The sequence below is a fragment of the Vicugna pacos genome, chromosome 5, assembly GCF_048564905.1.
Source record: "Vicugna pacos chromosome 5, VicPac4, whole genome shotgun sequence".
NCBI classification, from domain to species: Eukaryota; Metazoa; Chordata; class Mammalia; order Artiodactyla; family Camelidae; genus Vicugna; species Vicugna pacos.
The window spans coordinates 28,855,074-29,342,660 of NC_132991.1; the positions used below are offsets into that span (position 1 = coordinate 28,855,074).

At 37.7% G+C, this 487,587-nt stretch overlaps 5 protein-coding genes, 1 long non-coding RNA gene, 1 other non-coding gene and 1 pseudogene across 17 annotated transcripts; 5 read left to right on the forward strand and 3 right to left on the reverse strand.

Annotated features, from left to right (window-relative positions):
• Nucleotides 1-66,311: 66,311 nt before the first annotated feature.
• Nucleotides 66,312-67,906, forward strand: LOC140696363 (uncharacterized). Its single transcript, XR_012072579.1, has 3 exons — nucleotides 66,312-66,620; nucleotides 67,440-67,574; nucleotides 67,696-67,906. It is a non-coding gene; the product is annotated as an uncharacterized lncRNA (long non-coding RNA).
• A 50,738-nt stretch (nucleotides 67,907-118,644) lies between these two features.
• On the reverse strand, nucleotides 118,645-129,720 carry RBM43 (RNA binding motif protein 43). The gene is made up of 4 exons (XM_072960952.1): nucleotides 129,313-129,720; nucleotides 124,915-125,125; nucleotides 122,450-122,535; nucleotides 118,645-121,649 (listed from the first exon to the last, which is right to left on the reverse strand). Exons 1-4 carry the CDS (start codon nucleotides 129,313-129,315, stop codon nucleotides 120,918-120,920), a joined length of 1,032 nt encoding a protein of 343 aa, XP_072817053.1. The 5' UTR covers nucleotides 129,316-129,720; the 3' UTR covers nucleotides 118,645-120,917.
• Nucleotides 129,721-133,335: 3,615 nt separating this feature from the next.
• Nucleotides 133,336-227,619, reverse strand: NMI (N-myc and STAT interactor). Of its 8 annotated transcripts, XM_072960962.1 has the most exons (12): nucleotides 227,543-227,619; nucleotides 220,071-220,153; nucleotides 149,616-149,756; nucleotides 149,188-149,243; nucleotides 148,458-148,676; nucleotides 142,893-142,982; nucleotides 141,993-142,088; nucleotides 139,793-139,955; nucleotides 136,925-137,031; nucleotides 136,651-136,837; nucleotides 134,424-134,530; nucleotides 133,336-133,670 (listed from the first exon to the last, which is right to left on the reverse strand). In XM_072960962.1, exons 6-12 carry the CDS (start codon nucleotides 142,974-142,976, stop codon nucleotides 133,485-133,487), a joined length of 930 nt encoding a protein of 309 aa, XP_072817063.1. In that variant the 5' UTR covers nucleotides 142,977-142,982; nucleotides 148,458-148,676; nucleotides 149,188-149,243; nucleotides 149,616-149,756; nucleotides 220,071-220,153; nucleotides 227,543-227,619; the 3' UTR covers nucleotides 133,336-133,484. The 8 variants fall into 8 exon arrangements, with proteins under 8 accessions (XP_072817063.1, XP_072817065.1, XP_072817060.1 ...); XM_072960964.1 differs by lacking the exon at nucleotides 149,188-149,243 and having other exon boundaries at nucleotides 148,458-148,535; XM_072960959.1 differs by lacking the exon at nucleotides 149,188-149,243.
• Nucleotides 188,509-188,981, forward strand: LOC102533942 (large ribosomal subunit protein eL29-like; annotated as a pseudogene).
• On the forward strand, nucleotides 191,705-207,161 carry TNFAIP6 (TNF alpha induced protein 6). The gene is made up of 6 exons (XM_006196154.4): nucleotides 191,705-191,875; nucleotides 196,252-196,389; nucleotides 197,791-197,952; nucleotides 201,309-201,537; nucleotides 203,344-203,384; nucleotides 206,476-207,161. The coding sequence occupies exons 1-6, from the start codon at nucleotides 191,782-191,784 to the stop codon at nucleotides 206,643-206,645; spliced, it is 834 nt and encodes a 277-aa protein (XP_006196216.1). The 5' UTR covers nucleotides 191,705-191,781; the 3' UTR covers nucleotides 206,646-207,161.
• Nucleotides 226,930-273,915, forward strand: RIF1 (replication timing regulatory factor 1). 4 transcript variants are annotated; one of them, XM_072960955.1, is made up of 36 exons: nucleotides 226,930-227,066; nucleotides 227,443-227,556; nucleotides 228,327-228,405; nucleotides 230,751-230,847; nucleotides 231,883-232,010; nucleotides 232,104-232,198; nucleotides 233,000-233,189; nucleotides 235,199-235,291; nucleotides 237,538-237,676; nucleotides 239,881-240,032; nucleotides 241,386-241,503; nucleotides 242,182-242,355; nucleotides 242,773-242,883; nucleotides 243,551-243,613; nucleotides 243,847-243,947; nucleotides 245,478-245,564; nucleotides 246,928-247,001; nucleotides 247,205-247,385; nucleotides 248,743-248,850; nucleotides 249,196-249,345; nucleotides 252,648-252,747; nucleotides 256,509-256,773; nucleotides 257,927-257,969; nucleotides 258,523-258,725; nucleotides 259,299-259,398; nucleotides 260,558-260,677; nucleotides 261,672-261,823; nucleotides 262,088-262,168; nucleotides 262,251-262,305; nucleotides 262,659-265,883; nucleotides 267,628-267,774; nucleotides 268,067-268,144; nucleotides 268,234-268,349; nucleotides 268,939-269,092; nucleotides 270,918-271,026; nucleotides 271,486-273,915. In XM_072960955.1, exons 2-36 carry the CDS (start codon nucleotides 227,453-227,455, stop codon nucleotides 271,698-271,700), a joined length of 7,407 nt encoding a protein of 2,468 aa, XP_072817056.1. In that variant the 5' UTR covers nucleotides 226,930-227,066; nucleotides 227,443-227,452; the 3' UTR covers nucleotides 271,701-273,915. The 4 variants fall into 4 exon arrangements, with proteins under 4 accessions (XP_072817056.1, XP_072817055.1, XP_072817059.1 ...); XM_072960954.1 differs by having other exon boundaries at nucleotides 226,938-227,056; XM_072960957.1 differs by lacking the exon at nucleotides 226,930-227,066 and adding an exon at nucleotides 227,203-227,296.
• Nucleotides 273,916-279,995: 6,080 nt separating this feature from the next.
• NEB (nebulin) lies at nucleotides 279,996-484,034 on the reverse strand. Its single transcript, XM_072960953.1, has 149 exons — nucleotides 483,957-484,034; nucleotides 483,261-483,344; nucleotides 482,653-482,717; nucleotides 479,115-479,156; nucleotides 477,125-477,325; nucleotides 475,219-475,326; nucleotides 474,665-474,769; nucleotides 473,861-473,965; nucleotides 473,112-473,216; nucleotides 468,089-468,193; nucleotides 461,762-461,866; nucleotides 461,038-461,145; nucleotides 458,420-458,536; nucleotides 456,663-456,767; nucleotides 456,469-456,576; nucleotides 456,267-456,371; nucleotides 455,746-455,844; nucleotides 454,585-454,689; nucleotides 453,503-453,610; nucleotides 453,304-453,417; nucleotides 452,143-452,244; nucleotides 451,941-452,048; nucleotides 451,746-451,850; nucleotides 450,653-450,751; nucleotides 449,016-449,120; nucleotides 448,318-448,425; nucleotides 448,119-448,232; nucleotides 446,281-446,478; nucleotides 444,086-444,193; nucleotides 442,357-442,455; nucleotides 441,464-441,568; nucleotides 441,269-441,376; nucleotides 439,377-439,688; nucleotides 439,059-439,265; nucleotides 436,819-436,923; nucleotides 435,961-436,068; nucleotides 433,854-434,165; nucleotides 432,679-432,885; nucleotides 430,802-430,906; nucleotides 429,130-429,237; nucleotides 427,750-428,061; nucleotides 426,969-427,175; nucleotides 426,400-426,504; nucleotides 426,133-426,240; nucleotides 425,190-425,501; nucleotides 423,820-424,026; nucleotides 421,862-421,966; nucleotides 420,749-420,856; nucleotides 418,949-419,260; nucleotides 418,640-418,846; nucleotides 418,139-418,243; nucleotides 417,038-417,145; nucleotides 414,047-414,358; nucleotides 413,643-413,846; nucleotides 410,398-410,502; nucleotides 409,064-409,171; nucleotides 408,410-408,721; nucleotides 407,769-407,972; nucleotides 407,396-407,500; nucleotides 407,202-407,309; nucleotides 405,867-406,178; nucleotides 405,369-405,572; nucleotides 396,964-397,068; nucleotides 395,382-395,489; nucleotides 393,841-394,152; nucleotides 393,315-393,518; nucleotides 392,485-392,589; nucleotides 389,710-389,817; nucleotides 388,242-388,553; nucleotides 387,198-387,401; nucleotides 386,609-386,713; nucleotides 385,563-385,670; nucleotides 383,924-384,235; nucleotides 382,132-382,335; nucleotides 380,247-380,351; nucleotides 379,997-380,104; nucleotides 379,290-379,601; nucleotides 368,736-368,939; nucleotides 368,293-368,397; nucleotides 365,018-365,122; nucleotides 364,605-364,916; nucleotides 353,218-353,322; nucleotides 352,558-352,656; nucleotides 352,256-352,357; nucleotides 352,020-352,127; nucleotides 351,229-351,540; nucleotides 349,774-349,878; nucleotides 349,572-349,676; nucleotides 349,096-349,203; nucleotides 348,211-348,318; nucleotides 347,993-348,106; nucleotides 347,366-347,563; nucleotides 346,875-346,979; nucleotides 346,142-346,246; nucleotides 345,943-346,047; nucleotides 342,959-343,066; nucleotides 340,546-340,659; nucleotides 340,033-340,230; nucleotides 339,601-339,705; nucleotides 338,869-338,973; nucleotides 337,914-338,021; nucleotides 336,727-336,834; nucleotides 335,412-335,519; nucleotides 334,614-334,718; nucleotides 334,408-334,512; nucleotides 333,672-333,770; nucleotides 333,226-333,336; nucleotides 329,186-329,290; nucleotides 328,424-328,528; nucleotides 328,063-328,167; nucleotides 325,886-325,990; nucleotides 325,629-325,733; nucleotides 324,879-324,983; nucleotides 323,775-323,879; nucleotides 322,382-322,486; nucleotides 319,833-319,937; nucleotides 319,353-319,460; nucleotides 317,010-317,114; nucleotides 315,617-315,721; nucleotides 315,079-315,183; nucleotides 314,350-314,454; nucleotides 314,145-314,255; nucleotides 313,206-313,316; nucleotides 312,873-312,974; nucleotides 312,659-312,763; nucleotides 308,164-308,274; nucleotides 307,470-307,574; nucleotides 306,810-306,914; nucleotides 305,433-305,537; nucleotides 303,918-304,028; nucleotides 303,387-303,497; nucleotides 302,726-302,839; nucleotides 302,088-302,192; nucleotides 299,935-300,039; nucleotides 299,316-299,420; nucleotides 298,578-298,670; nucleotides 297,443-297,535; nucleotides 295,372-295,464; nucleotides 294,781-294,873; nucleotides 290,208-290,300; nucleotides 288,555-288,647; nucleotides 288,176-288,268; nucleotides 287,478-287,570; nucleotides 286,493-286,600; nucleotides 286,203-286,386; nucleotides 285,797-285,889; nucleotides 284,764-284,910; nucleotides 284,373-284,479; nucleotides 279,996-280,781 (listed from the first exon to the last, which is right to left on the reverse strand). Exons 3-149 carry the CDS (start codon nucleotides 482,686-482,688, stop codon nucleotides 280,608-280,610), a joined length of 20,001 nt encoding a protein of 6,666 aa, XP_072817054.1. The 5' UTR covers nucleotides 482,689-482,717; nucleotides 483,261-483,344; nucleotides 483,957-484,034; the 3' UTR covers nucleotides 279,996-280,607.
• Nucleotides 446,138-446,209, forward strand: TRNAS-AGA (transfer RNA serine (anticodon AGA)). The gene has a single exon. It is a non-coding gene; the product is annotated as a tRNA-Ser (tRNA).
• Nucleotides 484,035-487,587: the final 3,553 nt, after the last annotated feature.

Genomic DNA, 487,587 nt, shown 5'->3' on the forward strand with positions numbered 1-487,587 from the left:
CCTTGAGAAACAACTCTGAAGAAAGTAAGATTAAGGCCTGTTCATCTAATACTGGCTTAGTCCCAACAAGGAAAACATAATGCCCGAGTGCACTAGAGACTCCTCTCCCCCTTGATGAGGCTGGACAGGCCCTGCTCTCACTGCCCCAAGTTCTCCTTCTGTAACTCCATGTCTAGCCAGACCCATTCTGATACACTCAGTCTTTTTCCCCATCAGATCATAGCTGTCTCACCAGCCTGGAGATGGTTCTAACTCTTTCCTCACATTACCAAAGTCTGCTCGGATCCCTCATGTATTAATCTTAAATGTCAAGCTTTCAAGAGCAGTCTAATTACCCTCATTTTTTAGTTATTTTTGATAAGAAAAGGAAAGAGGGGGAGATAAAACATATTGCAGCCTCTGGGTAGCCACAATCCAGATTATATAAAATGAATTCTATAAATTTAGAATTATATATAGAGAAAATTTTTATGCCTGTCAAAGTAAGGTGAAGCACCTTTTATGAGACAATCATTAATATCTGTCACATGTAGACTACTACTGCTTAATTATAAATCAATTCCATATTTGAGCTCTTTGCACTAATTTGAAAGTATGTTTTTAGATCCTTATCAAGCTACTGAGATTTAAAGTATTTATTCTAAGAGTATACTAACCATATAATAAATGTTGTAACAACAAATGTAAGGACAGACTCATCAATATTCTATGCATTAGAAAACAAAATAGATCACTTTTTAATAATTTCATGTTGCATGCTCCTTCTGCTGAAACTCAATCATCCATCCTTGTGTCTCAAACCTACTGCTCCATCCTAAGTACAGCATGTATCCAAAGAGATGTACCTCACATCACATTTTCTATTTTAACAAACTCCTACTAGCAAATGTGAGTTGTACCTATTCTAAGTCTAAAAAGACTTTCCACTAAGAATATGTACCTTTCTCTTGTTCTATAACAGGCAGAAATATAACCAAAATGTCACAAAGGCACTAGAGAGTCCAGCAGATGGACAAAGAAACAAAAATTCCCTCCTGGATACATCAAGGTCGAGGCCAGTGAAATTCTATCTGAAATTGCCAGCTCTGGGATTTCTCCAAAAACAAATGAAAAGCCTACATAGAGCATGCATTCCAGGGATTATGAAGTCATTTTGGCTTATGCTCTTTAAAAAGGTCTACAGCTGCATTCAAAATACATCCAGCTCATCTCTAGGCCTGGGGACTGACACGAAGCCAGGAGCCCCAGCTGGGACATACAGGCAGGAATCAATTTAAGCCCTTCTGGCAGGACGTGGGGTGGTTTGCTATAATGAATGTTAAGGAGGGATACCAGACCATGGAGAATTGGGTGTTTATCTTTCCTGAGTATTAAAGAGATGATAAATCGATGGATAAAAGTATATAGGAGACTCTCAGAAAAGCTATTGTTCATGCAGGGTAGATGCTATGTCAGTTTGACAATGAAGACTTAATAAAAATAAATCGGGGTTTGAGGGCTGGAGAAGTCCTGACTGTGCTATTGAGAGGAGAAAGATCACCTAGGGCTTCAAGCTGGGACTTAACAACAGAAGAGAGGGGGCATTCATTTGTAGACACTTCAACATTGCGAAGCAACAAAGCTCCCCAAGTTCTTAGAATTCTATGGGTTTCTTAGTAACTACTGCCAAGGGAGATAATAATTGTATTGGAGAACCGTAATTCAAAAGTAAAAATGATAGAGGAGGGGATATTTAAAGCCTGAAATTGGTTTTATAAGCACCAAGTGAAGTGATCTATAAATACAGTTATAATCCAAGATGTGCCTGTTCAGGTTATGAGAATTCACATTTATGAGGCATTTCATGTAATATTCCTTCCTTTGGCTTCTGAGGCATTTCTTCCCATTAACAGGGACCAATATGGATTTCCTTCACCTCCTCAGCCACACACGGTCATCTTTGCTCACGTAGTTAGCTCATATTGCATTAAATTTTCCTCTCAGGAAACTTTGGTTTTGCTAATTTAAGCAACAGAAATAATCTCAGGCCATTTATGATGTCAACTTGTTTAATGAATGTAACATCATATGCATTATTTTCATTGCTTTCCTTTGTCTTTGAATTGTGTTTATTATTGTTATATGTTTGCTTGTTTTGCTTGTTTGAGCTATATTGTTATCTTGTAAGAGTAATACTAATATATAACTTTTTCAGCATTGACAATGTGTAAACCACTATGCCAAGCACTTAGCACATACTGTTAATCCTCACGCATCCTATGAGGTAGGAATTGTCATTATTCCCATTTATCAAATGAGCAATCTGGAGCACAGATTAAGTAATTTATTCAAGATTACAGAGTTAGTAAGTGGCAGAACTGGCATGTTTGGTTTTTCACTGTAGTCTTAAGTATACTACAATAAGGGATAAAAATTGCTTAACAACAGCAAGTAAACAGCAATTGTCCAATTAATGAATGGAAAACACCCTGTAAGGGTCCATTGTGACAATTTACTCTAAAAACTATTAAAATAATTGTGCCCAGTTTAATGGAATACTGTGTTATTTTAATCTAAGTAAATGTTACTTTGAGGGCTCAAAAACATATCACCTAATAAAACATGTACAAGGATCTGAATGGTGAAAATTATGAAATGCTGATTTTAAAAAATCAAAGAACATCTAAATAGAGAAATGTACCATATTCACACATAGGAAAACTCAGCAGAGTAAAGGTAGCAGTTCTCCCCAAATTGATCTATAGATTTAGGAGAATTTGTATCAAAATCCCAGCAAGGTTTCTTATAAACATAAACAGCTTATTCTAAAATGTATATGGAAAGACCAAAAAATTAAAATAACTGAAACAATTTTGAAAAAAGTACATAAAAAGCCTTGGTCGATACCAAGGCTTACTATTAGCTGCAGTAATCCAAACAGTTGGAAAGAAAGACACATAATCAATCCCAGAACAGCAAACCAGAATGGCCCATATCAATATGCCCAATTGATTTTTGACAAAGGTGCAAAAGCAACTCAATGAAGAAAGCATAGCCTTTTCAACAAATAGTCCTGGAGCAATTAAGAGATCACGGACCAAAAAAAAAGAAGAAGAAGAAACCACACACAAACTTCATACCTTCTGCAAAAATTAACACAAAATGGATCATGGAATTAAATGTAAAATGTAAAACTATAAAACTTAGAGGGGAAAAAAAGGAGAAAATCTTCAGGACCTAAAGCAAGACAAAGAGTTCTCAGACTTGACATCAAAAATGCAGTCCATAAAAGGAAAAGTTGATAAAGTGGACTTCATCAAAATTTAAAATGCTTCCTCTGCAGAAGACCCTGTTAAGAGGATAAGAATACAAGCTATAGACCAAGAGAAAATATCTGCAAACTACAAATACCTATCAGACAAAAGACTAGTATTTAAATTACAGAAAGAACTCTCAAAATTCAATTAAAAAAAAAGATCCAATTAGCAAATGAGCAAAAGATATTTCAAATGGTAAATATGTTAACATCATTAGCAACTACGAAAATTAAAATTAAAACCAAAATGAGATATCAGTACACACCTATGAGAATCATTAAAATAAAAAATAGCGACAACATTAAATGTTAGCAAGGGTGTACAGAAACTCGATCACTCTTGTATTGCTGGGGGGAATGTAAAATGTCAAAGCTCCTCTGGAAAAAATGTTTGGCAATTTCCTACAAAATTAGAAACTGCGCGTGCACTTGTCACATGACCCAACAACTGCACTCTTGGGCACTTATCCCATAGAAATGAAAACCTATGTTCACACAACAATCTATACATGAATGTTCACAGCAGCTTTTCCACAACAGACAAAAACGGGAAATAATCCAAATGTCCTTCAGTGAGTGACTGGTTAAACCAACTGTGACACATCCTATCATGGAACAGTACCTAGCAATAAAAAGGGATAAACAATTGATACAGGGAACAATTTAGACTGGATCTCAGGGGAATTAGGCTGAGTGAGGGAGGGGGAGCCAATTCCTAAATTTTACACGCTGCGTTATTCCATTTATACAACATTTTTGAAGTAACAAAATTATAGAAATGGAAAACAGATTCATGGTTGCCAGGGGTTAGGGATGGTGGAGATAGAGATATGTCACAACAAGGGGATAATAAAAGGGAGCCTCATGGTGATAGGACAGTCTTGCATATGAATTGTGGTGACTGTTACACAAATACCCACATGATAAAACTGAATACAACCATACACACACACACACACACACACACACACACACACACGAGTGCACATGTCTGGATTGTACCAATGTCAAGTTCCTGGTTTTAGTGCTGTATTTTAGCTGTGGAAAAGGTTACCATCAGGGAAAACTGGGTGAAAGGTATACAGGACCTCACTGTACATTTTGGGGCAACTTCTTGTCAATCTATAATTACTTCAAAACAAAAATTTAAAACAAAACATGAAAATTTTCCCCATTTAAACTACTGGTCATTACATTTTTGAATTACAACGATTTATCCCTTTAAGGATTTTGTTCAGGAATAAATTACGCTTGCAAAACAGAGGAAGACAGTTCAGATAAAAAGCTATCCTTTTCCTTTGAGCAGAATGTTCCCTAGAGGGATTTGGGATACGATGCAAAATACATTATATGCTGGGTTGCACTCCCTGAAGCACCCATGCCAACTCCCAACATTTTAATACCAGGGAAACCAAACTCCATTAACACTAAGGACAACCTTGAGAAGAAAATATGTCACTGAAAAACAACACTCAGACTGAGAAATTTAAATATGCATTACGGTTTTCATTAAGAATCAAACACAAATCTTAAAAACTTTAAAGCAAATTCAAAAATCACTGTGTAACAAATTAAAAATTCATCATCAGCAAAACTTCCCCTATAAGCCATATGGCACTGTATTGCTGTATCTGTAGAGACAGATAGGGAGAGACATACAGAGCATATAGATAGACCTGGATCTAGATCTGGGTATGTTCTCATTTGTCATAAACAACATCGTTTTTAAGAAAGATTATCTGGCTCCCACCATCAGGAGGTGGTTGAGTCCTGAGATGGGAGGACTCCTCAAGAGCTTATGGGAAAAGGGTTAAAAACAACTCCTACATGGATCCTACTGTGCTTTTAACAAACATCACTTGAAAGATTTGATAGTAAGTTAAGTTCAGAACATACAGATCACACTTATCTTTCACGTTTGTGTGACTATAAAAATTAAGAGAAATTTGGCAAAACTCAGAGGACACGTTCTCAACCGTTTGGTGTCACATATAAACATCAACATGTGTCTGGATTTTTTAACTAAACCATTCTATGGTAGTTGACTATAGCCTCCTGAAAGATGGTCTCAATCATCTAATAATAAAAATAATCATTATTTGAAAATAATACATTGAAATCAGAGGCTATCTAGCTCTCTGTAAATGACAAAGATGTCTGCTTAAATACTGTGTGAAAACAGCTTGTGCCTGGAGCTTGCTAAGGAAGCGGGTGGCCATTGTATCATTCCTGCTCATGCACCTTTCACTCCAGTGAGCAACTCAGTGCAGCCTACACTGGTTTGTCATGTCCAGCATTCACTGTGCTTCTTTGTCATAAAATCCAAAGCTCTCCACCATATGGTGTCATTTTTGAAATGTTAATCTGAGCGGAGCCTGTGATGCCAGTTAGGTTCCCAGCTGGTCTCTGTATCGGCTATTTCACACACATTAGCCCTATTTTGAATTAAACTAAATTAGAGAATAAAATGAGATATTGTCATGCAAAGTCAGGCAATATTATTTGACATCTGCACCATCTCTGAAAGCTGTACTGATGGTTACTTTAAAATTTAAGCTAAAGAGGAAAGAACATACAAACAATAAATTAGGGCCAGATAACATACTGGTGTAGCTTAAGATAATTAATAGTAATAATAATAAATCATGATGATATTACATGAAGAAAAGCCTCTATCCACAGTCCACCTCCATTTAAGGCCAGAGACTAGAAGGACAACTGCTTTGTCTAAAACATATACACACCCAAATCTTGTGTCTGCCTGGCTAAGGAAACAGCCATTTAGATGGATATGGGTCAGAAATGCACCTTTTTTTTTCCTCCCTGTCATTTCAAAGGGCATTATTTGAAAGCAAAGAGATGAATAAAAGGAATTAACCCTGCTTTGCATAATAATTTAACATACAAGTCTATTGCAAGAGAGAAAACTTGCTAATAACTACATGGGGTTGGGAGTGACTAAATTTCCTCATTCTCCTTTGCCTTTAGACTGTCCTTTCCTTGAGAATCAGTATTTGTCCCTGGCAAGTGTGCGCGCGCGCGCGCGTGTGTGTGTGTGTGTGTGTGTGTGTGAGAGAGTATGCATTCAGGTGCACCAGGATGTGTTCACGTGCACCAACGTATAAACAGGTACTTTCTGGAAAATCAGAAACAAAAATTTATCTCCATAACTTACCCTGGGAAAGACCTTGAAAAGGGCAGACTTGGAACACCAAAACTCCCCACCATCCCTCACTTGCATATTTTCCACAGGACTTGGGAAATCAAAGGTCATTAGAAACTGCTGCTGTAGTGGCAGAGCCTAATTTCATCCCAAATCCCCAGACATAGGGAAAGGCTTTGCCGTGAAGAGAGAAATGGGTCCATCCTGCACAGAGCCTCGGTGAGTTAGGAAGGTTTCCTGCAGGGTGAGGGGAGATTTGCTCAAGGCGGTTTGAAGAGCAGATCTCACAGAGTAGGGTAGACCCGAGGTCAGAGGGACAAGGGCAGGAATTTGGGGGTGCCTCTGCGAGGACCACCTGTGAAATCTGTTTGGAGGCTTTCCTTTTGAATGCTTTCTTTGTACAGTATTAAATGCCTTTCTGAGTAAATTCCCTTTAATGAGGCCCCAACTCTTAGTGACATCTAGTTCACCCATTCAACTGGGTGTCCTGGTGGTACAATGGGAAATAACAGCAGGAGATGAGATGAGTCACATATATTCCCCTCCTTCCTCCCACCCTCCTACCCAAACCCTTGCCTCATCAAGGAGGTCTGCTGTCCCAAGTTCCAGGGCCCAAACTGAAGAGAAGTGATTAGAGGTTGTGTTACAGACTGAATGTTTATGTTCCCCTCAAAATTCACATGTTGAAACCCTAAACCCCAGTTTGATGGTATAGGAGGTGGGAGGTGATTAGGGGTTATATTAGGTCATGAGACTAGGGCCTTCATAATGGGATTAGCACCCGCATAAGAAGAAGTTTTTCTCTCTTTTTCTGTCTACACACACACACACACACACACACACACACACACCCCTCTGGGAAAGTCTGGGTGAGCACAGTGAAAAGGGAGCCATAAAAGCCAGAAAGAAGGCTCTCACCAAGAACTGTATCTGCCAGCAGGCTGATCTTGGACTTCCCAGCCTCCAGAATGGTGAGAAATACATGTCTGTTGTTTAAGCCACCCAGTCTATAGTGTTTTGTTTTAGCAGCCCCAGCTAACTAAGACAGATTGTAACTCAGAAAAGAAGCAGTGGTGAAACAGAGTACTGAGATCAGATTTGATGTAATTTCCTTCACTTCCAAGCACACTATATGGATGGTATAGTGGCCAGTTGCCAATTGTCTTAATCAGTTCAGCTGCATTATATTTGAACAACAATACTAAGAGGTAGATATAATCATTTACCTCATTTTATAGATGAATGAAGAGGCTTGGTTAATTCACTTGTCCATGATCAAAGAGATGGAAAGTAGTAAATTCTAGATTTGAAAACAGGTTTGACTCCAGTCTTAGAAACAATGAACAGTACATATATGTAAATTAAAAAATATATGTGCAGTAAAAAAAATGATCTATCAAGCCATGAAAAACATAGAAGAAACTTAAAAAACATATTACTAAATCAAAGAAGCCAGCATGAAAAGGCTACAAACTGTACAATTTCAACCAAATGATATTCTGGAAAAGGCACAGCTACAGAAACAATAAAAAGATCGTGCTTTCCAGGGGCTTGGGGAGAGGGAGGGGGGGAATGAATAGACAGAGCACAAAGCACTTTTAGGGCAATGAAATTATTCTGTATGATACTATAGTGGTGGCTACATGTCATTATGCAGTTGTCAAAAACCCACAGAATGTACAACATCAAGAGTGAACCCTAGTGTAAACTATGGACTTTGGCTGATAACAACGTGCTCATGTTGATTCATCTATTGTACCAAATATGTCAAACTGATGAGGGATGTTGAGGGTAGGGAAGTATATATGCATGGATGAGGACGGCAATGTGTGAATTCTGTATTTGCTGCTCAATTCTATTGTGAACCTGAAACTGCTCTAAAAAAATAAAGTCTATTTTTTAAAAAAGGCTGTATCTAAGAGACAAGGCACTATTAGGAATTTTAGACTGTATTTTAGCTCTCTGAAAATAGAACCCTCTCCTTAAAAAACACAGATCTGTTTTTTTAAACATTTTTTATTGATTTATAATCATTTTACAATGTTGTGTCAAATTTCAGTGTAGAGCACAATTTTTCAGTTATACATGAACATATATATAATTCATTGTCACAATTTTTTCTCTGTGAGTTACCTTAAGATCTTGGATATATTTCCCTGTGCTACACAGTACAATCATGTTTACTTATTCCACATTTTGAAATCCCAGTCCCTTCCCACCCCCCACCCCCCTGGCAACCACAAGTTTGTATTCTATGTCTATGAGTCTGTTTCTGTTTTGTATTTTCTTTTTTTTTAGATTTCGCATATGAGCGATCTCATATGGTATTTTTCTTTCTCTTTCTGGCCTACTTCACTTAGAATGACATTCTTCAGGAACATCCATGTTGCTGCAAATGGCGTTATGTTATCAGTTTTTATGGCTGAATAGTATTCCATTGTATAAATATACCACTTCTTCTTTATCCAGTCATCCGTTGATGGACATTTAGGCTGTATCCATGTCTTGGATATTGTAAATAATGCTACTATGAACATTGGAGTGCAGGTATCATCCTGAAGTAGGGTCCCTTCTGGATATATGCCCAGGAGCAGGATTCCTGGGTCATACGGTAAGTCTATTCCTAGTCTCTTGAGGAATCTCCACTCTATTTTCCACAGTGGCTGCACCAAACTGCATTCCCACCAGCAGTGTAGGAGGGTTCCCTTTTCTCCACAGCCTCTCCAGCATTTGTCATTTGTGGACTTTTGAATGATGGCCATTCTGACTGGTATGAGGTGATACCTCATCATAGTTTTGATTTGGATTTCTCTGATAATTAGTGATATTGAGCATTTTTTCATGTGCCTATTGATCATTTGTATGTCTTCCTTGGAGAATTGCTTGTTTAGGTCCTCTGCCCATTTTTGGATTGGGTTGTTTATTTTTTTCTTATTAAGTCGTATGAGCTGCTTATATATTCTGGAGATCAAGCCTTTATTGGTTTCATTTGCAAAAATTTTCTCCCATTCCGTAGGTCGTCTTTTTGTTTTACTTATTATTTCCTTTGCTGTGCAGAAGTTTGTAAGTTTAATTAGGTCCCATTTATTTATTCTTGCTTTTATTTCTATTTCTTGGGTAGACTGCCCTAGAAGAGCATTTTTGAGATATATGTCAGATAATGTGTTGCCTATATTTTCTTCTAGGAGGTTTATTGTATCTTGTCTTATGTTTAAGTCTTTGATCCATTTTGAGTTGATTTTTGTGTATGGTGTAAGGGAGTGTTCTAGCTTCACTGCTTTACATGCTGCTGTACAGTTTTCCCAACACCATTTGCTGAAGAGACTGTCTTTATTCCATTGTATATTCCTGCCTCCTTTGTCGAAGATGAGTTGACCAAAAGTTTGTGGGTTCATTTCTGGCTCTCTATTCTGTTCCATTGGTCCATATGTCTGTTTTTGTACCAATACCATGCTGTCTTGATTACTGTAGCTCTGTAGTATTGTCTGAAGTCTAGGAGAGTTATTCCTCTAGCCTCTTTCTTTTTCTTCAGTAATGCTTTGGGAATTCTAGGTTTTTTGTGCTTCCATATAAATTTTATTATGATTTGTTCTAGTTCTGTGAAATATGTCCTGGGTAATTTGATAGGGATTGCATTAAGTTTGTAGATTGCCTTGGGCAGTGTGACCATTTTAACAATATTGATTCCTCCAATCCAAGAGCATGGGATATCTTCCCATTTTTTAAAGTCTTCTTTAATTTCCTTCATCAATAGTTTATAGTTTTCTGTGTATAATTCTTTCACCTCCTTGGTTAGATTTATTCCTAGGTATTTTATTACTTTGGGTGCTATTTTAAAGGGGATTGTTTCTTTACTTTCTTTTTCTGTTGATTAATCATTAGTGTAAAGAAATGCAACTGATTTTTGAACGTTAATCTTGTAACCTGCCACCTTGCTGAATTCTTCGATCAGTTCTAGTAGTTTTTGTGTGGACCTTTTAGGGTTTTCTATATATAGTAACATGTCGTCGGCATATAGTGACACTTTACCTCTTCTTTTCCAATTTGGATCCCTTTTATTTGTCCCTCTTGCCTGATTGCTGTGGCTAGGACTTCCAAGACTATGCTGAATAGGAGTGGTGATAGTGGGCAGCTTTCTCTTGTCCCAGACTTGAGTGGGAAGCTTTTGAGTTTTTCATCACTGAGTACTATGCTGGCTGTAGGTTTGTACACAAACCTGTTTTTGAACTTGATACATCTAACATGGGTGTGTATTGAAGAAGCATGTTGTGTATTGAAGAAGGAAGCCACTGTGTTGTGTATGTTTTTGATGTATGGGGAAATATGTGAATCCTATGGGAACAGGGCACTTTTGTTACAGTTCTCCAGAGCCTACAACAATGTGAAGCAAATGTTTGTTGTGGTGGTGAGTGAAAATAGTAGTGGTTTGGAAACCAGGTTACCAACATGCAAAACACCAACACCAAGAAACACTCTATTCATAGTAAATCCCCCTGGGGAGGGGCAATATTAGAGGCAGGGGGTTAAGGGGTAAAACTATTACATGTAACATAAGCTACAAGGATATACTGTAAAACATGGGGAATATAACCAGTATTTTATAATAACTATAAATGGAGTATAACCTTTTAAATTGTGAATCACTGTATTATACACATATAACATATAATATTGTACATCAAATATACTTCAATAAAAAATAAATTCAAAAAAACAAAGCAAATTAACAACAACAAAGAGAAAACAGGTTTACTTCAAAGTCTGTGCACTCAGTACCCTACTCGTCCAGCCTCTTCCTGACTAGTTAATAACCACTAAATACTTCTGAACTTTAATCCTCTACATTTTTCCCCAGAGGTTAGGGCTTTCCAAAACTCTATGCCTTGCTCTGACTCTGTCCTTTTCTGCTCAGGACATATCCTGGCCCCTTCCTTAGTGAAGACTTAACATCCCAGCAAACAGACCTAAAGCTGGTCTGGGCAGAGTAACTGTCATTTATTAGTATCATCCTTTCAAGGGTCTATTTTTCTCAGGTGGTATGATAGACTGTATTATCTTTAAAAATCCATATGTGATGCCTCTCTCTATCAAAAGATGATATTCCTCCACTGTATTGCAATCAGGCAGGGCCCTTGAATTTGCTTTGGTCAGTGAAATGTGAATAGAGGTGGCCATGCATCTCTTCCAGGTGGATGCTTTAAGAGACAGCACCTGCTTTGCCATGGACTCTTTTTTTCTTTTATCTGAGCAACTGGAAATATTCAGACAGAAGTTACTCCACTGCCATAGGTTACAGACTGCAAATGACCTAGAATAGAATCTCAGCCGAGCCACTATGGATATAGAGCATGTTGAGTAAGAAAAGAACTTGGTTGCTGTAGGTCACTGACACTTTCAAGTCCTTTGTCACTGCAGTGTAACTAACCCATCCTAGCTGATTCAAGTGGATATCTGCATTTCTTAAGACTGCCGCCTGCCTCTGCGTAAGCCCATTTCACTGTGCTTCTGCTTGTACAGCAGGGATTGACTTGTCCCCCAGAGGACATCTGTCAATGTCTGGAGACATTTTTGGTTGTCACATCTTGGGGGTCCTACAGACACCAGGCAGGTAGAGGTCAAGGATGCTGCTAAACATCCTACAATGGACAGAGTCCTCCACAACAAAGAATTATCCAACCTAAAATGTCAACAGTGCCAAGACAGAAACCCTGTTTTGCACAGACCACCAAAATAATTCAGTTCATTGGTGTTGTCATTTTGGAGTGATTTATTTGCAAGGAACAGAATGCCCAAGCAACATACCTTGAACATAATAGTCCATTTTGTTTTATTGTGTTTTTCCCTCACCTAACAAAAAAAAATTCCAAGAGTAGAAGTCCAAGAATGGTGTAGAATCCCAAAGATACAATCAGAATTTAGGCTCTTCCTACTACCTGTACTGCCATACTTGGTATTGTTAGCTCATAAATTCATGACACAAGAAAACTGCTGCTCTGCCAGCCACACACACACAGCCATACCACACACAGTCACACATACAGCCACACACACACACAACCACACACACAAGCAAGACAAATCAGAGGGACAAAGGCCTGACTAAGCCAACTACCTTTAATCCATTTTATCAGGAAAGCAAAGTTTGGCTAAAACTTCTCCATTTAGTACCCTGTCAAAGAAGTTAGGAATACGTATACTTAGCTTTCCCAGTCTCCATGGTAGAAAAAGTAAGAGGAAAGGGTTGGGAGTTGGTGCTTAGAGAGCAGTCCTGTGGTGTCTGCTTCTCCCTGGGTCTAGACTGTAAACCAGTCTTCACTAACTTGTGCGTGAGTGAGCGAGGGGAAGATGACATGCAGGATATTTTGCAGACCCATGGCCCAGGTTTCATAAACAGATTTGTGACGTAAGATGAAAAGAACCTCCTCCCTCTCCTTTCAGTGTCAGGCATCCGAGTGGTTCACTCCCCTGTTTCAAGCCCATACCCAACCTCAATCACCCTTCTTGTGGGCTTCACAGTTCCCCAGGATATACCTATAGAACTACATGAATACATGTTTCCTAACATGACCTGCTGTGGACTCTAGGATGCTGAGGAAACTGACTAACCAGGAGCTAGGCTTCTGGGGTGGTAGTCTGGAAGACTGGCAGTGAGACAGGAACTGTGATTTTCTCCCCTGGGAAGTCCTAAATTATCGTCATTGGCTTGGTCTTTCATCCTAACTCTCACTGCACTTCCACATCCGGCTAGTAAGTTCTCCTGAGGGTTACACAATCTATGACTCAGCTAATAGGGGCACTATGTGCCCGGGAGGACTTCTAATGGAAAATGCATCCATACGGAAATGCAATCCAAAAGCATCAAGGAGCATGGCCCATGCATTATGATAACCTTAGTTCATTCAGTAAATCAGCAAAAGTGTGTGTCACAGTAAATTAAAAATGACTAAACACTAGCCTTTTTTGCTCATTTTAAGTAATATTCCTTAATGACCTTAAATGAAACAGAAAATTAAAAATCTGTGAGATGAAGAGAAGGGCAAATTGAAATACTTACTCAGAGATTATATGAAGGCAGCAAGAAGTTAACAGTCATTTCTATGTTTAGCGCACTGATGGAAAAAAATGAGTTTCTAAGTTCCTTACAATGTTACAATGTGAATGCTATTTTTAAGGTTACTTTTCATTCAAAGGCAGAACCTAAGAGGTAAAGAAGAATGGTAATATATAGAAAAGAAATGACTCAGTGTGTGGGCCAGGTGAAAATTTTGTACACATGTAAGATACTTAAATCCTTTACAATGATGCCTTAGTCAGGGTAGTAGTCCTAGATACCAGCCCATAAATAAATGGAGAGCTTTATGCTGCACACAGTTTGACCAAAAAAAAAATTTATTTGGATATCATAATTTCCAAGAAGTCCATGGGTTTGCACTTAAAACCTATCAGAATGAACTTATCTGTATCAAAACTGACCCACTGAAACGAAAACACTAAGAGATCATTCATACTGTTCTTTTGGCTACAAGGCCACTTTGGCATTGTAGATGTCTTCATATATTTGTGCAGTCCTGTTAACAGTAGCATTGGTCACAATAGCCAAAAGGTAGAAGCAGCCAAGTGTCTATGAATGGATAAATGAAATGTGTACAAATATCTCTTTGAGTCTCTGCTTTCAGTTCTTTTGGGTATACACGCAGAAGTGGAATTGATGGATTCAATGTTTAATTTTTTGAGGAACTACCAGACTGTTTCCCACAGTGACTGCACCATTCTACATTCCCAACAACAAAACACAATGGTTCCAATTTTTCCACATTGTCACCAACACTTATTTTTTTCATAATGTGTGTGAAGTGGTATCTCATTGTGGTTTTAATTTGCATTTCCCTAATGATTTGTGATGCTAAGCATATTTTCATGGGCTTATTGGCCATTTGTATATCTTCTTTTGGAGAATGTCTATTCAAGTCTTTGCTTATTTTTCAATCAGATTCATCTTTTTTTTCATGTTGAGTTGTAGGAGTTCTCTGTATATTCTGAATATTAATCCCCTTTCAGGTCTATGATTTTCAGATATTTTCTGCCATTCCCTAGGCTGCCTTCTCACTCTCTTGGTAGTGTCTTCTAATGCAAAAAAGTTTTTCATTTTGATGTACTCCCATTGATCTATTTCTGCCTGTGCTTTTGGTGTTACATCCAGAAAGTCACTGCCAAATCCAATGTCATGAAGATCTTTCTCTATGTTTTCATCTAAGAGTTTCATAGTTTTATCTCTTCATTTTGATCATTGATCCATTCTGTTAATATTTTATATGGCTTAAGATAAGGATCCAATTTCATTCTTCTGCATGTGAATATCCAGTTTTCACAACACCAATTGTTGCAAAGTCTATCTTCTCCCCATTGAATGATCTTAACACTCATGCCAAAAATAATTTGACTGTACATGTGAAGTTTATTTCTTGGCTTGCATTATGTAATTTCTTGTACAATATTTTGGGTTTTTTTTTTGAGTTAATAATGGCCTCACTCTTTCATTTGTTTCCATATCTATGTACTTATCACTAATTCACACCCAACTGTCCCCAAGATATACAAAATCTCTCTCATTATAGTTTTTAAAAGCTGTCAACAGATAGGTGTGATACATTTTCTGGACTGCTCTTTGGGAGACATCGCTCTTAGCACCCACTGACTCCCTTCTCCTTTTTACTGGCACAGCTGTTATCTGGAAGTTTCCCTTCACTATCATCCTGGAAATCACAGTGCTCCTTCTTGTGGTAGATCCCTGATCCCAGGAGTCCATACATTTCCCTTTCAATTAGGTGCTTGTAAGTGTGAAGCACATAATTCAGTAGCTTCCCAGAAATATTTACTTTGCCTTCACACTTTAGTTTTAACATGACTAAATACAGAATTCTAGGTTTGAAACATATTATCTCAGAATTTTGAATGCTTATTAGCTCCACTGTCTTCTAGCCTCCAGTGTAGCTGTTATAATAAAGTCTCATCTTAGACAACAAGACATCACTAAAGGATTTCAGATGGGAAATTTCAGGGTCATACCTTTTTTAAATAGATCTCATTGACTGCCATGCAAAGGATGAAACTAAGAGGTACATATATTTTTAACTTTAAGTCAATTAGGTTAAGAGAAAATGGACTAATTGATTTGTGCAAGGTATAATGTAAAAAGGATTCCTGCATTGACTAGAGGTGAAATCAATGACCTCTAATTAGCTTCCAACTCTTCTTCCGTTATTCTAATTCTATAAATAATAAAGTACTGTCTATTAGCTGTGTCCCAGCACCAAAAATGCATTGCCAAACTCATCTCACCACGGTGCCATTAATTATTTACATTGTGACCTCCTTGAGGTTAAGGTCTTTCTTTTACTCATCTTGATATCCCTGTCATGGAGCACAAGGTTTACTTAATAAATGTTGTGAAATAGTGGCCTAGGGAAACCAAAGTAGTATAGTCTGGCCCCTCCAGCAACAAAGTTTGTCTTTTTTCTTTCCTTCACTGACCACCACCACATTTGTTACTCACTAAAATCATACACATGCTCTCACACTGAATTTTCTGTCTTAAAGAATTTAATATGCCTTTGGGACCCCTAGATAGACTATTAAGGAGTCATGTGTTTTAGATTTTGAAAGAACTTTGGATGTCCCCAGGATATTTTTCCCAAAAATGAAAACCAAATAAACAAACAAAAATTGCATCTTTTGCTTGCTTCTGAGGAGGAGACACTGTGATGAAACAGAAAGGCATTAGACTGGATTTTGGATATTAATATCCAGTCTTTAACTTACTCTGAGCCCACTGATTAACTCCCTTTTTCTGTATGGGCTTCAGCTTTTTTCATCTGTAAATTGAAATTTTTGATTTGGCCCCTAGTAGTGGATAAGCTTTATTCTGGGACCAGCTTTGACTGGTTGGCTATAGCTGTGTGAGGAGATTGTGTACCCAGGTCTGAGCAACATCCTGTTTGAATAGCAATGTCTGCCATGGAAGGAGCAGCACGGTGCTGTTAAGATGCCAGCCTTGGAACAGACGATCACTTAGCCCCTTTCAGCTTTCAGGTACTGTGACTAACCTACCTTATTTTTCAGACCATTTACCTTTTTCGTTACCCTGAAGTGTCCCTGAATTTTCCAAGTCTCCTTTTAATGGAAGAGATCAAAATTGCGTAAAAGTCTACTGAAAAACTTATCATATCTAATATGTCATAATCCCTAAATTCTACATTCGTTCTTACACACCATAATACTTCCTTCTTTAATTACAGAGTTGAAGTGCCAATCCATGAAATGTGGGACAGATGATACTAATAATAACAAATTTCCAGCTACAGGGAAATAAGCAAAATAAAATTCCTCGGCATATTGCATTAGTATTCTAGGTTATGGTAACAAATGACCACAAACTGGCGAAAACAACAGAAATGTATTCTCCTACAGTCCTGGAGACTAGAAATCCGAAATCGAGGGGTTTTCGGCAGGGTCATGTTCTTCCTAAGGGCTCTGGGAAGAATCCTTCCTTGCCTCTTCCTTGCTTCTGGTAGTTGTTGGCACCCTTGACATTCACTGGCTTGTAGATGCATCGCTCCAGTCTCTGCCTCCACAGTCACACTGCCTTCTTCCCTGGGTGACTGTGTCTCCAAATCTCTCTCCTTATAAGAAAACTGGTCATTGGCTTTAGGGCTCATCCTAACCCAGGAGGACTTCATCTTAAACTGACTACTTCTTCAAAGGCCCTATTTACAAACAAGGAACATTCATATATTCCAGGGGTCAGGACTTCCACATGTGTTTTTGAAGGACACAATTCAACTCACAACTTACATCACAACAATTTCTATGATAGCAACTTCATTTGTCAAAAATAATAAAACTATTAAATATTGACATTCACCTTCTAGTTTGCATATCTTGATAACAAATAACTAAAATCATTTACCTGGAATAGTATCCATAACTTATTTTAGAATAAAAAATACCAGCCTATTGTATAGTAGGATCTTAAGTACAGGATGTTATAGAAAATGTCTATACGTATATACATGCACCAAGAGACATTTGGATATAACAAGTATCATTTTTATAAGGAAAATAGAGCTTTAAGTTTATATATATGCTGGCCATAACTAATAATAATAATAATAACACCAATGATAAAATTTTTACATTGTTTATAATGCTTTATACTTTTTAAAATAATAAAAGCAAAAGTAAGAATATGAACACTATTTTAAAAGACTTTTTTTTTAATGGAGGTACTGGGGATTGAACCCAGGACCTCATGCATGCTAAGCACATGCTCTACCACTGAGCTATATACCCACCCCCTGACATGTTTTTTAATATTTATAACAAATAAAGATTCTCTTGTTTTTGTGTTTAGTCCTTATCCTTCTAAAATTTGTGGCTAATCAGTGAACAAAGATGAAGAATCTTACCTTCTTCCTCATCAAGGAAGAAATTCCTTCAAGGAAGCCCAAAGTAACTTTATTCAAATAGGTCACTTTGTATCTCTTAATATTATTTAAAACACTGTCCCTATTATGTTATCCCTAACTAGGTAGTGGTAAAAACAAACATGACATCAGGAATGCAACCTTAAATGAATCTGCAATGGTGAAATCAGAAAAACAGTGTAAAGAAAGAAACAGTGCAAGTCAAGCATGAGCCTGGGGGTTGAACGGAGACCCAAGTATACATAGTTCAGCAAATCCGCAGGGACATCCTTGGCTGAGAACTAAAATCTGTGGTCGGCAGGGCATGCAGCTTCACTACTTACATCTGTCTTTTAGTGTGTCATTACTGCAAATTAAATAATTCAGCTGAAAGCTAAAACATTTGCTGCACTGGCTGCAGAACCTCTTGACTCCAACATGTGACATACTTAATTGAGTCCTCTTCCACTAAAAGTCAGAACATCACGGGGTTCAAATCTAAGTCTCTCAGACCTTCTCTACCCCATTTAAGAAGGATGAGTGTATGGAATCTGACATAGATGACTTTTTAACTGCTAAGGAAGGAAGTTCCTTTAAGCCTAAGAAAGCAAAACCATCTGGTATTGCACAGCTGTGGAAATATTGTGTATCTAATTATTTATGGAGGTACCTAAGATTTGGTCTTGGTATATCCCAAAAGACTCTGAAAAAGCAGTTTCATTGTGATTCCAGATCCATAGCTTCTAAATTATTATTCTGGTTCAAGATTTTTCTTATCAGAATGAAAAATGGGAAAATCCAGTTTTCATGAAAGAAACACAGAATGTCATCCTGGTTTATGCAGAAACACGAGAGAGAGCAAGCCCATGCAGTGCTGCAGGAAAAATAATTCTGTAAGTTGTTCCATAATTTTGGCCTTTCAGTTCCATCAATCAGAACAAATAAAAGTAATACATTTAACAACAAATGGGGCATCTAAACACCCAGCTATTTATTGTCTTATACCCTCTACAGATTGATTACCAAGAAAGAACCATTCACCCTTTTGAAATAAAGTTATACAGTCATAAAAATATAGAATGTTAGAGTTTAACACCTAAGTTTCTGCTTCTTGTAAAGGCAGATTAGAGTCTTGTTTTTCCCTTTGTTTGTTTTTTGCCAGACAAATCTTCCTTCTGAGAACAAATGGAAAACTTAAAAAAAAAAACTTAAAAAATGTAAATGTTTGAAGCATCAGAGAGTTTCAAATACAGTGAGAATTTGAAAAAGGTTTCCTTTTCCAAAGAGGAAAGGAACATAGAGAAAATGAGCTCAACAGTCAGTGTATTGCTTTTACCTTGTAGGCTTTTGCCAATTTACTAGTGGTGGTTTAAAGGCTGAAAAGCCAAGCAGAATCCTGTGTCTGAGAGGATGAGAAGCTAAACAGAACTTCCAAACATCTTAAGAGGCCAAGGAAGACACAGACAGGAGTTAGAACACACTAAGGAAAAAGAATCTTGATAAATCACCAAGGCTTTCAGTCAGGACCCCTGAGAGGCTGTTGTAAATCCCTGCAAACAGGGGTAAACCAGAGAGACAGTGTTGAATCAGCCCCACAAGTACTGAAACCCAGCTTTGAATCAGATCAATTCCTGGCAAGACTGAGGTGGCACCCCCCCTACCTTAACTGCCTGTCTTAAACACAAGCAACTACTCTCTGGAAAAAAAAAATTAACAATCATTCAGAACCAAATTTTTCATGTATGATATATGGCACTGAATCCAAAATTACCAGGAAATCAAGAGTACTTGATCAAAATCAAGAGAATAACGAACAGTATAAACAGATCCACAGAGAGTTTACTGGCATTAGTAGACATGACTTTTTAAAACCAAGAGTAATACCTTCAAGACATTAGATGGCAAACTGGAGAATTTCAGCAGAGAAATGGAAATTATAGAAGAATCAAATGAAAATTTTAGAACTAAAAATATAGTAAGTAAAATTAAGAGGACAACTGGTGAAGTCTAACAGCAGATTAAATAAAGCTGATGAGAAGCTTCATGAACTGTAAGGTATATCAGGAAAAGCATACAGACTGATACATAGAGAAACAAACAGAAAATACAGAAATGAATGTAAGAGGCATGTGGTACACACACATGTGTAAGGTGGCCCAGGAAGCAAAAGGAGGGAAAAAAGGGAGAAGTAACATTTAATGAGATAATTTTCCAAAACTGAGGCCAAGAAGCCAAGCCACAGATTTGAGATGTGCTACAAACCCCAACAGGATAAATGTGGAATAAAAGAACACCTAGGCACATCATTGTACAACTGCTGAGAATCAAAGACAAAAAATATATACACATACACATCCAAGGAAAAAAGATGGTGCTTCTTTCAAAGAAACAAACAGACTGACAGATGATGCCACAAAAGAAACAATGAAATCCAAAGAAGTTGGAGTGACAATTTCAATGTGTAGAAATAACCCTCCTACTTATTTAGCCCCACTCTGCGTCACTCACACCTAGTGGGAAAATCATATCCAGAGGGGCTAATTATCTAGCCCAAGCTCAGCCAGACTAGAATTTCAGGTTGCCCACCACTCTCCTAGTTCACACGCATTAATCCCCATCGTCTTATTCATACAACTACTAAAATAAAATAAAAAGTATTCTACTCCAATAAAGAAACCACTGTTTTCTGTACATACTCCTTTCCAAATATGTATTTCGGGATCCCTCTGAAGAAAATGCCCTTTACATAACCCAACTGCTAAATTTCAACCAAGCATATTAACTCCTCTGAAAAAATACAGATTCCATCCTCACTCTTTTGCAAAGAATTCTTGCTGCAAAAGTGCCCACTAAAAAATACCCTGGAGAATAAGCTTTATTGATTTATTTTAATTGCTACATTCCCAACTTATCTGGAAATTGGGTGGGGGAAGCATCATTATTCCGCGTGTGTGACCCTTTATTCATATGAATACCTTTCATTCCAATAACTCAAACAGGACACACCTGCATTTTCAGACAGCCTCAATAAGCCCATTTTAGTAAGAAAAAGTTTTGAATGTACAACAAAGATCTTTTGGTGCATAGGAGCCTCCATTTTCCTAAATCATCTATTCCACAGCTCAAACAGGAGAGATTTATAAATGTCATTCTCCTTAATGCCACATCAGAAAATGTGGCCTTTCAACATGCACATTTGTGCAATTCAGAACAGTGGGGGGGTCTCCTTAAATGACTTTCCCTGAATACATTCAGGGATACAAATTGCTCTGCATGATGACAGAGATTGGTAATATTTCTCATTTTTCTCAAACATTATTTTCCTTTTTTTTTTTACATAATTGAAATAGTTAAGGAGCCTTTAGCAAATAAAAGAGAGGCTGCTCACATTTAGAAATGTAAAGAAATTCCTACTACAGGAATTTTCTGTCAGGTTTACAGGAAAGAATCAAAAACTGTAAAGCCTAAGGATTTAATTCGGGGAATGTGAGAGCATTTTCTGTGTCACTGACTTAGCAGCCCTCTGATTTCTCTCACAAAATGCTGCCTAGCACTCAAGGAACCAAATGAATAGGAAATAGCATATTCATTGTGCTGCTACTAAATACAGAATTTCATATCTCTGACTAATGTTTTAAAACTGGTCATTACCTAAAAATAGTCTCATTATTTTTATTAATTGTAGCTCAAAGTTTGCCCTTTAAGTAAGGTCCATGAGTCGGCAAAGTCTATTTTTGCCTTTGTAATCCTGAACCTTTGCAGTAGCATCTCTTTTAGTATTACCTTGCTGTGCTAAATACCTCAGTAACCACCTGTGTGTGTGCCAGATGGAGGTGACTGCTCTAACTCTACGTGGTACCTGTCAGCAATCCAACAAACTAAAGGAGTTAAATTACTCCATCTGCTCTTCCTAATTGCCCGGAGACTGCCCCTCAAATGTTAATGTTTTTGTTTGTTAATAAATAATAAAAGGACACTTTGTCAATTATGTGCCTTGACTGATTCATAATCTGTGCTAACAAATTTCTGTCAACAATGAGTGAACCAGCCAAGAAGCATTTATTAAATACCCACTATATATATATTTTTTCTACTGGTTACTATAACATATTGGAGAAAATAACTATACCATTTAGGAGGAGAACATACCCAGAAAATAATTTATACTTCAAACAGCATTATGCATCATAGCTAAAGTAACAACGTAAGTTAGATGAGACAGACAATTAAAGAAGAACATACAAAGAAAATGAAAACAAATTTTAAACAGAAAAAGTAAGACATCAAAATAAGAAATGAACATATTGTGTGTTTGGGAGTGCAAGTGGGGGGATTCACATTTATTTAATCAACAAATATTTATTGAATGTGGACTACACATTTCAAGCTATGCTAAAGGTGATAGTGGAAAAAGAAGACGAATATAGATCTCACCTTCCAGGAGTTTCCATGCTATCAGATATAATAAGAAACAATCATGAGGTGGATAAGGAAGTCCCTGAGCTCACTGCCTCTCACAGACACACTGAATCTACACCAACATATAGAGCAATTCCTCCCTACGAGGAACTGAAGGCCGACTGAACAGCTGCTGCACACAGAAGGAGCACACAGTAACAGGCAGGAATGACAGACATGGTATCCATGGGAACGCCATCCTCAACACAGTGACCTGCAGTAGGGAGGATTGCTGCTGAGGGGCCCCAGTACAGACTTTCCTGCCCTGGGACATAGAAAACAAAAATAAAAACAAAAACAAAAACAAAACAAACAAAACCCCCCAGCAGTTTAAATGCTATATAGACAGGAAATTCATTTACTAACCTTAGAGTTTCTGTAAAACAGGCAGGGAACTACTGGAGACTTCTCTGAGGCCAAAGGCACTGTTGAGCATCACTGTTTGACTTCCTCGAGGACTTCTCCCTAGCCTGTGTCCAGCTCTAGCCATACCACCAATGCAGCCTTGGGCACAGTGCTCCCCAAGGACTGCCCCCAACCCAACCACTCCCGCCAGTCAGCCTGCCAAAGCTTCCAGGAACAAGCAGCCTACACAGGGGATGCTCCCACACAAGGCTACACCCTCAAGACCAGGAGAGGTAGCTGTTTCACCCAATTTCTCTAGAAACAAAAAAACCAAAAATCAAACAAAATGAGGAGACAGAGGAATATGTTCCAAATTAAAGAACAAAATAAAACTCAAGAAAAACATCCTAATGAAATGGAGACAAGTAGTTTACATGGAAAAGAGTTCAAAGAAGCAGTCACAAGGATGCTCATCAAACTCAGGAGAAGAATGGAGGAACTCAGAGAGAACTTGAACAATGAAAATATAAGAATCGATCAGAATTGACGAATACAATAACTGAAATTAAAATTCACTAGAGGGAATCAACAGCAGATTAGATGATACAGAAGAATAGGTAAGTGATCTGGAAGATAGATTAGTGGAAATTATCCAATTGGAACAGCAAAACCAGATATCAAAACCAGACAAAGACTCCACAAAAAAAGACAATTACAGACCAAAATCCCTGATAAATACAGATGCAAAAAGAACCTCAACAAAGTATTAGCAAACCAAATTCAACAATATATTAAAAGGATCATGCAACATGATCAAGTGGGATTCATTCCAGAGATGCGAGAATGGTTTAAGAGTCATAAATTAACCAATATGATACATCATGTTAACAAAAGATAAAACTCTTATGATCATCTCAATAGATGCAGAAAAGTATTTGACAAAATTCAATATCCATCTATAATTAAAAACTCTTAACAAAAAGAAACTTCTTTCCTCTGAAAGTAGGTACAGAGGAAACATGCTTCAACATATTAAAAACCACATCTGACAAATCCACAGCTAACATCATACTCAATAATAAAAAGTTGATCAAGATCACAAGGATACCCACTCTGGCCATTTTTATTCAACAGAGTATTGGAAGTTCTAACCACATCAATTAGACAAGAAAAAGAAATAAAAGGCATCCAAATTGGAAAAGAAGAAGTAAAACTGTCACTATTTGCAGATGACATGATTTTATATATAGAAAAACTCAAAAGAGTCCACTGAAAAAAAAAACTATCAGAGCTTATAAGTGAATTCAGTTAAGTTTAAGGATACAAAATCAATATACAGAAATCTGTTTCATTTCTATACAATAATAAGAAACTATCAGAAGGAGAAATGAAGAAAACAATCCCATTTACAATTGCATCAAAAAGAATAAAATACCTAGCAATAAGTCTAACCAAGGAGGTAAAAGATCTATACTCTGGAAACTATATGACATTAAAGAAAGAAATTGAAAAGACACAAATAAATGAAAGATATATTGTGCTCATGAATTGAAAGACTCAGTATTGTTATAATGCCCATGCTACCCAAAGCAATCTGCAGATTCAATGCAATCCCTATCAAAATACCAGTGGCATTTTTCACAGAACTAGAACAAGTAATTGTAAAATTATTATTTTTAAAAAAAAGACCCTAAACAGCCAAAGCAGTCTTGAAAAAGCAGAACAAAGCTGAAGGTATCATGCCCCTTTATGTCAAACTATATTACATAGCTATAGTAATCAAAACAGTATGATACTGGCACAAAAATAGACACATAGATCAATGCAACAGAAGACAGAGTTCAGAAATAAATCTATGCTCATATTAATCTATAACAAAGGAGACAAAAATATACAATGGGGGAAAGACAGTCTGTTCAGTAAGTTGTGTTGGGAAAACAGGACAGCTATATGCAAAAAAATGACACTGGACCATTTTCTTACATCATAAACAAAAATAAACTTAAAATGGATTAAAGACTTAAATGTAAGACCTGAAACCATAAAATGTCTGAAAGAAAACATAGGCATATGCTCTTTGACATCAGTCTTAGCAATATATGATATCCAAACTATATAAAGAGCTCATACAACTCAATATCAAAGAAACAACCTGTTTTAAAAAATGGGCAAAAGATGTGAATAGATTTTTCCAAAGAAGACATATAGATGGCCAACAGCACATGAAAAGATGTTCAGCATCACTAATCATCAGGAAAATGCAAATCAAAACCACAATGAGATACCACCTCACAACTGTTGGAATGGCTACTGTCCAAAAGTCTATCATAACAAATATTGGCAAGGATGTGAAGAAAAAGGGACTCTAGTACACTGTTGGTGAAGATCTAAATTGGTATAGCCACTATGGAAAACTGCATGGAGTTTCCTCAAAAAACTAAAACTAGAACTACCATTCAATCCAGTAATTCTGCTTCTGGGTATTTATCTGGAGAAAACAAAAATATTTATTCAAAAAGATATATGTACCCCTATGTTGTCTGCAACATATTAGCAATAGGCAAGATATGGAAGCAACCTAAGTGTCTATCAAGGGAAAAATGGATAAAGAAGATGTGGTATATATATATACAATGGAATATTACTCAACCTTTAAAAATAATGAAATCTTGCCATTTGTGCAATATAGCTGGACCTGGGGGGTATTATGCTAAGTGAAATAAGTTAGATAAAGAAATCAAATACCATATGATTTTCATTTATATGTGGGATATAAAACAAACAAGCAAACAAAACAAAACAGAAACAGAGTCACAGATACACAGAATAGACTGGTAGTTGCCAAAAGAAAGAGTAGAGTAGGGGGACAGATGAAATAGATGAAGGGGATTAAGAGGGTACTAACTTCCAACTATAAAATAAATAAGTCCCAGGGATGTAATCTACACAGAAGGAATATAGTCAATAAAACTGTAACAACTCTGTATGGTGATGGGTGTAACTGGTCTTATCTTACTGCAGTATTCACTTCATAATGTATAAAAATATTGAATCACTATGTTGCACACCTGAAACTAATATAATATCATATATTAGTTATAACTCAATAAAAAGATGCAATTACAAATATCTCTAATAAAACAGGGGGTAAAAATTCCCTACTTAAAGCTGATGTCAAATGTTACCTTAAAACTTTTAAGGTAAGCTTGAAACAATGTTACAATAGCAAGACTGGTTCCTTTTGCTAAATGTGACATGTTTCCAGTAAAAATAATCTACTAGTCTTGCTAACCATCTTCTCCAGCATTTGACCAAGACCCTAGTATCCTCTACATTGTGCTAGTCTGATGATTTGTCAATGATGAGTAAATGAAGTGATGACAGCTCAGAAATGGTTCTGGTGAAGGTTCATTTAATAGGGTAGAAATGAACAAAAGCCTTTTTTAGGACATTATATCTGACAATCTACTGATGGCCTTTAACCAGTATAAGATGAACTACTGCAGAACAAGTCTGAGATGGAAGAAGGACCACTCGAAGCCACTGTAAGAAAAGTGAACACAAACCAGATGTCTACTAAAGTCTAGATGCCTTTTGAGATTTAAACATGAGCATTCAAACCCTTATTTTATGCCCTATGGAGATACAAAACCCTCTCAAAATCTTCAGAGAATTTCTTAGGAATTTTACATTCTCTTGGTTGTCACCTCTAGTTTAAGCTCCTAAAATTTTTGCATTAGTTCTAGTAGAGAACACCTCACCATCCTGTTCATGCATCCTGTTTAATTTCACACTACATTGATCTAAATGTGGAACTGTTTTTCTTAATTTCCCACAAACCAACCATTACCATGGATATCTATATATGGAAAAGACTTGACTGCAAATGTTTGATGTCAGGGAATTTGTTAAGACAAACAAACCAAAATGCAAATTTAGATACTTCTGCAGCAATAGTCACTCAGCCATTTGTCCAGCTAGGATTTCAATCTCCTGCTACATTACATTCAATTCTCTTCTTATTGTCTCTTTTTTTCTTTCCTGTTTCTTAACCTCCATTTATCGTTTATTTCAAATACAAGGTAGTTTGTCATCTTGGCTTCTGCTAATCATGAATTCAGAATTTCTTTCTTCACCCCCAAAGTGGCTTATCAAGTTATTTTCTTAAAGTCTATTCCTTTCTCTTTTTTTAACATTTTTTATTGATTTATAATCATTTTACAATGTTGTATCAAATTCTAGTGTACAGCACAATTTTTCAGTTATACATGAACATATATATATTCATTGTCACATTTTTTTCTCCGTGAGCTACCATAAGATCTTGTATATATTTCCCTGTGCTGTACAGTATAATCTTGTTTATCTATTCTACAATTTTGAAATCCCAGTCTATCCCTTCCTACCCTCCGCCCCCTTGGCAATCACAAGTTTGTATTCTATGTCTATGAGTCTATTTCTGTTTTGTATTTATGCTTTGTTCGTGTGTGTGTGTGTGTGTGTGTGTGTGTGTTTTTAGATTCCACATATGAGTGATCTCATATGGTATTTTTCTTTCTCTTTCTGGCTTACTTCACTTAGAATGACATTCTCCAGGAGCATCCATGTTGTTGCAAATGGTGTTATGTTGTCGGTTTTTATGGCTGAGTAGTATTCCCAAACAACCCAATCCAAAAATGGGCAAAAGACATAAACAAGCAATTCTCCAAGGAAGACATACAAATGATCAGTAGGCACATGAAAAAATGCTCAATATCACTAATTATCAGAGAAATGCAAATCAAAACTACCATGAGGTATCATCTCACACCAGTCAGAATGGCCATCATTCAAAAGTTCACAAATGACAAATGCTGGAGGGGCTGTGGAGAAAGGGGAACCCTCCTACACTGCTGGTGGGAATGCAGTTTGGTACAGCCACTATGGAAAACAGTATGGAGATTCCTCAAAAGACTAGGAACAGACTTACCGTATGACCCAGGAATCCCGCTCCTGGGCATATATCCAGAAGGAACCCTACTTCAGGATGACACCTGCACTCCAATGTTCATAGCAGCACTATTTACAATAGCCAAGACATGGATACAGCCTAAATGTCCATCAACGGATGACTGGATAAAGAAGATGTGGTATATTATACAATGAAGTCTATTCCTTTCTTTAAAGAAATTCTAGCATTACCCATTAAAGTTATAAAATGTTTTACCTTGATACAATAATAATCCCTAAAGCTGGAAGAGTAGTGGAGAAAATGGTAAATTCAAGCATTTTTCCAAGTTTTATTATCAATTTACCCTGCCTCCAAAAATTTACTAACACATATTAAGAAAAATAATAATGTTCACACCTTTTGCTCTGAAATCCCACTCCATAGAAATGTGACTACTTCATAGTAAATACTCAATACACAATAGCTTTTATCATTAGCTATTATTCTAATGAAATTAAATTTATATTATTTGAATGTACAAAATGCTCTTTATAGCATCATATATTATAAAACCATTTGGAAACAGTGTGCCTAAAAATTGGTGAAAAGTTAAATAAACTACTAATATTTGATAGGATATAATGTAGCCATTAAACATTCCCGTTATGCTACCGAACAATGCATCTATCATCTCAGAAATTTTTTTGTGAAAAAATTATCAGAAAACAATGTTATATTTAAAATTGTATTTAAACGTATGTACATGGACAAAAATTGGAAGAAAATATGGACAAAATAAAAAGAGACTATATTCTAGTAGTGTCTATGGGTGTTTTCAAATTCCTTTTTACCATTTCCCTTATAATGCCTTTTGTACAATAAATAAAAATCAAAATAGTTTACTATAACTCAATAAGTTCTTTTTCCAAATTGTTCCTGCAAGTTGATGTAAAATTTTAATGAAGATTTTGGTTAACTTTCCATGAACAGAGTCCTTCCTTGAAAGGTAGTGGAGAAGTCTGGTCCATCTGCCATCTCTGTGGCAGAGATGGACATGCCACAGTCCTTAAGCAGCTCAGCAAAACAGAAAGGCAGGCTTCAGAAGCAGACAGATCAGAATGAGAATCTCTGGGCACCTGCTTTTTTATTTATAAAATAATACCTACTCCACAGTGTTGGGTTGGATTGAATAGGCATTGTCTCATAGAATGGGCAATGTCAGGCACATAGTAAGCAAACTAATACAATTTGCTTCATAATTTAGAGCATCCTAGAAATGCTCTCTAATTGTTTGCTTGCATTTAGATGATACTGTAATCTTTATCCTACACATAGTAAGTGAAGACCTCAGCTAAAAGGCCTGGTGGAGGGTTTGAAAAGCTCCTTTCCAGATTACTGGTGAAATGGAAGATTTGCCTCTCTCGAGCCCTTATTCCAGGGCTGCTGTCTCCAAAACAGGTTGTGCCTGCCTACCCAACGTTGTACACAAATATTAGGGTTTCTACTTCCAATTATGTATATCTTCATCTTATAAAATTTATTTTGAGTGTTTTATAATTGACATTAATAATTAGTTCCTCAAAATAACATATAAGGTAATAAATATGTATACTGAAGACACCTGTTAAATTTTTATAGTCAGGTGTTTAAACAAAAAAGTTTAGAGAATGCTACTCTGGAAGTAAATTAGAAGAGTCATCACTAAATATAATTTCAACAAAAGAAGATGCATGTAGTAATATATGATAGGGTATCCTAACCATCATCTCAGCTCAAGCAACTTGCTCTTGTTCAGTGCTGCTGTCTCATGCCCTCTCAATACGTACTCAGTGACTTCCCTACTATTACCCTGGCAAGTATCCAGGCCCTCTCCCTTTATCCCTAGATTTGGGCTTATGCACATCCTGGAGCCTTCTGAGATGCAGGCACAGATGATAACTGGAGGGAGGTGGGGAGTTCACCCAAAGTTTTGTGGTATGGATGGGTGTCATTTCCATAAAATAAATACCAGGAAGAAATGAAACTAAATGCTCTTCGATTTGTTGGTAGAATCTACTGGCAGAAGCTCAAGTCAATGGGAAAGTCCTATTTCAATGAAGGCTGAGTGACAGACCAGTGAGAACACAATGCGCATGAATACCTGGTCTTCCAGGTTCACTCACCCAGCAATTCCAGGATCTCCTTTCTCTCCAGGATCAGCTCACAGACTTCTTTTAAAGAAGGGCTTCTCCCTTCTCCCTTCTTCCTCCCCTGCCCATTTTGAAACTTGTAGTTTCCAACTGCTATGAATTCTTCATACATCACTACTAAATCTGCAATAAGCAAGAACAATAACAACAATAATAAATACACCACCAATTAAGCACCTGCCATATGCAAGACATTAAGCTAGCCATTTATTGAATGATAGATGCTCTCAGATTCATAGATATTCTTATGAAAATGATAGTTTGTGGAATCAATCCAGGGGCAATTTTGTATCTTTCTCTACCTGAGAGTCAGCTCTGTACTGTTAGCTCTTCACAGGAGCTGCGGCTGGCAGTAAGCAGGCCAAGCAGAGCTTGCAGGTTTTTATTTGGCCTGGTTTTGCTCTGTTGTGTTTTAGGTATAAATGCCTTTGGTCAAAACAAGCTTTTCTTGGTTTCCAAAGTTCTTACCTCTTCATATTGTCTCGTACTCAGCAGCATATGGTATGTTACCTTTTCAGCTCTTTAAGGCATTTGTATTTTCCTACCATTTTGCTCTAGAGTGAGAAGTATCTTTACAATGGATATTTGACACCTCTGGTTCAGCAGACCACTGAACAGTTGTAACCATGATTAGACTGATGCACCCAAGGGATTGAGACAAACAAATGGTACAAGAATCTTTTGTGATTTAATTGTGATCTCTTACTATTGGAGAATCTTTGAAACTCAGCCTGAGTATTTTTAGAGACAAATTTCCTTCTTGGCAGGGCCATGTCCGTAATTTGTAGATCCCAACACAAAATGACTATATGGTTTCACATTTCAGAAGAATGGAAAGAGGAGGAAGATAGAAAAAAATCTTTTGAAAAAACGGTAATTTTTTTTTAATTTGAGAAGACTATTAGACTATTAAGATGCAATAAGATCAATGAAGTATGAAAAAAATGAAAAGTTTAGCATGGTACGTTATAATGAAATTGCTTAAAACTGATGATAAAGACAAAAATCTTAAAATCAGCTGGAGGAAAAAAGACACATTGCCTAGAACAACAAATATAAGAATGATAAATACAAGAATGACATCAGATTTCTCATCCAAAATAGTGCAAGACTGAAGACAGTGAAGAAATATCTTCAAAATAATGAAAGAAATTAACTGTCAACCTAGAATTCTAGGCTGTAGACCTAGAGTCTTTGTTAACTTCTCCCTCAAGATTGGCCTCATACACATTTTTCTCTAATGTAGCTTCATCAGCTGCATTCACTTTTACAGACATAAAGAGGTAAAATACTTTAAAAAACATTTCAAATGCATTATTAATAAGTAATGACCAGTGGTTTTTCTCTTAATAAATTATCATAAAGCTTTCTGAGGCAGATTGAAAAGCCACATATGAATGGCCTTACATATTCCTACCTATGGATATTTTGTAATCAATTATAATAGCATTATATACCTCATTTCTTCCATAATACATTCAATTACATATTTAACATTTCCTGCTAACCTTTTCAAATACAGGAAAGCGAATCCTATCCACCTGATTGGTATGTTTGTCTAATGCATATGTTATTCTCATTATCTTTAATTCAAGCAGACATTTGCTTTCTTTGGTTACATTGCTGGATAACCAGTTATACATCTGATTTGTAGATGCATTTAAATTCCTATGCGTCAGGGGACTGATTCATACATATTGTTGTCATTATACTTTTCTTAACAATTTATCTTTCCCAACAGTCTCATAAAGTGGGTTGGTATAACTACCCCCTTTTATAGGAACCCAGCGATATTACCTCTACATTCTGGGTAACTTTGTGCCAGTCAGTTAGAAGGGTATTAGCCCATGAGGTTCCAATCTATTGCATATCCCAGACTTACCCCACCTCCCAGGAGAGCCACAATTTTGTAGACTGTTATAACAAAGAGTTAAAAAGGTAGACAGCATTTTGAAAGTACATTTATAATACAGGTCATTAATAATTAGCAATTCTAAGTAATTATAATACTACTGAGCATAAGAGACCTTCTCCAAATACAGTGTTCTTCTATAATTAACTTATGGGATCACAGAGTAGGAGAAATTTCAAGAACATAAACTACTTAGTATAAGGTTTGGATTTTTAGGGTGTTTTGTTTTGCTTGGCATAAGCAATGAACTTGGTCAAGCATAACCTGAAGTGCAAAATGTGCATCTGTGTTCAATTAAGAGGATTTGAAGAGTGTGTATTAAGCAACATGATTTTAAGGCTCAATCATTGTAATATGATCAAAAGCTGAGTGAAGAGTGCATTGCTCAGCTTGTTGTTTTGTCTATAGACTGTAATTTTTGTTCTCACTAAATTGATTGTTTTTATCTGAAGAGGCTGGTGGTATCAATTTTATTTAATAGATACTTTTCCTAAGAAACAAAATTTTCTAAAGCTACATGTGCTGTGAAATCCAGCTCAGTTTCATTTACTAAAATTAGAAAAGTTGACTAACTCCACGTAAAAAGTATCTTAAATGATCTCAGGGGGAGGTTATAGCTCAGTCGTAGAATGCCTGCTTAGCATGCACAAGGTTCTGGGTTCAATCCCCAGTACCTCCATTAAATAAATAAACAAACCAACACATCTAATTACCAAAAAATAACAAACAAATAAATAAATAAACTTTAAAAAAGTATCTTAAATGCTTTCAATCCTAGAAGATTCTCTCTGTCCTATGAATTCTCCCTCCATTTTTACCCGAGAAAAACAAAACCTTTGACTGCCTTTTTGTAAATCCAATCCACCTTAAATCAGGTTCTAAAGATATTACAAGGAGAGCAAAGATGCCCAGAGGCCTTTACCTGGCCCCAGAGCAAGTGTATGAATGCAATCACCCCAGGAGCCTAAGCCAAATTCTCCACTGCCCAACAGTGAAAATTTTGGTTCAAACCATTGGAGCAAAATATTCTTTCACAAAGTACCTCAAGATCTTTAATGTTCATGCACAACAGGCATAGCTGCATTCAAGCCTAATGTTTAAATTTCAGTCTAGAACCTGCCTATATATATATGTGTATATATATATATATATAACTTACTAAATAAAATAACTTGAGGTTTGCCATTTGTTTACCTGCCAAAGAGCAAGAAATTCTACTGAGAGACAAAGAAAGGGACCTATGGCAGAATTTCCTGGCCCGCAGGGTAAGTTTTTTTTTTAATTTTTGTTGAAATATGTATAGTGAGGAAAGTACACATAGGACACATTTTGATAAATTTTCACAAGCTGAATATGTCTGTTTAACTAGCTCACAGACTTGGATCAAGAAAGAGAAAATGTTTCATACCCCCAAAATCCCTCTCATGCTTACTGCCATCATGTCTATTAATTTATATTGTTAAAGACCCTGTGAGGTTGATACTATCACCATTCCCATTTACAGATAAGGAAATTGAGACAGAGAAAATGTTACTTGCTCAAGGCTACCTTACCAGCAAATTGGGATTTGAATCCAGGTAGTCTGAACCCAGAATCCGTGCTTTTTACCTGTACACCATGATTTTCTAACTCGTGTATCCATTGAAAGCTGACACAAAATCTTGATCTTAAAAAAACAAACAGGAAAAAAAAAAAAGCACAGAAGTTTCTGTTAAAATGAACCAATTTCTCCCTGGTGTTCAAGCTGCTTCCCTAGTGCCTATACTATCCCAACACAGAAAAAAAAAGTCACTTCTTAGAGAAAGTTGGTAACTGTGGAACTTGAGAAACTCAGCACATTTGTTTGCATATTTTACCACTAGATAATCAACTAGACACTGGGAGAAATCAGACTCATCAACAATTATTGTGTCTACCAATTATCCTTGCCTTAGGGTAGGAGTCAGATGAACAGAAGGGGCACTGCAGGTTCCAGACTCCATATCATCCAGGCACAGCGGCCAGTACCTGGTAACACTTGTAATATAACACACCAGCCCTACAGAGGGAATACCTGCTGTGGGAGAAGTGGGGTTCATAAAGTGCTTTGAGCAATGGCAATGTCATTGAAATTCCCAGGGTAAGGAATCTGAAGGTCAAAACTGTTTGGGATGTACTGATGTCATTGTTTTAAAAGTACATCTCATTATCTCCAATTTATACCTTGTAATGTTAGAAGAGTCTATATTGATGGAAATATAAATGAGAAAATACATCTATCTCTTTACTAAGAAGAGTATCAAAAGACAAAATGTCATTTGAAAGTCTTGGTTCTGAGCTCCAAAAGGTCTACCATTCTTCCCCTCAACAAATACTCATTGAGTACCTACTATGTGCCAAGTTCTTGATGTTAGAGATGGAGTGTTAAATAAGCAGACAAGGTATATTCCATCAAACTATTACCCAGCTAGTTCCGTGGCAAACTATCAGCACATCTACTCTCAGCACTAATTATCGGCTTCTTTATATGAGGTTTCTAAATCTTCTTTGGTGAAAAATTATTCTGTGCCTCCCCTAAAATTTTTTTGTTGACCCTAGGCAGAAATGAGGGTTGACGGAAAGAGGCTGACAACTTGTAAGTGGTGTGGATGTGAGAAATATTTGTATGGTAATTTTTGAAGAGGGCTAAATAACGAGAAGCCCCATCAAAATTCCATGCACAGAGCTCATTGCTTAAGTGCTAACAAACCTTTAGGAAGGGACAGAGTAGTGGCAGTGATGGCCAAGATCCAAGCAGCCAGAACCCTGAAGCTGGATACACAAGTTCTGGTAAACTCAGCTTCCTGATACAAAATGTACAACTTGGAAAGTTCTCATCCATTTCTCTCAGTGAAAGAAAACAACAATTTTACTAACTGATGACCACATAGCCTTATATACTCATGGCTGTAATAAAGACAAAGTCTCTAAATCAAATAAATCATTAGCTGGAGAGTTAAATACATAAATAAAAACACAATTAAGAAATGTGCTACTTTTTTTTCTTACTAAAGACATTATTCTGTCATTGTGCCTAGACAGATAGGTAGTTTCAATAGTAAATTAGATATAAATAGATTCATTTAGGGGACATTTTTTTTCCTGCCATAATCACCTCACTTAACATTTTGCTTATGTATGATTGGAAATGCTAAAATGAAATGTCAAGTATATTTTGGAAATTAGAATGTAATACAGGCAGCTGGTGACATTACAGCCTTAGTGTGGCAGAATGGGCTTTTCTTTTCCTTTCATTCCCTTCTTGTCTTACCTCCTGACTCCCTCCTAGGTGGGAGTGGAGATGACTTAAGTAAAAAGAAAACTAGATACAAATGTTTTAGCATAGTAATTGTATCTGTTGGGATAAACAAGATCATGCTGTGGTGATAAATATACCCAAGATTTGAGTCTCAGAGCTACAAAGGTTTACTCCCTGATCAGTGTTATGTGTCCAGGGACATCTGGAGGCGGCTCTGCTCCATGTCATCTCCTGGCACACAGGCTGAAAAAAGCAGTCTTCTGGAATGATGTAGCAAAGGAAAAAAAGAAAGAGAGACAGAGAGTGGCTGAAGCTCTTAAACTTCTGCTAAAGTGAAATGCCTTAATTTCAAATTTTATTGGATGAAGTAAGTCACATGGGCAATCAATAGGGACAGAGGAGTATAAGTCTTTCTTTGGGAGGAGGAAAGCAGATATTGGTTTAGAAAAAAGAAATCCTGCACAATAATGCACCAAAACTTTATATGAAAGGTAGCTCACTTAAGCAAAATTAGAGGGTTCATTCTGATGAACATAAAGGACCTATGGCAATGAACAATACAGAAGGATTTGGAAATCTCCTCATGCAACTGACCTGAAAGAGAGCAAGCTACTTGAAAAAGTATCAAAGGGCATTGGGGAGGGAAAAGAGATAGATACCTGGGGAAAAAAAGATTCCAAGATGCCCAACTCTTTCAAAGATTGCCAATTTTGGATCTAATATACAGGCTTCCTTCTTCCCTCATAATTGAGTTTTTAGCTGGGCATATGATCTCCCACAATAAAAATAATTCTCAGCCTCCTTGCAGCTGGTGTGGCCATGTGACTAAATTCTGGCAAAGGGGTTGTAAATAGAGGTAAAATATGGCAGCTACCAGAATACTCCTTTAAGAGAAAGTAGACGGTGTTCTTTGCCCTGTTCTCTACCCTACCCTTTGTCCTGCTGCTTTCAGCAACCTTGTCACTTGGATTTTGAGCATGAGTTCCCACCCTCGAGTGGCAAGACTGAGAATCAGAAGAAGCCTGGGGAGGCAGAAGACTTGGTATTTGTTATGAACCTTCTGTACTGTTGGTTACTGTACATTTCAATTTATTTTTAAATATTTAAATCGAGAAAAAAAGACTTTAAAAATTGGCCAAGGAAGCTTCCTTAGAGAAGGCTGGATTTAGAGTGGTCTTAAAGAATCCAGAGAATTCAGATAAACAGGGTTAAAGAGAGGAAAGCAGGGAAGGAAAGGAAACTGACATTTGTCACTTGCAAATCACTTGCAATTTCTAAGCAATTTCTCTATACCAGGACATGTGCTAAACACGTAATTTTATTCATTTCTTGCAACAATGCCAGCATTATTATTGCCATTTTTAGATAAACTGGTATTTTTTTAAGTGTCTAAAAATTTGCTCAGAGTTATACACCTAGTAACTGATGAACCCAGGCTTGCTATAGAAGCTCTTCTCTTTACATAAGGTAAAAAATAAACACAGGCACTCTGGAAGAAATATGCCTGGTTTTCGAAAAAGTGATTTGCTGGAACCAAATTCATTTTAGGGAAACACTAAAATCATCTCTCATCAATTAATGAATGCTCTCTGAATCAAATCTAAATTTAATATTGACTTTAAAAGAACACAATTATGAGGATATATTTGCAACCAAAATAAAAATCACATAATACTTTCCAACAAGTAAAAATATTTTTAGATTATGTGCATTTAAAAATTATTTACGCTACTATTCCTACTATTCCTCTCTATCTGTGTAGACAGTTAAGTGCACTGTATCCTAAATGAAGCATGCCTTTAGATTTAGGAGGATTATAATATGCTTACATTTCAAATACATATTTTATGTCATTTAACCATTTCAATTGTCTTATTTAACTTTGAATTACTATGCTTTGCAAACAACCTGTTACTTCAATGTACGTTCATTTAACAACACAACATAAATATTAAAACATTTGAGAAAACAATCTAGGTCTATCTAACAGAATGCTTTGCTCTGGTTCCTAACTTTCATTTTCAATACTGTCGTCAGTGGTAGAAATGACTGCTGAATTTGTAGTGTTCAAATTTTCATTTGAATGAGCAAATGTAATTCTGTGTAATATTCCAAATACAATACATTATATGCTTCTTTAGAGAACCATAAGTATAGAATCTCTCCCTGTAATAAGTAAACCTGCAATTGTCCGGCACTGAGATGCTTCAGTGAACCAGCTGACTGAAATTAGAAAATTTCCTCATTTTCCACTTTAAAGTTATGCATTTTCAATGACAGTACCTCTCTAGATACACCAGACTGCAAAGAACATCTGTATTTCATCTGAATATGAACTTAGAATCTACAACAACTAGAAGAAATTTCTGGAAATGGCCCACAGTTAATAAGGTTACAACACAAAACTATCTAATGCCAAGTTCTATGGTGGGGGAAATGGTATAGTGGGGGTAAACACACCCCTATGTTCACGGCAGCATTATTTACAATAGCCAAGATAGAGAAGCAACCTAAGTGCCCATCAACTACTACTCAGCCATAAAAACCGACAACATAACGCCACTTGCAGCAACATGGATGCTCCTGGAGAATGTCATTCTAAGTGAAGTAAGCCAGAAAGAGAAAGAAAAATACTATATAAGATCGCTCATATGTGGAATCTAAAAAAAAAAAAAAGCATAAATACAAAACAGAAACAGACTCACAGACATAGAATATAAACTTGTGGTTGCCAAGGGGGCGGGGGGTGGGAAGAGATAGACTGGGATTTCAAAATTGTAGAATAGATAAACAAGATTATACTGTACAGCACAGGGAAATATATACAAGATCTTATGGTAGCTCAGAGAGAAAACAATGTGACAATGAATATATACATGTTCATGTATAACTGAAAAATTGTGCTCTACACTGGAGTTTGACACAACATTGTAAAATGATTATAAATCAATAAAAAATGTTAAAAAAAAATAAATGGATAAAGATGATGTGGGGTGTGTGTGTGTATTTTATGGCAGAATATTACTCTGCCGTAAAAAGAATGGGTGGACTTTGAGGGTATTATGCCAAGTGAAATAAATCAGACAGAGAAAGACAAATACTGTATGATTTCACTTATACTGGAATCTAAAAAACAAAACAAATGAACAAACGTAACCAAACTGAAACAGAGTTAAAGATACCAAGAACAAATAGGTAGCTGCCAGAAGGGAGGGGGCTAGATGAGGGAAATTAAGAGGTACAAACTTCCAGTTACAAAATAAATGAGTCATAGGTATGAAATATGCAGTGTGGGGAAGATAGTCAATAGTTACATAATATCTCTGTATGGTGACAGCTGGTAACTAGACTTACTATGGTGATCATTTTGAAAAATTTAGAAAATATCCAATCACTATGTTATGTACCAGGAACTAAGTGTTATAGGTCAATTACACTTCAAAAGCAAACAAGCAAACTCCTAGAAAAAGAGATCAGAATTGTGGTTACCAGTGACAGAGGGTGGTGGAAGGGGGAATTGGATGAAGGTAGTCAAAATGTATGAACTTCCAGTTATAAGATAAATAAATACCAGGTGTAATGTACAACATGATAAATATAACACTACTATATGTTCTATGTGAAAGTTAAGAGAGTGAATCCTGAGTTCTCATCACAAGGGAAAAATTGTTTTTCTATTTCTCTAATTTTGTATCTATATAAGATGATGGATGTTCACTAAACTTACTATGGTAATCATTTCATGACTTAAATCAAATAATTATGCTGTACACTTTAAATTTACACAGTGCTGTATGTCGATTATATCTCAATCAAACTGAAGGGGAAAAAAACTTACTCTTTTTGCTAACGCTTTTGAACTCCTGCTGATGTAAAAACAATGGCAGATGGGTTCCCTTGCCAAAAGTCTACAAACAAACAATCATTTAAATTTGAAGGGAAAAAAAGTCTGCGTGATATGGGGGAACTGCAGCACAGCCAAACAGGTCTGCCATGGAGAAACAAGTCCAAAGACATTAAGTATAAAATGCAAAACAGATAAAGACAGGGATGAGAGTCAGGAAGCAAAATTAAAAACACGGCAAGCAGATATAGAGCCATTCTTCCACCTTCTCCTCTGAGGACTTTTTGGTTCAAAATCACAGATTGAAGCCTACTTTCCTGTGAAGCTTCTGAAGAACTGTCATCCAGAACCTTAGAAATGTTTTTAAAAAAAAGGGGGGGTGGTTTAATCTGCACTGGATCAATTCTATAAAATCTATCTAAAGGAAATACTTCTGAATAAGGGAAACAACAACACGTACAAAGACCTTGTTCAGGGATTGATTGTTAACAATAAACCAAAGGAAAGAATGACACACTATCAGCAGAACTATTAAATAAATTACTCCTCCCAAAGGAATATAGCCATTTAAAGTGAAATGCTCACGCCAAAAAAAAAAAAAAAAGGAAAAAATGTTTACGTTGAGTAAAAATGCAGTATGATTAAACTATGTCAAACAAGCTAAAACTTTGCCTAGGCGAAAAGTATAATGTGTTCACATTGGTTTTACTTTCAGTGATGGACAAACACCTTCTACTTTCCTGTGTTTGTTTAATTATCTATGAAGAAGATATACTATTTTCAGCAATGAAAAAAGAATCTGATACATTTTATTTTCATATATAAGTAAACCAGAATATCCTCTACAAAAAGTTAAGTGAGGATAAAGCCCAAGAAGGCAGTCAAGAGAGAAAGTGATTATTTTCTCTCTCCCAATAGCTAAATATAGTACTGCGGTGTTGATCCAGCCATTGGGTTTTCCTGCTTCTAATCAGGGGCCAGCCACAGCTCTCTGCTCAAGGCTCGTCGTCATTCAGGGAAGCTAGCATTCAAAGCTCAGTTGGCAGAGTGGATTAAACAAGGAGGTTGTGCATGGTCCTCAGTTTATCAGCAAATCCACAGTGACATGTACTTTCTTCCCCCTCCCCCATGAATACTAAAGTGTCAGCTGTGCAAGTATCTATTACATCCATGCCACGGGCTAAGAGGCCATCCTCAGAATCCTCGACTAGGGGTGGGCGGGCTGCTCAGCTTCACGGTACTTGACCAGCACTGGAAGGCCAGTGGATTAGCCAAGAGCCAAGAGTGACGTGAGCAGTTTCTTTGAATAATAATTAAGAAAGGGTGTGTGGATGAATAGATGAAAGAAAAACTCAATTTTATCTTTTTGTAGTGAAAGAAGGTCAGTTTAGCCACAATCTGAACATCAAAGTCAGTGACTATTTTTCAAGGCTGAAAATACTAAGTGGTGGGAGATTAGTTTGGTTAAAAAAACTTTTTTACGAAGAAGCTTAACTGTGGCAAATGGAAGTCATAGCCCTCTATTTATTCTACTCATCCTCCTTTCCTCATACCTTTTGAAAAGTCCAAGTTATGCTGTCAAAATATGCTCAGCCCGTTAGGCTGCGCCTCTCGCAGACCAAATCAGCCTATAATCATCTTCCTTTGGTTTAGGGTCATTTCTTCTGCTCAAAATGCTCATTGTTAAACCAGGGTATAGATATCAGGTTGACTCTTTGTTTTTTGTTTGCTTTTGTGCTGCTGACTCAGAAAGCCCTTATCTATGTCATTAAAAAGCATTATTCTGTAATTCAGTCACTAGAAGGTCAGAGTTATAGTGCTTGTCATTTGGTTAGGATCTCTCTGAGCATGGAGACAATTTATACAAAGAAAGAACTAATAGATATTCCCTATAAAGGAATGTTTTATTACCTCTTCATACAGTGCCCAAAAACACGAGTGCTCAAAAATATTTGGTGCGTCGATGAAAGCTGTCTTCTATTGTTCTAAAGTCATTTCAAAGGCAAGAACCACAACTTACAAGTCTTTGTCTCTTCCAGTACACACTATAGTCATGGATTCATAATAGATAGTCAATCAAAATTTTAGGTAAATAAAACCCCCAAAATTGATATTATGAGCAAATACATAAAATCTGCTAAGCAAGTTTTATGCAAGCTACCTAAGAATAAATTTGTCTTTTTGCCTTCACATTCCTCTGATGTTCAATTGCCTTTCATAGACGGATATCAAATCTTTCTCCTTCTTTTAAATTTAATCACATACTATGACTTCTGACTTACATCAGCTTGCATCAGATTTGAACGTGAATGTGAATGACTGAAAATCATGACTTGTAATGAGTCCCTCCTGCACCCCTCTTTGTGCAACCTCACTGAGTGTAATAAACGCACCCTACCACCCCTGAAAGGAAATGCATTAGCCCCAAGACAATATTGAACCACCACGGACACAGCTGAAGAAATCAATAATCACTTTACACTGGTATTTGACTAGAAGCAAGGCAACTGCTTTTCAAATCTGATTTTTTAAAAAACATAGCGATAAAACAAAGCAGATTATACAGCCATTTAACATATATCTGAAACCTCTCAGAGCAATTTTTCCTGTAAGAGAGCAGTGATGCAATAAATATGGCCCCATATAAATATAGTATAACATAATGCATTCAAATAACTTACATAGTAATTCAGAGCAGCATAGTTTCTCAGGGCCCTGTGAGAACACTGACAAGCTAAAAAACTCAGTCATCAAAGCTGTACTGAAGATCCTGAGCAAATATTACCAATTAATATAAGCAGCAGAGTTGGGAATCAGGTTTGTCTAAGGAAACCTGGTTCTTTGCGACTTCTATTAGGCTGACCTTACAAAGAAAGGAGGATATTTAAAACAATCCAATTGGACAAGAAGACTTGAATAAAACAACTTGGTAGAAAAATAAACGTGCCCACGATATCAGCATTCCTTTTAGATTTGGGAAATAAAATTTTGGTACTGTCCAAATCACTGCAGAAATTCAACTTACGTGAAAACCATAAACTGTGTTTGGTCTCGTTTGTTTTGATCAAACCAGTGCTTTGCACCTCAGTCTGATTCTGTTGGCCAACTATACCTCCTGTTCAGGCTCAGCCTCTCCTAAACCATTTGCCAGCCCTCCTCTTACCCCTTAGACCCCATCTCCAAGTTTCCCCTCTCGTTTTCACCCCCACATTAACCGTTCTCTGACATCCTGGCCTCCTCACTGTTCTTAGAACAAATTAGGCCCCCACCCACCTATGGGCCTCTGTGCTTGCTATTCCCTCTGATGAGAACAGTCTTCTTATTTCCACACGGCTTGCTCCTCACCTCCTGCTCAGATAGCATCTTCCCTGTAAGACCCTCTCTGATACCTGTATTTAATATTGCAGCTTCAAACACACACACACAAACTCATGTGGATATAAGCCTCATCAAGACAAGAGTTTCTGGTGCTTTTGTTCACTAATTTCTTGCCAGTGCCTAGAAAACTACTTGGAACATGTAGGCTCTCACTAAATGTTTATTGAGCAAATGAATGGAGGACTGGATGCTACTGTGAGGTTAACTGATTTACTGGTAACATATGAAACAGTTTGCTTTCCCATGGTTTTAGATAACAGTGCCAAGATAAAATGTAGGCCAAACCATAATGGCAATTGTCAGTGTTTAATCGATCAAAGGTCTTTTAAAAACTGGTGACCACTTTATCCATTTGTCAAAATTACTGAGTTGTGGGGGCAGGAAGTGGGAGGAAGTATAGATGAAATAAGAGTGGCAGATGGTGACAGTTGTTGAAGCTGGTGGTTGGTGCATAGAAACCAATTACACTATTTCTGTTGTATAGGTTTGAAATGTTCCACATACAAAGACCTTATAAAAACCTATACTGAAGAATTAGAGGTACAAACTACTACGTGTGTAAAATAAGTAAGCTACAAGGATATGCTGCACAGCACAGGAAATATACCCAATATTTTATAATAACTATAAATGGAATATAGCCTTTAAAATTTGTGAATCACTATGTTGTACACCTGAAACATATAATGTTGTGAATCAGCTATACCCCAATTAAAAAAACCTTATATTAAGGTTTCTTTCCAAATTGAACTGAGAAATGAGGAAAAAGAAGCTTATCAGTTTTCATGGTAGCTTACAGAGGCTATTTGATGTTTGATGTTTTTATCTATGTTCACAATTTTAAAACTCTGAGCTTTCCTCAGAAAGTTTGCTCAGAAACACAGCCATTAGAAGCCAGAGTTCCCCCAGGTAAACTTTAATGGCCTTCCTATCTTGATCAAGGTCATGAAGCTATCGAGGTATGAAGGCATACTGTGAAGAACACGACTTTTGGAAAGGAGGGTGCAGATCACAGCCTTTGGAGGCCCCTCCCAACAGGGGTGAAAGCAGGTAAAGGCACATTGCACACACCTGCACCAACCTCCCCTGCTGCCTGGAAGGGGACAATAGGGCTGATTACAGACTCAGCTGTGGCAAGCCAGTCCTCTCTCCTCCTGACTCATCTCTAAAATACAGCCAATCTACGACTCCAGGAATAGCTAAAATCCTTTACAAATAATGATGGATTTTGGATTAAAAAAACTTTTTTTGAATGCCAAAATAGTCCTGAAACAAATAAAAGTCAGTTCTGCATTTTTATATCCCTTTTTAGATGTCTACAATCCTCAAAATTCAAAAGACACATAATTCTATACAAGAAATTATGTCTGTTTTATAGCACAGAGATCATTCAACCTTGTTGATGTAGTTTTTAAGTTTATTCAGCATATGGAGTGTTTTTCAGGGGCTGGGGCAAATTCTAGCCTCATAGAGAAAGATTTGTATCTTCTAAAACAGCCGGGTAGAATATACTACAGCTCTCACCTCCCTGAATATGACCAATTGAATTTGGAAGAGATATTAGAGTTTAATGAATCTACTCTGACCTCTAATCCATTTGCCTGCCACCGTTCACCAGTTCACTGAAGCCCTGACTTGAGTGAAAACAGAACACCATCCTTAGGTTCATTTAAGGCCCTGATTGCTTGGCCAATTATTAACTAGCAGATAACTGACATGAAATGTTCAAAAAGAAACTACCTAAAGTAGAGGTTTTAAAGACTGATGACTAACAAAATGTAATGAGTTTGGCTGTCTATTGTCCATCTTACAGATTTGTTATAAACAATTGCAGAAACATAATTTTTAAATGCAAGAAGACATTATTTTAATAAGAAGGTTTTCACCACCTACCACCAATTAGGATGACAACTATCCAAAAAAAACAGTAAATAACAAATGTCAGTGACAATGTAGAAAAATTGGAACACTTCTGCACTGCTGGTGAGACTGCAAAGTGATACAGTCACTATGGAAAATGGTATGGTGGTTCTTCAAAAAATTAAAAACAGAATTACCACACAATTGTTAGATCATGTGGTATATGCCCCCAAAGAATTGGAAGCACAGTCTTGAAGAGAGATTTATACACCCATGTTCACAGCAGCATTATTCACAACAGCCAAAAGGTGTAAGCAACCTAAGTGTTCACCAACAAATGAATGGATAAACAAAAAGTGGTATATACGTGCAATGGAATATTATTCATCCTTAAAAGAAAGGAAATTCCAACACATGCTACAACATGGATGAATCTTGAGGATAGTATGCTGAGTGAATTAAGCCAGTCACAATAATAACAATGATAATAATAATAATAATAAAAAATAATAATAATACTGTATGATTCCACTCATATGAGGTCCACTGAGTAGTTAAATTTATAGAGACAGAAAGTATAATGTGGTTGCCAGAGGCTGGGGGAGTAGGGAATTGTTGTTTAATGGGTATAGAGTTTCAGTTTTAAAAGATGAGAAGAGTTCTGGAGACTGGTTGCATAATAACGTGAATATACTTAACTACTGACTGTACACTTTAAAATCGCTGGTAAACTTTATGTTTTATGTATTTTATCACATTTTTTAAAAGTCAAGAAAAAAAAGGCTTTTGTCTATCTGGTCTTTCGTCTTTCTCTTCCTAAACTCTGGATTCTTGAAAGCATTACAGACACTGGATGTGCAGGTAGCCATGCTCTGACACTTACAGCATTCAGATGAATTGTCCAAGGATCCAGTGTAAATCAACTGGAAGCACCAGAGCATGGCTGCAGATGGCAGAGAAGAAATTGTAGCTGGTAGAGCTTGATGAGGTGTGACTTTGAGGGATAAGGAGGTTGAGTTTGGCTGTGTCCAATACCACAAAAGGGACTAGATTTAATAACTCCAAATCAGAGCTTTCAATTATGTTGGCAACTGATGCACACTGTAGCAAGGTTCATCTAATCAAATGTACTACTCAGGGCAGGGAAATATGAATTAATGGATATAATTCTAGGTTAAACAAATGCATCACTAACTGTAATTGGATCACCCCTCCCTGCCACTCACCCATCTCATGCTCCTTACTCATAAATGCACTGAAGAGCAACTGAAAACCAACTACTGGTTATAACTGTGGAATTCTAGAGCCAGAAAAGCTTCTAGAGATAATCTGTCTCAAAGGCAACCACAATTATTTCGTAGTAGGCTGCCCTGAATGTGATACTAAGATTCTAAACCTACACCTGGGCTCAGTGGGAAACTGTGACTCAATGGCTTGCTTATGTCTGGCCCAGATCATTCAAAGAGACCGAAACACAGTTGGGAATAAAACTACCAGTCCAGAGTCTGTTCTGTTGAAGAAGCAAGTTGGTAAGCCATAAAATGGACTTTGCTTTACATATCCCTTCCAACTCCCAACCCACAGAATAGGAAATGACTTAGGGATAGAAGGAGCGAAGGGAGGAGTTTGCAAATATCTTCTTCAATATAGCTAGAATTTTCATAAGTGAGGAAGCCTCTGGATACGGATGACTCACCAGAAAGGCAACAGTGGAGAATTACAGAAGCATGAGGCCATGACCAGGAAAATAAAAAAGAAGGCAAGTAAGAGAAAAAAAGTCCGTAAGATACACTTTCTAAGAAGCCAAAGAGACCTTAGAACTTCGAGTCCAACACATTTGTTCTGTTTCCTCATACGATTCTTTTTTACAGAAACTGTCTATCTTGTCATCTGTGTTCTTGAGCACATTAATCATGCCATTTTAGAGTCTGTGTCTAATAGCGCTAATATCAGGATCATCCATGGATTTATCAGGTTTTCCTTTGGTTTTTAGTCATGTGGCCCTGTCTCCTGGCATCTCAGTTAACTCTTAATTGCCATGTATTGTATATGAAAAATTTAAAAGGATATGCTGGCTTCCTCCAGAGAGCATTTAATTTTCTTCCCAAAAGCTATTAGACCAAAGGCAGATCCAATTAGGAGCTGAGATGCTTTGAGACTAATTTTTAGCCTTTGAAAGGGCTGGTCTACTTCTGGTTTATCCTGGAGTCTAGTCTTTCAACAGTCTCAGTCCAGGCATTTACCACAGCTACTCCTCCTTGGTGGGTTCTGAACGCCAGGGGTTTTATTGTTTGGTTGGTTAGTTGGGGTTTTTCTTGGGGGTGGTGTTTTGGTGAGGGCTTGGGGATTTTTTAGTCTCCCTAGCTCCAACAGAAAGCCATACTCCCTGGGCCTCCACTTTTAACCCAGCCCCTCATTCCTGCTTACAAATCAGCAAAAACCTACAGTGGGGAAGTAAGCAGAGAATTTCAGGGTTACCTCAATGTGTTTCCCTTTTCTCTGTCTTGGCCCTTTAAGTCCTGGCTGCCTTGGTTGTTTTCTGATGATGTCAACAGCTGTGTGTGTGTGTGTGTGTGTGTCTGTGTGTGTGTGTGTGTCTGTGTGTGTGTGTGTGTGTGTCTGTGTGTGTGTCTGTGTCTGTGTCTGTGTACATATATATATGTATATGTTCTTGGTGAAAGGATTGATCTGATACAAGTTTTCCATTATACCCAGAAGCAGAAGTATATTTTATTTCCAATAGATTAATTTTTCCACTAGTGGATGGTAAAAAAAAATTATAATAAATTGAAAAAGACAAAAGAAAAAGGCTACCATCCTAATGTATTCCATTTAGTATTCTGGTATTTTCTTAAGTTATTTTCTCGTATGCTTTTGTACATCATAAAATAATAGTAAATACAACTATATATCCCAGCAAGAACTCTAAGGCAAAGTATACAAAATTTTAAAGTATAAATCTCTTTAGAACTCTTTTAGTAGGTGACGTGCGGGTTCAAGTAGTCAGATGTAATCTGTGGCACCAAAGAGCTTGTGATCTGGTTAAGGAGACCAAAATGCATAACACCTAAAGGCTTTTCAACTCAGTGATGAGACCTATTCTGTAACTGCTTGACTTAGCAACAAATAATGAAATTATTTTCATTTTTTCATAAACAAATGGCCCAAGGGAACTTGAAACCTAAAAACTGAGTAACTGGATAAAATTAACATAGCAAGACAAGAAAGGAAGAAAGAAAGAAAGAAAGAAAGAAAGAAAGAAAGAAAGAAAGAAAGAAAGAAAGAAAGAAGGAAAGAAAAGTGAATCTTTCTAGATTTTGCCTAAGCTTCCTTTCTTTAAAAAAAAAATCTATAAAAATTGCTTTCCTCCATCTTTCATTTATTATATCCTCCCAGTAGTAAATACTCTACACGTGCTTGTGAGCTAGCCAGCCAACTTCTGGCTGACCTATACATCTAGTTAATTTAAGATCAAGCCACCAAGGTACTAAGCTGACCACAACCCCTACTTCTGGTGAGCTGTTATCCTGTGAAGCCAATGTGCTAAGGATAGAATTTCACAGTAGGGATTTTCTACATCTATGTTATAGTAGAAATTATCTGTGGGGTAATAGATTTTTTGCCAGACCAACTGAGTCAGCATTTTGTAGTGTCAATCCCTCTTCTCTCTTAAATGTTAGATTCACACTTGTGCTGGAATTGGGGCACGCCAACATGATGCCTTAGAAATCATTCTTCAGACCAGAGAGGGCCCATGACATTTCTCATTCTTTTGCAGCCGAACCTGATAGGCATCTGTCTTTAGAGGGGTCTCCTCTTTCTGGGTAGCCAACAAATCTGTGAAGCACATCATGTGTATTATAACCTGACTAGTATATATGAATCTAAGGATTTCTCAAGAGTAAAGTGTAAAATTATGGAAAAAATATATTATTCATCCTTCTGAATAAAGTGACTTGGCTATTTCTACCTGCACACCCAAACTGAAATTTCTTTATAAATAAAGCATGGTGTGATACGAAGTTTATGTTTCAAAGAAAATACTATTAACAATGTTTTGAGTTTTATAACATCAATTATATCCAACATAAACAGATGAACAAGCCCATGAAGACAAATAATTTAACATGAAGCTAGATGTTTCAGGTAAGTCACAAAGGATTATGTTGGCAGGAAAGTAACACATTTTTTTTCTCTTTTTTGGTACAATTCCTAGATTTATTTAAAACGCATGTAAAGTAGCCCTTTGACACTCACAAGTAGATGCTCCCAGATATTCATAAATTCCCAAATTTTTAATCCGAATTGTTTTTGATGTTTTCTAATTCTCTTCCAAATCGTGTTTCATCGAGTCACACATTTCTTAGGCAGATCTTCACATCACTCAAGTTTTACCCTCTCACTCAAAGACCATATTCACACATACACACACACACACACACACACAGCTATTGTGTAAGAAAATCAGCAGACTACAACAAAGCTTTAAAACTATATTAAAATTCAGGAGCTTGTCAGCTGTCTAGCCTCACTGGAAAGCAAATGTTGGGCTGTCACCTCCTAAGCCTTATCCAACCTCAATTCACACCTTTTCAAAATTACAATAAAGTACATATTTTAAATCTTGAGATCCAAGAGAAAATCACTTCAAACTGCAAATGTCAAATCCTTAAAGGACAAAGATCAATTGCTATTGGCTATCTGATAAAATGATGCAAAACTCACAATGTGTTACATAAATATTCTTCAGAGAGTTTAAGAAGTCAGCAAAGGACTCTGATGGCTTAAAATGGAGAAAATTTAATGTTCAGAAAACAACATCATGGAATGACCAAAAGGTTCACTTTTAAAAATGGCTGGTAGAAATATAGAGGATGAATTAAACAAGCCTTAGAGAGTCTAAATCAAACTGACTCTGTACAGACTGTATCTTTGAGGGATCACTGGAAGTAGACAGTTGATTTTATATTAGTATACTTCTAACACATAAGAGCTGTGTCCCTTTTATTCTACCCACATTTATAGCAAACTTGTTTCCTTAAATATTGTTCTAAATAATGACATCTTAAGTGTTTTTAAGATTATTCTATTGCTACAGCACCCAAGAAAACATTTTCCAGTTTTTTTAAGGTCATAAAAGAAACCCAAATAAAAAAGTACAGGAATGTGACAACAGTTATCATTTATTACACCAATAAATAAGCTTTGGTTTCCATAGACAAAATCAGAGTCTAAGCCAGGAAAAAGCTTGAGCAATGACCAAGGAAAATGCTTTTCTTTTTAAAAATAATTCTTCATATTCCTTTAAGATTTGCAAAGAATCACTAGCATAATCCAAGTAAACCACAGAAGGAAATGAGTGGCAAATGACAGTAACAGGATTATAGCACAGTAATGCTAGCACCAAGAATACAATGAAATGAAATTCTAGCCCTATAGATTGCAGCAATACAGGAACTGCTAACACGAGGTATTAGACAGGCTTTCCTCACTGGCTCAAAGTCTCAGCCGAATGCCTGAATCTGACAAACCTGTTTTCCCCCTAGAATGTGTCAAATCCTTAAAAATCCAAAGACATAGGGGAAAAAAAGTCCTCTAGTGTACACTGAAAAAAAAAATCTGCATGTTTGAAATGCAAGGGAAAGGAAGCTTTCCTTTGCTAGTGTTTGCAGACTAGAATATTTTGAAGAAATATTTGAGTGCACAAGCTTTAAAAGAGTGAAAAAGCCTTTTGCAATCACCCTGCCATTCTTTGCATTTGACATCTGTCAAGTAACAAGGAATGAAGGACAAAAGCAAAAGAGGGAGATAAAGAATACATACCAGCAATTTGTTTAGGCTTTGCCTCTGTTTCTCATGGATCAGAATATGCGTGGAGATCACTGCCATATTCCAAGTCGTCAAGAATTGAGTAAATAAAAGGGGATTTGAACATGCACTTAAGGAGGAGAATATTTTAGACCTGGGGACTTTTATGTGATGGTTGTTTAGCTGTTATAAAGCAAGGAGTCTAATATTACATTTCCTAATGTTTATGTCACAACACATACCATTTAAGGAAGCCTGTCTCAGGGCCAATCAGTTCAGCTGCCTGGGCCTTAGCTTTGCATCTATGTAATGAAGAGAAAGAGGAGACCACCTCTGTCTTCAATGCCAGCTCAAAAAGCCTTCAACCTATAAACAGGAAAGACCCTTTCTTACATACACAAAGTCTAGTTTTCACCATGTTGTTCCTTCTAAGTCAAAACCATTGTTTGTATTCACGTCCTCAGCAGTTTAACAAAAGTAACATGTGCAATTCATTTATGATTCTCAGGAGTGAAGTATATACTAGGTGGGAAATTATATACTAGGATTACACAGGCAATTAACCAGCTTTATCAGTTGAAGTAGTGACAGCTGTTAATCGTATCTTTTAATTCTTCCCTACTTTTTAATCTGTTATTATTACTCTTCCAAAAATTTTCTGATGTCTTTACTTTCTCCCAATCTTTTTCTTCTTCAGAAAATCCTAAGTGAACTCTTCCTGACCTTCTTTTTATGTTGGGTAATTTTCCCCCTGGAAACTCTCGCTTCATTTCATTTCAGCCTTCCAGTCTCCTGATTCTAGCTCCCTCTGCTGATTGTAACCTATTTGTTTTCAAAGGTCTAGGCAGCCATCACAGGAAAGCACTAACTCACATGCCTGCTCTGTAACCTCCAATGACGGCTGGAAAAAAGAAAAAAAGAGTATGTTAATTGGTCAAACATGGAGGCATTTTTCAGGCTATATGGTCCAGCCCTTTATAAATAACAAAACTGATTTTTTCAAAGACTCCACTGAAAATAACTGTACTATATGATTTTCACATTCCTTCCATAACAAATCATTGTCACATGACATCTGGAGGGACCTACTGACTTTCTCGCTCTGGTTTTAAATCCATGGCTCCAAACAAACCACATTATTATTATCATCACCACCCTGCGAAAATGCTGGACAAGAGGAGTTAGTTTCATAACAGCTCTATTAATCAGGGTTTCTAGTGGAAAACAACAGAATCTCCTCTGGCTAATTTAAAGAGAAAGGAGATTTATTAAAGGATATTACATAACTTACAAAATCATAGAGAGACAGACTAGAGGCTTGGATTCCAGGAAAATGCCCCAAATGATGCCACAGAACTAGCCTAAGGAGGACATGCCTTTACTGTCCCTGCCACCACCTCCAGTACAAACACTACTTCTTACCACCTATGCCACACTTGAAACCCATCCACCTCCACAGCCCTGCACACCAGAGAAGGGTAGTTAGCATAGCCCCGCTTCCTCTTGCTCTTTCAGACCAAAGCCTACATAGGCTTGTCTCACTGGAAGCCCAGCATCCCACACTTATTCTAAGAGCAAAGGATACTAAGATTAAAAATGTGGAAATTTCCCCAAATACACAAAGGCTATTCAAATACAAATGAGCAGCCAGAGACTTCACAAATGTGGACTTCAGTAATAAAAAGCAGAATTCCAGGCCCCTCCGGCTCCATCCCCCTGGTCTTGCTCATTTTATTAAAGCACAATTACATTCACAAATGACTCATACTTGCAGTGAACAGAGAGAAATAAACACTCTCTTATCCACACATGCATCCAGAGCAATACTGGGGTAGAGTAAGTGCTCAGTCAGACTCATTCCCAAAAAAGTGAATGCTTATACATTGTTCATGTTCAATCCGATAAATAAATATCAAGCACCTCCTATATCCAGGGCTTGTTCTGGATACTGAGGGATGATAAACAGATGAGTAAAATACAGTCCAGCCCTCAAGGAATTTACAGTTTGGGAACAGAAGAAATATTGGGGGACTAAATTTAATACACCTTGACAAATACTATGCAATAAAAAAAATGTGAAATGTTTAAAGGAAACAAGAGGAACAAACAACTAACTCTAACTTGAACTAGAAAGCTGGAACTGGAATTGGGCTAGCAACGTTTGACCCCAAGTCTATAAACCCAAAAGAGGTTTATAGACGAGGAGAAAGGCATTTTAAGCACAGAAACTGAGAGCTAATGCTTCTAAGCACTTAGCAATGCCAGGCAGGCTTCCAAGCACTTTACATGTAGTAACTCACTTAACCTACTCAACAAACCTGTGATATAGCTACTATTAATATTCCTGGTTCACACAGGAGTTGAATGTGGGTGTCCTGATTCCAGCATCTGGGCTGTCACCATGATCCCAGCATCCACAGTGCTTTCCTGCAGTAGTGTAGGTACAGATATTGAGGCAAGAAAGAATACAGTGCATTCAGCATAGAGCTGAAATTTTAAGTATTGTCACTGTATATAATGGCTTGGGGTTAAAGAAAAGGCTGAAAGATAAAATTATCATTAGCCGCCTTAAACTTAAATAGCATTCTTAATCACCAAGAGTTAAGATCAATGCGGCTTATCTTTGCCAAGACAACAGTGGTGACGGGGAAGGGTAACCTTTTTTAAAAATTATTTCTCAAAATTGGTAATAGAAAAAGTGAAAGCTGTGCTAAGGAAAGTGAGTCTTATAGAAAACAAACATGGTTACCAGAGGGAAAGCGGGGGGCGGTGGAGGGATAAAGTGAGAGTTCTGGATTTGCAGATACTAACTACTATATATAAAATAGATAAACAACAAGGTCCTGCTGTATAGCACAGGGAACTATATTCAATACTTTGTCAATAGCCTATTCTGAAAAAGAACCTGAAAAGGAATATATATGTATAACTGAACCACTATGCTGTACACCAGAAACTAACACAACATTGTAAACCGACAATCCTTCAATTAAAAAAAAAAAAAATAGAAGAAGAAGAAAGAAAGGAGTGAGGCTTGCTCCGTGCTGCAATGCTTCCCAGATTAACTTTGGGGCCCAAGTGCGCCCAGGGACAAGAGGCTGCCCTCCCCCTCTGACAGTGTTTATGCCCAGGGTGGCTTGGGCAGGCATCTCTGTTCTTCTTCATCCCTCACACCACATCCCTGGGACCACAATCACTTCAGAGGGAAGCACAGTAAATATCCCATTGAAGCCAAGTTCAGAAACCTTGTCACTTGAGGCATAGAAAGTTAAACCAAGCTACTTTTTTGAAAAATTCCCGAACAGAATAATTCCCCACTAGAAAAGAAGGATCATCTGGTTTACTTATGCGACGTGTCCATTCCTGATGTCTGCGATCCTGTGATATGATTCCAATTTGCTTTGGTGGAGGACTGTGTGCTGAGCTAATTGTATGCACCCCTTTGTGCTCGGCTCTTATGTTTATTTCATTACAATATTTACAAAAGGATTTGAGAAATAAGTCACTATGCAAATGGAAGTATGAATACACGATTCAGAGGAATATTAAAATTCATTAACCTTATTTACATTTAAACTATTATCATGTATATTTGAGCACAGTGCACCTGCCAGAATGGATGTGAAGCCACATCAGCAGTCCACTGAATAATCTATTCACTGTCTTTATTTCCCCATCAAGTAAAGTAAAAACTTCCTCATCTTGGACACATTCAAAATCACTACCATGCTGATTTATTCATTAGCAGTTCTTATTTCTAGAGAAGTCTAATACAAATTTCAAGTTGTCCTTTGGCATTTGGAGGATCTATTTCCTTAAAGAATTTTTCACATCTTTGCTAATTTTGAAGTACCATGTTTCTCTTATCACTACCTGGAAATGAAGCAGATCCAGCTCATCATTCTGAAGGTTGACAATGGCTATATCTGCATGACACCATCCCTTAACCCCAAAACTCAGTTCTATAAGAAAAAGAAAAACAAAAGAAAAAGCCAAATTGGTGGCTTGGTATTAAGCAAAGCAATACCAAGCACAGCTGATTGATATTTTCATTTTTTCAGTCATTTATTTGGCATTATCTTGATCCAGTTAGTATATGGGATCAAGTGACAAGTCAAAACAGTGAGCAGAGCCACCCTGATGACGTTTCACACTCCCTCTGACAGTGAGAACTGAATCCGCCTCAGTCCACTTGGCTTCAGGTTATGTAGCAGAAAAAAACAACAGGAAAAAATAAAATGTGTGATTTATAACTGCTGTCTGACAGGGAAAATCCAATTAAAGGGCAGCTTTTCTGTTCTACCAATGCCTTCATGGGTTTGTGAATGCAAGTTGGCAAGTGGGAGCTGATGAGAGATCAACACAAAAGAAAGACGATATTCTGAAGATCCAAAGGAGCTAACAAGAGGGGAAGAAGCTGAGTGCTGTAGGGTGCAAGGGTCAGAAGAACAACCCCAAGGACTGCACAGCTGAAAAGAGAGACCAGGAATTTCTAACAGGCCATTGTTAGCTTGCTTCTTGTGGGGTATATAATATAAATACCTCCTCGCCACTCTTCTACTTCTCTTCAGGCAAGTCTGCATGGTCATAAGAGCTTTTTGTGTGAGTGGATTCTTAGAAGGAGTGTTTAGATTTCCATCTAAGTCAATGTGGTGCAGCAAAGAATCACCATGAGAACCTGCAGCCTGGAGGAAGAAGGCTCAGTGAGAATAAGTGGCCCAAAGAACATGTGGCATCTAAGAGATTCAATCATAATCACATAATCAAGGCACGGAAAAGGGGGGTTTGAGCAGTGGCTCGCAAACTTTAACTTGCATCAGAATCACCTGGAGGACTTCAAAAGGAAAAGTGGCAAACCCTCTCTCCAAATTGGGGCTCCCCTAACTCCCTACTGTGGTCTCTGAGAAGCCTTGCACACTATAGTTTGAAAACCAAGGGATTACAAATTTGGTATTGTGAATCTAAATTTTTCACTCAGAAAACTGATCTTTATATAAGATAAAAAGGGCATTGTGGTATTTTCACTGAACACTGGCAAGTTAAGAGGTTAGACATTTTATGTTTCTAAGCCATGAGAGGTGGCAGAGGAAGAATGACCAGCAGAGGTCAGCCCAGCTCAGAGAGCAGTTGCGGGGCTGATCTCTTAAGTAGAGCTGCCTTGGTCAGCAAGCCAATTAATGTGTCTGTTCTGTCCACAAGTCTACAGAGGTCAAGTAAATCACTGCCCCAGGCAGTGTATTTGTTTTCTTAAGGTCAAAAGAAGGTAAATTCAGAAGTACCTTTACGCCTGAACATCAGTCAGCCTAGTTGGAACCAGGTCCTGTGGCATACACTCTTTGATAGCTGGGTAGTTTGATTATTAGATTTAAAACCTTAGATTGCCAACAAAGAGAAGGTCTCTACAGAATAGGAGGCACAGCAATGAAGGAAGACACCTGGGAATAGGCATATATGCGGGTGGTACATCTGGCCCAGGAGAGGGGTAAAATCTGAACTGGAGATGCCCGTCAGGGATTATTTTGATACCCCGAATATCCCTGCTTCCTTTCACTCCTCTCCAGTATTTTTCAAATTAAATCTTTAGTCTACCTCTACCCATTTTCCCCACTTAATGTTTTCCTCTTCTCTCTACTCCAAACACCATTTTCCATTACCTGGACTTTCAAAATGTTGTGCCCTACCTGGGCGTGTCCAATAGTGAAAATATTTCCAGATTCCAGGCAAGCTGGAGCAATCACCCTCACTCACTGTTCTAGCCATGCTTTCCCTGCTACACACTGTTCAGGGTTGTGCTTCCTTAGAAGTGATCGTTGAAATATTTAATGATGAGAACAGTACGGGTACCCATGGCCCTACTGAATGTCAGTCTCTCATTTATGACATACACTAATGCAGTCTTTGACGTACACACTTTGAATCTTCAATAAAATAACAGTATTCCAGAATCCAGGAAATAGAGTAAAATCAAAGTTTACTAATATATTTGTAGCTATGCCACAGTTAAAGAGTCCGAGTGGACTTGTGCTCTTTTAAATACATTGTTATAAAAGATTGTTATAATAAAGACTCAATATATATTTCATTAGTACTCACTACTCTGTATTTTCAGCTGGGTCATATTATTTTCACACACATCACAACACCCACAAATCCTCACAAACATAACCGGAAAAAAAATCCCTATGGTAAGATCAAAAATTAATTTTATTCCTAAAAGCCAAATATCTTTAGTCAAAAGGCTGACAAATTCCTACTAACCATCTGCCTCACTCAGACACTTACTCTTTCCTAACAGAAGCTGTACTAGCATCAAATTCCTCTCTTGCATGTACCTGCTTTCATCTTCTGGGACAAAGAATTATACTATTGTCATAGGAAGGGAAGATTTAAGACATTCGTGTCCAGAAGAAATCAAATCAAACTTAGTTTAAAGGACATTTCATTTTAAGGACTTTTTATGAAGGAAGAAATAGGTCATTAATTTTGATAGTTTCAAGTATAAGTAAATATATAAACAAAGCTCCCCATATATTATTTACCTTTTGAGTGTGTGTTGAATTTAATTGTAGAGCTAACCTTTCGTAAAGTGTTTAAACAAGAAAATCATCTTAGCTAGCCAGAAAGACCTATTTGCTATGCTTTCCCTCTCATTTACTTAGAGCCAATAGTCAATTAGCTACTTGTTCACATTCCATATTAACAGTGGCAAATCCCTTTTTTCAGCTTCAAGAAGTCATTTTAGATTAAAAAAATAAAGTGTAGTATAACTTGGAATGCTCTTGTCATGGTAAAGATGAATAAAAAGAGGTCAGTTGCTTCAGACTGAGTCTCCTCTCAGTAAGACAGATTAAGTCAGATTTAGAAACATGATATTAGAGGTTTGCTTAGGGCTCCTAGGAGAGAGGAACTACATCTTACATGACATTGATTTAGAAAGCAGAATGCCAAGTTCTTAATTTACCATCACAGGATAGTCCCTCTGGAGATGGTCACCAGGAGACCAAGTCACAAATCAGAAAGATGTTAATGACTCTAGAATGGGGTGGAGAGCAGGGGCGGGGGGCGGGGGGGCAGCCCTAGTTAGCCTAATGTATGGAAATTAATCTAAAGTATGAAAATTAATCTAAGGCAGTGATTCTCAATCTTTAGCTTACATCAGAATCACCTAGAGGGCTTATTAAAACACAGATTGCTGGACACCTTCCCATCTCCCCAGCATTTCCAAACCAGTAGGTCTATAATAGGACCCAGGAATTTGAGTTTTTACAATTTCCCAGGTGATGCTGACCCTAGTTCCAGGCCCACAGTCAAGGGAACTGGATGAATCACCCCTGTCCACTGATGGATATATTTGTCTGTATAACCAGTATTTAGAACAAAAGTCCACTCTCTCCTTAACAATGGTGAATTCACAAATTTTTTACTCTCTAGATTAAGAATCCTTTATCAGTCAACTATGGGACAGCTATATCCCATGTTACAATTCTCAAAAAGTTAATGTATGCTACTTGAACTTTACATTAAAGCCTTCCTGATGAAATCATTTGGAAACATGCTATTCTCTCATTTTAAAAGCATGTTTACAACAGACCTCTTAGACCTGCTTGGGCTGGTTAATTCCATGCATTGAGCAATGATTATTGTTAGCTGCTACTTCAATCTTCAACACTTTGCTAATTTCAAGGTCTGAAGATGCCACCTCGATCAATAAGGATTACATTCATCTAAAAGTAACAAAAAACTTGATTTATAGAAGCCTTGACCATGAGGTTTATTTTTTCACATAATAAGAAATTTAAATTGAAGCAGTCCAGGGCTGCTGCAGCTTTTCAAGTATGCTGTCAATGACCCAGACGTTTGCTTCCTGCTCTGCCATCCCTTGTATGTTGGATTCAGTCTGCCTGCTTATTGCTTCATTGTAAAAAGATGGATGCTGCATCCTCAGCCTCATGTCATTATTCCAGGCAGAAAGAATAACAAAGTAAGGAAGAAGAGAGAGTACTTATATCAGAAACTGAAAAGCTTGCCATGAAACCTAATTTAAATTTCATTGGCTGGTACTATGAAAAATGACCAGCTCTAGTTGTTCAGAAAGGTGATAATTTTAGCTGGATACATAACTGTCCCTTTCCCCATAAAACTGGCATCCCATTAGGAAAGATGAAGGGAAGAGCTCATTTACCAACGTGTGCTCTGCTGCTATATTTGAATACAGCATCCCCATCACAGATCTCAGCTCTCACTACAATACAGGATGTTCAGGACAGTTCTGGGAATCTTCAGCCTAAGCACAGAATCACCAGACCAGGGACATAAAGAAAGTAAGCAAACATCCTTTTCTTCTTTGCAAGAACTACAATTTCTACCAAATCATTAGCATGAAATATCAATGTCATCAATGATGCTCAAAGTGCTAGAGATTTGTGAACACATCTATGAATAAAGGTATTTCCATCAAATACTCCTATAGCAGCTCAGGGGCTCACTGTCCACAATAAGCAGAACTAGGGAGTTTCAGTCATTCCCATGACACACTGTGTGCCAAGGCATTGCACTGGCTAATAAAGGGTTGCAATACTGAATAAGACATCATCCCTGACCTCAAGGATCTTAGAGACTAATTTGAGAAAGACCAGAATAGGAAGGAAGAGGAGGACATACTGGATCTTGTTCCTTTTACATCCATTTCTTCTCTCACTACATAGGGCAGCTGATCTCTGTACAAAGGAGCCAAAAGGTGAGACTCCTGAGTCATGACAGAACTGAACTCCTGGCCCATAGCAACAGAGATTCACTGTCTAATCATGTCTCCTTTATTCCTAAGAAAAACTATCCTCCAGACCCAGTCTGGCACAATGGGTAAAGGCACACGCCCTGGGCTAAATGCCCAGTTGATATACTTACCGGCATGAACCTTGAGCAAATAAGCGCTTACCTCTGAAACTCAGTCTCTTCATCTGACTATGAGAGGGATGATAACAGAATTGATCTCATAGAATCTATCATAGGTTTCAAACATATGGACACACTTAGAACTGGGCTCGATAGAGAAGCACTAGAGTAGCATTAACTGGTAGTTGTAAACATCATCATGTGGGAGAAGCTAGGACTTTCATCACACACAGCACTCCATCCTCATACTCTGCCTCATGAAGTACCTGGACCTTGTTCATAAAAGCCCCCCACATTTTTGCTCAAGAATTTTCCCTCTTGAGGGATCTATTCCCCATCCTAAGGCCTGTGCCTACAATCAGTCTTGATGGCATCAAAGCTTTTGTTTTCCAAAGTTGAAAGCCAGGGAATGAGCTTTCTTGTTTTTACAGTAAAAGAGTTGGCAGGACCCAGGGAAAACAGTTCCTCTCTTCAGGGGAGAATCTCGGATCCAAAGCAATTGAAGTAGAAACTTGACTTCATTAAAATTCTTTTGACCACCTGAGCTCATTTCTCTACGTGCTCAAACAAGGCAAAATAAGCCACAAAGTAGTCAAGCTGGCATAAGTTGAAACATAAAGAGTATTATTTTAACCTTAAACAGGCAACCAAAAGACCCTTCCCACCCTCCAACCAGGCTGTCCTAAGTGGATCTGGCATTCACACCCAGAGATTTGGGATTTGGCTGCAGCTAATTCCAGAAGGCTGAGCTGAGGTTTGGGAGCCTTAAGTATCCTCGAAAGCCAATGCCAAGCAGGTCCAGTGCTCGTCAGCTCACTCAGACATCACCAGCTCCCCATAAAGGAAACAATTTTCACAGTCCATGGCAGCCCAAGACGCAAACAGAAATGATTTTCTGTTACACTAGTATATAAAAGAGTTCCTTCCCATCAGGGTTCCACACAATGTGTTAGTCCTTTCCTTTCACCTTCCTTAGGCCAGAGCAGTGCGTTCCTCTTCTCTCTCTAATGGCCACAGGACTAACCCTGCATTTTGAACACTGTGGGTGTTCAACAAATATTTGCTATGTATATAAATGGCTGACAATCCAAAGGCCACTTCGGGTGGCATAACTGCTGGCTGGTTATCTCTGTATGAGATCTTCTCCACTGCAATCTGTTCCAAAACAGGATTAGAAACAGCCTCCATGGGCACATATAGGACCACAGCCAGGAGAATCTTGGCCCTGACTTCAGCATCAAGCATCACTGGGACCTCGCCTTGGAAGCCCGACAGAGAATCCCCACCAAGAGTAGAGCCAAGTCATTGTCGGATGAGGCCCTCAAGGATGCAGGATGGAGGAGTGCCAGGTTGGCTCAGCTGTTTGGATCCAGTCAAACCATCCACTCCTTGATTTGTCAGGTTAATCACAGCTGCCTAAATCCTACCAAAATTGGGAAACTAAAGCACTGTAGCACTGCCCCATTATCCCATTAGGGATACATCCTATTCCTATTTCCTTTCCAGCAGGCAGAGAGAAATGCTCATTCATCACCCTTAAAAAGTGCTAATTAAAGCCTGGACACTAATCTCAACTCAAATCTTTACCTTGAGAACAACTGTAAAACTACAATTCCCAGCTATCATCTTGATAGAATTCCCTCAAGCTTTGGAGGGTTCAGTGGCTTGTGTCCTTCCAAAATGAGGACAGCGGCTCCAGTCAAGATGGTGGAGTAGTAGAACCACAAGCTCGCCTCTCCTCGCAACTATAACAAAACCACAATTGACTGCTAAACAGCCACTGAAAAAAAAAAAAAAAAAAGACTGGAGCCAAGCAAAAAAGATCTTCTTCAACTGGAAACATAAAGAGGGAACCACAGTGGGATGGTAGGAGGGGCATGCTCTCAATATAATCGGGCCCCATTACCCCCGGGGTGGGCGACCCACAAGCTGAATAATTAAGTTACAAAGGCCCTCCCACAGGGGTGAGAGTTCTGAGCCCTACATCAGGCTCCCCAGCCTGGGGTTCTGGCATTGGGAGGAGGAGACCTCAGGACATCTGGTTTTAAAGGCCAGTAGGACTTAACTCCAGGAGCCCCCACAGGACTGGGAGGACTGGGGAAAACAGAAACTTCATTCTTGTGGGAAACATACATAGAATCCTGCATGTGCCAGGTCCAAGGGCAGAGGTAGTGATTTCATGGGAACCTGGGCCAGATCTACCTGCTGGTTTTGGAAGGTCTCCAAAGGTAGGGGACAGCTGTGGCTCACCTAGAGGACATAAAAGATGGTGGCAAACATTCCGGTAGTGTTCATCTACAATGAGCTTTTCTGGAGACTGACATCTTGATTGGATCATTAGCACCAAGACCTAGCCCCACCCAATAGCCTGTAGGCTTAAGGGATGAGAAGCCTCAGGCCAAACAACATACTAGGTGGGAACACAGCCCCACCCATCAGCAGATGTCCTGAACCATAAAGCCTCTAGGCACAGTTAGACCCACCACAGGTCCAGGATCAGGCTTCACCCAGCAGTAGGCAGGCACCAACTCCTCCTGCTAGGAATCCTACATAAGCCTCTAGTCCAGCCTCATCCACCACAGGGCAGATACCAGAAATAAGAAAACAACAATCCCAAAGCCTGTAGAAGGAATCCACAAACACAGACCAGACTCTACACTGGGACTGGCTGGTCCCTGGTCCTTGGGTGACAAGAAAGGAGTATACTGCTGGGACACATAGGACATCTCCCACAGAGGGCCACCTCACCAAGGTTGAGAAAGTAACTAACCTACCTAAAAATACAAATAGAAAGATAGACAATATGAGGTGGCAGAGGAATATCTTCCAGGCCAAGGCACACGTTAAAATCCCAGAAGAAGAAATAAGTGATGAGGAGATAGGCAATTTATCTGAGAAAGAGTTTAGAGTACTGATAGTGAAGATGTTCAGAGAACTCAAGAGGAGTGTAGATGCACAAAGTGAAGTTTTTAGCAAAGGACTGGAAAATATAAAGAATATGCAGAGTTGAAGAATAAAATTACTGAAATGAATAACACACTAGAAGGAACCAAGAATAGACTAAATGAGGCAGAAGAATCAAGTAATCAATAGATTACTGGAAATCACTACTGCAGAACAGAAAAAAAGAAAAAAGAATGAAAAGGAATGAGAATAGTTTAAAAGAACTCTGGGACAACATGAAGTGCACTAATATTTGCATTATAGGCATCCCAGAAAGAGAAGAGAGAGAGAAATGACATGAGAAAATTTTTGGAAAGATAATAATCAAAAACTTCCCTAACTTGGGAAAGGAAACAGTCACCTAAGTCCAGGAAGAGCAAAAATTTCCACACAGGATTAACCCAAAGAGGCATATAGTAATCAAATTAACAAAAATTAAAGATAAGGAGAAAATATTAAAATCAGCAAGAGAAAAGCAGCAAATAAAATACAAGGGAACTCCCATAAGGTTATCAGTTGATTTTTCAGCAGAGACTCTACAGGCCAGAAGGGAGTGGCAAGATATATTTAAAGTGATGAAAGGGAAAAATTTACAACCAAGAATATTCTATCCAGCAAGGCTCTCATTCAGATTTGATGGCAAAGCCAAAAGCTTCACAGATAAACAAAAGCTAAAAGAATTCAGCACCACCAAACCAGCTTTACAACAAATGTTAAAGGAACTTCTCTAGTCACCAAACCACGAGAAAAGAGAAGAAAAGAAGAAGGGGGGGGGGGACCTACAAAAGATCGCTTTGGCAATTCAGGGTCTTTTATGGTTCCATATAAATTTTGGAATTGTTTGTTCTAGTTCTGTGAAAAATGTCGTGAGTATTTTGACAGGGGTTGCACTGGATCTGTAGATCGCTTTGTGTAGTATGGCCATTTTGATAATGTTGAATCTTCCAATCCAAGAGCACAGGGTATCTTTCCATTTCTTTGGATCATCTTCAATGTCCTTCATCAATGTTTTACAGTTTTCAGAGTATAGGTAATCTCCTTGGTTAAGTTTATTTCTAGGTACTTTGTTGTTTTTGATGCAATAGAAATATTTATGCCAGTTATAAAATTTTTGTGTTTGAGGTGCAAAAAAAAAAAAGTGAACGAAGGGCCACAAATGACAAAATATCCTTCTTTTTTATGGGTGAGTTGTATTCCGTTGCATATATATATATACTACATCTTCTTTATCCATTCATCTATTGATGTGCACTTAGGATGCTTCCATATCTTGGCAATTATAAATAATGCTGCTGTTAATAGCAGGGTGTATGCATATCTTTGAATTAATGTTTTTGTTTTTCTTGTATATATGCCCAGGAGTGGAACTGCTAGGCCATATTTGTTCTATTTTTAGGTTTTTGAGAAACCTCCATATTGTTTTACATAGTGGCTGCTTCAGTTTACATTCCCACCAACAGGGCACAAGGGTTCCCTTTTCTCCACAACCTTGCCAACATTTGTTTATTGTTATATTATTTAATTATTTTTTTATTTTGGTGGAAGGGTAATCAAGTTTACTTATTTTTACAGGTGATACTGGGGACTGAACCCATGACTTCATGCATGCAAAGCATGCACTCTGCCATTTGAGCTATACACTCACCCCTCAACATTTGTTATTTGTGTTCTTTTTGATGATGGCCATTCTGGCAGGTGTGAGATGGTGTCTCATTGTGATTTTGATTCAGCATTCCCCGATACTGGTGATACTAAGCAGCTTTTCATGTTCCTGTTGGCCATCTGCATTTCCTCTTTTGGAGAAATGTCTGTTCAGTCCTTCCGCCCATATTTTCAATGGGTTGCTTGTTTATTTGTTTGCTTTTTAACTGAAGTACAGTTGATTTAAAATGCTGTATCAGTTTCTGGTGTACAGCATAGATGGACTTGGAGGGAATTATACCAAGTGAAGTAAGTCAGACAGAGAAAGACAAATGCTGTAAGGTATCACTTACATGTGGAATCTAAAAAAATACAACAAAATAGTGAATATAACAGAAAAGAAACAGACTCAAGATGTAGAGAAAGAAATAGTGGTTACCAATGGGGAGACAGAAGGCGAGGGGCAAGATGGAGATGGAGGATTAAAAGGTACAAACTACTAGGTATAAAATAAGCTATAAGGATGTACTGTACAATATGAGGAGTAGAGTCAATATTTTATAATAACTATAAATGGAGTATAACCTTCAAAAATTGTGAATCACTATATTGTATACCTGTAACATATAATATTGTACATCAACTATACTTCAATTTTAAAAATATGATATTGTAAAATAAATACATAAATAAATAAAGTTTTTAAAATATATAAAAAACGAGGACAGCAATCTTCTTGATGCTCCTTTTTGGACACTTTATATTCACTTGGGCCCATATCTTTTCAGCATTCCTGCATTTCACCGTGGCCTTCATATGGCTCTTTGGTACTGAGGCAGATATTTGACATTCATTTCAGCAGCTCAGAATCTAAACTCTTTCTGTGTTTGGTGCATTCCTATCTGAAGAGCTTGCTACCAAAGCTAAAAATGCTAAGCAGTTGTCTTCCTAGCATTATCTATAACTAGGCTCAAGCTTGTAATCAATGAAAAAGAGACTCATTCACACTGGACTGGACTCAGAATCTAGGGACTCAAGCAGGAAAGGATAGAAGGTTCATGTTCTCTCTCTCTCTTTCACTTTTTCTCCCTCTCATTCCCTCCCAGACACACACACACACACACACACACACACACACACATACACACACAAATACGTGCAGTGGCATCTGGACAGTGGACCCCTATGGGCTGAGTTTTGATTCTGGGTACAACTTTCAGACATTCAGGTGGATATAGTGAGATGGTTCAGGTGAAGTCCAAGCTCACCCAGCTAGTGAGTAGATGAGCTGGAGCTGAGGCTTGGATCTGGGTTTTCTGACTCCAGATCAAGTACTTTTTATACAATTCTATATCTCCCAGCACAAATAAACTAACCCCTCTTGAGTCAACAAGCCAGCTTAAGTAAAAGCTGTATTTTACATTTTCTCAAAACAACTTTAACATTACATTAAAAGTATGAGCTGAGCTACTCATCTTTGCCCAGTGAAAGCTGTATTGCTGTTTCTCATTGTCACAGTGTAGGTCACCACTAATAACACAGTTTTACAGGTCACTCAAGGCAAAGCTTGTGCTAAATCTCCAAAATCTTTTTCCACTCACAGCTAACTGGCTACTCAGCAGTGTGCATTTCTGCTCCCAACCATGGAGCTGTGTTCTTATCAAGAATCAGTTGTGTTTGTTCTGAATCCTATTTGTGAAAATTGTACTTGTCATTGCAATTTCATAAATAATAAATACTGGGAAAAATCACTGCAATACTAATCTCAAAAGAATTTATTGTTCTGAAAGGATTCAATAGAGGCAAATTAGTGAGGAATTAGGAAGTTTATAACTGCATAAAATCATAGAAGCATAGAAATATTTTGTTCTCCAAATGCTTTCCATCCATATTGAGGTTCCTGATCTAATTTAAAGACACTGACACCAGGAATCATGGAAGATGCATTATGGACACGATTTATGTAAGAAAGAAAAACAGGTATTCCAGTCAGCAGAATAGTACTTAAAGAATAACATGACCCATATCAAAACTCAGAATAATGAATATACATATGGCATGTTTTAAAGTATCTTTAAATATTGTGTAAGTTATCATATACTCTTTTTTAGGATTTTTCACTTTTAGCTGACTTTGTTGATTAACTGACCACTTTCTGGGTCCAGGCACATCAGATAGGAGACCAGATATTATAATTCTATTTCTGGTCCCTCTCCTGACAGAGAAACCCAGCTGTTTTGGATGACGCAGTTATGGGACAGGTTTGATTCTCTGTGGCCTGTGCCAGAATGCTGCTGATCTAGAGTTTTCAAACCATTTTTGCTGTGTAAGCCAGCTTCCAAGAGGCACACTCTTCCTATTGTTTGTGAGACAGAGAACTGGGAATTCAATGCTTTCTAAGATGCTTTCCAGAGACTTAGCTCTCTTAAAGAAATCATTAAGCTATGTTTTGTCCTACACAGGAAGATAGCTCTGAGACAACGGTGGATGATACAAAGTTCACATCCAAACATACCAGGTTATAATCTAGAATTTGAAAAGGGTGGCAATTGTTATGATCTTCTATAGATGGTAAAAGGGTTTGCTCAATTTTCCTCCTAGTTACCATTTTTCATACAAGTACATGATAATCAGAATCCTCCTCCAGCATAATAATCCATCCATTCTTTCCTATTCGAGTTATTAACTGAGCACCTACCATTATGGATTGAATGTTTGTATCCCCTGTGAAGATTTGTATGTTGAAATCCTAGTTCCCTGTGTGATGGTATTTGGATGTGGGGGCCTTTGAGAGGTAATTAGGTTTAAATGATGTCATAAGGGTAGAGCCCCTATGATGACATTAGTGCTTTGTAAGAAGAAGAAGAAACCTAAGAGCCCCCTCTTTCTGTCCATGAGCATACATCAAGGAAAAGCCATGTGAGCACACAGTGAGAAGGCAGCTGTCTGCAAACCAGTGTGTGACCCTGCACCAGACACTGAACCTGCAGGGGCCTTGATTTTGGACTTCCCAGCCTCCAGAACTATGAGAAATCAATTTGTTGTTTAAGCCACCTAGTCTATGGTATTTTGTTACAGCACCCTGAGCAAACTACGATTATGTGCCAATAACTATTCTAGACACTGAAAATGCAAGAGTGAACAAAACAAAGTTCTGTTCTCATGGAGGTTGGATTCTGAAGGAATCATTTACCCTCCCCACCAGTTTGTGAGCTCCTGGAAGGTATAAATTATATCTAAATCATCTCTGTATTTCTATTTTTTCTTTGTTTTTTTTTTTGTGGGGGAGGTAATTAGGTTTATTTATTTCTAGGGGAGGTCCTGGGGATTGAACCCAGGTCCTTGTGCATGCCAAGCATGCACTCTACCACTGAGTTATACCCTCCCCCATCTCTGTATTTCTAGCATTTAGCACAATGTTTGGCACAAAGTAAATGTTTAGTGAGTTGAATTAAATCAAATCGAATCGAATTTTCTGAGAACAAGATCTCACCAAACTCGGTGGTTATTTTTCTATCACATTAGAGGTTCAGACTGTTCTCTTAACTTTCCAAATTTAATTTGAATGCTATAACAACCTTGTTTAAATTATGCCTCAACTGCACAAAGACAATCCTATTTCCCAAGGAGAATTTTTTGCCAAAAGCAGACTTTACTTCAGCAAATTGAATTTTAAAAGATTACATCAGGGCTTCCAAAACAATTTTTAAATATGGCATGTTTACATACGTTAAACTTAGACCCTGAGAGCCAGTTCCAAAGTAAGCAATGGAAACAGTCAAAGATCAAGATATATAATAAGGGAATTTCATCTAATCATGGCATAAAAGGAATAAATATTAAATCTCCACAAACTGTATATAAACATTCTGAATGTATGAGCCTGCATCCACATTAATCATTTTGTCTTCTTCCCACAACAACCACTATCAAAACTTAATATTTAAAATATTGTTTTTGTTTTTCCAGTTCATAGATATTTTTAATACAGAAACTTTGATTCAGCAAATATTTGAATGGCTATTTTTTTTTTTTTTGCCAGGCATTGTGCTAGGCACTCAAAATAACTTTAGGACCATCCAGGTTTCTCCCCTGAAGAAATGGAAACAGATAGATTATTCTCTTTTAAATGTTTCCACAGACTAGACTTTTCAGTTTGTGAGAAGAAAGTTACCAGGTAATTCCGGGTACTCGTTTTACTATCACTCCTAAAAGGAAATTATTTTCTTGAAACAGTAGAAGAAAAGTACCTTGCCTCCATGAATCTGATAGTCTGTTCTGGGAATGTTGTTTTTTAGACCTGGCAACTGTGTGATTTGCTTGTGAAACTGAAGAAACAGTATATGGCAAGGCCAAAGAGAAGAAGGTTCTGGTCTACCACAGCCTTCCTGCCATTTCTGGGCTCCCAGGCAACTCATCTGGAGGAATAAAGACAACTTTTTGACATTCCTGGGAGCTTACAGAGAAGCACTCATCTATGCTTTAATAAGTAACGCCATTTTAACAATATTATTAGTGTTATTATTCTTTTTAAAAAGGGGGGGAGCTTATTTTAATACTTTATTTAACCTGGAATCAATATCTTGCACTCAGCAGACATTCCTTAAATGTTTGTTTAACTGAATGTCATTTTAGTGAGGGATTCCTTCTTGAGGAAGGAAGAAACTAGGAATATGACAGCACTCAGCACCTTCACCAAGTGTTCATCTGAAAAGCAGCAATAGCCAGAGCAAGAAAGAGTTCAGGAGAGTATTACTTTGCAACTTCCCTGCTCCTAGAGAGACTTTCTTTTTTAAATGTAATTTTTTAGTGCTACTATTCTTAATGGTGGTCTCAAAAAAAAAGGCCTTGGAGAATGGTGCTGAAACCTACTGAAGGTGACAAAACACCAAATATCCAACTGACAAACTGTAATTAGAGTAGATCATCTGGATCTTCCAAAAATGTAAATAAAATACATGGATCTTCAGGGATGTCTTCTTCAAACAGATATATACGCAGTCCTAGCAACACTAGGGCCTAATGCTCATGGAGAAGCCTGGGGTGCTGTGGGGAGCTGATTTTAGGTTTCTTTAATTGATGTAATAATTATCAAGAAGATTAGTGGAGAAAAGTGCAACATTAGAAAAGACTAAGAATACTAGGTCTCACAGTAAACTGTAAGGAATGCATGTCTGTTTACCTGAGCCTTTAAATGGCTAGTCCAGTCTACATCCTTCCAGAAACAAAACAGCCAAGGATGAAGATCATTCATGCCCTCCAGACAACCGCCAGCCCACCTCCAATGTCCCTCACTATAGGGAGCTAAGCATATGAACAAAGAGAAAGCAAATGACATTTGGTTGAATGCATTTTTGAAAAAATTAAAGGTGGCTTTCCTATTGTGCCCTTTTTTCCCCCTATATGCACAGCTTCTCTGGATGGAGCTACATTATGTAACTGCATTTGCAGAGAGAGAATAATTTGCTGGACCCAAAGGAGTTCTTGGAATACTGAGAGAATATGTTACGAGATGGACCCCAAAAGAGGAGCATCTGGTTGCCCTAAGTATAATGCTTGTGGCAGAGAAATCACCATAAATAGCTTTAACAGAGACCAAATGTGTCCGCTTCAATCCAGTATTTTATCACCCACCAAGGGAATTTATCCGGGTGAAGGGAGGGAGGGGGAGTTGAGTCATTTTAGCAGGGCATGGTTCATAACTCTTTTATTAGGAACAACAGGTCAGAGTCTTTATTAGCTATAAGATGGAAAGTTAAAGTCATTGTTATCCAGCCACATTTAAAGAATGAAAACAAAGAAAATTGAGAAAGAAGAAAATTAGTCTCTCCAAAGGCTGGGGGAAGAGGAGGAATTATATTTAAAAGGTGATTTGGAGAATTAGAGAGGAAGGTTGCATGTGCTTTTTTGCTTAATCAAAATATTCTTTGGTGGGGGAAACAAATTGTAACTAAAACTTCCCAAGCTGTACAATACTGTGATCCTGATAAATCTGGGGTTTTCTTACCCTATCTCCAATGAAATGAATTAGACTCTAGTCTTAGGAGAATTAGCATGTACTAAAAGTGAAAAAAAGGCTTGTTCATAGGAGGAATATAACCATCAAACACACTGGTTTGCTGCAAATTAACAAAAACACAACAAAGAGTTGGTAATTCAAGTACGTGTCTATACAAAAAGGGCAGGTATATTTAAGAATTATTTATATTTAAATAGTAATAAGCAGCCACCTGGCATGGATAAAGGCTATTTTAGTACACTGTAAAGTACACCTCACTCTTTCTGGGGCGGTTGGAGGAACACTATACATAAAAACCAACTGATTGAACTCTGGTGAAATACAGAGTCAAAGGGAAATTCAGGCATTCCATGTAGAGCCCATGGGATCAGCTAAATCTCAGACATTTATCCTTGTCAGGGTGACAGAAAACACCATGTGCCACTACTGTTGGAGATCCTGCCCAATGTCCTAGCATCACCCGAATCCTCTTGCTTTGGAAAATTACTCTGACCTTGAACGTGAAATTTGACCACAGTAACCACTGCACCTCCTCCCTACTTCCTTATGTGATTCTGTTTGAACTGCTCTGAATCCAGAGAAGTCCTTACTTGTTTGATGTCTTTTGGACCAAGTTGCATGCACTTCAATTTAAATGCTGCATAAATACAATAAAAAGAAATAAATAAGGCCTGGAGTATGGGCAAAACTGAGGCTTCTATCCTATTCCATCTTCCAAACTATTCTTTTCAGATCTAACTGTGCGCAGGCAATTTAAATTAGAAATAGCTTTACTGTCTCCCATGCTACAGTCCCACCATTCTTATAATGAAAGTGCTAACTGCGATCTTCATCAGCACATTACAACACGACAACCCGAACTTCACTGCAGATGATTGATTGAGCCACTGAAGGCATCAAAATCCTATAATAGAGCTGTCTGAACGATATCAAACGCCCACAGAGATGTGGTGAGGAAAGAATTCAGACCTATTTCATCAAAAATAAACCCTGTTTAATTGGAATCACCAGCCTCTTCACCATTGTCTCACCCTCTCACCCACTACGTCAACCACTGTAAAATCCCACCCCTGTCTTGTCCAGGCATAATTGTTTGATCTAATAAAGGATTACTACACCTTGACCAGAATACTCTGTACACACTCTGTATACTCTCTATTCTTGAACACGTAGCTCTGACATCTTCTTACTCTCTGGCAGCTGCCTTTGGCCTCTGCATCAAACCTACATTTGTTGAATGACAATTACCACACCTGCATTTGTTGAATAACAATTCAGCAAGGCTCTCTGACCTCTACCACGTCTGACATTTTTTCCTCTGGGTCATCTCGCTGCCTCCATTGCAGATGTCGACTATCATTCATCCCTTTTACTAAAGCCACAGAAAGCCAGATCCTTGGAAAGCCAATGCCAGCATCTTGAGCTGATTGCAATTGTATAAACTGCTGCCCAGCAAACATTCATTTTCACCCATTCCTCCCCTCCTCCTTTCTCAGCTGTCAGTCAAGGGTGGGAACTCTTTTAGTGCCTGCATGTTTCTACTTATAATAAAGTAATTATAGTGAATGTTGCCTTTGTTAAAGCGAAGCCAGCCTTAGCCACACAGTTACAACCAGGTTTTGATGATGTGTCTTCATCTAAGAATGATAGTTTCTGAAGGGTGTTCTTGGAAGGGGCATAAGGAAAGACTGGGGGAGACAGAAATGTTCTTTAACTCAGGGTAGTGGTTACCTGAATATACACATTTGTCAACAAATTCTATTTAAAATTGCCACATTTTGTTGTATAAAAAGTATACTTCAAAAAGATGATTATAAAAAATACCTATAAACAGTAGGTAGATGGATGATAGACAGACAGACAGACAGACAGACAGATAAAATGAAGCAAAAGCAAACTCATCCAAGTGACAAACCATTTCCAATTTTCTGATTGTATACCCAGCATTGAATTCCCTGAACTAAAAAGAAAAATAGAATTTGGAGTTTTTATTTCATTCAGAAATTGTTAATGCAAAATTCTAACAGGCTAGCATGTCATCTAAGTCCTGCCAAGTATTTGATCAGACACCATGAGTTATTACTTTGACATAACTATAGGAAAAGCAAGCAAGCTAATTTCCCCTATATAGACACTGCTGGAGGCAAGAACCTTGGTTTCACATGAGCATTTACAAGAATCAGCATGCTCAACAATTTTCACTTTCCATGGGTAGGGAGGAATTCCAAACCAAGGGGCAGGAAGTTAAAAGGCATGTGAAGAAAATTCTCAAATATAACATTTAGAGAGGAAAATAGCATTTGTTTTCTTCATTGTGCAAGATAGCTTGAAGGTGACTGCCAAGCTCAGCTGCTCCTTGTAAATCAAAATAACCTTTTCATTTTTACCTAACAAAGCAGAGAAAGGAGAGAGAGCAAGGTAATGTTCTTACCTAGTGGGAATACTAAAAGGAATGGCATTGTTGACAAAATGTGCAAGGTACATAAATCACATGGGTTAGAAGTAATAGGGCACACAATTAAGTGTAATATTGGGAGAGCATGATTCTTCTTTGACTAGGTAAAATTGTTCAATATAAATCCTGGGAAGAACCAATATGAATGAGGAAAAAATAAAGAAGATCTGAAATGGGGTACAGTTTCTGAATATCAGATGTTACAGAGCAAAGGAAAAATACCATAAAATATTTTGTGTGATCAACCCTTGATTATTTAAATCAATGGTATATAGGAATGCACATAAATTCCAGAAGAGTAAGTGTTTAAGAAATACTTTATATTTAATTTAAGAGGGTGCACACAAACACACATACACACACACACTCTTACATTCCCCAGGTCTTAACATTCTTCACACTCCATCCTATTGTTCACAGTGTGCCTTCCAGCTGAAGTGGAAGAAGCCAGGCAACAAAAGATACACATACGTGTTTTGTGAGAATTTCACCATATTCTTAGGATGGATGTTGACAAATGACTTTGAAGCAGCTCAAAGAGAGAGACATCATTCCTTGAAAATGCTGCTCCTTTGCTCTTAAGAGCTAATATATTATAACGTTTATTTCTATTTAGCAAGCTGGCAGCTTCCCAGTTGTAAATTAGAAGGCATTTCTAAATCAGTTGCACTAAGTCTTCATCAAAGCATTTCCTGACCATTCAAAGGGCCTGCCACCTAACCAGTCAAGTCGGGAGAATCAATCTAATCAAGTACCCTGTGTCCTTTCAGCAGCCAAAAAATAAAAAAACTATACTTCTGAATGTTGGCACTTAAATACTACTCAAATACCCCCAAACATTTGGAAATAAACACCTGTCTTCCTAAAAACACTTAGCTGCCTAATTTATGTACCCATATTACAGTGCATAAGTACCCATATGTGTGAGGCATGGTACAAAGCATTCTGTATACATTGATTCACAACTACTCCATGAGGCAGGTATTGTGATGACATCGAATAACAAATGAAGGAACTGTGCTTTACAGAGAAGCAACAGGTACAAAGTCACGTGGCTAATAAGTGATGGAGCCAGGATGCAAACTCAGGTCTGTCTGAAACCTAAGTCCATGCAACTGCAGAGAGTAACATCGGCTCTCAGTACCCAACAGGACACCCATCTAATCAGGATACTAAGAGTACCAAAAGCTGGAACTTCACGTGCATTGAGAAGAAATTATTGTTTAAGTGTGAAATACAATTCACATTTTATGGCAAGACAAGAAAAATTTTAACAGAAAAAAATTTTCTCTGCCCTCTGACCTCTCTCCGCACACTGCGCATTGTGTATCTGCATTATGCATCAACCAGCCTCCCCTATCCACAGAAATACCTGCTCAACCACAAAAGCAATGTTCTCCAAGCATCAACAAAACAACTCCTTAAAGATAATTCCTTCTTGATCTTGAAAGGGGGCCACAGTGATGCTTAGATCTGGATTGTGTAAACTGTCAGTAATATGACATTTATGTTCAGCCTTCTGTCTCAAAAAAAAAAAAACTTAGATAACTGTGCCTTGACTTCTAACGGATGGAACAGTTCTCAGAGCTTTCTGAGATACTGCTCCCAGGTAAAATCCTCAAATGGGCTTGAATAAAATTTTCCATTTCTTTCTTAGATCGACTGACTAATTTTTGTTGACAATAGCATTTTTTCATTAGAGTAGTTGGTATGTCAAAGTGGTTAAGAACATAGACGTAGCCAGCCCACATGGTTTCAGATTCCATCTCTGTCACTTACTAGTTGTGTGGCCTTGGGCAAGTTACTTAACTTGTCTGTGCCTCGGTTTCTTCTGTAAAATGGGGATAACACTACTTAACATATAAGATTTTTTTATAACAGTTACATTTATGTGTGATACTGGTATTGTGAGAATCTTTTTAAAAAGGTCTTTGTCTTTTCGAGTTGCATACTGAACTAGTTAGAGAAAACTGTTTATGAGATTAAGATAGTTGGGATTGGAGGGGGTCTCTGAACAAAACAAAACTGACCACGAGGGAATAATACTTAAAAATGAAATATGAGTATGTGGAGGTTCACATACTTTACATACACAGGTACTACTCTTTGTGTTTGGAATTTTCCACAATAAAAAGAGTTTCTAAATATTTTATGTAAAACATTTAAAATTATACCTGGCACATAGTAAGCACCATATAATATTGATATTATTACAGAGAGAACTGCATTTTCAAAACATTTACATACATTTATTTTAATTCTACTTACAGTTAGCCTGTTTTTTATTTCTAGTACATAAGGAAAAGTAAGCAGTAAGAAATGTTCTTCTACATCTCTAGTTGGCTTAGAAGAAAAGGCAGCTGAAGCAATCCAAAGAACTGTTATCAAAGAAAATGGAAGAATAATCTATGAGTCAGGTAAGTGCTGAGGTGAAGAATCCGATTCACTCCTAGGAGTGAAAAGATTCCAAATCATGAGAAAAAATTTAAAATTGAAGTTTATAAACACAATCTGAGTAAGGTACTGTACTCATTCTATGTGTAAGGTACTGTCACAAGTGGTTTTACATTTATTACATCATTTAATTCTCTCAACCTTTCAACCTATAAAGTAGGCATAATAGTAATAATCTCCATTTTGTAGGTATGAAAACTTCGGTCAAAAGAGGATAAGAACTGTCACATGAGACTGTGACTGATGCTACATTTTTCTTCCCCAAATATAACTGGCTCAGCAACTGAGGAGTTCCAAAGTACCTATGAGGCTGACAAATAAATGGCATGCCCATCATCACTCAGCCAGTAAGTTAATGCAGGAGCAACACACCTAGCCAGCAGCTAGCTAACTCCAGAGCCTCCACTCACAACCACATCACTCTGGAAGGCCTTGGTTCAAGTCCTGACTCCCCCTCAGCTTGCACTCTTGGGTAAGTCACCTCACTTTTAACCTGTCCTGAGTCATTTACATTACTTCACCTTCCCTGGTTCTTTTTATCTGAAGCTATAAATGGCGCCCTTATGCAGACCCCATCCACCTGAGTTTCAGCAATAGATAGTCACGAGGAAGCAGGAAAGATCCCAGCAAAGCCTTGATCACCATGTGCTTGTTGTTAGATATTGCCAGCGATTGCTCATCCACACATAGCTAACACAGCAGCTGTCAACCCTAACTGGACCTTAGATTTCTGAAGGGAGCTTTTAAAAATTACCAATGCCCAGGCCCATTCCCAGACCAGTGAAATCAGAACCTCCAGAGATGAAGTCTGGGCAGTGGAATTTTTTTTATAAGTTCCTTAGATGATCCTATTGAATCCAGTGTTAGATCTGTTGAGCTAAAAGGTGAGAGACATTCACAGCCAAGCATGGAGATTTAATAGAAGCCAAATAACCTAAATATTGAAATAAACACTTCAAAACAATGTTTCCCCATATACTGTACCCTACTTCTGCTTATTTTGAAAATCCTAATGCCAAGATTAAATATGTTGGTGTAGTATTCATACATTTATAAGGTAGGCATACATATATATGTATACATATACACAAACATATGTGATGAGTATGACAGTGTGAGTACATTATTTTTATACTACTACAGTCTTACAGTCTATGCATCTGGTTTTCAGGGAGAATTAACATTAAAATGTCAGTAGTACTTCCATTCTACCACTATACACATGCACGTACACACACACACACTTCACACTAGTGCTCTATAAGGCTGGAATCTCACCTTTGCACCTTTCTAAGATTGAAGAACATTAAGTTATTTGAGCTGCTGACACATGAAAAGGTCTTGACTCTAGTTACAGTCACATCTGAACCAAGGAAATAAGCCTCAAACTCTGCTGGTTTTCTACTGTCATTTAAATCAGAATATTTTAATTTTTACAGCAACTTTTGCTAGATTTTTATATGGGCATATGTTTAATAATTTTTCATGTGTCACACAAAGAATTTAATGTGCACAACTGAAAGGGAAAAAAAGGCCATGTATTAAGTTATTTAAAATAAACTGAACATTCTTTCCATGTTTTTCTGGATGACTTACCTCCACAAATTACACCTTTTGCACTATGCCATTTGTTTCCCCCAACTGTTTCTATATGGTGCAATAATTACATGCTCTGTTGAATTCAAAAGGGTTATTGAAAGAGCGAATATAAGGAAATGTAAAGGAAAAGCTGCGGTGTGGTCTCTGTTGATACATAAATAAAAATAAGTGAAAAGGAATTTCATGGAAAGAAAGGAAATTATCAATATTCTGTTCAGGTTACATTATACACAAAGCTCTATGTTAGAAAACATGCACCTAGGCCACCTTAAAAAAAGTGCAATTTTCTCATGTCAGTTTTTCCTTACATAAGAAATTGAGAATCACAAAAAATGAGAATCACAAGGAAAATCTGCTTGAATACCATTCTGATAATATATAGAACAAATGGACAATTAATGGACAATTACAAAAATTAACGATAAACAGGAATTGGATGGTCTGACCTCATAGACCTGTGAGCAACTTGAATCTGAGCACACCCTTAAGCATACTTCCAGTTTTATCTTAGTATCATAGATGTTTAAACCTGAGAAAGCTGATAAAGCTTATCAAGTGCAAATGCCAGTGGGTGCCAACAAAACCCCAGCAATGCATACACACAGCTTCCACTTCTAAGTTGCTCTCTGACCTCCATTGTTGAGGCGAGGAGTGGATGCTGCTGTGTATGTACTTCCGTCCACTCCACACATACGGTGCTTTGGGAACCACCTCTCAAGGTTGCTTCTGTATCCTGTAGCAAAACATGGCACGCAGAAGGAGAGGAAAATGAGAAAATAAGAAAAATGTACGCTATGATTTTCCCCGGACCTTAGCTCCCCTGTGAAGAGCCCAGTGTACTCCAAATGCATTGATGCTGAATTTCCAAATAGACTCCTGATAGAATAAGAACTAAAATTATCTCATCGCGAAACAAAGGCTTCTGCATTGAAATGTGACAGCTCGTTGCTCAAGCAGCTTGTTGCCAGAAGGATACACACCGTTTCCAGCAGAAAATTGGTTTCGGGAACTCATCCAACAGCCCAGACACAAAATAAACTTCCCTGGCTCTTTGCAACAGGCCAAGGCCACTGGGATTCACTCCTAGTCCATCCGACAGAGCTTTGACTCTCCTTCAAGCTTAAAAACCCAAACTAACTAAACCTGATTATGCCTCAAATGCCAAAGACCAGCATTGCTTTCTGGGGCATTTCTATATTTTCAGTGATTTTATTCCACAGAATTGCTCATGACGACAGACAGCATTCCTTAATTAAGCCTCAGTAGAACTGAATTTAAGCTCTCACCTGAGAAAATATATTCCACCATTACTCAAGAATGCAGTTTGCCACTACATGAATCGTTTAGCTCTATTAAATATGTAAGGTTCCCAAAAGTTCTGTGTTGTTTTGCCTTCAGAAAAGCGTAACACACATGTCCTCGGTGATCAGAATTTGAATGTGAACAGAGAAATTCATGCTTTGGTATTGTTTTCAAAGACAGACTCTAACATTTATTTTTGTTTTTTAAAATTGCACAGCCAGATGAGAATTTAGCAATCATGAAGCCTACTCTTCTCATTTTACTGATTAGAAAAAAGGAGATCCAGAGAAGCCAACTGATTTGTTCAAATCATGCAGCCATCTAAGGAAGAACCAGCACCAAAATCCAGCTTTCCTGCTTTCTCATGCCTCTGTTCAAAGGAACAGAGAAAGTATGCGGAAAAATAGGAAGTCTAAAATATGCAGATTCGCCCTCAGATGATTCGTCCTTGCAGGTGACTCCTAGGAGCCTGCCAAAACCTGCCAAAGAGACCAGTCACTTCTTCAACTGAAGGTAAAGAGGAAACCTAAATACAGAAAATCATGACAGATTCCCGCTCAAGCCCCAGCCCTTTGCAGAACTGTTAAGGTTTTTTTTTTTTGTTTTATAGGCATATATTACTTTATAGAAAATCTGAAACATTAAATCCAAACATATAAATCAGATAAATCAGGAGGCATGGTTTATTTTGCAAAAGTGGAATCTTTGCTTTACTAAGCTCTTTTCTGTCTTCTCTGAAATAATGACCTCCCTTATGATTAATAAAAATTCTACTCAGGTGCAACCTTCAGGGCCATTTCTATTGCACTAAGCAAGGTACACCTCTGTACTGTTTACTCCACTGAATTTTAACTTTCCTTCTGATTATAATTAAGAACAAAGCACAAAGTGAGAGATATCCATAGACTATAGTGAGCTGGGGCCAGCTCAGAGCAGCTCACAAGAAGCTGTTGTGGGCATCTCTTTCCAACTCTGGGTTCAGTGGTTAAGAAATCTGATTGCTGATTCTGAGTGGACCATTGCAGGGGCCACAGAAAAGGCATGAAGACAAGCTTGTTTAGGTTCCACCAGTTGCTTAGAACATAAAATTTTAAATCACACAGAAAAGTCCCAGGGCCCTGGTGGGATTTCATGTAACCTGGAACCTAAGGCCTGAGAAGCTTAACTCCCTGCAAAGAAAGAGAAAAGGAAAGGGCACCTCACTTTGGAATGGAAGTTTAGGTAAGCCATCCCAATGCCACAAGTTCTGTGCCAGGCACAGACACCACAGCCCAGACAGTGTGCCAGTACCAATAGTGCAGTGATAGTGAAACAGCGCAGCCAAGACTGCATTGGACAGGGGATAGCTGGGCTCAGTGACCCCAAGGACATCCATAAAAGAGGGGTGACTAAGGCAGTCTCACTGCTATCATCTGAAAGCAAGAAAGCCTGGGGGAATATGTGGGACAACCAGTAGGATCTAGAAACTAAGACAAGATGACACATCTGTACCCCTTGGCTGGTGTCATCAGAGATATGTCTGTTAAGCGGAGCATAAAGGATGGGAAAACACTAAACGAAAGCTGCTGCTTTGGCCTAATTATCCCAGACCTGTCCTCCAATAACCAAATTCCCTTCAGCTTGAATGATTTCATCCAAAACCTTAATGACAGAGCAAATAGTCAAATCAAAAAACAGGCACATCCATTGCCCACCTAGGGGTCACTACTCACTTGAGACCATTTGTGCATGGGAGTAATCATGGGACTCACAGTATGTTAATGGCAATATTAAACAAGGTCCATTATGTCATTCTAGCAAAGAGTAGAAAGGATTTGCAATTAGCAGAGGCCTGATAAATTCCATATTACAACCTCAATTGGTGCTTATGTGAGGAATAGCACATTTAGGGTCCATTTAGCATCATTATATTCCCTACTGGCTCCTTTGTGATCTTTATCCACCCAAGCCATGGGTAAGGGTGATACGAACCTACTGAACCTGACAACGACCCATTTGTTATCCTTTGCTAAACATTTCTGGTCTTGCATTAATTAAAGACACAGCATGTAAGTTATCTAACATCCAGTCTATAGCCAAACCATCCTATTTTTGTCCTAAAGCCACTGTGGCTTTCCAAAATTCAGGGATGCACACAAACTATAGGTTAAAAATCATGACTGCTATTTAAACTTTGCCACGGAACCAGAAAATTACAATAGATATGTATATGTGTGTAATAAATTTGAATATTCAATTTCATTCATGTAACCAAATATTTATTTTCTCAAAACCCAATTCCTGAAGCATAAATAAAAGCTTTAACTAGAATAGAACTTGTTTATCTTTTCATTATTGATATCTTTGGCTCCAATTACATCATTGGGGTTAATGAAAATACTTAGGACAGGAAACATTTTTAAATTTTATGAGGTTTATTGGTCCAGTGTTTTTAAAAAATTATTATCTAATACATCTTATGCTGGGTTAATGGTGAAATATTTTGGCATTAAGAACAAAAGAAATTTTGCCTAAGGCTTTTCTCATTTGCAAAATGTACTAAAAAATAAAGCCCAACATTCTTTTTATTCCATTATCCCACTATAAGCTCAATCGGCCAATAAAAAGTATCCAGCTGGGTACATGGACTGGGGTCCAATAGTAATTTACTCAGTTCGAGTTTTTCCAATTAATCATCTCAGCTCAACAATTTCCAACTCTTATTTCATTTGGTCCCACACAGATCCAGCCTAAATGGCTGTTACCGAAGAGAGTAACTGTTCTATCAGTTGATCAAGAGGTTTCCACCAGAAGATAAAAGGCAAATGATAAAATATGGAAATAAAGTCAATTTCAACAGAATTTGTTGTGTCCTGTGATAATTTGGTCCCCTCTAGGCAGGCTCAGCCACCCGGTTCCCATGCAAAATACCAAATTCTCCAACTATCTGCAAATACAATAGAGTTTATTTGGGTAGATTTTTTTACAGACCATTTTTATATTTTTTTTATAATACATGTTCATTGTAGACAATTCAGAAAGCATACACAAGCAAAAAGAAAAAGAAAATGAAATCACCTATATTTTCCTTCTCCTTCTAAGAGAGATTTTGTGAACATTTTGCTCTGTAATTTTTCAGTCGTGTGTGTGTGTAATATTCTAAAGATCTGAGTCTTGGAATACCTTGCCCACATTACTTGCTTTAGCCACATGAACCAATTTATCTCCATCACACTAGAACCATATCTGGTCTCTGTCCCAGAAAGTTTTGAGTTAGAATCCTAAGTTTTGACCTCATGATCTTCATTGCTTCTCATGGCCATCACTGTTACTGAATTTCACGTTTGGATTCTGTCCCCTTTACTTCTCACTTTCTTCATGCTTCTAACAAACATTTTGTTTCTACCTGTGAGTCCTGCTGGGCTTGCCTCTCCCACTGGCCCTGGCATGCCAGGCAGGCCCTTTTGACAGTAGACTCTACCTCTGTTCCACCATCTCTGGTTTCCAAGATCCAAGCGCCACCAGGGCTTCATGCTTTCATCCTCTTTCATTCCACCTGCACATCTGTCTCTTGTTAGATCTCCTAATATTGCAATCATCTTTGTTGGATCTTCCTAGAAGGTCTACCTAATCTACTGATGTCGGCCCTGTTGGTCTGACACATCCTTTCACTAAAAGAAACCCACTTCTGACTCTTGATATGTGTAGACAGTCCATTAAGAACTCTGTTTAGTGGGGGAGGGTATAGCTCAGTGGCAGAATGCATGCAGGATTCAATCCCTAGTACCTCCATATAAAATAAATAAATAAATAAACCTAAGTACCCTCCTCAAAAAAAGAACTCTGTTTATTCAATACTTTGAAGCCTGAGGAAATTTTTTGCTCATTTTTTTCTGAGATAGAATGAAATCATTTTTGCAGAGCAAAATTTTAAAGCAGTTTAGCATTATCAATTACGCTAAATTCTATGCAGTTGTAAAATAAGTATAATTTCCATTCTTGGAAAGAAAAGCACAGATGCACATAGCTTACCAAGTTCATCCCAGGTAGGAAAGACTATTGCGTGATATTCAAGTTCAGAGAGGGAGTTGTGATAATCTTCTTCAATGTCAATGATGTTATAGGAACTCACTGGACTTAGAAATAACATAATTTTCAATAAGACATTCTCAATCTTGTTCTGACTTTGACCTGTCTAATGCTTATCCTGAGTCCACACCCCATTTGCTTTCCCAACTTTAATACCAACAATTGCCACTAGTGGAGATGTTTGCATTTTTATTTAGGAAAACAAATCAAAACATAAACCTAACCATGACTACCTGAAAGCTTTTACTTTTATCTTGGTTCAATATTGCTACTTTAAGCTCACAATATAATGTTGTAAAAAATCTAGGAAGACCAAATTTTGGACCTCTAGAGTTCTGATTTCTTCTCTGATACTTAACACATCCACTCTACTGCATTATTCAGAAAGCCAAAGCAGTAATTAGGCAAGAAAAAACAAGTCAGGTTTTCCCTTCTGCCTGCAAAAACTCTGCACTTTCAAACAAACACCCCCCCACACACACACACACACAAAGACTTAAATTACAAACGATTTGATGCACACCTAGTTAGCAAAAAGATAAAAACAGTTGGGGAGTGGACATGAAAATTTGTTCTTTCAGAAGACATAACATAAAACAAGCTGGGAAACAACACTGAAGAAAAAGAGTGAAAACCATGTTGGGGAAGGGTACAGCTCAGTGGTAGAGTACATGCTTAGTATGCACACGGTCCTGGGTTCAAGACCCAGAACCATCATTTAAAAATAAAAGACCAAAAACCCCATGTTTGGGATAACCCCTCCCCACTTTTTACTGTAATCCCAAGAGAAGAGTAGGTGCCAGAGAGAATCTTCCCAGAGCATGAGGGTGATTTGGGATAGAAAGAATTGCTAACCACATCTTTGGTGAGCAACAGACCCAGTACTATGCCTGACAGGGCATGGGAAAAGGATCAGCAGAGAGAAATCAGAGGGAAAGTTAGGTAGGGTTAGGTCATCATCACCTCTGGTTTCCTAGGCAGCAAGTATGGCAGAGTGGAGATTTCTAGGCTTCTTGTGAACTTAGAGTAGGTACTTGAAAGTATCCGGTGAGATGATCTAGCCTGCCAGCCCCAGATGAGGTCCACTAAAAGAAAGAATAAAATGTAACAGGAGAGGAGGGGAAGCAATGTTGCCTCAATAGGATCCCTTACAATATGCTGTAAAGGGCATCAGTTGAACACTGAAGATCATCTAATATAACACACAAATGAGTCAATGTTGGATGTCATTCATGTCTCCAGAGTCAACCATGGACATCAACAGCATTAGCATCTAGGTAAGAAATGAGATCAAGGGAATGGACAGCCTAATATGTCTCACCGTACACCATCTCCATAAATTCCCTCTCTTCCTTCCACTGTCAGGTGATGGAATCTTGAGCCCAGTGAAATAGAAGCAGGACTGTGAGTTGGGAAAAGAGAAGATGGGGAGAGAGAGCTGTGAACAGCTACATGAAGGGACAGTAACATGTATATTTGACTGAATATACAAAAAAAAGATTTAAAATCTAGTTGAAAAGAATAAATGAATGTGACAAGATTGTTTTCCACTGCCAAGTGAGAATGGTGGCTCAAGGAATTTAATCTAATTTAAGGAATTAAATTCTATTAAAGATATAGAGCTTTGATATTTCCCATCTAATTTGTAATCATTTACATAACTTCTGATGTCATTTATACATAGAAATCAGAAGGAAGAGAGCTGACCCATTGAGAAGACTGAGAAATTAGATCATGAATAGGATGAGATCACAATGACTATATCCGGCAGAGAGCATTAACCTGATTTAGGACTGATTTTCCAGGTCCAAGGTGAGGCTGAGAGCAGGCAGGCTCTCTTCTACCTAGGAAAGTATACCTTTACACAGCAACACAGACTTACAGAACATGGTAAAAGGACAAGCAGGGTTTAATGTCTCCTCCCAACTTCTCAAATCCAGTGGGAAGGCAAGGGAGTACCTCTAGCTGAGAAAGGAGGATAAATCTTTCTCAGCACTCCAAACAGGACATCACAACGGTTGAGAAGTCAAGTTGGAGAAGGAGGTGCAGCTTGGTGGCCACAAGTCCTAGGAAACTGGATTCTTTATCATCAGTCCAGGCAAAAGAAATATTTCCATCAGCAGGAGCCAGCAGATGCAAGGCATCTGGTCAGTTATGCGTTGTACTTTCTAACGCAGCTCAGAGAGAAAACTTCAGGCCCTCTTGCAATAAGGCAGCTGAGTTTAGTCTGACTTATCGGGAGTATCCAGGCAACATTTTTAAATGCACAGTTAAAAGCCCCATAATACAGTCTTGCTTCAAAAATCAAAGTGAATTTTTTTAAGCAGTTTGTACCAGCCAACTTCATATTTAAGGTCTATGGGCTTCTATTACAATGTAGGGGATGACCTGGAAACCAAAGAAAGCAAACCTTGATTCTTAGTAGAATTTGCTTGGAAGGGCCTCAATCCCATTGAGGATTGTCTAAGAGATCCCAAAACTCCTTGAACTGTCTACCTAATTTCTTAATATCACAGTACCAAAGCACTGTTGAGGAGTGCTTTGCCAACAGATCTTTACATATAGAAATTAAACATTTTTAAACTTCTTTTAATTTATTTATAAAAATATTCCTGCCACTAACAAACCCCAGTTTACATATTAAAGTGCAAATGGTAACATTTAGTCAAGCATGTGGTCTGAACAAAGAAAAAGAAGATGTATAGATAATGGCAAGCCAAGCAAATACCTGCACAAATAATCTTAATATTTGTATTACATGTATGGTACCCTAATTACAATTACAAAAGGGCTGAAAGACAATAAATTACTGAATTCTATTTTTAAATGACTCGGAACCTTAATCTCCATTGTAACTTGCCGAAATTTCTAAGATATTTAACTACACTCCCACTTGGCCTCATTTAATTTTGCATAAATGTATTTACCATCACAATTATAACTTTGAAAATACTGCCTCATAAATATTTTATCAACAAGACGTTTTAGCACTCCCTCACCCACTGACTACGAGAGAAAACAAAACTAAAACTGTCTTCCTCCAGTTGGATAGAAGAAAAATTTCCATATATATCCACCAATTTTGACAAATGTGGAGAATTTATCTTGAGTCATTCTGAATGGAAGCTTCTAAATTCCAATTGTGAAAAACATTAGTTACTGAGCTTTTAGGCTTAAAACTCAGCCTGTTATTTTGCGGTAACAATCTTCATAATCTATAGAGGATTCAGCTAATGTACAAGGCAAAGCTACCGTGAGATTGGATAAAAAGAATGTTTGTTAGAAATTAGATGCATTTTCCTTTTATAATTAATAGCTTTAAAAACAATCATACCATTCTACTCCCTGACACACACATAAAACACCAGTAATTGTCTTTCTTTACCTCAGTTTGCATTTTAGGATTTAAAATTACTTGAACACCCTCATGGTGTTAACTTAGAGAAAAATGAGAAAGGGGCTTTATGACTTTCTTTAAAGGATAATACCTTCTCTGTCCTGCACTGAATTCTTTGAGCCCAATTTCAAAAACTAAGTAAATGGTACATGAGCATACTGATAGCCTTATAGATATAAATCACTTTCTACCCCTGGAACCTGAAAAAAAAAGGAAGACAATGGTTCAGAGGAAAAGCACTAAAATAAAATTAAAATTTATGCCTGTTGAAAAGGGGGTTTTTTTCTTATTTCCAGAAATAACCGGCAAAATAATGCCTCTAAATGTTTAACCCAAATTAAATTGCTTACAAATGATCAGAAATCATGGTTGCCATGGTTTCAGATGCCCAGAATGTGGTATATGAACTAAATACTTCCTTGCAGCAAAAATGCCTGTGTATTAAGTGCAAGCCACACACACAGACATACACATAAACCTAATTATAGTGTTCTTAGGCATTTGAAATCTTTCAAAAATAACAATAACAATGATTAATAACAATTCTTTTGAAGTGTCAGCTGATTTTACCTGTTAGTGTGACAGCAATCACTTATCCCTGTCCTGGGTTCTCAGACTTATCCTTGCACTAAAACTCAAACCCACAGATGTCTAGCAGAGAACTAAACGGCCTTATGTTAATGATGAAGAAAGTCACAGCCAGCCTCTGACCCTCAGGTAATCAACGCTGAGTAAGAAGCCCCAGATTTGCTCAGAAGTTGTTTTAAGTTTCTCCTGGATCAGAGATAAAGGACTTCATTACTGACAACAATAGCTGTAGCCAGAATATCAGCATTTTCTTTCATTGGTCCCCCAAGTATCAGTTTCTACATCTCTTCCTTCTCCACTAAGTAGAGGGAGTAAAAGGTTAAAGAAAGGAAAGGGCCTGGTAGATTTGTGAAGAAAAGTTATAGACAATGAAGCTAGAAAACTAACTGAAGGGAATAAGTCCTTCATGCATGGGCTGGCCCAAGGACCAGAGTCACTTCCTGCCATGGACCAGAACCATGACATCTGCCAAGTAAAATAAGTTTGCTATACCTATCAATCATCTATACAGACCACTACTGGGCCTAGATCATTGAGAACAAACCAAAATCAAACCCCTACAGGAAAACACCCTAAATCTAGTAACAGCTACGTCAAGCAATGGTGAGAAATCCTAACCAGGGAAATTAAAACTCTTATTTCCATCATTTATTAAATCACCACATCTCCAAGCCACAAGTTTAACAACATATTTTCAGCATAAAGAAACAAAACCAAAGAAACAAAGAATCAAATCTATGTGCTAAGGAAAGGTAGTCATCAAGTATTCTGAATTCAGTGGTGCAAGTCACTGCTGTGTTGAGAACTGGCATAACCTTTCTTAGGCACTTGCCTAAGAAAGTTTTCTGGAAAAGTACTTACAAATTTGTTTGGGAACTTCAGGCACGTTTTAACCCCATAAGTATCCTTAATTACTTGAGCATATATGTTTTACGTTCACTGAGGAAGTTATAATCTCTAGACACAGGTTTAAGGAATCTAGGGCAACTCAAAGACCTTTCTTTGCTGCAAACTACGGTGCTTCAATGGAGATTTAAGTATACAAGATATTGCACTTTTATGAAGATCTAAACAGCAGTCTGAAAAAAAAATGACTAGGAGAAAAAGAATCTAATTATGGTCGTGAAAATGTACATTTTGTATAATTATATGTATGTATTTTTAATTATATATACATGTCTTACTAAATTATATTATAATTATCAAGACAATAAAATCATTCAAGTACCATTTGGATCAGTTTTTATACAAACATGTGGCATATAAAGATCACCAATAGTTCCATATCTCCTGTGAAAGAACTTAACCAGCCACACAAATCCATTTTAACAGTACTTTCTATCACCCAACACTTCAATTATGGGACTTTTTAGCTCATACAAGTCTTTCATGATCCTTTTATGCCCACGCTTCATAATGGATTTATTAGGCTCTCAAAACCCAGATCAAGAGCCACCCTGACATCACACCCCATTCACCACTCCCACCCTAACAGAGCTTGTCACACTCTCCAGGTATGATCATAAGTCTGTCTATTGTTGTTTATACAATACTGTATGGTAATTTATTTGCTCAAGCATTTGTCTTCCCAGTAGTCTTCCTAGCAGTCTGGGACTCTGTCTCATACATCTTTGAAGGGGATGGGAAAATGAGTGCAAAATCATTTCCAAACGTAATAAGGAAATAAAGAAATTCCAGTAAAAAAAAGATCACTGACATCAGAAAGGAAGCTTTTAATGAAGTTTTTTCTCCAGCAGTCATCATTGCTCCCTCTTGTCCTGCCTCCCTCTAAATCTGATTTTTTGTTAATTTGTTTGGGATTGACTGACTATCTTCTCAATGCCAAGCAAACAACATTAAATACTATAATTACATTCCAAGAGAAACAGATTTGAAGCTTAGGAATAGAACTCACCACTATGAAAATACAGTGAGACCATCCATTAACTCAGTGGTACAGGCTGCTGGGCATTCTGGGCCACAGAATTAGTAGCCAGTCCAGATCTCCCAGAATCAAGTAGGAAGGACTCCTGTGTGTGTCTCAATACAATTTCAGAGACTTTGAGAAAAGACTGCAAAGCCCAGCAATCCACAGAATCACAGATAGGAGGCTTCTAACAATCCAGAGGCAGGGGTGGAAAAAATCTTAGAAATCATTAAGGTCTTTGTTAGTCTATCAAGAAAGAAAAATATTTATTAAATTCTTACCAGCATTTCTTACTAATCATTCAATTCTTATTAATACATAGTATTTACTAATCATTCTATTATATGCTCCTGGGAATCTAAAAAATAAATAAATAAAGTAAAAGTCAAAGGGCTTGCTAATAAGTAACTGAGAGTTAAAATGTGGAATAAGACTTCATCTAAGAAACAAAATAACAGTACCAGGCAGCACATAACCAATGTTAACACTGAACAGAGTGAAGTACTGTACAGGAGGGCCACATGTCCCAGTTGAATCCAGGACTGTTCTGGTTTATGTTTTATTTCCTATTTATATGATTATGTGGTCCAGTGTCATTCGAGAACAAGGATTTTCCCTTTTTGGAGTAATGACATACACTGTTAATTCTTCACTGAGACAAAAGGAGAAGTAACCCATCATTTCTTGCCTTTGAAATGACAGCTAGTAATCAGACATTATAGGGATTTTCCTGGGTTTGATGCTTTTTTGTTTTGTTTTTAGGCTATTGTTCTGCTGTTAGAATCTGGTTACTTATAACTAGTTACTTTGGTCTTGTAAATACAGGTCAATAGTCGAAGTAATTGGTGGTGCTCTTAGTCAATATTTGCATTTATCACACTAAAAAAAGACCAAAAAGTACCTGGAGCAAAAATAGAGATGAAAAACAGAAGAATTTTACCTTTTACTTTACTCTCTTTTATAATGTTTTAATTTTTTTCCATGTGAATGTACTATGTTTATGGTAAAAGTAATAATGTTTGATTTTTTAGTGTGTGACTGTATTATCTTTATAATAAAAAATATTTAAAAAGCAAAGAGAGAATGAAGAGTATAATCCATACAAATGTTGACTTACTGTTCACATCTCTTTCACATAAGAGAGACAAAGTCTGTGTAAGAATGTCTGAAAAGCCTAACACATTTGGAACAGATTCCTAAAGCTGTAGTCATAGCATGTGCAAGGCCACATGTGCTGCTGCCGTAGAAATGTTTTTATAGACTCTATTTGTTGTTGTTTTACATCCACTTTAAAACTCTACGGAAAGCAGGGGGAAGGATTAATGGTTCATAATAAATTTTACAAACCTGGGCAGTGAAGAAAACTCCAGAGTGTTATGAGGTGTTAAATAAACTGAATTGGCTAAACTTTCTGCCCCATTGTCATGATGGCCTTTACACCTCTCACAATGTGGAGACAATTAGGTGTTAGCCTGGCTTGCAAGGATAAATGTCCAACTTCCAGACAAGAGTGGTGATTTAGCATGTGTTGTGTGGGCCACAGAATTCTTGTTCTAATCAATTCTGGCTTTAATGTTTACCAAAAAAATGCATATAAGTAAGAATAAAGAAGCAGGACAGACAGAAAACGATGGCAAAACTTAATTCAAAATGCAAATATTTTCATCTTCCCCTTCATTATTGAAGTTTTCCTGCAGGGTAGTCATAAAAGGACCCCAGAGGCAGAATAGAACTGGTACAGCTGTTTCCAAACATAACTAAAAAGCCAGTCTTCTATGTATTTTAGATGCAAGCTTAAAATAGATGCATAATTTTAGTGCAAAACTATTTGCCCATTTTGCTCTATAAATTGGTTTACACAGGCCTCTCCCCTTTTCATTATACAGTCTCCTTATGAACTTATAACTATATGCATTATGGAGAGGTACAGCAACAACTAAAACAGCAAGCGTCCTTCCTGCATTGGGCCATTCCAGCTCCACCTAAGTCAATTTGTTAAGACAAACACCATTGACATTCTCATGGGATGAACCCTAAGACCTCCGAGAATCTTCAAATCTGTGAGTTCCACTATAGAATAAAGTTTCTCCCCTACTGAAAAAAAGAGAATAGAAAAATGTAAGGAACCCAAAACTTCTATTTCTGTGAGGATGAGGGGTAGCAGGACTTGTTTGGACTTCTTTTCCCATCAGGATACATTTCTAGTCAAATTTTTTTCCACAAAAGATTTCACTTTTTAAACAAATATTCAGTGTTACCCTGTTTACTAAAAAAATAACAGAAATTAATAATCAATCAAGTAAATACAAAACTGATTATTGGTAGACCAAAAACATGGTAAGTTTAAAGAAAAAGAAAATACAAATAACAGCATTAATATAGTGTCAAGAAAGAATATAAAATGTATATAAAGAATATATTTAATTTTAAGATAATATGGTATAACTTCATATCAGATAAGTTGAAAATCCAAATAAAATGGGTAATTACCTAGGAAAATATATATTAACAAAATTGGCTCAAGAAGACTTTTTAAATTTAGATAAATCCATAAACATAGAAGAAAAAAATTGTAAGTAAAAACTCTGCCCCACAGTAAAAGTACCAAGATGGTTTCATAAGAAAACATTACCAAACCCTCAAAGAACAAAGAATTTCTATGCCAAATGTACCAAGTAGCATTCTTCCTAGGAATACAAGAATCATCAACATTAGAAAAACCTACTGATACAAATTACTACATTAAGGGATTAAAGGAGGGGGAAAAACGGAGTTTCTTTAAAAGTATTTGATAAATTTACCATTAATTCTCAATTTTAAACAAATCTTATTAAGCAAGGAATAGAAGGAAATGGCATTTAAATTTGATAAAGGACTTGTACCAGCCACCTATAGAAAACCTCATACTTAATTATGAAACTTAGCAGCTAAGAATAAGACAAGTATTTCCATCATCGATATTCTTCCGTACTGTTTCTGTTTAACCTAAGGTTAATGACTTACCATGAGTCTTTGTTTTGAGCACATAGTAATTCATACAACTGAAGGCGTATAGTCTAAGTCATGAGGACCACATTTGGAGAAATTAGCTAGAAAATTCAAACATATTTCTTATTATTCAAATTTTAGTATCTAAACCTCTTGAGGAATGTTATGTCTTTATAAGCCTGCTGAAGAAGCTCTACTGTCTCTAAATATAATTCTCTGCTCTAAGGTTAAAATTTTTAAGTTAAAATTTTTCTCTGCTCTGAAGTTAAAAAATTAAAGTTAACTTTTCTTTAAAAAATAAATACATTTTTCTTACATACATAGCTTGACAGGAATATGAGCCAAATGACAATCAGTACAGTTAGAAGCATTTTAATGCCTTAAGTTCCACAGCAGCTCAGGCTAACTACAACATAAATTCATCTCAACAGACCTAATTCAGGGAAATAACATCACAGTAAGTGAACGGATCATAAGCTCCACAAGCACCGTGCCTTCCATGGAGCGGTTTTCAGTGCTAACAGAGAATGCTGACTGCATTTATTTTAATTAAAGCCTGTGACTTGTGTATAAGTAGAAGATCATTTTTTCAGTACATCAATTTTATCTGCTTGGGACCTAAACTAAAGGCTATAGGTTAGAAGAGAGACAACTAGACTATTCTGGGTCTCTGTGACACAGCACCAGTGAAATACGTATTACAAAAAGAAATACACAACAAGATAAACATTAGTAATATGGGATTATAATCCAAAGTATAAAATTGATATCCATCAGTCAATATTGATACAAATAAGTCATCAAATAAATGAGGTAAGAAAAGACAAATCTTCCATACAGAAGAGTTCCAAATAATTTATGTAGATATACCACCCTTAGGGAGGTGGAGCATAACTCCCACCCCATAAGTGTGGGCTGCACAGAGTGACTTCTTTGCAATGAGTACAGTTAAGAAAAGGTGGGTAAGAGTAACTTTACAGTGGAGAAACCTAATAAACACTACTTCAGCCAGGTGATCAAGGTCAACATTAACAGTGATGTTATATGGATAGAACGTACCCTTGATATGATGTGATGAGAAACACTTTATCCCTGTGGTCTTCCTCCCAAAAATCTGTAACCCCAGTCTAACTATAATAACAACATTAGACAAATTACAATTAAGGAACAGTCTCCAAAACACCTGACTAGTACTCTTCAAAACTGCCAAGGTCATAAAAAATAAGAAAGTTTGTAAAACTATCATAGCTAAGAGGAGTCTAAGGGGATGTGATGTCTGAAGTAATGTGGTGTCCGGGATGCGATCCTAAAACACAAAAAGGACATTAGATAAAAACCAAGGGTATGTGAATAAGTACAGACTTTGGATAATAATAATGTACCAATATTAGTTCATAAATTGTGACAAATGTATGAGACTGATGTAGAGTATTAATAAGAGGGCAAACTGGGTGTGGTGAAATGAGTACTCTACTCTCTTCACAGTTTTCTGTAAATCTGAAACCATTCTAAAATTAAATGCTTATTTAAAAAACAACAACGAAATATAGAAAAGTGACCAGTACTTTTTATTTATTTCCCCAACAGCACCCAGCAAGTGAAATGATAAAGTAGAGCCCTGGCACTCACAAAATTAATAATCATTAGATGCCTTGATAAATAAATTAGCTGGGTAGCAAACTTTACTTTGGAGATGATTTTCCATCATAGTTTTGAAGTTCTGTCTCCATTATCATCTAACTTCCAGCATTGCTACTGCAATACTGATGTCATTTCAATTTCTAAGTCTTTTCTTTATCTCTCTCTAACATTTATAGAGTGCCCTTATTGTCCTGATATCCTGAGATTTCATGATGTTGTGCCATTTTCTTGGGAACTTTCATGAGTTCTTCAAGTGAAAAACTCATTCCTTTCCATTCTAAGTAATTTCTGCATATTATTCCATTATTCCATTGACTTCCTCCCCTGTTTTCTCTGTTCTATCTAAAACATCTGTATTTTGAATTTTTGGATTTTCTGATCTGTTGCCCTAATTTTATCTTATTTCTCTCATTTTCCATCTGTTTTTTTTTTCTCCACTTTCTGAGAAATTTCCCCAACTTGATAGTCCCACTATTTTTTGTTTTTCCAAGAACTCTTCTGTTTTGTCTCTTTTTTACTATTCCTTTTTAAAAACAATTATCGTATTCTTACTTCCAGTAATATATTCTATTCTCTAACAGCTTAATTGATACTCTTGAAAAGTTATCTTATCCCTGAATAGTCTAGTGTCTTATGTTGTTTGTGTCTCTGTCTTTCATGGAAAAAGCCTTCCTCTGATGCCTGGCAACTGTAAGGTCAGCACATATTTAAGACTGCAGTGTTAGAAGTTGATCAGAAACTGGAATATTATTAAGACTTAAGAAAGAAGGAAATCCTGTCACATGCTATAACATGAACAAACCTTGTGGACATTATGATAAGTGAAATTAGCCAGTTACAAAAAGACAAACACTGTATGATTCCACTGATGTGAGGTATCTCAAGTGGTCAAACTCATAGAAACAGAAGAATGATGGCTGCCAGGGGCTGGGAGGAGGGAGAAGTGGGGAGTTGTTGTTCAGTGGGTAGAGTTTCAGTTTTGCAAGTTGAAAAATTCTGAAGATCTGTTGTACACCACCATGAAGGTACTTAATGCTACTGAACTCCACAGTTAAAAATGATGAAGATGGTCAATTTTATGTTATGTGTTTTTTACCACAATTTAAAATAACTCTTTTTTTAAATGTTGGTGTTGAGCACAAAGGTGGGACTGGTTAGCCATAGGTTTAGTTCCAAGTGATAAGATGAGCTATTTCAGTAAAGAATCCCTGGTGTTCATGTCATAAGAGCTTTCCTCTTGGAGATTGGTGGGCTACTTAGATCCCCAGAGAATGACTGCCCAAATTCCTCTTCTACAAGGTATAGGCTTGACTGCCAGCTTTATGTGAGGTACGTAGGGAAAGATAGTCATGATTTCAGCATCGATTGCGCAAACGTTCACTCTTTCCTCCTGCTTTCAGTATGGTCAGTCCCCTGTCCTCAGTTGTGTCTGGGATCCTCCAGTGGCTTTCTGCATCATCCTCTCCAGAGAATATATCTTTAATCTCCCAGGATGTGAGAGGAACAAGCCATCATACAAGTCTACGGAGTTGGGACATGGATCTGGGGAACCTAAGTGCTTCAAAATCAGACTACTTTCCTTGCCCTAATTCTTGAGCCTTGCGGATTCAATGGTGCAAATAAATTTGTTACTCAACTTTCTCTATTTCCAGCTTGAGATTCCCACTTTTTCTTCTACTAATCCATTCCTCAAATTTTGTTGTTTATGTCCTCTCCTGTTCTCTTGTCCTTGTATGTTTATGCCTTTAAAAAACAGTTACTGTTGTTTTAAACAGGTTTGGTGTTTGACAAGCAAGTGGTAGCTACTGTATATACTCAATCCACCATCTTTTCCTAGAAAAAGTAGCTTGTTTTCTATAGTTTCAGATTCAATTCCTATGTTATGGGTGATGTAGTGGAAAGAGCAAAAGATTTAGATTAACCTTAGCCAGATTTTGAGTCTGACACTTTCTTGTTTGTGTGAGTATAAGTTAACTAACTTTTTTAAATCTCAGTTTCTCTGGTTATAAAATGAAGGTGCTAAGATATGGGCTTATCTTGAGGATAATGTGAAAAAACATATGAAAAGCATATGTAGAATAATATATGTAATGTTTGTGTGAAACATTAGACTTGCTTATAAATATTAATTCCCCTTCCTTGTCCACGATTAGTTCTTCAATTGACCTTCCACTAGCAATTATAACATTGTTACAGTTGTAACATTCTGAGCTTGGTTTCTATGAGGACTCCAATCACTTACTAGTCATCTTCTCCAATCTGAGGTCCTTTCACTGATTTAGTCTCAGTTTGGTGTTAGGTCATTTAGTTGGAATAGTGCACATTTTAAACTTTTATATCTTTGATAAAAATAAATGCATTATTTTTGAGTCCTTTAATCAAATCTGCTTTTACCTTACTATGACATAGATATTTTCAAAACTTCCCTTAAAAAATAAAATGAGCTTAGGTTAGATATCAAGATCTGGAAGACCATGTACAACTATAACCATTTGAAGAGCCCATAGGATCGTTCATTTCCTTGGGGGTGGAGAGCAGCTGGTTACTGTCCTCCATGTAATTACATTTTCTCCCAACCCACACAGTGATAACAAAACCATCTGCAGCAAAAGCATGCCAACATTTTACAATGAACTGGGACTAAGCACTGCTCCATATAATCAAGAAATTCAAAAAACAATGGCTTAGCTTTAATTATTAATTAAATTTACAAATACTTCTTAGCACCTATTATGATCCAGGAATTGTCCTAGGTACTTGGGATATAGGAGTCATAGAAACAGATTTAAATAAAGAATTCTTGCCCTCATAGAACTTATATTCTAATGGGGTAGATAGACAAACATAATTAATACGTAAATTATAAAGTGTATTTCTTTAACAGAATGAGGACTGAAGGATCAAGAGAACTGCTGGAAGAGAGGCTGCAAATTAAAAACAGGCATACCTCATTTTATTGCACTTTGCTTTATTGCATTTCTCAGATATTGCATTTTTTCACTGAAATTGAGTTTTAAATTTACGTTGAAGGTTTGTGGCAACCCTGCATCAAGCAAGTCCATTGGCATCATTTTGCAAGCATTTGCTCACTTCATGTCTGTGTGTCACATTTTGGCAATTCTTGCAATATTTCAAACGCTTTCATTATTATTATATTTGTTATGGTGACCTGTGATCAGTGATCTTTAATGTTTCTATTGTAGAAACATTACAACTCACTGAAGGCTCAGATGATGGTTAGCATTTTTTAGCAATAAAGTATTTTTTAATTAAAGTATGAACATTGTTTTTTAGACATGCTATTGCACAGTTACTAGAGTATAGCATCAACATAACTGCTGTATCCACTGGGAAACCAAAAAATTCATGTGACTCACTTTATTGCAATATTTGCTTCATACAGTGGTCTGGAACTGAACCCACAATATCTCCAAGGTAGGGCTATAAATTGAACATTTCCAGTGTATTCAAGGGATCAGCACTGAATCAATTACAGTTGTTTGGCTGTAAGTAACAGAAATCAACTCTAAACAGAAAATGAATGTATTAAGTGTATATCAGAGAAAACACAAAATTGACAGTAAGACTGGAGAAATAAGCCGTAAAAAGTCAAGAATCCGGCAGCTCTAAAGCAAGTGGATTTAATCAACATTCTTACCACAATGCCATCACTAGAATGAATGATCTACCATCTTGTAACCTTTCCACATTAGTCCAATCAATACTAGAAGCTCCACAAGAATCTGATTAATCTAGCTAGTGCTGTGTGCCTACTCCTAGAGGGTAGATAATTTCCCAAAGGTAAAAAATTTCTAGAAGGAGAGATAGTTCTTCAAAAGGAAATTAGCTATATACTCTAAGATTCCAACCGTATGACATTCCAGGAAAAGGCAAAACTATTGAAACAGTAAAAAGATCAGTGGTTGCCAAAGCTCAGTGGGAGGGAGAGAGGAAGGGGTAAAGAGGAGCCCAGAAAATGTTTAGGGCAGTGGAAATACCCTGTATGATACCATAATGATGTATACATGTCATTATACATTCATCTAAACCCACTGAATATACACCACTAAGAGTGAAGTGTAACATGTAATGTAACCTATGGACTTCGGGTGATTACAATGAGTCAATGTAGGTTCATCAACTGTAATAAAAGTACCACTCTGATAGAGGATGTTGGTAATGAGGGAGGCTATGCATGTGTGAGGGCAAAGAGTATGTAGAGAATCTCTATACCTTCCCCTCAATTCTGCTATGAACCTTAAAACTGCTTTAAGAAATAAAGTATTAATTTAAAAAAGGAAATTAGTGTGCTTATGCTAAAGTGGGGGCAAGGGGGTGAAGTGGAACCCAAACACAATACATGTCTACTACCAGTAATGCCAGCTCCAGAATTTCTACATAGAAGCAGCAATCTGGTTGAAAGGAGACAATAGGGTATTTTTTTTTAATGCTGCATTTCAATAGCCATCACACAGCTTTGACTTAGATTGTACCTTCATTGGGGTAGTTTTGAAGGGTTGCTGAAAATTATTGGCTAAATTAAACTTCTCTAAGCCATACCTTGGCCCTTCTACTGACTACAACCCCAAAGACATCCCCTGATTGTTGTTACAGTTTGCTTGGCCTTATTCTGGGAGTAACCAGGGAGGCCACCATATAGAATCACGGCACAACAATGGCCTTTAGAAATAAACCACAAAGTACATCCTGGACTGAACTAAACAATGATTAACCAGTTGGATTACTCTTTAAATATGTTGAATTATCCATGGAAAATTTCAAAACTTTTCAAAAGAAGATTCTGAGCTAGTATATGCTGCTATGGAAGCAGCAGCATAGATTTTAACCCCCCCAAACCCCCACATGAAAATAGACAAAACAACTAGCCACATATCAAAAAAAAAAAAAAGCCAGAGACAATAGTAACAAAATAAGTGTTTTCAGTGATCATACTCGCAGTGTTTGTACCAGTATTATTACTTTCAGGTGATTCTGGTATAATAAGGTATAAAGCAAACTTGTAAGGAACGTATGCTGTTCTTTTCCCATCCTTCACATCCTTCACAATTGTGATTCCCAATATCAAAGGACATAAAGATTTAATATATGAGAATATAAATAAAAGTCTTGTATTTCTGAATTTGAATTGGAAGTACTAGTATGAACTCATGAGGGTTTTATCTTTATTTATTTTTTTGGCATTTCATTTCACATTAATTTTTTTTAACATTTTTTATTGATTTATAATCATTTTACAATGTTGTATATCTTTAAATATATATATTTAGCTATATATTAACATATAATATATACAATATATTAATATGTAGATAATATATATTAAATATATATTTATGTATGTATTGCATGTATGTGTATATATACACATAATGTATATATTTTTAATTTTTTTGACATATAGTTGATTTATGTTTTGTTAGTTTCAGGTATACAGAAAAATGATGCAATTATACATATACATTAATTTTCAGATTCTTTTCTATTATAGATTATTACAAAATATTGACTGTGAAACAGTACCCTGTGCTATACAGTAGGCCCTTGTTGTTTACCTATTTTACTTATAGTAGTGTGTATATGTTAATCCCAAACTCCTAATTTATCCCTCCTTCTGCCCTGCTTCTCCCTTTGGTAACCATAGTTTATTTTCTATGCCTGTGAGTCTATTTCTGGCTTTTAAATAAGTTCATTTGTAATATATATTTAATTTTTTAGCTCTGTTAACTGAAAAGACCTAAAAACACTGACCAACCCAGTAGCAATTAGCATCCCTAATACATAGATGTGGTCTTGAAATTCTACTTCCCTTAAGAGAATTCAAAGCTTCTTGAAGAAATGGCTGATTCCAGGTTAGGAGCAGGAAATGCACCAGGTGAGGCTGGAAAATTTTGTCACACCAATAGTAAAGAAGCTATCAATGACTCCTAGGATCATGTCAAAAGAACCTGGAAGAAAATCTGAAGAAGCTCCCACTAGCAAAAAGGAGAGTGCTTAATAATTATTGAATGAATAAATGTACCAGGTTTTCATGTTTGTATGGATATATTTCTAGGCTTTTAATTTTGTTCCAAAAGTCTAACTATCCTTGCACCAATAGTTTATTTTAATTACTATATTAATAAAATATTTAAGGTAACTAAGTCTTGATAACTAGCAACAGGACTGGCATTCTTATTCTTCCTCAAAATTTTCTTGACTCAGGACCACAAGTTTCATGAAAAAAACCACTATTGATATTTTCATTTGAATTTCATTGTTTATAAATTAATTCAGGGACAGTTGCCACATGGTATTGCGTAACATCATCCATAAACAGAGAATGCTTCTCATTTATTAAGATCTTCTTTCATATTTTTCAATAAAAGGGTCTCATCTATTTTTTATTAAAGTTATTCCTGGACTCCTTATCATTGTTGTTGCCCTTGTGTATGAAATCTCTATTCTAAATACATTTTCTAATTGTCTTTTGTCTCTGCATAAAATGCCATTAGCTGTTCTATAGTTTTATTTTACCTAATAACTTAATGAACTTTCTTATTGGTTCTAATTTTCTTGGATTATTTCCATAGACAACCATATAACCTATGAATGCCAACCATTTGTTTCTTGCCTTCCAGTCCTTTACACTTGGTACATTTCTTTCTTATGGCATGCCTTAGCAGGAGTCCCAGTATAGTATTTATACAGCAGTCTTTGTTACTACGTACATTAATAGCACTACCTCTGTTACGGGTTTTTTCAATGCATTTGTATTTTATTTACATATGGTTAAGATCTTATATGAAAAGTATACAAAATCAGATTTAAAGATGAGTTTAAGTTGGAATGCTCTAATATATAAGCAGCCTGTCTTGGTCTAAATGTCAAAACCAAACATCTAGCACTGATATCCGGAAGTGCTTGAATGAACTGTTTGACATCTAAGAATAAACTATTTGTAGATCACAGCTCTTCTGACGTGAACTGCAGTTTATCACTTAGTACAGAAGTTTTCAAACATGAAGTTCTTTGAGATACAAAAGAGAACATTCCTCAATCATCCTAAATAAACCCCACATAAACAACATGTCTGCTGAGCAGAGTGCAGTCTGCTTTCTTTTCAAATGTATCACCACTAAGCATGATACTTGCTGTGCATTGACAGATACCCTTTTTCAGCTTAGGAAGAGCCCCTGGTTTGCAACTGTATTTTTCCTGATGTTAATGTCTTTTATTCTTGGAGTAAAATCAACCTAGACATGATGCATTTGATCATGATAAGCTTTTGCAAATTTTGCTTGCTGATATTTTATTCTGTATTTTAATATCTATGTTCATGATTTCCTTGTATTGTCCTTGTACATTTTATTTTATAATCAAAGTTACACAAGTATCATAAAATGAGTTTGAGAGTAGAAAATTCCTCTTTATTCATTGCAATAATTTGTATACAGGTAATCTGTTTCTTAAGAGTTGTTAGAATTTACCCTCAAGCCACTTGTGTCTATACTTTGTACTTTTTTATATGAAGTGATTTTATTTTACTCAATCTTGTTAATGAATCTTGGCCTGTTCCAGTATTCTATTTCTTCTTTAATCCAATTTTAAAACATTCATTTTTTTTAAGAAAATTGTTCCTTTAATATAAGGCTTCAAATGCATTGGTAGAAAATGGTTCGTGGTAATTTCTTAACACTTGTTTAAATCTTTTCAGCATCCGTCCCCCTATGTCTCTAATATTGTTTTATTCTGCATTCTCTCTTCAATGACACATATCATTTAGTAATTCTCATCAATGCTATAGGAGAATTAAATTATCTCAGTCTTTCTCTGAGAAGGTCTTTATTTCACCCTCTCTTGAATGAAAACTTAGCTTGATACAGAGTTCTACACTGATAGTTCCTCTCAGTGCTTTCAATGTATTGTTCACCATCTTTGGCTTCTATTTCTGGTATTGTGGAAATCTATTGCAAGCCTATCTATTGTTCTTTTGTAAGAAATCATTTTCTTTTAGGTTGCTTTGCAGGTTTTAGTCTCTGGCAATGTGCAAATTTATAATAATATCTCTAGATAACACAGAGAAATTTAAAAATTAGGAAAATGGAGGAGCTACATTCAACTAAAACAAAAGTAGAAAATTTTCCAGAACTGATGAAAGGCATGTTTCCTTAGATTGGAGAAATGTAACAACATCACAAACAGATAATTGAAAATAAACCTACTATGTAGAATATCCAAAAATACATATCTAAAAATGAACAGAAATAACAAAAGAATTTATCAAGGGCACAAGATACAAGGTCAATATTTTAAAATCAATTATATTTTTACATAAGCGATAAACAATTAGAATAAACTTTTTAAAAAAATGTGGTTTACACTAACATCAAAAAACATCAAATGTCTAAAAATAAATCTAACAATAGATAGGCAAAATCTCCATGCAAAAAGTACCATGTGCATGGATTAGAAGATTTGGTGTTATAAAGATGCCAATTCTCTCCAAATTGATCTATAAATTCAATATAACCCCAATCAAAAGGATACCAATTAGGGGTAGCGTAGGGGGGTAATTAACAACTTGATCATAAAATAGCCAAGACCATCTTCAAGAAAAGAAACAAAATTGAAGGACTTCAATAGCAGGTATCAAGACACATAACCAAATTAGAGAAAATAAAACTTGTCATTGGTACAAGAATAAATAAACAGACCAATGGAAAAAAAATGAATCCAGAAATAGACCTAGACACTTATAATACTGTGGAGAAAGCGTTATCTTATCAGTAAATGGTTCTAGATCAATTGGTGAGGGGGAGGAGGAAATGTTGATGTCTACCTCATACCATACATATAAATACCAATTCCAAATGAACCACAGACTTAAATACGAAAGGTCAAGCACTTAACTCCCCAGAAGATTACATAGGAAAATGTGTTCCTAATCTTAGGTCAGGCAAAGATATTTCTCAAATGAATACAAAAAGCACCTAGTATAAAGGAAAAGATCAATGAACTAGTCTTCATTTTATTTTATAATTTCTCTTCATTAAAGGGCACTATTAAGAAAGTGAAAAGACAAGCAAACTTGGGAATTAATTATTAGTAGTATTTTAACTATTGCTTTGTTTTTGTATGTCAGTCCCTATTTCTCATTTTATACTTTACATAGTTAAATTTTTATCTGTTTTTTTTTATTACTCTGTCAAGCAAAAAAAGACCTGATCAGACTCTTACCAAATTTACAGTTATGTTTGGAATCTCCTGGACATTTAAAAATAAGCTATATAATATTGTTTATTAAATGTGTTCGGGAAGAATCCAGAGAACACAGCAAAAATATAGACTACAATGCTTAAAAACAGCTAAAACTAAAGATACTAAGTTGAGTAATGGTTTGAAAAAACATCATATACATATTAGAATTCTTTGAACAGAGAAAATAAACTATAGTTTCAAACATGAACCATAAATTAAAAATTATAAAGGCAAACACGATATATAATATAGGCACTGGTTTGTGATAGGGCTGCTTCTCACGTGGGCAAGCCCTATGAATTGTTCTCCAAGATGAGTAACAGTAGGAATTTACTTATTTGATGATGATTAAAGATGTTCCCTAGCTAAGGGAAGTTTACAACTAGTAAAAAAAAATTTTTAAGACAGACACTTTGCATTGTTGCATCTTTTCTAAAAAGCAGGTTTTTAAAATTATTATTCTAATCTTTCACAAGCTATAGTGATGCAGTTAGCTGTATCATATTTTGTTCACAGAGCATAAATCAGGCATCAGTAGTTATTGCTAAGAGGCAAATTCTTTCTTTTGCTATCTCAAGTGTTTCTTAAATTTTACTGAAAATGATACCCCAACGCAAATGGCTTTGTTTAAAATTAATTATTATTATTTAATATCCATCCTAATTAGTATAAATGAAGAAGCAACATGCTGGTATTTCATTATAGTCAATATTTATATTCCTCAAAGGCTTAGGTATTTCTGGCTAAAAAATTATATGAAAGTTCTGTAATTTGAGATTTCCAGATAAAGAAAAATGAATTGACTGAAATGAGTCAAATCAGCTTTATAAAATATATGTATTCTATAAACACATATATCCCACCTATATATATTCCACATACATACACTCTCTATATATGGTTTATATATCCAGGAATTAATTACAATGTAAACAACTACACTATCTAAACAGGCCAACAGTCCTTTACATCACCTTGGGAGATCTGGGCATAAATTCCTTCCAGGTAAGTTACAACTAGTAAGTTCGCATTGAAGGGAATCAATAAGTTCCTTTCTACTTAACCTCTCTTCCATAGCAACAGGAGCAAGAAACAAAATAGGCCTACTTAATGTGCAAAAGATGTACCCTGCTTTTAAATGTTTCTAGTCTAGAAGAGAAGCCATTTTTATTTCAGCACTTTCGAGTCTTTAAACATTTTCTTGCCCTATTCTATATGGCAGTTTATATTCTTAATTCTTCGATTGGTTTACCAAATACCCTGAGTGAATATAAAGATACTGCAGTTGCTTACCCTAGCGATAAAAGCCAATATCTTCAGGTCAGACTGCCTAGATTCAAATCCTAGCTCCACCACTGTCCAGGCACTTAATTTCATATGCTTTAGTATACTCATCGATCAAATGGAGCCAATAATAATAGTTAATAACAATACCTTTCTCCTAGGTTTGTTATTGCAAACTGACCCAAGCCAAATTGGCCATTCAGCAATCATCAGGTTCTTTTGGTAAATAATGAAAGCCTCCTTGATAGACTCCACAATAGGAAGTAAAGGGGAACATCTTCCCCGTCTCCACAACTTCCTAGATGGTGGAGTATTACAATGAAAACAAGTCTTAGGAAAAATTCTACCAATGCACCAGCAACTACTAGCAAGCAAACACAAGGAAAGTCACATGATACTGTTGTAAGAAAGGCTTACTCTCTGTGTTCAAGCCTTCCAAAATCCCCCCTTGCATGAAAGGCTCACTCTGAGGCGAACGCAACAATTTCTGACAGCAGGACACTATCTGCTCAGGAAAGACATTGTGTTCTTTCGTAATTCAAAGAGTTCTCCGTAAATCAAAGGGATATCACAATAATATACAAAGCTAAGTCACTTTGGAACAGATTATGCACTATACACTGTATGCCAGTTAGCTTATTACAATGTGGAGAAAGTTTGGCCATAAAGAGTATCAATCACAGATCTTAAAACGCAAATGAAGAAAAATAGTTTAACAGTGGATTATGGAATGGATCCAATCAGAATCCTCTATTGTTTATTCAGTAGACATTAAGTTGAGGTCTATTTTGCTATATTCTAAGTGGAAGTTTCTAAAAGTCATGCACCTACCAAAAGAGAACTCCAAATGAGGCAGTGAGTAAATATCTATTTGACATTACCAAGTGCTTAGTCTTAGTGACATTACCAAGCTAAAAGTGATTCAATATACAAAAAGAAATACAGTATTTTTCCTAATTTCAAAAAGTTTGTAATCAAAATGAGGCAAGGAAAACACAAAAGAAGTCATAGCAAAAGATTAATATTATATATATAAACATATATACAAAAGTTGTGTGCAAAATCCACAAGTGCTTTAGAAAACTAGGAAGACAGAAATCGAACAAGGTGGAGTCATCAGGAGAAGTCTCAGATAAGAGACAAAATTTGAGTATGAACTTTAAATAATGAGTAGGATTCAGAGCCGGCATTCCCAAATATGGATTTGGTGTGGGAAGAAGCAGGAAGCCACTGAAGATGTCTAGCTGGAGCCATTTTAGTTGCGAGGCTCAACATGAATGCGTATGTGGTAAACTGAATTATGGCCCACCAAAGAAGACCACGTCCTAATCCCTGGAACCTGGAGCATGTCACCATATACCACAAAAGGGACTTTGCATATGTGATATTGTTAAGGAACCTGAGGTAGGGAAAGTATCCTGAAATATCCAGCTGGGCCCAATGTAATCACAGGGTCCTTTTAAGAGGGAAGCAAGAGGATCAGAGACAGAGAAAGGCAAACAACAGAGGTATGACAAAGACAAGAGTGGTTGGAGTGATATGGCACCATGGGATAAGAAATGCAGGCAGTCTCTAGAAATGCAAGGAATGGATTCTCCCCAAGATTCTCTAGAAGGAACCAGCCCTGCTAGTGCCTTGATTTTAGTCTCATAAGACACATTTTAGACTTCTGACCTCCAGAATTGTAATACATCTCTGTTGTGGTAAGCCACTAAATTGGTGGTAATTTGCTACAGCAGCAATAGGAAACTAACACAGGGTAGATACGGTGAACGCCGAAGCTCAAGAAGGCCAATTACAAATGTTTTCCTATGTAACGCAGAGGAGACCCACTACCTGAGAATTAAGATCTTGTCCCATTGAGCATAATTGTAGCTTTTTGTACTTACCTTCTCTCTCAAGGACTACATTAATGGTTTATCCAGAGAATTCTATTTCTATAAGAAAGCTGTTATCTCAAGTATTCTTGTTGCCAGAAAACTCAAAATTCTGGTAAGAACCAGCAAAATGCTCATGTACCTTTAGAACTTGAAGTTTTGTTTACATGAAGATGCTTTGGGAAGTTATCAATTATTTTAGAGAATTCAGAAAAATCTAGCACTCAGGAGAAATTATGCATGAAGTCTATAACCATGCAAGAGACTTCGAACATCTGACCTAAAAATTTAAGTCCAAAATTACAAAATGAGAGGATTTAATTTGTCTTTCACTTATACTCTGCAACAGTCCAAAAAGCGTCAAAATTTTAGTTACACAAAAATAGAAAAATGAGACAGATTTTCATAGATGAGCCCAGAACTTTAAAAAGACATCATATCAGACATAAAATGTGGACATGTTTGCAAATATCTTTATACAAGATGTGTCACATAATACATGACTTGTTTTTCTGATCATCATAAATACTGAGCATAGGGAAAAACACACAAAAAAATTTTACAGCACCAGAGAAAACTGGGAGGGTTGCTTTTGGCTATAGATGCTAGACTGGTAGTCTCATCTATGATTTTTCACTGTGCAATCAAACGTTAGCGGTACAAATAGCATGACAAATCTTTCTTCCCATTTGGCCTCAACCCCACCAAGAAAAGGGCCAAATCTAAACTTAGACAAAAGAGACAATTCAGCACCTTCTAGAGAACACTGAAACCAACCAGGATGAAGTCAGCTGTTTGAATGGCAAGGTATCCAAGTGTTCTAGAACTCAAGCAACTTATCCCACTGACTCCAATGCCGTGATGTAACATGCTGCAGTTAAACGTTAGGACTTGCGCAAAAGGAAATGCTGACCAGAAGGAGGTGACTGTTGCTGAGCTGTGATGTGACATCTCAGGAAGCATCACTGAGCATAGAATTGAACAATTGTGTGTTCCTTTACTTAACCCACAACTACTCCTTGAACTGTTCCTTGACATATTGAAATGATTAAATGACATTACATGTAAAATACATAGCACAGTACTTGATACAGAGTTAAGTGTTCAATAAATAATAGCAATGAGGAATTTGTGATGACTATAATGACTACTGGCTTCTGATAGAGGCTGTGTCTGAGCCTGAACAAATTAGACTTCCTCAACAACCTACCTCCAGGAGGAAGGGCCTGAACCTAGAGGGAAAACTTCCATAATGAGCTTTGGTCCCTAGAACCCAACTGAGCTCGCTCTTCAGCTAACTGGCTGCCCTAAATACCATGACAGTTCCACCACTACTGTTTCAAGACTTGAGAGTTGGTCTAGGAGAAGCTTCCAACTCAACATTCAAAGATTGCAAGAACTATAGGCCTAACTTCATATCTCTTTCATATTCACCATGACCCAATACATGCAATAAATACAAAGATGCACAATCAAAATCATCCTTCAAGGAAGAACTTCTCCTTGACTTGTGATCAGCAGACAGCCTCCAACTGTTGGCTCCTTCACAGTCTGCCTCAGCTGCAAAAAGCTGCCTTACCGTAGGTAATGTCTATTCTGTGGCTGAGCAAGGTGGGGGTATAAAAGCTTGACCATTTTGGCTCAACACAGGACAATTCTGACAGTCACTAACCTTGAGTTGGTCAAGGTTTTATTAGGCCTGCATCAAAGTCCAAATATTTTCTCTACCCATGCTTACTTCTTTCCTTGGGTGTTAATCCTAATATATTTTTGCAGCCCAAACTGACTTTCAGTGTCTAATTCCAGAGAACCCAACCTGAGACAGTCAAGCTGCTGAGACAGGCAAAATAACAGCCCCCCACAGGTATCTATGCTCTAGTCCTCAGAACCTGTGAATATGTTACTTACAAAGTAAAAGACTTTGCAGATGTGATTAAGTCAAGGGTTTTGAAATGGAGAAATTATCCTGGGTAATAAGGTGGGACCAATACCATCATAAGGATCCTTACAAGAGAAAGAGGGAGACAGGAGAGTCAAAGAAGGAAAAGTGACAATGGAAGCAGAAGTTAGAGTGATGTTGGAAGGGAGGCAAAAACCAAAGACTGTTGGAAGCCTTTAAAAGCTGGACAAATGAAGGAATAAACTCTCCCGTAGAGCCCAAAAGAAATTCAGCCCTGCTGATACCTTAATTTTAGCCCCATAAGATATATTGCATACTCACCTCCAGAAATACAATAAATTCGTGTTGTTTTAAGTCACTAGGTTTTTGGCCATTTGTCATAGTAGTAATGAACAGATTTGGGTTCCTGAAAGTGTGGTGCTGCTGAAAAAAGAGTATCTAAAAATATGGAAGTGACTTTGGAATTGTGCAATGGACAGAGGCTGGAAGAATTCTAAGGAGCATAAAAGAAAAAGCTTAGCTTGCCTACAGGCTGTTAATAGAAATAGGGATGTTAATGATTCTGCTAGTGAGGAAGTGAAGACCACAGCAGAAAAAAACATATGTAGTCTCTGAGAATATCTAAATTGTCATTAAGAGACTTTTGGTAGAAATATGTACGTTAAACATGTTGCTGGTGAGAGCTCAGATGGAAATTAAGAACATGTTATTGAAGACTAGAAGAAAAAGGATCTTTGTTATTTAGCATTCAAAAGTTTAGGTTAATTGTATGCAGTTGTGTAGAAAACAAACTTGTAAATTATTAACTTGGATATGAAGCTGAGATTTCCAGGCAAAGTGTTGAAGGTATAGCCTGGTTTCTTCTTGCTGTTTACAGTAAAATACTAGAGGAAAATACAGATTCAAGGAAGAACTGTCACTCCAAAGGGGAACTAGGACTCGATGATTTGGGAAACTCTTAACCTATTCAGATTTCAAGTGGCACTAAAATTAGGAGATTCACTGTCAGGAAATTACATTCTAGAGAGAAAGCTGAGGGCATGCTGTATAACCTTTTGCTAGGATTTCAGAAGAAACAGAAGATCAAAGCATTGTCACACAGAGGGTTCTCTAAAAGATTAAGCATGTAACTCACAGATCTTCTCAACTGTCTCAGCAGAACAGTTGTCTCAGTTGGACTACTAGAGATTGGACTATCTAGGCAATAGCTGCAGAGGAGCTTCCTGTCTAATACAGTAAATCCCCATGACACAGAGGAGATCCACTAGGTTCCTAAGAATAGCAAAAGCAACAGAAGCATTGCCCTCTTGGACTAAAGAGGGAAAATGAAATCAGACTGTCAGGTATCCAAAACTGTGTAAGCAAGAAACAATCAGATAAACCATTCATCTGCAAATACATACTATCCTTCATGAAGAAGCCAGGATGACTCTCAGGGGAGAGCCTCAAGCCCTGAGGGTGGAGCTGTGAACCACAGAGAATTATTCCCAGGCCTTGAAACCGAATTTCATGTATGGATGAGTTTGCATGGATATATTCTGAAGTTGCCTAGGACTGGTGACTCCTCTATTTCTTCCATTTTCTCTCCTTTTGAACCAGAATGCTTGTAACTGTCCTATGCCTATCTTACCATTGTGTTTAGGGAACAGATAATTTGTTTTTGTTGTTTTTTTTCAGTTTCACAGGTTCAGAAATGGAGATGAATTGTGCCTTATGATTACCCAGAACCTCTACCATACCTGACGAGATGTGGGACTTTTGAGCTGATGAGATTTAGACGAGATTTGGGGGCTTTGAGCTGATGCTGTAATAGACTGACACTTCTGGAGATGTTGAGACGGAGGTGAATGTATTTTACATGTGCAACAGAAGTAAATTTGGGGGGATAGAAAGTGGACTATGATAAATAGAATAATGGTCCCCAAAGATATCCCTCTTAATCCCCAAAACCTGTGAATATGTTATAAGAAAAAAAGCAACTTTGTAGATATGATTATGTTAAGGATCTTAAAATGGAGGAACTATCTGAATGGACCCATTATAGGGGTTACAGCAGCAACAGAAGCTAATGTAACTGTCTACCAAAGACACTTGTTAAAAATACGCTGAATCTAAGAGCTTTGTGTTAAACATCAGTGTAAGAACAATTGATTTCTGAGTCACATTTTTTGACAGAACTGACTTTAAACAGTAAAGCATTAAAATTTAATGTAACACTCTGGGTGCATAATATTAATTAATAGAATGTATCTGAATAAAGAGCCTGTATATATCTGAGGCTGTAGTTTCTTACTCCAAGCCAATTCTTGGCATCTTACCAACACCATGCTCCCTCTAGAAGGAAGCGAATTACAAAGCTGGATATCTCTACCAAGGGGGTTGGAATCCAATATCCAAGAGCAAAGAGGAATCAGAAATCTGTTCAACACAAGATCACTGTCAAGTCCTCCCAGGAAAACAGAGGAGCAATTTACCTTCCTCTCCTATCCAGAATAACAAAGCTGTCAAACGGGGGGATAAAGAAAGTTTAAAAAAAAAAAGTGTGAGTAAAGTAACTTTGCTTTTGCTTAAAGTGCAGGAGAAGGACATGGCATTTGTTTAGATTTTCTTTTCACTCTGAGCAGAAGGTCCTGGCAATAAACATCTGGAAGCTGTTTGGTTTCTTTCCCCCAGTTTCATGAGGCCATGGTGATACTATACTCTTGGAATTCCTCCTTTCATCTGCTTCCTTTCCTCTGACAGTTCATAAAGGATGGGCCACACTGGGAATGAAAGCTAAGCAGTTACTCTTAAAATACCAAGAGAATTTAGGCTCTGTATACCAGAAAGATCATTTTTTTTCTAAGTTATAGTAGTTTCAGGTGGCACCCAAAATCCCATGTGGTCCTCTAAGACTTGATCTAGTAAGTTGGGAACTCCTAGGAAAAAGGTCCACTAACCAAATACAAAAATTACATATGGGGCTTTTATGCTTACGTTATTCTTAATAAAAGTGGTTGCCATTTACTGGCTTCATACAAAGGGCCAAATTCTCTTTGTGCACTCTCTCTAGTTATTCTTGTTTAACTCTCCCCAAAACATTTTAGATATTACTGCCTCTGCTTTATACATAAGAAAATTGAAGTTTAAAAACCTTAACAAATCTGTACTGATCTCTCCTAAAAAGACACAGAGGCAGGATTAGAACACTTGTCTAGAGAGGAGAGTATAGCTCAGTGGTAGTCTGTATTTAGCATGCACAAGGTCCTGGGTTCAATCCTCAGTACCTCCATCAAAAAAAAAAAAACTAATAATAAATACATAAACCTAATTACCTACCCCACCCACAAAAAAAAAAAAAAAAGAAAAAGACACTGGTCTATCTAAGTCCAGGACCCACATTCTTAACCCCTACTTAACTAGCTCATTTCTGTATGAGAAGCAAGCAGTTAGTTTAGAATTAAAATTATTGAATAGGATAACATTTTATTATATTAATTTGATGAAAATGGTTCTTCATAATTCCTGTTAACCCCTGGCCCTTCTCAGCATCCAGAGCTCTGAAGAACTTGGACATGTTTACGCCACACACAACTGTTACAGAAGATTATGTGCTGACCTTCCCATCAGACCAGACAAACACCACAGGCTTCAGAGAGAGATATTAGATATTGTGATATTTCCTTAAGAAGGTGGCCTGTGTGTGTCCCTCTCTTCTAAGTATGCCTCGAAGCCCCCAGATTTGTAAACAGTTTTGAAAGCAGAAAGCACCTGTGCCTTTGTCCCCAAATAGAACCTCTGGAAGTGGCAAGTATCCTAGAGAAGTCTTCCAGAATCTTCCATGACAAACATGGTATAGGAGAAGTACAGTTGAAATGGCTAAGCAGGCTGGGCTGAGAAAGCCAGAGTGGGTTGAGAAAACCTCTAGGTATTTCCCCAATTCCAAAAGAGGTTTGGCCATACTGTGGAGAGGCAGATCTGGAGAGGCCTTGCAGAAGTTTGTCTGACAACATGGCTGTCGTCTGCAGGACAAATTGACAGGAGAGAAAATGAAAGTTGTGTTTCTGGGTGTCTGATTACAATGGTGACAGCCAAGGACCAGCCCCCATCTCACTATCAACATCTCCCACTCACTGGCTTTCACTCAGCAATTCTACTGAATTTAGATTCTGCTATGCAAATGTAGGTGGGAAAATTCAAAATTGACTAAGATTATCCTGAATTAAGTTTTTGACTCAGTGAAATGGGAAATTACGCTGAGTTAAATGATATTTACTTTCTGATATCTAGTCGAATAGAAACTGAAAATATAAATTAAATTATGGGGGTACAGAGAAGGAAAAATCGTTTTCCTCCACTCTTCTGAGTTCTTAGCTGAGACCCCTATAATAAAAGACAGATTAACAAGAGAAAAACAAATGACATTTATTAACATGTATACTCATACCTGGGAGATACCAGGGAAAAATGAGTAACTCCCCAAGATGGCTTAGAATTCAAGATTAAAGTCTGTCTTAATAGGGAAAGAGGAGAGGGAGGGGACATAGGCTCCTTGGGGGAGAGTGAATGATTTTTTGGAAAGATGAATTGGTCCTTGAAGAATGGATGGGAGGTATAACAGTTTGTGACAAAGTTTATCTAGGTGTGGTACTGACTTTGTGTCTTCTCCTGTGGTAAGAGTCAGTCTTCCCCACTTGAAACTCCAAGAGAAGGGATTTATGACAATTGAGTTCCTTAGGGAAGATCTATATTTAGGCAGAAAAGGGGAGTTAGGAGAAAGCCTCTCCCTGCATTTCCAATTTTTCAAGTGCCTACAGCTCAAAATAATCAATATATCAAAGCAGTATATTCTGGGGTGGAATGTCCTAAACTCATACAGTCAGTTTGGAGTGGCACATTCCTTCAGGGGAAAAGATAACACTTTCTTGTATTCCTGAGCTGTAACCTAAGAAAGATGCATTAGCCATAAATGATCATAAACTAGATCATAAATATAAATTATGAGAAAATAATGTCTGTGCTTTTCTATTTTTACTTTTAATGAAAATTTTTAAATATTCACAAAAGCAGAACAAATAGTAAAACAAACCCAAACTCCAGCCATTATCAAGATGTTCCCAATCTTGTTTCATCTGTTATCTCACACACACACACAGCCACATACACACACTTTCTTTATTGTGGAATATTTTATAATGAATCATAGGCATCATATACTTTTGAGCAAAAACTCTTCTGCATGTATCTTTAATAGCATTCAAAAGGAATTTCCTTGCATTACCTAGATACCATTATCACACCTAATAAAATTAACAATAGTTCCCTAATGTAATATTTATGCCTGTTCAAATTTCCCTAGTTGTCCCACAAACATCTTTTTTAGGTTAGTTTGTTTGAATCAGGACCCAAACAAGGTCCACAGATTGTATTTAGATAATAGGTCTCTTTAGTCCTTTTTAATGTATAAAAGTTTACTCTCTAAAAGCTGTGATTTTTAAATTTCAAATACACATGTAATCGCATCTTGGGACTGAGATGAGCACTAAATTCATAAGTTTACAAGCTGATCTCAATGTGGAGTAGAATCATGCTTCAGCTCTAGGACAAAGAAGAATTCATCAGAAAAGGGTCTGGCTCCCTCTAGTGCTTTTTTCAAACTGTGTAACTGTCTCTGATTCTCAAACTAATTAAGAAACAGAAAATAATCTTTCTGTAAATAGTTCCATGCTGTACTACCTTGTAGCTGCATATTTCATACTTCAGACTATTCAACAATAAGTAAGGGATTATTTCCTCTTTTTAATAATGAAAGATAACAGTCATCTCCTCATGATATTTTCTATCACGGAAGATGTCATAGTTTATCATTCAAAGTAGCAACCATCTTTTACACCAGAATGTCTTAATCCTGTTTCCAGGATACCTCTATTGTCCTAATAGCACCTTTATTTCAGACTGCTACTGTTTCATTCTGTTTATTACTGTTTGGGGAGGGCGGGTACACAGGGCTTTCTCTAAAAGCAATCTGATGTCTTATAGTTGTTTTTGTCATTGCATAGGAAGATGAAAGACAGAACAGGAGAGATACAATGAAAGAAAAACAGACTATAACAACCCTTAAAACTGGGAGACAGCACCAGGCAGTGAGAAGAGAGAGGCACAGACACTATTATATAGAATCAAAACATGCTAAATTAATATATCTGAAATAATAATTGATTATACAAAGTGGTATAATTGATATAAAAAACAAACCAAGGACAAGCACCTAATCAAGCAAGCCTTGTCTGCTTTGAATAATTTTCACATCTATGAGTAAGTGTATGGATAGGCACGCTTTTTCTGCCAAAATGACAAGCTTTAAAGATTTTTTTGTTTATTTTATTTTGTTTATTTATGTTTAAAAATTGTCACTGTTCTGCCACAAGCCATTTTAAAAAATGCATTCCTAAAAGAAGTAAAGCTGAATTAAAGTGAAAAAGAGGCAGGGTATAAATTACACTCCATCTCTTGAATACCAGGTGGAATACCCCCTAAGTCCCTCATATAGAAATTCTAAGGGTAGCAATAACTTAGCTATTCGAGACCGGTCTCTTACACTTGTGAGAAATCTTTTCAACTGTGTCCAGAGAATGCCAAAGTTAGGAAAACATTGCCACCTTCAAATTCTTCACAGAAAAGCTAAGGTTCAACAACAAAACCCAAAATAATTTGATTAAACATGAATTCAATCTCCAGCCCAGCTCATACCTGACCTGACTGCAGGCAGTGTTGATTTACTCCTCACTCTCCAACGGAGCCTCAGGTTTTATTCTAGTAATGACAGAAACAGGACCCATGGATAACTGTTTTTAGTGTTTACATCACTCTCTGTCGGGGTGACCTTGGCTAAAGCTGGACAGCTCAGATCTTGGGAAATGGACCAGTGTCAGATTGTTTTATTTTTGCAATTACATGTTAGAGGAATGAGAGCAAGACAGTAGATATTTCCACTACAACTCACTCTGAGGCCGGAATGAGGGATTTTCTCCTTATCTGGGTTCAAGGGAGAGATCACAGGAATGGGGTTGGTAGAAGGCTGCTCGAGAGAGGTGAGGGTGGGTTGCACTGTCACACCGCTGGGTTACCCTCCCGCCCTATGCCACACCCCCAGCAGCCGACCCCAGCCAGTGGCAGCGACAAGGAAGACACAGCACACCATCTTCCCCAGCCTATGTCGGTTCCAGCCCAAAAGAGAACAGCAAGAAGGCCAGGGCTGACCCCTTGGAAACTAGGAGAGTCTGGTCCTTCCACAAGGTCTTACAGAAGGACAACTTCTGACTCACCCTCGGGAAATGGCTGTATAGACAGTCGATTCTCATTATTCAGGGTAGCTTTTCCTGTAAAGTTGCCATGAACAATGAAAAGGCTTCTTCTCGAACTTACCGGCACTAGACAGCCCTGCGCGCTACGCCTGGGGGCCACTTTAAAAGGCAAAAGCACCCCCCAAAAGCACAGATATGTGAGAAACATGGCACTAAACACCGCGAAAAGGACACCTGCCGACAGCGGGAGCGCTGACGGAAGCAGCTAAGGCCTCTCCCTGCGCCCCCGTAGCTGGGCACAGGCCTGTCAGGCGACTCAAATGTGGGAGCTTCCGCGCCTGCCCGGGAATGGCGGTTATAGATAAATTTTACTGAGTACAGATATTTTTAATACGGAATCCACGAATAATGACAACCGAGGAAATGTGAGAGCAGAGAGCTCCGACCCTAAAGAGGCAGCTCCCTGGGGGCCAGCCTACCTTGGCGCGGTGAGGACGGCCGAGTACCACACCCGCGGGGGCGACCTTCTTCACCCACGGGAACTACTGCGGTTCAGTGATGCGCACAGGTCCTCGCCACCTTGTTGGCACGACCCGCACTGGTGTCGTGGATGTGCATCAAACACGGACCCGAAGACGACATGGCGGCTCTCACGCATGCGCCCTCGGAAGAGCGGCACCTACGGCCTGAGACCAATTTCCGCCGACGCCTCAAAGACCTAGACTGATCCGCTGACAGGATGAACGTCCACCAAGAATCTCTCCCCATCCTCAAGACAACGAACGTACTACTTGGACTCTGGTTCCTTGTCCATAAATAACAGCCAGCCCCAAACCCTTAACGGACTCTCTATCACTTGCTGCAGCGTGCGCTTCACAAATTGCAATTCCTTGGCTATTACTGAATAAATTCAATTTCTGGTAATGTGAGCTTGCCTCAGTTTACCTCTTTATTTAGGCTGACACACTGAAATGGCAGACCACTTAAGACAACATGTTAACCAGGTTGGGTTCCCCTAGCAAACTGGGCAGGCTTACCAGATGTCTTTACTTCGGGAGTGACCCTTTCAGTGAGCAAATGTCCCCGAGATTTTAGAATTAGAGACAGAGGGGATCCCAGAAAAAGAAGAAAGGGCTTCTCCCAATGGAAAAAAAAAGAGGATTGAAATTATTCATTTAAATATTTAAAAAGAATCTAATCGTATACCCCAATGTGATGAAACAGAATAGATCGCTTAGAAGGGTTTAAAGCATTTTCCTGACAATGTATAATGGTTTACGACCGACAGCTAACTGCAGAAGAACAGTATCCCTTGCTCCCCTGCCCCTACAGGAAAAAAAAAAAATCAATTGGGAAATTTGAAAACTACAAGAATCTGGTCCAAGGCTCCTGGAGGCTGAAAGCTACACAAAGTCAAGTGTCTTTTAACATAATAAAGCCGGATCTCAGCCTTCAGGGAACCAAGGGGTGGAGTCACCTACTGTCATCAGCCTGGATGGAAACCACTTCCTCTTCCCCCAGGGCATGAAAAATATCAAGACATAATTCTTCATATTCCCTCCCAAAATTATGCTGGGTAGCAATGAAGCCTGCTTCAGTTACACCTCTGTACGTATGGGGAGACCACTTTGGAGGGCATTCTCTTTTATAGGAGATGTTTCACAATATCAAGCAGTATCTTCCTTCCTGTGTTCCTCCTATTACAGATAAAGGCCTGAAGTAAAAGCAAATATAAGAAATACTTATCATCTGGCTATATTTACTCTGAACCGTGGCACATCCTCTCCTCCAACTCACAGGAGTGATAAAAGTGACTCCCATTTGCTACAGGGAGCCAAGCCCCAGATGAGGACTTTATCATATTATCACAAAACCTTATGAGATCAGAGTTATTATTCCCATTTTATAAATGTGGAAACTGAAGGCCCAAAGTCACAAGTCAGTAAGTAATGTTGCTAAAATTCAATCTTAGATCTATCAAGCTACAAAAGCCATGCTCTCAGTCTCTATGCTGTTTGGCTACCACATAGGCAGTGTTCTTCTGATACAGTGCTACCTGTAAGTAAGTGATGCTTACTAGCTCTAGGTTAGAAAAGAAGAAAAACATTCATTTCTGAATATTAGACATTTAAAAAACAGAGAATATTAGTTAACATATGACAAAACACTAATCTCTTATGAGCATGAGTAGGCTGTACCTATCAGAAAACACATGCTGTAAATGGATAAGAAAGAGAACATAAGATTAAATGTTGCAATGAAATTTCAGGGTAGGACAATTAACAAATACAAAGGGGGAAATGGAAATAGAACCCAAAATGCTTGGTGAGGGAAGGAAATTGTGAGGTTTCAGTCTAAGAAGCACCTTGCCAGGGAGAAAGAAAGGAAGTAAGCTGTCTGTTGACATTTTTGATAAACTTTAGACAGTTAGCTCATAAACATCTATTTTCACCAGGAGTGAGTTGTTCCTCCCAACTTTCATACACATCCCTCAAAAAACACTACCATTTTTACATTATATCTTTTTACTCCTCTCATGAAATCACTTGTTTATTTTAAACAAATTTCCCCAACAGCAGCAAAAAGAACCTCTTATATTCTATTTACCTCTTCCCATTCAATCCCTAAAAGTCCCCATCCTTTAAGGTAATCCTTTTACAGTATCTAAATCAGTAAAATATTTATTAGACTAATTTCCTCCAATACTGAATTTCTTGGAAAATCAAAAGGAGGCATATTCTAATCCTATGGCTTTTCTCAGCATTGCCAGAAATACAGTGAACTGCAGGCTAGTCTTAACAGACTTACACATGCTATGTAGTACTTTCTACAGATTAAATGTTTAAATATCTCAGGCATTAATGTCCATAATGGACTATGGACAGAGATTTCCCCAGTGGCCTCCTATAGCTGACAGTAACCAAGCATCAGCATACAGACCCAGTGAATCTTCGTAACTATCTAATTAAATCACAAGGGACTTTTGTCTCACTGTTGAAACCTAGTCAGGAACTAGGCAAACGGAGGGAGTTCAGGGAACACGCCCAGTGCCCTCCTGCCAGGGTGATAACTGGCCAACCTGCTTGAGTTTGTCTTGCCAGAATTTCCTACTTCGGAGGAAATGACTCAAGTGCCAAGTGAGGACACATTCTAAAGAGAAGGTACGAGATTAATATTAGTTTTATGATGTTGGCAAGTGGGAGAACTATATAAAAAGACAGAAAATTCCTGGACCAATGAACACACATTTATAAGATGCTTATTTCAGCACAAAATCCTGTACTAAATTCTGTGGGGAGCACAAAAAGTGTTCCTATGTTTCATAATACTTGTGGAATGCCTACTATGTGCCAGGCAGTTATAAACAGGGGATAAATAGAGTAGAAAAAAGACAAAATTCCTGCTCTCAAGGAGACCACCATGCAGTGAGAAAGGAAGACGAGACACCAACAAAAGAAACGTACTGGGAAATGCTGTCAAGGAGAGGGGCATATCGAGCATACAACGGGGTCCCACACACAGAACCAGATGCAAGAATCAGAGGGTCCCAGGAATTTGTTGAAAGAAAGCTGTGTGTATTAGTTTCCTAGGGCTGCCAGAACAAATTACCACAAGGCTGGTGGCTTAATAGAGGGGCAAGGAACTTTCTCAGAATCACTCCATTTGGAAGAGGCGAAAGATGAGAGAGAAGGGGTAAGTGGAGAATATGGAAGAAAGCCCACTTAAGTTGAAAAGGTTTTTATTTTCCTAAGCCGGTATTTATACCAGGAAATTGTCCTAGAGTAACAAAATCTTGGCAAGATAGTTAGATTCCTTAAATTGCTGTCTTTTGGAAACTGCATACATTGTCACTAACGTGGTCTATATGGAGAAACTCATAAAACAAATTTGACTTTTCCTTCCCTCTACACCATTGTATGAGTTTCCTCTATCGAGAAATCAAGGAGTCTTGTCCACCAAAGTCGTAAAAACTAAGCTGTCGAAATTCAGCCATCCCTAAACTTGGCATCCATCTACCAAACCAGATGCCGGCCTGCCCTCCCTCCTCGTCCTCTCATTGGGCTCACACCCATCCACCTGCTCTCAGCCTCTGAGAGCTGCTACTGACACTTGTTAAAGAAAATCACTCAAAACACAGAAATAAGGCAAAAAATAACTTTATGACTTTTAATGTCAAGCTCTAATAAGCCCACTTGTGGATCATCTCTTTTGAGGAATATAAGTTCATTTCACTTAATATCACAATTGATTAGAGCAATGACATTTTATAGCTCTGTAAAATTAGAAGTTTAACTTCTTAAAAAACAGATAAAGTGTGATCATTTTCTTTTCTGTCTTAGCAGAGAAAATAACCATCCAAAGCAGCTTTATAGCACCTAGGACACTAACAAGTTGTTTCTAATTTAGCAGTTTTTACTAACATGCTTTTTCCTACTGACTTTTTAATTCCATTTCTTATGTTCTCGAGGGGGGAGGGTATAACTCAATGGTAGTGTTTGCCTAGTATGCGCAAAGTCCTGGGTTCAATCCCTGGTACTTCCACCAAAAATAAATAAAAACCTAATTACCTCCCTACCTCCCTAAAAAAAAAAAACCAAAAATAGATTTCTTATGTTCTCTTTGAAACATTTTGTCATTCTGCTAGTTTACACCTCAATAAACAGGTAAGTAAAACTTTAAAGCATGCTTATTATTTTTTCCTATGAGAACTATGCTAATGATTTGGAAATGACTAACGTATCCTGGGTAAGAATTGACCCTCAACTCTACCCCCAAGTACTTTTATGGCAAGCGCTATTGTAATGGCTGGTTTGCCTGCCTCCTCTGCCAGACTAGACATTGACTTCTAAGGAGTCAGTGAACACCTGTCTTCCATCCACTGCAGTCTCTGAAATCCAGATGAGCTCAACAAAAATCCCTGAATGAGTGCCTTACCCAAATGCTGCAGAGCCTTTTCTCCCAACCTTTTCCTTTGTTCATCATGAGGTGAAACTCCTACTACATATTCTTTTTTAACTTTATAATGGCTCTCTTCACCACCTGCAGTCTCTTTGAAAAGTATCAACTGACTAATTAAATGATAGGTTTTTCTCCTAGTGGCAGACATACCACAGGGCTTAGGCTTGGCAACAGGACAGAATTCACATCACCTTCCTGGGCATCAGTAACCTTCAAAAATAAATTTTAATAAAAATCACTACTCCCACTTTGAAAATTTTAAAATGTCAGTTTTTATTAAGGATAGAAACTGGCTACACAACTTGCATATTATAAAGAGAGACAGCAGTGTGTAAAACACCTGAAATACACAGTCTTCTCGAGCAGAAGATGTTATATTCATACCTGTAAATCAATTAGCATTTAGTGTCTATCCAGTCAAGGAATGAGCCCCACTATTCGGATCCAGCTCTTTGTTGAAAGATTATTTTATTGGTATTAAATTTGTGGTAATAATGAAAAGCCTCGGCAGGTATCAAATAGAACTCCGCCAGTTGCCATTTTATTGACTCAGCTTTAAATTCATCCTATTTGCCTACTCATTAAAAACAAATCTGGGTCCTTTTAACACATTTTTCCTTTGTAGCTGACAGGAATGTTAAGCTTTCCCAGTAGAGGGCGCTGGAGAGGCATTGCTGGAGGAAAGAGCCTTGTTCCTGCTTCCGTGTGTTCAGCCGGGAGGCTCCTTGGAATCCAGCTCCGAGGCGGAATACCCACTTCCTCAGCGCGTCAGGCTGGTGCAGCGTGGTCAGCTGCTCCAGTGTCCAGCCCCCACACACGAGACGCCCCCAGCACTCAGTGCCTGTGGTACACACTGGCCAGCAGCTCCCAGCCACCAGCAGTTCCCCGCAGCAACCCCCCTGGGCAGGTTGTAATGGAGGCCCCTGGTGAGACACCCGTGAACGGACTCCTCCGGCACCCTAGAGGATGGACTTCCGGCAGGCTCCCCTGGCACAACTCTTCCAGCAAAGTCTGGATTTCAGTCCTGGGGTGCAGGGTGCTCTATCTAACTACTCCTTATATCTGTTATTCCTGTATGTGGCAGAGTTCTTTCTATGTCTTACTAGCCAATCCCTCACTATTCCAATCTCCTGTCATGGTTAACAATTCTTTATATTAAACTTTCCCTGTTCAAATGACTGTGTGCCTTCTCTCTCCTGATTGGACACAGACTGAGACAAACCACTAGAAGCAAATGAAAATCAAAGATTTTAAAGATACGTTATTGGGCACTTGATATAAACAGAAGTTTCGCATGACAGAATGTTTACTCATACAGAAATGAAATAACATATTTAAAGAAATGGAAATCATTTACATATCTGGGATTTAGATGCCTAAGAAAGATGAACACAGAGAGAGACTTTTCTTATCCTTTTCTACTGATAAAAATAGTTCAAATCATCATAACCATGTTTGCTTACTCAGATAAGAGCAAGAGATACACATTTTATTATCCTAGGAGGTTCTCTGCAATGCCCTGGTTACTTAACACTGGCTTAATCCAGAGTCAAATGCAGGGCTGTCAGAGATCATCAAATGACAAGATCTGGCTCCCCTTCTTCAGGAAGGCATTTTCAAATCCTTCTGTCATCTTTAAGCAAACACTTCTGAAGTGTTTAAGTAGAACCATGGGAGACTATGAATGGGAGAAGCACAGTTCAGTAACCAAGAGCACAGGCAAGGTACACTACATCACTAGGCTTCAGTTTCCTCACCTGTGGAAGGGGACAAAGACAGCACCGACCTCACAGGGCTGCTGTCAGGACTGAGTAAAGACATGCAACGCACTTAAAATTATGCCTGGCAACTAAGTGTTTGCTGTTATTCTTATGGTCTGTGATCTTATTCTTGAAATGATATTACTTTAACAATACAATTATAAAGACACTATACTTCCTTCATAACTCTAACAGAAGAACCAACATTTTATGTAAGCACTTAGGCTAAGTAAGCAGCAGTAAAAATGTCCCAAACGCCCAGTATAATGAGATTTAGTCAAGTAAGGACTACCTGCATCAGAAACATTTACCATCCAAGTAGCTTCTCAAGTGAGTTTTGCCAGCATTCTAATTATTTGGAGTGAACGCACTTTGTAAATGTTAAGAAATTGGAAATGACATTATAATAATCATCTGCCTTCTCACATGTTGGAATTAAAGCTACCCCTTTTTCTAAGACTTTTGGGGTTGCAGAAAAAGTGAGGTTTCCCCAAAATTTAGTGAGTTTCTTTTTTTCGAAGTTTTATGCCTTAGATATTATCTTTGTAGTCAGATAGAATGGGTTTTTCTCTAGCCCCACTTTTTGCCAGCTGAGTAACTTCAAACAAGTGTTTTAACCTCCTTAAATCCTTTAACATGAGGATAGCAATGCCTACAATGAAAGAATTAAATAAGAAAATGTAGGTAAAGCCAGCATCACACATGGCATCACCATGTGAGGGAAAGCAGTAGCCATTATTGTTACCATTGTTGACATTTTATTACCTAACTTTTTGCCTTGTTAACTTCATGACCTCTTTTTTAAACAAGTATATGTCAGAAGAAGATCCTATAACATCAATGTGTGTCTCATAAAAATTAACCAGAACCTGAAGGCACCTCGAACTTACTTGTTCACATGCCAGCTTAATATTTCTTTTCTCTCTATGTTCCTTTCCTTCCAAAATAAATGTCTCCTTTCTAAGCTCAAAGGAAAGAGCATGTGAATACTTCTCAATGAGTTCTTTTACCTGTTTTGCCTTGTTTGGCTGAGACCTATCTTGAACATTCTTTATACAAACTGTGGTAATGTCACCATCCACTCTCTCTTGACATTGAACATGAAATTTTTTCAATGTGCTTTCATAAAATCCACTCTTGTTTTTCAGGTAAAGGAAAACATCTGTGTCGAGAACAAGACTTTCTCCACTCCTCAGAGTCTCAGGTATTGATGACCCGAGTGACTTTAAAGAGTGACTGCTTCTCTGCATACTCCCTCTTGGGCTCTGTGCACTCCTGTTTTTTTCTAAAAGAGAACTTACTTTTAATAGCAAAAGTTCTTTGAGCTTCTTGATAGCCAGAAATGATCCTTGAACAGAGATTCTTCCATTGGGTCCCAAAGGACTGAAGCCTAAGGTTGAGATTTCCCTTTTAAGGTCCATTACCAGGTTTTCTAGACGGACTTGACTCCGAAAAACAGAAAGATCAAGGACAGCATGTACAGAGCTGAAGACCTAAAATTAAATAGAGAAATTAAAACAGCACCACCTAGTGGAGCAGACTTTATAAACACATTCTTTTCCCACCATTTTCTGTCTCCTCAGCAGCCACCCTAAACCAGGCCCCAACTGCCTAGCACAGACTGGCTTCTTGCGCCATGGCCGCCTGTCAAAGGGACCCCACAACCCCATCAAGACCACAATGTTCAGCTTGGGAGTCACAGTCCCTCTCTGTATTCCCTAAAACAGAAGTGATCACATATTTTTTAGAAGCAGAATGCTTTACTGAAGCAAATTCTTAGGCAGAACCGATAAATACACACTGTTCTGGTTCTGCTCTGGGGATAGGGGTCTCCGCAGAGAGCCCTCCAAGTCTGAAGTTCATCAGATGGCTGCACAGAACCCTAGCTTTCTTACAGAATAAAGGTTTAAACCAATGCTTTGGATTTTACTTTTTGCTCTCATTTCCACCTTTCCTGTTTCTTCAAAGCTCCTTTTAAATGTTCATCCTAATCGGGTTGTTTCCCCTACAGAGTATGTCTTTAGGTAGACACCTGACATCATCCATGATAACATAAAAGCTCACTGTCACCTTAAAAGCATCAAGAGGCTCATATAGAAACAGAAACTGACTAGGCAATAACTAAAACATTTCAAGACACAGGTTCAGCCTTTAACACTGACTCAGGTTAAGGAGTTTGCATTTTCTTTCCTAGAAGTCTTGGGGTGAGTGCTTTGTGTCTCCTAGGTACAGGGGACACTTTGCAGAAGAAACAAGATCTAGATGATCAGCATGCCTTCAGCATCACACCTACCTTTTCACCAAAATGAGAGACTGTGAGTTGAGCAGGTCCAACCTTCTCTGCTAGACAGTGTTTTTTTCTGACCACGTTCTCTGCAACTAATTTGAAACAGGGGCATCAGAAATCTCTGTGGCATAATACTCTAATATTTATTTTCATTAATAATAATAATAGGGATGATCAAGTCTTTTAGAATACCTAAGATTTTTTTCTGTTTTTCCTCTAAATTCAACATTTAAATAGTTTTTCCTTCTACTTTAACACATTAAATTTTATATATATATATATATATATATATACACACACACACATATATACATATATACATAAAGAACACCTAAAAGTAAATCTCCCACTCTGTTCATTATGGTCATGAGGATACTTCACCTTCCAGAACCCAGGATACCACACTGTCCTGGTTTTCCTCTAGTTCACTGGCTGACGTGCTCAGACTCCTTTGCTAATCTCCTTCTCTTCTCATTCTCTAAATGTTGGCAGGCCCCCTGCTTCAGGCTTCATACCTCTTTGCTAAACTTTGCAAAACTTTGCAAAACCCACCCGCTGGGTGTTCTCAACAATTTCCACAGCTTTATATACCATTTCTCTATGTGTCTCCTCCAAAGTTTTATCTTATCTTCAGCCTCAACCTTTCTCCCTTCTGTCCATGGAAATCTCTACTGTATTGTCCAAATAGACATCTCAATGACCAGAATTCAACTCCTGATAACTAGTTCCTTCCAAAAGTACTCTTCCTCCAGTGTTCTGCATCTCGGAAAATAACACCTATTCCATCAATAAATTCGGGACATCCATCAGTTTTCAATCACCTGCCCTGCTACCACTCTAGTCAAAACCAGCAATGACTAGTAGCTCTTATTCTCCACCCGGCTGCCAGATGGATCATCTAAGAAAAGCAGTCACATTTGGTCAGCCCTCTGCCCAAAACCCCCTAATGGCTTCCCATCTCACTCAGAGTAAAATCCAGACACCTAGTCTTGACCTATACACCACTTAACATAAACTGGTCCCAGCTACCCGACTAACCACATCTCCCAGTCTCTCCCCCTTGCTCTTTCCACTCCAGTCACATCCGCCTCCTTGCTGTTCTTCAAAACACTCAGCATGCTACCTCAGGGAACTTTTCCCAGTCCTTCCCTTGGCCTAGAGTTTTCTTCCCCCTTCTCTGCATGAGTCATTCCTTACCTCATTCAAGTCTCTGTTCAGATGTCTCCTAAACAGAGTACTTCCCTGCCCAGTCCATCTAAAGGAGCACTGTCCACCACATTCCATCTTCCTATTCTACTTTATATTTTTTCACAGCACTATATTATGTATTAATATATATATAAATATAAAAGCAATATATAAACGTACAAATAAATAAAGCCCCCAACATAATTATGTATTCGTTTATTATCTTGTTTATTTGTCCACCCCTACAAAATGCTTCATGAAAGAAAATACTTCGCCTACTTCATTCATTGCTGTATCCTCGAGGACTACAATGGTACCGGACAAATAGTACGCCCTCGATAAAAATTTGTGAATAAATGAAAAAATCAGCCCTCTCTTTCTCTCTCTGAGCTATCAATTCAACTTATAAAATTATTAACTTCCAACAACACTATGTTCCTCCTTAGAGAAATAATAAGGGGCCCTTCCCACCATCCCTTACCTGAACATCACTACTGAGAAGGAATGAAGTAACTAATGGTGAGAGAGAAAGGGACTGACAATCCACAGTCTCTTGGTCTCTCTGGACTCTGTCTGCCCTCACTCAGAGTGAGGTCTCTGCTGCTCCTACTCATATGTGGTACTTTGACCCCCAAGAGGCTGGCATGGAGGCTCGTCTTTCTCTGGCAACGTATCCTACCAGCCACTGAGCTGTAAAGAAGGCTGCCCACTCCATGAGGCTGGAGGGGTGAATAAACTCTGCAGACCTTCCTCACCTGTGTCAGTGGGGTGGGGAACAGAACGGCTCAATGTGATCTCAGATCCAAGCCATATTTCTCCAGTCCATCTTTCCCAGTAATAAAGCAGACACTATGTGAGAATACCCATTGGTTGGTTTGAACAAAAAGAAGCAAATTGCACAATACTGCTGAAGCCACCTCAAAATTCCCAGAGTATTTATCCTGTGAGACTATAGATAACTTTTATAGGGAGTTTTCCTATATTTTACAAGTTTTCTAGAATAAAATTTATTACTTTTATCCCCAGATATAGATGCATTTAAAAATAGAAAGAAAAAAAGTCTTTAAGAATTTGCCAGTTACTGACAACTCTATCATAAGCCATTTTCACATATATTCTTGCTAATGCAATACTGTGCCACTTTTATATTCAACAATAGGATAATTATTCTTTAATAAATCTACTTTAAATCTACCAATCCCACGAATTATCTTAATGAAATTCAATTTTCAATTTAACTACAAAAGTATTTCTAAGATTAGAAAAATTTGACTTGGAAATACCTGCTTTTTCTTTGAATGTTACATATGCAACACCCTTGGTTCTTGTTGGATACATCACATCTTCAACAACTCCACCCTTATTCTCAATATCTTGGAAGTGAATCTTCAGTAATGTGGTCAGTAACTGATCATTAACAAAACCAACTGGAAGACCAGTAACTACAATTGTTCTTTCAGAAGCTTTGGATTCCCTAACCTTCAAAACTGATGCCTGCAAAAGAAATAGAAGGATTCTCTTTAAATATATAAGATTCTACTTAACACAAACATCACACACCAGTGGGAAAGGCTGTATTATTCAGTAAAGGTGCTCTTGCAACTGATTAGATACTTGAAAAAAATATTAAGGATAGATCCTTGCCTCACTCCATATACCAATATAAACTCTCTATATGAATTTGAGAGTTAAAATGTAAAAAGTGAACCTTTTTTTAATAAGTGGAAAACGTTGATTAATATTTGTCTGATTTTAGAAAATCTAAAAATAGTTATAATCACAAGGAAAAGATTAAGAGATATAAATTTAAAAAATTGAAATTTAAAGAAGTCAAGCTAACCATCAAACTTGGTATTTTGGAGTTGGCTGTGTATTTCCTTAATTATAGAGTCAAAAGTATGTAAGCCAATAAGAAACACATTCTGGTTTTGTTATTGTTTGTTGTTGTTGTTGTTGTTTTTCCAAAATTAGGAAAAAGTCACCATAAAAAAATAAAACCCTGGCAAGAATATTTGGGCCGCAGTGAAGTAAATCCTGCCCTTCAGCACATTTCTGAGACAGAACTCAACCTCTGGGAGCACATGCTATTGCAGACCCTGGGCACAGAGTACCAACTGCAAGTAGATCCTCCCCTGGGCTCACTCTCTGCGAACTTTTTGTATTACCGTTTAATTTGTTCCCAGGCCACTTAGGGAAGTGGACCTGCCAACTTCTCCCAATGCTTATATGAGGAGTCCATCCAGACCACACCAGAGCTCAGACATAATCTATCCTAAATTATCCCCAGGAGGACAGGATGTCTCATGGGCCCAAGTCATGGTTAACAGATCACGAAGATGTTTCGGGTTTTCAGTTCAGAGGACTCTGTACACATACTCAGAGTAGGACCTCACTGGGGATAGGCAAACTACTTACTCTCAGGTCAAGAAGACAGTCTAAGCACACACACAATGTCCCATCCATCCCAAGAGCACCTTAAAATGCAAGTAAAAGGATAAAAAGAGAATAAACCCAGTTAAAGGGAGCCATTGGCATAGGAGAAATTTTAACAAGTTTCTTGAAGACTGAAAATACATAGTAGTACGTGGACGGATAAGATGGGGAATGAAGAATAATGAAAAGAGGGCTACAGTGGAAAGGTGACCACCTTCGTGCAGAACCTCAGAAATGAAAAAAAGGACCACAAACAGAAAGATCAGTTGAGAGGCTAGTGGCAAAACAAAACTGAATGAGCTCTCGGGAGAAGGTGACCTGCTAGTATGGATGCTGGCACCCCAGAGCACATTCCCCCACATTCTAGCCTTTGAAGGGGCCCCAGCCTAAAGATCTCAAGCAAATTAAAGTGTGGCATGTTTGGAGTAAATCATGGAGCACCAAAGAAGAAGAAAATCTATTTGACACAGCTGTGAGGAACATTTTTCTGTAAGTGGAAAATGGAAAAATACACACAACACTGGGCCAAAAGAAGAACAAGTAATCGCAGCACACCATTAGTCCCCGCTGTAAACACTATGTACTGTTTGCATAATAATGTAAATGCTCTCATTGGTTTTTAACTTTTAGACTAATTCTGTTAAATCTTTAAACTATCAAAGACTTAAATATGATTACAGAATAAAATGGAAACATTCAACCCCGTCAGTGTAAGAATAAAGGCAAACTTAACAAGAAGCTGAGAAAAAAGATGGAAAGAAAAACCTACACTTAAATTACAGAAATCATGTAATCCTATCAAATTTTAAGTATATTAGGAAAGTTACAAAAATAGTCCCTCGGAGAATTTATTTACTTACTTTTTTAGGTTTGTTTATTTGTTTGTTTTGATAGGGGGACTGGGGATTGAACCCAGGACCTCATGCATGCTAAGCGCACACTCTACCACTGAGCTATCCCCATCTCCCACCTCAGAGAATTTAAAATACTATTAAAACTTTCAAACTTGAAAGGTGGGAGAAGGCAGAGGTTACCTGATTGACATTTTCATTTATCACAGCAAGAATTCAATAGAAAATGACCAAAGTCAATGATCACCACCCCCAGGATATGCACTCTCTTAACATCTCCTTGATATTTCAGCTGGTAATTATTAAAGTGGCAAAAATGTACCTGTATTTCTTAGATTAAACAGTATCTTGTCAATTAGTCGATCAATTAACACAGTATTAATTAAGCATGTGTTCTATACCTGGCAATATGCTGGGTACCCAAGATGACACATACAAAGATATAAAACACATCCTTTGCCCTGAAATTCAGTTCCACCATAAAGATTTACTGAGCATTTATTATCTGTCGGGAACCTGGATGGGCCTAAGGACACAAAAAAGGGATCTTTACCTTATGGGTGAGAGAGAGGCAGATACATACAAAAATTGCAACACAGCTAGGTAGGAACAAAAAGAGGGAGGGTCTATTTCTCTACGAGAGAAAACAGACCAACACCTAACAATCTTAGAAGGATACAAGACCACTCACAATAAAATGCTAAAATACATAATAAAAGCCATTCAGGATTAGGAAGCAAGATTAATTCTGGCAAAAGCAGTCAAAAAAGGCTTTATGAGAGACCTTGAAGGCTGAAGGTTCAATTTTAATTTTAATTAATGGTCAAACTGAATTAAAAATGCAAAAAAGGGTTCACAGCAAAAGCAAAGGGACAGAGGTGTGGAGGATGAAAACGGCTCATGGTGAGACATATAAAGCAAAGGTAATGTCTCCTGAAAAAGAAACTCAGAATAATTCTTGACTATTTGTTACGGGAGGTAGTTTTAATGGAAGAAAACAGAGGTTCTTAAAATATTCAGGGACAACCAGATTGCAGAGGAAATAGTAAAAATATATAAACGCATTCCTCTATCCTAGCGCCAAGTGGTAAGATGTAATTATCCCAAAATAGTTCCTTCTAGAAGAGGAAAAAGTGACCAATTTCTCAAACTTTCAGGGAATTTTATTTCACAGGAGATTTCTCTTGATTTTACTATAAAACAGTCCACATCAGCCTCAATGGGTAAGTGGCTAGTAAATTAGCTTCCTTTTTGTTCTTCACCAATGTCAAACAAAAACTTTCAATCAATTTAAACTCAGAAAATCTTACTCCACCTCTGCTCTCATCAATTCTAATGCCGTATTTCTTTATTCAAGTGTCTACATTTACCTTTGACATTAAAGAAAATTTGTCTTGACGGCTATTAATCTCTTTATGATTAAGAAGAAAAGGGATATCTTGGAGATCGCCTTTTCAAGAGCTACCACGTGGAGATACATGATTTGGGAACAAGAGCAGCATTTTGGCCAGAAGTATTAAGGTGATGGCATTTTCCCCGTATCAGTGATAACATTTTAAGAAACTTTTAACCATCGTATCAGAAAGCAAAAAGATTTAAAACTGTGAGTTTATTTTTGTAAATAAAGCACTTGGGAGGCAATAATTAAATTCACTGCGTTCGCTTACATTTCTTTTCTCCAAATCAGTTGTTGATTTTCATTCAAGTTGCCTTTACTGCCACCGGTAAACAAAATCGCACTTGAATCTCACCACTGCTTTGGCATTTCCGGAACCCTAGTATTTCTTACCAGGAATTGAAGGCTAGGCCACTGCTTTCAGGCGTCTGATGGAAAAAACCTGGCAGGCTAAACCTTAAGTTTGCTAACTGTTCTTGCTAGGCAGCACAGATGGTGACAACACAGAGCCCTTTGTGTCTAGAGAAAGAACTAAGGCCACAAGAGAGAAGAATTCCCGCTAATGTAGACATCAGGTTGCTTTCCTAACTTGTGTCCTTGGCTCGACTCCTTCCTGCTGGCCCTTTTCAAAAGGAAACTGGCCTTCATTTCTGGGCAATTCCGCTCCAGTCCCCCACAGCATGGGAGGACAACAATTAAGCTGTAACACTGGCGGCGAGGCCACTCCTGGATGAAACAGCTATGTCCCTGGATGCGGGAGGTGGCCGCGGTGACGCATGCCTTGGGCAGTTCTCTCGCAGAGGGCATGTCGGGAGCGCGAAACTGCCACCCGGGCAGGTGCAGGAAGACAGGGCGGGGTTTGCCTCCGGGATCCCTCCCGCGCAGCCCGGGGTCACCCCGCACTCTAGCCCGCCCCGCCTGGTTCACTGGCCTTCTGGGGGACCGTGGCGACGGGGTGGGGACCACTCCGCCCCGCAAAACCCAAAGCAGAATCAACTTGCCATGGCGGAGGAGAGACGCGCCTTCGGCGGCCGGCGGGGCCCTGAGCTAGCGGAGCGCGGGCGGCGGGGCGGTGACCGGCGGGCAGGTTTTGGTTTCGATTTTCCGTTCCCGCTCGTTCGAAAACGACGCGAGAAGAGGGCGGCCCCCAAATCCGACCTCGCAGTTCTGAGGCCTCGGGGCCTCGGGGTGGGAACGCGGCCACAGGACGGCTGCTGCCAGAACGCCCTCGGTAGTTTCGCAACTTTGGAAACCTCCCTGGAGAGAGGCCGGCGGGGCTGCCCGGCGGGACTGTGGGGATTCTCCCGGGGCTGCGTGGGTCCTGTGCGCAGTGGACTCTGGGCCCGTCTTCCTGCGCCCTCGTAATCGCCCCGCTGGTCGTCTCACCACACCACACTTGCTTCTTCTCTTGCCACCTGCCCAGCCCAGCCCAGCCCAATGGCCCGGTGCGCAGGGCACAGGATGAAAGGCGCACGTCCCGTACCAAAAGAGCCCGCACACCGTGGGCGACTCCTAAGCTTAGCGTCTACGGGGACACAGGGAATCTACATACATAGCGCCAGTCAAAAAGTGACTGAGTAAGAAAGCCAAATGGCTGGCTAATACGCAGAAGTTTAATTCCACTCCTAAGAAATACAAATTGAAATCATAACAGGATCTCTTTCTTCCACAATTAGATTGGAGAAAAATTTTAAGTGTGATAACACCCAGTGTTAGCCAGAGTGTAAGGAAGCGTCAATGTTGCTGCAAGCGTAGATAGGTGCAAACATTTCTAAGGATTTGGGCCCCTCTCAATAATGTAAAGTACAAAAAGAGGTAAAAATACATGTATCCTTAGACTTAGTAACGCCACTTTCAGAACTGAACTTAAGTGCCCAAGTAGAATTAAGATACCGTAAGTAAGTTTTAATTGTGTGTTGCATGTAATACAGTACATTTTTTAAAAAACTAGTATCCACCCAGTTAAACTATGAATAGAACTATTTATTATATGGCCGATGCACGTCTATAAGGCCCAAGGCTATGAAGATTTTAAAACAGAATGAGGTGAATCTGTATGTAATTCCCAGACTTATATTTGATTTTCAGGTTCCTACACTTAAATGTCCACTTGAATGTCTGATAAGCCTGTAAAGCTTAACAGGACTATCCTCTCTTTCTTCCCCCTCAAGTTAATAGTAGCACTACCACCCACCCAGACGCTTAAACTCAAGACTCATCTTCCTTTATTCCTCTTTCCCTTTGCTCTGTTAGTACAGCCTATAAACCGTACACTCTCTCCACTTTATCTCCACCATCCAGATCAAGTCCGCATCCTGCCTTGTTCCCCTTCAATTCATTCTGGATACCACACCCAAGATGTTTCTTTCATGCAAATCAGGTTTGATCCCTGTTTGAACACTTCATTGTTTCCCCATTACACTTTGAATAAAATTTACATCCTCACTAAGGGGGCTTTTCATGGACTGGCTTCTAGGCCTGGATGATTCCTCCTTGATAGTTCACTTAACCTTGGAGCCTTGAGCCCTCTTCCAAGACACTGTTTCTGATCACCCAGTCTAAATTTGTCCCCCCCAAGCTGTTATTCTGTCACCCTATTATTGCATCTGAATAGCATTCACCCCTTTCTCAGACATTAGTACTGCCCTCCAACAGTCTTTGTTCTCATTCAGGCACATGGCGGGCTTGCCCTTCTCTCTTTGATGTTAGGCATAGTCATAGGATTCATTCAGCCAACGAAATGTGAGAACTGACATGTCTCATATGTGGATGGAAGCATTTCCTTGCCAGCACAAGTGTCTCCAACGTACTCTCTGCCTTAGTGCTCATAAAAGCATGTATTGAAGGGAACATGCGACACTGAGCCAGCACACAGAACACAGCTGTACGAGGGAGTTGCCTGGACCCACAACAGAATTTACATGAATGAGAAATAAAACTTTGAAGCTCCTGAATGTTTTTCAGCAATATCACCTAGCAGACCCTGACTAATATATCCAAACCACTAGATTAAAAGAACACCATGGAAATATTTGCAAATCACACATCTGATAGGGATTTGTATTCAGAGTACACAAAGAACTCTTACAACTCAAAAATAAGAAGATAACCCAATTTAAAAATGGACAAAAATTGCATAGACATTTTATCAAAGCAGATTCTTGAATGGATAATATGCACATGAAAATATGCTCAACATCATTAGTTGTTAAAGAAATGCAAATTGGGGATAAGGGAGTTCAAGATTTGCAGATATTAACTACTACACATAAAATAGAGAAACAAGTTTATACTGTATAGCACAGGGAATTCAGTATCTTGTAGTAACTTATGGTGAAAAAGAATATGAAAACAAATATATGTATATTCCTATATGACTGAAGTATTGTGCTGTACACCAGAAATTGATACATCATTGTAAACAACAGCGTAAACACATTAATAATTGGAGCTATTTCATGCTGGACACACAACTGAAGGCTTCCTAATGTAATATGCAAGATGTTAAATAGTCAATACAGTATCTTCTGGTAAATTTTCAAAGACACATTTCCTCCCGTGAAATCTCTAAAACTGGAAATAAGCAGGAGAGCCAATGCTTGATTTCTGAGTTTTAGTCAGATCACATAGGTGGAATGGTGAAAGGAAACCAAGGGAAAAGTATAATTTTCTAGGATAAGTAACATTCATCAAAACCATCATGAAAATTTAAAATCGAATGAAATTATCTATTTTACTGCCCAAAACAAGTGACTGTTTCCAACCTTGTCCTAAATATCAGGAAAGAGTTATTTCTGATTGGCAGTCAGCCACGGACTAAATATGACACCCTCTGTGCTAGTGAGACTGTACCAATTGAAATTAAATAAGGTCTTTAAATTGTTCTTCTTAATATATTGGGGAACTTGAAATAATTTTATTATTTCCAAAGAACAACTGACACAATGAGAGTTTTTTTTTCCTTAAATGGTGAATATGAAGATTTATTATAAATTGCCCAGTTTTTAGGCACCATTTCTTATTCCAAAGAGAAATGTGAGAGTAATAAGTACTTTTGATATTAACATAACAACTTGAATACCTAAAAATAAAATTTCAAAAGCAAAACCAAGCCTTTTTTTTTTTCAGCTTTTCTCTTTGTTTATTTTAGATGGCAGGCAGCACTGGATAGGTTTAGGTTTAGACTTTTTTCTAAAAGCACTTCATTTCTGCCAGCATTTTAATATGAATTTAATTTTGCTGTTGGCTCTTATGAAACAGACCATATTAGGATAAAAGCGGTCCAAACATTCTTTACCAAAGAGAATTTTACCTTCTCTGATAGGAATCTTGAATTCTACCGTTACAGTTTCTGCAATTTAAAAACAGTGGGATGCTAATAAACTCCATTTCTCTCTGACTAAATTTTAAGGCCCTGAGGGGCAGGCACAGTGTTTTGATCTTCAGGTATTCATTCTCCAGCATCTGGCACAACGTGCGGTCAGCCCCTAGCTTTGCATTTCTCTCTCTTAATTCCAAGGTTTTCAGTCCCTTAAATTGATTCTTTCCATTATAAGTGTGAAAGAAAATTCTGGTCTTTACAAATTCAGGTCGGAGAGGAGATGTCTTGAAAGTAATAAGGGGACACTTGGCATTCTCAGTGAAAGAAAGTTCAAGAAAAAGATCACAGTTGGCTCTGAGAAATAGCTTTGGAGCTGTGGAACGAAATGCTGGGTAAAGTGGAAGAGTTTTGCTCTTCAAGTCTTTTAAAAAGTAAGGAAGGTCTATGTAAATCACAAACTGCTAAACATAACATTACTCTTGGGAACTGTTTAAGAGTCAAGTCTGCTTATTGATGAATCTGGGTGTGAAACAGAATTGGCCCACAAGACCACAATAGGCTGAGCCAACATGGCAGGCGGACAACTGGATAACTTACGGTTGATTTCAGCGGACGTGGAACCAACCCACATAATTTAAGAACAAAAATTTTTTAATAACAGTGCACTTATGTTTGCAGATATGCAGCACAGCTGGAAACAAGGAAGAATTCAAAAACAGAAATATATTTTGTATCTAAATATAATTGAACACCAAAGAATTAATTTTTTTTACGGAAAAGGATATTCATTTTTGTCAAGCACTGACAGTGATTTGGGTGCAGAAGCTCTAATTTTCATATGATTCCATGAGTCTATTCTTCAAAGTATGCTATGTGAGATTGCCCCAGAGAACATGTGACCACCTCTACTTCTCCACCTCCATTCTTCTCCCGCTGAAAGTGAATGTTAATGAAATCCCCTACAGTTTCTTCATCTGTCTTCTGAAGGTCTTCCATTCCTGTCAGCAGCACCGTCCTCTTAGCTACTCCTGAAAATACCTAAGAAGGAAAATAAAAAAGACAAATAGAAAATTTTCTAAGAGCTTAAATGGCAAAACTTTACATTTATAAGCTCTGCTTAATATTTTGGACATTATCTTAAGAGAGACAAGAGGCCTTGGGAAGATTTTTCAAGCAAGAGAATTATCAGAGTTGAATGTGAGTTTCAGAAAGATGACTCTGGTGGCACTGTGACAAATAGAGGAAAGGAGGGCAATTCTACTGCCAGAGAGACCAATTAGAGAGGGACTCAGGGTGGAAGTGACAAGGTCAAGTGACTGAATGCTGGAGGTGAAGCAAACCAAGAGCTGGCATGAGTTGTAGCTTTCAGGACCATGGACTAGGTAGATAGTGATGCCGTTTAATACCTGAGTAGGAACAGGAAAAAAAGGAGCAGATTTGGAGTAAAGATAACGATCTCAGAGATAATGAGCAGGAAGAATTGCTTTTAATGCCCAATAATAGTAGACATATGAGAAAAATGTAGCTATGTCTCCACATATAAAAATATTGTGCGTTAATCTGAGTAATTTCAGGTTTTTCAAAAATTGTGTTATAAATAATAAGGTACAGTTTGACATTAAAATAGTCTTTAAAAAGACAAATTCATTCTGCATCAAGCAGATATGAAGACACTATTTTGATATCCCTCACAAAGAAGATTGAAACAGTAACAGACTCACAACTTTTTATTATTTGTTGGGTAAGGTCGGAGAGTAAGTTCCCAAAATGAAAGAAAAGAGATGACATTACCTGAAACTTTTTCAAGTGTGTTTCTGTGTATGGAGAAACAATAACTCTATGGCAGTTTTGATTTATATAAAGAGGATAGTCTTTCATTTTCAAAATCTTGTCAGCAACTAGAAGTAAATTATAAAAAAAATTCTTTTTTATATCATAAACATTTTTAACCAAAATTAAAACTTCCTTCGGACACAACACTATTACAGTAAAAAGTGACTTGAGTGATTGATTTCTAAGAAACTCTATGGTCCACTTTAAAGACTTCATAGTACATAATTTTGAAAAATATAAGACCAAACAAAAATGAGATTAAAATAGCTCCATCTGTCTTGAACTTTCAGTCAATTAATGCACAGCTGGCTGCAGTGTCCTCAGATAGACCTACCTTGAACTACATAAAATGCAACAACCATCTGCAAAAAGTAGCCCAGCCATCCTAACAAAACTGAGTGTGTCCCAATCTCTCAAGAAATATACATAAAACTACAAGAGAGAGGATATACTCTTTCCCTGTGTATGTGTGTGTGTATATATATATACACACACACACTATGTATATGATATACATAACAATATACATGTACACACACATTCTACATATACTATATACTACATATGTAACATATATTACAATATATGTATACACATATATAGAGCAAATTACTATATTACTATTTTATATATATATACACACACACACACATATATATATATAATTACTTGATTGTCCTAAAACTAATATATGATATTCTGTAAACCAATATAATGATGTTAATCAAAGGTGGGGGGCTGTTGAATGTCATCTAGAAAACATGAAGGCAAATAATAAAACTTTATCAGTTTCCTCCAACACAAAAAATAATCAGATTTATTTTTAAAAGCATTTTTCTCCTAGAGGAGAAAAAGGCAATGTGTCAAGATTGCATAAAGTTTAACAGAAACAGCTCTTAAGAATGTCCAATCACTTTGTTGTTTTTTTCCTCTCACCAGTCCACCTTGAATTGATAATATGGTACAGTGGTTAAGAGTACAGACCCTTGCTGGTGAGGATGTGGAGAAATTGGAACCCTGGTACATTGCTGGGAGGAACATAATGGGGTAGTCAATGTGGGAAACAGTATGGCAGTTCCTCAAAACATTAAACATAGAATTACCATACTATACAGAAATTCCAGAAAGATCTGGAAAGACATTTAACTAACCACAACTAACCACATAGTATAAGAAAGGGAAGTTTGGAAATTTAAGGAAATGTCTTAATTTTTATTACATTAATGTTGTTCTCTATTATTTCAATTTTCTTTAAAAGCATGTATTACTTCATTATGAAAAAACCTAATCAATGTTTTTTTGTTGCTGGGTTTTTTGTGGGAGGGAGGTGGTGGGAGGATTCAGTTTATTTATTTATTTATTATTTATTTTTTAACAGAGGTACTGGGGATTGAACCCAGGACCTCGCGCATGCTAAGCACACACTCTACCACTAACTTATACTATCCTCCCACAGTCGATGTTTTTTAATTATATAGTTGGATTTCTATCACATGTGCAAACCCAGGAGAAGCCCTAAGACTAGAATAACTAGAGCAAGGGATTTTTACATCGAAAATCCGTTGAACATAGTAACAAAAGCAGCTGAAGAGTCTTCCATTTTAATCCTAAGAATGCAAACCTCCCTAGGATGATTTGGTGAAAGTCCATTTCTACCTAAAAAGGGAACAGCTGTTCCTTCTACTTACCCCCTTGTCTTCCTGGAATCGTTTCCTTCCACCTAAGAGACCCTTGTTAGTCATAACAAATGAGACGGAAGACAGTTTTCTAAATATTTTTAAATTTCTGCACCACACCCTCACTGTGTGATCTTGGGTAAGTTACATGCCTTGCCTACACCTTAGGCTCCTCATCAATAAAATGAGTATAACACCTACATCCACAGCTGTGCTAGGATCAGAGAAGATACATGTATCAAATATCCGGCTCCATGCCTGGCATGTAATAAGAATGCACTAAGATGCAGATACTTTTTATTTGTAGTATCATACTTGGCAGCATTCTGGAAAATCATTTTCAGGACTCTTATTTTATTTTACTACATTTTATGAGGTTAAAGAAAATCTCCTGTTACTATGTTGTCTAATAAATTCCAAATAAAAGAAGTAGAAAAGGATACTTTCAGACGTGGCAGGACATAACTGAAATGGCAGAGCACCGTTTAACTTTCTCAGCGCGTGTGTACCTCCACTCTCCACAAATGTGATGACGGCACTCCCGGACTGCTTATCGTACTCCACGCTCTCCACTTCGCCGCCTCCGTTGCGGGACTTACAAAAACTCAGTTCTAGCTTGTCTCTCATCTGACTTTCAGGCAATATATCAGGAATTTCAGTAACGTTGACCTTCATTTTAGACACTTCTACATGAACCTGGGAAATCGTTTCATGTTCAGAAATATGGATGAGAAAATTGTCCATGTTCAACAGAATTCTAAAATGCTTTAACCACCATGTTACCTGGAATCTGACTCCTGAGTTTAATGTGACCGGTTTGGCCATCATCTTCACGTTTACATCCTGTAGCTGCACATAATGTCCCCCCCTTCTGATCACATTTTGGGCAACTGAAAAATAATTTGGGAAGTATGAATTTCCAATACTTCAATACATTTTCACACGTTAGGTTTAATGACAAATTATCCTGAATATTTTCAATTTTCTTTAATTTTAAAGGATCTAACTTTAAATTTTTCTAAGGATTTCTAAGTGATAACAGTCTTGGCACCACAGTAGGATAATATTAATGTCGAAATACATCAGCAAAAATTACAGTGTAGAAATTCTTATCAAGTTCTAGATTCATCTCTTAGGAGATAAGCTTGATAATTCTTCAGAAATTCATATGTTACTTCAGTACAGCCACATACCCTTCCTTTCCACTGCTGACAGAATTAGCAGAGAATTCTCTTAGTACATTCAAACACAGCCAGAAATTTCTTCCATGTTGAGTAAGCTGGGAAAACTTTTGTAAGTCAGTATCATTCTGACAATTAATCTTATTTATCATTTGTCACCCCTCCTTAATATGTTATAAGCACCACAGAAATAAACATTTGTTCTTGTCTCAGTCTTTCCCAAGGATTACATTTTAAACACTACATAGGCTTGAAAAATCAGAGTGAGTCTTCTTTTTTGGTGATATTTAATGAAGAATTCTACTTTCACTAAAATGCTCTTGAGATCGTTCATTAAAAAGCCGATAGCCTTGATACACTGATCATAAAACTATCAAACCTAATTTAACCATGCAAATAGAGAGGCTAAGTAATATAATTATGCCAAAAACCATTAGAAATCCAACAGCAACTCTGTGTCAGATTAAAACGCGTGTGGATATGTGTTTATTTTTAATTGCATGACATGAGAGTTTATAACACTGATACTTGGAGCTGCTTACTCTAATTTGTCATGAAGACAAGAGATGCCCACTCCTGGTCTTATAAACCTTACATGTGCTTCTGATAACCAGATAGCACAGCTAGAGGAAGCAAGAAACAGGGCTATAAAACAGGGCGTTGTCGTGTGGAAATTCAGACTCACTGCACCACGATATGATTCTACAATTTGAATTATAGGTTTTTTTTTTTTCGTTAATGACAACAAGCAACAATAATAGAGAATATCAACTAAGTAATACTTAGATGATGATCATTTCCTCCCAATCTCCTCCACCCCTCAAACCTCAACATCTGGTGATCTGACGCAGCTGAGAGGAACCACCTATGTTTCAACTTTTGTGACTCAGACGATCAAAAGCCAACACTTTTAATTGTGTAAAAGTTGTCCCAGGAGAGCAGAACCTTAGAGCCATATCAAGGGTGGAAGCAGTGATGTGGCTGTTTCTGAAGAAAATCCTATTCCCAGCATCCTCAGGTAATTCCTGTACAGAATCCCCTGCTTCCCAAATCCTCATTTCTTTCAGTTATATCTCAGTTACCACTACCAACTGCCACCATGTCTTGGTCTCCCCCTCCACCCTCAGCTGCAGGGGTGGACCCAGGGAGAGCAAACAGTATATGCATATACTGACCTGCCAGAATGCCTTTCTCTTTAACACTTATTTTCAGGCTATAGTAACAAACCAGGTTACAAACCAGCATCCGAGCACTGAAAGGGCTTGTGAAGACCTTGTGAAGATCTGATCCTACCTATAACTTTGCAAGTATGAAAACAAAGACCCAGATGGTGGACTGCTCAAGGAATGTTGGTCCAGTAGAAAGTACAAGGGTCCTTGGGGATTGGCTCTCAGCTCTGCAATTTATTACCTGTATGATTAGATTCTGTTTTTAACGCATTCTGAAGGCTTCTGTTTCTTTTTGTTGGGGGGAGGTAATTAGAGTCATTTATTTTTATTTATTTTTTAACAGAGGTACTGGGGATTGAACCCAGGACCTTGTGCATGCTAAGCATGTGCTCTACCACTGAGTTATACTCTCCCCTATTACCTGTATGGACCTTGAGCAATTTCCTTATCTTAGCTGCTGTTTCCTTATCTGAGAAATTCCTAACATGTAGCAATAACGACAGCTAACACTTATTAAATGTTTATTATGTATCAGACACTGTGCTAAGTATTTCATCAGTATTTCTCATTTAATACTCAAAGCAACCCCCTGAGGTAGGTATTGTCACAAAGCCGATCATAAAAATCTGAGATTTATAAAGAACCCAACCCAAATCACACTTCTAGATACGGGCAAAGCTGGCACTCAAAGCCAGATTCTCCTCATTAAGGTGCCCCCAGCTCTCAAAAGGGTCCCATACCATGGCGGACTTAGCAAACATCAGGTCCCACCTCAAATCTCTGCCTTTGTGGCTCTTCCCATTCACAGGTCCTGTGCCTTTAAGTAAATCACTTAACCACCTGAGAATCTGTTTTCTCAGCTGTAAAGTGAAAACAGTATTTCCCCTCTCCTATTATTTTCATGGAGTCATGTGAGTATAAAATGAGATAACGTTTGTGAGAACTCTCTCAGAACTGTGTAGAGTTCTGCTTCATTGAAACATTATCACTAGTATTATCATTCGCAGCTAACAGGTGCAGTAGAAGGATGCTGGTATTGGATATCACAACACCTGGGCTTAAGTCCCAGAGGTGTCATGTTCTGAACGAGTGATCATATTCAAGTCACCTAATGTCTCAGAGTCAGTTTTCTCATCTGTAAAACGGGGATAATCATACCTACCTCCAGATGTCACTATGAGGATGAGATGAAATGGTTTATGTAAAAATTGTAAAGCAATGGCCGAACACCCATGAAAACTCTTTGAAAGTCCCATTGCTTTCCAAAGGTAACCGGTCAAATTTTTGAATATTAGCCTTACCTTCTTCTTTTTCAAAGGTGATAAGGGCTTGCCCTTTTTGTAGCTCATAAGGGACTTTTGAGCTCACTTGACATGAATAGGAGATATTTGAAAACTGGCTGTCACTCTCAGGATTCTCTACAGACGTGAACTTTATCTTTGTTTCAGGAATATCCTCGTTAATCTAATTCAAACAGAAATGTTTGATTAAAATCAAGACAAGAAATAACAAGTCTTTCCAATGATAATATGATTCGATCATCCAATAACTCACTCTTCACTGACTTCAGAATTCCACGGAATACTGAATGTGGGATTATTAATCTTTAATTTCTTTAATATCTTTAGTAATTGTTTCTTCCCACGTAAGCACTCAGTCAGGTAATCAGATGCTGATCCTTTAATACTATTTCACAGATGACATTCTAAGTATATAATCTCTCACTTTTTCTAATCAATGTTTTAACTGGTTAGTATTGTGTGGTGTTTAATCCTAAAGCCTACAAGTACCTTTCAAACAACTGTGCCAATAATAGGCTATCTCACAAGGGAGTCACTACACAGCATGTCTACCCTCACTGCAAAGAGTTGGGCATATGCCATGGTTATTCTGACAGCAAACCCAGATAGTTTCATCCAAAAAGAAGACTTCTGAATTTAATGACTTAAAATTTATCAAATTTAAATTCCTGCTTTCCCAACACCTGCTCATCAATTTTTTAACGATTACCAAAATTTAGGTTTATAAAAATGTGAAGGGACACTACAAATAAGATTTGCAATCTGGAGGATAAAGTTAAGTGGTTATACTTAGCTGCTGAAAATAACTGGGGTTAGTAGACACATACAACCTCACATAAATGCACAAATGAGTTGGGTGTTTGCATTTCTATTTCCCATGGTTATTTTACATGCTGAAGGAAAAAGTGTTATCGAAGAGACTCACAAAAAGATTAGAAATATCCAATGAGTCATTTGATCTAACCTGGCACTTAATCTATGTCTTCACATGTAAATTCAGTAGAACTTCTGATTTAGCATATGTCCAATTTCAAAACAATCTGCAATGTCTTGAGAAAAAGCAGGGAGTTTCCTAATAATGTAGAAATACCCAGTATACCCTGAGAAGTTGAGAGCTTTCTGGAGACTGAGAGTGCCTGCTTCTCGTCCTGGGCACACGGGTGGCAGGAAGCAATTCACTCATGCTTTCTGGACCCCAGTTTCAATCCTCTGTGAAGTGGACCAGCAGAGTGCACTGGGTTGCCAAGGCCCTTTGCATTGTAGCACTGAAAGGATTCTGACTGAATTCAGTCTGAAAAACAACCAGAATCTCAGCAGAGCTTCTCTAAGTCTCACAAACACAGGAAACCACGCTTCCTGATAGTCAATGTCTTACCCTTCATTTCAGAAACAAAAAGTGATAATGTTTTAAGCATTCAAATTGTTTGAAGTAAGTATTTTTCTTAACAATCTGGATTGTTATGAAGAAAAAAGGAGTGAAAGTTATGTCTAATTCAAATACAGGAAAATTTAGGAGAGAATTTAAATGGTGAAGATATAGGTCCAATTTTTTTAAACAGTGAAACTTACTTAAATAACTAGGATGAGGAGAACAACGAAGGAACTTGGTGAGAAGACCAAGAATTTAATCCAAAAGTGATTGATAATGACCACTTTTTTTTTGCTTTTGTATTAACATATACATAAATATTATAAAGTGTATTAGCATAAACATACAGCAAGATGAAATTTCACAAGGTGATCACACATCTATGACCACCACCCAGATCAATAATCAGAACAAGACCAACACCCCAGAAGCCCTCTTGTGGTCCCTTCCAGATCCTAACTGCCTCTAAGAGTAACCACCATACCAATTTATAATATTCTGCTTTTGTACTATATTTAAACGAAAGCATACGGCAGGCCCTCTGTTATCTTTTCAAATTCACCGCTGTTTTTATTCACAGTGTTGAGGAAAGTCATCCTGTTACTGCATGTAGTTGCAAGCTGTTCATTCTCATTGTGTGAATACACCCAAATTTATTAATTTATTCTACTATGGAGCGATAGTTGGGCTGTTTTCAGTTTGGGGCTATTGCAAACCATGGTGTCATGGATGATCATAATATTTTAGAAATGAATTCTGTATAATTAAATTGCTTTTTCTGAAAAATAGGGTCTGTTAAAAATGCAATACATAAAATAATTAAAGGGGTACCTGGGAATTTCTGGTGGCCTCTTGTAATTCAGCTTCAAGTTTTTGGATCTCCTTCGTTAATAGAATATTTTCCTTGGCAATTTCATCAATTAATTTCTAAAAAAAAAAAAAAAAGAAAAAGAAAAAGCACCTAAAATTTAAACAGCCCCGACCTCATTTTTCTAAATGAATTAAAGAAGCAAAATTTCTCTCACTCTGAAGAAGGCAAAATAAGACATTAGACAGTCTCAGAATAAATATGATTATGTGAATACTACATTTGTTGAATGTTTTACGTCATCACCTGTCAAGATCCCTACCACTGCCAAGGATTATTATCTCCATTATGCAAACAGGGAAACCCCCTTTCACACTAGACCAAAGTCACAGAAATATCTGTAGTAGAGCCAGGATTAAGACCCAGATCTTCTGATAGTTCAACACTCTATCAACTCTCTTCCTAGCTATTTGTGACTCCAATATGACTTTTAAATTGCACTGTAATTGTGGACATATGTTACTCTGGGGCAATTAAATTTTTTTTTGCTGTGATTCCCACAGTACGGCTGCCTTAACATGCCAGACATGGCCTTGGGTAAGTGGTTTAAGCTACCTGAGCCACCATTCCCTCTTGGGTCTGATCAGATAATTGCTAACTAAGATCTTAACTTCTAGGGGCAAATCAGAGAAATGAGAGAGGAAGTGAAAAAGCAGGTAATGTTGTAAGCCATGTAAGAGAAGGAATAGAAATACTATTCTTCTTGTAAGTCTTGAATGATGGAAGTAAAAAAAAACTTGAAAACCCCACTACTCTCCCAAATTCAAGTTAATGTTGGACAAAGACATATAAAACATGCCTCACTGCAAAACTAATAGATATAAGTTAATTCTTAATAGTACTCAGTAATTGTTCCTTTTTACCTGGTTTTGTTCATCTTGCATAAATTCTTCATCTAGACAACACTCCTTAAGAGTTTGTTTTTTGTTATCTTCATTGGCTGCCATGATTTCCTAATTATTGTAAAAAAATAAATACTTTAGAATAGTATATACACATAAGCTCAAGAAAAAATAACTTTTATCCTTTTACAGATGAAACATCTCTTCTTTGCTGTATCTTTTTTTCGTATCAACAAGTCTTTATTATCATGTTACTTATATACAAAGTCTATATATTTCAAATAACTTTCACATCTATAAATATATTAAGGAGTTCTAAAAATCCTTTGCTTTTCAACACCATAGTAGAAAATATGAGTATTGACATTCCTTTGTAATATGAAAACGAATATATGTATGTATATGCAAGACTGGGACACTGTGCTGTATATCAGAAATTGACACATTGTAATTGACTATACTTCAATAATCAATTAGTTAATTAATTTAAAAAACATTCCTTCGTAGTTCACATAATGCTCCATTTTAAAAGACTATTATTTTGATCTTCCAGACTTCTTCAAAGGTTTTTATTTAAATATTTAATTCTCCCTATTATACCCCTCAAATATAAATGGGGTAAAAAGACCTCCCAACACCCTTCCTCTATACATACAGGGGTTCTTACCTGGAGTTTTCACAAATCCTTCCCCTGAGTCCATACACTTGGACAGGAAAAAAATTACATCTTTATTTCTAATAACCTCTGACTGAAGCTTAGCATTCCCTTCAAATATGAATATAGGTGACAAGCCACATAGTACTTGCTGTATGTGTGACAAAAGTCACTGAGATGGCACAGTTATTTTCATAAAATATTTTAACTGTTCCAGATATCCTGAATCATTGTTTGTGTTTAATCTTGCTTCAAAATTATGACAGTCATTAAACACAGGTCTTGTAATAAACTGTAGTATATTAATATATATTACTATATTAAAATTGGCTTTTAAAAAATCTGATAATCATATTTCAGTATAATTGGTTTCCCTTATTGTTCTATGTATTTTGTTTTATACAATTTAAGAACTTCTTTCTTTGAGAAAGGTCCGCAGGCTTTATCAGACTGGGACCAAAAAAGTTAAGAACCCTTGCCTGCATATGAATTTGCTGAAATGAAGAGGACCGAGATCAAATATGAGACAAGGAATATCACACCGGTTTTTATTGTTTTAAAAGCTCATTAAAAATGTATCTATTAACACAATCTTCCAAGATTTCAAGTGACTAAATTCTCACTATTCCTACAAAAGAAACAGGAAAGACACATATTCCTCTTTAAAAATAAAATAGTAGACTAGCAAAAAATTAGTCATGTCTTAGTTTACTCCGTGTGAACACAAGCAGTGTCAAAAAAAAAGGGGTCTTATGGTAGTTCTACTTTTTATTTTTCGAAAACCCTCCATACTGTTTTCCATAGTGGCTGCACTAATTTACATTCCCACCAACAGTGTACAAGGATTCCCTTTTCTCCACATCCATGCCAGCCAGGATTTGTTATCCACTTGTCTTTTTGATGATGGGTATTCTAACAGATGTGAGGTGGTAGCTCATGGGGTTTTAATTTGCATTTCACTAATGACTAGTGATGTTGAGCATCTTTTCATATGCCTGTTGGCCTTTCATGTATCTTTTTTGGAGAAATGTCTATTCAGGTCCTTTGCCCATTTTTCAATTGAGTTATTTCATTTTTTGGTTATTGAGTTGTCTGAGTTCTTTATATATTTTGGATATTAACCCCTTATCAGATATATGGTTTCAAAATATTTTTTGCCATTCCATAGGTTGTCTTTTCACAAAAGTTTATGGTGTCTTTTGCTACACAGAAGCTCTTTAGTTTGGTATGATCCAGCAATTTCACCTCTAGGAATACATTCAAAGGGAAAAAAAAACTAACTTGAAAAGACATCTGTACCTCCTGTTCACTGCAGCATTATTTACAATAGCCAACGCATGGAAATAACCTAAATGTCCAACAATGGATGAATGAATAGATAGAGAAGTTGTGGCATATATATATATATGTGTGTGTGTGTGTGTGTGTGTGTATGTGTGTGTGTATACACACACATATACACACACACAGTGATATTATTCAGCCATAAAAAACAAGGAGATTCTACCATTTGCAGCAACATGAATGGACCTTGAAGGAATTACACTAAGTAAAATAAGTCAGACAGAAAAAGACAAATATTGTATGATCTCACTTATATGGAGAATCAAAAAAACAAAACAACAAAACTCATAGGAAAAAAGCTCAGATTTGTAGTTATTGGAGGCAGAGGGTCAGGGGGAATGCGAATAGGAGGAAGGTGGTCAAAAGGTACAAACTTCCAATTATAAGATAAAGAAGTAGCAGGGATGTAATGTACAACATGATGACTATAGCTAAAGCTGCCACATGATACACAGGAAAGTTAAGAGAGTAAATCCTAAGAGTTCTAATCATAAAGAGAAATTTTCCCCCTTTTTTCTTTCATTTCCTTTTATTGTGTCTATATGACAAGATAGATGTTAGCTGAACTTATTCTGGTAATCATTTTGTAATATACATGAGTCAAACCATTGTGCTATAAACTTATACAGTGATATATGTCAATCATTTCTCAATAAAACTGGAGAAAAGAGGGGGTGATGTAGAACACACATCTTAGTTTCTGATCTATTCTCCAATAAAAGGAACCAGGGCTCCTTTGAGCAATGGCTGCTTCTACCTTTGGGGCAGGAAATACATAAGATGAGACTGAAGCTCCCAGGGGCCAAAGGCACATAAGGGGGATTGATTTATCAAGTAAGTAAATATAGGGAGACAATAGGAATCTGGTTTTCACTGTCAGAGAAGGTGACTGTAAATATGGAAAGGGAGAAAAACAGAATGAATGCTATGAATTGGAACTGGAGATATCTGTATAATCTCATGATTTCTGATAGATTGATAAAAAGATTCAGAAATCTAAATATAGATTTAAGTGTGTGTGTATGTGTGCGAGATATATTCCCCAGCTCTGTCTGCTGAAAGGGCCTGGAAGCAAAGACAATAGCAATGAGCACATCTAGCACCCAGAATTTGGTTTCTCAGCTACCAGGAACCAAGGCTATTCAGAGAAATGGCTGATCCTAAGACTGGGACAGGACAAATGCGACATAAGCATCTTATGGCACCAGAAAGCAAGAAGTGCTAAAAAAAAAAATGATGAGGATATGTCAGAAGACCACAGAGTCCAACCTGAGCTGCTTCTTGCTGGACAAACCTGGGAATAAATTAATCATCAAAATAAATAATGACAGCAATAATTAAATCCACTGAGTAAAACAGAGAACTATTGAGTCCATACTAGATTACTATGTAGTAAGATGAGATAGACAGATAGATAGATAGATAGACAGACAGACAGATAGACAGAGAGAGAGATAGAGAGATTGACTGATTGAAATTTTGGTGAGGAAAGGACTATTTAGGTGTTTCAAAATAATTACCCACAAGTACTGCTAACCAAATTCCAATGCAACCCCAATCACTTGGTTACATGTTTTATGGACTCACCAGTCCATAAAATCCTTGAAGGAGATCAACAACTTTAATGGGGATAAATATCAGCTTGCCCTTTTGCACTAAACACATCAAGCTGACCTACAAGAATATAAGCACCACAAGGGCTGTGGTTTTTGTTTTGTTGTCTAGAGTATGCCCTAGTTCCCCTGGAATGCTACCAGAACAGTATCCAAAAGGGTACCAGGAGCATAGTTTGTCCTCAAGAAATGATTTTTTTTTAATTGAGGTAAAGTTTCCTTACACTGAACAACCTGTTCTTGAACTTCATATAAGTAGAATGATTTAGTATGTATCCTTTTGTATGTGCTAGAGTTTTAAACTCAACATGTTTTGGAGATTTGTCCATGTTATTGCATATATGAGTAGTTTGTTCCTTTTTTTGCTGTGTAGTATTCCACACATACGTAGTCCACAATTTGCTTTTCCATTCTCTTGTTCATGGATATTTGGTTGTTTACAATTTGGAGCTACTATGAATAAAGCTTTCCAAAACAAAACATAAACAGACAGAAGAAATACTTCCCTACAAAACACTTGTTAATTTCAAAGGGGAAAACAGTAACTTTACGGTGAAGAAACCCGGCAGACACCACCATAATGAAGTAATCAGGGTAAATAATGGGATACATCAAAATCATCTGATGTATGATAAGTACACTGAGAACACAGCATGACTTCTATGATATTCCTGCCAAAGATGCATAAGCTAAATCTAAACATGAGGAAATAGGAGACAACTGGTCTGTTCTCTTCAAAAGTGCCAAGTTCATGAAAGCCAAGCAAAGACTGAGAAACTGTTCCAGACAGGATACTAAGACATTACAACTAAATGCAATGCATGATTCTGAACTGGGTCCTTTTGTTATACAGGATATTATTGGGACAACTGGCAAAATCTGAATTGGATCTAAGGATTAGATGGCAGTAATGTATCAGTATTAACGTCCTGATTTGGTCACTGTATTGTAGTTATGTAGAGGATACCTTTTTTGTAGGAAATATACACTCAAGAATTCCAGAGTAATGGGTCACAAAGTTGGAGACCTACTCTCAAATAACTCAAGAAACAGAAAAGTTGTTACTTGCAAATTTTCTATAAGTTTGAGAGGGTTTAAAAATAAAAAAACATATATAGTAGTAGCTCTCCACTGCATCAACAATTGCAGAATCATTATAACGACATTCACCCAAGGTCTTACACAATCTAACCCCAACTTACTTTCTAGTCTTATTTAGACAACTTCTGAACTAAGTCCCTTGACCACATCGAACACTCTAAGGGTTTCTCTTCTCCCTCCTGTCCCTCAGTGTCACATCCTTGTTCCCCTCCCAACCTTAATTTCCACCTAAAGAAGTCCTACTGTTCAGCATCCATTCCAAAATCTGTCCCCCAGATTCTTGAAGCCTTTTCTGATTTCCCCAAATGATGCTACTTCTCCTCTTATCATCTCTTCTGGGGAGATTTAATTATTTGTGTAGCTGTATCATTTTCTGTTACTAGATGGTCATGATCTTGAGGCCAGGGACCATGTCCACTCCTCTTTGTATTCATTCAGAGCACAAGTTCGCATACTGAAAACACTCAATATTTATAGAATCGTGTGGTATCTTGACTCAGGTATTTGTTCTGCTCAGGACATCCCAGGCATATGAAGTTCTCTTATTACATTTCCAGAAAGCAGAAACTGCTACATTATTTAACTGTTTTTTTTAAGTCTATATTCTTAAGAGCTTATAATAAAGGCTGTCAGTAGTATATTTAACTCATATAAATGGTCTACTAAGTAATATCCCCAGAACTTCTTACAGAATATCTAGTATCTGAATACTTTCCCTCTTTGCATGAATGAGATGTACAATAATGGCTTTTCTTTCATGCAATCATCTGCAGACAGAATGGCCTCCTTAAAGATGTCCACTTTCTAACCTCCAGAATCTGCAAATATGTTAGCTACATTGCAAAGCAGATATAACGCTGTAGACTGACTTACGCTTGCTGTTCAGCTGACTTTAAAATATGAAGCTCTTCCTGGATTATTGGTGGGGACCAGTGTAATCACCAGGGTCCTCTTCAAAGTCAAAAAGTAAGGCAGAAGAGCAGAATCAGAGTGAGATGTAACAACGGAAGAATAGTCAGATGCAACCCACGCCGGCGTTGAAGATGGAGAAAGGGCACCACTGAGCCGAAGGAGTTGAGCAGCCTAGAGAAGCTGGAAAAGACAAGGAAACAGACTCACCCACCCCATTAGCCTCCAGAAAGGAAGGCAGCCCTGCAGACACCATGATTTTAGCCCAGTGACTCCCCCCCCCAATTTGGCCTTCTAACCCACAGAATTTTAAGATAATAAACGCGGTTTTTAAGCCACTAAATCCGAGGTGATTTGTTATAGCAGCGAATGAAAAAAACAATACAAATCACCTCCACTCATTTACCACCTATTTCCCTAACATATTCGTATCACTGTGGTGGTGCCTGGCCTGACAGAAGCGAATCTTCCCATATGCATGCCTGGCAGCAAACAGAAATGAAATTAGGCGAAGGAAGGGGAAAAGGAGATGATGATTAATAAAATGGTGATTTGCAGATATAGTGTTTGTTTGTTTTGATTCATGCATGTTTTACGGACAGGAAAACATCACATTTTCTTTTGGATGTCTCTTTCAAGAAAATCTCTGCATATTCCAAAAATTGAGGCACGGAGGGCCACACCCTGCGCCTACCAAGAAAGTAAATCTCCTTAAGGAATCTGTTTTCCTCAGAACGATCTCCAGAAACACTATATGAACAGTGAGGAAACAAAGCATTTTAAGTTTCAATTTCTGAAGCGAAGCGAAGCGAAGCAAAGCAAAGGAGACGGGGTCAGAGGCCAGGACTGCATGGAGAAGGCCCCGTGAGCCCGGGGACGGGCGCTCCCCCTCAGTGGCTGTGCGGTCCCCGTGACCCCCGCAGCGGGCAGCGCAGGGGCGCGGCTGTGGACCTTGGGGTTGCGGGGCGCAGAGCCGCCGCCCCCACGCTCTCGGCCGGCGGGGCGTTTCCCCCCAACGCGGTCCCCGACCCCGCGGAACCCGCCTCGCCGCCACCCACGGCCTCTCCAGCCCAGGACTATTAGGAGCAGGGATGACAGCAGGGGAGCAGGGCGCCCACTCACCCGCCTCCGCCGGCCGAGCGCCGCGCCCGGATGGAGCGCCCGCGGGAGTCGCTGGAACCCCGCGGCCGGCCCGGCGCTGCTTAGTCCAGAAGCGTCTTGTGCCTTTTTCAAGTGGGTGTCCCCCGATCAACAGTTTGGTTCCTTTGGGAAAAAGAAAGAAAGACAGAAAGGAAAAGTGAAAAGAAAAGTAATCAAATGATGACTTTCTTTAAATCTAGCCACTGCTCGAACACCAAACCTGTTGTCCCCAATGATTAGTCACGAACAAGTTATACCTAGTTTCACTTTCAATTCTTTAAAACGTAGTAGTTTTGTTTTTGTTTTGAGGAAGTCTATCCCCAAAGTATTCCTGAAGCTTCAATAGACACTAATTTTAGGACATGTTTTAAAAATTACTCCTTTGTGTGTGTATTGCAGGGAGTACTGGAAAAGGGGATAGAAACCAAATAAATTCAAAATGTAATTCTCACTGTAATTTATTGCTCATTATAACCTTAATCTACAATTTTTTGAAGCCAGCCCAAAGTCAACTTTTGTGTTTGTCCTTTGTAACTTCCCGGGTAGTCGGGAAAGCTGTGGTGTTCAGTTGGTTCCTGTGACCCCATGTCCCTTGAAAGTTTCCTTATAATCTTTTGTTTTGTTGTGACGCTTATAAATAAAAACTTCACTAGGTGTGATCTTTTCCTGTGAAATGGAAAACATCTGGTTTATTTGAAGAACTTCAGTGTTTCTTAATCCTACACAAAGAACCACCCCACAGCTGTACTTGATGGTAAATAGAGGTCAGGGAAGAGATGTATCAAAATGACTTCCAGACATAAATTCTAGTTTTATAGTGCTATATAGTCATTTATAATAACCAATATAGTGGTCTAAAATAAGAGATTAACCAAAGTCAAATTCCTTTATGTAAAGAATATTGATGGCAATCAATTTAAAGTGGCCTTTCGTGAAAAAAATAAAGTGGTGTGTGATAAGGACTTTTGCGTTCATCAGCCCAGTCAAAAAAAAGTACAAAAATGGCACCTGTTACAGTTTGAGAATGACTTGCGTTTCCCCTTAGAATTTTAGAGAAGATGAACTCTAGAGGTTATTTAGTTCAAACCTTATTTCTTCTTTTATCTTAATTTTGTTTTTTTATAAGGCAACACTAAGCAATAGGACCATGACCAAAACAGGACTCATCTAATATTGACTCCCATCCTGTTAGAGGGCAAAGGATAGAGGTAGTAAGGAAAACTTGATGGCCACCCACCTGCTAAAGCTGAGCCATGTATAACAGTCTGAACTCAACTCAGCGTCAAAAACAGTACTCTGCAAAGCTCTGGGGTTCTGAAGATGCATAGTCAGCTCCCGAACATATAATGCTAACAATTATAATTGCTAACATCTACTGAGAACACCTAGGCATTTTATACACCTTTTTATTTTGCCAACAACAACATGAGGTATAGGTATTATCCCCATTTTGCAAATGAGGAACCTAAGGCTTAAAGTGGTAACCCAAAACCAAGCAGTTAATATGTGAAGACACTGATATCATACTCTACTCTCAACAGGGAAATCGGTGTCTCCACACTGTTCTATGGTGCATGAAAAAGAAGGAACTCTATGGTCAAGTACAATTAGGCAATGCAGCCCGCTGGATTCACATTTGGGAGATTCATAATGCATCTCAGCACATTAAGAGTTTTGAGAAGTGTTGCAGGGAAAAATTAAAGCATGCATTTAAAAGTTTAACTTTATTTTACCTTTAATTTATCAAACTAATTTGACCACTAAATCCTCTTTTTCAAGGAGCAGCTATTAAAATCTTGAAAAGTTTCTAATGGGGCAATTTGAGTAATGCTTTACTAATGATGGGGTTCAGGACATGCTACCTCAAAACATGGCACCTGGACGTATTGAATATTTTAAGCTGAAGGAGTTTGAGAAAATAGTAGAGGCAAGAAAGTCACTCTGACCTTTCCCCTCACTCCGCCACCCTTCTCCTCTGATATAATTCATAAAAGCCTTCTGTGGGAGGCTCTCTCCCTATACCTCCAGGAAACGAGCATTCTTTTTTTTTTTTAAATGCTTATTTTTAACTTATTTTTTTAACATTTTATTTTTTATATTTTATTTATTTATTATTGTATTATTTAATTATTTTGTTTTGGCAGTGGCGAGGGGTGAGGTAATTAGGTTTATTTATTTTTAGAGGAGGTACTGGGGATAGAAGCCAGGACGTCATGCATGCAAAGCATACATTCTACTACTTGAGCTATACCCTCCCCCTGGAAACGAGCATTCTTAACTCCAAAGACAAAGGGATATGGAGAAGAATCCCAACAAACCGGCCTTGCTAAGTTTTCCCCAGTGTACTACAATTGCCTCATCCTCTCTGACCCTATCATATTCCTCCGTGACTGTCCACTCTTCATCAAATCCAGCATAAAAATACTCAGGCCTGACTGTTGCTGTGGGTCTTCATTTCCTTACGAAGAATTTCATGTCTTGTTAAAAACCTATGTTAAATATATTTGTCTGCTTTACTGCTGTTCATCTGCCTTTGGCAGTTTAATTTTCAGACCCAGCCAGGAACCCTAAGAGGGTCAAGTAAAACTTTTTCCTTCTCCACATTAAATTATATCGTCTCCAAATATAAAAGTTATTATTTATTGAGTGTCTATCACACACTTAATAAATATGAAGTGGTACATGAGATGCCTTGGACATGTCATGTAAATCTACACTGCCATGATATGAGATGTATATTATGTTACAAATTTATCTCCCCACCAGATGGCAATGAATTCATCTCAGACTTCCCTATAAATTCACCCCGCAACACACACACACCAGTGTTACATACTGTACAGTGTGTTCTATGAAGAAGTGTGATCCTGGGAGTAGCAGAACACAAAGGAGAAAGCAGTCTCCTCTATCTTAGGAAGTCATTTCCTCCTTGGAAGAGGTGAGGATTGAGTTGACTTTTAAAGGTAGAGGAGGTGAACTGAGACCATAGATCAGGTCAAAAAATCCCAGAGGAATAAAACAACTTGGGAGGCACCAAGAGTTTAGTGAATATGTAGACCATGAGCAGACTACCTGATACCTATTATGTTACGCTCTTTCTTTTAGAAAAGGTCTAGCGCACAAAGTTTATGCTGCGGTTGCTGAGATTTTAGTGATCCTGCTTGCAGTTCATCCTTGGGGAAGTTGAAACATTTATAATGTGCCCAGCATTGTGCAGGGTACTGGGGGATACAAAGGAATTATTCTTGTTTTCAAGAGGTTTGAAACTGAAATATCTGGAGTAAAGGAATGTTGCTAAGAGAGTAAATCTTAAGTATTCTCACCACAAAAAAAGAAATGATAATTATGTAAGACGATGGAAGTTGTAACTGTGGTAATCATCTGGCAGTATATAAGTGTATCAAATCCGCATGTTTTGGCCTTAAACTTACACAATGTTATATGTCAATTATTATCTCAACATGGATGGAAAAAATAAATACAATTGTAGACAACAGATTTTTTAAAAATAAAGGAAAATAAGTACCCAACCCCTTACTCTTTATTGGGCAGGTTGCACTATATAGTAAAGAGTGCAGTTTTGATATCAGATGTTGGTTTGAACCAATTTCAAGTTACTGAGGTTTCCCTAGCCTCGGTTTTCTCCCTTGTGAAATGGGGCTGTTGTGAATGAGTTACTGCTACATCTCAAGGGCTAAGCCCAGTGCCTTATCCAGGATAAGAGCTCAGTAAATGGTAGCTGATAGCTAGTAATATACTGGTGGGAATTTTTTCCCCCATGTTCTTCTTGCACATTTCTTCTGCTTTATCTTCCTACCTAAAAGAAGAGTACTTTTAAGACAAAGACCAGTTTTTATTTCTTTTGTTAGCTACACTTACTAGTACAGTGACTAGATCTAGTACATGCTATATATATACTTATTTCTAGCTAGCAGTTAGATATAATAAGAGTAGGAGTCAAATACTCTGGGCCCAATGTTATAACCCCTTTGTACAGGTTTTCATATTAGGGTGTACGTATGAATAAAGTTTGCATAAGTGAATGAAATATTGTGAAATAGATCCAATATTTATAAATAGAAGTTCATCCAAGTAAAATGACAATAATAAAATTAAGGAATAAAGGATGTCATCTTCTTGAATCATGCCTGGGCCACTGATTTATCATATAAACATAATTGATCAGTCAGAAAATTCTGTTTTGTTAAAGTAGTTAGACAATGAAGCTGGTATCTTTGGACAATGCTGGAAAGAACAAGTAAGCATTTTGCTCATGAACTAGAGGTTCAAAAATAAACACTGACCCTTAATATCCCAAGCCTTTAAGATATCAAGCAGTAAACCTCAATAATATGGTAAAGAAATTATTTTAAGTAGATCTGAGGATACTGCTGATGTTTTTCTGCTTTGCTTACAAACTGAATACTGCTTCTGATAGAATTCTCAGTGTGAACTGATGGTCAGATAAATCCAACTGTTTGGCTTGAACTTAAAATCACAGGGGAGAAAAAGCTTAAAGAATCTTGGGATTCTCAGAGCACTTAAAGAGAACATAGCCTTGGAATGTGGGAAAAATCAAAATATTAAATTCTGATTATCACCAAAAAAAAAAAAATCCCAGAATCTGGATTTTGTTTTTAGAAAGAATCGGGCAAAGCACCCAAATAAATCAACGTAGCTTCTCAGGGAGCTCAGCTGTTAAGGGACCGTGCATAAACGTAGTGAAAAACAGCTAAAAAATATTAGAAGAAATTTATTTTATTTGACTCTCTGTGTGTTTTGATTTGGGAATTTGTAGTTTGTTTTTGCCTGAGGGACTGTATGAGGAGTTCTAGAAATTGCCAAGTGGAAAGATTTGGATTGGTGTCTGAATAAATTGTTTCTGATTACTTCCCCGGTTTGACTAGTTCTCTATCAGAGGTGTCAAGTCTCTGCTACAAGGGAGTTCACTGATCTATTCAGGGTATTAAAAAATATCAGGCAAAAGAGCTCAACTTCTTGTTCTAAGTTAAATTCATTTTCTATTTGGTCTTGGTGTACCTAGTTATATGTAGGGACAATTTCCACTAAAATATATCTCAGTATAATCTATGATTTCTATTGATTTCCCTTGAATTGTGTGCCAGTCACAAGAAAGGGGAACTGTGTGTGAGAAAGATGATGTCTTGGAGACCAGAGCTGCTCAAACAAATCAGCTGGGGACCTTGTCAACATGTAGATCCTGATTCCGCAGGTTCAGTGTGCAGGTTCTGCATTTTGAATGTTGCTTGGTGATGCTGATGGTGCCAGTCCTTGCACCATACTTTGAGTAGCCAGGCTGTAGACTAACTAGTTCACTAAATAACAAAGAGTCAGCAGAAATGGTCATTCCAGTGGAAGGGTACTGTGCACTGTGTGGTTCTCCCTGTCCTCACTCAGTCAGGGAGCACAGGACCTCTTCCTGTTTGCCAGCCTGGTGGCTTAGGTTCATGGATGGAAGGCAAGGCATTTCTTGGTAGGAAGGACAACAGTGGCTCCTGTCTTTCATGCCATCTCCTTCGGAGAACAAAGGCTCCTTGTCTGCAGTTAGGCTGCCATTATAGCTGCTCTGAAATGGAAAGGAGGGAATAAACCATAATAGTGAACGGGTCAAAATGATGCAAAAGTAGAAAGAGGAAGTAAGGAGAAGCCAGGAAAAAAAAAAAAATAGGACTAATGTATCCGGGAATCTTGAAAGGAATATTCTTTTCACTTTCATTAATTATTCATTTCAATTTATTCTAACTAGTTTGCCCTGGTATACAATGTAACAAGATAGAATGACCTCACACACAGGGCTCATTTTAATAACAAAATATCTGCATGGGGCAGTTTGATGATGTTGGATACACAAAGCCAGAGGTAATTCATCCCTCTAAGTGTTTAAATTCCTCCATAGAAATTATTTAAAAAACCAATCTTCATCCCCAATAAAAATAAAACAAAAAAGTGTCCTTCAGATCTTATTGCTTGGTGACTTTATGATTTGGAACAGAAACAGGATTGCCTTTTGGGAGGTTGACCTTAGCTGTTTTTCAACCTTTTGAAGAATAAAAACTCTAGTTTTGGTGCCAATACTCAAAGTTTTCTCAGGTGGGTGAACAACAGCTGGTAGGTTGGCTTGTCCTGGAAATTACACTCCCTTAAAATCACCAGGAGAACAGGCTGAGTCTCTACTCTGATCCTTACTAGCTCTGTGAATTTGGGCATGTGTGAAGTGCCTGACACATAACAGGTACTCAAAAAAAAAAAAAAAAAAAGTGAGTTCTGATAGTATTTCTCTTGAACTTTCTAAGTCTGTATTTCTCAGTTTCCTCAAATGTAAAATGAAAATATGTCTGCCTAACAATTATAGAGTGTTTTGTGAGCTAATGTACATAAAAATGCTTTTTGAACAGTAAACATAAAGTAAAAGAGTATTATTAATACTGTCTTCAGAGTTGATCTGAAGAGGTAATTGTTGGATAGGAGAAATAACTAGATAATTTAAATAAAATGTAGGATCTCATGGGGTCACCAAGGTAATTACATTTAAACACATTGAGTGTGCACTGCACAGCGTCTCTTGGTGTTCCCTGGAAATGAGTAATACATGCGAGGCAGAGATTCTGGGCTGCCAAGACCTGCTGGGCTGCTGGTCTAGAGTTAGAACAAGTAAGAACACATTAGTCAATAATAAGTCCAAGATTCATTCTTCCTCTCTACTCCTCCTAACCCTCACTGCACCTTGACTCTCTGTTCCAACTATTTTTTCACATTATTTTATGAAATTTACATATGATGGACAGGTAATTCTTGAGTGACTTTTTTGTGATCTAGTCTCTACCCTGAAGTTACTCCAAGCAGCAATGTAATTGTCCCTTCTTTTTTTCATAGGTTCCTTTCTGTGGCCACTTACCTGATCTGCCCTCTCCTAGAGACAATGTGACCCAATGGCCCAGGTTGCTTAAGACTCCATTTCAAATATTCTACCCAGTTTTATTACATGCCACAGCCAGTATCTCTTTTTCTCCACACCCCCTTGCATTAAAATTCATAGTAAATTGTCTTATTTCCACAGAAAACTTTTCTTGATGCCTAATTTACATCTAGAATTCACCCTGCTAATGATTCCCTTTGTCCTTTCACCCTGCACACCCCTCCCAGATTATTCTTCTGTGCTGCCTTCATCATGCCATTCCAGACCTTAAGCACTTGCAGGTCATAGCTAATATATACAGCCCAGACTCCAAAGGGCAAGATCTTCCCTCCTCCCCATGCTCTCAATCCCAAAATCTTTCTACAACAAGCTGATTACAGCTTGTCTTTTTAACTTTATCATCCATTACTCCTCTTCTCTGTATCCAACTAAAGCACTCAGCCATCCAACTCCAGAATAGTCTTATCAACAAACTGGTCTTCCTTATCTCACCATTTCCCTTTCCTGAGATGTTTTCCCTCTCTTTTCTATTATTTTAGTCATACGGTTAGATAAGTGAACTTCTAACAAACACATGTCATAGCTTAAATGTAGGGCTGATACTCAAAATATTAACAGCTAACCAGTATGGACACTGAATCATCAGAAAGGCTCTAGCCAGAGTGCTGGGGTGGTGCCCTAGAGAATTCTTCTGACTCGGGCACTAATCCTACAGTTATTGGATCCTAGTAGGTGGGTGGGGAAAGTGTTGGGAATTCCTGGTGGCGGGACAGGTATGGCCAGGGCAGTGGAGTCTTTGTGGTGGGCTTGGGGGAAGAGTGCAACCAACTGATACAAAAATATTTCATTATTTAACATCTGACAAGAGCACCCATGGCATACTGGCTGAACACCAGTTCAGGCTTTGCTGATGCATCTCTAGGCTCAGCTTAAGTTCCTGTCCAACAACCCCAGGGGCAGTGATCCCTCCCCCTCTAAATTATTTTTAGCATGTTTTGCCCACACCACTTATTAGGTACATTTACAGCCTTGCATTGTTAATTGTCTTTTGGGAGACTATTGTGCAATTATCCCCAAATGATGGTCATTTTTTCCAAAACAAGAGTTGTACTATATCTTTGTCTCTCCCTAAATGTCAAATATAGTGCCTTTCTTAGGCAATCACTTATCCTGTATTAATGAAAATGGATTGATTGAATAATTGGGAACCCTATACATCATAATGTGAGCATTTCAAATGACCTCACTTAGAGAGTGAGGGAGTGACAGACATCTTTCAGATTCTGACATGCGCTAGAGACTTCTTCTCAGAAACATCCATAGCTACAAAATTGTGTATCAATTTCAGGTGTCTCATCTCCTAAAGCCATTCATATATTCCTGAGAGTCCATGGAATCTAGGTTAAGGACCATGGTTTAAATGGAATGTAATAGAACCAGAACACTAGCCTAAAGAATTAACTGGTGTTTTGTGTGTGTGTCTTATAAATACATATTTTCATGCACTTACACAAGTGTACAATGATGTTCCATGTTCCCATCTGACAGAACTTGTTTAAATTTACAGCTGGACTGACGTTTCATGTGATGTGCAGTCCAAGTAAAGCTGGTTAATGATGACTGTGAGCAGGCCCAGGACTTGAGATTTCAAAATTTTACTTCTTTTATTAGTACTCTGATACAATGAAGCCTATCAACCCCATTCTTACCCAAATCTCCTGGTAAACTTGAGCAAAGCAGGGTTTCACGAGGGATCCAAAGATTTTTAATAAGCCTTTGAAGCATCTTGGAGCAGGATAAATGAATGGCTTAGGCCACACCAAAGCCCCTGAGTCAGCTATCAAAGACTTAACTTGGATGTTCCCTTGGTAGTCCAATGAGGGGACACTTTTAAGAGAGCTCACCCTTTTCAACCTTTGGATCATAGTATCTCAGTGCCTATCTCCTTCCCTCTACCTGAAAGCAGAAGAGCAGCAGGACTCACACAGGTCATCACCTCTGGAAATGTTGTACTGCTGACTAAGGGTTTCAGCTAAAGTGCACTCATTACCCGTTATACCACAGACGTCAAATAACAAGTGCCAGTGACAATCTGGAGTGGGGCTGTCTTTGACTAGTCAGATTCATTAACAAGCGCCACATGCCAAAGTATGTCCAACTGGAAAGGGAAAGGGATGATGAAAAGGCAAGATCGATTTTGTCTTAGACAGAACTTTGTCCTTCAGGGAAAGCAACCTTGGCATGTAAACTAAAGCGTAGACATGAGGTATAAAATAGTGAGATCATCGTCACTGAAACTCTGTGGAATTGATTCCCACTGAGTTACGCGCCATGACTCAGAGATGGGACATTCACCATCTCCCCAAGGTAGTTAACTAGCCTCTTGTAATAAACTTCTTTCTGGAAGAAATGAGAGCACTTATTTACAAGGGAAGCTCCCTGCTATGGTGGAGACGTGAAAGTCTAGAAAAATTACACTTTCTCATATTTCATACTGATTTGTTTCACTTCCTGGGAAAAAGTAGAAAATCTTTTATATATTATTAATCTTTGGGTTGGTTTCTATTGTGAGAAACTTCTCGGAGCCCACTACCACTGCAAAGACATTAGATGTGGATAGTGAAGAGAACCCCAGAAGATAATAATAATGAGAAAATAGGTCAATAAACGCTTATTAAAATAAGAGCCAACCGATGCTTTTCTGGGTATAGACCAAAGTAATATTACTGGGAAACACAAAAAAGTAGATAATTTCCAAGAAATCCTTGGAGAAATGACATCAGTTCTCTGGACACATGCAGAAGAGACCATGTGCACTAGAGGAGGCTGTGACTCAGCAGGCCCTATTTTTCATTTGCTTTGACAACTGTGACAACATATGGAAGTGTCTGAAAGGAGAAAATGAATTCTCTCTATGTCATTCTGTGTAGTGCAGTACCCTGCACCATATGTGGATAGATCCTTACCGAAAATACTATGATGGTGATGCAAGATGCAGGGGAGCTCATGTAGTGCCAGGAAAGAGAGTCGGGAGAAGCCATTTCTCTGCTCTTGTGCAGCTAATTTACGACACGCTCTCAAAACCAAGCTACCGGAAGCAAGGAGTTGGGGTGAGGAGGGTGGGTTGGTGGGGAGATAGAGCGAGAAAAGAATTACTTGATTATCTTCTGGGGTTTTTTGATACGTGGCAATGCCTGTGTGTGAGTGAAACACACAACTTCTCTCCAACAGCCTGTCTTAGTTATTAGGCATGGAGCTAAAGTAGTATTAAGCCTACTGTTTTAGCACTTTTGTCCACTCTCTTCACCATACGGACATCTGGCCATTGTGGGAAGAGTAACTCCCCTGAATGACTAAGGTGAGGCACTGTACACAGGAGTGTCTGGTGAATATTTGTGGAATAAGGTAACATGAGCCAACTTATGCCCTTGACCTCACTCTTTTCCTATTTACACCACAGCCCTGGCTCTAAGATGCCCTGCCCCCTGGGAGAACTGCAGCTATGTCTGAGAATGAAAAACAACTCAAAGTAATTCTAGGCTGTCAAAATGTGGAAATGTTCAGAAACTTTCAAATGAAATTGCAGTAACTTTTCCAGGCCCAAATGGCAGGATAAGGCCCTAACAGAACTATGGCTTACAGGATTATCATTAGAAAATGTTTAGAAAGATGAATAGATAAACAAAATGCAGTATTTACATACAACAGAATGTTATTTAATCTTAAAAAGGAAGTAAACTCTGACATAAGCTGTAACATGGATGAACCTTGAAGACATTATGCTAGGTGAAATAAGCCAGTCAGAAATGGACAAATATTGTATGATTCCATTTACATGGGGGTACCTAGAGTAGTCAAATCCATAGAGACAGAAAGCAGAATCATGGTTGCCGGGGGGATGGGAGAAATGGAAAGTTGTTATTTAATGGGTACAGAATTTGAATCTGGGAAGATGAGAAGAGTTCTGGAGATAGATGGCGGTGATGGCTGCACAACTATGTGAGTGTACTGAAAACCACTGAAATGTATGCTTTAAAGTGGTTAATGGTAAATTCCACTTATGTGTATTTTACTACAATTAAAAATAAACATAAAATTTTTAGTTCCATTTGCATGTGATTTTTTTTTTTGTATGTGGGTAAATCAGTCACTGTTTTACAAAGATCTACTGTTTTCAGATTGATGGGAAAAAAGAAGACTGATTTGAGTATCTGGCATTCATTTTCTTATTATCTGACAAATGAGCTTAAGTTATTTCATACAGAAATTCAAGAAAAAGGAGGCTCAGTATGTTAAGAGAACTTGCTCATGCCATGTAAAAGTAAGTAATACAGAAGGAAAGAGGAGAGGAAAAAGGAAGAAGAGCAAGAAAATGATTCCTGAACTTGTCACTCTTCTTTTGTGCAAATCCACTTACCCAAGTCTTCCCCCAACACACACTTACATCCAAAATATCAATGCAACCAGGCTGAAATCTGACACTCCAATCTAATATCCCAGAACTCCCTTACACAGGTTACTTCAGCCATTTCAGTCTGGTTAGCTTTAGAAATTCCTGTCTCCTGTCTTCATTCACAGAATCTCAGAGCTGGAGAATTCAGAGGTCATCTAGCCTGTCAGCCAGATGCCTGAATCCTCTCTATGCAGTTGTGCCTTCAGTAGGGGTGGCGTCTTTCTTAGTTGATCTCTCACTCATTTTTTTTTTTCAGGTGGGCTCAGAGAATAATTTTATTAAAAAAAAAAAACTACTTTTGGGGAAAAGAGGGGAAAAGGGAAATAAGCATATTCTAATTTAAAATAAATTCATTATTTATTGTATGCCAAGCATGGTGCTAAGCCTTGAGTAGGAATTCAGAGATGACTAAGATATGATTCTTGCCCTCAAGGCACTTACACTTTTCCTATTCGGCTAGAAAGTGTTCCAGTAGGCAACCTGATGTTTCTCTTGGAAGGTGTTTTCAAAAATACTTTAGTTAGCCATTTTCTCTCCATACCTCACAGTCACTGATGCCCAGGAGGTCTTTTTGTGTTGGCATCTTCAATTTCTGATATTGCTGGCATGGGTAGATCCCATGCACCTCCTGCTGATCTGTTTTGGTGTCTTTCCCCTGGGACGTATTAAATATTGGTAGCCAGGGCACACCCTTTCTCAAGGAGATAGTCAGTATTTCTATGGACAGTCTCCATCCAGGGACACATTATTCTCCACCTTTACATTCTGTTCAATAGCTATAAGCAAGATCTTTGAGCCCCCTTCTACACCCTTTTCTCTCTTGATGAATAAAAGACCGGTAACAAAAGTGAATAAAGGACTTGGACTCTTCAAAGGATTCTTGAAAGCTCTGATCCCCTCATTCTGCTCATCAAATTTAAGCACAAACCTCCAAACAACTCATCAAATTTAAGCACAAACCTCCAAACAAAAAAATTCCACAATCAGCACACTTCTTCCCCTTTTGCATTGCTACCACCACTGTCCCTGCCACCATCCCATTTCTCTCCCTGGACAACTGCAGAGACTTCCTTACACGGCTCCCTGTTTTACCCCTCAACTCACCATGAGTTATTCTCTAAATAGGATAGTTTATCCAAAGAGATAATTTTAAAACATAGATTAATCATGGCATCTCCTACTTAAAAAAAAAAAGCTTCCCACTGCACATAGACTAAACTCCACACTCCTGAAGCAGCTTCCATAACCACATACTACTGGCCATTGCCTGCTTTTCCTCTCACTTAGCTCCATCACCTTGGTCTCCTTTCTATTCCTGGAGATGAGGCCAAGTTCACTCTTGCAGAGCTTTTTCTCCAGCCTTTCGATCTATCTGGCACACTTGGGCACTGATATTTGCATGGTTGGCTTCTTCAAGTCATTTGGATCTAAGCTTTAATTTCACCTCCTCAGAGAGGCCTTTCCTGATCTTCTTTTCTAGAAGCTGCCTAGTCTTTCTGTATCATATCATCCTGCCTCGAGTCTCTGCAAAGCATTTATTATTATCTGATAATTTCCCTGTTTCTTTATTGCTTTATTAATCCATCACTATCACTAGAATGTAAGTTCCACAAAAGCAGAGACTTTTTATCTTATTCATTACAATGTTGGGATTGATGCCTGGCACAAAGTAGACATGAAACAAGTAAATGCTGAAGAAATCTGCTAAATGTGTAAAAGGAGATGATTGTCACTCCAGAGTTGACGTGTTTAATCTTGTATCCATTACACAGGCTCATTCACTTATTCACTTTTTTTTAAAGTTATTGAATTAATTATATACCAGGTACTATTTCAGAAAACTATTTCAGACAAATATAACTAAATTCTTACGCTCCTGAGACTTAGATTTCCTCTACTCAAGAGTGGGGAATATAGCCAAAAAAAGATTTATAGTATGATGCCCTAAGTGTTATATTTAAAATGTGCCTAGAATGGTTGGGTATGGTTCCACAGGGAAGGCAGGGTTTCACCTGTTATCTTGAGAAATGTATTCATCAAATGTGTTTTGGAGAGAAGAGATAAAAGACACAGAGAGCTGAGGAAAAGGATGGCACCTTCAGGCAGGGTGAAAAATATAGGCTACCATCAAATCATGGAGTTTAAACTTTATCCTGGAGGATTTTAAGAAAGAGAGGAAACTTTCTGGCTTGCATGTAAAAAGACTATTCTTGTAGCTAAGTAGCAAACGAATGAAAGGAGGAAGTGAATGCCGAATAAAGAAGAATCAGATGATGAGAACTGGACTAAAGTAAGGGCTGAGAGAACAGAGGGGAAAAGATAGAATCCAGGAATATTTAGGGAGTAGAATTAGTAGGGCTTGGTGACCAGTTAGAGCTTCTCAGGCTATGAGTTCTGTGAGGCTACAGGATTGTTACACAAAGTTGTATCCCCTGGTACTAAGCACCTGAATTCAGAATAAATGAATGGAAGAATGCATGAAAAAGGAAACATTTGAAGTTAGTCCCAATTTCCAGTGTAGACAGTGATGTTACTGATACCATTATCAATACATGGGCAGACTCAGAAAAAGGAAGATAAATTCATTTAGGAAATAGCACCTGCTAACAAGTTTTGGGCTGTCCATATTTCTCTGCATTCTGCTTGCAAATAAAATGGTTCCTTTTTTCAGTCTCTCTCTATTTTATGACACCTTTTTATCTGAAGCTAAAAGAAACCAGTTGGCACTTTCAATGTTCTCATTAGCCAGCTCCAGTTTACTAGGAACATTTTCTAATTTACATGTTAGAGGAGGTGCCAGTGCAACTAATTTTTCCACTATTATATTATACCAGTTGCCCTTTTTGCAGTCTTAATAATAATTACCCTCACTTGTCTTCCAGCCTCCACTAACAGTTTCCTTGCTACCTTTTTAGCCTCTGCTTACTACCTGACCCCTCAACCAGTGTTTTAGGTTTTTGTTGCAGCAACAGCCCAATTCCTGTTTCAGTTATTTATCGCTGCATAACAATAATTTATTATTTCTTCCAATCTGCTATCTGGCATTCTGGATGGTTTTGCAGGTCTCACCTGGACTCTGGGCTGCTGGTCATGTGACTCTGCCCAGGTGGAAGCCAGGTTGGCCTGGAACGTCCAAGATGGCCTCACTACATTTCTAAGAACACAGTCCTGTCTCTTGGCTGGGGAGCTTTATTTTTTCTCCACGAGGTCCCACATTCTCCATTAGGCTAAACTCGGTGTCTTCACAGTATGATGATCAAGGCCAACCCAAGTCCCTGATGGTGGGGATTGAGACTCATTTCCTGATGAAGTGAGTGCAAGGTCACATTACATAGGGACATAGACACAGAGAGGCATGATTCATTGAAGGTCATTATTATGATAAACTATTCCACTCCTTCAGCCCTATGTTAAATAGGCCAGTGCTGCATCTGTCATGATGGAGAAATTGGTCACAGCAGCCAGCCCCTACACAACACTGTTTCTGCTTAGCTGTATGCCAGTAAAATGGATGATATGCATCCCGCCTCTTTTACCAAGTAACTCATTTCTGTGCCAGTCTCACATGATGCATCTGATTGGCATAATTTACACCTTCACTCAGCAGCAAGGAAGATGGTAATCATGCTTTTGGAAGGGGCAACACTGTTTCTGCTTAGCTGTATACCAGTAAAATGGATGATATGCATCCCGCCTCTTTTACCAAGTAACTCATTTCTGTGCCAGTCTCACATGATGCATCTGATTGGCATAATTTACACCTTCACTCAGCAGCAAGGAAGATGGTAATCATGCTTTTGGATTCTTCATTTAGATGGAAAGATTTCTAGTGTAGGTAACTATCAAAATATAAAGAAAGTATTCAAAAGATTCCAATTAGTCACAAATGATAGATATCTGCTACCTACCAAATCCTTCAGTAAAGTATAAAAAACCTTTTGTAACCTTGAGTGGGGGTGGTATAGAAAGTAAAGGAAAAGAGCAGTAGTAGAAATGAGGCTTATCACACATTTACTTGATGTTCAATCAGAGGGAATAATATACTATTGAAAGTCTATATCCAAGAAGCCCAGAAAATGACAGCAAAGTGAGTCGTGGTCCATGTACAACTTGGAGCAGCAGACAGAGTACAAGATTCTAGACTAACAACCTACTAGAGAAAGGTGACACGTGTTAAAACATAATTCTTAAAAGGGATTCAGTCATAACTCTCAAATAAATATAAAAGTGAATCCAAGAGTTGTTTGACAGCAACAATGGCCTAGTATATATGTAATTGTTTCCCCATAAGGAAGAGAGAAAGAATGGGGAAAAAGAAGTATGTAAGGAGATAGTGGTCAAGAATTTTTAAGGAGCTTCTGGGCTGGTAAACATGTGAAGGTTCAAGAAGAGCGGATCCCTGGAGAGGACTTGGAAGTTCCTCATATTCTCCCACATACTTTGTCCTATGTGTCTCTACTATCTGGCTGTTCCTGAGTTATATCCTTTTCTACTAAGCTGGTAATCTAATTACATTGACAATTATTGTCTACGGAGACAAAAATCCCCTAACCTGGCTAGAAAGATTGTTTTCTAGAGGTGTTGCACTCCTTGGCATTTCTTTCTTTGCACTTCCTGCCAGCATTCTTGGCTCAGGTTTTGCACTGAAGTACAAGAACAGCATGACCAGAAACACTTTGAGAAAAGAAGGAATCTAGTTGCCAACCTCATTCAGAGCTATGTTTTCCAACCTGTGAAAGCAGAAGTTACTTATTTCATGGGTTCCTTGTATCCATTCAGGCACCAAGCCCTGTCTACATATAGAAACAACAATACATCTAACGTGTATCTAGACTATTTGCTCTCGGGGAATGGAGATACCACTGTCATAAATAAAGTTCAAATTTATTTAAAATCCTTTAAAAATGTATTTTGTAAAATTAATTTTTAAAAAGACCCCACAGATCCAAAAAGCTCAATAAAACTTAGCAGGATAAACACAAAGAAAACACACCAAAGAACATTATTGTCCAAATGCTGAAAACAACAACAAAAAAACAAACAGGAAAAAAAAAATCTTAAAAACAAACTAGAATAAAGACATTATATACAAGGGGATAAAAATATAAATTTATGACTGATTTCTTATCTAAAACAATGAAGGCCAGAAGACAAAGGAATAGCATCTTCAAAATGCTGAGGTAAGGGAGACTCTCAATCCAGAATTCAAAACATACAAAAAACATACTTTAAAAATGAAGTCAGAATAAAACAAAAGTTGATAGAATTTGTCTCCAATAGATCTGCACCTTAAGAAATGCTAAGAGAAATTACTCAAGCTAAAAGTTGAGGAAAATGTTATCAGATGGAACTCTGGATCTCCAAGATAGAATGTAGAGCACAGAAACAATAAATATCTAGGTAAATATAAAATGTCATTTTAAATTAAAGATATTGCTGCTATACTTGCTATAAATCTATATCCCATGATACACCGCTATACTTTTTGCTTTAAATATACTTTACATATGTATATTTAAAGCAAAAACTACAGCAATATATTGAAGAAGTAACACATATGACAATAAGAGCACAAAAGACAGGGATAGTAATAGAATTACACAGTTGTAAGATATTTCCATTGTTGGTTAAATAGTATTATTTGAAGTTAGAGATAAATTAAAAATGGACACTGTAGTCAGGGAGAGTATAGTTCAAGTGGTAGAGTGCATGCTTATAATGCAAAAGGTCCTGGGGTCAATTCCCAGTACCTCCTCCAAAAATAAATAAATAAATAAACCTAATCCCCCACCCCAACAAAAAAGTAAAAAAAGAAAAAGTTTTAAAAAGTGGACATTGTAATCTCTAGAGCAACCACTAAGAAATATCACTAAAGAAGTATAGCTAAAAATGTTAACAGATTAGAAAGAATGAAATATTAAATACTAATTGATATGACCCAAATGAAGGCAAGAAAAAAGAAATAGAGAAATATAAAACAAATGGAAAAAACAGAAAATATATGATGAAATGGTAGACTTAAACGCAACCATATCAATAATTACATTAAGTTCAAATGGACTAAACACACCAATTAAAAAATAGAGATTGTCAGATGAGGGTTGGGAGGGACAAGGAGTGGGGTGAGAAGAGACCCAACTATATGCTATTTATCATAAACACATTTTAAATAAAACGTATTTAGCAAAGTCTACAAAATATTCATACCAGTCTTATTCATAATAGCTCCCAAATTGGAAACAACCCAAATGCCTATTGTAATAGTTATCCACTGCTGCATAACAAATTATCTGAAAATTTAATGGTTAAAACAACATTTAACATCTCAGTTTCTGAAGGTAAAGAATCTCAGCAAAAGAAGCAGTCTCTCCACTCACAAGGCTTCACTGAAGTAATTGACTGGGGCTACAGTCACCTGAAGGACCCATTTCTAAGCTTGTTCTCACGGTTGTTGTCAAGATTCAGTTCCTCACAGTGTATCAGAATAACAGCCAGAGTTCCTTACTGGCTACTGACTGGAGGTCTCCCTCAGTTCCTTGCCATGTGGACTTCTCCATAGGGTAGGGTCACAACATGGTAGCTTGCTTCATTGGAGCAAGCAAGCAAGAAGAACCAGAGAGAAAGATGAAAGTCAAGTCTTTTTTATCCAAATCTTGGAAGCAACATTCCATCACTTTGCTATATTCTATTCATTAGAAGAAAACTGTGGGGTCCAACCTATGCTTGAAAGGAGGGGTTTCCATAAGGGAAGGAATATCAAGAGGTGAGGATCACCATACCAGAAACTGCCTACCACATCTATCCATAGAAAATAAATGCTTAAATTGTAATACTTTCATACAATGGAATATTACTCAGTGATTTAAAAAAAAGAACAAACCACTGATACTTACAGAAACATAGACAAATCTCAAAAAAATTTTACTCAATTATGTTGCACGAAAGAAAGTAGCTGCAAAACAATACACACTGTAAGATTCCATTTATATGAAGTCCAAAACAGACAAAACTGTAATGGTAAAAATTAGAACAATGCTTAACTCTGGATGTTTGAAGGGTATTCTCTGGAAAGGAGCATCAGGAAAAGTTCTCAGGTGCTGGAAGTGTTCTAGGTCTTGTTCTGTCAAAATTCATTGAACAAAAAACATCTAAGGTCTGTGCATTTCATGTAAATTATATCTTCATTAAAAGAATAATAAATAAATAAAAATAAGTCTTTAAAAAATAAGCTAGGCTTATTTCTTAAAAACAAAAGTTGTAATGTCAACATTCTGAACTCCTTTAATCAACGTTACATAAAATATATCAGTCTAACGTCATCTTCTTCCAACCCAAGAACCTAGACATGGTGGTGCAAGAAATGAGAAAGATGCTGAATCACCAGAGAAAAGCTACTTTAATGTAATCAGTTTGCATGATATCATGTCTGACTAAAATATAGAAATGGAGGAGTTTCATATTTCACTAATAATAAAAATAAACCTAAGATTAATCAACTATCAAGTGGAACATAATGTTATTTTTTCTCCAACATTTTTATAGTAAAGAAAAAATAATCAAAGTTACCTTGTACAGAAGATCTTTTAAAAAAGATTTCTAAAAGCAGAATAAGAATTTTTCACACTCTAAATCTTAAAGGAGTGATGTTTTATTTTAATGAAACATAAAATCACTTATAGGAAAAACTTATTCTTAATAATTTCTCTTTCCTTTCTTCCTTTTTTCTTCACCTTTCGTCTTAAGACTGTTCTCATATCCTTGACCTCCTTAACAAAAAATATCACTGTTCATTATGTGAGATACTGGTTTGGTGGCAGTAAATCAACCAAACAAATAAATAAAAAGCAATGAGAAGTTTGTAGAGAATAGAAGTTAAAGTTAATTTCTCTCCCATATAACTTTCCAAGCATAAGGATATGACAGCACCACAGTGTCTAGAGTCCAGATTTTCTATCTTGTTGCTCTGCCATCTCTAGGCTGCCTTCTTCATTCATATTGTACGTGTCTATGTTCCAGCTAGCAGAATTAGTATTCATCAGTTCTTTATATTCCATTGGCCAGAAATCAGTGGAGAATAATTAGTAGACAGTGCCACATTTGTCTTCTGATGCCCTAACAATATAGGTGCTCCGTAAACTTGATCACTGGGAAGTGATCACCATTTATATTTATATTAGAATACAACAAATTTGGACTGCCATTCAAATATGGCAAAGCAAAGCACCTATTTACCCTCGTTATCATTACACCAAATCTCACTGAAATCATGGTAAAAATTTTTTTAAAGAAAATGTCAAAAATTTACAAGCACAGAAAGGATGGGAGAGGAGATAATAGCAGCTAAGAGATGTTGAGAAAACAGACTTATGATAACTGACTTAGCAGACTAGAGGAAGTAAGAAATGAAATGTACAGTAAGGTTGAAGGTGGAGGATGCCTAGAAGCATGCTGATTAGGCTGCCAAATCCATCAAAGTCCGAAATTAGAGCCACAAGCTGTCTCCAAATGTGGGAAGCAGATGAGTCTGAAAACAGCAGGACTGGCTTGCATAAAGCAAGTTCAACCACTAGATCTCACCACCTCTGCACAGTCAGGTAACAAGCCTTCCCTCCTCTGCAGAAGGCTTTAGGAGAGATGTCTCCAAGCAAATCTGAACAGACAGTTTAGTTAATATGTTTGCCCATATGGAAAGTAGTTTTATAATCCTGTGGGAAGTTTAGAGCTGAAAGAGCAATACATACAGAGAAAACTAAGCAAATGAAAAAAAAGGCAAGTATTATCTTTAGAGATAATATCTTCAGAGAAAACATCCATCTTGTACAAGAATAGATATTTAATCATAGTATGCTACTTGGCTTAGCTAAATAGAGTGATCACATAGTCATAATAATGTAAGCACTTAAATATTCGTTTATATTTCTGGTATAATTATATTGGGAGGATGGGGGTAGGATAGTGTGGAGATGGTAGGAAGAAAATAAGAGCTAAATCCTTATTTTTCATTGTATAAAATCAATGGATAATAATTAAAAATGAAAATTAAGAAACATTAGTATAAATATAACAGAAATACAGAGGTAAATACCTGAAGAAACTATTGAAAGAATCTAAAATGATTGATTCTGGAAGTAGGAACTGAAGATTTGGGACATACTAGATTAAAGAGAGGTCAGGCAACAAGTTCCAAATTTTGTCTTATAGAACTGTTTGACTTTTAAAACTCAGATAAAAATTTAAAATTAAATTTTAAGAATTAAGGTATTAAATGTTTCCTTTCCAAGAAGGAACTTTTCTGACTATAAAGCTGACTTGAAGATATCTATCATATTTTTTTTTTACTAATTGATGTTTCTGTTAAATATTAAACAAAACCTCTGCCCTCATTGTGCCTAGTTTTTTTTTCTTTAATTAAACTTTCAATTTTGAGAAAATTATAGATTCACATGCAGTTGTAAGAAATAACACAGAGAGATTCCCTTTGCCCTTTATGCAGTTTCCCTCAATGGTAACATCTTGCAAAACTACGGCACAACATCACAACCAGAATATTGGCATTGATACAGCCAGGAAACAGTTCTTTCATCACGGAGATTCCTCATGTTGCCCTTTTGTAGTCATACCCACCCTCCCTCTGCCTCCTCCCACTGCATCCCTGAACCCTGGCAACCACTAATTAGTTCTCTATTTCTATAATTTTGGCAATATAGAATTTTTCATAAATGAAATCATACAGTATGTGAATTTTGGAGATTAGATTTATTAACTCAGCATAATTCCCTGGAGATTTGTCCAAGTTGTGGTTCTCACTAATTCATTCTTTTTCATTCCTGAGTAGTACTCTTAAGAAATAGATGTGTCACAGTTTGTTTGACCATTCATACTTTGAAGGACATCAGGGTTCTTTCTGGGTTTTGACTATTACAAATAAAGCTGCTATGAACATTTGGGTACAGATTTTTAAGGGATGTTATGCTTTCCATTTCTCTAAGATAAATGCCCAATGATATAACTTTGGGGTCATAGAGTAGTTGCATGTTCTGGTATTTTTTTTGTGACAGTTTTATTGAAATATAATTCACCCATTTAAAGCATACAGTTCAATGATTTTTAATATATTCACTGAGTTGTGCAACCATCACTACAATTAATTTTATGGTATGTCATTGTGGTTTTGGTTTGCATTTCTCTAATGACTAATGATATGGAGCATCTTTTCATGTGCTTATTGGTCATTTGTATATCTCCTTTTGAGAAATGTCTGTTCAGATCCTCTTGTCATTTTTTAAGTTGGATTGTCTTTTTATTGATGAATTGTAAGAGTTATTTATATATATTGGATACTAAATTCTAATCAGATTTTGTAAATATATTCTCCCATTATAAGGGTTGTCTTTCCATGTTTAGTTTTATAAAATACTACCAATCTGCTCTTCAGAAGAGCTTACCATTCTATATTCCTCCAGCAATGACTGCTCCAGTTTCTCTGCATTCTCATTAGCATTTGGTATTATTATTTTTAATTTTAGCCATTTTGATAGTTGTATAGTGATATTTCGTTACATTTTTAATTTTGTATTTTCTAATGGCTAATGATGTTGAACACCTTTCATGTGGTTATTTGCCAACTATCTACTTTCTTCAGGGAGTTATACATTTTGTTTATATGTTTGCCCACTTTGCTAATTGGATTATTTGGTTTTTTAATACTGAGTTTTGACAGTTCTTTATATATTCTTTGTCAGTTATATGAATTTCAAAATTTTCTCCCAGTTTGTAGCTTGTCTTTTCATCCTGTTGACAGAATTTTTCCCAAGGCAAAAGTTTTTTGTTTTTTTCATTTGGTGAAGTCTAATTTAATAACTTTTCCTTTTATAGATGGTGTTTTGGGGTCCAGTCTAAGACCTAGTCCTTTGGTCCTGAAGTCTCTACCTAGTCTTAGAGTCTGAAGATTATCCTGTTTTTTTTTTTTTAAGTTTTGGTTTTACATTTTACCTTTGAGTACAGAATTCATTTGAGTAACTTTTAATGTGAGGTTTAAATCTTGGCTCATTTTTTGACCTATGGATGTCACGTTGTTCTAGCACCATTTGTTGAAAGTGAAATCATCGGTAATCGTCAGTTAAATGCATTTCACCTGTAATCTGCCTTCACTAATCAACATGGTTTTAATTTTTGCTACAAAAGACTTGCATATCCTCCAAGCTGCATGTTGCTTAAACAGTAAGATGTTTGCCTGAGTTGTTTTTCCACAAACTTGGAGTCAGCTGTATCTAGTTTGACCTGAGCCAAGAGTCAGATATGTCTAGTTCCAGCTGAGCCAATTAAGACTGGATGGGGCCACCAACCCTTCAGCTGGGCATGCAGGTGTCCACTCGGTGACCTCTGGAACATGCAGAGGCCTATAGCTTAGTTATGCCTGTGCAGAACCATGAGTATCGCACCTTTTTTCCTCACCTTTCCCCCTGCTCCCCATGCTCCCCACACCTCAGACCACCCTGTTTCTTTATACTTTACCCCATAAATATCCCAAGCCCCATGGCTTCAGGGAGGCAGGTTTGAGATTTGTTTTCCTGTCTCCTCCCTTGATGTACCTTGACAATCAACCCTCTCTTCATTGCAAATCTTGTTGTGCATCAGGCAAAACAAACCTGGTTCAGTCACAAAAGTCTATTCTTAGTTTTCCTCAATTGAATACTGTTTCATGTTTGTCGAAATGAGTTGGACAAACTTGTGTGAGTCTATTTCTGGCTTCTTTATCTGTTCTATTGGTCTCTGCGTCTATCGCTCAGTCAGTACCACTTTGTCTTAGTCACTACAGTCGTTCGGTAGGCCATCATATCAGGCAGAGCGATTCCACCCACTTTATTCATCTCCTCCAAGATTGTTTTAGTTGTTCTAGGGCTTGTGTCTTTCCTTTTAAATTTTAGAATAAACTTATCTAGGTCATCAAATACTCTAATTTTTAAATTAATTAAATGTGTATAATTTAAAAGAGCCATCTAGGGAATAATATCTCAGTAATTTATTTGTCTCTTTATTTTAAGACATATAGTCCAAGTTAGATTAATGTCTATGGCTGGCACTAATTGACTCCTTGGCATTGTAGTTTAAAAAGTTGAGTAAGCCTTTAGGTTTTTATATTGCCTCAATTAAGGCAAATGGGAGTAAGGATAAGAAATTGCCATTTGTAGACCTCTAGCGCATAGCATGAATGTGGTTTACTATAAATATGTTATTCAATCAAATCAACAAGAAAGAGATAGCCAACCCAACAGGAAAGTAGACAAATAGTATAAACAGTTTTATACAAATAGTATAAATAATATAAATAATTTTACAACAAAGACATGAAGAAAGATGTTCAAACCCCCTAGTGAGCATAGAAATGCAAAAGATTAAAGTCATAGGAGATCTTTTGGGGGGCAGGATCTCTCCAAATGTTAAACATGCACAGCCTTTAACCAAAAATTCTACTTTTGAGAATAATTTATCATACAGAATACTTAAATGCATATAGAAATATAAGACACAGGATATCCATGTTAGTGAGGCTTGAAAGAGAAAAATCAAAACAACCTAACCTAAGTTCATAAATATGGGGCTCATCAAGTTAATTGTGTTTAGCCATATTATTTAATATTCTGTAGTAATAAAAAACAATGAAGGAGATCTATATATATTTACATGAAAAGATCTCTAAGGTATATTGGATAAATGAAAACATGTCAAAGAGTAACGTGTCTAATAAGCTTATGAATACATAAAAATGTAAACCTACAAATACTACAAATATGCGTAGAGATACGTAGGAATAGTCACTTCCAGGTCTGGAAGAACACATACGTCCAAATGTTCACAGCGGTTATATATGAGGAGAGAAGAGGATTGGAAGTAGATTGGGGAGGATGAGAATTAGAAAAGAGGACTTTCTGGCTTCATTTTATACATTTGTGTATTATTTTTACATTAAGCTTGTTTCATGCATTTCTTTAGTACTTACAATATTTTAAGATGTTGTGTGTGTGTATGTTTTAGATTAAATTGCTACCAACCTCAAGTAACTTTTACCATAAGTCAAATTAAATCTATTTGACTTAATGGAGTGTATAAGACTGATAAAGTATTTGCAGACGAAAATGAATTTATCTCCCACATAATTTATTAGACTCTTAGATTTATGCTGTTTTTTAGGGATTGCTCCCAAATATTACTAAACAATTCCCTTGGCATTATAGACAAAGGCAAATCTGGTGCTCATTAGTGAGTCATTTTCTTTGGCTCTAATAAGACAAACACAGGATTTCAGAGGCACAGAAGTGAGCATTGACCCACTCAGACTGTAAGTGGCAGAGATTGTAAAAAGCCGACCATTGTTTTCATAGGCAAGGGATACTGGCTATCCATTCCTAATGGGGCAAGAATTTTCGATTTATTTTCTGAAGACTTGTTGAATTTGTGTCTACCCACCCCAGCCTCCAGCCTCCTTGTAAATGAATAGTTTCCCTGTGGTTGCCATGTTTATCTGTCAGGGCTTTTGTTTGTAAGCAACTGAAACATGGCTATCTATCTTAAGCAAAAAAGAAATTTATTAGAAGGTCATCAGGGCTGACCAAATTGATGAGAGTCCAGATGTCCCCACTTGAGAAATAGGAATAATCTCAGGGTGGACTGTATGACCAGGTTGAACAACAGAAACCTTAGCAACAGTCACCCAAGAGGATAACAAGGCCTCTGCCTCTGTGATAAATCTGACCTCACAACCTCGCATGACGAAGTGCGGGACAGCATCCAACAGGAAGATCCAAAGCCATATATCTCCTGAATCTGACAAGGCCAAGCTGGCTACTAACTCCCACTGAAAATATATGTATTGGGAGGTCTCTCAAAAAGTAGATGAGAGTGCTAAAACAAAATGCCACAGTTTGCATGGTGGCCATGGCCAAGCGCAAAATTATGGACAACTTATTAACTTGTTAATATGGTGTTCACACAGTGAGATCAGAGCACAGTTCTTAAGATACCTGGCTTTTTCTTAAGATCACTCATTCTCATATAGGAATAATTTATCTTACCAATATCAACAATTATAAAGTGGTCTTATTTCATTAACAATCAAGAACAACCACGTATTGGGGAAGAAAGTACTTCAAAGTATATAGGAGGCCAAAAACAGTGTATCATACTTTTTTTTTCAGCCATAAGAAGTTATAATCAGCTTTAAACAGGTAAAAATGGTACATTTAATAAATGCATTAATATGCTCTTTCTCCTGAAATCCCACTGAAATAACACTAAATGGTTATATTTTTAAAGATCTTTATCTAATATGAAAATTTTGGAAGCTAGAAAGCAGATGTGAGAGTGGCAACTACTTTAGCAGAGCAAGAAAGCTAAATCCTATCTTAGTGGTGAAGGAAACTGAGAAGCAAACATTACACTGCAGAGAGAAAGGGAAAAAGCCTTTTTTTAAAAAAAAAATTTAAACAAATACCAAAAGTTTCATCTAAGTAAAAAAAAAAAAAGAAAGAAAGAAAGAAAGAAAGAAAGAAAATTAACCACAGAACAATTTTTAAAAGCTAACAGGATCATTTGTATATTTATTCTGAAAGCTAGTATACAAGAAAGGTAATTTGAAAATTTCTTTAAAAGTTCCTATTAACTATTATTGATGGTATATTCCATAACACTGATATCAAGCTATTACAGATGTACAAGTTAATATGGTATAACTTTACAGTTTTGCTAGTTGACTGATTTTTATTTTAACCTTGGATACTAATGGTTCAAAGTTAATATTATCAGTCCTATTGGTTATTATGTCACAGATCTGAAGATATGGTTAAATTCATCAAGCTAGGGGGAAACACTGATTTTGAAGAAGTGGTAAAAAAATGTAAGGATTAATTAAAGATGTGTTAAGGAACCAACATAACTCCCAGATCCATGCAACTCTGATCAGCTTCACCACTGCTCTTCTCCTTTATAGAAGACTAGAGGTTTTTTGTTTTTGTTTTTTTTCCCACCAACTTCGAAGAGGGCAAAATAGAGGATCTCTGGACAGGAAAATATTAGTCACAATAGAGAGCAGAAGTGATGGACTTAAAACAGAAGGATTAAGTGGATATTTTCATAGTGAATGCTGAGCCCCTGGCTCTTTCCCTACTCAGCTTCCAGGTACCTCAGCCAGACTAACCTTTCCAAGAAAGTCGTTGGAAGATTCTGATCTGGGGAGGAGGACCAATCTAAGAGCTCAGACCTAAGCTATATTTCTCAAAGACACAGCCCAGCCAGATCACCTTAGAGTAAAGTACATGACCAAAATAGAACTTACCTGTGTACCCTGGGTCTCCGTTTCTTTTTTTACTTCCAATTCTTAATTATAAGCAAACAAGGGTTACCAGAAATTGAGAAAGTATCTAATACAAAACAAAAACAGTGATGAAAATGAAAGAATGAAAGGAACCTGGAGGAAACAGATACTAAGCAGGAAGAGGAAAACTTCAAAACCCAACAAACCAATATCCTCATACAGTCAAAAGGACTGTACATCCATGAAATATAAATATCTACCTTTAGAATGGCTCATTCCAGGAGAAGAAAAGCGATTTCGGGGCAGGGATCGGGGAGAGGGGAGGGAGGCAGGCAGAGGGTGGGGGGATGATGGCAGAAATGAAAAGCTCAATAGAAGTGTTGTAAGATAATTAGGTAAATCTTTCAAAAAGTAAACAAAAAGACAAGTGTGAAAGTCAGAAGGAAAGATTAGGAAAACGATAGGATAAGACAAGTTCCAACATCTAATATACAGTAATATGAATGCTAGAAAGAGACAACTTGAGAAACAGAGAGGAGGAAGCAGCAAAATAATCAAGAAAAATTCCCAATATACAAGGGCATAAACTTCCAGATTCTAAGAGCCCACCGTCCAAGACGATGGTGGGAGAAGTCTCTCAAAAAAGACACAACTTCAGCACCCAAGAGGTCAGGGGTTCAATCCCCAGTACCTCCTCCAAGTGGAAATCAGTGAAGAAAACTAATTACCTCCCCCTCATAAAATACAAATAATACAAGCCAAGAAAGACACAACTTTGTGAACTTTCACAGCACCAGGGACAAAGAGAAGATTTAACAAGATTCTGGGGTTGGGGAGACAGAAATTCGGGAATCAAAATAGCATCGGACTTCTCAACAGCAACACTGAAAGCTTGACGCAATGAAGCCACGTCATTAAAATTCTGAGAAGGATTATTTCTAACTGAGAATTCTGTAAATCATCAGTCAAGCATATTGGCCAGGATCCTGGCAGGAAAGAGATGGGGCACTCCAGGACGATAATGGAAATGGCTTAATAAAGGAACTGGCTGTAAAGGTTTGAGCCGAGCCCATTACCACCAGGGCACAAAGGGAAGACCGAATTACCAACATGCAGAGGGTAGCGGCATCCTTTAGTAGAGGCGGCAGACAACTGCCTCAAGCTGACAGGAAGGAGGCCCCAGCCTCCCTCCTTCTATCTCCTGCCTGTTTCCCACCTGCCAGGCACCCTGAAGGCCAGGTGGGAAGTGACTCCAACAATGCTGTCTGTAAACCTCAGCCCCCAGAAACTGAGTAGGGTGGAAAAGGATTGAGTATGCTATGAAAACTAGACTTGTTAAAATATACAAAGCCTTTAGAATAATGCCCATCACTTTTTAAACACAATGTATCTTAGCTATTGATGTTAGTTTCACTATTATTATTGTCATTAACAGGGAACTATTAAAATTCACGTAAAATCAAATACTGACAAACTTTCCAACCGTTTTCTAAATCCCTTTCATCTTCCACTGATAAGATTTTTCAATACAAAAACATAAAATATATTATGAAATTTTATTAGCATAAAAATATTTCCCCTGACTCCCAGAGACTTTGCAAATCTTCCCCAGATTTACTAATGAGACATCATTTGGAATATATTTTTGTTGGACTTACTGGTAGTGATGTGTAATTCAGAAGTAGTGTGACTGGGCAGAGATAACCAAGAAGAATTAAGTCAGCATAACTATTTTCCAGGAAAATATTATGGCCTCAATAGTATCTTCCCAGGAAGTAACTTAATCAGATCACCATAGCGCAATGTTCCGCAAAACAAGTACTACATTCCCCAGAAGTGCTAAATAGAATGGGCATGAGACTGGGGTGGGTGGAGCACATCATAATAAAATAATAGAACTGGATGAACCTCAAAATACGATTAGTTCAAAACACAAATAGTCATTATTACACAAAACATATTGTTCCATGTTTCACCTCCAAAATAATCAATGTGGTGTACACAAATAATAATGAGGTATCAGTTTTAGTCTACCAAATTAGCAAAGATTTTAAAAATTATGTTATCTAGTATTTGTCAGAGTAGAGGAAAAATGGCACTCATTCTGAAGGTGGTGTGTGTCTTAGTGCAAACCTTTCTAAAGAGTAAGCTGGTGTTATATATTAAAAGTTCTTCAAACATTCATATCCATCCCTGCCGACATGGAGGAGACAGGTATGCAAAAACATATCGTACTATGCATAATAGAGATGTGTTCTGTGCGTTATGGGAACAAAGAGGCAGAACTGACTCAAGAGGTTAACTGCTTGAGAAAAGTAAAGGTCATGTCTCAAAGAGATGGCAATTGGATAGAATTTTGAAGAAGTGAGAGTTCATCTGGCAGAGAGAAAAATTTGAGAAGTTAGTCATACTTCACCATAATCACACATCACTATGGAAAAAGAGACACACAGAAAGGCAAGGCATTCTCATCAATAGTGAGAATTTTGATGTATCTGAAGAGGTGGGAGGTAGCTCCTGACACTGTTTTCAAAATCGTAATGTGGAGACAAGTGAAGCAATTGCCCGTCTGCAACACTTCCTCCCTACAACCACCAAAACACCCCACTCTGGTGATAAAGAAGATGAAACTACAAGGCTGACATAGAGACAAATATTTAGGAAGCTAAAGTGGAATTTGTCCCAAGCAAAAGTGCAGCCAGGTTAGCAAGGAGAGGAAAGGGAATGGTCATGAGCTGGTCAGGGGCAAGTAGCCTGAGATGCCACACCACTACTTATAATTATATTACATTTTTAAGAATAAAATAATTATATTTTAAAGTAATGATACTATTTTGAGAAAAATTCTATTTTAATAAAAAAGCAATGTTTGCCACTTTTACACATGAGCTTCTATAACCATTCATCCACAAGCATGCTAGGAAGAGTGATAGAGATGAGGAAAATTTGGGATAGATTTTTTTAAAACCGCAGCAAGATCTGAATGTAGCAGGTAACAGCTGGCAATGACTGGTGTTAACTAAAAGAGGAGAGAGCAGCAGATGTCTGCCTGCATTCTGAGTCTCTGAGTCTCTTCCACTTCCCTGGTTTAGAGTGATTTTCTCTCTCCTCCCTCATAAATTTCTTTTTCCATCTCCTCATCTCTTCTTAATTGGGAAACCCCTGGCAGAGAAGGGGGTGGGCCAGCGGTCATGGTACACAGTGCCCCTCACATCCTGGCATGCACATTTTCTCTGACTAACTGGGAGGGACAAAAGCCAAGAAGGGAAAGAGAGGAAATTCCACTTGGAGAATCCTAAATGCATACTATTTCTTGGAATATCTTTCTTCTTTTTATGTCCTCAAGCAACCTGTGTGTGTGTGTGTGTGTGAGAGAGAGAGAGAGACAGAGACAGACAGATAGACAGACAGAGACAGTGAGAAGGAGGAGGAGGAAGAGGACAGGAAGGAGGAGAAGAGGAAGAGGAAGAAGAAGAAAAGGAGAAAGGGGAGAGGGAGGAAGGAGGTAAAGAGAATTGGAAGTTATTCAGCTGTCAGTTGGTTTGCAATTCTGTTGCCATCTCTACACCACTCTAACTAGTGAGGAAAAGAGATATAAGGACAATGACAATTTACATTTTAAAATATGAATTTATGCTTTATTCTGATTTGTGACTGATGTATCCAGGGACTAGTAGTCATGTACTATAAATAATTTTCCAAAATTAAGAATGTTATCGAGTATAGCATAGGGAATACAGTCTATAATATTGTAATAACTTTGTGTGGTGACAGATGGCAATTAGACTTACCCTGATGATCATGTTGTAATGTATAAAAGTATCAAACCACTATGTTGTACACCTGAAACTAATATAACTCAATTATACTTCAATTTAAAAAAGGAAGAGAGAAAAAAAATGTTACCTGAATTGCCCTACTCCAGTGGAACACTTGATGTGGACTTCTTTGAAAAATGTGCTATAAAGCACCAAAGGAGCTAGCATTTATTGAGTGCCTGTTGTGTACCTGGTACTGCTCATCTGTTAGCTCACTTAAATCTCACAGGAACCCTGCAATTTATTTACCCACACATTACAGACAAGTAAATGGAAGTTCAGTGAGATAAAATGATATGCTTAGGGTCACAGAGCTAATTTGTCTGACTTCAAATCTGTTCTCTTCTCAGTACCATACTGTCTCTCTTACAGATTATCATTATTCTTATGATGGGTATGCTTCTCGGGTTGAAGGTGCTATTTTTCAAGCCACACCTATGAATTCAGTAACTGCTATATTTGTGCCAGGGTTTTTCCAGAACAGGGTTATTTTCAAAAAGTATGTTCATTTGCTCAACAAACCTCACAAATGTGACAGTGGTGTCCTGAATTCACGTTTGTTTCAGAAAATGTTATAAGAATGAACTCTTCTTAAGATTGCCTGAGAGAAATTCATTCTACCTGGGGAGGATAAGGGAAGTTTTCATGTGGTGTAAGGGAGCAAAATTTTGAATTACAAGTAGATTTTTTTCTGGTGGAGGAAGGGAGAACATAGATGCATGTGGTACGTTTAGAAATGGCAAATATCAACACCCAACAAAAAAATGGGCAAAGGTTGTGTGAAAAGCAATGTGCAGACCTCTAGCACTAAAACTCTGAGTGGATCCAATGGAACTGCAAAAATGAAATATGGAGATATGTCCTCGTCATACTTGAAATGATCATAAAGTAGACTCATGAGTGCTGACATTCTTGACTCTCATTTCTTCCTCCCCAAACCAAAAAGGGATAAAAGGCCCACAGTTCTGGGATCTCCTAATTTGGAGAACTCCACATTATCATAGGTAGCAGGGATTACCAAACTTCAGACATGCTTCATGATAACTATAAGGTGCATTAGAAACTATAAGGTGCACGTTTGCCTGTCTGAGAATTCTGCTTCTGTTCAACAGAGTCTGCACCAATTATTGTTGGGAAAGGATTGAATCTGATGCCTACTGGGATGTTACAGTAGCTTATATTGTGGAAATACCAGTTCCCCTTCCCTTCTGAGGGTGAAAAGTCACTGAGGGTACTGCTCTGTCTCTGGCCCAAGTGCCCACACTCTTTGCTCCAGTTAGGAGGGAACAGTTCTGCTATCTTCCTCTTACTGGACCAGAGCTCCTGGTTGACCATTCTGGATGCTTCTCCAATCACACAAGTGTTTGCTGAAGGGATCCTTTCTATTCCTTACAGCCGTTGCTATGTGTTCAGAGCAATCCTGGAGCCAATCCCACTTTTAGTAGCAGTACTTTCCTGCCTATGTATTTTCCTCTACGAATGTATTTTTTAAAAAATTTTATTTGGTGGCAGCGGTGGAATTTCTATATAGGAGAGATTTAAGGGCTATAATTTGTTTTTTTAAGGAGGAGACTTTTAAATCTGATAGTATGCATTGAGTGCTATTGAAACATGGGTAAATAAATAATGATTTCAAAAATTTGTTGTGAGCTGGCCTTGAGATGAGTTAAGGCCGTGGGACCCAAGGCCACGATCAGAGCATGTTTATAGTATGCAGTAAATAATTGCTACACGCATGTGTCAATTATACAAGATTTAGAACAAAGAAAATAGAAGCACGCATGTGCTAGAGATATTCTGTAAGCCTAATGAACAAAGAAACTCAGATTACGCACGTGCTGGCAGAAAACAGATAAAAGCAGGACAGGTGCATCATAGGCACGCACCTCCCTGTGGCAATGAAGTGTTGTTAACCCCATGGTGTCTCTGGCTGGTCTGTCCGGCGGTACGGCAACTCCTTGTGTATTTTTTCGTTTGGGCCACTCACCTCCTAGAACCCCACGTCAGCCTCCCTCGGCTGACATTTGTCTATGTGTATGTGTTGTTGTATATGTTTATTTTTATTTATTTATTCTTCTAATAGCACCTGATGTCAAGATATACTAAATATGTGGTAATACACACACACACACACACACACACACACACACACACACTTTGGCATTCAATTAAAAAGTCTCTCCCTTTAAAACAGATTACGGTCCTTAATTCTCCCAAATAAACACATCTAACTGGACCAAGGAGTCACAGAAGTTCATGAATGAGAGAACTCCTGAAAAGAGTCTTGAAGGTTAAAGGAATTAGGGAAAGAAACATGTTGTAGACAGTTTCTTGGCCTTTCAGAGGTACTTTCTGGCTTCAAGATAAAATTCAAACTCCTTAGGTTTACAAAGAAGACTTGGCTTGTGCTTCCCCCTGGCCTCATCTCAGATCACTTCCCCATCTCCTACTGTGACCCTTTCCCCAGCTATACTGAAAAACTTGCTGCTCTCCAAAGGAGTCAGCTGCTTCAGTTTCTGAACCTCCGCATGTGTATTTTCCTTTGCTTGGAACATTTCGGCCCTGGCAAGATTAGTGCATCCAAATACTAAAGACTGTTTAAAGATAATTCTTTGTTTAAAGAATCCAACTGATAATGTGTCTAATGCAATTAGCCACCATGCTTCATCACATTATATGTAATCCTATCTTCCATTTCAAGGATACCACAGCATGATTTATGTGCCAGTCTCCCCTTTATCCTTAGGCCATCAATATCTCAGAGTGTTGGCTGCAATGATGGGGTATTAGATAGGTATAAAGGCTTCAGAAAACATCTCATTTCCCTTCTCTGGGAGATAATATGTTGACTTTATTAATGATATGCGAACAGCAATCAACAGACTGGGGTCTTGGTCCAGATTCTGATAAATATGACCTTGACAAGCCAAGACAGCTTAATTTCTCTGGGTTTCTGTTTCTACATTGAGGATGTACCCACTAAATGAGGGTATTAGAAGGAGCTCTCTCTCAGGCTTCAAATTAGGTAGCAGATCAAATAAATTTTTTCTTTTAAAATTTTTCTAAATTAATTTAACTTTAATTACTCAGTAACCAACATTGTTATTTAAATAACTCGAATAAGACTAATTTAAAAACCTTTCCCATCAATCTTGGAATTCTTTCTTCTCATTCTTGACACTGCTGTGCAATATTACAAAATATGGCCAAACCATTACTTACATCACAGCTGCTTCTAATTTGTCTGATTAGACACAATGTTAGAGGGAACATCCTACTAAGAAGTTGTATATTTTCTAATGTATCTGCTTTACTTACAACAATAAGTCTGTGCTCCAAACTTTGTCCCCACCATGTTGGCTGAGAAGAATTAAAACAAGGGTCTCCAGTGTATGCAGGTTAAAGCCTCCTTAAGTTGGGAGCTAGAGAATAGCGACAACAAAACATTTTCACGTGAAATCAGACAACTGTAATATGGAGCCAATGAACATCAGCCATGGGCAATGGTCCCTTGGAAAAGGACGAGAGAGCTGATACGCAGGTTGTTGATTCTTTTGAAGTTTGGGCCAAGGTTGAACACTAAAAGGGGCTTAGAGATGGGAGTAAATCCTTGAGAGAACCCCAGAACCTCACAACAAGAAAAGCCACTAGATTTGCTGAGTCACTGGAGCCATAAAGACAGGAGACAGCAGAGAATCCCTTATCTTGCTCCTCACTGTGGGTCTTGTGAAAGGAACACATGGAATTACTAGCCAGAGTAGGAGGAACCAGAAGGAGCCTGCTAAGGGAGGTCAGTGACCACCTGACCTGGAGAATTCACACCAGTGAAAGAAAAGCCCTGGGCCAGTGGTGGGTGGGCCACCACAAAAGGAAAAAGTAAAAGTAAAAGAAGACTAGTCCTATTGAAAGTGCCAAACAGGCCAAGGAAGATTGGTGAGCTGACTTCAGATGCAACAGGAATTCTATGTACTGAACATGACTAAATGCCAGCATGATGCTAAGGGCTTTCATAGTCAACATCTCCTGGGGTCCTCACGGGTACTCTAAAAGGGATGTTATTACACATTCCCGTTGGACACATTGTAAAGTGACACTCAGAGGACCCACCCTTCCTTTCTTCTTTTCTTCCTTCCATCCTTCCTTCTAAAATTATTTTTTCAGAATCTGTGGTGTACTAGGTACTATTCTTGGCACTGTGCTTAGAGAAGCAAACCAGGAGACAAGGTCCCTGCTTTCCTGGATGTGGATTCTAGCAGAAGATGAAAAATAATAAAACAAACAAATGAGCTAAAATATAAACAAATACATAAACAAGAAAGAATATTAGACTGCAATAAATTTATTTAAGAATATGAGGTTGTGATGAATTAGAGTAGGGTAATATCAAGGAACTTCTGAGGATGATGGAATTGCTCTCCATCTTGACTGTGGTGGCTACACAACTGTATACATTTGAATGGTACACCTCACAAAGGGTGACACCACATATAAATTAAATCTCAAAAAACTTGACCTTTACAAAATAGGATCCTACAACAAAAAGTCACAAGAGACTGCTTAAGATTGGGCAACAAAGGCCTCACTGAGAAGGTAGTAATGAAGTTGAAATTTGAATATAAAGAAGATGAATGGAAACCAGGCCTTTTTGCAAAATCACTATGGTGGGAATAAGCCTGGCATGTTCAAGTGGAAGCAGGGTGGGTGAGGTTGGAGATGTTAACAAGAACCAGGGGATGGGGGAGGTTAGAAACCAAGATCAGGAGACTGATGTTATTTTCATGCCACAGGAGAACTTAGGTTTATAAGCAGAAGAATAAGTTTTGATTCACACTTTTAAAAGATTATTCAGGCTGCTTTGCAAAGAATGACTTGTAGAAAGCAAGAGTGGAAGGAAACAGGAGGCTACTGTAATAGTCCAAGCAGGAGATTAGGTGTCACAGACTAGGGTGGAAGCACAGAGATAGAAAGCAGCAGATTTGATACAATATAATGTATTATATTAGTTAGAGTCACAAGTAAACCCCAGTCTCAGTGGCTTAACACAGTAGAATTGTGTTTGGTTTTCCCGCCTGGTGTGCTTCTATCTGGTTACGTAGAGAATGAGGCTCCTTCTACCTTTTGACTGCACGCTCCTCTAGGGCCAAGGATGTTCTCCTCATTCAGTCATCAGATGGCAAATTCTTGACCACTTGTGGGAGATTTCTATGGGCCAGGTCTGAAACTGCTATACATCAAGTAAACCCCCACTGTATTAACTAGAATCGAGCCACATACTCCATCCACCTAACTTCAGAGGAGGTAGAGAAATGTAGTTGATGACTGTGCCCAGGCAGAAAGGGAACCTGGTTTGGTAATCATCTAATGATCACTGCCACCATTTTGTTTTGGAGGAAGAGATCCAGGACATGGGAATGGACTGGATGAAATTGGTAAGAGGAAGAGAGGAGTCAAGAAGGAAGCCTCAGAATTCTCTCACTAGTGATGCTTGGTAACAGAGGTGAAAGAAGATCTAGGAGATGTGCTTGGTTCCTCACCTTTCTCTAGCCTCACCTGTTGTACTAAAACAAGGGATGATGAGTGGAAGGAGACAAAAAGATCTTGCCCATAGCAATTGAGCAGAACATAAAGGCAGAAAAGGAAGAAGTCATTTCTAAAGCAAAGCTGTCCCTGATGATATAAAGTTATTTCCTTGAAGAAGGATGTACTAATCTGGCTGATTACACCCAATACTTAGTAAGTAGAGCCGCCAGTCTCAGGGGTGGCAACCAGCAGCTAGTGTTGCCAGGATTATCAGTAGTGAAGATGCTGAGACCAAAAATCTTCCTGGTAGATCCTCCCTTCCCTGGGTCAGAGGATGTGGAAAAACAGTGAGCATAGTATTACCTTTACCTAAAACCCTTTCAAAAACTCCCAGGTGAAGAATCAAACCAACTTGTTAACTTTCTAAATGGGAAATGGTGAGCTCCCTGAGATTCTGTTTTATTACTCTTTATATCCCCACCTAATATACAGCACAATGTTTAACACAACTAAGCCCTCTGTAAACATTTGTAAAAAATTAAATATTTATGTGTAGGCTAAGGTCAAGATTGATTATATACATGGCAACTGCCCTGAAGAGTTATCTGAAAGCAACAATATATGCCTTGTGACCTCAGCACAAATCTATGAAGTATGGTTTGGCTTCAATTGTGATCCCATTATGACTAATCTCATTCTCTCAGGAAAGACTGTTAATCCTATCACTCATTCACCTGGTTAGATACACAATACTCAGTTTTTTATGTGCCTGTAAAAATTTAATACTCTGTTCTAGTCATGATTTTAGGGTATTCTTTATCAGTTTCATTGCCATATCAACTAAGGTAATGTCTTTAAATATGTGTACATGAATCATAACTTTTTTCATTCATTTTTGATACATATTTATTGAAAAAAATTTATAAAATAGAAAACAAAAAACAAAAAGAAGAAATTAGAAAACCCTCGTAACTCAACCATACGGAGATATTTAGTATTTATATGTATATTCTTTCATATATATTTACACATATCCCTCTCTTATCAAGACAAGATCACTCTGAGCTTAATATTTCTGGACCTATTTTAAAAAATATTTTAAAAGTAAATTTTAAATGAGCATATTTTACATTTGTTTTCAAATGTATGTTCTTTGTTCCAGCTTCATAGATCATTGTAATTTTTCCTGAAAACAGATACAGGTAAGACTTATTCTGTGGACTTCAATAACAGAAATGAGTGAGAGTTTAATTAAAAGGACTTCAGGTCAACGTAAGTAAGGGCAGCAGAGCAGGGATTCACGGCATGGGTAGAATGCGAACCAGTTAATCCCTAAGTTCCCAACACTGACTTCTGTGATTCTCCAATGAGAGTAAGATAAGAGGTAGGAGAAGGAGGCAAGAGAACAGTTTGATTGGAATGAATGTGTATGGGGGAGTACTCATAAATATATTTGGAAGGCACATCATAGGTAAATTGGGGACATATGAGTTATAAGCAGGTGGGGTGGGAGAGAGGGAGGATATTAAGCACATTAATTATTATCTCCTTGTTCTTTCCTCCTCTTCCTCCTCTTTGCTTTAACTTTTGCATCTGAATGTCCCTAGGCCCTCAAACTTCTGAAGCCATCCTTTGCTTTAAATACCCATAGACACTCATTTCTTCTTATAAATCAAGGCAGATTAAGTTATGCTAACAGCAATGGATAACCCCCAAATCTCAGTGACTTAAAACAATAAAGACTTGTATTTTGTTCATGCTACATAACATCAGGCTCAATCAGGGATCCAATGATGGAGCAGGTACCATCTGAAACATTTCCTTCCATGCATTTTCTACATTTCTTTCCACAAGGGAACGAGAGCTCTGGGGCATCAGCAATCAAATGCCTATCTCTGAGATAACATACCTAATTTCTGCTCACATCTCATTGGCTAGAAATAATCACATGATCCCACCAAACCACAGAGGGCTACAGGGAACAACATTATCAGGCTGCTGGAAGGTGGAGAACCAGAAATCCTTGCTGGCCATTAGGGAAGTCCAATGTCAGTTTCAGGCCTCTTTCTGACATCTGTTTTCCCACAAACTAGCAAGCACACTGTTCTGTTCAGTGTCATATTCATTTTCTAAAAGCTTTTTCATATAAAATAATTAAATGTTTCACTTTTCCATATATTCCCATTGTTCTATATAGGATCCATCTGGCTTACTGGCCCTGTAAGAGTCTGCAGCTTTCCACGTGAAAATTCTTAAGTATTTATTGAGTGAATGAGTGGAATGCCCCATTTTATTTCTTTTACCTTGTTCTATGCCATGTGTTAGAATTTCTCTCCAATTGTTTTAAACTGTGCACTAAAAGAATGAGCTTTATTTCTTTTGTTGCCTTTTTTCACACCCTAGTCCATACGGGAATTCTTAGGGTGGGTGGGGCATTCCTGTATTGTAATATCATGGCCTTACTGGCAGTGTTCTTAGAGATGTCCTCTACTGACATATTTTGTAATTCACTGAGCTCCACTCTTTTCTTATATTCTTCTCTTGCTTTTTCCTTTATTTTCCAAGATTACAAAATATGATATGATCAATAAACGATAATAATTTGTTTCAGTTTTCATACTATGTGCCAAAGAATTGCATTTTCCCACAGTGTCTTGCTATTCAAATTCAATCTTTTTAAAGTATACTCAGACATGTGAACTTGTTTCTCTTCCCTCTCTTCTTTCTCCCCTCCCCCCACATCCACCTGACACTTCTCCATACCTTTTCCCTGTCGGCTGAGACCGAGCATGTCGAAAGGATTTAAAAATGCCTCCTCAGCCGGCTCCGGGGCACACATGGCCAAGTCAAAGAACCACACCACACACAACCACTCCCGAAAACGGCACAGAAACGGCATCAAAAAACCCCGATCGCAACGATACAAATCTCTTAAGGGGGTGGACCCCAAGTTCCTGAGGAACACATGCTTTGCCAAGAAGCACAACAAGAAGGGCCTGAAGAAGACGCAGGCCAACAGCGCTAAGGCCACGAGCGCACGTGCCGAGGCTGCCAAGGCTCTCGGAAAGCCCAAGGAGGTCCAGTCCAAGATCCCAGAGGGTAGCAGCCGCAAACTCAGTCGACTTGCCTACATCGCTTGTCCCAAGCTCTGGAAACATGCTTGTGTCCGCGTCACCAAGGGTCTCAGGCTCTGCCGGCCAAAGGACAATGACAAGGCTCAACCAAGGCCGCAGCTGCAGCTGCAGCTCCGGCTCCAGCTCTGGCTCAGGCTCCGAAAGGCACCCAGGCCCCGACAAAGGCTCCAGAGTAGAGGCCTTCATCTATTGATGTGAGGATAGAGGACTGGTGTGACCCCTGGGCTGCTGTCTGCATGGGGCTCATGTCATCCTGTGCTGTTTGTACAAATAAACCTAAGGCAGGATCTGTCAGTCAAAAAATAAAAATAAAATTAAAATGCTTCCTGTCATCCTCTGGCAGATGTTTGAAATTCTACCCTAGAGTCTCATTTTTCTGTGGAATAGTGACATCACTAAGCCACAAGGTAGGGAGCTCCACACTGGATTTGGGCCAAGACTGCACTGGACAAACTTGTCTTAAGGTGTGTCTAGTAACTACTTAGGCTGATGAGCACTGGAACATTGTGGGAAAGAAGCCGAGATGGGAAGTGCATCTGCAAAACAACAGTCCGGCTGGCTTTTCAGCCAGTGACGGGTGGGTGCGAAAAGAGCCACTGCACACCTTGACCGACAGATCAAGAGATGGGGGTGGAGGTGGGGTGACATTCATCCCTGAAGGCAGAGCATTGGACTGGTAAAGTCTTCTGAATCCCTGAAAGGAACTTTCATCAGTGCATCTTCTCTTGGCTCATAAGATACATCCTGAGCAGTGTGTACTGGGGGGTGGGCAGGGGGTGCCTGTTATCTTAGGCAACTTCCAAGGTAAGTTCACAGGCAACACTCCCTCTGCTCTCCACTCTTCTTCCCCCTGTGGTTCTCCACTGAATGCCCACCCACACCCTCTGTATCTTTTCCTTACAAAAACCTCATTCTCCTCTTTTCTTCCACAATAGAACTGAACACCTCCTCAAAACCAGAGCCCACACAATTAGGCACTGTTTTCTCTTTGCTTGATGACAGGGAGGACAGGGTTTCCAAACACCATACAGTGGTGGTGGGAGTTGCATGAGGAAATGGGAGGGGGAGAAAGAAATCTTCTACCTGAGATTGGGTTAATCCATCAGTATAATCACTAACTGTTCATGTTAAAGCAAGTTGAACATTTACACCCTGTTATACTTGGAGCTTTGTTAAAATGTAGATGAACAAAGAAGGGTATCTCTTGTATGTTATTTGACCTAAGTAAAGATTAATTTCTAACCCTTCCTGAGAGTAATTTTTGATAAATGAAAACTAGGGGGAATTGAGTACTTTAGAGAGATACAGAAAGGACATGGCCAGAGAATGTGAGAGGCAAAGAATGGAGAAGGCTGTGATGGTTTTGCTACAGCCTTGAATAAGTAAAATTATATTTACTTCCTAAACCACAAAGTTAAAATACTCATATAATTCTACTTTCCAGAGAAATACCATGGTTTGTTCCTTCCAACTATCTATTCATCCTGTTCTTGCTGACCATGCCTGCCTTCTCCACAGTCACACCCACCTGGTCTAGACAATATCCTCTCTTGCACCAAATTTAAACCCTCTAACTCTAACAGAGAACTGGCATATAATCCCCTCGCCTCTTATTTGCTGTGGACCCAAAATAGATATTTTTGAACCCTAAAAGCTTTATGCCTACCTCGTGAGTGTCCAGTAAATTCTGTACCCTCAGCCTACCTGCCACAACTGCTCTTCCTAGAAGAGATGAGATCAGGGCAAGTCTTTGATGTGCAATGCAAAGATGCCTAAGGGATTCAAGCTAACTTCAGATGAAAGCAAGTCCAGAAAGTTGACTTTTTCAAAGGATTCCAACATCAGTGGAGGAACTAAGGAAGTATGAGAGAAATGAATATAATGAGAGCAAACGGGAAGCAGCTTGGCAGCAAGAGTAGACATGCTAAGCAGCAAAGAATAACCAATGAGAAAGAGAAGTCAAAGCTGCCCCCCAAAATGGCTGTCAGTCAACAGGAAATGCCACTAGCATCAGAGCATTGGGGTATTACCAGACATGTTACCCAAGAACCTTACACAAAAGGAAAGTTTGGGATATTTTAAGGCATAGTGACTTTACTATGATAATTGTTACCTATTATTTTGATCATCTTCAAAGTTAGAGTGACTTGGGGAAGCTAGGGCCATAATTTTATTAACTTCCTGACTATCTACCCACCTACCTTTCTCCCAAAAACTTCAAGGATTTATGGCCTGGAAATATTTGTATAAGATACCCAAAGCTGCTGGAATGTCCTAAGGCTCTGAAACTTAGCTGCTTTTCTGGAAGCTATGTATTTACCTGCTGACCACAATAAACCAAGGGCTGCCACAGACCCCACCCCAGGACAAAAGCAGACGGAGGGTAAAGAAATTCTGCATCACTGGAGATGGTTTAGGATTTGTCAGACTGTGCACATTTTTTGTTTTAAATTTTCTATGCAAGTTTGGCATGCTAAGGGAAAACTAAAGTAACATTACCAGGGTCAAGTTCAAGATCAGTGTTTAACCCCAAACCTCATAATGCAAGTAAGACATTCAGGGTTTCTCTTAAGATTCCTACCGAAGTGTCTTTCTTTATTCCTTTCTTTTTTTTTTTTTGGAAACCACTGCTGAATCTGCACCAAGTTAAAAAAACTTCCTAATAGAAAAGTATCCGTGACAATCAAAATAAATGAACCCCTTTCCAAGTAAGTGAATTTTAAAATGTAGATGATCGTTCTATATCCTTAGTTTTGGTTGCCAATGCAAATGAGTCAGAGGATTTGCCTCAGACAGTGAGTTAATTGTGTAACTCTACAGCGGAAAATGCCATTGGAGAGTACTTGCTGACCTCACAGCTGAAAAAAACCATTTAAAAGATGTGGAAACCAGATGTTTCAGACACATTTCAGCCTCTGCTCTGAGAATTTATCCTGAGCAGCCCCTAACAGGCTATTCCTCCTCTACAACTGAGATATGATCATCTTAATTTACTTATTTGTCTTGCTATGGGAAGAGGCTCACGGATGGGGATTCAAGAACGGAATTTTTCATAACTCCATATGGCTTGGTAAGAAACTTGACTCTTGAGCTTCTTGTTGAGAAAGTTGCTTCCTTGAATTCACGGAGAAGTGAATCAAAGCAGTAGATTTTTCTCTCCTGTTCAAGGCTGATGTTTTCAAAGAAAATGCTTAGGAAAGATAGCTATGGAATGCATATATTATTTTTTTAAAATGTTCTTGCCTTCTAAAATGTTAAAATAGCTTTTTATAAAGTAAATTGTTTAGTAGAGGATACAGGTTAATATTTATATTCCATATGAAAAAATATTTTAAAATTTTCAAAGCAGGTGTGATGGTAGAGTGGGGAATGTTTCTTTAACAAAATTAAAACACTGAAAAAAAATCTCTGATATATTATTTTGTTTTAATTTCAATGCATTTGCAGTCAGACTTCATAACAGGTAACCACAGAGAATCATAACAGGTAAATTGGAATATATAATAATTTTATAATCATTCCTCCAGGTACTCTGACCTGTAGTATATATCTTGCTTTTTCCAAACATCTTTTGACTCGTCTGACAAAGCCAGTTGTAATATAGGAAAAAATGAAAAAGGCTTGTAATTTCTGGATGCATTCTTACCACTTGATTTGTTTGAGCTATCCATTTGAGTACTTTTCTACCTCTTTTGTTAGACAAGGAAAGTTTCTTTAGTTGTTTTGTTTTGTTAAATGTAAGGAATGACACACGTCTAACACAATAGAAGGCTAAAAAAAAGCCACAAAAAGGCTAAATATAGAAAACCCTAAATATCCCATATAGTACTCTAAACAATGCTTTAAAGTCTCATGATACAAATTAATATTTCTTTATGTTCACCGTCATGTTTGATAGTAAAGAAAACTGACAGATCCTTGTATAAAATAGAGAAATAAGAGAAAGCAAAATCAACCTAGATCTTGATTTTATGCTTGCTAAGCAGCACATAGTTGTAGAATATGTTCCCCTTCAGCATGTTTCTCTCTGGTAATAACTGCAGCCATGCGGATTTCATTAAAAAGCTCGATTTGCAATGCACAGCCTTGCTGCCTCTTTTTTTCAGCTTGAGCCAGTGAACTACTTTCACGCTGAACAGTGAGATCCATTTGGCTAAGATGGGGTCTGGAATTTACTAGAGGAATGAGCAAGTCTCTGTTTATTTTCATTGCACACTGTCAAACTTGGGAAATATACACCTATATGTCAGAAATGGAAAAAAAAAAAGGTCACGAAGCTAATAAGAATTCAACTCACATGGATAAACTTTGAAATACTGTCAAATTCTCTAACGATCAAGTAATTTGGAGCTGCTGTCTTTTTAAGTGATGTTGTATATTACCAAAATACAAACCAACATAAACCTGCACAATAGAAGTTCTGTCCTAGACGTAGAGAGGAACAAACCCAAACGTTTGTTAATAGTATGCTGCACATTTGAGGCCCGGGGTGATTGCATGTTGCTTCAATTTGGGACAAATTATTGACCAGCCAGCCTAGCATAAATTGTTTACAGTTGGTAGGTCAATGTAGTGCTAGAAAACTAGGGAGGGAAGAGAGTTGAATTAGAAGTCAGGAATCTGCTAGCAACTATCAAGAAAAAGGCACTTTAAGCACTTGGTCCCAGTTCCTTACTGGTAAAATGAGAAGGCTGAAGTAGAGAACCCCCAAGGTTTATTTTTAACTCTGGTATCCTCTAATTCCTTAAACAGTAATTTTTTAGAAAAGACACTTTAGGACACAAGGGACTTCAACTATCTTACATGGATTATGCATATACAAAATGCACAAATGAGAAATTCTTTTTAGTCATTGTATTGAATCTGAAAAAGAAGGGAAAAGTAACATTCTCCTGAGTGCCTACTAGGATCCCCAAGCTATATACATGAGTTTTATGGTTTATTTATTCCCCAAAAATAGCTATGGTTATTCCCATTTGGTAGGTGAGGAAACTGAGGCTCAGGAAGTAAACTATGCAATGTCCATTGTAGAACCAGAGGTAGAAATCAGAGTCAACATGCTACTGTCTCTACTTACTAAAAGGAAAAGGAAATTATGGGTTAAATAGACTTCCAACTTCAATGAATGACTATTGACTAGAAAAATTAATAAATTATTACTTCTTCCACAAGGTGAAATGCATTGTACAAAGGACCATCTTAGTAGTTTAAAATTCTGGACTTAGAAATACGTTAAAATAAATGTGTGCTTAAAATTGTCAAGTATATTCGCCAAGAGTTCTCAAATTGTTCACGAGGCAAGATAATGGGAGGCTTGGTTCTCTTTCAGGAACTATGTGGAATATTAATATCATTTAATAAGTAAAAATATAGTGTAGACATTTCTGCTATTTAAGTTACCATCTTCTTACTAGACAAGTTTCAGCAGGTACCAAAAGTTTAAGAAAAATTACCAAGAAGAAAACTTAAAATTATTTTTAAAAATCTTATTGTTAATTTATTTTTCCTGCAAACACCTGTTAAAAACTGAGGCATATTAAAATCTTTAGTTTATTTGAGCAAAGATCCATTCGAATGGGGGCAGCATCCATTCTAGCAGATAGAAACGAACTCTAAGGGGCTGCACAAAATGCAAGACTTTTATAGGCAGGAGGGAGCAGGAATATGGAAGTTTTACTGGGCAAAAAAGAGGGTTGGTTATTGCAAGGTTACCTTCCTTTAGGGGATGGCAAGGGTCTACCAGGCAAATTACCCAACTAATGTTGACCAGATGATTCCTGATGGACTGGTTTAAGATTCCATTTCTGGGTGAGGAAAAACTGTAATTAAGTTAAGTCTCGGTTTGGGTGATGCGGAGCTTAGAATAAAGGACTCCATTTGGAGACTGTTGTCTTATTTTTAATACATATTTTGATTTTTGGAGTAAAAACCCAAGGAAATCTTAGTTTGAGAAAACTTTGGCAGACACTAAAAATAATTCCTACAAAATTTTTTTCAAAGAAAGATCTTTTAGTCAGGAAACAGATATAGTTTTAACATTTTTAATAATTAACAATAATCTCTGTCACATACATTAGAGTAAATTCTATGTTTCCCTTCTCTACTAAAAGCCTTAGTACCCCTGTACTTCAAATATAGGTGTACTTGCATTGTCCACTAGGGCCCAGGTTGTTTAAGAACAGAACTTGATCCACAGCACCTAGCAAAGTACCTCATGGTATATTCTTAAAACAACCAAATTATAAACTAGTGCAAGTTCAGTTAATGAGGCTTTCATAACAAGGACACTTGGGGTGTTGGTGACTCTTAAAGGGGAAAATGACTTTGATGTTCCCTGTATTCTCTGACCTATAAGTATCAGATTGACTAATGTACTGTGTATAATTGATAGGTTTTTATCATATAATGTGTAAGAGCAGAATCTCTTGGAGTCCAGAAAAATAGGGAAAATGCCAAGCAGCATCTCCTACTGAACTGTAGCATTGTCAACTTCAGCTTGGGGAGGAGAGCAAAGAACAATATTTCTAATACCACTGGATTCATGTCTTGCTGCATGCCAAGGAATACATATTCTCATCAGAAATGGTCTTGATGGTCTATTGCACAGGTCAGGGTACAAAGGCTTAATAATCTGACAGCCTGCATAGAACTATTAGAGATATGTTATGATCATCGTCCTGGGAAACTTTCCACATTGTTTCTATGGCAAGATGCACTCCAAACTCAAAACAATCAGCTTAAACAGTGGTCTACTAGAGACAGCTCATGTCTGACTGACACTATCTAAAATACGTTGGGAACAAACGTGAAGTAAAAAAGACAAACCAGATAAAAAATTTAGGAACTGGTACTTAGGTGTGTCCCGTTTTTTTCTCTGCTATATTTAAACCTATTTTTCTTTTCTTTAATGCGATATTTGCTTGTTTTGGATTCCTTCAAATTCCTTCTCAGTTTTTGGTTTGTTTACTAAATTCTAAATTATATTGCATTAGTCATTTCCCTCAAATGAATATTTTGGCTTATTTTTTCCTTCATTGTGAGCCAATTTTTGTTGGTTTCTTTTGCCTTCATCTCCATTTCTTTTCCTATTGCTTACCTTTCCAAGTTTTTATATGACTTAAAGCCAAAGAAAGTCAAAACTTTATCACCTTTAGATAGTGTAGAAACACAACGTTGTATTAAAACTTTCTTTCAGGCTATCAGTTCAAAAACATAATTATGCCTCAAATTTCTATCTACATCCCCAAATTCCCCTAAAATTTCCCTCATTCATATTTTTTTCCCAAAGCTTTCTAACAATGAAAATTTAGCCATTCGAGGCAGCTAAGCCAGGGAACCCTTTGGCAGGAACAATAGCTGATGTAATCTTCCAGCTGAGACCACAAAATTTCCCTTGTTCCACAAGAACGGACAACAGTGCATTTACGACATTTTGTGAATTCACAGAACAAGCAGCAGGCGTGTACCACAGAGAAGCGCGCTCCGGCAAGTACAAGCTCACCTACGCAGAAGCCAAGGCGGTGTGTGAATACGAAGGTGGCCATCTCGCTACCTACAAGCAGTTAGAAGCAGCCAGAAAAATTGGTAACTGTTTTTTTGACAATAATTTTCCTTCTTTTTCACCCTTGGGGAAAAAAAATTCCACCCCTCTGGCAACTGCTTTTTAAGACCCATCTCTCCACCCCTGCTAAGAGTTCCTTGGGCTTCTTCCATCTTCTTTGTCTAGGGCTAGTCCTAGCAATTTATTTCCAGTCACACCCCAACTGGGGGCTAATAAATAAAAGTCAAAAGAAAATGAAGATATCATTATCTCGTTGTCACTTAAATTTCTCATTAATTTTAATGTCATTGCTATTCATTTTTAATACTGTTCTGCCTCTTCTTGACTTCTGAGTATGGATTTCCTCAGCTGTTAAATGATGCTACTATGCTGAGTCTTACAAGGAAATCCACTAAATTCAGTAGATGTTTTTTCAAGTCTTTTCAATTTTTTTTCATTTTTCTTTTTTTTTAATATTAAGTGGGAGAATGCATTTGTACTTTAGGATCAAAAACTATGAGGAAAAGGAGGGTAAGTAAGTTGTAAGATGGCAGGAGAAAGAAAGTGGGAAGATGATGTCAGGAGACCTGCTGAAAAACTCAGTAATTAACTAGTGCCATTTGCTTCTTTATTTAAAAAAGGGCTGCCATTGTCTCTCCTGGACTTTCAGGAGAATCCAAAAGGCCACCATCAATCAGAACTCTCCTCCCTTGCTCATAGGAAAATACCTGACAAAGCTCATGCTATTGTTATATACTACCCAAGACAAAAACATCAAGGTGTTTGCAAAAATGCCCCAAAGCCTCCCCAGATGAGACGGCTCAGTCTTTAGCCACAGGGCTGTGTGTGACGCGGTAACTGGAATGATGCCTACTAAGGCCAGAACCATTACCAGCTACCAGGGATTTGTCCTCAAATCCTTCTTGGATGGCATTGGCAAATATTAAAATAGCCTCCAAGATTGAGCAAGGAAAGTAGGACTGAGGCTCTGTTTGAAATTTATGAGTGCTTTTATCCCCATTCAAATCTTTTTAAAATATTGGCAATATCTTAATTGATCCTTAAGAAGAAATCAAATTATCATGTGAAAAAATTTTTCAGATTTGATGTTAATTTTAGAAATTACCTCTCGGCACTAGCTGGGTCATTTTTGAAAAGAATACCAGCTCTGAAATTGGATTGTGTTCATATACATGGTATTAGGATTTCCTAGTCCAGCTGCTTCTTTTGTTGTTGTTGTTCAAGTAAGATGTCATCTTTCACTAGAAAGTCAGATGTTATAAGAACTTTATATATGTTCAAACTTTATTTTATTTTTTAAGAAAATAGTTTTTCCCCTTTTTGGGCAGTTTAGACACTGTCCCTGTTGGAGGCGGGTATTTTGGTTAAGATGACCTTTGCTCAGCTGAGGGAATATACCAGTTAAGCCTTTCATTATCTTGCAGGATTTCATGTCTGTGCTGCTGGGTGGATGGCCAAGGGCAGAGTGGGATACCCCATTGTGAAGCCAGGGCCCAACTGTGGATTTGGAAAAACTGGTATTATTGATTATGGAGTCCGTCTCAACAGAAGCGAAAGATGGGATGCCTATTGCTACAACCCACATGGTTTGTTAAAATCAATAATTTCATACTTTATAAAAACAGTTACATGTTACTGAGAGGTCATTAAAAAGAAGTGGCTTCTTCTTCCAGAGATAAATCAACTTAGTGATGATAATTATTAATAATAATTACCATTCATAGAATGATTATGCTATACCAGACACTGACTTACGTTCCTCCATCCACACTGTCACTTCATATTCACAACAGCTCTGCAAGGAGCTATTGTTACACCCATTTTAGAAATCAGGAAACTGAAAGTTTAAGAGCTTAAGTAACTTTCCCAAAATCAGACAGTCAATAATTAGTAGGCAGGTGGGATCATGAATTTAGTTCTTTTCTGTGTCAGGGAACTTCCTGACCACAAAGGGGGAAAAAAAAAAGCAGGTTATAAACTTGTCACAGTTAATTAGCTAAAACTATGCAGTGGTACTACTAAATGTTAACTATCTTTTTGATAGAATGGGGAAAAGGAGACAGAATGAACACATTTTTTCCCTAATTTCTTTTTATGCATAAATTCTTAAACTTCCAAACTAAGCAACTCTCACTCTGGTTTAACAAATATACACTGGATATCCTAGTTATTATTCTATTGTATATTTTTATTCATATTCTTTTTCCATGATTGTAGCTAGGAAAACTTTAAAGACAAAATTAACTTATAATTACTATGCTCATGTCTTAGAGAGAAAAGTAGACTGTTCTTTTTGGATGTACTTCCCCCAGGATAATATCACAAAGTCTTAAGATGTGTTACAAAGTATTTCCCACATTTATAATCATAAACATCTTCAGGTCGTGTTCCATTTGGATCTTCTTTATGAACAAGTCCACAACACAGTAGGAGAGTTACTTACAATGAAGTTCTAGCATATTATTATAGAATTTATTATTTAATGATATTAACCATTCTTGGAGAACAGTTTCTCATGTCTGTAACTAACTGTATCTCAAAATAATGTGTATTTCAAGTAGAAAAGAATTTTGCCTAAAGCTATCACCTATTCCCATTTGAGACAAAATATGAATACCTACAGTGCATTCATATAGGACTGTAACTTTCAAATCACTTTGACATAGTTTAGGCCTACATTATACTATATTTTGTCCTATTTTAGTCATTGTTAATAATTCATGTATCTTCTTTTCATCTCTCTTCCTTCCTTTTTCTTAAATATATTTATACAAGTAACTCTCTTTTTACTCTCAAGAGTAACTTCTACTTCTAACTATATTCTGATTCCTTTGCTTGATAAACTTTAGGATCTCTGAGCATCCATAGCCAAAAGTTTAGGGAAGATGAAGAGCTAATGCAAAGATTCTTACAGTACTTCATTGCCCTTTTATAAGAATGCCACCTTAACTTACAAATTTATATAAGCTGCTTTTGTTTCTCATAGAGGCTGAATACTTTTTACTGTGGAAACATGTGTACAGAATCCTGGGAGACTTGTTCTTACTCAGTTCTCAGCTTACTTTTGGATTCAGTGATATGCTGATTATTTAGCATGTGGTTAACCTGAAGGGGACTGGGGACCACCTGAAACAGCAACGGAAGGAGAACAGTTCACTGGAAAATAACTAGAATGAAACAGTCATAACAGTATCAGAAAAATAAAGCAGGGGGTTGGGGGTATAGCTCAATGGTAAAGCGCATACTTAGCATTCACGAGGTCCTGGCTTCAATCCCCAGTATCTCCATTAACAACAGAAACAAACAAACAAAAGCAATCATTATTAATTAATCAATATCATCAAGTTAGAGTTGATTGAAGTAAGGAAGAATAGGGTCACTCAAATGTGTTAGAAGTATGCTTGCTCATTCAAGTTCTGAATGAGTGACATGATGCCAACTGCCTTTTGTGTGAATACTTCTTGATCAACTAGCAGTTGGTCCTCAGGGACCCAGTCTGCTTTATAAACATGTCATTTTTTAAATAAGCAAGAGATGAGGCAATTACATGTAACATGAAATATAGAACTAAATAGATATAGCTAAATATACAAGCAAATTAGTTCAATATTTGAATTTTTTCCCTAATCTAATGATACATACAACCAAGATAGGATGCTACGGAGCAGAGAAAATACCTCCAAAAGTCGGCTCTATGCACACTTATGTGCACATACAAACTGTGTATTATGTATTATTTAATAATGCAATAATGGGTTACATTTTCGGTAACACCCTTCAGTTACTCTGTGTATTTTATCCTCAGAATAGTCCTGTGAGGGGGGTAATAGGGGAAGCAAGACTATATTTATTTTAACAATGAAGAAACTGAAGTATAGAGTGGTCACAGAGCTCGGACTGGATCCCTGACCTTCTCTGACCAATCCCCAGTCTTTCTAAGATCCTATTCTGCCTTGGGGAGATAAGGATTCTAACATAATTTTTAAAAATAGTTATTTTAAAGGAGGATATTCTTGTAAAAAGCCTCTAATTCATGTAATAAAAAAAAACCTTTGCACGCTACCCAGGGTTACCACCACCACTACCACCTCCACTCAGATTATTTTTGAGTTCCCTAGGTTGTACCTTTTTTCCAAGATACTAGACATTCAGTTGCTATGGAATTAAAATTAACTGGGGCCCTTCCACAGCTTTCCTTCTAGGTCATACTCAAAATCACTGGTTCTGGTAGAGATTGTCTGTTCTTATAACAGGCTATGGGACATGGCAGAAATCTATGAAATGGTAAATGACTTGAAAAAACCAACATGGATCTCTCCACCAAATCCTCAAATAGTATTAGAATTAAGGTGCTAATTTAAACCAAAGGAGTACAGAATGATTATAGATTTTTCCTTTTAACTGGATTAGCACATCTTTCAAGTTTCCTAGTGATCTTCATATTCTATAATGACTTTCCAAACAGAATTTATTGGACTCATTATTCTAAGTGTTCAAGTCCCTGATGACACTGTATTGACACCAGAGGGCAAAATCCATGCCATCTTGATTGGGCTGTTGATAATATGGGTGTATGTATTTGTCAAAACACATTTAAGCGTACACCTAAGACATACGTTCAATGCTTAAAAAAATAAAAAGATGCAAAAAATGTAAACAGGAGCACAATTAAATTATTATTTCTTCTTGCTCCTTCTCTTTTTAAAAAATTCATGGGTAGTCTATGTTCATTTTAGAGAATTTAGCGACTGCTAATGAAAAAATACATTTATTTTTTAGCTATAACTGTATATAATATACTATAGATGCTATATATTAAGCCATTTCTTTACTTCTGTTTCATAAAAAGTACTAAATAGATGAACATTAAGGAGTGAATATCCTTTTAAAGTAGGAATAATTTTTCTTAATGCTGTCTTATCTTTCACCCTCCCCATTTCAGCAAAAGAGTGTGGTGGTGTCTTCACAGATCCAAAGCGAATTTTTAAATCTCCAGGCTTCCCAAATGAGTATGGTGATAACCAGATCTGCTACTGGCACATTAGACTCAAGTATGGTCAGCGTATTCACTTGAGTTTTTTGGATTTTGACCTGGAAGATGACCCAGCTTGCTTCGCTGACTATGTTGAAATATATGACAGTTACGATGACGTTCATGGCTTTGTGGGAAGGTACTTCTTGTTTCCTCACTCAGGAAGTTAAAGAGCATCTGATATTTTGCATGATGTTTGTTTAATTCCCCTCCAACTGTCCCTAAAATATTGATTTTCCAGTATGTCTACTATCTTGCAACACCAAGTCCTTCTTTAACTGGGTTTTTCTTTGCACTTCACGCATAACAAGCCATAGTCGACTAGCTGCTACATCTACTTACTATTAAAATAGTGATAGCTGTTTTTTGATTATTGTTAAGTTGTAACAGTTAGCTCAACATTCCATTTATAAATAAGACCTCAAGATTTGACTAACAGGAAAAAGAAGATCTATGAGTTGAGAAATTTGTTGGAGTTTTTAAGTGTTCTGATATCTCTGTCAACCTCCTAAAAATAATTACAAATTCAGTAATTGTTGCCTGTCTTCTGTAAAGCACTGTACTAAGCATTATGGATATAAGGTAAATAAGTAAAGTGTAGCCCCTTCTCTCATAAAATTTGACTAAATATACAATGGATGTCTTCTTAAAAATAGCTTTCTTTGCCATAAGAAACAAATACTCCTTTCCTCAGTATTTCTCCCTTGGTTTTTTGACATTCTGGGACACAATGTTTTTGTGTTCCCACCCTAAATCTTTAACATAATTTAAATTTTACATACAAATTTTGTGATATTTTACAAAATATTGCAAATTAAAGAGTATACAGTTAGGTGTTTTGTGTATTCAGGTCCCCACTTATTAATTTGTATTTTAGACTATCCATTATCAATTGACATTCAGTTATCAATTCTTTACTATCCATGATAGTAACTAAGTGAAACAAAATAGTAGCGGGGACAATTTAAAATGACAGACTTAATAGCTTATTATTGAGTCTTGTTTTTGGCTTTGAACTGTATAACTTAAATACCAAGGGAGACAAAGGCATTTCTTGCATAAATGAACAACAGTTTTTGGAGGGAAAGTGGTTTTTGTTTTGTTTTCTTCTTTAGGTGAGACTACTGATATATAAAAAACACAAAGTTTTTCAAAATAGTTTGAAAAAGACATGAAGTAGAGATGGAGGAATTAAGAACAAAGTCTTTTTTGAAAGAATGGACCTCCTGTCTTGGGAATTAAGATAACATTTTTATTCTAAACCTAATCTCAGAAATCAATTATAGCCCTGGATAAAATCATAAGTGGCTTTTTAATCTACAGGCTAATTTGTTATTTATTGGATTATATTGTGTGATTTACCTTTATAATAGACTTCCTCCCCCTCTGGAATAAATTACATTTTTAGAAACTGACAAAAAACCTTTACTTTTTATATCATGTGCAAGGAAATTCCTTTGAAGTCATGATTCAGATAAAAATCAAACCCTCTTATGTCTATAAGGTACAACATAATTATTTCACTTTTATATCAGTCTACTCCAGAAATCAAAATATTAATACCATCAGCCATAGACCCATTCTTCTTTAACTGGGAAGAAAGCTTTATGAGATTAATCAAGAACAAATTAAAAAAATTTTCCAAATAGATACACATTGTCTACTACACAAAAAGCTTTGAAGACATACAGAGTAGAATTGCTATATATCCTTTTTTAAGAATCTCATTAATACTGTGAGGATATTTCAAACAATGTTTTAACCCCTCTTCTCTCTTACAAATTCAAGTAAAAAAATAAAATAAAATAATAAACTTTGTAAAACAATAGAAAAATGAGCCATTATTTAGGGGGAATAAAGCAAGTTTATTATCAGTAAGAGTCACTTGCAATAACTGTGTAACATTCATTCATGTGACCTCTCTTTTTAAAAAATTTTCTTTCAGATACTGTGGAGATGAGCTTCCAGAAGACATCATTAGTACAGGTAATGGCTCTAAATTGAGGAACAAAACTACGATTTCTCAGTGTCACTGAAAGTGAAGGATCCAGTAGTTATTACAATATACTTTTTAAAGATGAGAGAACTGAAGACAGATATAGCTTGCTAGCTTGCAAAAGGCAAAGAAGTGCTTATTTATACTGAAAGACTTTGCACTAAAACGTATAGGCTGTTGTTACTTGCAGGAAATGCAGTCTGATATAGTCTTGAATTTGGAAATCCATGAATACTGCCATAGCTCTTATAATTCCCATAAAATGTGGTAATAAAAGGCCCACATTTTTCATTGATAAAGAATTGAAGTAATTCATAAAGCTGTTGAAAAAAAACCTATCACTGAAAAACTTTTTCCATTGAATGCATTGCATTTTCACATTTGTTCAGCATTCCCTAGACAGTCTTCTGTGAGATGTTTTTAATAGATATTACACGATAAAAGGGTTCTAAGGTCAAGTAAATTTGGGAAACATTGGGTTAAACAATGTTAAACAGGTTTCTTTATTGGAAGATGTCAGAGAACTTTTAATATGCTAATTACACATAGTAAATCTAAAAAGGCAAGCTACAGTGGGGAATGTTTTCCAGATCTTTTTCCACTTGCTAATTATTTCGTGTGACTTTGTTCCTTGAAATATACTTCAAGAAATATTCTAGTAGCAGCATAAATTTATCTCAATAAGCAATACCACTGCTGTTGCCTCAAACTGCTACTTTCTGGCTAAGAACTTTCTTAGATGTCTTCATTATTCTTTTTCATTTCCATCACCAGGACTAGTAATTGGCATTCGGACTTCCTCTATTTTTCCCCCAAGTCATAAAAATATTATCACAAGACTTTTGCAACTAAAAACAGAAAAGCTATACTGAGTTGCATGTCTAAGCTGTCCTTAACTGAGATACTACAAGCTATATTACTCCCACACCTTAACCTTGCAGGACATGCAATTCTCATTTATGAATCATTACGAGAGATGGAATATCTTGTTCAATCCCGGGAATGATTAATGCTTAAAACTTATGAATTCATTACTCTGTTACAATCTCCCTAGGAAGAGTAATCTGTTCAACTTTTTATGTCTTATTCTTTTCTTGAGAACATATTTTATATTAACAGAAAGTTAAAAGAAGACATGAGGTGTGGGAGATAGCTGGGGGATGAGACTCCAATTAAAAAAAAAAAAGGAGAAGAAGGAGAGTCAAAAGGAAGCCTAAAACTTGACATTTTTCTTGTTTTGTCTAGAACAGACAAAACTTACTCCAAATGTAACACCAAATCAGTTTTTCTTGCACAACTGCAAGAAACTGAAGAGGAAAAACTCACACAATTTATTACTCAAAGAGAAACAAATCAACAGAAAAGAACATACTTAAACAAAAAGCCAAAGATTTAGCAAAACAGCAGGAAGAGGACATTGATACAAAGTAATAGAAAAAAAAGGTATACAAAATACATTTAAAGCACTATCCTGTCAAGCATAATCCTGTTAACATCTTGATCTAGTTTTCTTCTTAACTATATGCTTAGTCACCCCAGGATATTTATATTAAAAAACAAAACAAGAAAATAAATAAACCAGAAACTGCCATAATGTCACCACTTTAATAAAAGGTATATAAAGTAAGAACGTGCCCATTCTCATCTCTCCCCACCCAAAAAAGTCATTCGATTAAGGGTGTGACTGTCCTTCCAGATGTTTTCCTGTATCACACAAGCATTATACACATGGATACCATAGACCTATTTCCAAGTCAGAGGACAATATTTAGCTCATTCTAATTCTCTTAAATTTATTCTTTTTTTGGGGGGGGGCAATGATTAGGTTTATTTAATTTTGGGGGAGGTACTGGATATTGAACCCCGGGGCTCCTGTGTGCTAAGCATGCACTCTACTTGAGCTATACCCTCCCCCCCATTCTGATTCTTTTTAATGACCATCTAATAGGTCATCAAATGAATGTGCCAAAATTTGTCTCGTACAAGTACTGAACACTATAAAGGTGATTGTTTCTGATTTTTTTTCTTTTGGTATTCAACATTTCACTGGACATCTTTAGACCTCTGCTTCGCAGTGTTATATATTTTTAAGAGTAAATTCCTAAAAGTGAAATTTTAGGATCACGGGTGATGTGCATTTTAGATGTGTATAGAAGTTGCCAAATTAGCACTCATCCTACGGTGCCAATTAGTATTTTGACCAGTTAAGTAATTTGCAAAAAAAAAAATTTGTTTTGTTTTGTTTTTTTCATTTAAGCAACTCTTCCAAGTTTGAGAAAAGTACAGTGGTTCAGAGCCTAAACTCTGGAGCCAGACTTCCTGGACTCAAACCTAGTTTGGCCACTTAGGAGCTCTGTGGCCTTGGGCAAGATATTCTGGCTCTTTGTGCCTCAATTTCATCTATGAAATGACTCTGTTAACAGTATCCACCTCACAGTGTTGCTCTGTAAAATAAGTGAGTTCATAGATGAAATGCACTAAAAGCTGTGCTTGGCAAACATTAGTATTCAGTATATATGGGGTTTCTGTAATGAATTCTGGATTTCTGATCTAGATTAAGAAGACTTTTCCCTCCTGAAAATGAAAAATATTCCTGTATTTGTTTTATATAATAAAGTTTTTACTTTTTATTTTTGGCACATTTTGGGTTTTAATGCAGGTAAAATATACCAGGTGCTTCATGTAAAGGAGGGATCTAGTTTTGTGGGGGTTTTTTCTTTTTTACAAATGCAAGGCTTGTTGCCATCATTTCATAAAGAATCCATCCGTACCTCACTGGTTTGACCTGCTTGCCATTCTCCTGTAGCTCTATAGATGTTCCTTCCACAAAGAAATACCTTTTAAAATAGAATAGACAAAATTTCCTATAGGACAGGCTGGAGAGCCAGGGGAAAAAATATGAAAGTGCTTTCTCCACTTGGCAGTAAAGCCACAGACTCTACATCTTGAGAATCCAGCTCTGAATCCTGGGAATGTTGTTCCTGAATTTAGATTCTCCTGTGAGGATGATGAGTCTTTGAATTGCCAACCAAATCGAAGGAGAGTAATATCTTGGTTCTTCTGCATCCTCCCCTTCCACAGGGAATGTCATGACCTTGAAGTTTCTAAGTGATGCTTCAGTGACAGCAGGAGGGTTCCAAATCAAATATGTTGCAGTGGATCCTCTACCCAAATCCAGTCAAGGAAAGAATACAAGTACTACTTCTACCGGAAATAAAAACTTTTTAGCTGGAAGATTTAGCCATTTATAAAACAAACAAAAATGTATTTATGTTTGTATCTTTTGGAATCCCTTTGATCTCACTTTTATGTTATTATTATTATTAACATTTATTTATTATTTTTCTAAATGTGAAAGCTACACCTGATAATTTGGGGAAAATTGGAAAATACGGAAAACTTTAAGCGAGAAAATAAAATCTCTTATTATCTCACCGCATAAAAATAACAAGCATCAACATTTATAGATTTTTCTTAGTCATTTTTCAATTTTGTAACATATGTATATATGTATCTATTTCATTCTGTATTTCAGATTTTGAAATCTTGCTCTACGTACAGTTTTACAACTTGTTTTTTTTAATCTTGAACTTTATGATGTAATAAGCACTTCCCCCTATCACTGAGTATTCTGCAAAAACATGATTTTGAACAGCTGTAAAATATTCCATAGTACAATTGTTTTTCATACTTTATTTAATTCTGTCTCTTTGTGGGAATTACAGGTTGTTTTCAAAAATATTATTTCAATAAACATCCTTGAACATATATGTATTTGTACAGTTCTCTAATTACTTGGGATAGGGTCCTAGGAGTGGAATTACTGAGTCAGAGGTTAATGAAAATTGAACAAAGTTATTTGAGGGAAACAAGCTGGACTCTATAACACTAATGGGGTCGGTGGCAGGCTGGACGACAGATGGGCTGCCCTACTCACTCAGCAGGCTTATTCTAGGAAAGTGAGAAAGTGAGTGGACTAGGAAAACAGCATGTCATTACCAAGCAGCATTAAGGGCCCATTTGAAGTTTCTGATGTTAAAATAGGAGCCTCGTCAGCAAGGCTGTGTTTTCTTCTGGCCATGTTCAGCTACTCAAGGACAAAGACAGATTAGCGAGAAGGTTGGAGTCACCAGAGCTGGGCTTTGTGAGCCAAGTGAGTACAAGGCAAGGGCAAGGGAAGGGAAGATGTGCATAAGGAGGGATTGTGATGATAATCCACTGAATTTAGTTTGAGAAGGAGTGATGAGAGGACAGTGAGAAATGATGGACAGTGAAAAAGTGATCAAGTGAAGGTCCCATAGGGGCTCAAAGGATTGTCAAATCAAGGTATGAAAGGGGATGCATTGGAGAGATAGTAGGTAGAGGTCAGAGAATGGGATTTTAAATATAACCTTTTGTGCTAGGAAGAGCAGTGCCCCCTCCCAAGAAGTCTGCATCCTAATTACCAAACCCTATGAATATGTTACCTTAAATGGCAAAAGGGACTTTGCAGAAGTGATCAAGTTAAGGACCTTAAAATAGGATATTATCCTGGATTATCCAGGTAGGGCCAATGTAATCACAAGGGTCTTTAAAAGTAGATGAGGGAGGCATAAGAAAAAGAGAGTCAGAGAAAGGATGTGACAAGAAAAGCAAGGTCAGAGAGATGCAACGTTGACAGCTTTGGAGATGGAGGAAAGGGCCCATGAGCCAAGGAATGAGGGTGACTTCTGGAAGCTGGAAAAGGCGAGGAAGAAGATGCTCCTCTAGAGCTTCCTGAAGGAATGCATCCCTGCTGACTCATTGATTTTAGGCCGATGAGTCCCATTGCACTTTGAACTACAGAACTGTAAGATAATAAATTCATGCTGTTTTAAGCCATTATGTAAGTTATAATTTGGGGAGGGCAGAGATGGAAAGCCAGTATACCTCTTAATCAGTTTTCATGCAGTCTTAGACTTAGGAATAAAAATCTAATTCTAGATGACAAAGCATAAAAAAGAAACTGTAAACAGAAGATAGCCATTTTCTAAACTAAGAGAAATTAACTTAGGTGAATATAATTTAAGGCCAGTATAACATCTTTCTGTTCATATGTTTTCCTGCACATCTAATACTTTTTTACTTCCTTGCTCATGAATTTTTTTTCACCTTTTTTTTTTGTTTTGACTTTTCCCTTCACATTCATAAGCTTTTTTGGTCTTCCTTTTTTCCCCCCTTTAAAAAAAAAAGGAGTATAATTGGCTCACAATATTATAGTAGTTTCAGGTGTACAACATAGTGATTCAACATTTTTATATATTACAAAATTATCACCATTATAAGTCAAGTTACCATCTGTCACCATATAACATTATTACAATATTATTGACTACATTTCCTCTACAAGTGTTTTGGTCTTCATCAGAATTTTTCTCCTTTGGACATTTTGATGAATGGAATTTAAATAGTAAATCGAAGAATGTGTGTAACTTTGAAAATTATAATGCACTCTAGGATACAAGGCATTATTACTGATGATGATGATGATGATAATGATGAAGATGAATATAAATCCTCTAAGGCTTTCCTGAAAACAATATTCAGATGTGTAAAGTAGTTAGAATGATATTAAATGCCATCTACTACCACTGACCTAGATCCCCCTATGTCTTAATAGTATAGGGAGAGTATTATTCACAGGGTCAGAGATAGGTTATAGTGACTTCTAGAGAGTCGACTGAATCATTTACAAGCCTTCCTACTGAGATTTAGGATACATTATGATCACATTCTAAGATCTACAGAAATACCTGGAAATGAAGAGTTATAATACAGAAAGATAAAGTTTTAATAAAATTTTATTTAAAAAGTTGTAGTTAAAAAAAAGAGTGACCTGTGGAACATTTTTTAAAGCTTGATTTTCTTTATTCAATTTAGCATCTTTTGCTAAATTGTACTCTTTATGTTCTAGCAATTCCACGTTACTTGAATGTTTTCAATTTAATACCTGCTCAGGAGTATCTGTAGATTGTTTTCTCTATGTTTTTTTCTTTATCATGTCTATGTGTGGGTTTGAGAGGTTCTTTTTAAAATTTTACTTACTTTCAATTGAATGTGATCTTAATATTCTGTGAAAAAAATACTGATGACTATAATATGCACGTATTCAGTATTTTATTTAATATAACATTCAAGTTCAGATCTTTCTGAAGAAAAGTTTTTGAAAAGGAAGTTTTTTGAGAACGTGTTTTGCAACTCATCCCCCTGAAAAAAATTTTTTCCAGGCTCTGTTATTGTGAAGGCCAGTTGTTTTCATGTCTTGTGTTGTTTCAAAAATTTCTAAAATTTATATCCACAGATGTTTAATTTCCTTCTGAACAAATGCCCAGCAAAGAAAATCACAAGAAGAAATCATATCCCACAAAAACCTCAATGTATAAAAGGAAGCTCCCTAAAAACACAGGCTCTTGGGCCTCCAGTGGGAAACCCACATCCTTAACAGTATTTATGAAATACAAAACAGTTTTTGAGCATTTATTTGACTGTCAAACAATTATAAATAGAACTATTACTTGCCTAAGTATTAATAAGCTCACATTGGTTCTCATGATGTCAAGGGAAAAATTACACAGTATTAGATTTAACTGAATCAAGATGTTCATTTGAAAAAAATTATATGTACAATACAGTACAAAAACTAATTTTCACATTGCTTTCTGAAATTCTATCCCTGCTACAGTGAATGGGGATCACTTACAAAATAATCTTAAATGTGTTCTTTTTGTTTTTCTACTCTAAAATACCAAGTATTTGAGTAATCAATATCTTTCAAACACAAACAAGAACACTTGAAATAATAGTGTATTGATAATGATGATGGTGATGGTCTCCCATCTCACTTAAGAAAAGCCAGTGATCCCATGACCCTAGAAGACCCACCACGGTCTGGCCCCCTTCCTCTAACCTCTCCCATTTCATTTCCTATTTCTCCCCTCACCTCCTCCTCCACCATTATTCCACCCCAGCCACTCTAGCATCCTTACCAGGCCATTCCAACCACCTTCTCCCTAAAATATCATATCCCCTTCCCTACTTTATTCTTACCCTCAGAACTTCTCCCTATTTAGCATACTGTATATTTTAATTATTTACCTTGGTTTGATCTCTCACTAGAATGTAAACTCCATGAGAACAGTATATTTTGTTGCGTTTTTGTTTGTTTGTTTCATTGTTGTATCTACAGGCCCTGTAATAAGAGCTGGCACATAGAAGATCCTTAATCAAATTAAAGAACGAATATTAGCCTTTTATTTAGAATGAAAATGGCATATTAAATATAACTGCATAAAATCATAAAGCCAAGTGGAAAAAATATTAAGGTGTGGACTATCATGAATATTCTTACTATCTGCCAAGAGTTAAGTAATAGAAAACATGTTTTACACTTGCATCAGTTAGAGCCCAGTCAGGAGACTTGAAACCACACAGTAATTTAAACAGTGAAAGTTTATATAAAGTATTATTTATACAAGAGAATGGAGCAACTGTGGACTGGCTAGTAAAAAGTAAAAATATAAAGAGGTATAAGCAGATGTAAGGAGAGCCACGACCCATAGGGCTGAGATAGAGCAACTCCGGAAGAGTCCTTCTAGGACTGAGATTCAGACCTTCTTGGAAAGTCTCCTGAATGGCAGAGAAGTCACTGTGGTATTGAAATGGAGCAGAACCCTGCTGAGTACAAGCCCCTCTATGTCCCCCCTTCTTATTTGTAGGACAAAGCTTTAGTCTCCTAGGTCTTCCCTGAGTTCCAAACAGCAGACTCCAACAATTAGTGATTAGAGAAGTGAGAAAATGCAGAAACAAGGAAAAGCAATCAAGCAAGGAATGTAATAACAGCCTGAACAATAGTTCAGTGATAGAACAGAGTCACAGAACTGACTCCTAGTTTCTCCTGAAGGGATATAGATAACAATCTGATGCAGTTTTGAGTCATTTTGCAGAAACTAAGACCCTCACCCCATGGAGGATGTTGACTATGTGATGATCACAAGCACATAGACCTCAGACTGAAACCAGAAGATTGATGATTAAGATTCCCAAAACATCACCTTGTTACCTCACCATCAACCAATCAGAAGAATATCTATAAGCTGATCATGTATCCTATGACCCTGACCCCCAATGTTGCCTTTAAACACCCTTGCCTGAAAGCCACTGGGGAGTTCAAGCCTTTTGAGCCTTACCTGCACATTCTCCTTGCGTGGCACTCTGCAAATAAACACTGTACATTACTTCATCACAACTTGATGTGAGTAGATTGGCTTTGTTATGCGTTGGGCAAGCAAACCCAAGTTTGGTTTGGTAACAGTACAGCACTAGTGGAACTTTCTGGAAGGCACCCTAGTGGGGAAAGCTATTCATAGAGGTGTCTCATGGAAGACTCTGCATTATCCAAATTATCTGAGGTGAGTGCTAGGGGGAGCTGGGCGCTGCTGACCCTGTGGCACTGCAGGAGCTGGGTGCTGAAGAAGCCATGTGTACTGCAGGAATTTGCTGAGCAAGCATACTGAAACTAGGAAGGGAAACCCCTCCCCCATCTCTCCAGTCCTCTCTACTGACAAAGCTTAACATTATGAAAAGATGCATAAAGGATAAATTTTAAGGGGCCCATCTCCATTTTCACAGGGTAGACAATAAAGTATTTAGAGTTGAGAAGCAATAAACTGAATACTGGCACAATATATATGTTCAAAAATCATAATAAATACTGTACTATTTTACATACCCTTGAATACTTTTCAGAAATGTGTATTTCCTCCCCTAAACCTGTATTCTTAGAAGATTATATGGCATAGGCCAAGACTTTATTCCACAGAAGTACCATCTGAAGTATGTACATATGTACATATTCAGAAAATGTCATCTGTTCTCAAATTCTACTGGGCACACTCATTCAAAGGTTATAAGTGGTAGCTATATTAATAAATTAGTGAGATTACTTCATATTGTTTGTATCATTCTTTTTTATTGCTGAGTAGTGTTCCACTGCATACCACAATTTGTTGGTATTCACCAGTTGATGGACATGTGCTTTCTTCAGTTTTTGGATACTATGAATGATGCTGTTATGAACATCCTGTACAAGTTTTTGTGTTGACAGATATTTTCATTTCTCTTAGGTAAATTCTTAGGACTGAAATTACAGGGTTGTATGATAAATTTACATTTAACATTTTTAAGAATCTGCCTACTATTTCTAAAATGTCTACCATTTTGCATGCCCACCAGCAATGAAAAAAAATTCTAATTGGTTATATCCTCATCAAACTTGATGTGGTAAGTTTTTTTTTTTAATTTTAGCCATTCTAGCAAATACCTAGTGGTATTAATTTTCATTTACCAAATGGCTAACAATGTTGAACATCTTTTCATGCATTTATTTGCTATCCCTATACCTTCTTTAGTGAAGTATCTTTTCAAATCTTTTGCCCATTTAAAAATTTTACTGTTTGTCTTTTTATTATTGAGTTGTAAAAGTTCTTTGTTCTCGATACAAGTCCTTTGGTGCATGTTTTGCAAATATTTCTATTAGTCCATTCTTTCATTTTCTTAACAGTAATTTTTTGAAGACTAAAGTTTTAAATTTTAATGCAGTCTAATTTATTTTTCTTTTATAGTTTGTTTTTAAAGTTTTATTTAAGAAATATTTGCCTACTCCAAAGTTACTAAGATTTTCTCCTGTATTTATTTCCAGAAATTCCATAGGTTTTATTTTGACATTTAGGTCAGATAATGAGTTAATTTTCTACATGGTATAAGACAATAATCTTTCTTTCTTTCTTTCTCTTTCTTTCTTTCTTTCTTTCTTTCTTTCTTTCTTTCTTTCTTTCTTTCTTTCTTCCTTCCTTCCTTCCTTCCTTCCTTCCTTCCTTTCTTTCTCTTTCTTTCTTCCTTTCTTTTTTATTTTCCATATAGATATTCAATTATTCTAGCATCACTCTTTAAAAAAGTATCCTTTCTCCCACTGAACTGCATAGGCATCTTTGTGGAAATTCAGTTGACTATACGTGTGTAGGTCTATCTCTGGACTGTATTCTGTTCCATTGATCTGTAGGTTTATCTTTATACCAATACCACGTTCACTTGATTACTGTAGCTTTATAATATTGAACTTAGAAAGTTTTGCAAATTTCTGCTTATTTTTCAAAAAATTTTCTGGCAATTACCTCATTTTTATTGTTGTTGTTTTCCCTTTGATTTGGCCATGTTTCCCTGTTTCTTTGTATGACTTGTGCTCATTTGCTGAGATTTGGGCATCTGAAAAACCAATTAGTTAGCTAGAGAGTCTGGGGACCTCTCAAACCTTTTCTGAGTATGCATATTCTCTGGGCTTGCTCATGTCATTTCCGGAAGAGGTTTGCCCAGGCTTCTTCTCAGGAGCCCATAATCTCCTTCTCCCCCTAGTGTCTGTCTGCAGTACTGCAGTCTCTCTGGTATAACAAGTTATGCTGGCCATTATTCTCAGATGCCCCAACCTGGCATCCAAAGTACACCTACATTCTTTTCCCATCAGTACACTGAGTCAGTGAAGACAGAAACCAACCCCATGGGCAGCCCTCTGAAAAGTCAGAACATTAGATGCACACTCCACTCTTCTCTTTCCCTCCAAATAGAGAACCTGGGAGTGTGTGGTGCTATACTGGGGAGGGGGAGGGGCCAGGACAGGCAAATAGGAAAAACTTCCCTACCTGTTTCCCATGTCTCTTCCTGGCTTTGCACTCACCTGGGGTTCTACAACCTCTTAACTCTTTTCTGGAGTTCTCAGAGGACAATTTGGCACCTATACTTGTTAAGTCAGTGTCTCCATGGGGAACGAGGGTCTGGAATTTCCTATTCTACCATCTTGCTGATGTCACTGCTCTTGTTTACATTTTTTAATTTTGAAAAATTAAACTTACAAAGAAGTTAGACTACTATAATGAATTTTCACCTAGATTTACCAACAAAATATTGTTAATATTTTCACCATATTTGTTTTATTGCTCTCATATAAACAAACATACTGAACCATCTGAAGTTAAGTTGCAGACATCCCATGTTTTACTCTAAATATTTCATGTGTATCCTTTAAGAACAGGGTGATATTTGTCAAATGATGATACTAACACTAGATATAATAATGTTGAATTTATTATTTACTATAAAACGAGATTTGTAGGACTTTTGGGACTGGCAGACTTTCAGAGGCATATGTGAATTAATGTCATCATTTGAAGCATAGCTAAATTAGGTGAGATTGTGTTGACTGTTTGGCACTTCAAGTAATGTTTACCGGACTGAGTACATAACTGATTGGCTGATTTTCAGAAGTGAGGAGCTGAAACTGATTAGTTTGCTTTTAAAATCGTGTTCACTGAGGTAAATTGTTGATCAATTAAACAGATTTAAATTAAGACCAGTTCTGATGGTTACTTGTTATTATGGTTCTGAACAAGCGGTGTTTTCCTACATTTTCTACTTGAGAAGACTTTTATTCTCAGTCCTCTTTTTTGGTACTCATTCAGCCAAAGCTGAAAGAGAGATTGCAAGTCCAGATTTTCACAACTATTGTTGATTATTCTTGAATATTGAGGTTTCCTTTCTGGAGATACGATTTTCAATTTGCACACTGATCATTGTGATTTTTATCTTGTTCTTGTCTTTGAATCATTTGTTGAATCATTGTTAGCCCAGTGGAAACATTTAAAAGTCTGGACAACAGCCACTGAACAGCAGTGAGACAAACAAGTAAAACTGGAAGTACTTGTAATATTAAAAGGGAACGGAAGATACTCCACAACCATGAACCAAATTTTACAAGCCTGAGGAACAGAACAAGGCCTAATGGCTCCTTGAGTCTACCTTAGTCAGTTTGTCTTTTCTTTTAGCTTAGATATGTCAGGTAGTTTAGATAGAAATGAGCACGGGCAGGAGGAGAGGAACAACCCAGAAAATGGCAGTGTGTCTGCATTCAGGAAAAGGGTCTCCAGAAATTTTTTCTTTCTCTAAATGAGGGCCAGTAAAAGAAGCCAGTTAAAATTAAAACGCTGCAGCTGCACAAGAGAAGGACCTGGTATAACCTCACCTAACGAACCTGCCCAAAATGGGATGGGCATGCCAGAACACAGAGAACCTGAGTTGTCAATCAATCAATCAATCAATCAATCACAAAAACGCCCCTTTGCCAGGATATAAGATGGAAAAACAAAGGAACTGCGCCATTTTTCCTCTCTTGAATTGGCCCACTCCCAATTCTCCCGAGTGTACTATCTTTTACTGTTTTTTTACTTCACTAATAAAAATCTTGTTTATATCACACTTTTGGTCTCTTGTCAAAAATTCTTCTTTTTCAGGTGACTAAGAACCAAGGTAATTCTGATTTCCCTTTTCCCTGTAACAGATACAGATTGTTTTATCTCACCTAAAGTCTTGTTCCCTGTATGAGGAGAAGTCCTAGTAATGGCACAGACTCCCTCTTGGCTGGCCAAAAAATTTTAGGCTATTCTATTCTACTGCCTGTCAGGCTCAGCTAATGTGAAGGGACAGATTTTCAATTACCATCTCAGGTTGTGGGTGGGGAGAAGTATTTGAAGGAAGGGTTTTATCTTTCAGAATCTTTTTTAAGAAATGTAGTTCACTGACAGTGTTGAGGAGTTACACTCATGGAATGATCTCACAAATAGCCCTTACAGATCGTTAATCTGGGTTCTGGGTTGGCACGGAAGAGACTGATTTTCACATAGGGAAAAGAATCCAGGAGGTGCCCAAGAGGGATGATCAATCTTGGAGTTGTAGATATGTTGTCTCTGGATGTGGTTATGAGAAACAGTTACTGCCACTGCCCAAGAATAGTTATATCCCCCTCTTGCAGCAAAAGAACATTTTTCTTGATTTGTATATTGTAAACAATATAGTTAATATAATTTTATATAATACATTGTCTTACATATTGTTAACTAATACATAGTACATTACATTGATATGATTATTAATATATAAAATATAAATTATATTTTATTATGTAACATACTTTCAATTATTTTTCTTTTTTAAAAATTTTTTTAGGGGAGAGGTAATTAGGTTTATTTATTTAATAGAGGTACACAGGATTGAATCCAGGACCTTGCGCATGCTAGGCATGCACTCTACCCCTGAGCTATACCTTCCTCAATTATTTTTCAAGTTGGCTATGCTAGCGAAGCTTAGGAGAGCTAAATGACAGAATTAGAAAAGTGGTTGTTTTTATTTTTAATTTTTTTCTTTTCCAGCATTAAAAGAAATATATTTATTTAATTTTATTCTTTTCCAGCTTTATTGAGGAGAGGTTGTGATTGTTTTTAATAAAGTTTACATCTAAGTACATCATTATTATTGGTTAGAGGAACATGACAGAGTCAAAAGTACACAACTTCAAATCAAGAAAGATTAAAAAACATGAATATATAAAAGGTTAAGAGAGTGTGTGATATATAGAAGAATATTGTTTCAATCATCTTGGGAAAACACATTCCATAATGTTCAGTTATCAGCTTATTTCTAAGATCTTAACTCAGCACTCCACTTTAAAGAACCATCAACTTCTGGAGGGTCTCTGGAAAATCTCAGTTTAGAATCTCCTTTAGATGTAAATTTTCAGTTATGTTAAGGGCTCTAATATTTTTCTAGAGGATCGTCAGTGATACAGACAAGGTTTTGGAGTAAAGAGCAAAACCCTTTCTATAATTCATGAATAACTTCTAGTTAAATGTATCCCCATATTACTGAATGAAACAGATGAAATGTCCTAATATGGAAATACAAGCTCTAATAGTATTTTAACCATTGTGAATGTTGTGGCTTTTCAACAGGCAAATGTTTTAACCTATCTAGAAAATAAATGTACCATTAACAGTGTTTCTTCATAAATGAGAGAGGGAAGAAATTGCTACAATTCATTCAGTGTTCTCAAGGGATCTTTTAGGACACAATCTTAGTCTATGCCCTACTTTTACTATTTTTCCAGGTTAATTTGTTTCCAGATAGGGCATGAACTAGTTAAATCCTCTGTTCCTAGAAGTTTCCCCATAATGATCTGATTCTGTGGCCAATTTATCCTTACTTTGGATGAGTTGTTTCACTGAAGATTTTCATAAGCGTTCATTTGGAGATTATTGGGTGCTATCAGGGGGCCATTCTGGATTTTCCAGATTTTATTCCCATAGACTTTAAACTTGATCATTCCCAGTGCTTATTTTCAGAATTTGGGTATCATATTTTGTCCATTTATGATGAAATCCTTGAACTTCTACATGATTTTATGTTATTTTTGTTTTTGATGTTTTAATGATGTCCTTGTATAACAGCTTTAATCAGAGAAATCAGTTTAGCATGACAATCTGTTAATGTATTTCTATAGTACATATAAAGTATTTCTGTAGTGATTATAGTATATATAGTACACCATTGTCTATAATATCCCTTCTACTATGAGTGTCCAGCTTTATGACAGCAACTATTTTAGTATGGAGACATCAGGTAAGTGATGTGTTTGTTATTCTATTTTAAAGGATATCTTAGAAATTTCTGCATTTGTACATACTTTTAAAGAAGTGAGTGAGTTATTCTAAAGAAGTGACTTATTCTAAAAGCTACCCATCTTAGTTTATATATGCACTTTTTTAATACTAAAATTTAATATACCCTAGAAAGAATCATGGTTCAGTTATTTGAACACTTTGACTTTTGGTAAGAAATTGGATTTTATAAAAGAGACAGGACTGTTTTTCATATATAAGTCTTATGCTTTTTCATGTTTTTAACATAAAACCCATCAACAAACTATTGAATAAGGACTTGGTACTATAGAATCAAAGTTCTGTTCTGATCACGAATATCTTCTTAAACTACAGGAGCATGAGTATGGGATTCTCCTACACAGGGTTACAGAGTTGCTAGATCAAGAGCCCTACAACAGTATTTGGTTACATAAGGAGAACGTGATGATAACTCATAATTAGTTAATCAATCAGTAAAATACATTGAGTGGTTTCTGCTAGGAGTGGTGATTGAGTATGTGTGCCAACATTAGACTGAAAGGCCTAGAGAAGATCTGAGGCTATTCTGACTCATTAGTTGAGGCCTGTACTTATTCTGAGGCAAGGAGGCTTATTTATTTTGCTTCTTATTTAAGGGATAGGTTTTATAGGCAATGGTTTTTTAATGAGTTAAAAATTCCCAGAGCATGGCCTAAAATTATCATGTTTGTACAAAAAGAAAAATTTTTGTAATTAGGCAAAAAAAATCTGTAATCTTATGGGCTCTGCTCCAGGTTAATCTGCCTGTATCTGTAGTATTCTATCCGTAGGAATTCTGGAACCATAGCTATGTTTTTGGCAGTTTCTTGAATCATACATAATATGCATCCCCATATCTAGAGGAACTATAATATGATCAACTATAATTGTCTAACGGTAGATTTACTGTTAGAGAAAAAGGGAGAAGTGAAAGGCATGGCATCTGTGTCACATAATAGAACAAATAGGAAGAGTTTCTCAAATTCATTGTCAGAAAAATGCAGATCAAGACCACAGCAAGATAACCAGTGTTCAAAATGAAACTATCAAGTTCTGGAAAAAATGTTGCACTCCCCTGTAAGATTGCTTGTAGGATTGTAAATTAGAAACAGTACTTTGGAAAACAAGTTGTCATAACCTTATAAAGTTAAATGTTATAATTTCCTGTCACCCAGAAATTCCACTGCTAGGTATATACCAATAGAAAGAACTTTCTGATGAGATTGGTAGTGATATTAACACAGGTGATTTTGGTAATGTATAATGAAATACATCAACATTTGGAAGACCTACATCACTCAATGGCAATATTTTTAAAGTGACCAATGCTTACTGATACAAAATCACACATGGGTAAAAGATCCATTCAAACTTCAAGATAAACCAATGTATTTTAATGTAGCAGAGTATGAAAATTTCATTGATAAAATTTCAGATTTCACATTGCAATTAATCTTTAAGAAACCACTGCTTGCCAAGTTCTGGTATTATATCAAAGAATAATATCCACAGTTATCTAAAAAAAATCAATTAAAATACTGCTTTCTTCCAATTTATATACCTATGCCAGGCTGAATTTTCTTCCCACTCTTCAACAAAACAACATAGCACAGTAAATTAAAGGCAGCAGCCTTTATGAGAACTCAGCTGTCTTCTGTTGAACCAGACAAAAAAGTAAAACATAATGCCAGCCTTCTAATTTTTTTCGTAAAATCTTGTTGTCATTAAAATACAATATTTATGTTAACATCTAATGGGCTCATTAAAAATTTCTTAAAATGCAAAACAAAAAAAGCAGCAGAATACATAGTTAAATGGCAAACATTTTCAAATAGTAGACCTCCAAAGCAAAAGCCCTAGTAACCTTATTAAATACCTCAGTGTAACTTCCAAAGGGTGCTATTCCAAACCAAAAGGGTCTAATTACTAACAAAGACCTAAGTGTAATGATCTTATGCAAAGAACTACCTGGTTACACACCCCAGGCTGAACAAATAAATACAGTAATGAGAATTCAGTGAATGGAGAGCTCAGGTGGTTCTGAGACTGACTCGCCTGGCAGCTGACCTGACAAAACATGGACACAAGTGGCCCAGTAAGCGCACCTGTTGGCCCAAAGCTTACCTGGAATACTGCCAAGTAGAGTTTTTAAAAACTCTTGGTGGAAATTCCAGAATCACCAAAGGAAATGAGACTGCCACTTGCATCTGAAATAAAAAGACAAGGCTGGATTTACTGCTTACTATAGTGATGGAGAGCTGTGCTGGTCAGGCAGAGTCTGAGCAAAGCCAATTGCTGGACTCACAGCTTCTTTGGGAAGCGTGGAGTTCAATATAGGTGGGCTTTGAGAGGCATAAAAGGGTTGGGATGATCCTTAAAACCTTAGCTACTTGAGTAACTATTGTTGATTGGTTGGTACTCTAAGGCATCTTTTCTGGAGTCAGTTCATCCCTGATCAGCTGATTTTCATAAGCAAGAGGCTGATGGTGATTAGTTGGCTTACAAAAGCAGGTCCACTGAAGTGAGTTGTGCTTATCAACAGACTGTGTCCTGGTTGCCACTTGGCTCTATGGCTACAGAACAATAAATCTTTTCCTAAATTTATAAGAATTTCTCATTCTGATTTTCTTAGATAACCATAGTACAGTTACCAAACGTATTTGTTGTAACATTTATATTTGTTCAAATTTCACTACTCCTTTAAGGCAAACAAAATTTTAATTGAAGTATGCTGACTTACAATATTATTAGTTTCAGGTGTATAGCATAGTGATTAAATATTTTTATAGATTATACTGCATTTAAAGTTATTACAAAATAATGGCTAGATTTCCCTGAGTTGCACAATATGTCCTTGTTGCTTACTTATTTTTACATAGCAGTTTGTATCTCTTAATCCCATATACCTTCTTGCCCCTCCCCTTTTCTCTCCCCACTGGTAACCACTAGTTTGTTCTCTTTATCTGTGGGTCTATTTCTGTTTTGTTACATACATTCATTTGTGTTATTTTTTAGATGCCACACGTAAGTGGTAACATAAAGTATTTGTCTTTCTGTCTGACTTATTCCACCAAGCAAAATATCCACTAGGTCCATCCATGTTATTATAAATGGCAGAATTTCATTCTTTTTGATGGCTGAGTTTTTCGCTTGATTTTTGTTTTTATCGAACATCCTTCAATATGAATTTTTCGGATTTTCTTCTCATGGATAGATTCAGGTTGCAAATTTTTGATTGGCACATCATAGAAATGATGTTATTTCTCTAATAAATTACATCAGAGAATCAGTGATATTGGTTTGTGTGAGTTTTGGTGGTTTTCATAGGTGTCTCCATCATAAAGTTACTATTTATCTCTTCTTATTTGCTGAATATCTCTGAGGACATACTTTGAGACTGTACTCCCCATCAAGCATTTGTTCAATGGCTTTTTAATACCTACTGATGATTACTGCCTGAATCAATTATTACTATCATGGTTCCAAAATGGCAAATTCCTATCTGTCATTCCTTTTTCTCCCTTTATTTACTTGCATTATTTGTATTTTTCATACCAGTATGGGCTCATGGATTCTTTTTTTATTCAATGGTTTTTAATCCACTGTTCCAAATTCACCAGTGGGAGGCCTTCAAGCTAGCTCCTGAGTCCTTTCAACATGTCCCCGATGTTTTTTAAGCACTTGTTTATTTTCTGGTACAAAAAAGATATTCCAGACTCTTCTTATACTTTATCAACCCAGCCCTGGTATTAGTTATTTCTCTAAGGATGCCTGGTTCCTTTTAGTGAAACTTTTTTTTTCCATTAACATATTTTGGCTATCAAGATATATTGGTACTTAGATAGTTGCATAGGATTATACAATATAGATGTACCATAATCTTTTTAACATGCCCTCATTGGTCATGTCTAATCTTTTTTTAATCAAACAATTCTGCAATAAACAAAAGTCTCCAAACTTTATTTTGTACATGAATGAGAATATTTGCAGGATAATTGTTTAGACGTGGAATTCTTGCATCAAAGACTTTGGGAATTTGTGATTTTGATAAATACTGCAAATTGTCCTTCCCAGAGGTTGTACCAATATACATACATTTCTACAAGTATCATATGAGAACCAACAATGAAGCTTACAAATTTGGGTCAAAATTCTGTTTTATCCATAGTACACTTAGAGGATTTAAGTCTTTCAGTTATATTAGTTTACTAAAATAGGTAGTTTAAAAAAAACTTCCTTAACCCAGTGATCAAGAAAAGTAGAGCACTGAATCCTGCCCACGAGTATCCCTGGTGATAAATTCAGACCGGATTAGTTTCTTAAATTTGTGATTACGTTCTTTCTTCACCAAGGCCTGAAACATAACAATGAATCACTACCCCTTTTGGCTTCTCAAGGCTGTCAGTTTCAATCATCTTTGTAGCTCCTGAGCTTCTAAGAGAATTTTGTTTTCTCTCCATGAATTATGTTTTGAGATGTAGGCAAAGGATTTCTGCCATACATAGGTAGGTTCTTTCAAAAGCAGATATTTGTATTCTAATTACAAATAATATGAATAGTTAAGAGCTGTTCTATAAAAGTTAAAGAAAATTTGTGCCTTGAACACAGTAGGAATTTCAGATTTTGGTACTGAAAAGAATCATTTGGGGTGCATATTAAAAATGCATATTACTGGGCTTCTCCTGGAACTTCTGATTCAGTAGGTTTGAGAGGTACAGATCAGATATTTGCATATATAGAAGCTTTCCAGTGTTTCTGGCAACCAGTGATACTTGCAATGATACTGGAACTACACTTTGAGCAATATAACATTAAATTATTGCTAATGGGCTGCAGTCTCATACTTTTAATGTAGGTTAAGGAAACATATTTCAACGAAAAATTGGGTTTTTGTTGGCGGGGGAGCATTCATGGTTTTATAACATGTTGTTTTTCTTAAACCTTAGAAACCAATGTTTCTATGGCTAACATTTTCTGAATATTTATAACATGTACCCACTCATTGTTTAAGCAACTTCCATGTATTAACTTATACATAACTCACAAGCCTATGAGGTAAGTGCAATTACTCCCATTTTAGAGAAAAGGTAACTGAGGCACAAGAGGCTGAGTAACTTGCCAGAGTCAGACAGCTAAGAGGTTGTAGGGTCAGGATTCAAACCTCAGCAATCAAGCTCCTTCATACTATGTTGCCTCTCTCTTTCGATTTGAACCTGAAGGGGCTCAAATTTCTCATCTGAATAGGAGTTGGCTTGGTCCTAAATGGTAGGAACTCTGCACAGTTCAGTGGAAAGTGTATAACTATCTGTCCAGATAAGGCCTTTGGTCTATTAAAAGATTAAAGCATCTCTTAGTTAATACAATTGGATATCATTGTGGACTAGGTCTGAACGCAAGCAAGGGTAGTAGACTTCATGATAGTGATGGGCTATGTTATTAGCTGTGTATTTTTATTGTATATGAACTAATGATGGATGAAATAATTTTACAAATTTTTCCCCCATCTATCAGCTGCTTAAAAGTCCATCATGGGATCTTTCAGTACCACCGAATTAAAAAGCTAAAAAGATCTCAAAGCCTGGCTTTCTTTAAATGAATCCAATAAAATAGTTATCATGTTGGGTAGTGTTTCAAATGTCTCCCAAAACCCTTATACTCCACAATTTTTATGTGACAAATATTAAAGTAACTCACATATTTCAGGGGAAAAAACCTGACATTTTCAATTAATGTAATTTATTCAAGTATTCATGTAATAAACACCTATTACATACCTACTATGTGCCAGGACTTGTGCTAGGCATTGGGTAATAATTTAACCCTGATGTTAGTGTCTTTCTTCTCATTTTAGTGATGAAGACATGGTGACGTTAAGAATTTAAGGGGGAGAGCTCAAGTTGCACAGTGGCATAGTCAGGATTTCCATTCTCACCTACTTGACTCCAAAGCTGGACACATTGCGTTAACTGCAATAATTTGGATTACAGATGGATACTTCATTTCACTAAATGAATTACTATAGGAAACCTTTAAACAGTGAGCTTTCATTGGACTCTTTATATTGAATTTTTCTTACAATGTTAAAGAGTAAATCTGCCATGAAAACCACACCCCGCAGTGCTTATGCAGGGTAGAGCTCATTAAATGTTGATGAATGAATGTAACTTAAATAGATTAGCTTTGGAGTTAGACATGACTACATTAAAGTTCTCTAGGTTACTCTTTAAGCTTCACATTGCTTATCTGTAAATCCAAGAAGAGTACTTCACCTTAAAACCACGTGAGAAATAAATGAGATCATGAATGTAAAACACCTAGCACTCAGTAAAAAAGTTTTAAAAAAAAAACAATATTATAATCCTGAAGTAATATGTCTAGGCCATAAACTGGGATCCAAGGTAGATTTAGGTGGACAGAGCTAAGAATTATTAGGTAGGAAGAACCATTAGGACCACTGGGACAAGGTGGAGAAGGGAGTCATTGACAGACATACGATGATAGGCTTAATATGATCAAAGACAAGAATGGGGAAGTTAGGCAGGAATACTGGACTGAGGGTACAAGGCTTTTTATCTTGAAGGAGACGTTCTGAGAAGAAACAGAGATACGGAATTTGGAAAGGCAAAGAAGATAGAAATTGTGTTATTAGTTGAATGAATAAAATAAGGGATGGATGAATTAATACATGGATAAATTAATTCAAAATATCTATTGAGTGCCAGGTACTATAAATTTATTGTTTAATGGGAGCAGGTCCGTGGTGGTGGTTTCAAAATTTTTGTCAAAGAGAAACTTGGGAGTAGCAATCTGGTTGGAAGGGTGGCTACGTGGGGAAGGGGATTTGTCTTGACTCTGTCATCTCTTAGTACTTTAGATCAGACTGAAAAAATAAGAACAGGGAAGGGGCACTAATTGAGATAATGGCTGGACCTAATTTCCCGCAGACTAACCATCAGTTCTCCCACTGCAGACACACATAATCAAATCAATGAGATACTCATTTTAATAGGTTTATGTACAAAAAGCTTTGTCAGCATGGAGGCAGAAACATTTAATTCTCCTTTGGGGTGGGGAAGATGAGGGAGAGAGTTCATAAAAAGGTACGATTTTAGTGGACTCTTATTTATCACACTTGAAAAAGTGACTAAACCTTCTAAACACAAGGAACAACAGAGACCTTCAAAGACACTGAAAAGTTAGAGTTCCTGGCAGACTATTCTGAACCTGGCTAAGGCTGAAGGTGAAGCAGTGGCCCAGTAATAATAATAGGCTTGCGTGTTATGCCAAGAGTTTTGAAATTCATCCTGTGATCAATGGGACCCACTAATGGATTTCAGGCATGGGAGTGACAATGATAAAATATTACATAACATTTTAGTAAGATCATAGTCTTATACATTTGAAAGAGGAGCAAGATGGCCACCCCAACCTCTTCTCTATAAATGAGAAATTAGAAAAAAATGAATAGAACAAAGGCCCTATATGGGAGGAATTTACAACCTAGTGGGGAGCAGCAGCAATAAAAAAAAAAAGATATATAATGTAATATCAGATAGTGATAAGTACCAGAAAGAAGAGTAAAGCCAAGTAAGGCACACGAGGATTGGGTGGAGGTACTTAAGGCAAACTCAATGTTCTTTCCACTAATCTCATAGCCACCATAAAAAATAATAGGGTTTGAAGATTCTCTCTCACTTTTCAACACAATAGCTCCATTATATTGAAATCTCAATGTTGCAAACCCGTCCATATATTTCATTCATTGTCTAATAACTTCTTTACCTTCATAAATGTGTTCTCTTGCCAAAGCCCAAGAAATGAGGAGCGAATTCCCTTCTGAAGGTTAAAGACTTGTTACCAGGCTGCACTGAAAACCTTTCCCTGACATTACTTTCCAAATGTCTCTACACTTCATCCAGACACAGCTCTTCACCATTTCTTAAGTCTTTAAAATTTCCATAGCTTGGCTCACAAGAACTTATATGTCTCCTTCCCTTTCTTGCTTCATCATTTTGTTTAAGAAACACGTTCTGTGTTGTGCTTGGTTTGGCAGACACTTTGCTAGGTGCAGTAACACAAAGAAGAGCAAACTACAGACCCAAACTCTGGAGCTGACAGTAGTACTGCGTGTGGGTAAACAGAGGCTCAAGCCAGGTGTGGGAACCCGTGAGGCCAGAGAGGAAGGACCAGTTGCTGTTTGGTCTTAGATGCCTGGTTTTAAATTGATACACTTCTGTGTCCTGTGGAAAGTGCTCACAGGCCTATGAACAGGGGAGCAATGTTCTAATAGTAAGAAATGACTTTCAGTAAGGGTTTACTGTAGTTTCTCCAAGTGTGAACTCTTGACCAAGCCCCGCCCTTCAACACCGGAGGCCTAATAGAGGACAGCAGATCCTGCTTAAATCTACCGAATCTCAAAGTCTAAGGGCGGGGCCCATAAGCCTGCAGTTTAATCATGAATATCCGCAGGCCATTGTTATGTACACTTAAAGTGTGAGAGCCGCCTGTCTCTCCCATATTTTCTCATTAAGCTTTCACCTTAAGTTTGTACTATTACCATTTCTATTTTACATAGAAGTAAGTGGAGGCATAAAAAAGGGTGATTAACTTGCTAAGGTCACAGGGGACTAGGAATGCAGACCAAACTAGACAGTCTTAAACATCACAGTACGGTTATCCCTTTGCTAATTGATTTGTTGCTAAAACTTCATTAACTACTGGACTTCGAGTTTGAAGACAGTCTGGAGGCCCACTAAATTTAGCCTGGGGAACTTGGGCTATTCACTCACATTTTGAATTTTAAGTCCCTCGCCGGTTAATTTTAGGCCAAAACACCTCCACCTGCAAGGTGACCTGAGGGGCAAGGCGGGACATCAGGCGGGGGAGGGATCGATGACTTCGGCGCGCCCCACTGCCTGTTGGATTGGCTCGAGCCTCTCCCGCCAGGCCTGCCTTACTCCCGCGCGCTCCAGAGCCCGCCCCCGCCGCCATCTTGGCCTGGGAGGGAGCGGGCCGCACGCGTGAGTAAACAGACTGAGCCGGGAAAGCCGAGCTCTTGCAGCGTCCGGTTGCTGCGGGGCAGCGGTGGAGAGGACGCAGGCCTGGTCTTCGTACGTAGGGGTGAATATCGGGGTCGCAGTGCTGGGCGGCGGGGATCCCTCAGCCGGGAGCAACCTCCGCCCCCTCGCGGCCAGATGGCTCGCTCCCCGGGCTTCTCCCGCCCCCGCCGGTCTCCTCCCCCTGTTGAAAGCTGCCCGGGAAAGTGGTGGCGGGAGTGGGCCTGCGCCGGAGCGCGGCGTGGGCCTGGGTGCGTGTGGGGGGGCGCAGGAGGAGATTAGCGTTACGGGTTTGTACGTCGCGGGCCCGGGTTGTGGACGCGGTGGGGTTGTGAGGCCGGGTGCGGGCGCGCGGGTCTGGGGCTCGGACTCATGCCGGGCCTCCGCGGGGCTGTTTCTGTCGGTCATTGGATTTTCTATTCTTCCGGTCCGGGCCTCAGGGTGGCCGACATGACGGCCCCGGGTCCAAACCCCCTCGCCCCGCTGTTAGAGACTTTGGAAGACCCTTCCGCCTCTCAGGGAGAGCAGACCGACGCTTACCTGACTCTGACCAGGTGAGGCCTGCTGGGAGTGGGGGTGGGGCGCCCTGGTGAGTCTGGGGGAGAAGATAAGCCCGGGTGGGGCACGGAGAGTGAGTTTGTGTATTCTAGAAGCCTAGCAGCTGTGGGGACGCCGGCGTCGCGGGCGAGGTCGGGGGTAGGGGGAATGCGTGCTAGGTGACGTTCTGGCGTGCGGGCTCTGCTGCCTTAGGTGCATGTTTGGAATGAGGAAGCCCGCACGTGTGTCTTTAAGCGAAGGATTAAGAAAAGTTTGGTTGGAAGTGAGCATGCTGGATTAGTGGTTTTTCAGTGCACGCCACCTGTGTATTGAGACAGTGGGGCTACCCAGAATTGGTTTTTCAATAGAGAGCAAATAACCTGAGTTTTATTTTAATCGCAAATGCTTCGTCCTATTTTCCCCCCTTGCAAACCATGTTTTTCTGAGTTATCTGCAGTTAATTGGAAATGGCTAGGAAAGGATAACAACTGGTACAAAACGATATATTTAATAAGTTTGGAACTAGGAATAGACTTCCCTGTTCCCTTTCCACGTAGTGAAGCTGTCAAAACGTGTGTACGCTGTGGAGGCACAAGTTATTCTGACGGTTTCTTTGTTTATTTCAGATATGTGTTACACTATGTTTAAAGTATCTTAAGCACTGGGTCAATTAATTTGTCAGAGTTCTAACATAACCTTTAAAAAGATGATACAGGGATTTCTTTTGTGGTAGTTCTTTTGTGTGTGTGTGTCATTTGCATAAACCTGCGTTCTCTCTGCTTTTAAGTCGTATGACTGGAGAAGATGGAAAAGAAATCATTGCAGAAATTGAGAAAAAACTTTCTCGGCTATTCAAAGCTTTAAAGGTATGTATCTCTGTTGCTTATTAAATAGGTTCTTATTTTATGAGGTGAGAAAAGTTTTGCCAGCTAACTCAAAAAACTGAATCTAAACTAGCAGTAGGATTATTATACTACTATTTGAGGATTTACAACGTATTAGGGTTATTTAATTATTTTACATGTTTTCTCTCACTTAATCCTCTGGTGTCCTAATGAGGTTACTCTTTAATACCACTTTGCAGAAGAAATTGGTTAAACTTGCCTAAAGGTGCCATGGACTTTTGAATACCAAAACTTGCACTCTTAATATAAAAGCAGTGATCACAGATTATTTAATCTATTTTTTCTCCTTTTGTAAGAATTTTTTTTAAAGATTCTTTAATTATGTCATTGGTCTACTGTGTGTGTAACATTCATTTTTTTATCTTCACTCACCCTCAGTTTTTACCACTGTTGCTTTGTTAAAAAACCATTATAATGGTTAACTTTTTTGCTTTGTTTATAGGGAAGTTGTGGGACCAATATTCTTGTCCTTGTTTGAGAACTCTGACTTTGTGACTTGACTTAATACCTAACTTTTAATTTCCTTGTTTTTAGAATGAAGAAGTTGAACTAAATCTCCAAAGTCCCTTTGAGTTCTTATTTTAATGACCTTTTTGTGCTTTTAAATGGAAGTATTCTATCAGGATGTTTATTGTACAATTTAGCATGATTTCTGGCTAAATGTTGAGGCATTAGGGGTACTGACTACCCTTAAATATTCCTGTTATAGTCATCAATGCTTTTGTTCATGTAAGCAAGAACTTTATTGTGTAGTAGTTCGACTTATTAATAGTATAAACACAATTAATGATATTATTTATTATCCCATTTTATTTATTTTTTTTTTTTGCAGGCGGAGGTAATTAGGTTTATTTATTTATTTTGATGGAGGTCCTGGGGATTGAACCCAGGACCTTGTGCGTGCCGAGCATGCACTCTACCACTTGAGCTATACCCTCCTCCCTCTTATCCCATTTTCTTCATTGTTATGTTCCACATTCCAGCAGTATAGTTGATATGATGAAGACATGCATTATATATTTGGTATTTGAGAACATGTAGGATCAGGAACTCAACTGCATGGATTTTGATGTGGTTTGTTACTAAATCCCTGATAAATAATTATTTAGAAGCAAATGGGTGGTAAATGATTTCTATCAACAGTAATTTTCTATGTAAATTATTGAGTACTGAAAGGATAATTGTTTCAGAATAGGAACCATACTAGATGAAATCTAACATGTTTCTGTGTTACTGTTTAGAATTCAGTATTGTGTCTAATAACTTGAAACATTCTCAAGCATAAGACACTTCGCTGTTGTGGAACATTTTCAAGCAGTATATATTTAATAAAAGTTGATTGCACGCATGCTAACTACTATCTAGGAGATATAATAATAGCTCTCACAGTCTTAAGTGTTTAAGACTATTTGTGGTTGTTTGAAATGATTGCTTTAATACCACTTATAACCCAGGGTTTGGTATTATGGATGTTTGGTTCGATTAATTATAAGAGATGTTCTAGGAAAGTGTCTTCTTATATTTGATTACTAACATTTACCATTCTTCCTGCTCAAGAGTAACATAGTTGAGGATTCCTTGGATATCTGATTCAGAGAAGTGGGGAGATTTGCAGATAAATCACTTTGGAATAGGAAATGGTACCAAGAAAGGCACAGGGTTACAAGTAAATGTAGGATTGGGAATATGGCAAGATTCCCTCTGACCGGTTTGGAATTTTATAGCTTTTACATACATAACATGGAATAGGGTTTGAATTCCAAATGGTCATGGATTCAGTTCTCCTGCTGTGAAGTAGGGTTTTTATGTTGTTTGTTTTTTTTCAAAGATTGAGATGTTTAAAGCTCCTAATACTTTAGCTATTCAGTAAATGTATTCTAATCCCTTCCCTCTTGTCTTTGAGGTGTCACTCCACTCTAAAGCTAAGATGTCAGCTTTTGCCTTTGAGTATTTTATTTACTTTTTGTGGAAGGACTTTGCTCCTACTCTTCATTTCCTGTCTAGTATTTTCAGCATCTTCCATTTGTTAGCTGCTGCTGCTTTTTAATTTTTTTGCTTTCAGACGTGTGCATGTGTTGTTGTTCTTCTAAGAAAAATATTCTTTATTTAGCTGATTTCTGTCTAGTTTCTCTCTTTTCTTTGTCAAGCTATGTACATGACCTGCTCTTACTCCTTTTTTATCTGCTCTCAAAGATTTGTTGATTGTTGAGATTAAAATGTAATTTTGTTTCTTGGTCACCTTTTGCTTGCCAAAAATTGATTTACAACTGTACTTGTTTGTAACACGTGTGATTTTGTTTTCATAGGCTCACATTGTCAGTCAAAACTCAGAGCTTAGCAGTGCTGCTCTACAGGCTTTGGGGTTTTGCTTATATCATCCCAAAATTTCCTCAGGATTATCAGGTAGTTAAATTTATTATGACTTACTATTTGTAGAGTTTATGATTTAATACTGTTGAAAGTACTGTTAACCTCTCTTTAGTTTCATAACTTATATAGGATTTGCTTTTGAGGTGTTTGATATTAAACTTTGATACCATAAAGATAGCTCTAAAAGGAAATGAGCCTATTTAAAAATAATTGCTACGACAGTCTTCTCCTTTATAAAAACACATCTGCTTTGGAAGTTAATAATTGAATGAAATTAATTTTAGAAGTTAGATGGTTATTTATTTTACACAAGCATGCAGTAGAGAATATGGTAATTTGAAAAGTTGTTCTACACAGTGGTAAATGAAATAATTTGGAGCTAAAAGTGGTAATGAAAGCACAGGATCTGATGCTTTGAGTTTTTAAGCATCCTTAGCACTCTGTATCCTTGGATGCAGAACCTGAAGATATTGAGGGCTGACTGTACTTCACACTCGGATTTTGATATCCCTGGGGGAATCCTGGAACCAGTCCCCCATGGGTATTGGGGGAGGACTATAATCTTAATTGTTGTTCTGTAAGAAGCTTGCCATGGTAAAGGAAACCTGGGAGGCAATCTTTAGAGAAGAGCAATCAGGACTAGGGAATAACTATATCAGAAAGTTGTTACCATCTTTTTTTCTGAGGGAAAAGTATATACTTTTTATATGTAGAGATGTTAACAGTCTAAAGTAGTTGTTCATTTTGGCACAGAGATACAGGCTTTATAACGTTTTGCCAAAAATTCACTTGTATGTTCAAACCTAATGATGAGACCGTGTAGAATTATTTTAGTTGCAAAAAATATCTAATCTTGAGTCTACTATGTTTTCTTTGAGTATTGTTTTCCTCTGACCTTAATTTTGTGTTTTGGGAATTAGTTTGATATCAACATTAGCTCTCTGGTCCTTTCTGGTTATGCATTTAATTTTTTGACAATGAAGAGAATAGGATTTTTCTCTGCTGCTTTTAACAGAGCTTTTAAAGGATGTAAATGATTCCACGTAATTAAAACTGCTTATTTTTCAGAGACAGATATTCAAGAACTGCTTTCAATACTGAATGATACTGTTAAGAGTTCAGATAAAAATGTACGTACTAGGGCACTTTGGGTGATATCCAAGCAGACGTTTCCTGCAGAAGTTGTTGGCAGAGTAGTGAGTATAGTTTTTGCATATGTCTTCTCAACCATATGCTAGTTAAAAAAAACTCAGGCATATTTGATTTGTTTTTATTTGGTTCTCTTTCAGGTATCCAATATAATTGATTCATTAGAAATAGTATTTAATAGAGGAGAGATGCATTCTGCTGTTGTTGATTATGAAGCATTAAATGTCATCATAAGGTATGAGTTTGGATGCTATGCATATTGGAAGAATATTTTCAGTAAATTTAGAATTTAAGGAATAGACTTTTGGGACTTAAATTTGAGTTGGACGTAATAAAAGAAGGAAATGTCTTCCAGACTAAAATTCTCAAAAAGTAACAGGAAGTAGTAAGTAGACGTGTCTAAGTTGCTAGGTTTCTTTGTTATGCTGCTGCTGCTAACACAGTTCTGGTTTTAAAAATTATCTCTGTTAAAGCTTTTGCAAGAATTCAAAAAATAGTAGACTCCTAAGTGGGCTGCAGGGTGTATTTATGAAAGCATTAACAATGACTAACAGCAAATTGGGAGAATAGGAAAATCCCTTACCTTCTTCCTACCCATCCCTGCTTTATTCATAATGAATATGCTCACAGCACAAATGCTGTTGATAGGCTTTGTCTTACCTTGTTTTTCATTCTTTAAAAGTTTTCAATAGTTGTTGAGTTATATGCTGTAACTATTTAGTGTTCTGATGTTCACATTGTATCATGGTTCTCCAGCTATCTTCTGTAAGAATATCGAATTCAATTGTGTGAAAATAATTAGTATTTAAAAATTTTTAATTTGAAGGCAAGAAGATGTGTTCTCCTTATTTGAAAAATTTATAAAAATAATACAGAAATCTGTAAATTAGCAATTAAAGTTTGTTCTATTTTTGTGTGTCTGTTCTGAAACAAATGGACCATACTACACATATTTCCGTGTGCTGTTTATTTTCCTGGTAGTTTAAACGTAAAAGTTGAGGTCAAACTAGTTTAGTCAATGATTTCTCTTTCATAGGCTAATTGAACAAGCCCCAGTTCAAATGGGAGAAGAGTCAATTAGGTGGGCAAAACTGGTTATACCTTTGGTGGTTCATTCGGCCCAAAAGGTACATTTGCGAGGAGCGACTGCTCTAGAGATGGGGATGCCATTGTTGCTTCAGAAACAACAAGAAATAGCATCTATCACAGAGCAGCTTATGACTACTGTAAGTAATATTTTAAGGATTTTTTTGGCGGTGCTGCATTGTAAGGTTTTGCGCCAAGTTTAGGGCACATATCGGTGTAATTGCACTATAATCTAGGAGATTCCTCTTTGAATTAAAACAAAGAATTGCTTAAGTTAATGTAGTCACACTCCCCCTGCATTGCAGTAAGGAAGGGACCTGTCTATTCAGTGTTGTTAGAATCCAGGCATTTTACCCCATTGTCCAAGAATGATAATTGAAAGAAATTGCATTTTTGGAAAAGGGAGATCATTAACTGCTTCAGTGCTATCTAGGTATACCCAATAGATACAAATTTAATGCATGTAAGTGCACCTAGTGTGTGCAGTTTCCTAAAGTTACTACTTGCCCTAGGTTTCAAGTTTTTCAGCCTTTATAGCATTTATTGATCACCTAATTGCTCAGCATTGTTTTAGGCACTGTGTATATAGCAGTGAAAAAAAAGCAACTTCTTGTGGAGCTTACTTTCTAGTGGGAGAGGTAATAAAGAATATAGTATATTTGATGAAGAGCATTATGGAAAAATAGCAGAGACTGGATGGAGAGTGCCATTGGACAGGATTGGTGAGGTGGTCAGGGAAGAAAAAAAGAACAGGTTATTTGAACAGTGATTTGATGGTGATACAGGAGTTAGCTGTTTGGATAATATGGAGTAAACTCATTCTGGGCAGTAGGAAACATGAGGGCAAAAGGCCTTGCTCTGATGGATGTGTACTTGGTTGTATTCAGCGAACACTAGGCAGAATAATAGAACGAATGAGGGTGAGAGGAGTAGGAGATGATGTCACAGAATCAGAGGGCCAAATCACATAGGAACTTGGGGACCATTGTAAGGCATTTAGTTTACATTCTGGATTATATTGAAAACTGTATTTGAAGGTTTTGAGTCTACCAGTGATACACGTACTGACTTGGGTTTTAAAGGGTTCACCCTGCCTGTACTTGAGAATAGACTCTAGGAAGGGTTGCATAGGAGCAGGGAAACTAGTTAGAGGAGATACTATAATCCAGGCCGTAGGGAGCCTTCCAGATTCTCTAAAACTTGGGTTTTTTTTTTTTTTTTTTTTTCAAGATGCCTCATGGTAATGCTTGGAGTCTAATAAAGTAAATCCAATCAATGTCTTTGCAGGTTTTCTTTATTCTGATGAGTTTATTTTTTAAGAGTATATACAGTCAGCCCTTGAGCAACTCGAGTATAATCCACATATAATTTATAGTCAGTCCTATGAATTCATAGTTCCTCTGCATCCTTGGATTCAACCAACCATGAACCACATAGTATTGTATTTACCTGAAAAAATATCATGTGTAAGTGGACCACACAGTTAAAACCCATATCTTTCAAGGGTCCGCTGTATAAAATTCTTTTTCTTTTTTTTAAACATTTTTTATTGATTTATTATCATTTTACAATGTGTCAAATTCCAGTGTTCAGCACAATTTTTCAGTCATTCATTTACACACTCATTGTCACATTTTTTTCTCTGAGTTATCATAACATTTTGTGTATATTTCCCTGTGCTATACAGTGTAATATTGTTTATCTATTCTACAATTTTGAAATCCCAGTCTATCCCTTCCCACCCCTCCACCCCCCTAAAATTCTTAGTAAGTTTGAACTAAAGTTTTCTCTAATATGTTACCCATGAAACTATTAATGTATTTTTAAAGGCAGTAGAGTGAGAAATTAAAACATTATCATTTGAACTCTAATAATATGGATACTGAAGTTTTTAGGGGAAAGTGTATTAGTAGGAAAAAAGAAAACTGTGTTGATGGATGAAAGAATGGCCAGGTATATGATAAGCATAGTAGAATAGTGGTATTTGGATTTTTATTTACTGTGAAACTTACTAGCTTTGCTATATGCGTGACAATTTTCCTAATAAAATACTGAGAAAAGTTACTTAGCTGAGACAGTCAATTTAATACTGCATTTTTTTCTCCTTTCCAAGAGTCTTTTTGGTAAATATTTTTGCTTTTGTTTTCAGAAATTACTTTCGGAACTCCAAAAGCTATTTATGAGTAAAAATGAGACTTACGTGTTGAAATTATGGCCTTTGTTTGTCAAACTTCTTGGGAAGGTAAGTCCACAGTTAACAAATACGTTTTACATGCCAGACCCTTCCATCTCTTTAACTTTCCATAGTACAGTCGATTCTCATTATTCATACACAGCGTGCATGAATTGAGTTGCTCATTAAAATTTATTTATAAACCCAGCACCAGTACTTGTGCTGCATTCAGTTGCAGTCAGTCACACATGTAGAGTGGCAAAAAGTTCGAGTCCTCCAGCACACGTGTTCTTGGCTGAGGTTGAGCAGAGTTTTGCTCTGCCTTTTTGCTTTAACTCTTAATATCCTTTAAACGAATGTCTGTTTCATGATGCATTTAGTGCTACATTTTTCATGTTTTGTGCTTTTCCTTGGTGATTTCAGCGTTAAATGGCCCCAAGTGTAGTGCTGAAGTGCTGTCTGTGCACTGTTTCCCTTAGGGGGAAAATACATGTGTTAGGTAAACTTGGTTTAGGCATGAGTTAAAGTGCTATCTGCTGTGGGTGCAGTGTTAGTGAATCAACAATATATATTACATAAGGTCTTTAAACAGGAAAACATAAAAACATGGTTATGTGTCAATTGGTTGATGACAGTGTGATCAGAGGCTTGCAAGAACCTAACCCTGCATTTTCCCTAGTAGCTGTTGCTCAGTATTCACTAATACATTGTTGAGGCACTTTATAGAATGTAACTGTGGAGAATAATGAGAATCAACTGTATGTTTTCTTTAAGCCAGGTTTTTTTTTGGGTGGGGGAGTGGGTTCTTTATTGTGGTAAATAAACATAATATTTGTCAAAACCATCCTAAGTATACAATTGAGTGGCGTTAAAAATATTTACAAGTTGTGTAAAACATCACCACTTGTCTATACTCAGAACTTTTTCTTATCACCCCCAACAAAAACTATACATGTTAAATAAACAGTGACTCCCTTTGACCCTTTCCCTTCAGCCCCTGATAACCTCTGTTTTACTTTCTGTATCTCTGGATTTGCTAATTCATAAGTTTTGACCTTTGATCCATTTTGAGTTTTTGTATATGGCATATAATAAGGGTAAAGCTTCATTCTTCTGCATTTGGATACTCAATTTTCTAAGCACTGTTTTGTTAAAAAGACTGACTTGAATGGTCTTGTCACTCTTGATGAAAATCAGTTGACAGTATATGTGAGAGTTTTATTTTGGGATCCCTGTTCTTCTGGTGTATGTTTGCCCTTTTACCATTACCATAAGCTATAATTATGGTAGTTTTGTAGTAAGTTTGGAAGTCAACGAAGTGAGTCTTCCAACTTTTTTTTTTTTCCAAAACTGTTTTGGCTATCTGGGGCCCTTTGCAATTCCATAATGAATTTGAGGAACAACTTTTATTTTTCAGTGAAAAAGGCCATTGGAATTTTGATAGAGATTGTGTTCAGTCTGTAGATTGCTTTGGGTAGTATAGACATTTTAATGACATTCAGTCTCCCTCTTCATGAACACGAGATGATTTTCCATTTATTTAGATCTTTGCAAATTTTTTTCAACAGTGCTTTGTAGCTTTTAGTTTAAAAGTCTCACTGCTGGATTAGATTTATTTCTAAGTGTTTAATTCTTTTAGATGCCATCTTTTAGATGCTATTGAAAGTGGAATTGCTCTTCTGATTTCCTTGTTAGATTGTTCACTGCTGTTGTAGGTTGGTCTTGTATTTTGCAACACTGCAAATTTATTTTATTAGCTCTATTAGCTTTCTTGTGGATTCTTTTTGAATTTTTAAACCATTTTTTGTTTGTTTTTTAATTTTTGTATTTTGTTCAGATTATGTGTGGACTGTAGCCACTTAGGACTGTTAATGTGCTATCTTTTTGTGTATTTTTTTCCTTGGTGTGCATTCTTTGATGTCATTTGTCCATTTTTCACTTAACTGGTTTTCCTGACTATTTCCATGTATTTGGAAAGATTATTAGTCTCAGGTTTTGTTTCTTATTTTTTCTTTTATATTTAAATTTTTTCATATGGATTTTTTTTAATATGTTGGTAAAATTTAGGATTGTATCTAACATTTCTAATGTTCTCTAGTGCTTCAGAAATGTGTATTATGCACTGTTTTGTATACTTCAGAACTTTATATTTTGTGATCTTGAATTTTGAATATGCATACAGAATTCATTAGTTTTAAAAATTTAAACTCCTTAAATTTTACACAGCTAACACAGAATGAATTAGATAAATGAATAATAATAGTGCCTATATATTGTTTCAGGTAAATAACTTCTTAATGATTTTCCCTTTTTAGACCTTGCATCGAAGTGGGAGTTTCATCAATTCTCTATTACAGTTGGAAGAACTGGGATTTCGTAGTGGCACACCCATGATTAAAAAAATAGCTTTTATTGCTTGGAAGAGTTTAATAGATAATTTTGCTTTAAATCCAGGTAAGTAAGTAATTTTATAATTTTGATTTTTTATGACTTTTACTTATGATTAAAAACACAGCTTTTCTGATTTTTTTGGACTCTATTGAAATTAACCTATCATGGACTATTTTAGGGGACTAAATTTGTAGCTAAAAATAAAGGTTAAGCCTTACTGAAAAAACAGATACAAAATTTATTTTATGCTATTTCAAAAACTGAACAAAATGACAAATACCACTTGTGGCTTTCTTAGTGCACTCCAGCACTTAGTTGAGCACTTTATCAAAGGTCACAGAGCCAATAGATGATAGCAAACAATTGTGATTGCTGTGAAGTAAAAGTATCAGTGGTTGATGAACTTCTTTATTTCAGGACCTTTAGAACAGTACTTAATAGGGAGTTAGCATTAACATTTAGAAGTGATTCCTCTTGATTTACTGTACCCTTATCTTGTTATTATCTGTTGCAGGTGTTTGATATATATATATATATATAAAAATATAAAACAGAGTATTTCGCCCAAAAGTAGGTCAGTATGAGTACCTGCTTAACTGGGTTGTTAATCTTAGGTATGATGATACTGTTTAACAAGATCTGGTAAATAATGTTGATCTCATACTCTGCTAAAAGATCCTTGCTAAAGACCATTAATAATTCTTTTTCTTCCCTTTTAAAATATGTTTTATAAGGTAATTATTTTCATTAAGTAGAATTACTGTTATTGAAAGTATTAATACAAGAGCATTGCCAGGTCCAAATTTTAATTGGAAATGTCACCTTTTTTTGGTTATTGCTTATGAAATGGCAGTGTTAGATATTGTTTAGTATTAAATTTTGTTGGATTATGTGTAGTTGAGTGTTACAGCATAAAATAGGAATGACTTAAGATAAATAAAATGCTATCATTTGAAGTAACTTCAGAGCTAGAGAGTCTATGACTGAGATTATGGATCCTGGAAGTCATTAAGGAATTAGATGCCTATTTTCTGTTATCACCTTCAGTATGCTTTAATTGCAGACTTCAGGAAGGAGAGAAGGCAAATGGAGCAAAAATGAACTTCTTCCCAGCTGACTAAGCTATCTATAAAGAATGTTTCAGAACTTCCATGTACAGTTCCAGTTATATCTCACTGGATAGAATGGCTAAATGGGAGACTAGATAAAGCAGTCAAAAATTGGACACCCGTCATGGTTCTGAGTGAAAGCAGGTCTTGTAACTAGAAGAGAATGGATTATTGCGCAGCAGTTTTTGGTATTCTCATCCTCTTGTGCAGAATAGGAGTTCAAAAAGTATTAGAGGATTTGTTTCCACAGTGATCTGACTTTATTTTCTTTTTATAGGACTGTTAATTGAAAGGTGAGTGGCAGAATAGTTGTAAGAAACATTGATGAATGTTATTCCATCAAATACATGGCTTGACAGATGTTTCATAATCCTTTAAAAGTCTTTGATAAGTTGTTTGAGCAGACTGTCTTATTTTATATATCTTCAGTCACAGTCACATAGTAAACACTTCTGGTATAAATATTTGGCTTAAAGAAGTGTATTTAATGTTTTTAGTATTTATGCAGAATTTTAGCAGTCTGAATATTATTAATGTAGAGTATACCTAAATCTAAATGAATCTATTTACATTTCCAAAATCTAATTAATGGTACTAACAGTTAAAATGGTTGATGAAAGGAATTAGTAGTAAATTTTTTAAATGACAGCCTTTTTTGAGGTAAAAATATGCCTCTTTTTTAATCTGTAAGGTGCAGATAATGAGAATACAAAGCAGCATGGAAAGAGTTTCTCAACATTTTGGCATATTTGGCTTGACAGTTTGTTTCCGAGAACTGCCCTGTGTGTTAGAGGAAGTTTAGCAGCATACTTGGATGCAGCCCACTAGATACCAGTAGCAGTCTTCATACCACTGTCAGTTATAACAACCAAAAAGATTGTAGATGTTGCTGAATGCTGGGAAAATCTCCCCTGTCACATGGTATCTAATAAATACTAATTATTTTTCAAAGTCAGCCTTATTAAGTATTGTGGCCTAGCTGTACTAGAGTTTATCAAGGTGGAAATTTGGGATGGAACAGGAACAGCTGGTGATTAAAATAATTTTTTTTAAACATCTTTTCTCTTACTATGGTAAAAGACTATTGCATACTCATTCTTGAAAGACTTGATCTTTAGTTCTTAAATGTTTTTACCTGGGTACTTCTTTTCTTTTAAGAAATACTATGTAGTGCAAAGAGACTGAAGTTATTAATGCAGCCTTTGAGTTCCATCCATGTGAGAACAGAAACTCTAGCACTGACAAAACTAGAAGTCTGGTGGTATTTATTGATGAGACTAGGACCTCATCTTCCTGCTAATTTTGAACAGGTAACATTACAGTTGTTGACTATAATACTTGATGTGTTTCTTAAACTAGTATGTTCTTAAGTTCTTACCAATCTAATCTTTCAGTGCTGTTTTTGCTATGTCTTAGCAGACCGCATTACATAAAAGATCTTTTTCCTGCTGACACTGAATTTGAGTTCATTTCCTCCAAAGGATATTCTTCAGTTGTCTGAAATTGAGCCTCTGAAAGCTTTTTGATAACAAACACTCAAATGTCTATTCTTACTCTGGAGTCATGAAAGATTTTTAAAAAGGAATTTCATAGGACTTAGAATATAATTGAGAGTAGAGTAAATATTACTGAAATAGAAAGTAGATGCAAAGTTGGATTAGTTCTAATTCTTTGTATCTCTTTGGCTTGTATGTATGACTACATAATGATAACCGATCATTTAATTCAATTGTAGCTTTTCATTATTGTTACAAATGAGTTTACAGTTTCCTTTAGATTTTGATACCCTTGCTGGCATTTAGACATAAAGCTTAATCTTATTTTCATTTTTGCAGTTAATCCCATCCTTGATTTCCGAATTATTTTACAGTTAAGTAAAAAAAAAGTTAGCTCTGATAACTCCTTTTGTCTTTTTCATTCTTTTATTGCTTATCTTGGGTCTTGGAGTACATTTTACTTTTGCATATGTAGTCCTTGTCTTCTAGTCCATATAAATAACTGCATAACAGTGAATGTATTCTTGCAAAAGGGGAATTTATAATAAATATACTTGAAATTTTTTTAGCAAGTTCTTTTTAAATTTTTAACTGTTTAATGTATTAAGGCTTTTAAACTTAAATAGAGCATGAACTAATTAAAGTTTGACTTTGATAGTAATACGTAATTGGGGTCATAATTTTTCCAGATTTTACCATTATAAGGTCCTTAATCTTATCCAGTTGTCCCATACATTCCTTAGTATAATCTACTCATAGGCTAGATTCGACAGATACTGGAATGATCTTAGAAATGAACTTGAAGGTGTCTTAGTTCATATTTTCTTAGGATGTATTTTAAAAAGCTTAAAATGGTTTGTCTACCAATAGCATTAAAACTCACATAGATGTTATTTGCAAAAGCTGTTAGTGTCTATAGTTTTCCATCTGGAATTTAGAATTGAAATTTATAGATAGTAAATATTTAGGGCAAATATAGTTATAATAAAAATTTTCACTTTTCCAAATTTCAGTTTTTAGCTTGTGCGTTGAAAAAGCCAATAAAATTCAGCATATCAAGAGTTCAGACTACTTCTTAAGCTCTATTATGCAGTACTTAAAAAAAATAGAGTTAAAAGAGAATTATGCAGTTTACAGATATAACTGCCCCTTTTTTAACCCCAATAGGTTTGTGTACCTCTGATTCAAAGCACCATAAGCATCGATTCCAGTCCTTTGCCTCAAGGCAATTCATCTCGTGTAGCTACTTCTCCAGGTTTAAATCCTATGAGTCCTATACACAAAGGTAAGAGGTAGACCAACTTCAGTTTTTTTTTTTTCCTTTTCTTTTTTAAAAATAGACACTCTGAATGAAGTCTTTGCTCTGTGCCATTCACATAAATGAAGCACTTCATAATTTTGGCTCCCTTATCACAAAATTCATTATATATTCTTGATTGTTTTCTGTATGTGTTACTGCTTACTGCTGTAGTTTCATTATTATAGTTGGAAAAGATCAGTTTTTTTCCCCTACGTTGTGTGAAGCGTGGATTACAGACGTTTATGTTTGTTTCAGCATTAGATTCTAAGTTTGAGGAATGCATGCATGTTAATATTTTAAGGTATGGGTTTTTTGTGTTTGTGTGTGTGTGTGTATGTGTGTGTGTGTGTGTGAATTTAGGGTCTGCTCCAAGATTTTTTTCTTTTTTTTATAGACTGTATTCTTTTAGAGCCGTTTCAGGTTGGTTAATCCCCAATAATTACCTTCATTTAAATGGTGTGTGACACTAATCTTGTTCTTAACCTAGTAAGATTAGTATTTAATTAGGCACTCTGCTGTGGCTTTAAACAAAAACTCTTCAACTTTCATTTGAAAAACAAATTACTTACTCTTAAAGGTACATTTCATTGAAATGAAGTGAAATATATTCATTTGGGTAACTGATTTAAGCTTATGTAACTTACCTGTTATGTTTTTTTAAAGGTGCTTCTCCATATGGAGGTCCTGTAACTCCCCGGATGAACTTGAGTTCAAATTTTGGTGGAATGGCCACAATCCCCTCTATTCAACTTTTGGGGCTTGAAATGTTGCTTCATTTTTTATTGGGTCCGGAAGTCTTGAGTTTTGCCAAGCAAAACAAACTAATACTGAGCTTAGGTATTTAATTGTTTCAAAAATAATTTTAATTATTAAAACTAGTGGTTACCAGTGGAGAGAGGAGGGCAGTATAGGAGTGAGGGATTGGGAGGTACAGACTATTGGATGTAGTAAGATAGGCTCAAGGATGTAGGATGTACTGTACAACTCGGAGTATAGCCAATATTTTGTAATAACTAAATGGAAAGTAACCATTAAAAATTGTATAAAAATAAAAATTGAAAATATTTAAAAAAATAGTTCACAACACTGTACATTGGGATGAGGAGAAATACTTTCTCCACAGCCAAAATATTTTATAGCTATGTATAAAATAAGTGTCTTTTTAGTAGAAAGCGTATCAGGCCACCTAAAATGTTAGAAATTTATTTCATAAAGCTTTCATTTTGCATAATTGTCTCTTGCTCTCTCTTTTAGAGCCACTTGAACATCCGTTAATCAGCAGCTCTTCTTTTTTTTTCAAACATGCAAATACGCTTATCACTGCTGTTCACGATAGTTTTGTTGCAGTTGGAAAAGATGCCTCTGGTAAATATTTAGGAGAAGATTTTTTTATCGTTTAAACCTGTGTTTAAAAAGAAAACAAAACAGTAAATATGTAATGCCACGTGTTGTCCAGATTGTACGCAAGAGCTTTACATATAATCCGTTTAATCTTCATAGCAACCTTCTGTGTTAGCCCATTTTGCAGGTGAGGAATTGTACAGAGAAGTAAATAACTTGTGCAGACTTACACAGTAAGTGATGGAGATATGATTCAGACCTGGCTTCTCTGGCTCCAGCATCTACACCTAAACTCCTGTCTTCTGGAGCTTATTAAGTAATGAGGACAGATACCAAAAATTAATAGGTTGCTGTTTAACTGGCTGGGAAATTTTTTTCTAGTGGTTTTCAGGTATCCTTCTGAATTTTTAATTGTTTTTCTTTGTCTCAAAAGAGAAAGATGTTCATTATAGAAAATACAGAAGATGGAAAAAAAAAGAATTGCCCTTAGTATATTGCATTCTTTTTGGAAAAAACATTTCTTTAAACAAAATGAGGTGATACTGTATTAAATTGATTACAAGGTTGACTATAACGAAGAGAATTATATTTTAAATTATTAAGTATTGTTCAGTTTATAGTATAAGGATGAAAGAGGGGCATTTTTAGCCATATCTACTTTATTCTAAAGTACTTAAGTTTTGCTTGACAGATGCAGTTATCAATGCTATTTGGAAGGAGCTAATTAGCTTGGTGAAGTCAGTTATTGAATCAGGTAAGCACTATAATGATCAAAGGAGTTTTTTATAGCACTTGATGAATTGTTTGGCTTTCATATATAAAGTGTATTTTAAAATCACTTTTTGAAATGTCGTATCTTCCAGTCTTTTAAACAAAACACTTTGATGATTTAGTAAAAAACTACTTTTTAATAGCTCTCTGTTAATTTTTACACCTAAAAATACCTAACATGTTTAGAACTATACCCCTCCTTTCTCTTTTTGATAGGTAACAAAAAAGAGAGGCCAGGTTCTGAAGTTTTGACCCTCTTACTGAAATCTTTGGAAAGCGTGGTGAAATCAGAAGTATTTCCTGTGTCAAAAACACTGGTAAGTGTAATACGTATATGCTGGAATTTTAAAACCGTATTCTAAAATTGAATTTTATGTTGAAACTACTTGTACAGATTGGGATTTGGAAAGATATTTTATATCAAGTATTTATCATCAGTTTAGCCTTTGTAATAAGTTATATTCAAATGACGCTAGAGTCATTTGACACTTCTTAGCAGATGAATATAATGGCAACTACAATAATCTTCCAGTGTGATAAGAAAAAGAATAAGCCATACAGAGAAAATGTGATAAAGGGCATGAAAACTTAAATCGAAGAAACTCAGATGAGCACTAATTTTATGTCAGAATTGCTGAGCTCCACCAATTGTTAGTTTGTACATTTTAAAAAATATCTAGTGATAATCTTACAGAGCTTTTTTAAAATCTGCTCTCTTTAACCAATATAATAACTTTGGTATTAAGCACCTGTTCTATCCTATATGGTAGAGAAGGAAAAACCAAATTGTATATACTTCTTGTAATAGTGAGTCTCTCCAAATAAGCTACAGATGGAAAATAATATACCCTGACATAAATTGAGTCTGTTTCCTTTATATACAGTGACAAGGATGTCTACTTTGGCAGTAGAACATAGTGGTTAATAGCAGGGGCTGTGGTACAGACTGAGTCCCAGCTATTAACTGAGTTAACTTGAGCACTTCATCTACTCTCTTGCCTCTCTGGAAGGAGGAGATATAGTAGTTAGTTCATAATTAAATGAGTTGATAAATGCAGAGCAGTGTGGGGCTGGAACAAAATAAATGAGTCAACAAATGCTAATTATTGTTATTAGAGTCTGCTTCAAATGAGAATATGTGAAAGCATATTTTCACTAAACATAATTATTTTTGTCACATAGTTATGTCACTTAAGTTACATAGCTCAGGTTAATACTAGTATGGGTAATATTTGATGACAGTTTAGTAGGCTCCATCATGTTTGAGAGGTGTATCTTAGACTCAGCTTCTAGTTAGCAATCCTTTGAAATATTTGCTTCTGCTACTAGTGAGTACATAATTCATTGCAAATTTTTTTTGGTAGTATAAAAAGTAGAAATAGCCTCAAGGCCCATTAATTTTAAACATATTTGAATAAACTGTGCATGTCTGTGTATCAAATAAGAATGTGTCTACATAGACTGATGTGAAAACTCCTTTACACAAATGAAGGAGGTCAGTTCTAGAGTATCTCACAGTATATCATTAATGATATAAAAATATATATATGATGGCCAGACTAGGAAGGTATGTTTCTCTGTGTACTTACGTATATGGAAATTTAGGTCTAAAAAAATTAACTCCAAACTGATAGCATTGATTATCCCTGGAGATAAGAAAGGACTTTGTCATTTCATTTCTTGTATTTCTGTGTTTGAACTTTTAAAATTAATGAGAATGTATGTATATTAATGAGTGAATGTTTCTTACAATAAAATTTCCAAATATAGTTAATACTATTAGATTTTTACTAAATAAGGTATAACTTCTATGGCTGATGTACAGTAAAACTTTCTATCTTTCTTAGGTCCTCATGGAAATTACAATTAAAGGACTTCCTCAGAAAGTATTAGGTTCTCCAGCATATCAGGTTGCTAATATGGATATTCTTAATGCAAGTATCTTAAATGTAATGGTATGATTAACATTCGCTAACATAAAGTTCCATGATTTTTTTTTTCTTAAGACAGTGAAACTTAGATTGCAGAATTCCAAGAATGAAATTTGAATATGCTGATTAAAGAAAAAAAATGATAGACAAGGTGCACCCTTACCATAGAGATAATTGCAGCTTTGGTTACAGACCACCACAAGAAAACGAATATCACAAGAAAGCAAGTCGTGTGAAATTTTTGGTTTCCCAGTGCATATAAAAGTTAATGTTTACACAGTACTTTAGTCTATTAAAGTGTGCAATAAATAACATTATGTCTAAAAAAGAACTATTTACATACCTTAATTAAAAATTACTTTGCAAAGTGGTTCCAGAGGCCTAGCTTTTGACCTTTCTTGACTTTTGACATGCTTTCAAAGCTTAATCATTTCTAGCTTTAACTGAAAGTGAGAGATGTGTAACTCTTCCTTTCACTTGAACACTCAGAGGTCATTGTAGGGTTATTAACTACTCTAATTTCAATATTGTTGTGTCTCAGGGAATGGGGAGGCCAGAGAAGGAGAGAGACGGGGGGAATGGCTGGTTGGTGGAGCAGTCCAGACACAATATTTATTAAGTTTGCCACCTTATATGAGTATGTTTCAAAACAATTATAATAGTAACATAAGAGATCACTGATCATAGATCACTATAACAAATATAATAATAATGAAAAAGTTTGAAATATTTCAAGAATTACCAAAATATGTCAGAGACATGAAGTGAACAAATGCTGTTGGAAGAATGGTGCTGAAAGACTGGGTCAACTCAGGGTTGCCACAAACCTTTAGTATGTAAAAAATGCAGTATTGCGAAGCACAGTAAAACAAGGTACGCTTGTGATAGATTAGTGTGAAAAATTAAATATGGCGCAATTATTTGAACAATTTTCTTGAATTAAATGAAGGATTCTAGAAGGAAAGTTTTCTATTTGCCTTTATATAATAGTGCTGGTTACTGTTAGAAATTTTGGAAGCTTAGTAACATTGGTTTAATTACGGTGAAATATATTTAACATCTGCAGAATGTAGGTATTGTTGATCCAGCAAGTTTAAGTCCATGTTCTTTTTTAATCTGGAATCCCTCACTATTCAGTTGCTCATGCAGATGTGTTAGCTATTATTAAAATATAAAGGACTTGATTTTTGTGTGCAGTTTGTAGAAATTTATTGCTCATTTTTGTCATATCCCAAGTAATTTCCAAAGTTAAATTTCTCAAACTTAAAAGGGTTGTGTTTCATATAATCAATTATAGAAAGTAAGTGTAATAAGAAGATTGTACTCTTTGTAACAAGATTGATTTTAATCTCCCATCTTTCTTCAGGGAACTCCTGCTTTGTTCTTAATTCAGTTAATTTTCAATAATAAACTCTTGGAAAATGGTGTAGAAGATGAAAGGTAATTTTAAATAAAATATGTTTATCTTAGAAGGTTACTTATGTGATGATATATTTGAGTTACATGCTCTATTATAAATTTTCTAAAAATTAAAATAAGAGGATTCATTTGTTTTTTTGTAAGTTATTTTTATAATTTTGCTATAGTATAATGTATTTCGGTAGGAAATACAGTTAATGCATAGTTCATATTTTTTCCCTTAGGTTTTTTCTCAACCTGGAAACACTTGTACGCTGTGTTCTTTCTGGTCCAACTTCACCACTAGCTTTCAGTGATTCTGTCTTAAATGTTATTAATCAAAATGCAAAACAGTTGGAAAACAAGGAGTATCTTTGGAGAATGTGGAATATTATAGTCACTCCATTAACTGAACTGATTAATCAGGTATGATGTAAGTCAACTGCATGTGTCCCCCCAAATTTAAATATCTTCCTTTTTTTCCTTGTTAGAGCAGCAGGGGTATTTGAATAGAAGTTTGCATTTAAATGGAAGGTATTAGGTTTTTTTTTCTGTGGGATTGGTTAATTTTCTACTCTTTAGATGAGTTGATTTCTCTTCACTGTATTTCTGCCTTGTTGTTTAAGAAAGTGTAACTTAGTGGGGGCTAAACAATCCATATTCTCCAATAGTGATTAGAATGACAGAAGGCTCACATATGATATATACAGATTCCCGTTTATATCCTATATTCTTTCAGTATTTGTATTGTGGGGAGTAACATGGGCATCTTGACTAGACTGTATATTCTTAGGATTCCATGGTTGAGTCACATTGGTGATTACTTCAAAGCCATATAGTAGTTCCTAAATCATTAATTGTTCAGAGTTGACTAATCCTTACATTTAAATACTTATAAAAGTGGCAGTATTGTTAGTGTGTGGGGCTCAAGTTTTGTCACTATTTATAGTTCATCAGCTGCTTTATTAATCTTTAAATGGAATTATTCTTTATGAAATATTCTGCTGTAACTCTCGACTGGAGTGAAGGCTCCAAGGAATTTATTACATGATTGTGCAATATAGCCTGTATTTTGGCTAGTCAAGCCAACACCACATTAAACATATTCTTATGGAAGAAAAAAATTGACGTTCCTAGATAGTTTCTCCCTGTTTGAAGGATGGTAGAGTCCCTTTTTATCAGCCCTTGCTTGAATGCTGCCTTTTATGTATACTAAAAGATTTTGGGGTCATCCCTGGGATTCTTAATTTTAGGACTTAAAACACAGTTCGTTGTTTCCCAGGGTTCCTGTAAAAAATTACCACAAACTGGTGGCTGAAAACAGGAATTTATTCTTTAGTAGCTCTTGAGGCCAGAAATTCAAAATCTAGGTGTTGACAGGGTTGGTTTCTTCTGGAATCCTGAAGGAGAATGTGTTCTCTGCCTCTCTTAGCTTCTAAAAATTCTTGATGTTCCTTACCTTGTGGATGCATCACTCCAGTCTCAGCTCCGTCTTCACATGGCATTATTCCCCATATCTTCCCTGTCTATCCAACTTCCCCTTTTCTTACAAGGACACCAGTTATTGGATTAGGGCTCACTCTAAACCAGCATGACACCATTTTTACTTGATTATATCTACAAAGACCCTATTTCCAAAGGTTACAGAGGTTAGGAGTTCACTATCTGTTGAACATGTCAGCACTGGGGACACAATTCTACTCAGTATGCATAGTAAGATGTTCCTGTTTTGGCCCAGAATTAAATGGTAATTTGTCTGACTTCATTATTTTTCTTGTTTCAGACCAATGAGGTGAATCAAGGTGATGCCTTAGAGCATAATTTTAGTGCTATCTATGGTGCATTGACTTTACCAGTAAACCATATTTTTTCATCACAAAAATTTCCAGCGGTAAGGCAAATTTTTACTTGAGGAACTTGTATTTTTCTTAAAATATTATGTCACCCTTTATAATGAACTCCTATGGTAATTTTTCCTAAAACAAAACTTCCTATGACTTTTAATCAGTTTAGGGGAAAGGAAACTGTTGAGGAAGAAAGAAGTTCCTCTTGACCTTTGATAATTACTGGTATTGTGGCAATACTAAGATTCTTCAGTGGGATGGGCAAACTCATTACTCTGTGCTTGTCTCTTTGACACCTTAAATGTTACTATGTTTCTAAAACGTTAAGGATGTATTCTGTTAGGTGTTTGATATGTAGATATACATTTTCTAAATTTCTTTTTTATTATTAGGCCACCATGAAGACCTTACTTAAAACTTGGTCAGAATTATATAGAACATTTGCCCGCTGTGCAGCTTTGGTGGCAACAGCAGAAGAGAATTTATGTTGTGAGGAACTTTCTTCCAAGATAATGTCCAGTTTGGAAGAGGAAGGCTTTTCAGTGAGTTTATCCTGATACCTTTTTCGCATTTAAAGGATTCTTTTCAAGTAAATAGAGATAACATTTGTGAACAATCATTTACTAATACTTTCAGTTTATAAGTAATGAAGTTAACATATAAAACAAGTAGCAGCTTTGTGAAACAGTTTTGTGTCTTTGGACTCTAAGGTCCATATGTCAGGACCATTTAACAGTGATGTGCTTTGACTGCACTGCTGTGTATCTGCTTGTGCCTGTGCTCTTCTAGGTTAACGATATAAGGACCTTGCTGTCCTGGACCTTACTTTGTCATATCTATTAGATCTTTACAGACTTCCAAAGAACTGGCTTTAGACTTCAAAATGTAGGTCCCTTTATACATCTTTAGTCTATAAAGAACAACTGCTGTTAACAGTTTGGTGGATAGAATAGACCTCTTTCTTTGCATTTAACCTTAAGTTACATATTGATGTTTACATATGTACTTGAATACAGCTTCTTGCCAATTGAAATTTATTGTAATTTATTACTCTGAAGCAGTCTTTTTTTCATCTGAAAAGAGAAATTTCTAGCTTTTGATAATAGTTACCCCTGTCGAGAAGAGTAGAGGTGTCTTTCAGGAGTTAGAAATCCATCTTTTCAGATTTTTTTAATTCACTTATAATATTCTCTTTTTAAAAACATTGGTATAATTCTGATTATAGCCTTTTTATACTATAGTATTTGTCAGAGTGACTTTAAAAATGCAAATCAGATCTTGTCACTCTTCTTAAAATACTGCTTAGCTTTCTTTTGCATTTGGAATAAAAATCTGAACTGCTTACAGCTGCTAATGAGGCTTGTGCTTCCTTCTTCAAAAAATGTTATTTACTTAGTTTAGTTAATCTTATCCTAGCACTTTGTTACTTCCTTTTTGGCACTTACCTTAAAATCTTTTGTGTACTTCATTATGGTACTTTACCCACAGTCCATGAGGTTAGAGACCTGTCTTGTTGATGTATAACCCTAGCTTTTATCTGGCACAAAGACAATGAATTTTTTGAATGTTTTTGTAATTGCTAGGGAGAAGCTTGACGCTCGGTTTTCACCTTCAAAATATTGTCTTGGGTAGGCTTACATATTTGCTCTCTTCTGGAAGAAATTTAGAATCTCTCAAGTTTTCTTAAATACCCTGTTAAGATTTTGGCATTGGTTGGTTATATTGAACTCATAGATTGATTCGGAAAAAAAATATACATCTTTATAACATTGAGTTTTCCATTCAGGAATTTTTATTTTTAGTTTTTCTAAACTTAATGTAGCTTGCTTGATTCTAAGAATTTTAGAGCTGTTTTCAGGTTTTATAAATGGTCTCCTCCCTGTCCATTCTTGGTTGCTGTTGAAGTATATAAAAGCTGTTGTTAATGTACATTTCCATATATTGAACCAATCCTGTATCTTTGGGATACCCTTCTTGGTCACAGTGAAATTCTTTTGAAAAAATTGCAGATAAGTGTTTTAAGGTTTTTTGCATATATATTCATGAGTGAGATTGGAGTTCCTCATTGTCCACTTTTTGTGTTGTGGCAATAGTAAATTTACATGTATATGACTGATAGCTCCTTGTCCAATATGTAATAAATTAGTTACAATTTGTAGGTTCCAGAAAATTTGTATCACAGAGTTTTGAAAAGTTATTGTTCATTTGTTCTAGTTTCTATAGTACATTTTTCATTTTCTACAAAACATGCATCTAAGATTATTCTTTTATTATTGCTACTGTTGCAAATGCATCATTTGATACTAATCTTTTTTTATTTTTTTCCCTTACTAATCTCTTTTTTGGTTTGTAAAGTTTTAGAGTTTTTGTCTTGTCTTTGGAATTTAGACTTCACCAGCTTGTGTCTTGGGGCGTCCTTTTAAATTATTCTAAGTACTTGATGGGCTCTTTCAATCTGAAGAGCTGTGCCTTCATCTCAGGAAAAGTGCCTTGCTTTGGTGGTCCTCCTTGGTCTGTCTTTGAATACTGTTTTTAGGTAGTTTCTAGATCTTCGGGTGCCATCTTTTGTATCTCTTACTTTCTCTGTATCTTTCTGTTTTGTTTTATTTTCAGTACTGCTTTCTGGAAGCTTAATATTTCTGTTTCCATTCCTTCCTGTTTAAGTGCTGAGGTATCTTACGATAGTTTTATTTTTACGTTTAATGTTTTTAAGTGGATATAATTATTTCCTCTTACTTTTGAGGATATTAGTTTCTTCTGTTTCTGTTACTGCCCATTTCCTCATGTATTAATTCTGTTGGTATTTAGCACAGCCTTTTCATATTTGTCAATAAACGTTAATACTGAACAGTATTGATAGCTGGAATGTGTTTCCTAACCCAGGAGAGAACCTCTGGTTTTCTGGCTTTGATAGCAAATTGTAGTTACAGGCAAGCTTTGCCTTAAAATTGTGAACAAGAAGGAAGTACCTGGAACTTTAACATCTCTGTGTGAATGTTGTGGTTATTATCTGATAACCTTCCCTGGGGTTTTTGTAGGTTAACTAGGGGCACCCCCTTCCTCCTTTTGGCTTTTAGCACCCACTGGGAGTGGTCTTCTTTGGTAGATGTGAATTAGTCCAGTGAGTTGGACAAATGGAAAGGTAATGGAGAATGAAGGAAGAGCAACTCTTCTTTAATTTCAGTATTTTAATTACCCATTTAATTTTTTAAATAATCATCAGATCTTTTTCTCAGAGCTCTCACTGTGTCTTTTGTTACTCAGTTTCTTCTAGGAAAGCTCATTGTTTTTGAGGTGTTCTTTGGCTCATGGTGCTGGAATTTCCTTTGTTCTGTTTTTAGTCTCTCCTGCCCTGCCTTTAAAAAAAATTTTCCAGAAAAATCTCAGGTGCTTCTATGGGTTTAGTTTTATTTCAGTTAGATTTGAGGAGGGAAGAGGAAGGACGAAAGAATATAAGGGAGCTTAGCAACTTTTTCATTTTTTTTGTTTTGTTTTTGCTGGATTTAGTGAACACTTAAGTAATTTTGAAGAGGAATTTGATAAAGAATCTAATTATGCACCTAACTCTTCTATTCTCAGTGTATTAGTTTTATAGCTCTTAAAGCTGAATTATTTTCCCTGTGTTTACTATACCACAAAAGGTATAGTAATTGTCACATGGCAGTTAACTGGGAAATATTCATAATCTTATACTTAATGTAACTTAAATGGCATAAGCTGTGACATGTGTATTGTATGTTATATGTTGGGAGTTAAAGTCAGATTTTTGTTCATGCTTGCAATTTTTATAAACTCTCTTAGTAGTTAATAGGTTCTAACATAATATGTAACTATTCTTTCCTAGAATTTGTTGTTCTTGGATAGGATCACTCATATTATTACTGTAATGGTTGATTGCGTTGACTTTTCACCATATAATGTTAAATATCAGCCCAAAATTAAATGTAAGTATTTTCTTTAATTTTTCACCGAGTGTTTCACAATTAAGTATGGCTGTCTGAACTGTTGTCAAGGCAAATCCTAATAGCTTTTCCCACCTAACTTTACCTACTTTTGATGTTGTATAACCACGTCAGTTATGCTAGGAGCTCACATGCTTGCTCTCTTTCCCTCTCTGTCTCTCACACAGTGTCATACACACACACACATACACACACACACACACACGAAGTGTTTTAACTCCTATTTATAATGCGGAGACAAATATTATCCTGTATAGAGCTTGCCTAATAATAGAAGTAATTTTACCTAATCCATCTGGTACAAGGGATTATCTGGACAAAAAACTTTGACATTTGTTAAAATATTCTTATTTGGTAGCCTAATTTGAAGTAATCACTGGGTTGACATTCAGTTGAATAGAAAATCTTGACAGCAGTTAATTGGTTATGGTTTTATAGGAAATTTAAAATGATTCTGAAAATTTAACCCAGTTTTTACCATTTTAGTTAAAATTAGTTGAAATTGTAACAAGTCTTATTTTAAAACTATATGCCTTGATTAATTCTAAATCATATTGTAATAAATACTGAGCTATTTTAATCTACTATTTGATGCTTTGAAGTTATATATTTCTACCAGTGATTATATATGTTCATACTATATAGGAAATAACTTTCCAATAATGAAAAGTGTTGATGTTTAAAGATACTACTTTTCTTATTTAAAAATTAGGAACATACTCAGTTTTCTTTAGTAAGATCTATCTTTGGTGAATTAATGTAAAGATTTCTAGAAAATATTTTTAGTTTTTTTGTTTTGTTTTTGTTTTGGTGAGGGGGTGGTGTTTCAGGTTTTGCTAAACAGTAATACAGAGAAATATGTTAGGTGCCTAAACTGTATTACAGGTCAGAGCATCTCAGCCTCAGTGCCACAGAAACAGATTGTAGATGTGCTTGAATTTTTTAATCTTAACCCCTTCTCAGGCTGAGCAGGACTTAATCTGATTACCTCAGTGTGTTAGAAAAATTATCTCTAAATATCTTAACTATAAAAAGGTTATATGACAAATGGTAAAAGGAATTATTTTTTAAGCTACTGAAGTTTGATTAGGCCAAGATGTTGAGCCCCATGTTGACATAATTTTACCTATTTTGTTACTTCTGTAAAATATAATAAACTGAATATCCAGTCTGTCCATGATCCTTAAAACCATAATTAGAGGTATCTTTTGTCTTCACTCCTTGTCTTGCGAGAGGTATTCTTGCTGTTTAATTTATGGAAACTAGCCTAGGGGAGAGTTCTAAAATCTGCCAGCAGAAGTTGAAAAGGAGAGGAAATAAAAATTAAACAGTTGAAAGAAAATTGTTATTAATGAATACGCATCAGGATCATTTTGGGAGTTTTTTGATAACTTTTATTTTGTGATAATTTGTTTTAGAGAAACATTGCAAAAATTATATGCGGATACCAAGCAACATCATGCTTTACTCAGATTCCTGTTTATCAGTTGATTGCACTTGTCTTATTTTCATCTTGCACTCCCATTTATTCTTCCCCCATCCTTCTAAACAGTTTCAAAGTGTATTGTAGGCAAGTCTTTGACCTGGACCATTTCCCAAGTCTTGTCTTTCATGACCTAAAGGTGAAGAGTAAAGGCAAAGTTACTTTTTGAGAGTCTCTCAATTGGGGTTTGTCAGTATTTTGTCTAGATTGGGTTGAGATTTCCTTTCTTCATGGGGATACTACAGAAATAATGCTTTATTTTTTAGTGTATTATGTCAATAGGCATACAACTCATTTTGTCCCATTACTGGTGTTAACATTTATTATTTGGTTAAGATGATATCTGCCAGGTTTTCCACTTTAACGTAAATTACTAAATATTTATAATTAATAAATTAATGTTTTGTGACAGATAATTTGAGGCTATATAACTGTCCTGTTCCCCAACATATTTTCACCGACGTTCTTCATCCATTGATACTTTATGCTTGAAACAGTATGTTTCCCAGAGTGATAGTTTATAGTTTATTTAATTACATTAGTTTGTATCAGGGAGTTTATCTCCTGTGTCTTTAATTATATTAATTATAAAACTCATCTTGTTTTAATTACTTACTCATTGTATTCCCATAATCATTCTACAATTATTTATCGAGCCACTACTAAAGCACCAGTCTCTTCCAGGTGCAGGTGATGTCCTAATGCAAGGTATGGCTTCCTCTGTCCCCTACCTGTTTTGTTTTTATCAACATGGATTTCTATTATTCAATAGAATAATAGAAATTATTTATTACTATTATTTAATGTTTATGTTGACTTCTGTGACCTTCTCATATGTTTCCATTATTCTTTGAGAACTTTGACTTAAGATGTTTAGGCTCATAACTATACTTTCCCTGCCTCAGCCTGGAACCAACCGTATCTCCACAGAATGTGGTTCCTTCTAGCTCAGAATGGCATTTAGAAACTAAGATCTGTTCATTGCTACTAAGGTGTCACTGCTTCTGGATCCTCTGAGCAGACAGGAGTGGGAGATATATAGGTGTGCTTGTGAACTACACGGTTATCTGTTTCTCTAGATTTACTTTCAGTTATCTTCTAGTATCACAAAGTTTATTCTGGGGTGAAGATACAGCTCAAGCACTAGAGCACAAGCTTAGTATGCACAAGGTCCTGGGTTTAATCCCCAGTACCTCCTCTAAAACTAAATAAACAAACAAACCTAATTACCTCCACCCTCAAAAAAAAACCAAAATAAATAAAAATTTTTTAAAAAGAAAAAAAATTTATTCTAGTCTTACCTTTTTTTGTATATACCTATCTTTAATAGTGAGAAACCTGATCCCCATTACCCTCAATATATTTACCGTTTGATCAGTCTCTTGTATGCAGCCAACTCACCTGACTCATGGACTGTCTTCTCAGCCTCAGTGTCCTGGCCAAGAATTTCTGGGTAGTCTTTCCAACTTACATTATTCATGTCTGGGAAACTGATTCTAGGGAAGATTTTGACTTCCTTTTAGTAACAACACTCATTTTTCATTCACCACGTGATACTTTTAATTAAGAAGCACTGAATTACCATTTTCTCTTGAATTTGAGGTATCTTAAAAGAATGGCTTATTTGAGGGAAACAGATGATTTTGGGAAATGTACGATTTTCTCGACCAGACATAATGGGATTATTGCTGGAGAGATGGAGTCTAAGACGAGTGCAAAGGAAAGTTGGAGAGATACACCTTTTTCTTTAAATTAGGCCTTTTTTGTCCTGTGTTCTTACTGAGGATTTGGATCTCTGACTTGTTCAATGTTAATTTGTAGGGTTCAGTGTAGTCTGTGAGCTAGGAAGCCATAATTTCTAAGGGAATTTTGCCTCTTACTTTTAAAATGGACTTTAGTTAAATTTTAATTTTGGAGCATATCTTATATAATTTAGTACTTTCTTACAAATTAGTTGTTGAAATTCCAAGACTAAGATAAAAATTTTAATACATTTAAAAATTCCTTAGAGAAAATAGACTTATTTTTCTGGAATTCTTGTTGTAGATCTGCCAAACAGTTTTCCTTTATCTCTGATTCTGTTTTACAGGTAAGGCTGTAGTGACGTTTATCCATTGATTTTAAGATTTATAGGTATCTCTCTACAGAAACAACATGTATTACATGTATCTGTCATGTAAATGTGAGGTATAAATTGTAAAGATGAACAGTGACACTTTTCAAAGCACTTGAATTTTTAAAAAATTCAATTTTATCTTAGCACCGCAGAGACCTTCAGATTGGTCCAAAAAGAAGAAGGAGCCCCTAGGGAAATTGGCTTCTTTATTTAAACTTATTGTGAGAGTGATCGATTCTTTCCATACTCTGAGCCTCAAGGAAGTACATTCTGATACTCTCCTCGCTATCGGCAACTCCATCATCAGCATTCTTTCCAATGTACTTGGACATGTTTCTTTACCTTCTGTGATCCGAAAAATATTTGCAACTTTAACAAGACCTCTGGCGTTACTGTATAAAAACTCAAAGTAAGTATTTTGAGCTTAATAGCTTTGAATTAAACCTATATGCCTAGATTTAGGCAGGCAACTCTTGTTGTTTTCCTATTGGCTTTGTTGTTACAGATTAATCTTTACAATTTAGTGGAGAGGGTGGTAGTATATGAAGTCATGCTTTTGTTAAAAAGATAGTTCAAATAATACGTAGATGTGATGTAGAAATTGAAAGTCCCTTTTTTTTGCATGCTTATTTCAACCCTCTTTTCAATTTAGTGCATGTCTTTTCAGAATTGTTAATAGAAAATGAGTATCTATTAAATGTATGATGTTTATGACTTGACACACTACTTTGCAGTTAAATGTATGATGTGCACTGAATATATTATATGCGTCTTTCGTCATACATCTAAGAAATCTCATTGTTTTTAATGTCTGCATAGGATTCCATGAAACTTTTACCTGATTTTCTGTTGGTGGACATGTATGTTTTCCAGTCTTTCCCCTCATAATTAACAATATCACAGTTGAACGTATTTGTACATTAATCATTGTCCACATTTGCCACTATGTCTGCAGAACAAGGCCCTAAAATTGAAATTGTTCAAAGGGTATGCACATTTAAATTTCTAAATTACCCTCCAAAAGTTTGTATTAATTTGCATTACTTTTTATATTTGAATCGAAGCAAGCTGTGCCTTAAAAAACCTGAAAAAAATCCCAAATAGCATACTTTTTTTAAAAAAAAAAAGCTTTTTTAGGATTCATCAGTGTTCTTTATAGCTAAGCTTGTTTGGTTCAGTCATAATAGAGTATCTTTTCTAAATTCACAGAGAAAGTTTTAGGACCAGATTTTGTAAAGTACAAATTAGAACCCCAGATTAATTAAGATTTTGCAAGTCTATTTTAGTCCTTAAGCATCATCAAAAATAATAGGTGCTTTTTTAAAAAGAAGGTAAAAACAAATGACTAGTATTAGTACTTTTAGGTCTATTCCAGGTGTTTTTATTTAACTCCTATTTTAAAGACAGGTTTGTTTCATGCTTAATGTTTGCAGTTTGACATTTTTTGTTAAATCTTGGGATACCTGTTTATATCACTATACATCTCATTTTTTTTTGGTTGCGTTACAATGTCTTAAGTTTAATGTTCTAAAATATGAATGGTACTCTGTTTTTCTTCCCAGGCTCGATGAAGTTCCTAAAGTGTATAGTTGTATGAACAACAAGGTAAAAATAGACATTGTCCATAAAACATACTTTCATGATGAAAAATATTAGGACTTAAATAATTGTCTTCCTTAAATGTAATTTTGATTTTTTAAAGGGTTATTTTAATACTTTAGTTTTATGGACTTTTAATAACAAGACATGGATATAATCAAAGGATTATTTTTTAAAGACAGATTTAATAATATTGCTTTTAAACTCATATAACTCACTTCCTCCTGTCTTATCCCTTTATATGTGAGTGAGTGGTTACAAAGCTTTGAAGGTAAAATTTCTCTAGGCAGTTATTAATTTTGTATAATTTACGTGAAAACAATTTTTTCCATTAATGGAACATAAACTTGAATTTAGGCTTAATAATCAAAGTCCATTCTTGCCATCTTATAAAGATGGATACGTACTGAAGGTGATGGGAGCTTTTAAAAAACCATTTGAATTTTTAAAATTCAAATAACATGTTCTGTGAGTTAATTTAGTATGCTTTGTGCTTTTATTTTTTTCTGTTTGAGAAGTAAGATTTCCAGACTTCCAATAAACTTTTCCTTTTTCTTAGTTAGAAAAGCTACTGGGAGAAATTATTTCTTGTCTACACTTCAGCTGCACTGGAGCTTATGACAGTGAACTTCTTGAACAGATCTCGCCATTATTATGCGTAATATTTTCACACAAGAATAAACAGATTCGAAAACAAAGTGCTCAGTTCTGGAATGCCACATTTGCTAAAGTGACAATGTTGAACTACCCTGAGGAGTTAAAGTATGTTAATAATAAAACTTTATATAGTTATTTTGTTCTGATTATATAAATTGGCATTTTTGGTATTAACATAAATTTTCCTTATGAGGAATCATAGCAGAGGATTTCTTAGTTGAAGTATTTGGATTATGTGGTAATTAATACAAATTATTTGACCCTTTGCTCCTTAGAATAACCTTAGTGTCAGGAACATAAAAAGCAATTTCAAATTATCCTTAACAGAGACAATGCAAAGGGCAGGAAATTGATGGCTAGTAAATCTAGGCCAACAATCAAGTATGCGTGGTTACTTAATGTAACAGTCTACTTTTGCTTGAATTTTTCTATGATTAAAATTTGGAAAATTTGAAAAGTTTACAGATTAAAATTTGGAGACCAGAGAGTTCAGTGAAAAATCCAAATATTGTCTGTAATTTCTACCAGTTTGATGTATGTAGAGTAAGAAACAGTCTTTAAGCTGGGATGTGTTTTAACACTTTAAAGTTATAATTAAAGTGTTCTCTTAACGTGTGTTAACATGTTACCAGTACTTACCAGTACTCAAGGTGTATGTATTTGTGTACTCTTTTGAAGACCAATACTAATACAAGCCAAACAAAAATTTCTGCTTCTGTTGCCTGGTTTGGAAAATGTTGAGATTATGGAGGAATCCAGTGGACCATATTCAGATGCAGTAAGTTTTTGTTTGTTTGGTTTTGGTTGGTTGGTTGGTTGCTCATTCTTTTGAATGATGTTTGAGTAGTTTATTGGATTTCAGTGTAAATTTAAAAAGGACAGAAACCTAGAATGTTTCATTGAAGTGATAAACAAGTAAAACCTGAACAAAAGAGCTCTATAACATAGGAGTTGCCCATATAGTTAGTTGTCTAGTCTAGAAAACTTATGAATTAAGGACAGTAAATTTCACCATAGAGTCCTATGTATGTAATGTTTCTTATACATTTATGGTCTTTTTTTTTTTTTAACTGGCACCTTGTATGTATTTTTTTTGCAAAGGTTGGAATTATTTAAGTTTATGGTTAAATGTTGCTTTAGGTAAACTAGGAATATTAGGAAATTGATGGCTGGTAAATCTAGGTCATCAATCAAGTATACATGGTTACTTAATGTAACAATCTCTAAGCAAGAGCTACCCTTCATTTTCTCATTTCTTTCCATTGAATCTCATTCCTTCTGTCAGAAAAACGCATCCTTGTAATACTTGATTACTATCTGAAGAGTAAGGAGTAAAGATAAGAGTACATCCTTAGGCAACTTTTCCCTATTTAACAACAAATGGAATCCTAGCTGTTTTTTTGTTTTTTGTTTTTAATAAGAACCCATGTAAGGCAAAAAGCGTTACAGCTGGCTAAGTACTCTAGTTTAGTTTTTGGATAAAATAAAAATTTCATCAATTATGTAGACTTGTTGAGACTCGTTCAGTGTAATTTGGCCTGAAAAAGCCATATTGGGACCTGATAGTTAATATTTTCTGTCAAGCATGTTTTACTGTTTAAAGTTTTATGGCTTTGATATTCTTTTAGAAAAATTTCCAGTAATAAGAGGGGTATTTGAGCCCAGTAATTTGATTCATTTTAGTATTTATTTAGTATATCTTATTTTTTCAGATTTTGTAAAAGTAAATGATGCAAAAGAACTACTGCTGTTTAATTTGGAAATCTGTTTGCTGTTATTACATTAGACAGTGGCTTTCTTTTTTTGATGTGATCTTAGTAGATTTGAATAATTAAAAAATTTTGAAATGAGTGTTCATTACACTGGAATCAAAATGTGAAAAGGAAATAAAATGAGCATTTGCCCTTAATGAAATTGCTTTATTTTTACAAAAACAGACAGAAAATTCACAGTTAAATATGACAATAAGTGGCATGGAAAGAAAACCAAGTGGAAAAAGAGATTCCTTTTTGGCACAAACAAAGAGTACAAAAGAAAGTGTGAAACTACCTGCCAAAGTATGTTTTTCTAAAGTGTATTTAGTAGAACTTTTTAAGTTAAAATGTATGGAAGCTTGGGAACATAAAACTTTTAATTGGAAGAAAAAACTGAAAGACTAAATAAAAGATGGGATTGTAGGGAAGTAATAGAGTTTGGCCTAGAAAAACTGGATGGCGTGGAAATACAGAATCTTTGGGAGATGATTACTTAGTAAGGTTAAGTCTGTATAATACTTAGCATTCATTAAGTATAGTTAGTCCAGGCAGATGGAATGAAACTAGATATGAATAACTATAACATAGGTAGCATGAAAGAATATTTTATAACTTGTTCTTGAATAGAAAGAGAATGCCTAGGTGAGACATGCATTTTAACCTCAAATCTGAAACTAAATATCTAGTAGCTAATAGCCAGTTAACTGATTTTCAGACAATAATTTTTTCAGGATCTCCAATAAAGGAGTATTCTAGAATCTTGAGACCATGGCCCTGGCAAAAGGAAAGAAAAATGTTATTTTTAAAGAATAACTTTGACACCGTCTTGTAGCAATTGTAAATTAGAATGAAAAAACAGCTGCTAAAAATGTATAAAAATAACATAGTACCAATATTACTGGTATGGAGGGCATATTATTTTGGCAGTTTTTAACTTAATTTGACTAGTTTGTGCTTCAGCTTCAGAGCTGCAGAGTATCACTCTCCTACTAAACCATTTGTGTGTTGGCCTGAAAAACATTTGCCCGTGTTTTTTCGTAAGCACACATTTGCCTGCTTTTTAAAGAGCTATAATTTTTATTTTCTGAGTTTTTCATAATTTTTATTTTCTGAGTTTTTAATAGAGGCGGAATGAAAGTGAGGGACATTGTATTAGTTGTTATTAAGTAGAAATATTTTATGGATATGAACTTTACATTCCTAGTTATTATTAAACACTATCAGTGTGAGAAGAGAGATTGACATATTGAAAAATAATTTGGGAATTTAAATACACATTTATTTTTTAAATTTGCAGTTGCCACTAGACTCTTCAACTCCAAAACCAAAGAGTGAAATGCCTTTGGAAGAAGAAAAGTCTACTGACTTTGTGTTTATACCTCCAGAAGGAAAAGAAGCAAAAGAAAGAATACTAACTGAACATCAGAAAGAAGTATTCAAAGCAAAGAGGTTTGTACTCCTTTGTACTCTTGACTTGAGTATTCTGTATTTACATTTTTTTTTATTGAGTTATAGTTTACAATGTTGTGTCAGTTTCTGGTGTACAGCACACTTTCAGTCATGTATTTACATTTAGATCTTATGCAATGAACTATAATTTTGTGTTCAGAACTAAGATGCTGTGTATACTGTACTGTATTTTAAGTGCTAAGGTTAATTTCTAATTGTAGAAATATCAGATTTTTGAAGTTTAATATAAAAAATCTTTTTCAGGTGTGATATTCCTGCCATGTATAATAATTTGGATGTTTCACAAGATACTTTATTTTCTCAGTATAGTCAGGAAGAATCTATGTGAGTATGGAAGTTGTTGAAGTAACTAGTTTTCTAATTTTTAAATTAACAATACTCTAATTTATGCACTTATTTATTTCAGGGAAATTCCTACTTTAACTGAAAAATCAAAGGAACATTCCAAGATGGTACTTAAGGTATACTTGGTATTTTGTATTTCAGGGTATTTAGACTCACCCTTCCATTATGGCGTCACTTATATTAATACTAAGATTTTTGTATAATCTCTTAACTCTCCTTAGCAAACTTTAACAAAATTGTAGTCAGTGTATGTGGGTATGAGTGCAGTGTGTTTAAGTATATTTAGCTTTATTGAATACTTATAATTGGAAACACAAATTAATGGATATCTCCTACCACCTTTGGGATATTTGCAAAATACTGAAAGTTACATTACCTTTTGAATTACTGAAGTTTTATACAGAAATTTCCCCAGAATGTCAGACTTGTTTGCTGGTTAATCTGTATGTATATGTACATTTCTGTGCAGGAAGAACAAAAGGAGAGTGACAGTGTCATGCCTCAGCTTGTCATGGAAAACTGTGGTATGGATGAACATCTTGAAAAGGCTTCCTTTTCGAGTAATGAGTGTGGTTCTATTGAGAAAACCAGTCCAGAAATACTGAGCAGTAATAATGATGCCAGAAAAAAAGCTTTAATTGCATCAAAGAAAACGCCGACCGAATGTGCACCTAGTACAGAAAATACTTATGGTGTCAGCAGTAGCTCTAATGCCACTATTCCTGGAGCTCCCCCACAGCCTACAAGTCGAAGGCAGTCCTTTATTACTTTGGAGAAGTTTGATGGTTCAGAAAATAGACCTTTTAGTCCATCCCCCTTGAATAACATGGCATCAACTGGTACAGTGAAAAATAACCAGGAAGGCACGACTAAAACAGATAATCCACCAAAAGCAAAGAAAAGAGAAACGGCTCTTTCAAAATCTGACTCTGAAAAAATAGTGCATGGGAGTAAGAGATCAGGCCGAAGGTCAAGTAAATCTGAACAAACAGGGAATAAGAAGTCTAAGCCCTTAATGAAGTCTGATCAGGCAAAAAGTACTCAGGAATCTGCTGATGGCATGGTAGCCTTAGAAAATAACCCACCTGATTTGCTTAATCAAACAGAATGTGTGTTAGATAATCAGGTTCATCTCTCTGAATCTACAGTGGAGTGTGAGGATATAATGCTTAAACCGACAGTAGAAAATGCTGTGTTATTAGAAAACAATACTGTAGAAGAGAAAGCCTTAGAAATAAATTTGGAGTCCAAAGAAAATACACCCCCAGCCATAATAACAGCAGATCAAACAGTAAATGAGGATAGTCACGTTCAGATAACTTCAAATCAAAAAACCCTTAGACGATCTTTAAGACGACGTTCAGAAACAACAGAGTCAACCACTGATAGCCAAGATAAAGAAAATAATCATCAGAAAAGGGAAAGACGTAAGGAAGAAGAAAAGACTCTTCAGAAAAGTCCACTGCAGGTAAAAGATGATTTGTTACCTAAACAAAAACTGATTTCTGAACAAACTGTACAGGAAAATTTAATTGAGAAAGGAAATAATTTACATGAGAAGACTTTTGGGGAAACCAGCACTAACTCTGAAACTGATGAAAATAGAAGAAAGCCAGATCTTGAGAATACTATATCTGAGGGAGATGGTGCCCAGGACATTGCAGATAAATCCTCTGAGAAATCAGTAAGGGGACGAACACGATACCAAACAAGAAGAGCATCCCAGGGTTTACTTTCCAGCATTGAAAACTCAGAATCTGATAGTTCTGAGGCAAAAGAAGAGAGTTCTAAAAAGAAGAGATCTGGAAAATGGAAAAACAGAAGCAATGACAGTGTTGACATTGAAGATCCAGAAGAGAAAATGGTAAAACAGGAATGTATAAAAGTTGAACATGAAACACATGATTATAAAGTGAATTTTGAAGTAGACACAGACATAAAATCTCAGATCTGTGAAAAAGATGAAAATAATACTGTAATTCTTCAAGATTCTACAGCATCTTCAGACTTACTACAAGTTTCTGATGATGTAGCAGCTACTTATGAGGGAAAAAGTAGAACTAGCAGATATTCAGAACATCCCTTTTTAAATCTTCCTGTACCAGAATCAAATCTAAGGACTAGAAATGCCAATAAGAGATTGCATAAGCGCGATTCTGTAGAAAATAGTGTGGGGGAATCTTCAAAAATAGGGACAGCAGATATTTCTTTGCTTTCTGAAAAAACTCTCCAGACACTTGAATGCCAACACAAGAGAAGTAGGAGGGTGAGGAGATCTAAGGGTTGTGATTGCTGTGGAGAAAAGTCACAGCCTCAGGAAAAGTTAGTTGGGTTAAAGGACACAGAAAATTATGATGTAAAGGTCAGTGAAACAAAAAAGACAGATGTGCAAACACCTGTAACTATCTCAGAAACTTCTAAAGCTGATCTGCACTCTGAAGTAAAACTTTTAGATGAGCATCATACTGTGAATTTTCATTTAGATCTCAAGGAGGAGAATGATACTACTAATGATTCACCAATTGTGTCTGAAACTGAGCTGAAAGAAAATACTATTCAAGACTCTCTTCCTTCTGGAATGGTAAATTTTAAAGAAACTTGTGATAGGAATTCTAAGGAACCAATATCTCTTGAAAGTCAGGAGCCATCCAGTAAAAAATGTAAAACTAGTGGCCTATGTTTAGATGATACCAAAGATACTTCACTGGAATGCTTTACTTTGGAGACCAAAGAAAAGCCAGAGGCTATCTCAAAAAAGGAATTGAGTATAGAGAATATTGTTAATGTTGAAGCAGATGCATGTGAAGTAAAAGCAGAAATGAATCCAGAAGAAGTAGATGCTATGGAATTGGATGTTGAAAGTGGTAAATCTGAAGTTAGCGTCTCTGAACAAAAGAGTGTCAAAACTGGTATTTCGGAGGAAGAGTTAACTGAAGAAAACAGTGAAAGAAGGGATGAATTTGAAGCAGATGCAGCTGAAGAAGCAGTAACTGAGGATTCAGGTATTGGTCATTCTGATAATAGCACACCTGTAAAACTGAGTGCTCAGATAGAGGTTTCTGAACAGACAGCAGTTGGGGAACTAGACAGAGGAGGTAATGAATCTAATCCAGACTCATCCGAAGAAATGAATGCTGAAATGGGAAGTTGTGCAGAAACAGTGATTGGTGAGGTGACTGCTGAAACTGACCATGTCAGTGAAGCACAGGATGAGGACTTGACTATCAAAGCCTCTGAGCCTGTAGAAGCTGAGATGAAGAGGTTAAATGTAGAAATCAACAACTTTGTTCCTGACACACTTGAGACGAGCACTAAAGAAGGAAACGTTAACTCTAATAAAACTGAAACAAATACTGAATGTAATGAATTTGAGGAAACAAAATTAGATGACAATCAAATGGTAGCGGGAAATGATGGAGTTTTACAAGAAGATCATCATACTTCAGAGAAAGTGGAGGAAACAGCACAATCTCTGACTTCTGGAACAGCTGTCTCTGAACTTATATCAGAAGACAATAATACATCTCCTCAAAAATTAGGGGATCTTGATCCTTTACTCGCATCAGCAAATGACAGTCCTAGTGGCGTGCAAGCACGCTGTGTCTGGTCTCCTTTGGCTTCTCCATCCACCAGCATTTTAAAGAGAGGACTAAAAAGATCCCAAGAAGATGAGATCTCATCACCTGTTCACAAGGTAGGGATTGAGGCTCAATATTAATGAGTCCATATTTAATTGGAATATTTTGGCCATACAGTGACACCTGCTGATTGACAGAATATTAGTCTTACATGACCAGTCCTTTTGAATATTTACCATGGTGGCTAGGGGAAAGTACACGTAGAAGGAAAGGTATTGAGAAAGGAAACTGAAGCCCTTGAGATTCCCTTATTTCAGGGCACTAAGCTAAAGTTCTCTATACAACCATCACCATTGTTCACCTTTTGCAGAATTGATAATCTCTAATGGTGATTTCTTTCTGCTCTTCATGCCATAATATATGAGGAAGCAGATTTAGAGACTGATAAAATTTAGCACTTACTTTGTACTAGGACATTATATTGTTTCACATTTAAGTAGTTATTTAAACTCTTATTTTGAGACCTCATCTAATTAAAAAGAGAACAAAATCTCTTTAAGTTGTGTCTTTATCAGTTTCTGGATATGATTTCATTTCTAATTATTTATGTCCCCATCTTCACTAAAATAGAACTCCTTTAGTTTGTAAACATATGGATTATATATGTATCTACTTTAGCTCTTGGCCCTGTGACTTGCACATATTTTGTTGAATAAATAAAATTTAAAAAGGAAAAGTTGCATGTGCTTACATAGCTCAATTTGTCCTTTGCTTAGTAAAGTAAATGTTTTGAAAGGTATGATGCAGGCATTCCTTAATTTTGAAATTGAACCTTCCATCTACTGTAGAATGTATGTGTTTATGTGTATAAACTTGTTTATATAAATATAATTACACTGCCCCTTAATTTTGCCCTTAGCCAGCACATTGTGAAGACTTCCCCAAAATATACTGAAAATTCTTATACTGAGAATTCAGAGATTAGTCCTTAGGAAGACTTAACACCTTTTGAGGTTTTTTTGGTTTGGTTTTGCTTTGCTTTTGTTTTGAGGCTCTTACTTTTTTTTTTTAAACTTTAAGTTTAAATAGACCATAGAAGTTCTTGAAAAGTTTATGAAGATAGAATGCATTTGATGTCTTCAGTATTCTTTAGATTGTTAATACAAGTTAACTAGTCATGTTTTGTTTGATAGTAGCTCATATTTGATTTTTAATTTAGGCAATAGTACAATGTTAGTTTTCTATAGCAGATATGTACAGAATCTGCCCACTCTGGGGAATCGAGATCAGGAGTCATTTGTATGTAGTGGTTTAAAGGCTTTGTCATGTACTTAAATGGCTGAATGAGTGAACAGAGAGTTTAGAAGTGGCCAGAATGACTTCAAGCTGGGCTAAGAAAGATAAAAATTGCCACTCAACTGCTGTGACTCTGGTACCCTCAAAGAATTAAGAACAGAGATTAGTAAGATTTACCAGAGGCCAGTTGGTACTGTTTCTCTGTGCTTACCTTGTTGTTTACAGTTCATGGTGAGCCTGTAAGGTTAGTAGAATTTGATTATAGAATTTTAACTGTCATATGCAATTTTAAGTTTCTCCTACTGTACTTGTTTCACAGGCTCCTTGTTGCTGTATTATGTGGAGCAGTTTAGGACATAGATAATTGGAATGATCCTTGGTCTTGAGTAATATCTGTGAAAGCAGTCACTAGGAAAAGCTGCAGCTATGTGCAGTTGGCCTGTAATGAAATAAATTTAGCTTCTAAACCCATGTTCTGTTTTTGGCTAACCTTATAATGAGAATTTACAGTGTTATTATTAAAAACTTAATTTTGTTAAGTAAAAACATGACGTATGTTTTCAGGTTCGCCGTGTCTCCTTTGCAGATCCAATATACCAAGCAGGGTTGGCAGATGACATTGATAGACGATGCTCTACTGTTAGGTGCCATTCTTCAAATAGTTCTCCCATGGTAAAAAGTGTTAAAACTTCACCTACTGCACAGTATAAGGTGAGCTGTAGGCTTTAAAATAATACACGTACAGACACAGAATTGGGTTGGGTAATTTGTCTTAAAAAAATTCATTTGGTTATATTGTTCTTTTGTCTGCTTACATGGTAAGCAGACATGAATTGAAAAGGTGTTAAGAGGCAATAGTGATGCAGCAAGTAATTGATTCAGTAGTACTATTACATTCTGAAAATTTTAAGAAATTGCTGTGGTCTTAAGTTGTGAAAATAAAATTGTAAAATTATAGTTATCTAGGGTTCTGAGTTTTTTTTTTCTCCTTTCTTCTGTCTAGCATAATACCACTTCAGCCAAAGGATTTCTGTCCCCAGGATCACGTAGCCCTAAATTTAAGAGCTCAAAGAAGTGTTTAGTAAGAAATGCTTTAGTTTTCATGCAACTTTATATTTTCACATTTAGTCAGGTGACCTCTGTTTAACAGCTTTTGAAATTTATTTTAAGATTGTAGAGATGGCTAAGGAATATATGCCATGCCCAACAGAAAGCATTTACCCTGCCTTGATGAACTGTGTGGCACCAGTTGACATCATTTTACCTCAGATTACGTCCAACATGTGGTAAGTGGTTAGGATCCTGGCTTATACTTAAAGATGCCATTTATTTAAGAGGAATATTTAAGTGATCAAGGTTCTCATGTTTAGAATTGATTTTACATATATTCACACACTTCAGAGTAGAAATAAATGAAAATTTAGCTGGGGAAGATGGCTGAGATAGGGCCGTAATAGAAGCCTTTATCATAATATAGTAATGGCTAAGATAATTGTATGCTTAATATTTGCCAAGTTTTGCATACATTATCTTTTTTAATGCTAATATAAATACAATAAGGAGTATAGTTATTTTCACTTTATAAAGTGTTTATAATAAAGGCTAATCCACCAAAGTCAGACGGCTAGTATGTCATAATGTAAGTGAAGTAAGTTAGGCTCAGTCTATTTCCAGTGCGATCACTTAAACCAGGCATACACATCAGATTCAAATTCTGTCTTAAATGTACATACGCCTCTCCCCAGAGTGGGCTGGGTGGGCCTATATAAATTCAGTTATGATTGAGCTTAAATCAGGAAATTCAGCTGGATAGGCCCTCACAAATAAATGTGAAACTATGTAATGACATTTCTCCTGTTTCTTTCATCTCTTTAGGGCAAGAGGACTGGGACAACTCATCAGAGCCAAGAATATAAAAACAATTGGTGATTTGAGTACTCTTACAGCATCTGAAATAAAAACTCTTCCTATACGTTCTCCAAAAGTGTCTAATGTAAAAAAGGCTCTCAGAATATATCATGAGCAGCAGGTAAAAACTGAGATGTTAGTTACAAATCATGTACAAATAAATGATCAAGCAGTACAATTACAGAAATTTGCATTTAAACTATTCTTGCTTAAAAACTTCCCTTCCCCTGCAGTCAGGAGTAACTTAAAAGGTTTATAACTCCATAGAGAAGTTTCCTCATTTATTTTATACTGTTCTTCTACTTTTTATTCTTTGCATTCTGTTCTCCTTTCCCCTTATCTCTTTTATTTCTACTGAATTGATGATTGGTTTCATGGCTGCTATTCCTAAACATTTACAGAAATCTTGCAGACTTGTAGTTAACAGTAGTTTGACTTTGATATCCAACACAATCATGACCATTAGTTTTTACTTATTCTTTCTATCAACTTTTAAGACATAAACATTATGGGTCATGGATTTTTTTCAAGATTTTTATGAAAGCAAATATTCTTTTTTCCTATAAAAATATAGAAAATTTTGTATATAATTTCAGAAGGATTTATAGACTCTCTTGAAATCCACTTAGATACACATTTTGTGTTCATTGATAGTATGCAGAATTGTGAATAAATGAAAAGTAGGATGCTGTAAGGGTAAAAACCAACATTCTATTAGAATTTATGAGACTAGAGTTTGCTAACTCAATATTGAAGACTTCTGCTGTATTCTTGAAAGTTTTTGCTTTAGTATTAATGTATTTGTGATATGTAAAAAGATTTGTTAACCAATTCTTTAAAAAAAAACTATTAGTAATTTACAGTCTTAGAGATGAAGTATTTAAACTGCTTTATACAGCCACATACCATAAAATTCATCCACCCAAAGCATTCAGTTAAGTGGTGTTCTTTGTATGTTTTGGGGGGTTTTTTTGTTGTTTACTATTTTTATTTTTTTAAGTTACTGGGGGAGGATTAGATTAATTTATTTATTTAAAAAAATTTTATATGTTCTTTGTTTATTCACAAAGTTACATAATCCTCACCAAGACCTAATTTTATAACTTTTTTTTTTTTTATTACCTGGGAAAAAGTCCTGTACTCATTAACAGTTGGTTTGCATCTCTACACCTGAGACAATCCACTAATCTTTGTGTTTGGCTTTGTCTATTGCAGACATTTCATTAAAAGAAGGTTATGTAGTCTTATGTGACTGGCTTCTTTGCACATATTCAAGGTTCACATGTATTAGTACCTTGTTCATTTTTATGGTTAAATAATAACCCCTGGTATGGTATGGCTGTACAGCATTTTGGTTATCTACCGGTTGAGGAACATTAGGGTTGTTTACACCCTTTTCTGTTATGAATATGCTTTTAGGTACATTCATATACAAGTTTTTGTGTGGACATATATTTTTATTTCTCTTGGGTGTATATGTAGGAGTTGAATTGCTAGGTCATATGGTAACTCTAACATTCTGAAATTAGTATTGTCTCAATCCAGTAATAATAAGTCCTGGAAATACCTTTGAAAATTACATTCTTTTTTAAAAAGAATTCTGTATGTTAACCTTGGAAAGCTTTGCCTTAGATTTGCTTTTCCCATATTCTGAACCTGGGGAATGAATTTTTCTTGCCTACCACGGTTATATTTCTTGATGAGTCCAGTAGGAAAAATTATAAATTCCTTAATCACCTCTTTGAAAAAACGCTGTGTAAAGCTATTTTTTGAGTTGTTAGTAGAACATGATTTCTTAGCAATATTACCTAAGCTAATCTTGTGATTGACTGTGGAACATATTATGTCAGATTCTTTTCCTGTATTAATACTGTTAGTCGTATTGAAAATAACGTTCAGTCTGTTGCTATTGTTCTTATTTTTACTGGCTTGAATGTATAATCAAGGTGAAGTCTCGTGGACTAGAAGAGATTCCAGTTTTTGATATTTCCGAAAAAACAATGAATGGAATGGAAAATAAATCTCTCTCTCTTGATGAAGAAAGACTTGCCTCAGGTATATTTTAGCAGAGTAGGATAATTTATAAGATCAGATGACTTTCTTGAAGAGATGTTTTGTTATTATGCTTTTAGTTTTAATTTGACCATGCCCTATGAATTCAACAAGTATTTTTTGTGTGATAGTTGCCAAGTGTATGAAAAAGTAACTGATTTGTCTTCAAGTATATTTAGTTGCTTTTTCTCTAATTGTCACCTTTTACTCTTTCAAGGTCTCAAATGAGGATATAAAAACATTGTTTTCTAGTTACATTGTTCATAAAAATGAAATGATTTAGTGATTTCTTTAATGGCACAGAATAAGTTACGGAAGTTTTCCTGTTGCCTTGTTTTCTTGAGCAACCTGCACTCAACGTGAAACCTAAGCACTTAAACTTTTTATTAACTTAAAAGGAGATGGATACAATTTAAGGTTTATTTGGAAAGATTTAATTATCCTTTTCTCTCTTTCTTTTAGATTTAATTGATCCTGTTGCTTTAGAGAGTCCACTGTCAAAAAATCTTCTGGCACAGATTAGTGCACTAGCTCTTCAAATGGACTCAGAAGATCTCCATAATTACTCAGGAAGCCAATTATTTGAAATGCATGAGAAACTTGGTAGCATGGCAAACTCTATAATCAAAAATTTGCAGTCACGTTGGAGGTCACCAGCCCACGAAAATTCTATTTAGTATTTTAAGAGAAAATTTAAGTTTAAAAAAAAAATCACTGATTTACTGATTTCATAAAATAAGTTCTGGTAATATAGCACAATTTCAGACTGAATGATTGTGAAGTTGGTAACATTTCAAACTCTGAAAGTCAAATGATTTATTCAGTAAGTTCACTTTGGTGAGAGCATTTTTTTCCTGTATAATGTGTTTTCTTGGTTGCTATGTGTAATTTTTCCAAAAATTTAAATTATCTTACTGAAATGTGAAAGCAAAAACTAGGAACAAAAGCATACATTTTATTTCACTTATGTATATTCTAATGAAGCATTTTATGTAAGTGCTTGTTCTCAGTAAAATTGAAAATTTTTATTTGAACTTTTTGCTGAACTGATAGGTGTTTATACTTGATTTCTTTTTCTAAATTTATATTTGCTATGCCTGAGGTTTAAGAAATTTGCTCTTGGTAAAACACCCTAAATGAGATGCAAAAGAATTGGAACTTTTTTTGTAGATGTCAACTTCATTTGGACAACCTTCAAAAACAGCAAAAGTTTCAATTTGGGGGTTAAATATAATAGCAGAATTTACTAAGATTCATTCATTTGCATTAGCAAATATTTATGCAGCAACATTTGCCTGTGAAAACACTCCTATGAGACATAACATTCATCTAAAATGCACGATTATTTGTACATTATGTATAGATTAAGTTTTTAATTTATAAATTTCAGTCTTCGTTAATTGCATGAGTTTTTCTGCAGCCTCTTGTGAATACCTTTGTTTTGTTTAATAGAAATATTTTGTATATATTGAATACTGGAGCTATCAGTATGGACAATAGAAGTGCTTTGTGGGCTTGCTGCAGATGTTTGTAGGATTCTGTATCTACAAATAAAACAACAAATAGTTTTGTACTTAGTTAATATTCTTAGTTGAAACATGATTTTCTAAAGTAAGCAGAACAAGTAAAGTTATAGTTGAGAAAGTGTTACATGACAACTTTGCTGTTCATGCCCATAACCTTTTTTTTTTTTTTTGGTTTGGAAGAGGGTAACAGCCACTAGAAAGCGTGCCACATTACATTTCTTTTTAATGAGGATTTAGCTTGAATATTTTAAATATAACTTGGATTATAAGAAGTCTAGAGTTTATCTGCTCTTTTCAACTATACCTAAAGCATACTTGGAAGAAATTTGAAATTGTTCTTTCAAAATAATGTGTATTTTAACCTAGTTTAAAATAATAGGGTGTATATAATTAAAACATTTGTAAATTTTACCAACTAGTATTAGTGCCTAACTTTCCCATATTTGTTTCCTCTTTTTAACGGTGAGAATGTCTCATTTGTTCTCTGAATAGAATGAGTGAGCCTTAGTTTCAGACTTACTCGGAACTAACCTTTACTTGAAAAGGCACACATTCTTCATCAACTTATGGAAAGTTTAATCCTTGTGTCTGGTTAGCTCTATATGCAGAAGGGGACTGCCAAATAGTCACAATAAAAGTTAGTGTTTTTTATAATAAATCCATTATCATTGTATTATAGATATTTTGAGATTTAAGCTTGATATTTATAATACTGAGGATGGTTTTAAAAGAAATTCTGGGACCATTGAACTGAGGATTGCAGCTTGGAGAAATAATAACGAACAAATAGGAATTTTAAAAACAGTTATAATTATGGTTTAAGTATGTCTATCATTTACTTCCCAACTTACACGTAACAGTAAAAGGGCATATACATTTTTAGTGAACAGGTATGAGTAAGAGGAGGGATGTGTAAATACGTGTTTATAGGAGGCAGAATTAGCTCATTTCTTGACTATATATTTTTATGTTTGTGTGAACTAACTTCCTGGTGGGATGAAGTTCTTGGGAGGGTGAACAGTATAGCAGAAAATGTGACCAAAATGATTACCATTTACTTAAATGGCTTGATGCAAGCACAAATTTTAATTTAAAAACATTGTGGTTCAATAGATAGATATTTAAAAATATTTGAGGGCAAAAACCGGTTTGCTAATCTTTGTTTATGTAATAATGAGTATATATTTAAGGCATTTTATTTTCAGTATTCTTAAAATTTACTACAAATTTTTCTTTGAATGATTCCTAAATACCAAAAAGCATTAATATTCCTTGATCAGCTCCAGTGTGTGCTGTTTCACTGCTAAAGTGAAATCAGTTTTTTCCCAAATATTTTCTAATGGTTAATAAAACATAGCAAATATTAGTAAGATTCCTCAAATGTGATTTCTTATTTTATGCATTTATAAGAATCTAGTTAGTTACATGCAGAACCATACTATAATTTTTCATGTTCCAAAATGGATAGTGGATTTTAAGTTTTTAGTATTTCAGTGAGTCTATTATTAAAAGATACTCTGCTGTTTCAACAAGTTTGAAAGCCACTGTTGAACAGTATGGAACCTTAGTTCTAGACTCCTTGTAGAGTATAGGATGTGTCAGGTTAAGGAATAATGTAATATGTTAATACAGTCAAAAATAAGGTTTAAATGTGAACTTCAAAAGCATGGTAGATCGTGACATTGCCCATGTTTGTTTTTTCTTTGCAGCTTGAAAATAGTCAAGTATTCTATTATATATTTAAAAATCATTAAAATGTTAAAGTTGGATTATATATCTTGCCTAAAATAAAGGTGGCAGGGCAAAAAGCAAAAGTATGGAAAAATGGGAGAAGTATATGAAAAATAAGTAAGTTTTGAGTTTTTTTGCTTTTTAAAGGAATGAGAATAGTTAAAAGTGCTGTTTAAAAGGGAGGCATAGGTGAAATTTAACAAAAATGTGACTGAAAGGGGGCACATTTTCCCTCCATGCCATTCCTTCCAACTTTGATTTTATAGTCTAGTAAGAAGGGCCTAGATTCCATCTCATATTGTTGATAATTTTCAGGGAGATAATTTGTCAGTTAGTGATTGTTGATATTATTAGGCTAAAACTCCAGTCAAGGGAGGGAGCTGCTTACTCACTAGTACAACTCACGTCTACTTTATCCCTAAGCCATTAAGAAGGTCTTGCACTTTGTATACAACATTAGAGTGAAGTTCTGACTTTTAACTCGGTGCTTCTCAAACTTGCTTGTATATGTAACAATGCAAATTCTGATTCAGTAAGTCTGTGATGGGCACCTAATAGTTCATTTCTAAAAATTCCCATGTGATCTATACAAACGCTAATGTCTGAACTGCATTTGTAGTAGGGAAGCGTAAGAGACTTCAAACTAACAATTAGGTTTTGTTAACCCAAGCAGATTTAAGTCCTTAGAATTATTGCCACAAATGATAAAAGCTAGTCTTTTTAAAAGTAACTTTTCAAATTTATAATTGAGGATGCAGACTTGTCTTCAAGCTTTCAAATTAAAGTTCAGAAATTTAAATTGTTAAAGGTAGAATTTTGCCTCATTTGGAGCCTTTTAAATATGGAAGACAAGTATTTTATGTTATAAAGAACTTTATTAAGCAATTTAGACAACGTGGAGTCTTAGGAGTATTTGTGGATTATGTTCTGATTTTTTGTTGATATAAAGGTAAATTTTCACAATATTAGGCATTTAGTCTCTTGCATGAATCTTGCCTTCTAACTTACAAGACTTCATTACTTTATTAATGAACATATAAAACAGACTACCCCTAACTAAGATTAATTTGGCAGTAAAATTAGTAGTGCCATAAGTCAGTTCTGACAAATGTGCCTTGTCATTTTACTGAAGGTCTCTGGTGACTGCTGTTCTGTTACATAGTTGAAAGTTAGTATTTCATTGTAAAATGGGGTTGAGGGAGTTGAATAACCTGATTCTCTAAAATGAGTTAATTTCTTGGTGTTCTGTTAAGATGGTATATTCCCTTATCCAAAGCACTTAAGGAAATGTCACCAGAAGTGAAGTAATGGGTTTTAAAAATTGATTTATGAGAATTTATTGATTGCTTGAGTTGTAAAACACATCTGGGTTTTGTGGTTTCTGATGGCTCCATTAATGATATCTTTTATCTGCCAGGCCTTGTATATTGCTTTTTGAAAGTACCCATCAAAATCTGAGTCATTTGTGTTTGAAGATCTACAGATACTTAATAGATGAGTAGTCTAACATCATTTTGAGTGTTTACTCAGTTCTTGGAATAGAATCTTAAATTTTACAATGTGGTCTTAACCATTTTTTTCTTTATATGCCAAGCCTTTCACCAAAGAAGAATTAAAACCAAACATGAAGTGCCAAGCTGTAAATGCTTACTCCCCTGAAATATGCCATTAGAATACAAGGTAATCTCTCCCCTTAACTGTGAGTATAAAATTGAAGGCAGTATTTAAATTGATGTCACATGGAAGAAAAAACCTATGTAACTTTTGGTCCTCTACCTGTAGTAGAGGAGACAATAGCATTAGGCCAGTGTGCCATTTTATAATTGTGGTTGAAATTAAGCTTATTAGACAACAAGCTTATATGCTAATAGAAATTGATGCACTGATAAATGATTAAGTGAAGTGAAAGGGAAAGACAGACTGAGCTGAAATATTGATAAAGCAATTAGGCCGTTAAGTATAGGGACAAAGAGTTCTATGTATTTTGCAAGTAACTTAAATAATTTTGTAGTCAGTAGTCTGAGAGTTACTGTATACATAACACTGTACCATAATCAATGTTTATAAGTACCTTGAGTAAGTATTTCAAATACATTATTATTTAATATTCTGCCTCCTCCCCCAATTAGTAAATATTTCCAACAAAAGGCATTCCTTAAATGGATAAACTGCATATAACTAGAAAGTGCACCTTCAAAATAAAGTGAGGTGGAACTGAAAATGGAATATAGTATAGTGGCTATTTTGATACTTAACCAAATAATTAACAAGTGTCTAAAAAGTTCTTTATTTTTATGGGTGGAAATTTTCTTATAGAAAAAATGGAATTGAGAACAATCAATTTTGAGTATAGAAAATGAAAGATGACATTCTTACCTAGTAGGTTTTTAAAGAGCAGGGCCTGCCACCTATTTTCACATCTAATGAGCTAAGAATGGTTTTTTACATTTTCTAAATGGGTGGAAAAAAATCAAAAGACATGAAATGTATACAGTTTAAATTTTATTGCTGGCAAATAAGGTTTCACTGGGACACAGCCATGCTCATTTACTTATTTGGCTGTTTTCCTGTGTCAGTGGCAGAACTGAGTAGACTGACAGACTGTGTGGCCTGTAGTACTGAACGTATTGACTATTATCAGGCCCTTTACATAAATTGTGCCAGTCCTTGTCATAAGAGATAGTTTTGTTCATATATGAAATATAGTCAATTTGGTTACTTCTAGCTGGCAGAAAAGGGATTTTGTTTCCTTAGTTTCTTAATTTCTATTGCTGTTTAGTTTACTGTATATAATGGGTTCCCCGATTCCATTTATATCTTACTGTTGCTCAAATACTCATATACTAGGAGATACTAGTACTTTTTAGGTACACATTTTCCTCCTAAAACTCTTAAATTATTGTTATATGTTTGCCATGGGTTATTGGACGTGTTATGTGAAGGAAGGCAACTGGCACTAATTGGTTAAATTACATCTGTGAAACAAATTGGGGGGTTTGGGAAGTTTGCCTTCTGTGTTGATGAGTAATCGATTGCTTGCAGTGTAAACACTACCTCCTGTGGATAGACTTGACTAATACGCACTTAGAAAAGGACTGAGAAGTCAAATCAGTCATTTATTAGCCCTACAATATTTTTGTTTTCATCATTTGAAAAACTAAAGAGCTTAGTTTTACATTCAGAAAGTATTTATATTTGATAAGTCAAATAATTTAAGTTGAAACTTCATAGAATTTCTGTTCATTCCTCAGTTGACTGCATTAGTAAATGGAAAATAAGGGTGCAGTCGGTTTTGTTTGTGTAATGCTTTATACAGTGTTTGAAGCAGGTAGACCTATACTAAAACTGTATTTTCAGGCTCATTATGACTGGGTTGAGGGAGAGAGAACCTGTGTCTGATCCACAGTAAAACTTTCATGGTATATTGAGATTTGACTGTTAACAATTGCCAGTTGAAACATGATACTGAAAAATTTTTGAAGAAATGCACTTTAATCTAAAATAAAAAAAAAACTAAAGAATTCTAGTACTTGGCTTTTCTTTGGATTTTGGGTTTTAAATGTTTTTTGCTCTAGTGATGCCTCCTGAAATGAATGGAAATAGCATAATCCAAATACCAACCTAAAGTGAACCTTGTATTCCTCTACAGTCACATGAATATTCATATTCTTGCCACCTTTTATGACCTTTTTTTTTTAACCATAGAGGTTTTTGGTTTTATTCATAGTTTTGTGGGTTCCATGTACTTCTAAGTCCATACTTTTTTTTAAAGTATAGTTGATATGCAGTATTTTGTTAGTTTCAGATGTGCAGCAAAGTGATTTGGTTATATATTTTTTTCATATTTTCCACTATAGGTTATTACAGGATATTGAGTTTTGTTCCCTATGTTAAACAGTAAGTTCTTGTTACTTATTATTTTATGTATAGTAGTGTGAATCTTAATCCTATACTCCTAATTTATCCCTCCCCCTCCTTGCCTTTCTCCTTTGGCAACTGCAAGTTTGTTTTCTATGTCTCTGAGTCTGTTCATTTGTATTTTTTAGATTCCACATAGAAGTGATATTTGTCTTTGATTTCACTTAGTATGATATTATCTAGGTCCATCCATGTTGCTGCAAATGGCAATTTCATTCTTTTTTATGGCTGAGGAATAAAAAAATATACACGCACACATACACATCTTGAACTCATCATCTGTTCATGGGCATTTGGGTTGTTTTCATGTCTTGGCTATTGTAACTAGTGTTGCTTTGAACATTGAGGTGTATGTATCCTTTCCAATTAGAGTTTTGTTTTTTTCCAGATGTATGCCCAGGAGTTGGCTTGCTGGATTATAAGGTAACTCTATTATTAGTTTTTTAAGGAACCTTCATACTGTTTTCCATAGTAGATGTAGCAGTTTACATTCCCCCTACAACAGTGTACAAGGGTTCCCTTTTCTCCACACCCTCTCCAGCATTTATTAGTTGTAGACTTTTTTTATGAAGGCCATTCTGATGGTGTAAGGTGATACTTCATTGTGGTTTTGATTTGCATTCCTCTAATAATTAGCAGTGTTAAGCATCTTTTCATGTACCTGTTGGTCATCTCTGTCTTCTATCGGAGAAATGTCTTATTTAAGTCTTAAGCCATTTTTTGATTGGGTTGTTTGGGGCTTTTTTGATACTGAGCAGTATGAGCTGTTTGTATATTTTGGAAATTAACCCCTTGTAGGTCACATCATTTGCAGATTATTTTCTCCCAATCTGTAGGTTGTCTTTATTTTGATGGTTTCCTTTCCTATGCAAAAACTTTTAAGTTTGATAGATCCCCATTTGTTCATTTCTGCTTTTATTTCTTTTTGTCTTGGGAGATTGTAAATCCATACTTTAAGAGAAAAAAATGTAAAATAGACCTAGTAATGTTGAAACATACTGTATTAGTTTACTGTGGCTGCTGTAACAGCCAGAGAGTGCCTTAAATAACAAATGTATTGTCTTGTTCTGGAAGCTAGAAGTTTAAGATAAGGTATCCACAAGGGTTTGTTCTGAGGACTGTGAAAAAGGCTGTTACATGCCTCTCGCCTAGCTTCTGGTGGTTTGCTGTCAGTTTTTGGCTTTCCTGGCATGTAAAAGCATCACCCCAATCTCTGCCTTCATTTCCACATGCATTCTCAGCTAGTGTACTAGCTGTGAGTCTCAGAGAGACACACGTTAAGAAGTTTGAGGATAGCAGTATTACTACAGCGCTAAAGTAACATGGACAGAACTTCTGCTTTTTAGAAAGGATACCCTATAAACTTGAGCATTAAGCCGTTATTGGTTGGCACTCCGCCCTTTGTCCATTTAATGCCTTTGCCACAAACTGCTAGCCCACTGGTAAGACATGGAAGATCCCTTGAGGTTAGCATTGGTTTCTAAAACTTTCTTTTGCAGGAACTTAACGTTAATTTTATTGTATTGTATTTTTCATTTTATTGTGTAATGTTGCTAAATGTGTTTAGTATCCCTTAATTTTACTTAAAACTAAAACTTTACGAGCCAAGCTATACAGGAAGCTTGCTGAACACAAATATGGATAGTTTTGAGAACAGCTACACTTGTGCATTTTTAACAGTGCATTTTTTAAGTTTAATTTTTTTTAGTGAAGTCTAGTGTAAGGGATTTGCTTTGTTGAAGTTTTTGTCTGTAGATCTTAAAATTATTAAAAATAAGGCTCATTCCATCAGTGGTATTTGTTGCAGAATTACAGATTTTATTAGTTACTAGCTTATCACCAGTTTACATTGACTCAGCTTTAGAACGTCAGAACTGGCTTAGAAATAAAAGCATCAGCAGTCGGTAAGCAGGGAAACAGTGACTATTTGTTTTTTTTTTTTTAATGTGTTTAACATGATCAGAACCCTTGTTTTAGAGAAGAAATAATGTTAAACAACATTTTTTATAATGTAGAAACACTCTGGGTTGATACAGCAATATTTAACAGTGCAGAAACTTTTAAAATGTCTGTTTGGAAATTAAACTTTAAAACCCAAAGGAAAATTTGATGGTAATTTAAAAAATAATGAAGATTGGGTTTAATGTCTCAAGTTTTATGTGCAAATTCAGAAGATAATGAAGAAGGTCTAGTTTAATAATTGGACAGACTAGTGATACTAACTTTTGTTTTACTGGAGAATTATTGGGGTACATATAGAAACAAATTAAGGGATAGTACAACCCTAAATCATACTGATACAGAAACCATTAGGCAGCTTGAGAACTTGGGCAATAGTGGAGAGTCTAAAGTGAACTTCTGATGGCAGGACTTTTAGGTCCTGAAGACAGGAGTGATGCTTTGAAGTGCCTAAATAGCTTCAACATAGTTGGCTGGGAGCATGCCGGTCCTGCCAGTCCTCTGCACAGTGCCGTACATCCAACCTTCATCAATAGCTTGAACATTTACGATAGCATCTCCATCTTTGAAGGACACCTCGTCTGCATCAGCAGCCATATAGTCGTACATGGCACGGAAGATTTTCTATTGGTTAGGACAGGAAAAAAAGGAAATTAGATTTACAACAGTTAACTCAAACACCTAATTGTAATGTCTCTTGTGACTTACTCCACGAATTTTAAGCTGCACAAAACAGAATGTGGAGCCACCACCAAAAGAGTAAAAAGACAACTCCCAAGCTAGGGGAAAATATTTGCCAATCAATCATATATCTAATAAGGAATCGCTACCCAGAATATATTTTTTAAAAAAAACTGCAATACTGGATAGGGGGAGGGGGCAAAGGATCTGAAATTGTCAAAGGAGATACACAAAGAGCCAATAAGCACAGGAAAAGATGCTTGACATCCTTAGTCATCAGGAAAATGCAAATCAAAACTGCAATGAAATACTACTTCACACACATTGAAATGGTGATAATCAAAAAGACAGTAGCAGGTATTGGGGAGGGTGTGGAAAAACTGGAATCTTCATAAGCTGCTGGTGGGAATGTAAAATGGTGCAGACAGTCTAGAAAACAGTTTTGCAAGTTTCTCCCATTTTAAATAGTAGAGTTACCATGTGACCCAGCAATTCTACTCCTAGGTATATACCCAAGAAGAATGAACATGTCCACACAATTAACTTGTATACCCATATTCATAACAGCGTTATTTGTAACAGCCAAAAAGTGGAAACAACCTAGATGTCTCTCAGCTAATGAATGAAGAAAAGGTAGTATTTCCATACAGTGGAATATTACTTTCTAATAAAAAGGAATGAAGTACTGATATGATACAACATGGATGAACCTCAAAACATTAAAAGAAGCCAGTCACAAAAGACCAGATATTAATGTGATTTCATTTATATGAAGTCTCCCAAATAGAAAAGGATATAGAGATAGAAAATACATTAGGGTTGGATGGAGGAGGAATGGGGAGTGACTGCTGATGAGTATAAAGGGTTTTTTTTTTAGGGTGATGCAAATGTTCTAATATGTTGGTTGAACAACTCTAAATGAACTAAAAAATCATTGGACTTGTATACTTCAAATGATGAACTTAATAGTATGTCAATACAGTAGTCCCCCTTTATCCAGAGTGGATATGTTCCAAGACCCCTAGTATTTCGTGAAACCACAGATAGTGCTGAACCCTACATATACTCTTTTTTCCTAAACATAACTATGATAAAGTTGCATTTATAAATTAGGCACAGTAAGAAAATATCCACATTGCTAGCATCACTATTCTTGTGCTTTGGGGCCATTATTAAGTAGAATAAGGGTTAGTTGAACACAAGCACTGTGATACGTTGACAGTTCATCTGGTAGCGGGGCTACGAAGTGGCTGATGAGTGGGTAGTGTGTGCAGCATGGACATGTTAGACAAAGGGATGGTTCATTCATGTCCTGGTGGGTAGAGCGAGAGAGCTTGCTATTTCATTGTGGTATCAGAATGGTGCATAATTTAAAATATGAATTGTTCACTTTTGGAATTTTCTGTTTAATATATTTATAAAACCATGTATCTGTGAAAAAAGAACGTACTTATATATATCCCTTCCCCTCAGCACCCCCTTTTGTTTGAAGAGATTAATCTAGTGTTTTAGACAAGAATAATTTGAAAAATCATAGCAGTATTGCATGTATCTCTCACTTTGGGAATTTGGGAACTTATCAATAGTAAAAGTTTCTGGAAGCTATTCTCCACAATGTTTAAAAAAAGAAATGTAGCATGGTGGGAAAGGAAAATGGGGTCTTACTGATCAACAGGCACAATGTTTCAGTTAAGCAAGATGAATAAACTGTAGAGACCTGTTGTTCTAGAACTCTCTAGGGATCTGTACACAACCTTGAATCTATAGTAAACAATAATGTATTGTACACTTAACACAAGACCTACTACCCTCTTGCCATATTTTTAAGTGTTCTCACAAGACTGAAGTAATTTTTTAATTGTAACAAGAGAGATAAATAACAAAATTTGGAAGTACACTAATTTTCTTCATAGGCACAGCCACTGGTTAGTAATTTGGTACGTGACCTACATATTTTTTCCTAGTATTCTGAAATACACACATATTGACATTCAAGGATAGGTCCCCTCCCCCATGTAAGTGGAATAATACTATAAATACTACTGTGACATGTTCCTTCTATTTAATATAGCTTGGAGGTCTTTCCATATAAATATAAATTGATCTCATTCTTTTTACTGCTGCAAAGAATTCCATATTTTAGTAATATTACAGGTTATTTAGCCATTTCTATTATTTCTGGACATCTGTTACCATGTTTTCTTCCATAAACTCTGTAGTGTTTGTCTTTAGGCAAATACATCAAAAGAAAGAGCTCTTAAAAGTTAAAGTATTAGGTCAAATTATGTGCATTTTAGGTTTTTCAAAAAGCTCGGTACTGTGATGTTCTAATAGGATACTTTATTTAATTTGCATATTTCTGGTTAGTAGTCATGGTGAACATCTTTTTTTGTTGGCCATTTATTTCTTTTGCTATAAATTGACTATTCACATGCTTCCAGGTCTTAATTTGTCAGTGGATTTTGAATGCTTTATGCCTTTTTAGATATTAATCTTTTGTTATGTATGATGCAATATTTTCTCCCAGTTTGATGTTTCTTTATGTTATAAAAACATTTAATAATATTAATTATTATAAAAACATTTTACGGTCAAAGCTGTCAGTCTTCATTTCTAGATTTTGAAATTTGCTGATGACGACTTTCCCCATCCCTGATACTGTAAAAAGAGACTCTCTTTTTCTGTAGTAGTTTACAATTCTGCCTTTTTTTTCTCCTGTGCTGATTTCATAATGTTTTTAGGGGCCAGTCCATTTTTGAACTTCATCTATTTTTAGATCTATTCTCATGCTAAATTCATATTTAATGATGCTTTATATATAGCATATCTTGCTCTTATGGTTAAGTCTTTTCCTATTGTCATTTTCAAAATTTGCTTGATTCTTTTCATCTTTAATCTTTCAAATTTAGGATTAAATGTATAAAAATTTCTTAAATGTTACTAGGATTTGATTGGAATTGCCTTAAATTTATGGATTTATTTCTGGAGAAATGACTAGACGGTTCCCTTCCTGAAATATAATGGGTTTCAGTATTTAAATCTTTACATCCTTTAGTAAAGATAGTTTTCTTCATACAGATATTGTTAATTTAAATCCTAAAGAACTATGCTTTTGTAATATTATAAATGAGACCCAGGGTTTTAAACTTAAGTCAAATCATGTTCACGATTTGCCAGACTACATTAAAACTCTTAACTCTTCAATATATATTAATAGGGGAGAGCTAACATATGACGAGTTTACGTGTGTGACATGTGCATACATATGTATATTCTGGAAGGATTCCAAGCAACATATTTTGCTCTAGTTTTTTGTGTGTTTGTTTTAAATCATTGAATAATGCTTTTTAATTCATTTGGGTTGGTAATGAGGGTTTTCTGATACTTATCACTGTTAACGTGAGATGTAGTGTAAAAGCATTATATAAAATAGAAGGTTTGCTTAAAAAAAAAAAAAGACCAGAATACCTATAATCATTACTGCCCATATCAAAAAATGAGAATGACTTGAGTAAGTTCCTTATTGTTACTTACTCCGGCCGTGGATGGATGAGATGGGATGGAGGACACTGTTGTCTGCTGGGTGGCAACTGAAGATGATCGTTGCTGTGGGAGCTCTGTAGTTTTTGCATGTTTGTAAGCTGAAAGGAAGGGGGAAATAGTTTATTTGGAGAAAATTATTTAACCTGTGTTTAGTAGCTGAGCAGTGCTGCCTTCTCCCCTAGTTTAAAAAGAATATAATTTCCAAGAAAGGAGGAATTAAAAAATAGCTAACTGCATGTACCTCTCCACAATTCTCGTCCTCTCAGAAGAAAGGATCCAGATGTTTTTTGCTTTGTTTTGTTTTTACTCAAAGCATCTCTTACTGTAACCGCCAGTGAGCTGGCTGGGCACTGCTATCAAGGTCAGGGCCATCAGCCTGTACCTGCTGAGGTTGTAGAGAAGAAGACACCCCCATCGCTGTAGGTGGAGAGGCGGGCAGTTTCTGAATGCTCGGACTTCTCCTCGCCTCCGCTGATGCTCAGCGCGCTGGCAGATCGAGACTGCTCCCGGCTCCGGCGCTGGGCTTGCGCTGGGGGAGGTGAGATTGGGAAGGGGGCAGAAATGAAACTTCTACAGCAGTAACGCCTAGTGGTAACTGTATCTCAGTTGGTTTTTGGTTGTTATCAAGCACTGTCTTAAGAAGATCTCCACGGATTAAACCCTCAAACTCTTACAAGGTGTCATTTTCATTTTCCAGTTGAGAGTTTAATTACCCCAGGTCCCCTAATGGTCTAGGTGGTACAGCCAGGCTTCCAATCTGAGTCTGCCCTTGACTGTCCCTTCTTGCCACCTTGCCCATTTTCCTGGCTCATCAAAATGAACAGATTAGTAATGTGCACAAACTCCACCTTTCAACTTCTCCAGAAAGTCCTCCCTAACTTCTAAATGAATTTAGAACTTTTAAAACTGCTCATGTCAGGGTGTGACCACTGATTTACTGGTCTGTCTTGGTTAGTAGACTAGGGTATAAATACTTTGAGGGCAGGCGCTACATCTTATTTTACTTTTAACACAAATAGAAAGCGTAAAGTCATGTGGCCTGTCTTGCTGAATGGCTCATCTTCCTTGATGTAACAGTTTAGAAAGTTGCTAAAGGTGGAAGCCATTCTCTTGCCTTTGCGTATTTTTTTTTCCTTACTATTTCTCCAACAGAAAGATGTACTACCTTTTTTTCTTTAGGAGAAAAAATGTTAAAAATGGGGACTGAAAGGGACTTACCCTGAGGCATTGGAAGTCTTTCCCTAACTTGTTTAGAAAATGAGCTGCTCCCCCTAGTCAGGGAAGTGTTTTTTATGCCGAGTGGACAACTCAGGAAGTTGAAAACCCTGGAGGAGAAGCTGCTGAGCCTAAAAGCCATTGACGTTAGCCTGCTATATGGCAACATTTATGTCTGAGCCTTTTGTGACATCACATACCATTAATCATGTGTAAGCTTCGGGATTGAATGTTGTCTTCTGCTGGATCGTAGTCAAAAACTGAGCCAGGATTTGTACGCCAGACACGTAAACCTGAAAGCGAGACTAAGGATCAGCACGGTTGTTCTTGGAAGCTTCCAGTAATTAGGAGACCAAGGCATGAACCTGAACAACCACAGGGGGATTGAGTCACACTCGTTTAGCTTAGTTGTGGTCGTGTCTCCTCAGAGGGGAACGAAGCATAAAGTAGATGTCAGCTTTGCAAGTGCTGAAATGATAGGGTTTTTCTTTCGCACCGAATGAAAATACAGATTGAAGTGTTTTGTCCTTTGCCTTGCTCTGGATCATGTCACTCATTCCATTCCCTTAACATAAAGTTGACACCCCCCTTCCCAACCCCAATTACCTGTAATAGTTTCCTGATCTTGGTCATTCCGTTTTTGTTCCATTTCCACCACTTTTCTCTGAATACCCCGGTAGCTAATGTCACTGAAGTCCTGTGTGTTCTTCTTCACTCGTTCAGTGATCGGGTCCGTCACCACTGGTGTGAAGCAACCCTTGTGTTTCTCAAAGTCCTCATGATATTTCACCTGAAATTTCATGAATTCACTTGGTGAAAATACGATGGTGTGATCATTTCTTTTTTCACATGTTCCAATAAGCTATCCCACCCATCAACTTGAATTCGTGACTTACCGTTGAGATGTGGCGTTGGGTCTCCCTTACCCGTCTCATCTCTGGTGTGTCCAAGACATAGGCAGCTTTGCCTTGTATTTGTTTCCGGAAACTATCAGAATAAAGCACCTGATGGAGAGACCATGAATGAGTACACGTCATGGTACCATCCTAATTCTGAAGTCTCAAAACCTTTCCAATAGATGGAGATGAAAGTTGCTGGGGAGGGAAGCTTAAGTCACCTGAAAAGCCCCAGCGAGACCATGACTGAGCAGAACAGTTAGCATGAGGGTGGACGGGCAGGGCTCACATCAGACAAAGGATTTGTTTTGACTTTGAAAATGTTAACTTCCATTTTCAAAGGAGAAGGGGCAAAGTATAATTTTGAAAGAAAGAGGAAAAAGTGGTCTCTTGAATTTGCTGGGAATTGTAGCACCAGCACATTGGATGGTGTTTGGCACTAAGTGTGATACTGACATTTGAAAGAACTATCTTTTAGAACAAGTGATCGTTTTTTGAAGGTTTATGTCCAGATTTCATAAACCAATATGCTAATACAAAAATCAAAGTGTCAGACATGAAAAACCCAAAGTATCAAAAGTAAGAGAAGGCATCCATTTCAGAGAATTACCTGTTTCATAAAGTACCTTAAAAACAGAGAGATGAGGATTAAGGATGTTAGGAAGTCAATTTGTTACAGTTGGTTACATAAGATTACCTCAGAGTAAAGTAAAAGGGAAGAGAAGACATTGGCAATTAACTTGTTATGTCTTAGTATGATCATTTGGAATTTAAAAGCACAGTTGTGTTAATTTTAGTGTGAATTTTCAGTTCAGTTTTTTAAATGCACACTTTTATAGTGTTAAAGTGTTATTTTCCAAGATGTTGCATTTCTCTCTTCATTATAGTGTGTTTTTCAGTTTAATGAGAAAGACACTTTTTTTATGATGTTAAAATGTTATTTTCTAAGTTGTTGCACTACGCCTTTTTTAGTCCTAGAAAATACCGAGCTAATGTTTTCTTGGTTGCGCTTAGCTCTCTCCATCTCGGGAGTGACAGGTGTCGGAGTTGCTTTTCTCATATTCTCTTTGTACAATACCTAGAGGAGCCAAGAGAGCATCCAGACATCAGAGAGCAGAAAATCCCGTTCTGAAAACCATCATCTAGCTGGTGTTACGGCTCAATTATGTTACACTCTATAAGAAACACCTCACGAAGAGAAAGCCATTAAAATGTTATTGTATAAAAGCAAAAGGTGAAGAAAGAATTAAATCAGGTTGAACTGGTGGGGTTGGTATGTCATTTTTAAGTGGGTAAATAAGGATTTTAAAAGATAAACAAAAGTTTTGGGGAAACAGATAAATTAGTGGTATAACCATGTTTGCCAGGCTTGTTAAAAGAGTCACCATCTCTTTTTCCCTCTCTGAAATACCGAGCTAAAGTTTTCTTGATTGCGTTTGACTCTTTCCATCTCAGGAGTAAAGGGTGTGGGGGTAGCTTTCCCCAGGTTCTCTTTGTATAATACCTGTGAGATACAAAGTTGGACCCGAAAGTCACTAGGAGGCAATATTCAGGCTGTTCAATATAATACAATTTGGGGGAGAAAACTCCAGGTTTAATCTACTGTTAGATAAATTAGTGGTATAACCATGTTTGCCAGGCTTGTTAAGAGAGTCACCATCTCTTTTTCCCTTTCTTAAATACCGAGCTAAAGTTTTCTTGATTGCGTTTGACTCTTTCCATCTCAGGAGTAAAGGGTGTGGGGGTGGCTTTCCCCAGGTTCTCTTTGTATAGTACCTGTGAGATACAAAGTTGGACCCGAAAGTCACTAGGAGGCAATATTCAGGCTGTTCAATATAATACAATTTGGGGGAGAAAACACCAGGTTTAATCTACTATTAGTGAGACCAGCTATCGAGAAGAAAGCTTAAAAAACAAGTTAATGGCAAGTTGTAGTATGTCATTTAGGGGCGATTCTTAAAAAAGGCATTTTGTTTTGAACCTGGTATGCAGTTAGGAGCAGGTCAAAAGGCAGGGGTTACTTTGCAAAACTAAAAGCACTTTCATTTCTCAAAGACAATACCGAGCTAATGTTCTCTTGATTGCGTTTGACTCTCTGCATCTCTGGAGTGACAGGGGTTGGGGTGGCTTTCCCCACACTTTCTTTGTACAAAACCTACGGAGTCCAACGGATCCAAAAAGCCAAAAAGAAAAACAGAATTACAGTTACCAAAGGGTTAAATAAAACAGATCATTTGTTAGGAGGCTCAGGGTGTCAAACCATTTGGGCAATAAGGTTAGATGGAAAGAAATGTTTCCAAAGCAAGTTGACTGTAGTTACAGCAAGATAGACAGTTCCTGCCCTTGAAATCCTTGCAGTCTGCAAGACGGAACTGCAGTTTTGTGCCTAGTTCCGAGGGGTGGGGTGCAGGGCGTGGGGCAAGGATGGGAGACGACCTTCACTCTACTGCTAATTTACGCATGTCAAGCACCTGACAGATCATCTAACAGGATGTAGGGGCACTCACTTCACTAACACTGAGAAGGTGGAGGCTGCTCCTTAAGAAGCAGGGGGAGGAGACTAGACCCCTTTGCAGCACTTAAGTTTACACAGACATCAGTAAAATGTATCCTTGCTATCATCTGTGCTCTGCTTTAGTTCAGATCATCATCGTACTTATCACTTAGGAAAAAATGTTTTTGGCAATTATATCACTATCATGGTAAATCAGTAAGAAACATAGTAACACATCATGATAAATTCTCAACCTCATTGTCATTCTTGGGGTCACAGGAGGTTTGGGATATGGCATTCAAGAGGAAGAATTCTGTCAAAGAAATGGTTCTCAAAGTGAGGTCCCTGGACAGCAAGGTCAGTATCACCTGAGAACTTGCTAGAAATGCAGATTTTCTGGCCCCATACCAGATCTACAGAATGAGAAACTGGGGGTCTGGGCGATTCTTAGGCACACTAGGGTTCAGAAGCACTTCATTCCAGTATCGGAAGAACCTGCAGACAGCGGCAATGCGGAGGGCCACAAGGTTCTTCACTGTGGAAGCTAATATCCCCACACAAACCCCATTCCACTGGCAATCTATTAACATACGTAATATCACAGAGCATCGGCTAACAGAAAATGGTTACTAAAACTAGCAGTTGAAGACCATGATAAAGACAGAAGAACAAAAGGAACTAAAATTGGTAAAACAAAAATCGGTTTCAGTGACATTTTTAAGTAAATTGACATTCACTTGCTAAACCCACTAGTGGATCTTAATTTATGTCATTATTCCTAAGGGAGAGGATCAGGGGTTATTTTTTCCAAGGTCTCTTTGTCCGATTCTGACAGGGTAAATTAGAACCTAAAGTCATAAGTGCAAAAACACAACAAAACTACAACTCCAGTGTTCCAGAAAGAGCCCTGTCACGCCTGCTACACCACTCCCCAAATTTCACGAATGTGTAAAACAAAGAGACCTTGGGGGTAATGAATAGAGAGTAAGTGGGGGGAGATGAGCAAGAGGATGTTTTAATTGGAAAATCTGTTACTTCTTGATATTAGAACTTTAAAGTATGGATTAAAGCAACCTTGTTATGGGGTTAAGGCTAGGAGTAGCCCTAAAGGGGAGGATAAATGTGATTAAGAAATTCACAAAATTTCAGTTGTGTTTAAAAGTAGGATTAATATGTATTATAAATCACTTAAAAAGTAGGTTTCTTTTCTTGCCAAAGTACCGAGCTAATATTTTCTTGATTGTGTTTGACTCTCTCCATCTCTGGAGTGACAGGTAAAGGGGTTCCCTTGCCCATGTTTTCTTTGTATAACACCTGTGTGATGAGAAAGCATTCAGAAAAACAACCATAAGTAACATTTCATTTGTTGTGAGATTTTTAAGAGCTTGAGTTCAACTTCCTTGTTATCAAACAGCACAGTAGTCCAAGAAGTCAGGAGTTATATGCTATAAGTTATATGCGGTAAGATGCCACAAAAACTTGAATGGCAGTCACTCAGGATGGGGAAATTGGCTCCTAGGGCAGTAGGGCCCTTAGCTGCCACGGAAAGGCTGAGGAGTTACCCGTGTTATTTTTTCACTTCTATGAGCATGGCACCTTCCAAACAGTCACATGGGGATTTGAGATTGTTAGAACTGTTCTGTTGTTATCCAAGCAAACTAAAAGAGAAGTGGTTTTTTAAAAAAAAATATTTTAAAATGCCAGATGGAATAGAAATCAGAATTAACTGGAAAAAAAAAAAGAATCCACAGTAGTCCCACAGAAATGTGAAAGTGTGTCCTTTTGCTAAGGGAGGCATATTAGAAGCAAAGGAAGGGAAGTGGATTTTAAAAAGGAATAAATAAATGTTAATGATCAATTTAATTATGAGATTAAATGGCATCTAGTTTTCCCTTTCCAAAATACCGAGCTAAAATTTTCTTGATTGAGTTTGACTCTCTGCATCTCTGGAGTGATGGAGACTGGAATTCCTGTACCCAGGTTTTCTTTGTATAGCACCTGTGTGATAAGAAAGCATCCAGAACAAAAAGAGCAATCAACCACTCTGCCCTTCTTGCAGAGCAAGTGGGAGCAGAAGGGCAGAGGAAGAGAATGATTTAGATGAAGGGAAATACCAGAAGCTTCTAGATCTGACCTGTAGGAGCCTAAAGACACCCTTAAAAGCAAGGGAATGCAGGAAGGAGCAGCGGAAACTAAGAAAATTGAAAGGAAAGTTGTGTTATTGTTGTTGAACTAATCTCTGCAGCACTGAACACAGGAGAGCAGCACGGGAGAGTGTGATGAGCCGCGCCCCCAGCTGGTTACGAGGATGGGAGAAAACAGAAAGGGTGGGGACAGACAAAGAGCCAAGGACGTTATTTTGATTTGGAAATGTTATTAATAAACCACATACGGATATTTAGGTTTAATAAACATTGCTTATGTGAAGGTGCATACACACAAATCTGTTGACTTTCAAAAGAAGTCAAGGTATTTAATTTTTAGTTTAGGTGAACATTATTGGGAAGAATTAATTATATTTAAGGCAATTGGAATGCAGTGACAAAATGCTAAAAAAGGACTTGAAAATACCTATACAAATACCAGTAGGGACTGAGAAGGTTAGAACAGGAAATGAGGCCAATAGTTTGATTTTGCAAAATTTTTGTAAGTTTTACGTTCAGATCACATTTGCCAAAGCAGGATAAATATGGATGCTTAGAGACTGGGAATGTTATGTTTTTTTAAAGGCTGAAATACAATATTAATATCACTTTTTAAGGTGATATTAATGTTCAACCGAAACGAGGAAACTGATTCATGGGGAATGGCAGCATTAAGTTGTAAACAAGACATGTCAAAGTATTTATTGGGATAGGCTGATTAGATTTTAAAATATAGTCATTAATCTTTTTTTTTTAATGGTTTAAAATCAGTTAGAGGGGTTTTGGGGAGGTTTTTTGTTTTTGTTGTTGTTTTTAAATACCGAACTAAGGTTTTCTTGATTGTGTTTGACTCTCTCCATCTCTGGAGTGATGGAAATTGGAATCCCTTTCCCGAGGTTTTCTTTATACAACACCTGTACGATACAAGAAGGCATCCAGAAAAAACAAGAGCAGTCAAAACAGCCCTTTCATCTAACGTGTAAGGCACCTACTATGAGACACAGATATCAAACAGGAAGGACAAATTCACCAAGTCAACCTGTCTTTTCAGGTACAAATTTGGATGAGACCATGCTCCGTAAAGTGCCAGTGTATCTGATACTCAACTTAACTCATATATAAAATGTTTACTTTATGTGTTACGAATTAAGAAAAAAATTATTTTATAAAAGCACTAAAATGCTTAGTGTACTACAGAAAGCTTATTTTTAAAATTAGACTGGCAAGTATTTTTCCCTACACAGAACATCTACTGTACAGAATAACAGATATTTTAAACCCCATAGATCAAATCTATGTAATATGGGAAATCGGTCTTTTTTGAGTAAATTCAAGTGGTAGAGGTGGTCAAGTCTAAATTCATAGTACTGTTTATTTCCCATAGTATCTTAAAGGCTCTATGCACCACTGGACAATTTTGTCCAAATGCAATCTCTGAAAATGAGCACAAATGGTTACTTAAATTGTCCAGGATCATCAAGATCTCAAGTAGATACAAACAATTACATACTTATTCTAATGTAGAATAAAATGATTCAAAAATAATTTTGAAAATTAATGCAAACCTTTCCAAAAGAAGGAAAAATAGTAATAAAAAATAACATCAACTTCTACCGAAAATTTAATAAAATCAAAAGATTGTTAGTGAATAGTGGTTAAAAACAGAGGAAAACAAAACAAAAACACAGTGGGACCAAAGAAAGTTGCTAATCTAATTATGTGGAAGAATCAAATTTTCAGAAAATATTTAAACTAACAATTAAAAATATTTTGGATTAAACCACTCCCTAACCCCCCGCCAAAAAAAAAAAATTCAGCTAAACTTTCCTAATGACATTTGATTCTCCATCTCAGGATAAGTGAAGCTAAGATCCTTCCATGGAAGTTTCACAGACTGAGTATTATAAAGGTTTTTCAGCAACAAAAACATTAATAAAAGATAAAATAACATTAAATATAAAGTTACGGTCTTTTTTTTTTTTTTAAATCAGAAGGTCTGGATTTCTGTTCATGGAATGTCTTGTCTAGAACAGTCATCCAGATAAGGTTGCTTTGGGTACCGACACTGAATGATTTGCTTTATTGGTACTGCTGTTCACTAGGTAGGATTTGTGTTAAGGTAACCCCCGTCCCCAGCAAGAGCCACTATTTCTACATGTGGCCTCAAGTCCTGTGTCTTTTCTTGCAATGCCAACTCAGAAATACCAAATAAAAAGAGTTCCAAGTAAATAAGAGCTATAATGTTTGGGGGTTTTGGACATGAATTAACTTCAGAAGTCCCAGGAGTAACATAAAAGATAAAAAGAGAAGGAAGGGAACCAATTAAAAGTTTTAAGGGACTATTATAGGAAGTCCAAAACGTTAGAACCAAATGGTGAGTACAAGATCTGGAAGACAGAAGAATTCAGTTGATGAGATTCTTTTAAAAGGGATTTGTTAAATTGATTATTTTAAAGGAACTAATAGAAGTTTTGTTTTATAGGAAGATATTATTATTTTTAATATGGAGTTAAGGGAGCTTTGTCCCAAGTACCGAGCTAAAGTTCTCCTGGTTGCGCTTGACTCGCTCCATCTCAGGAGTGACAGGGAGGGGAGTCCCCTTGCTCAAGTTCTCTTTGTACAAAATCTGTGTGCACAAAACCAACAATCAAATCAGCCTGGGCCCATCTTTTAGGTAGAATAACTTTTAAAATAGGCTCTAAAAGGATTTTTGCTTGTTTTCATAATGACACAGAATAGGCCTAAATAACTTTAAGAACTAGAACAATAAAGGTCCACCTTTGGATATTCCATCACACGCAGTGTGATGTCTGCCTCTAGGTGGCATCAATACCGACACAGCTGCCAGACTGCAGGCAGGCGTCACTGACATAGGTCTTCTCTCAAAGACAGAACGATAGGGCTTATCAAACAGTGTTCAAGTTGAGTGAAACTTACATCCATAAGGAATTGCTGGTAATTCTCAATCAGGGACCCAAAAATAAGAAAGAGAGGGAGGTTTGGGGGAGTAAAATAAATATAAATAAGTACTGAAAGCTAAATAAATATTAGCCTTCAGTGATTCTGAAACTATCCCAAAGGGAAGGAAGCTCATCTATATCTTGTGTGATTTTTTTTTTAATACCAAAAAAATAGCTGAGCCAAGTAAATCTGTATTTCTGAGTTACTGTGAATTCCTATGTTGTCCCTGGAATGAAAATGTTCAAGAATCACATTCTTTTAAGAAAAGCTGCAAACATAAAATATGCATCAAACAGTACCACATATGCCACAATAAATACAAGTAAAATTCTAGTTAACTTTGTCCTTTTGAAGGTGTGTTAGATTTTACGTTTAACTCGTGTCACACCAGTTAGAAACGTCTACTGTTATCCAGGGTGGATTTGGGGAAGGAAACACTAAGTATTACCGGTTTTTAAGGGAAGTGATCAATAGCTGTGTTTTAGGAAAAACGCAGTTAAAATTTCACACCAGAACTAAAATAAATACTAAATTAGATTTGGGTTGAAAACAGGTAATATTTGGTATCATTATTTTCATTATTTGAATTTAGTATTTTTATAGGAAGAAAATTATATATTTGCAATGTGTTAAAAATATTATTTTAAATAAAACTTAAGGAATTTTATTTTTTGCCCCCTAAGAAATACCGAGCTAAAGTTCTCTTGATTGCGTTTGACTCTCTCCATCTCTGGAGTGATAGCTGTTGGGGTTCCTTTCCCCAAATTTTCTTTGTACAAAACCTGTGAGATACAAGAAAGTACCCAAAAGACATTCAAAACAAGAACAAAGATTTAGGAAGGGAGAACACAGGGGGCAGGGAGTGTGTGTGAGGAGGGAGTTTTTTAGTGAGAAAGATTTAGTAAGGATAATGCTCTTGCTTTTTACTTCATATTTAAATGATAAGTTCTACGATGCTAATCCTGTAAATGAAAAAGTACGACAGAAAGCACTGCAGCATAGGATATGAGCATAAAAATGAGGCTCTTGTGTTAATTCTGCTTACATTATTTTAGATCTGAGTGCTCACACTTGTCCGTCACCGAAAGTGTTAAAATACCATCAGAAAAGTGAATCATTTTGTGTAAGTACAGATAGTCTTGGTCAGGTCATAACACACACACACACACACATACACACAAAACTTGTTAAGATGTTACTTTTTAGAAAAGGATGATGGGTTATTCTGGTAATTTTTTAAATGGGAAATCAAGGTTCTTATTTGATATATTTGTAAATACCGAGCTAAAGTTCTCTTGATTGCGTTTGACTCTCTCAATCTCTGGAGTGACAGTGGTTGGAATGCCTGTTCCCAAGTTTTCTTTGTACATAACCTGTAGAAGATAATTAGAGTGTCTAAAACAGTAAAATGACCAAAAATCCTTTGGATTACAGCTACATGTGGGCTATTTGGTGGAAACTCATAAAAACAATCTGGCTTTCAAACACAACACTCAAGGAATAAGGAAGGAAATGCCACAAATATTTATGTTCTCTCTTCAAAAGTAGTGATTTTACTACCTTGAAGACTGTACTAAATTGTGCATCTTCTTTAGTCAACACTTAGCACTCGTCTAAAATTCACCAAATAGTGGTAATAAATTCAGCAGTGAAAAAAACTAACCGTTTCATAACACCTAGTGTTAGTCTCTTGAATGCAGCAGGTTTGTGTTTAATAAATAGCTGTCTGGGCTTAAATATTTCTAATCGTGTGATCCTCTGTTCCTTCAGCGTTGAGAGTTTTCTGTTTGTTTTATATTTTCCTCTGAAAATTCCTAGTTGGCTTTTAGACTTAGGTACCCTTGATGTAAGGAGAATTAAACAGTTTATTTTTCCAGGAAGAGCATCTTTCCCTGAAATATTTCCTGATGATTGCTGGATCTTGTAAATTAGTGTTCTTGAACTGGGGGGAGCCCCAATTTGTTCTGGGAGGTACCAAAGGACTGTAAATATTAATGAAACAAATAAGAAACTTCCAGAGCCTCTTGGCTTCTTCCATTCCTTCCTTCCCCTCCAAAGTGAAGAATTTACAGCCTAAAGGAATGAGTGAATTCTTTTTAAATGGATGGATTCTGTGTTGTACTAGAGCATGGGTGGGGGAGCAACATGAAAAACCTAGGGGTTTGTGTCAACAGATTAATTCCTAAAATCACCGACAAACCAGTGCTGAGGTACACATATTTGTTGTTGTTGTTGTTGTTGTTTTGTGGGGGGGCTAGGAAACTCTTCAGGGTCTCTAAAAGTCTACCATCTTGGTACAAAGTTGTCTTTCTTTACTGGGCAAGGCAACAGAACTGATCGTGGACCACAGAACAAAACAAAATCAGAGAAAGGCAAAGAGTTGCAATCAGAAGCAGCAAAGGAGATGCAGGCTAGTTTTCCTAGATTAGTGCACATGCAATTCTGACTGCAGTTTGTACCACAGGAAGCCAGAGTATAAGCAGGGAGTGAAAAGGGAATGAGGTCTAAATAATATGAACGATTTGAAGAGAAGTATCAAACGTCTTCCCATGGAAATGAGAGGAGAGTTCAGGCCTCCAGAGGCCAGGAGAATCTCTGAAACCAAGACCCTCACCTTTTGTTGGCTGTAAACTATTTCCCAGACTTCACACAATCTTGCTAGTAGCCAGCAGTTGCTTAGACCCTGCTTATGGGTAGGAAAGGGGTGTGTGCGCGCGTGCTGGGAGGATAAGGGGAGGGAGGAGGCAGGGCTAGCTGGACAGAGAGAGAAATGTGGGCTAAACCTGATAATTCAGGTGTGGGAGGGGGGCCCAACACACACAAAGACATTGTGCATAGGTGCCTGCAATTCCTTAGAGGACAGGCTGAAGATATAATATACCCTTGTGGGTAGATGACAGCCAGTGCCTTCAACGTGCGCCGTATTTACAAGCAGAGAGCAGAGGATACAGGGTGAGGGAGGGGAGAAGGCAGCGTAGATTTCACAAGTCTACCTGGGGTCTTCTGGACAGTGGATAATGTCCCATGGCATGTATGTATGTTTGCTTTGTATTTTAGGTTTATATGGCCATGCTTTTGGTTAACTTGAGATCATCCCAATAACCTTATTACTACTGTCAGCACATTTTACTTTAGAAACTGTTGGTTCAATGATTAATCCAGAAGCCAAGACCCTTGATTATGTACAGACAGAGGTTTCTTATCTGCTTTTGCAAACTGCGCTGTCCCTCTCAGGACAGGGAGGGTTCACACCATCCTTGGGCAGGGGAAGCCTGGTAGAAGGAAGAAGCGGCAGGTGGGGGGCTGGCTGCACAGGCGTGGGCTGAGCGCGGGGACCGGGGAGCGCCCTACCGAGCTGATGTGTTTCTGTGTCTGCTTGACACGCTTCACTTCAGGCAGGTCTGGGATGGGGGTTCCTTGTCCAATCACCTCCTTATACTTCACCTGCAGATATAAAGATGGGAACATGTGTGCGTGTTTGATTAGCAGCCCCACAATTTGCAGTCACAATTTAAATGGCACAAGCTCTATGCTTAGTGGGCAGGAGGCCACATTCCAACACTGGGTCAGCAGACTACACTGCCGAGGACAAGGACTCTTGGGCTCTCTCTGGTCTCTTTGGGGGTGGGGTCCACCCTTAGACTGAAGCCCCTTCTCTTCCCTGGGGTCTCCCATGTTTTATACCCACAGTTCATTTGCCCAGAGCAGACACACTCACATACACACACCCAGGAAGGGCCATCCTCTGCCTCTCAAGTCTGCTACTTTCTTACAAGTGATGACGAGTCTCTTCTTGACCAACCTGTAATCAGGCTCTTCTGAATCTTCTACTCAACTAGGCCTCAACTTTTGGACTTCTGAGGCCATCTTTGCATCACCCAATTTCAGCAAGAATCCTGCTAAATCAGTTTGGCCAAAATTCTCCCCCTTGGTATCTCATCACCCTTAATATCTGATCAAATTCCTTACCCAACCCCTACCGTCCCCCAGGTGACATCTGATCAGCCTGATCTGCCTCCAGCAAGAAGCCTATTAAGCTGGTTTAGCCAGAATCCCTCCTCACCCCTGATGTTTGCTGAGTAATTTTCTACCCACGGATCCTCTCCCCACAACCCCCACCTCCCCATTCCCTGCCCCCATCCTGTCCCCTCACCTCTCTTAAATCCCTGCTTTCCCCAGGTGTATTCAGAATTGAGTTCGGATGTGTACTGAGATCTCTTTTCCTCTGTATTATGATAGTTCTGAATAAAATCTGTTTTACTAGTTAAACTACTGTCTAGCTCTGGTTTGCTGTGACACAGGCCTCTCTGTTGTCCATGTCAAACCAGCCCTCGTGAGAACTGCGTCAGCGCTGAGTTATGAAATGACCCTTTAGCAACTTAAGCTGCTTCTGGTGACAAAGGTTTTGAGTGCAGCTGAGACATCAGTGTAAATCATCAGAGGGAGACAGAAAACACTGAAAGTGAGTCCCCAGGGGTGTCCTTACCGAGCTAATGTGGTCCTGGGTTTGCTTCACTCTCATCATCTCAGGTGTCTTTCCAATCGCCGTTCCTGGTGAGACATCCTCTTTGTACAAAACCTGAGCATTCAGAATTAGGAAGTGTTACACAGAAGAAAGGAAAACCCAGCAATTCCTGGAGAAAGACTAGGAAATATGGAGTCTGTGAAAACAAAAGACACTAGAGAACGTTCTTAGACAAGTGCCGGAGCATCGGAAGTGTCTCCTGCGTCAGCATCAGTAACTCAAACCACAGACACAACACACATCACTTTCCAGATCTCAAGAGTTCTGTTAAAATTATTGTACTGTATTAATACATGATGAGCAAAACCAGAAACTGTTGATTAAAAAACCCTCCCATGTGAAACACAAAATCCATTAAGAAATACAGTCAGTCAGTCAGTTATTTTGGGAAGGGATAGTAAATCACAGTGTCAAAAAGAAATCCATCTTCCTGGAGCAAGACAACACATGTTACTGCTCAGGGATTTAAAAAGTTAGAAAGAAAGGCTCCTTTGTTAGCAGATTTAAGTTGTTATTTCAAATGGTCTCTGGAATGATGATTTTAGAGCAAAGTATGGGGAATTTTGACAAATAACCGCTAGCATTAAACTGGGGAGGTTAGATGTTAATTGTCTGAATCAACGTGAGGCTAGTATATTTTTAAAGAGGAGACTGAAATTATTAGGTTAGCATTAAATGGAAAATAAATAGTACATATACCGAGCTGAAATTCTTTTGATTTTCTTTAACACGCAGTATTTCTGGCGTGTCTTGAACAACTGTAATTTTTCCTTTACTGTTTTTAAGGTCACACTGGTATTGGAGCTATGAAGAAAGAGTAAACATCTTAAGATTTCAGCATTGTTTTATATATTTTTTAATTGTCCTATATTGTATAAAGGAAGTTAAAATCTTATATTTAAAAAAAAAAGTCTAAACCACAATAATCAGAGTCAGGTAGCCAATGGGAAATTCTTTAATAAGAATTTTGTAGAGAAACGAAAATTTTAAAACCTTAAAATTAGTTGTTTTTCTTTTTAATTATATCTCGCCTAGAATTAACTTTGAAAAAGATAACACCACCAGTGGAAGATGGTGATAGTTCATATTCAGCAACAGGAAGCCACCAACAAAGCGAGAGATGGGTCTTTCACGCTACATTAGGGATTGAGATATGAGCCCCAAGGAGAATGGAGCCCACGTTTCCCGGGCGGGGAGTGGGCGTTGCTGAGGGCTGACGCGGGTGGGATACCAGAGCGTGTGTGCCCAGAGGCATCCTTCTTGCCCTGTCTCATCCCAGGTAGCTGTGAGCTGTGTCTTAGATTCAAAGGAAACTCACAAGGCTGAAGTTCTTTTGGTTCTCCCGGACCCTCTGCATCTCTGGGGTGTCCAAAACAGTCTCATAATATGACATGCACTTCTCTGCATCTTCTTTGTACTTTTTCTGGGAATAGAGTCCAAGAAATAAGGATAGTGAATAACACAAGGATGTGGGCCAGTGGAACCTAAAATTGTGCTTCCTGCTCAGCAGAGAGAAAGTCCTTTGTCTTGATGGCCCCAGGATGTTAGGGAGTTATAAAGCAGAGCCCTCTCGGTCAGAGTGTCATGTCTTTTCTCTCCAGGAGAGCTGAGCGCAGGTATTTCATAGCACCCACTTCGCTTCATAGCGAAGCTGGCCGAGGGAGGCCCTTGTGGACTGGTCCACATGAGGGAGGGTGATGGCCCCTGAGGTTCCTGGCAGGGAGACAGGGATGCCTACAGTGAGCTGGATGGGGCCAGACTATTCAGCAGGGAGGTGGAGAAAAACAGGAGGGTTAAGAGCCATCAGTAAGGCCTCCTGAAAGCTGGCCTTAGTCAGTGACAAGGATAATTTCACTGAGCCGGAGCAGGTGTGGTCCAGGATCCAGGCTAAAGGACTGAGCTGGCAGGCAGGCCCAGCAGGAGCTTCCAGGGTGGGGCCAGGAAATCTACATTCTCAGGTGTTTATAAAGTATAGCCAGGTCAGGTAACGACTGCTTCGGAATTCACTGATCAGAAGACAAGCAAAAATTCTAATTTGGGGCTGTTTAAATAAACTGCAGACTCCTGATCATCAGTGAAGATTAAAACAAATGAGGGTCTATCCTGGTGTATGAAGGACAAGTCACTTTTCTTTCTCTCTCCATCTGTAGGAAGATGGAGAGTTATCCACGATAGGAGGAACCAGGGTTAGATTGTGTGGTTGGTGTTGATGGCAAAGTCTCAATCTTGCTACAGAAATTGATAATCCAAATGTGGGGTGTCTACTTTGCATCTTCCAGATTTGCATACAAATTTTACATCCACATTATAAGAGGCTTTGCATGTTTTAAAATACTGATGCTTTAATTATGGGTGGTAACTCACACCAATTAGAATGGCCATCATCAGAAAGACAAGAGATAACAAATGCTGGTGAGAATGTGGAAAACAGTGCACTGTTGGTGGGACAGTAAACTGGTTTTGCCACTATGGAAAACAGTATAGAGGATCCACAAAAAAACTGAAAATAGAGCTACCCTGTGATCCAGCAATTCTGCTTCTGGGACCATATCCAAAGGACAGAAAACACTAACTTGAATAGATACCCTCACTTCTATGCTCATAGCAGCATTGTTTACAATAGCCAAGACATGGGAACAACCTAGTGTCCATCAACAGATGATGGATAAAGAAGTTGTGGTATATTTACACAGTGGAATAATACTCAGGCATAAAAAAGGAGAAATCCTGCCATTTGCCACAACGTGGATGGACCCTGAGGGCATTATGCTAAGTGAAATAAGTCAGACAGAGGAAGACAAATACTGTATGATCTCACATAATTGTGGACTCTAAAAACAAAACAAACTCATAGAAAAAGTGATCAGATTTATGGTTTCCAGAGGCAGGAGGTGGAGGTGAGGGGGAACTGCAGAAAGGTGGTCAAAAGTGACAAACCGCCAGTTCTAAAATGAGTAAGTACCAGGGATGCGATGTGCAACATGACGACTGTAGCTAACACTGCTGTATGACATGTGAAAGTTCTTAAGGTTAAATTCAAGAGTTCTCATCACAAGGAAACATTTTTTTTCTCTTTTTTTGCTTTCTCTTTTTACTGTATCTATACGAGGTGAGGAATGCTAACTAAAACTTACTGAGGTAATCATTTCACAAGAAATATAAGCTAAACCGTTGTGCTGTACACCTTAAAATTATACAGTGGTATAAGTCAATTATATCTCACTAAAACTGGAAAAAATAAATTTAAAAAAGTATGGGTAGTACCACGAAAGAGTTCTTCAGTACCTTAAAATTCCCTCCTGCAGTTTATGATCCAGAAATCTCAACTCTAACTCCAGCTTGCATCATGGATGTATCCCTTCTCTTTCACTGGGAAAACTATGGTTTTAAAGAACCTCCTTCAGTAATAGTGGGAAGACTTTGTTCTTCATGACTGGGGTCAATGAGTGGTATTCTGATGAATGTCCTTACCTTGCTTGAAAGGTTCTTGACTTGTTGGGCATGAATGATCTCCGGAGTATCAACCACAGAAGTGAAATTGGCTTTTTCCATTTCTGCTAATTGCTTATACTTAATCTGCAAGAGGACAGCCAATACTTGGGTAAATGTTTACCACGTGCACAACGTTTTGTAGCTTAGTTTGATTAACAGGTGATTAGTATTTCTTTTCCAAAAGGATTCGTTCATTTGATAGTCAACATTTTTTTTCCCTCTTGTGTTTACAGTTTTATACTAAAGAGTAAGATTCAGAAAGAAAGGTTGAGTTGGAGCTGTTGAAAGACTTACTGTCTAGTTGGACAGGGGCAGGGCAGGGCGGGGAGGGGGGCGGGAAGCTAGGGTGTGGGAAAGGAGGAGGGAGACCATCAACAGATAGTAAAGCGTCAACTGGTTCCAGAAGGGCTGGGAGAAGGACAGATACAAGCGGCCCTGGCAGAGGGTCCCTGATCCTTTCCTCGGAATGGATTCCACCAGGCGGATATTTAAAGATGCCACGATAATATGCATGTGACTGCAACTGACCAATAAGTAAGACAACAGAAGGACAACACTGTGTTCTTGCAGTCGCAGCTATGTTTTCTGAAAGACCGACATGGAACAGTAACACTGACCTGACTGGCAATATCTGTGGCATTCTTGGCTCTCATGAAGTCAGGAGTTTCATTGGCCATGGCATTCAGGCCTCTTCCTTTGACTTCCAGCTCCAGGTCTCTCTTATATTCTTTCTACAGTAGCATTTGAAAAAAAGTTACTTAACTTCCATGACTAGGTAATAAATGTGCAGAGTGAGAACAGATCCACATAACATGTCACCTCAGTTGCTAGTGGGCACCTTCACCGTTCCCCGTGCCAGGATGGTGTGGTGACAACAGAACCACTTTAGGAAACTCTTCTACTCATGCCAGGCCTCCTTTTGAACACTTTTCAGCATTCTCTACTTAGAAAATTGAAGTAGAGAGCACATTTTAAATCTGGTTTGGAATGTAACAAGGATTACACTTAGGTGCACACCTCTCCTGTGTGGTGCTTTAATTTAAGTGGGCACAACACATGTATCAAGGCTAGAACAAATAATACCCGATAAAGAACAGGTTACAATAGCTGCTACAGAAACAGACTGTTATTATCAACTCATCAGAAATTAAGACATTTTATTTAATGGTTAATAATCATGACTATGGAGTCTGAAATTTAATAACTCTCTTTTTATCACTTTTTTTTTTGTATGCAACTTGGCTGGGAAGCTGTGCATGCAGTTGGCTGTGCACCCACCTCGTTGAGGATCTGAGTGGCGTTCTTTGCTCTTAGCATGTCGGGGGTGTCTTCCATTTCACTGAGCCCCTTCCCACGGATGCTTTCTTCTAGGTCCTTCCTGTACTCTTTCTATGGCACAAAATACGAGCAACAGTGCTGAGAAGAAAGCCTGGATTGTTCCTCTTCGGTAAAGCACCCCCGCCCCCCCACAAAAATAAAAAAACAACTCTTCCGATTTTAAACAGTTACAGTTTAGTAAATGAAGATACGAATAAAGGCAGGGATAAGCTTCATCAGTTAATATCAATATCAAATAGGAAACTAGAAACTAATAGAATGCTGAAGGAAGCACATTTTATTAGGGATTCAATTAAAAAATTAGAAGAGTTAACATGAGTAATAGATTAGGTGGTAGTACCAAACACATGTCAACCCAATTCGAAACCGGAAGTTAGGTGGTGGTGAAAACGGTAGAAGGAACACGCCGATGAGCGTCATTAGTGCAATTATTTGGATCAAGAGGGAAACAAAAGACCAAGTGGGCACTACCTCGCTGGCTATTTTGGTTGCATATTTGACATGTAATAAAGCTGGCGTGACCTCCAGGCCAGTCAGGTTTCTGCCTTTAATGGACTCTTCATAATCTTTCCTATATTCTTTCTAATGTGAGTAGGAAGGAAAGACAAGTTAAGAAAGAACCTTTACTACAATTTACTTTTCAATCCTACTGGGGAGAATTGTATTTCCTAAGTATGGCCTCTTAACCTGATCATAGTTCTGCTAACGGTCACACATTTGAAGCATGTCTGATTGTTCTGGAAATACTTTATTTAGAGCAAGTAGCCCTAGAAACCCAGAGGCTGAGAAATGTTGGTGGGCTCCTCATTCGTCCGTCCGACGCTGTGACTGGGGCTGGCCCTCGAGAGAGTGGATGGCTGGGATGCCACCAAGACTCTGAATCCATTGTCATCTCTCCTGATGACATTCCTCTGGAGGCAACAAAACACTGTACTTCTGAATTAGAAGAGACTCAAGGGGGGGGAACCACCCCCCGAGGAAGGGAACCTGAGTGCACTAAACGCAAATTTGGCCTTTTTCATAATCCTGACTTATTTTTCATCACTGAATAGAGAAGGTGGACAATGAAGCCCTGAGAAGTTCTCAGGCCTGTTTACTGTTGAGAGAAAGGGCTGTGACCTCCCCCATCTCCTCTCCAATCCCAGGATGAGGCTGTTCCTCTGGGAGGCTTGGAATAGATATTGGAACTTGATTTTGTAATTTTTAATTTAGATAGAATTTTACATTTACAGAAAAGTTGCAAGAATAGTACAAGGAACTCCAATAGAGCTTTTACGCAGATTCACCAATTATTTAAAACTATTTAAAATTTTTCATTATCTGGCATTCTATACACCAGACACCTCCCCAAACTGCCACTTTTAAAAACTATTTATCTTTATGGTTGGAGATGTGCTTATGGAGGACACAAAGAAATCCAAAAAAAAGCCCTGTTTCCCAATGAAAACAGACTTTCTACAATTCAAAGTAAGATTTCATTCTTCTCCACTATTGATTAAAAATGAAAAAAAATTTAAATGCCTCTGCATAAAACTTCTAAAATAGAAAACATGGCACATTGACTTTTGGTGTTTTGATAAACATCTTGATCAAAAGAAAAAAATTCTTTTTTTTTTTTTTTGGCTTGGGGCTTCCTATTAAGAGCAATCCAAAGACAGTGGAGGGTCTGTGCAGAGGGAACTTTTCATTCATTAAAGAAAAACTGACATTATATTCAATATAATTTGTTTCATTGTTGGGAATAGTTTGCTATGTTCTAATTCTATGAAAATGATAGTTGAAATAAAAGATACATGGTAAATATTTACTATTGAGAACGTCTATTATAACGAAACCACAGATGACTGAGAAAGATTTTCGCGATCACTTGTTAAAGAGTCCGTCACCTGCAGCTGGGGTAACAGCAGGCTGGATACTTCTGAGTGGAGCTTGTTTTCATCAGCTTGTTGGTGTGTTTGCTGTGTGGCGGGTTTGTGCAGGACTTACCCCGCTTTGCATCTGCTGAGACTCTTTGGCGGTGATGTATGTTGGTGTTTCAAAGTCCAACATGGGCTTTCCTCGCTCCTTTTCATACTTCTCTTTGTATTTCACCTGTGATGAAAAGCCTTATTAGATATCTCCTCTCTGGTCAACTCGTGGACAGAGACCAGTTTAGCAATAGTATTTTTTTAATTGATACATTATGTCCAATTGGGTGGCATCTCATTGCCATTCAAATCAGATCCAGTAGTTTTGTTTTTTTTTTTTTTTTGCCTAAGGGGAAATCACCATTACTGTCTGCAAGGCATGGCCAGGATTTATGTTCAATTCAAGGAGACAAGGGAATCACTGCAGAAAAATCAGCTGAGAAGCACTGAAACAAGGAAATACATGGGGAAATCGCCCATGGATAACATTGGCCGCGACTGGATGTGTGTAGATGTGCACATTTTAGCCAAAGCATCAGTCAACATTTCTGATAAAAATCTCCCATTTTCTTTCATAAGAATTTTTACGAGAGACCTGGAGGCTTGACTTAATAGATACCACACATGACTTTAATTATATGTCAGTAACACAATCTAGGTCCTAACTGGTCACATATTTAATGCAGCCAGTATAGACTGGTATAAAATGAAATCCAGTTGACTAGTTGCTGACTGACTTACTAACAACCTGACATTCTCCCTAAGACTCTCCCAAAGCTATTTTGCAAATACCATCTCCTCATTCTCACCTTACGTGAGGAATGGGGGGAGCCTACAGGTATTCCTAACACAGGCTGCTTTACAGATGACATGAGGGCACTTCCAGTAATTTAGCTCTTGGCTAATGCCCAACAGGGGAGCTAATAGTGCTGAATTTGTGACATAGAAGGTCACGTGACAGCAGGCTCCTTCTCTGAGTTCTTTCCTCTGAGAATCTTAATGATTTTACAAATTTTGCCATTTCTTAAACACCCAGAGACTGCTTCAGTGGTCGACCTGGTCCCAACACTTCTCTGCTCAGAACCCTCCAGAGCTTCCCTGTCGTCCTTAGGAATGTCCTGTCAGCTGGGGGCAGACTCCTGGGAGCACAGCGGGGCTACCGTGAGGGGTTTGTCTCCCTTGTGACGTCGTCTTTGCGCTTCCAGTCCCTGTCAGCAACTGCCCACCACATGCTGCATGTCTACGTGCTGTTCCTCCAATGTATGTTGACGCCGTTACCATTCACGACATAAATATCTGTTTCAATGTGTTGTTAAATTCAAAACCCCTAATATCTTCGGGTATTTTCTCAAGCAACGGTTACTACAACTATAACTACTGTCCTGAGGGGATTCCGTGAAAGGTTTTGACATCGTAGATGAAGGTGCAGGAAAGAAGTCCATCTTTGTTGACTTACTATGCTCTGTAACTCTGTGGCCTCTTTTAGATGAAGCTGCTCCAGGTCATCAGGTATCGTGTGGTAGTGGCCTTTGCTCTTCTCGTAGTCCTTCTTGTACTGGTACTGCGGGGAGGGCGGCAAGAAAGGCACGCTGATGGGAAAGCTGCTCGGCATTCCTGTGTTTTGTCTTGAGATTAGACATTTAACAGCAGCAGCATCGAGACCGAATCAAAATTAGCAAACACTATGGAGGGGGTTAATAAAATGTTTTAAAGGATAAAGATCCATGTTCACTATTATTGGTTAATACAAGGACGTAAGCATGTAGGTTACACGGCTTATTCAGAGTTGGTTTTAGGAGTGAAAAGATAAAAGTGAAAGAAACTATTCCAAGTGATAATTCTATGTTTTTAGAAGGAGGGAAAGGAGTAGTTAATTGAACAAAAAAGTTTAAATACTCCGAAAATAGAAGCATTTTTATACCCCAAGAGGTGTTATAGTCAGTGGAGAATTGGTAGATTAATGTTGTAACTGGAAGAATGCACTCAGGCAACAGAAGAGCTTTCTAACAAATCGAGTGTCTCAGTAGCAGAGAAGGAGATGCACGTGAGCTCAGAGAAGGAAGTTAGTTGCGAACATGGGTGAAACAAGCTGTTTCTGGAGCAACGTTGAGCTTACAGAACTGGCGAGTTGGCTGGTATTCAAGACATGATGCATTATCAGAGATTCCTTCATGTCAGTCACAGGTTTGTGAAGTTTCTTCAAGTCAGCTTTATATTTTACCTGTACATTGAGGGGGAAAAAAGGGAAATCACATAAATAGGAAATGGAAAATGGTACTAATGGAAACCAGAATAAGATATCCCATCTTGGAACAAATGCTGGAGATAGTGATGAAAAACCATGCCTCAGTCACAATAGCCAAAAAGCAGAAACAATTCAAGTGTCCATCGACAGAACACAATGTGGTGTATACACATGATGGGCTATTTATTATTCAGCCACAAGGAGGAATGAAGTTCAGACACATGCTACATGGGTGAACCTTGAAAATACTATACTGAATGAAATAAGCCAGACCAAAAAAAGGACAAATATTATATGATTCCACTTAAATGGAATCTCTAATAGGCAAACTCATAGGGACAGAAAGTAGACTAGAGGTTACCAGGGACTGGTGGGAGGGGGAGACGGAGAGTTATTGCTTAATAGTTAGAGTTTGTGTTCGGGGTGATGATACAGTTTTGAAAATAATACTGGTAGCTGGACAAAATTGTGAATGTAATTAATGCCATCGAATTATATACTTAAAAATAGTTAAACTGGCAAATTTCACATTATAATATTTAACCACAATTAAACAAACACATACCTCACTTGCGAGATTATTAGCATCTTTCATGGTTTTGTAAAGCTGGCTGTCTTTTGGATTGTACTTTGGTGTCTTGCCCTTCTCTTTGTTGAAATTTTCTCGGTATGTAATCTAACAGCAAATGGAAAAATCCAAATTATTCCTGAATGTCAATTAATTTGATGACTGAGGAATGGAGAAAATGTAAATGCAAAAGAGTACGTGTTATACAGAAAGTGATCATACAATTTATCATCCAAACCAGGACACTTCTAGGAGTAAAAGGAGCACTATTAATAATTGTGTTGGGGTAACAGGCAGTCGAGAATAAGATCAAGTGATGTAGCATTTATTTTGTTCATTTGTATATTATCCAGAGGTATGAAAGATAATCACCTCTTTTTGATGCAGAATGAAAATGAGTGGGAAAAGGCTTCAGGCTAAATTCAGAGAAATGATCTAATGGATTTGTTTCAGAGCAGTTTGGCCCTCGTAACTAGCAAAACCAAAAGCATTTTAGGTCTACTGCCAAGAGTTCAAAGAGGCTTTATAAATGATCAGGAAGAGAAGAAGTCAGGAATCTGTTAAATTAGGAGCATTTATTGTTATTTTAAAATAGCACTTAGGCTACACCATTTTAATTTTTTTAAACCTGGCAAAAAAAATTGACATAATTTCTGAGTAAAAGAAGGACAGAATTTGGGGATTAGTGGCTTCAGTAGCATTTCAGGCTAGAAGAAAGAAAGAAGTGAGATACTTCAGCATAATGAGAAAAATAAGATTAAATAGTCTTGCAGGATACACAGAAGTAAGACTATGCCAAGGACTAAATTACTTCAATTTAAAAAGTAAGCACAGTGCCTGGCACTAGTAGTTGCTCAATAAATGCGATTTGATTGGCTGAAAGGAGGAGCCAGTCATTATGTTTGGGTAAAATGGCTAAAGAAGATGATTTATTTTAGGAAAATTCAACAAAATAAACTGAAGGTAAGAGAAATATTCCTTATTGAAAGATACACCGATGCCTTTGTCAATAGTATTCTAGGACCAGGTCCAGAAGTAGAGCCCTCCACTAGTTATCACTCTAGGAAGAATGAAAAATGAGCTATTTCTAGATGTTAACCAGCTGAAAGGGCCATATTTGACACTCCAGGAAACCTAGAATTTCTGTTACTGTAAGATGAAAGACTCACTCATTCCAAGTTATCACACCAGGATCTGGTCACTCAGATGTTTCACTCTGTGGACATTTAAAATCAATATCCCTCATGCTTCATCACTTAACTTCTCCACAACTTTACCCGTCCAGCAGAATGGACACAAAATGAGACCACTCAGATGCTAAGAACAATGAAATCTGCCACATCAGAGAAAATGCATTCACAGGGCTGAGGCTCATTTATTTGGAACACATCTACTATGGAAATGCAGACACAAAATAAGCATGCAGCAGGCACACAGAGCCAGACACCGGAGGAGCAGAAACAACGTAACAGGAAAACAAAATGTAAATGAATACTACCATGGCTCTTTGAAAGGAAATTCACTCCCAAAATAAAGAAATGAAAAGCCTGCTGAGGAAAGTTAGAGGAAGTGAGCTGGTATCTGGACCAAGAGAACACTCCTTCTAAGGGTATAGAACCCCTAAGACTAGGGCGGATCCCAGGAGCTGTGAAACACAGAAAAGCAGAGAAAACTAGATGCGCAGAGTCCGCCTGGGCAAGAAGAAATGCGACGGCCCACCTCTGATGAGAATAAAATCTGCTTCTGTTAGAAGTATGCTCTAAGTCCTCTTTTTTTTAGAAAATGGCTTGTTTCTGAAAAAATATTTATTTGAAGAGCAGCACTTCCCCTGGTCTCACTTCAGTTCCTTTTTCTTCCATTAATTTTCAGTAAATTTAAATTTCTAACTTTTTAACTCAGAAAAAAGAAAAGGTATGCCTCCGCTCTCCATAAGGAGGCCCCCAAGCAAATGCAGCTGAGCACGACCGCTGCTGGGAACCCGAACCAGCACATGTGACCCTCCTTTCTGACCGCATCTTCTGAAGAACTGCTGTACTTTGCACAATAAGGACACACATCTGATTCAGGACTGCAGGGATTCTCAGCAAGCTGTTGGCTTAGGCAGGAAGCACAGTAAAGCCACAAACACGTGGCATTATGGAATGCAAAAGCCTTCTTTCCCTCGTTCACCAGGGAAGCCTGAGCAGGACCCACGTGATGCCGTCTGCCAGCAAGTGCCGCACCGGTGCCTCTCATCCCACCAGCTCCGACGCTGACGGCTGGAGACAGACCATGGGAAAGTGGTTTCGAATCCATTATTCTTTCAAAGTTTAATTGAATTTAAAGATCTAACATCCAGTTGTTCCGCTCCTTTTCAGGGCCTTGAACTGTATAGCGGTGCTTCTAAAGACTGAAGAACAGGTCCAAGAATTAGAAAATGTCCTGCTGCTGAGGCTGTAAAACAGAGTGAAAGCTGCGGCTGAGAACGTTTTGAGTTTATTCTGTTGCTTCAGAGACTGTCTGGACTGAGAGACTGTATTAAATACCAGTCTTAAATGTATCAAACACCAGCAATGGTGATAAGCAGAGGCCTTCTTCACGTTTTTGGAGATGAGAGTCTCAGTTTGTTTTCATTTCACAGATTTGATTGGGGTCAGCAACCTCAGGACACTGGGAGGCCATCTCCAAGTCTGCCCCACCTTCCTATTCCAAGGGCACGTTCCAGAGGGGAAGTTTCATGCAGGAAGAGACAAGAGTGTGCAAAAGTATACCCTCTGACAAATGCCCACAGCATTCTACACATTCCAACACAAAACCAACAAAAAAGAATGCAACTTGGTCAGTCCCTGGACCAAGGCTAAGGAAGTAGAGGAGAGAAAGAGAAAGACAGAGATACTGGCTTGCTGGGGTCAGTCTTACATCACTGACGAGCGCATTAGTTTTCTTAAGCTGCCTCATCATAGGGGTGTCATAAGACGCGGTGCCGTGCCCGTGCCCTCGCCTTTGGCCTTGGAGGTATTCCGCCTAGAGCACCAGCAAGACAGCAGAGTCAGAACAGGGTTGGGTGGGGAGCCCATGCGGAGGGGAGCCTCCAGGGGCCAGAGGCCACTGCAGGAAGCTGTAACTCCTGAGGCAAGTAACCCAGGAAGGGGAGCTCCTAAAAGGAGCTGGTTGGGTCTCATTCTCCACATTATAGACTCCACCTGGGATTAGAAATACAAGCCTATTTTCAAAAACAGCAAAGTCTTCAAAATCTCAGCTTGTTTTTGACTTGATAAGGGTATAACCTTGGAAATTTTAAAACCTATTAAAAGTTTTTACATTGAAAAGTTCTTGTTACATTTCATTACAAGAAGATTCCACTGTTTTTTGTTGGTGATTTCAAATCTTGGTTTTGAGAACTTACGCAGTTCCCTCAATTTATAATAAAAGTACTGCATAGGAATTTTAAATTCAAAAACTTTTTAAAAATCATATTTGTTTGTCATCAGTCATCTGAGCTTTGTGTTCCTCTTCATAATTCCCACTTGTTTTATCACTTGATATCACTACTTTATAGCTTCCAAAGGATTGGGATCCCATGTTTCATGTTGTTGAAAGTCACAGATGTAACAACCAAATGTATCCTAAACCTATTTCCTCAAACAGATACGTTAGAGAACAGACAATAAGGAAGAAGAAGGTAGGATCTCTGAATTGGAAAAGAAATAAGATATTCTTGAGTTCAAGTCTTTCAGGACAAAAACTTGCTCTCTGAAAGATGTGGTGGTTGGTCACGGGGGTCTCTCAGCTAAAGTTGGAAAACTTGTTATAACTCGGCAGTAGCTACATAATTGGTCTAGCAGAGGAAATTAGGAAACGTGGCAGTTAGGTTTGGACAAAGTTCTGAGTCCACCTTCTCAATAACATGAAATCTGCTAGAATTAGTCATTCCCCACCCCCAGCACCCTGCACATACTTTGATTAAACACTTATCTCCCCACATGGTAATTATTTATCCACGGACATACAGTCCGAGGACATCTATTCCCCACTAGTTCCTCTCCCAGGCATTCAATATACGTATGTTGAATGCAAAACTAAAAGTGACTGCTGCTGGTTGGGCTCTAGAAGTTAGAATTTCGTGACTCTCGCACATTAACAAGATCCCACTGGTGACTCATGTGCGAACCAGGCCCTTGGGATGCAGCTCCCCTGACCTGGAGAGAGGATTCAACAGGACCTCATGAGCTGCTGCCTTGTCGCCTGAAAATAGTGAGGCACACAAACAGCTAAACACAAGCCCATGAATGGAAAAGTGGAGAACAAGAAAGGCCTAGAGATACTAGAGGAAAATGAGAGTGAGTCCTCGGCACCCTTTTCGTGATGTAACTTTTCAAAGCTCTGCAGTGTGATCAAAGACCCAGTATCTCTTTGGTTGCTAATGTTATACTTTCATTCTGGGAGTCACTTCTTCTGGCAAGGTTTTTAAAGTCTCCTCACATCAGAGCCACTGTCTGCCCATCTGTGTTACCTGGCTGCTCAGCCTGGCTGCCTTCTTGGCCATTTCAATGTCTGGGCGACCGAGCATGCTCAGCCCATGGCTGCCTTCCTTGCGGTGCTTGGCTCTATACTCCACCTGAATCAAAGAAAACCAAAATGGGCATCACACTCTAGATGGCCGGTGCTTTATGCTACCTGTTGGCAGTGACCACTGGGGACTGGCCACACTTCAGCCACATCCTTACCTCGCTGGCCTGTTTGGCTGCCTGCGTGGCCTTCCTGATGTCTGGCCGATCGGCCACTGTGGTGTAATGCAGGTTTTCTTTGGCATCTTTTTTGTAAGCGACCTTTATTTGGAGAAAAAAAATGTTTACTCACTTGAGAAATACTCTATATTTCTGAAAGTCCTCATTAAGTACAAGGAACATTTTATTAAAACAAAATCAATCCCACTACTGTATTTTTTAAACCACCAGATAGAGAAATCCTGGTGAGCACTCACTGGAACTAGCCCAGCATCCACCAAGTTGGGATCCACCGGCCCAAGTGGGCCCCTGAGAGTGAGAGGGGAAACTTACATTACTCTGCTTCTTGGCCACCTCCATGGCGTGTTTCACCTCTGGGGGCTCCAGCATGATGGAGTAGTTGGATTTCCCTCTCTCCTTGACAAACTTCTTCTTGTAATTTGTCTAAAAAGAGCCAGAACTCCTTGTGTGAACAGAGGAAAGCTGGGAGCAGAATTGTTTTACTTGAAGAACTGTGAGACGATCTTGAGGGAAACCTGTGGTTTCCCATTTTGGTGTCATGTTGGAACTGGGGTCTCTGATCCATAATCTAGCTCTTCCCTGCCATTTCTGCCTGGAACCTAACAGCTGAACCACGCCCCAATCTTTGGAGAACTGACTATAGGCAAATTAAACTCTTTCACTCACCATTTCTACTTTTTAAAAACATAAATGGATAGGGAGGGTATAGCTCAGTGGTAAAGTGCATGCTTAGCATGCATGAGGTCCTGGGTTCTGTCCCTAGTACGTCCATAAAATAGAATAGAACAGAATAAAAAAATTAATAAATAAAATAAAATAAATAAAATAAAAAATAAAATAAAATAAAATAAAATATAAAAGGAACCATACAGGGCTCATAAAATATAACACCATGATTATTAAAGCATTACCAATAGGGATATAGTGGGCAGAAATTACTGAGGCGTGGACAGTTGAATGAGAGGAGAGATGCTTCCTGCCCCTATCAGCACTTGCTTAGTGACATCTTCTGTGGCTAAATACTATGTCCTGTGGCCTAACCCCCATCTGCTGCAGTTGCCACAACTGGAAAGCCAATAAATTTTGAGTCGTCTTTTAAACCAGAATTCAAAGTTCACATATAATCACTGATAGTAGGAGTGAAGTGACATAAAGGAAAGGGTCTGTAAGCAAAAAGGCAGCTTACAGTCCACTGCTGGATTCTAAGGTGCGGTGGGGTTGCCGCTGCCACTGAGAGTCCTGGTCACTTACGTCACTGACGTCCTTGGTCACTTTCTTGACATGAATGGTGTCCCGGGTCTCGGGCAGGGTTGTGTATGAGCCCTGGGCCAAGTGCTTCTTCACGTGGCGCTTGTACTTGTTCTGGGGGAATGAATGCGCGGAGAGCTTGCTGAAACGTCTGCCTGGGGCGTGAGCCCGAGACGGAAGGCGAGCGCGTGGGCTGCGGGAGGGTTACCTCGGACACCAGATTGCTGACAGTCTTTGCCAGGAGGATCTGAGGAGTATCGGGCACAGCGTAGCAAGTTCCTCTTTCCTTGACATGTTTCTCTTTGTATTTCAGCTGCAGGGGTGAAAAGAAGCATTTCTTCAGCTCCTCGGAGCTTCCTGCCTATTTTATTAAGCTCCTGTGTTACTAGAAGGAGCTCGGTGGACAGCATCTTTGACACAGCAGAAACATTAAACTCAGGAAAAGATGTGATGTTTGGGAAATATACAAAAAGGATTTGCTTTCTCTCTTGCTAGTTGAGGCCTCAGTAACAATCAGAATGGGTTTTACGACATAGCTCTATACCTACAGCCTTAGTTCAGAGCACTGTCAAATATGTCATTGGACTCTCCCCCGAACCCTGGGAGGCACTGTTATTCCTCCTCTCCAGATGAGGAAACGTAGGAAGCACAGAAAGAGTATAACCCCACAGAAATGAACACATTTCCTTCTAGAATCCAGCCAGGCCTCCAGATTCCCAGTGCTGACTGTGTGGGTTCTGGGGTGGTGCAGGATTAATCACGAATGGCCCCCTGGCTTTAACAGCTTCCCACTGCCACCGCCCTGCTCTGCTAAATCACTGGGGTTCACAGGGGACAGCAGCCCCCCTCCCACCGTCCTCTCCTGGGTGTCCCTGGGGACTGGGCTGCAGAGGACACGCAAGTGAGGGGGGCCTCCTGGGAGGGGCTGGATGCTTACGTCACTTTCTATTATGGAATTCCTCAGGGCCAGCACCATGTCTTTATCATCAGTGACAGAGAGCTTGCAACCCCTGAGGTACTCTCGGTCCAGCTTGTATTCAAACTGTAAGGGAAGAAAGCAGAGGGAGATGGAAAAGGGGGGCTGGTACAGGAGGAAGCCAGTATTCGGTTAAATTGGTAGGAAGAGGGAGTCTATGAGGATTTGCTGCCAGAATTGGGGGCGGGGGTGCTTCCCAGCCCCTCACTGCTTGCTGGGCTCCTCCCTTCCAGCCCGGAGGCCAGGACAAAGCCCTCCTGCCCGTTTGCCCACAGCTTCATGAGTCTCCCTCGGGACTCTGAGCCATTTGTGTTTGGGCCCAGCCCTGAGAGACCAGGCTCGATGGCCAGGCCCTCTTCCTGAGCTTGCCCTCCACACCTCACAACCCTCCTGTCCTTCTTGGTTCTCAGATAAGGTAGGCTTAACTCCAGCTTATTATGAATAATTATTAATTTTTCTGTCTCAGGCATGTCACGCAGTTCTGTCTCTCTTATCTCACATCGCTTTGCTGCAGGGATGACTTGGCGGCCTGGATGAAGTCTGGACGGTCGGGGATCCACCTCCAGTGGGCTTTGTTGGCTTCATACTGCTTCTTGTAGTCCAGCTGTTTTTAACAAGACAAAAAGAAGTCACTTCATTCAATGGCCTGAATTCATAACCACACATGTGACACAGAGGGACTCCTCTTGCATTTTAACATAGAACAAATTATGGTGCTTTATGCAAGAGAGAACCCCAGTTAAAATTTCTGTATAATTTATGCAGCTAGCTGGTCACTCAAGATGTCATCTTGTGGGACCCTTTGGTCTCAAAATAGGGGCTAACATTTTTAAAGGCTTCCAGTAGAATGATTCATCAAACTCTAACTCTCCCAGTGCAGTCTGATCATTTTCAGAGTCAAGTACTTTTAATTTCTAACTAAATTCAGATAACTTTTTAAAAAAATTATTAAACACTTGCAGCATTTCTTTCACGCTAGGGATTTTTCAAATACCTTATAAATATTAACTCATTTAATCTTCATAACAGCTGCAAAAAATTCAACAGCTAAGGAGGAACAGCCTAGAAGGGAAGGGCTAAATACCCTGCCCACGTGAGACAGCTGGTGAACAGTGGAGCTGGGATTCAAACCCGGGCAGCCTGGCTTCAGAGGTGCTTGTATATCTGCTAGACTTGCATTGTGGCTGGAGAACTGGCTGCCTTGGGCCAAATCTAAGGCACAGAAGTATGTGTGACTTAACTTGAGTGTCCCTGGGAAGAACCCTCACTGACAGCCTCATTTCTTTCCTCACTCTTTTTCTCTCTACTTTTTTGGTCAAGGTATCATTTGTATACCATAAGACACACATGCTTCTACTTATAAAATTTCATTGTGGAAAATTTCAAACATATAAAGAGTTGCATGAGTCTTACTGAGAATACCCATACACCCACCACCCACACCCTACCGTGTACATTTAACTGCATTTGCTCTGTCCCACTTCATTCCTGGTACTCATCCCTCAATCCATCCTCAGGACACCTGTAAGCTACCTGCCAGCCCCTAAAGGCATTTTAGTTTGCTGGCCCTAATAAATATAAGTTCTCCCTGGCACTAGTGGGCACCAGTTGGGTTTTATATTCTTTTATCATATAACCATTTATACATTTTTAAGAAGTCAATACTCATCTAAATGCACAAGTGTTTCTGTGGTTGAGGCTTTAAGATGCCCCATCATATGGAAATGAGTCAGCACAGGGAGATGTGAGCAGGAGGAAGGTCTAGACCAAATCCTCACAGCACCAACTGGCTCAAATGTTCTCTTTGTTTCAGAAGAAGCAGGTGCAGAGGCAATGTGTCCTGCAGGAGCTGATCAACCCCTATTAGGCTTGGGGACACTTGTGGAACTCACATTGGTGTTGACTTTGTAGGCATCCTTGGCTGCTTTGATATGAACAGCATCTGGCTTAATGGTGCAGTTGGACTTAGTTCTTTGGTAATCTTCTTTGTATTTCAGCTAGGGGAGGAAACACAGGTTAATTTTTTATAGCAGCCCACGAGTATCTTAAAAAACAAGAAATTAAAAGCATAACTATCATATGTGACACTCCTTGAGACTGAATAAATCTGTTGTGAAGAAAGGATGCAGCCACGCAGTTGTGCAGACATGCACGATCCTGTCTCAGATCTTAAAACCAGCTCCCAGGACACACTGAGTATGTTCACCAGTGTCACCATAGGATTTAGGTCCTCGGAGCTTGTGCTGAAAGGGACAGCTAGACAGCTATCCCTGTATGTTTTCCCTTCCCCAAATCAGAAAATCCTGAGTTCAGAACGTCTTGAAAACTGTTGACGGATGAGAAGCCTTCCCCCACTGGCTCAGCCGGATGGAATCAGTCCTGCCCTCCTTCTGCGCCCCCACGGCTGTAGCTGTTACCACGTCCCACTATAATTATTTGTCTGTTGGTCTATTCTTTCCCGTGTGGGTAAAAGTTGTGTATCATTCATCGTCTCATTCCTAGCATCAGGCACACAGAAACCCAATAAATATTTAATGAATGAATGAACTGATGGATGAATGCAGTCATCACTTTCACTGCTGGAGCCACATCTCGCAAGTCTGGGCAGGCATGGGTTTGGATGGGAGGGAGAGAAATGGGGAAGGCTTAGCTCCTGTTAGCCCAACTGGCAGTTTCTTCGTCCTGAGCCTGGAATTTCTAGCTTCACCCATTTTTGCTCCTTTTAGATTTCAGGGCCCTGCGGCCCCATCTGGACCTTCTCATTTATTATTGCGGAAGGATCTTAGGTCTTAACATGGTGAAGCCTGAAGTAAAACTGTTTCAAAGGAGCCATAGAAGTACTAACTAAACTTGCCTGATCATACAAATCACAACTTCCTGTGCTTCACCATAGATATAGTAAATCACTATCTTTAGGCAACAGGGCTGGAAATCTATATTTTTCACCAACATCTCAGGTTATTGTTATGATCAGAAAGCTTAAGGGAAAAGATGCAGAATTGCTTCATCTTTCTACAGTGAGAGTGAATGGTCTGCTCCATGTAAGGGGTCTACCTTATAGATGTCTATGAATAATTGATGTTCATGTTGAAAGTGCCCAAACTTATTTTAATGTGAAAAATTTGAAAAAATATTTTTAAATGATTTATACATTTCTGCCTTCATAAACAGTGCACTGAATGTATTCAGCATTTTTTCTTGGCAACTGAGAGTCAACAGTGTGAACTCACTTATTTATCTACCAAAGAATTCCCAAGTCCCAGCCACAGTCAAGGTGTTGGGGTGGGGGTGAGCTATTCCACACTTGCCTTGACTATTCCTCTGGTGCCCAGATGGCCATAGAGTTCTTTAAAATATTTAATCTATTCTTTAACCAAAATAATGAGAGTCTTCCAACATAAAATATAGCTATATATATATGAAAATTTATGAATATACTTTCTCATCAGAGTATTAGAATTTAATGGCTACCTTCCTCCTCTTAGTCAAAATGAAGCTTATAGAGTATTTTTTAAAAATACTTTATTTGTTTATCTATTATTATAGTATTTAATTATTTTATTTTGGCAGTGGGGGGAGGTAATTAGGATTGAACCCAGGACGTCATGCATGCTAAGCATGTACTCTACCACTTAAGCTGCACCCTCCCCCCCATAGAGTATTAATAGAGTTTATAGCACACTGCATTTTTCAAAATGGCCTCAGTAATATCCACCCCCTGCCATGCTTTTCTGCAGTGTGGCCTTGCCATTTGTTCATTCAGAGGGGCATTTTCCTCTTCACCCCTTGAATATGGATGTGCACTGTGTCCAGTAAAATGATGCAAAAGTGACTCTGTCAATTCTAGGAATAGCCCTCAACTGGTCTGGAAGCTTCTACTGTAGCCTCTTGGAACCCATTCACTCTGCTGTGAGACGTCCAAACCACACGGAAAGGCCACGTACAGGGGTTCCTGTCTATACAATAGCTGAGCTCCCAGCCCAGCCGTCAGCACTGCCGGCTCTGTGAGCGAGCCACCTTCCACGTCCTGGCCCCCGGCCCCGCGCTTCAGCTGTCTGCCCACAGCTGTGCCCAGCCAGCTCACAGGATGGTGAGCAAATGAGGATGACTGTCCTCCAAAACTACTACGTTTTAGCTAGGTTGATACACAGGAATAGATGAATGGACCTGGGTGTGTTATAGCACATTAGAAAGATACACGGTGAGAGGTGCTGCAAAGCCATTCTGGTACTTACATCACTGACTTCATCCTTGACCTTTCGGACATGCAGCAACATGGGCGTGTCGTGGATTGTGGTGTAGCCCCTGGGTCTGGCCTTGTTGTATTCCAACTTGTACAGTATCTGCAGGAGAAGAAAAGGCAGAAAGAGACAACGTGATGCATCTCAATTGACATTGTAATGTAACGTAAAGCTATAAATGCAACGTTGTTGTTGAGTGTATATAAAGGAAAGAGAATTCTATAAACTCAACAGGTGCTTTCATGCTTTCTGCTAAGGTTCTTATGCCTCTAAAATGAGGTGTCTGCCAATTTGGTTGGAGCAATTCTTTATTGTAAAAGAAAAGTCTCGACATTAGTAGGCCATTTAGCATCCCTGCCTCCCTCCCACCAAATGCAGTAGAGCCTTCCAAATGTTGTGACTGTCTAACGTGCCCCTCCACACTTGCAAATGCCCTCCAAGTTCAAGAATCCATTCAGGGTTTCTGGTACTCACATCACTGATTTGCTTGTTGACTTTTGTAGTACGCAGGTGTTCTGGAGTGTCCACAACCGAGGTAAACTTGTCCTTTGTTTTTTCATAGTTTTTCCTGTACTTGATCTAAATTATAGAGGAGAAGAACAAGTTAGGTTGAAGTAGGAGAGCGAGTTTTCAGGGAATCTAGCTTTCTTCTTGAGAAAGTCTCACAGCAGCAGTAGGAATGTTATATAAGCTAGAGACGTGGGGCATGATGCCCTGCTTTCTTAACTGGAAGTGTTTCATATGAATCTTTACTTCATCGCAATAGTGGAATGGAGTGAACAAATAACAATAATTTAAAATAATGATAATTAATGATATTTTCCATATACTTTATCCATGTGGAAACTGAGGCCCAGAGAGGTTAAGAGACTGAGCTAAGGGCACACAGAGAGTGAATTTCAAAGCCAGGACTAGACCCACGTTCTCTGGACTCTGACAAGTAAAGATTCACTCAGAAAATGCTGCATCGAATATGTATGACCTCTTAAGGAGTGTTTCCACATCAAAGAGGAAACAAATGTAAAATAAAAAAATGAATACCCACAGTTTAAAGTGGTTGTTTTAAAGACATTCATTTTTGAAATTTTCAAGTCATGGTTTTTTTCATGCACATAAGCTGTTTCAAGCAGTACAGACACAGATCGCAGCAAAATTTCATGCACAACTACTTGATGATCCTGTCGGGACAAAGGAAAAAGTTCAGGCCAAAAGAACGTTCACAGGGAGACCTGGTCCTCCTTATCTCACCTGTTGATCTGCCATCAAGCTAAAGTGACAAAACAAGTTGCTAACACAAAAGACTGATTAAAACCTCTTGTGTGTGGGAACAATGGCATTTTATTAACACTGTATCTGGTGTTTAAGCAATTATCACCACTTTTTTTGTTTGTTTGTTTTTTGCTGCTTCAAGTTTACCTTTTGACATATGATGGAAAGGAGCTGGTGTTGCTTCAGTGGACCTTGTAGGAAGGCAAGGTGATCAGCAGTGTTGTTAACAAGTGTGTGTGAGGACAGATGTGCTGGAAATAACCCAGCAAATTCAGCATCAAACTCAAGAGGGATAAATTGGGAGTTTGAGATTTGCAGATACTAACTACTATGTATAAAATAGATAAACAACAAGTTCATACTGTATAGCACAGGGAACTATATTCAATATCTAGTAGTAACATATGGTGAAAAAGAATATGAAGATGAATGTATGTTCATGTATGACTGAAGAATTATGCTGTACACCAGAAATTGACACAACACTGTAAACTGACTATACTTCAGTGAATATATATATACACACACAAACTCAAGAGGGACCATGACTGTTCACGATATTCAAGGGGCTGCCCTGCTGTCCTCATTTTGCCGAAATGGTACAGTGTAGTCATTTTTGAGCAGTGGATAAATTAGATGAAAACATTAAATATTCAGATCTCTTAAGTAACTACTGACTTTACGTAATATCCCCAATCTCTACAAAATCTATTTCTTTGGGGCAAATATTAGGAAGTATACATTAATGTTACACCAACTTGGAGAAGTTTAAAAAAAGTTTGAAAAAGTCTCAGTTAACCTTACTAGGAGTTCCAAAGGTGTCAGTGACAGCTGCCGCGTCACTGCACTCGGCCACATCCAGAGCTCATTTACAGAGAATGAACATTGATGCAGCTTTACCACATGAAACCAGCGTGGGGCAGGGGGCAGGCCAAGGAACTCAGGGAAAGCATAAAGGTGAACGCCTCCGAGGCTTCTACACCTCTTCTTCACATCACAGCAGACATTACCTGGCTCCACATGTGTGTGTTGTAGAGGGCAGTCAACATATCTGGACGCAGAATTTCATTACATCCTTGTTTCAGAAGCATCTTGGCACTAGACTTATATTTTCTCTGTTCATGCAAAGAGCAGTGAAGCACAAAAGAGACTTATGAAGACAGAAGAGAACATGGCACTATATCCCGATCACCTCTGAGTGAAGAGATGTAGGCGCACACAATGTGTGCTCACATGTGCATGTGGGTGAAGACACCAGATGCATCACTGTGTCAAGCAGGGTGACTGCAGTACTCACAGTCGACCATCCACAGCCTTTGTGAATGGGGATTAACAGAGCCAGTCCCACCAAAACTGCCTTATAGAAAAGGTGACATTATTGGAGTAGAAAAATACAGTAAGGAGGTCTCGCTTCTTTCCTTCCATTAATTTGGTTCTTTGTTTTTGCTTTTGCACCTTAATACAGTTTACAATTACAGCTAACACATATACCCTCCTGGCAAATGAAGGGTGGGAGGATCCAGCTTTTAGGACCCAGTCTTGTCTTCACCACAGCACACGTGAGGGCACAGAGCATGGACTGGCACACTCAAATAGCTCGTGGGCTCTTTGGGTGGCTAGACAGATACTTTGGAACAGAACATCCCAATATCATAGGCAGAACCTATGACATCCTTGCAGCAGACGGGACGACATCTCATCAGAAACCCGGAGCACAGTCCTGCCTGGCTGTCCAGCCAGCCCCGCCACAGTACCTGACTGATCTGGTCGCCTGCGATCTTAGCCAGCAGGTGTCTAGGCTCATCCACTACCAGGTGGTATTTATCTTTCCGCTGCTCATAATCAGCTCTGTATTTTTTCTGCTCAAACATCATATCAAATTATAGCAAGAGTACAACATTAAGGCTAGACAGAAATGTCCCAAGATAAACACTTCAGAGAGCCAGAAATATGTCCTTTCTAGAGGTGGGCTCCCACAGCACCCAGGGTAATGAAAACAGGGAGGCAAAGAGTTAGGCAAAGGAAGATCTCCTGGAGAAAGCTGGGGCTTCAGATGGATCTGATTATGACACTAAAATGGAAGCAACTTGTCCTAAACATGTTCCATCTTTACATATGATGCTATTAGCAATGTTTGGTCTTATGATATATTACATTGTATTTAAAATATGGCACTGATAAGTTGCAGGTTTACTACTTTAGGCTGTGAGAATCGAAAAGCATATTCATGGACAAATTCTAATGGTCTCCAAATGCTAAATAATTTGATCATAAAAGAGACCTGGAAATCTTTTGTGAATTAAAAAAAATAGAAAAAAAAATATTAAGACTGTCTTCCTAGGAAGCTACTGAAAATAATTCTTGAGTTGTCCCACCTGAAGATCTACTGAGAATAAACTAAATCAAATTTTAAAACAAAAACAAGAGTCATCTATTGAAATAAATATACCGTTGGCTACATTTTCATTTTTAGATACATTCTACTAATTTTCTAACATTGTTTTTGAATTCTTATAAATCTGTGGAAAATACAAAGATAGAAAATTAAATGTAAACCATTCAAACATACCTTAATTCATAGCTTGCTTATTTCATCATTTTAAGCTAAATTTAACTTAAACTATTGCCCCCAGTTCCAGGAAAGACTGGGTAGAAATATAGACAAATATTTTGAGTGCAAATGGACACTTCTCTGCCCCAGTGGATGGGTAACAATGGCAACACTTTGCGTGAATCACAACTACGCCCGAGGGCTGCCATTTCGGTGCCTTGGTAAGGGTACTAAATGAACTTGGAACTTCTGGGTCTCCCAGCTCTACACAGAATCCTGTTGAAGAGAGCTTCAGCTGACAGTCAACACAATCCTTTACTTCCTGTCTCTCATCACCCAAAGGCCTGTGCTGCCCTGTGCTGGTGCAAACACAGGCGATGCTGGCTCCAGCCTGGACAGTCCCTTCACTTGCTCTTATTCATGCTTTTGGCAGAGCCCATCAGAGAGTGACATCATAAGAGTCTTCCCAAATCTTTATCTTGAATCAACACTTAGAATGGCTTTCCTGTCATTTTATGTATGGGGTTTTAATCAAATGCCATTGGTAAATTTCTCAGGGGAACTGACTGGGCTTAACTGGATCAGGTCATACATACCTCATTCATCAACTGAGTTGCAAACTTGAAATGCCTATTGATTGGACAATCAGCTTCATACTTGAAATCTGACTTCGTCCTTTCAAATATCTCTTTATACTTATACTAGAGAAAAGAGAGTGTGGTTACTTGATAACAGGCTGTGATTATCTTAATGAGATATGCCATTTATCTCATCACACAATTGTGATTAATTCATTCATAGAGATAACAAGTAACTACTGAATGCTTAGTCTCTCAAGGCAATGAAGGGTATATACATACCATGATATCTTAAAAACTAGCTCCCAAGTACACACTTTGAATGGATGTCAAATAGATCTATTCTCCATATTAGACAAAAATCCAAATCAGTTTCTTTGTTTCAATATTTATGAGATAACTATTTTACTTTGAAGCTATTTCCATGTGCACTTGAAGGCAGTTTTTAGTCCATTAATTTGAAATAGTTTTCCAGTAATTATGCAGATAATCATAATATTTTAGAGCAGGAATATGCCAACATCTAGATCACTACCTGTTTTTAAACAGCCCCATGAACTAAGAATTTTTAAAAACAATTTAAAGGGATTTTTTTACAAAGAATATATGACAGATTGAATGTGGTCCACTTAGTCTAAAATACTTACCCTCTGGTACCTTTCAGAAAAGTTTGCTGACTCTTATTTTAGAACTCAAAGGAAGCTAATCCAACTGCTTTATTTTTAAGTAGGAAAATGAGGCCATAAAACCAAGGTTATTTGCTTCAAGTCACACATCAAGTTTGTGGATTAAAATAACCTCACTTTATATTTGCTACCCTATCAAATCACCAAGAGACATATTTATAGGGAGGAAATTCTGAAAGAGCTAGGAAGAGTTGTACTGAGATGGCCTTTTATCAAATTCAAATGAATAATATAAACAAATGATTACTACTGTCAGTGAGGTCAGTACTAAAATAATTCGTAAGTAAAGTGAATAATGCAATATGTACTCCAACTTTAGGGTCTGGAAGTAAGGGTAGGGATGAAAATATGAAAAGCCATTGCCTCAGTACTGATTCTCTCCGTGGGCCCCAGAGTATGTTGCGTGGATGTAGCCATTGTCCTTGAGAAGGTGTACCTTGCTGTAGAGAGTCTTGTTCTTTTCAGCCAAAGTGAAGTCTGGGGTATCAAAGGCGTAGCAACCAATGCCTTTAAGCCAGGTCAGATCTTCTTTGTATTTTATCTAGGAGACAAACATCATCAAAAAATTGTAAGAACCTATCTCCAAAAAAATAGCAAGTTAGGATCAATACCGGGGAACAGACAGAAACTCTGACTGCTGAGGTACATGGAGAAATAAAGTATTGAGACAATTATTTAAGAGAGGTTTCCAGTAAGGCTGATTTCTGCTCACTTTATGGTGTACTGTATTGCATATGGAAATTTTCATTATAATACCAATTAAAGCAATTCAGATTTAACTGGCATACTTTCCTTGAGAGTGTATCATTAGCCTGGCAGCTGTTGTTTTCTTACAGAGAGTTGAAATTTCTCTCTAAATGAGCATTGTTATGTGTCTTAACTGCTTCATGAAGTTGTCTCTTCAACTGATCAAAAATAGGATGTTGCTTAGATGAAGTATATCACTTCCAGTCATGTAATGTGATGTAACTCACTTAGAAGAAAAACTAGGGTTATAAGTTTAAATACATTTTTCTCTCTCCCAAGTTGATGCTCACTTATTTAGCAATGAGTTTTATGATTGAAACATCCTGACACTACAGCTAAAATTTAGTCAAGTGTTCAATCAGTTTTATGCAGTGTTTAATTTCACAAGTTGTGTGGGCATATGGATTTATATGTAAAAATAGAAGATTTCAAGACTCACATCACTGACTGCATCAGTGACTGCCCGATGGTGGAAATGCTCTGGGCGATCAGGAATGGACCTCCAGATTCCCAGCTGGCTCATGTAGTTCTCCTTGTATTTTATCTGTGGTAAAAGCACAAAGACAGCTATAAAGTCTTACTTAGAGTTAATGTAAAAAAGTCCACTTTTCTCCAGAGAGTTTTAGGAAAGGAATGATACTTTTAAAAAATGGGTTATTTTGAGCCCAGCACAGGTAGAATCATGTAGGGACATACTTTACTGATGTGGTCGGTGACTATGCGATGATACACAATATCTAGAGCATCCTTCACAGTGTGATATTTCCCTTTGGTCTTTTGAAATGTTTCTTTGTAGCGTAGCTGGAAAGATAGAAAGCACATGATGGATTATGAAAAGCTACCAAGTTAACTTCTTGAGCTCTTTTAACCTTGAAGTCTCTTGAGTATTATCGCTTATGTTTTCTCTTGAGTAAATTTAGGAGATTAAAAAGTTCTTTGACATCCTGGAAGAGAAAAAGGACATTAGGACAAAACTAATGAAATCTGCATAGAGTATGGAGTTTAGTTAATAATGGTGTATCAATATTGATTTGTGACAAAAGTCCCATGGTGATGTAGGGTGCTAGCAATAGGGGAAACTGGGTCTAGGCTAGAATGGAAACTCTGTCCAATCACTGCAAATTTTCTGTGAATCTAAAACTACTTAGAATGAAAAAGTTCACTTAAACATAAAATAAGCAAACAAAAAGCTCATTTGGGAAGGAGGGGGAAAAAACCCCATAACTTTGTTGAGCCCAAGACCTACTAACATACTTGGAAAAAGGAGATAGATTTCGTTTCTAACTCCTGGTATTATAATGCCTTCTGCATGAAACCGTCCTGAAATTTTATTTCATTAAAACCTTTAACTTTCTGGTATCTCAAAAGACAACTTTAACCTAAGACTATTATAGAAAATTCATCTCATCTGCACAAGATGAGAGTACTTCTCTGAGCAGTCTGTTTTCAACTTCAAACAAATCTTTCCTTTTTGAGTAGCTGAGCAAACACATGATGAAGGATACCTTTAACTTTAATTTTGTTTTTCAGATAGGTAATCTCCTAAGATCACTTGGCTCTACTTGTGGAGCTAGCCACAGTGGATAAAGCTGAACTTAATGCCAGATCTACCCCTGTTACACTGGACAATTTCAAAGATTAGAGTTACCAGCATAGGGACTGACAAAGCCCTGGGATGGGGCTGTCCAATGGGGCAAAATGAGCCCCAGGGGCCAATTTCAGTGTGTGGACATTCCTGAAAAATGGTGATGTAGAGTAAGCTTGGTTCAAATTAATATCCAACAGTAACATTGAAGTGATAAAGATAGGCCTGTCTCAAGAATATAAAAAAGATCCTAGCGAATAGATTTTGACGGTAGTATATACTTTCCTCAGTTTATATGGCCTCTTTCCAACTGGCAGACCCCTTGCAGCTCCAAATGAAAGTTTCTGACAAAATTACAGAATTGAGATATTGTTCCAATCTGCTGTACCCTTTCACATTTCTGTTTAGGGATCACTGTAATTACTTAAGATGCCTTGAAATCCTAGAGCTATGCTGCTAAGTTGAGGGGTTCTTCGGTTGCTTGTGCTTTTGTCTGGGTTTAAGTCCCAACATGTCCAGTTCTCCAGGGATTCTGGCTCCGATAAAGGGTGCAACGCATTCACAGTTGGGCTTTGGGACCCAAAATTGATAAGGACTGGCCATCTACTGGCGTTGATTAATTTTATATCTTCATTAACAGGTAATCTCATTACCATTGAAAGGCAGTCTTGTCCTTGATCACATGGGATGGGAAACAGAAGTCTGTCCCTCATAATTCTAACAAACCTGTCATTCGCATGATTTAGGCAATCAAGAGAGGAGAGGAACAGACATTTTCTGAGTGTCAACTAAGAGCCCAGCACTGTGCTAGACATGTATATCCATTATCTTGTTTAGCCTAATTATCACAATTACCATCATTCCATATATCAGAAAACAGAGTCTCAGAAAAATTATGTCGATTATATAGAGTCATACAGCAGGCAAGGGACAGCATCAAGATTTGAAACCATGTTTGACCTGCTCCAGGAACATGATTTTATGAATAACAATAATTAATTGTCAAGTATTCCTAGGAACTGCTACCGAAGAATTACAAGAAAGGGTCATGTTTTTGCTCAGAAGATCAATGAGAAAACTAATAGGCTTTTAGCATCTCCCTGGATTACTCTTAGGGATTTTGCCAAATGGTCTTGTTTGTGCCTGAGGTTTTTTGTGCTTTTGTCTTTTTCCTAATCCTTGTGGGCCAGGACTTAGAACTATGGAAATGAATCAAGTATCTTATGCTTCTCAGGTACTTCCAACTTCACTGTCCCTCCCACGGAAGAAGGAAGGAAGGGCTGCATACATCACTGGCATTCCAGTAAGCCTTCTTGGCTCTGATGAGGATTGGTGTATCTGGAACCGGAGTGTACTTGTCCTTCATTTTTTCATATTGAATCTTGTACTTTTTCTAAGAAATAAAGATAGGAGAGAGAGAAATTTAAGTTCAAGTGTTTTCATCCCTCCCAATTTACAACCATGTCACAGACCCAGCCTAGGGACACAATGTCTCATGCTTGTTAAGACAACAGCTCTGCTTTCTGTGTCTTGATGCTGCTGAGCACAACTTATAGAAATGAGCTCTTCGATCAGAGGCAGCAGGTGATGGTTTTAACAAAGGATTTGTTTCTTTAACCCAGTGCCTTGGTGCTGAATCCCCGGCTTACCTCGCTGACCATGTCCTTCACGTCTCTGGCGTGCTTCAGGGCCGTGGTCTGGTTTCCAGCGTGGTGATGAGGCCTCTCTTTGGTGGCAAGTTCAACATACAGATACTAAGTAATAATAGAGATCAGATGTCATAGCGATAAATCACCTCTTATTTTGTATTTTGTCCTCTTTATTCATTTCTAACCCTAAAATAGGAAGGTGGTATCTACTTGTTATTGCCCTATTTTGTTTGTTTGTTATGTGTGTTCCTGTGTATTCGTTTCTGTGTCTCACACTAGGGAACACACATACGCAGTTATTTAGCACTCTTACTGCTGAGTATGGCCCAGTCTAATCTTTACCACGTGATAAAGAATGCTGATAGAAAAGGATCCTGATAGAGTCATCAACAAATTTTTTTTCCATTTTTGCCTGAATGCATGAAATGTGGCTTCATTTGTCTGTGGACAATAGGTAGGTCCTATGGAATGAATTTTTAAAATTATTTTTAATACCTGGAGGCCACAGACCACTCATCCAATGATGAAAGATGCGTAGAACTTAGAAAAGAAGGCATAGCATTGCCTGCTTATGTAAAACGTAACTGTAGTTACGATGGCCTAAAAGGAAACAGCTTCCTGAAGTTAACAGGCATGAGACTACATCAAGGACAACCAAGTGTGGGGGTCTGCCTGCTACTGACCAGGAGTGGCCAGGCACACAGAACCATCCCCTGTGATGCCGATGTGGCAGGTTTACGAACCTTTATTTATGAACGTTACCTGACTCTGAAGCTTCTGCCCTCGCTTGGCTCTTAAAAGATCAGGAGTATCAGGAACGGAAGTGAAGATTGACTTCTGCTTCTTGCCTGAAGCTCTGTACACCAGCTGGAAATAAAATAGTCACGACATCATTTCTGCTTCATCAAAATGTTCTGTGCTCTGTAGACACCTTTATTGCTGACTTCATAGAAAAAGCAGGCAGGGGCCCTCCTGCTGTAACAATCTCAGTCCAATTAATTCTGTCCAATAAACCAATAATTACTTACCTCTCCAGTCCAGTCCTCCTTTTCTTTTTCCCCTCGTATCAAAAATAAGAGACATTCTGCAGCCTGTCCAAGATTCCAGCCTCCTGCTGTGTTCTTGGTCCCTTTTCACCTGTCTCTTCTAGGATCCTGTTCCAGCACTTACCCACTTCCCTTCTATATCTCCCACCCTCTTGGATTTTCCACCCCTCTCCCTTCTGCAATCAGACCCAAATCCCTGCCTTCATTAAGCCTTTTCCAGTTTCTGCCAATGGCCTTGTTCCTTTCTTTCACAACCAAGCAGACTATGTGTTTTTGCTTTTTCTCTTTTGATTAATTTCTCAAGGCAATAGTGTGGCTTCCACCCAGCCACTCCAGTGAAGAACCCTCATTAAAATGTTACAATTGCCAAGTCCTAGAATGCTTCTCTGTGGCAACTGTAACTGCTCAGCAGTCTCATTCCTAGATACCCTCTTCTCTGCCTTCTATTCCACCGTTCTCCCCTGGTGGCCTCCCATCTTTCTGGGTGCTCCTCAGCTTCCTTCTCTGGTTCTGCCCTCCCCTAAAGAGTGCTATCAGCTGAAGTTAAAAGTTGGCCCATTTCACCCTATACCTTCTCCTTGGGTGATCTCATCCTTTGAGTACCCTGAGCCTCAACAGTCAATTTGAGATTGATGACTTCCACATTTATAAATTTGGAATTTATAATTTTAAATTTACACTTATAATTTACAAATTTATTAATAGCCAGTGTCTCTCCTGAGCTCCAATTTATCAACAACGTTCTGAACTTGGGGGACATACCATGTTCAATGTAGAATTCTTTATATTACCCCATCTCCAGCCTAAATATGCTTCTTCTATTTTCTCTTTTTGCTAAATGGCTCCTTGGTCTCCCAGTCATGCAGGCCAGACACCTGGGGCGTCATCCTAGACTTCTTCTCCCTCATTCCCGCATCAGAGTGGTCATGAATCCTGGGCTCCCAACTTTGTGGTAGTCCTTAAGTCTGACCTTTTGTCCTTCCCCACTGCCACTGCCCTAGTTCGGAATTCTATATTATTTCTTTCGACACATCCTTAAGAGCCTCTAAACCACCTTCCCAAATCCTCTATTGGACCACTTCACGTATCTTATCCATCTTTCACAAATCTGAGAGAAAGATTTTCTTAAAGCTCAGATCTAATTAGGTCCTAATGCTCAGATCCATCCTGTGCAGAAATAATTCAGTAATTTTTCATCAAGCCCAGGATTATTAACATAGCAGCCACAAGTTTTCACCACCTGGCTTCTGTCCTATGTCTCTGGTCTCACTTCCCAACAGTGTTCCACATTCCCCAGGTGCTGTTTGAAACTACTCTCAATTTCTAGAGCTCGTTACAGCCACTCACCCATACAGTCCTGTCTACCTGGAGTTCTCTTCCCCTCTTATCTGCCTGGAGAGCTCCTGGAGCCCATACTGTCCTGATTATTCCCACAGGACACATTCATCATACTGATGTCTGTTTCTTCTCAGAGATCGTGAGCCCATGGAACGCAGGAGCTCAGCTCTATCATTCTCTTATCACCTTGTGATAAAAGATCTGAAAAACAGTAGTCCTCTAATATATTTTGAGTATATTTAACATAATGAGGCAAATCATAAAGTGCTAGTGGCTAACAAATTCTATCATGGATACAAATGCCGGTTGAACACATGAAACATAGGAAATAAATAATATGTATATACATGTGTATGTACATGTCCATTTCTTTACATCTAAATTATATACAAGTGCAAGCTGAAACAAAACGTAGCTCATCTACTTGTGGCTGTCTGTGGTGTTATTACTGAAAGAGAGGAGATAAACAAAATAGAAATTTACTGTTTCTCCCAGGCTGAATTTTGAATAAATCAAATGGACAAACTCATAGAATTTCATGGTTAAAAGGAGCCCAAATCGTTATCTAGTCCAATTCTTTGGCTCAGGAAACTGAGGTGCTGAAGTTCTGAATTAGAAAAGGTCACGCCGCAAATTGGAAGTAAATCTGAAACTCAGACCCTACTCTCTCAGGCCATTTCTAGAATTCTCTTTGAAGTGTACTTCCCCTATACTTAGGTATATGTTGTTTATACTCCTTGGGATAACATCTCTGCTTCCTGATACTACAAATATATATGTCAAAAATCCACACAATTTAAAAATGATTCAAAAGTCAACAACCTGAACTTTTGGCCATCACACTTTTTACTGGGCCAATGTTTCCCAAACTTTCCTAATCCTGAAAAACCCTAAAGTCCTTATTAAAAACAGATTTGCAGGCTCTACCCAAGACCTGCTGAATCCAAGGTAGTAGCTTGGATTGGTATTTTATCAAGCCCAGGTCATTCTACAGTGAGGCAAGTAAAAGAGGAATTGCACTGCTAAAAAAATATCCATTCTTCTTCCTCAGTGTTGATGCATAATATGCACAAAATCCCAATAGGAATTGGGAAGAAGAGAAATTAAAGTTTTAGATAGTTCTGAACCCAGATAGCTAAGAGAAGTAAAGGTATTTCAAAGATACAAGTAGGCACTTTAAGTTATCAAACAACTTTTAATTATTGGGTGGCTGGAGGGAATATATAATACTTTATAAAGAAGTGGTTTCCAATGCTGGCTGAATATTAGAATTATCCACGAAGCAGCTAAAAGCCTAAAGATGTCCAGACATAGAGAATCAGTCTAGTGTGGGGCTTGAGGTTGGAGCCCACTCAAGGGTAGTTTTAGAATATTTCATAGATTATTCTGATACTTAGCCAGAATGGAGAGACATCTTTACTGAGAAAAATAATAACATAAGCTTTCCTATCCGAGTGCTAGCACTGGTTGAAATAATGGAGGGAAACTCTCAGGAAAGCAAATGGATTCAATGTAGCATTTGTAAAAGCTGAAGACTGAATCATCCTCTGCCTCTGGCCCACTAAGAGTGCAGGAAGCTGCACATTCTCTCCACTGAGGGCAACACTCAGTTTGCAAAGGCACCTCTAAGTCTAAGAACAAAAGTATAACTAAGCAGCAGCCAGAGCTACTGAGGATGGGGAGTCAGTGATGAAGTGACCTGACAGCCTGGTGGGGTCTGATGGATGAGGCCACAAGACAAACTGAGAGTTGAATGAGAATGGCCCACTAACCATTCAGAGCAACCGTTTACATCTGTGGGATGCCCTTATCTTCACGAAGCACATTTAGTAATTTGGAAAACATGGGCATCTGTTATGGCCCTGGGACTATGGGATGCACATCTAAGTGAGCTGGAGGCAACCCTCAAGGACCCAACAGTCTACAAGAGAGCATTAGATCTATGCCCAACTAACTGTAATAAATCAGGAGCCTCAGTGCCAGTTGGGGCAGATGAAAATGAAACTACGTCGACTGGAATTTACTGAGTGGGCTGCAGAGCAGTGAGCCTTTGAAGACTTTTCAAATAGCACTGCCACGATTAGGGTCCCTGACAGTAGGAATTAATGAGAGAGAAAGTTTTGAAATAAGTTCAGTTTGGAGACTACAACAATAGTGTAAGACAGAAGGACTTGCTAACCTATAATAAAATAATGTAAGCTCTCAGCTGTCCAAGTCATAGGTAGGGCAAGTATCAATATCCTCAACTTACTTAAAAAGGAGAAAATAAGAAAATAGAGGCAAAGTGAGGTCAACTGACTTGCTTAGATACAGTGGCCACTCTGTAATTAAAAGCAGATGGGAGATTTTTGCCTAATATCGTTGCCTGAAAAAAGATCACTGGAGGAATGAGTCCCTTGTAGTGACAGGTTTACTTACCTCACTCAGATGTGTCTTCAGTTCCTGCACTTTTCTGTATTCTGGGGTGTCAAGCACCACTTTGTACTTGTCTCGCATCTTCCTTGCTTTGTCAGTGTATAGGTAGTTAGACTTCAAAAAACAACAATGGAAATACAAGTTGATTAATCATTTAAGGAACTGCAGGTCATGGTCGCATATTGTCTTTCAAATGGCTGGCACGTGCGACCCATGCTGACCCTCTCAGTATCCTGGCTGTCTTCCCCAGCAGGAACAAAAACAATTGTCATTTAACTAAGCGCATTACGTTTTATAGGAGGCACAGATCATCTTAAGTGGGTCATGACTTGCTCAAGTGGGTTAACGGCAAATTTCCCCTGAAAAGAAGCTGTAGGCAAAGATTCTTCCGGCCCAGCAGCTTGAAGCTGACGTGGGGGTAGCTTCGTGCTGTGAAGTTGTGCACTCACCCAGAGCTTCCGCAGGTGCCGGGAGCGGACCATGTCAGGAGTATCGTACAGGAAGCAGCCCAGGCCCCTCAGGATCTGCAAGTCCTCTTTGTATTTAATCTGTGTCACAAAAACAGAGATACAGCTCGTCATGAGCAAATACAAATCAAGAACAAACAAGACAGAGTACTGACACTATTTTATTGATGTATCTTTCATTTTGGTTCAACACAGCCACCCTGTACTCTTAGTTTGCTTGCACTCAAATAGATCATAGGTTTTAAAAATTAAAATTGCTAACCTTGAGCTGACACAGCTATTATTTTATTATTATATTGATGGGAAAAAAAGCATAGATTAAATGGAGTTGTCTTTTAGGAGAGGGAAACACTTAGGGAGGGAAAGAAAAAGGGCAACAAGAAGTTGCTAGAGGGGTGGGAGTAGGGCTGAGCAGGAGAAAGACACTAAACATGACCTGGGACAGAGGCCACCTGGAGTGAGAAGTTGCTAATGATTCAGTGTTGAATGTAGAATAGTGGTCAGCAATTCTTTTATTTCCCAAGTGATCCTCTTACTACTGCTTCCATAGCTAGAGAAACATGGGGTCCTGCTTCCACACTATTTTGTTTCCATGTTGTACACTCAGTTTAGAAGCACTCAGTGCAAAAGATTATTCAAAGACTGGTTGGTTTACATGCAGAAAGCAAGCCTGCCTTTTGGTAAGAGTCTTCCAGACAGACCCCTATGAGATGCTTACATCACTGGTGATGTCTCCCACGTAGCGGCAATGGAGCACTTGGGGTGTGTATGGCATCGAGATCATGTGGCCTTGCATTCTGAAGAAGTCTGACTTGTAAATCAACTAAAGAAAAAAAAATCCATAAACACATAAATTAGAGACCAAATAAGTGGTTGACATTTATCCCTGGGTTCCATGGCCTCCTCTCCTAAAAAAATACCCACCTCGCTGACAGCCTTTTGTGTCTTCTTGACCTGGCGGATCTCAGGCGTGTCGGGGGTTGTGTGGATCTTGTCTTTCAGTTTGTGGTACAACTGTCGGTACAGTCTCTGCATTGGGGGAAGAACCATTCCTGGTGTTTAGTGCAGAATGATGAGGGCATCTATACACTAATCAACAATCAAATATTTTACATATTTAAAGAGTCATGAGAGACGAGATTAAGGATAGAAAAATGAGTGAAATTAGGAAAAAGGAGAAAATGATATTTATTTTATTTAGGCGAAGAAGTCTGAGCACAAATTCTTCTACTTTCTATCAGATGGCTGGATAGTAGAATTAGATATTCAAATCAATAGTTTATGTAGAAAACCAAGTTCATGAGTCAGACCAATATGCAATCTTATTAAAGATTTTTGAATACATATGTCAAAAGAAGGAATTAATTTGCGTTATAATCTATAGAACAGGGTCTCTACAATGGCATTACCAAGTATATTAAAAACAAAAACAAAAACAAAAACAAAAAACCACTGCCAAGGGATACCAGTATCAAAATGGTGACAAAAAAGGATCCCCTTACTCCTTGCTGATGTGTAGGTTTATAGCTGAAATAAAATTCTTTTTTTTTTAAACGGAGGTACTGGGGATTGACCCCAGGATCTTACGCATGCTAAGCATGTGCTCTACCATTGAGCTATTTCCCTTCCCCCACAATTAATTCTTAATGTATTTCAAATAAAGCCACAGTCTTTGAAATTTGAAACTCAGTATTTCCCCCACAGAATTGACATTCACAGTACCTCACTGGTAACATTGTTGACCCTCCGAACATTGACAAATGGGACATCATTGGGTCCAAGTGTATACCCATATGCCTTGAGGTGTTCATAAACTTCTTTGTACTTGAACTGCAAAAGCAAAGTGAGAATGAGATCACTGATGGCTGAACAAAGAGTCATGTTACATTTCTCAAGTGGAAAAGAGCTGTCACTTCATTTGAAAATTACTCTCTAAGCATTAAGTATTTCAGAAAAGCCATCGACAAAATTTCAATAATAATTTGAGTCTTGAAAATTATTTTGTTGGCTAATAAAGCCAGGACCAGGAAGGAATAAAATTCATGCTTGCCTAGATTTAAATCTGTTTGCATGTAGGTATGCAAAATGCAAAATAAAAAAAAGAAAGAATAAAAAAGCCCACCCTATATTTTTAGCCCCAGTAAGGCTAGAAAATTAATAAATGCAAAGCAGAAATGAGATTATTTTTAAGGTTGATGACTGGCTTTATAGACTGATTAAAAATGTTAAATCTGTGACTCTGCTTTGGAAATCATATTATTGGGCCACTGGCTTTGAGACTTTGCAGGACAGCAGGCTTGACCCCCAGGACTCTGGAGGGCAAAAGGGAAAGAAGAGCTTATTCTTCAGCTGATGGCTGCTTTGTGGGCAGGGCCTGAAGGCCAGAGTCACTGGTATAGCAATCATTGCTCTAGGCCTTGTTCATCAGGTCCCAGTCAGCACATGTGGGGAAGGCTGATGTCAGAACTAATGCCTGGTCAAGCCACAGGTAGTGAGAGCCTACCTACTCCTCTGAGTTTCCTGTGAAATGGGCACAGAGGGTAAGTAGTGAGGTAAGAATCAGAGCCAGTAGCCAGGCAACAAGTCCTTTCTTTTCAAAGGAACACACAGAAATGTGCCTTCTGCAATGAAATATTGCAGAAGGAAGACAATTCTATTGCCACACAGCAGTAGAGCTTATATGAAGTTGCATTTCCAGTATATGACTTGGGATAGTTCAGGGTGCTTCTGTGATAAGGTCAACAAAAGTAGTGGCATCATGGCGGCTGCGAGCCCTGAGCAAGGTAACTGACTCATGCAGATGCAAACCCATGAAAGTCCTATGCTAACTCACCCGGACACCCAGGCACCACGGAACTGAAGGAGCAAGCCATTTTCATAGCACCCCTAGAAGATGCACCACCTCCCCTCCCCTGCTCCATCACTGTATAATGCTGAACCTTCAGGAGGTCACTAGGGGGATGAGGATCAGCTATAAATTAATATGCATCCCCCTCCCACTTCAAAGAGCCATCTTAACGAGGAGGGAACCACTTACATAGCTGCTCATGTATCGGATGTCCTTGGTGTGCTTGAAGTGAGGGGTGTCGACTGGAAGCCTATACCCAGTGGGCAGGGACTGCAGGCCAACTTTCCGGTACAGATTCTGCCGGGACGAGGAAGAGCAGGTTAAGTGACACCTACATCAGACAACTGATCCATGTTAAACAAGTCAGAGCCAGCTCCTGTTAGGTTTTCAATTTGATACTTAATGTACTTATGCTTACTGAATTGATTTCAAGAAGAAACAAAGTAAATTCTAAATTCTAAGAGCCAAGCAATGAATCAGATTCCTCTTAACAAATTGTTTTCCAAAAAAAAAAAAAAAGCAGCAAATAAAGGGGCTTATAGAAAATAATTCTTCTATAATTTTTCTAAACAAATCCCTGGTTGACTGCATGGCATCTAGCAAGAATCTGGGAAAAGTAAAGAAAACAGGCAGCTGGTGCCACCTCTGTCGTTAACCCTACCCTTAGGTGATGTTCAAGCCATCACCAGTTCCCAAGCTAGCTGTAATTTTCAGACACATCTCTGGAACCCCTCAGGGCCCCATAAACATAGTGTCTTGATGTCAAGCTGTGAAGAGGTCAGAATGCGCATATTCCTAGCAGAAGGAGGAAAGGAGTTTCTATCTGTGACTGTAAAGGGGGAGCTAAAAGAGGAAAAATAGTGTTTAAAATATTAAAAACCAAATTACTTTTAACATTCAGTATAGGAGAGTAGCATTAAAGGTGAGACCCAAGTAGCACCACCAGATAACCCAGAACAGGGATATTAAATATGTGAGTGGAATCTAGTTTCTTTCTCTTCTGAATTCCAACAGCAATTTCTAGGTGTATTTCTTATTGTAAATAGTCTTCTGTGATTATATGTCTTGCCTTTGCCATCTTGTCTTGGATTTTAAGCTCTTTGAGAGCAGAGGTAGTAGACTGGCCTTCTTCTTTGTAACTTGTAAGCTTTGCTCCAAAGATGCTCATTGCTTGCTCTCAGCCAAGAAGGAAGACAGGCGAGGCATTGTTTTTTGTTTTGTTTTGTTTTGTTTAGCTCATGTGAATAAACAGCCTTTACAATTAATTACAAGGTCAGGCTGAAGATGCCCAAGGTCAGGCCACTTCTACAGAAGCCTGACCCGTAGGCGGCATCCTGGATTTCTGCCGGGTACTCTGTCCAGCTCTCACCACTCACCTCACTCTGGAGCTTGTACGCATGAAGAGCTCGGTCCAAATCCACGGTTTTTGTGGTTGGAGCCACTTTGCCTCTGACGCTGTGTATGTAGTCATGGTGGTAGACGGCCTGGGTACAGAGAGGAGCAGAGTGACTGATCCCGACTGCGGCAGCACGGTTAGAAAGAAGCAAAGTAAATGGAAACCCAAGTCTTTTATTTTAAAATAAGGTAGCCTGCTTCCCTTTGCCTGGAGAACTCTCTCCTACATTGCACCTTGTCCAACAGGACCAGAGCCAGGGTGCAGACCCCACACTGAGAAGTAAGTGGAAGAGTCAGCTCAGGCATAAGAAGAGGAAGAGTGGACACTTTATCACTATGAGATCCTCAATGATAGGTTTTCACATTCTAACTCACTGGTGGGATTTAATATTTGACCTGTGGGGTTAATAGAAAAGGCAGCTTTGTGCCTGTTCTGCCTGCCTGCACTGTCACCATGCCACTACAGGGGGCGCTTTCCATCCATGTTCCTCTGGTCCACATAAGGGTGCTGAGGCTCAGGGGATGAAGTGCTCTTCTCAAGCCTCACGGATGGTGTGTGGTCGAGGTCACATCTGTAACTGCAGGGCCTTTTCCCTCTGCACTCTACCAGGGGGAGCTCTCACGTACCAGGAGGCCAAGACTACAAGGCATAAACTGTTGCTCATGACACAAGGATACAAAAAGCAACTTGGGATGCTCTAAAGCACCAAGGATTTCACAGACTTGAGTCACTTACAACTCTATCCCAGGAAACTGGTGGAATACATCAGGTTCTGGGAAATAAGAGCAGAATCTTAAGGGCTTTCTAAGGCATCAGCTCTGGTCTCCCACTGAGAGAAGGCCTGGCCCTGCCCTGTCTTTAGTTTCTTCCACTTCTGCTCCAGTGGTGGCCCGGTCTTTGTTCTGTATGAAGTAACTGTTCCATTGGGTGCTTACATCACTTAGTTGTTTCCCACTTTTGACAGCCTGAACGTAGACGGGAGTGTCAGTAACCAACTTGTAGTCATTCCTTGTTTTCTTCACATGAGCTTTGTACTTGATCTGCCAAGATGAAGGAAAGGAACCTGTGTTTGACCACTCGTTATATTAGAAATTACTGGTTTTCACAGAGGGTTTGGTTGCTTTTAACTCAGGGCATTTACATACATTAGCACTTATTCAACAGACCAGAAATGCATTTGAATTTTATAACAATCAGCATAATCAATACTTATAGTCACATGGCTCTTCTAGAGTCTTCTAGGAGGCTTGACAACGGCTTTCCTAGGAATATTTGCTTTCTTACTAAAATCTTGATTACAATATTGTTTTGCCTAGTAAATCCTCTCTTTATAAATATATCCTGTCTATAGTACCACAAACTCCTGACAAATGAGATTTTTCTAATAATGAGAATTATATACTCATTAATATACCCAAAATAGTGCAAAGGGGAGAAAAGAGCCGGGTCCCTTCTCCACCAGAGGACAATGCACAGCTCATCTGCATCGTCTGCATTCCTGAGAAGAGACTGCTCTCCTCCTCAGCATCTTCGTCCAGCTCAGCCATCCTCAACCCACTTAAGACACAGCTGGGTGTGACAATGTCTGTATTTTACATACTCTCCCCTTGACTCTAGACTACGTAGAGAAGGAAACACGCTTAACCGAAAAAACAAGGCAAACTCACATCGTTGCGTAGATCATAAGCATGCTTGGCATGGAGAATCTCAGGAGTGTCCCAAACATAGCAACCAATGCCTTTCAGCCAGTTGAGGTCATCCTTGTACACAATCTAGAAGATTGCAACAGATAGAGGGGATCAGGAAGCTAAAATTTGACTGCAACTTTAACACCAAAGATGTGGATGCCCTCTAGACCCGGGATGACTTTGTGGAATGAAAAGTAAAAGACGTTATGCAATGAGGCCAAGGGTATCCTGGAGACATTGGCACGCAGAGCCCTGCTTCCAGGGACAGCTCTGAATTCCAGGCAGACCCACGGGTTTATAGGAAAGAGATGCTGGGAGAGGGCTGAGGTGAGAGAAACAGGTGAGTCTGTCTCTCTTCAGGGTGGGTGCGTGGGGCTGGGTAAAGGGGAACCTTCATAAGAATGGGCTTACGTCACTGATCTGGTCTGTGACCTTCCTGACGTGGCTGTTGACTTGCAAGTCAGGGTGGCAGATCCACTCGTGGAGGTGTAGGCGGTAGTCGATCTCGCTGACTTTCTTCTGAGTATCCTTAGCGGTAACCATCTCTACCATGTCAGGCACTATGTGGACTTTCATCTTGTTCTTCTCATAAACGGACCTGTACAGGCGCTGTGAAGACCATAACATGCCAGTTACACGGGGAATTACGCAAGGAATCATGGCGATACATGCCTTTCGTAGATGCCAGAGCAGTCAGGGCAGCCAACTTGCAGCAACCAGTTGGGGGAAGGATGGGGACTGGAAGTTTCTACACTTTCTAGAGATTCATGGGGTGGGGAGAAGCAGCACGGGCTGAAATAACGCTTCGCGTCTTCACAGTGCACAATCAGTGCCATATGTGTTGCTGAATAGAACACACTCTGATTTATAGGACGTGGCTGTATCCCTTGGCTTCAATTTGAAGTCAGCCTTTGGATCACTTACATCAATGTTAAACTTGCCAACTCGGAGGCACCGAGCTGTGTTCGGATCATCCTCAACACTTTTGGGTAAAGTATAAAGAGCTTTGAATTTTTCATACTCTTCCCGATATTTGATCTAAAGAGAGAAAAGACAAAGAGAGAAACATAGTTTTGGTGAGCAATTGATCCATTTTGTTAAAGGAGCATGAGACTTCATAACAGGACCCGACTCTGAGATTGGCCACCTCGGGGCCACCACTTCCCAAGCTCATTTCCTTGTCTGTGCAGAGGCAGAGGTGGCACTGGAACCTGCCACAGGATTGCCCTGGGGATTAGATCAGACTACACATAAAAGTCCTTTAGGGACCATTTTTAAAACTCCCGTAGTAATACTAGTACTTCAACTGTAACTACAACCAATTCTAAAGATCATATAATTTTAAAATAATCTCTTTTGTGATACTGGCTTTGTTTTTCTTAACCATAAATGAAAGATGAAAAATGTGCTCAGGAATTTCTTTGTTTTTAATAACTGACAAGCCTGATGCTTAAGAGACTCAATACTTGAATTTCAGTTTCTACAAGGTTTTCCAAAAACATAGTGCAACTAACTTCTGTGGGAAAACCAATGTCTAGTTCTTAAGCCATACTGCCTATTAATTAATGCTCCATGATTTCATGAATTAGGACGTAAGAGATCCAGTCTCTTAGCACATGAGGAAATAATAATTCTCTCACAAATCAGAGGACCACATCTCAGTAACAAAAAAGAAAAAAAAAAGAAAAAAGACAGAGACAGACAGACAGACAGACGGGAGTTTTCATGTCAGAATTCCAATTAAGCCAAGCCCTTCACTGACTGGAAACCAAACAAAATTCCCATCAGAATTTTCCAGAACATTAGTTCACATGGTCCTTATGTTTAAGCCATTCCTCAGTTATAAAGAAGACAGCAAAGACATCTTTTTAAACTAAAATTGGAATCCTTCTTTAAAAAAAAATTAATTTCTCTGATACAGACTTGTGGTTGCCAGGGGGGTGGAGGGTGGGAAGGGATAGACTGGGATTTCTAAATTGTAGAATAGATAAACAAGATTATACTGTATAGCACAGGGAAATATACACAAAATGTTATGGTAGCTCACAGAGAAAAAAATGTGACAATGAGTGTGTATATGTCCATGTATGACTGAAAAATTGTGCTGAACACTGAATTTGACACATTGTAAAATGATTATAAATCAATACAAATGTTAAAAAAATTAATGATTTGCTGAGAGAATCCTGCCTCTGTAACTTTTTTCACAACTAAAAGAAAACCCTTTGTTGAGCTTTCTGAATTCTATCTACAAAAATTCTCTTCCCAAATGAAAAGTTTACTCCTTTGGGCTAGTCTGTTTGCAATCTTCTAAACAGAGTTGGGTCTGGGAAGAATTATACATATTTAGTTTTCCCCCTGGGTAAAAAAAATTCAACTAATTCCTTATCTTGTCTAACAAAGTCTTTTTCAAAACTATGACTCTCTAGGCCCACCAGAGGGTAGTGAAATCAATTTCCTGGGTCACTAGCACTTAAGTGAAGGAAATTGAAAAATCAGGAGTGCATTGTCTTCAATGTAGCAGTAAGTTCTCTTCTGTAAAATAGTGATGTCCGAAGGAACTCACAAAACTTCAGTTGTCTCTGTGTGTGTGTGTGTGTGTGTGTGTGTGTATGTGTGTGGATTTGCAATACAAAATAAATTTCTAATAGAGGTCAAGTTTCTGAAAGAGAACTAGGCTTATCAGAACTGCTATGAAGGTTATTGGTAATTTTATAATTAAAGATTTTTACATAAGAATCTTTTAGGCATAAAGGGTTAGAAGTGATAAGACTATCTGAACAGCTCGTGTGATTTAGCATTCTTTTAAAAACAATTATGTCTATGCCTAAGAAACGTTCTGCTTTAAAAGATAAAATTTCAAAAGATTTCTAAATTTTCGTATTTCATAAAGATGACTATTTACTTTTCAATCATGTATTTGGGGCTGAGTGTAACAGTTATTACATTCACTGGTTTATTTTTGTACCAAAGCCCAAACCATTCTATTGAAAAAGAGTCTACTTTCAATGGTATATTATGTCCTCCTTCTATTCCTGCTTTTGGCTAAAACAGAGTATCCATCCATGTCATTCACAGGCAGGCAGCCTAAAAGTTCACACCTGTGTCTTTCATGGAAGTGCCTGTGACTCTTTCTGGACCTCAGGGCCCTGGAGAGGGAGGGAAAGCGCACAGCCCTTGTGGGGAGTAAGCACCTGGAATTAGTTGCTGGTGTGCCCCTTTGGGAGTGCTAGGGGATACTTCTGGCAACATAGGGATCAGCCAGAAAAATTCTGGGTGTGGAGAGCAGGGAAGGCAAAAGGTGGCGGGAAGACTACCACACTGGTACTCAACTTACGTGGCTGGCCAGATGCTTCTGGTTCTTGGCGTGTGTCAGGGACATGGTGTCGGAAGGCAGGATGTAGCTGGTGGCTTTCACTTTATCCCAGGCCTCCTTGTACAGGTTCTGTAGGGGTTAGAAATCTTATTGTGAATATAGAAACAACCTGGCCAGCTTCTGAGCAGCAGAGTTTTCCTGTTTCTGTCCTTCTCAGATACTCCCTAACAACCCCCGGATCTTCTCACTCTGCAGGGTCAAAGAACTCCTAAGGGAAGAACTGGCTTAAGGCCATGACCATAATTTCAGAGTCCATTATTTTGTTCTCCACCATAGCGCTTATCACAGTTTGACAGTATCGGAGGTTTCGATGCCATATTCATTCCTCCATAGGTCTAGAGGATGAAAACCACTAACACTAAAAATGTATATATTTACATTTTCCTACTTTTATGTGGCAAGTGAGAGCTCAAAAAATGTTTCCACTTCTAGGTATTTATTTATCCAGGAGAAATAAAAAGTAATGCACACACAAAAACCCATATGCAAATGTGCTTGGCAGCTTTATTCGTAATTGTTGAAAACTAGAAGCTCAGATGTCCTTCAGCTGTGAATGGAAAAACAAACTGTGGTTTGGAATACCATTTTTCTATAGAAAGAATAAACTACTGATTTAGGCACAAATGTGCATAATACATAAATGCATTTTGCTAAGAGAAAGAAGCCAGGCCTAATGGCACATACTATATAATTCCATTTTCATGCCATTCTGGAAAAGGTAAAACTATAGAAACAGAAAACAGCTCTGTGGATGCCAGAAGAGAGGAGAAGGGCAGCGAGGGGGAAATTTGGTGGTGATACAGAATTCTTCTGTATCTTGACTGTCATGGTGAATACGTGACTCTATACATTTGTTAAAAGCCATAGTATTACATACCATGAAGAGTGAAATTTACTGTATGCAAATTAAAACAAACAACCAGGGGATCAACCAGAATGGGGAGCGGATTAAAATGGAATGCACAATGTAACAAATAAATCTAAATATTTTACAAATGCATGAAAAGACTACAATAAAGGAAGCAGCGAAGAAAACAACTGTTTTAAGTTATTTTGGAAGATGGTATTTTGCCTGGACACTCTAAGGCTATGGACAAAAATAACTGTTTATAATATACTGCACTCTAGTCAGTAAATTTTTTCTCACAGGAGTGTGTGTTAGAAATTCTGAAAATACTTTATGTGCATACAAGTGTTGCACAAATAAGTAAATATATAATAGAAAATGAGACCAAGCTTTTTACTGGAAAGGAAATAGAAAGTTACAAGTTGGAAAAATAGATTACCAATAAGGAAAGGGTGAAGGCCAGAATGAATCCTGTGGTGCTAAATTGCATTGGCGGTATCAATATGAACTTTTGGTTTTAAAATATAGATACGGTTAGACAAGTAATAGGAACAAAAACAGATATGGATGCATACAGTGAATACATGGGTTAGTACACACAGACATATTTCTAAGCTCTGTCCACTTAAAGGGCCTAGTAGCAATGACATCCCAAGAGCAAGGAGCACACCTAGCACTTAGCTCTTGGTCTGAAATGCCATTCTCCCATAAAATAAACCAGGACTCCTTGGGGAGGTGGCTGATTCTAGGTCTGGAATAGGGGAAATACAAGATGAGCCTGGGGCATCTTGTGGTGCCAAGAAGTGAGGAAGTGCTCAAACCCCACAATATGAGGGCATACCAAAGGGACACAGGAGCCACCCTGAAAGAGCTCCCAATAGCCAAAGCTGAAACAATCTGAGCAACAGAGTAAATAGCAATAGCATTAGACTCCCTCTCATAGAATAAATACCCATGAACCTATGCTTTTATAAATAAATAATAGGCAAACCAACAATGGAGGAGGAACAGCTACTCCTTATGGAAGAATTTCAATTAATAAATGTGGAAGGATTGAGGGAAACAAAATCACTAGTAGGCATATCCCACAGCAATAATTATTGCAGGTAAGATCTATCACTGGAGGCTAAAACATATGAAAGAAAGATGGAGGAGAAACAGGATATTTGCATAATCCCAAAGGATCTTCTCCAAGATATTTATTAATAAGAAAGGTAAAATAGTAACTTTACAGTGGAGAATCTCAGCAGACAGCAACTGCACCAAATGATGAAGGTCAACCTCACCAGTTACTGACATCATGTACCACCTGCTGTGATGTGCTGAGACGGGCACATCACTTCTGAGTTATTCTTGCCAGAGGCATACCTTTAATTTAATCACGAGAGACCATCAGATAAACCCAAACTGGGAAACATGCTACACAGTAACTGGCCAGTATTCTTCAAGTGTCAAGATCAGGAAAAGACAAGGAAAAACTGAGAAATTACCAGATTGGAAGAGACGAAAGATTATGCCAACCAGATGCAATGTGGGATCCTGGACTGGCATCTGGCACAGAAACGCACATTAGTGGAAAAACTGCTGAAATCTAGACAAAGTCTATAATTAACACTGTAACAGTGTTTAATGTAATTTCTTAGTTTTGATAGTTGTACTACTGAGAAAAGTATGCAGGAATTCTTTGTACCATTTTTGCAATTTTTCTGCAAATCTAAAATTATTTCAAAATAAAGTTTTAAGATGTTTGTTGAATTAACCAGTGTAGAGGAGAACAAAAGAGTACCTTTGTTGCTCTGGCCACAGGAGAAGCCAGGAAAAACAAGTTCAGGGTCAATAAAGAATAGCTTCAACAGTACCTGTCTGCAACAAAGGAGTTGATGAATTTGCCTCAACTGCATGAAATAGTGCACTACTCAAACTGGGGCTTATTCAATTGTAACTAAGAGGACTTAGGAGAGAAAGTAGAAGGTTAGCAGTCTAGGAAAAGGATTGGAAAAACCTTCGAGGTAAGGATGCCTGTGCCTTTTATTCTCTTATAATCTCTTAAAAGGTTGAAGAACTCAAATACAGAGAAAAGAATAAGAAGTCAACTCACACTGCTATAAATGTCCTTCAGATTCTTGATTCTGTCATAATCCACTGTTTCTAGAACTGTCGTATATTTGTCTTTTATCTCATGATAATTTTCTTTATATTTCACCTACAGACAAAAGGGATGGGTTACTCTTTTTTGTTTGAAAATATGTAAAGACAGTAACGGCTCGTCTGGGAAGAGAAGTACGAGGAAGACGCACCTCGCTGGCATTAATGCCGCTTTGAAGAGCAGTCACGTAAAGTGGTGTATCTGTGACCAGGTTATAATTTTGTAGATTTTCTTTCCCTGCTGCCGTGTATTGTATCTGTGAAGAAAAAGAAAAGCCACTGAAAATGGTAAGACACAGGTCTGCCATCAGCTTTAGCCGTTTGTGCCAACTTAGCAGTGCTTTCATTTCTGGGTTTCTGCTCTCATCCTAAAAAAGAGGCTACGGTTGTACAGTCCCGCAGACTGTGAATGGCTGTAAACTAACAGTTTCTCTTGACCCACAGTGGGATCTGGGTCTTTGCCAGGTCCCTTCTTCATTCTGTCTTTTCCATGCCTGTAGTCCATCTCTGACAGCAGCCCCTCAGTGTCAACATTCCATTTGTCTGCCCTTTCAGAGCTGAATTTCTGCTGGGGAATTTTCCAAATATCTATGCTTTACTTCAAAACCTAACTACTTCTGGTCAAAGTATGCCTTTACATATAACTTGCTGTTATAAACGTCTATGCCTTAAACCACAGCAGAGACTCTAACTAAGGAAGGCTGGCACCAGAGCAGGCCACCAGGCAAGGTTTTATTGGGCAGGAGCCTTTGGTTCCCTTGGATCATTCACTGTCAACGCCGCTCTCTCCGCCTGGGCACGGGGCAGCCCTGCTATCCCCCCACTGAGAGCACCATGGAATCCATCAATCCACAGAGAGCCAGTCCTTCTAGGAAGACGGCTCACCTGGCTCTGGAGGTCATATGATTTCTTGGCGTGGAGGATCTGGGGTGTATCCCAAACGTAGCATCCAATGCCTTTCAGCCAATTCAGGTCATTTTTATACACATTCTGCAGGAAAGAAGGAACAGTGAAAGGTGACAGGTACTAACTGAATATACAACTGAGCATTTGATAATTTCCTATCAGCCTGTGGCTGTGCTTAGTACTTAGTGGTCATAGGGTGGGTTTCTCAGCAGTTGGAGGTTCTTTAATGCCACGCCTGAAGAAGTTTAGGAGGAGAGCAATAGCTCCGTTTAGTCTAGTGTTAAAGAGATTAAATATTTAAATAGGTATCATTGCTCCGAGAGGATGCTTACACCAAAAATGGTTACTTGCGCCACTTTGTACTGAAAAGCAGCAGGGTTTAGGAATACAGGGACAACTGGAGCATGGGAGCTCCAGGCAGGGCTGGGTGAAGCCTGCCATTTGGTCAAACTGCAGAAAGGACATCATACATCACTCAAGATCTCCTGGGCATTTCGGGCCCGAATGACATTGGGTTCTTCTGGAAGGGACGTCCACTGGTGGAAGTAGTGTCGGTACTCCAGGTCGCTGAGGATGTACTGGCACCTTTTAGCCAGCACGTGATTCATCATATCAATGGGGATGTGAACATTTGCTTTGGTGTCCTCATACTGTCTTCTGTAGTTCAACTAAAGAATAATGTATTTTAAAAACAAAAATAAGAAAGGAATTAAATGTAAATTATTCTGATCAAATCTCTTTTAGAGTCTTGTTTTCAATATAGATCAATACCTTTAGAAAATACTAAGTTTAAAAAAAATGACACTTTAACATAGTCTTCCTTCTTTAAAAAGTTCCCATCCTTATATAACAAAGAGCAAAGAAAACAAAGGTTTTCTCTTTTTTGCAAATACAGAGCCCTCACTGAGTTTGATAGTAGGGAAGGGAGGCAAAGGGTGAAGACTCATAGACGTTAAAGGTGCACGAGGCTAACTGGCAGGGGTGGGGGAAAGTCTCAAGACTGGTTCATTCCTCACCCTCCCATCCCCCAGCAAATCTTGAACCATAAATAGGCAGACTGATATTGCAAATCCTTTGTTAAAGTGAACTTTGCTTACCACACTCCTCATCTTTTGGAAATCCAGACAGTGAACCACGCTGGGGAACTCACTGATTTCTTTTCCAGCCAGGTAGTGACCCTTCAGCTTCTCATATGTCTCTTTGTATTTAAGCTGTGAAGTAGGTACAACATTGAGAATCAGCAGGATATTCTATCCAGCCCCCTTGGTCCCCCTTAAAGAGTCTCAAACCCCTGAAAGGAAAAAGGCCTACTGACCTCACTGTTCACAAAGTCGGCATGCTTGGCTCCGACAATGGGAATGTAGCGTTCGTCCAAGGTATAGCCGTAGGCCTTGGTTCCCTCCCACGCCCCTTTATACAGTATCTAGGGCAAAGAAATAAGTATCAACAAAAGTTTGCTTTCAACTTCCTTCAGATGCCACTCAAAAGAAAGTGGCAAACTCAAGGTAAAATATTTATGTTTAAAGGCAAAGCTTATATCTTCATTTATAGCCATTACTGTGCCTACCTAAGAATAGAGCAGTCTTTTGGCTTGTGGCAGATTAAATCTACAGGCTCTGAGGAACTTTCTAACAGAGTTTAACTATGTTTAAAGTTCTAATAAAAGTGAAAACAAATTTGCACGCAGGGAGAGAATCATCAAAGATTGTTTCCCATTGGGCATACACACATATTCACCCTTTAGATTAGCTGAATTAAAATCTGGAGGGCGAGTCCTCCAGTTGTTGGCTGGAGATATTTGTGCATGATTGCTAACAAGGGACCAGCCTTTCCCCTTTTCTCTGTGTTGGGAGTTGGCTCAGTCCAACGTGCACTCAGAGCTGGTATAGCGCTTGCTATGTTATTGTCTGTTTCTGTGAAATGTCCCTCTCGCTTGCAGGGGCTCCTGAAGGACTTGTCTCATTGATCATTAGCTCCTCAGTGCCTCCCACAGTGCCTGGAATATCACAGGGGCTCAAAAAATGCCAGTTGGGTAAACACGAGTCCCGAATAACATGATACTTCCAATAAACAAGACTAAATACAACAAAGATAATAGCTCTCCTTATAAGTTCAGTTCACAAAATCAGCTAAGAGCATGAATACTGACAAGTGCTTAAAATTAGGAACACTGCTGTACATCACATAAAGTGGAACTTACGGTGCTGTAGAGTTTTCCCATGTCTTTGGAGTGGGTGATATATGGTGTATCTGGAGAAAATATATACTTGCCCTTTATTAATTTATTAAATGTTTCTTTATATTTTACCTAAGGAGAGAGAACAAAATAAAGCCTTTGATTACTCTAAATGTATATTTAAAGTTTCATAAGACTTTACCTAGGAATATAATAATCGGTCTACATTTAGAGATTAACCAACTGCTTAAATTTCATTATATGATATATCATTTATATTACAACTAATATAATGGAAAATTTTGAACAATAATATATTTTTGAAAAGTGGGTACAGGATGTCACTTACTAGTGACTTCTAAAATATCCTCCCCCAGAGGTTATCTTATAATTTGTTTCCATTTTCTGACAAGCAATTATCTGGAGTTAAGCAAGTTTGTTCAACAACAGACAACTAAATCCCTAGTCTCTGTACCTCATCATACACAAAGCAAACTTACATCACTTTGGTTGACTGCATTAATCTTGGCCAAAACAATTTCTGGAGGGTCTACCACACTTGTAAAGTTAGGATAGTTGGCAAGAGCATCTTTCTTATATTTTATCTGCAAAGAAATGGAGACGATTGAGGCAGGTGTTCCCCTTCCCATCCCCGCACAGCAGGTGAGGAGCCAGGCTTTATGTAAGAAAGGCTTTGGGTACCTGATTCACCATTTCCTGGTTCTTGGTAACCCTCACATGGTCCACAGAATCCAGAGGGATCCAGCCAATGCCTCGGAGCCACTCTAGGTCTGATTTGTAGATATTCTGAGAGCAAGGGAACAAGAAGTATAAATGACTCAGACACAGGATGACAGGCAGGTTAGAAATAATTTTTTTCAGAAGCTTTTTAAGGCTTTCTCTCTACTGGCTGTCATCTTAGTGATTCAGTCATGATGAAATCTATACACCCGAGAAGTACTGCTTGAGCCTGTTACTATGAGTGAAGAACTATGCAAGGTGACTTGAGGGATAAGTATAAAGAAGGTATCTAAGTGTAGAGAGAAGTTATTTACAAAGTGGAAAGTGTAAGTGCTGTGAGAGCAAGACCATTCAAATGCTGTCAGAGTTAAGGGTAGCAAACAGTTATTTTCAGCTCTGAGCATAAGAAAAGGTTTTACCAAGGAAGTTATAGTTTTATATGGACTTGGTATATATAGTTATGTAGAAGTATGTGGGGCATTTAGACTAAATAAAGGAAATTACACAAGTAAATGCTCATGTATTGTAGGGCAGAGGGAGACATCCCTCCAACAAAGCCTGTCTCTACCCTTCCCCATCCTCAATTCCTGGCTTTTCTCAGGCCACCCCACACCAAATGAAGAGGAGTTGCTAATCTGATTAAAGTTCCACAGTGGTCATCCTGCTGCAACGACCAGTGAGGTGGAATGTTCAAGTTCAGCCCCTGTGCTGTAGGCAGTCCATGATTTCCCGTTTCTGTTTCAGTAATGATGAGATGACCCCGGCAGGGTTAGTTCCTTGGTGCACTGGAGCATCACATCGATGCACTGTGCTTCTGCTCCCTACAGACTGCTGGTGGCAGGCTGAGATCCTGCTCCAGGCTTCAGTGGGAGGTGGCCTGAGATATATTTTCTATCTCAGGTTTACCAAACCTCTGCATAAGGGATTCTGGACCCTCATGTAGCTCATCAGTCCTTTGTGTCCACTTTGATTCATTGCAAGCAACTCCTTCACAAATGTTTTGAGGAATGAGATGCTTGGCAAAGCAAGAATGGGGCATTCCCAGGTCCTTGACTATACTATCATCTAACATTGTCAAAATTCCAAATCAATCTCAGTTCCCACCCAAGCCAATTAGTATTTTAAATCAGTTAATTTTCCATGTAAATGTGAGGAGTTGTTGATGGCAGAGATGGTACAAAAGCAGATTTTTAAAAAATAGACTGAAAGTTATTCAGAAATGCACACTCAGTAGGCAAAGCTGTCCATCACTGCTCCCAGCCTTTCTCTACTTCATATCCAGCCTCAATTCCCTTCTGGGAATAAACTAAATATTTGTGGTTCCAAATTCCAAAGACTGGTGGCTCCAGGATGCTGCTTATAATTCTCAGAGAATATCATGCATTTCTACATAATTAAGAAACAAAAATCACTTACATCACTCTGTAGGTCATAGGCCTTCCTTGCCTGAATAACATCATTCTGGTCAGGGTGACATATCCATTCGTGCAGGTAATGGCGGTAATCAATATCACTGGCCAGGCTCTGCCCCTCCTTGGCTGCCACCACTGACACTATATCAGGAGGTATATTGACTTTGGCCTTTGTTTTATGATAGCTCTCTTTGTATAGTCTGTCATTCTGAATCTGGCCAGCATGCTCAAACCAAACCAGTTTAGGATCATCTCTCATCGTCGGAACACCAACATAATGACCTCTCTGCTTTACGTGGTCAGCTTTGTATTTCAGCTGGTGGGAGGAAGAACAGAGGTTCCATCAGCTTTGACAAGCACAGAAGGCAAGGGGGCTTGAAACATCAGCAAATTCAGTCTCCTAACTTTCTGTGTTACTCCCTCAAGAAAAAATGTCAAAAGACATTGAAACAAATAGGTATGAAGAAATAATCAATTTAAAAGTAGAAAAATATACACTTATTTTCTAATTCTAGCAGTATTTTATTCGAAGGCCTAGAGATTTTAGGGAAGCAGAGAATAGAAGAAAAAAATAAAGAACTCAAACAATAGTTTCTAAAGAAGCGAAGGGGAAAAAAAAAAAAAAAGCCAAAAGCCCATGGGAAAAGGCCCAGAAGGGACCAGATACTCCAACCATCCCCAAGCCCAGCCCGGCTTCCAGCCAAGTCCATGGTGCTATGCCTTAACAGCATAACTGGGTTCCTGCACGGGCCAGGTCCAGCCTTTGTGAAGAGCAGTTATATCAGAATAAATTACCTCGCTCTGAACATCACTAGAGTGATGGGCATGAACAAACGGCACAGCATCTGGAGGCAAAATGTAACCTGTGGCTTTTTGTTTCTCCCAGCTTTCCTTGTAGAGATACTAAAAGACAGAAAAAGCCACAACAAAGGGTTAAATTGAGGAGTCAGCATGGAGGGTAGGTCTCTTACAGTTACATTATGGTCTTCCATCCCCATACAAAGTGCCAGGCACTCAGATAAAAGCCATACCTGGTCCAGTATCCGAGCTGCCTCCTGGGCAGCGTGCAACTGCGGGGTTTCTGTGAGGGTGTATTTTGACTTGGTGTCATGCCAGTCTTTTCGATATTTAATCTAGAAATGAGAGGCAAGCGGGTAAATTACTTGATGTTAAGAAAACCCTATGTTGTCCAAGCAAATGTCAGCATCAGTCATCTCAGTGTTAATAATCTGTATCTCAGACAATGGTTGCACACTGAGCATAAGCAGGTGGAAAAGCTCTGGACACGGCACCTTCCCAATTGAGCAAATTAGGATGATAGTCATGTACTTACATCATTTAGGATTTCCCCGCTTTGTTTTGCTGTTACATAATCAACTCTGTCATCGACAGGAGTAAAGTTGAGAGTCTCTATTTTTGTGCGATACTTTTTCTGTGGGAAAGAAATGATCTTTTAGACGGTCGTAGTCTCTGGTCCTGTGTGAGCTGAGAAAGGTAAGCTGCATGTAAGGATCCTTCTCTACTAGACACATACAGTGCCATATTTCAATGACACCTTCTCAGCAACTTGGTTTTCTTCTTAGCATTTTGTTTTTTAACAAATGGGTTGAATTCTTATGCTTTCCACATATTTTAAAGCAGCAGGTTTGCTTAGCTCCCCAAGTCATGTAGCGTATATCATTATGTGTATCCAATGCATTTCTGTTTTCAATTGGACAAACTTCTCTCAAGTATACTGCTATGGCTGACAAAAGAAGTTTTCCATTTATACAATTCCAAGCATCGGTGAGTGTGCTGGGTACTATATTATGGATGTGGTCCCATAATGCTATAGGGACAGTACAGGATTATTTGGCGGAAATGTATATCTGACTTAAATGACAGCAACTGAAATTGTAGGATTGCTGACAGGGAATGACTGCATTTTGGCTCGTGTGTTTTTGTTCAGTCTCTTAGGGAATGTGCTGAATGGCAGGATAAAATCTTGGAGTACCTCACTGAAGATATCTGCAGCATGTTTGGCATGATTGACAGAAACGGAATCATTTGGCATCCACCCGATCCCACGTAACCATTCCAAGTCAGCCTTGTAAATAGCCTGTGAAAATAAGACCAGGAAGAAGTCAGCTCCCCTAGTCACATTTATTCTATCCATTGGCCTGATGGAGAAATGTAATTTAAGAATAACACACTCAAGCAGCCAGACAAGTAACAAAAGGAAATTAACTATGAGGACAGGTGGTATGACAAACTGGGGGACATATTTGCTACTTAAAGGGGAGTAGCCTCAATTCAGCTCCAGGTTATTCATGCCAAGGGGTAATGCATGTCCAGAGATGCATCCTCTGACTTTTCAATAGAAATGGGAAATCTCTGATTTATTTGCAAAATTACTTGATTTAAAAACCTTGGCAACTTAAGACATGGAAACAGCCTAAATGTCCAACAACAGATGACTGGATAAAGAAGATGTGGTATATTTATACAATGGAATACTACTCAGCCATAAAAAACAACAACATAACGCCATTTGCAGCAACATGGATGCTCCTAGAGAATGTCATTCTAAGTGAAGTAAGCCGAAAGAGAAAGAAAAATACCATATGAGATCACTTATATGTGGAATCTAAAAAAAAAAAAACGAACATAAATACAAAACAGAAACAAACTCATAGACATAGAATACAAACTTGTGGTTGCCAGGAGGGGTGGGAAGGGATAGACTGGGAATTCAAAATTTGTAGATACTGACAGGCATATGCAGAATAGATAAACAAGGTTATACGGTATAGCACAGAGAAATATATATAAGACGTTGTGGTAGCTCACAGCAAAAAAAAAAAGTGACAATGAACATATGTATGTTCATGTATAACTGACAAATTGAGCTCTACACTGGAATTTGACACAATACTGTAAAATGACTATAACTCGATAAAAAAATGTTAAAAAAAAAAAACCTTGGCAACTTAATTCAAAATTTTAAAATACTGTGTCAATGAAAACAGCCTATCTGGGCATACATTCTGTCCATGGACTGCCAATACTTTACTTACAATTTAAACCTCTGTGGCTACTTAAATTCTATGGAAATAATATTTTCACAGTAGTTGTCTTAAACCTGATACAATGAAGAACTATACTCCCACAACCATTTATTTCTTGATACAAAGTCTAGATCCTTCGTGGCACTGGTGATGTTGATAGCACACTATAAGGTCTAAAAGAAGAAATGATGCAAGGGTTTAATGACATCAATTTTCTGGGCATCACAGACACATGATGGAAGAGCTCAGGCTGACAAGCAGCACACTCACATCGCTCTGCAGGTCGTAGGCTTTCTTTGCCTGGATCACATCATTCTGATCTGGCAGACACGTCCACTGGTGCAGGTAATTGCGATAATCAATGTCGCTGACCAGATCCTGGCTTTGTTTAGAATGCGTGATGGAAAGCATGTCCGCAGGGCTCTGGAACTTAGACTTCCATTTAGCCCAGTGCAGCCGGTACTCTCTTTCATTCTGGATCTTGCCAGCTATGAGCGCCCAGCGGATCTTGTTGTCATCCCTGGCTGTGGGGGTACCCACGTAGTGTCCCTTCTGCTTCTCGTGGTCAAGCTTGTACTTATACTGGAGATGGAAAAACAAAGGAGATGGATCACAGAGCAAACTCCTGATGCACCTAGGGCGTTTGCTTAAAAAACTGGGGTGTTAAACAAGGCCACACTTACGTCACTGGCAATCTCCCTGGAGGCCTTGGCAGCCTGGATGGGGATGGCATCCAGCCGCACATCGCAGCTCATCTTCATCTCATCCCAACCTTTGCGGTAAATTTTCTGAACAGGAGGAGAAACAAAGTTATCGTTCCAGATTCAAATTTACCAGTAACTCCAAGGGTTCAAGTTGAAGTAATACCAGAAGGGTGCAGTTTTGAAGTCCCAGAACCAGTTAAAGAAAAAAGAATAGTTGAAAGAATCATTCTGTACCGTTGTCCTGGAATATAAAATAATGTCTGGAATCCAAAGATCTGCACTTGATAAGAGTTCTTTTTTTTTTTTTAATTTGAATCATAACTTCCATGTAGTCGTTCATGGTTTACGTAAAAAGGTTTACCTACTTCTTGTATTGTTGTGCTAGTAGCATTGGTATACATTTAAGTTCAGTTGTTAATGGCCTATTATTGCATTTCTTTATTCAATAATTCTATTTAATTTTTTAACTCAATTCAATTTTATAATATTCAGAATTATAAACTTTTTACATTTGTGGTTTTTTTTTTCTCCCTATATGGTTTCTTAGATCTTCTAATACGATTGATAATGCATACTGTTTGGGAATCTTAGGTCTTCTTACTGACGCACCATTGGATGTAATGGCCATCTTCTAAGTATAACACTTTTCCTTTGTAAAGAGAAGTTAATTGAAGTAGAGACCGTTTTACGGATAACTTTCTAAATATACGTTCAAATTTAAGTGGATACATTCTATATTAACAACATCAGAAAGACTCAGACATAACAGCAATTTACACATATAACTCAAAAATCGTACCTATCACTATGGGAGCTTGAACAGTGCAGAAAGGAGAAGTGAGTTTCAATTATTGATAGTTTCATGGCCTTTGCATTTGAAAAATGGGTGCTCAGATAAATTTTGTCCTTGTAAGTATGGACAAGTTTTACATGAATTTTCATTCAAGTTTTTGTATGAATTTTAAGTGGGCCTGTTTTAACATTTGATTTGTTTTTTGTACAAAAGAAAAAAGTGTTCTCCACATTTAAATGCATTATACTGGAGAATATCTAATACAAACTTGTAATTATATTATTTTAAATTTTTGTCTTTTATTTATTACGTATATTGTTATACTTTTTATATAATACATTTTTGTTTGTTGATGTGGTCAAATATATTTTTCATTTGAACTTAAAAAAATCAGGCTTGAGATCTAATTCTTCACTTACTACCTGTAAGAATGTGGGCAAATTCCTTAACCTTTTAAGTTTCAACTTTCCCATATGATAAAAATAACACTATCTTACTCATGGGATTATTATGAAGATTAAACGAGTCAATTTAACATGAATTTGCTTGGTTACCCATAAAATCATATACAGATACCCTGGAAAAGTTTTACTTTCTACATGATGGAAATAATTTAACATAGTGGACTTTATCAAGATTATATACCGGCAACACCATGTGTAAAGAAATTGTACATTTAGGTTACCGTTCAAATGGGATGTTTGATTTCTTCCAAAATAGAAGCCATTCTCATTAATATCTAAATACCTAAATTTAATAACTTTACTTTTGGCATACTTTCAAATACTAATCTTGCTTTCATCATGATATCAATGGTAGGGTTCTGGTATTTCCAGCTGAGAAATTTATCATGTAAAAGAGAGCACATGAGACTTTTCAGGACTCTTGCCAAAGATGCCTATGGATCGGAAGGAAGAGGCTAAGGATGCTGCAATGAAGAGCTGGCTGGTCTCCATCCAGTCACGGGGCAATAAGAGCGCATTGCACCATATACTGATTCTGGTCCAAAAAAATGTATCAGTGCCCTAAATTACTGTTTTCTTCTCAACTCTGGGAAAAAATTAGCTCCCAAGTGGCTCATTACAATAGAGTTGATGGTGTGGTTTGGCACACAAATGAGGAATCTTTGCTTGGCAGGTTCTTTCTCGTCTAAAGATTTATTATTTTTTGAAAGATGCAGAGTTCCAAGTCATGGTGAACTGCATTAAGGTAGCATCCTTCCCCGAAGGTCATCCTTATTCTACATACAGACAAAATCTCCGTGACCCATGAAAGTGGTACCTTTCTTGAATTTCTTAAACTGTGTAGCTAGCCACATAACTAAATTCTCTTATTTTATCTAATAGGCTTTAAATTGCTTCTCTTCCTTTTCCCAGGAATATAATGATTTATTCTGCATATAATGATAAATACTGGAAAGAAAAAGGCAAAATTATCTGTTATTCATACTCTTACATAATTATTTTGGCTTGAATAAGAAGCTTCTCACTTAGCTAGTACTTTCAGAAAATGTTAAATAATGGTAATGTTAGTGGGCATCCTTGTTTTGTTCCTGACGTGAATGAGAAGCTTACTTACCGAGGATGAGCCTAGCCTTTGATTTAAGGTTTACTTTTAGTCCTGTCAAGAAAATATTAATTTATCCTTATTTTGCTAATATTTTATTTTTAAAAGTAAGAATGAATATTGAATTTGGTCACATATCTTTTCAAATCTAATAAAATGAGCATATAACTTTTCTCTTTTGTTCTATTACATTATTAAGTTTCTAAATAGGGAACCCTCTTGACATTCCTGAATGAACCCTAGTTGTTTGCATCTTACATTCATGTACTACCATAATGCTGCATTTAAGATTCCCCCATTATCATTGGTCTACAGTTTTCATTTGTGGAACTATCTTCAACACGTTTTGGTAACTGTGACAGCTTTCCTTCTTTCATTGGGCTCTGTGGTAGCTTATTTCTTCAAGTTCGGAGAGAACTCCCCTATAAAATCATCTGGGTGAGCCTGACATTGGAAAGGGAGAAGGAGAGTCTTTAATAACCCTCTTAATTTCTTGCAATATGTTTTTATTCATTTTCTGGAGTCAATTTTAGTAATTTATAATTTCCTTAAAAATCCCCTATATATCTGGGTTTATTAATTCATATAAAATTTTGCAACGAATTCTCCTAATTATTTTGTGTTTGTCTGAATCTGTCAGTTCCCCTTCTTGTTTGTGTGTCTCCTCATTCCTCTTTCATCTTTCTTGTCCTTACTCCCTTCTCTCTTTTGTCATGTTGATGTTGCCTCACCAGTGACTCAGAGCCTAGGATCTGCCCCCCTCCTCACTCCTGGTCAAGGGCTCTTCCTTACCCACTCAATCTTCTCTTCCAAGGCTATGAAGCATTCCCTAGTGATCTCTTCGTACCAAATGGGTGATTCTCCAAGCAAAAAGGAAGTCTGTTGCGGTACTTACATTGCTCACATGAAGAGCATTGGCTCTAGCGAGATTGATTTCTGGAGTATCTGGCATTATGTGGATGGAAGTTTTATCCTTGTCCCAAAGTTCTCTGTACTTTGGCTATGGAAAGAACCAATAATAACACAATTACAAATTGCCTGTGGCAATGCACAGCTCTCAACTTTTCTGATCCAGAATCTTTTCATATTAAGGTAAAAATTTCCAGAATTTCTCATGTAAGTTACTCAAATTTGATATGAAATCTGTATTAATACCTTTTATTACTACTCTGAGTTTTTGTTTAAAGTTAACAAACAACAACAGAACAACCCTGTCAATATTACTTATTAAAATCTTTGCTATCATCAATATTATTATCTTACAAATAAATTACCAGCTTATTTGTCATTTCTTTATAACACTAACTTAATTTTATACAGAAGAAAAATGTGACTCACAATACTAATATTTTCAGCATTTGACTTAGCAAGGACAACATCAGGTGTATCAACGATGCTTGTGTACTTGAGTTTCACCACAGGTGTCCGATAGACGCTGTCTAGTAGGATCTTCTGGGCATTTTTGACTCTCAATACTTCAGGAGACCCTTCGGGCATCCAGCCAATGCCACGCAACCATTCCAAGTCAGCCTTGTAGATGGCCTGGGAAGGAAAACAAAGTTAGGTAGAGGTAGAGTTTTCTTAAATTGTGGTAAAGTAAGGAAGCAGTTTTTCATGTTACATTTTATCTTCCACAAACAATAATAAAGCTGAGCATAGGCCTGACGCACACAGTTCCTCATATGTACAGCCATGTCTTGTTCTGCTCTGTTTTCTGTGGCAGGGTGGAGGGGGTCTATGTTGGGGTCTTGATGCACATTCTAGAAAGCAGAGTGATGCAGAAGGAGTGCTCTGCTTAGGGGATGCGTGGAAGACTTCTGAATATTTGGTAATCCTCACACTAGCTGATGTGGACTTTTAAAGCAATAATAATAGGCTCTCCAGGAAGCTATCCACACAGCAACCAGAACGATCTTTATAAAATTCACCACTCAGATCTGAAGTCACAACATCCCCCCATCCTATGGCTTCCCAGTGATCTTACGGTAAAGATCAAAATCTTAACATAGATTAGAAGGTGATGATGGTCCAGCATCAGCCCCTACATACTCTTTCAGCCTCCTCTTACACCTGCCTTCCTTTAACCTGTGCATCCTGCCCACGCTGGTCTTTCAGTTTGTGGTTTGCATACAACCTGCTTTGCATATGTTGGTCATTCTGCAGGAATGCCCCCTGTGTCCTCCTCCAGAACCAACTCCTACTTTCCCTTATATCCCTAAGTCCGATTTCTCCATATAAGCTTTCCCCACCTCACTTTCTCAGTCATCCCATTTTTTTTTTTTTTACTGATATTCTCTAGTATTACTAGAGATATACTGATCTGTTTCTTTGTTATCAATGTGAAATTCCTAAAGTCAGGAACTTTGTTGTGTTTCTTCTTTATTCACCATTGTACCTTCAGTGCTTAGCACAATCCCTGGCACATGGTGGGCTCCATATTTTTAAAGGGATAGTTAAGAACTCAATCCCTAGCTCCACAATTTTGATCTCAACCGGGTTTTCTTTTTCTAAGACAGCATTTCACTCCGAATCGGGATTAGCATTTTCTTGTCCATCTAGACCTGTTTTCTCAGATATAGGCAAGTGGTTAACTAGATAAAATTATTCTATGTGAAACGCCATTACTAATTTCACTTAAAAAGCTGTAGTGTTCTTCAGAAGGGGTACTTTAATAACTGTTTAACAGGCTACAAATATCAAACTAAAAAGGGACTAAGAGGAGTAAAAATGTAGGAAATTTCTACATTAATGATGAATGTTGTTGGTTTTAGTGTGTAAAGTATGATGGAGACCCAAAATTCAGAAGAAGGAATTCTTAAAGAGGATTACATACAGATTTTGAAGTCCCTTTCCTCATTCTTTGAGAGCTTGATTGATATGCATTCCTCAACAAACTAATGTGGTTCAGGTCAATGAAGAGACTGCATTTTTCTAGAAACTGGCCTAAGTCCACCAGTTGGCAGCTCATTTCAAATGTTGGATATACTTTTCTATAACAAACTCATTCATTATTAGAAAGCATCTCTTGAAGCTTAAGGGAACCAAGTTCAGATAATTAAAAGAAAGTATTAATTGTATACAAGAAACAAACATCCTGATGGAACTCATCATTTCCAAAAGACTGAATGGGCAGAAAATACGAGCAAATCTAAAAATACTTTAGGTAAATGAATGAAACATCAAGTTGTGAAGAATCTCAAGTTTAAGGGAAACAACTGAGTTTGGAGTATGCTGCTAACCTCTGAAATTAATTTCAAGCAAGACAGCCCCTGTCATTCTTCAACTGAAGAACCAAGAAAATGCTTGTGTTTAATAAACCACAAACAGTGCACCCATTAACAAATCTAAGAAAAATTCTGGTAGCACCACTAATAATGAAAATGCAAACTTTCTGAATAAGCCTAGAAGTAAGGTACGCGATGAGTACACTTGGTAAAACACTAAAGGGAAGTGCTCTTGCAGAGAGAGGTGCATTTTCCCGAACACCAGAGGGAGTGAGGGGCAAAGCTGTGGAAGACCTTCTTCCTGAGGAAGAGCTCACCCCTCAGGCACGTCCGTTGATACCTCCTGCATGAGCAACAACTTACATCACTCTGCAGGTCATAGGCTTTCCTGGCTTGGATCACATCGTTCTGGTCAGGAAAGCAAGACCAGTGGTGTAGGTAATGCCGATAGTCCACGTCGCTTGCTAATGCCTGGCCCTCTTTGGCAGCATTGATGGACACCATGTCGACTGGGATGGTGATCTTGGCCTTGTGGTCATTGTACGCCTTTTTGTACAGCCTATCATTCTGCATCTTCATCACTTTGGCCGCCCAGACCAGTTTAGGGTCTTCCTTGGCAGTGCGACATCCAATATAATGACCTTTCTGTTTCTCGTAGGTGGTTTTGTATAGATACTGGTGGATGTGAACAGAAGAAAGAAGAGTTGTTCTCCAAACTCACTTTTCTAGACAGCCTACTCAAATAGCCTCAGTTTTTCCTTACGTTACCCTTTTGGGGGCACTGTTTTTCTTTTAATTCACATTATAATTTTGTACTTCTTGATATACTGGCTTGTCTTCTGAGTCTATATGCATGAAGACATTGTGAAGACCTCAAAGACGAGAACTATGCTTCTAAATTATCCCCCAATACAGGCATATCCACTATTTCCCAAGCTTCAGTCACTGTTTGCTATTCTCACATGTTTTGCCACAAAGTCCCACCTGTACTTTATACTTTACTTTGTCAATGTGATTCTTTGTTTAAATAAATATATTTTAAAGTGTAAGGTTACTTAAAATTTTTATTTTAAAATTTATAGTTCTATTTAAGTGGGAAAAAATCAATATTTCTCTAGCACATATTAAAATGAATATAGCTATTTTTAAAAATGTTTGTTCATGGACTGCATAAAATTATCACAGGAAGCAGCTTTGCATGCAGCACTTTAAGAAACAATAGAATTCTTTGCACCCACTAAATCTCTGTAAGTGCTTATAAATTAACTTATATTGAGAAGAGACTGAAAAGAAAATCAAAATCTGCGCTTAATCACATAAACAGCAGAACCAAGCAGAGAAGTAGGAAGGTCCTCAAATTGCTGTGAAAGTTGTTCTTGAATTTTGGATTGTAAAGCAAGACACGAATAACGGTGACCTTCATTCTACTTAAATAAAATTCTTGGGGAATTAAGTTAGAGATTAGTACAGTATTCACTCTCTGTGTGTCTATGAGTTAATGTTTGTTAAGGAGGAGCAAGGAGGCACTCTCACATCACTGGCAATGTCCCTGGAAGCCTTGGCATGCTTGAACCCAATGGCATCTGCTTTCAGGTCATAACCAGTCATCTTGACGTCTTCCCAAGCTTTCTGATACTGCTTCTGCAAATGGAGATTGCAATGCCACAGTCAATCTGAAGAGGGAGCTACTGAGTCAGCATTACTGGTAAGTTCAAGAATACATGGCAGCAGTTATACTGAAAATCAATCTCTCCTTAAGAGTTGTAAAATGGCTTGGTTTTGTATCGAACATAGTTCCAGTAGATTTTTAATGACATTTAATAAAGTTCTCTTTCAATATCTTTTTTTTTAAAGAAAGGAATTTAAAAAACAGTAAAGCACATGAATATGACAAAAATTACATATATTGTTTGGCTTTTAAAAGGAAAAAATCAATGATGGGCCACTAAAAAGAGGACTAAATATTAATATACATGCATTTTCACCATTGCTACACATGGTTTTCACCAGTGCATTTTTCCGTCCAATAAAGATGAGGACACACGTTTCTACAGTATAAACACACACTCAGGTGTGCTTGTGCACACACACATGGCATTTATCTCTGAAGACCAGAAATAAAAGGAAAGTTAGGGAAATGCCTTTTGCTAACTGCTCTCTGGAGCTCACAGACGGGAGGCAGAGAACACTGTGTGGAGCGAGGGGCGGGGCGGTGTCTTACGTTGCTGATCTGCACTGCGTTGATTTTGGACTGCAGCATCAGCGGGGTGTCAGCTGGCACGTTCACGTTAGCCTTCTCCTTTTCCCAGGCGTCACGATACAATGGCTGGTAAAAATGAAAAACAGAGAGTGGTTAAGGAGTAAATAAGCCAATTACCATATGCATAAAATTATAGGTACAATGAAAGGTTCTCTTTGGATGTGCTCAGATGTATATGTGATCGCATTTGTTTTCATCTGTGTTTCTATTTAGAAGGTGTCAAAAGTGACTTCAAGAAGAATATATTCATGTGTGATAAAGTATAAACGTAAAATGCGACAGAAACATGGTAGTAAATTGATCCTTTTCTATTTACTCACATATAATTACCTGACAGGTAAGCCTGCATTGTAGGTAACTATGAATGATCCACATTGCTAACCAAGTCTTGGCTTTCTCGGTCCAAATAATTATCATAATGTCTAATATGAGCACTGCCTCTGCACTTTTCCACTTATTTCATGATTGAGTAGCAATAAAAATATGGCAGTTTTGTGATCATGGCATTAACTGGTGGATCTGTGTTATAGGCAGTCTCAAAATGTGTTCAAAATGGGTATCAGAGTCTGAGACATGAAGATGCCTACCATACTTTGACCAAAGGGTTATCTAGGCAAATGAAATGTGTATACTATTCATTGATTGGCTATATGAAATTCTATCTGGGTATATGCACATTCAAGATTCTAATCCTGGTATTAGCAGTTTAAGGTTCACAGATAGAATCTTTACTGAGACCTCTACAACTTGTCTGAACATCTCATGAACTGACTTACCTCACTGATCTGCACAGAGTTGATCTTTGCCAAGATGACTTCAGGGGTATCAACAATGCTGGTGTGTTTGAGGGCCTCAGGCCTTGTGCGATACAACCTTTCATTCAGGAGATTCTGAGCATTCTTCACTCTCATCACTTCCACAGAACCCTCCGGCAACCATCCAATACCCTTCAGCCATTCCAGGTCTGATTTGTACACGTTCTACAAGAAGGAGAGGACCACAGAGCGCAGAAGAGTTAAATTCACCTACGAGAGCATGATGCCAGCAAACCACACACTGCCTCTACTCAGATCATCTGGGCGGTCAACCCCATGAAACTCAAGGATCAACGTTAATCGGTAATATTTGGGCAGTACATTCCTGGCACATGTCTCTGGGAGAAGTTCACAGTATCCTATGGGAATTGGAGATGGGCTGACAAGTGGCACTTGTGGGATGACAGAAAGCAATGACACACAATTTTGTTTTCATGCAAGTTTGAGCTTCTGTGCTCACTACTTGAAATATGCCTTTTGTACACCATGGAAAATAATATCTGCAGGAATGTGGGAGAAAAATGTCCTTAGATACATGTGTAATGGGAAAAAAATACATACCTATATCTATAGACACCTTTCCTCATTCTCTCTCTAAATATAGTATAAAAATATACATACATTTTCCTCTATGTGTCAGATAAACTTGAGTTCCAATATTTCCTTATGCTAATATCTATTTCTAACATTAAGAGATCTTATCATGCAAATGTTAATGGATCAGGACAACTGGGATTGAAATTTTCTACCTAATTACATAGAATTAGTGATTTTCTTCTTGATAAATAAGGCCTTGCCACATAAGAAGGAATCCCCTCTAAAATGGAAAATGTTCAGAAAAACTCCACAGAAATCTACAGAATATGTTAGATTCTATTAAGATTACTGTTTAAATTACATCCCGAGGGAATACACTGCAGGGAAACACACAGACACACATCTCCCCCGGAGTCTGGAGGCAGGATACGCACATCGCTCTGCAGTTCGTAGGCTTTCTTTGCCTGGATCACATCATTCTGATCTGGCAGACACGTCCACTGGTGCAGGTAATTGCGATAATCAATGTCGCTGACCAGATCCTGGCTTTGTTTAGAATGCGTGATGGAAAGCATGTCCGCAGGGCTCTGGAACTTAGACTTCCATTTAGCCCAGTGCAGCCGGTACTCTCTTTCATTCTGGATCTTGCCAGCTATGAGCGCCCAGCGGATCTTGTTGTCATCCCTGGCTGTGGGGGTACCCACGTAGTGTCCCTTCTGCTTCTCGTGGTCAAGCTTGTACTTATACTGGAGATGGAAAAACAAAGGAGATGGATCACAGAGCAAACTCCTGATGCACCTAGGGCGTTTGCTTAAAAAACTGGGGTGTTAAACAAGGCCACACTTACGTCACTGGCAATCTCCCTGGAGGCCTTGGCAGCCTGGATGGGGATGGCATCCAGCCGCACATCGCAGCTCATCTTCATCTCATCCCAACCTTTGCGGTAAATTTTCTGAACAGGAGGAGAAACAAAGTTATCGTTCCAGATTCAAATTTACCAGTAACTCCAAGGGTTCAAGTTGAAGTAATACCAGAAGGGTGCAGTTTTGAAGTCCCAGAACCAGTTAAAGAAAAAAGAATAGTTGAAAGAATCATTCTGTACCGTTGTCCTGGAATATAAAATAATGTCTGGAATCCAAAGATCTGCACTTGATAAGAGTTCTTTTTTTTTTTTTAATTTGAATCATAACTTCCATGTAGTCGTTCATGGTTTACGTAAAAAGGTTTACCTACTTCTTGTATTGTTGTGCTAGTAGCATTGGTATACATTTAAGTTCAGTTGTTAATGGCCTATTATTGCATTTCTTTATTCAATAATTCTATTTAATTTTTTAACTCAATTCAATTTTATAATATTCAGAATTATAAACTTTTTACATTTGTGGTTTTTTTTTTCTCCCTATATGGTTTCTTAGATCTTCTAATACGATTGATAATGCATACTGTTTGGGAATCTTAGGTCTTCTTACTGACGCACCATTGGATGTAATGGCCATCTTCTAAGTATAACACTTTTCCTTTGTAAAGAGAAGTTAATTGAAGTAGAGACCGTTTTACGGATAACTTTCTAAATATACGTTCAAATTTAAGTGGATACATTCTATATTAACAACATCAGAAAGACTCAGACATAACAGCAATTTACACATATAACTCAAAAATCGTACCTATCACTATGGGAGCTTGAACAGTGCAGAAAGGAGAAGTGAGTTTCAATTATTGATAGTTTCATGGCCTTTGCATTTGAAAAATGGGTGCTCAGATAAATTTTGTCCTTGTAAGTATGGACAAGTTTTACATGAATTTTCATTCAAGTTTTTGTATGAATTTTAAGTGGGCCTGTTTTAACATTTGATTTGTTTTTTGTACAAAAGAAAAAAGTGTTCTCCACATTTAAATGCATTATACTGGAGAATATCTAATACAAACTTGTAATTATATTATTTTAAATTTTTGTCTTTTATTTATTACGTATATTGTTATACTTTTTATATAATACATTTTTGTTTGTTGATGTGGTCAAATATATTTTTCATTTGAACTTAAAAAAATCAGGCTTGAGATCTAATTCTTCACTTACTACCTGTAAGAATGTGGGCAAATTCCTTAACCTTTTAAGTTTCAACTTTCCCATATGATAAAAATAACACTATCTTACTCATGGGATTATTATGAAGATTAAACGAGTCAATTTAACATGAATTTGCTTGGTTACCCATAAAATCATATACAGATACCCTGGAAAAGTTTTACTTTCTACATGATGGAAATAATTTAACATAGTGGACTTTATCAAGATTATATACCGGCAACACCATGTGTAAAGAAATTGTACATTTAGGTTACCGTTCAAATGGGATGTTTGATTTCTTCCAAAATAGAAGCCATTCTCATTAATATCTAAATACCTAAATTTAATAACTTTACTTTTGGCATACTTTCAAATACTAATCTTGCTTTCATCATGATATCAATGGTAGGGTTCTGGTATTTCCAGCTGAGAAATTTATCATGTAAAAGAGAGCACATGAGACTTTTCAGGACTCTTGCCAAAGATGCCTATGGATCGGAAGGAAGAGGCTAAGGATGCTGCAATGAAGAGCTGGCTGGTCTCCATCCAGTCACGGGGCAATAAGAGCGCATTGCACCATATACTGATTCTGGTCCAAAAAAATGTATCAGTGCCCTAAATTACTGTTTTCTTCTCAACTCTGGGAAAAAATTAGCTCCCAAGTGGCTCATTACAATAGAGTTGATGGTGTGGTTTGGCACACAAATGAGGAATCTTTGCTTGGCAGGTTCTTTCTCGTCTAAAGATTTATTATTTTTTGAAAGATGCAGAGTTCCAAGTCATGGTGAACTGCATTAAGGTAGCATCCTTCCCCGAAGGTCATCCTTATTCTACATACAGACAAAATCTCCGTGACCCATGAAAGTGGTACCTTTCTTGAATTTCTTAAACTGTGTAGCTAGCCACATAACTAAATTCTCTTATTTTATCTAATAGGCTTTAAATTGCTTCTCTTCCTTTTCCCAGGAATATAATGATTTATTCTGCATATAATGATAAATACTGGAAAGAAAAAGGCAAAATTATCTGTTATTCATACTCTTACATAATTATTTTGGCTTGAATAAGAAGCTTCTCACTTAGCTAGTACTTTCAGAAAATGTTAAATAATGGTAATGTTAGTGGGCATCCTTGTTTTGTTCCTGACGTGAATGAGAAGCTTACTTACCGAGGATGAGCCTAGCCTTTGATTTAAGGTTTACTTTTAGTCCTGTCAAGAAAATATTAATTTATCCTTATTTTGCTAATATTTTATTTTTAAAAGTAAGAATGAATATTGAATTTGGTCACATATCTTTTCAAATCTAATAAAATGAGCATATAACTTTTCTCTTTTGTTCTATTACATTATTAAGTTTCTAAATAGGGAACCCTCTTGACATTCCTGAATGAACCCTAGTTGTTTGCATCTTACATTCATGTACTACCATAATGCTGCATTTAAGATTCCCCCATTATCATTGGTCTACAGTTTTCATTTGTGGAACTATCTTCAACACGTTTTGGTAACTGTGACAGCTTTCCTTCTTTCATTGGGCTCTGTGGTAGCTTATTTCTTCAAGTTCGGAGAGAACTCCCCTATAAAATCATCTGGGTGAGCCTGACATTGGAAAGGGAGAAGGAGAGTCTTTAATAACCCTCTTAATTTCTTGCAATATGTTTTTATTCATTTTCTGGAGTCAATTTTAGTAATTTATAATTTCCTTAAAAATCCCCTATATATCTGGGTTTATTAATTCATATAAAATTTTGCAACGAATTCTCCTAATTATTTTGTGTTTGTCTGAATCTGTCAGTTCCCCTTCTTGTTTGTGTGTCTCCTCATTCCTCTTTCATCTTTCTTGTCCTTACTCCCTTCTCTCTTTTGTCATGTTGATGTTGCCTCACCAGTGACTCAGAGCCTAGGATCTGCCCCCCTCCTCACTCCTGGTCAAGGGCTCTTCCTTACCCACTCAATCTTCTCTTCCAAGGCTATGAAGCATTCCCTAGTGATCTCTTCGTACCAAATGGGTGATTCTCCAAGCAAAAAGGAAGTCTGTTGCGGTACTTACATTGCTCACATGAAGAGCATTGGCTCTAGCGAGATTGATTTCTGGAGTATCTGGCATTATGTGGATGGAAGTTTTATCCTTGTCCCAAAGTTCTCTGTACTTTGGCTATGGAAAGAACCAATAATAACACAATTACAAATTGCCTGTGGCAATGCACAGCTCTCAACTTTTCTGATCCAGAATCTTTTCATATTAAGGTAAAAATTTCCAGAATTTCTCATGTAAGTTACTCAAATTTGATATGAAATCTGTATTAATACCTTTTATTACTACTCTGAGTTTTTGTTTAAAGTTAACAAACAACAACAGAACAACCCTGTCAATATTACTTATTAAAATCTTTGCTATCATCAATATTATTATCTTACAAATAAATTACCAGCTTATTTGTCATTTCTTTATAACACTAACTTAATTTTATACAGAAGAAAAATGTGACTCACAATACTAATATTTTCAGCATTTGACTTAGCAAGGACAACATCAGGTGTATCAACGATGCTTGTGTACTTGAGTTTCACCACAGGTGTCCGATAGACGCTGTCTAGTAGGATCTTCTGGGCATTTTTGACTCTCAATACTTCAGGAGACCCTTCGGGCATCCAGCCAATGCCACGCAACCATTCCAAGTCAGCCTTGTAGATGGCCTGGGAAGGAAAACAAAGTTAGGTAGAGGTAGAGTTTTCTTAAATTGTGGTAAAGTAAGGAAGCAGTTTTTCATGTTACATTTTATCTTCCACAAACAATAATAAAGCTGAGCATAGGCCTGACGCACACAGTTCCTCATATGTACAGCCATGTCTTGTTCTGCTCTGTTTTCTGTGGCAGGGTGGAGGGGGTCTATGTTGGGGTCTTGATGCACATTCTAGAAAGCAGAGTGATGCAGAAGGAGTGCTCTGCTTAGGGGATGCGTGGAAGACTTCTGAATATTTGGTAATCCTCACACTAGCTGATGTGGACTTTTAAAGCAATAATAATAGGCTCTCCAGGAAGCTATCCACACAGCAACCAGAACGATCTTTATAAAATTCACCACTCAGATCTGAAGTCACAACATCCCCCCATCCTATGGCTTCCCAGTGATCTTACGGTAAAGATCAAAATCTTAACATAGATTAGAAGGTGATGATGGTCCAGCATCAGCCCCTACATACTCTTTCAGCCTCCTCTTACACCTGCCTTCCTTTAACCTGTGCATCCTGCCCACGCTGGTCTTTCAGTTTGTGGTTTGCATACAACCTGCTTTGCATATGTTGGTCATTCTGCAGGAATGCCCCCTGTGTCCTCCTCCAGAACCAACTCCTACTTTCCCTTATATCCCTAAGTCCGATTTCTCCATATAAGCTTTCCCCACCTCACTTTCTCAGTCATCCCATTTTTTTTTTTTTTACTGATATTCTCTAGTATTACTAGAGATATACTGATCTGTTTCTTTGTTATCAATGTGAAATTCCTAAAGTCAGGAACTTTGTTGTGTTTCTTCTTTATTCACCATTGTACCTTCAGTGCTTAGCACAATCCCTGGCACATGGTGGGCTCCATATTTTTAAAGGGATAGTTAAGAACTCAATCCCTAGCTCCACAATTTTGATCTCAACCGGGTTTTCTTTTTCTAAGACAGCATTTCACTCCGAATCGGGATTAGCATTTTCTTGTCCATCTAGACCTGTTTTCTCAGATATAGGCAAGTGGTTAACTAGATAAAATTATTCTATGTGAAACGCCATTACTAATTTCACTTAAAAAGCTGTAGTGTTCTTCAGAAGGGGTACTTTAATAACTGTTTAACAGGCTACAAATATCAAACTAAAAAGGGACTAAGAGGAGTAAAAATGTAGGAAATTTCTACATTAATGATGAATGTTGTTGGTTTTAGTGTGTAAAGTATGATGGAGACCCAAAATTCAGAAGAAGGAATTCTTAAAGAGGATTACATACAGATTTTGAAGTCCCTTTCCTCATTCTTTGAGAGCTTGATTGATATGCATTCCTCAACAAACTAATGTGGTTCAGGTCAATGAAGAGACTGCATTTTTCTAGAAACTGGCCTAAGTCCACCAGTTGGCAGCTCATTTCAAATGTTGGATATACTTTTCTATAACAAACTCATTCATTATTAGAAAGCATCTCTTGAAGCTTAAGGGAACCAAGTTCAGATAATTAAAAGAAAGTATTAATTGTATACAAGAAACAAACATCCTGATGGAACTCATCATTTCCAAAAGACTGAATGGGCAGAAAATACGAGCAAATCTAAAAATACTTTAGGTAAATGAATGAAACATCAAGTTGTGAAGAATCTCAAGTTTAAGGGAAACAAGTGAGTTTGGAGTATGCTGCTAACCTCTGAAATTAATTTCAAGCAAGACAGCCCCTGTCATTCTTCAACTGAAGAACCAAGAAAATGCTTGTGTTTAATAAACCACAAACAGTGCACCCATTAACAAATCTAAGAAAAATTCTGGTAGCACCACTAATAATGAAAATGCAAACTTTCTGAATAAGCCTAGAAGTAAGGTACGCGATGAGTACACTTGGTAAAACACTAAAGGGAAGTGCTCTTGCAGAGAGAGGTGCATTTTCCCGAACACCAGAGGGAGTGAGGGGCAAAGCTGTGGAAGACCTTCTTCCTGAGGAAGAGCTCACCCCTCAGGCACGTCCGTTGATACCTCCTGCATGAGCAACAACTTACATCACTCTGCAGGTCATAGGCTTTCCTGGCTTGGATCACATCGTTCTGGTCAGGAAAGCAAGACCAGTGGTGTAGGTAATGCCGATAGTCCACGTCGCTTGCTAATGCCTGGCCCTCTTTGGCAGCATTGATGGACACCATGTCGACTGGGATGGTGATCTTGGCCTTGTGGTCATTGTACGCCTTTTTGTACAGCCTATCATTCTGCATCTTCATCACTTTGGCCGCCCAGACCAGTTTAGGGTCTTCCTTGGCAGTGCGACATCCAATATAATGACCTTTCTGTTTCTCGTAGGTGGTTTTGTATAGATACTGGTGGATGTGAACAGAAGAAAGAAGAGTTGTTCTCCAAACTCACTTTTCTAGACAGCCTACTCAAATAGCCTCAGTTTTTCCTTACGTTACCCTTTTGGGGGCACTGTTTTTCTTTTAATTCACATTATAATTTTGTACTTCTTGATATACTGGCTTGTCTTCTGAGTCTATATGCATGAAGACATTGTGAAGACCTCAAAGACGAGAACTATGCTTCTAAATTATCCCCCAATACAGGCATATCCACTATTTCCCAAGCTTCAGTCACTGTTTGCTATTCTCACATGTTTTGCCACAAAGTCCCACCTGTACTTTATACTTTACTTTGTCAATGTGATTCTTTGTTTAAATAAATATATTTTAAAGTGTAAGGTTACTTAAAATTTTTATTTTAAAATTTATAGTTCTATTTAAGTGGGAAAAAATCAATATTTCTCTAGCACATATTAAAATGAATATAGCTATTTTTAAAAATGTTTGTTCATGGACTGCATAAAATTATCACAGGAAGCAGCTTTGCATGCAGCACTTTAAGAAACAATAGAATTCTTTGCACCCACTAAATCTCTGTAAGTGCTTATAAATTAACTTATATTGAGAAGAGACTGAAAAGAAAATCAAAATCTGCGCTTAATCACATAAACAGCAGAACCAAGCAGAGAAGTAGGAAGGTCCTCAAATTGCTGTGAAAGTTGTTCTTGAATTTTGGATTGTAAAGCAAGACACGAATAACGGTGACCTTCATTCTACTTAAATAAAATTCTTGGGGAATTAAGTTAGAGATTAGTACAGTATTCACTCTCTGTGTGTCTATGAGTTAATGTTTGTTAAGGAGGAGCAAGGAGGCACTCTCACATCACTGGCAATGTCCCTGGAAGCCTTGGCATGCTTGAACCCAATGGCATCTGCTTTCAGGTCATAACCAGTCATCTTGACGTCTTCCCAAGCTTTCTGATACTGCTTCTGCAAATGGAGATTGCAATGCCACAGTCAATCTGAAGAGGGAGCTACTGAGTCAGCATTACTGGTAAGTTCAAGAATACATGGCAGCAGTTATACTGAAAATCAATCTCTCCTTAAGAGTTGTAAAATGGCTTGGTTTTGTATCGAACATAGTTCCAGTAGATTTTTAATGACATTTAATAAAGTTCTCTTTCAATATCTTTTTTTTTAAAGAAAGGAATTTAAAAAACAGTAAAGCACATGAATATGACAAAAATTACATATATTGTTTGGCTTTTAAAAGGAAAAAATCAATGATGGGCCACTAAAAAGAGGACTAAATATTAATATACATGCATTTTCACCATTGCTACACATGGTTTTCACCAGTGCATTTTTCCGTCCAATAAAGATGAGGACACACGTTTCTACAGTATAAACACACACTCAGGTGTGCTTGTGCACACACACATGGCATTTATCTCTGAAGACCAGAAATAAAAGGAAAGTTAGGGAAATGCCTTTTGCTAACTGCTCTCTGGAGCTCACAGACGGGAGGCAGAGAACACTGTGTGGAGCGAGGGGCGGGGCGGTGTCTTACGTTGCTGATCTGCACTGCGTTGATTTTGGACTGCAGCATCAGCGGGGTGTCAGCTGGCACGTTCACGTTAGCCTTCTCCTTTTCCCAGGCGTCACGATACAATGGCTGGTAAAAATGAAAAACAGAGAGTGGTTAAGGAGTAAATAAGCCAATTACCATATGCATAAAATTATAGGTACAATGAAAGGTTCTCTTTGGATGTGCTCAGATGTATATGTGATCGCATTTGTTTTCATCTGTGTTTCTATTTAGAAGGTGTCAAAAGTGACTTCAAGAAGAATATATTCATGTGTGATAAAGTATAAACGTAAAATGCGACAGAAACATGGTAGTAAATTGATCCTTTTCTATTTACTCACATATAATTACCTGACAGGTAAGCCTGCATTGTAGGTAACTATGAATGATCCACATTGCTAACCAAGTCTTGGCTTTCTCGGTCCAAATAATTATCATAATGTCTAATATGAGCACTGCCTCTGCACTTTTCCACTTATTTCATGATTGAGTAGCAATAAAAATATGGCAGTTTTGTGATCATGGCATTAACTGGTGGATCTGTGTTATAGGCAGTCTCAAAATGTGTTCAAAATGGGTATCAGAGTCTGAGACATGAAGATGCCTACCATACTTTGACCAAAGGGTTATCTAGGCAAATGAAATGTGTATACTATTCATTGATTGGCTATATGAAATTCTATCTGGGTATATGCACATTCAAGATTCTAATCCTGGTATTAGCAGTTTAAGGTTCACAGATAGAATCTTTACTGAGACCTCTACAACTTGTCTGAACATCTCATGAACTGACTTACCTCACTGATCTGCACAGAGTTGATCTTTGCCAGGACGACTTCAGGGGTATCAACAATGCTGGTGTGTTTGAGGGCCTCAGGCCTTGTGCGATACAACCTTTCATTCAGGAGATTCTGAGCATTCTTCACTCTCATCACTTCCACAGAACCCTCCGGCAACCATCCAATACCCTTCAGCCATTCCAGGTCTGATTTGTACACGTTCTACAAGAAGGAGAGGACCACAGAGCGCAGAAGAGTTAAATTCACCTACGAGAGCATGATGCCAGCAAACCACACACTGCCTCTACTCAGATCATCTGGGCGGTCAACCCCATGAAACTCAAGGATCAACGTTAATCGGTAATATTTGGGCAGTACATTCCTGGCACATGTCTCTGGGAGAAGTTCACAGTATCCTATGGGAATTGGAGATGGGCTGACAAGTGGCACTTGTGGGATGACAGAAAGCAATGACACACAATTTTGTTTTCATGCAAGTTTGAGCTTCTGTGCTCACTACTTGAAATATGCCTTTTGTACACCATGGAAAATAATATCTGCAGGAATGTGGGAGAAAAATGTCCTTAGATACATGTGTAATGGGAAAAAAATACATACCTATATCTATAGACACCTTTCCTCATTCTCTCTCTAAATATAGTATAAAAATATACATACATTTTCCTCTATGTGTCAGATAAACTTGAGATCCAATATTTCCTTATGCTAATATCTATTTCTAACATTAAGAGATCTTATCATGCAAATGTTAATGGATCAGGACAACTGGGATTGAAATTTTCTACCTAATTACATAGAATTAGAGAGTGATTTTCTTCTTGATAAATAAGGCCTTGCCACATAAGAAGGAATCCCCTCTAAAATGGAAAATGTTCAGAAAAACTCCACAGAAATCTACAGAATATGTTAGATTCTATTAAGATTACTGTTTAAATTACATCCCAAGGGAATACACTGCAGGGAAACACACAGACACACATCTCCCCCGGAGTCTGGAGGCAGGATACGCACATCGCTCTGCAGTTCGTAGGCTTTCTTTGCCTGGATCACATCATTCTGATCTGGCAGACACGTCCACTGGTGCAGGTAATTGCGATAATCAATGTCGCTGACCAGGACCTGGCATTTCTTGGCTTGAACAATGGACATCATGTCCAATGGTGTATTGTGAATTCCTTTAGACTTCTCATAAGCTTTCTTGTATTCTCTGTCACTCTGGATCTTGGCAGCATGTATAGACCATACCAATTTGGGGTCATCTTGCAGGGTGCGGAAACCCACATGGTGGCCCAGTTGCTTACGGTAACCTTCTTTATATTTGTACTAAAGTGGGTAAGAAGCAGATTATAAGACGTATGAAAATAACGTATGAAGAGGACTTCTCATTAAACTTTTTCAGAATATTTTTTTTAGCCTTAATGTAAATTGGCTTATCATTGACTCATCATTATCAGTTCACTTTAAGGAAATTAGATAGGGCCATTTAAATAGTTCCACAGAGGACATGGGTAAATCAGAGGGAAATAGTGTGGTGAATAAGAGTAATTTTAAAAAATAGCTAACATTTACTGAGCAATCACTACATGTCAGACACTATTATGAGTGCTTCAAATGTATTAGGCTGATCTATATGAAATTGCTGTATTTTTTAGTTAAAATAGTTAAATAGTGGCAGTTATAACCTTGTTTAATCCTCACAGCATCTCTATGAGTTGGATACTAGTACTATTACACATTTCAAAAGGGAAAAGTGAGGCACAATGAGGGTAACCATTGTCCCCAAGTTGCCTGGCAAGTGGAAGTTAGGTCAGATGGTCTCCAATAGTACTGAAGGTACCTCAGGCAGGAAAAAGTCATATGTGTGGTTTTGGAGACATAGTAGGTGCATGTTTCAGGAGTGGAAAACGATGTTGTTGGTTTGAATCAGAAAATGATAGTAAAAGGCCTCCATCTTGTCCATTCTCGTCCTAAGCGCCTTAGGACCAGATTAAGACAGTTTCTGTTTCTTTCCCATATTTCGGTAACATAGGAGAGTTTGGACAAAAGGGAGAAAGAACTGGGAATAAGGGAGATACTGTGGATCAGCTATAGTTTTTAGAGATAAAAATGAGAAATAAGAAGGAAGAGAAAGCTGGATATAGGAGATAGAGAAGAATTTGAAGGAACAATGGTAACTTAAAGATTTGGTGCTGGAGGGCCTTGGTAGGATAATTATTTTGACTGCTGGTAAGTTTTTAAATTACTGTTAAATGAACTTCAGAAGGTTATTCAGAGCATTATGCATATGCCTCCAGCTTAAAATCGTGCATATAAAGTGTGATTTCAGTCTTAAGCCTTATATAAAACTTTCATCTGTGACTTATATTTATGGAGACTGTCATAAAGATTTGGGGGATAAAAATCACATTGTATTGGTTCCTGAATTTTTCCAAGAATTTTGTATGGACTCTTCATGAGATTTTACTTCCACTTAGAAACTGTTTACACGTATACCTCATCTATGCTTACCTTAGTGTTTTCCATCCCATTTTAATGTTTTTAAATAAAGTCTTTAGCCCAAGATAAAATGCAACTGTTTGCATAGATTAAAAAAAACAAACAAACCAGAATTCCTGAAAAATACTCTCCCAATTTGCTGTAGAGAGGAGAAAATTCACAAGGAAACAGAAGGAGCCGTACCTCGCTGGCAATTTCTCTGGAGGCTTTGGCGTGCTTGATTTCAATGGCATCGGCTCTTAAGTCATAACCTTTCTGCTTGGCCTCATCCCAGGCTTTCTGGTAGAGTTTCTAGTGAGGGAAAACACAGGTTTGCTTACAAGAATTGAAAATCAGTGGCCATACCCCAAGCAGTCATAATACAAATCATAAGGCATAATGTAAAGGAAGGCAGCAGAAGAAAAAAACAGTCACTCTGAGTTCTTTTGTTTATTGCGTATTTGCTTTGTGGAGTGCAGGATACTTCCGACTAAAAATTTAAAGCTAAACATCTAAATCTGTGATTGTTGGACTATTTACACTTATCACAGTATAGTACAGTCTGAGAATATCCCTCTACACAGTACAGGGGAGCAAAGAATCAAGTGTGATCCGAGAAAGCCTTCATCAGGGAACCATATGAGACCTGATATGTCTTTCTCCTGATGCTGCCCTTTGACTTTTCTGAGGTCTCTGCCAAAGGGATGTGTTGTAGATACCATACCTATCCCGCACTTTGTATATAATTAAGTTTTGGCTTTTCTTACAGCCTTGAAATGTCAAATAAGAAAGTCCTGGATCAACCAAAACCCTATAGAGACATAAAGACCGTTACCTCTTATACTTCCTAGCGTAAGAGGCACTTAAGTAAGGATTTCATTATCCTCGATTGGTATACAATGAAACTGAGCTGTAGACAATTGGATATAGCACAATGATTTCAAGGTTGAAACAAGCACGCCAAAGAGATTCAGATACCCCAAATCTTGCAGTCCAGGGACCCAGACATGTATCTAAACTAATATTCGAAAGAGAATTCTCATTCATATTGCCCTGGGAATGGTAACTGAAGAGAAAGTATCTAGCACCAAAAGCTGTAAACATCTCTAAGGCAGGTAATTTGTCCATTATAACACATTCCACAAGCTGACAGATACTGTCCCATAAAGACATTTATACTTCATATTTATGCCTCTTACATTGCTGATTTGCAAGGCATTGATATGGGCCTGCAGCATGACTGGAGTGTCAGAAGGGATGGTTATGTTGGCTTTATCTTTATTCCAGGCTTCCTGATATAGTTTCTGTGGAGGGAAGGAAAATATTATTTTAGTACAGTGACAGAGAAGGATATCTGAAACATTAAGCCTTAGTGACTATTTAATCTGGAAAAATGTTTTGATATATGTTTGTGATGGTTAGTTTTATGTGTCATTTTGGCGAGGCCATGGTACCCAGATATCTGGTCAAACATTATTCTAAATGTTTCTGTGAAAGTATTTTTTCTATCAGACTAACATTGTATCAGTAGACTTTGGGTAGATTACCCTGTGTAATGTGGGTGGGCTTCATCCAATCAGATGAAGGCCTTAAGAGAAAAAAGAATGACCTCCCCTGAACAATGAGTAATCCTGCCAGCAGACAGACTTGGGTGTGAACCATAGCTCGTTCCTGGGTCTGCAGTCTGCTGGTCTACCCTGAAAATTTTTGGACTTGCCAGCCTCCACAATCATGTGAATCAATTTCATAAAATAAATCTCTCTCTCATGCACAAACTATTAGCTCTGCTTCTCTGGAGAACGTGACTAATACAGTATTATACCACTTAATATGTAGCATTATGCCACAGATTTTGTACTAAGTATTGGTTTCCCTGAATTCTAATGGAGTGTTATTTTTCATTTTAGTGCTTCCAAGTCTGTGTGTGAGGCAGGCATCTGCCAGAGTTCTACTTTGTGTGTACCTTCATGGAACTAGCCAAGTCTTAGAGTTGCTCCCATCACTTTACGTCTTTGGAGAGAAACAACCCACTTGCTCAGTCTGAGTGGCATCTTCTGAAAAGACAGTCCTGTGAAAGGAAAGCCTGGTGGTAGGATGGTTCTTACCTCACTCATTTGCAGAGAATTGGCTTTTGCCAGGACAACGTCGGGTGTGTCGACAATGGAAGTGAATTTCAAGGCTTCCGGGCGTGTCCTGTACAGTCGTTCATTCACTAGGTCTTGAGCAACCTTCACTCTGTTCATTTCTACTGAGCCTTCTGGCATCCAGCCAATGCCACGCAGCCAATCCAGGTCTGCTTTGTATACATTCTACAAAGATGTTAGACAGAGATATTGTTCCAAATGCTAGAGAGACCATCCCTTAAGTGAAAAGTTAAGTTCTCAGGTTGGTAAGTGCAGGAATTGGTGGTCCCAAAATGAGTAGGAACTGAGATTTTACATGACTTGGCAGAGGGGAGCTGTTGATATCCATGACAGAGTCAATTAGAAAAACCTAATTTTTTATGCCAGCTATGAATAGGAATAAAATAGTAATTATGCTAAATTTCGTGATAATTATTTAATATATGAAAAAAATTATAGAACTGAAATAATTTTATTTTATTATTATTATTTTTTGGTTGGGGGGAAGTAATTAGGTCTAGTTATTTATATTTAGAAGAGGTATTGGGGATTGAACCCAGGACCTTGTGCATGCTAAGCATGTGCTCTACCACTTGAGCTACACCCTCCTCCTAGAACTGAAATAATTTTAAAGGACATTTTGTCATGTCTCATTCTACTTTCACCATATAATAACTGACCCAAGGAAACTGTTTAGTGTTTTGGATATAATACAATAGTGGCAGTTATTTTAAAGACATTCAGATAATTTATCTGAAATATATTTTCACTGCCAGACAATACAAAGAACATGAAGAAAATAGTCTGAAATCTAGGCCATGGAATAAAGGACATGATCTAAATAGAGTTTCTCATCTATGTTCTTTGATTCCCATAACTTCCAAATATGGGTTTTGTTTTAAACACTGTGAATGGCACCCCCTGAGACTGTGCAGTGAGCAACCCATGGGTCAGTTCACAGAGGCACTCATTGGACAACTAATAAATCTCTGCCCTCCCATTCCATCTTTCCTAAAGTTCACATTACATACATCACTCTGCAGGTCATAGGCCTTCCTTGCTTGGATAACGTCGTTTTGATCAGGTAAGCATATCCAGTGATGCAGGTAATTTCGGTAATCAATGTCACTGACCAGAGTCTGACATTTCTTGGCCAGCAAGATGCCCAGCATGTCCACTGGGCTAGTGAACTTGGTCTTCCATTTCTGGAATTCCTTCTTGTACTCCCTTTCACTTTGAATCTTCCCTGCGTGTATGGCGCACATAATCTTGGGGTCATCTTCAATGCTCCGGGCTCCAATGTGATGGCCCTTCTGTTTCTCATATGCTTCTTTGTACTTGTACTAAAACACCAGAAACATAGGTTGAGAAGCCTGGTTTTAAGACCATATGCATGCTGACAGCTGCAGATGACATGGAAACCCACAAGCAAATGGACAAGAATTTCACATTGCAAACATTTTGATATTTCTGAACAATTTTAAACTAACATTTTATGCTATCATAAACATAACTGTAATGTGATCATATATGTTCATTGGGAACCCATTCCTGCAGCAACTCTAACTACAGTTTCAAAATGTATTTTTCCTCTCTGTGACAACAAAGGGAAAGGTCTTAGAAGGTAGCAAGCAAGACTGGAGGGGCATATGGGGAAGCTATTACAGAGTGTGTCCCACTGGCAGCACTGTGGTTGCTCAGCAGGTGAGACCACAGAGGTTAGAAGGAGGGCACTTACATCACTGGCGATGTCCCTCGAGGCCTTGGCACTTTTGATGGAAATAGCATCTTCTCTCAGATCATAGTCCTTCATCTTTGATTCATCCCATCCCTTGGTGTAAAGTTTCTAGGTGGAGGATAACACACAACAGAAAAGTGTTATAGGAAGTTAATAGACTAACATCCTTACTAGAATTGGCCTAAGACAGAAAAAGTATTTTAATCACTCTTTCACTAAAGGCTGAAACAACAATCAGGAAATCTCTTACTTGGCTGATATTGGCAGAATTGCTCTTGGCCAGCAGGATTTCTGGAGTGTCCGGCATCACATGGATGGAGGTTTTATCAGCATCCCAGGCTTCTGTGTATAAATGCTACAGGGGAAGTGAAGCAAAACCCTTGGTTAAAGCCAATACATTACAGTTGTTATCAAATTTAACTCATTTAACTGTAAAATAGCCTTTTTAAAATTCTTTGGAGGTGAGGAAAGCAAAAGCATACTAGGGAGAGTAAATCATGGCAATATTTCAACAGCCGTATGTTAGTTTCGTAGCTAATATGAAGCAACCTAAGGATCTCCATTATTACTTCTTTTCACCCAGTGAAATCTCAAGCTCACCCAGAAAACCTCCAAGGTTGAAGCTTGGCTACAGAACTACGATGTAGCAGAAATCCCTAGATTTCAGAGTCAATCCCAAGGTCAAACCCAACTCCACTATGTCCAATCTCTGTGATCTTAAGAAAAGTACATAACACCTCACATTCCTCATTTCTTGGAGCATGATAATCATCTTTTTCCCCTGGTTAATTTTTTAATTGAAATACAGTCGATTTACACTGTTGTGTCAATATGTGATGTGCAGCATAATGTTTCAGTCATAATACAGACATATATTCCTTTTGATTTTTTTCATTATAGGGTACTACAAGATATTGAATATAGTTCCCCATGCTATACAGTATAAACTTGTTTATCTATTTTATATATAGTAATTAGTGTTTACAAATCCCAAGCTTCCAATTTATCCCTCCACCCTCCCCTTTCCCTGCCCTGCTCATCATGTTTGTTTTTTCTGTGAATCTGTCTCTGTTTTGTAAATAAATTCATCTGTATCATATTTTAGATTCCTCAGTGCTGATTCCCTAAGTGATATCATATGATATTTCTCTTTCTCTGTCTGGCTAACTTTACTTAGTATGACAATCTCTGCATCTTTTTTATTAAGTATTTTTTAACTTTATACTTGTCTCTCTTTTTTGGTATATAAGTTTACTGAATATTTTTTGGAGATTAACCATAACACATAGCAAGTGCCTGGGTCATAGTAGGCACTCAACAAAGTTTTTGGTGTTTCCTGTTGTTATCACTGTGGCTGCTGTTGACAGATGTGGTACAGAGTAGAATTTCTGGAGTTTTAAAACCCTAAAGTCTAGAGTTTGCTATCTGAGAGCCAATTTCATATTCTGCACTGAGCACTCAATCTCAAACCCTGAATGTTTGGAAGACGTCCAGGCAGGTGTAGGAGAATTCAGAAAAGTTAGAGTCACTCTCAAATGTGCACATTAAGGGCCTAGCCACTGGATAAAGAAATTAGACCAGTATCAATAAGCAGACTCTGGAACTCTGCAGGAAGGATGTCATCATCTCTCTCGTGTAATAAAACAGAAAGCAGCAATAGCACTCACTTTCCAAAGTGGATTTCCACAACCTAAGGGGGGAGAGCAAACCAAGCAGCTAACCTGAGTTGTGCACTGGCACTGCTGTGTTTCCTAGACTGCAGAACAAAATGCAAAATGGTTGTATATTTTTTACAGGATGGATAAAGAGATGCCGATGGCTAGAGGCTGCTTTGCCTAGGAGAAGTATTGCATTTGTGGATGTTTCCAAGGCCACTGCTCAGAAGAATGTGTGCATTATTCCAGAGAAACTGTCCTAGGCTACGCTTCCTCACACACACTGAGAATGAGGGGACACAGTGTTGAGAAGAGCCCACAGGTCCAGCTAAGGGTCAAGCAGCTGCTTGGCTGAAGGCCTGCATAAGCATCAGGCCCACCCCACCTCCTTTCTCTGGAAACCCTCTAGGGTACTCTGACTTGATGAGCCAAGTCTGGGGAACTTTTGGGTCTGGCAACCAGCAACAGTGGGAGACTCACCTTGCTCATTGTCAGGGCGTTATTCTTTGCCAGGACAATCTCTGGGGTGTCTGTAATGCTTGTGAACTTGAGCTGGTCTGCAGGCTGGCGGTACTTCCTCTCACTCAGGATTTCTCCAGCTCTCTTCACCTTCTCGACCTCCACAGAGCCAATGGGCACCCACCCAATGCCCCTCAGCCACTCGAGATCAGCCTTGTAAATAGCCTGAATGTGAAACAATGCCAAATATTTGTAAAAATTACCCACTCAGCCTGATGTCTGATCTTGCTAGCAGATATAGAGGATGTGTAATTCTGATCTTACTTGTATAAATTTCTTGGAAGACACAGGACTGCCTTACTTTGGTGTAGAGTAGCTAGTCAAACACTTTGTCCCTGAAGGGAGCCAATCCTGGCTGTTTTAAAGATCCCTGAAATCTCTCTAATAATATGTGATTTCACTGATACGAAACCATTTTAAGGAAATTACTGCCTGCCTTCTGATACAGTGTTTATTCTCTAATTTGAATGCCCATACCTCCTTGTATGGGAATAGTACTCTGGTGGAATACAGATGAATACAGTTTGTTCCTACCTCATTGGGCAGTGGCCTACATAGCCATCATGTAACATAAAGAAAGGATGAACACTACTGGCTGACTACATGTCGAATTAATGTGTTTTCTGGGGACAACAAAAAGGGATCTTTTTTCATATGTTTCTATATACTTGCTTCTAAGCCAAAGAGTACTTTTATTTTCTACTCTTCTTTATCCTTTCCTTGGACCTCTGTCTTATATCGTAATTCAAGAAGAAAAAAAAGAAGACATTTTATCCTGCTTTCATTTTTCATTTTTCTTCTTTGCATTTAAATAATTAGCCAAAAGAATTTTTCTCATAAGTAAGAGTAACAGTTCTTTTTGTTCTTATGGCTTTTGGGGAAACTTCTCTTTTCTTTTTTTTTTTTTTTTTTTTTACAATGACACTACTATTATCATTCTTTCAAAAGTGACTACTTGTCAGAGCCTGATCAAAAAAACAAAGAGCTACTATGCCAATAAAGTAGAATTTAAGACCCAAGGACAATCTCCTGGCTGACCACAAAAATACCTAACATATTCCTAGGGAGATGATTGTTCTCAGCTTCTTAGAAAAATTGTCTTGATATGTATAATTCATTCTTCAACTTCCTCTCACAAGTTATAACAGACATTTCCTATAAGTAGTCAGGAAAAATGATAATGCAATCAATTCGTTCGGAAAACAGGTTGCATTAAACTAGGAAATCTTAACCTGGCATCAATGAACTTGGATAGAAAAAACAGTATCTTCGTTTTCATTAACTTCTAACTGAAAGATGGTATTTCTTTCAATTATAAATACAGGCAACAGATGATAGTAGTTTTAACACTACATGGGACTTTGTCAGCAATAGAAACATAAATATTTTCATACCCTATTACAGTTACTGCAGACATCTTAAATATCTATGCTCATCACTTCCTTGAAATTAAATTAGTCATTACATCTACTGATAGATATTTTTATTTAGTGTGTTAATATAAAAGCATATATATTACTACATCACAGATTAAATTCAGTGTTTTGACAATCACATTTTGATGTGATCAGTTTCCTTTGAAACCAGAGTATGTGTGTGTATGTGTGTGTGTATAGTTCTACGCATTTCATGTTACGGTCCTGAGAAGTTGTCCATTGTTTTAACACTGCCAAAGATTCTATGGTGCAAAAAAAGTTAGAATGCCTTCTTAAAACCTTTTAAACACATTCTGGAGAATATAAAATCCACTCACATCACTCTGAAGATCGTAGGCCTTCCGGGCCTGGACGACATCATTCTGATCGGGCAGACACAGCCATTCATGTAGGGGATGCCTGTAGTCTATGTCGCTCACAAGGATCTGGCACTTCTTGGCCAGCACCAACCCCAGCATATCCACTGGGCTGCTGAACTTGGTCTTCCACTTCTCAAAGTCCTTCTTGTACTCCCGGTCACTCTGGATCTTGGCCGCGTGCATGCACCACATCATCTTGGGGTCATCCTTCACATTTCGGGCCCCAATGTGGTGGCCAAGCTGTTTGCGGTAGCCTTCCTTGTATTTGTACTGAAAAAACAAAAAAGATGTGTCTAGTAATAAGGACATCTTGTTTACATCCCATTTCATAGTTTCATAGATACATTATTTCTTTTGATTTTCTGTATCGCTAGTGTGAGGGAGAAAGTTTAATATTCTCAACTCCATTTTACAGAATAGAAACCTGACGCCTCCAGGGATTAAGTGGTTTATTCAAAGTCACATCATAAGCAGGTGGCAGGGCTGGGGCTAGAATGGAGAGCTCCTGAGTCCTAGTATTTTCCCTTTCCACTAAGCTGCACTACCTAGTTTACATTTCTTAACAAGTAAAGATAAAACATTTTGTACATCTACTTAAAGATGTGACTACTTTTTTTATAAAAATGTTTTGATATTAAGAATAGTTTAGGATATTTCCCTTGTAGTTAGAATTTATAGTGAATTTTCTGGTCAAGGATACGGGCTACATTTAGGAAATATCTCCCTTATTTGCCTGTCAATGGCATTGAACTTTCAGCCAAGGTAAAGTAATGTCTTGGGTTAAGACTCTATTTTGAAAATGCAAGAATAGCACTTTATGGTCCATTTTACTATGAGATGATCATAGTGTGGGCTTCTCTAGCTTACTAGCCAGAAAAAGCTTTGATAATAGAAGGAATGAAATGTACATCTAAAGCCTGGGGCCCTTTCAGAAGAAGGAAAGTCTGTATTTGGGTCCTAAGGAGCCTGGTTCAGAGTGAGGGCACTGGACACCCTCAGGAGGTATTTCTCATGAGAAGGGAAGGACTAGAGAGGAAAGGGGGTCCTGAGCAAAAGCTCTGCTTACTTCTCCACTTGTTCCTGTGTTCAGTTATGGGCATCTTGATAGGAGAACCTCACTATAGGTCACAAAGGATTAAACAAAACTCTAAAACACATGTATAATCACATCTTTTTTTTCACATCTTTTTAAAATGCTAGTATAAATGGATAGTAGCAGGTGGAAAGAGTTCACATTTTTATTTGCTGATTTACATGTGCTGCCAATGTCTTTAACAACAAAGTTTTTGTTTTTGTGTTTTTACAAACATCTGTGTCGACAACTGCTCAACTTCTGAAGACCAAAAATATGTGCCCATTTTTAGTGTTCATAAAATATGTATTTTTTAAAGAATATAATTTCATCTTTGACAAATTAACAGGCATAATGGACATAGTATCTTTACTTTGTTTTCATTTGCAACTTTGTAGATGGGGAATCATTAAAGGAAATTGAGGCTTGCAGGGGCAACTAAATTTCTGGCAGGGAAAGCTGTAAAAGCTGTCATTGGTGAACAACTTTGAGTACGAAGTGCCTCTTCCAAAAACATCAGCTTACATCACTTGCAATCTCTCTTGATGCCTTGGCTGCTCGGATTGGAATGGCATCCACACGCAAGTCATAGCCTTCCTTCTTAGACTCTTCCAAAGCAAGTTTATAGAGTTTCTGCAGAAAAGAAGATTAATCGTTACTCCTTTGATGAAAAAATGAAGCTGTTTAAATTTTCTCTGTCTTCATTTAAACTACAGAAACAAATCCACAAAGTTAAGCATTAGTGTGGGTTTGTAGAAAATTTTGCTTCATAGGTGAAGGATTTTAAGGCTCATAGTTTAAACTGTGATATTTTTTTGATTAGTAAATTTCAAAAGTTTTTTGGGGGAGATCAGCATCTGGTTGCTATAATTTTGTTTTGCCAAGCAAGTGTATGTTTAAAAAAAACCCAACTATTTTCTATCATAATCCTAATGTAAAAGAAAGGCCATCTTAATACCAAAGAAGGGGAAGGACTAAGGACAGTATTTTTAAATTGAATATATTTGGATTTGTGAAAAACTCAATGCATTGTCTTTATTTTTTCCCATTTTGCCATGGGCTATCATCACAGATCACAATCAATCTATAGTCTAAGATTTCAGAATCATTACCCTGATGAAAATACTGGTCCTGACAGAGATGCCAAAGACATGCTTGCAAATAGCATTAAATGGGAACCAGAACACAATAAAGCAGCAAAAGAATAGACAGTATGATAACCCACTGGGTTCCAACCCACTGCCTGCCTGCTAAATAGTTGCTGAATAAAACGGTGGCTTGATACCCACACCGACCTATAGGGGAAGGCTTTAAGAGTATGATTCCTATTGGGATGCTTCTCCATAAGCATTCCATTCCCTGGTACCATTTTGATAGAAGGCTGGCCTGCCCATCACAGAGCCCAAAATTGAATCAAGGGAAAACTATCTCTAGAATCAAGAGAGAACTATCTCCTTTACTGACAGTGTTAGTTTGGAGTGTGTATAATAGAACAGTCAGAGCATTTCACTAAGGAAATTGTTACACTAGTTCATCTTTGCCCTTCATTATAAGATCAGTAGTCTACTCACATTACTGTAATTTATTTGGTTGAGTTTGGCAAGCATGATTTCTGGTGTGTCAGGCATGACATGGATTGTTCTCTTGTCATTGTCCCAGGCTTCAGTATATAAGCGCTATGAGAAAAAAAAAAAAAGAAGATGAAATAAATTATTTTGGAGTTCACAGACATTTTTCTTTCAATTATGTGCCAGTCACTTCTCCTCTATACAACAGGAAATGTTGTAAAAATGACTCAAGATGCATAAATTCCTACCTTTCATGCAGATAAATTACTATTTCCAAGAGTATTTAGCTCACTATTTTATTGACTCAGAGTTTTCACTATTTCTTAATAAAACTCTTTAACAGTTCTGAAAAGTATAATTGGATTGTAGTACTTAATATCTGTAATTATTAAATAATTCTGGTATATAGTATTTTTAACATTGGGTTAATATTCTGAAGTATTACTAAGTAACTATGGTACCATAAAATGGAAAAATCATTTTAAAAGGTATTGTAAATCCTATAGGAATCCTTAAAATGTAGTAAGGTGTCAGAATTTTTACTTCATTCTATGAAAATTCCTATATCTGATGGTGAGGAGTGAAGACTCACCTTATTCATATTTATAGCATTGGTCTTTGCTAGCACCTGCTCCGGAGAGTCAGTGATGCTGGTAAATTTCAGTGTGTCTGGATGCTGACGGTAAATATTATCGCTTAGTATCTCTCCAGCCCTTTTGGCTCTAACTACATCCACGGAGCCAATTGGAACCCAGCCAATGCCTTTCAACCATTCAAGGTCTGACTTATACAAATTCTGTAAGTCAATTGACAAGAAACACATCTATTAATTAGTTTCAGATTCCTAGTCACAAAATGGGTCACACTAGAGAAACACAAAAGACTGATGAACAGGGAAAGCTGCCAACACAGTCAATCACTCATTCACAAGCATTACTGAATTCTCAGTATACTGTTTTCTGAAGCATTTCTTGGTACAATAGATTGTATCACGAATGATGAGAGATTTTTTTAAAAAGTAAAAGACACAGTCCCATCATGTGTATTTTTACACATGAGCAGAGTTTCTTGAGCCTTGGAAAATGTGTTCTAATAACTCCCTAAGAGACCACATACTTAGACCAATGCTGTGTAAGTGCTGCAGTCACAAAAATTCTTGCCCCCCCTTTTTTAAGGGAAAAGAAGTGAAATGCAACTACAGTAGAGAGTTTCAACACATAATAATGCTAAGTTTTGCAAATCACACTCTTAACTTGCATTTTAATTGAGATATAATCAATGCATTATACTCATTTCAGTTGTACAAGATAATAATTCAATATGTGTATATACTGCAAAACGATCACTACAGTAAGTCTGGTTAAGATCCACCACCACACGTACTTATACTTTTTTTTCTTGTCATGGGAACTTTTAAAAAACTCTTGCCTTTATTTTCATCTTCAAAATCACAAAAATAAAGTGTAATGCAGTGTTGTAGAGATACTGTATTAGATACTTCCCTAATTATTCACTTTATTTTACTCTCAATAGGACACGTTAGCTGTAATATTATTATTATTATTATTATTATTATTATTAATTATCAAAATCATCATCATCACTAGTGTGCAAAACCAGCATCAGGGGCACTCACGTCACTCTGGAGGTCATAAGCTTTCCGAGCCTGGATGATGTCATTCTGGTCAGGCAGGCAGATCCACTCGTGCAGAGGATGTTTATAATCCACATCACTGACCAAGGTCTGACATTTCTTGGCCAGAACGATACCAAGCATGTCCACTGGGCTGCTGTACCTTGTCTTGTATTTTTCAAAATCTTTCTTGTACTCACGGTCACTCTGCATTTTGGCAACATGGACGGACCACATCATCTTGGGGTCATCATGTATCGCTCGGGCACCAATATGGTGACCCAACTGCTTACGATAAGCTTCTTTGTATTTGTACTGAAAGAGAGAACCCAGTAAATAAGGAGGAAGCACAAAGGGCTGGTCCCTGTCGCTCGCTCTTTGGAGATGTTTATCTATGACGTCCTTAAGTTACCAGGGGAGTTTTCATCACACGTGCTGCTGTGATGCTGCACACTGGGGCATGCTTACTCCCACAAAAGATGATGTGCTGCTCATTCACACACATCCACAGCACAACTGCAGTTGATGCCTTTATATTATGCTAGAAAGTTATATTGACCAAAAAAAAAGTGGTTAAAAAGTGAACACTGAAAAAATGAGCTCAATTACAGTGATAAACACTTTCTCAGAAGTCAGTCATGGGGGTGGACTCATCTAAGAACCTATCTAAGGGATGTTTTTACATGGTTCATTAATTTTCTTTTTCTAGGGCATTCTGAGAAATAATGTCTCTGCACAAATTATCTGGGAGGGGTAGTTTTAAAATGGGTAATTTTTGTTGATAATAAGCATAGAGTTTCAGTTTTGCAAGATGAAAAAGTTCTGGAAGTCTGCTGTACAATGGTGTGAACAGACTTAACACTCCTGGACTGTATACTGAAAAATAGTAAAGATAGTAAATTTTGTTATGTATTCTTATTATAATAAAAAAGAAAAACCTACCAATATTGACAATTTTGCTTGGATTAATTGGATTAATATTTAAATTGTTCAGGAGCCTGATGTATTCATTTTAGGGGAAAGGGATATTGAGTTTTGTTAACCACCTCCCCCCACCCCAGCAATGAGATGTTTAACTTTTTTGCTATCCTACCTCCTTCTTCAAGTCATGGGGAAAAACTCAGGTAAGCCTGCCTCCTTCCTGATGTTTTTGCCTTGAGTGTATCCTGAGGACAGCTCATAAAGTTTTATGAGAAATTCACAAATGTCCATTTAACTTTGAGCAGGGTACTCAGTCTCACTAAGAAAAGACCAAAAGCATCAGAGGAACCACATTCCTTTGTCTCTATTTTGCTTGTGGTCTTGGGCAGGTTACCTTTTGCCTTAAAGCCTCAATTTATTTGCCTGAGCAATGAGGATAGCTAAGATGGGTGATGGCCAAGGAGACTTTCAGCAGTGTTCCAACAATGTGATTCCCTACGCGGGTGGCTGGTCTGTAGGTAACAAATGTAAGGACTTGATCAGCTCTTACATCACTGGCAATATCCCGGGAGGCCTTGGCAGCCACAATGGGAATAGCATCACTTCTCAAGTCATAGCCTTCTTTCTTGGCTTCTTCCATGGCCTGGCGGTAGAGATTCTGAGGAAAGAAGTAATAGCTTTTAGACACAGGCTCGCTTTCACTCTAAAAATGTATTTTTGTCAAAGAAAGACTACTTTTGGATGTAGAACAACACTAGCATGTTCAGCCATAAAATTTTTTTAAAAAGATCTCTTTCTTCCTCTTTTTATTTATACAAGCTACTTATTTAACTTGAATTTTTTCTTTTGGCAGGTGTAACACCACAACTTTTCTTTGCATAAATCCTTCTAGGTTTTACACATTAGGTCAGTAACTCTCAAATGTGCTTAGATTGCTCAGCATTTGTTCTTTTCATGAAATAACCAAGAAAGGTCTATCTATCTAACTCCAAATTTGGATTGGGAACAGTTTTGCCAGCAGAGAGCTTGATTACAGACCAGCAGCACCACCGCTACAAGCATGGATCTGCACTCAGACAGTCCTGAGCTAAGGACAATCCAGTTTCTGAATGTCTCTGTTAATTTTGATTTGCTCCCTTTTTATTTTGTCAACTGCTGGAAACTGCTAGCAGACAGAGGGGTAGAAGTACCAGGGATTTACAAGTCAAAAACACGAAATTGATATAATTTTTTTTTTTTACGAATTGGGAAAATACTCACTGTTCAGTTTCTGTGGCAGGACAGATGCACGTACAAGGTGGGACACTGCTGTTCCATGGGAACACAGCTTGAGAGCCATTGCATTAAACAAATCATCTATACCCATAGTATTCAGTCTTTGCTTGTGAACCATTACAAGAATTTAATTCATTGTTAATGTTTAATAATTTTTAAGTGACTTTAGAGTCTGAGAGGAATATTATTATATGTTTTTAGTGTAGATGATTAATGTGTGACAATTCACATTCTTTCCACATTGAGATTTTACAAGGAAAAGCTAAAGTAAAAATAAGAATAAATTTAATATATTTGAGATAAAATCCCAAAGGCTTTTAATCTTTTTAAACATTTCTAGAAATTTGTTTTTTGTAGCTAGAGTCAAATACTTTTATACTTTATATTTTTCCTCTGAAGAATAAATTCTCAAATTTGTCCTTATGTATAAGTGGGAAAAAATGTGCTTAAATCATCTCATGGCTTCAGGTCAAAAAAACAGATTTTTTTTTTTAATCCTTTCAACATTGGAAAAAGATGCCGAGCTTCAAAGAAGAGAACATTTTTACTATTATCAAGGTTACGTTTTAAAGAATGTTTGGTAAGTTATTTACCCAAGAGAACTAGGGCAGGTAAATGAGAATTTAAGAGAAAACAAAAAATAAGATATGGTTGTTTTGTTTACCTCTACTGAACTAAGTATAGAATGAAGGTACCGTTGGTAATAGGTTGAGAAGAAATTCAAATGGGCCATTCTGAAATCTAATCTTCAGAAGACAGTCTTTAGGGAATTGATGTAATCATGCAATTTTAAACAAGTAAGTCCAGCTGAAAATTTTAGAAATAAAAAAATAGCCTAATTTCCTCTCAGCAGTCTGAAAAAAGCTCTACCTTATCTGACCTAATTTTTAACAAAAGGGAGAGGCTTAAAAGCATCATTACCCTCTGGGACAGAAACTAACTTCATCTGCTTGGGGTGAGGCAGAACTTCTGGGAAAAGATAATCCAATAGAGAAGCTCTGTGGCCAAGACAAAAATCTCTCATTCAAAAATCACTAAAGCCAAGGTCAATCAAATACTTTTAATCAGACTTGTCCTTGGGTGTGTTCACAATGCTAGACAAAGGGCAACCATCTCCTCTTCATTTCACTTGTCATGTCTATTTGATAGTAGCATGCCTCCACTTTAGGGCTATGTTATTATAGACAAAAGCGATTAACAGGGATAAAATAATGAATATGGTTAAGTCTTAAAAATGAGGCCTTAAGTTTTCCAGTGTTCTGAAACTGCCCTCTTTTTTTTGTTATTGTTTAATGAAGACACCACAAAAACATGTAAGAAACCAATATTCACATAAATCAAACAGATAATCTTGACTTGGCAAGAACAATTGGCCAAGAAGCTGTTTCTGCAGCAGTGTTTCTATTCTGCAAAGATATGTGATAATAAGTTTAGTGGGGCTGGAGATGGTGCGTAAAAAACGTTTTTTATTGTCCTCAGGCAATTTTGAAATGAATGAATTTAGGAGTTATTATTTCAGTTCTTTTAAATAAATAGCAGTTATTTTGAGTGTATTAAATAAATCTATTTTCATGGTGACTTGAACATAAAAGGAAGAAATCAATGTTTATTAAGTTGCCCTGTGTGGCAGACTCCACACTGGCCATATTATGTGTACTACCTCATTTAGTCATCACAAAAATTCTTTGAGAGGCACTTTTATCTCATTTTACAGATGGGATAACTAAAGAAAAAACTCATAGAACAAATTTTGAAGCAAGTACTAATCTGAAAAATAGCAATAATTATTTTTAATTAAAATTACAATATGATCCAGTCATTAATAGTTGACTTTGAGAATTTTTCTTCTCCTGACATGGAGATATTTTTGTATTTATCTATTTTCCTTTCTATCTATCTACTTTAGAATACAATGGTAGGTTATGGGCAAAAAAGAAAAAAACAAAACAAAACAAAGCTGATAGGTCAACATCAGAATTAAATCCATAATTCTGACCTTTCTACTACATCAGCAAAATCAATGTGGTCAGGTCAAAATAAATGGTCTTACCTTACTATAATTTATTTTATTTTGTCTTGCCAACATAATTTCAGGTGTATCAGGCATGATATGGACTTGGGTCTTGTCTTTTTCCCAGGCTTCTGTGTATAAATGCTGTGGAGGATAAAAAAAGGTTAATTAATTAGAAAAACAATGTTTCTTTTAAACAGAGGTTTCCAATTTAGAGATCATGACAAAGTTGAAAGCCAGCCTCTTCTCTATCTGGGCTGTGTGCACTCTACCAACATTCTTCAGTATCTCAGATGTTATTGGATATTTATTGTCATTAAATATAAACGTAGACCAAGATATAAAAAGAAAACATGTGTGTTTCATTACAAGATCATCTCTACTCCATTAAACTAAAAGCAAGTATTTTCCAAGCATATACACATCCATTTGTACTGTGACTGTATTAACAAATCCTTTGCATGATTTTCTTTATTTGCTTGTTGCTTGTTTATTAACTGCAGAGGTACCTGGGTATGACCTCTCTAGATTTATTTTTGATAAATGTTATGAAGATTTGCATCTGACTTGTTTGTTCTATACTTACTTAGATAAGCACCCAATGAGAAAGAAACCTTGATACCAAACATGTATAACTGTCATAGACTTCAAACAATTTGAACACCAAACAGCTGTCTTATTCCTAACTCTATTTCAAAAGAGATGTCAAAGCAGAAATTCCCACATATATTATGAGAATCCTAATGTAACTGAATAGAGAACTCAACAGGATGACAATTGGATAAGACAAAAAAAAGACTAAAAATGAGTCACAGATCTTCTCAAAGTCACACAGCCCTGGGTTATTTTCCCCCAGGGTGGGGGCTCACCTTGTTCATGTTGATGGCATTGTTCTTGGCCAGCACCTGTTCCAGGGAATCGGTCACGCTGGTGAATTTCAGCTTGTCCGGAGGCTGGCGGTAGATGTTGTCACTCAGTATCTCCGCAGCTCTCTTGCACTTGACCACCTCCACAGACCCAATGGGGACCCAGCCAATGCCTCTTAGCCACTGGAGATCTGATTTATAAATGTTCTAGTGAGATCAAACACAAAAGCAAGGATTACTGAAGCTGTTATGACACTATTTCAAAAATGAAAGAAAAAGACTAGAAAATTGGGATAGCCAAACTTCAAGCCTATGTCTTTTAGACTATGAAGGCCAACTGCATACGGCTTCATGGTATTATATTCTCTCTAAAAGAAAAGTAAGGCACAGTAAAAGAAGGGTGGAGAGGAAAAAAAAGTGTTATTTTTTTCTGAGGGCTTTACCTAATCCTAGACCATTATCTGTATAATACTATGTATTACCACTGTGAGCATGGTCAATAGTGTTACTTAATGGTCTCAGTACTCACATCGCTCTGGAGGTCATAGGCCTGCCGAGCATGGATGACGTCACTCTGGTCGGGCAGGCACGTCCACTGATGCAGGTAGTTCCTGTAGTCCACGTCACTGACCAAGGTCTGGCACTTCTTGGCCAGCACCACTCCCAGCATGTCCACTGGGCTGCTGAACTTGGTCTTCCATTTCTCAAAGTCCTTCTTGTACTCCCTGTCACTCTGGATCTTGGCCACATGCATGGACCACATCATCTTGGGGTCATCCTTAATGTTCCTGGCTCCAATGTGATGACCAAGCTGCTTCCGGTAACCATCTTTGTATTTATACTGAAATAAAAGAAGTCATTTTAAAAATAAAATAGAATGGAAAAGGCTAAGAGTCTTATTAATATAAAACTTCATTATTTTAAAATTGGTAATTCTTGCAGAGAAATAAGTCATCTGAGCATCAACTTACCCCTCATCCTAAACTCTGATTAGATTTCACAGCAATACTCTACTGGGAAGCAGGCCAAATTACATAGTTCTATGGTTTGCAGACATTAAGTCTCAAAATAAAGGCAGCAATGCTTTTCAGAAAATCAATTGGAGTTGTATACTGCCTTTTTTCTCCATTATGGGCCAGTGAAATCATTACCCCAGAAGTTTTACACATGATTTAGAGAATGCTCCTCCTGAGTGCACAGGTACCATTTCACACTCCAGCCCACCCCACTCCTCCCAAATCTGGCTCTGCTGACTTTCAGCAGGTCACTGGACTCCTGCAATGGACTGGCTTGTGTTTTCCCTCCTGCATGTCTGCTCTACCCAAAATCAAATTTGGGAGAGGTTTGTTGGGATTCCTTGAGTGAAGAAACAGATGATGTAACTACAAGAAAGTTTTGGTGGGGGGTGGTAGGTGCTGACTCTGCATTACCTTCTCTCCACTTTAGGCAACAACATTACACAAACCCTAGCATACACGTACAGAAGTCTGACTACTTCACCAAAGGAACTTCTTTCAGAGACTGGAGAAAGAGAAATCAGGCCCACTATTCTGTTGTCTTTTGGTTGTTTTAAGACTTTGTTTTTCTTCTTTCATTTAAAAAGAACTCAAAAAGAAGCACTTAAGGTAATTTTTCAAATGAAGGGTTGGCAAAAATCCATAGCAGGTTTGGGGAAAGATGCATTTTCCTAGACCTGGCTATACCAGATCTTTTTCTGACATTGAATCAATACATGGAACCAAGTTTTTTTTCCAACTCTTCTGTCATTTTCCTATTTCCATGTGGGTTATTTGTTCAAAATATGCAGATGAATGTGTGGTAATTATAGATATGAACAACTGGAGATTCAATTTTATACTGAAGTCTAGGATAATCCTTCTCTGTCTATGGGACCTGAATATTAAAATCTTTTGGAGTTAAAAATATGAAAGGGCTTTTTCAAATGAAAAACATTTCATTTAAAGCACAATGAATGTGCTTTAACAGGTACCCAGATGCTTCTTGCCTTGTACTCCTGATCCTGCCCTGTCCCCATCCAGCCATGCACCTGCAAGGAGCATTGCTACTCACGTCACTGATGATGTCCCTGGAGGCCTTGGCCGCTACGATCGGGATGGCGTCGCTGCGCAAGTCATAGCCTTTCTTCTTTGCTTCTTCATTGGCAAGTTTGTACAGAGTCTATGGAAGGAAAGTCAGAGTAAGGCAAAAGGCTTGATATCAACAACCTGGAAATTATCAGGTGACATATTACAAAATTTAAAAAATGATAGGCTCTAGAAACAATCTAAATTTCTAGCAATACTGGAAAGTAAATAAATCATATGATAACTTACAAAAAACCCTATGTAGCATTAGAAAACAAATGAAATATAACAATGAGCACTAACATAGATTGATAGATTATATCATTATAGATTAATATGATATATTATGCATATCAACATTTGATGTAATCTGGTAATATAGACTGATGGACAAAGCATCAATCTTCACATATTTCCAAATGAAAAAACTGCAAAGCAGTATGTTTAATATTATTCATTTGTATATAAAATATATATAAAATATATATTATTCATTTGTATATAAAGTATATAAGTTATATTACTTAAAATTCTTTGACATCATGTAATAGTTTGTAATGTTTAAAAAAGCAAATGAGGAGAAGATTAAAGTACAATTTAAAGCAATTGACTATAATCACAATTTTAAGATTCTAATTTTTGGACACATCATGTTAGTAAAACATGCACCTATAAAATTGCATTTTACTTAAAAAAACAGTAATTAGTGTTGGAGAGCACTTCTTTCCCATGCCTGAGGTTTTCTTCCTATAAAAGGAGCTCAATTCTTTCATCTCTGTCCCTTTACTCTCTCTGCCTCTGGAGAGGTGCAGTGATTTCCTGATTTAGCTAATTGGGAGGGATGGGATAACAGGGCATGACCAGCTCAGCTCTGACCTGCTCCCTCTAGGAACAAGCCCCATAAGCCTCTCTGCTTCTCTGTGCTCTAAGCAGGCTCTCACCGCTGAGGGAGGTGGAGCTGTTTGTGCTGCTCCAGAGTGGCCTGTGCCTGGATGAGGAACTTAATTTCGGGGTTCAGTTAGCAGGGCTGTTTGGCTCTCATGTAAATATGTCCTTGAATCTAACTTTAGTAGTAAAAAATGTGAGATTTTGACTCTTAGTTCTACACCTTTGTTTTACTTCTTAATTTTATTCAGGATCCAGGTGGGGAAGAGGTGCATATTATTAGGGTCCCCCTTGGTAGGGTTGCAAGATTTAGCAAATAAAAAGATAGCAGGCCCAGTGGAACTTGAATTTCAGATAAAGAACAAATAATGTTTTTGTATAAATAATGAACCGGTATTATACCTGGTTATCCTAACCCTTGGAAATACCAAAAATACAAAGTTCCACACACCCACACAGGTAAAGACCATAAATTGAAAAGATAAAATGATTTTGGTTCACCACTGGAATCCTAAAGCATATGATATTCAACCCAGAGATGAAAGGTTGCCTGAGCCGAGTGCCCCTGTCATGGTGCTGCATGCACCATGATAGCTGAGGCCCGAGAATCTCCCCAAAAGTGAGCGTAGAAAACAAACAATATCAACAACAACACAAGTTGCCCCACAGAATTCTGCCCCTACCTCACTGTAGTTGAGCTTGTTCTGCCTCGCCAACATGATCTCCGGGGTATCAGGCATTATATGAATTTGAGTCTTGTCTTTGTCCCAGGCCTCCGTGTATAAGCGCTATCAAAGAATACATTGATAGAAAACCATTTGAAATAGGAATTACAAAAAATTAATTAAAGCAGTAATGCTATTGATCTATTTAGGAAAAATGAACCAGACTAGGATATGTAGTATTCAGTGGGAGGGTTGAGTCTCAATGATAGTTACCATAGTTTAAAACTGGGAATAATAGAAATTACTTAGAGGATTTCAAGTACGTCATTTAGGTGGTAAACGTGACCCTCACACTTCTATCGGTAATTTTAACTCCATGAGTCTTTAAAGTATAAAAACATTTCTTGGCATCTTGGAGAAGCTTGAGGCTGCTGGGGCTCACCTTGTTCATGGTGATGGCATTGTTCTTGGCCAGCACCTGTTCCAGGGAATCGGTCACGCTAGTGAATTTCAGCTTGTCTGGAGGCTGGCGGTAGATGTTGTCACTCAGTATCTCCGCAGCTCTCTTGCACTTGACCACCTCCACAGACCCAATGGGGACCCAGCCAATGCCTCTTAGCCAATGGAGATCGGACTTGTAAATATTCTGTGAGGAGGACAAAAGGCAGAACTCTTCAGCAAGACTGAAAGATTTCAGGTAAAGGGACAAATGGAATTGATAAGGTACAATTCTGGTTATTGTGGTTTTTGTAGAAAACAAGCTCACTGTATCAGGCAGACTAAGAGAGGAAGTATGTTCAAAACTGACTCAGAAACATTTCTCAGTTGTAACAGAAAATGATCAAATATATCAGGCTGTTAGGACAGGAGTAATCCAAACGGATGTCTTCCGTCAGTGAGGTCAGTGGATGCTCACCGCCCATGTGCACAGGAAAAGAATGCCAACCCACAGAGAAAGCACATAGGTGTCCAACAACAGGCTATCAGTAAATAAATGTTAAGTCTAATCAGATAAAATACTCTGTGGCTATTAAAAGCCATTATTTTAAAGAATTTTGATGACTTGTAGGAATGTCATTAATATACGACTAATGAAAAATAGCGTGTAAAACAATGAGTGTATAAATTACAAGAGCAGGAGTCGGCTTTTTCAATGGTTGGACTGTTATTGCCTTCTGTGTATTTTTTCTTCTGTTTCAAAATATCTGTACTGCTACTTTTTTTTAACAAAAAAGAGAAGTCAAAATACAATAATGATGTGGAACCCCTGAAGCCCTGAGGCAGACCTTTGGCTATTTAACACTGCCCAAGATTCAGAGCAACAAATGAGCATCTCCTTGGTCCAGGGCCCAGTCCCTTCCCCACCAAGGTCTCAGGATGGGAAGCATGTACTCCCTTCCAGAACTCTTTTCATATTTTTATTTAACACTTTATTTTAAATCATTTTTGCTGCTAAAGATTATTGTGTACCCATTAGATATTCACAACCACACCACAACAGTGGAGTTGGACCTTTGCCCACCTCATCTGAAGGATTTCACCTGTAATGACAACTAAGTAGAGAATATAGATGACTATTTTACAGTCTAGACTAAAAGCCTACTGGAATTGCCCTATGCTGACTTGTTATCCCGCCCCTAAATCACAACAGCAAGAATGAAAACAATAAGATTTTACACCTCTGGAGTGCTTTTTAACCTTCAAATGCTTCCCACATTATTAAGACTGTGTCACAATGTGAAGGAGGTGATCTTGAAAAGGCACTCAACCAACAGACAGAGGCAAGCAGTCTGTTGATGCTGCCAATCTGTGGGCAACATTAACCATTTTTAACTACCTTTCATGTGCAGGCAAAGCCTTTATTTGCAAAACACAGGCTTCTACATGTCATCCAAAGCTATAGAACAGAAGTGGGAGTTTCTACAGGTAGGCTGTACAATTTCTAGGAAGAGCCATTTAATGTATAATTATTATTAATTCCTTTTATTCTCCAAAGCCCTCTAATGCTTAATAGTTCCTTCAGACATCTATTAAATACGTGCTGCAGGAAATGTGCTTCTTGCACCCGGAGTTGAGATAGTACCTCTGCTTCTAATAGGTACCAGGGCCTGTCATTACCAAGTGACGTATCCACAAAGAGAGCCCTACTGGGAGGAGAAAGTGTCCGTGAAACCATCCACTAGCTTCCAGACACAGTGACTTCCTTTATTTCATAAGAATAACAATTAGTGTGCAGCAGGCATTAGTATTGTACCAGTTATAACCTCATTTGTTTGGCAAGGAAGCTAAAAACAAATTTCTGAGTAATTTTTAAAAAATAAAAATGTGGTGTTTCTTTCCCCTGTAAAAGAATAAAATAAAATGTCTCCCTCTGGTGGACTCTGAATTCTCACATTGCTTAACTCCAGTTTTATTTTTCTAAGACCAAGTCCAGTTTGTAAACTTCACTTCCATATAAAGCCTAGCAATGTATCCACAATAAAGCAATATTACTATACTCTGATTCAAATCTCATTCACTGAACAAGAAATCCTAGCTTGAATAGGCCAATGGATTGTTTATAAAGGATGACTTTCCTATGGTGTAAGTTATTTCTGCACAGAGCTCTGTTATAGTCGCTGTACTCACGTCGCTCTGGAGGTCGTAGGCCTGCCGAGCATGGATGACGTCACTCTGGTCGGGCAGGCACGTCCACTGATGCAGGTAGTTCCTGTAGTCCACGTCACTGACCAAGGTCTGGCACTTCTTGGCCAGCACCACTCCCAGCATGTCCACTGGGCTGCTGAACTTGGTCTTCCATTTCTCAAAGTCCTTCTTGTACTCCCTGTCACTCTGGATCTTGGCCACATGCATGGACCACATCATCTTGGGGTCATCCTTAATGTTCCTGGCTCCAATGTGATGACCAAGCTGCTTCCGGTAACCATCTTTGTATTTATACTGAGATTAGAATGCACAAATCAGATTTTTATTATAAGCCCTTAGAGGTCACAAGTCTGTACAAAATCATCTTGCATCTATCATGTTGTAAGCTGAGTTTTGCTAATAAGCACTAACTCAAGGCAGTATCCTACCTTTTCCCTAAAGGCTTAGAGAGGTAATAAAATAGATGGAATTCATGTAAGTATAGTATATACCCCAAATCACCTATGGCCTGGTAATAAGAAATAGTTTTGGAGGCAGGAAGTGCACACAGTGGAGAGAGGCCATTTGGACCAAGGAATTTGGAGATATGGATGTTAGGCACTGAAAGTACATTAGGAAAAAGTTGCACTTTGGTGACACAGTGTGTTTAATAAGTAGTAAAATGAGTGTCTGGTTTTTGTAAGGATGAAGTACGCTAGGTCAAGAATTATTGGCTGTAGCAACAGTAAAGAATTTATTATTTCATAGTGTTTTCAGGTATTCAGTGGTGGTAGCAAAGTTTTGACATTGTTTTGAAAACTGGTTACACTAGGGAAGCTGATACAGCAGCAAACTGGTTAGAACACATTCCTAAGGAAGTCATGGGTTCTAGTCTCTCATGGACCAACAACATTTTTATTATTCCATGTCCAGTGATATTGTCCTGGATTCTGAGCCAATTATCCAAAACACATGCTTCTGGTCTCCAAGATAACTGAGTGAGAAAGTATAAATGAGCCAGCAGAGGCAACGCAGTACAGTGGGAAGGAATGAGGTTGCTTGGAATTTCAACTCCACCATCTACTAAGAGTTAGATTTCAGATAAGTTGCTTAAGCAATCCACAAAACAGGGGTAATCAGATACTTACATCCTAGGGTAATTATGAAGAATAAGTGACATAACACATAGAATGGCCTTAGCACAGAGTTCTCAATACTTCTTGCACCTGTATCTTATAAAATCATATAGAAAATAAAGCTTGTGTATGCATACAAATAATTAAGACATTATTCTGCCATTCACTGATAACTGCTGATGAAACAGCTTTGTGAGTGTGTATGTGTGTGTGTGCGTGTGCGTATGGTGAAAGAGAATAAAATTAGGAGTCATACTGTATATGGGTTTGTGCCTGCTTTTTTCAGTTATTACATAAGCATTTTTGTGTGTTGTTAGGTATTCCCTACAAACATGAATTTTAATGGTAACAGGTATTCCATTATACTGGTATATATTTATACTCTTAACCTTTCTGTGATTGTTGAACATTTATTTTTAAAGTATGATGTTTACTTTCCATGTTTTGGAAATAAAGGGAATATACACTTCTGACTTCATGGACAAAAGAAATAGAAGGATAAAGGGTATTTTGTTATTTATCATTGGCATAAATCCATTTGGAGAAAAGGTCCAACACATGTAAACTCAAGTGAGTCACTAACATGATCTTCCCATATAAAGGACAGCATATTACCATATTCTTGAATAGTGGGCCTTGGTTTTTTGCGTGGTGGTCTGTTCCTCAAGAATCCTCTGAGGTGCCAGGAAAGGATGACAGTTTTATTTTGGGAGGTACAAGCCACAAGCCAGGAGCTACTGTTAAGGGTATAAGCTTGGGCTCGGCTGGTACTGATCAGTGGCCTTCTTTTCATAATCTTACAAGGATGAATTGTAATGGCCAGTGCCATATGCATTTTTGGAAATATTGTGTATTAAAATGCCATATAAAGCCAGGCCTGATTCTCACTGGGAGAATCTAAGTTGATGAGCCACACTTTCTACAAGCACTGTGACAAGACTTACATAAGCATCCCCAAGACGGCAGCTGCACTGTAAAAACTGCCACATGAGTGGGGCTTTCTCTGTTCCTGATGGATCAGCTTTCACTGAAGACACTGTGCCTTTAAGATTATAGCAATTTTTTATGAACAGCAAATTTTTCATTTCCCTTAAAACTAAGTTTTCGAAAAATCGCACACAAATACGTAGGGATATATTTCCAAAGGGCTAGGAAAGTTCTCTTAAAAGATTTAGTTCAGTGAAAATGTCATTTCAGAGTGACCACATCTTCAGAGTAAACTGGTAACTCACGTCACTGACGATGTCCCTGGAGGCCTTGGCCGCCACAATTGGGATGGCGTCGCTGCGTAAGTCGTAGCCTTTCTTCTTTGCTTCTTCGTTGGCGAGTTTGTACAGAGACTAAATTTGGGCCAAAAAAAAAAAATCAGTTACATGTTGACATTCATATCCAAAAACTGACAGAAGACTCAAACAATTCACTAAGCTCTACACAGGTGGGTGCCTGAAATAAACTTTTGAGAGTTCTAAGCTTTCTGCATTTTTTGCTGAAGTTGAGACTTAAAAATGGTACCTACATGGAACATGACACCTTTGTTTTTTATTTTAAATGAACTACATATAGATATTAAACATTGTTTTAGAACTTTTAGTTCTAACAATCAGTTTTGAAAAGGACTGGCAAAATTAAGCTGAGGGGGAGGGTTTAACTCAGTGGTAGAGTGCATGCTTAGCATGTACAAGCTTCTGGGTCCAATTTCCAGTACCTCCACTAAAAAAAAATAGTATTATATAATATTATAAATTATTATTATTATTAAAAATACATAAATAAACCTAATTACCTCCCCCCACCAAAAAAAATTTAATCTGTAACTCATGGGCCTATGATGGCAAAATGTGCATAGAAGGGAAAGTCATTCAATCCGTTTATTCTGCATCGTGACTGTGCTTGCCATTTGTGATCAAAGATAAATATGAGACCTCTCCCATCTTCAAAGTTTCTGGGAGAACTAATGGAAAGAATGATAATTTGTAGAACAAGCTGCCAAAAAGTCAAACCATGAAAGGAGATTTAACCATATTATTAAGAATGAGCGCCAGGAAGGAGCAATTTATTCTGAATTGAAAATCAGGATGGTTCCTGCAGAGGGAGTGACCTTTGCATTGGTCCTTGAGTGATAAATATGGTTTGAATAGACTGAGATGGCAGTCAAGAGCAGAGGGACTTGCATGAATCAAAGTACAAGGTAGGGATGTCCAAGGAAGTGGGGCAGTGCTGGGGAATGTGGCAGGAGAGGACTGAGAAGAAACTGGAGTTGGGCTGTGAAGGCTTGGTGCTGAGTTTGTGTTAATTCTATAGGAAATGGGAAACCAACAACAATCTTCGAGGAAGAATGACACAATCAAATTTGCATTTTATCTTCCTGTCCTAAATGAGAAACTCAACAGAATTAAACTAAGGAAACAAAGACAGAGAAAGGAGACCAGGCAGGTTAGGCACTCAGTTGAGGGCCTTCTTTCAGGGCCTATTCAAACCAACAGCAATGCACAGCATCTCTGAGCTTTTGCCACAAAGACAAGAGTCGAGAATCCCAGAAACTGAGTGGCTAGTTACAGGGCGTCTTTGTCTCCTAAAATTCCTGTTCACGCAGCTCATGCTTTCCTGTTACACTATAGGACCTGTATTACAGGTTTAGCTGAAAATTCACTTCTTTTTGATTTAAGGGTGGGACTTGATGTTTTTTATTTTTGGTGACAATTAAGAGCTAGTTATACATGCATTAAAATTATGGTTTTCACCCCCCAAAAATGAAATGACTTAAGGTGGCAGCTAATCTATTTAAATTCTCAAAGTTACATTCTGCAGAAGAGTAATATGCTGTTGATTTACGCCATCAAAGAAACAATACTTTCCTCTCTGGTAGCACAAATCTCTGCAGTCTTAAACCAATAGGCTCATTCTAAGAAGAAATTGCAGAGATAAATGTCAGTCTTTGAACTGAGATTTAAGTTGCCAAATGTATAAACTCAGGATAGAGAAATCTGGTTTAAGACCATGTAGATGGTCTTAAGGTTTCGGTTGATCCCGAATCCAACGTGCACCGGCAGTGACATAGTTGCCACGGAGCCCTAAGGCACGGAGTGCAGAAATGGAGGCCAAATGCCCAGAAGAGGAAAGGCAACGTCAACTGTACTCCACACTAGTCATTCCTCAGGCGCAGGATTTCGTTTGGTTCTGAGAGTCACATTCTAGGGGGATGTCATAGAAGGAAAACCCAGGGACTTAGTACTTTTGTATTAGAAAAAGAACCTGGGTGAGGTGGCAGGGAAGGCACCATAGTGGCTCCTCATCTCTGTGGAGCTGGCACAGATTGGTTCTGCAGGGTCTCAGTGGACTATCTGGGTCTGCAGAGAGAAATCTTCTAATGGAACTTTCCAGAATGAATGTGTTATGAGATAAGCTCCTTGTCAGTGAGAACACTTAAGCAAAGGCAGGATGGGTGGGGACTCCTGCCCAGGAGGAGAGGCTGACCCATCAGCCTAAATATCTGTGGTTCTGATATGGGAGACCATGGCTCTGTGCTCACAGAAAGTGAACAGGAAATGGGCTTGTTAATACACACTGACAGACCCTCTGTCTCTGTCTCTCTTTCTCTCCATGTTATTGGATTGTACTGTGATTTTTGCCCTTGACTTCAATTTTATGCATTAAAAATCTTAAATTTTGATTCTAAACTACAATTTAGGAAAAATAAATCATATGTGGAAAGTCTATTTAGCACAGCTATGTAGCATAAGGAGGAGAGAAATGTATTTTGGTCTATTGCTAATTTCCGAACTTAAAATAATAAAAGAGGAAGATCTAATTAATCTTCTGATTACCACATAAATCACTAGTTCTTATAATTTGCACTTCCTAAATGATAATTTGTGTTACTTGAAGATTGATGCTTTGGATGGTGATTGAGAAATTCAAGAGTTGGTATGCATGTGGAGTAAGAAAGATTCTTTATACAGTTGTCATTTAGTATTACAACACCGTGGAACAGATTAAGTGAAATTAAAAACACCATGCAAATATCATAGAACTAGCATGTGCTCCCACCTCACTGTAGTTAATTTTGTTCATTCTTGCCAACATAATTTCTGGTGTGTCTGGCATGATGTGGATCTGGGTCTTGTCTTTGTCCCAGGCTTCTGTGTATAAACGCTATGAAGGAAAATATAAGAAGTCATCAGAAAAAAAAATTCAGTGTATAATTAATAGAAATTTCAGGGGCTCGAGAACTTTATAAACAAAGATAACAAAAAGTTATGCATTTCACACACATTATGTATTTTATACATATCATCAAGTAGTCAGTTCATAGTAGAACAGATATGTCTGAGTGCTTTCTGATAATCTAAATTTATGTTAACAAAAGGAAATTTAGAATCTTTTATGCAAAGATAATTTTCTACAAAAATGTGCCATTTTATCAAAGCCATGAAACAATTACTGAAGTAAATATTAAAATATAAATGACATATATATTAGATAGACAGATATGAACAGATATAGACAGATAGATAGGTGTATAAAGACAGACAGACAGACAGCAGACAGACAGGTATCTTTTGTTGCTCAATGCTCTATTTCTTTCTTTTCTCGATCATGCTTCTTTCTCTTTGGTTCAGCTTTAGGAAGCCTACCTTGCTTCTCTGAATTTTGAAGCCTCACCTTGTTCATGTTGATGGCATTGTTCTTGGCCAACACTTGTTCTAGAGAATCTGTCACACTGGTAAATTTGAATTTGTCTGGAGGCTGGCGATAGATTTTATCACTCAAAATTTCAGTTGCTCTTTTGCATTTTTCCACATCCAAAGAGCCAATGGGAACCCAGCCAATGCCTCTCAACCACTGGAGGTCTGACTTGTACGTATTCTGTTGACACAAATAGTCAATAAATATTTGTTATTAATCTCTGCTTTGGGAAAATATTTCCATCTAAAGGATATGAAATAAAGTAAGAGCACTCTTGAAAATATAATTTGGTGGACAGGCAGGGTATCAGACAACATTCCTTTCTGGCCTGGAGGGTTAGACGTTTAACATTGACAGGGAAAGAAGAAATGCTATCTCCACTTGCAGGGACTGGTGAGCTTAATGCCATCTATCCAAGGGGTGTTAGTTCACTGATTTCCCACCTCCACACATCATTGTGGTCTCAGTACTCACGTCGCTCTGGAGGTCATAGGCCTGCCGAGCATGGATGACATCGCTCTGGTCGGGCAGGCACGTCCACTGATGCAGGTAGTTCCTGTAGTCTATATCACTGACCAAGGTCTGGCACTTCTTGGCCAGCACCACTCCCAGCATGTCCACTGGGCTGCTGAACTTGGTCTTCCACTTCTCAAAGTCCTTCTTGTACTCCCTGTCACTCTGAATCTTGGCTACATGCATGGACCACATCATCTTTGGGTCATCTTGTATTGCTCGGGCACCAATGTGATGGCCAAGCTGCTTACGATAGCCTTCTTTGTATTTGAACTAGAAGAAGAAAAACACTGATAATCCCCTATTCTAACTTTAGTATAAAGTGATTACTAGACCCAGATTTTCCTATTCATTAAAAATATAATGATTCCTCCAAATATATAGATAATATGTGCATCTATATCTTACAAATCATTTAGAAAATAAAGCTCATATATGTATACAAAAATATTAAAACATTATTCTGCCATTCATTGATAACTTCTGATGAAACAGCTTTGTTTGCATGTGTGTGTGTGTTTGTGTGTGTAATAGAGAATAAAATTAGGAGTCATACTGTGTATGGGTTTGTGCCTGCTTTTTTCAGTTATTACATAAGCATTTTTCTGTGTCAAGTATTCCCTACAAACGTGAATTTTAATGGCAACAGGTATTTCATTATACTGATATATATTTATACTTTTAACTTTTCTGCAATTGTTAAACATTTATTTTTAAAGGATGATGGTTACTTTCCATATTTTGGAAATAAAGGGAAAATATACTTTTGATTTCATGGACAAAAGAAATAGAAGGATAAAAGTTCCTAGAAATGTGAGCAAATCCATCTTTTAGGGAAAGTAAACGTCTGTAACCAATCACAGGATGCAGAGATAAACACGGTGCATGTGGATGGTTGGACTTTGAATAATGTTTCCCATTGCTTCAGCCCTTGTAAGTTCATTGGTTCACAGGGAACGGGTTTGGAAAGAATCCTACCAAGAGTTTAGTTATACATAAGAATACATCATGTGGTAAAGTCAAGAGCTGTCTGAGCTACAGTCAAGTATCCAATGCTTTTGTTTAGCAGTAAATGGACAATATTTTGAAATACACATTGCTATGGACTCCGTCATAGCTAGAAGTTAGCCTTTATGTTGAGAGTTTCATTATCACTTTTTAAAACTATTTACTTAGAAAAAAACCTGTCAAGCTAGAACCTTAATCTCATAGTTTACTTGCTCAAGTACATAACCTTGAGAAGGAAAGGAATCTTTGAGCCAAAGCTGAGGCAAAGAACACTTCAGGTGCACTTACTTCACTTGCAATGTCTCTGGAGGCCTTGGCCGCCCTGATGGGAATGGCATCTAGCCGCATATCATAGCCCTTCTTCTTGGCTTCTTCTAGGCCAAGTTTATATAGTTTCTGAAATAGACATAAATCGTTATAAGTTTGATTTATAAAGTGCAGTGTAAGAAAAACATATTATGCACCATGAATATATTGCTTACCTCACTGTAATTTATTTTGTTTTGTTTAGCTAGTAAAACTTCAGGGGTGTCTGGCATAATGTGGACAGTGGTTTTATCTTTATCCCAAGCTTCTGTATAGAGATGCTGAAACAAACAAATAAAGATGTGACTAGTACAGGCCAGTAATAAATCTGGCTCTTAATGAGAGCAAAGAGTCTTCTCTGTGAGTTGGTACCTTTGACACCTTCAGGTACAGATGTCTCATGTCAGTAAGAAGCACACCACTTACTAAAAACCACTTAATATCAAGCCAAAGAATTGAATGTGATTTTTCTTTTATAGAAACAGATCTCAGTGTTTACACACAGCCATACAAAAATTAATACCCTCCTCAAGTAAAGAAAGAACTTACATGGTTCATGGTAATAGCATTGTTTTTTGCCAAAACCATTGGGATGGAGTCCATGAGACTGGAAAACTTGAATTTATCTGGGTGCTGACGGTAAACGTGGTCACTAAGAATCTGGGAAGCTCTCTTGTTCTTCTCATCCTCAAGAGAGCCAGTAGGTAACCAGCCAATGCCTCTTAGCCACTGAAGGTCTGACTTGTACAAATTCTGAAATTGTAAGTGATAAACTACTAAACACAAGCGTAACAATATCCCCTAAAGAATATACATTTTATATTAGTATATATTTCAATGCTTGAATTCTTGGGAAATTTTAAAATTTTGGTATGTCATATAAATCAACAAGATATGCAAATTAGAGACATATTTTGAAACACATTTTAAACAGCAAGACATAGAGAATGACCCAACTCTTCCAGATCAATAATCTAGAGGCTTCCACCAAAGCAATGGGTGCGTTACTGGTTCTCTCTTTGTGGAATAATGATGCTCCCAGATTTCTGGTGACCAGAAAGAGCACGGCCATTAGTTCAGGGAAACAGAACTCAGTTGTATGAACTCAACTCGCCTCACTTTGGAGGAACTTTGATACTTAGGAAAGCAGATGTAGTGCTTTGTTGACCAAAGGAAAATCTTAGACTCACATCGCTCTGGAGGTCATAGGCCTGCTTAGCATGGATGACGTCACTCTGGTCAGGGAGGCATGTCCACCGATGCAGGTAATTCTTGTAGTCCACGTCACTGACCAAGGTCTGGCACTTCTTGGCCAGCACCACTCCCAGCATGTCCACTGGGCTGCTGAACTTGGTCTTCCACTTCTCAAAGTCCTTCTTGTACTCCCTGTCACTCTGGATCTTGGCCACGTGCATGGACCACATCATCTTGGGATCATCTTCGATGTTCCGGGCTCCAATGTGGTGGCCAAGCTGCTTGCGAAAACCTTCCCTGTACTTGTACTAAAGGAAAAAGAAATGTCTCATTTCTTTCAAAATTAACTTATGTTACCATCTTTGTGGCAAACTACAAAGCACATTAATTCCAAATATTTCACTAAGCTTAGAGAGCCACAGATTTAAGGCTTCTTTGATATGAAAGATTAAAGGCTAAATCCAGCTAAAAATTCCATACATAATAAAAGCAGCCTTGAGCTCATCCTCATCCTAGACTGTATCTCTAGGATCATTTTACTCTGTTTTAATTTGTTACTTGGCAGACTCCGTTCAATTTAAAATTAAATTGAGACTGCTTTGAAGTGAAAATTGCAATCTAATCAATATAAACAAGGGATAAAGTCTTACTTCACTGGCGATTTCTCGAGATGCTTTTGCTGCTTTGATTGGTATGGCATCAACGGGAAGATCATAGCCTTTTTTCTTCAGCTCCTCATAACCCATTCGGTAGAGTTTCTGTTAAGAGGTGAATATCACTTTGAAGAAAACTATTTTCCATAAACGTCTGCAGCCTAATGAATCCAATGTGCTAAATATTTTAAGAATTCATGAGACTAGTATCCGTGCTCTAGAATACTCAAGTGTAATTGGAAATTATGCCCATTGATTGCTGATGATCCTGTTTTAAACTTTAAAGCCCTTCAATTACTAGATCAACAAAATTCAGTATCAGCTCTTCCCAAGTATTTATGAGAATGAGTCAGAAGCAAATTGACAGAGAAATGAAATATCACTTAGGTGCCGTTTTCCAATTAACTTTGAGTGTTCCATTAGAAGTTTTTGTTAGAAAAGAGCAATGCCTTTCAGTCTAACACCTCTAGTGGGGAAAAATCACACTTAACAGGTTACCTCTTCTATGTAGCTAATATGTTGTGAAATAGAGTCTATCTCACAATATAGGCCTGTCTAAAGTAGGGTCCACATTTGTAAGTAAGAAACAAAGTCCTTCATAGTTTTTTAAATGTAAGATTTTTTGAGGAAAGTTTAAATATTGAACTTGAAAAGCTTAAGTGATATAATTTGCATCTTCAGATTTGTTACGTAATTAAATAATTGAGAATATAATTTAATACACTTAATCCAGAAACCAGATTGTGTACAGTGTTTTTTGATTGTAGACTTTTTTATATTTTAGTCCTTTGTGTCATCACTCCGGTACATTACCTAATGCTAAAGTCTTTGTATTAGAGTTTAGAATTTGTCTTTAAAATATTTGGTTTTTACATCTATAAATTTCAGGAGATTATGCTATGATGACAATAAAGAATAAAAATGAAATTCTCCTGCATGGATTTCTTATGCTTACTCATTCAAAATTATATTGAATTTCATGTGTGTCAGGCACTATGTTAGCTAAGCACTACAGATCCAATACAAAATGTCTCTGCCCACAAGGACTTCCTATCCTCACAGGGAAGAACTATACAGACCACTACATTGTGGTGATATGTGTAGTAATGGACTACAAGGAACAGAGAGCACCGCCCCCAACTCTGTCTGAGATACGGAGTGCCAATTATTTTGACATTCAATCTAAAACTCACTAAACGAGGACTCTAAGTCACATGTAGTTTATTAATTAAAATGATTCAAGCATTTAAAACAACTTCCAAATAAATTCACTGCCTTAGAAGCAATTAAAATGAGTTTTGTAAAAACACATGTTGAATTTGGAAACTTACATCACTTGTATTAATTAAGTTTGCTTTAGCCTGAATAATGTCAGGTGTATCAGGCATGATGTGGATTTGAGTCTTGTCCTTGTCCCAAGCTTCTCTGTAAAGTCTCTAAAATGAGAAATAAGAATTTTCCAGTTGTGTTGTTAGATTAGCAAATGACATAGTTAACTCCAAACAGTATTACTTAATTTAGGTCAATCTAATTTAAGCAGCATAATTAATAGTATAAGCAGATAACAGCCTTTCCAAGCAGAAAAGACAGTATTTCTTGACTTATCTGAGACATAATTGTCTTCCAAAATATAAATTATGGATCACTTTTTCAAAGTTACAGATAATCCTGCCTGTCAGAAATCAACACAAGTTATTAAAGCCTCTGCCAATATCATCAAATAGGGCAGGAGTTCTCCATCTGTGGGATTAAAAGTTTCCCTCAGTGTTTAATTGGGAGACAGTCCTTACAACTTCTGAAAAGATGACATATTCGGGGTGTGTCTAGGAATTAGGGAGTCTCATTTCCTATGTGATTTATCATATAGCTACATCACATAATTATTTGGGAAGGATTAGAATTCCGCCAAAGGATTTTGCATGAGATTTATCAAAAATCTCTTGTATGTCCCAGAGTCATCCTGTCTTTCCTTAACAGAAGAGGATTCAGATAAAAATCTCATTGAGTTAGTAAAACTAGGAGGTGAGAGTTTGATGAAAAACAGTATGTTTACATTGTCAGAGAATTCCCCCACAAGATACTCATCAATTACAAAGGATAAAATAGTAACTAGACAGTGGAGAAACCTGGTGACATCATTTTAACCAAGTGGTCAAAGTTAAAATTATCAGTAATGGGGCAAATTGCTGTCATATGCCTCCTGATACAATGTATGGAGGAGGATGCAACATGTGCTATCCTGCTAAAAATATGAAATCTGAATCTACTCATGAGGAAACATTAGACAAATCCAATTTTAGGGAGGTTATACAAAACAATTGGCATGTGTTCTTCACAAATGCAAAGGACTTGGAAGACAAAAGTGAGGAATCAGTTCAGATTAAAGGAAACTAAAGACATAACAGTAAATTCAATGTGTGGTCTTGGTCTGGATCTTGGATCAGAAAATATTTTTTACTTGGTATAAAGGGCACTTGTAGTAAAACTGAATAAATTCTGTAGACTAGTATTGTTTCAGCACTACTTTGCCGATTTTGATCACTGCACTGTGGTTATGCAATAGAATGTTCTTGTTTGGGGGAAATATACACTGAAGTATTTAGGGGTAGAGTGGCATCAGGAAGCAACTTACACATGCACACACACGTGGGAAAGAAAGAAGTGGGGGAGAGAAAGAAAAAAAGGCAATGTGACAAAATGCTAACAATTGGGGAATCTAAAAAGTGAAGATATATAAATGTATATACACACATATATAAATTATTTGTATGTCTCAACTTTTCTGTATGCCTGAAGTTATTTCAATACAAAAAATTTTAAAGTCTCATTGGTTTCTTGGACCCGTCAGCTTCCCTTTGAAGTGTGCAGTGTGGGATGTGTGGAGCTGGCACTTTTCTCCTTCCTGAACATGTTTACGATAGTCCTTATAATCCAGAGAAGGCGATTAAGACCTTCAGGACTACAACAAAGCAAGGCTTGTGAAATTCCATGGACATTTATCTTGGTTTTATACTAACATTTCTGATTAAGAAAAGTTTGAGTTTCTCAACCTCAGCACTATTGGCGTTGTATAGCCAACAACATGACGATTCTTTGCTGTGGGGGAGCTGTCCCATACATTCTGGGATGTTTAGCAGCATCCCTGACTTCCATCCAGTAGATGCCAGTAGCATGCCACCCTCAAGTTATGACAACTGACAAGGTCTCTGAGTGTTGCCAATGTCTCTTCTGGGAAAAAATTGTCCCTGGTTGAGAGTCACTCAGTAGGACAACTTCTTTAATGGCATGTGTCACTTTCACTTCATGGAAAACAGAGGAAATGCTACTATTTGTTTATACTGTTTACATGTATTGGTCCACTCAGGAGAGACAGCAGGTTCAAGGACTCAGGTGGCCCTCTCCTGAAGCCTGAGGAGATCAGTATCCTGTAACCAAGGCACACTTCTGGGGAGGTCTGTCCTGAAACACTGATGTTAAGTTTCATGATCCAGGGTTTTTCTCTTGGCCACCATATTAGTTCAGAGCTTTGTAAACAGCCCTGTTTCATGGAAAGTTAAGATGCTTTGATTTCAAATGGGGAAATATTTTGCATAAATTTGTTGCTCTATTAGTCAGCCTGTTGGATTCAAATTGCTATCATAAAAACAAAGAAGAAATGGAAATACAAATATTCATAATAAAGCTGCCAGGTCAGCATTTACTATAAATTTTGGATCTTTGTAAGAAGTCTATGAGGGGTTGATTGGGAAAAGAGGAGCTACAATTTATCAAGTGCTTATTATATGCTGATTATGGGTTATGCATATTATATAAAAACTAATATATATGTAAAATATATAGCATTTAAATACATAGCTACACAAAATATATAGCATGTTATATATATTAGATCCTTCTAAGTCCCAAGAGTTATTATTATTATACATCTACTTAAATTTTCTTACCATCTCCAGAATCTCAGTGCACATAATTCAACCCTCTACAATTTTCAGGGTTATGCTTTTAACTGAGCAATGATGAGTACTATTTCACTTCTCGGCACAGAATTACTCTACACATCTTTTATGTATTTTATTTAACAAAAATTTACTGAACACCTATTACATGCCAGACATTGGTGTCAATGCTGGAGAAGGAAATAATTCAGCTAAGTAAAATGCATTATAATCACTTGGCAGAAAATATACTCTGTATTATAACATTTCCACTGTGCCTATGAAAGGTACTCAGAATATCTTTCTCTTACACACTCTACCCCAACAAAATCTGGGTTTTTAATGCACTCAAGTTTCAAAGAAAAATATACGTTCAATAGTTTTCTGTTTACACTTTAGATAAATAAATAAGCAAGCAAGCTTTGGGTGACAAAAATTGATACTAACCTGTCTGTACATGATCCAGTATAGGGTAATCGATAATTCAAATGAAGGAACCAAATATAAAACATTGTGCTGTGCTGTGCTGTGCTGTGTGATGCGATGCTGTGCCATTCTGCTAATTTACTAAGCAAACACTACTGAGTACCTACCGGGTATAGGCACTATAATTTATTATTTTTTTCCAAAGAGTTACTCACATCACTCCTATTTTTGGCATTTGTCTTTGCCAGAACTACGTCCATGGCATCAGGAATGCTGGTGAACTTGTATCTGTCTGGAGGCTGGCGATATTTCTTCTCACTGATGATTTCTGAAGCCCGTTTATTCTTTTCTGCCTCCAAAGAACCCAGGGGACTCCATCCTATGCCTCTCAGCCACTCAAGGTCAGACTTATACAAATTCTGTGAAAATACAAAGAAAGCTATCAAAATCCCATCCTCATCTCAAGCCTTGACTCAAGTGATTCTATGCATTGCAAACAGATACAGTTTTGCTATTCAAAAATAATTTACCTTTTTAGTCTCTGTCTCTTTACGACTCAATGGCTACTTATATGAGATATGAAGTAATATATAAACTATGAGATTTAGTAGAAACTGACCTCACTCTGTAGTTCATAAGCCTTTTTAGCGTGAATAACATCATTCTGGTCTGGCAGACACGTCCACTGGTGCAGGTAGTTCTTGTAGTCTATGTCACTGACCAAGTCCTGACATTTTTTGGCCAGCACCACTCCCAACATGTCCACTGGGCTAGTATACTTGGTTTTCCACTGCTCAAAGTCCTTCTTGTATTCTCTTTCACTCTGCATTTTGGCTACATTCATGGACAACACAAGCTTTGGATCATCTTGCAGATTCCGGAATCCAATATGGTGGCCAAGTTGCTTGCGGTAGCCTTGTTTATATTTAAACTGAAATCAGAGGAAACAATTCTCTTACTAACACAAACACAGGTCAAGTTAAACTGTTTGCTTTGTTTGCATGTTTCTTTTCCAAAACTGAAATGAGAATAAAGATGTCTACACTAACTTAGTGAGAAATGTAAAAACTTAAGTGGAGACTTCCAAAGAAACATAATGTCACTGAGTATCGGGACAGGTTATGATGAGAAATTAAATCCAATGAGAGGCAGAAATATATGTTGAGATGTGCTAGACACTGTGTATGCTGATTCCAGGGTAGTATTTGATAAAGCTCTTGTGATATCCTTCTGGGAATGGTGGAAAAGTACGGCTGAATAGCAAAAAAAAATTTTTGGGAAAATTCAGGACTTGATGAACAGGCCTAATGGTGCAGATTAATTTATTAAGCACTAAGTTTTTTTTTTCAGCGGTTTGCCATATAGTTATGTCACATAAATTTGTTCTGTTCAGGATCCATATTTTCATGCACATGTGGATAAAAATAGCTCAATATGTTAGATTAGAAAGAAAATTCCACAAGATCTCTACATACTGCCAAGATGGGTCAAAAAGAACTACATAAATGTAAGAAAGTAATAGTGAAATTCAGTATTTAGATTCAACTGGGGAAAACTGCATTACTATTGGATGGCAATAACAAGAATGATAATACTGATGGAGATGATAGCATTTACACGATGCAAGATGCTGAATGCACATTACACTTCACAGAAGTAGGTTCTACTCTCTCTTGACACCCAGCTTCACGCTTATGTATTAAAAACGCTCAGGAGTTTACACTGACTGTAAGCTCTAAGTGGGCAATCTGAAAAAAACTGCTTATAAAAAAGCAGAGTTTTATGAGATTCTGTAGGGGCACAGAAAAAGGCAAATCAGAAACTCCTTTACTAGGCCTGACATGAAACAGGAAAATGACACTGAGTTCTGAGGCACCCTATTTTGAGAGGGGTTTTGAAAACATAAACCACAAGTCAAACAATCAGAAGACTGAAGGACTTGTAATCTGAAACCAAAGGAGAATAAGTTAAGAAGCTTGAAATGTTTGAAGGGATGTCAGGTGAAAGAGGAAATACACTACTTTGTGGTGTTCTAAAGCCCAGAGCTGATCAGTAACATGTTTAAATTGGAAATAAGGAAATAGATCATGTCGAGTAAAGATGGTCCAGCAAGGGAATGACCTGCCCTGAAGGACACAAACATTCTTTTATTTGTAAGTATTCCAGAGACTGGATGACTACCTGTTGGAATGGAGAGAAGGTAGGACGTTGAGTGGGAGATGGGATTAAAAAACTTTGATACTATCTTCTAATTCTAAATTCTACACTTGTAACTTATTAAGTACTCATAAAAAATTGCTCTAATTTCCTTAAATTGTATAGATACAAGAACCATTTGAACTGAGAGGAGATACAATCTCTAAAATGGTGGGAAATTCATTTAAATTTAATTTTAGGGTAAGATTTCAAGAGGTTCTAACAGATTCACATGAAAAGAAATTATGTGGTGTTGTTAGGAAAGTACTGACACAATTTCTTCAGTTCCTAAACTATCTTTACCTCGTGGGAAACACATAACATTAAATGAAAATGAGTTTACTTTCTGGGGACCATTCAAGAATCACTATTGCTTTAGATTCATCACCATATCAATTCATTTTAATAAGGTATTGACCTGCAAGCTGGAGAGTGGGTAAAAACACATCATCTAATTAATTTTCCAACACTTCTGAAGTGCCACAGATTTAACTGAACTAGAGAGATTCTTCCCTTATATTCTTAGAATTTATTGCCAAATTCTGCCTTTAGAAACACTTTCTCTCCAAACTAAATCCTTGTTTGGTTTTCTTTTAAAGATTCTGATTAAGAGGGTGTACTTCCCTATAAAATTCTGGCAATTTATTCCCTATAATCAAGGTTCTCTGAATTTTTTGTGTTTAATTTTTGGGGTTAACAAAATGATATGTTTTTGTATTTGAAGAATATCCAAGTCAGATATTTGTAAAAATTTAATTAATCAGTAGAAACTATATCCAGTTAACTCACCAAATTTACTATCCTATGCAATCATACACAGAACTTGCCTTGGAGAGCGAATATCCTTATTTTATGAACTCTGGACCAGATATCCAGGGGGAAGTTATGTTCTCTGGATCTTAAGCCTAAATTCCTACAACTTCCTGTATTTTCTGTACCTTAAGCTAATTTATTATAATTACGTAACTACAAGAATGGGCTGAATAAAAAGAATTTGCAGCTGACTTTAAATATAAGCAAAGAAAAGCCTATTAACAACAGGTTGTTGAGGTTATTTATTATCTGGCACTTTGAATTTGCCTAAAATAGACAAATAGAAAACAGGAAAATTATTTGTAGGAAAGCAGAGGAAAACAGAAATCTCTGGTTCTTTTGTAATGTCTAGAAACATAACATCTTAGTGTAATGCATCTTGTAGCTTCCCTGGCTCAGTCTCTATTCAGGAAGCCCTTCTTTTGGTATTTGATCAGCAAGAAAGAAGAGTGAATTTGGAGTGAGTGAAGAGGGTAGAAGAAGATGAAGGGCATAGCATTACATGTTGAAAGATAGGGCCTTTCTGCAAAAATTGTTACCAGCACTGAGGTACCTGATTCAGGTTAACAGTATATCCTTAAAGAAGTCAAACTATACTTACATCACTAGCAATGTCTCTTGAAGCTTTGGCTGCCTGTACAGAAATTGCATCAACTGGGAGATCATAGCCTTTCTTCAACGCTTCTTCCCATCCAAGTTTATAGAGTTTCTGAGAATTACAGAAATTATTTAGCATTATTCAGTGTATATGAAAACCCCTTCAGATAATTGAGCAAAAGTTTACCTAAAGAGTAGACATCCGATTCTAATATTATCTATCATATCTCTAAAGATATGGATAAAAACAAAGTAAAGCTTTTAAGAGAGCACTGACCTAACATCATGTGATCTGGCTTCAATTTATTTTTGTTATTGTTCTGAGACCCTCTCCGCAGCCCCCTGGTAGTATAACTGAGCATGGCCTTTTCTGTTCAGACACAATATTGTCTTATCAGGTATATTAGGTAATTTTCCATGCAGTTAAGTATGGTCTAGGCTCACTATAACACAGATGTTAGAGTAACTGATTTAAAAAAAAAGTCAGGTAACAAAATTTTAATTATCTAAATGAGAAAAGTAATAGATAATGAAATGCCTTTTGTAAGGTACAATAAATGAGTTAACCTTTCTGAATCAAATTCATTAAATGGATGCATGTGCGTTAAAACGAAATAATAATAAAACTAGCTGAAAGGTCATCCAGTGCTTAGTATGTGGCAGGCACTGTGCTGAGAGCCTTGCATGGATTTTCTCATTTGGTTCTCACAGCAATTCAATGTCATAGGTACTTTTCTGGTCCCAGTTTTAGGGATGAGGACATGAAGGTTTAGACCCAGTGCTACACAACTCATAAACGGCAAAACCAAAGCTCATACCAGGTCTGCCTGGCGCAATTTTTTCTTTCCACAACTATTTATTGATTTTCTGTTCTGTGCCAAGCACAATGAGTACCGAGATACACAAAACAGACACAGTGCCTACCTCCATGGAGTACAGAATTGCTGCCAAAGAGCTTGCTCTTAGCCACCGTATTTTCCAGCATCCCTAAGCTAACCAGTTTGAGCCATTCATTTCCATTGCTTCAGCATTTACATCAATTATATACCACCATATCATTTAATATGTTTAATTAGTTTCAAGCCAAATTTTTATGTAGTTTTACCTGACTGTACTGTGCTTGATTTTGCTTGGCTTGTAAAATATCTGGTGTATCTGGCATCACATGAATCTTGGTTTTATCTTTGTTCCAATCAATAGTGTATAAGTGCTAGGGAGTTAAAAAAAAAACAGACATTTAAAATTTGAATAACTTTTTAGGACCAACAGGAAAGAAAAAATATAATAGTATTTGAATGCACTCAGTTTGAATTAGATTATATTAATTTACTAACTAAAGTATAAAATTAAGAAAAGACATCAAAAATAAATTCAGATTTTAAAAAATAATTTAAAAGAACAAATAATTTCTAATTAGAAGAGAGATAAAAGAAGGGAGGTAAAAATAAGAGGTAGGCAGCAGAAGACAATGGTGTAGGGGTGTGCTCTGGTACTATCTGCTACTGCAGAGAAGTGATGGGCCCAAATTAAATTTCCCAAACAAAAACCAGAGGCTGCTAGCCCTGCCTCCCTGAGAGCTGTATGGAAGCACAATTGTTCTGTGTACCTTGTTCATGGTATGAGCATTCTGCTTAGCAAGAACCATGTCCATGGAGTCGATCAGCTTCTGAAATGGGAAGTTGCTAGGGTGCTGGCGGTATTTCTGGTCACTGGCATATTCAGTTGCTTTCCTGGCCTTCTCCACTTCTAGAGAACCAGCTGGACTCCAGCCAAGCCCTTTGTACCATTCATTGTAGTCCTGCTTATATTCGTTCTATGAAGAGAAGAAGCGAATTTTACTTTACCATATCAAAGACTGTGATCTCCCTTCTCATGCTAGGAATGCAACCATCACTCAGGAAGAAAAGAGCCTTACTTCACTCTGTATGTGATTCATATTCTTGGACAGCTGGATGTTCATGGCATCTGGAAGAAGGATGTATCTGTGGATCAGGTGCTTGTAGTTGGTGTTCGTGACGTTGGCTTGGGCATCCCTGGCAGCCGTGACACTGAGCATGTCAGCAGGGGTGTGGTAGCTGGTCTTGGTCTTCTCATAGTTCTTCTTGTACTCCCGATCAGACTGCATCTTAGCCACTTGCATGGAATGGACTAACTTGGGATCATCCTCAAGACTACGGAAACCAACCATTTTTCCCCTCTCCTTTTCATAACTGTGTTTGTATTTATACTGTAAAGAAAATTTGAATATTTATTCAGAGCAACTCCTTTGACTAGAAATCATTCTAGTGTTAATATTCTGTATCTCATAAAAAGTGATGTTTGTATAGAATTCTGCTGTTCACAAAACACATTTTTCACATTTATTTGTGTAACTTGTTATTCACAACTACACCTTGTGAGGTTGACAGCAAAGTTACTGTTACTGCTCCCATTTTATAGATGAGTATGCTGAGACCCAGAGGGGTGAGTGACTTGCTAAGGTCACTAAGGATTAGAATCCAGATCTTGATGATCTACCACACTGACTTCTACACACATGCAGTGTTAAAGAGATCTCCAGTAAATGATAAGAGTACAGCAAACAAGAGAAAAAAGCAGAATGTTCTAAGCAGTTTAATGCTGCCCTAAGAAGTCATTCAGCCAGTCTTGATGAAAATAAGCTCAGTTACGAAATATGCAGTGTAATCTGAGGGTTGCTTTATATTTGTGGAGCTCCTTTTAAGACTCCCCATACTGGTAGAATGGGGAAGAGCTTTGACTATTTATCACCAACATCTGTCTATAGTGGGGAGATCCTGATACACGGACAGCTTCTTATTCTGCCTGCCTCTTGTGCGTTTGGGTGTGCAAGTTAGGGGCTGGAAGATGGGAGAGCTATGTAACTCTAGCATAACAGAGGGAGAAGAATGTGGAGTTCTCAGGACAATGTAGGAGTGGGATAGGGATGGCTAGGTAGGAAAGATGAAGAGCAGAAATGGAAGAGGAAAGACTAAGTATGATGGAGGGGGGCAGCTAAGGAAAGAGGGCTCTGAATGTGCTCTTCCCATCACCCCCAAATCATTAAATGCTCACTGTGAGTGATTTCTCGTGGAAACAACCAAAGGAAAGAATTGAGTTTCATATAGGTGATGTGTTACAGCAGTAGTATGTCGCTACAGCAGCTCTCTGGGAGGAAAAGCCCTAATGGACAGTGTTTGCCAATTTCTGTGGTGTCAATACTCCCATTATGGCTGATGTCAAGCTACCAACAGTTTAACGATTGGTTTGCAAAATTCCTGATTAATAATCAGCAATCATGAGCACAAAAGATTGGCAATCCCAGCACACTCTCTCTGCAAGACACCCTGTTAGGAAGAGAGCCTGACAGGCAGGAGGCAAGAACAACCCAAGTCTTCATTAAGAAAACTTAGTGAAGGGCTTTGGACTTCTGCAGGCCAGAGCCTTGGTGATGGAGTTCAAAGTAAATTCACCCAGATCTCATGAGTCACGGAACTGACATCGAGGTGATCATAATGTATTTGGCATTCTGCTTCTTCAGAAATACCAGAGAAAACACAAGAAAGAGGCTAAGAAGCATTCACAGAACAGAACGGGGCTATTGTTAGCAGGTATGCTTTTTTCCCCTATCTTAACCACTTGGTGTTTCTAGATCTCAGCCCTTATTATTTTGGTAGATTAGAAGCCCCCAGCCAGGTGACTGCATCCCTGCACTTACGTCGCTTGCAATATCTCTTGAGGCCTTGGCAGCTTTGATAGGAATTGCGTCAGTTCTGAGATCATAGCCTTTCTTTTTAGCCTCTTCCAAAGAAAGTTTGTAGAGTTTCTGTAAAGAGAGGCAAAGGAAATCATTTTCTTCTAAATAGGAAAGCCTGGAATTATTTTAAAAGAGTCAACAGGTACTGCAGCATCTTTTTTTTAATCTTGCAGGAGAACGCTTCATGGGTGGTTCAAGGGCTGGATGTTCTCACATGTAACATAACGGTGTTTGAAAACAAAATATATCACAAATTAGAACATCTTCAAGAAACAACCAGAAAAAGTAAAAGGTACTGGTCTCTATTAGGTTTTAAGTATGGTTTTTTAAAAATGGGAAAGCCCAGTAGATTCTTATTGATGCATTTTGTCAAATAAGAGTCAAGAGAAGACTACAAAATAGCCATATTCTTACATCAAAAGACTTCGCTGTTTTGTAATTGACACTTTTATTTATATCATTGTGTGGATTCTGCAATCCAAAAGGAAGTCCGCAACCTCAAATCTCTGTGTAATTGAAACGAACAAAAGAAAAAAGAAACTGGTAGGATTTGAGGGTTTCCTAGCAACTATGATTAGGATGAGAAAGGAAGTGAAATAAAACACCTATGCATTTTCTAACAGAAAGTGTTTCACATTCTAATGGGGATTGCCCTAAATTCTTCAAAATGTTCATCTTCCCTTTCCATTTAACTTTTCCTGAGACTCCCTGTGTAGAGCCATCTCAAAAGCTCGGTGGAGGGACTAAGAAAGTCAATCCTGGGAGTCTCTCTTCCTTTTTCTCTGCTTCTGGCCCCTCAGCCCTTCTTTTTAAATCTGTTAGTTTGATAAGAAATACCTGCCCCGGAATAAAATCCCCACTGTCCTTCAAATTCCTAACTGCTGGGCCCGAGGCCCATAATAGATCTACTCCTACTCTTAGCAAAGCAAGGTTAGAAAGAAAGATTCTCCTTTGTGGATTCCCACTCTTATGTTCAAAACATTCATTCTCATAATTGAGACACATTATTTAATTTATTTTCACTGGGTCAACTAGGTGGAAAAGAAAGATGGCAGTGGAAGGAATTATACTTACATCACTCATATTAATTGCATTTGCCTTTGCCAGAGTAATCTGGGGGATATCAGGCATGATGTGAACTTTGGTCTTGTCAGCCTCCCATGCTTGTTTGTAGAGGTGCTGGAAAGTTAAAAAAAAAATACTAGAAGTTAGTATTTAAAATCTTAAAAGGAAGTCACTTAGTACATATATATCAATGTATATAAATTTCAATATTTTATGTATCTTTATTAACTAGCTTTCACTTTTAAAAAATTTAAAGGAAAAAGTGGTCATTCAAACAAGACAGGAGAGTCTGTAAGATGGAATGCAAAATGTCCTGTTCTCCTATTTTAAAGTCCACAGAGAGTCCTTTTTTTAAATATAAATGAGGTCATATAATATATAATGTTTGATTATATTGTTACCTAATATTATAGGTTAGACATCTTTTAACTTCCTTAAAATAATTTACTTCATTCATTTAAAGAGCTGTAATATTCCATGAAGAAGTGTAACCCAATTGATTTTAACAGTTCTCCATCGATAGACATTTGTTGTTTCCAGTTTCTTTCTACTATAAGCAATGGTACCATCATCTATGTGGTGGGCCTAGAGATGCGCCACCCAGACACCCATTCAAAGAAGGACTTGGACTTGTTGCCCCAACTATTGGCAGACAGCCTCCAAACTGTCACCTGCTCCCTTACTCAAGAGCACACTCTTCCCTGCTGGTCATCCAGGGACTCATCAAAGTTGGGGTACAAAGGCCTGGCCATTCTGCCCACTGCAGGACACTTCTGGCAGGCCATACACGCGCAACAACCCTCTGTGGCATTGGCTGAGGCTTCGTAGTACCAGTATCACAGTTGCCCCCTCCTGCCTGTCCTCCCTCCCAAAGGTTCTGATCCCTGAAAAATGCCCTGTACTCCAAATGCTAGCTGATCATCTCCTTTTGGAGATCCTAACCTGTGAAAAATATTACTGTGTATATGTATGTACGTATATCTTCACACACACACACACACACACACACACACACACATAAGGATTTCTGAAGCATATTGGGCATCTGCATTTTTAATTTTAACAAATATTGACAAAAATTGTTGATTAGAAGTTTACATTAACTTCCTTGCCAATACCATAGATAGCACAAATTTTTTAATCTCTGTCAGTCTTATAGTTGAAAAATGCTGTCTCTTTTAGCCAGGTTTGATTAAAAAATGAAAACAAAACGTCTGGAGTCTTCTTCTAGACCAGGGGTCAGGGGCTCGGAAAGCTGCTATAGCTGCATAACCTAGGAGTTTTCATTTATTCCATCAGAAGAGCAAGGAAGCAGTGGTGGGCTGCAATGCCCAGCTGTTATCAGTCCTACAATTTACTGATTCAGCATCATGAACTTCTACCTAAATTCACCTTAGAGAAAGGGGACTCATTTTCAAAATTTGCATTAAAAGAAAGAGCCCATATTTATTTTGTTATGTCTATTGGGTAAGGTGGTTCATTGAACATTTGAAGGGGGACACTTATTAGGACTAATTTCTATCTTTTTTAAACTACAAGACCCTTTTTCAAGGTAGAGGAAACATTAATTATGAAGCCCTAAAACTGTTATCAAAACCTGTAGACTAGGGAAAGGGGGTGGGAAGGAATAAATTTAGGAGTTTGAGATTTGCAAATGTTAGCCACTGTATTAAAAAATAGATTGAAAAAACAAAAAACAAAACAAAAACAAATAACAAAAAAAAGCAAGTCTCTTCTGTATAGAACAGGGAATATCAATATCTAATAATAGCCTTTAATGAAAAAGAATATGAAAATGAATATATGTATGTATAAGCATGACTGGGACATTGTGCTGTATGTACATCAGAAATTGACACACTGTAACTGACTGTACTTCATTAAAAAAATTTTTTTAAAAAACCTGTAGACCAAGTGTAAGCTATGCCTGGCTTCTTCCTGAAACACTACATTATTGAAAGACTTACTTCATTCATAATTTTTGCATTATTCTTGGCCAAAACCATGTTCATTGAGTCCATCAAGGTGGAATACTTCAAAGTGTCTGGGTGCTGGCGGTACTTCTTTTCACTGAGAATCTCCGTGGCTTTCTTGTTTTTCTCAGCCTCCAGGGAGCCCAGAGGGAGCCATCCAATGCCCTTCATGAAGTCAGCGTAGTCAGCTTTGTACTCATTCTGTGAAAGAGGAAACGTTTGGGGGTGAGAAGAAACCAAATCTTCTAAGAACCATGAGCAGGTATTTAATACTCCACAAGTTCCACTTCAGGAACTCTTCAACCAACAGTATATTCACCTTTAACTACTTTCATCCCTAAACTTGATCTTTTTCACATTTCATTGCACGAGAAATTTAAAATAAGCAGTAATACCTTTGTGATTCATCTGTTTCACTCAACGCCTTCATAAATAAAAAGTACTAATACCAAATAGATCAATCTTCCATGTGACTGTTATTATATCAAGAAAGGTGACCATACTGGAATAACCTTCTTACAAAAATCCCCACACCCCCTTGGTTAACAGATGACTTAGGGGGACCTCATTTCTCTCTTTTGCTATAAGCCTTTGAGTACCAGCACTGTTACAACTTCCTTTAGGTACGCCAGAAACCTCACTGGTACTCTGTGTCAATTTTGATTTTTCCCCTCAATCCTGACATTTCCCTCTACAGTTGTAGCCTGGTTGCTTTCCCTTGGGCACTTATGTACCTCCCCAGCAATTAACAGCTCAGCTCTTACATTTCCAAAGAGAACTACAGGCTTGGCGTGGCCTATATTTCGTTCATAATTTCAATTCACTTCACCCAGCCACCAAATGGCCTGTATAGCTGAATTTTTGGCTTTTTACTCCCTGTACCTTCCTCACATCCATTCTCATAGCTGACCTCAGCCATCACCTCCTCACTGCTTCATCAGTCAGTAAGATGGGCAATTAAAAAAATTGGAAATGAGAGCTGGTTGGGAGTGAGGGAAGTAGCTACCAATTTATCTGACTTTCTGCTTTACCTCCTACTCCTTAATGAAGAATTTATGCTCTGACTTTCTGCTTGATATATTTCCTTCAACACATTCTTTCTGAAACCAAATTTCATTTGCTATTGCTGAATCTATCATCCACCAATGCTCACCACAGTAACAGTAGATAGAACTGATCTACTTTTGTGTTAAAAATAAATAAATAAATGAATTCAACTTAAGGTAAAAAAAAAATGAAACACCTCATTGGGCAGTTACATATGAATTTCTGTCAGGATTTTCAAAATGTCATTACGCATGGTCATTCATGATTTGCTTATTATCCAGAGTAAACGCTCTGCAAGTGTTGCAGCTGTCACGTACATCGCTTTGAATATGCATCATGTTTTTGGCCAATTCAAGGCTCATGGCATCAGGAAGCATGTTGTAGGTGTGGATCACGTTCCTGTAGTTGGTGTTGGTGGCCACCTCCTGAGACTTCTTGGCTGCCACCACACTGAGCATGTCCACCGGAGTGTGGAAGGATGTCTTAGACTTCTCATATCCCTTCTTGTACTCCCGGTCTGACTGCATCTTGGCCACCTGCATGAAGTGCACCAACTTGGGGTCGTCCTCTAAGCTCCGGAAGCCAATCTGTTTCCCTTTGGCTTGTTCATAGGCTTGCTTGTATTTGTACTGTGGATGGAAAAGAAGCATGGTAATGAGGATAGTGAAGGAAAGAGAACCAAACATAATTCACTAGATGCCATTAGCTTTGTCACAGCTACTTTAACTTTGGAAAGGGAGGAGTTGGGTGGGGAGGGAGCGGGGGACAGGGAGCAAAATCTTTAACCTCAAATTGCTTGCCAGGCTTGAGTCCATGGGGGAAAAAATGATCTCAGGGCTAATCAAAGAGATGTGTAAGTAAGTTGCTTTAGGGCGATTTAGAGAGCAGCCTTTTCCCATTCAGCTGAGTAACCAGCAGACAGGGCTGTTTCTTATGGTGCATCTTTACATTCAGGAAAGAGCTTGGTAACGGCTCTTCTGGGAAAATGTGTAGATCCCTATGCTTGCTTAGAGTTCCATAAACAACTTAAGCACTCTACAAGCAACATATTTTAACAAGACCTTGTCATTTATCTTATTAAATAATGAACAAATGATCAGAGAGGCCCTGGTTTGGGTGAAGGGGAATGTTTTGTGTTACAGGGGATGAGGGACCCACCAACCCTGGATAGAGCTGACTGCAGCTTCCTGGGTACACACAAGCTTGGCTCATTTGCCCTTTTTTCGTTTAGACTAAACAAGGCCCAGTGGAAGCACTTACATCACTGGCGATGTCTCTGGAGGTCTTTGCAGCCTTTATTGGGATGGCATCAGGCCTCAGGTCATAGCCTTTCTTCTTTTCTTCTTCCCAGCCAGCTTTGTACAGTTTCTAAATAATGAAACAGAAACACACCAGCATCTTGTTATTCGGGTTAGAATGTAGATCCCAATTTTGAAGTGGTTGGCATGGGAAAGACAGATGTTCCACAAACAGTAGTTCCCTTCAACGTCCTCCCCCTACTTTTGTGGTTGTTGATAATTTACTTACATCACTCATGGTGATTTGGTTTACTCTCGAGAGTAAAATGTCTGGAGTGTCAGGCATCACGTGAATTGTAGTCTTGTCTTTGTTCCACTTTTCAGTGTAGAGCCTCTACAACAAGAAAGGCGGGCACGTGATTGTTCAGCAGGACAAATACGTAGTGTGCTAACAAGAGGAAGAAAATCATGTCTCCACGGTAGAAGAGGTTAAATATGATATTGGAAAGTGGATGAGATAGCAAGAAGATGGGCTGATGAGACTAGACACACAATTTTAAAAACCATCAAACAAGGAGCCCTCTTTCACTTAATGCCATTTGCCCCAACCTCGCACTATGTGGAGTTTTGTGGTTCTGTCACACACTCAGCGTGGTGTTGACAGACAGCCTGGGGCTGGTATAAGTGAGAGCTCTCTAGACACGACGAAGGTTATAGACTCTGCCCTCTCCCACTGTCACCACAGCCACAGTCATCAGAAAGACAACAATACTGACAAAGGTCATGGTGGCCCTGCTAAGTTCAACAGCCTGAGCACTGCAAGGGTTCTCAGGCTGAAGCCGGCAGGGAACTTCTTACCTTATTCATAATCAGTTTGTTACTTTTGTTAAGTGCTTGTTCCATTGTGTCCATGGCATATGTGAACTTCAGCTTCTCTGGGTGCTGGCGGTACTTCTTCTCACTAAGAATCTCTCCTGCTTTCCTTGCCTTCTCCACCTCCAGCGACTCGATCGGAATCCAGCCGATCCCTTTCATCCAGTTGGTGAAGTCGGATTTGTACAGTTTCTTTACAATGAAAAAGGAAATTTTCATTTCAGAAAGAGTCAGGGTTTCTCTGGCCAGATGATTTGCTCATTTTCATAAAGAAAAATAAAAGGATGAGGAGACAGGAGGAATAACTTGCTTTTTATTCTCTACCATCTTTCAGAAAAAAATTAGTTATGAAAGTGATTGTATTCATGGTGCTTTTGAATAGGAAATCCTACTTAATAATTCCTTTAAAATTTTAACTTTTGGGGAAAAAATTTAACAGAATTTTGCACTGGAAGGGATACTGTATTGCACTCATTTGGACCTCTTAGTTTTTCACAGAATACATCAACATATTGAGTACAGTATCTAAAGTTTAACATATATATATATATAAAATAACCAAAGGAAAAAAATATATGTATAGGTATGAATGTATTTCAAACAAGTGAAATCCTAAAACTCCAAATTCTGGAAAGAATCCCTATTTATAGTGAGTCCAACCAGCTTTAGGATGGAGTAGGTGGAATTGCCGATTTCTAGTCCTCCCCTCCCACCACTAGAAATGGATAACTAATTCTATGCCAACAATCTGCTGACTGCTACATACATCGCTTTGAATCTGCATCGCGTTCCTGGAGTGCTCCACATTCAAGGCATCAGGCAGCAGGGTGTAGTGGTGGAAGGGTTGTCTATAGTTGGTGTTGGTGGCAACCTCCTGAGATTTCTTGGCTGCAGTCACACTGAGCATGTCCAAGGGTGTGTGATATCTGGTCTTGCTGGCTTCATAGCCCTTTTTGTACTCACGATCTGACTGTATTTTGGCTACATTCATGTAGTGAACCAGTTTAGGATCATCCTGAAGGCTGAGAAATCCAATTTGCTTGCCTTTGGCTTTCTCATAGGCCTCCTTATATTTGAACTATGTGAAAAAGAAGAGCAGACAGAAGTTTGATGAGGTAAGTTATAGGAAATACTAAAGTGTTGAACTGAATTTCTATCACATATTAAGCAATAGCCAAATTCAGTCTAAATCTTGGTAACATCTAGTGTTTTTTTGTATTTTTAAATAAATGAGCAAAATATTTCCAATGGATGGTCTTGAGATCTGCTCTGGGGATAAGAATGGAATAAACTGTAGTTTATATCTTGATTATTCCTAAGTAGATTCTTCGAATTTGTTCAAAAGTTCTTGAAAAGTTTATAAAGGATTTGGTGTATCTATATTATCCGTTTCCATTATTAATTTGCATTTCCTTATAAAGTATTAGCATAACCCTGAGTAAACTTCAGCAAAGCCATTATAAAAATTAGTTTATTGAGGGAGGAGAGTGTACCTTGAGTGGTAGAACATGTGCTTAGCATGCACAAGGTCCTGGGTTCAATACCCAGTACCTCCTCTAAAAATAAATAAGTAAATCTAATTACCTCCCCCCTAAACAAAAAAAAATTAATGTATTCAACTCTGAATAAGGTATTATATCAATTCATATAGAAAATATAACTTAATTTGTAAAAGTAATTCATTATTTAAGTAAATAAGTAAGCAGGTAAGTGACTAAAATACTGTCAGTTAATTCATAATTCTTTCTGGTTTTCCATAGTCACCAGATTCTTTTTCTTTGTGGAAATTATATTATTAAAAAATTATATTCTTATAAAATACTGGGAGACTTTTTTGATTTTAGTACAGTAAGGCTTTTTTTCTTGATGAAATCCAAATGAAAAGTAGTTTTTAATTTCATAATAATACTAATGAGAATTCCAAGTATTTCACAGTTTAAAAAAAAGAATTCTTTCTCAAAACTGTATTGAGTTTTTAAATATTTTTAAGTGAAGCCATGTAAAAAAAATTATTGGTACATAACATATTAGGAAATATTTTTATATTATAATCTTATTTCCTTCCTAACATAGCTCATATAACCTCAACATCATGTAAAGGTTTTTAAAATATAAAGAGGGTTTACTATTTTCAAATTAGACTTACATCACTAGCAATATTCCTTGAACTTTTTGCAGCAACAATTGGAATGGCATCTGGTCTCAAATTATAGCCCTTAGTGAGAGTTTTCTTCCAGTCTGCTTTATAATGAGCCTTGGAAAAAAGGAAAGATTATTTTATTATTAGACATAATTAAAAGAGGAATAAAATAGGATGCAAAAATCTTTATTATAAAATATGTCATAATATATCCCTTTCTACTAAAAGAATTCAGAGTTAGCATTCTTAGATTATCTTTTTGGAATCTATTAGATTCTTTTTTTAAAAAAATCAGTAAACTATATATACAGTATTGATCTCAACTGCTTTAAAAGTGAATATGTTTGCATAAAAAAGCAATGGAAAGGTAATGCGTTGAATGTGGAATAACATAAGATTTTAATTTTTTCATAATTTTCTGTATTTTCCAACTTTTCTATAATAAGCATGTAATGCTTTTATGTTCTTGTATTTTTTGTAATGAAGCATTTTAAACTTACAGAAAGATATGGATACTAAAATTTTAAATTCAGATATGGTACCACCCAGCTTTAATTAATCTTAATGTTTAAATATTACTTATAAAAGAAGGGAAAAGTTTTAAATAAACCAAAAGAATAGAAGTAAGTACTAAAAGAAAATGTTTATCTAGAGATAAAAGAGAGCCTAAAATGTTTGGAAGAATGACTAAGTCATCTTTTAGAAAATAAACAATTTTATCCAGGTTTGATTACATGTTTAAATTAGAATTTCCAAATTTGCTTTAAAAGCAAAAGGAAATAATTCATAAGAGTAAATTTAAACATTGCCACCAGTTACATATCTAGACTATCTGAGAGAGATGCTAGTCGCATACAAAAACAGTTTCTGAAGAAAACTACTGCAAACTTTCTTAGAAGCTTAGAATTTTAACAAGTAACTGAAACAAAAGTTATAGAAATAGCAATACTTACCCTTACTACAGCCTATGCCCTCCTGTGTTTTTTAGTCTTGTCTATCCCATTTTGTTTCACTTTTTAAAAAATGGAATACAACCTACTAGATTGATTTATAACCCACTAACAAGTCATAGCCTGCAGTTGAGAAAAGTATGCATTAAGCAAAATGTATGGTAGCCTCCAGTCTCATATTCTATGATAAGGATCCAATTTGGAGACTGTTGGTTTGCAAACTGGCTCCCTGTATGTGGAGGGCAAGGAGAGAATGAAGAAAGAGGCAGAGCACTCCCAACTGATAGGTGGCAGGTTTAATAAACAAAGGAACTTACATACGAGGCTTGTCTTGGGCAGTCACAAGACAAGTAGATATCCACACCTGCCCACCAGAACCTTACAAGTTTATTTAGGCCTTAGCTGAGTTCAGTAACATATACCTTCCAGATGGTTTCAACAACACATTGCTCTCTCAAGGCTGCGTCCTTGAAAATGGCTCTCACTGAGGGAACAGTGGGCAGAACATACATTCCAAGGACAGAGGAGTGGGTGAGGAGCCTGAGTTTCCCGGGTCCAGCTCCAGAGTCACCCAGCAGCCACATCCTCTCAATGACCTCCTTCCAGCAAGACTCAAAGGGTCCACACTGTTTGCTCCCCCTAAAATTCCCCAGTGCTAGAGTTACCTAGAACTGGAAAGGAGAAGCCCATGTAACCAATACTAGACTGCCACCAGGCCAAATACTCACATCACTTATGTTGAAGGCATTGACCCTGGCTTGAATAAACTGAGGCACGTCGGGGTCCATCGTGTACTTGTGCTTCACTTTCTCTCCTTCCACCTTGTAGTTCAACTGAAAATAAAGGAGGCGGCATGCAAATCGCATGAGCTTACATAATGAAAGCTTTATCAAGCACACATTTCTTTAAAAAGGATGGCTATTGTTTGTGCTTTTACACTTACAAGGCAAACACCTACACGATCACACAAAGGGAGTGTTAGTTGACATAGCCATTCACTCATTCCACCCATATTTACTGGGCAGCACTGGGGGCCAATAGGCAGGGTGGTAGGTTTTGTCTTTGAAGTGATAAAAAGGCAGACTCATCCTCTTGGAGCTTATAGTCCAATAGAGGAGACAGAATAAACCTGTAAACTGTAAGACAGAGCTAGAACTGGTGATGTGTTGTAAATTAAATCACCTTAGGGGGTCAGCAAAGGCTTTCCAAAAGGGTACACTTATGCCCAAACTTGAAGAAAGGAGAGAGGTCAGGGTAGAAGAAGAGCATTCAAGGTCCTGGGCATGGGAAGCACATGGCCAGCTTGAAGGACTGAAGGCAGCCCAGTCAAGGGCTGGAATGAGCTGAGGGGGTCCCGGGGGGGATTAGACAGGAGGGGAAAGTTAGGCCACAGAGCTGAGGGCCCTGTCAACCAAGTTAACAAGTTGAGATTTTATTTTAAGTTTAAGAAGAAGTTACTAGGGGGTTTTAAGTATAAGAGAGACATGATTTATGTTTTAAGATAGTCTTTTTGGTTGTCGTGTGTGACCCTAGGCAGGAAGTCCAGATAACAGATTACTGTAGTTGTCCACGTGAGAGATATGAAAGCCGGAGCTGGGGTTGGTGGCAGCTGAATGACAGAGAAGTGCTCCAACAGGATGGCTGTGAGATTGGGAGGCTAACTCATGGGATGTATTGCACGTGAGGGTTCACACAGGGAGGTGTTAGTGGTGACTCCCCCCTTTCGGGCTTGAGTAGCCAGGAAATAACCAGGTAGACACTGATGGCATTTACTGGGAAGAGGAAGACTTAGTATTGTGAGTGTAGGGTTTTCCTAACTGGAAAAATACAAGAAGTGACACCTCAGTCAGTGCAAAAGAAATTAGAAGATTTTACACCATTTAGTACCACTAGAATAGAATTAATCTTGAAATATTTGTGGTAATGTCAGACTGGTCTGAGAAATGAAATCCACAGATAATCCCCAGATCTGAGCCAAAGAATGCATTCTCCACTTTTGAATATGTGGGGCTAGAAACCCAGAAAAGTCTTCTCTTCTTTGCTTTTTATTTACCACTCTCTTTCTGGTGGAGGGATCTTAACAGAACTCTGAAATTACCAAGTGAGGTGAAGAACTGAGCATTGTAATACCTAATTGGGCTCAGAAAGGTGATTCTGAAAGTAAACTGCTTAACTCCTCCTCAGAGGTCTCTCTCAGAATATTGGGCTATTTATTTTGCAAGGGGATTAGGATACTATGCCGTCTCTTCATGTAGCTAAGTAGAAATCCTGCAACTCAGAGCAATAAATACCTTGGCCTGCAGTTCAAAGTCACAGATGACAATAGTAATTTTATTTCATGTGTATAATGTAGGGATCTGCGTATGAATAACACAGATTTTCTACATCTGGAAAATAAAGCAAACTTGGAACATCTTCCTTCTCCCCTCCCTGTTCTCCTTAAGTTCCAAGTTGCTTCAAAAGTAAAACCTTTTGAATATACCTCTGAAAGCAGTTGATTTGCTAACATAGATGCACTCTCATGAACCAAATTAAGAAGGATGGGGGAGTGGCTGGGTCATGGGAGCTACTCATGGACAAAACCTTTTAAAGGGAAACCACTTACATCACTTAGCTGCTTTGTGTTGTGCTGAGCCAAAACCATGCCCATGGAATCGGGCACACTTGTGAACTTGATGGTGTCCGGGTGCTGTCGGTACTTTCTCTCATTTAGTGCACTGCCTGCTTTCTTGGCCTTCTCAACCTCCAGAGATCCGAGGGGGATCCAGCCAATGCCCTTGAAGAAGTTGTTGTACTCGTCTTTATATACATTCTGTAAAAGAGTAATCTCACTTGAGGAGATATCCAAGAGCATACTCAAGGGATGTGTCTGAAATCTGTAATTCTATCCAGAGGGAATGAGGAGCATGCCTGTGTCTGTACCAGAGCTTCTGGCTATATCTGTCACCAAGATTCTTACCCAGAATTTGATCATAAGAGAAAGCTGTTTTGTTGTGAGAGTGCATTATACATTCTAGGACAGAATCTAGGCCACATATTCCCATAGGTACTGCTGAAAAATAAATGTATCTCTTTTGACAATAAATTGGGCTTTCCTTTTGATTTCACTGGAAACTCTATAACCTTTGAATTTCACCTATGCTGTCCACCTAGGCTGTTCCATCTCAGTTGGAGAGAGATATTTTCATTGAGCAACAATAAATGAACACCATTTCTTCCCTTTAACAAGGATGATTCTTACAAAAATCTGGCTTCTGCAGCAGGAAATGCCCTGAATATTAAACACCCTCCCCATGCAGCTCTCCATGAGTCATGCTGCAATCACAATGCCTTCCTGTTTCATTTTAGATGACTCATTACTTAGATTTACATGCATGAGTGTGAACTTCAGTTAAAAAAAAAAGAAATTTACTTAGTTCAGAAAGAATAGAGAATGCTCCTATTTCACATTATACATATCACAGTTGAAGCAGACCTACCAGAAGCAACCATTTCCTCTTGTTGAGAACCAAGGTGGCTTATGTACTTAGTGGAATATGGCTTTATCTCTGATCCATAAGTTAATAAAGACCGTATCAATGACTACAATAGGAGCACAGAAAGCCCGTAAAACACAGCTTGTCTACCAAGACTTTGTTGGTCTTTCAGTGATGATTGTTTATTTTAAAGTACATTTTTAAAAAAAAAATCTTATTGTATTGTGAAGTCTGCTAAAATAGGAAGAAATGATCACCCCTTTGGTACCAACATCTCTGGCTCCATTATGTTATATATACTCACTTCACTCTGAATTTGATTCATGTTCCTGGCATGCTCAAGACTCAGGGCATCAGGTAGGTATGTGTAATGATGTATCGGCTGCTTGTAGTTAACATTGGTGGCAACATCCTGGGCCATCTTCGCAGCTGTAATGCTAACCATGTCCCTGGGAGTATGGTAGCTGGTTTTGGTGTTTTCATAGTTCTTCTTGTATTCACGATCGGACTGCAACTTTGCCACATTCATATAGTGGACCAGCTTGGGATCATCCTGGAGGCTTCTAAAACCCACTTGCTTTCCCTTTGCCTTCTCATAAGCTTCCTTGTATTTATACTGCAGAGGCAGAATTAAGTTAGCAAAGTCCTAAGCATTGGGAACATTAGGTGAAGCAACTCTATTCATACACAAAAGCATTCAGAATATTGTGACTTACTGAAAGATTGTACAAGAAATGCAAACCACACCCCTGTCCCTCAACCCCAGGAAGTTTAGAGTGGAAGCATTTATTCCCAACACTGCCAGGTTACAAATTGGCATCATGATAAATTCAGGACCAGTGTTTTTTTTGCTATGAATCCTCTAGATTATTTGCAATTAGAACTTTAAAAGCCAACTGAATTTTCATACTTAGTATAAACATGACATATTTCAAAAAAAAGACCGACATCTCTTGATTTTCCAGGGATGTGAATTTTCCTAATCCAATATGTTATTTCACATCATAGAACACTAGAAATTATTGAGAAAACCGTTCATTTTCTGTTCTGCTTGGCCCAGTGATAAGTGCACAGCAGATGCAGGATAAACTCTAAAGACCTCTACATGCAAGACATTTATACTCGGATTTCCTTAGGGTAGGGGATGGAAAATATTACTGTTTGTTGCCTCAGCTTGACCTAATATGGCTAAGATAAAAACCCTCTTCTTTTCAAGTGGTGTCAACTTGGATGCTGTATGCGCAGGTAGCGGGGCTTGCATCGAACCCCAGCTCTCAGCAGCTGCTCTCCAAGATCACTGCTGAAGCACCTGCAGAAGAACTAAGGGAACTACATAGTAAGGGAAGGAACCACTGAGAGCTTTCCCCACCAGTAAAAACCTGACTGTAGAAGCTCTGCTCTCCAAGGTCTCTCACTGCTGAAATCAGCAATGGGGTGTGGACTGAACTATACAGTTGGTAACAGATCAGAACCTCCATTTTTATATAAGAGAATTCAAATCCACACAAATTCTGCAGACTCTCTGCTCCTGCCATTCAAGCACCAATTTATAAACAAGAGTTCAGCAGGCAGAGGAATCACAAAGTATTTCTAGGCATATTAGGAAAAGTTCCATGTAAGGGCAAAAAACAAACAAGCAAAAAGAAAATATCATATTTCAGGCTGTCACTTCCTCCTTAAACTAGAAATGTATTACATAGTGACGTACAAAGCTTTGAGGAACACATTTTCAGCACCATCCCTACATGGAAGACTGCAGAATTCTTATACTCATATCTTCCACATGGTCTGTACACATAGGTGGTTTTTCCCTTCTCTTTTCTCAAACCAAGGTTGTAGCCCTTGGAATAGTGTGTGATGTTGAAATTTACAGGGTATGCATGCTTTTGAAAATTTTGTTTTTCAATGATGGGTGAAGTGTAAGTGTCTACTTTTTCTATAACAGATGAAATGGGCATCAATTTACATAAGTCAAAATTACATTCTAGAAAAGTAGGCTTTTTCCCATTTGATTTATAAAATCTGTACATTTTACATAATGTCTTTTCAATCTTCTTTATGCAATTATAATGCAGCCAGTTATCTGAATTTAACGTGTTAGTGTCAGTCAGGATGTTCTCCCTGAAAATAAATGTGGGCTGTCAGGGAAATGTGTCAGGGAAGGTAATTTGTGCTATGAATCAGGGGAGAAAACCGCTGTCTGATTTATGACAGCTCTACCAACTGGGGTCAACTGAAAAGAATCACAAAACATTGAGATAGCGACAGGTTTTCAAAACAAAATTTTGTGGAGAATTTGAACGTCATTAATTCAATGTATTGTTTTCAATGTGGTATCACTTAAACAAGCACACATTTGATTACTTTTTAAAAAGGCAATCACCCAGATTTCTCCTAAAGCTTTTACTCACGTCACTGGCAATGTTTCTTGATGCTTTAGCTGCAGTGATGGGTATAGCGTCACCGAGCACGTTGTTGCCCTTGGCTATTAAATCATGCCAGTCTCGTTTATAACAGACCTGGTATGGAAAAGGAGAAAGGATGTCAGCATGCTGTGGAGTAATCAGCTGAGGTGATTCCTCAGCTGCTGAGATTTTGTTCTTTTCCAAATATAAGCTACAAGAATCTCCTATAGAACACACTGTTTTAAGAAATCACATTACTTGTAAATCAACTGTACTTCAATTTAAAAAAAAGTCATGTTAGCAAAATGTCACACTTTGTGTAGCATGAAATCATTAAACTCGGCACTAGTCATTCACCCAACTCCAATCTGGGCACACACTGAAGAGGGATATTGAGAAACTGGAGTGGATCCAGAGGAGAGAAATAAAGGTTTTGGAAACCATGGTATGCGAGGACCAACTGGAGAAAATGAAGTTGTTCTGTCTTATAAAAGGAAGGCCAAGGGAAGACCTGGTGGTTAGCTTTAGAGATCTTAAGGTTGTTGTTTTAAAAAAAGGGAGGGAGGGGGGGCTTTATTTATTCTTATTTTTCTGGGGGATAAAAAATGCCTCCATGAGTAAAACTAGGAAAACTAGAGGAACAGAGGTTGAGCGCTACATAAAAAAGAATGCTATACCCTTCAGAGCTGTCCTATACTTGAAAAGGCCAGCCCACAGGGCACAGAACCATCCGCATGGGATATGCTCTAATTGGGGCTCTGTGGAAAACGGACCTAAGTAATTATCAACACCCCGTCATCTTCCAAAATTCTATTATTCTATCATCAGGTCTGGATTTCACACCCCATCAAATCCCCTACTTACATCACTTATATTGTAAGCATTGCACTTGGCCTGGAGAAACTGAGGAAGATCAGGACTCATAGTGTATTTATGTTTCACATCTTCGCCTTTAGCTTTGTATAAGATCTGCAACGCACAGTCACAAAAATAAAATGCACCATGGATGGTACAAAAAGGAAAATACACTAATTACAAGCTTAAAGGAGCTATTCCTAGCAGAATCCCCCACTATTTCTATTGTGTAGAATTATCAAAGGCATTTTCCTATTTTAAGAAACTCAAGAATCTCATTATCTTTAGGAAGACCCAACAGCTCAGTATTGAAAGAGAGAAAAAATCCTTAAGAAAATAGAAATCATTTCTTGCCAGAGATGAATAAAAAATGAGTTCAAATATGAAAACTTAACATGAGTAACAGAATTCACCAAAGCCAAAAAGTTCATTTTTTGCTAGTGGAGTAAATAGTTCATAAAATCTTGGAGATTTTGTCTGTTTGTTTGTTTTAATTTCTTAGTTTTAGAGGGAAAATGGTAGTTAGAATGAGTCTTTCAATTCTGCTAAAAGCTTTCTAATTATAATTGTATCAGTAGAAGCACACAATAATTTCCTCATGGTATGAAGGTGCTCATAAGTAAATCCAGCATACATAAAAGGTTTACCATTTCATACTCTATTTTGTTATTTTAAAGTTGTCTGAAAGACATCAGAGTGCATGAAGTAGAAATCATATTGTATCCTCCCCTTGTTAATGAAAAAGAAAGAAATCGCTTAATTTCTAAAACTAAAATAGAATTGAAATCCCAAGTAGATTTTTCAGTCTCTTGATTGTCATTTGTCTTATATCTCTCCGCCTCCCTAGATGGAACATCATATGTAAACTGGTATGTATGTATCACAAGTAAAATCTGAAATGGCTGATAACTAAATGAACCCCCAAACACTGAATAATTTCTTCTAGGAGTCCAAGAGCTATCTTCACTTCACTGCCTTTAGAAACCATCTCTAAGCATCTATAGAATCTCGTAACTTTACCTGCTAAACATCTCCCTTCTCACTGCTACTGCCCAAATTAAGTCCAAATAAGGCTTCAGTTGAATTTCTATAACAGCTTCCTAATTCACTTTCTTGCCTCTAATCTCTTCTCCTCTCCAATATAGTCTCCGGACTTTTTGCTAGTTATCTTTTAAAACAGACCTTATCATGCAACTCCATGGATTAAAAATCTTCAGTGCTTCCCCTTACCTCCCCCATAATATCCAGAGTATAAATGAGCGTGCAAACCCCTCAACGGTCGGGTTGCAATCCTTCATCCTTCACTATCCTTCCATTCATTATTTCTTGATCATCATTATGTTTTTCCTTTTGCCAGGGATGTGGCCTTCCCTTACTTGCCAGGGAAGCTCTGGCAGGCAACAAGCCCCTCCCCTGTACTTAGCACAAGCCTCTCCTGTAGCATTCAGCTCTCCGAGTGGCCATGCTGTTTCTGCCCATGCCTTTGTCTTATTCTCATTCCTATAACTTCCTTTTACCCTATATCGCACTCATCCTCATCTATTTCATCTTGATCCCATCAGCACATAATACAGTGCGCCTGGCACATGGAAGGTATTTAAAAACATTCATTCAATGAATTAATGAATGAATGCTTTTGAAGTCCCTTTAACTCTTCCATACACCAAACTTTCCTTTAGACCTGACATTAGCCATGTAGACACTGCTCAGGGAAACAATATACTAACAATATACCAATCAATATAGTAGGCAGGCAAACAATATACTAATCTCCACCAAGACATAAGTAAAGAAAGGTCTCTATAATAATCATGAATGATGATTCTGAGGAGCAAAATTGTATTTCATGTGTATTTCCCTGTATTAGTATTTCATATATGAAAAGCAAATATGAGCAACTTAATGCAGAATTGAATATGGTGAATTTGCTGCAATAAGGTGTCTAGGATTTAAGCTTAAGTTTTGCTTGTGTGTGTGTAGTACTAGGGTAGAACTTTTTGCACTGTGCCAAATTTATCCAATAACACAGTATTTCCAGGCAGTTAAAAAGGAAGATATTTTTAAAAGGAAGGTAAAAAGCAGGATAGAAGACAAAGGAAATGTTGTACCCACATTAAAAATAATTGTAGTTATTATTTTTAAATAAAATACAGTAATAATTTTAAAAGGAAAAGATATTGGCTCAGAGAATAAAAATGATTTGTTAAGCCCCCCTCCATCATTTGCACCCTTTGTCTTTTTGTACTCACATCACTGACTTGCTTTGTATTCTGTTTTGCCTGGACCATAACTGGGGAGTCCACGATGCTGGTAAATTTGAGGGTATCTGGATGTTGCCTGTACTTCTTTTCATTCAGGGCATCACCCGCCTTTTTAACTTTTTCTGCCTCCAGACTGCCAAGAGGTAACCAACCGATGCCTTTCATCCAGGTGTTGTAGTCTTCCTTATAGGCATTCTACAGCAAAAGGAGAAGAGAGGAGTGAGTGCCCCAGGTGGCAGGTGCTCGCTCACACAGGTTCTTACACGCCTTACAGGGGGACCATCCTGTAGAGTAATGGTCACTTACATCACTCTGTATGTGCATCATGTTTTTACACAACTCCAGGTCCATGGCATCAGGCAGGTAGGTGTAATGATGGAGCAAATGCTTATAGTTGACATTGCTGGCGACATCTTGAGCTTTCTTAGCTGCCACAACGTTGAACATATCATGGGGCGTGTTGTGTTTGGTCTTTGTCTTCTCATAGTCTTTTTTATACTCTCGGTCCGACTGTCTCTTGGCCACATTCATGTAATGAACCAGTTTAGGATCATCCTGGAGGCTTTGGAAGCCAATCATTTTCCCTTTGGCTTTTTCATAATCTTTTTTGTAATGAACCTATTGGGAACAAAAGTGGGCATACTTTTTAATGTAGTTATGAAGATTTTACCAAACAATGAGATCGTATTTGAGGCAATTGAACTTCCTAGAAATTATTTTAATAATTAGATATTTGCTTGTATATGTTTAAAATGTAGCCTGGTAAAATTAAATGTTATTTAGAGCCCATTTGGTTGTCTGCAGTTGCTTCTGCTATGATAGAGATTGGGGTGGGGATGTTACTATAATTCATATCAGTGACAAAGTAAAATAAGTTCCTTTCCATTTTAGACAATGATAAAGCCAAATGACCAATTACATTGTGCTTCTAAAGCCAAATAGCTGGCTAATTAATTGGTGGTGGTGGTGAGAGGAGGAGGAAGAGGGGGAAGAGGGGGGAAGGGGAAGAGGAGAAGGAAGAAGGAAGGAGGGAGGAAGGAGGAGGAGGAGGAGAAGAGGAGGAGGGGAAGGAGGAGGGGGAGGAGAAGGGAGAAGAGGGAGAAGAATTTTAGTAGCAATAGTACAATTTTAATGAATCTTTGGATATTCAGAGGGAGAGCCAAGACCAGTAGTGTGTAACACCAATTGGCTCTGAACAATAAAATGGGGAGAACTGAACTTCCTTGGGGAAACCTGGGAAGAAGTCCAGGAAAGTAAGAAGCAGGAATGTGAGGGAAGGTCTGTGTGCATGTCAGGGTTGGGTGGCTAGAGAGGGACCCACAGAGAAAGGGTATCAGTGAGAAATTCTGGAGCAGGGCTTTTAGGATGGCAGACACTTATTATTCAATTGTAATGTATTTACATTGTTGCAATGTCAATGTCATTTCAAACAATCTATAAAGTTGTGCTTAGGATGTGGGAGGGAAGCCAAAAGGAAGGGACTGTGTTCCATCTCTGGATCATACAGAGCAGAAAGAGGAGTAAATCCAGGGGAAGAGAGCCCAGGTGAGCCAGAGCAAAACCACTGTGGAGCCAGAGTTGATCAAAAAAATGAAAACCTCAGAGACTGCGCAGCAATGAAGGGGAAGGCATCCCACTTCCTCCAGGACAGCAGGAGGGGTCTTGAGACAATTTTTATTTAAATCTCAAAGAGCAAAGTGACTTCCATTCACATCTGAGTTGAAGCAAGATAGGAAAAGAAACAAAAGTCTCAACTTTAATGGATCCTAATGACTGACTCTTAGGGGCTCAGACACTTGAAGCCCACTCATCAGTCTACAGAAGCAATGAAGTAAAAACAGAGCTAAGGAATGAGGGGTTTCCTATAAATTAAGCCAGCTTTGAGATAAACATCTGCCATCAGGAGGTTACTATGACTTAGATAGCAAGTAACTTCTTTATTTCCGCAAAAGGAATAATATGAATTATCATGTCCTGCAGAAATACAGATGAGAATTTTAAATTAGGGGGCTTGATTATCAGAACAGATTAGAAAAGGTTAGGCAAATCCTTATCCCTATGAAAATTCAGGTCTGTTTCCAAACAGTTTCAGCCTGACCTGCCTCCAGTCAGGGTCAGCACACATGGTGACTTCTTGATAGCAAGCCCACCTGCCCACATTTTCTGGTTACATACAAGTGACCACTAGCTGGACTTACGTCACTGGCTGCCTGCCGGGCAGCTTTGGCGGCTTTAATGGGAATTGCATCAGTTCTCAAGTCATATCCCTTCTTGCTCAAATCTTTCAAGTCTGCTTTGTACATATTCTGAAAGAAAAATGTCATTTGAATACAACTCAGACCACACTTAGAAAAGGTTTAGCCCTCAATGAGCAGCTGAGCCCACGTGCACACCTCACTGATATTGTAGGCATTCACTTTAGCCTGAATGAATTGGGGCAGGTCTGCCGGCAGGCTGTATTTGTGAATAATTTTCTCTCCTTTGGCTTTGTAGGCGACCTGGAAGAGAAAAAAATGCATAAACCAACAAACAGATAAATAAAGTACAGGAAAGGGTTTAATGGCACAGGAAAATAATTTCAGAGCAGATCACGTGGCACAGAGGTGTTTTTTATGGAAGACATTCTCTATGCCAACCCCATATTCACCTGAAAATATCTGTAGGCATTTAAGGTCTCTTACACAATTGCATAGGGTCTGATCTCAGTGCGAGTCCAGCCTTGGCAAAAGTCCCTTGGTATGCCCTAAGAACCTCCGGGCTTAGGTAGGGGGACCTACCTAACAGCCCAGGGAGGTGACCCAATGACAGTGTTAACCTGCAGATGCTTTCCTGAGCATAGGAAAAGTTACCAGGGTGGGATTCACCAACTACCTACATTATACTTTATGGGAGATTAAAGGGACTTAGGGGTAGTTTTTACTAAACACATTTTTATCTTAGCTCTGACTTAAACCATAACTCCTCCATGAGATGCAGTGCCTATGTTCACTTTCCTGATCTTTCCTAGAAATAGGCTTGTGTTTCTGGTCATCAAGAAAAGCCTCTCTTACCTTTTCCTTGGAAAGCAGTGCCCAATCACTAACAGGACAGTCAGCACAATAAACATAATCTTCTAAAGAAATGATCTAGGTGTGCTTTATTAATGAAAAGCTGGGGAATTACACAGTTGTTCATCTATGTTCTCTTTAGACAGCATATAGTAAGTCCAGGTGATCATTACATTTGGAATACAAACGTACTTGTATTAGTTAACATTTATCAAAATACAGAGAGAATTAACACTTACATCACTCCTCTGGGCCTGGTTAATTTTTGACTGTACTATAATCGGAGCATCTTCAATCGAAGTAAACTTGAGAGTGTCTGGATGTTGGCGGTATTTCTTCTGTTTGGTGAATTAAAAAGAAAAAAAAATTACTTTCACCAAAGACTAATATATCAAAATCTTTGAAATTTATTTTGAAGGGACAAGAATTTTTCCTGATTTTAAAATGTAAAACTACTAGCTTCTTTATTGGCTTGGGGGGAAAAGATGAATACAATACAAAAGCCAGCATTTTAAAAAACTGTTTTAATTTTGGATTGTTTGGGGTAGTACAGACCAATACAACTTTAAGGAACCAGACGTTACTCTCCTAATTTCTTGCTTATGATGTGAAAGAGGGTACTGTCAGCTCAGCAGAATCCTAAAACATCACCAAGTTTTCTAAAGGATTAACAGAAAAGCATGCAAGGACTTGCATGACACTAACAAGCTCCCAGGGATGTCATTTTCCCTGTCACCCCATCAGCAACTGAAGTTGTCCTGTTGAGGGAGGAGAATTGGAGAACTAGGGTGGGCAACAGCTATGGATTATTAATAAGAAGGGGAGGACTGTTGCTTTGCAAGCCTTAAGGTGGTTAATATGTAAGTTCTCATTAAAGTACTAAGGAGATACAGGAGAGGGGACAGTAGATGTCTCATCCGGGAGCTGGTGACATGAGCTACCCATACTCCTATATTCTTCTCCTTGTTCTCTTCCTCTGTGCACATTATACACCCCTCTTTTGTGTAGAGAGCAGCATTCCTCTTCCAACATCAGACTTCTCAACACTACCAACCCAGAAGACTTTTTCTGAAAGATCTCTGGAGTAGAGAAAGTGACTTCTGACCCTCCTTTATGTTGTCTAACTTCCTGGATGGCGGAGTCACCTGATAGTAGTGGGGATGTTCAGCTGTTGTCAGAGGAGGGACCGCTTTAAGAGCCCCAAGATCACCATTGTTTTTTTCCTTAGACTGAATGATAACTTATCCACTACTTCAAAGTCATTGTGAATATAGCATAGGGCATAATAATACTTCAAAGAAAATTTCTATAATAGTCATTATATGCATCATTCACAATTGCCAAATATTGGAAAAATCTACATGCTCACCAACTGAACAACCAAAATGTGATATTGCCATACAAAAGAATACTATTCACTAATGAAAAGGAATGTATTACAGGTACATATAGAAATATGATGAATCTCAAAAACATGCTAAGTGAAAGAATCTTGATACAAAAGAAATTTCTAGAAAAGGCAAAATTATAGAGACAGAAAGCAGACTAATGGTTGCCTGGGGTTGAAAATGGGAGTGGGAATTTTTTTGAGGAAACTTTTTGGGGTACTAGCGGCATCTTAAAATTCAATTGTGCGGATGGCTATACAACTATGAATTTATTAAAACTTGTCAAGGTAAAATACATGAGTTTAATGGTATGCAAATTATACCTCCATAAAGTTGTTAAAATATTTCTATCATGAATGGTTAACATAAATGACTTTGGTGATGTAAAGAGGTATGCTTATCTACATAGATAATTCATGCACTTGATAAATTTGGTTGGTTTTTTGTTTGTTTTTTTACTGCAGCAACAATTTTAGAGAATGAACCAGTGAAGGATGCACTTCCCATGGTTTGGGGGGGGTGGTTTAACACGACACCTTCACAAATCTGTCTCTGACTCTCAGAGACACGATGGCTTTACCTCATTCAGAATGTCTGAAGCTCGCTTTGCCTTTTCCACTTCTAAGGACCCCAGAGGTACCCAGCCACACCCTTTCATCCAGCTGTTGTAGTCAGCTTTGTATTCCACCTAAAACACCAAGAGAAAGGTTACATTTCTTTACTCAACATCATCCATATTTGTAAAATTAACATTTTACCCAAAAGAATGCTTTTAAGATTTCTGACCACTTTCCTTACTCCAGACATTAAGGTTAGTTTAAACATTTCCTTGGGGAGAGATTTTAACGGTCCTTAGGTTTTCACTGTTCATTCTAGTTGGCATGTATTCCACTTCATCCTTATTTCCAAAGTATGTGGAATTATAATTCCAATCAAGAAATGCTAAGTTCAAAGAATAAATGAAATTGTTATATTCAGACTATCAAATGTGAGATATTTGCTCACTAGAACACTAAATATATTGTTTCTATAGTCAGATTAGGACTGTAGGTCATATTGAAGGTGGATAATTTTGCTCACTTTCTATTAGATAAGACTTGATAGTTGTTATTTGTATTAAGTGTTTGCACACATTGCCCTTCAGGTGTAATGGTCAGTTTAGGAGTGTCTCTACATTGGCTAACAATGCCCTTTAAAATAGTCATATACATTAATTTGCTAATGGAGAGCAGTTATCACTTGGAATTGGTCCTATTTAGGGGGGGTTACTTGATGCTATTAAAATAATTAGCTACTCTAGTTGTCTGGCTATATGTGATACCTGACAGGTACATTCTAGATACAAAATTCAAGTCATTGTTCTTTAGTACGGACCTTTTCACTAGAACGAAAAATCAAGAAACCATTTGGTTCCTTGTCTTTGAAAAACTTATGATCTTTTTGGAGGAAGAAACAGCAAAATGAAACAGATAAGAATGCGTAAAATAGCATTATTAGTGATGGGAATGCAAAATTGTGTAGCTGCTGTGGAAAATAGTATAGTGGTCCCCCCTCCCCCAAATTAAAAGTAGAACTACTGTACCATCCAGCGATTCTACTTCTGGGTATATACTCAAAAGAATTGAAAGCAGGGTCTCAAAGATATTCATACACCCATGTTCATTGTAGCATTATTCACAATAGCCAAAAGATGGAAGCAACCCAAATGATCACTGACAGATAAATGGACAAACCAAATGTGGTAGACACATACAATGGAATATTATTCAGCCACGAAAGGAAGGAAACTCTGACACACACTACAACATGGATGAACCTTGAGGACATTATGCTCAGTGAAATAAGCCAGTCACAAAAAGAAAAACACTGTATGATTCCATTTATATGAGGTCTTTAGAGTAGTCCAACTCAGAGACAAAAAGTAAAGAGGAAAAAGAAATGGGCAGTTGCTTAATGTGTACAGAGTTTTCAGCTTTACAAGATGAAAAATTTCTGGAGGTTGGTTGCACAACATTGTGAATGGAATTTACTACTGAACTGTCCACTTAAAAATGGTAAAGATGGCAAATTTTATGTTATATGTATTTTATCATTTGAAAAAAACAGAATTGTTAGGATAAAGTGTTCAATTGTGTAGCTCAGATAAATTGACGTGCCCAAGGATGTTCTGACCTGCAGAAAAAACCCAGCTATTATAAACCCCAGCTTTAAATAATAGGACATTTTATTTTTGGATAAGATGGCAATCTATACAAAAAATACTGATAATGATGAATGTGGTGATTATGATAGTGGTGATAATGATAACATCACCATGGTTTTGAGAATTCACCGGGGCCTGGCACCGTGCTAAGAGTATTTTGAATGCATTTAAATACTCAAAACAATTCTTTTGTTTTATTCCAATTTTACAATGAGGACTCTAAACTCAGCAACACTGATAACTTTCCCAAAAGGAAACAGTGATGGTGTGCCTGCCAGACCCAGGTCTCTTTAACTCTAAATAGTATGCACTTATAGACCCCAAGGATCATTATTCCATTACATACTTACTACATACAGATGACAATGCAGACATTTCTTAGAATTGCCAAAAATATCACTCAGCTTAGAAATCCTTTTTGGAGGGTGGGGGGGTATAGCTCAGTGGTAGAGCACATGCTTAGAATGCATAAGGTCCTGGGTTCAATCCCCAGTATGCCCATTAAAAGAAAGAAGAAATTCTTTTCAGTTTCTATCTTAAAAAGAGGAAATAGCGAAAGTCTGACTACTCACATCACTCTGCAGTGCATAAGCCTTCTTGGCGAGGTCCACGTTGACGCTGTCAGGAGGGTAGCTGTAACTGTGTAAGGGGTGTTTATAGTCCACGTCACTGGCAATTGCCTGAGATTTCTTAGCTTGAGTGACTTGGAGCATATCAAGAGGTGCCGTGTAGATAGTTTTTGACTTTTCATAGTCTTTACGATATTCATGCTGTGAATAGAACATTATCATTTATTAGCATGAATCTTCAATGGGTTTCCAGAAAAGAACAGAGATCTCTCATAAACTATAAATGTGAGTTAGAGAAACAAACCCAAACATCTGAAATGTTATTTATTTCCTAAAATTTGATCATATATTCCACATCACTAAAGCTCCTCTGCCCCCAATCATATATGGACAGATCTTCTAAAATCTTTTCTTAGATCAAAGAGGAACTGTCAGATATCAGGAATGGGCCACAGCTTCTGCTTCAACCAGTTATTATTTTGCTTTAAAACAAGGTTTTTCAAAGACCACTGACTAGTATTATTCCTACTAAGGCAATCTAACTTTTGAAGAGTTTTTCCACTGAAGTACTTCTTAAATTGTCAAATATCATATGACAATCATTTCATACTTCTGATTTTGTAAAATGACTACTTCATAAGTAGAGCTGCACACTTGACTTCTTGAGGTTTCTAAAGTCATCTTTAAATAAATAGTTACTGATTTTTCAACCAGACTATTCTACTTTCGACAACAGATAAGCCCCACTGAGAATCCCAAATGTCTTTTCATTCTAAGTTTAATTTTGGTAACAATTTAAAAGAAGCTTCAGTTTGGAGCAGTTATAAGACCTCAAAGGAGAACAGCTGCCCCTGTGTACAGTGTTCTCATAAACCAAATGTCCTGACTGAGCCTCGGAAGGCACTTTCATTGGCTGGTTTTCTGGAATGGTTAGACAGGATGCTGATTAGGTCAAAGTCCCAGCTTCATCATGTCTGCTCACCAATTACCCTAACAGAGAGAAGAATTCAGACCCAGTGCCTTTAGGAAACTTCTAAACCCATTAGATCTCCCTGTAATCACGTAAGAGCTAAAGACAGTGACCCAAGCCAGCAAGTGTAAGTGTGCATCATAAATCTCCTGTACAAATTCCTTTTGCAAATAGTCTGATCTTTTAGCTTTCCTAGAGAATGTAATCTTCCTTCTAATATATTTAACTGGAAGGAGATGGACCAAAGATAATCCTTAGGGAATCTATGAATTCTCTGGAAGTCAGGCAAAAGTCATTTTAAAAAGTCCATTTTTCTAAAGGGATGGTCCAAATCTATCAGATTCTCAAAGGGGCCTAAAATCAATGGAATATTTTTCTTGGACCTAGGCCAATATTAATGACTAAAATCAATAAAGAGTAATGTTAGCTAAACTTAGATTTTTATCTCTGACTCATGATTTTCTTCCAAAATACACTTTTTTAAAACATTTTTTTTACTGAGTTATAGTCATTCTACAATGTTGTGTCAAATTCCAGTGTATCATAATTTTAAAAGTTATTTTTCAATTAGAAAGTATCAAAATGTCTTTATCTTTTCCAAAAGGTACTGAGAATTACAATCAATGTTCTATTAAATATGAACATACAGGTTTTTCAAAGTGAAATGGAGATCAAATACAAATCATTAATTTCCCTCCTCAATCATGAGGGGTGCAAGAGCCTGGGAATCAGTCTACGTCTAAAGTTCTTCTCAGCTGCTTGTTGTCATGAACCTGAGAGAGCCCATGGATATGGAACCCTTTCCCATCACTATCCTTGGGTGTGTTAACTAGGACATAGTCTTGAAAGACAGAGTCACAAAAGCACTCACATCACTCTGGTTTTTGGCCGTCTTCAAAGAGTGCAGCATCTTGGGATCATCATTAATGCTGAGGGCTCCAATCATCTTCCCTTTGCTTTTCTCATAGCCTTTCTTGTACATCACCTGCAAAGACATCACACGTGCCAGATCCCACTCATCAGGAAGCATCGCTCAGGTCCCCCTGCCCAGGTGCCCATGCCACACTCACATCACTAGTGTTCTTTGTGTTGGCTTTGGCTGCCAGTAGGGGAATGGCGTCCACTTTAATGTTGAACTTCTTAGCTTTGGTCTTCTCCCAGTCATGCTTATAAATATTCTGGACAGGAAAATTGCAGCGTGAAAATGGTAAGAACAACATCTAACACAGATGAACTCAGTGAAAATTTAAAAACAGACTGAGAACCTGCATATAGAGACTTATTTTACCTATAAATAATATATTTACCAAATAGTAGTGTAGCTATTGATTTATGTATCATCCAGCTTCTCCCCATCCACCACAAAGTGTAATATATTCCTTTCCAAAGTTCTGGGAACTTTCTAAAGACTCTGCCATCTTGATGTACAAAGGATAATATAAAACGACAACCATGTGCAGAAAGTGAAGTATGACATTTACATGTGAGAGATCTTGTAAAACTTTAAGGATCAGCATATGTGGGAAGGGGCAGGGAAAATGATAATTGAAAGAATGTTTCTCACTGTAACAGAGACTGTGGGAAATGATATCTGATGGCTACCTAAGAGCCTTAAGAGAATTTAGGCTTTAGACGCTCCACTTAATGCTCTGCTAACAATCTCAATGGTTGTTTATTTGCATAACTCCTAATTTGGTCTTTTTAAGCACCCACAACATTTCCTCTGCATGCATTTATCGACATGGGTTTCTGTGGCTCTGGTACTCACATCACTCAGGTTATAGGCATTGACTCTGTGTTGTATAAACTGTGGAGCATCTGCTGGTATGTTGCACTTGAACTTCTCACCTTCATGTTTTGCCTTGTAATTCACCTGAAAAACAGTAAAGGATAGCCAAACAGTTCAGGACAGGGATTTCCTAGCGTTTACATAGGAGAGTGTATATAGCTAAGTCATTATTAGAAAATGCTTCAAAGAAATTGTCAATCCAGTCAAAATCCAGCATGGAGCCCAGACTCACTCCCTTTTTCATGGACTGTGGCATAAACAAACTTTGGGCTGTTGTTTCGTAAATGCTGCCATGATGTATACATGGGAGTCTCACTGTCCTCTAGGGTATGCCTTGAGAGCACGAACACTCAGAATCTATGTAATCAGAGCACTGACAAAAACAATAATAATTCTAGATAAAATGCTAGCACAATTAAGAAGATTATAAATTCTTACTAAAGATATAAAATACAAGACTTCATTTGAAATTTTTAAAAAGTGACATTAGGAGGAAGGAAGAAAGTGTAAAGAGGGAATGAGGCTGTTGAATTTTGGAGTTAAAGGCAAATGCACAAGACTGAGAACTGTGCATTAAGCACCTCCAAAATAGAGCCCACCAGGCCAATGAGAAGAGCGGGTGGTGCCTGGGCACCACAGATAGCACCCCATTCCTCTGCAGCTCGCCAAGTTCAGGTGGGGCAGTGATGTTAATGTTTAGCTGTCCTTTATCTGGGCACAAAATATTAACATGTTGCATAGAATCATTGTGTCTTATGGACTATACTGATGTTGCTCTCTCCTTTACCAGCTGCACATGAGCTAATTAGTGCTACTAAAACTCATTTTATAGTAGGGCAAGTGGAATATTCCATTTCCCTGTCTTGAGAAGCATGTGCTACTCCTCAGGATTTAGCTGTGTTTGCACCTTGCTGCTCAAAGTGGGGTCTACCAATCAGCACCTCAGTGTCACCTGGGAACTTACCAGTCAGACCATTGGTCCCTTGGCCTACTGAACCACAGCCTGCGTTTTCACAGGGTGACTGGGTGATTCACACACACATGAATATTTGTGAAGCACTGCTGCCTGGCTGGACCCTTCTATTTTAGACCTTCCTTGGCCACTTAATCCAAAGCGCCCACCCAGTAACTCTCTCCCACAACATCTGATTTTAGTTCTGCATCATCATCCGATATTAGTCTTCTTATGATTGCCTGCCACCTTTCTTGTTTCTGGGCTCTTTTTCTTTCTGTAAAGTCTTTGTTAGCAAACTCAGGGACGGGAAAAGCTTGCCTTGTTACCTGGCCAAGTGGGTACTTCTGTTGTTGTTCTTTAAGTTGCCGTGAAGTTTTAGTATGCATTATTTTTGGTATGTGACAGATCCTAATGAGCAAATTCCCACTAAAAACCAATGAGTTATTGAAGCATTATTATTTTTTTACTATTGTCTAACTCCATTTTTCTTGAGGCTACAATTCAATCTAGCAGCTTCATTTGCATTTTACTGAATAAATCTTGAAAAGTGACATTACTGGAATGATAGATGAGCCCATGAGGATGAAATATATAAATGCTTACGTCTCAAATAAGCAAAGCATTCTGGGTCACCCACACTTGCATTTATCAGGGCACTTACATCACTAAGCTGTTTCGTGTTGAGCTGGGCTTGCAACAGTACAGGAGTATCAGTGACGGCTGTGAATTTGGTCTTATCTGGATGAACTTTGTAGGTATGCTAGAAAAGATGTTTGTTAATGAAATTTCATAATGTATCTTTATATTCTTGTTCACATACAGAATAGCATGTAAAGTTTCCAACCAAAAATAGTTTGTTTTGTTCCTGAAAACTTGAATGATATGTTCTCACTTCCTCTCTCTTTCTTAATCTCTCTCTCCTGAAGTTGCTTCTAAACTGGTCCCCCTGCTGCAATTCAGCAACCAGATTAAACTTCCCCCTGCCAAAGCCCTCCAATGGGTCTCCACTGGACTTAGATTCAATTCTGGACAGAATCCATCCCCTCCTTCATCTCCTACCATTTTACCTCTTACTACTGTCCCTCCTTCCCTCCCCACCCCAGTTTCAGTCACCTCATCCTTTCAAGTCCTTACATGATGAGCTTGTCTCTTCGTAGGCTGTTCTTCCCACTGCTCTTCCCTGGATCTTGGCAAGGCTATATATTGCTGACTTAGACCTTCCTCAACCACCCAGTCTCTGGTACTGATCCAGTCTCTCTCTCCCAGGTCATCCCATTTTTATTTTGCAGCATCATTCTACATTAGTTTCTTATCATTGCCTGATACCTTCATTGTTTCTGTACTCTGTTTATTGTCTGTCTCTCCCTCTCAAATGCACGCTCCACAAGGGGTAGCCCAACTTGTCCCCTATTCTTTCTCAGCACCAAGGACAGTGCCTGGTACATGCTTGCCCCTTAGGTAGATTTGTTAAATGCATGAACACTTACCTCTTACAAATCAACATGTCCCCTCATTCCCCTAAAGCCATGTAAATATAAATCAGTAGAAATAAAGATTTATAAAACCTGGAATTATTTGTAACAAATAGGCTTCTTCACAGTAATTTTTGTGTTCCCCAATTCTACCCAAAAAATAACATTTAAATTTTAACATCTGCTAACCATTAGATGCTAACATTTAAACTCCTGCTAAATTTACCACTAGATGGCACAAGAATCCCAAGCCCAATAGCAAGAATTCACAAGCTGACTTACATCTTTACACTGGTCTAGCTTCTTGATTGCTTCATATTCTTGAGTTATTGTCTGAGGGAAATAGCATTTCCCTTTATCTTCTTCATATTCTGCTTTGTAATTTTTCTGTAATGAGGAACAACAAAAACATATCACGACTGTTATCGCCCCCAGACAACGTCACCGAGAAGCATGAACAACTGTCTTCAAACTTACGTCACTGTTTTGAGCTGAAACTTTCATGCAGTGTATTTGATATGGGTCTTCAAAGCTGCCTATATAATGTCCCAAAACATCCTGTACATATGAATCCTTATATTTAGCCTGAAAAAGAAAACATACATAACTCAAATTGACAGTTATTTGTCAAAGTGTAGGAAAGCCCTCAAACCCCAGAGGTAACTGTGGCCTTTCGAACCTCACTGAACTTCTTCAGCAGAGTATCAAGTTGATATTTAGGGGTCTCACAGTAATTCATGCTCCTTGCCTTCGTCTTCTCATAGTTTTCCCTGTATAATCTCTGTCAAAGGAAAAAGAAAATTAAATGAAGAAAATAAAAGAATATATTTCACAGACTAGAAGACTTTCATGTCATTGCTATACTTTAACTGAAAGGGCAAATTTTGTATTTTTCCAGCATTCATTTTCTACCATGCAAAAAAACAGAATGAATATGATAGAGGCTCATTTCTTGTATGATCCAGTCTGCTAGAAACCATAAATACGTTTATGTGACTTACCCTAATATTTCTCCGCAAGAATAAATCAGAGGTCACCAATGGTGCTGCCTAACCAAATTTTTGTCCTAAAATAACTTTTTCCACTTGAACATGTTTGAAGGAAAATGATTTTTTTTAAGAGCTGGTGTGAAATACTGCGAAAGGTATAAGGCGGAGCTTAGATACTTAGGCACAGTTGTAGAAAAGTATTCAGCTCCGCACTTGATGAAAACACATTTTAAACACCTCTGGAAGCTGGTTTTTATTATTAAGACCTAATATTTTATTTTATAACAATAATACACAAAAATGGTTTTTCTGTTTTACTGTGTGTATAATATATTTCTTCATATTCAATTCTTCCATAAATAAATTCAAAAATATACTCAATAAAGAAAGGAATATTTATAAATGATACAGAATAGAGAGTATTTCTTTTTTTGCTCTGAATTAGAAAATCAATTTTTGCAAAGAGTTTTGTTTTATTTTAACAAGTATTTTAATTATTTTAAAGTCTTTAAAATGAGATCAATATTTTATAAAATTCTTACAGTACTTTGCTTTTGAGGTTATGCTTCATCAAGTTTTTCCTACTTTGTCTATAGCCTTGTTTTCCCACTTTTTGCCTTTTATTTTTCTGTATGTATTTTTACAAAGTATCTTAAGTCAGGTCATGGCATGGAATTAATAGGCGTGTAGACATACTGAGATACTGAGCCCATTTCTAGGAAAAACACTTTCATGTTTGATTTGTCATCCTCAATCTGAGATTTCATTTAGGCTGATGTCCCATCCAAGCATATATTAAACAGTAAGTATGGCTGCATCTGAAAACAAGACAGAGTCACAAAAGCACTCACATCACTCTGGTTTTTGGCCGTCTTCAAAGAGTGCAGCATCTTGGGATCATCATTAATGCTGAGGGCTCCAATCATCTTCCCTTTGCTTTTCTCATAGCCTTTCTTGTACATCACCTGCAAAGACATCACACGTGCCAGATCCCACTCATCAGGAAGCATCGCTCAGGTCCCCCTGCCCAGGTGCCCATGCCACACTCACATCACTAGTGTTCTTTGTGTTGGCTTTGGCTGCCAGCAGGGGAATGGCGTCCACTTTAATGTCGAACTTCTTAGCTTTGGTCTTCTCCCAGTCATGCTTATAAATATTCTGGAAAAAAAATTTCAGCACAGGAATGGGTAAGTGATATGCATGTTATGACAATTTAAAGACTAAAGGGTAATCCAGTACCTTGTCCTAACAGAAAATAAATAGACCATTTCATTGCTTAAGAAATCATGCATATTTCAGACAATTCTCCTTGAGCTGAATTTCTAATTTTCCAAGATTAAGCTTCTCTACTCTCCATTAGGATATTTCATTAAATTAACTTAATTCTAGTTATCATACTAATATTTGATTCCTAATACTATATACTATGGAATGGCACAAATATTCTGTAATTTCTTTTTATTTAGTACAAAGGCATCATTTTTATTTGATCTCAAAGTCCTCTGAAAACATTATTTCATGAATTATTACAATATTCATTGATATTGGATAATCTTAGTACTTATCTACAGAATTGCTGTCAAGAAACTGAAATCCTGAAGGGTAGTTTGATTTTTCTATAAAATTAAATTTGGAAATGAAAGATAGCAATGGATATCAGGCCTTATGCCTTCTGAGTACTCTACATCTTCCTTAGTGCCAGTTCTCTTACATGTAGAAATAAGTATCATTTGTGTGAAATAAGGGGCATTATCAGCCTGGGGAATAAATGAAATGAAATTGTATCTAAACATACCAACTTCTGAAGGAGAATTAATTGCAGTATAGTATAAAAGAATATATGCCTAAAAGAGCTAAGGTTAAGATTTGCAATTTAGCATGCATGAGTGGTGGTATTTTGAGGGCTGGTTAAAATGTATTAAGATTGTCCCACTGTATGAAGTTACTTGTAAGTTTGCTACACATATTTTATAAAGTGAGTCCAAAGTTACCCAGGAAGAGGCATAGGAACATGATACAAATGTTAACTGTTATTCCCATCTTTAACACTGAAATATTTATTCAATGAGGCAATCCAAAAATAAAGGCACAGTCGTCAGTGTATCATATGGCATAGTGCACGAGGAACTCACATCACTCAGGTTATAGGCGTTGATTCTGTGCTGGATAAGGGCAGGAGTATCTGGAGGTATATGGCACTTGAACTTTTCATTTTCATGCTTTGCTTTGTAATTTAGCTGAGAAAGGCAGAGAGAAAAATGAGTCAATTAGCTCTCAATTCAGAAGAATTGTTTTGAAATCCACCCCCCCAAAAATTTTGTGTAGTACATTTCATAAGATAAAATGTAAAATACATTTGGTTAAACAACAACTGACAAAGTTGTTAAGATCAAAAGAAAAATCCAGAGGGGGCAGGACACCTTGCAGTACCGACACTTGTGTGGTGGAGAGGTGACAGCTGTTACCACATCTGTCACCGTGGCAGGACCCTAATGGAAGGAGGTGGTGCTTTCACACACTAAAGCTCTCCTACCCATGCTTCCATAGAAGCATGTCACAGTTGGTCCCATAGGTTCTGAGAGTGACAGATTTTCTTACTTTCTGTGGTCAATGCTCACTCACTGGGGAATCTTTCCTAGCAAATCTGGTTACCTCCCCTCACATACATTATTGTTCGTGGATCACCATTTCTGGCCATAAATCACTGAGGTTACTTTTCTTTTCTTTTTTTCTTTTTTTTTAGTTCAACACAAGTTTGGAGATTCACAATTAAAACTCATCTGATAAAGCATATCTCAAAGACTATTTCCTAAAAATTTATTTGAGAGAGAGGGAGAGAGAAATCCCATCTACTGAATACATGCTCGGGGCCAGTACATGTACCACGTACATATCTCCTTTCACTTAATCTTCAAAACCACCACGAATTACAAAAGGGAACAATGAGGTATGAGAGGTTAAACAACTTGCCTAGGCCCCCAGGTCATAAACGACAGAGATGGAATTTGAATCCAGTTTTGCCTGACCCGAAAACTCATGTTCTTCCTAGTACATTAAGCTACCTGAGTTTCCCTTGCAGAATTCTTCCACTATGATTGTTATCCACCCAAGAAGATGCACAGTTACTAAATAGGAAAGCACTTTTGGTGATTACAAATATCTACCAGTAACAGGTATCTTGTTAGAACTTATGTAGCCTTTTGCATAAATGTGACAAGTCCCTGGATTTCACGTATAGAGTTATGATATGTTATCCCTCATAACTGGATTCTTGGATATTTAGGGGAACTTACATCACTCAGCTGTTTGGTATTGACTTGGGCTTGTACCAGAACAGGAGAGTCGGTAACTTGAGTGAATTTTGTCTTATCTGGATGGACTTTGTAGGTGTGCTGTGAGGGGAAAGGAAATCAGGTTTAGCAGCATGGCTTGCCAAATCCAAGTTGGCCTACAGGCCAAGCAAGCAAAACCCCACCCCTCCAATGAAAAGAAACTTGTAGTAAATAAAACACATTCCCCCCAACCTCCCCAATTAGCCTGCAGTTTCTTTGAGAGATGCTCTGACGTCTATACAGGAAATTTCCCCGTATCTTCAGATTTCTGATTACTTTTCTTTGGGAAAATGAACTAGAATTAGCACTTGCAATGTGTGGGTGACAACAAGGGAAAAAAATGCATATCTACTACAAAATAAATTGTTTTTCTTACCATCTGCTTGCTTGAATTTGTTTGTAAAAGTGTCAAAATTTTAAACACGTCTTGACCACGAGAGGCCATGGAACGCAGTAACAGTAACAGTTTATACAAGACTTACATCTTTACACTGATCTAGTTTTTTGATTGCTTCATATTCTTGAGTTATGGTCTGGGGGAAGAAGCCTTTGCCTCGGTCCTCTTCATATTCTGCTTTGTAGTTTTTCTATGAGGAAAAGAAATCAGACATAAGGATGCAACCACCGTATTCATGCCCAGAAAATGGGTCATCTGCGAAGTCAAACAACTGCCTTAGAACTTACATCACTGTTTTGAGCTGCGACTTTCATGCAGTGCGTATGATACGGATCCTCATAGCTGCCCACGTAATGTCCCAAAATATTCTTTAAGTAGGAATCTTTATATTTAGTCTGAAAGACAAAACATATTTTGTTTATTTATTGGCTAAACGATTGGTCTTTGCTTTAACAGAAGGAATGACTGTGGGAGGGCTTACATCACTACTGAAGTTCTGCAGAACTGTATCAAGCTTAAACTTGGGGGTCTCGCAGTAATTTATGCTCTTTGCCTTTGTCTTTTCATAGTTTTCTTTGTATAGTTTCTGTCAAAGAAAAAAAAATCAGTTAAAGTAGATTCCTGTCACTCCCACGCTGATTATATACACTGGTATTTTCCAAAGCTAAACAGAAGAAAAAAGATGTTACCTGTCAACCATTTTAAAACTGACAACCAAACATTGGGGTGTCATGAATGATAAACTTTCCTCTTAGCAATTATTGTAAAGCCTTAGTTTTCAATCTTCTCCCAAGACTAAGAAACCAGTATGCAGCCTCAGACCAAGCCCTGAGCCATAGAGGTTCTTGTGTATTTCTGAATCGCTGCCTTCTCCACCTCCCAGCTCACACACTCTTCCCGCACTAATGGTGCCCTGACAAACAGGAATATTTTGAGCAACAGCAATTTCTTCATTGTTTTTTTTTAAACAATCCTTCTTGGAAAATGTCTGGTACACACTGAGAAATACACACGCTCTCTTCTTCCTTCTACCCAGGAAAAATCCCTTATTATAAGAACAGACCGTGTACCTTAAAAATAAGGCGTACACCATACCAGAGCCTACTAACTCTCTCTCTTGCTGGGTTTCATCTTTAACTGTAACAACTACCGGATTTTAAACCCAAAACTGATGAAGCGGATCACTGTCATTTTTTCACGTTTGGCTTCGAAACTGTAGGTGGTGCTATTCATTTTTAATATTTTTATATTGTTGTCTTTTTCAACAAAAGGGATTTGAACTTGGGCTTTTATGTGTTTGATAAAGATGCCCTTCATTTAGGAAGCAGGCCATGTGCTTTGCACTGATTTCCCAGCAGAGCTATTTGGACAGATCCATCTACAGTGCTGCTCCCCTGCCACCCACTCACCCCACTCCTCAGTCACAGGTACATATTTCTACGGCGCTGGCTTAATTCAAGGGACAAAGAAACGATAACCAAGCTATACAGGAAGCTACATATAAACCTCAAAAGTTGGAAAATTTAATACTACCTAACCAAAAGAGAAAAACTCAACTGATCTCACATTCACTCTCTTTATACACAAAGTCAAAGTGGTCTTTAGCCGTTGGTCTTTTAATGCCAGGCCCAGTTCTCGCTTATCTCATCTATTTTAAACCTAATAGATTAGCCAAGCTCTTAATATTCCACAAGTAGAAATTTCTGTGTAGACTTAGGGAGTCATCTTTGACGTTCTGCTATCTGCACATGATAGTTTCTGAGGCCAAGACCTACAGAGAAAATGGCAGAGGTCGGGGAGAGAAGTTGTGAAACACAGGACATCTTCTTTTCCCTGCAGCAGGCTTGAAGAACACAAGGGCAAGGTACTAAGTAGCTGCTTCTCTCTCTCCTCCCCTTTCAAGGTCTCCTTCTGCCTCTGTCAGAATCACAACATAACTCCTATGATGTACTCTTGGCCCACACAAAGGCATAGGCACCTGGAGCATGTAAGCAAATGAGGACTTTCTTGCCCATTGAACTCAGTCCACAGCTCCCCCCACCTGCCCCACGGACACACATCATACTCAGAGGCACTAATGCCTTCACGTGGTTAGACAGTTCCAGGGAAACTGCTACACCACAGCCTTAAAGTATTTTCAAAGTTATATTTGCATTCAGTCATTTTAGAAGGAGAGAAGTTTCATCTCTCTTGCAGCTAAGTTGGAAAAAAAAACACCATTGACAAGAATATACTTACATCACTTAGGGCATCTCCTGCTGCCTTCAGCTGCCTGAGCAGTGGGTTCTCTGTAGCAGGAAGTACATTATAATCTGCTTTTGCTTTATTCTTTTCATAGTCTTCTTTATATTTTACCTGTAGGAGTGAAATAAAGTGATAAAGGAATTCTCCAGATTATTTTTGCTCTTGTCTGTATTACAGACACTATGACATAGCTCCACAAATCAATTTTCTCTTTAGAAAAATGGCAGCTTGACATTTCATAAACAAAATATTCGTAGTAACTCATAACAGCAGCAGGGAAACTGCATACATTTTCAGGATACATTTTCTACCCATTCACTTATTCATTCAAAAATATCCATAAGGCATCAGTTATGTGCCTGACTCTGGAAGAGATACAAGAAAGAGTCACACATGGTCCCTGCCCTCAGAGATAAAGAGAAATAATGAAGGAGACTAAGCTGCACATCACAGTAATGACAGCACATCATGTCCTAGGTACCTGCTGCTCCAGAACCTCCAGCTGCCTATCTGCCAACATGTTTTTAAAGAAAAATGCCAGAAGCATCATCAATCTACCCTTTTATGCCTCACCTGTGACTGTGTGCGTGAGCACACATGTATTTAATGGACACATGAGGGGAGGAGTAAGGGGTTGGGAGCAAGGTGAATGGTGGCAACCTCACCTTTTCCTTCTGCTCTCCCCACTTTGCACCTTCAGTTCCAGCTATGACAGAAGCTTTAAGGGAGGTCCCCAAAGCCCCCTTCAGGAGCATGTCCAAAGGGAGGAAAATAAGAAACTGATCCTAGTCCTGACTGTGAGCCCCAGTGCCAGCCATTTATTTGCTCAAGCAATGTAACCTTAGAACATAGACAAGTTCAGGGAATCCTAGATAATCTGCCAACATTTAAAAACCTCAGAAAACAAATACAATCAGCTTGATATCCAAAGATGGGAGATACACAACTGAAACACAGAGGCACCGCCCTCTACAGCCCACACAGAGGACTCAGGGGATTCTGCACAAAAACAGAGAATATAGATGACTTCTCTATCTTACAGAATCATCTCCTTCCTTGAGTAATAGAAACAACCAGAAAGGGAATTCCACAAACCCTACCATCCCCCCACCTGCACCTGCAGCCTCCTCTCCTGTTTCTGGGGAAGCCATTCCCTCCTCTTAAGCACCAGGTCCCTTCCTCTTCCACTTACCCCAGGACAATGCTCTAGTCACCCATCCCGCTCTCCAGCATCATCACATTTTCCCTCTACACTGGATGGCTCTTCTATCAGCTTAGAAACATTGTGTTTTTGTCTCCTACCTTACAGAAATCCCCTCTTCATCTACTTATCCATCAGCTACTATTCCTTTTTCTTTTCTTTTTAGGAAAATATTTTAAAGGAGTCCAATACCCCTATAATCTTCTATTTCTCTCATTTCGTTCACTCATGAACCCTCTCTAAGCAGATTCAAACAGATACAATCTTGTTAGGTTCACCAGAGACCACACACTGATAAATCTACTTCAGAAACATTTGACACAGTTGATTGCTCCCTTCCCCTTCCCCTACTTGCCAAGACATCATTCTCTCCTAACTTTGCTCCTGCCTCATCTCACTGAAGTTTTCCCATGAAAGCACTCCAGAGTTCAGTCTGCAGAGTTTTCTGTCTACACTTGCTCCCTTGATGGCCTCCAGTCTTATATTAAATATGATTTATATGCTACTGACCCCCAAGTATATACAACCTTCCTAGATACCTCCCCTGAAACTTCAGACTCATATAATCAAATGCCCACTGGACATTTCCACTTGGATGTCTCAAATGCATCTCAAATCTTACATGTCTGAAGCTGAACTCAGGTCTCCCTTCCAAAAAAAAAAATTATCTACTCCTTCCAATGTCTTCCCTATCTTGATAAAGGAAAACCCCATCCATCTGGTTACTTAGACCAAAATTTTTCTCTCCTATCCCACATCCATCCCATCAGCAAATCTTGTTGGCTCGACTTTTAAAATACTTCTCATCACTTTCCATACTACCTTCCTGGCCGAAAACGTCACTGTCTTGCATCTGGATACTGAAACAGCTTCCTAAGTGATGTGATCTTCCTTCTTTCACTCCTCCAGCAGACCCAAGGCCAGGGTTAGAATCAAGTCTGGCTGGCTCTGAAGTTATTGCTCTTTCTAGTGCTTTAGAATGCCAAGGAGTAGACTGTTTACCAAAGTTACTCTATAGAGTATATGAGCAAATTCATGAATTCGTATATCTTGTCTGTAATTAGATTTTCACCAATTAGTAGGAAAAGAGAAAAATAACGGTAGTTTTAAGTATAGGAGTGTCTATATTCACATAAGCCTGCCAATTGTCTTTTCTTGAGAAATTCTCTTGTCCTTTTTACTTCTAGGTATCAAAAGGCCCTTTGGTCTATGAAATGCAAAGATAGCAATTGAGTGTTGTGAATTCTCCTATGCAGCATTTAAAAAAAAATTTGGTAGCTCTATTACAATCCCAAATATTTTCTTATTGTTCCCCCAAGAACCTTATTTTTTTCCCCATTATATACAAAAGCAAGAGTCGTAAGAAATTCACCCAAAGATCATTAAGATAAATTAGAGACTGTCCTCATACCTTGCTAGCTGCCACCCCAGCTTGCTTATTCACTTTGTACTCGGGTGTTTCAGTCTGCATGAAGTAGATCCGGTCCTTCATAGTCTCAAAGTCTTCCTGGTATTTCCTCTGTAAGACATTAAACATGCTGGAGAGATGCTGTGGGAATAAACTATGCAAAGGTTTTATACGGGAGGACAGAGGCCACTTGGAGATGTTACCCAAAGCCATGCTCCTCTTAGCTTCCACAGATTAGGTTGCAATCATAGAATATGATGCCAACACAAAAACTATGAGTAACTTAACAGAGATTTGGAGCAATTATAATGGGCTGAAGGACAAATTCAAAGCAGCAGCTATCAAAGGCCAGAGGCAGAGAACTTAAAAGAAAAAGAGGAGAATATGGGAGGAAACTAATCAGTTTTAAAAATGTACCATTTGAGTGCCCAGGTACAGAATAAATTAAAAAGGGCCCCTTTCACCTGTACTGACTTTGAAACCATATTGTTCCTATGAAAACTGAGGCAAGAATAATGAAATCCAATCAAAACAATATTTCTCAAAAGGAAAGAAAGATTGTAGGATTTCTTTCTAAATCAGAACCCTACACAGGTCTTGCCCCCAAGAAGAGGTGCCTGGACTCAAATGTTCTGGTGCCATTTCTGGAGCAGTAAGTGTTTAGAAGTCATAAAGGAAAAGGTCACCCTCTCAATCCAAGGACATCCAGCGATCCTTTCTGACTTACTGTGCTAATGTTATCAGTGTTCATTCTGGCGGTTGCAATTTCAAAGCAAGGTGTCTCACTCCATTTGCCTTTGATTTTATTTTCATAGTCTTCCTTGTATTTTTGCTAGGAGAGGGAAAAAAAAAGAAAATAGGACAAGCAAAACTTAGGAATTGACAAATAAGGCAGAAAATTAAGTGGTAGTGGTCATTTTAAAAATATCTTGACCAGGCCCTTCTTGGATGCTTAATAGCTGTCTTCAAATCTTTCAGTAGAGTGTCAATTTACCCAACAGGAAAGATGGGGGATAGAAGTATCAATTCCTCCTTTCACTTATTGAATTCAGGGACATAGTTCATTGAAAACTCACAGACAGTCCCTGATATTTGAGGGTAGAGTGTGTCAAAAGTGTCTTCCTTTTGTAATTCATAGTTATAATAAAACCACTCAGCCCCAGATTTTCATGCTAGATGAACTTAGTTGTTAATTTTTGAGCTTTACCGAAACTCCCAGTTACCCAGAAAGCAGTACCACAACAAAATTTGGCTTGGAGTCCAATATATAAGACTTCCTGATTTAGATTTAAAGAAATTTTAATGAGAACTATCACGCAATTCAAAAATTGAACTGCTGTCCCATATTAACTCCCAAACACCACACCACCTGAATTTTAGGCTGTGAGCTCCTTGGAGAGAGGAACTATATCTTCTTCTTTTTTGCATCCTCAGAACCCGGCACAGAATGCAGCATGTAGAAGTTACCTCACTAATGCATATTCAACTACACTAAACAGAACCTAGTCCATGGTATTTTGACTACTTTGGCTTGAATACTCTTGGAAAAGAATTAACCTAGTCAACTCCAAATTTGGGACATAAACCAGAGCCAGAGCTGGGTTAGAGCAATTTCCCCTTCTTGGCTCATAGAATGTGTTAACAGACATAACCAGTGGGTCTCTGCTTGCATGCCTACACCCCCACCACACTCTTCAAGGAAAAAGAAAGTGGTTTTCTGCTATGCCTTTAAAGAACAAGTACCAATATTGCAAATCAACTATACTTCAATTAAAAAAAAAAAAGAAAAATACTCACTGGCCATTAAAAAAAAAAGTACCATGAGTGAGTGATATGCAGAGCCAGTGAGTGTGAGTTAAAGGATGCCCAACCCTCTCTCTAATGCCCTATATCCTTTCTTCTCAAAAGGTTAAAATGCTAGTTGGTTAACAGCTAAGTGGTTTCCACAACTACAAATTTTAGATTCCTGAGCTCAGAAGTTCTGGAGCCAAGACTTGATTCCATCATTATCAAAAGTGTGACTCAGTCTTTCTAACCCTCAGTTCTCTCAACCATAAGTGCTGACCTTATAAATAATAACAATATTTACACAAAGGATTGTTGGGAAGATTAAATAAGATCATACACTGAAGAGTGTTTGGTAAGCTCTGTGGTGCTAAACAAATGTAGGTTATAACAATAGTATTATCATTAATAGTTATCACTATTATTATTATTACCATAACAGAGTAAAACTCTGGAGAAAAGAAAAGTGTGTGCATGCATGTGTATTTGTGTATCTTTGCTGAGATAACATTTTCATTATACTGCTGGTTAATTTGCCTACCTCCTCTTTTGAAGCTTTAAAGAATTGAAGTCAACGAAACAGATTTTTCAATTTGCTAAGACTGCCTATAGAAGTGTGTCTAATCTTTTGGGAGAGCAGACCTTATCAGGAGTCTGAGAAAGCTATAAAATGCCAATAAACACTTAAACTTCAGAGGTTCATGATGCACACGTACCCCAAGGTTATGATCTCCTAATCTACATTTTTCTTTTTCTTTTCTTTTTTTTTTTTTTTTTTTTTGTAGAGATGCTGCCCTTATTCTGCTTGCTGTCACAGGAAGAAAACTCTAGGACTGGGGTAAAGTAGCAACTGGGCCTGATGCACCTCCAAACTGAGATACGGAGAACTCTGAAACATAATTTAAAGTTGAGAAGGCAGCAGATACTCTTAATGAGGTCCAAAAGTGGGCTATTGGAGAGAAATACAAGTTGCATATGTCGATTTGTTAAGGAAAACTGCATAGGAGATTAATTTTCACCGTGAGAAACAGATACCTGATTTTTTAAAAAAGATATTAAAACAAGATGCAAAACAAGAGTTTAAGACCATCCAGCCCTCTCATCCCAAGTTCTTCTCTTCTTACCTTCGTGAACCAAAGCTCATTCTCTCCTCCTACCCAGAGCCAAAATGGGCCCGGGTGAAAGTGGATCTCTCCCAATCCACTCCTGGGTGCTCCCAGGCCTGGGAAGCTTTTCACTACAAGGGAGGCTGGAGCATGTGAACTGCTGAGGAAGTTTCGGCCTTCCCCTTCACTGGGGGGTAGGAGCGAAGTTGAAAGGATCAAAGTTTGCAGCCAGAGGAATGAGAGGGAGAGGGACCACCTCCACGTGGGACCACCTCTGCCAGCCAAGGGGTCTCAGTCTGCAGGTCTGGGAGTGAGGCCTGAGGGCGTGTGGTACACGGAGGTAGGCTAGCCATATCAGGGGTCCAACTTTCCCCTCAAAATCCACCCTGATCCTTCTCTCCAACTGTCATGTTTGATCAATTGCAACCTGGAGGCAGGAATCAATTTAACTTTCTCTAGGGTTTCGTGTTCACTTAACAGAGGAAAGTATATTAGATCAATTACAAGCCCTGGGACACTTTCTGTGGGCAAGAGGGTAACCACATGTCAACAGAAGTAGAAAGGTCACTTTTCCAGACCATAGTCCCTCCTCCTCAGAAGTCAGCTGAGCCACAGGGTAGGCACTCTCATATCCTGCTTAAACACGTGGCTTCATTTTCTACTTTCCACATCTGCCTCTGTGGTTTTGACACGGTTATCAAATAGGAAGAATATGAAGCCAGCTAATCACATTTCTCTCCTATGTATAGCTAACCACTGGGGCTCCTGATGGCTTCAGTTTGTGGAGAAGTTATCCTCTCAGAGGAGATGGATGGGGTCCCAGCTGATACTTTCATTGTTCACAGTGGGCTCAGGCTGCCTTCCTGACTCAATCAAATCTCTTCTGGTGAAATCAGTGGGAATATTCCTAATTCTACAAGATAAGGCTTTCATGGTTCCAGAAGATCAGAGCCTGGTCTCTTCATGCTATGTAACAATACATCACTGAACGATGTATTTTAAAAACAGTTTTATGAAATACTAGTAAATATATATTGGTCTCTGCCCCTACTTTCTGACACAGAGCTCCACAAATCTCCTAAGTGATAGGGGTACAAGGAAAAGCTTTTGTTCTAATATTTGTTCTTTTATTCCAGTTTCCCACATAGAGGTCCTAAGCTTTGGAATTTCCTGAGTGATAAGAGTGTCTTTTGTTTTAGTGAGACAACTCCTGGACAGCTTCAGGATGGGAACCGGTCACCAGAAAGATCAAACCATAACTAGGACTTTCTGCCCTACCCTTCATCCTCTGGGGAGCGGGGAGAGGCTGGAGACACAAATTAAAAATCAATTACATCTGTGTAAAGAAGCCTCCATAAAAATCCTTAAAGTACAGGATTCAGAGAGTTTCCAGTTTGGTGAACACCTCCACATGCAGGAATGCAGCTCTACCAGGACAGAAGGTCCTGTACTTGAGACCCTTCGGACCTCGCCCAATGTACCTCATCATCTGCCTATTAATCTGCATCCTTTATTTAATCCTTCATTATGTTATAAAAACAAGCAAGTGTTTCCCTGAGTTCTGTGAGTCATTCTAACAAATTATCAAACCCAAGAAAGGGATTGTGGGAACCTGGGATTTAGAGCTTTTTGGTTACAAATATCAAAGGACCAGTCTTATGATTGGTGTCTGAAGTCAGGGCAGTCTTGTGGGTCTGAGCCCTTAATTTGTGGGATGTAACACTAACTCCAGGTAGTTCATGTCAGAATTGAAGTGAACTTTACGTCACCCAGCTGGTCAGTGTGGGAAAAAACCCCACACACTTGTGTCAGAAGTGTTGTGAGGAGAGAACAGAGCCAGGAGGAGAACTGAGCCAGAAGGAGGCGCTGACATACAGTTGATAGCTTTGGCCAAAGACAAAGGTGAGAAAATTGATTCCAAAAGGTATAGTAAGGAAGGCTGGAATGTAACAGCAATATAATTATTACAGGTAGGTGTTTGTTATATTAACATATGAACTGGAGGCTGTAAGACAAAGCTATGGATCTGAGAGCATTTCCTTGTCAAATTATGTCTAAGAGCTTAAAGCATAAAATTGAGTCGATAAAGGAGATTTTACCCTTCTGGAGAGAAAGGAAAATGATACCAAAACAAGGGTCAAAGCAGGTTGAGAGTGAGGAAGACTTTAAGAGACAAGCAGCTAGTCGCACATTTAAGTCACCCCGGCAGCCTCCTGCCCCTCTTATTGGATAGTTTGTTACTGGATGGACTGCTACCCAACACAAACATTCCTTTGCAACATGACTATATTTTGGATGCACAATAACCATCAAGAACTTGGGAATCTGGGTAAGACTGGGATGAAAAACCATCACCAATGGCCAAATCTACTGACCTTCATCCACAGCCCTTCTCCCCTTGGTCTGTATTGTTATTCCACAAAGAAAGGCAAACCCATCCCTGGAAATGCTTTCAAAGTACCCAATGCTGACTCCATATCCAACTAGACTGCTTCAGTCTAATAGGCATATAATGGAAACCACCACTGTAATTTTAAGTTTTCTAGTAGCCATGCTTTAAAATATAAAAAGTAATGGGAAGGGTATAGCTCAGTGGTGGAGTACATGCTTAGCATGCACAAGGTCCTGGGTTCTATCCTCAGTACCTCCATTTAAAAATATGTAAAAATAAAATATAAAAAAGAAACAGGTGGGAAATTTATCTTAATAAATATTTTACCTAACCCAATAGATGCCAAATATTGTTATTTCAACATGTAATCAATATAAAAATAATTCATGAGCTATTTTACATTCTTTTTATCATACCAAAAAGACCATGACCCAGTGTATGTTTCACACATACAGGACTCTTACTTCACACTATCACATTTCAAGGGCTCACTGTCACATGTGGCTGGTGGCTACTCTATTGAAGATTGCAGCTCTAGACTAAATGGCCAGCCTAAATTAGTCAAAACTGATTATAGAGGAGTTTGAAATCAATATTTAAAAATCATTTCCAAGTACCCACCCTGTATACTCAAATAAGGCAAAAGAATATTGCACTGATAAGATCTCTTTTTAAATAGGCTTTAAATAAAAATTAAATATAGATTTATCTTTCTTTCTAAATGACCACTTTTAAGCAGTTTTTTTTTCTTCCAAAAAAATAATAAGTCATCCTTGCTCTCCAACCATATTTACAATATCAGCACTTGCAGTAGGCCGTCTCTCTATGGACATTTCTAAAGTTAATATCTGCTTAGCTCTGCCTGGCCAAAATTTCAGGTTCATAGTATTCCTATCAATGAAATTTTATTGTACTTACTAGACCTTTTATCCAAATGGCCCTTGGTTACACTGTTAGGTAATCTGCACTCTCAGATACTAAAAAACATCACTGAATAGACTTCATCATCCATTAATTTTCTTCCTTCTCCTTTACTGGAGACATTCCCCTAAAATACTTCAACAAGATAGAAATCTTGAGATTCCATCAAAATTCAAGCAGAAGACTAAACTGACAGTCAACTCCACAGAAGGCAAACCAAAGTGTTTAAAAGCAGCATTATCCCAAGAGAAAGTGGCCTGATTTGGACGAAATTAAAATAGGAATTTAGCATGGATCTATTCATCAGCTGAACATCTGTCTCTCTGCATTCCCTGTCAGGGCTGCATTCCTCAGAGCTAGTTTACCAGACTAAATATAGACAGACTAAGCTGTTTGCCAGGGCCTTGAAAATTATGAGGTGCACTGCCTATGGCTGTCCAGCTAAGCTGTGTCTGAGAGCCCACTCATGCATTGTCTTCTCCAAGTCTAGCTGCAAGCATAAAACTATACGGGGTCTTCTTGCTGAACTGAAACAATCCAATCCTCCATGGAAATCTGTGGTTACTCTGTTAGCACCACTCTCATAAGTCAAAATGTCAGAGGACGTTAGGACGTGGGTTCTGTTCTCAAAATGCACTTTCCCACTTATCACTGACTCACCAAGCTGTCTGAATACTTATTAACATAGTTCCAGGGTGTTAGTGGATGTGTTTCCGTAGCTATAGAGTTTTTAGGGTCATATGCAAAAATACTCTTAGTTTTTAGGTTCACCTTAGTTACTTTTGCTGATGGTTGAGACTATTCAGCAGAGTTTTCAAGGGGGACAGTTGTCTCAGCCCTATTTACTTACCTTGCTCACTTGATTGGTTACTTTCTTGGCAAATTCTATATCTGGAGGATCCGGCAGAGATGTGAATTGAGTTTGCTGTTCAGCATGACCTTTTTTGTAGGCAATCTGACAAAAAGAGAGATAGGGAGACTCATGAGCCATAGAAAAGCATTCCATTTGTTGGCATTGTTTTAACAAAGACTGTATTTTCACCTTTATTTAAGTGTACCATAATTTATTCACCCTTTTAGATGTTATAGGCCCTTGGTCTCAGCATTACTAGTGATTTCAGTTTCTTTGAGTCTTCCTTCTTCTCCAAGACTATTGGTCTTAGATCCAGTTTCTTCCATTCATCTCCACCCCATGATTTACAACTAAAATTTTTCTCTTAACCAGCATCCTAACCTCCCATTGTCTGGTCTTTACATCACACCTACTTACAACCCCCCAGCTCCAGATCAACTCAACCACACACCTCCACAGTTCTTATATCCAGGATGCTGAGTGCTGCTGCAGAAAGTCACACAACTCTATGAATCAACGAATGCTAACATCGTAAGCAGATTAAAAGGGGGACTGGAAGAGGTACAAGGGAGGGGGAGCTCCTTGAACACAAGCCTTTAGCTTGAAATCTGTATGTCTACCCGATGGTGTGTTCCTTGCACAGCAACTTACTTGGCACTCTGTGTCCAATACTCTGAATTTATGGTATCTAGTTGCCACTTTGACTTTACGGAAGCTTGAATATCTCATTTTGTGTCTCTGGTCAGTCTCTACTCCCAGTGGCTAATCCAAAACCTCAACCCTGTCCTTGAGTCTCCAATACATTCCACTTTCCTCTCAGCTTCCTGTTGTATACAGACAGGCTACACACTCATCTTTCTCTGCTCACTCCTGCCTCTCCCACCGCTTGCACGGCTCAGAGGAAGCATCCCTTGCAGGGCATGAGTCCTGCACTCAGGGTGCTGTTCCCTCCAATAGCCCTGAGTACCGAGTGCTACCTGTCACCCCTCTTCTGTCTTACAGCTCCAACAGCTCCTTCTCATTAGCTTCTTCCTTCCACCTACAAAAGGCCTCTCTTGCCTTAAAATAAGCATCATGCCTGTTAACAATGCATCCCCTTTGCTCCTGCTCTCCGTTTTTTTCTTCTCTGTTGATCCCTCTGGCTTTTTTTTCCCCACCAATTCTGACTCCTGCCTCCAACAATGCAAAACTATTCTCAGATCCCCAGACAAGTGAAGTCCTTTTATGCCTCTGAACCTCAGACATGAGGCTTTCTTTTCTGGGAACACTCCAACTCCACTCTCTTCCCCATCTGCCTGCACACTGCTACTCATTCTCCACATCTCAGGACAAGCCTAATTTTCCCTTCTTGAACCCTTCTGGACTCGATGACCTTCTCCTGGGATTTCACTCAACTTGGCCCTTACCTCCTTCAAAGAAATTATTGGATGACACTGTAACTGGTTATTTACATGTCTGTCCCTCCTTAGGCTGTGAGCTCTGAGATGGCAGAAAACACAACCTCTACTTCGAGAACCCTTGCTCCCTGTCTAGTACCTGACTAGAGCAAGGGTTGAATGACTGATTTCTGAATGTGTGTTTTATATACTGAGGCCATGGTGGGGGAGTCTGAGAGGAGAATTATCCTCCCAACTCTTCCACTACTCCACTGGGAGATGTCTGCAAGTGTTTTCTCCTTCCATGGGGCAGTATTCTTATTTATACAGTAAAGAAGTTGGATAGTTCACACTGTGACAAGGTCACAATCCTCTTCTTCATACTTCAACCAAATCTAAACTATATATTATTCTAATAATATCTACCTAGAGCTTATATCAAAAGCTTTCACAAACATTAAATCAATTGAGATATAAAAGACAGATTTTAAAATGTATTTGTCTTAATTCCTCTGCTTACTTTCTTTTAAATAAGTGAAGACTTATTTTAGGCACAAGGCAACATGTACTTCCCATGGCTGGATAAGTCCTTAAGGAGAAAGCAACATTCTACCAGAGAAATGCTTACTAAGTATGACATTCTGTCAAGAACTTTCTGAGAAATCAGATCTAGGAATCCTAATTTCTCAAGAACCTTTGTTAAGTATTCTGTCTAGTTAGAATTCAGTACTTTGGGTCAGCTTAAAGACTCTTAGTGTTTGCAAAGCATTTTAGCTCTACTCAGATAATAAGGAAAACATGATTGCTTATCATTGCTTATCAACCCTGCTTGGGTTAAGAGGGACCCAGGAATAAGGTCCAGGAGAGGGAAAGGGAGACTCTGAAACCAAATCCTCAGCTCAAAATCTACGAGCCTGCCCAGTGATATGTTCTGTGGACAACAGCTTGCTGGGGCCCTGCGCCCAATAATTGTAGAAGTTCCTGGTGCTGACAACAGTATTAATAGGCATGTCGGTAATCTGATAGTGCATACTTGGTCCACAGTAAAAATAAAAGCCACACATCAACTGCCAAGTCTTTCTGAGGCAAGGATGGGAAAATTCTACTTCATTATTATATGTCCTCCTTCATTATGTCTTCTATTGAAATATCTCAAAAAACATGGTCACCTCCCATTGTTCAAAGTCCATAGCACCAGTGTGGCATGGAGGTGACCCTTCATCTCTCCACTTTATGGGCAAAGGGAGATATTTGGAGATTAAGTGTCTTCTTGGAAACCTCTCCCTAGGCTTACATGACATGGCATTTCCTGGTTCCCCTTCAACTCCTCTGACCGTTTGTCCCCTCATTCTTCTGCTGGCTCCTTTCCAGATGTCCTAAGTGTGGGTGTCCTCCAAAACTTTGCCCTTGACCATACACTCTTCTGCCTCCCTCTCACATTTTCATGTCTGCCACTTGTCACTGTCTTTTTTTTATTGTTATTATTTGACTCTCAAATATTATCCTCTTGTCCTGATCTCATACTGTGCAATAGTACTAAATTTCTAATTCATCCACAAGATGCTTTGATCTGAGTGTTCCTTCCATGATCTCAACTATTTCTCTTTTCATTAGTGCGTCTTTACCACTTGCACCCCTGTTCACCCAGATTACCAGTCTGTGTTACAACCTCATCGATGTTTCCTTTCTCTCCTTTGTCTTCAACATCTAATGTCATTAACACTTCTTTAATACTAATTACTGTCAGATTCCTTTCTTGCTCTCGTTTCTCCCCATCATCCCTCTGATCAGTTTATTCTACTCAAACAGTGTTCTATAAGCTATAAGGTATTTCCCAGTCCCAATCCACCATATGGTCCATCATTTCTCCAGATTCTACTTTCATCATATTGTTTTCCTCTTCAAATACTTATGATGCCTCTTGCTGCCGGATTTTCAAGGTCCTGTTACCAGTTTCTTACAAATGCCTTCCTAACTCAGCATCCACAGCATTCACTTTCTTTGTCCCCTGCGAACTCTAGACTCATTTCACCTCTGTGTTCCTTGGTTCTAGTACTGTCACTGCTCAAAATGCCTTTCCAGCTCATCACTATCCATTCCCTCGGGATCACCACCTCCGCATGGCCTTTTCGGATTACTCACATATGTCCGGTCTTTCTCTTAGCAAGTATTAGACTGTAGTATTTGGGTTTGTTGTTTTGTTTGGTTTTATTACTTTTGTCTTGTCGTTTGATATGTAACACTTTCATCTTACAAGCCTGATTATAAATTCTCAGCGGAAAGGATGAAAATTTCTTGCTGTATTCTTCCAGCCTGCCAGGTATGCAGGCCTAATGGACTTTCAATAAATAACTATTGATCATTTGATAAAGGTCATACATTATATATTTATGAGATACAGAACCAAAAAGTTAATCCTAAAAGAGAAACAAAAGTCCCCACACATTAAAATTGGTGCCATTTACTAGCTGGTCTTAAAATTTTGGTATGCCTTCTTTATTTCCTAACAGACTCTATGGAAGGATAAGATTATATCTGTCCTATCCTTTAACCAATTATATACAAGCTAGGATAAAAATATGTCTATTAAACTTGCAGTCGATATTGAGTGATAGGAAATAAAAAAAATTGACCTCACAAGTTGGAGATACCTTCAAATGAGTATATATAACTTCAGTTCAGCTCAAGATAGGATCCTAAGATTGGAAGTAAACCCCAATGCATCTCAAGATGCCAACTGACTGGTTCAGTCCATATTAAATGTAAGAGGTTCAGAGGTCTATTGAATGAAAGATAACTTCCCATTTTATAATACAGTGGTCTCCTTAAGACTAGAGCATTCAGATTTGCAATATGGCCTCTAGCAAAATCAGGGGTCAAGAAATAAAGTACCTCAAAACAAGGGCTAGTGCTGGGCCCCAGTGCTGTTGCTGCTTTAAACTCTAAGGACTCTATTAAGCCTTTTAAATTCCTCTAATAAACAGTTTTCAAGGTCTAGGATGCTCAAATTCAGGCCAATGGGGCTGCTGAATTTTTTTTTTTACTAACTCAAATATCATCTTACGTACACCTAATGCTGAGAGCCATTTGTGAGATAACCACACAAACATGCTTGGACAAGTACGGAGTCAGGTCCCCCGTGCAGAAAAAGGGGACACACCACAGCTCAGACTTTACGATTAGGATAGCAAATCAAAGTCCTTCAATAACATTGCTCATTTAGTACATTTGGGAAAGTGGCTACAATCCCAGTAGGTTTTTTAAAATGCCATTCTACTGTCACAGAAAAACTTAATTCCAGCCAAGGGGACAGAAGGACACACGCTCTAGTAGAAAGAACTTTGGTGTTGAGATTACAAGACAAGGCTTTTAGTCTGGGCTCTGCCACTAACAACTTATGTGACCTTAGATTCAGGTTCCTCACTGGCAAGAGGAGGGCATTAGATTAAATGATATCTAATATAAATTATAAAATCTAATTTAAATTACACATAATAAATTATACTGATTCTATACATATTCCTCTGCACTAATAGTGCTTAGTCTTTTTAAAGGAGGAGTTGCAATGAACTTCTGGCTAGAAGACATAATTCAACATGTTCTGGTTCCTCACCCCCAAAAGGGGTTCAATGCACCACACTTACATCACTGAGAGCTTTCTGGGCTTGGGCGACCCTCCTCAGCTCCGGGCTATCGTTATATGGATAAAACAGACTTTTGTCAGCTTCCCAGTCTTCAGTGTACAGTTTCTAAATCAGAGAAGAGTGAAAAGTTGTGAGAAAGGGAGAACACACTTACGTGAAATACGTAATTTTGAAATCATCCATCAATGGCATAAAGAAGCCAGGGCAAAGTGAGAGCAAACGTAAATGGAATGCATGATACCACCCCCCCCTTCCATCCAATCCAAGTCATATTTATTAATAGCTTCACCAGCTTCTCCCAACAAATCTCATTTGCAGAAGGGCAGCTGTGTCTGATTTTGATTCCTCTCCTCTCTGTAACGTTACTTGCCTCCTGCAACAAGCACTAATGCAAGTGTAAGGAGCCAGGAAGCACTTAGCCTCATTTCTGTGCTTAAACCTTTAATAAGAATGACAGCCAGGAATACCCGAGTGTAGCAAAGGCTCTACACTTTTGGGTCTTTGTGGGTCTCAGAACTGGTTCTGGTTTTCAGGCGCATCTCTGTTCTCCCCACACACTCTTCCCCAGTGGTTGGGGCCCTCTCCTCCACTAGGCCCAGGAGCTTTCTTCTCGGGTCCTCCTGGCCAAGCTCTACCCCTGCAGCCTCACATGTCTCAAGTCTACTCACCGTATTTCAGACTAGCCAGAGTTTAGTGACGGGGTGGGAGGACATGAGAAGACAGAAGTGGTGACTGAGCAGAGGCCTTACCTTACTGAACATGGCTGTGTTTTTGATGGCCTGGACAAGTTCAGGGGCATCAGGAGGAAGCAGGTACTTATCCTTGGTGTCTTCCCAGTCTTGCTTGTATAAAACCTAGACAGAAAAAGCAGAGGGCCTGTGGCTTGACATCTCCCCCAAGGGAATGAGGACTGAGAGAACAAAGGTGAGCCCGGGGAAGTCTTCCACACCCACGCTGCCCTCACCAAAGGCTGCAGCTATGATGATGTGCTAACAGCATCAACCACGAAAACGCTGACCATGGCGTGTTGACCTGTCAATGTCCCATGATACTTTTCCCACATTAGTAAGCTTTTACTTGAAAAGCCTAATTTTTTTTAACTAAATCATGATTTTGATTCTCTATCGATTCTTTTCAAGGGTTGCAACCTGTCGGTTATTGACTGAATTTGAAAGCGAAATGTGTTTCCTTTGACTTACATGGTTTTTTTTTTTTTTAATGTTTTTAATTAGCTGCCTACATTTGAAATGTGAAGAGTTTTCATTAAAATTCAGCTCCTAACTTCTTTTAAAAATAAGATACTCTGGCGACACTAAGACTGCATTCTAGACAGCAACTGCCTGGAGCCAAGTCACAGGGTCTGGGCTCTTCAATCCCCTGTAGCTCCTACAAGCCACTTCAGTCACCTGTGCAGCCTCCGACACGTGTGGTCATTAGAGCCCACGATGCCTGTGGGTTTGACTGGGACTGTGGGACAGCAGGACTTCTCTAAGGTCAGACAGAGGAAGGACACATGTTGTTTAGTATCTCAGCCATCCATACCATGACCTTACCTTACTGACTTGCTGCGACACTTTCTTTGCATGTTCAATGTCCTTTGCTTTTTCATCTACGTGACAAATCGTTTTGGCAACATCGCCATCAATTCGATACTTAACCTACAGAATTAATGCACAATTAGAGTTCATGACAATCATGAACACATGAGTATATTAAAGACTATCTTATAACTAAAGAGCATTGATCCAGTCACTCTATGTCTGCATCACGAAGTTTCTGCATTTTAGGCAGAAAACTGTGATCTCCAAAGAGCTGTAGAGCACCTGCATTTACTACTCGTCTGTTTTTCCAGTCAAATTTCAGCCTCTGTGTGCTCTAGTGTGGAGGATCAGACTGAGCTGGAACTTCCATCTGACATCATCTTTAAGCCAAGCTTTTAGAAGTCTCTTTGGCTTCACATTTAGAGCAACATAATCTATGGCCAATGCTTCCTATACATTTCTGGACTGACTCACAGTAATTCAACCCCATATTCTCGCTACACCTATTTAAAACCCTCAATTCCTATATTTTTGAAATGTCTCTCTCCTTTATTTTAGCAGCCCACCTCACTGAGTTGATCTTGAACTTTCTTGATTCTGCGAAGTTCTGGGGTATCAGTTGTGATGGCGTACGGCTGTCCTTTTGTTTTCTCATACGTCTTCTTGTATTTATTCTAAAAAGAAGATCAGATATTAGCCTAAAATCTGACACAAGGGTAGCGGAATTTTCAGGCAATGAACACATTCCCATCTGATTTTTTCCTAATCCTGCAGGTTATAACAATTATCAATTATAACACCTTTCTTTTTGTCTCCTACCCTGATTCTCAGCAAAAACTAAAACAGATATAGTAATTGTTCTTCCTAAACATGTTGAATACTGGAGACAGCAGAAATTTTATTATAAATTATTGTCTTAGAAATGCCCTAAAATGATTCTTTCAACATTTTCATTGTCTGAATTCACACATAAGAAGCCGGAGCCTCAATAATTTTAGAAAATAAAGAGAGAAATTGAGTCAAGTCTGAAAAGATTTGATTGCTAATACAATGCAAAAATATTCAGTTCACAAGTTGCAGCTAAATCTCAGTGATTTGGGTAAGTGAGACACCAGCTGAATTAATGGAAAGTCTACATTACAAAGTATTTTGAAAAGGAATGCAAGTTTATTATTTCTGCTAACTATACAAGTTCTTGCTTTAATGATAATATGCATAATTTACCATTATTAATGCTCAAGAGGACTCCAGAGTGGAGTAATCAATAATCCAAATTATACTACTGATTTCATTACTAACCACTTTAAAAATATTACAAACCTTTGCCAACATTTTGTTCAGACTATCAGAAATTCTAGGATATCAGTGTCTGAATTAATGAAAAATTTTATGGCAATAAACTGACAAATTTTTCTATCTCTGCTGAATACTGCAGTGATAAAAGAGACAAGATAATTTTGTTTTTAGAAGTCTAAGTCTTAGAAAACCTAACTCTTACATCATTCAAGAATCTGAACTAGAAATTTACCAAATAGTTCCCAGTAGTTAACACTCAACCAAAAATGAGTATTTATTGGCCAACCACAACAGGATGCTTTTGACATAAGCATTAGTCCCATATAATCCAGTGTCCCCCCTGAGTGCTTCTCATTTTTTTCAAGCCTCCAGAGGATGTACAATCTAGTGAGACCTCATTCTACCTTGGACAGTCAACAAGTTAGATCCATTCAAAGGGGTCTAAATCTGCTGCCAGGGAGTGTAACTTACAGCACTGATAATGGAAATTTAAGGACGAGGGGTCATCCAAGAGCAGTCATTCTTAACCTGGGCTGCACATTAGAACCTGGGCAGCTCTTTAAAAATCCTTCTTCATAGGCCCCAAGCCTGCCTAGAGTAGCCAGGAGTTTTAAACCTCGTAGGGAATCCCAATGCGCAGCCACAGTTAAAAACCTTTGTTCTAGGGCACAGTAGAACATTCTAATCCTCAATTTCAGATGAGTTCTTAGTCTGATCCTGTTTTTTTTTTTTTAAACTACATGTTCTTTTTCACTATATACCTCTTAGAGGTACATACTGTTAGCAAGTCTACATTAAGAGGCATCCTGCTCAGACATAGCATACGTGCTATTTAGTTTCCGCGAACTGATTTCAACTAAATCTATATTTATGATTTCATTATTACAGAGTGGCTAACCAATTGTGATTAAATACCAGTAAATGCTTTATAATTGGCCTTATATTTACTTTGTGGGAATAATTTCAATAAGGGTGCTTCCCCTGATGCCACAATGGTGCAAATGAATTACATAAAAGCAAAATTCAAGAGTCACAAGAGCTCATACTTCTGCAAAATAAGTGCTGTCTCATACAAGCTTGAGAAACAAAATCCAGCCAGCATCCAAAACAGAGCTGGTTGAGATCAGTAATTTCTCAATAATAAAACCAGAGAAGCAGAAGTTATTTGAAACTTACTGTGCTAAAGAGATCCTGCATTTTCTGACTGTGTGCAATGTAGGGGGTCATGAACTTTGAAGTGTCCACCTTCTTTCGGATAACTTTCTTCCTCTCCTCCGGCTTTGCCGGGACTGGCTGTGCCAGTGCTGGCCTGGAAGTTTCCGGTTGCTCATAGTCAGAAGTCCTTGTTGTCGTAGTTTCATAGACATGTGTTATTGTCTGAAAATGTGACATGCAGTTATATCAAAATTTGAAGGCACTGATATTAAAGTGAAAACCGTGATACCATGATCTTGATGTACATTTTTCTAACTTCAAGTCAGAGTAATATTCCTGGTGTTCCTTCTCTACATCTAAAACAGGCCAAGCAAGGGGAGGGCATAGCTCAGTGGTACAGTGCATGCTTAGCATACACGAGGTCCTAGGTTCAATCTCCAGTACCTCCTCTAAAAATGAATAAATAAGTAAACCTAATTACCTCTCCCCAAAATTAAAAATTTTTAAATAAAAAAAAATTTTAAATCAGGCCAAAGCAGGAAATCACACTATATCCATGTGAAGGCACATTATGTTACATAAATCTGAATACTGACTGTGACAGACTGCACGGAATAAAAAGCTTACTCCTTACTGACTTACAATACTGACTTAAAATTCCATTTGCCTAAGGAAACACTTTAAGACAGGATGAAAATGAAAAACAGAAATATTCTCAAATATTTAAAAATCTTCTTAAATTGCATGGGTAAAGTAAAAGCAAACTTGGGATCAGCGAACAAAAAAAATGAAGACAATCAAATAAAGCTCAAATTCTTGACTTTAATATTAACTTTTAAACGATTCTAAGAAAAAGTCAGTTGCTTGTTCTATAGGCATTTAGGCATTATGTAGTACAAGACAAAGAATAATGAATTAAAAAAAAAAGAATCCCATCAATATTACAAGTGATTACCATTCTCTTGGCTTAGTCAGTTAATTAATGTGAACACTAATAAACGCTTAGGTGGACACGAATAAGGATGACAACATAATGACATAATTAGCCACACAACAGTCCTATGTATGTGGTGGGTGGGAAATTACTGTTTCTTACAACAGGCTTTATAGTGGAAAAAACCGAGGTCCAAAGTTTAGGTCTAGTCCAAGGTTAAAAATACTGCATATAAGAAAAGAGGATAAGCAGTCAAATCTTCAGAGTATAATTTCCTTCACAGCTTATATCCTCTGTACCAAAGGAAGAGTTTCAACATCAATTATGAAAAGAGAAATCTAAATAATAAGGAGATGGTACATCTATGACAACTCCCCCTAGTTCTGTCAGATCATTGCTAATAGGTTGCTCTCTGCCCATCATTACTGATGTATGGTTGATGAGAAACTAACCTATTCACAACATCTATAGATGTTAGCTTTTGTGCAGGCTTCAGGGTTAGCCATCCATATCACTATCTGTCATGCTCAAGAGAAACAGCTTCATGCAGAAAGGAAGCAGGAGAGAGGTATTTCATATTGAAAAAAAAAGCTCCAATTTGGAATATTTATAAGAATGGCTTTCTCAGAATTGCTAATGTGCCAAAATCTAAGAAGCATTTTATTGTATCATCAGGAACAAAGGCTTGGAGGCGCTATCCCTTTTGGCAGAGCTGGTGCTCCAGAATTTAGGAGTACACAATAAAACTGCTGGTCCTTGTGCAAATAACAAGTCCAAGGCTATTCCTCTGCTACAGTCAGAGAGTGCTGAAAGCCAATGACATTATTCTAATAAGCATCATCTACATCAAAAATACCACACAAGCTATGGGGGAAATCATCCCTAGCCATCTTGGACATGCTGAAAAACATGTTGTAAAACAAGTGACGTTCACTCTTGTACCACCATTGCTGGGCACACTTAGGGGAGTGATCCTCTCAGATTCTCCATTTTGCCAATTCTGTGGCTGAGAGAGTCAGAGAGACTTTTCTTGTTTTAATGAGCATGCAGTTCGTGCAGGTGTGGGCTGGGTCTTACCTCTCCGGGTACATCTTCATAGACTGTCTCCTCTGTGTAATACTGTAAACAGAGAACAAAGGTGTCAAGAGAACCAAAGAATCACCCTTGCTCTGCCTCAGTTGAACCACGTGGCTTATTTCACTAGTCCAGTTGGTTTTCAGTATTTGTGGGAAGGAAGTAGATGAGGGAAGCTGTTCACATTTTGGAACCCATTCCAACTGTGTGAAACTTCAGGGTAGCTAAAGTGAAAGCCATCAGACTGGACAAAGATGCAGAATGAGAAAGGTGTCTGAGGCTGGGTATATATCAGGTGAAGCTATTTGACTTGGAAGAAGTAAAATTTTTTCATAGGGTAACCGAGACAATTTGCTGAGAAAAGGGTATAACAATATCTTGAGTGTATGAGTTGGGCCGAGAGGAAATGTGATAAAACACTGTTTGCTGACTAACAATAAAACAGACACCTCAGTGTGAATAACATTTTAAAACATTGCATCATGGAAATGATAGATCCCAAGGCACATACCATCTCATTACCCCTCTACCACCCTGACCACTAAGTAATGAGAGTTTCTCATGGAGTTATGGGTACATCCCTTCCAGTAGTGGTGGTGTAAAAGGGATGCTACGATGAAAACTTATAAATGTCAATGGGAGAAGGAAAAAATGAGAAGATTCCTCATCATAAAATGTGGCGAAGTTAGGCAGCAATTTGCCACTGATGGCTCTGAGGTGCCTGCAGACAGGATCTGAGGTCAAATCTACTTTTGTACTGCTTCTGACATCACTAGCAATAAATAGACATGGGTAGGAACTGGCTGACATTTTGTTTCAGACGCATAAGAAGAGTGGAATCCTGCCCCCAGCCTCACCCAGCAAACCTAGGGGAACAGAAGGAAAAGCCAGTTTAGGCCAAGGCATACAAGGAAGGGGATAAAAATGAAACACTTGGCTCATTTTTTTTTCTCAGTCAACAAAATGTATAATATTTTATGCTTTTTTTCTTTACCACCAAAACATATACTTAAGGAAAGGGGGAAACTGAATGCAAAATTCCCCTCAAAGTCCTCCTTTCTTTTACCCTGGTTCAGTGAACTCTCATCAGATTAACCAATGTCAATAGGCTACATGCTCTGTTTCACTTGCAGTAAAATTAGCATAAAACTAGCTTAATGTCCCCCACTCTTATGGTTTCTTTGCTCCTGTACTTTCTTTTTTTTTAATTTGAAATCTAATTCTGTCTCTGTGCCCTTATACATAGCAACAGAAGTCACGAGCTCTTACAGGACAGAGAATTTCTTTTTTATGAGCTGTGCCTCCGCCACATGGGAAGTATCATTTGGAAATGCTGTTTGATGCTGATCTACATGGAACCATTTTCCTGGCCGCACAAAGCATCAATGACTTGAAAAGAAATATTAAACTAAAATCAGTGACTCACAACTATTTTGGATTTTCTTAGCATCCAAGTAAAAGCAGCTCTTTGGTAGCCATCCAATTTTACCTTTGCTGGGCTTACATCATTAGTAAATCTATCTTAGAAATAAGCTTACCAAAAAAAGGCAACCTTATCCAAATGGTTGGCATTAATTTTTATACCAAATCTCACTTTTTTTTTCTTTTAGAGCTGTGCCACTAATTAGATAGTACATCTTTGCTTCTTTTCCTTTCTTTCCAAGTTTAAGTTTGAGTAGAGAGTGACAGTACAATTTTATTTAGTTGCCTAAGATTCCCCAGGAGATATATTTTTAAAGCTAGTTCCTGTCTGTTTTGGGAACTCTTCCCTGCCCATTTCCTTCAATCTGCCACCATCTCTTTCTCATGACTTTTTTTTTTTTTTTTTGAGGTCAGAGAGACCTTGGTTCAACACTTCCGGCAGAAAGTTTATTAGTTTAGCACCTGCTGGTCAGACCCAGAAGCAGTAATGGGAATAAAATGGCAAATATGAGCTGCCTAAAAATAGCTTCCTCCATTTTTATGACATCTAGTTAAGTCCATCAAATCTAGCACTAAGGACAATTTCCAGTGACCGATGAACACAATTATATTAAGAAAATAAGGTATATTTAAGTTGGAGGCTAAAACGTATTCTTGGTATTACCATCATAGGGAAGACAATTTAATTTATAATTGTATTAGTGCTTGACAGTGATTATTCTGATTGTTAGGGGGTATATGTAAAATGCACACTCATGACAATATCGAACATTGAAGACATGGCCTTTCGCATTTAAGCCAGAGAGGTTGAATGTTATATTGTATGAAGGTTGGTCTGGTGTGTTCTTTTTTTTTCCTTCATATTCTTCAATAGTAAAAGTAATTTTATTTGTAGAATAAAATACAAGGTTCTTGATCTAAATATAAACTGCTCCATAAAGACAAATTTTGGCATATTCGTTTGGAATTTGATTCTGGGTATCTCTTAAAGCTAATTTCATTCTTATTAAAAAGCACAGGTTTTCAAAAGTACCTCCAAGTGTCTTGGGCACTTGGAGAGGTTCACATGTTTAGATCATCATCGTTAATTGGTAATAATTAAGCACTTTTAAATTCAGTGGCAGTGTATCTATATGGATGCTAAGAGAGCTAAAAGAAAAACCAAAACATAATAAAAACAAAACAAAATAAAATAAATATAAAGGGGGAGCGTATAGTTCAGTGGTAGAGCACATGCTTAGCATGCAGGAGGCCCTGGGTTCAATCCCCAGTACCTCCTCTAAAAATAAACCTGAATACTTCACCTCTTGCCAAAGTAAAATAATTAAATAATACAACAATAAATATTTTAAAAATTAAGAAATAAACCGAATTACTTCCTCCCTACAAAAAATAAATAAACAAACAATTAACAACTTTGTATATCGTGTCAGATACCTACCAATAACCCTGAGGGAGTTTTTCAAGATGCCCACTGTGGTCTTTGTTCTTCTTCAAAAATCAAATGCAAAGCTAGTCTTGTTCCCTTGAATAAATATAATAGAGTTGGTGGAAAAGGTGGTTCCACAGTCACTTGTGGGCTTTATGAGTTTATTTTTATATATGTGTGTATGTGCAAATATACATGTATATAAAATCTCACATACCTATAACCTCATATCTATGTCATTCTAAACACATGATCTATTTTGCCATATAAATAGATAATTAGCTGGCTGAAGCCAAAAGCAGCTCTTTTTCCTCTACTGCTATGCAGGCACTAAGAAACAGAGTTCAGTTCTCAGAACTTTGCCTTCATCTCCTCTGTTCCTTTGATCATAGAGGGTGGGAAGTGGGGAAGACAAGTTAAAATCTGCCTTTACGCCACACTGTTTTTTTGAGAGTTTAAAGAAAAGCAAAAGTGGGAAACAGTGATATTTCTTTTCAATTCTAATCCCACATAATTACAGTGAGACTGAATGTAAAACATTCTTTTCTTATACTTTAATGATGACTCTTTGTGAATTTATAATAGACAGTGTATTTTTCGAATGATTAATTCACCTACATGGCTTTGATTGCTGCCACATAAAATACTTAGCTGTCAGAGCCGTTTTTTTTTTCTTTTATTTAATCTTACCTCCACCACCTCCTCATACTCTTCGTCATCTGCCATTTTCCCAGAGTAGTAGTGGCACCTACAAACTTCACATTCCAGACAAATGAAAATCCATTAGAATCTATTCCCAGGACTGAAATCATCTTATAATATTACAAAAAGCAGAATTTAAAGCTAACATATTCTATTTATATATTTCTGCAGGCTAAGTGAGAGAAAACTTCGAAATACAGGTCTGAAAAAACAGGCTTCAAATGTCTTTTTCTCAATTCCCTCAAGAACATGTTGCCTATTGCTACTCCTAGCTATGCAATCAATTTAGCTAAAGTTGTAAAATGAAGTTGAGGTCAGGGAATGAGGGGGTTTGAATTCAAAGAAACAGAGTATCTACATTTCCAAATACTTGGAGAAAAACATTTTCAAGCATAATTTCAAGCAAAGCTTTTAGAGAAAGTTCAGTTTGGCTTTCGGGAAAAGCTGGAAATTTTCCCCTGTAGTACCAAAATTCTCAGAGGGCTGTCTTAGGTCCCCACACTGCTCTCCTACATTGTATGCAATAGAGCCTATGCTTCCAATTAGAACACATAAAAATAAATCTGCCAACGGATTTTAAAAGGAAAAACAGAAACCTCAAGGCAATGGGATTATTTTCCTCCCGAATAGCATTGGCTTGTACGGATTTCTCTCTTTCGGTTCTGTAGCTCTGTTCAAACCTGAAAAATTACAAATTGTTAAAGCATTGACCAAAGTACATATGAGATTGTGGGTCTTGGCCTACGCTTCTAATTCAGGAACTAGCCAAAGGGTCTCCCAAGGCTTCCCGGGTTTGACGCCAGACAGCGGGACTCTTCATAAAAGTGGATGATGATTTGGAGCAGCTGTTCCTGCGCCCGAGCTATTTGCCATGTAAACCAATACCCCAGCTGTGGCTGGTTTTGTGAAGCTAGCAAAACTACCACTCCTTCTGAGGCAAATGAAGCCCAGCAGAACAGGGTAAATATAGGAAGGTAGAACATAGATCCTTTTTCAGTCTAATATATTTAGAAAGAAAAGCAAAGGCAAAAAACGACAAAAAAATTTTTTTGTTAGACAAGAAAGCCAACTTAGTCAAGCAGTAAATTGGTTAGTATAGGACTTGACTCTAGTCACGCACTACATGTCAGATATTAGTAGGGCCTGAGTAGGGCAAGGGGGTTAGACATTCCTCCTCACGTTTCCCTTACTCGCTTTCCCAGTTATGACCCAAACTTTAGAAAATACTTCAAAGGGAGTTGTGGAACATCTTCTGAGAGAACCTGACAGAAAAAACCATAAATTGGCCTTACCTTCAGTCTACCAAATAAATTTTTTCAGCAGCAAAGCCTCTCCCAACTCTCCCCTCCTGAGAACCCCAGACAAGAGCCAGCGTGGTGCCTGGGCTCTGAATTATCATGTGGTCAGAGCAGCCAATCAGATCTTGAGTCGCTCAGATTTCAGAAGCTAAATATACTGAGTGATCTTCTGAAAAACACCTGTTCATCAATTCCACTAAAGGATAAAGGGTAACAAATTGCTTGCATAGAACTATTCAAATGTAATGGAATTTTACCTAACTTCCAGCAGATGGGGTTCAAACTGAGGTTTACTCTCTCATTTCCTATGGCCCCATCTAATACCATATTCACGCAAAAGAATTTAGAAGAAAATAAGCATAACTTTAAAGGGCTTTAACCCTTCTGTAACTGCTTTCCTCCCATCACTGATCCAGTCTTCACGGAGATAAATACGGTCGCTCTTAATACACCTCACCAGGTGAGCCACAGATGAGTTACAGGTGTTGATATGAAAGAAACAGGGATAAGATCCAGAAAACACCAACGTGGCAAAACCGACTTTTTAAACTGTGATAAAATGGGGTGATAGGTGAAAATATTTGATGGTGAAACAAGATAAGGTATCCACAGGGCATAATTACAGAGATTAGACACCATGATTTTTCTATTACTAAACCACGGTCACAGTCATCACCTTCTCTCTTCCTAGGCAAGCCTAGCTGCTAGGAATACAGAACCTCTCTCACGCGTAGCTGAGTAACTGATTTTCCATTTACTCAGATGGTTCCTAGAAGCAAAGTATGAATGCAGGCATAAAAGAGTTTAATTTCTGAACAGCAAAAGCAGAAAAAAATGGAAGTGCGGAAATTACTAGAAGATAAAGCTCTATCATGCAAGTCAGAGTGCTAAGACATTGACTTTGTAAAAATTATCTAAGAATTTTCTACCTGAAGACAGTTTTCACCAATTTAATCTCTTCCCACTCCCCTGTACTGAGGCAAAAACCCTGTGGGTCATTCATGTCTTGACATGGATTTGAAACTAAATATATTGTAACGGTTCTTTTTCAGTTATATGTTAGGAAGTAATCTCACATTTCAAACGTATGTACCACTTCTCCTTCCATGATTCATATGGTGGTAAAAAAAAAATGAACATCATTTTATCATCTGAACTAATTACACCTGTTCACTTTGTATGTTTTGACAGGTTTTATAACCAAGGGATATATGTGTGTAATATGAGATCATTCTGGCAGTTGCAAGCTGGAAGAATTGTGACTTACTATTCATTATATGCTTTTTAAAAGGTAGTGTTAAATGGAAAATAAACAGGTCCTCTTTTTTTTTAAGCATATAGTACAGAAATATTTAAAGTAAAAAACAAGCATAGATTAATGCTTATCTGGAGTCATGCCCTTGAGATAAAAGAGCAGTTCTATCTATTTTTCTGGCCTATCTATGGCCTCTTCTGTGGAAGAAGAATAAACTGACATCTTGATTTATTGGTAGGTTCTCCTCACATGCCCTGCACATAGTAAGGGCTCAATAAATGTTAACTATTATTTTAAAATTATTATGACATTTAAAAATATTTCATTGGAATCTTTACTCTTGACTCTGTATTAGGCTGAAATATCAAAATATTGTGTGAAGCTTCTGAAATCAGACTGTATTAGTCTAAGAATTAATGAATCAATAGGAGTTTGGCTATCCGTCTGTATAACTGGCTACAGAACAAAGCATGGTACAGTTAGTTACCAATAACAGAGCTTCAGATGCTGCTTCCCAAAATATCAAAGTATGGACGTGTCATGTCTGGGGACCTGAAGAGATCTGATGGGTGAGATGGCACTGTAATAGGGTTTTTGTTGTTGCAGTTTGAGTTTATTAATTATTTTAATCAAAGTATATCTGTGTATCATTTAAGAATCAAATAGTTTTGCAAAGCTTGTTACTAAAATCAGTGCCCCCCGTTTCCACCGTTCCTCTATTTTCCCCACCCTGGCATCAATCATTTTAACCCTCTTAGCTGAATCTTTTGTTATTTATCTCTATACATTTAACAATGTCTTATTGCTCTACTCTGATTTTTCCAGTTATAGGCATTATCTGTCAGGTTTCCCACCTTGAAAGAGGCGGCTTTACTTCTCCATTATATAAACCCCAACTCCCACCAAGACACAAGCCTCATCTCCCATCACTATCCTCCCAATAAGGTTCTATTTATGTAATTCAGAATTCAATGTTTACATGATTATGATTAACACAAGGCTACTCGCAGCTGAACCCCATATATTATGATTATTTTTCCTTTCCTACACAAGGGTTTGGTTTTCTGGGAGTGAATAGTTTTTTTTCTTCTCTCTCTCTCTCTCCTTTTTTTTCTCCATTGGCTTAATTTTTCTAGATAAGTCGTATGCAATAGAACTTTCTGCAATGATGGAAATGTTCTATACCAGCACCATCCGAGATGGAAGCCATTAGCCACATGTGGTCACTGAGAATTCAAAATGGGACTAGCATGAGTACAGAACCGATTTTTTATATTTTTTATTTGATTTAAACTAAAATAGCCACATGGGGCTGGTGGCTACTGCGTTGAATAGCACAATTCCGGAGACTTATCACTATCTCAAACTTTCTAAATCTACTCTTGGTGTTTTCAAAGACATAAAGTAGCATTTTGTAATTGTATCCATTTCACCTTCACTCCCTCAGGGAGCCTTTCATTCCATCCGGACTAGTTTCCTCTGTGGCTGGTGCTTAAATCTCATCTTGATGCCCCTTCACTTTCATTCTAAGGATTATGTAGATTATAATCTGAAAATTCCCATTCCTCTCTTTAATATTTATTATGTGCAATGTACCAGGCACTGTTCTAAGTGCTTCCATCATGCAGTAGGCATTGACTAAGCAATTGTATGCTCCACTTCTTGCTTATTAACAGAATCACCATTTAGTTTGGGGCAGAAATACACTAATTTAAAAAATACATTCCTCTTGAATTCCCTAAGACTTAGAGGAAAATTGTGACAGTATTGTCAATAAGATTTAAGTGTGATTCTAGGAAATGAGGCTTCTGGGAAAGGTCTGATTTTACTGATAAGCAGGGTCAGATTCAGCTGGCATGTACTGTTTTCCTCTTGCTACTCTTCCCTCCTCTTATGCCTGGAACACAGATGTAATGTCTAGGGGCAGAGCAGCCATCTCAAGACTCAGTCATATACTAAGAATGGTAAAGTTTGAAAGGAGAGTTAGCCTTTAATGACTCCCATAAGTTCTCTGTTTTGTAATTATTTTATGATTTAGTAAGTTAAATATATAATTATACAGTAATTACATTGGGATTATTTTAAAATTTCCTGCATGTTATATATATTTTTTTCTATTTTGCACTTTACCAACTACTGAGAAAGTTGGTTATTTTTTCATATGTTTATTGACCATTTGTATCTTTTATTCTGTATATTATTGGCCCATATCTCCCCACCTCAACCAGTTTATAGACATTCTTGACACTATAGCTACTGGCCATGTGTTTCTTCTATGTGTTGTAACCATTTTCTTAAAGTGGTTTGTGGTGTCTGTGGCCATAGAGATGTTTTAAATTCATATGCAGTCAAATCAGGCAATTCCTTCTT

Coding starts and splice junctions, on each gene's coding strand:
- NEB (XM_072960953.1), bottom strand. CDS start 482,688: ATGGCAGATGACGAAGAGTATGAGGAGGTGGTGGAG. Junction 349,204..349,571: donor ATGCAGTCAACCAAAGTGAT/GTAAGTTTGCTT, acceptor CTCTCTCCTTAG/GTAAAATATAAAGAAACATT. Junction 297,536..298,577: donor CCCAGGACCACATTAGCTCG/GTAAGGACACCC, acceptor TTATATCTGCAG/GTGAAGTATAAGGAGGTGAT.
- TNFAIP6 (XM_006196154.4), top strand. CDS start 191,782: ATGATCATCTTAATTTACTTATTTGTCTTGCTATGGGAAGAGGCTCAC. Junction 191,876..196,251: donor TCATAACTCCATATGGCTTG/GTAAGAAACTTG, acceptor GTGAATTCACAG/AACAAGCAGCAGGCGTGTAC. Junction 196,390..197,790: donor AGAAGCAGCCAGAAAAATTG/GTAACTGTTTTT, acceptor ATTATCTTGCAG/GATTTCATGTCTGTGCTGCT.
- RIF1 (XM_072960955.1), top strand. CDS start 227,453: ATGACGGCCCCGGGTCCAAACCCCCTCGCCCCGCTGTTAGAGACTTTG. Junction 228,406..230,750: donor GGCTATTCAAAGCTTTAAAG/GTATGTATCTCT, acceptor TTGTTTTCATAG/GCTCACATTGTCAGTCAAAA. Junction 230,848..231,882: donor AATTTCCTCAGGATTATCAG/GTAGTTAAATTT, acceptor CTTATTTTTCAG/AGACAGATATTCAAGAACTG.
- RBM43 (XM_072960952.1), bottom strand. Junction 122,536..124,914: donor AACATTCAAAGAAAAAGCAG/GTATTTCCAAGT, acceptor GTTTCAAATTAG/TTGCAGAGAACGTGGTCAGA. Junction 121,650..122,449: donor TCTCTCATTTTGGTGAAAAG/GTAGGTGTGATG, acceptor ATTTAATTTTAG/GTCTTCAGCTCTGTACATGC.
- NMI (XM_072960963.1), bottom strand. CDS start 142,976: ATGGCAGCCAATGAAGATAACAAAAAACAAACTCTTAAGGAGTGTTGT. Junction 136,838..136,924: donor ACTCAGGAGTCAGATTCCAG/GTAACATGGTGG, acceptor ACGATTTCCCAG/GTTCATGTAGAAGTGTCTAA. Junction 134,531..136,650: donor CACATTTGTGGAGAGTGGAG/GTACACACGCGC, acceptor ATTTACTTCTAG/TTGCTGACAAGATTTTGAAA.